General features: G+C 33.1%; 32 protein-coding genes, 5 long non-coding RNA genes, 1 other non-coding gene and 3 pseudogenes across 55 annotated transcripts; 19 read left to right on the forward strand and 22 right to left on the reverse strand.

Moving 5' to 3' along the window:
- Positions 1-621: 621 nt before the first annotated feature.
- On the reverse strand, positions 622-49,167 carry LOC149489815 (EF-hand domain-containing protein 1-like). Its single transcript, XM_089714616.1, has 15 exons — positions 48,953-49,167; positions 46,703-46,919; positions 44,023-44,178; positions 18,676-18,839; positions 12,974-13,070; positions 11,487-11,574; positions 10,343-10,493; positions 8,969-9,038; positions 8,769-8,885; positions 7,669-7,891; positions 6,884-7,044; positions 5,825-6,033; positions 3,437-3,638; positions 2,171-2,323; positions 622-908 (listed from the first exon to the last, which is right to left on the reverse strand). Exons 1-15 carry the CDS (start codon positions 49,138-49,140, stop codon positions 651-653), a joined length of 2,454 nt encoding a protein of 817 aa, XP_089570742.1. The 5' UTR covers positions 49,141-49,167; the 3' UTR covers positions 622-650.
- TRNAN-GUU (transfer RNA asparagine (anticodon GUU)) lies at positions 19,444-19,517 on the forward strand. Its single transcript has one exon. It is a non-coding gene; the product is annotated as a tRNA-Asn (tRNA).
- On the forward strand, positions 22,473-23,202 carry LOC149489817 (microsomal glutathione S-transferase 1-like). Its single transcript, XM_089714571.1, has one exon. It carries the CDS (start codon positions 22,577-22,579, stop codon positions 23,024-23,026), a length of 450 nt encoding a protein of 149 aa, XP_089570697.1. The 5' UTR covers positions 22,473-22,576; the 3' UTR covers positions 23,027-23,202.
- Positions 23,307-24,264, forward strand: LOC149489818 (microsomal glutathione S-transferase 1 pseudogene; annotated as a pseudogene).
- LOC149489819 (microsomal glutathione S-transferase 1 pseudogene) lies at positions 25,061-26,206 on the forward strand (annotated as a pseudogene).
- On the forward strand, positions 26,118-26,723 carry LOC149489820 (microsomal glutathione S-transferase 1-like). The gene has a single exon (XM_089714570.1). The coding sequence runs from the start codon at positions 26,144-26,146 to the stop codon at positions 26,594-26,596; it is 453 nt and encodes a 150-aa protein (XP_089570696.1). The 5' UTR covers positions 26,118-26,143; the 3' UTR covers positions 26,597-26,723.
- LOC149489821 (prostaglandin E synthase-like) lies at positions 28,732-29,656 on the forward strand (annotated as a pseudogene).
- LOC149489822 (uncharacterized) lies at positions 31,789-38,170 on the forward strand. Of its 6 annotated transcripts, none has more exons than XR_016318337.1 (2): positions 31,789-32,285; positions 36,699-38,170. It is a non-coding gene; the product is annotated as an uncharacterized LOC149489822 (long non-coding RNA). The 6 variants fall into 6 exon arrangements; XR_016318339.1 differs by having other exon boundaries at positions 36,804-38,170; XR_016318340.1 differs by having other exon boundaries at positions 36,812-38,170.
- LOC149489823 (uncharacterized) lies at positions 40,769-145,968 on the forward strand. Of its 2 annotated transcripts, none has more exons than XM_089714593.1 (11): positions 40,769-40,891; positions 54,012-54,241; positions 56,171-56,393; positions 58,583-58,716; positions 58,917-59,118; positions 59,313-59,444; positions 61,013-61,245; positions 130,418-130,592; positions 131,176-131,291; positions 131,617-131,731; positions 144,689-145,968. In XM_089714593.1, exons 2-11 carry the CDS (start codon positions 54,014-54,016, stop codon positions 145,189-145,191), a joined length of 2,061 nt encoding a protein of 686 aa, XP_089570719.1. In that variant the 5' UTR covers positions 40,769-40,891; positions 54,012-54,013; the 3' UTR covers positions 145,192-145,968. The 2 variants fall into 2 exon arrangements, with proteins under 2 accessions (XP_089570719.1, XP_089570720.1); XM_089714594.1 differs by having other exon boundaries at positions 40,792-40,891; positions 54,009-54,241.
- Positions 63,493-121,974, reverse strand: LOC149489824 (uncharacterized). 2 transcript variants are annotated; one of them, XM_089714599.1, is made up of 5 exons: positions 121,707-121,974; positions 107,758-107,840; positions 84,671-84,715; positions 67,950-68,042; positions 63,493-67,242 (listed from the first exon to the last, which is right to left on the reverse strand). In XM_089714599.1, the coding sequence occupies exon 5, from the start codon at positions 67,173-67,175 to the stop codon at positions 66,072-66,074; it is 1,104 nt and encodes a 367-aa protein (XP_089570725.1). In that variant the 5' UTR covers positions 67,176-67,242; positions 67,950-68,042; positions 84,671-84,715; positions 107,758-107,840; positions 121,707-121,974; the 3' UTR covers positions 63,493-66,071. The 2 variants fall into 2 exon arrangements, with proteins under 2 accessions (XP_089570725.1, XP_089570726.1); XM_089714600.1 differs by lacking the exon at positions 84,671-84,715.
- Positions 74,679-75,640, forward strand: LOC149489825 (uncharacterized). The gene has a single exon (XM_089715028.1). The coding sequence runs from the start codon at positions 74,882-74,884 to the stop codon at positions 75,638-75,640; it is 759 nt and encodes a 252-aa protein (XP_089571154.1). The 5' UTR covers positions 74,679-74,881.
- Positions 132,263-134,719, reverse strand: pck (Claudin superfamily protein pickel). Its single transcript, XM_089714605.1, has 5 exons — positions 134,539-134,719; positions 134,135-134,343; positions 133,756-133,951; positions 133,358-133,486; positions 132,263-133,129 (listed from the first exon to the last, which is right to left on the reverse strand). The coding sequence occupies exons 1-5, from the start codon at positions 134,570-134,572 to the stop codon at positions 132,966-132,968; spliced, it is 732 nt and encodes a 243-aa protein (XP_089570731.1). The 5' UTR covers positions 134,573-134,719; the 3' UTR covers positions 132,263-132,965.
- On the reverse strand, positions 135,561-144,230 carry sinu (claudin family member sinuous). The gene is made up of 6 exons (XM_089714607.1): positions 143,938-144,230; positions 139,895-140,033; positions 139,504-139,643; positions 137,303-137,458; positions 137,132-137,218; positions 135,561-136,923 (listed from the first exon to the last, which is right to left on the reverse strand). The coding sequence occupies exons 2-6, from the start codon at positions 140,026-140,028 to the stop codon at positions 136,772-136,774; spliced, it is 669 nt and encodes a 222-aa protein (XP_089570733.1). The 5' UTR covers positions 140,029-140,033; positions 143,938-144,230; the 3' UTR covers positions 135,561-136,771.
- Positions 145,969-146,390: 422 nt separating the features above from the next.
- Positions 146,391-148,165, reverse strand: kune (claudin). The gene is made up of 3 exons (XM_089714606.1): positions 147,856-148,165; positions 147,480-147,755; positions 146,391-147,350 (listed from the first exon to the last, which is right to left on the reverse strand). The coding sequence occupies exons 1-3, from the start codon at positions 147,992-147,994 to the stop codon at positions 147,085-147,087; spliced, it is 681 nt and encodes a 226-aa protein (XP_089570732.1). The 5' UTR covers positions 147,995-148,165; the 3' UTR covers positions 146,391-147,084.
- Positions 148,166-150,721: 2,556 nt separating this feature from the next.
- LOC149489829 (transcription termination factor 5, mitochondrial-like) lies at positions 150,722-152,773 on the forward strand. Of its 2 annotated transcripts, none has more exons than XR_016318342.1 (2): positions 150,722-152,575; positions 152,658-152,773. XR_016318342.1 is itself a non-coding variant. In XM_089714572.1 (2 exons), the coding sequence occupies exon 1, from the start codon at positions 150,787-150,789 to the stop codon at positions 152,356-152,358; it is 1,572 nt and encodes a 523-aa protein (XP_089570698.1). In that variant the 5' UTR covers positions 150,722-150,786; the 3' UTR covers positions 152,359-152,370; positions 152,658-152,773. The 2 variants fall into 2 exon arrangements, 1 of the variants encoding a protein (XP_089570698.1); XM_089714572.1 differs by having other exon boundaries at positions 150,722-152,370.
- Positions 152,774-153,311: 538 nt separating this feature from the next.
- On the reverse strand, positions 153,312-156,275 carry LOC149489830 (THAP domain-containing protein 1-like). Of its 2 annotated transcripts, none has more exons than XM_089714573.1 (5): positions 156,082-156,275; positions 155,217-155,403; positions 154,906-155,031; positions 154,155-154,421; positions 153,312-154,005 (listed from the first exon to the last, which is right to left on the reverse strand). In XM_089714573.1, exons 1-5 carry the CDS (start codon positions 156,159-156,161, stop codon positions 153,982-153,984), a joined length of 684 nt encoding a protein of 227 aa, XP_089570699.1. In that variant the 5' UTR covers positions 156,162-156,275; the 3' UTR covers positions 153,312-153,981. The 2 variants fall into 2 exon arrangements, with proteins under 2 accessions (XP_089570699.1, XP_089570700.1); XM_089714574.1 differs by having other exon boundaries at positions 154,114-154,421; positions 156,082-156,274.
- Positions 156,276-157,177: 902 nt separating this feature from the next.
- On the reverse strand, positions 157,178-157,600 carry LOC149489831 (uncharacterized). Its single transcript, XR_016318395.1, has 2 exons — positions 157,559-157,600; positions 157,178-157,478 (listed from the first exon to the last, which is right to left on the reverse strand). It is a non-coding gene; the product is annotated as an uncharacterized LOC149489831 (long non-coding RNA).
- Positions 157,601-157,625: 25 nt separating this feature from the next.
- On the reverse strand, positions 157,626-158,710 carry LOC149489832 (uncharacterized). Its single transcript, XM_089715030.1, has 5 exons — positions 158,518-158,710; positions 158,346-158,438; positions 158,015-158,255; positions 157,796-157,879; positions 157,626-157,658 (listed from the first exon to the last, which is right to left on the reverse strand). Exons 1-5 carry the CDS (start codon positions 158,535-158,537, stop codon positions 157,626-157,628), a joined length of 471 nt encoding a protein of 156 aa, XP_089571156.1. The 5' UTR covers positions 158,538-158,710.
- Positions 158,711-160,163: 1,453 nt separating this feature from the next.
- Positions 160,164-167,324, forward strand: ScsbetaA (Succinyl-coenzyme A synthetase beta subunit, ADP-forming). Of its 2 annotated transcripts, XR_016318344.1 has the most exons (11): positions 160,164-160,318; positions 161,231-161,428; positions 161,634-161,704; positions 162,110-162,272; positions 163,072-163,212; positions 163,349-163,475; positions 163,728-163,871; positions 164,473-164,600; positions 165,355-165,507; positions 165,850-166,172; positions 166,207-167,324. XR_016318344.1 is itself a non-coding variant. In XM_089714596.1 (10 exons), the coding sequence occupies exons 1-10, from the start codon at positions 160,253-160,255 to the stop codon at positions 166,027-166,029; spliced, it is 1,371 nt and encodes a 456-aa protein (XP_089570722.1). In that variant the 5' UTR covers positions 160,164-160,252; the 3' UTR covers positions 166,030-167,324. The 2 variants fall into 2 exon arrangements, 1 of the variants encoding a protein (XP_089570722.1); XM_089714596.1 differs by having other exon boundaries at positions 165,850-167,324.
- A 4,150-nt stretch (positions 167,325-171,474) lies between these two features.
- Positions 171,475-186,012, reverse strand: g (adaptor-related protein complex 3, delta 1 subunit-like garnet). Of its 2 annotated transcripts, none has more exons than XM_089714585.1 (19): positions 185,812-186,012; positions 185,609-185,704; positions 185,101-185,370; positions 184,520-184,649; positions 183,761-183,900; positions 183,054-183,127; positions 181,771-181,919; positions 181,342-181,487; positions 180,823-181,024; positions 180,057-180,228; positions 179,388-179,562; positions 178,599-178,786; positions 178,172-178,333; positions 177,487-177,628; positions 176,412-176,541; positions 175,052-175,174; positions 173,710-173,848; positions 172,019-172,398; positions 171,475-171,806 (listed from the first exon to the last, which is right to left on the reverse strand). In XM_089714585.1, exons 1-19 carry the CDS (start codon positions 185,905-185,907, stop codon positions 171,736-171,738), a joined length of 2,985 nt encoding a protein of 994 aa, XP_089570711.1. In that variant the 5' UTR covers positions 185,908-186,012; the 3' UTR covers positions 171,475-171,735. The 2 variants fall into 2 exon arrangements, with proteins under 2 accessions (XP_089570711.1, XP_089570710.1); XM_089714584.1 differs by having other exon boundaries at positions 173,710-173,851.
- A 3,671-nt stretch (positions 186,013-189,683) lies between these two features.
- LOC149489835 (COMM domain-containing protein 2) lies at positions 189,684-191,088 on the forward strand. The gene is made up of 5 exons (XM_089714983.1): positions 189,684-189,908; positions 189,986-190,063; positions 190,150-190,232; positions 190,383-190,556; positions 190,666-191,088. The coding sequence occupies exons 1-5, from the start codon at positions 189,842-189,844 to the stop codon at positions 190,978-190,980; spliced, it is 717 nt and encodes a 238-aa protein (XP_089571109.1). The 5' UTR covers positions 189,684-189,841; the 3' UTR covers positions 190,981-191,088.
- A 9,506-nt stretch (positions 191,089-200,594) lies between these two features.
- LOC149489836 (ATP-binding cassette subfamily C member 4-like) lies at positions 200,595-248,542 on the forward strand. Its single transcript, XM_089714579.1, has 24 exons — positions 200,595-201,088; positions 211,871-212,116; positions 212,365-212,572; positions 218,178-218,403; positions 218,672-218,828; positions 220,267-220,516; positions 220,836-221,084; positions 221,321-221,488; positions 222,541-222,678; positions 224,867-225,034; positions 228,338-228,475; positions 233,987-234,074; positions 235,396-235,528; positions 236,256-236,561; positions 240,653-240,842; positions 241,217-241,353; positions 242,815-242,955; positions 244,027-244,130; positions 244,337-244,626; positions 245,097-245,219; positions 245,539-245,661; positions 246,708-246,868; positions 247,770-247,875; positions 248,140-248,542. Exons 1-24 carry the CDS (start codon positions 201,015-201,017, stop codon positions 248,323-248,325), a joined length of 4,110 nt encoding a protein of 1,369 aa, XP_089570705.1. The 5' UTR covers positions 200,595-201,014; the 3' UTR covers positions 248,326-248,542.
- Positions 228,860-230,187, reverse strand: LOC149489837 (uncharacterized). The gene is made up of 2 exons (XR_016318345.1): positions 230,118-230,187; positions 228,860-229,902 (listed from the first exon to the last, which is right to left on the reverse strand). It is a non-coding gene; the product is annotated as an uncharacterized LOC149489837 (long non-coding RNA).
- Positions 248,543-259,708: 11,166 nt separating the features above from the next.
- On the reverse strand, positions 259,709-260,924 carry Sld5 (DNA replication complex GINS protein Sld5). The gene is made up of 2 exons (XM_089714608.1): positions 260,204-260,924; positions 259,709-260,049 (listed from the first exon to the last, which is right to left on the reverse strand). The coding sequence occupies exons 1-2, from the start codon at positions 260,778-260,780 to the stop codon at positions 259,976-259,978; spliced, it is 651 nt and encodes a 216-aa protein (XP_089570734.1). The 5' UTR covers positions 260,781-260,924; the 3' UTR covers positions 259,709-259,975.
- A 4,220-nt stretch (positions 260,925-265,144) lies between these two features.
- Positions 265,145-270,309, reverse strand: DZIP1 (DAZ interacting zinc finger protein 1). Its single transcript, XM_089715077.1, has 9 exons — positions 270,195-270,309; positions 269,881-269,948; positions 269,524-269,691; positions 268,408-269,157; positions 267,965-268,222; positions 267,337-267,743; positions 266,980-267,130; positions 265,929-266,827; positions 265,145-265,511 (listed from the first exon to the last, which is right to left on the reverse strand). Exons 1-9 carry the CDS (start codon positions 270,307-270,309, stop codon positions 265,145-265,147), a joined length of 3,183 nt encoding a protein of 1,060 aa, XP_089571203.1.
- Positions 270,310-272,431: 2,122 nt separating this feature from the next.
- Positions 272,432-274,957, reverse strand: LOC149489840 (opsin-1-like). 2 transcript variants are annotated; one of them, XM_089714598.1, is made up of 8 exons: positions 274,864-274,957; positions 274,470-274,640; positions 274,264-274,384; positions 274,060-274,177; positions 273,761-273,974; positions 273,400-273,658; positions 273,132-273,298; positions 272,432-273,035 (listed from the first exon to the last, which is right to left on the reverse strand). In XM_089714598.1, the coding sequence occupies exons 2-8, from the start codon at positions 274,607-274,609 to the stop codon at positions 272,906-272,908; spliced, it is 1,149 nt and encodes a 382-aa protein (XP_089570724.1). In that variant the 5' UTR covers positions 274,610-274,640; positions 274,864-274,957; the 3' UTR covers positions 272,432-272,905. The 2 variants fall into 2 exon arrangements, with proteins under 2 accessions (XP_089570724.1, XP_089570723.1); XM_089714597.1 differs by having other exon boundaries at positions 274,809-274,942.
- Positions 274,958-278,929: 3,972 nt separating this feature from the next.
- RpL8 (ribosomal protein L8) lies at positions 278,930-282,157 on the reverse strand. The gene is made up of 6 exons (XM_089714604.1): positions 282,058-282,157; positions 281,749-281,905; positions 281,514-281,670; positions 281,103-281,306; positions 280,721-280,879; positions 278,930-279,079 (listed from the first exon to the last, which is right to left on the reverse strand). The coding sequence occupies exons 2-6, from the start codon at positions 281,884-281,886 to the stop codon at positions 278,964-278,966; spliced, it is 774 nt and encodes a 257-aa protein (XP_089570730.1). The 5' UTR covers positions 281,887-281,905; positions 282,058-282,157; the 3' UTR covers positions 278,930-278,963.
- A 50-nt stretch (positions 282,158-282,207) lies between these two features.
- LOC149489842 (uncharacterized) lies at positions 282,208-283,038 on the reverse strand. Its single transcript, XR_016318347.1, has 3 exons — positions 282,943-283,038; positions 282,417-282,590; positions 282,208-282,222 (listed from the first exon to the last, which is right to left on the reverse strand). It is a non-coding gene; the product is annotated as an uncharacterized LOC149489842 (long non-coding RNA).
- Positions 283,039-283,186: 148 nt separating this feature from the next.
- Positions 283,187-296,400, forward strand: LOC149489843 (cryptochrome-1-like). Of its 2 annotated transcripts, XM_089714587.1 has the most exons (10): positions 283,187-283,610; positions 292,061-292,331; positions 292,400-292,651; positions 292,757-292,941; positions 293,552-293,723; positions 293,992-294,217; positions 294,517-294,657; positions 295,040-295,191; positions 295,325-295,527; positions 295,570-296,400. In XM_089714587.1, exons 2-10 carry the CDS (start codon positions 292,084-292,086, stop codon positions 296,283-296,285), a joined length of 2,295 nt encoding a protein of 764 aa, XP_089570713.1. In that variant the 5' UTR covers positions 283,187-283,610; positions 292,061-292,083; the 3' UTR covers positions 296,286-296,400. The 2 variants fall into 2 exon arrangements, with proteins under 2 accessions (XP_089570713.1, XP_089570712.1); XM_089714586.1 differs by lacking the exon at positions 283,187-283,610 and having other exon boundaries at positions 295,594-296,400.
- On the reverse strand, positions 288,646-292,065 carry LOC149489844 (uncharacterized). Its single transcript, XR_016318346.1, has 3 exons — positions 291,723-292,065; positions 290,852-291,147; positions 288,646-288,776 (listed from the first exon to the last, which is right to left on the reverse strand). It is a non-coding gene; the product is annotated as an uncharacterized LOC149489844 (long non-coding RNA).
- On the reverse strand, positions 296,390-297,930 carry LOC149489845 (U7 snRNA-associated Sm-like protein LSm10). Of its 3 annotated transcripts, none has more exons than XM_089714613.1 (4): positions 297,704-297,930; positions 297,012-297,192; positions 296,742-296,859; positions 296,390-296,585 (listed from the first exon to the last, which is right to left on the reverse strand). In XM_089714613.1, the coding sequence occupies exons 2-4, from the start codon at positions 297,149-297,151 to the stop codon at positions 296,427-296,429; spliced, it is 417 nt and encodes a 138-aa protein (XP_089570739.1). In that variant the 5' UTR covers positions 297,152-297,192; positions 297,704-297,930; the 3' UTR covers positions 296,390-296,426. The 3 variants fall into 3 exon arrangements, with proteins under 3 accessions (XP_089570739.1, XP_089570740.1, XP_089570741.1); XM_089714614.1 differs by having other exon boundaries at positions 297,590-297,930; XM_089714615.1 differs by having other exon boundaries at positions 297,872-297,893.
- A 459-nt stretch (positions 297,931-298,389) lies between these two features.
- LOC149489846 (uncharacterized) lies at positions 298,390-303,902 on the forward strand. The gene is made up of 9 exons (XM_089714580.1): positions 298,390-298,440; positions 298,514-298,718; positions 298,861-298,933; positions 299,088-299,203; positions 299,288-299,386; positions 299,511-299,708; positions 300,101-300,184; positions 300,271-303,504; positions 303,589-303,902. The coding sequence occupies exons 2-9, from the start codon at positions 298,635-298,637 to the stop codon at positions 303,610-303,612; spliced, it is 3,912 nt and encodes a 1,303-aa protein (XP_089570706.1). The 5' UTR covers positions 298,390-298,440; positions 298,514-298,634; the 3' UTR covers positions 303,613-303,902.
- Positions 303,903-304,882: 980 nt separating this feature from the next.
- On the reverse strand, positions 304,883-306,227 carry LOC149489847 (uncharacterized protein C9orf85 homolog). The gene is made up of 3 exons (XM_089714611.1): positions 305,758-306,227; positions 305,574-305,671; positions 304,883-305,442 (listed from the first exon to the last, which is right to left on the reverse strand). Exons 1-3 carry the CDS (start codon positions 306,067-306,069, stop codon positions 305,304-305,306), a joined length of 549 nt encoding a protein of 182 aa, XP_089570737.1. The 5' UTR covers positions 306,070-306,227; the 3' UTR covers positions 304,883-305,303.
- A 3,607-nt stretch (positions 306,228-309,834) lies between these two features.
- Positions 309,835-315,967, forward strand: LOC149489848 (uncharacterized). Of its 2 annotated transcripts, none has more exons than XM_089714602.1 (12): positions 309,835-309,968; positions 310,145-310,338; positions 311,715-311,950; positions 312,179-312,289; positions 312,409-312,503; positions 312,870-312,970; positions 313,826-313,891; positions 313,959-314,073; positions 314,806-314,917; positions 315,197-315,232; positions 315,520-315,635; positions 315,843-315,967. In XM_089714602.1, the coding sequence occupies exons 2-11, from the start codon at positions 310,232-310,234 to the stop codon at positions 315,624-315,626; spliced, it is 1,086 nt and encodes a 361-aa protein (XP_089570728.1). In that variant the 5' UTR covers positions 309,835-309,968; positions 310,145-310,231; the 3' UTR covers positions 315,627-315,635; positions 315,843-315,967. The 2 variants fall into 2 exon arrangements, with proteins under 2 accessions (XP_089570728.1, XP_089570729.1); XM_089714603.1 differs by having other exon boundaries at positions 309,835-309,956.
- Positions 315,968-318,068: 2,101 nt separating this feature from the next.
- On the forward strand, positions 318,069-319,112 carry LOC149489849 (cytosolic Prostaglandin E synthase-like). The gene has a single exon (XM_089714612.1). It carries the CDS (start codon positions 318,251-318,253, stop codon positions 318,710-318,712), a length of 462 nt encoding a protein of 153 aa, XP_089570738.1. The 5' UTR covers positions 318,069-318,250; the 3' UTR covers positions 318,713-319,112.
- A 1,542-nt stretch (positions 319,113-320,654) lies between these two features.
- LOC149489850 (uncharacterized) lies at positions 320,655-321,096 on the reverse strand. Its single transcript, XM_089715078.1, has 2 exons — positions 320,824-321,096; positions 320,655-320,777 (listed from the first exon to the last, which is right to left on the reverse strand). Exons 1-2 carry the CDS (start codon positions 321,094-321,096, stop codon positions 320,655-320,657), a joined length of 396 nt encoding a protein of 131 aa, XP_089571204.1.
- A 59-nt stretch (positions 321,097-321,155) lies between these two features.
- LOC149489851 (ATP-binding cassette sub-family C member 4-like) lies at positions 321,156-357,766 on the reverse strand. 2 transcript variants are annotated; one of them, XM_089714578.1, is made up of 25 exons: positions 357,320-357,766; positions 334,875-335,009; positions 334,404-334,608; positions 333,932-334,157; positions 333,504-333,601; positions 333,186-333,383; positions 332,386-332,512; positions 331,362-331,511; positions 330,598-330,791; positions 330,348-330,512; positions 330,130-330,267; positions 329,695-329,862; positions 327,164-327,307; positions 326,678-326,901; positions 326,466-326,596; positions 326,077-326,286; positions 325,723-325,953; positions 325,526-325,632; positions 325,169-325,292; positions 324,850-325,020; positions 324,602-324,729; positions 323,776-323,898; positions 322,499-322,621; positions 322,259-322,419; positions 321,156-322,113 (listed from the first exon to the last, which is right to left on the reverse strand). In XM_089714578.1, the coding sequence occupies exons 1-25, from the start codon at positions 357,541-357,543 to the stop codon at positions 321,840-321,842; spliced, it is 4,179 nt and encodes a 1,392-aa protein (XP_089570704.1). In that variant the 5' UTR covers positions 357,544-357,766; the 3' UTR covers positions 321,156-321,839. The 2 variants fall into 2 exon arrangements, with proteins under 2 accessions (XP_089570704.1, XP_089570703.1); XM_089714577.1 differs by lacking the exon at positions 332,386-332,512 and adding an exon at positions 332,818-332,944 and having other exon boundaries at positions 357,320-357,765.
- A 19,484-nt stretch (positions 357,767-377,250) lies between these two features.
- On the forward strand, positions 377,251-421,149 carry LOC149489852 (uncharacterized). The gene is made up of 36 exons (XM_089715079.1): positions 377,251-377,257; positions 377,556-377,842; positions 378,894-379,106; positions 380,288-380,524; positions 381,105-381,290; positions 382,871-383,113; positions 383,605-383,859; positions 384,286-384,505; positions 384,959-385,101; positions 385,175-385,243; positions 385,418-388,399; positions 400,378-400,592; positions 411,258-411,389; positions 411,791-411,995; positions 412,225-412,450; positions 413,009-413,106; positions 413,537-413,734; positions 414,035-414,161; positions 414,250-414,309; positions 414,654-414,820; positions 415,204-415,368; positions 415,476-415,613; positions 415,795-415,962; positions 416,043-416,153; positions 416,238-416,482; positions 416,560-416,612; positions 416,724-416,933; positions 417,433-417,663; positions 417,750-417,856; positions 418,145-418,268; positions 418,394-418,567; positions 418,901-419,028; positions 419,758-419,880; positions 419,974-420,096; positions 420,297-420,457; positions 420,624-421,149. Exons 1-36 carry the CDS (start codon positions 377,251-377,253, stop codon positions 420,925-420,927), a joined length of 8,835 nt encoding a protein of 2,944 aa, XP_089571205.1. The 3' UTR covers positions 420,928-421,149.
- Positions 421,150-424,820: 3,671 nt separating this feature from the next.
- Positions 424,821-458,528, reverse strand: LOC149489853 (ATP-binding cassette sub-family C member 4-like). Its single transcript, XM_089714618.1, has 25 exons — positions 458,177-458,528; positions 451,484-451,615; positions 451,031-451,235; positions 450,516-450,741; positions 449,724-449,821; positions 449,196-449,393; positions 445,815-445,941; positions 440,616-440,762; positions 440,227-440,411; positions 438,925-439,089; positions 438,366-438,503; positions 437,918-438,085; positions 435,430-435,543; positions 434,805-435,049; positions 434,234-434,283; positions 433,328-433,537; positions 432,396-432,626; positions 432,067-432,173; positions 430,882-431,005; positions 429,890-430,063; positions 428,607-428,734; positions 428,167-428,289; positions 427,708-427,830; positions 426,321-426,481; positions 424,821-425,665 (listed from the first exon to the last, which is right to left on the reverse strand). The coding sequence occupies exons 1-25, from the start codon at positions 458,404-458,406 to the stop codon at positions 425,386-425,388; spliced, it is 4,089 nt and encodes a 1,362-aa protein (XP_089570744.1). The 5' UTR covers positions 458,407-458,528; the 3' UTR covers positions 424,821-425,385.
- An 11,930-nt stretch (positions 458,529-470,458) lies between these two features.
- Positions 470,459-482,734, forward strand: LOC149489854 (potassium voltage-gated channel unc-103-like). The gene is made up of 18 exons (XM_089714619.1): positions 470,459-470,701; positions 472,367-472,453; positions 473,377-473,524; positions 473,598-473,779; positions 474,518-474,538; positions 476,452-476,606; positions 476,677-476,790; positions 477,019-477,140; positions 477,370-477,488; positions 477,796-477,986; positions 478,231-478,373; positions 478,635-478,828; positions 480,174-480,299; positions 480,551-480,695; positions 481,368-481,445; positions 481,641-482,023; positions 482,101-482,349; positions 482,570-482,734. Exons 1-18 carry the CDS (start codon positions 470,459-470,461, stop codon positions 482,732-482,734), a joined length of 2,865 nt encoding a protein of 954 aa, XP_089570745.1.
- A 9,817-nt stretch (positions 482,735-492,551) lies between these two features.
- bys (Bystin) lies at positions 492,552-495,124 on the reverse strand. The gene is made up of 8 exons (XM_089714620.1): positions 494,958-495,124; positions 494,739-494,856; positions 494,411-494,651; positions 494,170-494,326; positions 493,783-493,974; positions 493,374-493,582; positions 493,120-493,270; positions 492,552-492,679 (listed from the first exon to the last, which is right to left on the reverse strand). Exons 1-8 carry the CDS (start codon positions 495,090-495,092, stop codon positions 492,599-492,601), a joined length of 1,284 nt encoding a protein of 427 aa, XP_089570746.1. The 5' UTR covers positions 495,093-495,124; the 3' UTR covers positions 492,552-492,598.
- Positions 495,125-496,626: the final 1,502 nt, after the last annotated feature.

The following is a 496,626-nucleotide window of genomic DNA, read 5'->3' on the forward strand; positions in this document are numbered from 1 at the left end:
TATGATAGAAAACCAAAACGAGACACTAAAAAGTTCTCTTTTGATGAACTTTTTTTTACAATATTAAAATTTAAATTTTAATATTTAACAACCTACTTACCTATAATAAAAAAAGACTAAATAACGCAACATCATTCCCTCTATAATTAGCACTCTTCTATGTAGGTCCTACCTATATTTAATTAACATAAAATCTTTTGTTAACTAACTGAAACGGTATTAGGTATGCTTCGAAACTAGGCAATACAAATCACTGTGAACCGTCTGTCTGTCTGTATGTAGATCTTTAAAACTACGAAACAGATTTTCATGCGGTTTTTTTAATAGATAAGAGTGATTCAAGAGGAAGGTTTTAGTATATTATAATTTATTAGGTTTTAGACTAAACTGGCAAAGCCGTGAGCGGAAAGCTAATGCATACCTAGATAGTATACAAACCTACTAATCCATTATTTCGTGATGGTACGATGTTGATTTGCTGATTTTGTAATCGAAATACATATTTGATTTTTAGCCGACCTCTTGTTTTATTGAAAAATTTCCAAATAGGCTATTGCATCTTCAATATTCCTACTCTACACATCACCAGATTCCAGTAAAATAAAACGCAACAATCTCTCAATCATTTATTTCATTAAAAAAATTTAAAATCATTTATCGCGTCCATCTAGATCGCAGCAAGGCATCTTCGGAGTAACGTGTGGGCACGCGAAGGCTACATCTTCCTTCTTCCTGACGCACGGTCCCGTGGCTTCAGGCGGAGGGTTCACGCAAGTGTCCACGTCAGGGTGCGGCTCGCGAGGGTAGTCAGATACTCGGAGCGCGGCTGGCGATATTTCAGGCACATCGCGCCTGTATTTCTTTACGGCTTCGTACGCATCGGGAGCGAGACGCATGAAGTCGGGTATCTGGGGAGATAGCAAGTAACTTAATAAGAGTGATGTTGTGGTAAAATTAGTGTATTTCTTTAATAACAAATTACGAAATATCTCTAATTTATACAGCTATATATGTACTTATCATAACTACAAATTTTGTCAATAAATCCAATATAGGTCTAAAATATTATTTCCTAACAATCTTCACGAAATATTTGAATTAACTGATTCAAAAAGTCTATTGCAATACAGTTGTAGGTAAACGCATTCCATTTCCACTCGCAATATCAATTTCGAAACAGGAATCAAATAAAAGCATTCCTCATTGCATTATTAACGTTGACAATTCAGCTAAAAGGCAAATTGCAGTGTACCCACGTGCAATATCTCTTTCAGTTCATGCATATTTACCGGCAAATTCAATTTGGTGATTCCGACAATTTAATTGCACGATAGTTACTGCGCTCATACGTTGGACACATGTCCCAAATAATCCAGCTCTAGTGGACAGATGCAAGCTAATTAATAAATACACCGGTGAGTCCAGTTATATAACGCGTCATAAATGGGAAAACAGAGATTTTATAATAAATGCAGATGATGCAACTTTTTAATTAGTCTTATAAATCAATGTTGAAGTGTTTCGTGTCGACGTGTCGCCAGGGGTAATTTAAGGGACTATTATTAATGTACTATTAATTAGGTAGATATACTTCCTCAGGTTTAAGTAAGGTATATGTAGTTTCTCTTTTAAGAAGTTGGCCGAAATACCTATGTGATTTTCATAAAACGGTCAAGTGGCCCTTTAGCTCGACATTTGCGGAAAGACAAAGCTTAAGTACAATGTAAGTACCTACCTGCCGCAAATGATTTATTCATTTTGTAGCCTGTATGAGACAAGTCTTGAACTGGCATGAGTTATGCCTTTATACTTCTAAACCCACATTCCTAGTACCTACTTCCAGTACCTACCTAAATCAATTTGCAATTGTCATGTCGCGTCGTGAGTTACCTACGGTTCGACTGTATACTTGACTCACACGAAAAGATAGGCACGAATTCTGTAAGTTAGAAGCTAAAGATTTCAGTTTTATTGAAACTTTAGATAGTGAAATTCTATTCCGATTGTTAAATTCAATATAAATTCGAATATTATAGTCAATAAGTAGTCAATATTTTATTGCACTTTACATTTGTCAGAACCTATTTCTTCACAATTTAATTCCATCACGCATGGTCATTTCTATGTCAATTGTCAGCAGTAGATATCAAAGAAAAAAAAGCAGTATTACCTCCTTGCAATCAACATCATAAGTTCCCAGATATCCCGGTAGATGTGGTTTAGGGACCACCTCCTCCCCAGTGGCCCGCTGCGCCTGTTCGCTCGGGATGATCTCGTACGGACACTCATTGCGCTCACGTCGCTCACCGCGCTCATGAGCATCCTGGTTAAAAGTAATCAATATATTATCATATGTTTTAAACATTGCAAGATAGTTAAACGCAAGTAAGAGTACTGTATAAGCTACTGTAAGTAGGTATATAGCTTTTTGCCAGTCTACATAATATTACAGTTGGCAAAAAATAGAGGCGCTATTATCGTAGTTGCGAACATCAACTTTGCAACGTTTGGTCAATTTGGTATGGACATAAGTACCAACATACATTTCCCCTCGTCCCCCTTATAAAAAATATCATAGTTAATATTTATATTTATTATATGTATCTGATGATGATGAATCTAAATAAGTATGCAAATTTAATACTGGTAATTTTATCGCGAAACTTAACGCTCTGTGTGACACAATTATACAAATAATCACAACCTGAACTAGTTACTTACCTAACCAAAAACTTGAATTATTCATAAAATATTCCTCAAAGAAGTTCTTAGAATTTTTTACACACTTCGCACTATGAACCTTTCCGACTATTAATTAAATACATTATTATTTTGTAATAGAAAGACAAAAAACATTAAAAAAAAATTCCGTGAGACAATCCTACAAATGTAGGAGTAGGTACCTATGTAGGTAGGTACACTGGTCATCAAAAGAATCGACCCATCTGCATTTTTACGGCAAATCTATACTTAATATTATAAAGCTCAAGAGTTTGTTTGTTTGAACGCGCTAATCTCAGTATGATATCATTTTTTTATATCCAATTCATATGAATCACATAGCCGCCATTTCTAGTTACAGATAATCAGAGCACGCCTGCACGTATCCCACAAATTTCAACTTGTTTAATATTTGTTTTGAATTGCTACGTTTCCAAGAAGAAAACTATCCTTACTGTTTGCTTGTCCTTCTATCAGGTCACAATAGAGCAATTTTTATATCTCGACATAGGTAGTTAAAGTCTAGAGAGTAGGCTACATTTTACCGGAATAGCAAACATCTAATTCCCATGAGAAATTTGGACCACGTCATTCGTTTACTAACATCGATTAACTACGAAAGATACTAACTATAGTGTCGTTATAAATGACACTACGATAGTATTAACTACGAACGATACTACTATAATATCGTTATGAACTATAGAGAACTTACAGCATCTCTGTATCTCTCGCAATAGTCCTCTTCCTCATTGAAGTGTGGTTGTTGGCCGGGCGGGTAAGATGGTCTGGGCGGCTTCTCTCGATGTTCGTCCGGCGCCGCACCGCTGAAACACACCACCTTCTGGTGGTCCTCGCGAGCCGCGCCAGACTTCAGGATGCCTTTCAGTGGCTGTATGTTCTCGCATGTTGGGTTACTGTTAATAAAATTAATTATAGACCAACTGCCCCAGCAGACGTTGTTCTGTCCTATTGAGTATTTCCCCTTAGGGTTTCTATCCATAAGGACCTTACTGTATCTTAAAAAAACGGTTAAAAATATGCCAAATAGTTTTTTCTTAAATATACGAAGTATTGGTGCAGAATCGTTTATCGAACTTGTAGCTTAATTCATAATTATTATTCGCATATGTATACCTAGTATATTCGTATGGCTGCAAAATGATATTTTTACGTGGAATTTTAGTGGTATAATTGGAGATCAAAATCAGAGTACATATAATTAAAAGCGAATAATAATTATTTGTAAGTATAATTTATGTGTGAATTTTCAAATATAGGTAGATATTATCTATTGTAATTGTTCATATTAACTGGAAGTATTAAAAATCTGAAAAAAGACTATTATGCTTTTTGCAATTGTTATCAATTGAATATTTTTACTGTTTTGAAATAATTTGTATGGATGTAACATGCAGTAAGTTAAAAATAAGATATATGATAATATTTAACACATGTTAAATCTGCTGTCTGCACGTGCATTGATATTTTCATATAACAGTATCGAGTTAAATTTTGGTCCGGAATATTATAATATCGTTATATGAAAGCTTTTATCGTCAAAAGACTACATTGCATAAAGCTATGTTCGCAACGTTGACGCCACACCGCAACCGGTTGTATTAAAAAAAGTGAGAAAAACTCGCATTCTTGTTTTTCTCATGCAGGAAATTAGCAGCGGAATGTATCAGCGTTTTTTTGCTTGGTTTAATTTATGATTTGTGATTTTAAATCGTTATAATCTTACCCACTTTAAAAAAAAACATATTATCTCGATAAAAATATGTAATTACTTATGTTTGATAGCTGTTGATACATATCTATATTCTGAACTAGTACTGAAGGACAACTATAATGCAACTCATTTTATGATAATAAATAATAATAGATGGATTAATTTATAATTTATACAAAAATCTAAATAAATTATATTTTTTTATTTAATAGGTACGATTTTTCTCAGTTAGAACTTTATTATTTAACATAATAAGTACCTTTATAAAATCTATGGGATAATATTTACCAAGAGATTATTAATTTAAGTTGTAATAAAATTACATAGAAGCTTAGTGATAAAATCTTGTCAACCTTGTCTAGGCTTGCAAGGAGGTCAAGATCGTAATGTAAATTGGAAATAATTATAAACTATTAGACACATATAGTAATTTGATTCTAGCAAACAAAGGTATCTATTTTAAATGAAATCAATCCACACAATTAAAAAAAATATTAAGAAGAGGAAAATGGCTTGAATAGCTTGAACTAGCAATAGTTGCTGGCACACAGTTAATAGGAACTTTTGCAGTAAGATTTTACGTTTTATGGCATCATCAGTGGAATATTCATTGATTCCCATATTTTAACTTGGTCTATCTCGACGTGTAATCAATAACGGGAAAATAGGTTTATGCCTAGAAGAACTAGCAACCCGCATAGCCATCTGGAAATTTCAAACCTAATAAAGAGAAACACTATCCTCACCTATGTCAAATTCAATTCAAAGCGTTCTGTAGTTTTGAGAATAAAAGCGTCACTAACATTTATTCATTCATCCACATATCCAGAAGCGTTTAATTAAACTTTTTAACTGATTAATTCCGAACAATTTAAAACGATAAAATCTCGCTGTAGATGTAGGTATGTTAAAAAGCGATGTCCGATGTGATTAAATCTAGATTTAAATCCCATGGAAAGCAAACTCTTTACAGTTATAGCCACAGGTTATAATAGCTCTCTATGTTATGTACCTCAGTTACAGGATAATAGGAAATTTTAAATTTTCCGTTTCAGATATTTATGTTTTTACTTTTTATTACCTTAGTCTAGATATTGTCAGCGAATCATAAAACGATTCTAAATTTCCCGCTTCTGATTGCAATAGACGTTCTGACTTTAGTCTAGCCATTCTAAATTAACCCCTCCTGAAAGCACCTGTTACATTACCTGGCCTCTTAATTCCTATCCTGATATCAATACACTTATAATTATTGCTTAGTATTGTCGTTTAGCTACCGCGTCCTGACCGATCTATAGCCTTTCTAATAGCTATAGCTATATCCTAGGATAGCCCTTCCATGTTCCCATTCCTGCTCCCATAGTTTACCTGAGTCTAGCAACCCTCAGCGAGTCTTCATACGAGATGCGATCTGTAGTGTCGGGTGGTGTAGGCGGGGCGGGCGGTGCCGCGCTGCCCTCTACCACATCCAGCGCGGCGAGGCAGCGCTCCATCGCGTTTGGTTCAGCTACTGCAGCCTGACCGATCTTAGCCAGCTGAGCGCGGGTCTCCGCTGCTTGTTCGTCGCGGATCGCTTCCTGTTAGATAACTTTATGTGATTTATGTTTGGTAAAGAGCAATAGGCTTTGTGTGAAGGGTAATAGAAGCCTCCTTAACCTTATCTATACCTACAGTTAAGATGAACAAACTCAATCTCAAGCAATTCATTGTTCACACTAGACTTCTTTTAGAAGCATGATTGTATAGAAATTAGGAAGTATGAGACAAAGATAATGAGATATAATGTTGTAACCTTTCCAATATTAATTTAATTCTTTAAAAGAAAGTCATGTCTTTGTTTGAATTTGTCTTTGTTTAAACCACTGTTGTGTTGTGATTGTTTGTTTTTATTATAACAAATCCACCGTTTAGTACAACTTTCTCCTATGTATAGGGAAGTAAACAAACACAATGGAAATTACGGATTGCTTACACACAGCGTGTAAGTCTTAGAAAACCGGATAATCTCCGCCTTTGGAAGTACTCGATTAAAGATAATATTATGCACCCTTATCAGAAGTTATGGTAAGCGTAAGGCTTAACTTATTTAAAAAGGATGGCATTATGTACTATGTAGATACATTCTATGTAATAAAGAAGAATCTAGGTTGATATATAGGGCATCAGCCTTGATATTTTATATCTCTATTAAATTTGTACTCGTTTTATTTGACTATCCCAAATTTTGAATGTCAAAGTCAGGAAGTATTAATTTGAAAGTTATTAAATAAAATAGTAAAGCAACGTTTAATATAAGATTAAAATCGCCATTTTTATCTAGTCCTTACATATGTTCAAATCAAACACCACATCTGACGAGCGAAAAATACAAGCAGAACAACAATCACGTAAAGTGACCAGCTATAGCGTAATGAAGACGTATCTGACCTGCAGCTCATCCTTCAGGTTGCCCTCCCGCATGTGATAGTTGCGCACGTTATCTATCACCTCCTGCGGGAATTTGTCTGGGTTTGCGCTCATGTACCGATACACGAACAGATCGCAGCCAATTATCTTGAAACGATGCTTGAATACCGGAATTATGGCTCCTGGAGGATATGGATAAATAATATTGGGTGAGCATCGTGGGACATTATGATAATAGCTTGACGTGTTCTAATAATAGAGTAATTCTGTTGGAATTCTATTTTTGTTTGGCGGCAGTAAGTTCTTGGATAAGGAAAATAACTAAAAAATGTTTGACATTACCTGTAGTTAAAACAAATCATAATATGTTTGCTGCATAAGCATTTCATTAATATCTATTATGAATCATTTATAGACGCGGTGTACCATAAAATAACCTGTATCAATCTTTAATTCCCATTATAATGCATGCATTATGCTAATGAGATTATCCATTAGCGTTCATAGCCCGCACCGACCGCACTCCGACCAAATATGACGAGGCCAGCAAATTGTTTTTGGTTTGACTTTAAATGATACCTTTTATAACCATTTCGTTTAATCTAATGTTATATAATAAAAAGGACAGTGAAAATTACAAGGCTAAATATAGGAAAAAATACTCGGACTGTAATCTACTACGAGTATATAAATTCAGGGTGAAATTTTTCATAATACAAAGCTGCCAACGTTATTACTCAAGTAGGTACTTTTATATTTATTGTAACAATAAAGCACAAAATTAATTTAATGAAAAATGTACGCACCTATGAAAAACTTGTCCGGAGTATAATATGTTGGAAAATTAGGATCGGAGTCGGGCGTTTGTAAACGCATAGGTTTCAAGAATTTTCCCTCTCGTATTCCGGAATTTCGTCGGGGAATTTCACTTATTTTGATGGTGCCGTCGGCGAGGCTGTACCCTATAACGAACTGTCGGCCTTTGTCCTCGGGGTGGATCCAGTCCAGTTCACACAGATAACGTAGGTACTGTACAAACCAATTAGCGTTCTTGTTAATCAATCTCTTTTACTATCTGATAAAATAGTCACCAGAGCGACTATAATATTAACATTATCGAAGGACTTGGCAATACCTATTCTGTGATATAATTATAAAATATGAATCCATAAAAATATTTCATGCATTTTAATCTTTTAATGGCTCTTGAAAAGGCATGTTTAACAGGCCGTATTTTATTTAAAATTTGTAGAGCCGCTGTAAAAATATGGTGCTAGAGCAATTCATACTACCGTTATGAATATGGAATATAGATTGTTATTTTAATAAGTCACTCGTGCATTTCTTTAAATAATATTTACATCAATAATACACGAGTGATAACTTTATATATGTAATATCTGACAACAATACTGCAAATTCACGAAATCACGAGCAAGATTCCACTTAGTTGATTCCTGTGCCCTCTCACAGGCAGCTCTCTGTCCCAACTTTAATTGAGTCGAGAACTTACAGACGGGGGCATTCAAATACTTGTATTATATAGTAGCTGCAATAGGAATAAAGGTTACCTCCTTGTATCGATCAATACTACCGTTCGCAGAGAAACGTGCTTGAGAAAAGCCATTTGTTATTCTTAATGATTGCAAACTTTTATATTTTCTTGACACAATGTTTTGTTTATTGGAAGGGGAAAATAGGTCACCCGATACCCTAATACAGAACTTTCCCTTAAGGTCACCCACAAAATCAGCTAGGTACTGCTCGTGATAAAAATGTTGTTTTGGTTGCTTTACTTACCTAATTGTGTGACGTATGAATGAAACGAAAATCTGCTTTGGTTTTGTGGTGTCTGAAAAACATAAGTAGAAATCATTTTGTTCTTTAAAATAATTTGAATAAGTACCTTATTAGCATTGAGGTTGTATTTAATGACATCCTTGTGCGGCGGTTTTGGGATCAGTCCAAAACAAGATTGCAGTGTATCCTCTGGGGCACCAATACCAATATGTGGTGGTATACTCTATTTCATAGAAAAGCGATTAATTCCCAATGGCTTTTTCACAATTAAGCAAAATAATTGTAAAAATATTAACAACAATTTACCTTTGGAAATTCTTTCTTCGTCTCATGAAATACTTGGATTTTCGGTGGCTGTTCAATGTATAACATTGTCCTAAAGAAACATCATTTTCATTATATAATGGTACAATATATTTCGTACTTATAAGAGCAAAAACAGCTTTTTTTATTTCAAATAATCTGCGGCCATATCTTAACGTCAAAATATATTATGAAGAATGTTTGATGTATTGGATCGAACCAGCTGCCATCTTTGCCAAATAAGGCGATTACGTAAATTCTACGCTTGCTTACTTAGCTTAAACTTTATAAATACATTCCGAAATAAGCTCACATTTTGTGTTATGATAGAGGAAGGCAAACCAGTAATCATGTCACTTGATTTTGATTGAAATTACATGGAGAATAAATAGTTTAATTATTAAGTGTGTATTCAAAATGAAAACCTTGAATCGAATGTGTCAAATTAGACCACAAAATAGGAAGTCAGTTTTTATCACTTCTCTAACGATTGGTATACAACCAATCGTACGTATCATGTATCTTTCGAAAAATGTCAGATTATATAACAATTTAATTTATCTTCTATAACAATAGGTATACTGTGTCGGTAAGGACATTGTAAATTGTCTACATGTCGTGTTGTGTCTCTCCAAGGCTTTGCTAACATGACAAGCTTAATAAAGCCGTTATCTTGATTTAAGTGTAGGATCAAAGATACAGTTTAATTTGGGAGTATTATTTAAACATTTAAATAGTATGGAGAGAGCTCCGATGTTGAGAACCTTTATTAATAGGTAAATGTAACCTTTGATTTAAACAAAGACATTTAACGTTAATCTTAATTTCTTATATAAATATTTTAATAAATATCTTCTTTGCATTTAAATATTCACAAGAATTTATTGAGATATCCGCTATGAGACAAAAAGAAGTCCTTCACTGTGGTGACTTTTAGCCTCATAAGTCATACACAACACCTTGACAAATTCTAAAGTAGGTATATTAGTTATTTTATGTATAAGTATATATGTATGTTTTATACGTACACAAATACAAATAATTATGCGAAATAATATAGTTATATTTTTACTTCTAATTTTTTCGTTTCTTCCTTGTTCCTCAATACCTTCGGCACCTACTTACTGATATCAAAATAATTTTCAGGTTTCGTTGTGGATTTTCAAACTGTGCAATAGATGACTATGCAACAAAGCTAATTTATATTCATATTAATAGTTAATACAGATATATTTCTATCTTAATTCTTAAATATTTAACATCTCTACTTCTTTCTAACCTAAACCTAAAATTTCATGCTCAAAGCAATTTATTTTCTCGAGCATCTCAAAGAAGTAGGTAAGCTGAAATCGATAAAGGCACGAATCAAAAACCCACTTATAATAGTGTCTGGTGAAATTATCGCAGTCGAAGATCAGGAAGCGTCGACCCAGAATGAACACCGTCTCGCCGACGATCAAGTCCTTTGGCGCGTAATACTCTGTCACCTCTTCGTCTGTCACTTCCATACATATCGATGGAAAGTTCACTGCAATCGAAGGATATTTTTTCTTTATATAGTGGTTTCATTGTCTGATCTATGTGGGTTGTCTTTGGCTAATGTGGAGATGTAGTGAAATGATATAATAGTCGTTTTTTTTATTAACTGTAGCCAAGCAAAATCTACAAATCCTTCCTGTGATCGTATGTTATATAGTTATGTATGTATTTGTGATGATAGGTACGTTTAAGTGATCCCCTTTAACGTCCCTATCATCACAAATATATTATATTTAATCAATATGCGCATAAAATAGATTTTACACTTCATAAAAATATTATTTAATTCGTTTTAACATTTAATCCCACTAATTAAAATGTTTTGGTATTCCATTATGATGTTTATTAAAAGACCACTGTTAAGAAAGATTAGACTGTGAAAATTTGAGGCGCTGAGCTTTTAATATTTTACGACGAGACTAAAAGCTGTGGCAAAGAAAATAAAGATAAGATTGTCACAAAGGTTTCAACATCATAGTACTGCCGTTAATAATATAATACATATATACGTGCTGTAATTTCTGTTGTTAATAAGAGGTTTCTATTAGATTAAGGGCCGATTTTTCAATGCTTGGATAAAACTTATCCGTCTAATAAAGTATTACACGATAATATTAAAATGTCACGTAAACTGTCAAATACGGGCAATTAGAATACGTTTTTAAAATGGTAGTTTTATACATTATTCGACGAATAAGTTTTATCCAAGGATTGAAAAATCGGCCCTAAAAGTAATCGATTTAAGTTAGAAAACAAAGGAGCCACGCTGTTGTCATATTTTATAACACGGATGCGAAGCTTTCAGGGCGTAGGTACTTAACTTATCTTCTCTAATCTTGATCATGTTATAACAAAAATTAATAAACGGGATATTAATTTTTAATGAAGTATTTGATGTTTTTAGTAATGAATCAAAACTTTTAGATAGTTTAAATTGTGTAATAATTTATATTTAAAAATGTTTCATACGATACTGTAATACCTGGTCTCTCTTTCCACTTTTTAGGTATTTTCCTTTTCTTCAATAGCAATGGAAATGGATCCTTTCCGCCTGCTTTATCGTGAAGCTCCTGATTAATTAGAAATAAGAGCGATTAAATATAATTTAAATTTTATCAAATCTTAATGTAGATAAACAATATATTTTATGAAGAAGTAACTAGGTAAGAATTCAAACCATCATCAAAATTTAAAAATATCTATACATTCGCTAAATGACGCGATAGGTAGAAAAACATATTTTGATAAATATCTTCGATTTATTTTCCCATTAAATCCGTGTGTCGTTTAAAAACATAGACATTTATTACTTTTTATATAAGCGCCACGTTTCAATGCTTTCCCTGGACAACAACGTACGGAAGTTTTGTAAAACTAGTGGTCTGAAAGGCCACTATATATTTTCAGGTAGATACCATTTGTTTCATTCGACAGACGACAGGTCGTATTCGGTGTTTACAGTTCACTACTCACTGCCATTTTATTGAAACGTGGATTTAAAATCTAGCGTAGTTTTGTTAAAGGAGAACTGAAAGGAATTTCCATATCTGATCTATCTAAAATAGTACTGACTGTTGTAGTATTATTATATTATCTGTGTCTACAGTTAGAATTTAATGCTTATGCATTTGAAATGCAAAATGTTTGTACTTTAGTTGGTAAGTACTAAAATATGCCTCTAACACGAAATTCTATGTGTCTGTATTACCTAATTCTAAACCACAGCAACGATTGAGAGTTGAAATTATTGATCCAGGATCAAAAATAGGCTTTTGTATGTGATAGAGGCGAAGCATAGCTTAATAATAGGTACATCTTTTATATAAAAAGTAAAAAAGACAATAATAAGACATTTGTAATTCTTCTCATGTAAATAAAAATAACAACATTACCGCGTTACTATAATTAAATATGTACTTCGCGATTAAACGTTTTATTGTTCATCACGAGTAGGTACTCGTAAACTATATAATTGGAACACACTCCGCCCTCAGACCGAGCCCAATAAATATTCATAGCTTTGATTTTCCGCGACCCTGATTTATACCAAATTAGAATTAAACTTTGCTCTGCCATCAAACGTTTTCATTGCAGCAAATTTTAATTGCTATCAAAACAACAAATAAACAGCGTTGGACAGTAAAATGTGATTTGCATTTCATTAGGTCGTTTGAGTTTTCGAATTAGAATGTATCTCAATTAATGTTACACTTTTATATTTTGAAAAACACAACAAGATCCGCTTAACTCAGTACAAGTAACATAAGATGTCAAAGAAAGCTATTGAAAAATAATAATAATGTTAGATAAAATAATTATTGTACGGATAATAATAAGTAATGAGGCAGATCCTTTTATAGCAAACAATAAACAGATAAATAAGAGTAATAATTAATAAATAATATAACGTTAAGTCAACCAGAAGAACTGTAATAAATCGACTTCTCGAACATTTCATTACAAACCCACCTTTATGGAGATAGTGTCATCTTGCAGGAAATATAACATTTTGTATTCTGTCAATTCACCGTACTCCGCGTCTCTATTATCCCAAGCAACGTTAAAACTGAAATATGGAATAAAGGATCAATTTACCTTCGCAATTCTATATTCTACTTAACTTGGCTTCAGATTTATGACTAATGGGGCATATATATTGAATACCTATAATACCTTGTTATATGTATTTTATTGTAAAACGAGATAAGATTTTGTGAATAAACTTATAAATCTGGAGATCTAACCGCTACCACCTCTACTTACCATTTTTTAAAGAACGAACTCTATGTTGAAATTAAATATGACGGAAAGGTTAAGTTATGCGAATTATATATAATTTCCTATTTACATAATATTACATACGAATTAACCGCTATTATTGAAAACTGAAACAATTTCAAAATGCATAAATTCGAAAATTTTGGGTGTACAATGAATGCCCGTGCGATTCTATTAGCGAGTTTTCGCAATGAACGTTGTAAACACATGTTAGGTCATTCCTTTTGACCCACGAGCAACTGGGGAAATATGTTCTGTTAACTTTTTGGGCGAGGGAAATATGGCACACGAAATACTGCAGCCGCGTAACGACCCCAGGCTTACAGCGTTCAACTTCCCACACTAACATTACTGGATGAAAAATGTTCATTTACATATAATGTTCATATGTATCGTCCCACTTTTTGTTATTTATTTTGTGTTGTAGTTTTACCCGTTTTGCGGCCGTATTCGTGTTCCCAAAGGATATATAGAGTTTGCATATTCAATTAGTCTACAACAGTTAAAAAGTGCCTTTTATTCGTTCGTATGTCTTCAATGTATTTTTGTTTTCAATAATATCAACAACTATTAATACAACACTACCGAAGACACAACAATAAAAGATGTTCCTATTATTGTCTGGGAGCTTTCGGAAAGTAAAAAGTACAAATTTCCGCGGGGATAAAACTAGAGAAACACTATGAAATACAAATAAAATTAAATACAAGTCACTTTTATCACATAAAATCCGTCCCCTGTCTGGGAGTTGGCTCTACATAGCTTACTTTTAGATCACTATCTCTTATTTCATTTAGTAAACTCTTCACATGTATTTTTATTTGTTTAAAGACTTGAAAACGGAAAAATATTGTAGAAGGAAATGTATCTTTGCGTTTGCCATGTTTGTCCTGTCGTTTAACGGATATTATATCACCTGTTTGAGATACTCGATTTTTTTGCACGCCTCATAAGCGAAGCGTTGAGGTGGGTACTACTGTCACTTCGCGCAAAACATCTGATTTTTCAAACTTAAAATGTCTTTATGTATCATAAATTGCACTTGTAAGATAATACATACACACACATATTAAGAAAAAACACTATTTTTAACGTTCATGATATTTTTGATGTCATTTTTGTTATTTAAACTAGTTAAAAAACAGTTTAAAAAAGTTCTGTCTTGGACGTCCGTGTGTCTGTATGTGCGGATCCTTTTTCTTGTTAACACGATAGCGACCGAAATACTTTTAAAGTATTTCGGTCGCTATTAGTAATACTAATCGAGTCTTTTTTTTTATCTTACGCTTGAGTATGCTCAGGAATAGAACCCTTTCATTTTTCAGGGTCTGATTCGATGTGGTTTAATTGTTATTAAATAAACAAAAATAATAATTAATAAATATTTATTAAAAAAAAATTATGAGGCGTGCACTTTTGGATTTTCCAAATTATTTAAACATAGTGTTTGTCAATCCTTATTTGTCGAATTATTAATTAAAATTTAAACTATACATTGATGCTAGAACTTAGAAGTGTTTTATCTAATTCTAAACCACAAGTCTTATCTCCAAACACGCTTCGTGAGAGGAAAAAGAGCTATTGTTATATGGCACTATTATACAGGGTGTCCCAAAAAGTAGTGATGAACGGAAGCTGGGAGGTAGAGGACCTAGAGAGCTATCCGAATCACCCCCATGTATGTTATGCGATTTTTCGTATTTTCGGAGTTATGACATTTTTTTCAATTTTTCATCTATCGCTGAGTACGATGAGATTTTTATTTATGGTGACGTGACTTATTGCGCTAGATGCTTGATTTTTTTTTGTGTGGTAAGCTGAAAGATAGGCCAATTCAGTATGGTAACATTTACTATCGTTAGATCTTCGAATGGAATAAAAAAAGAATTAAATGCCAAGAAAGATAAAATTACCCAGTATGTTCACAACTTCAAGGGCCCATAAAAAAATAAAATCACATAAAAAAAGTTTTCCATTTGGCTTTTAAAAACTCGCTCTATCTATCAGGTAGCTACCCTAAAAATTTCATTTTATTATTCAGAAGGCTTCAATCGAAAAATTGAAATCTAAATGTGGTAAGTGCAAAAATTTTATTAACATGATGATCATTAAAACCAAATTAAAACCCATAAATAGGTGTTTAATTACCAGAAATTTTTAAAATAACCCCGCTGTTGCTCAATGCAAGTGCGACATCACCGTAAAAAGTTGTCTTTTAAATGTCTGAATGCCCTTTTATCATTTTTAATGGTTTCTTCTGCTACTATGAATTTCCGGGTTATTTCGTCCAAATTGTAGCATTCTCTCAAGTAGCCGAGGTCTTTTTAGTATCCCCATTGAAACAAATCAATGGGGTTTAGGTCGAGGGACCGTGCAGGCCAGGCTTTAAGGCAGGCGTCACCAGCGCATGCGCAGGCTGCAACGACCAATCCATCTTTCAGGGTATCTTTGCCCTTTAGCCTGGCCTCGACGGTCCCCGGACATAAACCCTATTGATTTTTTTCCGTGGGGATACTACAAAGACGAGAGACTGCCACAATTTGAACGAAATAACCTGGAAATTCATAGTAGCAGAAGAAACCATTAAAAATGATAAAAGGGCATTCAGACATTTAAAAGACAACTTTTTACGGTGATGTCGCACTTGCACTGAGCAATAGCGGGGTCATTTTAAAAATTTCTGGTAATTAAACACCTTGTTATTGGTTTTAATTTGTTTTTATTAATCATCATGTTAATTCAATTTTTGCACTTACCTCATTTAGATTTCAATTTTTCGATTGAAGCCTTCTGAATAATAAAATGAAATTTTCAGGGTAGCTACCTGATAGATAGAGCAAGTTTTTAAAAGCCAAATGGAAAACTTTTTTTATGTGATTTTATTTTTTTACGGGCCCTTGAAGTGGAGAACATACTGGGTAATTTTATCTTTCTTGGCATTTTAATTCTTTTTTTTATTCCATTCAAAGATCTAACGATAGTAAATGTTACCATACTGAATTGGCCTATCTTTCAGCTTAGCACACAAAAAAAATCAAGCACCTTCCGCAATAATTGACGTCACCATGAGTGAAAATATCACCGTACTCGGCGATAGGTGAAAAATTGAAAAAAACGTCATAACTCCGAAAATACGAAAAATCGCATAACATACATGGGGGTGATTCGGATAGCCCTTTAGGTCCTCTACCTCCCAGCTTCCGTTCATCACTACTTTTTGGGACACCCTGTATACAAACGCGAACAGTGAACAGTCTCACAAGAAATAGCAATTCGAACAGTTTGGATACGTCTGCCGACTCCCGAGAGAAGATCTCTACCAAGTTTTGATTACGTTTGTCAGGCCACGTACGATCTAATTGTATTAGAAGCCGGAGATTCGATACCTGCTTGGCGTCTGCTTCAAATTACAATGGATAAGTGTTTAAACTCTTGAATATACTATTATTTCAAAATGGCATTTTATTATAAACTAGCGACCCGCCCCGGCTTCGCACGGGTGCAATGCTGATACTAAATACACTACAGAAAAATTGTGAACGTTGTATAGGTATAAAAATATAGCGGCCCGCTCCGGCATCGCAATTCGCACGGGTATAAAATACATAGCCGGGCGGCCGCAAACGCTACGTCCCGCAATTTTTAAATCTGTAATATCTTCGAAAATATTCACTTAAATCATGCGGTGTAAAGGGCCATATAGATCTATATTAAATGAACAATGTATCCATGGTATTTAATTGCTTAAGGATTAATGCTATATTGGTTAAAATCGCTTCGAAAATTAGCCATTATTTGTCGTAAAAAGTAAATGACAAAAAAAAGTTATTGTGGGTTATCCATAAGAGATAGACATATACCATCGCGGACTTTTCTGTAGACCTTTTCAATGTGTATAATACTTAGTACATTATTTTGATAAAACTCGTAGGGTTCAGCCTGCGTTTGCAATGTAAGCGGAATAAATGTAATTTTTTACGACATCACATTAGAAACCTCAAAAATAACAGTACTTCTCCACTACTTAATGGATCTTATTATACATATAAACCTTCCTCTTGAATCACTCTATCTATTAAAAAAAACCGCATCAAAATCCGTTGCGTAGTTTCAAAGATTTAAGCGTACAAAGGGACATAGGGACATAGGGACATAGGGACAGGGAAAGCGACTTTGTTTTATACTATGTAGTGACTAGCGACCCGCCCCGGCTTCGCACGGGTGCAATGCTGATACTAAATACACTACAGAAAAATTGTGAACGTTGTATAGGTATAAAAATATAGCGGCCCGCTCCGGCCTCCGGCATCGCACGGGTATAAAATACATAGCCGGGCGGCCGCAAACGCTACGTCCTGCAATTTTTAAATCTGTAATATCTTCGAAAATATTCACTTAAATCATACGGTGTAAAGGGCCATATAGATCTATATTAAATGAACAATGTATCCATGGTATTTAATTGGTTAAGGATTAATGCTGTATTGGTTAAAATCGCTTCGAAAATTAGCCATTATTTGTCGTAAAAAGTAAATGACAAAAAAAAGTTATTGTCGGTTATCCTTAAGAGATAGACATATACCATCGCGGACTTTTCTGTAGACCTTTTCAATGTGTATAATACTTAGTACATTATTTTGATAAAACTCGTAGGGTTCAGCCTGCGTTTGCAATGTAAGCGGAATAAATGTAATTTTTTACGACATCACATTAGAAACCTCAAAAATAAAAGTACTTCTCCACTACTTAATGGATCTTATTATACATATAAACCTTCCTCTTGAATCACTCTATCTATTAAAAAAAACCGCATCAAAATCCGTTGCGTAGTTTCAAAGATTTAAGCGTACAAAGGGACATAGGGACATAGGGACAGGGAAAGCGACTTTGTTTTATACTATGTAGTGATGCCATTTATGAAGACACCATGTATTTTTTTAAACATAGAATACCTACTAGTGTAGTTCCTACTTTTATTTCATCATTTTCGTAAACCAGATCCAAAACAAGTCTATTATTTAAATTCAGTCTCTTGTCAATAAATTTAACTCAGTAAATGTTATTTCCGATGAAACAAAAATAATGCCTCACAAAGACTTTCCTTATTTTTTATCAGGTATCTGATTATAAAATAGATTTGAGATATTACGACATTTGTTGGCGCGAGAAAATAACAAACTTTAAATTGAGGAATTTTTGTGACACTATTATAACTATTTTTAGTTATAGAATACTTCTATATAGATTTAAATAGTTTTAGCAAGATTCAAAGATATCAAAATCGTCGCCTTACTCCATGACGTGACGGTATTACCATGACGCGACCTTGAAATTATACTCTCAACGCGCCTTTTACTTAAAAAATATAAGATTCAGTGATAAAATTAACTTACGCAAGCACTTTCCCCTCATATTCCAGGAAGCGTCGCAGGGCGTCGTTATGCGCGGTGGCCCGTTGGGGCGGCTGCACTGACTTCCACCGCTCCTTCTTTTTGTACGGGTCTTCCGGAAGATCCTCCTCCTTCGACAGTTCCACGCCTTGAGACTGCAGCCATTCCTGTTAACAGTCGACTGTCAGAGTACTTCTATGTGTATGACAATAATTGTAGTGAATTATTAGAAGGAATTGCTCTATCATATCGTGCTATGGTATCCCCATATTTTTCTTTGCGTATACTCTCTAACGGAAATAATATAATCGATATCTTTGAACATATTTTTTTATAAAATACTTGCTGTAGCGTATGTTTGAAATTTGCAATAGCGCGTTTTATAATTTATGCAATAGTAGTTAGTAGAAAAAATGAAAGAAATACTCTACTTTTCTATTCTTTGAGAGCCTCGAGTTAGGTTTCTTTGAGTATTTTGCAGGCAATGAGAAGTAACCATCGTATATTATGGAGATTTCATCGTTATTTTATGTATTTTGGAATCGGAGAAAAAGAAGTAAAAAAACTTGTTACGTTTTGTACCCATAAATAAACACCATTCTACAATCAAATAACTAACTATGAGATATCAATGCGTAGGTATTTGTCCCATCTGTTTGAACATAGTATATTGAAAATCAATTATTCGATTGAATCTACGCTTTATTCTCTAAGATAATGGCGGTATATAACCAACCCATCCAGTTTTTATTTTCGGCAGATTCACCATGAGCCTCCGTGGCGCAATTGGCTAGCGCGTTCGGCTGTTAACCGAAAGGTTGGTGGTTCGAGCCCACCCGGGGGCGTCTAATATTTTTTATTAAATTTTACTCAAAAAGCAAAAGTCTACACACATAATACAATATCTTTTTAAATATTTTTGCGTATACTCTCAGTATAGGTATTTCTTTCAACATACGAAGGAAATAAAGTTTAACTTCCTCTCGTAATCATTATAGATACTGATATTCTCTCTTAGCACATCTGTCAGCTGGTATAAAGTAAAATAATAATAAAGTATTTTAATATAATACATATGACTTTCCTATTTACACTGGACATTTAGACCGGACTCTCAGTGGAGTTTCGTTTGCAAAAATCGCGGACCTAAATCTGACTTCTGATATATATTGTATAGATCCCAGACATCCTATAGACAGATGTTGCCAACCAGTTTTGTGGTCCCCCTGCCCGCACCCCGGTAATTAAATATGGCATACAAAGAAAAAAATAAAAATTTCCAAAACATGCCGCGTGGGGTATCAAATGAAAGAGCTTATTGAGTAGATCACGAATATATAGCATACTATAACATTTCTTACACTTTCTCTAAGATTTTTTAGAAAATTTACGAAAATGGTCCATTTTTGAGTTAACTTTAAACCACTATAGATTGAAAACTCATGAATATATTTTTTAAATTATTATTTTAAATAATTAACAATAGTCCATTGTTTACGATTCAATATTTCGTACAGTGAAATAGTTGCATGGGGGAGTGGGGGGAGCATTCAAAGATGGCGAGTATATTTTCAAGTTCATATAGTATATAGTTATTTTCATCAAATCCACCACATAGCTCACTTATATTATATTACGAACTATTGAATCATAAACAATGGACTATTGTTAATTATTTAAAATAATAATTTAAAAAATATATTCATGAGTTTTCAATCTATAGTGGTTTAAAGTTAACTCAAAAATGGACCATTTTCGTAAATTTTCTAAAAAATCTTAGAGAAAGTGTAAGAAATGTATATAGTATGCTATATATTCGTGATCTACTCAATAAGCTCTTTCATTTGATACCCCACACGGCATGTTTTGGAAATTTTTATTTTTTTCTTTGTATGGCCATATTTAATTACCGGGGTGCGGGCAGGGGGACCACAAAACTGGTTGGCAACATCTGTCTATAGGATGTCTGGGACCTATACAATATATATCAGAAGTCAGATTTAGGTCCGCTATTTTTGCAAACGAACATCTCCTTGGAGCCTGCTCTAATTAGCAGAGTCATATTGCGTGCAACCAATAATAATCAGCCTAGAAGAAGAAAAATACGCAAAAGGATAACAACAAACCGCCATCAGGGACAAAATCAGTAAATGGTAAAACCAAGGGTAAAACCGGCCCTTAATTTTATATTGCATTGCATACAAAAACAAGGCATCATTTTATAACTGAAAATAGTTCCTACTTATAAAGTTATAATTTTTTGGTAATACTATAACATTCATTTAATCAACTAGACTTTTTAGGGTTTGTATCGTCAATTTCGTCAGTTAATAGAAAATTTAATCATCACCGGTTTGGAAAGCAGTTTCTACTGAAAAGAACTCCGAAGAAATAAAAAAAAAATATATTTTAAGTAATTAATTTCAAAATGAAACTAAAAAAAGAAATAAAATAGCAGATTTGTTTAGAATCAAATTCTTCGCTTCGCTCACACAAAATAATAAAAAATATATTTTACATGATTTCATTGATTTGTTTGAAAAATAAACGAACTTCCGATAAGAAACATCAAACATTTTCTACGGGTAGGTTGCCTCCACATTGTTTAGTCCTTTTATATAATTTGTACAAATTGTGACGTTGGACACACAGATAAATAATATATACTCTGTTGGACATATATTTTATGGCAGCCTTTTTGGTGGATGTGTGTTTAGAAGTAGGTACATTTCTTTTGATAAAATACACAGGAAACAGGCAAAAGAAGCTTTTAGGGCGTTTTTTTTTTAATTTTGCTTTTGTATTTTACAATTTAAATAGACGCAAACAATCCTCACACAAACTTAGCATATTTTATGTACTAGGCGTCATTCCTTGCTTTTCCCTGTATAAGTGTTATTAATTATTATATTATTAGATGTGATTTTTCTATCAAACATAACTCTTGGCCTATGAGTACTCTATGAGTTGCGAAAGATCATGGTCTATAATCACAACAAGACTATTTATAAACATTGTTCTTTAAATTCAAATTCAAATTAATTTATTTGCCAAAAAACATGGTACACATAGATGTTAACAATTGAGTTCCAGCATGTTCAGCCGTTATTAACAGCATGCAAATTATGTCACTTAATTATAAATCAAAATTTCATTTATTATTTTCATTATCATTACATTTCACATTCTACAATTATTATTAACAAAGTCAATCAATCAAAGTCAAAATTTAAACATTTTAATTTCAAATATGACCATATATATTTTGTATAAGTTAAGCATTTAACGTTTATAAGGAGCAAGTTATTTTAACCGGAAATATGCTTGTAAATCAGAAAAGGTGTTCGTAATATCATTGTATATATAAATTCTGTGTTTTAGTTTTTTAAAACTTCTACACTTAAAATACGTGTTACTAGAAATATGTACCTATTTCTTAAAAGAAACTACTGCTTTAGAATCTGTATCATTTACAGCTCAATAAAGTACTTACATATTTATTACATATTTAGAGAACCTCTTACCGCTTACCGTGTTCAACTCTGTATATTATGTAAATAAGTAAGTTTTTCTATAAGTAAATATACATTCAAGGCTACTTATGATTTATAATCTTATAATACGTAGTAGGTTTTATTTGTACAAAAGTCATATTATTTGTTAAAGTAGTGAGAGAAGTCAGCCATATTTTAAAATTCATTTATATTCCCATTTTAATGCCATTTATTTGACATCAAAATTGAATTAAACAATAGCTTTTTTTTCTTATAACAGTGGAATTTTACTCCGAAAACCAGCTAAGTTTTTTTTTAATTACCGTTATACGGACGTATTTGGAGAACGGTTATCATTTACAAGTCGGATACCCAACGTAGCGGTAGTAAGGTGCGAGTTTATTTTCAAAATGATTGAATTATCGCTAAATAGTCCCGTTGTACAAGCATATATAGTTCATTCAACCATCCTAGCTGGCAAGTTATTATTAATGAGCATTTTGACCGCTGCAGTGCGTATAACGTTAAAAGTGTTCCCAAATCCAGAAGATGCAAGTTTTCTGAGAGGAAAAGTGAAGTTTGGTGATCCCACAGTGGAACGTGTAAGACGTGCTCATCGTAATGATTTGGAAAATATTCCAGCGTTCTGGATCCTTGCAGCTTTCTACTTGACGATCAACCCGTCTGCTGCATGGGCTATTATGTTCTTCAGGGTGTACACTGCATGCCGTATTGTGCATACCATAGTATATGTTATCCCTGTGCCACAGCCGTCGAGGGCCCTTACTTTTGGTATTGCCTATGCTATAAAGATGTGTATGGCAGCCCAAATAATTTTATACTATATAACATCGATATAGAAAACATTACTGGCAACTGTAAATAGTGGTACGAGGGGTATTGTTTTTTTTTTTAACGTAACATTACTCGGTTTCCTTGACATTGGTGAAAGTTCAACGACCTATTACGTATGTCATGTGTGTTCGTTGTTAAACATAGTTTACTCAAGCGCTTAATAAAGTTCTTATGGACACAACGTGTGTTTTTCATTTCTAGATATTTAAAAACTCTCGAACATACTAATTAGTAATTAGTAATCGCAAAGGTGTTTATCATAACACCTAATATTTACACAAAAGAAGTTCACTGACCTCAAGCAATGTCAACATAATATTTCAATGTTATCCAAATATTATCCTAGGTATGTTTTAAAGTTGTATAAAGTATCAAGTTGTGAAAACGTTAAAAGTTAATAATGTAAAATAAACATATTTTAACAAATCGTTGTAAAATGAAAACGCAAATATTGTTTTGCAACTTATGTAACATTTGTATCTATCCACTTCATATAATTATATCTCGGCTTCGAGCTCTGACATCATTCAGGCGGAGTCTCGCACGTTGATACCACGTTAATCAAGTGTTGTTACTCTTTAAAAAAGCTAGTAATATTATAAAAAAATGGTGCCTGTAACAATAGCAGAACCAGCTGTGCGTACGTTTATTTTCTACTCTGGCGTATTGGGTGCGAAAATGTTGCTCATGTCATTTTTAACTGCGAGGCAAAGATACAGGAAAAACGTATTCGCCAACGAGGAGGACGCAAAGGCAAAGAAGGGGATTGTGAAGTATGATGACCCAGACGTCGAGAGAGTTCGGCGGGCGCATTTGAATGACCTTGAGAATATTCCTGTATTCTGGGTCCTGGGAGCATTGTACTTGACGACAGGTCCATCTGCAGCTACGGCAATCACGTTGTTCCGGGTTTATGCCGCTGGTCGCATTTTACATACAATAGTGTATGCTGTTACACCTATACGTCAGCCGGCTCGGGCCATCGCATTTGGAATACCTATGTTAGTATCGCTGTTCATGGGGGCAAAGGTTGCAACACATTACTTGGCAGATATGTAAATATATTATGTACTTGAAAACGGTCAAGCAGCATTTATAAAACATGTGATTTGTGATATGTGAAGTTTTATTATTTTGCTTTATTCTACAATGCTCTAGAATTTCATAGACATAGAAAACTAAGATTTTTTTATATTATTAGTTATTAATTATTATATAGTTATTAAATGTTGTGTTTATCATTCTTCTATTAATTATTTTTTGCCCTATGCCCTACCTGTGAAGATGGAATAAATTCAGAACAACTAAAATAATTAAAACATTATCAAGAAATATAAGGGTCGATAGTAGTCTGATATTATCTTTATTATCTAGGTATCAGTTATCACGACCTGATAACATTACTCATAATATAGGTAACTTATCTAGAATCAATACTTGAACGGTTTATACAGAATTATTATTGTTATTCGTAACAGTTGTTACCTACATATAAATAAACCACTACATATTATCAAAGCTTCTATTTTAAATTTAGAAATATAGGTAACAAACTTGTAATGTACCTATAACTAAATGATATAAACACTTGAATTAATTTATTTTTAAAGGTTTACTAAGCATCAAGGTTATTAACGACCGACGCGACGTGGTTTTATGATAAAACAAGCACCATCAGTCAGTTATTATTTTTTTTAATAGTCGTTGTGGACCTTAATGACTGGTTTAATGATAATCTCTATTCTTTTATATTGTTAACTACATACCTACCCAATTATATTTGAAAGGATTTTTGTTCAAATTATGACGATTTACCTGGAACGAAGAAGAAAGGAGCAAAAAAAGAAAGGAGCAACCTATTTAATTTATTTTTCCAAAATCAAATTAACCTGAGTACCTACTATTATATTTCACCATAAAATTACCTAAAACATTATTTTTAAAACAGGACGAACTATTATAGAGAATGACCTGAAAAGTAACAATAATACACACACAGATATTTTTTGGCAATTATCCTCATATAACTGTTATTTTACATGTCCAATAGCCAGTCAGAACTCAATAAACCTATAGTCAGTATCCTTATAGACTAGCAGATAAATAAAACGCGTTTGTTTCCCCTTGAGTTAACTTGTGACATAGAATACTTCTTGTGAGAACCATGACGCCTTTAATAGCTTCATATTTCACGCCAGTGTTTTGGGTTTGAAAATGTTATCCATGTCGTTTCTCACTGCGGTGCAGCGATTCCGTAAGAGAGCATTTGCCAATGAAGAAGACGCAAAGATTTTAGACAAGAGCGTAGTGACATTAACTGATCCAGACGTGGAGAGAGTGCGCCGAGCCCATTTAAATGATCTAGAAAGTATTCCACTGTTCTGGATTTTGGGAGGGTTGTATTTGACAACCGGCCCGTCTGCTGCTTTAGCTACAACCATTTTCCGTACATATACAGTAAGTCGTATTGTACACACCGTTGTTTACGCAATCATACCATTACCCCAGCCAGCACGTGGTATTGCATTCGATATTTCATTTCTAATTACACTTTATATGGGAGCGCAAGTTATATCACATTATATAACGAGTTGTTGAATGCTTCTTTTATTATTACCTAACAACTGGTTTATTCAAGAACAAGTTCAATGTCATTGTTTAGATTATGACCTGCTTGGAACGTATTTTAAGTAAAGATTTCTTCTATTACATACAGTTATGAAAAAAAATACCGAAAATTCGGCGAGTAGCGTTACATACACTCACAAACAAACGTAGGTCCTATCGACAACAAAAGACAACATTTTAATAATAATAATCATTGTTTTGGATTATAGGTACTGTTTTTGTAAAAGCCCTAAGTATAATAATTATTTTTTAATATATCTTTCATGTACAGACACCGTTCGTCAACGGTTTAATTATATGTACTTAATTATATATATTTTTATCATTACTTTTAGTTTATTAATGATAAAATATCTCTCCAGTTTATATTATCATCCTCTGTGCTTCGAGTGCTGACATCATTTAGACATAGACTCGCACAGTAATATAACGTTTACCTCTCAGTCCGTGTTGATATATTTTAGTCTTTGGAAAACCAGTTTTAATATCACAAAATGGGGCCTCTATCATTATCTGAACCCGCCGTCCGTTCTTTTATTTTCTACTCTGCAGTGTTGGGTCTGAAAATGTTGTTCATGTCATATTTAACTGGTAAGCAAAGATTCAAGAAAAACGTATACGCCAACGTGGAAGATGCAAAAGCAAGGAAGGGAACAGTGAAGTATGACGACCCAGACGTCGAGAGAGTTCGGCGGGCGCATTTGAATGATATTGAGAATATACCTGTTTTCTGGGTCTTGGGAGCATTGTACTTGACGACGGGTCCGTCTACTTTTATTGCAACAACATTATTTCGGGTGGTTGCCGCGTGTCGCATCTTATATACAATAGTATATGCTGTTAAGCCCATACCTCCACCGGCTCGGGGCATCGCATTTGGAATACCTTTGTTAGCCTCGGTGTACATGGGGGCAAACGTTGTATTATACTTCCTGTTGGATCTATAAATATGCACTTTAAAATGGTGAAGGAGTATTTGTTAAGACTATGTGAGTGATGTAGTTGTATTATTGCACTTTTTACTGCAATGGTGTTGTATTTACTTGAAAAGACGTTGTTTTATATAATTGTTTACTGAATAAATTTGATTTTTTATATCATTTCATTGTATTTATTTGTCCTCAAGAATATCTATAAAGATTGTTACAAGTTCATCTGCGTAGGAAATGGTTGCAGATTGTTGAAATCAAATTCAAACGTAAATTTTTCGTCTAAAAGATACCTGGCTTTGAAAAAAATACCTTCAGGGGAGAGGCTTATCGCTTATGGAGAGGGAAGTCTTATAAATATTTTAAAGTATGACTTTAAAATATTTATAACACTTTAACAAAAATATTCATATAACACGTAGAAGATTTCATGAATTTCCATCTTCCAGTGCATTTACATCAAACGAACATAGAGCTAGAGTAAGGGCATCCTATCCTATTCTTTTAGTGTAAACGAAAACTCGTACCTATTCAGTGTTGTTCAATATTAGAACATATAGTCCGGGATACATCGCCCATTTTTGCAAGTGATTACTATCAAGCTAATTTTTCGTGAGTAGCTTTATTTTGATGAGATGCCCAATAATTTCATGTACGAAACTCTCGATTGTGGTAGCTTACGGAGATAACAAGGATAAAAATTTTTGATTTGACGGTTCTCAAATATTTATTACGCAATTTGTAGGACAATATGTCTGTTGAATTAAATAAGTATTAAATAAGTGAAAATAAAAAAATCAGCTGGTTAGTAATCATTTATGATGACTTCGTTATCGATACACATTGGAAAGGGGGACTCTTTGATCAAACCATAGATTTTGTAGCACAAATATTTTTTCGAATAATTTAGATAATTATCTTGAGAATGAACAAAAAAAAACATTCAGTTAGTAATTAATATTTGAGAACCATCAAATCAAAATATTTTATCCTTGTTTCCTCTGGTAGCTACCACAATCGAGAGTTTTGTACATGAAATTATTGGGCATCTCATCATAATAAAGCTACTCACGAAAAATTAGCTTGATAGTAATCACTTGCAAAAATGGGCGATGTATCCCGGACTAATAACATATAATCTTTTCGAACGCACTAAGAACAACGAAAGAATTCTCTACGCTTGACATAGGGCTGACTTTTCAATCCTTGGATAAAACTTATTCGTCGAATAATGTATAAAACTACCGTTTTAAAAACGTATTCTATAATTGCCCGTATTTGACAGTTTACGTGATATTTTAATATTATCGTGTAATACTTTATTGGACGGATAAGTTTTATCCAAGCATTGAAAAATCGGCCCATAGTGGAGTTAAATTTAGCATTCGCTCGTTTGATGTAAATGCACTTTTCCGCATATTCATGAATACTCTCCATACAATTATTGTCATGTAGGCTCTCTGGATACTTTTTTGCATCAGTTTTAAATTTAGTAAGTACTTCTTTTTTAACCTCTTTAATCTTTATTCATATGAGGAGTTTTATTATAAAGCGTACTTACCTGTCTAGATATACCTTGTGCTCTGATTTTTTTTTAGTTTGGAAAATGTGTCATTAAGGTATTATTTTTTAAGGCTGCACTTAAAAAACAGATAAATATTATATGATGTAGAACTGATTTATATTATTTTATAAGTTACGATTACTTACAACAATAATAAGTGAGTCATCAAATGATTATACATATATTAGACGTTAATCTATAATACATTATTGTAACTATAGCAAAAACATTAAAAACAAATGACAAACAATAATTCATAATAACATAAACTAAATGAATGCAAGATAATTAACAATTATAAATATTATTTGATCAAATAAGTAGATTTTACCTTAGCACACCTTCGGAGGTTGTTAATTGTTGCGGTGTTTTTACATTTTTGTACATCGATAATCTCTTGGGTTTTCAATTGATTAACATGATTAGTAAATATAGAGATTAATCTTTTTCAGCACTTTCTTTCAAACGCAACCTTTTTAATGAAAATTAATTAACTAAACTTAAATAGAAATCAATACACTTTTCCAATTATATCCCACACGCCACTGTAATTTTTATCACTTGTTTATTTTAGTAAAAGCCACCCCTACATTAATTAGGCATCATATAGGTACCACGTATGGTATCGAAAAAATAATAGAGAGCCCCCTTCGTTATTTGGAGTAAAGTAATCATGACATGGCATTTTTTACTCTGTCTAAAAACAGAACGGTAAATTGTGTCATGTCATTGTTTAGAAACTCCGTTAAAATATTATGCAACTTATATGGCTATCATGTGTATCCATCCAATTGATAATATTATGATCCTCTGTGCTTCGGGCTCTGTCATCATTTAGGCGAAGACTTGTACATTAAAACAACGTATCGAGTGTTGTTACGATTTTCTGTGTGGACAAACTACGAATATTATAACAAAATGATGTCTCTTACATTAGCAGAACCCGTCGTGCGTACATTTATTTTCTACTCTGGCGTTTTGGGTCTGAAAATGTTTTTCATGTCATTTTTGACCATGACGCAAAGAGTCGGGAAAAACGTGTACGCCAACGAGGAAGATGCAAAGGCAAGGAAAGGTACTGTGAAATATAACGACCCGGACGTCGAGAGAGTTCGGCGGGCGCATTTGAATGACCTTGAGAATATTCCCGTTTTCTGGATCCTGGGAGCATTGTACTTGACGACGGGTCCGTCTGCATTTATAGCCTCCACGTTATTCCGGGTGTTTACTGTGTGTCGAATTATATACACAATAGTATACGCTGTTAGGCCCACACCTCCACCGGGGCATCGCATTTGGAATATCTGTGTTAATCTCGATTTACATGGGGGTACACGTTGTACTCTACTACTTGGCAGATATTATGTAAATATTCACTTGAAACCTTTCAAGGAGCATTTTGTATAACATTTGATGTGTGTTGCGTGTGAAATTGTATTACATATTGTGATTTACACTACAACAAAATGGTCTAGAATTTAATTGCATAAGAAAATTAAGATAATGTTTTGTATTTAATAGTTATTAAATGTTTTGTTTGTAATACAACTGTTTTATTTACCCCCATAAGTGTGTGAAGTCCCATGTCCCCAAGTGGGGTAAGGGGCAGATGCATTATACATCTGTTTCACTGATCGATTTTTCTTTAGGGACAAGTAGGTGATAAGCCTTCTGTGTCCTACTAGACCGAGAAATTATTTTCTTCGTCTCCACTGGGAATCGAACCCAGGACCCCTCGGTGCTACCGCTCGTGCGTCAACCACTGTACCAAGGAGGCGGTCAACGGTTATTTACCCCCATGAATACATAATATAAATATGCATGTATAATATATTATCAATTATATAGCCGCGGCTATGCTCTCTCTATCAAAAGAAATTCTGAATGAGATATTTCACGGCGATAAAATGTAATCTGTATCGCGATAGTGATCTATCGAGCCTCCTAAATGTAACCAGACAAAAAATCTTATCTTAAAATCAGGATTTATACATAATTTTTCTTTGGGATTGAAATTCTTCATTTTACCAATTTTACAACTTTCACCTGAACACAATGTCTAAGTTATTTTCAAATAAGCCTATTTTCGTGACATCTCGTGGTGATGGTAATATGGGGGCAATGCAGGTAAGTATGGTTAAATTGGGGATAAAAAAATATTTTTTTCTTGTGGGATATCATTCGAAAGGTCTATTTAAACCAAAGCGAGATTCATTTATAATTTGATTTAATATTTAGCAATTCAACTCGCGTTTAGCAAAATTTGGAAGAGATTGCATGATGTAGGTATCCTTAGGTTATGTGTATGCCGGATCAACACAGGCGAAGCCGGGGCAAGCGGCTTGTCCTGTACAAAAGCAAGATAATGACTTACGATTACGTACTCTATGTTTAGAATGATGAATAGACATTAATAAAGAGTAAAGACCAACAATAAGAGCGAATTATTAAGAAAAACAAGTCTTATGATCTTATCGAAGGTGGCCAGAGATCTTAATTATCATTCAAACTTTTATATAATTACTCATAATAAAATACATTATGTAGAATTAATATTTGAACATTACTTACAGTATAATATTTTTGTATTTTGAATTATATTTTTGTATTTTGAGTATTACCCCAGTCAACCCGTAGTAATGTGTTCGATATTTCATTTTGCATTTTTTTTATATCACATATTGATATACCTAGTATAATCAGTTATTGAATATTCTCTGTAATTATTATCGCTCCGGCAACTGGAGTATTCAGTACCAAGTTCAATGTCGTCGTTGTAAATTTATCAGTTTCCTACATACTACGTTTATCGGACTGCTCGTACATTTAAGAAATATTTATTTATAACGAAAATACTATTAAAATTATTATGAGAATTGTTTATTTACCACAAAATACTTGGTAAAAATTGTTTTTATGATTGATGATAAATCTAATATTTGTATTGTAGGTAGAGATAAACTACGATAACATGGCGCGCCCCTCCAAAATTCAAAACGTTTGAAAGTACATATTTGTGAAAGTATTTACAATGCACCACCAAGATTCACAACGCATGTGTGCGTAATGAGACGGCCGTCAAACAAAAACAAATCCACGGATTTGTTGCTCGACTAGTCACGCTCTAATCGCTCATTATTATTAGTAATGGCGCTGCACTGACGTATTCTATGAAAACGACACGTGCGTTGTCTTGGGCGCTCGGCAACTTATGATTAGTTGACCAACAAATCTGGACGTAAAGTAATAAAGACGAATACGTACAACTACATACAAACTCCTTCGTAAGGATGTCACTACACACATTGAAACAGTAATTTGGAGGGGCGCGCCATGTTATCGTAGTTTATCTCTACTTAGTTATAATAAAGTACATATTATTTTTTGTTTCATACGAAAGATAACAGGTACCAATGACATAATATTAAGTTCGGAGGCATATACATAGTAGCGTCTTTCCAAACTATACAAGGCCAGTACGCAACGGTGTGAAACTAATCACGTATAATTTGGAAATAACTTTTTTACAAAGTTCTTCCAATCTATACAACAGCAGTACGCAAATACTCGCGTATACTTTGTAGTGAAGTAAGTAAGAATATCGCTCCAAAATATACAGCGCCAGTACACAGTATTACAATATTATGTGTCTTTCTAAAACACACAGCGTTGGTGAAGAAAGCTGTCTATGAATCCTATATATCTCTATGAAAAAGGGTCACCTTACCGAATATCGATGGATCTTTCACCTCACTAGCAAGAGCGCGTCCCTAGTATGTCATCTGTCATCGCCAATTTGACATCACCTTTGAAGCGCTGTCATCTGCCTCTGCCGGCATAGCGTTTATGAATTCGTGCGCAATAACATCGCGCAGAATATAATTAGTATTTATCTCTTGTAAAAGTGATCAGATTAAGTTACTTTTACCTGAATAAAACACATAAAGCGTTAAATTTTAGTAGTAATTGGTTTAGGAACGGAATTAGTTCCAATATCAAACACAAAAGACCACGTTGTCGGAAGAAAATTCGAAAACCGGTGCTTTGGTATGTATAATAGTGGCGGGAACTCTTTTTCGTCCTCGGAGGACGAGAGAAGCAATGGTTCGTCACTGCCCAAGAGACCGGGAGACGAGAAATTCCGTAAGTACAATCAGACTTGTCATAACATGTCCGGACTCGTGCATAGAATTCCATGCAACACGTGGCATACATATTTTCACAGTATTTGACACAAATACATCAATATTTAGATGTAGGTAATTAATAATAAAACACAATGCATGCCTATAGTGAGATCGCTATATTATCATCGGGTTTATTTATCATACACAGGCACATTGGTTACTGTGTCAAGTATTGCTTTTAACCAGAATTGTGAGATATCGTTAGGCTACCTAGGTAGAAGGTACTTAGGTTTATGGAATCGACCGTGATCCCCTATGACTAACGAGCCCCAGCAGCAGATAGTGAGGTATCTCAATCACTTTGACCATTCAATTGTAACTACCTCAACAAAAGTGAGTACCTACTACTTACTGCCCACTACTACACATATAGTTCAAAACAATTAAGAGGTACTTATATTTTAGATAGGTACAAAACCTGTCTATCACAATATTCTAAAGAGAAGAAATTGTTAATTAACTATTATAATATAATTTACATATCTATCATGTATCAAACATGTCACATATAGATTTTACATTACTTAAGATATGATATAGAATGTATAATGTGAACAACGGTCTCACACAATTTTCAGTATGAGGTACTGATTACTACAAGTTGAGATTACCTAGTTTATGGTAAATAATTCTTAACATAAAGAGCGTGTTTTCATAGTCAATTGATACCAGAATAAGCTTTGATTCTATGGGTACTTATTTGAATAAGTATTGAAAAATCATAAGAAATAGACATTGCATATTAGGAGATGTAGATATGTTTATATACGTTATCATCATCAAGGACCCATATTTACCATATCCCCGAACAGTTGAATGATATCATTCTTGCTTATAATGTTACCGATGATAATGATGTTTATCTAGTTCCTTTCTTACTTAAGTGAAAGAGCTTGCCTTAAAATTAACACTCAGGCGTGATAAAGTTTTTATAATATCAACAGTAAAGTAACCAAAATCTTTGTATTTTTTATTTGTATCTTCTACAAAAATATGTACTGAAAATATGTACAAGGCGTCCTTAGCCATGATTAGCTTAGTATGGTTATGCTGAAAGAACTGAGTGTCCAGAAAGACACAGAAAAATATATGCCATACTTACATTCAGATATGCTTCTGGCAATAAGAGCTGATGGCTCCGCCAGGTTGATATTCAATCTGAGACACCTAAACACCTAGGTATTAACCAGGTAATTTTGATACATATCACAGGTTATAACGGTAATTAAATTTTTACAAAGCCAGGATTGGCTTGTAAAATTAGACATCATTGGTAACAGTAATGAGATTCTTCCAAGGCCAGGATTGGCTTGCACAATCAGGCATCATTGGCCTATTTTCTGCCTGCATGTTGCAGCCATTTCAAATGGTCGCGGAGACCCTACAAGCTAGAGGTGCCCTCTTTCTGTTTTATTTAAGCTATTAAGTTTGGTCTATTGAGACCGTTACAAAATTAACTTCACAGGTCTTGTAGACTGTGAGGATTTTGGAAAAGCTTGATTGGCACTACAGCCACAAAGTCCATTGCCTTCTGGTTTAGTTGGCCAATTATCTTTTGAGTCTACCATGACTAATCCAATTTAACTTCACAGGTCGCGGAGACCATGGAGGTTTTGGTAAAGCCTGATGGGCAGAACTATTCCAATTCAACTTCACAGGTCGCGAAGACCATGGAGATATTGGTAAAGCTTGATTGGCACTCCAATCACAAAAAGGGCCACAGCCCTCTGATTTAGTTAGACTATCAGGATTATTCTAATAATTTAACTTCACAGGTCTCGGAGACCATGGAGATTTTAGTAAAGCCACAGAATGAGCCACAGCCTTCTAGTAAGACAATTATCTTTTTGTCTACAAGGATTGTTCCAATTAACTTTACAGGTCCCGGAGACCATAGAGATTTTGGGAAAGCAGGTTTGGCACATCAATTACAAAATGTACATTGTAAACCTGGATACTTGTGCCTCATGTGTGATAGTAAAGAAATGTCTGTGCTATTGCTAGTCCCAAAAGCTTCAAAGATAGAGCATACTGTGGTAGTCATTAAGAGGACCATGTCTTGCACTAAATAAGAGTTGCAGACAGTTCTAGACATCTAACACTGAGAGGACTGTACAGTTGTCGCCTCCAGGTATTTCTCTAGAGTTTCGCGCACAGCAGACCAAGAGAGAAAGGCTTTCCCTCTACATGCTACACAAGACTTACGAGCTGTGGAAAAGACAACATACACAGAAATGTCATAGTCTTTGTAAAAGAACAAGTTTGTCACTTCCTAACTACAGATACCGCGGATGCGGGCTGAGTAGGACATCTGAACAGTACTTACCTGTCAGAGAAATGGAGAGGGAAGCAGGGGACTTGGCCTTAGAATTTCTGACTTATATGTAGTGTACCATAGGTATGCAATAAAAATGCTTCTGAGTAGATTGAAAGGGGCGCACATCCTGAAGCCCAAGCAACCAATCAGACTTTGGTCGCCCACATACAAAGGTTGCTAACTCTCTTAGCCCTCACAACTGAGTAACTGTACCTAGATGAGAAGTTGAGAATAACTCTTGGCACGCTTCCAGGACGCCTAAATGGCTTTTGATTTAGATTGCCTCTCAAGAAATCTACCTGTACCGGAGTGGCTTCTCCCACCTTGTACAACAGGAAATATATTTCGGAGGCTCCTGATATGGTCCATTCCGCTATCCAAAGAGGTGCTTTAGTGCCAGGGCATATTTGCCAAAGCGTGCTTCGAATTATGCGACATCTGCAGTCGTTGATGGAGCTGACGCCTAGGCTGAATATTCCCTTCCAAGGATAATCCTCCAAGTGTACTAGCGCACCTCGCACCCCGGGACCCGGGCAGATACATAGCACCCAAGGGTGGCTTATGGTTAATATAATAAATAATAATAATATACGGGCATTTCTCCGCAACTCGATGTCAAGCGCCTAAAGATGGCTTATGGTTATTGACTATTATGGTTATATATGGTTATTGACCCGGAAGTCAGGAGCACTCAGACCATTGGTGAATGGCCTTACCCCCCAACTGCTCAGTCAGAAAAGGGGGGGGGGGGGAGAAAAAAGCCCATTGTAGAGCAAAGGAGAAAGAGCAGTTAGGTAGTGGTGCCCCTCCACAGTGCCAACATATGATCCTCCAAGCAGGAGGTGACTTTCATAATGCAAAAAAAAAAAAGAAGAATGCATGTAATCTAGTACACAGAGACTCTATATAGCTAATTAAATTAAATTAATTAATTTTAATTAGCCTAGGTCTATCATAAGCAAGCTGACCCTATTCTCTCAGGAGCTCTTATGCTATTACTGGGGTCAGGCCGAGAAGCTCATGACATGAACATGACTTCTGAAGAAAATAAGATTATAACCTGACCTGAATTTGGATATAAAATGGATACAACAACATATTATCCATCAGGGGTCGGTTGTGAGGACAACCAGACACATAAATATGCCCAGTGACCCATGTGGAAAGGTTGATTCAAGTAACAAAGGACTGATTTTCAGTCTTAAAAGTAAATAATTGATTCTTATCTATAGAGGGGCGGACCCTTTAAGCTTGCAACACAAACCTTTATGTCTGGCTAGATAAGGTCCTTCCAGATCTTAAAGACAGTAGCAACCCTGTCCAGCAGTGGCTTCAAGAAGGTGGTAAGGGCACCAACCTGTTGAGGCAATGGAAGGACCATACGCATACAGTCCTTTATAAAGTTTTACTGTCAATCAGTCAATTTAGCCAGTGCCAGTGAGTCTGGTTTACTTTAAGGTAACCTTAAACTGTTAAATTAATAATTTAATTAATTGTAATTGATTTAAGATCCAAGTAATGATCAATGTGTAACAAACATGCTTAAAGCTTAAGGTACAGTTGTGTTAACATTGGTATTATAGTTATTTTATATACAGATGTTATTTACTGTAGTATTTAGCCTTAGAGGCTCCATTGTTTATCCTTGATGACATTGATCTTCCTTTGAGTTATAATTTTTAAAATGTTATTTTTATCTTATTATTTGAACTTTGATTTGTTTCAAAGATACAGAGAAATAATAAATCAGTTCTTAGGTCTTTCTAGACTTAGTTCATTAGTATTGGCTTATGATTATCTGAGGAGAATAATTTAAAATTTAGAGGATATATGGTTAGTTCTTACATGAAAGAAAAACAATTTTTGTTGTTGCTACATAACCCCCTTGTATTGTTTTTAGAATTTAAAATATAACTTTATTTTACAATACAAGAGGTTCATTTAACATTCTGAAAGGAATGAAATTTAAGTTGTTAATACTCTTAGGTATTACAATATTAACAAGATAATTTATTTTCAACATAGCGTTTGTATGTCTTTCTTCACCAGCAGATATCAAACACATCTTCACCAACGCTGTGTGTTTTAGAAAGACACATAATATTGATGTTTTGCATTAAAACAAAACATGTATTATGTGTCGAATAAAACACACAGCGTTGCAGTTTACTGCTTGCTGATGAAGATGCTATGCCGGCAGAGGCAGATGACAGCGCTTCAAAGGTGATGTCAAATTGGCGATGACAGATGACATACTAGGGACGCGCTCTTGCTAGTGAGGTGAAAGATCCATCGATATTCGGTAAGGTGACCCTTTTTCATAGAGATATATAGGATTCATAGACAGCTTTCTTCACCAACGCTGTGTGTTTTATTCGACACATAATACATGTTTTGTTTTAATGCAAAACATCAATATTATTTCCTACAGTAATGAATCGCCTTTGATGTCGCGCGATGCCGCCGCCAGCGTAGGTACTTACGCTGCCACACGAAAATACGCTAGGGTTGCAACAAATGGGAAATAAAACAATTGTGATTATTAATATTATGATGAAATCATTTATTCATATGTACATTCAAAATAATTGCGATTATTAAATCTGATGTAATTATTTGTTCATAAATATATAATTACAGATATTGCACTGCTAAATATTATTTACGTGGACACTTTATTTTTGGATGTTCTTAATTGTATATTAGGTATAACATTTAACTAAGTAATGCATTCGCATTGGGATGTACAATCTGATTAGAAAATAATGAGGACAACATATACATAGCTTTCATTTTAATTCAACAGATACAATTAATACAATATTTCTGAAATATTGTTTCCTTCTGGGATTTCAATGTAGATTTACATCCGTAAACGGAACAGTTTGTGCGCGCCATAATAGAATATGTAAGTACCTATGTATAATAAAATTATTACACAAAAAATACGACTGCGTCATCCTTTCGCGCTAGGTAAAGCAAACTAAGCGTGTTTGCTTTACGCGGCCCGCGTCGCCCGACCCCCGCCAGTTCCCCTCCGTTTCTCTGCACAAGTACATTCGTCGCACTACTGTAGGAAATATGGTAATACTGTGGCCAGTACGCATGCGGACTAATCGTGTATGTTTCGGAGTAAGCGCGGCGTCTTTCCATTGCTCGCGTTTATATTATTGTATTGCTGTTTTGAAATCTATTATTAAAATGCATGTGTATTGTGTATGTAATGTTGCGTACTAATCGTATATTTTTTGTATCGAGGATGCTTGTGTCTTCGTTCCCGACTATACTGCACGACTTACAATTGACAATAGTGCTAAAATGTAAGAATCTAATAAGTCCAGAAGAAGACGGTGGCTCCTATTTTTGTGTAGTTAAAAAAAAAACACGAACCTAACCTAACCCATAGGTAACCCTTATTTTTATCTGTTACCTATTTATTTTTCTACGCTTACCTAATAATATTTTTATTCCATATTTTCCTGAATCAATCAAGAAGAATAAAAGTAGATAGATATAGCAAGCGTAAGTGGTGTAGTAGTAGGTATATTTAGTTATATTTTGCGTACTGATCGTGTAGGTATAGTTTGGAACGAAGACGCAAGCATCCGCGTTAGGCCGGGACTCCACCAAAGCAGAGATGTGTGCGGTGTGCTGTGTGCTGTGCGAGAAGAGATGTTTTTCAGCTCGCGGGACTCCACCAAAGCGGAGATGTGTGCGGTGTGCTGTGTGCTGTGCGAGAAGAGGTGTTTTTCAGCTCGGGTGCGGGGCGTTGAGTGGCGTTGAGTGCGCGCGCGGGGTTCTGCGGGTTGCTAGCGGGCGAGAGGGGGGAGGGTGACATCGCTCACTGCACGCCGCTCACATCTCTCGTCTCCACTGCGCGTCGTCCGCGCACAGCTCACATCTCCGCTTCCATCGCGACATACAAATATTACACATCTCCGCACAGCGATCTCCACTGAAGCTGAGCGGAGAGGAGACGTGTCAATAACTCAATTCTATTGGTTGTTTAAAAAACATCTCCTCTCCGCTCGTCTCGTCTCCGCTTTGGTGGAGTCCCGGCCTTACAAAGTATACACAATCAGTACGCAAAATTCGTGTATATATTGTAATAACAAACTTAAAAACAGCATTACAAAGTATACACGAGCAGTTTCCTATGGTTGCGTTCTGGCTATGTATAGTTTGGAAATACGCTACATAGTATTGTACAAGTAATTTCAATATTGATGTATTTTACAAGAATATCCATTGCAAAAAGATTAAAAAAAGCAATTGTCATCATTAGTCTATTATTCCTTTTTTTTTGAATCAGTGATTAGTTATCAAAACTTTACACCTACCTACACTTTATTTTTCCCTTGTATGACTCAAAATGACGATGCAGATTTTTGTTTGGTCATCTATAAAATAAATTATCCGTATGCCTTATTGCATTTTATTGTGAAATACATCCGTAATATTTCTTTTTATTCCTTATAGATGGATAGGAAGTCAATATTCATGAAAATCGTGTTAACATACCTCTTCTTAAAATAATACTTCCACATCACACATGATATAAGCTACATGTATTTACTTTTACACACTAGCTAACAAGTAACACACTTTATAGGTAACATAGTTTATTGGCTAGCCGTCCGCGTCGTGGACAATATAAAAACCACCCAAGCTATTCCTGGGCTATAAACACATTTAATTTAAGCCCGTCGACCTCACTTTTGGCTTTATTCTAAAAGCCATTCGAAGGTTTTACGGCATCCATTCGTTTCACATTATAGCTCTGTTAATGCGAAAAAGAATCACATTTTGAATATAGAGCGCAGTAGGTATAGATTATTATTATACACGCATTCCAGGTTTATAATATCTTTCATAAATATATATGGATATATTACTCGTAACACGTTTATATTTGATTACACACGAGATGGCATCCTAGTATAATTTTATTTTATGTCTAGGTTCCGGAGCTGGCAAAGGAATTGCGCGTCACCGGAATCATTGCAGTTAAGTTTAGGAAATAACTTTTAGGTAGCGATATATTCACGCGAATACCTTTAAATATTACAAAGGTCTAAAAATTAAAGCATATCAATGTAATTTCGATTACTACCTATCATATTATCAATACAACAAATAGGTATAATATTTCTCAACTTCTCAAAGCACAGAGCAAGTAGGTACCTAATATAGGTATTCTGAAAGTAGCAATCATTTACATGTGATGATGAGATTTTGAGAGTGAAGGATCAGGACAAGGCGAAATAAATATGTTGAACTTTTCAACAAAGTACTTAGTACTTACATACAGGCTGCTACAAATTTTCTCGGATTTACAGTTTACTACACAATATTATGAGACAATGAAATTTCTTATCTTCATAGAAAATGCAATTTTGCGAAGCGTAGTTAAATTCTATGAACATAATATACTTTGAAAGTATTATTCACGAGTCTTGAATATTGTGAATAACAGAAAATTATGTAATAATTCGAAACCCATAATAATAAAACAAAAATAAAAACATCAATGAATTTGTCTTCGTTAACCGAGACCTAAAAAATAAAAATATGGAAAAAAATTTAGAAACCAAAGGAATACAATCGAAGTAGGTGTGTAGGTAGGTTACAATCGAATTCGTCGATCGAAAACAACCGGCACGGATTGATTGATGTAACGATCGTGTACATTCCACCGCATTGTACTAAATGGGTACCTACATACCTACATCGTATAAGTAGTAAACATACTCAATTATTTTCTTGAAATAAATCGAGCAGTCAATATGATAAAAAGTTAAGTTTATCAGGAGCGACATACTTAATCATTTTGTGATTAAGCTCTAAAAATAAAGATTAAAAAAATCAACCTAAAAGTACAGTATAATTTAAAATATCGTAACTACTACTAGTAGCAAGTCAATAACAAACAAATTAGAACGATACCTACTATTATCTCAATGGATACCTATTAATTAATTAATTGAAAAAGTAAGTTAATGTCAGATAATTAATAATGATAGTAATAATTTATAGTCGTTTATCCATTGAAACACCCTAACCTACCAAAATTAGGAGAATAAAATAGTAAATACATATTATCACAATAAACACTCGTGACACTTACGTCAGTTTGACAGCTGTTACAAGTTTGTTAGTGCTCGGTATTCGCATTTAACATAACCTAAAACCTACCATATAGAATATATTCACATAAAACCTTTCGCAAAACCAACGACCCTGAGGTAAGATATTCCATTATTATTTAATATTAAATTCATAAAAAGTAATAAACACTTACTCGCACATGATATTATTATTCGGCTAAATTGCAAACATGTATCCATTTATTCCTCTGAGTGTATCCATCTCGCGTCTATTGCTATCTTCGTAGACAGAGAATCCAATAGACACCGGCAATGCGTGTCGCAGAAAGAGATAAAAAAGAATACGTCACAATATTTAGGGTTACCATGTGAGGGAAAATTTACCCCGCAATTTGTAAGATACAAATCTCTCTATCATTATTCACATAACATAAGTGGATAATAATGAGATATCCACATTACTTACATGTTTATACTAATTTATACTAATATTATAAAGAGGAAATGTTTGTAATTATGTATGTATGTATGTATGGTTTTCACGCATAAACTACTGGACCGATTTCAAAAATTCTTTCACCTTTAGAAAGCTGCATCTTCACTGAGCAACATAGGCTATATTGCATTTTCAAAAAAATTAGATATCCTTTCCAAAAATGCAATAATATTATATCCTTAATAAAAATTCTGTCATCGCGTGCGCTGCGCAATCTATTGAAAATAGAACAAATAAATGTTCTACGGTATTATAGAATGGACCAATATCTACAAGAAAGTCCGGAGCCTAGCATTTGACCAACAGGAGTGGAGCCACGCGGGTGAAACCGCGGAGCGCAGCTAGTATATTATAAACATATTACTTTTATATGGGTAATACATATTATGTATATACACATACCTATCACTACATAGTATAAAACAAAGTCGCTTTTTCTGTCCCTATGTCCCTATGTATACTTAAATCTTTAAAACTACGCGACGAATTTTGATGCGGTTTTTTGTAATAGATAGAGTGATTCAAGAGGAAGGTTTTATTATACATATAATTATTATTATATAATTTATTATGTTTTAGACAAAGCGGGCGAAGCCGCGGGTGGAAAGCTAGTATATTATATAATATGAATATATATCATTATCATAATCCCATATTAAAATGTGTATGTAATGATAATGTAGATGAAAACTCGATTGTTTATTTTTTAAAGTGAAACTTTTATTACATCGTCTCAAACTTTTTGGTCTGTGTAGCGCATGTCGCGTGTATCGCGGCTGCCGAGTAGGTATACCTACTCGGCAGCCGACCGACACGCGACATGCGCTACACAAAGCAGTGTTCGGAACCGTTCGAACAGTTTCACTTTTACCGTGGTTTCATAAAACCACACAACATTTTTATAAAATACGATATTTTGTTTTATTTTTCATAAAAAAAAATAAAAAAAAAATAAAATAATGTTTATTTTCGTAAGTATTAACAGATGTACACACGTTAATTATATTGACCGACCCGCGAAGGCGCAAAAAAAAAACGAAATTTACTTAATAATAATTTATTGTAATAAAAAAATTACATTTAAATTATCTCTAACTTAATTAACTACGTCCTTCCGGTTCAATGTTGGAACCAAGAGTGTCCATTGTCTTCGGCGGGGCAGCGTCGCGGTGGTGGTGATTGCCGTAATACTTTCTAACCTTCGGTTTTGGTTTCCAATCTGTTCATCCTGTAGCTACAATCCAAATTTGTCGTAAATTATCCGGTTCAGGAAAACTGAAACAAGCCATAAAATATTTCAGATATTTAATTAAATACACACTGCAGAATATATATTATTATTTCCCATAATAGTGGGTAACAATTTGTAGAAAAGTTGGCAACACAAAATTTTTTAGGTTAAAATTTATAATTGTTATTTCTGTGGTTTTTAAACAATGTATTCAAGTCAACAGCACGTGATACACAATATATTAACACGCTGAAATATCATGAAGGCCTATAAACTGATAAAGAGTTGTATACTTACGAGTGAAAAGACAATCCAGGCATTTTCGTTCCACTATCACTTTTACACCCTTTAACGCTACACCGCACCATGGTATTATTTTATAAAGTATTAACAGTAAGTCTAAATCATTCGAAACCAAACATACCATGAATTACGTAACTTATAACATGTAAAAACTATATTTTTAAGGAAGACGATAGCTAGCTGTCAAACTTTGTTTATATAAGTAGGTTGCTATTCTTGAAAAAAGTGGCACGCTGGGTGAAACAAAAAATTTTATCATTCTCTCTCATTTCTTTACACAACACCGGCATAAGTTGCTCTTTTTCTTGTGTGAATGCGACATAAGATATCAATTTGTCTATTGGTTTCTCTGTCTACGGCTATCTTACTCTATCGGCGACTACAGAGTACAACAAGCGCTTCAAGATCCCGCGCGCCATAGATAAAAATATAAAATTAGTTCTAGTGTTGCATTACTATAAAATTAGAAATAAGCAAAACTGAAATTAGGTTGGTTGCACATGTATGAATGCAATTGTTATTTATTATATATTCTAAAGAAAATATATTGAATGCATTACAGTTACGGAATACACACCTATATTTTATATATCGAATTAAAAATGGCTGTATAATTTAAGAGTACTTATTCACTATGTTCTCTCATATATCATTATATGTGTGAGCACATAAGGTGCTTGACAAGTTCGAATATGAATTGCTCAGAGCCATGTCGTCGCCGATAAAAAGACCGTAATATCGGCAGTATTGGAGAATGGCTGCCGTTTATGTGTCTAGACCAAAAACAAAGAAAGCACATTATTGCACGTATTTAAATGCTACGTAGATTGTTTTTAAATTGCTGTTAATATTATCTACTTGAACATATAAGTCTCGTTACACACACATCGTCGGAAGTATCAATGTTGGTTCTTTGTTGATACTTCCGACGGAATATGTTGGAAAAGTAAGTATACCTACATTATGACTTTAATTTCTTTGACGATAAGAACAACAATAATAAAATGGTAAAAGTCGCAATGTTTTTTTTCCTATTGAAATTTACATTCATCACAGTTTTATATCTACCTAGTTATTAATCATTTGATATATTTTTTTAGATTAAAAAGATAACTTTCCATAAAACACCCTAAAAATATACTTTATGATAATTTAAATAGATATATATTTATTATTGTAAATGTACTTAAAAAAACATTCAAAGAAACGTTCAAACAAATCGTTGAAAGCTATACTTACCTTAGTGAATAGATCGCAGGATATAGTGTGAAAAACTTTCCCGTAAATACAGATATCTTTTCCGACATCAAGATCTTTCCAGTGCCAATATTCGCCGAGGTCGTTTTTAGGAATCTTCCCTCGTTTAACCATTCTCCCCTGCCACAAGCCAGAATTCTGAAATAAATACATGAAATTAACATCGTATCGTAGTTAGAACGAGTTGCATGAATAATTTACGCAGAACCCGTTTCATTTTCAATGTCCCACTGCAATATGCGGAAAAAATAATCAAAGAAAAGGGAAAAACGGGTATTATGGACCAGACGAGACGGGAAGGCGCTCAGTTGAGTACGAAACAAAGCCAAGCTCAGCCGGAGCATGTAGCATTCAAACGTAGACAAATGCATGCTCATTTGCCAGCTTTGCGTTATACCAGCATCGGTTTCAATTCAACTTCATAAAGTTTATCCCCTGTGTAAATGTCACCCTTGCATCTCAACCATAGAGCGCAGCGTGCGTTTCTTTTAATTGCATTTTCATTCAATTTGCAATGAAAACAAATAGAAAAAATATATAGTGTTACATAAAATTTAAATTATTGAAATTTCTGTATATCTATTTGTTATTTCATATTGATGGGATTTTTAAAAATACATAAAACTGGTCTTATTTTTGTATCTATAAATAACATTTATAAATTGTTTTCTTATCTTTACCTGCACAAAATATTATGCACTTGCAAATTACCTTATTTGCATTGAAAAATGTCTAATATTGTATTTATCACGCCTATACCTACTTTCATTTCAAATTATAATTTGTAAAATAGTACAATGAACACAAATAATTATAATCAAAGGAATTGGAATGAGGATAATTGTTTGCTGCATAGAAAAAACTAAAGAATGTAAGTCTCCATTTGTGATCTTAAACACTAGCATTATCTGTTCTTTCGCCTCTCAACCTATCGTAGGGCTCCACTTTCAGAAACTATTTATGGTAATACAATTACGACTCTATAAACAGCTTTTAAACTGAAAAATAATTACATACTATATAAATGACGTCATTATACGCTTGATATTGTACAATAAAAGCCGTAGTCTTCTGAATGAGCGCAATTATTAAAAGAATCCAACATTGAAAGCATTGTGCGTTTCATTGTTATCTATGGCATGAATAGCGGTCTTCTTTTATAACTATTCTAAAAGCTAAACATAATAACAAAGACCTTTGGCAACTCTCGTTTGCTCAAATATTTACTGCATTGAGTCAAACAGAAAGCAATTCGCAAGCCCATCATTTTGATAGGAAACAACGTGGATTTTATTTATGTGTTTACTCAAACGTTTGATGTAGTAACTTATCTGTAACGCAAATAGATTTATTGAAACATTTAGTCAACTCAATTTACTGATCTTATTTATAATATTGAAAAGGAAACCTCTTTATATTTTGATTTATACAACAACATGACTGTGAGTCAAAGACTTCATAGCTTTGTGTTGCTTTTACGATCTAAAATCGTTGCTATTAAAGTGCTCGAGTTAAGCGAAAAGGGTAATTAGAAACTTCAAACAACTCGGCGCCTTATTTTCTGAACAACATTTTCAACCTAGTATGAACACGGATTTTCTAAAGAACTTTTGTCTATTAAAGATAAGTTCTTCGTAAATTGCATTGAAAATTAAACACAGACGGAACAAATGTCAAGAATATTTTTATCGAACCTTATAAATGTTGAAATATTATACAGTAGTGCTTTATATCGTGATATGAATTGTAAATAAAAATTTAAATATTTCCCATAAAAAAATCCTCCACATCGCTTTTGAACGAAAGCTCTCGTCTCGTTCATTACTTATAACACTCGAAACAAAAACCAAACACATCAGGGCATCATTCATATTTTTTCGCATCAATCTAAAACCCTCCAATGTTTTTATCCCTCGTTTTTCCCAGGTGATTGATTAATATCAGACGCAATGCCTCGAAGTTTCGTGACAAATGTACTTTATCGCTTACTCGTTACTACGTAATTGTTGTGGATGTCAAACAGGGTAGGCAGTAGGTACGTGGCTAAGCACGTGGGGGTTATTTTAGCATTGACATTTTAGCGAGTTATTAATAACTTGAATACAGTGCTTCACGTAGTACCATTTCTGTGGAACGGCGTAATAATAGAGTCGAAGCAAATTAATGTCGCAAAACAATTTAAAGGCCACGTGTTATGGTGCTGATTATGACAAGTTATTTGAGTTTCACAATGGTTGTAAATGGAACTAATTCCAATATTAGCATTATTCAAGCATCTGTTACACACAAACTTATGTATTTTAGTAGGTACCTATAGTTACAAATCATGTAGAGTTTTCAGCATGTCGCACCTCGTTTATCATGAAGGTAGCGTAGTTACTATAACTTATTAATTATTTCTTCCTATACCTACATACAATTTACCATTATTTAAACACACCTATATACCCCTTTTAATTTTAGACTTGATGTTTAAATATATCTGTCAGAATTTCTCAATAGCTAGTAGCTACAAATCGTTTTAAATTATGCTCAGATCAAAATCCACTTCTGCCTAACCTTTTGAAAAAACACAGCATGCATTGCAAACGGGGTTGCTTGGAAAAAAAATTAATGAAGTGGCGCGACGTACAACGTTTATTTATGTACTAATTATATTTACCTTAACTCTGGGTTCCATAACAGTAAGGGTATCATCTTCAAGGAAATAAACGATATTGACAACGCGCACTCTGTAATGTTCGTCTGGATTCTCGAACACTGGTTGTTTGAAGAATGCCGTGAAGTTTAAGCACCGTTTGTCGTAATGCACCCAATGCGGGATCACCGCTGGAAGAGCTGGTTGCTTGACGCGACCGTACGTCAGCGATGGGTCATAGCTGAAAACATAGTATCAATATTAAAATGTTTGGGACAAAATCGTTTACGTAAAATGAAGCAGCTGTCTATGCTCCTCTTTTTCATGGTATAATCTAGTTAAAGTAAGTAAAGAGGAAAATCTCGAATAATCCTGGAAATTTAACTGCAATTCCAAAGATATTCGCAAATTTGAACGCAAGCAATCAATCTGTTAGCGCTATCAAATTCACATCTCGATTTCCTCTCTTTAGAGAATGACTTTGCAAAAAATATAACACGGGGTGACGGGGCTTATTTCAGAGTGTTTCAGGTGTTTACTACATAGGAAATTTTCATTCAGAGCAGGTACAGTGTGGGCCAGTAAATTTCATCTGTCTTGTTGAAAGATCTTCGTGTTGAAAGACAAACGGTTAACGATAGTATATATTGTTTCTATAAGATTTCAATACATTCTGTATTCAGTTTATACATGCGTTTTCTCATAGAGAAAATAACAATGAATACGTTTCATTTAGCATTAGTTACTTAGTACCTTATTATATTAGAATTTAGCTAATAGTATATCTATGTGTATATTCAAAACGAGGTTAATTGTAAAACATATAGCCGTGACTATCACGCAACAAAGGCGGTAAATTATGAGGCTTTAATTAGCCCCTGCCTGTTCTAATTTGTACGCGCCAACATATTTATCGCGTTCTTGCTTTTTTATTCCAAGCTTTATTGCAGTTGGCTTCTGATACATAGCTTTATACGTTGTTTAATCAATATTCTCACTAGTTACTAGAAAATTCGACCCGGAAACGTTAACAGGCAAAATTTATTGCCCGAGGTACGACAAATTATTATAATACTCATTATTAATTAATACCATTGTAACTTTTGATATATGAGCACGCTATAATAACATACATAATTGATGTATATTATTTGGAGTTTTTCTAGCCTTAACGCAATGAAAACCTTAATATTTCATTTTATTCATAAAGCGGAACATTGAATCGTTGATTTTATCTCAATACCAATTTGAAATTATAGTACTAAGAGCACATGACCGAAATTTTGTGAAAATTATCTTATAATATATGAATGAATATTTAATATACGGATATTAAATATTCATGAACAATTTTGCCTATGCCATCCTACATGGGTGATGATAAACAGCTTGCCTCTGATATTGATAAAATAACTTTTCAAGTTTTGTATTAATTTTTTTTTTATAAATAACGAGCAAGACGGTATTATTTTATGTACGCATTCGGCAATGTCTCAAAGTGCACGAGATTAAGGGTACGCGCAGACAGAGAGCGTTCTGCGTTCCGCGTTCTACGTTCTGCGTTCCGCGTTCTTTGTAATGTGAAGGATCTATAGCGCCGGCGCACACAGAACGCAGTTAGACCGCGGCGGTCATTCGGAACGCTTGCGTTCTCGCGTTCTCTGTACAGAATTACAAAGAACTCGCGTTCTCGCTATGGCTGGTCCGTCTTCTCCAATTGGTATCTTGTTTTTCTATTTCAGATTTTACATAGTCATGTAACTCATTGAAGCTATTTATTGACATTCGAAAATAAATATAAAATCTCTCTTCATCTTGAAGCAGCTCAGGCATAAGAATACTAAATTCTCCCATATCATCTCGTTTCGTGTTGATAGGGTGTACCCAACATTTTCTACTTTTTTTTGACTCCTCTAGACTCCACAAAAGCAAGGCTTCATCTTCGGAAGATGAACTTTCGAGAGACATGTTTCACGTGCGGAGAGTCACGAAATAGAACGCAAAAGTCTTGAACGGCTCCTGTGTGCGCTAGAACGCAGAACGCAGAACTGACGAACGCAGAACGCAGAACGCGGAACGCAGAACGCTGTATGTCTGCGCGTAGCCTGAAATACGCACGCGGGATAGATTCGCATGCGGAAAATTGTTGTTGTTGTTATCCAGGATCTCTCGTGTGCCGCGTGCTTTTTCTACGATTTTACACGTACTGCGCAATCCGCGTTACGAAATCCGCACACTATTAAAAACACCCAAAACAGAGATATCAAGACATACTTGACGGAATCTTCGGGCAAGGCGAAGGCGTTGCTATCCACATCCGTATCCGTACCACCGGGACCTCTCAGCGTAGTATCCGGAAACCGATGGCCTTGATAATAGCGAAGCGAACTTCGTATATGATGTTGGGTCTTTGTTGGGTCGGAAAACATTAATCCGGGCAATTTCGGTAAACCCCACGCCATGATCTAAAGTTAAAGGACAATAAATATTTTTCATAATTAACTAGTTTTAACTGGTATTCTTATTAAGGGATTCAGGAAGGGTTCGATGATAGGGACAATTATGATGATATATAAATATCCATTTAGGCTCCTGTAATTTCTATAGTGATTACTTTCAATCTAATTATAAAACTGAAGGAATAGAATAAATTCGATTGCTCTGGAGGGTCACGAGTGGCTGAGTTGGTCAGGCATCCGCCCCGGAATGGCGCGAAAGGATGCGGGTTCGAGTCCCGCCTCGTGATCGAATTTTTTTTATTCTTTATAAATTTATATTTATAAATTTAAATCTAATTATATTTCAATAAAGTTACATTTCACTAACAATTTGGACAAACAGTTGCACAGTATTGTATTGTATCAATCAACAAAGCGTCTTCAAATATATAAGAGCAATTTTATGACAATTTTATGTTTACGTCTGCAATATAATAGATTGATGGCTGAACAGAATTCAACTTGATGCTCTATATTAAAATGATATGTCCAATGTCCATGCCATTGGAAACGAACATTTCTAAGCTTATATTTTAAGTCAGTATAATATATAAAAGTTGCTTACCTTAGCGATAAATAACAATAATAGAAAAAAGAAGATATCGTTATAATAAAATATAAATGTGACACAGTCGTTGTCTAGAAAACAGCTGTTAAACATAAACAAATTGTTGCTACGATACGTTATTAATTTTTAGCATAACGTTGTCATGCCAATGCCAATGCCATAATCACGCCATAATTATTGTAATTTTTTAACACAGAACAGTAAGAACATTTAACGCCCCCATACAAGAAGACACCGTTAATTTTTAATAACAGTAAATATTTAATTTAACTAACTACGTGATAGACTACAAGCCCGCATAGGACAAAAATATGGGTCAAATGAACCACCAGGGGACATATCTAGAACGATAGCAGAGCAAAAAATAATAAGATTCATCACTATGCCGTCACTTGTAAGCTGTCCAACTGAGTGCAGATGAGAATTGAAAAGTACAGGTAGACTCGGTAAATTTTGGTCATATATTTTTGTACGGCATTCTTAACCATCGATAGATCCATTAAAAATAATAAGAAACCGCTCAGTGCCGTACAAAAATGGCGGTCCACCAAGTCGGAATTTTTATTTAATTTCCGAGAGTTACCGGGGGTAAATTTGGTCATTTGACCATGTACGGCATCTGTGTCATACTATTGCTATACTGCTTTTAATCCATTATTCCGCAACGCCGTACAAAAATCATGGGGACAAGGGGAAAAAATCGAGAGTTGCAATCCCCTCTCTTTCCCCACTCCAGGGGGTCATTTGACACAACACGAAATACATTTATTTTTAAAGTATTTTATGCATAGATAATATTTTTTCATGTGCCGTACATTTTCGTTGGTTCAAAGGGGAAAAATCTGAAAAAGAAAAAATCCATATAACGAAATGTTTGCTTTATATTTTGATAATAAAATATAAATATACATTAATATTAAGAAGCTCGAGGTGGTTAATTATCACCTTGGAAATTGACAGTCAGGTGGAATGGACTCCGTTAAATTGATGAACTAATAAAAAAGCTATGAACGAAAAGATGTGAATTATATGCAATCAGTCCATGAATACAGGTAAAGTCACAAGCAAATGCTAGTAATATATTCATATTCAAAATGTACAAGTTAAGCGCTTTCAAATGATACCAAACATGGCATATTTATCTTAACTTTATTTTTTTACTCTGTATGTTTTGTCCGCTAGAGGGCGCTACATTAGATTTTGTGAAACCCCATATAGCCTTTAGCTAGCTGGTCGTTGGTTATCCAGTGAACAATTCAGACGCTTCTAATGATATGTCATTTGTCGAATTCTGATAAGTAGTTTAGAAGTTACGAGGGAATAGATGAACATACATACATGACCTGTCAAAACCATAACCCTCCTTTTGCTTTGCCGTAGTTGGGTAAAAATATGTTAATGCCGTACTGTATCAAATGGCCATAAAGCACCCTTAAAATTGTAGCTTTCGTCGCTTTCATCAGCCTAAAAGATGTGGTCTGCACAAAAATGTACGGCATCGTTTTTTCCTAATTTATCTATGTTAATACTATTTAAAACAACGGATAAAGTGTAGAAAACTATTATATTTCATTAATCTACGATGTTTAAACTTTAACAGAATTTCTGGTTTTGCATTTCTCTATAACTTTTTTTAGAACGGTTTCTTTTGAACGGCAATACTATACAACAATTGAATTTTACAATATCATGTTAAAAAAAAAGTTCCCGTACAGGGTCAAATGACCTTACAGCTCTTTATATCAAGAATTCGATGAAATTAAGATGATTATTGGTATACATTTAAAAGAACAATTATTTTTTGACGGCATTGCTTTTAATAGTACTTTTGAGTGCTAGATAATGTTTTGGAACCGAAGCCGTACTTAGTCAAATGACCCCCTGGAGTGGGGAAAGAGAGGGGATTGCAACTCTCGATTTTTTCCCCTTGTCCCCATGATTTTTGTACGGCGTTGCGGAATAATGGATTAAAAGCAGTATAGCAATAGTATGACACAGATGCCGTACATGGTCAAATGACCAAATTTACCCCCGGTAACTCTCGGAAATTAAATAAAAATTCCGACTTGGTGGACCACCATTTTTGTACGGCACTGAGCAGTTTCTTATTATTTTTAATGGATCTATCGATGGTTAAGAATGCCGTACAAAAATATATGACCAAAATTTACCGAGTCTACCTGTACTTTTCAATTCTCATCTGCACTCAGTTGGACAGCTTACAAGTGACGGCATAGTGATGAATCTTATTATTTTTTGCTCTGCTATCGTTCTAGATATGTCCCCTGGTGGTTCATTTGACCCATATTTTTGTCCTATGCGGGCTTGTAGTCTATGAGCATGATTACGATTTTCATGACCTTTCAAATAAAGCTCAATTCTCCATTTAACAAGGTAGAGAGAAATGCCAATGTGACTCCCTGTAATTAGAGAGCACGGTTCGATGAAGGCATATACCTATACTTCAACTAACAAGGATTTTAATAGAATTACTATTCTTTCGTTTCCATAAAGTTTAAATTGGATTTCTATTTTCTATTCGAATTTTTGTTCGTTGCAGTTGTAGAAATGTGTGTATGTCTATCTAGTTAAAAATATCAAACACTTCGATACATTAAGGTTATAATTCTAGTTCTTAATTAGGTAAACATTACATCTACACAGCCTATAATATATTTTAACCACAGATTTTAACAATAGGAAGGCTCTGCGGCTTGCGCACACAGATTCCACACACGTAATATAACAGAATCCTGAAAGAGATTGTTGTTGATATATTTGTGCGGCATGTGTTGCCATTAGACGAAATGTCAACTCATTTGCCTTCCCGTCGCGTAAACTACCCTGAAAAGAGTTATTGGTAGAACCACAGTAGAACGTTATAAAAATGATCACAGGGCGGGATCCATGATAGTGGCGTGACTTATGATGATTAATGTACTGGGCCTGCCGATACAGATAACCACAGACTTCCGAGTTCTAAAGCACTCTTTTAACATTTAATTGATTAATTACATTATCAATCTTGCTCTCGGAACACTGAAGTAGATTAATGGTGTAGTTTAATTGAGTTTCAGGTCACGGCATAAATGCAGTGCCGTTAGGTGATTTAAGTTTGCAATTTCATACCTGGTATACAATTTTGCGATTCGATTCACAACTTTATAAGAATACGAGAATAATATCAATAAAGAATTAACTAAAAAGAACATTCTGAATCCTGCCCTTAATTCTTGTTAGAAAAGTAGATTACGATTTGTACTTGTATTGTATCGGAGATATTCGTAGCCTTTATTCCTCTGAGTTCGTAGCTTTGTCGTATAAACGTGTTAACGGAAGGGATGTAAGTGTGTAGGATAAGAAAAACAATAAAATATATTATCCTCCTAGCCTATCCGCTCTGCAGATGGAATCATGTAATTTGTAATAAAATTTTACCAATATGGAAGATAAATGAATTAATTACTGGACATTCGACGATATCAATTGAAGGATGACAAGGATTATATGTATTATAGTCTTTTATTTTTAAAGCGCTTACTTTGAGCACGCAGTTGCATCTTCAAAGTAAAATAAAAATATATTTTAGAATTTTCATAACAGACACACAATAACCAATTGTTGCGAGTCTATCCTAATTAATTAATGAATGAAAGTGCATAAAAGAAATCGGAAAATCCAAATAAAAATAAATTCAGCTGTGTCATGCTTTATTTCATAATTTTTGACCTTCCTTTTTATGCCTGTTTAGTAAATGCGCTTTCCCAGTATAACAATACAGTATGATTTATTAGATCTGGCACCGGCTTTCGACATAAATTAATTTCAAGCCGTATTACTTGACCTAATTTTATTTGACCGAAAAAACATGTACCTAAATATGTTTCATACGGTGTACCTTTTAGTATATTTTCCTTACAAAATGTAATCCCATCGAATTCTTTTAGTGTTGTTGCTTATGTTTACTACGAAAAAAATATTTAAGTTTATCAAACAGATACTTAATTAATTCTATTACTTCTGATATTGCAATAGATACTGAAATAGCATACCTTATAGCAGTAATAGCTAGTGTCCAGAATGTGCGAAGCATCTGTCACTCTATATAAGATAACATCGCATAAGGAAAAGGTTGAAAGCAATTTAATCCTCATGTTCATGTATTTTGTAAGGCTGATTGATGTTACCTTTTACGAAAGCCAAAATAAAATGTCCCTTAAGATGCTTAAAGGTATCGTAATATTTACAACAGCTTTATTTTCAGCAGAAATGGCGTGTCTACTGAGAGTTTCGCTCGGTCCTCACTTGGCTGGTTTGATACGCTTGACGAGGCGCTTCTGTGCGCATTCACCCCTCGTATTTTCCGACGAAATACAAAGTGCTAAAAAAGATAACAAGCCAATTGTCGCTCTGGAATCCACTATTATTACACACGGAATGCCGTATCCGAAGAATCTAGAGACGGCCTTAGAAGTTGAAAATATTATTCGAAACCAAGTAAGTAATAAATAATAATGCAAACAATATAATAAAACTATGTCTGTCTTACATACAACGCAGCCCGGTCATCTTAAACGTTAGTTATAGATATCCTAATAATGAGGAAAAAATATTTCTGAATCCAATATACGATGTTTTATTGTATCACCTCCACCACAAGGAAATTCATAGAATTCGTGAAACTATTTTGTATATTGAGACAACAAGGCACACTTGTACTTTTTACAGCCTACTTAAAATATTAAAATGTTTGATAATAACAACGATTCAAATACGTAATTCTGAATAATTATAACAATTCTGCTATCCTGTTATTGAAACTAACATAATATTGTTTCTGTTGGTATCGGGTTCGCCGTCAATTTCGTTGTCATATTATGCTATAAAAATTCAGATAAAATTTTTATTATACCATCAAACATAATTACCATCCTGCATTTGTTATTAGATTTTGGCATACGGGATCCATTAAAATATTTATAACCAATATTGCCTCACCGCGAATAAACTATTCAATAAAAATAATATATATGACAGCGAATATAAAAGAAAAAAATATTTGTTCTCTACTTGTCCTAATTTCACGCTATAGATAGTAGTTTATAAAATCAATGTTCTTAACCAACAACGATATTATTACACAAGATTCATTTTAATGTTTCTATGTGAATTTCTACGTTTTCCGTTTTATATTCTCTATTTATGTGACACTAAAAACTCTATTTATGTTACTCCTACAGACCATTCTTCTGTATTACGACATTTATTATATCAAGCCAAGAAATAACAAAAAACACTTAAAAAGCCAGCAGTATAAGAGGTCGAGCAATATTTTCAAACTTAATTTCCTTTATGTCATAAAATGTAAGCTCTAACATGGCTCTAACAAGAAAACTGAGTACACGGATATAAATTGCTGTACAGAAATAGCGAGGATGCCAAGAAAATTGTCAGCTACTATTTCCCTTTACAATCTTGTGAGATCACACGAAGTTTAAAAGTAGATTTCACTTCCTTAAAACTGCGTTACTACACGCTAAGTTCACTTGTTTAAAAGCACATAACCGACAGGGGCGAGTTGGTACTGTTGGAGATAAATTGTTAGATCTGACGTTTTGTGAAATGGGAATATCATGTAGTGCCGCTCATGTGCCGACTATGTATTTATTTTACAAAGATCTAACAAATTTACTATATATTTTAAAAGCGGGAAAAAGAGAGGTTATAATAATTTAATTAAACAGGAAAGTGATTCGTATTTATTGTAAGATTAAAATATAATGAATGAAGATATTTTTTTTTTAATTTCGATGAACATATGCAAATATTCTATCCAAGAAATTAATGTAAATCTTGCACGAACTACAGCTGTACCAACCTACAAATCCTTTACCACTCTAGATAAGACGTACGTACACAAATATTCGTCCTCCGCTATTTATATCTCGTTAACCACAATCTACGCATTACCGTATGCTTACACATAAGCTTTGACATACACTGAAACAGCCTCCGGACATTGAAGTGGCCTTAATTGAACTTAAGCGGCTTTGACGCTGTTAATCCCGTTGCTACGTACGTCACACTTTGACCCATTGTTACTGCGTTATCGCCTTGGGAGGACTCGCAATCGGAGACGTTATTAAAACCGTATCGCAGGATCTTCTGTCTCCAACTAACTAATGATTTATTAAATGGATTAAGTTCTAGTAATGAAAGTAAATGGTTTGTTTTGGAGATTGTCTTAGTTGGGATTGTTATTACTTGGTCTTGAGAGTGTTATCACACTGGAAATTAAAATATGGAGACAAGAATAAGAAATTCTTATTTTTACCTCTCAGTATGAACTTTTTTCAAGAATTGTAATTCGAATTCATTAACTTACCTATATATTAAATCGTACTTTTTATTTTTCCTTTAATCTAGGGTGCTATACCAGCTACAATAGCTATACTCAAAGGGCAGTTGACGGTCGGCCTAACTTCATACCAGCTAGAGAACTTAGCTCAATGGAAAGGCGCGATTAAAGCTTCCAGGAGAGACCTAGCCATGGTAATGGCGGTCGGGCTAGATGGCGCCACTACTGTTGCAGGAACAATCATTGCTGCTGAATTGGCGGATATACCAGTTTTTGTTACTGGTGGAATAGGTATGTGAGAACAATTTGCGTTCATTACAATATACGTTTGGTGTTGAAATTATACTGTGTTTGAATGAATAATAATGTTTACATAATAGCCCAGCCAACAGTTTTATTTTATTTAATTGTTCAAAAACGATATTTAATAATATTTACGTTATATATTTGTCCATGGTTATACTAAAACTTATCGCTATAAAGACTTCTATAACGTTGTATATGTATTCAATGTGCAAAATGATTATTATAATCAACTCTCCCCAATAATATTTATTTAAATCACATTAATAGGTATTCATGAAATTTAATTGTGCCATAACGGGTCTGTTAAATAGATTTTAGATTCATGCACAACACACATTACGATGGCTATGTTATCTGATTACTGGCATTGTAAAATAATAGGAATTCATGAATGGTGCAATACGCTTCCACGAAATGCATTCAATTACTGACGATAGTGGATCGAATGATTTAACTGCTTCTGAATTCCAAAATTGACGAGTTATTTACAGATTAAGCAACTTCAATTCATTTTAATATTGAATTGCAAGTATTGCAAGCAAAGTGACCTATACTAATATTATAAAGCTGAAGAGTTTTTTGTTTGTTTGTTTGAACGCGCTAATCTCAGGAACTACTGGTCCGATTTGAAAAATTCTTGCAGTGTTAGATAGCCCATTCATCGAGAAAGGCTATAAGGCTCTATATCATCACGCTAAGACCAACAGGAGCGGAGCCACGCGGGTGAAACCGCGGAGCACAGCTAGTATTTTTGTTAGATGAAGTCATATGTGTTAAAAATACAATTCTTATTGGCAGAGTTGAATGAAATTTATAAATAAAACTAGCAAGGATCAAAGTTTAATTAATTACTAAAAGTATCAACTTCGAAGAACAACGTTGGCGGAGGCTTCTAGCGCGTGATGATACAAAAACCGGCCAAGTGCGAGTCGGACTCGCGCACCGAGGGTTCCGTGGTAGTAAGTTTAAAATTATTAAAAAAATATATATTATGTGATGTAACTAAAAATTTATGGTTTTCGTAATTTTTCCTTTATCTATGCTATAAGACGTTGCTTCGTACCAAATTTCAAGATTCTGAGTTCACGGGAAGCACCCTGTAGGTTTTGATTCCCTTGCAAGTGTCGAAAATTTGCGGCATAAACGGCTGTATCTTTTGATTGCGTTGGCTTAGAAGTTTGATTTTTTCACAGCTTCAAGGGACAGTAGACCTGAGTAATTGATATAAATTTCAGCTTCATACCTCCACGGGTTCCTGAGAAAAAGGGTCTTGACAGATGGACGGACGGACGGACGGACAGACGGACAACAAAGTGATCCTATAAGGGTTCCGTTTTTTCCTTTTGAGGTACGGAACCCTAAAAGAGATATAAATACATCGTCGAGCCGTTACAATGTTATAGAAAGTTATAATTATCTTACAATTACAAGTAAATGTTCCTTTTAACGAGGTGTTAAAGCCTATCAGTGTATAGTCATAGGACATAGAGAATCATTTATCGAAAGTTATTTTGAAGTATGTGATGGTATTTAACGATCTTATTTAAATTATATAAGTATTTGGTTCTACTGAGGGTGTAGATTTTTAATGATATAATTTAAATATAAAAAATTAAATCTTAATTTAATTTTTTATTTTTCAATTATCAACATTAGAATACCATGTCGCCTAGCTACTCGCCAATTAAAATGACATAGCTGTTTGACATAGGTTTTATGTAACAAAAATGCGATCTGCAGTTCCATTATACCCAATTATATGCAAGTTTTATTCAACCATTAGATCGTACATAGTGTATAATAAAATGAAATTTACAGTTATTATCGCAAAATTAGTTTGAAATCAGCTTCGAGCTCATTGCAGTTAATTATAGTGACAATATAGAAAATTATGACCACGATAAAACGAGTATTGCGCGCATTGAGTTTAATTTTCAATAAACAATGACCGGCCGAGGCATTACAATAAGTCGCAAAATTATAACATTCAAAAGTAATTTTAATTGTGCAGAAAATTGCCCCTGGCTGAAATAAACATTTAAATCATTGTTATTCGAATGATTTCTCTTAAGGAAAGCGTCTTTGCTTCTCTTTTCCACGTTTAGTTGAAACAACCAATAGGCATTATTGGTTATTTAAACTAAACGAATAAATATTTAAATTTTATTTAAAAGGTGGAGTCCATCGTGATGGAGAAAATACTATGGATGTGTCAGCGGACCTTACTGAACTTGGTCGCAGCAAAACTTTAGTTGTATGCAGCGGAGTTAAATCCATTCTTGATATTGGGAAAACTCTAGAATATTTGGTAATTACGTTTTCTTATTTATTCTTTTAAGAGAAGTCTTTATTGAAAAATCATTCTACTGTTATTTGACAATATATATGTTTTATGAGAAGCTTCATTATAGTACGTAATTATTTTCATGTTTGATAGAAAGATATATAAAATAACAGTTTAGACTTTAAATATTAAGCTTTTTACATAGTTTATTTTTTGTTTTGCAGGAAACACAAGGTGTAACAGTGTGTTCGTTTGGCGAGTCAAAACAATTTCCAGCATTTTACACCAGACGATCAGGACATGAAGCCCCGTACAATGTAGTCAGCGCAGAGCACGCAGCTCGCGTCCTTCACGCAGCACGCTCATTACATCTCTCGTCGGGTACCGTTGTTGCTGTTCCTGTGCCTGAAGAATTTGCAATGGATGGTGAATTATATTTTGACCATGTTAATACGTTATAGTTCATGAATGCAAATTTATTTTCTTGTGCATGTGGAAGCCGTCGGTCTATAAAACGTGATTAAAAATTGCCAGCTTGAAAAACTTAAAATTAAGTTAAACCTAGACTTTATCGAAAACGATGACATATGAGAAAACCTAATTTTGTAAATTTATTACAGAAAAAATAATAGAAGATGCTATATCTAACGCCTTACTTGAAGCTGAAAGGAGATGCATCCGAGGAAAAGAAATTACACCATTTTTGCTAGATGCAGTTTCTAAAGCTACAGGCGGGGCATCATTAAATACGAGTATCCTTTTAAAAACACGTAACCTAAATAACGGAATTAGGATCCTGCATTATTCATTGAAATGTTGGGGGCGTGAGGGCAAATAGTTTCTGACATGTAGGCGTATTACGGCCACAAGATTGAAGGAGCCTATGCATGCAGGTCTTTGATATCGATTATTATCTATTGTAGTTATAAATATATTATGTAATGATATATCATTATATATACAGGATGTCCCACTGTTAATATACTAAGCTCAAAGGAGGTTATAGTTTTGCATACGCTGAGTATACGTAAAAAATACTTATAAAATTCCAGACGCATTTTTTTTTTTCAAATAGATGAATTCTAAAAACTCTATGCGTATACCCATAACAAGCAACCCGCCCAACTTTGCCAAATGCTAACATTACAGAAGCGGTATATGCCGGCTGCGCGAAGCTAGAGAAGAAAACATGGATTGTCAGGGAAAATTTAGAAAAAAATTTTTGACGTAATTTTGTTGTTTAAGTATTTTTTACGTGATCAGTGTATGCAAAACTACAAGTCCCTTCGCGCTTAGTAGGTATACCAATAGTGGGACAACCTGTATATCTCGTGAATTTATAAATTTAAATGCATGGAAAACACATTCATGATTAAACGACAGAATTCATAAAATTTAAGAAGTGTACACATACAATGACGAGAATCAATAAAAATATCGTTTTCTTCAGCAAATTTTATCCACCCTTATTTAAAATATTATTCCAAGAGAAAATTTCTGAAATTTTAATTATAAAATGAAATGAATGAGCTCGCACTTCGCACTAAGGCCTTTAATTCCTTTTATTGCTCAGTGAGGGCGAGTTAGGGAGAGGCAAAAATTCCATATTTCCACTTCTTAACTCAAACCACAAAATTTGCAGATCGTTTGTCTTTAATTAAAAAAATAATATTAGATTAACAATGTATTTTGGATTGTTTTTATAAAAAAAATTCAGACCCAAATTTTTTTTATTGTAAGGAATAATAGATACAATCAAAATGTGCTTTTTGCAAGAAGGAACGGCAGAGAACATTATCTACAAAACGCGGGTACCTAATATAATGAATAAATAAGTATGCTGCTCTGCTGAGAAACCGTAATTTTGCACACGAATAAAACAAATTAAATATACATGCAATTACCTTATCTCAATACTGCTTTGTACTTCCATATCTCTATGTAATTGGCAAGATATTTGAGAATACAAGTTCTTTCCGAATTATTGTGTTATACTGATTTTCAAAGAAAGATTTTGGAATTACACTTATTTTTTAACTGCACTGAAACGAGTAGGTACATTTTGTTGTAAATATTTAAGATTTCATTTCAAAGTGCCATAAACGTATTTAATACCCGCTCTTATCATTCTATCAAAACGGCAAACAATCATTATCAGTATTATTTAATTGTAAACAAACAATCCCACTATCATTACAATTTCAACACTTGTTAATTACAGATCCATTTGTAAACCGAATTTATGGGAACACGAATAGCTAGTCCTAAAACGATACTTGTAAAGCTAATTACTACAATTTCTTCCCTTAACGACCTTCAGACATCGCCCTCATAAAGAACAATGCCAAAGTAGGCGCCGAAATTGCAATACAATATGAAAAGCTGAGAAAGAGTACTGGAACGGGCCAGATGACGAAATTTAGTGGATCAACAATTTCCAGGCATCTCCATACATCATGTGTTCGTAATACAATATCTGAAGATGGTGACGTTCTGGTGATTGGCGGTGCTAATGTGGATAGGACATATCGAATCACAGAAGATAAAGTCCAAGTAAGCGAATAAAGTAAATCAAACAATATGCTTTTTATTATTAAGTAGCATTTGACTTCCGAATAAAATTTCAGTCTAAACCAAAAACTCACCTCGGCTACAACAACTCAAACATCTTATTAAAATTTATATTCTGTAAGTGCTATCCGCATTATTATGAAAAATACTAGCTAACTGGTAAGTATGTAATTATTGTAAGCAATATATTATTGTTATATCAAAAATCATCATGTTTTAATTTTCGACCAATTATTATTAATGTAGAGCAATCTATAACAATATAATTAAAAGAGCTAAACAGTAGTAAAAAGTAGTATTATTAAAAAATCTTATTTTCATAATTTGATGGAAGTGTCAGAAGTTAATCAGAAAGTAAACTCGATACCTTATCGGAAATTAACTATAGCCAAATAATAAAGATGAATAAAAAAGAATAAAGATGTTTTGCCCTGCGTTATACAAAACGAAAATTTCTAATAAATATATTTTCCATTTATATGATATTTATGTATGGAATTGAAGTCCAGAGTAGTGACATCACTTCATATGATATAGTTGTTATCGCTTCAAAGCAAGAATACCATCTGGTCGAGAGTCCTCTACACAAGTCTTCTTGAGCTCTATGGACAAACAGTGTTAATAACAAAAAGTCTTGAGACTATTCTGAAGCACACCTATATCAGTAAAGCTAGTTATTTTATTAAGTATGCTTGGGCGTCCAAGTATATGTATACTAGTAACTAGTAAAGAACAAGCCAGGTGTAAAAACTTAAGATTCAAAGGCCTTTCGTCATGTAAGTATCGTTTCTAGAATTGGTTAATCTAATTTGAACGTAGACCGTTATGTTGTTTCCTTTCATTTTTATTGCATTTCTTACCTTATTACTTCAGTCTAGTACTAAGAACCAACCCAGGGATTTCATTTTCAGTTTTTGCTATATCTTAGGAAATACCCAAAACCATCAGTTTCCACCAGTGAACATAATTTTAAACACTTTTAGTTTAGTTGTAATATCCTGGGGTTAAGATGTCAGCAATACTGTCGTGTTGTTTGTGTGATATTCACTTTATGCATTTAAGCTATTAATCTCAAGCCTTCAAAGGGCTTTGTTTAGGCATTATTTATGCTAAGCATTGTTCTAATAATAGACATTAAAAAAATATAAATTTATGTTTTTGAATAGATTTTAGATGACTTCATATTTCATCTTGGAGATTTCTCTCTGAAGTAGCGAGCATAAAAAGGACGTAACATTACATTTTTAAGGGTGATAATCGACCCATGTTGCGGCATGAATGGGCAACCTTCATCGGGGAAGTGAGGGTTACACAGTACACTTATCTGATAAAGGTTGCCATTCACTGAACGGTTTTTATCGTGGCACGTTCGTTTAAAATACATCTCTTGGCAAGGTCCAAATTTAAGTTGTGATAATAATCTTACTGTAATCTGAACGGATAGGTTCTATTCAAAACTAGCTGCTCGCTCCCACATTTTTGTGTAGTTCTTAAAAATATGTGTTATTCTAATTAAAGCGGAGATAAATCTAGCGAACTAGACATCCATTCAGCCGTTCTTGAGTTACAAACAAGCGTCACAAATTCTGATTCTTCGAAAAATTTTATATGAAACATTTTTAAACTGATTATGTAAGTCTCTTTATAACATTAAGCTTATTTGAGTGCACATCATTATATTTATTCCTTGTATACTTGTATGCAGAAATAATAAAAATAATTCTAGTACCTACACTTTAAAAGAAAATTTCACCAAGTGCTCATGAGCGACGAGTTCTTATATCGACCGTTTGTTTACGCATTCATGTGAAGATCGTTAAATAAATAAAAACAAACATTTTTAACAAACTTTAATTTATGCATTCATTATGATAATATTAGCTCTCAGTCGCCTAGTGCGTACCTTCGGAAAGTTGCAACAACTCTACATCAAGAATTGATTAACACACATTAAAATAAAACTACTTAAATTATTACATAGTATGAAAATACTGATGATATGAAAATTATAATAATTTCTTGCCGTTGTCTATTCATATTGTATACATGATATAATTAGTATATTTAATAACTGTACATATTTAAATAGCTGGACTCGATAGTATTACACACAATATTACATAATATAAAACAAGGGTCAAATTAAGGGGTGGTTGTTCATAGTATAATCTGTAATTTTAACACACATAATATCTATAAATTGTGTCTCTAAAAAGTAGACATAAATTAATCATACATACATTATAGAGTTAAAACTCTATAGGCCTGCATTGCGTTTTAAACTCTAAATTTCACCAGATTTCACTGTACTTTTAATTTTCATATTACCGACATTGGTAATAACGCGTAATTCGTAACTAAATAAAATTTTAACAGTTGTTTTATTTATATATCTAATAGTAAATTTCCTTATAAAAGTGGATTATGGTTTGAATAATAAATAATACTGAGCTTAAATCGCAATGCAAGCTGAATTACTAATGAGTAGCATAATAGAACAACACAAAAGAGGTACAGGCAGCACGTCAGTGACGAGGTTTACATTTCATTTAATAATTTTGTTTTACATATTTTTGTGTTATTTTATAAATAAAACATAACATTTCATAAGCCAAGGCACATGTTAATTTATCGTTTTGGAAGAGTTGCAGGATGTAGATTTGATCCTAACTACAAATTATTCAACTTTCCGAATATAGGTACAAATTTAATAAGATTGGTACATTCAGTGACAACAATATTAAAAAACTATTTATCTGCATAAAATCAGAATTATTACCTACTCTAAGCAAACATAATAATTAGTAATTCATAATCGTTACAATATTTCTAAAAAGTTACAGTAATATTAGTACAAACATGTATTTAAGTTGGGTAGCAAATGTACGTGGCCGCGCCTTTCTCTCTCGATCGAAAACATCACACAAAAAATAATTTTCCAGCATGTAAGATGAAAAGAAAAGCAAAAGGTTAAGTTTAAAAATATTAGAAATATCGATAAAGTAGGCGCAGCCCCGTCATTGATTACATTTTATTATTTTACGTATAATTGTAATGGAGGCGATAGTACTAAATACTATGTTGATGAGCTTCTGGTGCTATGAACATGTAAACTGTTATTTGGTTCCTTATAAAATCTTAGTTTCGATTATTACATGGTCTATGTCCAATTTCGGTAATCACGCGTAACAATAAGATCGTATTTTATTTTCATCCCCACGGCCTGTAACTCGTGAATCTAACATCTAAGGGATACATTTATAATTATTTATTCAATATTTTTCTCAAAGGTTTCACCTCTTTGACACAGCCATTCAAGTTCCTCCGACTGTACAATCAATCTGAAGACATCAGCACATTGTACAGAATAAATTATGTAAACTCTTGTAACAACTGTATGACATTAAATATTGTATGAAAGTTTATTTGCCGTAAATAAAAGACTCAGTAAATGTTGCTTTTAATTGTTTAAGCATTTATTATCGTAGGCACTACGTCGTATAAGCTCATATCAGTACTATTTTGTCAATCTGTCCATGCAATGTACTCTTCTACTAATGTTACATACATTATAAATCTATTATTTACATTCAACATTTATATCAGAAGCCACTGAAGATCCGCTCTATTTTAAAACGACATTCAACATCGAAATAGAAATGTTGTACTTCATTATATATTCCGCCTGTTCGAAAATGTTTCAATTCAAACATTTGTTTTCCTCGAAATGTCTAAAGTAATCTTAGTAGTAGAAAAATTCTCAGTGGCTGATGTTAAAATTCGATAAGGTTGCAGGCTGCGCAGTTCAGCCTGTCTCTGCCATGAAAATACATAATAAATCTATCTAAAAGGAAAAGCAAAACTAGGACATGTTTAACCAGTAAAGACAAAACTTTATACATCTGAATGATAAATTGTAACATAAATGTTTATCACACCGTAATGGAAATGTACCTAAGGAAACCGTTTAATACCATTGAGTCGAGAATAATAATTTGCGTAGCAAGTTCGTTAGAATTACATCAATTTAAAGAATAAAAAATGTCACTCTTATTCCAATTAGGAATTAAATAAAAATTACAAAGTTAAACTACAGCACTAAAGATTTAATAAGATGAATTTAAAAACTTTTAGATTATTAATCGAAACAATTTATTAGAATGCAATTTAAGCCAAAACTTATATCTAAGCGAAATATAAAAATATTTAATTACTGAACCTATTTTTTACACTTTTTATATGCTCATGATAACACTGTACAGTATGTTCTTTGGTACATAGCTCCAAGTCGGTCCCACACAAACACTGAGTCATCAACACGCTCAATGATTTAAAAAGTACTTCACATTGAATTACCGTCTAATCTTACACGAGAAATACTTTAACTGCCATGCATTAGGAACTAAACACAAGCTTTGCTCGTCGAGTAAAACCGTTTTACCCGTGACACTTCTAACGTAACGGTCCGAAACGAGGATGTTTCTAATAAATAACACTACAACATCGAAAACCATCCTGAAACAGTTTGCAATTTACTAATATGAACCTGAAAATACACATAATCACGACAAATTTGATACTAATCGAACTGCGATACTATTGAATGTTCAGTGATCTACTGGCCCGGCACGCCAGGTTTAAAGTTCGAATTCGGAGCGCGTGTGGCGGCGGTGGTCGAGGCGCACGCGGGCCCCCGACCGACGCACGCACACAGGCATGCTGTGCATCATTGGGGGCTCCGCCTCGAAGCCAGCGGCCGGGAACGAACGCCACCGCCGTCCAAACAACCGCTCCAAGTAACATCTTAGTCAGATTCTAGTCGCTGCGCTGTCTGTCGCTAGGGGCCTGTAATCGCCTCGAGCCAATTCTCGCATTTCGCAATTGTTATTACCGTTGACGGTTTTAGGTCCTAATGAATCTTCGTGCACGCTACGCCTCGAGCAAGGCTCTGAAGGTCTGCCGAGAAGTGCTTCTCTTTCGCTCGCCCTTTCTGGACTACCACCGTGTGTGCGGACACCTCCGTTTGCATTTACAGCATTTACTACTATCGTTTGTGACAAGGGTCCACCGTGGAGGGGACTCCCGTCGAGCAGCTCTCCAGCTCCCAACTCGCTACGTAGTATTCTTATTTTTTGAATCATCTCTTTAATTTCGCATCTAAGGATTCCAAGGAAACAAAATTTGAGAAATGCTATCACACAATAACCTAACACAAATAGAGCATCCGCAGTTTTTCTTAGCCAAGTAAGTAATCTTTCCGCACAAGCAGCCGTGTGTGGTATGCAATGAACTGGGGTGAACGAAACGGGAGCTGTTGCCGTCGTGGAAAATGATATCGGTGTGACAGCAGGTGTATGAGCTGGTATTCGACAGCAACTCGGAGGCAGAATTGTACGATTTAACGCTGCAAAATCGGATGGCCCCGTCACCCCGCAGCAGCTCTGTTCTCTTTGTAAACGGTCCCAAGCTTCGGAGAAATCAACGTCCGTGTCGTAATCTTTTGCTAATCTAATACGCAACTGTGGCCGTAACTCTCGACACACCCGTTCGAAGCGAAATACCCAGTAAACCCCAATTGCAGCGTCACCGACCAGTAGAGCGAGCAATGCTAGCCAATAGGCATTAAGCATGCGTTCCGAGAGTCGTAAAGCTGCCAGGCAGCCCAGTAACTGTAGCAGCCCCGCCTGCACAGGCAACGCTGCGTAACCGTAGAGAAAGCCGGGCTGCGCGGCGCCTAAGCCCGGCACGAGCCCGCGTCTGTAGTCTGCTAGAGCGCGGCCTGCTGCCGCGCAGAAAGCGAGCGCACCTAGCAGCAGAGCCCCGTTGCACGCGTATATCCAGATGCGGTAATAGCGCATTGCGCGGTGTGCGGCGGGGTAGTGCGCGGGGCGCGCGGGCGGCGGCAACGTCATGGTGGCGGGCGCCGCTTCATGGCGCCGCCCGCGCCCGCGCCGCCGCCACACGACGCGCCCCACGCCTCTGCGAACAAACATCATGTTATAACATTATCCAAACGAGTAATCCAATAAGCCTTTTACAATACTGCAACCACAAAGTACTTAGGTAGTATTATAAAACAGCGAAAAGCTTTTCACGCGAACGTGTACACATATTACACCTTTATTAAATTGGGAAAGCAAAACGGAAAACGTTAACAAGATCTTGCAATACATTAGAAGACTCGCATAATATTTACTACTTACAATCACTACCTATGCTTTTTTAAGCAAAAGCTTTGTCCTATACTTAATACTTATGGATGACGTATCGCCCTAACTTGATAATATTTCCTCTAAGTTTATTTATTACTTTTCCGAGCCATAACACAAATATATACATTATACAGTGGTATCGTCATACTTCGAAATTTTATTGAAAGGTCAATAATATTGTACCTTACTAAAACAAATAATTCGGTTTTCAGTTTCTGTAGGTATAGCAATATTCTCAACTTTCCCGCTATTTCCTCGCTTTCATATACAATCAAACAAAGATTTTCCTATAATAACATTTCAGTTTCAATTCAGTTTCCGTGAAAATGTTTGAGCTGTACAATATCTACATTCTATACATCGCAATATTATTTTGTATTAAATAGCATTATCTATATTCATTTTCTATGCTCCTTAACTACTTAACTATTAGTACAATAAATACAACGAATTAATAAATGTGATAATTCTTACAATCCGCCGCCCGTGCCGTGCACCCGAAACCTTGCTAGTCACAGAAGCGGCCGCACAATCGTGTGCAGTGCGTCTACCAAGCCCGTACGAGTTCTGCAACAATTAATGATCATGAATATATGAAATTCCTGTTTATTAAATAAAACAAAAAGAAAAGGCTAGAAATGTAAAGCCGTCGTTTTTGGGAATGTTGTTTATACAATTTCACGTGATTCTTACATACAATAGCATGCAATTTCACGTGGTTGTGGATTTATCAGCTTAAACTTTCCTTTCGGCCAACTTTCACATATTTACGCTTCCTTTTATTTTGGTTCTTAGGACCTATAAAATTTCCTTAGGCATACTGTGTGCGATTAGTCGAACATTATGCTTTTTACTTCGGATCTTAAAATAATTTAACATATTCATAAATTCAATCGCAAAATTCATAAACAATAACATAAAATCTGCCGTAATTGGGCAACGAAAATATCTATATTAAAAGGGAACATTCACAGGAAAAGGCTTGAATAATAGCGAAGAAAAGGCATTAACATATCTATTATATTGACTTTCCTTTATTATATGAAGTATAAGAACTACCATTGACCTTCAAGCCTGCGCGTTCCCTCCTTACCCTTAGGGCCATCTAAAAATAACACTCGACGATATACGTAACCAAGAATAGAGGGAGCAACTTGACATTCAGCCACTCGCTAGCGACTAGCATTTAATTCGTATGTAGGCGGAATTCATTTCAGCAATATTCATCTAAAACGAATGATTAAGTTATTGGCAAGTTATTATAAAGAAGAGAGGGAACTAATATGAATACGTAAGATCTTCTCTTCCGCATTCGGTACTTGGAATATTGAATACACAATTTTCGATTGACCTTTCATATCATGTGTCAAGAGACACACCGCTGAATACAATTAGAACAGATTAGTATCGAATCACTTTCCCAAATCTATCAATTTTATTAAAATCGAACTCTACTTATTCACCCAAATCTTTCAGAATTCAGAAGCGTTGTTGTATAAATTTTAGCATAAATAATTTGTTTTCATTAATAGTGCTGACCCGTTATGAGGTATCATAATTATTCATTGTACGTTATGTATACGCACGACATTTACATGACAAAACTTAGCTATTGTTATCACTATTACAATATCAAGGTCTACACATATAATTTACCTAGAAATTAAACCATTTTCTCTATAAGGAAAGTAAGAAAAAGTAATTAAAACATTTAATAGAAATTGTGAATAAACTCTAAACTGTGAATTCATATTTAGGTAGGTTTGTTTACAACGCAATTATAGAAACAATGATGACTTTCGCATTTATAGGAGGTTGTTGATACAGAAAATTCCGATCGTTCGCTCTTGAGTGTTCTCGTGTTTTGACATTTTCTTTATAGATTGGCAACATTAAGCTTGATGAGGGTAGGCAATTCAATGCGCCGCCATTATTGGAAATATTGGTGTGTACAAATCTTTTGAAACGTGGAGCTATCACGATTCGTTACGAATGTTATAAATGAATACAATTATAAAATCTGTTATCAGTTTTAATTCAATATCAACTGTTACACGGTAATAAATTATATTATGTTCCAATTTGTGTGTACCTACTACATAAAATCAACGTTATTCGGTATTATATGTATATTCATTTTAAAAAGGGAATTTAAATTCAAATTAAACTTATTATAAAATGACACAGAACACGAACGAGATCTCCGAGTATCCCCAAAGTATCGACACTCCTTGAACTGCAAACAAATTTTCAACAAACTTGCTCTGAATTCGAGACTGAAGCGTCTGAAATGCAGAAATCGAATGCAAGTTTGAAAATTTTCATTTGTACAAACGCTATTTTAAATTTAAATTCAACGATATTTCTAGGTAGTGCATTTTTAAATGTTACGACAAACAAGCAAATACTTAAGTTACTACAGCACGAATGCATTATTCAGCCAGACTATTCAGGAATACTTCATAAATGTTGGACTTTCAGAACATACTGATATTTATTAAGTTCTGAATATTCATGAAAGATATTAAATATTCGTAACCAGACTAATATTATAAATAGGAAATTCTATTTAACGTGACTTTAACGTAAATAGCTGAAACCAGCCATTCTACAGAGGGTATTGTTTTGGTTGTGTTAAAAATCAACGCATAAAGCGTTGAAATACGGAAGAAAGTTGTCGACTATGGTGTCGGCAGCTGAAACCGGAGGCACGGCTAGTTTAAATAAACATTAACGAATACAGCAATATACTTTTAAATTGTTGCCAACGTCAATATACATATAGGTTGTAAGCACTATAAAGTCCAATAGTTCCGAAGTACCAATTTAATACAAGGAATGCGCGAGAAATATAGTACCTCGGGAACAATGTACCAAAACAGTTGCCGCTGGCTCGACGCCAAATAACTAAAACCTTTGATAACAACCTTTCAATCTATGCTGACGCCAGATTAAAAACTCGATTTGAAATCGAGTCGAAATGTAGCGAGTATTCCGTTTCAATTTTTCTCTACATCTGCTGAAGTTTATTAATCCAAAGAGATGAGCAAAAACTAGTCGCGTTCTGAAATTCATTTCTGGAATTCATATTCGCATGCCTGGGTTTATTAAGGGTTTCTGTATTTTCTATATTATGAACATACACGCTGTTTGGCTATTCATCTCTGTTAATTGAACACAGATATAATATATATTTGTAGAGAAGTAGTGATAACACTATTTATATTAAATGAATAATTTTTAAATTCTATGTGATAATTGATAAGCTTGGATAACGTGAAACGAAGACAATCCAAAGCAAATGAACCATAATGCCTGACCCTAGGGCAAAAGCCGCAATTTTATAAGCCGTGGTTGCCCACAGTAACCTGAGGGTAACTGTTTCGCAATTCCTTCATGGCTTCCTCATATAAAGGTTAAAATGTAATTGCAAATATCGCAATTACACAACTCAAAGGTGTTAAATTTGACTTTTTGACTTTGATTCCACAACAACATTTGCTACTGCGACTTCGTATTATTAAAATTTTGTAGGTATATTAATATTTTTTTATGCAAAAACTTACCTACTAAACCTACATTGCTGTCTCTACCGTGTCTTCACATGAAGTAAAAAATGACAAATGAGATTCGTAGAAATAGGTTGTGTTTTACAAAATACAGTGACTAACGACATTATTAGCCTTTGCAACTACAATAAAAACAAAGTTCAACGAGCCATATATTTACACAGACAATAAATTATTATAAATTAAGTCACATAACTTTCGATTGCGATAATTATTATAGGTACTTAAATATTGAAAGAATAGACCAAAAACTTACAGTAGGTACACTATAATCAAGCGATAACTGCCATATGTCCAAATACTCTCACAAGCCCTAATATTATAAATGTTATCAAGCTCTTTAAGTTTGTACTACAATACAAGAAAGTCGAAGAAAAATTTCTTCTTTATATTCACTATTTTTATATGAAATGAATATTTAAATCTATGACTATCAAAAAAAACTTGGTAACAATAATAATTATGCAGGTACCTCATCTTTATTCTAAAGTCTACAGAAGAACTTAAACATCTTCTATGTGTCTTTTAATATAATCTATCAGGATAAAGGGCCAGCAGTTCTGGCTGTGAATGTGTCAAAAAACGGCAACATTTGCAAAAAGTTTCAATAAATTTGAATATTTGTTATCTGGGCAATAAAAACAATCCATTATACGCACGACAACGATTTGAAGGACAATTTTATGAAGCGTATAACAAAGGGTTCTAATACCAACAGAACAATGGGCAAATTTTTTTCATACTGCTGGGTTGAGCTGTTCTAGCCCAGTACCTATTGAATCAAGTATATGACAGAAGCGGTGAAGCAAAATTCTCGTCATTTTACTAAAAGCATTTCAATGTGCCCGCCTTACCACTCGTATGTCTCGAGTAAATTTGTCTGCAAGCTATTTCGTCGTATGACAAAGGTTTTAAAAATGTAAACGCTTATTTAAACGAGGAGATTTCTTTACATTTACAATTGGCAAATTAGCTATCAGATATCAAACTTTCAATAACAATAATATTTCTCAATAGACAATTTTATCAATAATGCTGAACTTTGTCTAGCCATGTATGCATATTTTATGCACTTTGTGCTAAGGCCATTCAATCGATCCTCGATGTTCTATACGACAAAAGCAATACATTTTTAATTTATTGTATGCTACGAGTGAGTATAATGTCATGCTCTTCAAAAGATATGAATATTAATAACAAAATTCCCACCTTTCACTTTTAAAGCAGATACAACCCTTTGATGGCCTTTAATTAATTAAATTAATTTTGATTAAGGATTTTCCACTATCGTGACTGCGCACGTTTTATACGTCCATTTATTTTATCTTCTAATTAAAATGTAACGGGTAAGCATTCTGTTGGCTTTGATAAGAACAGTCACGCACTTGAGGTGAAACAGCTTGCCTTCGTCCTGCACCAGCTCGTAAAACTATTTTATTACAAACCTAAGTTTCGTTTTAACAGACCCTAACCTAGCGTATTTTAATTAATCCTGTAGTAAACCCATATATGTACTTGTAATTTATTTTTATTTACTTAAATGTAAGTTCAATATAGATCAGACATTTTTATTTGTCTTGTACTTTGTACAAGGACTGTTTTCACAACTTTCAGAAAATTAACGAAATAAGCGTTCAATATCTTTGGCTTTTTTAACCGAACCATTAATATATTCTGTGCCATTACTGATACTTTATTTTATTAAAAGCCAAGTTGCCCATGAATCACATCCGAAAAAGATTAAATGGGACTGAAAATGTTCGTGCGAAGGACAATCGGGTAAAGTTTTCGTCCATTGTAGTTATAAATTTCTTCATATAGAAAGTTTTATTTCGGCTGACACACAAAGTTTTATTATAATTCTACAAAAGTAATGTGGTAGATGGTTAATTTAAAATTGCATTATGTCAATTCCATAAAAACTACCGCAAAATAAGTTGTTCCATCTCATAACAAGCAAAGGCTCAAGAGTCTGGCGCGAGTCCAAAGAGATGCGAATTACTCGTCTTTTACACCCTTATATGTCATGAGCTACTGTTGCAAGGATGCTTTTATTATATAAAACTCGTGTGGAATTATCATGATTGCTATATCCATTGTTCTTATGCTATATAACTTGGCTTTAACAACACAATACAATGAATCCTAAAACTAGTGTTTAGTTCTCGTGGTGTGAGAATGGTAATTCAGATACAATGAAAAGCGTGAACAAATTATTATGAAGATTTCAGTTTCCTATGTTTTTTATTTCAAAAAGTATTTTCTTATATTGTAGCTTAAGAAATAAAACACAATGAAATTCTTATTTTAGAATACGTTTTCGTAATCTACCCGTATAGGTAGATTCCTTTCTTCCTTAAGAATTGTTTTTATGAAACAACTAGCGGTCCGCCCCGGCTTCGCCCGTGGTACATATTTACGTTTTCTCTACATAAGAACCATCCTCGTACTTCAAGGAATATAATAAAAAAAGAATTATCGAAATCGGTTCAGCCGTTCTCAAGTTATGCGCTTACTAACACATTTTGGGATTCATTTTTATATTATAGAAGAAGATAGATAGAGCAAACAATACCAACAACTAGATTGATTATTGAGCATTTTCGACGGAAAAGTTTTCATTTTCAACTATTTTTCCTTTTTAATTTTTCTTCATAGACGCAAAGAATGTAAAAAATTCTCTAGCAGTTTTCAGATGCATTTTTTCCTAGTTTTGTAATTTAAAATTAAACTAAAAAAAATATTATTAAAGTTTTGCATTAATGAGTTAACACTAATTCTTAAATCAATGTTAGCAAAGAACAACAATAATAGGTAAACAGAGCAATGTATTAATATGCAAACAATATGAATTTAAAATTATAAATACTAATATTTAAACGCAATATGAATGAATATCAATCACCAATATCAATACATATCAAACCTTTTATTGACTTTCAACATGAAATATTCGTAACTGTGTAGTGAAAATCAATCAGTTGGACGTGCGAAGCGGTATCTATCCGAGTTAGCACACATCGGTTCCAGTGATTGCTTTGTCCCACAGGAAATTAGTTTCGAACTTGCGAGCAAACTCGTGTACAACTATAGCCGAGCAAACTTAACAACGCCGTAATATTTCTGAAGCAATACTTGTTAAAGTTACCTACTTATTAACACTGCACCAACTTCTAAGTATGTTTACTCAACATCCGCAAAATGCTTTAATATATCAAAAGAAACAAGTTCGAGTTAGTTCAGACCAATAAGGAGTAACAAGTCGTGCGCTCTTCCTACGCAGTCTGCACAAAACTTATAATCATATATTACTATTAAAGTTGATCCGTTTGTTGAAATTGTTTAAAGACTAAACTATTTTATGATTTGGCAATATAAAGGTTTTCATTTTGGTTAGTTATTATGAAGAACGTAATGTAAAAAAACTATACCTATAAAATAGATAGTATCGAACGTGCCGGATAGCGAGGCAATATGCGGCCTCACAGTTCTATAAATACGAACAATAATTTATCATGGCCACCATCGTAAACAGTTTTTTTTTTTTTTTTTTTTTTTTTTTTTTTTTTTTTTTTTTTTTTTTTTTTTTTTTTTTTTTTTTTTTTTTTTTTTTTGAGGGTAGGTGTCAAAAGTGCAACACGCGTTTATTTTTGCTCTTCAGTAAATTATTAATTTAAGTTGAATTTTATAGTAAAAAAATGCTATAAAACACCTACGTACTCACCGGAATATATTCCATTGCATATTCTATAATAATTATACTAGTAATTCTTGAATAACAAACCTTTGTTTGGCACTGTTTGGATTGGCTGTCACACTTTATTACAACTAAGAAAAATGGATTTGTTATCACTAAGGGAGTCCATGGCACAGATGTCAGAAATGTTCAACAAGAAGATGGCAGAGTTCCAGCAAGACCTGCAGAAGACCTCCACAACCTCTACCTTAGCAAGTCCTCCATCTCGGCTAGCATCTGATTTTAGTGCTTTTCGCTCGTTTGTCATCACTTCTCTACAGTGCTTGCAAACTCAGATGGACTGTCTTTTTAAGCTTTATGACAATCTTGAGATGAGGAAGCGGAGGAAGATTCTACTACTGCATGGTGTTCAAGAATGCAAGGATGAAAACCCTACCACCACCGTACTAAACATAGTCACTCAGCATTTAAAGAACTGCAATCTGTCTGCGGATAGTATTACTCAATGCCACAGGTTGGGAATCTCTAAAGACAACAAGCCTAGGCCTATTCTTATTAAAGTCCGTGACATCTCGAAGAAGGAACAGATCTGGTCATCTAAAACTAATTTGAAAGGCACGGGTATCACTTTATCAGAATTTCTAACAAAGAACAGGCATGATATCTTTATGGCCGCTCGGAGTCAGTTCGGTGTTTCGAAATGTTGGACTAGAGACGGTAATATCTTCGTGATTGGCTCGGGAGGTGTTCGGCATCGCATTGAGGAGTTGGCTGACTTAAAGGCCATCACTGCTGCCCCATCGGATAAGCCTAATCCAGGTACTGCTGCTCCAACAAGTAATTCTTCTAAAGATCCTAAAGTAGTTGCTCGCTCCAAGAGACTGGTGAAAGGCAAGTAGTCGACGCGTCAAACACTATATTAAATTATGTACTAGCGCACAGCCCGCGGCTTCGCCTGCGTGGTGTAAAACTTAACAAATTATGTACTAAGAGCCTTCTCTTTAATCCTTTTTTTTTCAAAATCCGTGGCGTAGTTTTAAAGATTTCAGCATACATAGGGACGGCGACAACGACTTTGTTCTAAACTATGTACTATGTAGTAATGTTTGTATTTAGTTATCATGTATAAACATTCCATCGATGTTTTATAAATTGGTGTAATATATAACTATTTATTTCTAGTCACCTTCAGAAGATTTTTATTTTTATTGTAACTGTTATCGTATTACCGTCAACACTATATTTGTTTACTTATTTTTGTAACTATTCAATCTGTCAACGTCAAGTGTCATCCGTCAAGTATACGTTTACTACAACCATTATTGCCATAGTATAAATATTGTTAATTGTAATTCTGTTATAAGTGCATAACATTCTTTCGTATTTAATTTCTCATTTGCGTTTTTATTTAATTTCTTTTTTCGCTGTATTCTTGAATTGCTTATTAATAATATTGTAATTTAGTCCGGAGGGTACGGTCATGAAGTATCGATTAGTATAAAATTATTTTTATTTATTTATATATATATATATTATATATTTTTTTAGATATTTATTTATAATTTTATATCTTCTTATTTATACATTGTTTTAATTATGTCTGACATAAACACCGAGTTTTTAGATAGTTCTTCGTGCTCTTTAGGTTCAATAGATAGTGATGAGAATAGTTTTCACAGTGCCTGTTCCCCTCCTCTCGACCTTACTCTTTCTTCTCTATTTAGTGATTCACATAAAACCTTTAATGCTGTCCATTTTAATGCTCAGAGCATTCCGGCTCATTTCCCAGAAATGCTTGCATCATTTGTGTCAAGAAACATCCATGCTATCCTAGTATCCGAGTCATGGCTTAAACCTTCGCTCCCTACTCAAAACTATCTCCTTCCTGGCTTTCACCTTATCCGAAATGATCGCATTGGTAAAGGTGGGGGTGGTGTGGCAATTTATCTCCGTTCTCATATCTCCTATAATATTATACGCTGTTCCCCTCAACCTCCACCCAATAACGGTACCGAGCATCTCCTTATAGAAATCCTACTTTCCAATTCAAAAATCCTTCTCGGAGTCTTCTATAGTCCTTCCCTAACAGTTAACTATTTTTCCTCCTTAGAAATCCTTCTTGATGAATTGTCCCCACTTTACAGCCACCTTATCTTCATGGGTGATTTCAACACGTGCTTACGGAAAGGTGATAGCCGAAGTAGGAAACTACTGTCTCTCCTTCACTCACATAATCTTCACACACTTCCTCTTAACCCAACCCACTTCTTCCCCGGATGTTCCCCTTCCCTTCTTGATCTTATAATTGTTTCCTCTCCCAATTCCGTATCCAAGCACGGTCAGTGCTCTGCTGATGCTTTTTCCTTTCATGATCTTATTTACGTATCCTATAAACTCCGTCCTCCCAAATTTAAACCTTCCTCTGTACTGCTTCGTAATTTTGCCGGTATGGATACTGAGTTGCTTTTGGCTGATGCAAACGACACTGACTGGGAGACTGTTATAAATGCAGAATCCATCGACTTAAAAGTAAGCACTTTTAACCATTTAGTCACTGTGCTATATGACAAACATGCACCCCTTAAACTTGTCAAAAAGAAACATACGCCTGCGCCCTGGCTCACACCTGAAATCAAATCTCTTATGAATAGGAAAAATCGTGCAAAGGCTAAAATAAAGTCATCAAAAACGGATCAAGTGCGTGAAAAATATAGGAACATCCGTAATCGTTGCAACATACTGTGTAGAGATGCACAAAGACGCCATATCCATAACTCGGTCGAGAACGGCGACCCTTCTTCAATTTGGAAGTTTCTAAAATCCTTAGGAGTTGGTAAATCATCTTACGCTTGTTCACTTAATAACTTTAATATTGACGCTTTAAACGCTCATTTCTCATCATCTTCCAATCTTAATGTTTCTACTATACAACAGACACTTAATTCTCTTTCTACCACTTCAGCTCCTGTTTTTCCCCCGTTCTATTTTAAACGATGCACTGTAGGAGAAGTTAAGAAGACGATATTGTCCATTTCTTCGAACGCAGTCGGTGCTGACCTTGTAAGTCGTAATATGATCCTTCCTATCCTTGATATTATTGCTCCTGTCATTACCCACATCCTTAATTTCTCACTTACCTCTGGCAAATTTCCAAATGCTTGGAAAGATGCTCAGGTTATTCCTCTCCCTAAAAAATCTAATCCAAATTGTTTTTCCGATTTCCGTCCCATCTCTATATTACCTTTCCTTTCCAAGGTCCTCGAACGCATCATCCATGCTCAATTAAGTTCATATTTAAACACTCACAGCATACTTTCTCCTTTTCAATCCGGTTTCCGTCCTGGTCATAGCACGACTACTGCTCTCGTTAAGGTCACAGATGACATCCGTTCAGCTATGGACAATAAACAACTTACCATATTGTGTCTTCTCGACTTTAGTAACGCATTCAACACTGTTAATCATGACATTTTACTGGGTTTGTTACGCCTAATTAACTTCTCCCCTACAGTACTCGAATGGTTTCAAAATTACCTGGGTGATCGGCGGCAGCGTATCTTGTTGGATGGTAAACATTCTACTTGGTGTGCTGTTCCCGCTGGTGTACCACAGGGTGGCGTCTTATCACCTCTCCTATTCGCTATTTTCATAAATAATCTCTCCTCTCGTATAACTTCTCTCTACCATATGTTTGCTGACGATGTACAGATCTACCTTCACTCTACACCTAGTAATTTAAACGATTCTATTAACACTATAAACGCTGAACTTGCAACAATAGTAAAATGGTGCGATGAATTTGGACTTAAGATTAATCCTTCCAAAAGCCAAGTGATCGTTGTTGGAAGTCAGTATCTTATATCAGAGATTGACTGGGGAAGTCTGCCGAGTGTTAAAATTGGGTGCGAGGGTATTCCTTTCAGCAATCAAGTAAAGAATTTAGGTGTAATTATGGACCAAACGCTTTCTTGGTCGCAGCATCTCCAGCATATCAGTCGTAAATTATACGCTGCATCTCACTCCTTACGACGCCTCCGTAACTTTTTACCCATACCGACCAAAATTATGTTAGCACAGTCCCTTCTCCTTCCTATTCTTGACTATGCTGATGCTTGCTTTCTAGACTTAACATCTGAACAATTGGATAAACTTGAGCGACTTCAAAACTATTGTATTCGGTTTATCTACGGTCTCCGTAAATATGACCACGTTTCTCATTTTCGTAAGAAGCTCAAGTGGCTCCCGATCCGCCTTCGCCGGAATGTTCATTACCTGCAACTCCTGTATCGAATCCTCTTCAATCCCAAAACTCCTTCTTACCTAAAAGACCAGTTCCAATTCCTGCACTGCGATAACTATTCTCTGCGATCTGTGGACAGGTTAGTGCTGTCTATGCCTCCGCACCGCACACAGTTCTACGGTGGCTCTTTTTCCGTAAGGGCCACCAAATTATGGAACTCCCTGCCAGTTTGCATCCGACAAGCTCAAACGCTGTCCACCTTTGCGAAACAAATCCGAAACCACTACTTGAACCTAGCATTTAACTCGGATTAGTAAGATTTATTATTTTATGTATTTGTATTTGACTTTATTGTATTTATTTATTTTTAGCTAAACTACAGTATGAGTTTATGTATGTATTTATTATTTAAATATGTATTATATTATGTAATATTTTATATGTATGTATTTATTAGAAATCATATATAGCTAATGTGTGTATATATTTACATATATTTATATATTATATATTTTATTTATTTATTTTTGTTTCTTTTTTGCACTTCTTACCTACCTCCTCTTTCACATTATTACTCCACACAGTAGGTTGCCTGGAAGAGATCACTCTTAAGTGATAAGGCCGCCTTCTGTGCTGGACTAGTTATAAGTTTTAATTTTAAGGATTTATTTGTATGCCAGCACATTAAAGTGTAAATAAATAAATAAATAAATAAATAAATAAATAAACAGGGAAAATAGGAAGCTCACTTCTCCAAGACTCTAAGCTCTCGAGCCGACTCAACAAATAATACCTCTATAAATTCTACCAATGAAATATGTTAGGGCTAAACTACACATACAATTCGTATACGAACCGCATCGTGGTTGTGTTAATAGGCATTGCGGTCCGTGCTTCGGTCGGTATCATCACTAAAACAGTTCTCTCTATTTGGATATGTATGTGGACTTTTGGCTAATAACGTCATTTAGGGGCTATTTGTTAATATCCGATCGTGACATTATGTCCGATAATGTTAAGAGGGCGTATAAAGCCAGATAATTCTACGATTAAGCCTCGCCCATTACGCGCCATGCCGCGCGCCCTCACAATACCCTCATACACCCGGCTCATCCAACGTACGTAAAGTTCATCGCACGCTAAATTATACACAATATTCTTCGCTCGTTCAACGCGTATTTTCGGTAGTTAGTAGGTATGTTGTCTAAAATAATTGTATAAAACAGTGAAGTTGAAATCATCACAAATTCTGTAATATGTCTTTTTATTATTATTTGTTTATAATTATTAATGATAATCTATACATATTATAAAACATAAAAAAAACTGTCTGTATGTAATATATAAAAAAAAAAACAATATTAGGGAAACAGTATAGAGCACGAATCCGTAAAAAAAGTCTGTCGAAATAGCGAGTATAGATACTATTTTTAAATAAACATACGCAGTCGACGACACACATTCCTCCAGAACTTTATTTTGATTAATTTGGTTATAGTCCATTGAATGAGTGCCTCCAAGGGGGGTCTAGAGTGCGTGAGTTAGTAACGTAAGATGTTTCTTCGGAAACATGTCAAGAGTCCCTAGGTAATAAACATACTAAAACCTTAGGCCACTAGGAGGAGCCCCGGAGTGGGGGGAGGGGGGAAATGGGTCCATTTTTTTCATTTTTCGCTTAAATCTCAAAAACGGTACATGTTAGAGAAAAACTTTCAAGGAAAAATTGAAAGGCCATAAAATTATCTACAAGTTGTACCTGAATCATTTTTTCCTATATCCTACCGTTTCTGAGTTATACGCAGTAAAACATGATTTTGGCTCAAACAATTTCAACATCAATCGATCAAAAAATATTTCTTTCTTCCAAAAAACTCAAATGTGCAACTTGTGACCAGTACTGATAGATTGCTCTTAATTAGGTCTATAATTGGTAAAATAAACACATTCCTCCCTGGAAGCCTTTAGAAGGAATCGATTGTCAAAATATTATATTAGGGCAGTTTGAGTTACTGAACTTGATCTTTTTATTTTTTTCTTCCAAAAAACTCAAAAGTGCAACTTGTGACCGGTACAGATAGATTGCTCATAATTAGGTCTATCATTGCTAAAAATACCAGATTCCACCACGGAGGCGTTTACGGGGAATTGAATTTTATCAGGGTAGTTACGATACATGAACTTTTTATTTTTTTTCTTCCAAAAAGCTCAAAAGTGCAACTTGTGACCGGTACAGATAGATTGCTCATAATTAGGTCTATCATTGATAAAAATACCAGATTCCACCATGGAGGCGTTTACGGGGAATTGAATTTTATTAGGGTAGTTAGTTAAAAAGTTCATGTATCGTAACTACCCTAATAAAATTCAATACCTCCTAAAGGCCTCCATGGTGGAATCTGGTATTTTTATCAATGATAGACCCAATTATGAGCAATCTATCTGTACCGGTCACAAGTTGCACTTATGAGTTTTTTGGAAGAAAAAAATAAAAAGATCAAGTTCAGTAACTCAAACTACCATAATATAATATTTTGACAATCGATTCCTCCTAAAGGCTTCCATGGAGGAATGTGTTTATTTTACCAATTATAGACCTAATTAAGAGCAATCTATCAGTACCGGTCACAAGTTGCACTTTTGAGTTTTTTGGAAGAAAGAAATATTTTTTGATCGATTGATGTGGAAATTGTTTGAGCCAAAATCATGTTTTACTGCGTATAACTCAGAAACGGTAGGATATAGGAAAAAATGATTCAGGTACAACTTGTAGATAATTTTATGGCCTTTCAACTTTTCCTTGAAAGTTTTTCTCTAACATGTACCGTTTTTGAGATTTAAGCGAAAAATGAAAAAATGGACCCATTTTCCCCCTCCCCCCACTCCGGGGCTCCTCCTAGTGGCCCGGGGTTTTAGTATGTTTATTACCTAGGGACTCTTGACATGTTTCCGAAGAAACATCTTACGTTACTAACTCACGCACTCTAGAACTTTTTATTCAATGGACTATTAGATTGTACGACATTTTTCGACTCAGCAATTATTCTAAAAATAAAAATAAAAATTATCCTTTATAAAATATTACAAAGTTCTTCGAAATTTACGTATTATTTTATCGAGAGCTGGTAACTTTAGCAGGTAAGTACCTTTCTGGAGTATTTTTTTCTGCCTGGCAATAGTCAGTAGACACAGGTTGAGAGTGAGGGTCCACATTTTCCAAATTTAAAATTGTTCTGTGAAATTAGTAAATTACTTTCAAACAGGGTCAATTTGATTGATTGCATTTGCAAGGCGACCGTAGGAATTAGGTACCTACATAACTAAGTATAAAAAGTGTCTTTGTAAATTGTAGGTACCCACTATGAATGTAGGTATCTATAAATATCGTCGCATGAATACTCAACTCGCGGAAACGAATTTACAGAATTTACACAAATAATAATATCCAAACTCGTCTGGATAAACTTTCTCAAATGAATCTATAGTTTAGGTGGTCTGTTGCGGTTCTGCATCAGGTGTTTCAGTTTTCAAAATAAATTATTATTTTATATTTCCCGGATAATATAATAGTACCTACACAACAAAATAACTTTCATTCAAATCCGTCCAGTAGTTCCGGAGATTAGCGTGTACAAACAAACAGACAAACACAGACAGTTTTTTTTATTTACGGGATAAAACTCATCCTATGACCTTTCTCAGGTCTCAAGCTATATCTGCACCAAAATTAGAGCCCAGACATACATACAGACAGACATACAAAAATTCTAAAAACTATATTTATGTATAGATATGTACCTACTACATATTACTATGTAATACAGATTATGAATATATTATATATATACATATACATATGTATATTATAAAAAATACCTATTCAATGTAAGTACAGTTTTGACTTTCGTACGAATTTGTTATACCTATGTATAGATGTTATGTATGATTATCTAATACAGATTGTAAATATAATATATATGTACTATTCACAACCGGTTTACATATTATTTATATTATTATTTACTGGAGCGAACATAGGATCTGCCTATAGTAATAATAATAATATAAATCTTTCTTGACTTGATTGATTGCACCGCGACTGTAAGAATTAGGTACCACTATGAATTTTATTTACCTATCTATAGTTGCTGCTGCTATCAGAAATTATTTTACAGAAACTAAACTTTCTCAAATAGGTAAATCAAGACTTATCTTTTTATATTATAATTATTATTTATTAATATTATAACAATACTATTATATTATACATTATATACATTATTACCTTCGACATTTAGTTATCTTTTCAATTTGAATCTTCTTTAGTTCTCGTTTCGTCTTTTCATTTTGTTGTTTACCATTTTCAACAAATCAATATTCGGCGTAATTACACGGCGCAGCAATTTTAGCGTGGTCTACTCGTCTCAACGGAGCGATAGCGTCTGATGTATGAAATAGAATTATGTTTTTAGCTCCCGGAACGTGCGATGGAAGATGATTTCTTGCGTAATTAAAAATATAGTAAGCGCCAAAAGTGTTTTATCGTGATTAAACCAAAACTAAAAGTAATTACACAAAATGCTCTGACAAATATATTGCAAATGTTTTAATATAATTGTTTATGAAAAAAAAATCATAATAAGTATTACCATGTCCAGTAAAAAACGTAAAAGTGTGAAATTTAGAGGTAACTTCGTGAATTTTTTCTATCGAGTCAATTTCAATATTTTATGTTTTTGATCTGACAATATAATCGAAAATATCATCAAGTTTTACATATATTTTATTTTTTATATTTGGTCTTGAATATTACACGTATCAACTAAAAGTTGATTGGTGATTTGACTTTATACGCGCCCTTAAAATAATTGGACTTTATATTCCATCTGTGGTACGCATTTGTGATATAGTGTCGTTATTTTAGACATAAATATAAAATGCAGATCTTATTTTATGAATAACATATGGAATCGAGTACATCAAGATACATTTCACTTCAAGGGCAATGCTATTGAATGCTACACTATCTACACTCTACATGAATAAAAACAAAATGAATACATGTTAAAATTTAGTATCTTCTATCATGTACCAACCACCAATATACTCGTAAACGCTGTCATATTATTTTATTTGCTTTGCTTCTGGCCCAAGGCGTCGATAACGTGATGAAAGCAGTATTATTCAAATGCAGAGACAGGTTGTGGCTTTTCAACTAGCACGGTACCACCTTACACCGAGCTTGGTTACCATCTTCATAACATAAAATGACTGCCGTGTTTTCTTTGATGAAAACTTGTCTGCGAAAATTACTGCAGTCTTTTCTAGAAGCAATAAAAATTTGTAGATTAAGACAAAGTTGTAAGCGTTTCTCTTAATTGCTTTTACGTAGTATAATATAGACTTAGATAATCATATAATGTGCTACATAAAGTACACCAAAACGTTTTATATATATTTTTATGTATATGAATAGATATAAATATGATTGAATTATATATCTACCTACTTCGATACTTTTAAATAATAAGCATGATATTTTGAAAGAAACTAAATATAATAAACTAATTAATGAAACTAAAAAGTTGTGTTGCTTAAAATATTTCTACGATAGTGATTAAACATGAGTGTATATAAATTATGTAAATGACAACTACGTAAAGCATCTATTTTATGACTTTACTTAGCTTACTTAGGTGGCATGCTGAAGTACTTTCTCCTACACCCTTGTAACTGCCTGTAATAAAGAAAATTTCTAGTGAATGTTTGTCGCGTTATCACAAAATTAAATCTTTGTTTTAATAAACGAATGTCAGCAGTCGGGTAGGTATTTATGTGTTTCTGTCATTCAAAAAGTGTAAAGGAATAAAAGTGTTAAGAGTTATAATGTATGTAAAGAATAATCAGGAATATATCTTCATTTTTGGCGTTAAAATGTGGGCATTGAATTAAATCTCCAACTTTCAATAGCTTTATAAGCTTTGTGCATAAGAACGTGCTCGTATTTTCGTATTCTAAATAAGTGTTTGCATAATGAAGTCTACGTTAATCAACGGCAGAGGCCTGTGTCAAACTAAAACCAATTAAGAGCTTATTGAACTTAATTTATTCACAAATACACTTTCATTGTATACCGAACCTAAAGTAATAAGGCACACATTAATGTCAACAGTGTTCCACTTCGTTGCCATTTAATTTCGTAACAGTGAAGCACGTTGTGAATTAGTTAAACGTCGTAAATTTGACAGTTGAATTCGGTACGTCTTGACTCTCGAGTTCAAATATCAAGCACGGATTGCAAGAATGCTGAGATCTTACTTTAATTTAACGTGTGTTATATTTGAACACTTTGTAATAATAAGGTTCATATCTTTCGTATAAATAACGTTTCCTAATGGATTCTTTTTTTTCTATAGGTAACTAGCAGTTCTGCCTGGCTTCACCCGTGGTCCTCCTTCCTTCCTTTCTTCTCTCTATTCTCGAGTTTTGCGTTTAGCAACACATTTGGCGATTAATTTTTATTATATAAGATATACAATCTTTATTTAAATACACTAATATAGTTTAGAAACCATCGCAATAAAATTTTCTTAAAGGACTTTGAAGAAAGAAGTTGCTATACAAATGGGTGATAAAAAAATAGAATTATACCTTTGCGACATAAAGACCAAGTACAGTATTAAATTATAGCACAGTATAATTAATTATTAAAACATCGTGTTTTCAAAAAAAACTTCATAACACGAATATCTAATCTGCGTTCTCATAATCTAGTTAGATATTATGACTCTGTGGAAGTTAATATGAGGTTTCGTTAGATCAGTTTATGGGCAACCTAATCCCATGTTCCACAAAGCGCCATTGTAAATATTACAGACCTCATTAAACTGAGCCTTGTACTTTTAACTAACCTATTTACGAGACGACAACTAACTGAAGGTTATTTCACTGCTTTCTTATTTTCTAAACATGTAACGCTATTAAATGTTAAGGTTTATTTTAAAATGTATTTTCAGAATTCTACTCTTATATATAAATGTAAATTAGCTCTGAAAAAAGAACTTTACAGACATTGAATAGTCATTGTTTAATTATTATCGCCATTTACAAGGTTGGCATATATTATTTAAAATATTTATTATGAAACCGAAAACGCCACAGTCCTTTTTATTACAAGTGAATAAATATTAGGTCAGTAACAAGATACAGAACGTCTATATTAAAAATTCAACAAGAGTTTCTATGTATTTTTCTCTTGAAAGTCTGCGAGTAAGAAATAACGACTAACGGAGTCCACAAATAAGTTTAAAAGAACAAATAACCACGAGTTCTGTTTGGTATAACATTGTTTTAATGAGATTTCAGTTTACTTAACTAGTAAAACCGGGGAAACATCATTCCGAATCTTGTCCAATTTAATCATGACAACATTTTATAGGTAGGTGTTTACCTCGTGCTTCTTAATCTCTACAAGTCATATAATTTTTAGTTATTTAATTATGTTCAAAGCAGGATAAACGCACTCACATAATGATTATGAAACATCTAAAACACAAAGGCTCTGTATTGCTTATAATTATGTATGTAAGCTTAAATTGTCAGTCAAAATATGATGTGATGATAATACCCAAATGATACGGAATATCCGAATAATTGAATGACTATTCAATTATCCGGTCGATTAACCGGATATTTTATTTCACAATAATCTAATGAATTAATTTAAATTTTGGTCCCTTTCAAAAAACCAATGCTCGTTTTCTCTAGACTCCATATAGATAGAGTCATAATAAACCCGTAACGAAAGACGTACGAAAAGATCTACCAGTTTTTTTGTTAATAATAATAGGTACAGTGCACAAGCATAATCTAATATTAAGTCACGCAAAACAATTCATGATTTTTAAAAACATCAAAATTTCATGCGACTTAACGAACGACGAATGGTAGTCAATGGCTGGACTACCATTCGTCATTTTGATACATGACTATAAAACAATGAGTCCATTCATAACCAAAGCACGGTAGTAAATCTTCAAAACCAATTTTCAAACTTGGTCAAGACATTCTATACGTTGTTTTCGTAACGAAAATATAAGCGTACATAAATAATTGAATTTGTGAACAGTGGAGAAAGTTTTATACTTCTGTTTTTATATGATATCGTTATACCCACCTAAATGTTTTGTAAGAAACACTCTTAAAACTCGTATTTTTTGCAACTATATACAACACAATATGTTTTTTCTACACCATATTAGCCTGTTTGTTCCAAATAAACGCTATGTTTATTAATATTATTCCACATATTCGCTATCATGCATTCATGCAACAAACCACAGCAAACTGACAAGTGACAAAAACTTTTATTGAATCTAGATTTATATACCTATACATAAGGTCAAACCCACACATCGAGGTCAGATTTTCAGAACCTTCCGGCTTGAAGATATAAATATTATAAATAACGTTTCCTAATATTGACCCCACAGACATGTATATTTAAGTAGACAAAGCAAGTACCGCGATCTGTATGAAAACCAAGCGTGTCATATTTTTTGTACTGACCTTGACGCGTTATGACGTCACGAGCGCTTTTTAGTGATGTTAATTTCATTTTACGCTAAATCGATTAGGCCGCCACTCGCGCGGCGATTCTAGTATCGTCCTATCCCATCGAAGTAAATCGAAAGAAATCAGATCAAACTAGATCTATGTCTAAGAGGTAGTCAAATAAATGAATCGTAATCGATTACTAAATCGATTCAAGACAATCTTTATGTCCCGTTGCATCGATCCATTTTCCTTTTATGTTCGGGTTACTTGGAAAACTGAAAAAACAAACATAGTCTAAGCAATAAGGAGTTTTCTTAAAAAACTCCCAAGATGACACTTTAACTAATGGCGTCCATGTCATAATATTTATTTTTAGTACCTTTGTATTAAAATACTTAAAAGTTCTAGGTCAAGTCGTATTAAATGACAAAAAAAATCTATGCCTTTTTTTTTGAAAAACTGCTCCTACAAATTATCATTTTTCTGTTCGATTATAAAATCGATTAGAATCGAGAACTGTTGCATCAAATGAACATCACTAACCACAAAATTGGACAGAAAAATGAGAACAGAAAAATGAGAAGACGCTATTCATTGCTTGTTATCATACGACGCGATCTTTACCGTGCCAAGTAAAAGCCGCAATGTATTCCGAATCATTTCGTATGATTTGGTATCCGTGTTTGTCACGATCGTTTTCCACAGATATTCTTTATTTGATTTTAAAATAAATAGTGCATATTCTGATTAGAAAATTACTTACCGGTGGAAGGAAACATCTCTGCTAACTCGGCCACTCACAGCTGTGGAGTTTCTACAGTTTATAACGGCGCAATTCGGCATTTTACTTTATTCAGCTTCACGTCTTTCCTTGGCGAACTGCAAGCGCGGACTGAGTGTAGGCCAGCGTCAAGTAAGTTTCACTAACTTAGTTTGGACACGGGAAGTACATACACTCGCTTAGTCTATCTTGATACATGTCTGTGATTGACCCTATAATTATATTATAATCTAAAATGTATGAAGCGCTACATGCGCGCTACGCATTGACGCGTAGCACTAGAGCGTTACGACAATCCAGAATTTAGCATATCGCAGATGTATACGTATACAATTTTATACTACGCTGTTTTTCGAAAAAGTCGTTATTTAAAAAAGATAACATAGAAAAAGTCTAATATCATTATTCAGCACTATTCCCGAGAGTTGTCGAATTGGATGTTATTTAAGAGTAAATATTTTTCGCTCATAATGACAGCAGACAGTGTTATGAATTCCCAGTATTTACATATGAGATTTGTTTAAGCTTTCATTAAATATACTCCACTTGTCTTTATGCATGAGTTTCATGTTAGAACCGTTTTTAAATTGAAATACTAGTAAAGGTACATAATATTATACTTATTTAAAATATTCCAAATTATGCACTTATTAAAAACTAGCTGTTGCCCGCGACTTCGTCCGCGATTCGGTCGTTTTTCGTCATTCGTCGTTTAAAAAAAATACGTGACACTTTATTTTTGAATGTTCTTAATTGTCTCTTATAAAATTTAACTACATTAAAATTGAATACTCTGATAAGAAAATCTTAAAATCATCGAAAATCATAGACATCGAATATCTGAGGAAAACATGAATGAATGTGATTTAAATTCTACATTTCTTAGTAATTAAAATAATAATCTAAATTAAATGTAGATTAACAGTTTGAGCGCGCCATTATAGAATATGTACCTAAGTAATAAATTACGTTAGTTTAGATAGTAACTTTACTAACAAGTCAATAACTGCGTTAAAAACAACCGACTTCAAACTTGCACTTGCAACATTTACAAATACAGACAAAAATGCTCATAAAATAAAAACTACTGGGCCTATCCGAATAAAATTTTTATGGGACCAATTCGACACCATCCCGCATCGAACAAAAAAAGAATCACGTAAATCGGTTCAGAAACCACGGAGTAATCGGTGTACATACATAAAAAAAAAAAAAAAAAAAAAAACATACCGGCCGAATTGATAACCTCCTCCTTTTTTTGAAGTCGGTTAAAAACACGATGACTTTCTTTCGCGCTCGGTACCACAAACTAAACATGTTTGTGGTACGTGGCCCGCGTCACTTTACCCCCCACGAGTTCCCCTCCGTTGCTATGCGAAAATACATTCGTCGCCCTACTGTAGGAAAAATTGTAATACTGTGGCCTGGGCGTTATAACACGCTCAGGGAATTCCTGAGTGCTGATAGACTTCCGTCTATCGGCATTTATACCAATTTTATATTAATATCACCATCTTGAGGAAAAGCTTCTAATGTCGATTTAAAACGCATATATACGGATTAACCTGATGAATTAACATGTTCTAAAATTGTGAAATGAGTTCAGTTTTAAATTCGAGAAATATTGATTTCTTGAATACAAAATATATTTAAAGAAACTTAGGTTGGCCTTCAGGCAAAAGGGATCCTATCAAATGATAAACTTGACCTTGTATCTTAAAAGTAAGAATGAAAGGAGCATCTGATAATTGTTGAGCACCAAAGGATCATTTAAAACGCAATACTATAAGAGCTAATATTGTCTAAGAACTGTTTAGATTGCACATGTTCCTCTAAAACTTAAAAGTAGTGATTTCAAAGGTTCCGGCGTATCTTCAAACGAAAGCCGACTCCTTACTCCACTTTAAAGCATTACAAAAAGAACATACTACGTTAATATCGCCTATACAGAAGATGATCTGTAATCAATTGTGAGGTTATAAGCAAACCCACTTTTATATTATTTTGTCGGACCACACCACCGAATTTGTAGATTGATCTTCTATGTTTACCTCTAAGTCATTAAGACTATGTCGAAATCTGTCTGCAGTAAGACGGTCTCGGACTCGCTATTCGTCCGTTTAAAGAGACCAATAGTTTCAATTCTTAATCTTACATTAAACAAACTTATTAATCGTTCTTGTCTCAAATAATGGTAATATTCGCGTCCCTACTCTAGTCATTGCTTATGCTCATGTTCATCTTCGAGAGATCGAATAATATTATGGTGCACCCTATTATTTGTCAAACGGTCTTCATATTGAGTAAAATACAAAACCGTAATTTATTTTTCCTTACATTTTTATCATATCCTTTTCTAATGGGTTTCATCCTACTGCGATTTTTTTTTTTTGTTTCAAAAATTATCTACCCTGGTGTATAGGTAAATTTTCCACATAAAATGTCCTTTAAATTATGACGTATTATATTTTTAACCCCCGACGCAAAAAGACTGGTGTTATGTGTTTGACCGCTATGTATTTCTGTGTGTGTGTGTGTGTCTGTCTATGGCACCGTAGCTGGCTAACAGGTAAACCGAATTAGATGCGGTTTTTTTTGTTAGGCAGAATATTTTCCGACGCTGGTTCTTAGATAAAGTGTATCAAAATTGGTTCATCCACTTATTATACCTACATAGGGGTAAACGTGGGAATGAAAAAAATGAAAGTTATAATTTATTTTTAAAGATCGTCGGGAAGTTTATGAAATTATTTATTCCTTTTTCTATACACTTTTCTTCGTCTCAACGGTTTAGTTACGTGCTCTCTCTCTCTTCAGCCTTTAGTTACGTGCGTGAGACAGGAAAGATCTAATTTGGATTTGTTTCTGGATTTGATAAAAACTGAGTATCGATTAAGCTGATCAGTCGGCTACACCATAGATTATTAAAAACATCCGTTTAAGAAAGGAAGGAAATAGAATTTGCTCCTCTCCCCCCCCTGGTTCCTAAAAAATAATATGACATAATTTAAAAGAAATTTTACGTAGAATTAGTTAGGCATTTCTTTTTTGATTTTCGATATTATATACTAATCATAATTTTTAATTACAATAATATGTAGTAACTATTTGGTATAGGTTAGGCATTTCATTTCTTGATTTTCTTTAATAATTTGGTACGTAAGTTTTTTAGCTCAGTTTAGTAAGAAATTTTAATAACAATTCTTTTAATTATTTATGGTAGTACAACAGTACAGTATGGTTGTACGTATTTACTCAATAATTGTATGTTAAGTAGTAATTCAGCATGGGCGTAGCCACGGTGGGGCTGGGTGGGGCGCTTACCCTGGCTTTGATATGGTAGGTACTAATTGTGAAGGGGAGTGGGCGTGGGCGTGGGATTAGGACTGAACGTGGCATATGGCGTGGGAGTGCGAGTGGGCGCGGGAGTGGGAGCATGAAAATAAAAATGATTTTTTATTGTTGCCCCACCCTGAGCCCATGGTCATAGGTCCCATAGTCACTATTCCACGCGAACGAAGTCGCGGGGACAGCTAGTAGACAAATATAATCAGAAAGCTTTGAACTCCTAAGCTCAACCATAAAAGATAGACATTTATGATGTCGGGAGATATTTTTTATATAATATGGAGAACATTTCTTTCATACTTGATTTCTGTGTAGCTTTAACCATTAAGATACACGCATTAAGAACGCACACGCGACGAAAGCTTAAAAATGGAGTTGCTGCTCTGCTCACGAATATGAAAAATAATTGTACCAAGTTTCGTTTAAATCCGTCGAGTAGTTTTTGTTTCTATAACGGTTATACAGACAGACAGACGGACAAACATTTTTGACGTCGATGTCGATCTCTAATCACCTCGTGATAGTTATTTAGGAAATATTATATTTCATGTGCAGAATTGACCTCTACAGATTTAATATAAGTAGGTATACATATATTTAGATTCCAATTTCCATGTAATGTTAAATTCGACTATACAATAACTAACAGACAATGCAGGTTACTCTCGTTTCCGTAAGTTGAGGCGGCTACATATTCGGTCCTAATAACATGACTTTTTGTGAACGAAACGACAGCGCGGTTTAATTCGATGGCAACACCATCAGAAAAAAGGAAATATTTCTAACTTTGAAAAAATATTATGATTTACACTATTAATACTATTTTAACATTAACACAAAATATAAGACTGTGAGTGTGTAAAAATAAATCCAGCTAGTTTCACATCACACTTATGTTTATAATTAGGTATACGACATGAAAATATATTAATTACCAAGCAATAATTATACAGATAAATACTGAACAAAAGTATTAACAGTCAAAGTATATTTTTACTAACAACATGTAAATGATGAAGGAATAATAATTATCAACGAACTAACCTTTTTGTATTAGAGTCCCGCCTCGTGATCGAATTATTAAAACACGAAGATTTTTAAAAATGTAACCAATGAACACAATCAATATTAGATTAGGTTTATTCCTCTGAGGATTAACTGTAATGGTGTCTAGTTTGACTTAAAATAATATACATCTACCCTCACTTTTAAAAATGTAGTATATTCACACGAATTATATAAGCGCACCTTATAGGGAAGGGAAGATTTATTATGGGTTAAAGAGTTAAATAAATAAATAACATAATTATATTTAAATTATTAATTTTTAACATTGTGTTCAGTAGTGATAACATGTAAATTGATTTGATTTTTACGAAATCTCATAGATGGCGCTGAATCAAATTTGTCTTTATAGTACTTAGATTCTTTAAACAGTTTCTCTGCCCAAATTACGTAAATGACGTAGTTTTTATAGTGTAAAGCTAGATAATAGCATGGCTTACTCAAAAACAACATTTAAACATGAGTCTTTAGATTGTACGCTGTCGTAGTACACGGAATACGTAAGAAAAGTAAAGGTTCACAGCTCCTCCCCCGGAGGTGATAGCATGATAATATGTTTAAAAAAACCTCACACGACCTGTTAGTAATATTCATGCAAAATTTGAAGTCAATCTATGCAGTACTTTTCGAGATTAGCTCGGACAAACATACAGACAAACAGACAAACAGACAAACAGACAAAAATTCTAAAAACTATATTTTTGGCTTCTATATCGATTATAGATCATGGATTATGTATTCTTTTAAAAAAATATTCAATGTACAGTTTTGACTTTCCTACGATTTTATTATATGTAGTATAGATTATAATTCAGTGGATGCTTTATTTATTCAAAGTAAATAAAGTATGCATGCATTTGCATGTTAAATTTTATAATTTTTCACAGAATTTACAAATTAAGAGGTATATTTTCCATTTCATAATTAAAATTTACTCAGAATTTATTTCACTTTGTTTTAAAATACTCCTTGCTACTATTTTAAAAAGTGTTAGCGAAGCACGATAGCTTAAAATATTAAGCTAATTAATATAACTGTTCATTCTGTTTCACTAAAATAAAGTAAATATATAACAGAGTTGAGACAATATTTAACAAAGTAAGGAAAATCTCTGAAGGGTAATAACAAGCTATAAACTTAAAGGGTCTCAAAAGAATGTTGCAGAGTCGCGATCGAACGTCGCATTCTCGACGTATAACCATTTATTATAGAAGAGAGAACTACTATGATAACTAAATATTTGTCCTTTTGTACATCGTGCAACTGATGCTTACAAGATTTATTTACAACTCGACGGAAACTTTAGGTTTTACTGTTATTTCATAAGAGTCAACAAAAGCTACTAAAAATTGAAAGTTGAATATTCACGTTTTAGTTTGTGAATATGTATTCACAAATGCATTTTTCTGTTTATTGTGTGTATAGTTATGAAAGATTTTATTTATTCTATATATGTACATTTTTTCAAAGATAAAGAAGCAAACGCAGATGCGTAATTGCGTAGACTGGTTTTAACGACACCCCAGGCCCCAGCCAATAAGTATTCACAACACTTGGTTGCAAATGTGCTGCCATTGTCAAAAAGATAGGCAGAACAGATGAGATTTCCTTACAGAGGGGATATGACTTAATTCTGTATATTTTATTCATTTTTCCACAGTCACACACGTCTCAGACTAAAGTGGATGAAGGTTGAAATCACGACGCTAGAAAAATTAATGAAAGAATCTTAAATTCTTATTCTAGCTATTAACTAAATTACTTCACACTAATTGCAGCAATCCATAAACAAACACATCTAGGTCAGATATCTTAACAGGCACAGAATATTTTGTAAATTTTATTGCGATATTATTAAACTTAAAGCATAAAATATGTTTTGTTAGCTCATATTTTTAATGTAATATATGTATTTATATAACGTCTTTATTTATACATATTTTATATTCTACATTTATATGTATTTATGAAAAATACTTGTTATACTATTCTTGATTATATTTGATACGTAGACATTTGACACTTTAAAGTATAATAGATTCTAAAATCCGTGTCTCTGAATAGAAAGTTTTACGTAGTGCGTCAGTTTTATGTGCAATTGAATTTTATACGAGATTTTATCTTCGAGATTAAATATCGACTTCTCATAAAATTAGCTATTGTATTTATTACTTCACTGACGAATATATTACGCTCAAGAATTTAAAACCAAAGCAATAAAAGGACATATTCAGTGGAAACCCAATATTTTAAAAATTTGGAAAATCCAAAAGTGCACGCCTCATAATTTTTTTTTAATAAATATTTATTAATTATTATTTTTGTTTATTTAATAACAATTAAACCACATCGAATCAGACCCTGAAAAATGAAAGGGTTCTATTCCTGAGCATACTCAAGCGTAAGAGAAAAAAAAAGACTCGATTAGTAAAGTATTTCGGTCGCTATCGTGTTAACAAGAAAAAGGATCCGCACATACAGACACACGGACGTCCAAGACAGAACTTTTTTAAACTGTTTTTTAACTAGTTTAAATAACAAAAATGACATCAAAAATATCATGAACGTTAAAAATAGTGTTTTTTCTTAATATGTGTGTGTATGTATTATCTTACAAGTGCAATGTATGATACATAAAGACATTTTAAGTTTGAAAAATCAGATGTTTTGCGCGAAGTGACAGTAGTACCCACCTCAACGCTTCGCTTATGAGGCGTGCAAAATGTTAAAGTAAAACGAAATGAATATAAACAAGACATTGTACAATACGATCTTTAAATGCTAAAATTTCGTTAAGCTATTTTCAAAACGGGCTTAAAATAAATATAATTTGAAAGTCGCCTCGTGACCGGGGTTCGAACGTGCGAAGGGAATGTCCGCATCTCCCTCCTAACAATGATTTATCTCGATGGAGATATCCAATCTCCACAAAGCGAGATTTAATAAGGTCATGTGAATGAGGTGAAAGTATATTCTGATATTTACATATGACCTTTAAGAATCGTATTTAAACATTTTACGACTTCCTAACGATCTTTTCAAAGCTCAAATTTCCCAGCGTTATGTCAGCTGTATTAAACCACAGAATTGAATTCATGTTTTTATTAATTTCTAGGAAACCTTTTACTTGTAGATAGCCCATTTATCCAGGAAGGCTTTCATCAGGCTAAGACCAATAGATGCAGAGCATTGCGGTTAAAACCGCGGAGCACAGCTAGTATTAAGTATTGATTATAAATACAATATACTACGTAGGTACTTGTGTTTTAAGTGTCATAATAAAATTATAAAATTGAATAGTAAATATAATAAATCAAAAGTTTTCCAGTAAGAGAATCCCTTTTATGAACACCTATAAAAAACTTGATACACATATCTCTCAATACTTTTGATATATTTCTTTCATAGTTTTGGCAACGTCCGCTATTTTCCGTATTTCGTCAGCACTGCCATGTAACTATACATACTGAAATATTATATTACCTTTATTGTATTTTCTTTAAATTGTAGTTTTAGTAATGTTGTTACTTTATAATATTTATATACATAATTTCTGAGGATCATATATTTATAAGGGCTATATAATAAAGGCTCCACAATTTACATTAATGCAGTAAAAGAAGTATAAAGTAAATATGAAAGCATTGTCATTTCGTTTTGTTTTATTTATTTCCTCTGTCTCACTTAAACCATGCTCAATGTACATGTCAGAAAATCACATTGCTTTCTATTTATTCATATACAAATTACTGGTAGATGCTCAAAGCGATTTATGAATTGAAATTACATGCTGACCTCATGAATCAGTATGGGAAAACCCAATATATATAATAACCGCTCACAATGAGTATTCATATCAAAGTTATACCTATATCAAAATTCTAAAAGCATATACAGAACGATAGATGAAGTTATGTTCATTTATCAACGTCAAATTTAAGTATGTTTTCTTACCGTATCCATGTGTTATTTGAAATCCAAATAAAGAAATAATAAACTCAATCGGGAATTACTTTGTGACCGTATTTAAATATAATGTAGCAAAATATAAAACCATATGTTTCTCATTCCAGTAATGCTATAAAAATATATCTGTCACATTTTTTGTATTTTCAGCTTACGTGATACGACCTTTTGATAGAATTTTGTGGTATAGAGCTATTTTGCTTTGTATCCACCGCTATATATAATACACCAGTCGTTATTCAGTACTTTTTTTTAATGTTGCGGCATTGATATTACAGGAAAGGTCGGGAATTTAAATGTCGAAATTCGAACCTTACCTATACAGAGAAACGCGAAAACTTTTTGTTCAAACTCCACCCTTAGTTTACCTTTGGTCTTTTCTTTGTTTTTTATTTTTAATGAAAAATCAATCCTTACTCGATTATTTTTAATTAAGCAAGTTAAGAGTCACTACGTTGATGTTTTTAGGTCAAACAATTTTCTGTGGACAGAGTCTGATACTTTGAGTTATCTAAAAATAGAGTTAACCAATTATTAAACAAGCCCCCGTCCTCGGATACTTTGCGAGCTCTCATTAAACTTGCAATTGGGAGCTACTTCCTCCTTTTGTTCACAAAGTTAAGCATGTAATAAATTGTATTTATATCTATAATAAGCCATTTTGTAAGCCTGTTCGATGATTGAATTAATTTAAAACAAAAATTTTAACATTAATCCTAAATTACGTTCTGAAATATGACGGACGACGGTAAACATTATTTACACGTTTTTAACACATACAAATGAATTCTGTTATTATTTCCACGCTTTCACCCCACAATGGAATACTGTTTCTATAAAATACATCTGTTAACAGTTACACATGTTCAATTAAACGTTCGCTGTAATACACGAATGTAATAAGCCATTTAAAAGCACACCGGAACTGTGACCAGTTTCATTATCGAATGTCATCGGCTCTCATTTCAGGGCGGAAATGAGCCGGTCGAACATCGGCTTTCATTACAGAGGCCGCACCTGAATGTTCATTAAACGGAAAAACGCAATCAACGGGCACACGAGAGAACATTTTTAACTTTCCTCACGTTCCTTTTACGAATATTATTTTCAGAAAAAGAATTTCCCGGTCGTTCGTTTTAACGTGACGTTTAATCGTGGAATAGTAATTTTTAGAATTTTGTGTCAGTGCAAAATTTACATTCTCTTTTCGTATGCTTTTCGTTCATTTTACTTGAATATTCAATTAATGTGAATATGCAGGTAAAGATAATTGAAGCTGTTGAACTTTAGAACTCAATAATAGATTTGATGAAAGTGAAATTAAACAATTTGTTTATCACACATGTTACATATACAAGTACATATTATAACCATAGGGTGAAATGTTCTGTTTTTGTTCTATTTATAAGATCACTACCTGGATAAAGTAGATTAGTAAACCAATACTTTCATTCATAAAATGTGTAAGTATAGACGATATCAGAATGAATCGTAAAATCACGTTTATGTACTACGTTTCGATCATTGATACAAGGAAATAACAAAAGATCCCTAGTGAAACACTAAAAATACCTTCTCCGTATTGACCATTGAAACATTTATTATATACAATACTAGATTTCCGCCCGCGGCTTCGCCCGCGTTTTCAAAGGAAAACCCGCATAGTTCCCGTTCCCGTGGGATTTCCGGGATAAAACCTATCCTATGTGTTAATCCAAGTTACCCTCTATATGTGTGCTAAATTTCATTGTAATCGGTTCAGTAGTTTTTACGTGAAAGAGTAACAAACATCCATACATCCATACTTACAAACTTCATCATCACTATCATCACTACATAGTATAAAGCAAAGTCGCTTTCCCTGTCCCTATGTCCCTATGTCCCTTTGTACGCTTAAATCTTTAAAACTACGCAACGGATTTTGATGCGGTTTTTATTAATAGATAGAGTGATTCAAGAGGAAGGTTTATATATATAATAACATCCATTAAATAGTGGAGAAGTACTGTTATTTTTGAGGTTTCTAATGTGATGTCGTAAAAAATTACATTTTTTCCGCTTACATTGCAAACGCAGGCTGAACCCTACGAGTTTTATGAAAATAATGTGCTAAGTATTATACACATTGAAAAGGTCTACAGAAAAGTCCGCGATGGTATATGTCTATCTCTTATGGATAACCCACAATAACTCTTTTTTGTCATTTACTTTTTACGACAAATAATGGCTAATTTTCGATGCGATTTTAACCAATACAGCATTAATCCTTAACCAATTAAATACCTTGAATACATTGTTCATTTAATATAGATCTATATGGCCCTTTACACCGTATGATTTAAGTGAATATTTTCGAAGATATTACAGATTTAAAAATTGCGGGATGTAGCGTTTGCGGCGGTACCGGCCGCCCGGCTATCTATTTTATACCCACGAAGTCGGAGCGGGCCGCTATGTTTTTATATATAACGTTCACAGTTTTTCTGTAGTGTATTTAGTATCAGCATTGCATCCGTGCGAAGCCGGGGCGGGTCGCTAGTATTATATATGATACATATTGCATTTTTTTCATATAAAATGTTATTGTTTTCATTTTTCACAACTCTAGGATACTCTATGCAATTGGGAGCTTTTATCCAACATCGCGATACAATGTAAAGAAATAAAAGTTTTCATATAAAATCTGAATATCCTATTTTTAAAATATAAACCCAATACGATTTTCCTTGACGAAGCCATTTAAAAAAATCGTTACTGCTCCTTCTTAAAACTGAGTCATAAAATATTGATACTTCAAAAGTATCTGGAAACTTACTTAGGTATTCGATACGTGCGACCTAATTTTTACTTGGCAGTGATTTGTAGATATGTAATTTTAAATTTGATATTTCACTTCAAAAGCTCCACTGCATTCACTCGATCAATCACCCACATGACAACCTTCGTTAGGGTAAGTAACAAGGTGTGTAACAAAACGCCCATATTTGCTTTATAACGTAAAAAGTATAAAGTATAAATATGTATTTATTAAATATTATATTTATCGTCGCCTAGCACCCACAACACAAGCCTTAATTGAGCTTACTGTGGGACTAGGTCGATTTGTGTAATAATGTCCTATAATATTTATTTATTTATTTATTTATTTATTTTATTTTATGCGATCGTTCAACAATTCAAATTAAATAATAACAGTATTATTAAAAGAATATTTTTGAATGGGAATGTTGTTTGGGCCTGATACACTCCAGCTATGTATTGTCAATATTGTGTCTGAATTTGGCAAAAGATAACGAATCTGGAACACCGAACAACACATGTTCACCAAAAATATTCCTTTAATCAGAACAATTATCTTTGTAATATGCTTGCAATATTATATTATTAAAGTAGCCTTCAAACTAATACAGAATTAATATAACACCAAACGTTAATTCATCGGCACGTAAACACTTGACATATCACTACATAGTATAAAACAAAGTCGCTTTCCCTGTCCCTATGTCCCTATGTCCCTTTGTACGCTTAAATCTTTGAAACTACGCAACGGATTTTGATGCGGTTTTTTTTAATAGATAGAGTGATTCAAGAGGAAGGTTTATATGTATAATAACATCCATTAAATAGTGGAGAAATACTGTTATTTTTGAGGTTTCTAATGTGATGTCGTAAAAAATTACATTTTTTCCGCTTAAATTGCAAACGCAGGCTGAACCCTACGAGTTTTATCAAAATAATGTACTAAGTATTATACACATTGAAAAGGTCTACAGAAAAGTCCGCGATGGTATATGTCTATCTCTTATGGATAACCCACAATAACTTTTTTTTGTCATTTACTTTTTACGACAAATAACGGCTAATTTTCGATGCGATTTTAACCAATACAGCATTAAACCTTAACCAATTAAATACCTTGAATACATTGTTCATTTAATATAGATCTATATGGCCCTTTATACCGTATGATTAAGGGCCGATTTTTCAATGCCCAGATAAACAGCTAGATAGACTTTATTCTTCAGTTAACAAAATATTCAATTTTTCAATAGACGAATAGGACTTATCTATCGAATAACTACGTTATTTGAGGAATAAATCTATTTGCCGCTCCAACGGCCAGATAGCGCGCTATTCGACTGTTAGGCGTTTGAGTTGACAACTGACGCGTCAAATTTGAGATATTTTCGTATGTCATAACATAGAGCGTAGAATTATTAACAATTAAACCTCTTTCTATATAATTATTATCAATTAAAATCATATTGAAATTGATGTTTTTGATAGTACTGATGACCATGCCATTGAAAATTTGCCGAACGCAGCCTTTAAGTATGTCGTTTCCATCGTAAAATATATAAATTGAAACACAAATTTAACCAAACTCTTTACTCGAATCAAAACAACAATCAACAATCATAGAAGACAAGTGCACTCCTGACGTGAGTCATAATGACGGTTGTTGACATATTGCAAGATTTGACTCTATCCCGCTCTAACCTGACTAATTTAATATGTTTGTTTCGCCACTCCGAGAGCAGTGCTGCCAATATGGAAATATTTGGTCAGATAGTTATTCATCAAATAAATCACGATTGAAAAATAGGCGAGCCGTAATGAGTTAGATAAATAATTGAATAAATCTATTCGAGGGGTAGTTATTAGACTGTTTATCTCGCGATTGAAAAATCGGCCCTTAAGTGAATATTTTCGAAGATATTACAGATTTAAAAATTGCGGGACGTAGCGTTTGCAGCGCTACAGGCCGGCCGCCCGGCTATCTATTTTATACCCGTGCGAAGCCGGAGCGGGCGACGCTATGTTTTTATATATGTACAACGTTCACAGTTTTTCTGTAGTGTATTTAGTATCAGCATTGCACCCGTGCGAAGCCGGGGCGGGTCGCTAGTTATAGATAAAGGGAATCCTTCGTTAATTACAAAGGTCGGAAAGGGGAATTTCAGTTTCCCAATATCTACCAATCAACGTGTTCAATACCCGAATCTATCTCTAATCAACTAAATGTGTTGTTTCTTAACTTTTATAATGGAATATGAATATTACTGAATTCTAAATTGAGATTATGAGGAGGTATTAATTGTTTAAGTGGAAATAAATATTACAAAGAAAACACTGGGTTTAAAATCACTGAATAGATTATATATTTCTGATTTATATTTTTATATAGGTAATGACATTTTGTAGTATTCAATGGTAATTTTAACACTTATTCATTCATTTTAGAATGAAATTCATAGTACCTACATTACCTACAAACATGGCCTAGAAATAGTGTAATTAATAATAATGTGGTAATTTTTGGTTTTGTTATCTAAGGTTTTGTTTTATTTTTCGTTTTTAATTGAAATGTGTTTTATCGAATTATTTAATTTCCTACTTATATTCACAACTTCATATTTCCTACTTAGTTCAGAGTTATGGTCCAAAATAAAATATAATAAGCGGAACTACTTTGCTATTATAATTAACGTTACGGAATGGTAATGACGTGCAAGTTTTATTAAAAATGTAACAAAAATACTTCTAACGGAAAACTGGAATGTTCTCTTCAACGCGAACAATAATTAATGTGGAACATTGAATTACTGCGGGTGCTTAAACATTATGCTTTTCATTTAAAAATGGATTTCATAATATTTTATAGCGGAGCATGAAGTGAGAAATTGAAGCTTTCAACTTTACAAAATATAAAATGAACCTTTAAAATTGACATCCATACCAAATTCACGACGCTTTACTTTAATGTAAACGAAGTCTGTGTAAGTTTCAGCGTTTAACGAAATTATGTATGGCGAAGAAATTAACATAATTTAAGAGTGTTGAACGTTTTGTAGATAACCTTGGTAACCGATCTTTTCTATATATTTCTATTATTATTATGAAAAAATATTATATCTCTAGAATTACTCATCTCAATCGTATGCTATAAAGTTATACTTTTATGGATTTTCATTCACAGTCGTAGAGTTGAGCATGAGGCCCCTTTCAAATAACAGTCCTATTTTGTTTAACCAAACAAAAAAAATATAAACCAGTTGCCTAACTGAAACGAGCAATAAAACATGATAACACATTTTATGTGACTATATTTTTCGATAGGTACTTCTTGGGCAAGGGCCGTGGTAAATCTATACTAGGTAATAATATAAAACGTATTTTCAGCGCGCTATTCTTAGGAACTACTAGTTCGAATTGAAATAATATTTTTGTATTTAATAGCCCTAGAATATATTAAGGGGGCGCATAAAGCAAAATAACCAATCTTCTATTAGATGATACGTGTAATATGCTAGACCAAATCTAAAAAATAAAATACCTATATATCAAACTAGATGATATGTTCAACGATTCTGTTTAATCAAAAACATAAAATATTAAAATTTACTCGATAAAAAAAAATCACCAAGTTAGCTCTAATTTTCACACTTTTACGTTTTCTACTTGACATGGTAATACTTATTATGATTTTAAAGTGAAACTTTTATTACATCGTCTCAAACTTTTTGGTCTGTGTAGCGCATGTCGCGTGTATCGCGGCTGCCGAGTAGGTATACCTACTCGGCAGCCGACCGACACGCGACATGCGCTACACAAAGCAGTGTTCGGAACCGTTCGAACAGTTTCACTTTTACCGTGGTTTCATAAAACCACACAACATTTTTTTTTTCATAAACAATTATATTAAAACATTTGCAAGATATTTGTCAGAGCATTTTGTGTAATTACTTTTAGTTTTGGTTTAATCTGCGATAAACCACTTTTATCGTGACAAAATCAAACGTTTATCTCGAGAAAAAAAGAGCGCCAAAAGTGGTTTATCGCAGATAAAACCAAAACTAAAAGTAATTACACAAAATGCTCTGACAAATATCTTGCAAATGTTTTAATATAATTGTTTATGAAAAAAAAATCATAATAAGTATTACCATGTCAAGTAGAAAACGTAAAAGTGTGAAAATTAGAGCTAACTTGGTGATTTTTTTTTATCGAGTAAATTTTAATATTTTATGTTTTTGATTAAACAGAATCGTTGAACATATCATCTAGTTTGATATATATTTTATTTTTTAGATTTGGTCTTGCATATTACACGTATCATCTAATAGAAGATTGGTTATTTTGCTTTATGCGCCCCCTTAAGGACGACTTGGGTGCAACCGCGGGACACAGTTAGTACTCTATAAAATGGCCTAAGGCATCATTTAACAACAAAATGTTCTCAAAATTTACCGCTTATAACTTGAAGATTTTCATGCAATGACTTATCTGACTGATCTAACGTATGCAATCGTATGTATTACTAAAATCGTTTCAGTGCGAAAACAAAGGCATAAACCATCTAAACATCTAATTACCCATTTGTTGTGATGTGCCAAACTTTTCAAGTTATTTATAAAAGTTATAACCCTTATATTATCCAACATATATACATTTATAGCCACAAAATTCCTAACCTCCTTTTAGTTTTCCAATACGAAGCCTACTTACATAACATTATGCTAAACTACCTTAGAACAACCTAGCTCTACCCAGTGAAGCATTCATCTATGGTACGCTGACGCAATTTTTCTGCCGGCACAAATATCAACTAACAACTCTATTTTTGTGTAATATATTTTTAATGACGTACGGAATTACCTACTTTTGTATAACTTTAATGTTTTTCAGTTGCTGATACACAAGTAACTGTAATAATGATTTATCAAAGTGTCGTATTGATAATATTATATATCGAATAAACAAGACCGTACAACATACTTTGATTAAAATGAAATTTAATTAATTAAACAAGTTTGTTCAAAGACTTTGGGTACAAAGAAAACTTTCAAAAAGTAACAGTTACATTGTTAGCCTAAGGGCCGGTTAACACTTATCTAACGAAATAATTCTGTAACATCCACAACAAATAACGAAACATTAGATTACATTTAATTCAAAATAAACAAAGGAAATACTCGGAGCCACGGGAGTTAATTTTGTTGAGATAAATAACATGTCTTTGTATTTTAAAATCATAATAAAAGATAAAAACTTTTTGTCTCTGACCCAAAAACAACAAGTATAGCGCCAGCGTCCCCGAGGACGGTAGGTCCAGAGGACATGTTGTTGGGTTGAAACTAAATTTTCATTATTTTATTTATTTATTTTAATCTAGGCTTCACAGCGTATTTATTTTGTATTTTTTTTTTGTTTGAAATAAATCGTGCGATAAAATCGAACTATAACTACATTCATTCATAATGTAGATGTACGTACCCCACGGTATACGGATCCAAACAAAATTGGCATGCAATTCATCAAAACCTCTGCCTAAACGTGGTTATTTGTCACAATTGACCGAACTTTCAAAATTATATGAGATGAGGGATCAAGGCTTATCTTATGAGCTGCTCAAGGTAAGTGCACTCACGGCGAGGTCGAGCCTTGATGATAAAAAGCAATCTTCTTAATAGTGCGGTCCCGTGCCTTATCGGCATCGTAACCAGACCTCTGAGTTTCGACTAAATGACCATCTTGTTATTTTAATAAGCCCCTTCTGTATACACCTTTAGAAAACGGGCCACTTGTATTGCTTTTTAATTAGCATTATAAGCTATCTATTTTTGTAGCCTTGAAAGTGTTGACATTGTACTCGAAAGAATGGAACTTATAACAGATTTTGAAACTTCTAATAGAACTATAATTAACACAAACGCTTTTTTATTTAGAATATTTTTTAAGCTAGCAGTTACAATGAATCGTCCAACGAGGCTTTTCTTGGCAACACTTTCCGTTAAAGCGACATAACCGTTCTTTATTCCATATTTTACGTTTTAATAAGACGTATAGGACAATGCCAAATTTAGTATTAGTAACTCAGTTCAGACTGTGTTTAGAGGTATACATGCCATATTAAGTTTGGTTTATTGCACTAATAAGTATTAAAAAAACAAGCTTTGGTAGATGACCGCCCGGAAATAAAAAAGCGCCGTTTTCTGCCATTGTCTTTTGTATTTGTTTTGTATTCTTATGCATGGAAATGATTACTTGGGCATATTATTAAGTTACGTCCTTTGATTTTCCCTTGGTCAAAGGTAAAAGCAAATTCTTTCATCCTCTATTTCAACAATTTCGGGGTTGATTTTTGTGTGTGGTAATTTTACGGAGCTGAAGTTTCAAATGGGAGCGAAACTGATTGTATTGCCTCATATAACATGAAAAAACATACCACTTGAACAAATTGACCACAATACACGATTCATATTATTATTATATATAAACTGACGCAAAATAAATTACATTCTCAATAATGATTAAAGCCTAGAATAAAAGTTGTTAAAAGCCCAGTTGAGTGTATAATAGTGAGTGATTCACAAGCTTAACTCGAATTGTGTAGCTAACTACCAAAGTTCATTGATACAAACGATACACCGTCTACGTGCCCGCTGGCTCTGAAAACTTTTCCAACTACAATACCTATTGTATGGAAATCGAAACAATTATGAACGACCATTAACTGGTTTTGGCACCGACATCTCTTTCGTTTGTAATGTTATTTTTTAAGACCCCTTTTTTGTAGATAAGACAGATTTTATGGAACAGCTTTTGTTGTCCAATTTATATGCTCGATACATGGAACCTTTTGTTAAAATTTTCATATTTGGCATACATTATGACTTTGCAGAGAGGCTAAAAATGGAAATAAAGGGCATTCTTAGCTTCCAAATGTATGTTTTGAAAGAATAATATTTTTCTCAACACAAAACTTTAAATTAGAATATTTAATTGAAACGTTTCACACGTTGTAAAAGTACTCGAGGGCCTAAATAAACAATATGATAAATCTCTAACAGCTTATTTCGCACTTTTTGCCGTATATTTGAAATTTCCACACTTTCCCAAAGTGATCAGGTGGTACTTACTTCATGGTCAAGAAGCACTCATGAGAAAAATGGCAAGTAGGAAGTTGGAACTCTGCACTGCACTGGGATCTTTTAGTCTATTGTTAAGAACTGCACGCTATCCTCTAAATTACGTAACATTCACAAAATATGCCAAGATAAAAGTCCTTTCCGTTCAATCACGTAATTTTAGATTGCGAATAAACAACAGCGCATTGTTTGAAGTGCGTATTGAAGTGACGTAACAACACTTTCCTGACAAACAATAGCTTCAACACTATCGCTAAAACATTGTCTCTATTGTGCATTGCTACTTTAGCAGTGCTTCTCGAAACTGAAACTCGTTTAATATCTAGTGAATTACGTTTTACACGTGCGACGGCTTCAAAGGATTTATATTGCAATTGCACCCTTTTAACACTCGTTTTATTTTTAGCATGAAAGCAATGTTTCAGCCTGGCTGATGCTATGTGAAAGACGTATTATTTGCTACAAAATTGAAGTTATTTTGAATTTCAACACAATAGAAAGTAAATACCTATTAAAAGCATTGTTTAAAATGTTCTTAACTGAAATTTTATAATATTGTTATTATTTTTGTAACACAGTTATTTCCAGAATTTTTCGTGCTTAATAAATGACACCGATGCCATTCTGTTATTGCAAACAAAAACAGTCTAGATACTGTTTAAAATTGCATCGCCTAAAAAAATCAGCTTCGACATTGAATATAATTTTTAAAGTAACAGGGAAATGTCTTTCATAGTCTTATCAATGCACGTCAAGTACATAATTTATTTTAGTGTTTATATAGTGACCCCGAACGTAAAACATCCCACGCAAAGGGACCGAGCGCTTCATCAAATAATTTATAGTTATAAAATACATTGCGTTTTTTCATTATGAGTATTCCATAAAGAAGAACGTGGTATTTTTCTTTTTATTACATCGTATTACCACTTCCCATTCCTAATTCAAAACGTTGCCAAATATTCCGTAGATAAATTATTATTTATCAGCAAAAGCTATTAATGGTACAAAATTCATTCTCATAATCGGAAATCTATATTAAGTATACTTAGGATAATTGAATGCATGAATTCCAAATTATTTGATGATTTTAAGATTTTAACAGTATCTTACATCTTACCCTGATCTTACCTTTCAAATAGCTATTTCCTTCGATTTGACAATGAATAAACTTCATTATGTCGTGCCAGTAGTATAATTAAAGTTGCTGCAACCTAAAAAGAATAAATAGTTATTAAATTTTCATTCTGAAACAATGTAATAACAAGACAAAAAATATAATATAAAATACAAAACATTGAAGCTATTTTAACTTAGTAGTATGTACGTAAATAGTATTGTGTAACATTGAAAAGATCAAGACCTAAAACGGTCGCATTAAATCAAAGGAAATATTGTAACGCCTTTTCCGCAGCTTAACGCACGCAACCTTATACAACATCCGGTGCTGAAACTCGCCAAACAAAATGTACACGATATACACATTGGAATTTATGAATTTATACACCTTTAAATGTATACTGCCTTCACCGTACCGTGGTTGAAATATGACGTCACAAAATACAAAGCTAAGCTTTTGCTTTAATGTTCGGTAAAATTTTGAAAATGATTCTAAACTACTACACGAAAGAATATTTAAACAGCTGACCAATGTTCTGCCAATATTCGTATTACGTTTAAACTTTAACCTATCACTACTACATGGAAACTAAAAAATAAAAACAGTTATATCAAATGGAAACGTAAAATGTCACTGGAAAAAAATAAACGATGAACAGGTTAACTTGGCTTGGAAGCCATTTCATCGTACATTTTTAATCCAACCTGTCATACCTTGCGGTCGCCGACGGCCTGTCATTGGAATTGAACTTTTAACTTGTAGCCATATCTGATGTCCGAACGCTTTGTACGCGACATATAAAATGTAATAGATGAATACCAAAGGTACTAACGTTTTAAAAACATTGAACGTTTTAATTTTTTAACACAAAGACAAGTATTATGCAATCGAAATATTTGGTATTCAGATTTGAATGTCACAAGGTTATGTTAAACATAGCTGAATTAAAGCAAATCAAAAGCTTGGCTGGATCACGATTTAGAGCTAAATTTAGTCCGGAAATAGAAGCGCTATTGACGCTAAAGGCTTCGTTAATATAAGTCGAGACGGGCACGAACGGTCAATACTCTAAATATAACTCTGTAATGAAGTGGGGTTAATCCTGCCGGACGTCGCCTGCCCGCCCTGCCAGATATCCGCTGCAGACCTATTGCGTCCGATATATCGCTAATTTGTTCATGACAGAGCTATTTCAGTTACCTTCTGATCCGTGACTTTGTTAAATAGGTAAACTGAAATGTTTTAAATGAATTTGAAAATTTAAAAATGTATAAAAGTTTTCATTCATTCTTATTTTATTTGTTGAACTGATTCTTATCAAGAAAATAAGCTAATAATGAGTTTCGGGAGGAAAACGGTTTCTCAATGAAAGAATAACTACAAAATCATTCTCTATCTACCTCGAACGTCTGCCTTTATCATCTATCTCTGAGTTAAGTTGCTGACAGAATAATTTGTCCCATTAACATTCACTAGAATCTAGAATTCCCGGATTAGATCTTGTCAGAATCCCGTCGACAAAATGACAATCATTTTTCAGAGCGTAAAACTCATTTTCAAAGTGTCACTACAAGTCTGGCGCCAAATCGAAAAAACTAAAAGCACCCAAGACCTACATCCATTTGTCATGAAAATGTGCCCGATGCTTTATGGCACTTACATTCAGACATGTCCTTTAATTGCTACAATCGTCAGTCACAAACAGACCTCGTTAATTAGAAAGTATACTTATTAGTCCAACAGTTTTATGGGCTTTTTACGATTATTTAGCGTGTTTATATTCTCTAATGGGTTTCATTGAATCCCGTCTGTCACAGACTTTTCTATCCTTGAATGCTCGTTTCTATAATCAAGAAACGATTCGCTCCCCTCGCAATGTGCTTATTTTTGAGTGACTTAGCAAAAACGTAATCTTACTTACACCGTTTTTATTATTCTTACCTACGTTATGGGAAAATATCATCTTTTATATCCGATTTTTCAAACTGCTTGTAATAATAAATTATTGCATGAGTCACTTTAGGTATTTTTGTGTAAATAGCCTTTCTTTTTAGTTTTAGGACGACTGTGGTTTTCAAAATGTCTCATTTAGGGTATATTGACTTGTATATAAATTGAAAAACTTCAAATAATTGCACCACCAAAGTAACTATTTAATTATATTAATTGCATTCCATAACAAAATGAACAAATGATATAGAAAATCATAGATTGGTGTCAGCAGAGACAAAATACGCAACTCTGACAAGAAAGTTAAAACGGTTTGGACAATTATTAATGGTGAATTGGGCAAAATCCGATCAAACGATAGTACCATTAAACTTGTCAACTCTGGTAGGGTCATTGACAAAAGTGCTGATGTTGCGCTTGCTTTTGAAGATTTCTTTAGTAGTGTCCCTGCTAGTTTAACTAAGAATTTAAATTCGTCTTCAGCGCTTGCAGAGTCTTTATTGAGGGATCACGTTGCTGAGTGTAACAAATTATTTGAATTGCGACACGTGACTGCTGATGAAATTGTTAAAACCTTTAAAACATTAAATTTAAAAAAAACCTGTGATCTCTGGGGTATGTCTGTAAATTTAGTAAATAATATCATAGAAAACATTGCCAATCAACTAGCGTTTATATTTAATCAGTGTTGCGACTGTGGTATATTCCCTGATTTACTAAAGTTTAGCAAAGTTATTCCTTTATTTAAAAGTGGTGACCAAGAAGACAGTAATAACTATAGGCCAATTTCCATATTACCAACTTTGAGCAAAGTCTTCGAGAAACTAATTTTAAACCAATTAAATAGTCATTTTGCATCAAATGGTTTACTGCACGCCAAACAGTATGGTTTCACAAAGGGGCGCTCTACCACTGATGCCGGAGTAGCTCTTTTGTCACATATATACAAAGCATGGGAAAATTCAAAGAATGCTTTGGGGATATTCTGCGACCTTTCTAAGGCTTTCGACTGTGTAGAACATTCCACTCTATTACGGAAACTAAATTTTTATGGTATCAAAGGTTTAGCTCAGGATCTCATAGCTTCATATCTTCAGAACAGGGTACAAACCGTTGTCGTTAATGGAGAGAAATCTCGCGGTGCGCCGATTAACATAGGTGTTCCGCAGGGATCTATCTTAGGACCGTTTTTGTTCTTAGTGTATATTAATGACCTACCTTATTATTTGCAGGATATGTGTGAAATAGTACTGTTTGCAGATGACACCTCATTAATTTTTAATGTGGATAGACATGACACAAATGTTGACGAAGTAAACTCTGCTCTTTTACGCATATCCAATTGGTTTAATGCTAATAATTTACTATTAAATACAAAAAAAACAAATTGTGTAGAATTTATCCTCCCAAATGTAAAAAAGGTGAAAAGGAATATTATTTTAAACGGGGAGGTATTATACCCTGTGGAATCGACTGTTTTTCTTGGTTTGACATTAGATGAGAAGCTTCAATGGGGGGCCCATGTTACCACCACCGCTGCTAAGCTCAGCTCAGCTGCATATGCAGTTAGAAGAATAAGGCATCTCACCGATGAAGAAACGGCTAGATTGGTTTACTTTAACTACTTTCATAGCATAATGTCCTATGGAATTATGCTATGGGGCAGGGCTGCAGATATAGAAACTATATTTATATTACAGAAAAGAGCCATACGCTCTGTATATAATTTGCGTGCTCGAGACTCACTAAGAGATCTCTTTAAGAATACTGGTATCCTTACTGTACCGTCGCAGTATATATTTAATAATATTTTATATGTACATAATAACGCTTACTTACACACAAAAGTAGGAGATAGACATTGTTATGACACAAGAAACAGAAATAAAATTGAAATGCCATTATTCCGGCTAGCTAAAGTTAAAAATTCATTTATGGGCCAAGGTATACGCTTTTACAACAGAATTCCTCATAATATTAAAGAGTTAAGTAGTTCTAAATTTAAATCTTATATAAAAAATGTACTTGTCAAGAGAGCCTATTACAGTATTAAGGAATATATGGAAGATAAAAACCCATGGAGGGTTGTCGCGTAAAAACCACAGGACAGTTCTTTGGCATATTATGATAATATAATATTATGATATTATTACATATGTAATTTGTAAAATTGTAAATCTGACATGATTAAAAAGAGCAACTATGGAGTTTCTTGCCGATTCTTCTCCGTAGATACTGCTTTCCGAATCGGTGGTAAATGTTAAAATATGTACTTAATGACGTTTCAAAAGTGCTTCTAGAAGAAGTCTAATTGAATAAATAAATGTTTGAGTTTGAGTTTGAGCAAAATTGACTTTACCGTAATTAAAGCTGGAAAAACGCAAATTAATATTCCCTGTGGACGTTGTCGAGCAGCCATTTGCAAAACTGTCATGGTTCGGATAGCGCTAACTGCACACTCAGTAGATTTACTCGGTTACCTACATATCTCGTGTGTCGAGGAGACTTGAGGCTCCGTCACATCAGTACTTTTTAATTTAGGAGTATGTTTTTCATTAAAACTTGTACTGCGATACTTAAGCGCTCGTATGATGAATTAAAAGTGGCAAGGCACTTCTAAATTTGTATTTTTAAAACTCGGATTAATTCTGTGATATTATAGCATTAATTACTTTTAACTGAGGATAACTAACTGTTTTATGTATAATCCATACTAATATTATAAAGTGGTTATTGCTTATCAATCCGATATTAAAAATTCTTTTACTTACAGAAAGTCATATTTTTTTATACCGAGTCACCCCGAACGCAGCTGGGGGCAAGCGGCTATAAGTATCTTTTATAAAGCAAAACAATGTTCATAAATTATTTGGTATAATAAATACCTAAGTACTGTCACATAACCACCGCATAAGTATTTTAAATAAACCTATATCAATGTAATTTAAAAAATGCAGCCTAGTATGAAATAACTTCAGAAGAAGCAGTTGGAAATGAAGTTGAATAAAATTTATTTTTACTAATTAGAATGAAATAAGTTCTAGAATAAAACAATGTCATTTCCGGCAAACGTTGTTAAGACTGGGAGACCTTTGACCAAGTTTTTTACTACAATTCTTTGTAGAGTGCAGTTCAACTGAGCGTTGCTTGTATTTTGAACTTCTGGTAGTAAGCCATTGTTGCATACAGCTTTAATCTAAATAAATATATTTGAACAGCATATTTAGTATATTTTACATATTACAAAACATAAGAATTTATTTTTTAACCTGCAGAACAGGCTTGAGCGTAACAGTTTTAAATTTTCCAATAAAAATTCAGATGAAAATTCTTCAATTATAAAGCGAGTTGTTTTTTGTGGAATTTATCGACAATAAATCCCTATCAATAATAATCAGCCTTCTATTAAAATTTTATAAATCTTTTCCAATGTTCCCTTTCGAAATTTATTGGAAATATTATATTTATAGATATGTGATAGTTTGATCTTCCAAAGAAAGACTGAGTGTCGTAATTTTATAGATATACCTAAGTAGGGTAAAGTTAGTATTTAATTTGTATATTGTGTATTATTCTAGAGACAATGCTCTTACCAAAATCCAATGGATATTAATGTTGGGATATCTACCTACTGCTTTTGAGTGATATGTCAACACTACAATTTTTTCACATTAGAATAAACAAATATCAGTGTAAAACTTTTTACCATAAATTTCATTTCTTATCCTTTTATTCGTATTAAACAAAATTATGTATTTTAATTCAATCCGCAGTTCATTAACCCAGCAAGTAATAAATAACATACTTACTTTATGTAAATGATGAACATGTAACACGACAGCCACTTGTATATTGTTTTGGCACATGTGAAATCTACACAAATACTGCGAATGAAATGTTTTCACAGCGCCGCGGCCGTTGTGAAATTCATTTTGCATTCAACTCTATTTCAAGCTCACACCTATGAGGTTATCAAACTATTTACATATTGTGATACGTGTGTCGAATTGCTCGGATATATTTTCATTAGTGTGGCTTCTTCATATTAACATTCTATTTCGAATTGTACCTTTAGTAATTATAGATGAAGTTAATTTCCTTGTCTATTTGGATACTTTGATTTTTTAAATTTAAGATAATCATAGACTATAATTGTTTCCGTACGTACAGTGGATACGTAAGAGATGTATCATTTGTGATACGAAGTCTTACGCTCAGAAAATATCAACACATCTAGTACCTATATCACGATCTCCAATCTATTTACTACTGTTAAAACAAACAAAATAATTTGTAACTTCCCAAAAGTGTACGTACATAATTGCCCACCTGCTATAGCTTCACTTCTTTCATTGACAATTTACGAGGTAGCCACGTTTAGGTGTAGAACTATCGTAAGGCGTCATCAACACTCCCCTAACCTACTTTTAGAGTGACACCGGGTCAATGTCGATTACATGGCAATGTTTTAGCGCCAGCGTGGCTCCTAGCAAAATTCAGGTAAATAATAAAATGACACCAACCAGTAATGACTCCTTTCTACAAATAGATATTAATTATTAGTTATTACTTTTATAGACATAGAAATATGTTTAATAAAGTGTCAAGATTTTCGTAACCTAATATTTTTGTTTGAACAATATTATGTTACAAAGATTTTTCGTGAGTAATAAAAATATAAAATCCCCTAAATATTCTACTATTTTTAACGTCAAACTTCTTCTACCTATATTCGGGGTGGAAAATCAGCCCTGGAGGGAAACAACTTAAGTAAGTATATCTAAAGTATATCTTTTCTGCACTTTATAGTTTTTTTGTTTATGCACGCGGAGTAAAACAATTCTATAGGTACAACAATCGTCTGTTCGAAGTACATCATATTCTGAGTATATAAATACATATTCATAAAGCAGCACTCTATCCGTAATTAGAGAAAAATGAAAATGACGAATGTAGAATTGGTTGCGGTTAAGGCTCACGAGAACGAGTTCTGGCAGCGCGCCAACCCGCATCCCTGTCGCTTCACCCTCAAAGTTGCTGGCGTGCGTGATGTCACTACAAGGACGATGAAATCCTTGCTAACCGACGAAGGCTTTACTAATTGTTAACTAGATTCTTTAAAATGTTAAAACATTTCTTTATTATCGTGTAAAATACGGAATTCAATAGTTTCCTATTCTTCTCTATTTAAGAAAAATATGCATGATACATGTATTGTTTCTTCTACAAATATATCTGAGTCAGAACATGAATTGAACAATTTGTTCTCTGTGCAAACAAAGATTTACGAGAGTCTACAATTGCGTGTACTTCACTCAGTCGAGGGTGCAAATTGAATCTAAAATATGCACATCCTTTGTTCGGTATCTTTCTTACGTTGAGCTCGAGGTTTTCTTTGAAGACTTCCATTCCTGTAGCGCGTGTTCAAAGTATAATAGTTTAAACAACGCGAATAAAATAGCGAAATAATTTATATAACGTTTTAAATTCATACAAATGACTCACTCTACGTGTTTATTTCTATAACTAAATCCTTTGCATGACTCAATTGACACACGCTAAAATTATATCAGAAAAATGAATTTTCATTTGAAATTCCGATTGAACGTAGCGCAGTGGCTACGGGCCAAGAACCGCATCACGAATTAATGTGGTGTAAACTTTTCAACGTGCCAAATGAACCCCAGAAAAACTAGCTTTCATTGAATCATGGATTCAATGAAAGCTAGTTGTTTTTGCACTCGCTCTTTAGAGAAAATTATATGTCATATACAATTCATATCTTTAAAGTAAAATAATATAATAAGTCAATGCACTGTAGCAAAATAACATTATGCATTAAATCACTTGCATAAAAACGGCGTCTATAGCGGCAAATCTCATTGCATTCGGAATTAAACGACTTGAAGATTAGAAATATGAAAACCGTTTACGGATATTCAACAACATTTTATAAATGGAATTTAACAGCGCGCTACATCCAGGAGCGATATAAAATTTAATAAAACCCCCCCCAACGTGTTGCGTTGATGACGGCCTCGAGGCTGGAGCAATACTCTCCCTCCGAGGAATCATAGATGCATGAATAAGTAAATCGGCGTGGGTTTTGCTGCTAAACTTATACATTCATATGTTACGTATTTGCGCATCACGATATCCGAAATATATATTATTATAATTATAATAATATAATATTCGAAATATCCGAATAAAACTTATGTACAGCCATTGAGATAATATTACTACGTAAATCTCAATGTGTACAGCGTACATTGTTATGTACAGAAATAAATTGGGAAAAGCCGATTTCCCTTCATACTATATATATATGTACTTAATAATATGAAGTATTTGTGTCTTACTAATGTTATTTAGATTCAATATTTTACGCAAATAAAACAAAAATATAAGTGCGCCCAATTAGGCTTTAAATCCTCAACCTACGCCCACCTCCACTTAGATAATATTGAATCAATATTCTTCTCACAAAACAATATTTTACCGTAAGTTTGTCGACCTTACCACTGAATGGTACATTCAACTTACGCGATTGCTTTTATATTATGTATCTTTTATCTATTTGTATTTTTGTCCGTCTGAATCTAATGGTCATTAGGGATTCATGAGGACATACTTACGTAAATTACGTTTTACCATGGACAAAGTATAAATAGTTGAACGAGAACGTACTAAGTTTTATGGACAACGTGATATTGTGGATAATAGTATTATTCGAAAGTGAACATATAAAAATGTACGCATTCATATATAAATTATTTATCTCATGTTTTGATTACAAATTTCACAAATTTCAGACGAAGATTTAATGAATTAGCTCACTCAAAATGCTGAATCTATGTTATAAAGTCATGACATTGCATTTGCATCATCCTATACTATTTCCTATATTATTTCTTATCCCCTAATAATGCAATATAGTTTTGAGTCCGGTTTAATATACACAAAAAATACTTTTAACTATTATATAAATCGTTTAATCATTAATAATATACTCATTGTTTTTAACTGCCCTAATTAACTGCTCCAATTTAATTGCTCCTCTAATTATAACTAAAAAACAAAATCTTCGATGAGCCTATTCAGTCGTTCATAACAAAGCCAAGTGTAATTCAACTGACTCAACTAAGGCTGAACCAGTTCAAGTTGACTCGCACAATTCAGTAACAATTTAGAGCGTAGTGCAAAATCAATAGTTCGACTATTGTCTTATCAGATAATAATTGCGAATGGCGATTCCTTTTTTATAAATACACATGTGTAAGGAAGTTTATTAACGGTGTTATATTTAATGAAAATGTTCGTGGTTTCACCCACGTGGTCAAAAGATATTGAATAGAAGAGATTGATAGACCGTGGTAGAAGGTAGCTTAACCATCTTCAGATACAAAAATCATACCATAAAATAGCTCCATTGCGAAAGTAAGACAAAAAAAACAAACAAAACATAAAGTTAAGCATAGTTCTAAACCGCCTAGAGTTAGTTATAAAAATATCAAGCACGTCAGAATTATACCTGTATATTAAACTCTCTTTTTTTGTTGAAATTTATATTTTTTATTGATTATTTTTCCGACCCAAATATCGACCAATAGAATTGCACCATTCGATGTCACGTGGTACAACCTACATGGTATTATCAATATTATACTGATAATTTTTTGAAAATTTTCTCTGGTCGTTGACGTCAAACTGACAGGTTCAATTCAATTGTGAAATTATTGGCCGACATTTGGGACGGAAAAATAATCTCCCGAATACCACACGAGCTTCAAAATTATCTGGCATTTCCCTCAAGGTTCCCTGCAAACAAATAAAGTCGTCAAGTTTTTCAGGAAAAATCACTCGCGCTTCGCGCTCGTGATTTTTTAACCTTGACTAAAAACTTGACTCCTTCATTTGTTTGCAACGAACCTATCGGAAAATACCCGATAATTTTGAAGCTCTTGTGGTATTATAAGTGAATAATGAATAAAGAAACCTTATCAGTAAGAACATTCAATAAATTTCAAAGCCTACGGAACTTGCGTAGCACATGTAGAGCGTCTACGACGCATGTGACGGCGACAATCGTTACATAACAATTTTATTTTGTCCAAAGCTTTGCCCCAAAGTAGGCTATTTTTTGCGCAAAATTATATTTATAATTAATTAGTCCATATAAAGAAGATAAAAAGCCTTAAACATTCCAGCTCGTTTAGACTTTAAAATTAGGTATATAAACTTGAATTTATTATTCCAAAGGAAGTTACACCTTACATACAAATTCCAGTTTTTTTATACTTCTATTTTTAATTAATGAAAGTGTATTACTTAATTTAAAATAGTTTAATTTAAATCCATCAATCGGAAAGATTTCTGTTCACAATAACACCATTTGTCGTTTATCCTTTCTATTTATATAAAATCGATTTAAGGTTTAGTATCATGATGCATTAAAATTGCAACTGCACACAGTGAGACTTCACATTTAATATGAAAAATGCTTTCAAACATTTATGTCCAAGCTTATCGTGGTATTTCTTTATTATGAAAGAATTATGTTCGATCGTGACTATCATAAACCCATATGTATTCATGAATTCAACGATCGTAATGATATATTACTTTTAAATTAAACATTGCTTTTGGTTATCATGAGATATATTAACATTTTATTTAAATTCTTACTACTTAAGCGTGGGGTATACTATAATAGTAATTCTAATAAATATATTTTACGGGATTTACATACAAAATGCTATTTATAGCATGATAATTGATATAATTAATAACTTCCTACGTCAATACTTATAAAAAACTTAAACGTGTTTTTCTAAAACCTGCAATGTGTGAAACGCTTAAGATTTAATAATGGCACGTGATTCACAACATAACATTATATACTTTAAGTAATAGCTCGATTTATATTAAGCGATAACTTAGTATTCAAGGATCATGGCAGCGAAACGTAATCAATATTATATTAAGTTATATTCACCTATATTATATAATTTATGGAGCTCAGATAATTCGATCGTAGTTCCGGTGAAAATCCCTGAGGGCTCACAAGTAAAAGGTTTATTGTTCGGCAATTTGTTTTCCTTTAAACCCCTCCACATTAATATGTAATGATTTTATATTATTTAGTCCTTAAACACTGTCCAGCTCTAATTTATTATTAGCGTAGAGGCATTTCGGTACTAAGGTTTAATCTGCTTTAATGTATTCGCGTGTTTCTTTGTTTTGAATTTATACAGCGTCCCCTGATACCACCTGTGTCTAATACCTTTGAAACATTAATGTTTCTTCAGGCACTTCAGCATAATAAAATAAACAAATATTCGCTGGATTAACTACAGTTACAATGGAAGTACATGTGTTTTTTATAACATTGATCACCGCTACATATATAATCAGAATAACTAAACGAGAAACCCAGTACACGTTAGCTTTATCTTGGTGTATAATAAGATTAAACTCAAAAATTAAGTTTACGAAGTAAATTGTTTTGAAATTTAATATACGTATAATTTTAGGATGAGACATCTATATTATATGGATGGGGTATGCGCCTTTGGAAAATTAATTAACATTAAAGAAAGGTCTTGTCTTTGAGAAATTAATTAACATTTAATGAAATGTTAACAAAGAATTTTTTTAACCTTTACTATGGTGCCCGATTTTTCTCTTTTCCTGTGACTCTCCGTCCACCTTGTAGATATTTTTGTGTAACTTGCGATTGAATACATAGATACATACTTTGTTTTACTGTCCCGTCAGCTAACGTAACTAGCCAGCGAATCATTTAGAAACCACAACTATTTTTTCAAAACTTAGTACTACTCTTCTTTAAACTTTAATATTAACGCAGTGATTAGCACGTAAGCATTCGGTACAACTCATTCGAATGGGTTTGTTCATCACTCGTGGATAATAATTAAAGTCCCAACTCCCCGGGCCAGGCCAGCCTGACTGGGTGTACGAACTTGATCAACTACATTCCCGTAAATTTAGTCAATTAGTTTAACAACCCCATTCTGCACCAAGGGGCTCGGGCCTTACTATCCACTTATTGGAATAATCTTTTAAGAAAAGTTGGGGAAAATGTTGAATGATCGGACCGATAAAAGGTCAGCTAATCATATAAATAATATAATCTCTAATAACATAAAAATTTTAGTTTATAGACAGTTAATAACAGATAAGTGTGATAAGCACGACATCATGTTGTCAGTAAGTGACGGACGAGTCTGACTATTTAATCGGAAAATGAAACTAGTAAATCAAAATTGTTATATAAAATTCCTCTATAAAAGTAACTATAAGTCCTTTCCCCCTAAGATGATTTCTGTGACACATCGATTTTTGACACGTGTAGAGATGTCTTTACTGAAATCATATCAATTTTTTCCGATAATCGATAATATTTTATATAGAAATGAAATCGATTTGAATAAAGTACCAAAATTAGTTTTTTCGGCATTTCGCCAACAATTAACTAAGGAAACTTAGCAAACAACAGCAACAAAAAGTCAACATTAACAATTAGTAACAATAACAGAATACCACGTAAAGTATCAATATAAAAATGCAACTTGTATACAAGGCTGACGCACTCGTACAGACGATTGACTCGATTGACAAACGATCACAAGATAGGCGCCGATTATATGATTTTCCAACTCTATGATTTTTCAACGATCCATTTCATGTACACGAATTGCGTAGGTATTATATTTTGGTGTTATTTTATTTTATTTTTCATTATATTAAACTAAACAATACTGTTTTTGATTTATAAGCTTAAGATGTTTCATTTTTATATTTTTGGTAAGAATGCCGCCATAAAATATGATAAAATTATTTTGGCGTTTTAAACATAAAATACGTAATTCGGAACACGATGAAGTGTCATAGGAATCATCCTAGTTGAAAAGGACTTATAACTATATCTTACGTTCAAAGAAATCTTATCATCTAATCTTCATCTATAACCCGTAATAATTTATGCATCATCTTTTAATATTTGTTAATTCCTTCGCAGCATTCTATACACCCTTATTATTAGGGTTCTTAGTTTACAACGTGGTCACATTGTTCGAAGTGCGATGAAGGAAGATAGAGTGGTTGTTCCTCACTTGATAAAGAAGGTTTCAGAAGTCAAGACCAGCGATGGCCGAGATTTATGATAAAATTAAAAAACCTCTTTATAGAACTATGAACATCTTCATACATTAGTGTTTTTAGTTTTATATCAATTATTATATTATTAGTAAAATATACCTATAGATAAAAATACTGGGGACTAGGTCTGATAAATAATGATCTTAAGTAGCCTGACAAAATACAGAAAATGATTACCAATTTACAAGATATATTGCTATTAGGATCAATTGGTTATGGAAAATTTCTAGTCTCGCGAGGGGCTTAAATGTAATAAATTTGGTGGTATTCATCAGTTTTTATGGTACAAAATAGACAAGAATTCCCACATTAATAGCCTTATTGTAGGCAAGATTCATTTCAATAATATCATTTGATCGACAGAAATCCTGAAAGAGTATAATGCAGACGCATTTCTTAGATCGATCTTTCTTCTTACAAAAATTTGGACTGGTATCAGAAATTAAGATTCTTTTGGATCAAATATGTTTTTTTGTTCAGCCTAGTCTTGTATCTTGTTTCATACTGCTATTAAAATATACAAGAAGGAATAATAAACGCCATTGGGTAATATATGTTATTTAAAATATTAAGCTCTAACTATTTCCAGGTTTTTCAAATTGGACTATCGTGACTCAATTTTATTTGCGGACGATATTCTTCGTTCTATTATTAATTTCTTAAGAGCTAAATTTACTCTGAGTGACACAATTTAGCATTCGTTTAAGCGTTAATATACAATTCTGATGCAGAAGAAACATCGGTTATATTGCTTCGGTTTATTAAATAAATCTATTCTATCTATTCAATAAATTATGGAAAATCAAAGCCAAAATTCTCAGCATACCGTGTGTCATGACGTAGACGAACCGCCGCCACTGCTACCTATTTACGCGAAAAACACTTTCTCACAAATCATTTTAATTGCTATCACACTATAAATATTGTTTGCCAATTTAATAAGAGATGAAATCACCTCAACTTTGCGTGCTTACAAAAGCTCGTATAGGATTATCACACGACTGAGTCCATTTTCATTTGAATAGTGTGGAGTGTATTTGATTGTTAGGTGTCCCGAGTGTCTACGGAGCGAGGAGACACGGCGGGCGCGCGCGGGGTCTGTTGGCAGACTGGTTTCGCTGTAGGGCTTCAGTGGCGCGGGGCGGCGCGCCCACGTTCGATACCGCCGCCCCCTAGCGCCCTCCCACATTGCAAAATCATTGAAAAACCAGCTGTTTTATGCCAAAATAATATTACGAGCTTTTTAAATCACACTTAAAGATATTTTAGAATGGTTATCAAAATATACTCTTTATATCCCATATTAATATTACTCCTTTAAGGCAGACCTCGAAGAATCACTTGGGATAAAAAAAAAACAGTAAGAACAGATTTAAAATGTATAACTATATTATGTATTTTTAGAATGTTGATTACGATAACTACGGAAGGCATCATGATTAATGTCGGCTACATTAATCACAACAATAAAAACAATATTGTGATTTATCTATCCAACGATAACAATTAAGGATAATGGACATAAGCTCGCATAATAGTCATAAGTCTATTAATTAGTTGCATGTTAATCATTTAGCGAGATATAAGTAATTATATGAAATAAGATTTGCATTAAAATGATTACGTATTAATACAATATACATGTACACATTATAATACACTTTTTATTGTACTGTATAAAGTAGTATATGCAGAATTACATATTGACGAGCGACCTTAGTTAAATTTGCTTTGCAATCTCTTGAATGAAGTCCTGAGTGTAAGATTTGTATGATTAATAACTTGGATAGCTATTTTAATATGAGTTTTATAACTTGGAAATAAATTTGTAATTGAGACAGGGGATTTAAGGCCAGAATGAATGTAGAGCTAGGGGACGTATGCTCTACCTCGAAACAAAATCACCTATCATATGTGTATGAGATTATTTTATATTATAACTAGCGGTCCGCCCCGGCTTCGCCCGTGGTACCTACATGTTTAAACTATCCTATCTCTCAAGTTGGATCGAACGACACATGGTGTGCGAATTTTATTATAATCGGTTAAGTGGTTTAGGAGTCCATTGAGGACAAACATTGTGACACGAGATTTATATATATAAAGATATTACTGTTACCATGTGTTAAAAATAAATAACAATCACATCTTATTCCAGTTACTCTTTGAGTAAATAAATTTGTTGCAATTACTGTTCCGTATCCTTTTTGATCCTTCTACTCCTATTTATCTCAAAAACAATTTTTCCTTCCTGCACAATGAAAACTATACTCTTCGCTCGGCTGATAGACTCACCTTGAGTGTTCCAGTTCGACGTACTCACTTCTTCGCTAAATCATTTGTTGCCATTGCTGTCAATCTTTGGAATTCTTTGCCACTACCTATTAGACAAGCTAAAAATGTATCTTCCTTTAAAAACCTTTTGCGACGACACTTTCTCACCACTGCTTTCAACTCGGCACATTAACTATGTTTTTAAATACATATATGAATTTATACACAGATATGTATGTATGTATTTATAGTATTTTATATTTTGTTATATGTAGTATGTATGTATTTAATAATATTATACAGTATCATGTATATATATATAAATCATAGTCATATAAGTATATGTGTAATTTGTATGATGTATATATATTATTAATGTATAATATAATTGTGTATATTCGAGTGCAGTATATTTATCCTTAAGTATCTTTATTTATATATCTATCCGTAAATCTATTTTAATTATTAATTTTATTTTATTTAATTTTTTTTTTTTTTTTGCTTTTTTTATCCTTGCTTTTTTTTTCTACCACCTACCATTGTCATTTCAGTAAGCTTGTTACCTTTTGCCCAGGTTGCCTGGAAGAGATCACTTCTAAGTGATAAGGCCGCCTAATAAACTATACTGTTTTTTTTGTTTTGTATACTTATATTAGCAATAAGTTTTATATGTATAGTCTTATTGAAGAGTAATAAATAAATAAATAAAATGTCGGTCAGCCCTTTTTTCACACGTGTTCGTTAAAATTTATATTACACTCTTTATTAAGTATAGGTTTATTATTACGTGGGCATTTGTCTCAATAAGTAGATAGGTAATACGACTATTACATAATTAAAAAATTACATTTTATAAAGTAGGGAAATTATTAAAAAAATTATAAAAGACAATACGAGTAAAATAATTATTTATTAAATTAAACATCTAGAAAGAAATCCATCAGTTAAATTTAAATGGATGGCATAAGAACTGGGTAAAAATTAATTCATCGTTATTTGATGTCGTAGAGCTGCTACGATTTCAATGCTGGTTCTAGAGAAATAAATATATTAGCCTTCCTTAAGGAAACTTTGTCAATATAGTTTATGGTAAAAGAATTGTATTTAATTACTATAAAATAAGTTCAGATTGATGATAAAACTAAGATTATTTAATTTTGCTGGAAAGGCTCTACAGTGGGTATAACATGTCGCTACGAGTGCTACGCGGGCCATTCTATATTTTCGTTGGTTTTTATTTACATTTATTTATATAAAACATACTTTGAATTATTACAATTGGATTACAAATAAATAACAATTCTTAGTTTTATATTATGATACCTTATATTATCTATGGTGTTTTATTTTAACAATGTTAATAGTTCAGATTTACACATACGCCAGCATGCTAATTATTGTTTTAATATGACCGCCACTACCAATCTGTCCATAACTTCGATTTAGCTTTTAACATTAATATACGAACTATTTTTATCGATATTTTTAATTTTGAACAACGATAGAAGTGCGAAATTAGAGAAGGAAAGGAAAGAGAAGCCCGCTGCATGTTTTTATATAAATCTCCTATTATTACGTGTGTTCACTGGGGAAGCCATACGCCGATTTTATACTAATCTACCTAGTTTTGGCAAAAGGTTACTGGATCAGTCGGATATAAATAAATCTATTGCTGGTAAAGCAATAATGCCTTGAGGATACGATTCATACAAGATATTGCGGATGCTTCTATATCCTTAACAAATACGTTTTTTTCGATATCAAAGGTAAAACAATATAGTTTTCTTGCTTATTTCGCAAATGCAATGATATTAATTTCGTAGGAAATCGCAATCTTCCTTCAGTAGCTTATTGTTCTCGGGATGGGTTTATTCCGCTTTAATATTATAAAAGTTTCTTCCATTCGACCTGTTATATCTGTTTTATATTAGTACTTTAAACGACGTCAGATTCAACTGTTTGAAGAAAATATTGTGACTTTATAGTTAATAGCGCAAACATTGCACTGTGAATTATTTATTTGTTAGAAAAATATTGTATTTATTTGGAATAGAATATATAAAATTTATCTACGGTCTCATTCATCCTCATATTTGTGCGTTAAATATTTCGGTAAAGTCAAAGGCGCTACTATAAACAAAATTATGTCATAGATATGTATACAGCTTACTAGCTTTCCGCCCGCGGCTTCGCCCGCATTTTCAAAGAAAAACCCGTTCCCGTAGGATTTCCGGGATAAAACCTATCCTATGTCCTTTCTCGGGTATCAAAATATCTCTCTACCAAATTTCATGCAAATTGGTTCAGTAGTTAAGGCGTGATTGAGTAACAGACAGACAGACAGAGTTACTTTCGCATTTATAATATTAGTATGGATAATAGCTTTCAGTCTGCGGCATTGCTCATGTAGTAGGTAGTCAAAGAAAATCCCATGGGAATGACATGTTTAACCACAGTAAAAATATATAATATTAATATTTAATATAGAAGCATCTCTAGCTCCTCCTATCAGACACAATAATCATACCAGAAAATCGCTCCGTTCCGACGTGAAAGAATGGCAACCAAACAACGCACACTACGGATTTAAGGAAAGGACGTATCGCGTGAAGTCCAATCGTCTACATTAATAGATTAATGTAGATTGTGTATTAGAATACATACAAAAAATCTAAACGATTTGAAAATAATGTCATTAAAACATAAATGAGCTGGTGCTCGAGTTTTTACCACGCAAGCTATTGAAACTTTACCCCATGTCATCTAAAAATCATTAGCCCGCAATCAATTCGAAACACGACACCTTTATAATATTTTCACTGAGCAAGCAAACCGAGTTTTTATTTGATGACTAATATTTTATGATTAACACGTTCGCTGCATTACGAGATCTATCAGATCCCTTGCAGGACTTTTGTTTTGTGCGTTGAATATAATCGTGTTTTTTCACTCCTTGCGGTAGGATCTAACTTGTAAAGTTCTTTAAGTATGAGTAGGACAAATATACATATTTGCTTCCTACTTAAAGCTGAGTTCAATAACATTAAAAAATAAATTAGAGATGGATTAGGTCCCTAACGCACAGTACTGTAATTATATTCATTCCTTGCGTTAGGAGATATGTCGGTACTCGTGGAATCGTAGGCCTCGTAGACGCAAGAGAGGGAGGGTAGGCGGCGCGGGCGCTGCGTGATTCGGTTTAGTGTTGTCCTAGCATCGATGTGGGAGCTCGCTCGTTTTGGAAATAATACTCGCGTATCTAGGTGTTGATTATTTTTTATAAACAATGAGTTCTTTTAAAAGAAAAAAGTGAAAAAAATCTATTTATTTCTAACAAACTCAAACTCAAACATTTATTTATTCAATTAGACTTCTTCTACAAGCACTTTTGAAACGTCATTACATATTTTTAACATTTACCACCGATTCGGAAAGCAGTATCTACGGAGAAGAGCAAAAAATCGAAGCCGGATTATACTGCTGCATCGTCCAGTAAAGGTCATAAAGATTTTGGAAAATGTTCGGAAAACGAATTGTTACCATATGCGCGCAATGCAAGCAATCAATGTGCTTACCATGTTTTAATGAAAAAACACTTTGCATAATTAATAAAACTATTTCAATCGACAACAGACATTCCCATCACTACTTACTACACATATTGAACTATCTTTGGTTGCGGTACGAGATACAATCGATATCTAATTTTTTTTTTGGTATTTGTAATTTATTCAAATGTCATAACTGCGTGCGAACCTAGCAAAATATAAAACAATAGACTATCTTTCATCCACAAAAACTTCAAAGTATATGTCATTGTTTTCTGGAAGATATAAATTATTTTCAAAACTGTATCTTTAGGAGACTGATTAGGTCTCAATCGCACCAAAGGGTTGGTAAGTTTCGAGATCTTTTAGGTCTCCAAAGCACCAGATGAAAGTTCTTTGATAATGATGGCGCAGTGAACGTGTTAAGTTGTATTGAACTGATAACTCCCGATTGCATAAGCGTTTTCCCTTTATCAGTCCTTAATTTATCAGTAGTCACCATTTTAATGAAAGACCTAAGATTCGAAACTCTATTTCCCAAATAAGAAATAGAAAAAACATAATTTTATTTTATTTTATACAGAACTTTTTAAAATACGCTACTTTTATGCTTTCACACACATAGAATACGAAGTCACATATATGAAACATAAGTCTACCATATACCTAATAGTCCGGGATACATCGCCCATTTTTGCAAGTGATTACTATCAAGCTAATTTTTCGTGAGTAGCTTTATTTTGATGAGATGCCCAATAATTTCATGTACGAAACTCTCGATTGTGGTAGCTTACAGAGGTAACAAGGATAAAAATTTTTGATTTGACGGTTCTCAAATATTTATTACGCAATTTGTAGGACAATATGTCTGTTGAATTATATAAGTATTAAATAAGTGAAAATAAAAAAATCAGCTGGTTAGTAATCATTTATGATGACTTCGTTATCGATACACATTGGAAAGGGGGACTCTTTGATCAAACCATAGATTTTGTAGGACAAATATTTTTTCGAATAATTTATATAATTATCTTGAGATTGAACAAAAAAAAACATTCAGTTAGTAATTAATATTTGAGAACCATCAAATCAAAATATTTTATCCTTGTTTCCTCTGGTAGCTACCACAATCGAGAGTTTTGTACATGAAATTATTGGGCATCTCATCAAAATAAAGCTACTCACGAAAAATTAGCTTGATAGTAATCACTTGCAAAAATGGGCGATGTATCCCGGACTATAATGTTTACCATATACCAATTTGAGAATATTATATTTTGTGCATCTGTTGTCGCTCCATAAAAATGTGGAAATGTCACGTTGTTTCGCGCTACTCATAATCAACTTTGCTTGATTCTATTAGCAATTAAATGCACATGTACGATACAATCGACTTTGCTCGTAAATCGATTATCTTCAAGTACACTTGATATGCAAATGGGACTATTAATTTGATCACTTGGGGTTGAACGTTGCGCTTATTTTGGAATGGGATCTTCCATATTCTATGAGCTTTACCGTTTGGTACAAGATACCGTATAACACAATGATAAATAGGTTCCCATAGGTCACGTTAACAACAAGAAAGTTCAAGTAGAATTAGATATTAATGATGTTTTGAATATTAAGCTTCTTCCTTTCTAATTAACTGCCTTGGTGATGTACTGACGTACACGATTTGAGCGGAAGTGAGGGTGAGTATAATTCCCAGGATGTTTATTATTTTCGAGTAAATACATAGATTTCCTCGTGAACTTTACTCCTATTAAAAGCATCCCTAACATTTCTGAAAAACTATTAATGTAGGTATAATGCATGAAATTAAAATTCCAATTCAAATACATTTACATATTTTAAATTAAAATTTGAACTGAAAAATAAAAACATGGTAACTAAAATATTTCTAGATTTAAAGTCAAAAGAATAAAATCAAGGTTCCATACTATTTATAGAAACGTAATATTGCATGATTGATACTCAAACAAACAAATAGAAAAAAAAGAATTGTAGGATCTGTAGGTAGAAATGGAGTTATGCGAATATACGATCAATGATCCATGTCAATGTTTAAACATAGTTGAAGCTTTTATGGTTTAGTTAAAGTAGAAGTTCCATTACTTTTATTTTTTGGGCCTCAAATATATATTTTAAGTAGGTAACTACGACATTTCATACTGACTATCAAGCAAAAATATTATTTGGGGTGTAAAAAATAGGAACGCTATCATCCAAATTATATAATCTTCATGATCTATTTATTGTTAAGTAATGTCATCTGATATTAAGTGATCATCCTTAACAAGCGCGATAGTTGATGGTAGAGCAGTGGTTGTTCCGCACGTTAAAACATAATATGATTATAGGCTCTACCTATTCTTAGAAGCATCTATGTATTAGTAGTAGTTCGGGATAATAGCACGTGTTAAATCGTTCAGAGCTTTACCGTACGTGGAAGGAACTATTTATATTAATGTATTTAAATATTTTTTTAACTTAACAAATTTACATAAAATAAGTGTAAATTAAACGATACAATCACGCGTGCTAGTGCAGGTATTATTAAGAATTAAGTACAGGCGCAAAAAGATGGAGTACATACAGTGGGTCGCATAATTTCCTCGTTTCTTCGTTGGACAGTCGCGTGCAGCCCCGTGATACAATCGGTTCAAGGAACGCCGTTGCACCGGCCGGCCTATGATTACGCCATACGCGCTCCTATTTTAATGTCATTATAAAATGTTAATGTTCTCTTTTGCTGGAACATAACTCCTGTATGTAAATGTAAAGTGGTCACATTTTATTCGTAATTTGGCATAATACCTCCACCTACTCCGCGATCACCGATACGATATGATGAGATACTTTATACTACAAGGCTGCAGAGTCTGGAGCCTTGTAGTATAAAGTATCTCTTTACAAATATCATGCTACCAAAATTGTTGACTTATATGCATACACGTAACAAACTTCATATTCAGAATATCACAGATATATTCATGAAAAATACTTACACTTAGCTTCTCCGTATGCGTAAAGTGATGACGATGTGACTTTCCATATTTTCCGGTTATTGAATCAAAATGAAAAATATCTTCTCAAAAATAATCCCTCCAGTATAAACGAAGCTTAACTGCATAATATAAGTAAACGGTGTCGGCATTTATGCAGGAAAGTTTAAATTACCAGTCTACCTGGCTGGAGTCCCGTGACGATACCGCGTGCATTATAAATCGCATGCGGCATGCCATACAACAAACTCCTTAACACGCTCTATGTAAATCTAGCTATCCACTGCAATATATACCTACTGGGCTAAACTTTATTTTACATACAGGTAATTCATCGTGCATAACCTAGATACAATATAGAAATTTGAGACACATTTCAGTTTTTATGTTATTTGAAAATGTTCACAGTATAACTCATGATAGATACCTATCCAAATATCCTGAAAGAGTTTAACTAGGTAGGTCTTACAACAGCCTACTATTACTGCTGATCTTGTGTAGGTACTGATAGGTAGTTGAAAACTTAAAAACAATAATTAGGTAGTAGATAGTAGATACATCGTTTTATTTTTAATTCAGCGATGGTAATCATCATTATTACAGTATGTAGAAAAACAGGTCAAACTGAAAGAATTGCTTATTGAAGTTGAATCAACTGGCAACTATATAGCAGCTAGTACAGATAAAAATAAGGGTTTTTGTTACAGTTGGATGGAAGTACACACGCTTGTAAAACATATCAATGCGGTGGAGGCGTTGGCAGAAACATTGCTGAAGCTTTGTGGCGCTTACGAAACGGACGCACTAAACTCCTCACCGCATTAGGCGATGATACTGACGGAAAATATTTACAAAGTATCACACCGGGACTCGTACTTGAAGGTATTTGTATTAATATACTTGCTTTTCGACTGAATTAATAATAATTCCGGTCCACGGATGAGAATCCATTGGTGTAGCATAGGTTCATGTTATCTTTTCGTTCTTTCGCAAAATCATTGAGGATTTTGTTTGCGATTTCCTTTTTTTGCATCTATAAGTTCTTTCCCAAAAAAAAAAAAATTGTCACTAGTTTCAAAATTCGTAGCATTGGGATTTTTCCCGCACTTTTCGCCCCTACGCTACTCCTCTTGTAGTCTTTAAGACAACCTATAGAGGTATACATAGGTATAGAGTCTATAGTCTATACCTATGTATACCTCTATACTATAGACTTATATATATAACGTAGCACGAAAAGGCGAACTTGTAAAAAGTGTAGGTACCTCATGATTTATAAGGAATAATTACATAGATTTTACAATTATTAACCGTTTAATGAAAACCTAAAAAAATCCGTATATTCTAAGAAACTTATTTCCCTACATCCACGATCCCAATAAATGATTACCATTGCCAAACAAATAGCAATTACTTACTAAATTATATTAAATGCAATAATAATAGCTAGTAATTTGTTCCGTAGATTGCACTGCAAAAGAAGCAGGAACCGCAACATATGCAGCCATGTTCGATAAAAAAGGAGAATGCTTAATCGGATTAGGGGATATGGAAATTCATAATCATATATCGATCGACCTAGTAAGTTCACGTTAGGTACTATACAAATAGCTTTTGGAATATCGCTTCGGACTTAAGATTTAATTAAAATTATGTTCTCTACAAGAATAAAGTAGAAATATTTTATTATTTTTGTTTATTTGCAATGATTAAAATCAAAAATGATCAACTATAATCCTACAGCCTACTAATAATAAAAATACCAGTTTGTGAGAATGGATGTATGTATGTTACTCTTTTACGAAAATACTACTGGACAGATTAGGATGAACGCGCACATGTCATTAATTTTTATTTTCCTTAATTAAAAAAAAGTGGAAACTGAACCGTTAATTTGATTTCATAGGTAAACAAACATTTAGAAGTTTTAAAGAAAGCGCCGCTAATAGTGATCGACGGTAACATACCTCAAGATACAATGGATCACGTCTTGCAACTTTGTCACCAGCACAATAAGCCAGGTAAGACAAAAAATAATTGTTAAATTGTGGAAATTAGCAGAAAACTGTTGGTAACGCAGAATCAAATCCTATTGATGAACCGCCTTTTTTAAAGGCGGCGGCGGTGCGTATCTTGGCTCCACCCATATATTACTTTCTTATTTTCAATTCAACCAAGAATCAATAAATAGTCTGATATCTTCTTATATATAAAAATGAATCGCAAAATGTGTTGGTAAGCGCATAACTCGAGAACGGCTGAACCGATTTCGATAATTCTTTTTTTATTATATTCCTTGAAGTACGAGGATGGTTCTTATGTAGAGAAAACGTAAACATGTACCACGGGCAAAGCCGGGGCGGACCGCTAGTATATTATAAATATTAGTCATAGACGATGTTTTTCCAGTAAGATTAAACCTAAAATTGTAACAACTATGAATATATGTATTATAATAACATATGAAATAGTAGTATTTGTCATGAATACAAATCTTCTATAATAGCATAATTAATTGATTAAGGATATTGGATAAATGAAAAGAAAGGCTCTTTATTAAAAATATTTTTATTTCATTCCATAATACAGGTTACATCATATTTTAAAAATAAAATATAGGTATTTGTACCTTAATCGGACGGATTTAGCCTAGATTATAATCCTAGTCTATTTTTTAGTGACAAACTTAATTTCAAATGCCTACTAACTACTGGTGTAAAAACCTTGCACTATTTTCTAAATAACAATTGTTATAATTGCTAAAACTAAACATAATACACTTGTATATATAAAAAAAGAAAACATTAAATGCCATTACTGGAAATATTATGTCAATTCATTAAAACAATAAAAGAGAATACAAATTTTCAGATCTTTTGGACGGATAAATTTATGAGAAAAAAATCATTTTAAAAACATTCAATAGGTCAATCAAAGTTTGCTTTATCAATTATAAAGCTATCATATCATTAATAAAAGTTCATTTTTAGAAAGAAAATCATCAAACCAGTATTGTCAAAGCCACTTGGATGACAAACTTTTTATTGGGATTTTACTTAATAAAGAGGGGAATGTAAAACTATTTGTGCTATTTTATTCAAGAGGGCAAGCAGACAAATTCCTTGCAAAGTGGTTAAGCTAATCTTTGCATAAGAATATAAAAAATATATCAATCACAACAACTTTCTAAGCAAGTTTTGTGCCATAGTGTAGTAGAAAACAGTTACTTAATGCCCTCAAGAACTTGTCAAAAATTTAACTTCTATAAAAACCAATTTGCTGTTGTTGTAGCTGACCACGCAGTTGGTGCAAGGCATGCTCAGGTTGGCTGTGCTGCATTTGTCCAACTAAATTTTTAGCTTCTAAACGCAGCTCATATAATTTGCGAGACTCTAAGAAGAGCAGCACTGCTGCAACACCTGAAAATATATGGAGGAAACTTAATTGAAACAGTCATCAAACACAAGTACTTATTTATAAAACTATGCAGATGTAAAGCAATTTAGATTAATGATATTGAATTATTATCTCATAGTGCCTTTACTGAGAAAAAACAGCAAGAGAGGGTCATAAATAAATAGTATCAATTGATGAAGTATGCAACATTTTATTAAACAGTAGAAGAAATCAACTCACTGATGACTTACCAAATAAAATGAATGCAATAACAGCAAATGCATATGACCATGACAGAACATTGAATGCTGGATACATAAGCCAGTCACGGCGATAGCAGTTTGCTCCAAATATTACCACAGCTAAGAACAGGAAGGCACCTGCAAAAATAATATAAATTTAATTGAATTTTTTAATCTAATTTTTATTAATACTTTAACTTATAAGACAATGATTTTGCATGCAGTTTCTGTATTCAAAGTATATGTAGAAGGCACAATATAATAATCTTGTTCCCAAAGAACAATAGACTAAAGGTTATAAGTAATTCAAGAAGGTGAAGGATGCAATTAATACTCTATATGAAATTTGAGCTACTACCTGGTTTAAAGATACATCATTTACAACGTTTATAGTAAAAAATACTTACTTGATACGGCAATCATGACAAAAGCAGATGATACATATATCCATTCATATCTTAATACAGGCCGGAGTGGCAATCTTATAATCACACAAGCTAACAAAACTTGAGCAGAGAATGATAGAATAAAAGCCAGGGTCACAAACGCCTGGACTGCCATCAACCAGCCAGGTAATAGCCATTCACGGATGACATAGTACTCCTAGAAAATAAATATAGAATAGATTATTTCAACTTTCATTATATAAACTATGATGTTTATCCAAAATCTATGATAGTTACTGTTTTATGAATATAGGTTTCATTTTTGAAACCTATATTCATAAAACAGTATTGCAGTTGCAAAATACTATTTTGCACTAAGTTATTACAGTATTAAACTTACTTCACTGAAGATATAATGACATCCATGGAATAACTTGTCGAATTGGTAGGATGGGAAGCGAAAACGATCAAAACAGTATTCCCACAAGCCCATGTGTTTAAAAGATGAAAACATTTCCGGATAGGACTCTATCCAGTATGGTCCAGCAAAGGATAGGAGCAAAAACAATCCCGCGACATAGGTTATTGTTGCTCCTATCAACGTAGCATCTGAAAATGAAATAATATTTACGATTATGTATTGAAAATAGTAAGAAAACCTTACATTTTCCTTAAAAAAGTTCCGATGAATATCTTCAAATCTACGAGACGTTCAAATTGTTATTGATATTTAAGGAAAAGCAATAATCTAAAGCTAATGTAAAGATATTTTTCAATAAATGGGCGTGCCCGAAGTTAACTTACTTGAAGCTTTCGGATATTCGTTATTGGCAGTCATGTTTATATATTTAATCACACATTAATAAAGTAAATGACTAATTATCTTGGTTATTACAACATTAATAAAACACCGTTTGTTATTTATCAACTGGGGCGTCTTTCAGTTTCTATTTGATAATTTCAATGAAATTTAATCTGTCAAAGTCTCGAAACAAAACAAATGTTGTCATTTGTCAGTTAAAATAAATTATTTACGTCAGATACGAGTCTTTTTGTGTATGATTTTGAATCGGCGCGATTTTTTCAAATAAAAATAATATTTTCCTAATCTACAATACCGAAATAATTTAACAATTATCTCTGTTTATTTAATGTGCTTAAATCAATATAATTAAACTTTCTTCTGTGAATAAAAATCGATTAATAGTAGCGATTTATGATTATAATACGTTTTTAATTAATAAAATCCACCTTTTTAACGTATATGTCCAATTCCGATATCAATATCGGAATTCCGATATTGAGCTCAAATATCGGAAATCAATATCGGAATTCAAAACTATTCCGATATTACATGCCCTAGTAGCGACCAAGAAGCCTATATCTAATACACTATAAGCTTCTTGGTAGCGACCACGTAGCGACGCATAGAATCAAAAATGGCTTCTAAAAATCGCAATAGCTTGTGTCCTTAACATCAGCAAAACCGTATCACTTTTATACCCATAGCGATGCTTAGGGGATACAGAAGCCTCCGCATGGCATCTGAGTTGAGCCAAATAAGCCTTAAGAATAATGTAGATTTTTCTGCATTTTTTAAAAAATGGTGCAATACTTTAATCATCTTTATGCCTACTCTTGTATTGGTTTATTTTATAATGGTTTATGATAATAATTAAGAATTAGTATTTTTCTCGAGTCAGATAAGTCATATGGTCAATGCATCTTTTTATGTACCTAATGCTTTTTATTAGTAAACAGTGAAATTTCTATAGAAGTAACGAGAAGAAGGGTGAAGAGGTTTGTTCTAAATAAAAATATAGAAATTAAAGATAGAAAAAATTTATTTCAACTTAAAATATATCTAGCTGCACATTTGTTTATGTAAAAATAAATTACAATAATTGTAAATTCTAGTAATTAATGCATTTAAGTATTAGTATATTATAGTTAATGAAACTGGATTTTATCCCTGGTTAAATTTGAATGAGGTTCAAACACCATTTAATGGCAGTGGTTATATTTTTCAGGAATAAGTTTAATTTTTTGCTTATTAGAACTAGACAGTTACAGTGTAAATATACATTTTCTATAAAAACTTTACTTACAATATACAGTTGTTGTACAGTTAGATATTATGTAATATGTAATGCATAAATATATTATTCACAAGTTAGTTTCAGCAGCATCTCTAAAAGGGCATAATATCCAGTCGTTATATTGTTTTTAAACAATCCAATGGCAAACCCAAATTCAGACCATAGACACAGAGTCTTACAGAAGTTCTGTAGTTAGTGGCACTGGACACTGTTAATTTTACTATTATTCATTAAAATAATATTATTGTTTTATCAGGATATGCAATCAATCTTATAGTAAATGGACGGCACATATATCACCTCAAAACTTAAAATAAGAACACGCATGGTTCGAAAAAAAAACAAAAAAACTTGGTTTGGACGGAATTACACAAAACAAGATTCTTATAATTATATTAAAACGCACACTATCATATTGTGCTATCCAGGCACTGTCTTTTACATCTTAACAAGTACATTTAATATCTTTGCAATAAATCTTAACAATAGTTACACACTACAAAATATAACAGTTATCATTGGTGCGTCATTTTAAATTGTTCGTCAGATCCTTTTATAATTCGTTAATATGTATGACCAATCTAATATATGATACTATTATTTGTAAGTTAAGTAAGATATTCGGATTTGATACCGTAAAAAAATGTATAAATTGTACCAAAATGTACTTACTATAAAGTAAAAAAACACAAAATAAATATAAAAAAATGTAAAGGCACGTAATGTTATCGGTGGATTTTTATGAATAATAAAAAAATAGAATAAAATAAGTAAACCTATTTGTGAAAAAACTAAAAAAAGTAGTTTACAATTAAAAATATATAAATGTAAAAAATGGACGCAATGTGATGTTACTTAATCTTAAATGTTAAAAATACCAACAGTAATACATATTCTTAAGGCACCATAAAAGGACGGTACTTAGTTGTGATACTATGTTACGCTTTAGTTTCCTCCTCTAATTCAAAGCGGGCTTGGGACTCCTTCAGCCTCCTTCGCTTTTTAGCTTGAATATTTGATTCTGTGAGGAAAAGTGCTGCCGTTATCAGGCAAGCAATTGCTCCCACTACACCCAAGCCAAATGACCAACCTAGAAAAAAATACAATTTTTTATCTACAAAAAATCATTTCAACAAAAAATGTTAAATATTTGAACATTCTACAATAAATCATAATTAAATAATTATAAACACAAATAAACCACGGCCCTAAAAAAATTGGATGTCCTACCAACATTAAAGTTTCTAGCTGAAAAAATTGATAAAAATAAATAAATATTTGAATGAAGTGTGTATTACCTAGATAGTTATTAGCATGATCTGGCATCCAACCATCTGTATTCCCTGTACACGCAAAGACAATAACAGCTATAGTTCCACTTAGACCTGAAAATTGAAAAATTGTTAATTACATACAACCAAAACTAATTATTAACTTAATTTTCGTAAAATATTATTCAAAATAAATACCTGCAGTCAGCATGATATATCCTAAACTTTTAATAAGTATAACGAATCTCTTTTGATCGGGCCCACAACACGTGAAGAAAATGATCACCAATATCGTAGAAATAAGCACGCCTATCAGACATATGGTGAAAAAGAACTGTGTAGCTATCATAAATCCTGAAAGAAAAAATGATGTTGTTAAATTCAATTGATATAGGAAATGAATACAATTACATACTTCTAACCATGGACGTATAAAAAAAGACGGACGGACGGTAAGTCGCCTAAACATTGAGTGAAGCCTAGTAATGGCGGCGAAACATCCATATGTGTGTGCCATGTTGCCATGGCAACAGCTGTCCTGATGACAATGGCGGCTGTATTTTATTCTATAAATTTTGCCGTAATAATTTTGTCATTAAAACATAAAAGAAATAACTTGCTTCCCTGTGGAATGTAATCCCTTGTGTTTTGTTATTTAAAATTGTACTGTTGCGACATCATTTAACCACGCAAGACGGCATTTTAAATATTTTTTGTGAAACAGTGACGCAGTTAATCAGTCGGTAGTTCACGACGTAATGGCGGCCGACTAGCTTACTATGGTGAGAGTGTGTGCGTGTTTATTGTCTTTACACGATCGCTAGCTTACTATGGTGGCTTCACGTTGTTTGTTCGTAATACGGCGTCCGTCTTTTTTTATACGTCCATGCTTCTAACTATTCATTGATAAGTAATACTTTTTCAGTTATATTCTATGACTTTTTTCTATTTAAACTGCATTAATTTTCAAATAACGTTTTTTTTCTTGATGTAAGATTATTTATCTACGTTATTACTATAATAAGAACTTTTACATCAATTATTGTCATCTAATTATTCTAATTATTTTTGTTTTATTAATTACTGAGAACACTTATCGTGATATTTTTTCAAATAATTTATGACATGAATCTAAAACAAATGACATATATAATCATGTGGATTTTCAATTAAAATCGATCTTAATAACGTCAATTAACCTTCATCCGGCACGTAGTTAATTCTAATAAGAGCACGCATTGCGTGGACAAAGACGAACGTATTATGTAATTAAGTTTCTACCCACAGAAACATATTATAATATATTATCTACATTGGAATGGACATTTTAAAGCATATGTACTGTTCGGGTTCAATTTTTATCAATATTCTAAGACTTCTTTGATAAAATAAAATATTATAAATACCTAAATATTTATTTGAATTTCGCAAATACCAAATTTTTGGGAGATATAGTCATGTCAAGCGTTTTAAAAACATGTATTATTTAAAATATACGATATATGCAAATAATGTTATAAATTGAGAGCTAAAAGGCTTGTGCCCTAGTACTGATAAGTTAAGCGTTATGCAAGCGAGGCACGATTCAATTCCCTTCAGACACAAACACTATGAAATAGCCTAGAAGTGTTTCATGTCAAGAACAGGCTACATAATGTTATGCAACTCCTGTTTGTCCCATTTTAATAAATTCCGAAATTGATATAATTATAAACGAACTTCTAACATAACTATTTTTTATATGAAACTAGCGGTCCGCCCCGGCTTCGCCCGTGGTACATTTTTACGTTTTCTCTACATAAGAACCATCCTCGTACTTCAAGGAATATAATAAAAAAAGAATTAACGAAATCGGTTCAGCCGTTCTCAAGTTATGCGCTTACCAACACATTTTGGGATTCATTTTTATATTATAGATTAAGACGGCCAGACAGGTACCTAACTTATTTAAAATTGATGGGCCAAAAACTATGACTCAGTTCAGTTTAACACTGGTACAGTAATTATGCTATATATTCATTGTCAGACTTATGTTATGATTTGTGAAGTACATTTTCAATGACATTGAAAAGAACTTGTTAATTTTATTTTAGAACTTTAGACGTGAGAACTCTGAACAATGCTTTATAAAGTGACGTGAATATTTCCGTTGAAAGCGGATTTTATAATTGACCCTCAATGAACTCGTCTCAAATCCAATTTTCTAGCAAATTATTTAAAATATAAAAACAAAAATAATTAAATCGACGCAAGTCATTGTAAAAAGTTTTTGTTTTAATAAATATTAAATACCACATGTATTTCTATTTTTTAAAAACTATCGGAGTACTTACATGACGTTTTTATTGACTGCAAGGTGAGGATAAATAAGGTGTACATATTTATAATCTTTTTATTACCTGGAAGCAAGTAACCACGTATTCTATCGTATCCCGTAGTAAAGGGATCATACACCCAACGACAACCCACAAAGAATCTTCGTTGATACTGATCCAATGGGTCGGGTAATGATCGAAAGCAGTGGCTCCAGAGTCCTAATCTAGAAAGATGAAAAAATATAGAACGTTTAATGCGTCTGAAATTCTAATTAGGAATTCCGCTATTAAGCTGGCTTTTTCGGGGATACTAAGAGTAAGGCAGTAGATACACTTATGTCTTTATAGTAAGTATATCTTACTCTTCCTGTTTTGGTTGTATTCCAAAGGAATCATACGAACTTATTCAGTTTGCTTTATTATCATATCATGAGATTTATTTATAAGAGATCCAAAATTGTTTGGGTTTAGTTACCGTTCCATTTTAGCTCCGCGTATTCTCTCGTCGCTAACGAGCCAGTTGGGCGTGCCGAATGCCAATGCCACCGTCACAAGGGCGATGACAAAAACGGCAATGCCACAATTGCCGGCTAAGCTTCTGTTCTTCATTGTTTCTGCAAAAATCATAAGACAAACTTAAGAGTAATAAGCTATAGACTTTTGTAACTGTAAAACATATTAAAATTCTTATAGGTATGAAACTTTTTCTTGCACCCCGAGATTTTTAAAACCAAATCACTGGAGGGTCCTCCTTCGAGTTAACTTCATAGTACATTGTAATTTATATATTAATTTAGCCGGGTCCACACTGGTTGGTTTGCTTGCTACTCCAAACAGAGCAAGCAGCCTATGCTTGCTCTGTGTGCAGTTGTGGACCTGCTAATGGATGATTGATTTATGCAGTCAACAAGAACTTGTTAGTTGTTAGTTTCTTATAACTTCCAAAAATAGAAAAGATGTTTAATTTTCAAGAAGAAATAGAAGATTTATTAAAAGTCCCAAGTTCTGAAACTGTAGGATTTCTAACTGTCCCAGACCACACAGACCAATGTAAATACGACCGCAAACGAGTGCTTGCGCAAGCCGCCCGCTACAACCACTTTATTAAAGTTAATAAAACAAATAAAACCATATACTTCACCATGTATCACCAATGGGGAAGGGGGATTAAAAATGGCCAAAAAATCACGTGATTAATGGACGACCCAATACAATTGAAAAAAAAACCGGAGGATAATTGTTCAAAAAGCGCTTGTTGGATAGACTAAAAGATACAAGTTAAATTATATCGGATAATTAAATTTAAATCGTAAAACAATTCCCACAGAGCTTTTATGGCCGAGTGTCATTTGCAGGCAACCTTGGTATACATACGAAGACCATTAATACTTTGCTTTAACTATACCAAAGTAATTTTACAAGACAAGGCTAATGCAAAGATGAATACCAAACATGTAGTTTCGTAATAGGTATACGTTAAATGAATGGTGGAGGTACATTTGGTTATAATCTACGTAACATTCGCCCAGAAACAATGCTAAAAAGTTCACACGCGTTAGTCGCTGTGAGAACGACTGTTCTTAATGTTCAGGGTTGAATTGCCGAAATACGTTGATTTCAATTCAAACTCAAAAGCTGATTTTTAAAGAAATTACGAATTTTACAACGTTTATAAAAACACTTCCGTATTTCGATTAAGAATAGATCCTAAGCATTTAAAGATAAAACCCCTATTTTATTTTATCTATATGTCGTGGTCATATCGTAGATTTGATCATTTCATGCTGTATTACTTTACTCTTTGATTTCATGATATGAGTGGCCATTTCACGAAATGGTCGCATTTCATGAAATGGCCAACATGGTTTGATCAGATCGTTAAATCGTCAACGTTTCACGATATGGTCATCCACATTTGGCCAGATCGTATAAAATATATAAAGTCCATAAAACATTAAAAAATTCTGAATATTTTTAGAACTTGTTTATTGTCATATAAGTTAGTGCCACGGCAGTGGCCGGCGACTGCCAGAAGCGAATGGTTTTTGCAATAGAAAACATTTAGGTTAGGTTAGGTTAGACTTTAATAAAGAACGCACGAGCCGAGCGAGCAAAGCGAGCGTGCCGCGGTAGCGGCCGGCGAGTGCCAGAAGCGGATCGCTTTTTAAAAAACAAACAATTATTAGTAAAAATGCGTCTTAAATTATTTTATTTAAGACGCATTTTTTCTTCAATACATATAAGATATCCACATTTTCCATAGTACTCGAACCGTCGTAAATTCTTTGCTATGACTTTCTTCATATTGTTATTAAACGAATTATGAAGTTTTTAACTGCGAATAATTAAATTTTCGCCAGCGGCCGCCATCTTATCACATAAACACAGAGCTTGCAGCGCCTCTACCAATGATTAATGTAACTATTTTACGATATGATCAAATAATTTTGATCATTTCATGAAAAAACCGCGCGTTTAGTTGGCCATATCATGAAACGATTTCTTATCATTGATCTGCTCAAGCCACATCATGATGTGGCCAAACTAAATTGGCCATTTCACGAAATGCGACCATTTCGTGAAATGGCCAATCATATCATGAAATGACCAAATTTACGATATGGCCACGACATATACATATAATAAATCTGTAGAAGGGTCAATTCTGTACATTGAAAATATTGAAAAAATAAATAGCAGGGGGTGTTACTGGATCGATACCAAACCCAAATATGTGATTAAAAAATTTTTTGTCTGTCTGTCTGTCTGTCTGTCTGTATGTGAAGACATCACGTTAAAACTAACGGTTCGATTTCGATGAAAATTGGTATAATTATACCTTATTATCCTGGGCGTAAAATAGGATACTTTTCAACTTTTTATCCTGGAAAAATACGTAGAAAAAAAATTAATCTTAATTTTTCAGTTTTATCCATAGACGTTGTTCTGTAGAACCGCGAACACACGTTGCGTATTATTATAGGCCTAGCCGTATTTGGGTCCAATAGATATTTATAAGATGTCACTGTCAGAGTTACTCAAAATGGAGAAATAAACCATCCACGCGGAGACCGACATCCGCGCGGACGGAGTCGCGGGCGGAAGCTAGTATTGAATAAGTATTGGAAAGTTTTGTGGAAGGGAACAAAATATTTCTTATAGACTACAGGCCCATGTTGAAAAAGTTATGGGTCATTTGAACCACCAGGTGACCTATCTAGAACGATAAAGGAGCATAAAATAATAAGATTCAGCACTATGCCGTCACTTGTAAGCTGTCCAACTGAGTGCAGATGAGAATTCTATTCGAGTTTGCAATTTTTCGTCTTATTAAGGCCTAGCTTAACATTGTGAAGAAAGAAGGCTATTTACAGAAAGTAGTACATCTGAAGTCTGACCACCAAGTGTGTAAGAAAAAAGGTACTGTAGGTGGCACTCAGAGACTGCCACGGTAAAGCTTTGGCTTGCATAAAAAGTATCACCGCTGTGCCGGGCATAGGCTTAATAAAAATATTTCACTATACTTTACAACTTTATCACAGTACATTAATCACACAAATACAATAAAGGCCTTTTGTTAAAATGATAAATAAAAATAATATAAAAATTAAGCAATAAAATATTAATTTTAAATAAACTATCTCTTTGTTTGTCACAAACATTATAAAAAAGTTTCTAGATACACTTATAAATAAATTTGTAGTAAAACAGTGTAATATGTATTTTTCTCAATTATATGATCTGTACTATCTCAGGTTCCCATCTGTTAATAAATAGTTGACCTTAATTTCAGCGTACCCTAAGTTCTAAATTTAAGATTTATAAGAAATGCATATAATACTATTTTATATCAAAATATCAATTGAAATCTAGCAAAAAGAAAGAAGTGGCAACCACAAACACACAATAATAGATAGTGTTTTAAAAATTATGAAATAAGATTTGCAATGAAAATTACTTCATAAAAATTGAAAAATTATATCACTGCTAGATAGTCCATCTATCAAGGAAGGCAATTATATAATAATATGGCAACATGCTAAGACCAATAGGAATGGAGCAATGCGGGTTAAACCATGGGGCGCAGCTAGTATTCAATAAAACTTAACATGTATAATCATTTTTTTAGGAATTTTAACGAATACGATAAATTGATTATAACGACGTATGCGCAAAATAATTTTACTTGTTTCTCTACTTTCCATAAAAAGTAATTTTGTAGAAGAATAAACCTTGTTTTTATAGATGATGGTTTTTACATAAAGCTGGGAAATCTCGATGGGGAAATCCAACAATATTGTCTCGTTAATCTTTAGTCTTTACTTTCATTTCAAACCTAAGTATTACCATTAATTCAAAATGAACATTGATTATTGATATGATTTCCTAAAATTCATCACTGCTTAGCATATCCAGTCATAATTATTATTATATGTACAATTTTGCGTTGTGTGTATGTTCTTTAGCGTTAAACAATGAAACATTGTGCAAAGAATCGTTACATTTTAGTTTTCTTACCTTATTGTGTTGATTCTGTCACAATAAAAACTAAGAATCTTAATCAAAATAGGAAACAACTTTTACGATCTTACATAGCCGATAATAATTTTATGTAAAAACTTTTTGAATCGAGATATTATAACATACTATTGCACTATTTTTTGTTGTTAAATGCACTGTTATTCGCACTGAAAACCTTTGTAAAAGTTATTTGTAAATTGTAAGTTTAAACTTAAAACTTAGTCACGTCTAAAGGGTGGAGCCAGGTGTAAACAAATCAGTGCCACTACCTATACCTAACGAAATCTAGTGTCTACTACTCTACTATCTATTGACTGCAGTGTCGTCTCTACCACAGACTCTACAACTGCGAACATATACATATATGCACCATAGACCATAGGATTTTGGTATTTTCACGGAATTCACCGGAATTATAATACGAAGTATATAATATATTTCCATGGGTATTTTGGTGTATTTCATGATCAACCTCGGATCACCTTCCTTGAATAGTGCAATAAAACGACTAGAGCAATCCCATTTTAAATATTTTATCATCACGCTCGCGCTACGACCAATACGAGCAGACGTAGAGTGAGAGTTCATTCTCACTCTACGCGAGCAGAAGTATAATAAAAAATGTTACAGTAGTTACCTAAGTATAAAATATTATTCAATTTCCTTTATATTTCATTATTGAATTGTTTTTAAGTTTAAGTGCTTTCTGTGCTTGGAACTATTAAAAGTGGTGTATCTTTTTTTACAGTTTTCTTCGAACCCACAGACCGCAGAAAATCAACGAAGCCATTAAGAAATAAGCGACATATCATAACATATGCATCACCGAACGTATCAGAATTGAAACATATGGCAAAATACTTAAAACCAGATTTAAATTATTCATCGAAAGAAGATGATTTTTTACAAATTATTGAGCTGTCGAAAATTGTTACTAAATATGTACAAACTCTCCTTATAACAATGGGTCCAAAAGGAGTTGCTATTATAAAACGAGATAATTCTAAGTTAAATATACGGTTTTATCCAAGCCAAACAATAAATAAAGTTGAAAATGTTTCTGGTGCTGGAGATTGTTTTACGAGTGGATTTATATACGGAGTATTAATGAATTGGCCAGAACCAAAATGCATATTTTTAGGGTTCGAATACGCTAAAGCTTCACTGGTTACCAAATCGACTGTGCCTAATAAATTTTCAATTCCTCAAATAAGTAACATACCATACGAAACTTACTCGTATGAAAATTAACCATGGTCCATGATATAGGTACTATTTTCGTATTTTAACTCTAAAGTAAGCTTCGTACAAACTTAGGTGGATCCTGCGCGAGAACGTGTGAGCCGGCACACGTGTCAGAAGTGAAACTTCTTTGGCAAGATTCAAAGATGCTAATATCATCGCCTGACTCTATGACGTGACGGTATTGCCATGCCACAACCATGAAATATTACTCTCAACGCGCTTATAAAAATTTATTAAAATTTAAGAAAGTTGGTTGAGTAAGTTTAGTACTCAATAGTCAATGCAATATAAGTGAATAGTGAATTTAGATATTTTCGGTTGTAAAAGAGATAATATATGGTATAACCTAAGGTTATAACTTATAATATCATATTTCTATTATAATAATTCAAGATTCAACGGCATTTTCAAAAATGTAACACTATCCCTTTGTTCAAGCTAATATTCGCTTATGGATATTTGGGCGAAATGTTCATAAAGCCCGGTTTACATCATTACATACAGTACATTATTGGCTTTACATTCCATCGCATTCCATACTTAAATATCACTCAACTAGCGCGCGCGAATCGAGCCGTCTCGCGCGGAATTCGCCTCAGTTTGAAGCATTGTTTGAACCTCATTATTGCAGTTCACTATATAAATTATAATGTAATGGTATTATGTATAATACATATTTAGTGGGCGGCTAGAGCAGAGCCAAGCGGGGTATGGCAAGCAAATTTTCGAAAATATCAGAATGCAGATGGAATGCAGTTATTTTTTTTTCTCGAAAATTCCCATTAAATACATTGAAATAATATTTTAATATGGAGACGACACCGCCTACATCACTTATGTTCTTGAGACTTGAGACTTGAGCGGTATTTTGTAATGGTTTTAAAGTGAAACGCATCAAACATGCCTTCGTGTGTGTTACGATATTGCACAAATAATACAAATAATACGGAAAAGTGCAAAGGAATAACTTTCATCGTTAAGTACCTAACTAGATAATAATTTTTAAAACTTAGTTAGAGCAAAAAAATGGCGCACAGATTTTGTTCGTGGTGTCTCCTCCATACGTAGTAATATTATCTCAATGATTAAATATTTAAAATTTGGTAAAATAAAAAATTATATATTGAGCGCAGCTTATAAGTTATAGCTGGCGTTTGATTTCTCGTGATACCTCATTGTATCCTATTGTGTAAAAAAACAACTCATTAGGTAATAAACTTTTTATTTTTCATCACTGCATTTATGTTGAATAACAATTACTTGTATCAAACAAATGAATAAATGTTAATTTTGCACATATTTGCACAGTATATTTATAATAAAAAATGTAATTAAGTATACATATGGTTAGAATATTTTGTATTGACACAATTACATTATTTTCTGTATAAACTTTTTCAATACAAATTGTGCGCTGAACACAACTTTGTATGCATATAAATTATCAGCACTAAAGTCATTCCACAATAAATGTTTGTTTAAAATTACAAATTACAAACAAAAAAAAAATTATAAGCTTACATGTCAATTAATCAATTAATTAAACCTTAAGTATATTTTGTCAATAAAAATACAAAAAATATTCTCAAATAGTTTGGTGTGTTAGATAAGTACTTATATTAAATTCCATAAAACTGTTGCAATAACACTGCAAACAATATTATATATGGTGCCACACTGGACTCAAGAAAAATAAAAATATGTTAAAAAAATATTTCAACTCCAGATCTTGTTTTATGTAATATCAGCCTTCACTGTATCTTAACGCTATGTTCTAAGAAATACAATTATTTGCATAAAAAATGGTTTATTCTTAGAGTACACCTGGACGGATTGTTTAAGATCAAAATTGATAGTCTGCTTTGCATAATACTATCCCAAAAATGTAACAATATTTATTTAAATATCTGTATGACCAGGGAAGGCAACTTTCCTCTCATGCATTGTGTACGATGAAGGTTCTCTACTTTGCATTTCATGCAGTCTCTTGTACTTCCTTACTCTAGCTTCGATAAGGAACAGTATCCCAGCTGGGAAGAGAAGTATAACACCAATAACACCAAGGGCGAATGCCCATCCTAGATCATTGTGCTCCCAGTGAGGCATCCAATCCCTTCCATCCCCTCTTGCACCAAAAGTTACAACTGATATCAATCCTGAAAAACCTGTAACATAATTAACATTAGTTAGGACATCAAGCATTATTCTACTGCTTCAAAGCATTAAAAGCACAAAACAGATATAGGAGCTTAAGAAGTGTTCAGTAGCTTAAGTTTATCATATTATATACTCACCGCCTATAACAAGGGTTGTTCCAAATGTTAATAATAGTGTTACATAATTGTCATCATCTTGGTCTTTCTTGATGTACATGTAAAATAAGATTATTGAGACGATAATACAACACATTGTTATAGTAAAGAAAAATTGAGTTGCTATAAAGAATCCAGGCAATAGAATGTCATGTATGATATAATATTCCTCTTCGAAAATCCACCAACAATCACTGAAAATTGTGTCATACCAGTGATGAACTTCTTCAAAACCATTAAAACAAACTTCCCATAGACCTGAAAGAATAACAATATTATTTCGGAAGTAGCTCCAACTGGGTACAATTAACTTAACAAACCCATAACAACAATATGTCATAACTATAAATACACTTACCGATTCTTAAGAATTTTGGATTTTTCAATTTCCCATCAGTAACAAGCCAATATGGGCTTACAAAAGCAACAATAATAAATAAAGATGCAAATGTAAAAAATCCTAAGGCAAAAAGTCCAGTCTTTGATTTTGAAACCATATTTGTGCTAGTTAAAAATTAAAGTATTATTTTAAGAAATAAAGTAACATACGACACAATTTACAAACTATTATTAAAATATAACGATTAAAACGCTTTTATCCATAAACATTTGGGTGTAGGCCAGCCACAGCCCAAATTTCGACTTTGACAAGTGACAGCGTCAATCACAGAGCAAGTAATATTGGTCAATGCCACCTACAAATTAATTTCGTAAGTATGGTAAGTATTCGCATTTGGCACATTCAAAAATTCAATTAATTTTTAAAATTTTCATGAATTTTAATTCATTTTTCTATTAGAGCATCAAAACTCATCAAGATAGAATCACTGCACGTTAGTTACCTCTATGTTGTCTGTCATATCTCATTATTTATCTGTGGCTCTGAACAACGAATCATTCGTATTTCGTTGTTCTGAGATCTTATTGGTTGTTGTCAAATGTCAAATATACAGTCGTCCGTCACTGCCATACTTGTTTTGAGTTTTGGCTTTTATTTTCGTATTTTTCACTGGTATCGTATAATTTTAATTTATGTGTGCAACTTGGAATTGAACTCATATTTTTTTAACTATGAGCCGTTTTACATTGTAACGGCCGTAAAATATGACTGTACTTCTAAAATTTTATTATTTCTAATATGAAATTATTTTAATGAACAGATAGACTACAAGCCCGCATAGGACAAAAATATATGGGTCAAATGAACCACCAGGGGACATATCTAGAACGATAGCAGAGCAAAAAATATTAAGATTCATCACTATGCCGTCACTTGTAAGCTGTCCAACTGAGTGCAGATGAGAATTGAAAAGTACAGGTAGACTCGGTAAATTTTGGTCATATATTTTTGTACGGCATTCTTAACCATCGATAGATCCATTAAAAATAATAAGAAACCGCTCAGTGCCGTACAAAAATGGTGGTCCACCAAGTCGGAATTTTTATTTAATTTCCGAGAGTTACCGGGGGTAAATTTGGTCATTTGACCATGTACGGCATCTGTGTCATACTATTGCTATACTCCTTTTAATCCATTATTCCGCAACGCCGTACAAAAATCATGGGGACAAGGGGAAAAAATCGAGAGTTGTAATCCCCTCTCTTTCCCCACTCCAGGGGGTCATTTGACACAACACGAAATAAATTTATTTTTAAAGTATTTTATGCATAGATAATATTTTTTCATGTGCCGTACATTTCTGTTGGTTCAAAGGGGAAAAATCTGAAAAAGAAAAAAATCCATATAACAAAATGTTTGCTTTATATTTTTATAATAAAATATAAATATACATTAATATTAAGAAGCTCGAGGCGGTTAATTATCACCTTGGAAAGTCGGAGTCAGGTGGAATGGACTCCGTTAAATTGATGAACTAATAAAAAAGCTATGAACGAAAAGATGTGAATTATATGCAATCAGTCCATGAATACAGGTAAAGTCACAAGCAAATGCTAGTAATATAAACATATTCAAAATGTACAAGTAAAGCGCTTTCAAATGATACCAAACACTGCATATTTATCTTAACTTTATTTTTTTACTCTGTATGTTTTGTCCGCTAGAGGGCGCCACATTAGATTTTGTGAAACCCCATATAGCCTTTAGCTAGCTGGTCGCTGGTTATCCAGTGAACAATTCAGACGCTTCTAATGATATGTCATTTGTCGAATTCTGATAAGTAGTTTAGAAGTTACGAGGGAATAGATGAACATACATACATGACCTGTAAACAACCATAACCCTCCTTTTGCTTTGCCGTAGTTGGGTAAAAATATGTTAATGCCGTACTGTATCAAATGGCCATAAAGCACCCTTAAAATTGTAGCTTTCGTCGCTTTCATCAGCCTAAAAGATGTGGTCTGCACAAAAATGTACGGCATCGTTTTTTCCTAATTTATCTATGTTTATACTATTTAAAACAACGAATAAAGTGTAGAAAACTATTATATTTCATTAATCTACGATGTTTAAACTTTAACAAAATTTCTGGTTTTGCATTTCTCTATAACTTTTTTTAGAACGGTTTCTTTTGAACGGCAATACTATACAACAATTGAATTTTACAATATCATGTTAAAAAAAAAGTTCCCGTACAGGGTCAAATGACCTTACAGCTCTTTATATTAAGAATTCGATGAAATTAAGATGATTATTGGTATACATTTAAAAGAACAATTATTTTTTGACGGCATTGCTTTTAATAGTACTTTTGAGTGCTAGATAATGTTTTGGAACCGAAGCCGTACTTAGTCAAATGACCCCCTGGAGTGGGGAAAGAGAGGGGATTACAACTCTCGATTTTTTCCCCTTGTCCCCATGATTTTTGTACGGCGTTGCGGAATAATGGATTAAAAGCAGTATAGCAATAGTATGACACAGATGCCGTACATGGTCAAATGACCAAATTTACCCCCGGTAACTCTCGGAAATTAAATAAAAATTCCGACTTGGTGGACCACCATTTTTGTACGGCACTGAGCGGTTTCTTATTATTTTTAATGGATCTATCGATGGTTAAGAATGCAGTACAAAAATATATGACCAAAATTTACCGAGTCTACCTGTACTTTTCAATTCTCACCTGCACTCAGTTGGACAGCTTACAAGTGACGGCATAGTGATGAATCTTATTATTTTTTGCTCTGCTATCGTTCTAGATATGTCCCCTGGTGGTTCATTTGACCCATATTTTTGTCCTATGCGGGCTTGTAGTCTAAGAAGATAATAATTCTTCAAGATAAATAATAAAATTATATCAATCATTAGTATTCAAAAACAACTTAAAAAATGTTGTTGAGAAAGTTATTGAGCGGTAGCATGAGTACAAGGAGGGTTATACATTTACGTTTTATTTCATCAAAACAAAGTGAGAACATTGTAATATTTTGCAACCATCTAGGTATAAGTAAAGAAAAAGCAGAGTACATCCAGATTAAACAGCCATACTTAAAGAAAATAAATGAGGAAGAAATTAAAAATTTGATCAATGCAGTTTATGAAATTGGTTATCCAAAGGATGTATTGGTTGAACATTCCCATCTTTTTTCGATGTTACCAATAACTATCATAAATAGATACAAGATTTTAGAAGAATGTGGATGTCAAAATATCAAACCCGATCAACTCTTATCATACCTAACAATTATGAAACAAAAAACAATTGGTGAATTAAAAAAGGCAGATATACTACCATCCATGTTAAACATAGAAAATAAACTAGCAAGCTGTATGACTCAATGGCCCACTTCCTTGACAAGTATTATTTATGAAGACGTCAATTTAATAACATTGTACAGTCTACGGATTAAAATAATTCAGAGGTATCTTGAATTAATGCTGGACCTTAGTAATGAAGAGTTTTACAGAGGCCTGAAAACATATCCCACAATAAAACATCGGCCATTAAAAGCTATCAATGAAACACTAGTCATTTTGCAGTCACAGCTTGCAATACCCAATTATAAAATAAAATCTAATTTATACTTGATACATGTTGATCCAGATAATCTAAAGAAAATATTGTATGATATTCGAACGTTAGGTGGGATTGACGTTAAAGAAGTGATACGGATGTATCCAAAGATAGCTACTAAAAATTATTCAGCTCTGATTGAGATGAGTAAAGTTCTAGAGAAACATGGCTTGAAACCGGAAGCACAGGCTCGTTGTCTAGAAATATTTACACTCAGTCCAAAGACTGTTGATGAAAGGATAGAACATGCAAAAACCACACCTGAATTCAGCATTTATATTAACCATCCACGATTCTTGAAAATGATATATTTTAACAAAACAGTATTGAAGAGGATTACAGTCTTACGAAACAATAATAAAAAATGTCTTAGTCTCAACATATTATCAGGTAGTAGTGCACGGTATGAATTATTCGAGAAGTCTCCTGGAGATAGATTAGGAAAAGGAAAAGATCTGGTATTTACCATTGGTCAGCTATTGGAAAATAAATATTCAAAGAAAGAAATACGAAATGTAATAAGAAAGCATCCATTCTGGATAAATATACCTCTGATTGAAGTGAAATATGTTTATGATAAGTTATCAAAACAATTTTCACAGCAAGACATATTTGAAAACTGTGTTATTCTTCTATATCCTTGGTACAAAATAAATGAAGCTCTGGAAATAATCAACGGTGCAAGCAGTATAAATATTGAGAATTATTTAAAAGAGCACATAAACTTTTCAAGTCTTTCAATGTCCCAAAAGTTAAGTTTAGTTCTGTACATTGTTGAAAAAAAACATTACTTCAGTGGAAATGGTGTTTGGACTGAAGAACAACAAAAAAAGAATATAGCTCACTTATCAGAATCAAAGGCAAAAGATGTTCTGCAAGTAATATAAATTTCAAAACAAGTTAGTTTTTTAATACATCTATTTTTTTTATGTCTTTCCATATTATTATAAATTAAAAAACAGAATAGAATAGTTGAAATCAATATTTACAAAATACATACAACAAATAAATTTGCAGTATTTTCATGAGAAGAATCGGAAAAGAAACTCCAAAGTTGCTCTTATAAAAATCATGTCAATATTACATTGTAATTTTACATAATATGTAAGTAGTTACAACATGTAGATATAGCAAACTAATATTTATTTACAAACCGTGGAATTAACGTTTTTCAAAAATTTTTCAGCTGTTTCGCATATTTTTACTACATCTGGCGAAGGATATAAGGCGGGAGGGGTTTCAATCTTGCGCAATAATAAGCATACGGAACGTTTCAAAGTAATGTGTCACCAACGCGTTAACACACATATCGCATTTAATTTTTGTCGTCAATACGCGTACAAGGTAGCCTGCGATTCCATTACTAGCGTGCTGAAATCCGAAAAGTACCCCCCCAGTTCTTCAATTTCGTTTTCGTCATCTTGGCTTAATGATGATTCTTCGCTGTCTTGCAATTCGCTTTTATTTATCCTGTCTACGACTGAAGAACAGTTAAGAATCGATATATGTTCCAATGACGTACAGCTTCCAGTATTCGTTTGTCTTAATTGTACGTGTAGTGTGTACCAAAATTTTTTTGTATGCTGATATGAACTGGATAGCTGTTGGATTATTGTTCGATCGGTCGATTCGTGTCACCATGGGTCCGTATATTACAAAAAAGCTCTAAATGGTCCTGGCTGAATTTGTAAAATGGTAAATAAGTACTTATATCAAAACTTTACTTTTGAATAGGGTCGCATAAATGTTCCAAGGCTTTGATGCATCTCAAGAAACCTAAGAAACCAGTTTTTCTGTGAGTATTGATTACGAAATCGCAATTTATTTGTTAAAGTAAAGGTTTCATCATATTATAGTTTATTAGGTCGAACAAGATGTCTTCATTGGATATTATTTCCATCTTTAACAATGAAAGTTTTGTACATTTCGAATGAGTTCCTTATTAATTCGATCATATGTCAAGGACCAAGATTGTAACTATTGCATCTTTTGTGACCGAATATTTGAACTCAATATTTTGTTCCTCAAAAAAACAACCAAAATATTTAGCCATAGAAATATTCGCTGGGTAACCGACGAAAGTAAGAGCAACTATCCGAACGCCAGATTTATGGATCAATTGCAATGTTTTACTAGTTCACTGCGCTGTGTATCTGCAAGTGACCTTCTAATCCCGTACCCATATCAACGTATCCGTGAAACTTTTGACCATCCCATTGCCCATAGCGGTGAATATTCATTTCATCCGTTACTAACGTCTAATGTGGCTAACAACGGATATTTAGACGCGTTCGATTTTTGTTTCAAAGCTTCTAATGCCTCTCTTGTAAATCCGGGCTCTCCTTCAATTTTGGAATACCTATTTTTCAACGTTCGGGTGTGTGGCAGGCATGTTTGAAATGTTTTGCGAACGTAATCATGCGCCTTAGGTGAATAATAATGCAACGTTAGAGCAAATCTGCGAAGGGATCTAGAATATTTCTTCCTAGAAATGACTCCGCTGTTACAATTTAAAACATTTCTGCCGATCGAACCTGTAAAGAAAAAGAAAAAAAATCAGCCAAATTATTAGATGTAATGAGGTTGATAAAGATACTTGTCGATCAGCAGAATCTAGTAGTAGTTGAAACTTAAATACCTACACATTATAAACACAAAAGTAGTTGAAACTTTAATAAGTAACCTCGATTTTAATATTTTGAAGGCAATCCAAATTCTCTTTCGTCATAGCAAATTTTTCTTCTAGCTTTAGTAACAGTTCATCGAGATGATTGATTTTCTTTTTCAGCCTCCGATTTTGCGTTTGCAACCGTTTTATTTTCAAACTTTGTTTGCGAATTTTTTCATGGCAAAAATGCAAGTGACTTATCACTTTATTTTTTGTAGGCGAAGAATAATTTGAACCACCAGAACTATTATCACAAAACTGCTGGGTCTGGATTTCGGGTTTCTGTAAGACAAATAAAAATTTATATAATATAACATTAACATCATACAACTAACTAACCAGTGGCACTCCGCTAGCTCCATCAATCATAAGATCCTTGTTACCACGATTACCAGGGACTGCACATATGGACAAAATATACATGTCCATTTTTGACTGTTTGTAGTGGTTACTCAGTGATGGGGACCTCGGACTAATTCAGGGGTTTGAGACCAGACAATCGTGTAGGAAATAAAATGATTATTCAATTTATCAGCACATATTATAACATCACCACTGCACGAACGGTTAAGGAAAACAACGTTTGGAAACCGACATGTTGATGAATCAAAAGTTCAACGACATGTGACATCTGCCAACCCGCACTAGGCCAGCGTGGTGGATTATGGCCTGTACCCACATAGAAGGCCTGTGTCCCAGCAGTGGGAATTTATATAGGCTGATGATGATGAATAATGTAGCCCACAAGCAATACAGCTTAACTTACTTGAATGGTTGCATCGGGAGTTGCCTCCAAATCGGTGGAAATTCTCCTTTTTTTGGTCACAGCTAAGTCAGAGCTCAATAAATTGCTTTCCTGTTTTGAAGAGGTAGCACAAGTGATATTTTGTGGCTAAAACAATTTCAATACCTAATTAATTATAATTGTTAAGAAAAATGTTTAGCTTACCATGTTATGAATATGTGTGTATGATAAGGGACACACTACTCACTAATAATAATTGTCTTTTGTACAAACTGTATTTTGTGTTAATAAACTAAAAAAATCATATATTATGTAAACATGTTTGCACTTACTTGATATTGCATTATCTTCAATCTTGGAACTGCCGTGGGTTTGATGTACCGGTGGCCTTTATTAGAGATTATTAAGTCCTCATTTAAAAAATGTGCTGAGCATATAGTGTTATATTTTGTTGGCATCCAGTTGACTCGTCCCGTTGCATCTATCCACTTCTCTTTTATAGTAGCCTCTTTGGGAAATCTATAAATAAATTTTACAAATAAAAATATAATTTAATATTTATTTGTTTTTCTTTCCTAAAGCATCGATACTATCAATATGCGCCACAACCACATCACTAAAACGAAATTCGTTTGTCTATTTCTATAATATTCCAGAAAGTCCTGTTAGCTCTTCAATCTATAATAGTACTAATTTCATAGGTGTTAAGGTTCATTTTGACTAGATATTTCTATATTTTTTTGACAAAATATGACAAGCGAAGTTATCACTTACTACTCGACCAAGCCAACTAGACGCTCGGGTGGAATGCGGCCTCCCCGCCCGCTTACCGCCTCAGGTACCGCGTTCGCCTTAGTACGGTTCGCAGCATCGACGCATTCGTACGTTTCGCATCGCTAGTTATTTCTGTACTTTTTATTATTAATCGTTAAAGCTTGTTGTTGACTGTTAAGTTTTTCGTTGTTATTTGTTTAAGTTTTTACTGTGTTGTTATTCATAGACAGCCCTCGAAATGGGGAAAAATAAGACTATTCATAGCGGAGAGCGAACAGTGATATTATTAATATTTTTTTTTTGCTATCTGTACCCGAGACATGGGCGGGTGACGTCACAGTTGAAAAGGGTCTAGTTGGCTTGGTCGAGTAGTATATAAATTATAATAATATATTATGTAAAATAAATAAAAATAAGACTTACCTATGGTATGAAATGCCTCCATTACTGATGTTATCTCGTTTGCTTTCATTTTTGCACTCTAATACCGAACAACACGTCATAATTAATAATTATTATGTAATAAAAATGCAAAAAGATTTGGCAGCTGACAACTGACTCGAATGTTTTACTGCGCACAACTGAGAGCTAGCTAGGTGAGATTACCATACTAGTGACACGCGGACCACGCCCACTTCGCACTTCTATCACCACACATCTTATTTACATAAATTATATACAATATTATCTATGGTATTTACCGTGTTTTCCAATTACAGCACTAAGCGCATTATGTGGCATAATGGCTGGTTCACACTTTGATTAGTGCGAGTGCACTGTGCAGGTGATTAGTGCGAGTGCAGGTGTGCAGTGCGAGTAGTGTCCAATTCAACTGCGAGTGCAGGTGATTAGTGGGAGTGCAGGTCAATGGTGAAATTCGCGACGCTACACACTACGCTAAACACTAAACACTAAACACTCCTGTCCAGTCGTGTTTAGGCAGGCACACTGCGAGTGAGGGGGAAGGGAGGGCGCGCGGGACGTGGCTACTCGCAGTCCACTCGCAAAAAAATAGAACACGCTTCTATTCACTTTACTACACAGCCTACTAAACACTTGCACTAAACAGTCGCTGTCCACACGTAGTCACACTAATCACCTGCACTCGCACTAATCAAAGTGTGAACCAGCCATAAAGCGTCTTATTCAAAGAATACTTATACTCTAAAAAAGAGAAGAAGCGCCACTGCGAACAAAAAAATGTACCCCTACGTTATCTGTCAATTTTAGTTCCTGCGAAGTAGGGACAGACTGCGCTACTGTCGCAATGTAAATTTTTGGCGGGAATTTAGAAATTCTACCATTCGGCGGGAAATTTAAAAATCTGCTATACGGGCCATAGGGTTCCAATATTTTCAAGTTTTATTCATTCATTCATTTTATTTCGAGCAACATCAAGTGCATTAAATTACGAAGTTTTGAAGAATAAAATGTTATTAATTAGGCCAAACTGCACCATCTTGCTCGAAACAAAATGAATGAACCTTTGCCAGACTGCTTCAATAAAATAAAACAATGATTAAGAATTTTTCAATATTTTTATTTTTTTTGCCAGCTTTTTCTTGGCAGATTCAATGGAGAATTTTCTGTTCTCTAATAAACAAAATCGTCGAATTAATATTATAGCCACTGATTGCTCGATCATATTTTTATTGGCTAACTTATGTTAACTTATGCAGAACTTGCAGAACATCACTCCCTTTCTTCTGTTTTAAAGCAGTTTTGAGTTTGTTAACTTGCTTCAACAAGTATTTACATTTGTTGTAAACTTTATTCTCAGAAGCTGACAGCTTCTCTTTGTTCTGCGAAGATTCTTTTTTCTGAAACATTCAATATGGTTATTTATTTATTTATAATTATTAGGCAAGGTAGGTTACTCAGTAATGGTTATTTTACTTACCAAAAATGATACTGAGGGTACTGATTCAGTTTTTGTATCCGCCCGATCCCAAACAGTTACAGAGGAATTAAGTTTCCTCTGTAACTGTTTGGGATCGGGCCTGCAGAAGCAAAAAAACAATATTTTTGGTTAAGAATTTAACTTTTAAGTCGCAAAAATTTTATTCATAATGATAAAAAAAAATGTTTGTATAATGTTTGAACTTATATTATGTTTATTCCATATTATACCACTTACCGCAAAAGACCCTGAAGTTACTGACTCAGTTTTAATCTCAGCAGTTGGTTCCTCAGTGACTGACATAACCGTATGGGACTGGGTCTGCGGAAGCAAAATGCAAATATTTTAGTTACCACTTTAATTGTTCTGCTCTCTGTAATCATTTATTAGTAATGAGTCAGAGTAATCATTTATATCAAACATGGTAAACAAAGTTTTCAAATAAGGAATTCTTACCCTTAGAACATTACAGATATTACTATGAGACGGTCCAGCTCTTGGTGAATGAAGATTTTCTTCATTTTCATCTATGGATGGAGTGGCAGATTTATGAAGACGTATTTTTGCTGGTGTTGTGTAAGCAGAATCTGCAAAATGCTTACTGCAAATAACCTTACATGATTTTTGCAAATCGGCTAGAGCTTGAAAGTCAAACCAGTCTTTGTCTGGGTAACAAAACATTGCCCATGACATCAATCTGAAAAAAAATTGCTAATGTCAATTAATAAAGCATTATTTTAAATAATCTTTATCCAAATTAAAACATTATGTAGTTTTATGAACTTACTGGTAAACATTTTCTTTATTTTTTCCAAGAGTCGGGAACCTGTGCATCCTCAACTCAGGGTTTGATACCTGATTAGCACCACACTTGGAGCATCTGAAAAATTACATCGCATGAGCCTTCATTGACAGACCTAATGATATTTACTCACAAAATAATAAGAACTTTTACTAACCTCCGGTACACATGAGACATGGTGAACGAAGTAAATAACACACAGATTAGGTACTTAAAAACTATAGGAGTCTATTTCTCACTAAGTGTCTCAGTAAAACTGGCACAAAACTAGTCACTCACAAATTCACAACACAATACCGTATGGTGGTACATGAGCCTTGAATCACCCAAAGAACAAATACGGAGGAGACGCAGATGGTCGACTCGACGTATTGCTGCTGCTTGAGGATTGCAAGATGAAGAAATTGAGAGAAACCGAGCAAAACTTAAAAGTTATAAACCCGATAAAACTTTCTCACAACTGTTTTTATTCAAAACAAATGTCACATCGGATAAAATAACGATGTTGCCAGTAAGAACTAGGAAATTCTACTTATAATCTTAAATTTCTACTAAATATTTTATTGTACAAAAGGAAAAACGTAACTTATTGTTTTTATACAAATAAATGTGTGTGTGTGTTTTTATTATTGTAAATTTGAGTCATAGTAGTGAAAATTTTAACAGTCACAATATTTTTTGTGATTTTTTAAATCTACCATGCACTCAATTTTACAAATAGCGGCCACACTTAAACTAGATCAACTATCATAAATTGTCTCTGTGTGCGTGAGTTCTCACCTACAGGGAAGTGATCACCCCCTGGTCTTATTTACGGTCCATCTTAAACGTACGTCCCGCCAAGGTCATACACGATGCACGACGCAAAACGACAGTGTGAGTGAATAGCGTTGACGTACGTCAATAATTATTATTATTATCTTGCTGGATGTGCACGACCAACTTTTCATCCAGCAAGCACCCCCACCACCGCGAACGTCGTGCAGATGGACAGTGAATAGCGCGGACGTACAGCAGATTAGTGTTGCCAACAGAAATTAATGTAAATACTTGGAAACGTGGCCTATTGATATGATTTTTTTGTGATAACTTAGTGAGTACATGAGCCAGCAAGAAACGGTTATTTTTGATTTTTATGTACACAGGAAATCCCAATTATCATTACTTTTGGATCAACCTTGTACACATGGACAGTTTATATTCAGAAGTTATTATTTTAAAAGAACTCCAAGGCGAATTGTTGAATAACACAGATTTTATGCAAAAGTCCACTGCAGAAAAATGGCAATTTATTTAAAAAAAATATCTTGACGAATTTGTTTGTTTAAAAAAAAATGATTAGCTATATACTCTCTGTTCCCGCCACTTTAGAATTTACTGAAAGAGTCTTTTCGGTCATGAATGTGAAGTGGCGGGAAGAGAGAAACCGAGCTTCATTAAAAATTAATTAAAAATGAGCTCTTGAAATATATAAATTTAGATTTGGAATGTTTGGATTCATATAATTCATTTAAAAATAATGAAAAATTCTTAGTTACTGCAAAAAGTACAAAAAAATACATTTTTAAAAATTGTTAAATAAATATTTATTTACTCTTTATTTACCTCCTTTAAAATCAGATATACTCTATTTCTTCAAATAAAAGTTGGCAACCCTAGCCATGCTTGATGCGCGCACGATCGTCAGTAGGATACATCCAGCACCGCGGCCTTGAGCCGACGTACGTCGGGGATTGACCGTGAATAAGACGCTTAAGTTATTCTATAATATACCTATACTATCCGTGAATTCGTTATTATCTGTGTCCATTCTGCAGTAATCTATGGAATTCAACTATTGTCAATTCACAATAGTGTCAACAGTCAAATAGAAAATTTTGTCAGTCAGAAAAATGGCGACTTTACTTCCTCGTTCCCTAAATTTAGCTGAAACAATATTTCTAAAAAATGGTACCAAGGTATGTTTATGATTTATTTATCTATGCTATATAATAATGAAGTACAACATTTTAAAATCAATAAGCGGTGATTATTCTGTTAATAATACCGTGATTGACTTGAAAGTCACCTATCATAGGAATTTTCATTTTTCATTAGAATTTTTGTAGAAAAATGAAATTTATTATTTGAAATCTTTACAATTGAGAAAAATATTTTTTGGTGTCTATTTATATTCACCCCCATTTTCATTTCGGTTGCGTTTATGTAATATTTATAAATTCGACCTTGTAATTTTTACTTCGTATTCCTTACGTCATCAAATTGTCTACCTATTCATACAAACATGATAAATAAATCCATACTAATATTATAAATGCGAAAGTAACTCTGTCTGTCTGTCTACTACTCAATCACGCCTAAACTACTGAACCAATTTTCATGAAATTTGGTATGGAGATACATATTTTGATACCTGAGAAAGGACATAGGCTACTTTTTATCCCGCTAAAATGACGCAACCCCGGAAATCCCACGGGAACGGGAACTATGCTGGTTTTTCTTTGACTGCGCGGGCGAAGCCGCGGGCGGAAACCTAGTTTTAAATATATAAAATATTATTTTTATCATAATAATATAATATGTAATAGTTTCTATGTAAATTTCGGTCACTAAATTTGTTCGATAGGTACTCGATATATCAAATGATTTCCATATTAATATTGTTGATGAAGTGGAAATTTCTTAGATGTACTTCAAATTATTAAAAAGTTTTTAAATGTTGAATGAAAAGGGTGAAAACTGAATATTTACAAGGAGGTTACAAAATTATTTCTTTGTATTATCTAGAATCTATAAATATCCCATAAACATTCAAATAAATTTTTATAAGTACATAATTTCAAAGCATTTAATGCCTTGCTATTTTATAGTTTATAGCAGGAGCAGCAGGGAAGAATCTGCCAAATAAACAACAAGTTCGTAATCTTAATGTCCATGAATATGTCAGCTACACTTTACTGCGGGACAATGGCATTCCTGTTCCAAAATTCAATATTGCAAAAACACAGGACGAGGCAGTCAAGTTCGCCAAGGAACTTAATACCAAAGATATTGTGCTAAAAGCACAGGTAGGTAATGAATAGTGAATTTTATCATATTTTAGCCTAAACTGTTAAAACTTAAGAGAGTAAAATTGAATAGAATTCAACTACATAGGCACTTTTACTTAAAAAGCAATACAAACGTATCTTTCTATATATATTAAAATTAAAATGTGATAGTATAAGGTTTGATTAATCATTTTATTTATTTCATTAGTATACTATATTTTAGGTACTTGCTGGAGGAAGGGGTAGGGGAGCATTTAAAAATGGCCTCAAGGGTGGAGTCAGGATGGTTAATACGTAAGTACAGCTTGAGTTATGTAATAAATTAGTCACTAAGGGCCATAAAGTATAGTATACAGAATACTTATAGCTCTATATCATGTTGTTATGTAACTGTGATGTGTATTGCAGATTTTATTTGCTATTTTATATGTGTGAATTAATGTGTAATGTAATATAATTTATTCAACTCATAAAGTATACTTATCACATAGAAATATGGTCACTTCTTGTCTTATTAAACATTGAAGTTAAATTGTATAAAGGATAAAAAAGCAAATTATGGTTGCTACTTTCCTTACTAAATAAGATAAGATTATGTGTGAATTGGCAATATGTATGTAAAAACTGCTTTGTATCATGTTTAATCATGGTGTAATGAGACAAAGAATTGTGTTATACTTTCCGCTATAAATTTTGTAGGCCTGAAGACGCAGGAGATATTGTCGGCAAGATGTTAAAGCAGTACTTGGTCACCAAGCAGACAGGTGCAGCTGGTCGCATTTGTAACATGGTGATGGTCACCGAGAGGAAGTTCCCTCGTCGTGAATACTATGTGGCCATTATGATGGAGAGGAGTTTTAATGTCAGTATATGTATTAGTACATGTTTATTTCTAATCATCTCACATGATCACCTTCAAAACTGGTTTTTTATAAGATACTAGCAGTCCGCCACGGCTTCGCCCGTGGTACATATTTACGTTTTTCTACATAAGAACCATCCTCGTACTTCAAGGAATATAATAAAAAAAGAATTATCAAAATTGGTTCAGCCGTTCGCAAGTTATGCGCTTACCAACACATTTTGGGATTCATTTTTATATTATAAGATTAGTAAATGGGGTGCATTATAATTTTTGTCTGTGTAAATGATAAAACTTACAGTTCAATAAAAGTTAAGAAAAATAGTAAGTAACTGTATTAACGTAAAGACAAACTTGTTTATTTTGCCAGCTGTCACAGTGTGCTTTCCAATTACAATTTTCGTCCCCATTTAATCCTAGCATTTCCATAGTTTTCACCCGCTCCAAGGCTCCACCACAGTGCCCAACAGTTAGGGGTTTATTCCTAGTATTAGAAAATTGTATTTGGTCTTTGTCAAATTAACTGATAAATTATTATTATTAAACCATGTCAAGATTATATTTAAATTATTTTCAATTATCATATTATAGTAAGAATCAATCACTTTACGGTTGTCAGGGAAAATTATAGAAATATCAACAGCAAATAATACGCGATTGTAGTCAATAAGATCATGTTAATTGTTTAAATATATAAAAGATAATAGAGGTTTGATTCAATTGATCAAAATAATGATAATTGTATCATGAATACAAAGGTTGTTTTAAAATTTTGTACAGATATATTTTAATATTGTAGGGTCCAGTTATAATTGCATCATCCCAAGGAGGTGTAAACATTGAAGATGTAGCTGCTGAAAATCCAGATGCCATCACCTACGAGCCTATCGATATTGTTTCTGGCATCACTGATGACCAAATTAGCCGCGTCATTGAAAAGGTAAAAACTTTGAGATTATATTTCTATACGAAATCTTCATTGTTAAAGTGTATTGAAAAAAAAAAGATTTTTTAAATTAAACTGATAAAATAACAAGAAAATATTTAATTAAATGTTGTTTTGTCCCCTTTTACAGATAGGTTTAAAGGAACATCAAACTCAGGCATCAGAGATGATCAAGAAGATGTATTCTTTGTTTTTGAGCAAAGATGCTCTACTGATTGAAGTGAACCCCTACGCTGAAGATGCCATTACAGGCGAATGTAAGTTTACACAATACTTTTTTATCAAAAAAAGATGGAATTTGTCATTTTGATAATGAAATACTCTACGTACTGTTATATTTTTAACACGAGTAAAATTACGATGTATGTAAAAATGTACTACTGAGTTGATAGTAATCAACTTAATGTTGATATAACATTGATATTTCTGATTAAATTGGTGTATGTAATTTGTAAATACATATTTGGAATGTATGTACTATGTAATAACATGATGTTTATTAATTTTAGTCTTTTGCCTGGATGCTAAATTCCGATTCGACGACAACGCTCAGTTCAGACAAAAGGAACTGTTCCAACTGAGGGACATTACTCAAGAAGATCCCAAAGAAATTGAAGCGGCCAAATTCGATTTGAACTACATTGCACTTGATGGTAAGAATTAATCTTCTCTGTTGTATATTTCTTTAGTAGTATTCTTTACAATCTATACTTATCTATATTCTATGATGAATTTGTAGGTAAGTATTTTGAAATATGGCAAAATTAAATAACGTAATGTGACATATTTATTTCGTATCATATACAGGGTTAGTTTTCAATGACCGGCCAAATTTTCAGAAATGCTTCAGAATCGATAACATTTTCGATCTAATGAAAAATAAAAAAAAAACTTTTTTTTTAACGATTTCATTCCTGTCCCCCACTAAAAAGCGAACGTGTGGACATTACAAAAGCACAATTCAGTTCAACAACCTAGATAGGTAGAAGTTAGCACACACATAAATTTGGCGATGCGCGCACGCACACAAGTGCATTGATTCTCAATAAGCTTATCGCGTGTTTACGATTTAGGAAATTTTTAAGACATTTTCAAATTAATGCTATTATTTTTATTTTTTTTATTCAACAATAATATTTCAAATGTACCTTTGGTTTAATATCTAGATCTTAATTTTAAATTTTGGCTGGTCATTGAAAACTAACCCTGTATTTTTCATTTTTTGTAAAATAAAAATATGTTGGTAATTTGTAGGTAACATTGGTTGTATGGTGAACGGAGCTGGTTTGGCGATGGCCACCATGGACATCATCAAGTTGTATGGAGGAGACCCGGCTAACTTCCTCGACGTGGGCGGTGGAGCCACTGCTCAGGCTGTGTCTGTATGTTTATTACATTATTTATTTATTTATTTATTTTATACTTCATTGCACACACATAAGAAAGTATAAATACAGAATGAACATAAAATAGAGAAAGATATGTACAAACGGCGGCCTTATCGCTAGGTAGCGATCTCTTCCAGGCTACCGTATGTATATGCGTAAGGAGAGATTTTGATTGAGGTGGGTGAGCAAAAAATAAGGCGTAAATGAACAAAATAAAATTAATATAACATATACAATGAATAAATATAATAAATTATTACATTAAATTAAATTGGAAATATACATTTTTAAAGAATAAACAAAATCGATCACGAGGCAAGTTTCGAAAATTGGCAATTCTTCATGAACTTAGAATTTGTATTTTCACATCTATGTGGACAAATTTATCTATCCAGAAGTCGATATAAAGATTATATTTATCAATATTATATTTATAATTTAATCCCGTTCATTAAACTTGTCTTACAAAGTAAATATATACAAGAAATATGATAAGTAATAATATAACAAACATGTCAGTCATTGTTTATCACATTACAAAGAATTGTTTTCCTAAAAAGCATGATAATAGATGCAATTGAAATGTCCGCAAACTCAAAGTTCGATTATTAAAGTAACCTTCGCTCATTAATAAATTGGACTCTGACTGGGCAGATGAAGTCAACTAACTACATTATCAGTTCAAAGCAATATTTCAATATGTGACATTTCTTTGTGTTCATATCGCATTCAATTGTACTGATTTCAGGAAGCATTTAAAATTATCTTATCGGATCCGAAAGTGTCGGCCATTCTGGTAAACATCTTCGGCGGTATCATGCGGTGTGACGTCATCGCGGAGGGTATTATCAACGCCGCCAAGAATCTTAACATACAGATCCCAGTGATCGTTCGTCTTCAGGTAATCATATAATTACCGCATATAATCGATAATTGCCGATATTAAGAATTTTTGTTTCGTAACAAAACATTCACAGCAGATACATTAGTAACAAATTCCACAAATTCCTTTAAATCCTATTTTGTATAACATCCATAAATATTATGGAAAAAAAGCATTGTTTTGAAATATGTAGTTAAAATTAAAAGGCTTCCCATTTAAATTTGAAGCTTGTCTAAAGAAAATCATTAATCAATCAATGGTTCATAAAATCTAGTATATTATATGTATTTATTAAGCGATTTCTTTTCATTTCGTTCTCATAATAAAGACTCAATTAATGTATTCTAAATTCTCCATCAGGGAACGAAAGTGAACGAAGCCCGCAAGCTGATCGCGGAGTCGGGTCTGCGCATCGTGCCGCGCGACGACCTGGACGAGGCGGCGCAGCTCGTGGTGCAGCTCTCGGAGATCGTGTCGCTCGCCAGGAAGGCCGGCGTCGAGGTGCAGTTCGACATACCCAGATATATGCTCGAGAAGTAGAACAGTATTAACACCCATTTAAGGGGAAGCTCCCTAAATTTTATGTGTTTTTGGATTAATATTCTGAAACAGGCACACGGACAATCAAAATGGAACTTTAGTATATGATTTTTTGGGTCTCTTTCTTTCTATGTTACGTAATTGTAACATTTTCGCTCGATTCGTTTCGCAAGACAGTTACGTAATTGTAACATTTTCGCTCGATTCGTTTTTTATTCAAAAATTATGCCTTTTTTAAGGATTATTACATTTTTTTTAAGATTTACTTGGACTTTATGTCTAAAATAAATGTTAACAGTAAGAAAATAGAGGTTACTATCGAATGCCAAGATATTTTTTTTCTAGATCAATTATTACTTTAGTTATAAACGAAATAAGAATTGAGACTTACTTTTCGAGTTCGAACGCGATCAAAGAGCGCACGCGATATTCAACTTTATTACGGCTTTATTAGTACCGTAACCGGTCTCTCAGTGCCAGAAATGAGAAAGGGAGCCTCCTCTTAATCTCATTATTCGAATACCATCAACATCCTATGTAGATTAAAACGCTATTTATTTGGTAGACTCGATGCAATTGTTGTTATTAAACGTTAACTCTGCACTCGTTCGCTTTGTTGTTGTAAGAGTAAATTGTTTCGGAAATTTTTATGAACCTCATATTTAGATACTCTTGTAAGTTTTTTTGTCATCGTGTTATATATAACTTATTTATCGTTTTAGAGTAAGTTGTTTGTATAATGAAATATATTTTACCGACCGGTTCTCTTCAGTCATTATTAATACATAATTTTATGTATCTCCTCATTAAATATCCTTCCCACATCCCAATATAAAATAATGTGCAATCAAATTGAACACGTACAGTGTCGTCCAACATAAGTCGGTATAAGTGTACCTTGTATTATTAATAAATATAATTATTTCTTGTTATCTTAACATTTCACTGTATGATACAGTTCAGATGTCGACCTTATAATTAATGAATGTTCGCTTCTGCGCGGTTTGAATTATAAAATCGACTACGACGAACTACTTAAATATATTTTGTTAAATGATTAACATGTTCGTCATATTGCCAATATACTGGCCGAAACGTGTATCTGCGCAATAAGCAAGTATTATGTACATTGATATATATTATACAATGTGTATGTTCCTTTGTAGATAGAATTCATTATTTTGATTAACGTGTTTAAAGTACAATAAGGTATTTAATTTACCTAAGTGATATTTATTTCTTTGATATGTAATATGATGCAATCATGCCCGTAATAAATATACTTAAATCGATAATAGTATTTTATTTATTCACCCTAGATTTTAGTTTGTAATTCATGTAATCAGTATTTGTTGAATGTATATAGGTAGCATAAATTGTGAAATCGTTAGCAGCGATTAGTAGTTATTGATCTTTTAAGTATTTAAAAGGATTCATTGATTGTTGCCTTGATTATTAATCAATTGGTAGCATATACCTTCTGATGACTGATATCAACTATACATATAATTGGATCTATTTCGTTTGAGTTGATTAAAATAAGCAATAACGTAGAAGTTGATAAAATATAATATAGTAGACGAAAAACTGGTTCGACCTAAACTACCCACTGACTGTACGGTCGAACAAGGAATAGGAACGTTATTGACCGATATTATTATGTATCAAATGTCTAATGAAAAAAAACATGATTAACTTAAAAAACTTGGCATATCAATAACGGTTTATTTTATATTGCCTGAATCATATCAATTTAATTACAAACTTTATTGGTAAAATTAACATAATATGAACTATGAACTGGTTTGTATTAACAAATTCCAAATTGTAGCCAAGTTGATTCTATTCCAATTTGCACCGCATAATACAGAATTGATTACTACTTTTGCATTGGAAATGAGAATTTATACAGATTATTTTTCCGACCCAAATATCGACCAATAGAATTGCACCATTCGACGTCACGTGGTACAACGTACATGGTATTATACTGATAATTTTTTGAAAATTTTCTCTGGTCGTTGACGTCAAACTGACAGGTTCAATTCAATTGTGAAATTATTGGCCGACATTTGGGACGGAAAAATAATCTCCCGAATACCACATAGTCCATTGAATAAAAAGTTCTAGAGTGCGTGAGTTAGTAACGTAAGATGTTTCTTCGGAAACATGTCAAGAGTCCCTAGGTAATAAACATACTAAAACCCCGGGACACTAGGAAGAGCCCCGGAGTGGGGGGAGGGGGGAAATGGGTCCATTTTTTCATTTTTCGCTTAAATCTCAAAAACGGTACATGTTAGAGAAAAACTTTCAAGGAAAAGTTGAAGGGCCATAAAATTATCTACAAGTTGTACCTACATCATTTTTTCCTATATCCTATCGTTTCTGAGTTATACGCAGTAAAAAATAATATTGGCTCAAACAATTTCCCCATACTACACATAAATCGATCAAAAAATATTTATTTCTTCCAAAAAACTTAAATGTGCAACTTGTGATCGGTACTGATAGATTGCTCTTAATTAGGTCTATAATTGGTAAAATAAACACATTCCTCCATGGAAGCCTTTAGAAGGAATCGATTGTCAAAATGTTATATTAGGGCAGTTTGAGTTACTGAACTTGATATTTTTATTTTTTTCTTCCAAAAAAACTCAAAAGTGCAACTTGTGACCGGTACAGATAGATTGCTCATAATTAGGTCTATCATTGATAAAAATACCAGATTCCACCGCGGAGGCGTTTACGGGTAATTGAATTTTATTAGGGTAGTTACGATACTTGAACTTTTTATTTTTTTTCTTCCAAAAAACTCAAAAGTGCAACTTGTGACCGGTACTATTAGATTGCTCTTAATTAGGTCTATAATTGGTAAAATAAACACATTCCTCCATGGAAGCCTTTAGGAGGAATCGATTGTCAAAATATTATATTAGGGTAGTTTGAGTTACTGAACTTGATCTTTTTATTTTTTTCTTCCAAAAAACTCAAAAGTGCAACTTGTGACCGGTACTGATAGATTGCTCTTTATTAGGTCTATAATTGGTAAAATAAACACATTGCTCCATGGAAGCCTTTAGGAGGAATCGATTGTCAAATATTATATTAGGGTAGTTTGAGTTACTGAACTTGAACTTTTTATTTTTTTTCTTCCAAAAAACTCAAAAGTGCAACTTGTGACCGGTACAGATAGATTGCTCATAATTAGGTCTATCATTGATAAAAATACTAGATTCCACCACGGAGGCGTTTACGGGGAATTGAATTTTATTAGGGTAGTTATGATACTTGAACTTTTTATTTTTTTTTCTTCCAAAAAACTCAAAAGTGCAACTTGTGACCGGTACAGATAGATTGCTCATAATTAAGTCTATCATTGATAAAAATACCAGATTCCACCATGGAGGCGTTTACGGGGAATTGAATTTTATTAGGACAGTTAGTTAAAAAGTTCAAGTATCGTAACTACCCTAATAAAATTCAATACCTCCTAAACGCCTCAATGGTGGAATCTGGTTTTTTTATCAATGATAGACCTAATTATGAGCAATCTATCGGTACCGGTCACAAGTTGCACTTTTGAGTTTTTTGAAAGAAAAAAAATAAAAAGTTCAAGTATCGTAACTACCCTAATAAAATTCAATTCCCCGTAAACGCCTCTGTGGTGGAATCTAGTATTTTTATCAATGATAGACCTAATTATGAGCAATCTATCTGTACCGGTCACAAGTTGCACTTTTGAGTTTTTTGGAAGAAAAAAATAAAAAGATCAAGTTCAGTAACTCAAACTGCCCTAATGTAATATTTTGACAATCGATTCCTCCTAAAGGCTTCCATGGAGGAATGTGTTTATTTTACCAATTATAGACCTAATTTAAGAGCAATCTATCAGTACCGGTCACAAGTTGCACATTTGAGTTTTTTGGAAGAAATAAATATTTTTTGATCGATTGATGTGTAGTATGGGGAAATTGTTTGAGCCAAAATCATTTTTTACTGTCTATAACTCAGAAACGGTAGGATATAGGAAAAAATGATGTAGCTACAACTTGTAGATAACTATATGGCCTTTCAACTTTTCCTTGAAAGTTTTTCTCTAACATGTACCGTTTTTGAGATTTAAGCGAAAAATGAAAAAATGGACTCATTTCCCCCCTCCCCCCACTCCGGGGCTCCTCCTAGTGTCCCGGGGTTTTAGTATGTTTATTACCTAGGGACTCTTGACATGTTTCCGAAGAAACATCTTACGTTACTAACTCACGCACTCTAGACCCCCCTTGGAGGGACTCATTCAATGGACTAACACGAGCTTCAAAATTATCTGGCATTTCCCTCAAGGTTCCCTGCAAACAAATAAAGTCGTCAAGTTTTTCAGGAAAAATCACTCGCGCTTCGCGCTCGTGATTTTTTAACCTTGACTAAAAACTTGACTCCTTCATTTGTTTGCAACGAACCTATCGGAAAATACCCGATAATTTTGAAGCTCTTGTGGTATTATAAGTGAAAATTATTCTTCTAATATGCCCATTTACACAAGGTTTGGTAGATTATTCTGCATTCACTTATGCATTACTATAACATATATTTTAAATGAACTTAGTAAAAACCTATTGCTTCATTTTGTATATAACTGTTTAGGTAGCAATTAAAATGATTAACACGAAATCGAGCGGAGGTGATGGCGGCGCGGGCGGCGGGAGTTGCTGCACGGCGCATGGGAGACGCAAAAGGAAGAATAAATAACGAATTAATAACTTTTACTGGACTTGAAAATAGAATAAAGGAAAAGAAACGAATTTATCGTAAAAGCTAAATCCAGTTGAACAAATTTTAGGGAATTGTCAATTGACGAATTTTGTAAATAATATTTTTGGAGTGTTGAATTTCGTTGAGTAAATGAAGCGAAACAGGGAATGGAAATTAAACTTATAATTTTTTGATTCCTATTAATCTTTCTGCTTGCACTATTATGATATTTTTTTCAGCTCAGATAATTTGTATTCAAAAATTATATATTTTGAGTCTTGTTTTTTATAATAAAATGTTTATTTCCATATCAGTTCTTTGTTTTATTTTCCGAATTCAATATTTTTGCGTTGTGTTATAATGGTTTATACGGTTCGGTTGTAACCACAATCCGTTCTATTACGATATAAATTCGTGATAACATAATTCACCAGGATCTTCTTATAGTGACGCAGTTAACGCTCAAGTACAGGCGTTAATTTAACCCATTGACCACCGAGCGCCCCGATCGGGGCGCGACACAATAGATTTTCTATTGTGTCTGTGATTCCGGGGACTGATGGCATATTTTAGAATATACGAGAGAAACGAAGTAATGACCTCATTTTATTTCATATTTAGCAAGAGTCATTTTATTAAATTTTTAAGGACGAGTTAATTTACATGTAACGTATTTGACATCAAAATGAAACAACAAGAGAACATGAAGAAATTAGCTTTATTTAAAAGTAAACGAATCGCTTTTAATAAATCTTATTAATCTTTCATAACTGTACATGATTATACATATAAGTCTAAACATTTATAGCAATATACGTTTAGTGGACTTCATTTCCTTTAAGATGAATTAAAATAATTCTTATAAAATATATGAAATTATACAACTAATTGTTCAAATAAACAATTGCACTGAGATAGCATGTGACATGGATTCAAAGGTACATTATATTATGCTAAGCACTATATAACTTCTTTACTGGGCGTAGAAATCCCCAACGCTTCCTCATATCCTAATTTTGTTTCGTGTTTATCTGGAACAAGAAAATTACGGTTACATTAATAAGTTTTATAGGTATGTTAAAAATAATCTAAGTAATTATTACCAGTTGCACTGAATAAAATAATTTGTAAGGTAGTAAAAGCTGTTATGTTGAAAATCGTTTTGATATTGTATACTACATGTACAGTAGACCATTTTAATACTGATTTTTTTAAGTGTTAAATTTGTTTAAAAAAAACTTACCTTTCTTAGATTTCTTTTTCTTTGAATCCTTGTCCTTCGCGTCTTTCTTAGACTTCTTATGTTTTTCAGTCTTATTTTTCACCTGTTTTTCCGGCTCTATGTCTCCGGCACCGCTATTGACGTCATTTGTGTCACTTAAATTACTATTTATAAGTAAATCCTCCGTTGCATTGTTTGTATTTAGTTCTGGAATAATTAGATTCTCCTCGTCATGTTTCGACGACTTAGACTTCTTCTTCTTGGTGGTTTTTTCGGTGGATTTTTTGTCGGAAGACTTCTTTTTCTTGTCTTTTTTCTTTAGATCGCTTTCCAGTAATTCGCCTCCTGGTTGCGGGTACTGCTTTACCCTGGTCACGAGCATTTCCTCCTCACGTAAAGGTCTGTAATCGAAGCAATTCGTTATAAATTTGTATACAGGAATAACTATTTGGTAATGTAAAAATGTTATCTTTAAGTACGCGTGTAACTAATGCGTCTCTGGCACCTCCCTGCGCGTGTGTACTGCGTACTTAACCGTGCATTTATTAATGGTCATAACTTATAGAAGTGTGTGTGTGTGTGTGTGTGGGCTCACACATCGAGCGTGTTATTGGTCCCTATTCACCCCTAGAGCGTAGTACGTATTCACTAGCGCAGTATGTGTACGTGAACACTGTTCACTACCTTATGTGTAATATGTTAATATGTTCACCATTAAAGTATGTATTCAGAATTCGTAGTGAATTCTGAATACAAGTGTAGGTGTATAGTATTTTTTTTATTATAGAGGGAAAAAATACTGTTAAGTATCTCAGGTCAAGATCTGCGACCTGGTATGTCGGTCTCGATTATGGTCTCATGGTCCATACCGACTAAAACAACCCTCTTTCTCCCGTCCATATCCCCGCGGGATGGCCGTTAGGCTTTACGCCTTTAGTACACCTACGCATTCGTATGCGGCAGCGAATCTCTGCGGAACTACTGCGTAGCGAAATATCTGCGGAACGTTAGTACACAGCAATGTTTTTGCAACTTTTTCGCAATGATATGCCATTGTAATTTTCTCCATGTTTGAAGTTTCCTCCATGCTACCTCTTTTTTGTACGTATTTTTATAATCTGCGTGTCCAATTGCGTATAATACGGGATAATCTCGATAAGAATGCAAAAATAATTCAGTATTTTCGGCATCTATGGCGCGAAAATCTGTCCTCACCGACAGATCGCGATCTGACGCTTTGCGATGCGAAACTTCACTAGCGGAACGTATGCGTCTGTGTAATGGCCATTTCACAGTTTCTTGCAAAACAATACTGATAAGGACGCAACTATTTCATCTATCTATGTGCTAGAGTGAGACATATCATATGCGAAAACCTGCCATACTACTGACAGATTTTGACGTGACAACGTCTTATAATTCGATAGAGCCGCCTGCACGCACGAAAAAACATGACTCATGCGGCGTTACCTCGCTGAGGCGTTCCATGTAAGGCTTGAAGTGCAAGCGAGAGCGCGGAACGAACGATAAAGAAGCACAATCGGACGTTGTCACGTTCAACTATCGTCAGTAAACCGACTTTACAGGCAACCAATTTTTTTTTTCGTTGTTTCGCTGTCGCACGCAAATACGTAGGTGTACTAAAGGCGTTATTGTGGTGTATAGTATATCGCTAGCTGTATGTATGTATGTATGTATGTGTGTGCACTCACCCGTCGAGGTCGAGGTCTAGCGCGCGGTGCGGGTCGTCGTGCGGCGGGGCCGGCTCGTCGTCCGACGGCGCCGCGCCCTCCGGCAGCTCGCCGCCCGTCTCCACCGCGGGGCGCCGCGTAGTGCGGGACTCTAAACCCTCTGCTAACATAATAATATATCATTAACTTTGTATTTAAAAGAGATACTTCGAAATCTCTCTTCCATATTCATGTTCTATTCAATAATATTACATAGATCATGTATATAGCGGAAGAAGGGCCCCAAGGCCATTTTTAAAAAGAGTGACGTCAGTGATGCTGACGTCACCATCATCAGAGCAGACGCTCATACTCGAAGTAAAACGCCTGTAGGTATTTTACTGCCCTTTTAATCCACGTGGTAATTATAGAGAGAGCTCCGAACGCTCCGACGGCCGGCGCGTGAATGTGTTCTGTTTTTGCGGGGGTCTTCACACACGCGGCCGTGCGTGGGGGATGCTGTTCAGGACGATTCGTCCTCTGCAGCAGGTTGCTCGCGCCGCCCGCTAATACGGGCGGGTTACTGGGAGGACGAATCGCCCTGTTTTGGTATTTGAGACACAGTTTGGGAGACTGTGCCTGACAGTTTGAACCTTTTGGATGTTTCCGAGGACTCAACCGACCTTGTGTTCTGTGCCGTCGGGCGCTCGTATTTAAAACAAACCTTGACTCACAAGAATTAGTTTGAGTGTTGCCACTCGAATTTTTGCAATGAATTTTTATAATTTTTAACAAACATTAATTATTTCGTTAATTTAATTATTTCATTACATTAATCAACGACTTATATAAAAAGAACAAAGTAAATTTTAGCTAGTTATAATTATTTAGTAGTTTGAGGGTAGTCGTATAACGTCGTTGCGCCGACATATTATATAGAAAGAGAGAAATTCTAAAGTATCTCTTTTACAGACAAAGCATACAATAATAAATAATAGAAATTTTAGATATAACATGAATATGAGGAAATTCTGAAGCATCTCTTTTGGGACAGACAAATAATATTATGCAAGAATATTAGATATCACTGGATATATGGAAAGAAATAAATTGTGAAACATTCGTCCGTATTATATTTAACTAAATGAATATTGTAAGCAAACTTATTTGAAACACTACGAACAAATTTAGTGTATTTTAAAACAGTTTAATGATCTAGTAGAATGCACCATTAAATTTTAAATCCCTTTAAAGTCATCGACATTTCATTGAAATAAAGTCCACAATGGAATAAATGTGATAACAGACGTGTAGAACACATCACAATAGTCACTCAAAACTAATTACTATTGATTTATTTATTTAAAAACAAAAAAAAACGCACCATCGCTATCAGATTCAGTGGAATGTCTTTCAGTCTTGCTCTTCCGTTTCTTCGACGGCCGCTTCTCTTTCTTCGCCTTTTTGGAGCTTTCTCTCGATATTAAGTACTTATCAGATCTCTTTGCTGAAAATAAATCCCCAAAAAATATCATCAATAGATCTCAATTAAATTACATTTCTTAAAACATAAGGATTTTTAAAGTTCAAAAAGAAAACGATAAGCTAGGTTTACTTTATAGAGCAGGCTCCAAGGAGATGTTCGTTTGCAAAAATAGCGGACCTAAATCTGACTTCTGATATATATTGTATAGGTCCCAGACATCCTATAGACAGATGTTGCCAACCAGTTTTGTGGTCCCCCTGCCCGCACCCCGGTAATTAAATATGGCATACAAAGAAAAAAATAAAAATTTCCAAAACATGCCGTGTGGGGTATCAAATGAAAGAGCTTATTGAGTAGATCACGAATATATAGCATACTATATACATTTCTTACACTTTCTCTAAGATTTTTTAGAAAATTTACGAAAATGGTCCATTTTTGAGTTAACTTTAAACCACTATAGATTGAAAACTCATGAATATATTTTTTAAATTATTATTTTAAATAATTAACAATAGTCCATTGTTTATGATTCAATAGTTCGTAATATAATATAAGTGAGCTATGTGGTGGATTTGATGAAAATAACTATATACTATATGAACTTGAAAATATACTCGCCATCTTTGAATGCTCCCCCCACTCCCCCATGCAACTATTTCACTGTACGAAATATTGAATCGGAAACAATGGACTATTGTTAATTATTTAAAATAATAATTTAAAAAATATATTCATGAGTTTTCAATCTATAGTGGTTTAAAGTTAACTCAAAAATGGACCATTTTCGTTAATTTTCTAAAAAATCTTAGAGAAAGTGTAAGAAATGTATATAGTATGCTATATATTCGTGATCTTCTCAATAAGTTCTTTCATTTGATACCCCACACGGCATGTTTTGGAAATTTTTATTTTTTTCTTTGTATGCCATATTTAATTACCGGGGTGCGGGCAGGGGGACCACAAAACTGGTTGGCAACATCTGTCTATAGGATGTCTGGGATCTATACAATATATATCAGAAGTCAGATTTAGGTCCGCGATTTTTGCTAACGAAACTCCACTGAGAGTCCGGTCTATTATGGCTATAATGTTTTAGTCGACCATTTTTTACCTTAAACACTGATTTACATATTTTTAAGATATTGACTTTTACACTGCATATTGATTTTGTGGTTCTTCTTTTCATTTTATATATCTACATATTTATATACTTGTGATCGCGTATACAACGATAAATAAATAAGACTACACTCACATTGTATTTGCAAGGGCACCTCCAGAGCAATCTCCGCGATGGGAATATCATCCTGCTGGTAGGAGCGCGGCGAGTCGTCTTTAAGATAATGCGGGTTGTTCGCTTGTTCTTGCTTGCGTGCCTCCCGAAGCTGCGCATTAATTTAATTTTTATAATGCTGAATTTTAATATGGAAAGGATTTTCTTTTAATTTTTATAGAAACTATCATATTCCCTACTGGCTGAAAATAATTCAATTTATCTCTTATTGTAATAGTTAATTACAGTTCTTATATTAGATTATTTAGATGCATGCATACACATTCAGTACCTCCGTGCAATCCTGACTTGTTTGACTAGGAAGGTTAATAATAATTAGCATAGGTGGAGTTGAATGAACGAACGTACGTGAGTACGCACAAGTGCGTGTGTTATGCGTATGCATACGTTAAAACGCGTAAGAGATTGCTAGTGTGTGCATGAGGAATTTATGCATATGAATGAGTGTGCGTGCGTGGTGTTTAGTGTGCGTGTCCTTCTTACGTGTATATGTGAATGTGCGGTGTATGCATATGGGAAGATAGCGTGTTTTGTGTATTTATGTAGATGCGCGCGCTAGTGCGTATTATGTGAGCGTGTCTGCGCGTGCGTGTGTAGTTTATGCGTGTTTGTGCACGTGCGTGTTGTCTATCTGTATGCGTGTATTGTATAAGGCAAATTGTATTATTCGCCGTTTAAAAACTTTCTTCGTCTTTTTGTGGATGCTTGGAAAAAATTCTCAGCATATTACAAATTAACAAACGTAAATGACGAATGATGATGACGAACTAATACAATTTGCCTGTGTGTATAGTGTATACCAAGAAGCTTATATCTAATAAACTGGAGATTTCAGTATGAACATTAACTTGTAACAAGAAAATATGACCTTGAATGACGCCTGTATGTTTTATCCCTTTCACGCCTAACTTGCCAAGTTGTGAAAGGGATAAAAAAACATACAGGCGTCATTCCATGTCATATTTTCTTGTTACAAGTTAATATTCATACTGAAATCTCCAGTGTATTAGATATAAGCTTCTTGGTGTATAGGTACCATAAGCAACTCGTCGGGCGTGAGGTGAGTGACGGGTCGCGCGTCGGGCTGCGGCGCGGCGAACAGCGCAGCGCCTTCGTCCTCCGAGCTCGAGCTCTCCGACGACCAGCGCGAGTGGGCCAGCCACTGATCGAGGTCCAGCCTGCGTATTGGGAAAAAAATAAATAATATGTAGGCAAAATAAGCAAATAAAAATAGAAAAAAAAACATAAAGCTATGCACAACTTCCAATTTCCACTAAAATGCCATCAATTCAGATCCACCCACAACATTCTGTATAAAACATAAGAGAGTGAAAGAGAAATAATGATCAGAAGTCAGTCTCGCATAAGACGTGCACCGCTGCACACGTTAACTAAGCCTTATAAAAAATTAATTATAACAAATACAGTTCATTAAAAGTTTTGTGTGGGCCTTTTATTTCACCAAAACCAGCGCCTGCTCACACATTGTATGCTTTGAAAAAGTGAAATCAAAGAACCAAAAAACTAAAACACATTCAAATTATCCGAAATAGAAAATGTTTAAATAGGACAAGCCGGAATTCACCAGCTTTTAAATAAAAAACGGAACATCATAATTAGTTCACCCCATCAAAAGATCTGAGACACAAAATAATACAGTTAAATTGAAAACCTCCGTTTTTATATTGAACTATTAGTTTTTACATATTTAGTTAACTCACTCGGCAGGCATGGGCACTTTCTTCTGCGCTTTGGGTGCGACAGGTTTGAGCTCGCCTTCGAACAAGCTCGCCAACTCCTCAATCATACCACCACTGAAGTTGCTCGATGCCTTCTCGCCGTTGAGTAATTCTTCAACAGTGGCCTCTTCATCCAATCCATTGCTGAAATATTATATGAATTTAGAACATTCATTGTAACCTTTTGATACAACAAATTCAGACAATATTAAAATATATAACTTTTTTTTAAGTGTATGGCACACACCAATATCGTGTACTTAACAGAATATCTTAATATTGTATTGTGGGGGCTTCTAAAAATAATAATTCACTACTACAAAATTAATAGGAATCGCAAATTCCTAATTTTTCACATTTTTTTGATCTCCCGGTCTATTTTTAATCCTTTTTTAAGAAAAACCCTCACCTCTCATGCTGCACGAGCGTGTTAGTAACAACTGCGTCCTTCACAGTGATATCGGGCAAGCAGCTATCCGGATCGATTCGCGCCAGTACTAGGGACAGTAATGCTGTCGCGTTGTGAGCCCGCTCCTGGACTTCCATGTCCTCGCTGCAGAGTAGCGGCTTGAGACCGGATAGCGTCTCTTGGATTATCTACAAACATAAATATTATATAAATTATAAAAAAAATACAGGTATAGACAGTCATTTGTACTTTATTTAAAAAAAATGTGTGCGTGTACTAGTGTACACACGTAAGAAGTGAAACTTCTTTATACTTAATCTTATTTTTCAAAAAATAATTTACTTTATGCAACTTGACAGAAATGCGAATCACGCGTGGTAGGGATAAGAACAAGATGGCGCGTAACGGAAAAATGTCACGCGTAACGAAAAAATGTTACACTAATTTTTTTTTCCAACCCCAATACCCCAACTTCAAAAATTGCGATTGAATTTTTGAATAACGTTTATGTGTCGAGCGTTCATGTCAGCGTTAGGGTTAGAGTATATTTCTTCTCTCTCTATTTTTGATAAGGCAAAACAAAATATTTTTTCCAATGTTCAATAATGTAACAACGCATATACACCACCATAATAATTATATTCACTCATCTATTGAAAATAATTTGTTTTAAGCAAATTTGACTCAAATAATAAATCAAGCTAAACCTTTGAAATCAAAACAGACAGCTACGGCAAAAATTAAAAAAAAAAATCAAATATTAGCATATAAAACCTCCACAATACTCACATTAACCGCCTCCTCCCGTCTCCCGCTCTGCTCGTACAGCAGCAGCAGCTTGGCCAGCAGCTTGAGCGCGGCGTGCACGCACACGGCCCGCGCGCGCATGCCGCCCGACCCGTGCGCGTGCGCACGTGCGCACACAAGCACCGCCGGGATCGACTCGCGCATCACTGACTCCTCCCTATATTGTAAATTTTACACAAATTATACATCTATTTAACAGTTTTTTAATACACAAAAAAAATAGGTTTGTTATTTGTTGTTTTTACCCAGAGACAAAAATATAATTAGAAATTGTTAACAAAGTGTTATCAATTATTATCAGTGTTATTAGTAATTGGATAATATGCATACTTACTTAGAAGCAACTAAAATGCAATATCTTAATCTTAATGTTTATCCTCAATGGACTCCTAAACCACTTAACCGATTATAATAAAATTCGCACATCATGTGTAGTTCGATCCAACTTGAGAGATAGGATAGTTTAAACATGTAGGTACCACGGGCGAAGCCGGGGCGGACCGCTAGTAAAATTAATGAAAAACAAGTTTATTAAAAATAACTTTACCCCCTACAACATCTGCAAACGTTTTTTGTACTGATGGCCTACCAAGAGGCCCACCATGGGAAAAACCATTATCAAGATATACTCGTATAACACGTCATACTCACGTGCAATACTCGGACAGCACGTACGCCGCCGCGTACAGCACCTCCCGCGAGGCGGCGCCGGGCGGCGCGGCGGCGGCGCGCGCGCACAGCGCGCTGCACTCGCGCGCCGCGAACTGCCGCACGTCCGCCACGCGCGCGCCCACCTCCGTCAGCTGCGCCGCTATCATGCACCCTGCAATGAAGATAAAAAATTGGTTGTCTGTAAAGTCGGTTTACTGACGATAGTTGAACGTGACAACGTCCGATTGTGCTTCTTTGTCGCTCGTTCCGCGTTCTCGCTTGCACTTCAAGCCTTACATGGAACGCCTCAGAGCGAGGTAACGCCGCATGAGTCATGTTTTTTCGTGCGTGCAACCGGCTCTATCGAATTATAAGACGTTGTCACGTCAAAGAATATATATATCAAATTTATTAAGATTCTGTTTGGTTTTTAATTAAAAAATAAATAAACAGTTATTACATAATACAAGAAAGTTTTTTTGAACCAGTAATCCTGAAGTGTATACGTAATGAAGAATCTTTTATCTCAATACCTAATTTATGTCTGGCAAGTTCACTATTTTTTTTTTTAATAATTGGATCAAACCTTTAATTTAAAGGAATGAGGCGACTCAACAACTTGATTTATAAATTATCTACTTGCCTGTTGTTTATCATTATTATTGGCGTATTAAATGTGCCCTATGTGGCACGAGTACATGCATATAGATTCAGAAAATTGATTATTTTTTTTGTATTTCTATTCATTGGGTATCTCCTAACTCACCATGCTTAGCGCTGGTCTCCATCTCGGTGAGCTCAGCGAGCACGGTGATGTACCACTCGAAGTCGACCACGTGCTGGTAGCTGTTCTGCGCGCAGATCTCGATCATGCGCGTGAGCAGCTCGTCCCGGTAGAGCGTGCCCTCCGCGCGCTCCATGTGCACCATCAGCTTCTTCACTATCTCCATCAAGTTCTTTTTCGATACCTACAACATTTTTATATGGTTAAATCATTGAGATAATTGAGATAATATTACTACTTATGGAGGAGACACCACGAACAAAATCTGTGCGCCATTTTTTTTTAATTATTATCTAGTATCTCAATGGGTTAAATTTATTTTTTGTGCGTATGTCATAATTACGAATGGAGAAAATGAACAGCTCAAAATTTTAAATAAAATATCTTTGTTCTACTTTGTTGATACCTACTTTATCATCAATAAATAATGTTTGAGGTAATACTGCAGACAAAGGTTCTTCCTTGGTTTTTGTAGGTATAAATTCCCAATTTATTACTTACCATGCCATATAGAAGTCCTAATGCTCTTAATCTTATGGATTCATCTTTGTCGTCGAGGCAAGCGAGAACTAGGTCCTTGTGTTGTTGTACAGACTTCGGGTGAGATTTGAGTATCCGCGACATGGCCAGTAGACCCAAATATTTTACTGCAATTTCAAACACAGTATTAAATTACAAGAAATATTGTCAACAATTTTATTAAAGCAATCATATTATAGGTAAGCCAAATTCAATCTGTACAACATATCCAGTTAAATCAACTCTAAAATCCAACCCACAGTGATTCCTTAATCCTTGTCCTCAAAACGTCAAGCATATCTTACCACCAGTGTCAATGTATAGTATAAAATCTAAATTACCACAACTATGCACTAAAACGAATGTGTTATATGTGTGTACATAATAATAAGTAAAGAGATAGTGACTCACAGTTCTGATCACTATCCTCTATGAGTATTCTTAGTTTCTGAACACAGAGTTGCACGGAGGCGGCGTGGCCCGGCATCCCGCTGCTGATGCTGATCAGCACAGCGATCACCGTGTTTATACACTCGTACAGCAACGACATCGCCGATGTACTACATTATAAAACACACTATTGACGTACACTCTTTATTAGGGCTCATTCACACAGACGTATCGTCATTTTGTTTGGTTCTTTTCTAAAAGCAACATAGATAAATCCACAAAAAGACGCTGTGGTTTTGTAACATCTGGTGTATTAAGAAACGCCAATTTCGGAGAAGTTATACAATCAATCTATTTTTGGATGATAAGTTTAAGTTTGAAATATTACTATTTGAAGAAAAAATGATCTCAATTGTATATACTGGACATAAACTAATGACGATTCGTCCAAGATGTGAATAGACTGAGACCTATCACTAATTCTTTTATAGATATCAACTAATTATAGTTACTAAAGGTTAATAATGTATGGTTTTAGAAAAAAGTGTGTCATTATGCATACTGTAACTTTTCTATTGAATTTTCTTACGATATTTCGAAATACCTAATCACGCATATCTAACTACATACATATATTTGACATTTACATAAAATACATTATAATTTTATATGAAATACATACATTGTTTTGAATATAATAGCTCTAACAATTAATGTGCTTATAATTATTTTAGCATGTACGAGTATTGTGTATATTTATTTGAATTTAAGCAATAATTGTAAATACTGAATCATAAAGGTATATCTACACTCTTATATCATTAATTAATAAAAAATTAAAAGTGTAAATATAGAGCTAAAAGCAAAATAACTTGCAAACAGTTTCGATTTGATATAATGTTATACATTTTATGATTCAGTTTATACTTTATTTATATTATTGATACATATGTGCCCATGTGACTTCCAATAACAACAAAAAAAATTTAATATTGCAAGTGCAAGTGCCAATTTGTTACTCTTGTCTCAATTAAATAAATTTTAATATACCTTTAGTTATATTTTACCATTACTGTACGTGTAGGTACTCAGTACTGCAGATATAAATGAATAGTGTTTAGTATAAACAAGACTATGATCCAAAAGCAGTAAATCACACAAACAAGAAAAAGCCGTGAAAGCATCCTAGTAGACTATTCCAGCGATACATAAAGCCTCCGAAATCTCTACTTCCCTTTACCCCATAGAGACCAAAATAACAAAATTCACAGATTACATCAAGGATCATCGCATTTCCGACTCACCTATGTATTAAATTAGTTAATGGTTCTATCAGTTTCTTGCCAAGTCGAGGCTCTAATGGGGTTAAGGCACCAAACTGGAACAAATACAATGTCACTACATAAGACTAGCTTATGAAAGAGCAACTGCACATTTTATGATGTCATATTCTGATGTTTTCTATCTGTATTATGTTTTGTTTCCCTCCCTTCGAGTGACTGCCAGCGAAAATAAAAAAATAATGTGTTACATGCCAATTTTATGTGATAATAATTTGCTTATCATTTCCACTTTGTTCCAAATGTACAGAATTTATGGAGTATTATTTAGTTTTTATTTTAAAACTGTAAAATTACAATGACTTGCTATATTATTTGCAAAATGTTTGAAGCAGGTCTGTAATGTGACATTCCCTTTGAGAAATATGTAAAATCAAGTGTGTGAGAGTGTGGATGATGCTAGCAAAAACTCGATTTGTAGGCTGCTAATTGTACCTGCAAATTAGGTCAATGAGGCTTTGAGTTATTTTTCTTCCAATATCTGGTTCATACTGTGTCATTAAACCAAACTGTGAAAAATTCACAAGTTAAGGAAATATTATTAATTATTAACAGTAACATAAAATACCTATAAAATAGAGTAAGAAATGTTTTCACAAAAACAAAGCCATATTTGTTAGCAATGTTCACCAGTCATGAAATTGTTATGTGATAATTTGATATGGACATACCAGTTTGATTATTTTTATCAACATCCAATTATTTGTAGATGTAGTCATAAGTTTAAAGAACACAGGAGCTAAGGATAAATAATTTTTTGGATTTTTTCTTGCTAATTCACACACTACATTGACTGCTGCTGACTGTACACCTGAAAAAAGAATTTGTTGAATGATGAAAAATTATATATTTATTATTAATAACATCTTTAAATGATGGGTCATCTAGTGTGGAATACAGTAGAACTCCAATTATCCGAACTCCGACTATCCGAATCGCCGATTATCCGAATCACAAAAAATTGTCCAAAAAAAGTCAAAGTGCGCTATTATTCTTCCCCCCGCGAAGCCAGTGTTTGCGCGTCCAAGTCTAGACTTGACTTGTTGTGCTTACACTGACTTGAGATGTTTAAAAAACAATGATTTTTATTTCTAAACTTGTACATAAGTAGGTACATTTTATTTATATATTTAAAACATGTGAAAATTTCATGTTTCTTTCATTTAGTTCAATAAAAATATAGTGCAATATCAAAACGTAGCTTTTATTCTCTCCAATTGCAAATTTAAAAAAAAAATCCGATTATCCGAATATTTGATTATCCGAATGGGTCCCGGTCCCCATTAATTCGGATAATTGGAGTTCTACTGTAACATTATTTTCCATTTTAAAATTGCTACTATCAAATTTCACATATACACATGAACAATATATAACATAAAATTTGTGAATACATAGAAATGCTTTAACACCTCTATACTATGACTCACCAGGGTCTGGATCTTCTAATTTCTCTTTTAGTTTAGGAAATGCTGGCCTCAGCGCATCTGGATATCTTAAAAATACCTTGTACATCATCAGAACTGCTTTCATTCTAAGGTATGGTTTTGTTGAACTCATCTGTAATATATTTTAATAAGGAATTTAAGTGCATATTTCTAACATTTTATAAGTTAATTAGGCATTTCATTGATTGCCATAGTCAAAGTAACATATTGATACCTCCTTAATATGTTGTGTTTTAAATTAATATTAATATTATAATATAATAGCTTTCTGCTTAGTCTCATCTGCTGCTTTTTTATATAATATTATGTAAATAAGTAGGACAAGGTGTACATTTTAAAGGTAGCAAAGAATTTCCATTCAAAGAAATAGTATCAAAACATCATTGAATATAACAATGTCTGATCTAAACAAACTATAATATATGATTGCTAGTTGGTCTCTTATTAGAAATTAAAACAAATTGGTATTGTTTTTCTCATTTTAAGTAGACAGAAATATAATTTATGCTTCACAGAAAAACACCTCAGAAAAGAAGAGATTGTAAACAACTTAAAAAACTTACCAATGTCATAATATCATTTGCTAAGTCCCTTGCCAAATCGTGTGATATAAAACAACTAAGTCCACTCAATGCAAGCCCAGCTTCATATTGATTCTGTGCGTTAAGATCTTTCCTTATCATATTAGTTGTTAACATAAGCAATTCTGAATCAGCATGGAATGATTGACTTGCGGCTAAGTATCCAATTCTTTTAAAAGTAAATTTATTTGAACTCATCACTTCTATTATGTTAAATATTGCCCAAGATATATCATATCCTAGCATTTGTAGCTGAAAAGAAATATTAATATATGTCATATAAATAAGAAAAAAATTATACATGTATCCTACATCTTTTTATCACATAATATTATACTGTACAAATAAATGAACACATTAATACATTAGCATAAATCACTCATTTATTGAAAATATTTGGCAACTGTTACATCATATAATATTTAATATGTATAAATTTTAATATACACCCACTATTCGATATAAGTAGTAGGTAGTAGGTAGTACTTACATATGTTAACTTAGCGACGGCATTAGCTTTCACCCCAATGTTATCTTGCCGCAATTCCACTTTGATTTCTTCCATACATTGTGCTATATATTTTGCCTAAAATCAAGCAAGCAGTAAATATAAGACTCTTGAAATATTTCACGCATTAAAATATAATCTATGAAAACAAGTAATACATCAAATTGCTGAAAACAAATAAATACCTCATTATCTTTGTTATTTCTTATCCCACGCACTAAATCGGTAAGATTTTTATCAAACATTCTCTCAAAGTTACCCTTAACCTTTTTTAAAGCCATGTTGATAATTTTCTTTTCTGATCATCACTTTTTATTCTTAAAATAAATAAAACGATTTCAGAATTGCATGAATTGTAGATGGTGTCAAAAAGAATAATTAGAATTGACAATCCGTCTGATCTTGCAATGTTGGCGTATAATGTTGCTATTTTTTCATAGTAGTTTTAATTAAGTTATAATATATTATTAAATACTTTATAAAATTCAGAACGCTAAAATTTATTAATTCACTGTGTTTATTCGTTAATTATGTAAAATAATCCGTAAATATATTCTAGTCAAGTATATTATGTTTATATAAATCCAGGCTATACCTTATTTATTTCTCTAAACCATTTCATACGGATTTTCGTTATAGAATTTTTAAAGTGAAACTTTTATTACATCGTCTCAAACTTTTTGGTCTGTGTAGCGCATGTCGCGTCTTGGTCGCGTGTATCGCGGCTGCCGAGTAGGTATATACCTACTCGGCAGCCGACCGTCACGCGACATGCGCTACCTGTGTGCGCTACACAAAGCAGTGTTCGGAACCGTTCGAACAGTTTCACTTTTACCGTGGTTTCATAAAACCACACAACATTTTTTTATTTTTTATTTATTTTCTCATCACAAATGCACAATCAACACATACATTGATCTATATATCTTAAAGCCGCGTATAAACTAAGCGCGGCAAACCATCGAACATAGGCGCGCGCGGCGGCCGCGCACTATGTAGACGGGATCGCCGCGCGCGGCGACGCGAACATTGCCGCGCTCGAACGTGCCGCGGGGCGATCCGCTCACTGTCGGTTTTTGAGACCGCATCAAAGGAGCTTCAGGCGTTCGCTCGCGCGCCGTGTGGACGGTTTGTAGTTTTGGTGATTCGGCTCGCGCGGCGTCTACGTAAAAATGGACAACGAAAAGTGCCGTTTACTAATACAATTGTATGGCGCTAATGAATTTTTGTGGAACAGCAAATCCTCCCAATACCACAATAAATCGCTGAGGTATGATGTGTGGGTAGAAATCAGTAAGAAAATGGATATACCTATTCCTGACTTGAAAAAGAAAATGACTACACTTTTGGCGTCCTACAGAAGAGATGTTCGTGATGGATCGCCTGCCGCGCGCGGCAACTACTTTCAACTTAAAATATATCTACATATTGGCTCGCGCAGCAAATGAACGTCAACTCTGGTCGAACATTGGCTCGCGCGGCTGCCGCGCTTAATTTATACGCACCTTAACACTAACATTTGTGAGAGACTGGTGCCCGCGATAAGTATAAAATACTTGTGTTACGGGTTAACCAAACATTTTCATGTTTATAATATTAGTTGGAAGAAGGATGAATATTTCATCTAAATTTAAGGTAAGGTATAAACATTTATTTATTACCTATCTTATTTTACAGATTTTATACATTCATCCGGGCAAATCCGGGCAGAGAAACTGCGCGAAGAAACTTTGTTTTAAAAAGGTATTTAGTTGTGATATGAGTTATCACTTGGACTTGATATTTGGATAGAAATGTATAGGTCATTTTTATTTAATTTATTATTATATTTAATTTCCAGGTTTATAAAATACTTTTAGATTTCAAATCTGATAATTATAGTTGCTATATAGAAAAATAATTTGGAAAATCCAAAAGTGCACGCCTCATAATTTTTTTTTAATAAATATTTATTAATTATTATTTTTGTTTATTTAATAACAATTAAACCACATCGAATCAGACCCTGAAAAATGAAAGGGTTCTATTCCTGAGCATACTTAAGCGTAAGAGAAAAAAAAAGACTCGATTAGTAAAGTATTTCGGTCGCTATCGTGTTAACAAGAAAAAGGATCCGCACATACAAACACACGGACGTCCAAGACAGAACTTTTTTAAACTGTTTTTTAACTAGTTTAAATAACAAAAATGACATCAAAAATATCATGAACGTTAAAAATAGTGTTTTTTCTTAATATGTGTGTGTATGAATTATCTTACAAGTGCAATGTATGATACATAAAGACATTTTAAGTTTGAAAAATCAGATGTTTTGCGCGAAGTGACAGTAGTACCCACCTCAACGCTTCGCTTATGAGGCGTGCACAAGAAGCTTATATCTAATACACTGGAGATTGCACTATGACCATTAACTTGTCACAAGAAAATATAACCTTGAATGACGTCAGTGTTGTTTTTTGTCTCTTTCTGTGGGTGACCACACTGGTTTGTATATTCAGGATTTTTCGAAATAAAAAAAACTAAAAATCATGGTCTATAAATAATAACGACATATATTTTTAACAGTATTTATATTATAATATTACTGGTCAACTTACATGAATAATTATCATCTTTAGAGGTACATACCATTTTAATTAGTAGAGAATGATAGTTTTAAATAACGCTTGATAACTTTTGATCTCATACTACGATTTTTTAATTAAAATGAGTGCTACATACATTAAAACATCGTTTTGGTTACTCAAGCTTCAAGGGAGAGTTGCATCGCTAGTGTTGATGTGTGGTAACGATATTATAGTTCTCAGAAATTCGTAGGTCTTTCAGGAGCTGTACTTACGGTTACTAATGGTTTCATGGTGGTTAATTATAATATAATTAAAATTACTTTATCAGTTGAGACGCAGTAACAAGAATGTGGTAAATAAAAAGGTATAGCACTTTTCAAAAGGTATTTTTTTTCTGGACCGTAATCCTCAGGCTTAAAATGCAAACTGCATATTCTGGCATGTTGATAAATTTTACCCTTGATAGGCACTATGGACAGCCATTTATTTCTTTTTATTTCATTTTTGGAAAGCTGAAATACGTAAAACAAAAAAATATTAGGTTAAAAAGTATTTTCAATGTAAAAAAGAACAAACCACAATACGTGAGTGCAATACCGATGTCGTGTGTTGTTTCATTACTAGTATAAAAAAATTTAAAATGGTGTTCTAAATGTTCATATTGTTTAGCAATATATTATCGTCGCTATCCGTAAAAACCCATCATCATGGTTACCTTACTTGTTAAATTTGTTTGTTGAAAACTTGTTGAAAAATGATGAAAGTATTAGGAAAAGAACTTATTTAACATGATTGCTTAGTAAAATGATGATAAATTTGACGATTTTTGCCATTAAAATGATTCTAAACAGGTAAATGCATGAGTATTGAGGAATATTGTAAATAACGTAAATATACACTTGCCTGTGAAATTATAGGCCAGAATTTGGTGTCCAAAAACTTCTGCAATTTTTCACAATGCAATACATTATTAATATTCGGAAAATATTTATTAAATACGCAACAATATTAACTTAAATATTCGAAGCGACGCAACTTTTTTGACACTTATGTCATATTGTCAAAGTGAGAGTTGCTACAATTTTATTATGGTAACTACCCATAATCAGGGAATATCGCTTTTTAATAATTGGTTCAGATACTTATTTTATTTAGCATAAATAATAATTGTCTCATCCAACAATGCTTCTGAATGACGTTGTTGGCAATTTATCAACAAACTCATGTACAAAAACTAACCTTTTGCACAGAATATTACAGCATACATAGTAGCCTTGGGAAAACTTCGTATTAACAGTGGCAATACCAAGTTAGGTGTGAAAGTGATAGAACACAACAATTTTCTTGTTACACGTCAAATGTTCATACCGAAATCTCCAGTGTATAAGATATAAGCTTCTTGGGCGTGCAATAATATATGGGCTAAATTGACATTTGCACCGAGTTTGACACTGACAAATGACAATGACATAATCATGTTTTGAATTTGAAAATTGAAATGTAAATACTAAATTCCTCTGTCCTCATCATAACAATCAAAATATTTTTCGAATATCCAATATCCATTAGATCTAAATTAATTGGTAATAAACATAGACAAAGTTAATCACCTCAGCGTAAAAAGCACGAGTAAACGTCTACAACCAACATGATCATATTTATTAGTGAACTTCAAAAAGATCATCTCAGCTTATTACATGACCATTCCTCTCAGGGTAAAACATGTGTTCTTCATAATTAACTAATTTAATTATTTAATTTTCTAATTATTAATAAGTTATATATATTTCAGTGCTGGTGGATTTTTGTAAATTAACTGTAGACTATCTAAATAATGGAATAAACGAGAAAAAATGTTCTTTAGCTGCTGGTAAGTCTATTTTTATAAGTTGATTGTATTTTTATTATTAGTTTATTAAACAATTAACCTAGGTATGTAATTTATCTTCTTTACAGATAAATTAGGAACTTCTTCAAACAATATTCATAACTTGATACAAGCATTAGCACATCTTATAATAGAAGGATGTAAACACAATGTGAGTACTATCAAATACGAAAATAATATGAATAATTCACAATTGTTACAACATAACTTTAATAAAACCTTTTAGCAACATTTCTATGTTGTATTGATAAAAAAAGATTTTGGTCCATCAAGAGAGCTAATCTCCCTTTTAATATTCCAGCTGTCAGAGCAAAATTTTAAATCATCATTAGCTATAGCTGGCTTTTCGGATGAACACCAACAGATTTTAGTAAAATTCTATACTACAAAGAAAGCTGAATTGTCTTCTGCTCTAAATTTACTTCAGCAAAGTGATCCAGCCTATCAAGATTTGGCTTGGAGATTTGAAGTACAGGTATATGTTCATTTTTTGTTTTATTCAGTATCATAGTATATTGGCCTTTCTTTTGTATTTATTCTTTTTTGTACCCTACTCATTGTAAACTATTTACACTCACTTGCAGATGGCTTCAAGAAAATGTAAAGAAGAAATAAAGCCTATGGTGACCATGGATTTTGTTCTATCCACCCCCAAGGATTATGATCCGAGCAAAGACATACATAACCGTATGTCCAACGCTAGTTCTGGAGCAGTCCCAGAAATGGCCATCAATTCTACAATACAAGAGGCTAAAGCCGCAAGTCAGTGTCAAAATATTATAAAACATGTTCTACTGCAGTGTGATTTGCCCAATTTGGTTCATCTCACTAACAGATTGAGTGAGGCTTTAAATGAATCTAAAAGTCAACATGTACGGAAAATCCAAAGGGCTTTATAGATTATTCTTATTATTTGTAACGAAAAATATAAGTATAAGAATTAAATACATATAACTATGTGTATCTTGTATCCTAATGTATCATTAATAAATGTATTTAATTAAGTATATGTGTACTATAAACATTATTTCTATATTACCTATACTTAAAAAAAAATATAAACATTTTCTTAGTGTCTGGATGAAGATAATTTCATGGTTTTAACACTATCAACTCGGCATTTATTATAATATTATAGGTAATTAGGTATATATTATATTACATAAAAAACTAGCAGTGACCCACGGTTTCACTCGTATTGCTCCGGTCTTGTTGGTCTTAGCGTGATGATATGGCCTTCCTCGATGAATAGGCTATCTAACACCGTAAGAAATAAGAATTTTTCATATCGGACCAGTAGTTCTTGAGATTAGCGCATTCAAAAAAACAAACTCTTCAGCTTTATAATATTAGTTGTATACATAGTATATTATTGTTAGTCTGTGATATTAGTTTAGATAAGAAAACTGGTATTGAAATTTTAAATTTTTTGCATACCCGCATTCCAATCCATATACTAATTATTATAAATGCGAAAGTGACTCTGTCTGTCTGTCTGTTACTCAATCACGCCTCAACTACTGAACCAATTTTCATGAAATTTGGTATGGAGATATTTTGATACCCGAGAATGGACATAGGCTATATATATAACTATGCGGGTTTTTCTTTGACTGCGAGGGCGAAGCCGCGGGCGGAAACCTAGTATCTGAATAATTAATGAAAGATTAGTAAAATCCTATATTTCTTGACTAAACAGTCATGTCAGATTACATTGCGTTGCTGTTACTATTGATTTGGTTCTATATATATATTATTTTTGGTTTATTTTATATTATAAATATTTAATAAGTTAATCATGTATTACGTAATGAATAATACTAATAGCATGTCTGGTTCACTACATACAAAAGACGATTAATGCCATCCGTCTACCAATAGATGCCGCTAAGTGTATCATTTTAACCAGCAAAAAATAAAATTAGATTTAATTGCAATTTCATTGCTTTTTATAATTTTTTACATACTTTTGTAAATGGAACCTACCTATTTAATTTAATTTTCACTCGATTTCAACTAATTTTACAGAAAAGTTTATATTCAAAACAACGCCATCTCATGAAACTACTATAAACAAGTTATTCTCCTCCGATTTGACGATGCTAAACGAATACTAGATGGCACTACAGACGTTTTTACGTTACTTTTCACGTTTTTAACACAGACTAATAATAATATCACAGACCACAGACTAATAATAATATACTACGTTTTTAATACATAACCTCATTGCCTTTGCAGTACCTATAAAAAATATTGTAAATGGGTTAAAGCCGTTATTAATTATTACTAACTGCGTTCCTGTAGCGGCTTATATTAGGTAGGTACCTAGTGTATTGATCGTTTTCATACGAAAAATGAATTGTCGGAAAACTTGCGAGATTGTGTGAATATTTGATTGCAAGATCTCATTACAAAATAATATACATAATACAACCTATACTTAAACCGTAGTACTAATATTATTTCTAGTCACATTTAATTATAAGTATATAAATTATAAATAAATATTAAAGGACAATATTACACAAATCGACCTAGTCCCACAGTAATCTCAATTAAGGCTTATGTTGTGGGTACTAGACGACGATAAATATAATTTAATATTTTATAAATACATATATAGATAACACCCAGACCCAAAAACAAATAATCAAGTTCATCACACAAATATTTGCCCTGACCGGGGATCGAACCCGGGACCGTCAGCACAGTAGGCAGTTACTTTACCTCTGCGCCAACCGCGTCGTTAAGAATATCAAGAAATCATCATAATGATAATAAATCGAAACTAAAATTAAATACCTACCTACGTCATCTTGTTTTATTTTCTAAATAATCCTATCAGATCTAGGGGCACGGCAGTGCCCCCGCCAAGTCGAGCAAAAAAAAAGCGGCACGGCCGTTTACCTTTATATGAAGTATGAACCAAAAAGTTTTGAGATTTAAACCGTAGAAAAGGTTTTGAATGATCCTTTGCTTTTTTTTCTTTATGCGCCTAAAATTAAATATTTCGACATCGATTCCCATAAGAATGAAGTATTTTCCCGTTATAAAAAGTAGCCTATGTTCATCAGGTAGGTATAATCACAGACTAATAATAATATACTACGTATACAAGTATAATTTTTGCTTCGAATGGTGAAATAATTTTTCAAATCAATCCAGTAGTTTCGGATCCTATTCAATACAAACAAACAAACAATCAAATCATTTCTGTTTTGTAGATAAATACGAAAGTTACTCCGTCATAGTAGGACAAAATAGAAAATAGTGGGACCACGAGAAAATAGGTATTCCCGCACGCGTCTGAACCGATTTTGACGGAAATTTCGATATACATACACGGTACATACCTACGTTGAAAAAGGACATCTCAATTTTGTTGCATAAATAGGATTCAAGGTGTAGGAACAGGGATTAAATAAGGCACACGGTTGAAGCCGTAGAATGAAAGTTGGTAATTTATAAGATTAATTTATTGTAAAATAAACTACTTCATTTTACTTAAACATAAGTACCTATTCTATTTATCATTCATTGACTTATCATAAACTTTTGAGTCTAGTTAGGTACTAGTACCTATTATGTGAAAATTTTGAAAAAAATGTTTTCTTTAGGAAATTATTAGCATTAATTACCTTGTCTTGTCATTAATTTATTTACCTACTTGGTAATAATCGGTCGAACACTTGTTTAAAGTTTATTTTCCTTGTCTTTTCCAGGTAATCTAAATTATTTAATTTTTGCAGTAGGTAATTAATTAATTTCGGCTTGAACAGACAAGGCCATTAGGTGAAGCGAGATTGCCAAATATGGGTGATCTGTAGATTGCCGTCCTGCTGTCGAGCGTTCGCGGTACGGACGCCGCGCTGTTGCCGCACCGTGCATTTTGTATGAAAACAAACGACCGGCCGTGCGCCGTACGACAAACGCACAGCTTCGGCACTGTAGCGACTAGCGGTCCGATACGAAACGCATAAATTGAAAGAGCCATAAGTGTTGGAACAACATTCCACCACCATTTAACCAGTTTGACAAATATTAATAATTTTCGTTTCCAATTTATACCGGAGACATATTTTAAAATCCTGTTCTAACCCTGCATTTGTATCGAATTACAGTTTACACATAAACTTTAATTAAATATTTATTTTATTTACTGGTTATAATATAACATAACATTATATAGACCGTTATTTTCTGCCTATTTATCATTATAATTATAAACATTGTAAGTATATGTTAACGGAAATGTATGTAATCCGTCATTGTATAAAATTCCCAGGAAATGTATGTGATTCCTAAAATCGCATGGAAATGTGTGAAATAAATTATTTTATAGTACACATAACAACGTACACAAAACAACAATGTAGATGAATAAGTTTATTAATATTAATTATATAATAACATTTTTATATAATATTAAAACTCACTATTATCAGCAAAAATGGATAATTCCATTTGAATTTTACTGAATATCTTTATTTAGGCATAAAGGACTGAATTCGGCTTAAATATTATGTGAATATAACTAGATTCACATTTTATACTTTTCCTTGAAATATTTTGCGGGATTTATATTAAATCTCGTTCTAAATTTCGATACCAATACATTTATCGTTGCCGTTCGGATCGCCATATTGGAATTGTATATGAAGAAGCCGTTGTTTTCTTTGGACATAATAATATCTCCTCCAATTGATTCTACAGCCAGAACATGACGTGTTAGAGACGTTTTCTCATAAATTGTTATGTAATTATTATGTTTTATCTTCCTTATAGAACAGTCATTGGGTACATATTGCAAATATTTAGTCACAAATCACAATAATTATTACACACAAAGATTTTAACATTGTTTGGGTACACAATATAACACTTTTTCTTCTTTTTTCACTTTTGGCAGAAATATTACAAATTAAAAAATGTACTGTACATTAACTGAGTAATTATCTAAATTTACGATTTATGAAGAACAAACTTTGTAAACATCCACCAAAACAATAAAATAAAACGCCATTTTGAATTCAAATTTCAAACAACAAATCAACATCAAGACGTTGTCTATGCTTAAGTCTTAACCATTGACAAGAAATTGAAGAAAGAAAGAAAGAATTTATTAATGTACTAGCTTAAAATTAAAATGTACAAAAATAAGGTTTAAAAAAAAAGAAGAAATAATAATAAATAATTAAAACTAAAATATTAAATCTTTTATTATATGATTACATCGGAGAGGCCAACATTAGAAATATTTTTATTTTTTCTAAATGTTGGCAAGCCAGACTTGACCTTAGGTCTTGGAAAAGTACAAAATAATTTGAACTCTATGTCAATTGAATGAAGTTTAAAATTGCTTGATAATGGAAGCCTAATCAAAACGATGTTCTAAGTGTCGACCCACTGAACTGAACTAAATACCAGTCATAATAATGTAGGTACTCTGTGAGTCAGCTTTGTCTAATTAAAAATCCGAGTAGGTACAAATAACAAAATATTATGTTGACAGTTGACAGTTGTCAAGTGTGACGCCAAAGACTTGAAAATAAAAGGTACGTGTACATATATTTACATTAGTGCCATCTAGTGGCTCTGGAAGGAAAAGAACATCAAGTCTGTGTTTAACGTGCCATCTAGTGTGTTAAAAGCAAAATACCAAGAGATATAATCGAACATGTAGTACGTTTATTCCCCACTGGCGCTTTAATTGCGTAAATTCATAGTGCATATTTTTTTGTATGGAGTGAACCGTCTGTTGTATACGTAGTATATTATTATTAGTCTGTGCTAATAGACAGATTATAAACACTCGCAAAAAATACCTCTCGCTCGCTCGCCTACGGTGCGCGTATTCAAAACTACGAAATTTGCCTGAGAAATATACAGGTATTTTTTTCAATTTTTCATCTATCGCCGAGTACGATGAGATTGTTATTTATGGTGACGTGAATTATTGCGCTAGATGCTTGACTTTTTTTATGTGCTAAGCTGAAAGATAGGCCAATTCAGTATGGTAACATCTATCTATCGTTAGATTATCGAATGGAATAAAAAAAGAATTAAATGCCAAGAAAGATAAAATAATTACCCAGTATGTTCACCACTTAGAGGGCCCGTAAAAAAATAAAATCACATAAAAAAAGTTTTCCGTTTGGCTTTTAAAAACTTGCTCTATCTATCAGGTAAATGAAAATTTCATTTTATTATTCAGAAGGCTTCAATCGAAAAATTGAAATCTAAATGTTGTTAGTGCAAAAATTTTATTAATATGATGATCATTAAAACTAAATTAAAACCGATTAATAGGTGTGAAATTACCAGAAACGTTTGTGCTTGTTCTATGACTTCTATGATAAAGATGCAAAAAGTAAATCTGCATTTCTTAACGATCATGTTATGTTTTTTTACCGACAACTAATATTTTTTAATAGCTCAATCGTTCACGTTAATCAACAAATATAATAATTATCCCAAATAATATATTTCTAATTTATAAATAACTTTCTAATTTTAGACCAAACCAACTGAGCCGGTATGCGGTTATTCATATTCAATACGAAGAAGATTTACGAAGTTTACAAAGGATAGATAACAATAGATTAAATCTGTCGGCACTGGTCCATTGGGCAGTGGACAATATCATCACACAGAGCTGATAGCTAATTGTTTAATATTATCTCAATGTTTTTAACGGATGTTCCGAAAAAATGGCATGGACAGCGGGAAAAAAAATATTTAAATTTTAGCGAAACTAAAGAAGAGCTATCGTCAGCTGCGGGGGGCGACGTAATTATCACATCATGGTATTAGGGACACAGGCTAAAATATTTTTCCTGATTGTATTACATATTATATTACTAGCTTTCCGCCCGCGGCTTCGCCCGCGTTTTCAAAGAAAAACCCGTTCCCGTAGGATTTCCGGGATAAAACCTATCCTATGTCCTTTCTCGGGTATCAAAATATCTCTATACCAAATTTCATGCAAATTGGTTCCGTAGTTAAGGCGTGATTGAGTAACAGACAGACAGACAGAGTTACTTTCGCATTTATAATATTAGTATGGATATAGCCTTCCTCGATAAATGGGCTATCTAACACCGAAAGAATTTTTCAAATTGGACCAGTAGTTCCCGAGATTAGCGCGTTCAAACAAACAAACAAACTGATGTACACAAAAAGCTATAAGAAGCTGAATCAACACAACGACGACAACAACAAAACAGACATAAATTTGAACCTCAATGTAATAATAGTTAGGTTTATGTGTGTCGATTTAATAGTTAGGTTTTTTTTTTTTTTTTGTGTGGTGTCTCTCAGTGTTAGCCAGAAGGGCTTCTACATTTTAACGCGGACGCGGCTAATAGTTAGGTTTGTGTTTAGGTTAGGTTAGGTTAGGTAAGGTTAGGTTAGGTTAGGTTAGGTAAGGTTAGGTTAGGTTAGGTTAGGTTAGGTTAGCTTTTTAAAACTAAATTATTTCTGTATTACGAAATTTATAATCGTAATATTAGCTGTTTCGTCTCTCTTTTCTCGGAAAATTCGAAATTTTTCAAAATCGAAAAAATTCGGCTGTTCAACAACAAAAACAGGTACCTCAATGTACTAATAGTTTGGTTTCTGTGTGACGATTTATTAGTTAGGTTTGTGTTTAGGTTAGGTTAGTAATTTTTTAAAACTATATAATATATATTAGCTGTTTCGTTTCTCTTTTCTCAGAAAATTCGAAAAAAAATTCGGCTATTCAACAACAAAAATAGGTACCTCAATGTACTAATAGTTAGGTTTCTGTGTGTGTGTGTGTGTGTGTGTGTGTGTGTGTGTGTGTGTGCGCGTGTGTTAAGGTTAGGTTAGGTATAAAACATGGGTAATTTATTATCGAAAAATAGTAAATTTTCCGGACTTGGAAAAATTTTCCTAACCTAATCTAACCTATCCTTTTCCACCTTTTCCACCTTAAAGAAATATTTCCTGACGTATAGAAATTTTCCTGGCTTATATAAATTTTCCTGACGTATAGAAATTTTCCTGGCGTATGGAAATTTTCCGGACTTAGAAAAATTTTCCTAACCTAACCTGCGAGGGGTACCGTGAGCGTTCCTACCGGAGATCCCGGGATCCCCTCTTTACTTGCGCGGTAGTAGGCCACCGTGAGGTTTTAGTCAGTAGGAGTCTGACATAACCGTGCTGCTGCCCCCGAAGCAGTCGGTATTCATGATGAATTTCCTCACGTTAAAAAAAAAAAAAAACCTAACCTAACCTAACCTATCCTTTTCCACCTTATAGAAATTTTTCCTGACGTATAGAAATTTTCCTAACTTATATAAATTTTCCGGACGTATAGAAATTTTCCTGGCATATGGAAATTTTCCGGACTTAGAAAAAATTTCCTAACCTAACCTAACCTAACCTAACCTAACCTAACCTATCCTTTTCCACCTTATAGAAATTTTTCCTGACGTATAGAAATTTTCCTGGCTTATATAAATTTTCCTGACGTATAGAAATTTTCCTGATGTATAGAAATTTTCCTGGCGTATGGAAATTTTCCGGACTTAGAAAAATTTTCCTGACTTACACGAATTTTCCTCATCTGTTTAAATTTTCCCGACTTAAAGAAATTTTCCTGGCGTATAGAAATTTTCCTGGCGTATGGAAATTTTCCGGACTTAGAAAAATTTTCCTGACTTATACGAATTTTCCTCATCTGTATAAATTTTCCCGAAGTATATAATTTTTCCTGGCGTATGGAAATTTTCCGGACTTAGAAAAATTTTCCTGACTTATACGAATTTTCCTCAGATAAAATTCATTTATTTATTCCTACTTTTACCCCTATATCAAATAAATGGATGAACCAATTTTGATAAAACGTTCACTTTCATCTTAATCTTAATACTATTATAAAGGCGAATTAAAAATGTCCTGTCCAGGATTTTCCCAGTCAACCCATTTTTAATACATTTTTTAATAGACTAAATTAATTATAAAATTGGTCTCATTCTATTATCACGCCGTTGAATTTCGCCTTATGTTCGGATCTTAGACCATTTGACAAATTACAATTTTTATGTCAATCTCAAATCGCTTATATCAATTCCAGTAACTAATTCTGTAAATTATATTATGCAAACGGGAATTATGATTCGTTATAGATTATACCTGTTGTGGATTATACCTACAAAGTACCTACCTATTTAACTTGCAAAAAACCTTCTATGTAAAAAATATGTTTTTGTAGGTTTTTTATTTCATTTTTTAATGGATGTAGGTTAGCTCCATAGAGATAATATGTAGCTGTACTAGTTAGCTCGGATTGATTACCAAATCAATACATGTCGAGTGTAGATTCCTACTAGATAGTCGGCAATCGGCAATGATTCAGCATGAAATGAGAGCGCGAAGATGTGCGAATATCTAGTCATGATAATATTCTATAGGTATAAATAGCCATGTATATTGTGGTGACTGTGAATCGCTCGCTCTGCCCACCATACACTAAAGTGCAGTAACAGCAAAATCACGATTTCGAGTAAAACGCATTTAAAGTTAAGAATTGATTTTAAAAAATCAACAGAATGATAAGCAAAAAAATTTGAATGCAGAAAGGTTGTAAAGGCATAGGTTCACACGTTAAAGCAATAAAAAAAAATATATCTTAATAACTGAATTTATTATGGCCATTTATTCTTTTTGGTGCCTATTACTGCATAGCCTTTTTTGTAAAAAATACCATTTTAAACTTAGTAAAATGCAGCAAGAAGCCCTATTACTGCGTTTGGATCAGTTATTTTGTCAAGAAACCCAACTAACATGCAGTAAGGTCAAAAAAATACTGCATTTTAGTTAGTTTTTTAAGAAAAAAGTGTTCAATTTACTAGTGCAGTAAGAAAAATAGCTAGTTCACAGTTGCAGTATTTAAAACATTAACTGCACTTTAGCTAGGAATAATCATATCTGTGTCATTATGCTATCCAAACTAATCTGCAGTAATGCTGTATTTTACTGCGTGTTAGTCAGTTTATAATGATAAAAGAATGTTAAGTATTCACAACTAAAATGCGACAAGCTTTGATTTTACTGCATTTTAGTTGGGAGTTCGTGACAATAAATTGTATTTTCTTAATTTGCAGTAAAAATAGCTTGTATGGCGGTAAATTTTACTGCGTATTAATTTTTTTTTTAATTTTTTTCCAGAAATATAAAACTATCTAAAGAACTGTAAAATTATATTGCTTACTGCATTTTAGTTATGAAACCTTAAAATTTAATCTGCAGTATAATTTATACTGTATTTTAGTTGGGAAATCACGCCAAATTGTTAATTTTTTTCGTTTGCAGTAAGTGAAAACTGTTAAATAAAAACCATTCTTATAGTCTTAGAAATAAGTAAGTTAATTCAATAGAAAGCTTAAGAAACCCGCTTTCAGAATCACTAATAAAACGAAAAATCACAAAAGGGCTGTTACTGCTCTTTAGTCTCTGGTGGGCAGCGCTGTTCAGACGGGCGGAGTGCAGCCCGTCCGTCAATTTCGTCAGTGGCAGAGCGTCGACCGGCGTAGGTTCGCCTGTGCGCTGTGGCTGCGGGTCCGCGTCTATTTATATATTCCATCTGTGATACTTTCTCCAAACCGGCCTGCTACTTTTTCGATATCTGTACTTAAAAATAATTGAATTATATTTTACTATTTGCATCGGTATTATCGTGGTTTTTGTGAAGTGTGTGATAATTTATACAGATAGAACGTGTACTGTACAGATTTTTAGTGCTTTGTGTGACCGATTTATGCGTGATTCCTCGAAAATTTTATTAGTTATTTTATATTTGACCATCGGATACTTAATTGTTCCTACTATGTACTCGTTATAAGATACAAATGCTTATACTTCCCTAATATACGTAGTTTAATTTTGTGTAAAAGAGTTCATCAAAATGGAATCAAAAGTTATACTTCGGGAGAAGAATCCACATGAAAAGGCTAATATATTTTCAAAGTTATTTTTATGGTAAGTAAAGTTTTTTTTAATAAGTATTTTTTTTTTCATTTTTATTCTTATTTATTAAAGTAATAAGAAACGCAGAATTTGATTTGATTTGTGATTTGAAATTGTGAACATTTTTTGTTTATAAAATAATTGTGCTGAACTTTAATTGAACTTTGACCGTAACATTTATTAGCGAGTAAATTTATCGACTGTTATTAATTTATATATGTAGGTAATTATGTAGGTACATAATATATATGCCCGGAGATTTTGTTTATTATAATATATATTTAGGTAGATATATATATTATGTTCATATAAAAATTACAGAACAAAAATAATTAAAAGATACTGCTTACTTACATGTAACTACTATCTATGTACTTCAATTTTGTATTTTGTACACATATATTTTGCAAATGATTATTTCGACGGAATAAGGATGGAATTTATTCAACAGTTTACGGGTTCAATGAGGAAAATGTATAGGTACGACGTTATAATGGACTGAACCTTGTATGCCTACATACTCCGGAAACGCGTCTTCTTAAAAATAAGATTAAATAGATATTTTCCGCTAGAATTGGTACATGGCACCTATTACCTACTTATTATGTACTTAATTTTTAGATACATTTAACTACCTAAGTTGAATGTTTAGTTTGTCTCGTAATGATGTATAAATGACTGTCTTACTAATTACTCAAGCCCTACCCTATTCATTGGAGTCATTGGAGTAGACTTCGGTATTATATTTAATGACTTGCCGTTTGTTAACAACACATAATTTACATCGGTTCGTTGCATTGTTATTTTTTAGATTTACTTAGTTGATAGGTTGTTGTTGTTGTTACTTGTTATCTGAAAAATATATAGGTACTCTGTTTTAAACTTAAATTCAAATAGGTACATATTTAAAATAATTTGGAAAATCCAAAAGTGCACGCCTCATAATTTTTTTTTAATAAATATTTTTAATTATTATTTTTGTTTATTTAATAACAATTAAACCACATCGAATCAGACCCTGAAAAATGAAAGGGTTCTATTCCTGAGCATACTCAATCGTAAGAGAAAAAAAAAGACTCGACTCGTATTTCGGTCGCTATCGTGTTAACAAGAAAAAGGATCCGCACATACAGACACACGGACGTCCAAGACAGAACTTTTTTAAACTGTTTTTTAACTAGTTTAAATAACAAGAATGACATCAAAAATATCATGAACGTTAAAAATAGTGTTTTTTCTTAATATGTGTGTGTATGTATTATCTTACAAGTGCAATGTATGATACATAAAGACATTTTAAGTTTGAAAAATCAGATGTTTTGCGCGAAGCGACAGTAGTACCCACCTCAACGCTTCGCTTATGAGGCGTGCAAAAAATATGGGAAGCTTAAAAATTTATTTTCGTAGGTCAATCGTAGCCGTAGGTACAATAATGTTCGGTACATTATCGTACCTACGAAAATAAATTTTTAGTTTGATATACCTACCTATTTAGATACAATATGAATATGAGATATTACCTACCTACCTACCTACTTTACTTACAATTTGCATGAACTGTGGATATGGTAACCGTTTATTTTACATTAAATAATGGCTATAAAATTAATTAGATGTTATCGAATGGTTATCGATAGTTATACTGTCTATGATGTTGTAAACTTATTGTAAATAACTCTCTATTGACTGATTTGCGATAATGGACTTGACAAGATATTGATAACATTTTACATTATATATTTTACTAGGTTTCCGCCCGCGGCTTCGCCCGCGCAGTCAAAGAAAAACCCGCATAGTTCCCGTTCCCGTGGGATTTCCGGAATGCGCCATTTTCCCGGGATAAAAAGTAGCCTATGTCCTTTCTCGGATATCAGAATATCTCCATACCAAATTTCATGAAAATTGGTTCAGTAGTTTAGGCGTGATTGAGTAACAGACAGACAGACAGAGTTACTTTCGCATTTATAATATTAGTATGGAATATGGATTACATAAGAGATATACCTATTTCAAATGAAAAAATATTCTTCATAAAATTTTTTGAGCATAGGTAATAAATAATAATAAATAAAATTGTTAGAAATTTACCGTTACCATAGCAACGAGTCACGGCTAAGTTCAAGGACAACGAAACGTTAATCGATGGACTTGCGATGGACTAAACAATGAACGGTCTGCGCCTACTAGGTATACCTACCCAGTTTGGTTAAGTTATTCACATTCATAGATGGCTATAATATGTTATATGTCGTAGGTACCTAATATAATAACCACACTGCAATATAATATATTCATTATACTATTATACTACTACATACTTTATAACTTCACTAAGGATACGTAAAATAAACAGATATGATAAAGATCTCTAAATGTATCGACTTGAATTTTTTTTATTGCACATAGAGAATGCAGATTGTTGTGCCTAATTAATTTAATAATGTAAGCATAGTCATTCTAGCATAATATGATAAATAAAAAATAACACCAGCGCGTGGTGGGCAGTGGGCACTGGGCAAGCGAGTAACATGATCCCTCAGATCGTAATGAATGGAATGGACAAAAAATAACGTAAAAACGACGTTTTTGATCTTTGGTGTATGGTAAAAAAATAATTCTACTATCAATATGCTGAAATATTAATATAGAACAATAAAATTCACGAGATGGAACAGTTTCTTGTATTTTTTATCATCCTTTCCAATTTTAACTAGGTATTTGAATTATGTGAAATAGGTATACGTATATATATATTTTTCGGAGATTATTGAATAGAAGAGAGATATTTGAATAATGTCCAAATGGTTCGACTATTGGCAATTCTAGTGTATGCAAATATTTTGTATTTCCATCCATAAATGATCCATAAATTATAATAAATGCATTCATTGATTTTTTTGCGGTCAGTGCGTCGTAGAGTAGCCTTGATTTTGGCCATGACATTAATTTTAGTTTAATTTTGTATTAAAAAGCCTTTTGAGTGTATGGGCTAATGCCTAATTAGGGCATGCACCCGGGTTTACCCGGTTCCGAAAAACCCGGGTAAACCCGGGTTTTTTGATGATCTTGAGAACCGGGTCTGAATAGTATGAAACCCGGTTCTCCCGGTTCCGACCAAAATATTAAAATATAAAGTATTATTTATATTTTGCTGCATTATTTTAACAAATTTATTCTATCTGGCAACGTCAGACTCACGTGCATCGCGAATTTTCGTGCCACGCCTCAAGCGTGGCTCTGATTGGTTGATTGGAACCTTAGATGCTATGAGTGTCCTACGGTTGTATTACCAAAAAAAAATTAGGCTTCGAAAATTACAAAAATTAGACTACTGAAATATTTTTATTAGATTTGTCGTGAATTTGAAAAGCTGTTGATTTTACTGTTTTATATAATGATCCAGTCATGTTTTGTTTTTGGTATCAGGCTGAAATTTATATCGAATACTCAAGTCTTCGGTCCCTTGATGCTCAAAGATGCTCAAAGTCAAACTCACAAGCCAACGCATCAAAAGATACAGCCGTAAATGCTGAAAATTTTCGCAAATTTCGACATTCGCATGGGACTCAAAACCTACAAACCTACCTACCTTACTTCTCATGAACACAGAGCCTTTAAATTTGGTAAAAGTAACGTCTTATAACACAGATAAAGAAAAAATTGCTAAAAACATAAATTTTAAAGTTACAACATTATAAAAAATAGGTTTGTTCGGAGCCCTCGGAGCGCGAATCCGACTCGCACTTGGCCGGTTTTTTGCTTTACAGTTCGCAGTTAATGAATGGTTTAAGTTTATATGTGATATTATGATAACAAGGTACTTTTATAAAACTGATAAATAAAGAGAAGTATTGAAATTTTGTTTCTTTATGAATGTAATAAAATAAGACACATGCCGCGTACAATAAAAGGCCCATCAGGTACTTTTACAGTTACTTTTGTTTAATTTCGTATTTTTTTCCGAGGTATTATAAAAGAACCGGGTAACCCGGTTCTACCCGGTTCTGAGCTCGATTTGGAACCGGGTTTCAGAAACTTGGAACCGGACTCGGTTCCTATGCCTAATATGCTTTCATGTGATGAATATAGATAAGACTAGCTTTCCGCCCGCGGTTTCGCCCGTGTTTTCAAAGAAAATCCCGCATACGCATAGTTCCCGTTCCCGTGGGATTTCTGAGATATAACCTATCCTATGTGTTAATGTACCCCACAGACATGTACCCTCTATCTCTATGTGTGCTATATTTCATTGTAATCGGTTCAGTATTATTTGCGTGAAAAAGTAACAAACAAACACACATACATCCATCCTCACAAACTTTCGCATTTATAATATTAGTAGGATAGTTGGGACCTGGGAACGTGAAAAAAGTATTTTATCTAGGGCACCAACACCATACTGTATTGTTTGTATAAAAATATATTGAATAAAATTTTCGGGAAGTTTCACTCTGCCTGATAGGATATAAATAAGTATATGTATAACGTTATTCAAGCCTTAGATTCAAACTCTTTTTATAAAAAAAAAAATATGTCTTCAATTAGATAACATGGCGTAACTGACCGCAAAATTACTTGATGTTTTTCACGGAAATATTTCAAGTTCCAATTTATCTAATAATTAATTATTCTTAAGAATAAACTGAAAAAACGCAAGTCACTCGATACCTCATTTGAATACCCACAACTAAGAACATAGTTCATTGACTATGTACGTCTACCTACTAGCTAGATACTGTATTAAAATTTGATTTCGAAAGATATTTTCAAAATTGTTAATAAGTTGTTTTTGCCCAGGGAAACGTGGTAGATTATTTTAAAATTACTCATTGTTATTTTGTCAAACTGCTCTGTCTGGGAGATTTTTATCTCCCCCGAGGATTGAACTCACGACCTTTTGATTATCACATATGGACCTACATACTGTGAAGGCTACCGTAAAATTGTACATGATTTATGTAACTGAAGTGTGATAAAAGCATGATTTGAGTCATTTATATTTTTTATAGTTGATAGATACAGAGGCAAGTGATCGCAATTTCCAAGTAGCGGTATCATACGGTGCAAAAACTATTTATTGCTAGACCCGGAACCAAATGTGTCAATATAGTTAGTTGTATATCGTACATATCAAATTTTTATATTGTGAGATAAAATTGTCTGACTGTTACTATAAACTTTTGTAAGTCAATGACCCATATTCTAATAATAGCCGGTTTTTGACTCGCCCCATGTTATATAATATAGGTATCATCTTATTCATCGTGGCTTCGACGTAAATAGTTAAAATTAAAAAACACCGTTCAGTCAATAATGTCGTTTTATATTATCATAAAAAGTAAAAGTATTTGCGACTTCGCATATGATAGTCAACATATAATATTTATGGGGGTCTTCAAGCGTAGAGTGAACAGGTACCTTCTAGGGAAGCGCGTTCCATCTTAGACCACATCTTAGCTTAACATCAGGCGAGATTGTGGTCAAGCGCTTCCCTATCAACAATAAAAAAAAAGTCAACAGTGATCAATTAAGTTTTATGAAAAAATTACCAAGCGATACATTCAGCATAATGTACTTATTCAATTTGATGGTATGATTACGTAGATAAAGGAAAAAGTAATTTCAAAATTCATTTGGATTTACTGAAAATGTAATGTAGTAATGAAAATGTGTAGATAAACCAATGTTAATAATGGAAACAATTAATTACCACCATTCCACTCAAAAGTCCATTTATTTTTACAACAAGAATTAACAGCTTTCTTTTTTACACCAGAGTGTTATTGCAGCATTGCTATTTTTAGAAATAACGCCAATAATCAATATTATAAGTTTAAAAATAAAACTTTGTAACTAAATCTTACCTATTGACTCATTTTGAACAATGAAACTCAGATTTCAAATAGTAGACCCCAGACGAACGCAATACACATTATTCAGGATATTTCCAAAGCTATATAAGCACCACCTTTAAAAAACGAAGAATTTTACACGTTGCTTTTCCATATAAAATGGTATGAGGTGACGAACATAAAGGCGGTCCCAGATGTAACCTAGCATTTATAAATCAAATTTCAAAAACTATCCGTTATGTCTTAATCATGTCTTAATAATGTCTTAATAGATGTCTTGCCTGATCTCTTTCTCATCGGAGTACGTGTGTGATATGGGAATAGAGCAAGTAGGCACATAATTCTGCTCACATACCCATTCCTACAATATAATTTATTATAACTTTTGTACCCTTGAATGAGTTCAGGAGAATCAATATTGACCTTTTTATATTCATTTTTATGAACCTACCGGCTTATAATGTGAAGGTCGAGTTATCGATCTTGTTATTTTAACAAACATATTTTCAACTAGATTTCCGCCCGCGGCTTCGCCCGCGTTTTCAAAGAAAAACCCGCATAGTTCCCGTTCCCGTGGGATTTCCGGGATAAAACCTATCCTATGTGTTAATCCAAGTTACCCTCTATATGTGTGCTAAATTTCATTGTAATCGGTTCAGTAGTTTTTACGTGAAAGAGTAACAAACATCCATACATCCATACATCCTTACAAACTTTCGCCTTTATAATATTAATAGGATTATGATAATGCAAAATAATGAATGCTGCTAAGACCGTAGGTAGATAGTTATAATTTATAAAGCGACGTGTTTGAACTAACCAAAATATGTATATGTAGAGGTACTGTTGACATAGTACTAATAATAATAAATTGCACTCGTTGGTTCCTAAACGTCATCAGTAGTAATTTCAAAAATCACCACACTTTCCAGAAAAGCTTTCATCATTATTGCATTTCAAAATCATCGTCCGAGTGTGGTCGTTTGTATTCCTGGTAGTGATAACAATATGTAACAGAAGACTCATAATCTCTTTTGTTTCAATGCAATGGGCCCAAACCATTCATTATTCATATGAAACGCGGCTCTACGTTATCTTTTATATGAGGCCACTAAACTTTTATTTCGAAAATAAATGAAATGACTACTACTCTCTTCAATGTACAAAAATAAATATAGGTAGGTGTGATTATTCATGTTAATTGCATTTCCATTTTTTTCCTCATGAATATAGGCTATGCAAATGCTTACTAATGCTTTGCTGAGTAATATCTGTTTTGTAACGTATAATATATGTATACATATAAATAACAACAAATGTAAGAATGCAAATATTTTTACAGAGCTTATGTTGAATAAGTAGTTACTTTGTATGATTTTTTTAAAGTGTTTCATATTTATTCTATAGATAGAAACCACATAGGTACTCGAAATAAATACGTATACAAAGTATTTGGCTGCTGCTGTGCAGTTTATAAGAAACTGCGAAGTCTACTGTGTGTAGACCGCACATTTTCTACACTACTACATCACCATTTCAACCTTTTTAAAAACAAAACTATAATACATATACAGTAAAAGTTCCTTATTCGCGGGTAATAGGTTCCGTAAATGTGCCGCGAATAGAGAAACCGTGAATAAGGAATGGTAATTTGTATGGGGTTATAGGGAATACGTTCTTAGGTGACGAAATAAAAAAGCAAATACATAAAGAAACCAGTTTAATTTAAGTTTTTGACCAAACATATTTATTAATTACCATTTAATTAGGTATTATCTTCAGGTTTAGGCGCGGGACATATACAAGCGGCGCGGCGCGCATCGGGCGCACCGCGGGCGCGCCAGCCGGCGCGCCTCGGGCGCGCTGCCGGCGCGCCTCGGGCGCGCTGCCGGCGCGCATCGGGCGCGCTGTTGGCGTCCGAAAATGATATTTATATAGAGTGGTTAAATGCATTTTCTTCATGCATAATTTAGTAAAATTATGTTTTTTGTGCTAAAAGAGATTTGAAAGTAACGTTAATTTGAAAGTAACGATTTTGTTTTGATAATTCCTTGTAAGTAAATAGCGAGGATAACCCCACGATTGCAAATATATCTTTGTTGGAAATGTTGGAATTTACTTGGAAAATTTTATAGTACTTATAAAGTAATTTTAAAGTAGTACTGGTGTAATGATGGAAGAAAAGAAGGTTAAAATAACAAAAAATTTATATTGTACTAGCGGTCCGCCCCGGCTTCGCCCGTGGTACATATTTCGCAATAAAAGGTAGCCTATGTTCTTTCTCAGGGTCTAAAGATTATCTGTGCCAAATTTCATCAAAATCGGTCCAGTACCTAGTTTATGCGTGAAAACCATACATACATACATACATACATACATACATACATACAAACCTTTCCTCTTTATAATATTAGTATAGATAAAATATGGTTTTCAAACACAGGTTTACATTTAAACCATATAAATCTTATCATTAAAATCTCAGTTCAAAAGTATTTACAGTACTGATCATTCCACAATATTATTACAATTACAAATAAATAAAAAACACAATCAAAATCAGGATTATCTTTATTTCTGACATTGTAAATACATGGGAACTTTCATTATGCTCTTCTTCATTTTCACTTTCCCTACTGCCATCACCTGTGTAAATCATTTCATCGATTAATTCAATTCACCTTTAAAAACAAAACGAAGAAGGGTATGTAATAGCAGCTCTATATAATTCCACACAGAGAGAACACATTTTTGACTGACAGGCTACCGTCTCCTATAGACCGGGAGATACTGACACAAAATTTCGAGTCATTTGTAACAGGATGGCGGTTCTACAGGGGTCTTAGTACGCAATGACAAAAAGAAAAACGATGGTGTGAACGCTGGTACCGTCGGCTTAGTCGCGTGGGCGTTAGTCGAACTCGTCGGAAAAATAGCGAAGTCAAACGATTTGTAACACAAAAAATTTAGAATTTACCGATAGCCCATAAAAAAGAAGTAGGCGGTAGTGTCATGCCATACTTTTCCGGTGTGACTTACAGCCCGCCATACCGACGCGAATGTGTTGATTTAAAAAAAACAATTCAACCATTTGTACCAGGCTAACTTTTGCACAGGTAACCATCGTCGTGCAGCCATTTACGAAAATCGCCATGCCATACTTTTCGGACGATTCCAAATGGTCGCCATACCGCCGAAAATCTGCAAATTTTTTTTTTGTAAAAATTGTAACAGACAAATGACTCGAAATTTTGTGTCAGTATCTCCCGGTCTACTACCACCCGATTTGTTTTTGATTGTGTATGACCGTGAATTGACCTCTATTTGGATGCGATGGGGGAAGCGCGCCTGCGGTACGCCTGCGGTACGCCCGCGGCGCAACCGTGGCGTGCCGCCTCGTCGCCTTTCCAAAATTCTTTCATACAAAATGTATAAGAAGGACGTGGTGCAAAACAGATTCAAGAGGTGCGCTTATGGCACGCCCGCGCCCGCGCCGCTTGTGTTTGACCCGCGCCTTAGGCAATGGCTTGTCACTTTTTACTCGTTTTTCATTTTTTTTAGTCGACATTATAAATTCGTAGTTGTAGTTCAAGCGTTTACTAAGGATAACGAATGGTTTTTATTTAGGTAAATACATATATGTATGTACCGATGTACCGATTCGATCCGCGAATAACGAATTTTAGGCCGCGAATACAGGATTTAGGTCGCATTTTTTCCATCCGCGAATAGTGAAACCGCGAATGAAGGAAGCGCGAATAAGGAACTTTTACTGTACATACATAGCCTTTGGCTTTGGTAATTGGTTCAAATTGGAAGTCGATTATAAGTCGTTGCCTATTTTTCGTGGTTTCTTTCTATTTCTTGTCAATAATAAGCTCAAAAATGTGATAACGTATAGGTACGTAGGTACTGTAAATACACTACTATACCACGTTACGTAGTAAATATTTAGTAATCTGTGACCATACAACTGATTATGAGAGGGTTTGGGTTTTCCCCTTTGCTAGTGACCCCATTAGTGACGCAGCTGTGGCCAAACTATTTTTAAATAGTACTGATTAAAACATAATGATATACATTGACATATTTTACATAATAAGTCAATAATATAATTTTAGTAGCAAATATACATATGTTTGAGGATGGTCTAAAGATTGGTCTAAAGAGAACCTGCACAAAATTATACGTATAAATGAGTCCGATGAACATAGAGAAAACTACTACGATGGCGGCCCTAACATTTTAAAACAACAATTTGTTCGGTTAATTAATTCGCTTTTCTAATCATATCTCTATTTTTTTTTAAATTTAAAGTTTATATATTTTTAGTATTCGTAACAGTTATCATAAATTTCGTGGGTGTTACTAGATATCCTGAAGTTATGCAGTATGCACTTTATGTAATATCTGATAGGCTGCATTTTTTCCATTCTTTGTTAACTGTAATAATTTGTTAGTGTAGAAGATTGAAGCGAGTGTGACTTGTAATTATTTTCAATTGAATGAATTGAGCCACTTGGACTATACGACGCAATAACATTAATCGAAACAGACAACAGAACTTATTCATGTCAGTATAGCAAACCCATATCATAAAGCTAACAGATTTTATTTATCAATAGACAACACCGGATAAAATGCTTTAGGTAGGTATTATTCACATTCACGGATTAGTTATCCTGGGAAGGTGTGCAAGGAAAATTTTGTAAAAAAGATAGGCATATGACTGGGTATATCCAAGGTAAATGATATAGTACTTAGGTTCATATATTTAATTTAAAAGTTATGATACAAATGTATCGAAAAGTAACGAGAATTAACCAAGAGTATGAAAAGGTTCTACATTGAATTGTAATTATGCACTTAAAGAACGAAATAAATTTGTTAAACAATATTCAAGATGAACTAGTAATTCTTACAATTTACTTTTTACTTATAGTTGGAGTCTACCATTATTTCGCAAAGGATACAAGGAAGGCATAAAAGTGGAAGACTTATGGCAAGCCCGCGATAGCGATCATTCGGGACGGCTCGGGGATCGACTGGAAGAGGCATGGAACAAAGAACTTACCAAAGCACGCAATAAAAACACCCAGCCGTCCCTCCAGAGGGCAATTGTTTCATGCTTTTGGCTCGAATACATGCTGGTCGGTTTATTTGTTGCTATACTATTTATAATACTATGGTGAGTTAAGTTCTTATATCATAATTTTATGACTTACAATGAAAATGGATGTCTAATACCTCTCTTTTTTACTAAGCATGATAAATGTTTAAAGATAGATGTAGATATGTGTATTGTGTATACGTATGTTAGGCAATTAAACAATCAGTGTCCAGTGTTTATATCTGTAGTAATTAAGCCATACAATAATAATAGTGATGACATACCTAGTATAAGGATATAAATCATATATGTATCTTTTGTTTCAGGCCAATGGTACCTTATACACTAGCTTTATTTATAGGTTATTTTGCTGGAGAGAGAACGCCGGAGAGATATAGGGATGCTCATATTCATAATTTTCTTTTGAATTTTGTTACAATATGTACGGCTTTATTTTTATGTCATACTCAGTTGGGACAAAGTCGAGTAGGAATGCGAGTGAGGATAGCATGTTGTTCATTAATATACCGAAAAGTGAGTAATCATTTAAATATCTTTAGACTACAAGCCCGCATAGGAAAAAAATATGGGTCAAATGAACCACCAGAGGACATATCTAGAACGATAGAAGAGCAAAAAATAATAAGATTCATCACTATGCCGTCACTTGTAAGCTGTCCAACTGAGTGCAGATGAGAATTGAAAAGTACAGGTAGACTCGGTAAATTTTGGTCATATATTTTTGTACGGCATTCTTAACCATCGATAGATCCATTAAAAATAATAAGAAACCGCTCAGTGCCGTACAAAAATGGTGGTCCACCAAGTCGGAATTTTTATTTAATTTCCGAGAGTTACCGGGGGTAAATTTGGTCATTTGACCATGTACGGCATCTGTGTCATACTATTGCTATACTGCTTTTAATCCATTATTCCGCAACGCCGTACAAAAATCATGGGGACAAGGGGAAAAAATCGAGAGTTGTAATCCCCTCTCTTTCCCCACTCCAGGGGGTCATTTGACACAACACGAAATAAATTTATTTTTAAAGTATTTTATGCATAGATAATATTTTTTCATGTGCCGTACATTTTCGTTGGTTCAAAGGGGAAAAAATCTGAAAAAGAAAAAAATCCATATAACGAAATGTTTGCTTTATATTTTGATAATAAAATATAAATATACATTAATATTAAGAAGCTCGAGGTGGTTAATTATCACCTTGGAAAGTCGGAGTCAGGTGGAATGGACTCCGTTAAATTGATCAACTAATAAAAAAGCTGTGAACGAAAAGATGTGAATTATATGCAATCAGCCCATGAATACAGGTAAAGTCACAAGCAAATGCTAGTAATACATATATACATATTCAAAATGTACAAGTAAAGCGCTTTCAAATGATACCAAACACGGCATATTTATCTTAACTTTATTTTTTTACTCTGTATGTTTTGTCCGCTAGAGGGCCAAATTAGATTTTGTGAAACCCCATATAGCCTTTAGCTAGCTGGTCGCTGCAGGTTATCCAGTGAACAATTCAGACGCTTCTAATGATATGTCATTTGTCGAATTCTGATAAGTAGTTTAGAAGTTACGAGGGAATAGATGAACATACATACATGACCTGTCAAAACCATAACCAAGGGCGGATCCAGCTTTAGTGCCAGGGGGGGGGGTCACATAGACGTGGTCAATTTTCAAAAGCTATATTTTGGTAATTTAATTGATACGTAGATTAAAAAAAAATGGTCAAGTGCGAGTCGGATTGGCGAACCAAGAGTTCCGTACAAACATTTTTATTGATTTTTCCTTTATCTGTGCTATAAGACGAAAGTTTCTATTAAATAAAGATTAAATATCAAGATTCTGTGTTCACGGGAAGTATCCTGTAGGTTTTGATTCCTGGCAACACTTGCGAATGTTGATAAGCATGAAATGTATGTTTTAGCAATTTTTCCTCCATCTGTGCTGACATTGCTTTTAACCAAATTTCAGAACTCTGTGTTCACAGGAAGTAGTACAATACCTATAGATTTTGGTTCCCTTGCGATAATGTCGAAATTTTCGATAATTTACGGCATAAATGGCTGTATCTTTTGATTGCGTTGGCTTATAAGTTTGATTTTTTCACAGCTATAAGGAACCGTAGATTTGAGTATTCGGTATTTGAATTTCAGATTGATACCTCCACGCGTTCCTGAGAAAAAGGGTCTTCACAGGCAGACAAACTTGAAAAATATATATTTTTTGCAATTATTCCTGTATCTGTACTATAAGTTGTTGCTTTGTACCGAATTTCAAGATTCTGAGTTTACGGAATGTACCCTGTAGGTTTTGAGTTTTGATTCCCTTGCGAATGTCGAAATTTGCGAAATTTTTCGGCATTTACGGCTGTATCTTCTGATTCGTTGACATAGAAGTTTGATTTTATTATAGCGTAAAGGTATTTTAGACTTGAGTATTTGGTATGAATATCAAGTTAATACATGTCACCGTTCATGAGTAACAGGGTTGTAAGTTAAAATTTTTTTTTAATATTTTTTTATATTATAATCTAAGGAAAAATTCATGCTTTTCGCAATTAGTAAACAAAGTCGTTGTCTCTATGCCTATGTCCCTATGTATGATTAAATCTTTAAAACTACGCAACGAATTTCGATGCAGTTTTTTTAAAGATTGTGTGAGAGAAGAACTTATAAATTATATACTGTTCAAGAGGAATAGTATATAATTTATAAGGTTTTAGAGAAAGCGGGCGAAGCCGCGGGCGGTAAGCTAGTCTGCGTTATAAGACGTTTGATTGTACTAAATTTCATGACTCTGTGTACTCGGGAACTACCCTGTAGGTTTTGATTTCTTAGGGAGTGTCGAAAAATTTCAGCAATTACAGCTGCATCTTTTAATTGCGTTGGCTAAAACGTTTGAATTTTTCACAGCATCAAGGGACCTAGACCGTAGGATTTTGACATTAGCAAGGGAATCAATACCTGCAGGGAGCACCCTGTCCCGTAAACACAGTCTTGAAATTAAGTAAAAAGTATCGTGTTATAGCACATATTATTATGTAGTAATAACTGCGAAAACCCTAATTATTTAATTAAATTAAATAAAAATATATTTTTAAATAATTTTAAACTTACAATCCCTTTACTCATGAACGTCTACATGTATTTAATTGATATTCACATCAGAACTCAGGTCTATAATAACTTAAATCTGTTATTTAATTCAAATTCTATGTCAACGCAATCTGAAGAAAAAGCAATTAGAGCCGCATATTCTGTAATTCGCAACTACTTGCAAGGGAATCATCAATCAAAACCTACAAGGTACTTCCCGTGAACACAGTCTTGAAATTTGGTTAAAAGCAACTACTTAAGCACTTACAAGCACAGATAAAGAAAAAAATCCTTTCCGCAGTTATAGTTTTTTTTTAAATCGAAAAACCTGTTATTTGTCCTTAAATTACGACCACAGGTCGACCCTAATAATCTTTTTCTATAATTTTTGTTATATTCTCTTCCGTTACCGTTTGTAATTGATTTCATTGTTCTATATTACTTTTATGTCTCAAAATTCAATAAAAACATCATATTGAACAGTATTAATTTGTTAATTTAAAAAAGTTAATATTAAATTAGTGGTCCACTTAGGTCGTGGACCTAGCCCAGGGGGGGGGGTCATGACCCCGTGACCCCCCCCCTGGATCCGCGCTTGACCATAACCCTCCTTTTGCTTTGCCGTAGTTGGGTAAAAATATGTTAATGCCGTACTGTATCAAATGGCCATAAAGCACCCTTAAAATTGTAGCTTTCGTCGCTTTCATCAGCCTAAAAGATGTGGTCTGCACAAAAATGTACGGCATCGTTATTTCCTAATTTATCTATGTTAATACTATTTAAAACAACGAATAAAGTGTAGAAAACTATTATATTTCATTAATCTACGATGTTTAAACTTTAACAAAATTTCCGGTTTTGCATTTCTCTATAACTTTTTTTAGAACGGTTTCTTTTGAACGGCAATACTATACAACAATTGAATTTTACAATATCATGTTAAAAAAAAAGTTCCCGTACAGGGTCAAATGACCTTACAGCTCTTTATATCAAGAATTCGATGAAATTAAGATTATTATTGGTATACATTTAAAAGAACAATTATTTTTTGACGGCATTGCTTTTAATAGTACTTTTGAGTGCTAGATAATGTTTTGGAACCGAAGCCGTACTTAGTCAAATGACCCCCTGGAGTGGGGAAAGAGAGGGGATTGCAACTATCGATTTTTTCCCCTTGTCCCCATGATTTTTGTACGGCGTTGCGGAATAATGGATTAAAAGCAGTATAGCAATAGTATGACACAGATGCCGTACATGGTCAAATGACCAAATTTACCCCCGGTAACTCTCGGAAATTAAATAAAAATTCCGACTTGGTGGACCACCATTTTTTTACGGCACTGAGCGGTTTCTTATTATTTTTAATGAATCTATCGATGGTTAAGAATGCCGTACAAAAATATATGACCAAAATTTACCGAGTCTACCTGTACTTTTCAATTCTCATCTGCACTCAGTTGGACAGCTTACAAGTGACGGCATAGTGATGAATCTTATTATTTTATGCTCTTCTATCGTTCTAGATATGTCCCCTGGTGGTTCATTTGACCCATATTTTTTTCCTATGCGGGCTTGTAGTCTACTTATTTTGTATTATATTATCAAATGCGCGTTATATCACAGAATACATAATAGTAGCTAAACGCTACAGAACGGACACTCTCCGCCTCCCGCCAAAATTAAACTTACCTCACCCCCGCGCGATCAGACATAAAATGGGCCATATTTTTCTGCAAGGACGATACGCAACGAAGATTGACAACATTAATCAAATTGACTTAAAGTAATTTTATTATTTTGGATTTGTGATTATCGTTTTTCGTAGAAAATGGTTAGATATTGTGCTGTTTACGGATGTATTTCATCAGAAAAACGCGAATTTTTTTTACGCTAGTCACAAATGTGCCAACCATAAAGCGTTAACACACACATTTGCAGTCTCTACAGTGTGACTGTCAAAACGATCATTTTGTATGGAGTGTCCGGGGTGTGGTTATATCTAAAAGGTACACATCTTTGTTCTAGATTTCCCAAAATCTAATTCTTATTATATCTCTATGTCGGCGTTATTGCTAAAGAGCAGACACTTCAAAATCTTCTTCGCAAATCGTGAAATCTTATCGTCGCAATAAACATTGTCACGATTAGATTTCAGTTAGATTGCAATCTGACATCATTTTCAATCCAGTCGGATACGACCAGATCCCCACCAGATTCCCATCGACCAAGAAGATGATTTTCGCTTTTCCCTTTAAAGATATACTGTCTGTCATTGTGCTTAGTAAAAACTAAACATAAATAATATGATAAATTTGTAAAATCTAACATTAGTAATTTAACATGATTTTCCCAGATGAAATCACATTAATTACGAGCATGAGCAGTGCGATGATGGCATGCTGAGAAACATAATATTTATTCTCTACCTACTAAGTACCTATATTATATTTTACTAGCTCTTATTAAATTGAGAATTGTAATGAACAAGTCTATGACATAAACCATTATTTTACTCGTATTTTGATGGATCTCTAATAATTATCTCGATTATGCGTCTGGTCGACTTCTAATAGAAATGCAAATGTCTGTGGTCGACAAGGCCTAGCCTCAGCTCGCTCATGCAATAGCTCTATTATTTCCCAAAAATTGCTAGCACCGGATCTGATTGTCGTATCCGATTCAGCTTAAATCTGGCTAACGTCCGAACTCCGAAGAGATAACTGCATCAACAGCATCTGGTTTTTCGTATTGCAATACTTAGACTGACAGCTGAATATGCTGTATCATTGATTGTACTAGCAGTTGATTTGATTGATTGTTTTGATATCAGATATGAACATCATACTCACTTTTCCACCGTGAGAATTTTTTCTGAGGACTGTGCGAAAAATGTACATATAACATTTTAAGAACCTATACCTACTAAGACTTGTTGTTATGAATTTGTTACAAATAAAAGTATTTACACTTTTTGAAGTCGGTTTAATTTTTTGTTAACAATAGTTCAATTATTTTTTAGATTCTAAAGCTTAACCGAATCGGTCTAAGTAATACAGAACCAGGGCAAGTTATAAATTTGATGTCGAACGATGTGAACCGTTTTGATGTAGCAGCTACGTTCCTTAACTGTATGTGGGTCATGCCAATAGTCGTCATAGTGGTGTCCTATTTGGTATGGCAACACATCCAATGGGCGATGTTTGCTGCTCTAGCGGTTATATTCCTTCAAACCGTCTTTGTTCAAGGTATGTACTAATCCGCATAATTAACTTATCACAGGCAATTCAACAACGATTTGCTGTGATAGCGTTTGTAGCTAATTACACCGGTATAATCTTATCTTAATTTTACCGCTATAAACATTATTCATATATAATCTACTCAAAGATGTATTTTGTACTAATCGTTAAAGATTTTTATTATCTGTTAGAAATTACAATAAACAATATAAACATATAACAAGATTATAAAAACTATGCGACTATCTATTTGACTTGTTTTTCTTCATTGCAGCGTATTTAAGTAATCTACAGGGTACACTTCGTGGTAAAATAGCTAAGCGTACTGATGAGAGGGTTAAAGTTATGAGTGAACTTGTAAACGGGGTCCAAGTGATTAAGATGTACGCTTGGGAAAAACCCTTTGAGAAGCTCGTCGATAGACTTCGGAAGTAAGTATTTTTGTATGCTGTAAATGCGATTGTTTTTATGCTGCATAGTTACTTCTAAGTACAGCACAGATATATCATCTCTTTTATGAGCTCATAAATTTTACGTGACTGTGTTTAAAATGAACAGATCACATGATAATAGTAATATTTTTATCATAGAAAGCGACTTAAAAATAGAGTAACGAAAGTTATCTTTGATGTAGATGTTTGCAGATACCTTGTTAGGAAGTTTCTATGTACTTACTAAGGTTATTATATATTATATATATATATATATATTAGGTTGAGATAACGAAATTAATGATAATATTATATCAATGTTTGTATTAAACTTACGTATACTAAAAGTAAGATAAAAGTCATAGTGATTTGTGTAAATCCATTAATTTATTTCTAATTACTTTTTACTTTACCACAATGTAATTTTGAATTAAATACGAACACAAATAAGTGGGCACCACATGTAATTTATTTACATGTGGTGCCCACTTATTACCAAACACCGTCGTATAACATGAACACCGTCATATAACTTGAATTACAAAGTAATAAAAAATGTATACTATGATAAATGATACATAGCATAAATCATAATTATTAGGTATTAATTGTGCTTATATATTTACTATTGACATATTACTGCATTATATGCATATTAATGCATATACTATTGACATATTGTGCTTATATATTTACTATTGACATATTTTAGAAGACAATATAATTTTTTAAATTTACATATAACTGTTTATTGAAAGTTCGACTATTGTTCATACAAAACATACATAATAGTCACATACAAAATATCGATGACTTAAATTATACATAGAGAACAAAAATGTACTTATTGTATACTTAATTACTTATATGAATTCACTCATCAGACGTTTAAATTTTATGAGGTAATATGCGGGTTAAATGTTAATTTTCCATACGAATCAATTTATTTCTTCACATATCTGGTAATTACTTGATAAAAACGTTTGTAAATTGAAATAACGAATTGTATTTAAATCTTTAAATTGCTTACTAAATGAACACCTAAAGTACGATATTAAATCAAGTATATATACTGGTCACATTATTTTTATACCGTATAAATTTATTAGCCAACAAAATATAAAAGTCTATACTCTCGCCGAGATTAGGTAGATTAGCTTAACATAGTATCATATTTTTAATTACTTACTTGGTAAGATATTTTGTAGCAACAAGAGGGCATATAAATTGTTTAGCAAATAATCAGATGACAAATTGCTGATAAGATTCACAGCAAAGTAGGTCACTGTTCTTAACTTTACAATTCTATTTTCATACGAACTTCAGTTAACTGTGTAGGTATCGATGATCGTCGCAGAAAATTCAATTAGGTATATAAGGTACTTTAAATTCTTTAAATGATTCCGTTATCTTCGCATTAAAATAGCTTTCATTTCAGGTTAGAAGTGAAGTTTATTTTACAAACTTCTTTCATAAAGGGGTTCTCAACAGCGCTCACTGTGTTTACGGAACGATTCATATTGTTCGCCGCTGTGGTAGCGTTTGTTTTGATGGGCGGTGATATCCGAGCTAGCATTACATTCTCGCTCGTACAATACTACAATTTGCTACAACTCGCTTGCAATATATTCTTCCCCCTTGCGTTAGCTTGTCTAGCTGAAGCTAAAGTCTCTATCAGAAGAATTGAGGTAATTCGATTTTGTAAAGTTCTTTTAAGTCTGGTTAAAATAACGGAGACAAGCAAGTAAATTCTGGTTTTTGACTCTCTTCGTTTGCTACACATAGTCAAAAATGTTATTTAAAGTTGTTGAAAACATTGTCTTTGAACAGACCTGTGTGAATAGACTATGTGAAGTGGATCATTAAGCATTGCAATAAAATTCATTACGATTAAATTCAATGTGATAAATAATTATAGTTGAGTGATAAAACGAATCCATTATATCATAGCATTAATATATGTTAATGTATTTCAAATTAACTGCATAAAATAAAACATGTTTTTAGGAGTTCTTAAGTTTAGAGGAATTAGAACCTGAAGAACTGGGTGCAAGTTTGAAAAATGGTAATACTCTAACCAACGGCGTAGATAAAGAAAAGGAGATGCTTAAAGAGAAAGAGGGGTCGGGTCTGATACTCTCTGATGTTAGTGCAAGTTGGCAAGCAAACCCAATAGTACACACGTTACGAAACATCACATTCACGGCACGGCCCGGCGAATTTATTGGCATCGCAGGCCTTGTCGGTTCTGGAAAGGTAATAAACTGCTATAACTCTGATTGTATTGTATTATCGGCATGCGGCTTATCAAACAAAACGAGCAACGGTCATATTGTGGTCATATGCAATTATGACGTGAAATTGTAAATAAATCTTAGCTATTTAACGTCATTTGATTTATTGTAGACGAAGAAGTGATAAAGGCGTCGTATCGATGCATTTAATTAGGTTAATGGTATGAGGATGTTTAACAACAATATTTGTGTTTTCAGTCATCACTGCTAAATGTTATATTGGGAGAATTAAAACCAGCACATGGGTCTGTGAGTTTGGGAGGAGCACGTTTGGCATACGCAAGTCAGGAGCCATGGCTGTTCGTTGGAACGATAAAACAAAATATATTGTTTGGTCTGCCTTATGACAGATTACGGTATAAAAAGGTAAGAAAAGTTAAGTTATTAGAAAATACATAATTTCAAGTAAAGTACTTAAATATTTTTTTTAAATATTCGGATGTACCTAGTTAACTAAAAAATAATAAGAAAATAGATGTGTGTCAGTTAGCTCTTATCTTTATGTAACAGCTAGAGTTATTTATATATATTTTTTATATGAAGTAATTATGATTGATGACTTAGGGATTTGTAAAGATTTAGGATCTATTTTTACTTATATTATACTAGCAAACCGGGCGAACTCCGTTTCGCCACCAGAGACACCTTTTCTTTGCTATAAACCTCACGGAGCCCGAGACCTTTCCAACGAATGCAAAACCGTGGAATACGGTTCGTGCGTTCTGGAGTTATAGCGTCATCGTCAGGAAGGAAAACCCGACTTATTTTTGTATAGTTGATAGTACAATTATATTTTATTAAGCCAAGAGCTTGTATGATCTGTCACCGTGTTAATGTTAATGGAATTAAATTAAATCCAAAGGCTTTCGGATTATGAGGTATTTACTATGTTAATGGTAGGTACTTAGAAAGAAGAAACTATCGCGGTTTATAATATTTCTTTGAAAAACATTACAATATAATATTATTATTTTATTAACTGGCTGCTGCTTCAACACTAGCTGTCAAGGTTAGAGGGAGTTTATTATATTAAAATATAATAAAAACACCTCTTAATTAATAGCTAACTACTTATTGTGCCAATTAAAAAAACGAATACTTTTTTTATGAAATAAAGTTTATATTTATCTGTAAACTACATATTATGACTTTTGTCTTCCATCCAAAATATTTTGTACTAATAAAGTAGTTAATATATTATCAGTGGACATAGGTACGTAAATAGTTAAGCAACTTATTGAATCAAAAGTTTACTGTGATTTTTGAGTTTGTAAAATATGTGCTAAATGCCTGTAAAAAACAATTGTGGAACATATTATGAAAAAGTTTAAGGAAGTTATTAATTCTATCTGTCCACACTGGAATTGAAACTGCTCTAAAACATGATCGTAACTCTGCTGGCCTTTTCCTTATACTAGGTGGTAGCAGCGTGTGCTTTACTACGCGACTTCGAGCAGCTCCCAGCTGGAGAATCAACACTGGTTGGGGAACGCGGCATCAGTCTGAGCGGTGGACAACGCGCGCGAATTGGCCTTGCGCGAGCTTGCTATAGAGAGGTGCGTATAGCGTATAGTCTGTGGTATACATTACTCTATGACCACAGAATAAAAATTGTAGGGTTAGTGGGTTTCGCTTTCGCGGTTATTTCACGGTCTTTTTAGTTTTGCACTTGGGACTTTTTGGAAGTGGGAAGTTGAGAAGTTTTGATTGGTAGTGTCAAATTCAGAGTAGAATTTCAGAACAACTAATGTCGTAATACATTCAACGACATTAGTTGTTGGTTTTGAAATAGATTAAACATAAAACATGAGGAACAAATACAATCGCATTTTCATTTATTATTGCTCACGGAATAAGTTGCCGCCAGTCGCCACTTTGTCTCGCTTCGGCGGCTGACCTAACTAGTCCAGTCAGCTTAAAGCAAATGATTTCTATTTTCATATAATATGTAGCTACCTATTTCAACATATAGCATTATTATTTATCATGTTTCTATTGTGTGCACGTTTAACATTCCTGTGAACAGTACAGAGATTTAAATATGCAAAAAATCTGTTCCAACCAGTATTATGTTAATGACAAATTGTTTTTCTGTTATGTTACCTTGTAGCCTGCAAGTATGGCGTAGAAATGTGTCATGTCATTTATATTGCACGCCTCATAAGCGAAGCGTTGAGGTGGGTACTACTGTCACTTCGCGCAAAACATCTGATTTTTCAAACTTAAAATGTCTTTATGTATCATACATTGCACTTGTAAGATAATACATACACACACATATTAAGAAAAAACACTATTTTTAACGTTCATGATATTTTTGATGTCATTTTTGTTATTTAAACTAGTTAAAAAACAGTTTAAAAAAGTTCTGTCTTGGACGTCCGTGTGTGTGTCTGTATGTGCGGATCCTTTTTCTTGTTAACACGATAGCGACCGAAATACTTTACTAATCGAGTCTTTTTTTTTCTCTTACGCTTGAGTATGCTCAGGAATAGAACCCTTTCATTTTTCAGGGTCTGATTCGATGTGGTTTAATTGTTATTAAATAAACAAAAATAATAATTAATAAATATTTATTAAAAAAAAATTATGAGGCGTGCACTTTTGGATTTTCCAAATTATTTTAAAAATACTATGAACATGTGCTCGGCGATTCCCAATTCTCAGTAGGTAAGATTACACAATAATTAGGTACGTTTAGTAATATGGGCGACATGCCAACTTTTTATTCATAACACGGATTTACAACGTGCTTCGGTTTGATGGAAAAATAATCTTACATAACTCGGATCAAGGAACAGACATTTGTAGACATAGATAAGTGATAAAACGTAAATTTCTAAGATAAAAGTCGCTTCTCTTGTCGTTTCCTTGGCAATGAGTTTATTTTGAAGACGAGACAATTGAGATGATTATAATATCAATTTTTTCCATTTATTTGTGTAGTAGGAAATGCAGCACAGATAAGAAAATGCTATATTTGGTAGTACATTGTTTCAGAAAGATTTAAATTCTTCTCGTATACAATCTTTATATATGTATATTATATTACAAGTAACTAGTTAGATAAGCGTTTTTTATTTATGACATTGATAACTATATTATTAGGTTACGTAAAGTATCAATGAGATAATAGTTTACAACTTTACAATTAAGGTAGGTAAGTATCTAAATCAAGCCTATTTAAGTGCGTATAAATAATAATTATAATATAATCCGTTGATTTAGTATTAGGCATAATTTTAATGATTTACATATTCAAATAATTATAGTTACAGGTAACTAACATAATCCTTAATGTGCAATGTATTGTTTCACAGTCATCATTATTATATCTGATAAAACCAATATTAAAACATTCAAATGCAATGTTTTACATATATGTTGCTCATAAATAATAAACACTTTAATGATTATAGTATCCTTAAATGTTAATTATCAATGTAATTCTGCGGTGATATTATCAAGATATTATGAGGTTAATTAAAATGGACGGTATAATGACTGATGATAAAGCCACCTGCACCAGCAACAGCATGTAGAGAATTATATGTATACGAGTATGATATTAATTATAGTACATAGAAATTATCTTCTTTCACGAAAACTTCTTTATTAACTTCAACGCAAGTGAGATAAATTTGGATTAGATAAATTTGGAGTTATATCTTTGGGATATTTTTATCATTGTCAGTTTTGATGTTTTGATATTTTTTTTATCTAAAACTTATTAATCTATCTCAGGCGGACATATATCTCCTGGACGATCCGTTATCAGCCGTGGACACGCACGTCGGGAAGCACCTAGTGTCCGAGTGCGTCAACGGGCTCCTACGTCACTCCACACGTATCTTAGTCACGCATCAACTACATCACCTGAAGACAGCTGATAAAGTCATCATATTACGCAATGTGAGTATAAAAAAGAGCGTGTGTGCCGAGCACAGAGGTCCAAAGTGAAACTTCTTTGGCAAGATTCAAAGATACCAAAATCGACGCCACTCCATGACATGACTGTCGACTGTATTGCCATGACTCGGACGCGACCTTGAAATTTTACTCTCAACGCGCCTAAAGAAGTTTCACTTTAATAACACATCCGTTATATTATAGCATCCAATGGATAACATATTTATTCTGCTAGCATGACGCGGCACTATTTGATAAAAAGGTCAAATTTCTGGCTGTCTCTTGTTATGTAAGAATGTTTAATGTGTGACAGACATCGGTCGTTCGTATTCTGTTGTTGTTCTAGTACACAAGGCGCCGGCCGCTCCCGGCGATTTGCCAAATTTTACGCAAGCTTATCCATTAGATTATCTTAAACAGGAATACAATTATACTTACAAATCGTTTTTTTTTTAACTATGTTTCATGTATGTCTGTTATATCTCATCTTCTTGTTTAAGGCCTGAATCGGGTAGAATTCCCTTTTAATACCGAAAATTAACTCTAGTTATTACCGTTTTTCTTCTTAGATTCTTAATGTACATATCTAAAAAAAGACGGGTTGCACTCCGGGAGTGCCGGCAGAAGTGAAAACTTGATTATTAACGTTGAGCATGTTTGATATTTTGGAATGGTATCCGTCTTACGCATGGAATATAAGGGCTAAAAAAAAAACATCCGTCTTACGCTTTTTCAATCAGGCCACGTGTCCTGACGCGAGTTTAAGATTTTATACCCATATCATAACCGCTAAAGAAGTTTTCACTTCAAAAAAATGTATATTAAAGTTTCGAATATGATAAAGGGCATGGTTGTTTTAATTTGTTTATTTTACAATCAGGTTTTTTGGAAAAAAAATCATGAACTGAGGTCGATTTTTGGACTTTAAACCAAAACGCTAAGTCAATATAACGTCAATTATTGTAGTGTTTTTACAGTGTGTTTATGAAATTGAAACACAGGGCATGGTTGTTTTAAATTTTGATTCCATATCCAAATATCTTTTAATAATTTTTATACATACTTTTACTACGGTAGATTCGCGCCGGTCTCCCGATCCCGCCTTGTAAATCACCTAGCAAGGTCGCTAGCCCCTATTAAGGCCTTAAATGATTCAGACGAAATGAAAATTTAATAATACACTTTATTTTATCAATTGATTATCGAGGGGTAGGTATACATAAATAATTACTGTGAATAAAAACTATTGTCAGATAAACGAATAAAAATTAAACGACATTAATATGGGAATAGATTGCATATTGAATAAATACATATTGCAATTGATCACTTTGATAATCATATTTTATTAAAAAAGTTAAAATGTAGAAATAATGCAAATTCATGCGATTTTTTAATCACATTAAAACTGATTAAATTCTTTTACCTATTGTATGTGTAAATTACTATTATCCACGCTATTATCGGATACCTTTTATGAATTACAAACTGTAATATTATTATGTAAACGAGTATGTTTGCGCACGGTTCAAAATCAAACGATACGGTCAATTAGGAAATAATAGCAAAAGGTTTCAAGCCTAGTTAAGGATTATTTCAGGTCCTACGTTACGCGTTAATTTTCTAGGATAAAGGATAATTCTATTTGAACAGAAATTCTAATTTTCAAGTTATCCTACTTGATAAGAAATACAAATGTTATTGTACAGTAGCACCTCTATAAGTCGAATATCAAGGGAGACGCCAAAAAATTCGAGTTATAGAGTTTTCAACTTATGGAGGATTTCGACTTAGGCGGATTTTGATTCGACATACAGAGTTTGAGGTTTATTCTTATAAATTTTGAGTTAGAGAGGTAAAGTACATTAAAATTCAACTTGCAGAGGTGACGAACATGTTTTTATTTATTATAAATCAACATTATTTCAAATCATTTTAAAATAAAAAATATGGCATTAAAAAAGTCAGTATTTTTTTTGCTTTAGATAATTTGGTTGTTCTCTAGCATTATCTAATCTATAAAGAACAGAAAATTCTTCTTCTTCAGAGATACTGGTTTGCTCTATAAAATTTCGTAAGGTATTCAATGCGGTTCTTGCCTCTTTGATGGAAACGCATGGAGCGCATGTACTATTCACGTCTTCTATGTCATCTTAATCATTAGTATCGGTTTTCTGAGCTACTGAATCGATAATTTCGTCATCAGATACCTACTTAATGCAAACACGTGTTTACGTGAGTCATAAATTTATTATCGTATACTCCTAAAATATTTTCTAAGAAACAATATAGTGTACTGCACTGTCGGCAAATTGTTAAAGTCCAAATGATCAAGTTATAAAGATTGTAAAATAAAATGTTGCCATGTTCGAGATACAGAGGTCAAATTTAATTTTTCGAGTTATAGAGTGAAAATATGTACCAAAATGGCTTGGAGGGACTCGGTGATTATTTCGACTAACAGAGGGCCGAGATTTCAAGTTACGGAGGTTTTCGGGTTTGAAGGGAAGGGAACAAGACATTTTTTCGAGATTTGGAGGTTTTTGACTTATCGAGGTTCGACTTAACGAGGTGCTACTGTATTTGATTTGGAGATAATTTTCCGTTTGCGTTTACTTATACAGCATTTGGTACGGTCTACATTATTAGGTATCTAAAACCGTTATAAATTTAAAATTAATGTGGCGTTTTATTTATATAAAAAATTATTACATCTACATTTCATTACAATTAAGTGCAATGTACAAGGTGTTCAATATTTACCACGTTAAGGTAAATGGTAATTATTATGAACTGTTCAATGAGTAATATCACAGAATATCAATGTAGTTATTACGAGCATGTACTGCTCGCTTCTATGAAATAAAACTATAAAATTAAAAAGCTAGTAGTTAATAATATTCATTAAAAATAATATAAGTTTTCCTATAAAATTACAAGTCACTTGATGATTTAAGTGTAGCTGAATATATTTTCATAATATTTTAAATACATTGTAAGCACTAAGCGGCATTGCCATAGTAGGTCATGGGACAGTTATAAGTCATGTATTACCACAGAGTACGACGGACGACTAGTACATTGTATCTTACTAAACGCAGACCTTTTGATCATTGGAAAATGCGAAAGAAACAAAGAAATAGTTCTGAAAATGTTTAATTACATAAATTATCAATCAACTCGTCGATGAAATACTTCATGGAGGCCAATATTTTTCTTTAATTTAGGTACTACCAAAATGTATCAGCAGTTGATAAATAAAATAATCCCGAAAATATAAATAGTTTGTTTATATTTTGGTAACAGGGTGAAATCGAGATACAAGGTTCCTTTGAAACGGTGTCAAAAACTCCTCTATTTGAGGAACTGTTGGAGGAAGAAGAGCCTTCTCAGGAGGAGGAAGCACGCTTACAGGCACAAAGGCAAAGGGCTATGTCCATTCAGGTACTTTATTTGCAATAGCAGTATTTTATTAAATAATAAAAATACATTCACAATTACAATAACGATTGTTATAATTACATCATGACTTGATGGAATAGGTATTATGAATTCAACTGCCTTCATTGATGCAAGCTAATGGTGAATACTCTGCGTTAGTTGCCTTGTTAGTTGTTATAAAATATATATAAGCAAATATTTTGGAGAAAATTTAACTTTTATTAACCCATTAGTGCATAAAGTTAATTAGCGCTTTTTTCATTATGATCACTATAATATATCATCATTTAGAGTATCTTTAATGATTAAATTACATAAAATATTTAGTTTATGTAAAAGTTCAGATATTATAGCCCGTCCGCTAAATCGGACGTTATGCATGGCGGACACAATTGATGTTAAAAGGAGGTTGAAATAAAAGTACGGATTTTATGAAGAAATTTATTATAAAAAGCAACAGAAGATAAACGTATTATAATGTACAATGTTATATACCATGTGGTATTTCGGGTGAAGACCTACATCACATTTCTGACACTGAAATTTACTTTTTCCTCCACATTGGTTTGCACACCAACGTTCAGTACTTATTGGAACCAGCCTATGAACTTTACCGTCGTACCTCATTGTACATAATGGTTTCGCTGGCTTGTGACCTTGATGTGGTGGTATGCCATGTGACGAAAGTAAGCTTCTTGCTATGAAACGTCTAAAAACGAATAAGGACTCAGTGTCTCTTGTGCAGCCATTCTTCCGAGCAAGTAACCAGGCGTTTACTACTGAAACGTCTACTAAATATGCAAATATGGGCCACCACCACTTTTTTATATACATTCGAGTTCTTAAATTTTCAACAGCCTGGTCGCATTTGTCTACTACACCCATATACTTATTGTAATTTGAAATAAGTGATGGCTGAGGGACTTGCACTCTGGCTTTTTTTTTTACCAGCGGGTTGCAGATGCAATTTCTAGATTTTCAAAGTTAGTGGCTACTGTGACAACATTCTTATCATTCCACCGGCATACGAAGACATCATCAGCTAGTACCGACTAGCTGATGATGTCTTCGTATGCCGGTTACCGAATCGTAATAACCTCGCACCTCCTTCTTGAATTTTTTGACGTCTTTGACCGGGCAGTTCTCAGTGCGATTAGCTCTCAAGGCCCCTGTAGCATAATAGCCAAGCTCCTTCAGGTGTCTCATCAGGCTCAAAGACGTAAAATAATTGTTGAAAAACAATTTTATGCCACTGTTAGGCGGAAGTTTGCTCAATGTAATTAGGCTGAGAATCCGATCCGATCAGGTCACTGTCTTCGTCAGTGACCTGATCGGCATTCTTGATGGGGGGCTCAACGTAAATTATATTTTCTGTATAATCATCAACCTCCTCACACTCCAAAGCAGATAATATTTCATGAACTTGTAACCTGTAACAATTCAACAAAACACGACATGCAGTGCCCACAATGCATAACGTGCGATAAATCGGACGGTACGAAATTCGCAAGCATAGTATTCAAAATGACAGTGGCTACGTAAAAATTACATTGAAAATAAATAGTCGAATAGTTTAGCAATCAAAATATCCATTTATCACCCATAACACTAAAAAAAATATAATAAAAACACAAAATAATCTTACCTTCGCCGCGAAGAATTTTGACCACGTGCCGCCATTTTACGAATTGACAGCTGTCACGCATGCGCGTTAATATATTTCGGAGATTCCTCGCGATTAATTTCAACGTCCGCCATGATCGTAAATAATAAAAAGAATCAGTGCGCACAACTGGCGCGGTTGGCTGTCGGGCGGCAAGTGTCGTTCGAACTGACAGTTGACACCCCCCAACCTACCAAACTACTGACTCAAGGAAAATGTCATTGTCACTTGTCATTGTCATAAATTCATTCGTTAAAACTTCAAGTCTTACTGCGTCAATATTAAAAATACTCACAACTTTACCAATAGATGGCGTTAATACCAACTGAATAAATCAATACTCCGACACGGCCATTCTGACAATAAGCGCGTTCTCGCGCGATTTCTAAGCCTATTTAGCTCTGATCACAACTTTGCGTCAAAGTTTGTAACGTAGCAGCAACGTAGCGTACATAAAGCGCGAAGCTTCCCATGTAGAGTCAACACATGAAGCGCGGAGCTTCCCATGTAGAGTCAACACATGAAGCGCGAAGCTTCCAATGTAGATAGAGCAAACACATGAAGCGCGAAGCTTCCAATGTAGATAGAGCAAACACATGAAGCGCGAAGCTTCCAATGTAGATAGAGCAAACACATAAAGCGCGAAGCTTCCCATGTAGAGTCAACACATGAAGCGCGGAGCTTCCCATGTAGAGTCAACACATGAAGCGCGAAGCTTCCAATGTAGATAGAGCAAACACATGAAGCGCGAAGCTTCCAATGTAGATAGAGCAAACAAATGAAGCGCGAAGCTTCCAATGTAGATAGAGCAAACACATGAAGCACGAAGCTTCCAATGTAGTTAGAGCAAACACATGAAGCGCGAAGCTTCCAATGTAGTTAGAGCAAACACATGAAGCGCGGAGCTTCCAATGTAGATAGAGCCAACACATGAAGCGCGAAGCTTCCAATGTAGATAGAGCAAACACATGAAGCGCGAAGCTTCCAATGTAGTTAGAGCAAACACATGAAGCGCGAAGCTTCCAATGTAGTTAGAGCAAACACATGAAGCGCGGAGCTTCCAATGTAGATAGAGCAAACACATGAAGCGCGGAGCTTCCAATGTAGATAGAGCCAACACATGAAGCGCGAAGCTTCCAATGTAGATAGAACCAATACACGAAGCGCGAAGCTTCCAATGTAGATAGAGCCAACACATGAAGCGCGAAGCTTCCCATGTGGATAGAACCAACACATGAAGCGCGGAGCTTCCAATGTAGATAGAGCCAACATACGAAGCGCGAAGCTTCCAATGTACATTGAGCCAACACATGAAGCGCGGAGCTTCCAATGTAGAGCCAACACACGAAACGCGGAGCTTCCAATGTAGATAGAGCCAATACATGAAGCGCGGAGCTTCCAATGTAGTTAGAGCAAACACACGAAGCGCGGAGCTTCCAATGTAGTACCAATGTAAATAGAGCCAATACATGAAGCGCAAAGCTTCCAATGTAGTGCCAACACATGAAGCGCGGAGCTTCCAATGTAAGGCCAACACATGAAGCGCGGAGCTTCGAATGTTTAATTTACGCGTGAAGCGCAGGGCTTCCAACGCTAAACTCTCGCATGAAGCGCGGAGCTTCCAATGCTAAATTTACGCCATCAGCTCCTCTTAGGAAAGGAAAAAGAAACAAGCGTCTAGGGATGCGATCCTTTATTAGCATTGATCAACAAAATAAATTGTAAACATTTCTACTAACCAAAACACCAACAACAAAAATAATGGAAAAATCATCATATCGCAACCGTCGACATAATAAATACAATCGTGTATCTCAACAAATGCCGTTTACTTTGGCGACTAATAATTTTATTTTAACATAACTCAATATTTAATTATTAATTTTTAAAGCCGATTAGAAAAATAAAACTCACTCTTATTACAAATCATCAAATTGATTAGACATTTCTGGTAAACTCATAGGATATTAACTCAGCTTTTCATGACACACATATTGCGCAAGGTATTCGAATTCAGCTCACGAAAATCAATACACAACCTGTCAGAGCCATCCTTCTTCTTCACGAGGATCGCCGGGCTTGAAAATGGTGACGTACTTTCGCTGATAATGTTTTTAGACTGGAGGTCAACTATTATGTCAATCATGGCCTTGCGTTCGGCGGGGGCCAGGCGATAAGGTTGACGCTGCACTATTTTGTTCGGATCTTATAATCTAATTTCCATCTCACCTGTTGTTACGACCGTCTGAGAGTTCCCCTTTACGAAGTTTTCATTAAAATTTTCAATAATAGCACGTAAACGAGCAATATCTTGGATGTATGTAAGGTAGGTATCGATTGCTTCTATATCGGCACTTTGCAAAGCACAAACGTGCGCACGAACATCGCGAGAAACGTGAACGTCTTTATTTTTAATTATTAAGTTTACCCCGAGTCGCGTAAAAACATCCCACCCTACAATGACGTCATGAGGTTTACCTCAGGCTTAAGCCTGAGAGTCTACCACCAAAAAAATCAACCTCTAAGTGAACATCATCAATCTCTATAGGCAAAGTAATACGGAAATAAGACTGAGCGGAAGTGGAGCCAATACCAGTTAAACGCGTAAAATAAAAAAAATCTCGTACACCGGTCATAACGTCAGCGATAGGTTTACGAATGAGCGAGAAGTTAGATACACTATCTACGAGGGCTTGTAATTGAAATCTACCAACAATAATTTTAACAAGCGGCGATTCTGACTAGACACACACATAATAACGGACTTTGTATCATTACTTTTTTTTTTTTTTTTCGTCTCGTTGTTTAGAGAAACACACCTGCTCTGTATGCAGCAATTTGCAACAATAAGTGCGCTGAACATTTTTATCGACAGGCGGGGAACATTTTAATTAAAACGTTTCCGAATGTGAAACCTTAGTGTGCGGACGGAATTTACAACTTCGCTTATAGTGCCCCATTTTGCCGCAATTGTGGCACATAACATGGTCATTTGTTTCAATTTAACGCTGCTTAAAGTCACTACAAAAAGAGCTCGAAGTTGAAGGTCGTTTATTATTTTTATTAATTTGAGGGTAGGTAGCAACGTGTCTATCTAATGTTACAAAGTCCGTGGGGGATTTTTTTAATAAATCTGATCGTACCTGATCGTCAGAGATACCTGACATGACGACTTCGATCTCGTTCGCCTCGCTCACGCTGTCTCCAGTCGATCGATCATCGCCAGCTTGTTGGTGGAGTATTCCACGTAGCCAGTTGGTGGAGTATCTGATTCGGCGGATTGGTTCGCCGATTCTCGGAAATATGTCTCGCTCGTAGTAGCAGGGTGTCGGTTAAATACACTGGAGGAATGATGGTCAGATCCCACCGCTGCTTTCGGAGATTCCTCGCGATTAATTTCAACGTCCGCCATGATCGTAAATAATAAAAAGAATCAGTGCGCACAACTGGCGCGGTTGGCTGTCGGGCGGCAAGTGTCGTTCGAACTGACAGTTGACACCCCCCAACCTACCAAACTACTGACTCAAGGAAAATGTCATTGTCACTTGTCATTGTCATAAATTCATTCGTTAAAACTTCAAGTCTTACTGCGTCAATATTAAAAATACTCACAACTTTACCAATAGATGGCGTTAATACCAACTGAATAAATCAATACTCCGACATATATTTTATAACAACAGTGTTTCCGAGTTTGAAAATATATTCAACAACTGTTTTATAAAGATAAATCTTGAGTAAAATATATAATACTCCTAAAATAACGATTTTATTGACGTCCGATTTATCGAACGTTATGCTCTAATGGGTTAATAGAGATAAAAGTGTTACAATCTATTAAAATATTTCAGTCACAAGTATCGAGTGTGAGTACGACATTAGATGCGACAATGGAACCTGAGGAGGAACCTCAGGAAACTGCTGAATTGATGGAAAAAGGTAAGAAAATAACGTCCTACACTAGAGTACACATTATTATTTATTATACTATGATCTTCACTTATAGTAGTTATAATAATGAAGCAAGCTATAGGTAGATACGCTTTAAAAAGTAATAAAAAATTTAAGTGTTGCATATTACATTGATATTAAAGATATTTGACAAAGTTATAACTGAAATTATTATGACTTGTAACTTTATGATACGTAATATTAACCTATATTTTACTATCATGTTAATTATTCGAAATGAACAGTGAACTGATAAATAACGAAATAGGCACGTGCTTATATTAAATCACGTCAATCAAGTGCTGATAAAGTCGAGCGTATATTTTATTAAATATTCCCTGCATATGACATTGTACAGCGACAACTTTGAACACTGGGTACGAGCATGACTATGCAAAACATAAAAATATATAAAATATATTATATATTTAGTTAACTGTTTTTTTTTTAACATAAAATATTGCTATAATATTATAGCAATATTGCCAATTCATCGCACAAAATCAATTTATATTCTTACAATCAGAAATAATTCAGAAAACGATGACGTTTAAAAATCGGATAATTTTAAACATAAACAATGATTGTACATATATTTGCGTCTTGAAATATTCTATGTTATTGCTTATCATGCAATATTCATCTCTGAAAATATATATTTTTTTAAAGTACTTATGGTTATTTATGTTTATATGGGTTTTCCACTGGAAGAAACTTCTTATCGTAATCGTGCGTCTCAAGATCCCACGCAAACGAGCGGCCATATCTAGATAGCTAGTATAGTTATCAACTTTTTATACATACTTATTTATATTTTATTTGAAACATAATGAAATGTCAATATTATATGATTGAGCCATAACTTGAGGTCATAGTTGCTTTATCATCATTTGAAGCATTTTAATCATGCGGAGTCATCGAGTGGAATATAAAATTATCTTAGATTCTTTACCTTTATTTTTCACTGAAGTAGATGAATGTTAATAAACTCATATTAAATTTATTGTCAATTTATAATTAAGTATCAATTTCTGAACGTCTCCTTGGTAGAGTCAAAGATTCTCAGAATCTTTGATTTGGTGACCATAACCCAAATGAAAACAATCATATGAAACTGTATGCAATATGTAGGTACCTATCAAGAGATCTATAAATTTTCTTATCATAAAATAGACAAATATCAATTTAAAGTACTCATATGCAGAATTTACTTATTCCAAGGTAGTAGGGACCTATTCCCTATTTTCCTATTTCAGCTACCAGGATCGCATAAATATTGAACAGTATTAACATTTCCATTCCCCTACAGGTCGGGTGCCAACTTCGATCTACAGGAAATACTTCCATGCGGGCGGCAGCTGGTCACTTCTTATCTTTACGATTTTCTTTATTCTCCTCGCACAGCTTGTGACCTCGGCTGGTGATCTTTGGCTGACCCACTGGTAATTGATTATTTTTACTTCTATTATTAACTTATTTATTTTATCGGTTATAACTTATAGGGTTATTTTTTAAATAAATTATTGAACGTACGAAACTGTTCCTAAAATAAAATTCAACGGTACATTTGGTTATTCATTGATTGTAATTTACATTACTCTTCTTCATAAAACCATACCTATGATAAAGCGCCATAGCGACGTCGCTATCCGACAAAATATCCAAGGAGATAATAATATGACGGTTTGGCAACATCGCCTGCTTGGACATTTTCTTGTTATTCGTATTGTTGGATTAATGTAACCGGCGACGACGCCCTGGCGTCTTAGTAAGGGAACGATTAATAATAATCATAATGCCTGTATATGTATGTCGGAGAATTTAAATAACTCTCCATAATTAATTATAATTAGGTAGATATGTGACATAATATTAAATAATGACTCAGTGCGCACACCTTGCGTGGTCGATGGTAGTACCGAGACTACATCGAGCTACTGACTCAAGGAATATAAACCATAGCATGGCCCGTAACCCCATGCATTTCTTATCAATTCAATATCGACATTATGTTGTACATCATAGAGTACATTGTAATAGGAAGGTATAGTCACATAACAACTACTCTGTTATAATTCTCTCACATGTATATCTTATTAATGTAATTTTTTCACAAATTTCAGCATCTTTCTTAAAACATGCTTTTAATTCTCCATAATTATTTCGCAGGATGAATGACGTAGAAGCGACGCACGAATTCGAAGTATATTCATTAGGAAACATGACGGATAGTCCAAACAGCACAGATGTAAATGATACTCTATCAGTACTGGATGTGACTACTGATGCGTCGCTTCTAGTAGCCACTGAATCTACGACTACAATGAACCCAAATCTCACCGTTATTGGTACAATGATGAAAACAGCAATCACAATGCAGAATATAACATCGCACGACCAACCGTTCGACCACTCGTACTATATTTATGTATGGGCGGCTGCTATTGTAGGCTGTATTTTGTTTACTACTGGAAGGTTAGTAAAATTATCTATATATCTTTGTATTAAATCTTATATATAAAATTCTCGTGTCACAATGTTAGTCTGCATACTCCTCGGAAACGGGTGGACCGATTCTCATGAAATTTTCTGTGCATATCGGGTAAGTCTGAGAATCGGCCAACATCTATTTTTCATATGTACCACGGGCGAAGCCGGGGCGGGCCGCTAGTATTAATATATATATGTTTTTGTCTCCTTTGTGTCATTAGCATAAGACTTGATAAAACGCTATTCATCATTCGTAAAAATAACTTTGTCCTACTTTGTATATAATTAAGTAGTCATGGATGTGCGATATAGTTTGCTTTAAACAAAGCAAAATTATTTTGGGGCCTTGGGTTGGTTTATTTTTATGTCTTTAAAGATTTGCTCCGTTATTTATACAAATGTTCAAAAATGAATAGAAATATGTAAATCTCAAATTTCAATAAGCGTTGTTAATTAGCATTCGTTTATAGGCAAATAATTGCTTTATTTTCTGTGATAAATGCGAAAATAACTCCGCACGTATCAATGGCACGTATAGAGTAATAAATCTTGATCGTTTTCTTCAATAGAAATACATAGATTATATAGTATACTAGCGGTCCGCCCCGGCTTCGCCCGTGGTACATAATATTTACGTTTTCTCTACATAAGAACCATCCTCGTACTTCAAGGAATATTATAAAAAAAGAATTATCGAAATCGGTTCAGCCGTTCTCGAGTTATGCGCTTACCAACACATTTTGCGATTCATTTTTATATATAAGAAGATTATATATGAAGATTTTCTGCTTAATGTACCTATGTATGCATATATTATGTATGACGTATCTATATGGTACATACTTATTTTTGTAATGCACGACTCAGTCAAGGACGGGAAGCTACGATAAGTAGACAAATAAACATTTATTTTATTTTACGGAGCACTGATTGATCACCAATTTTTTATACGTAACACAGATAATATAATACTATAGGTACTTATTAGTTAGCTGAACGATGAACTGAGGCGATTTGCGTTCGATTCCCGGCAAATACTAATATACCTACAAAGGTGTAGAGGTAGAGGGTATATACAATTTAATGTAAGATATAAGTTTTGTTAATTAATAGCCCATAAACAAATCGATATACCTACATATTATTTGTTAATAACTCAGGCCCCGGAATCACAGACACAATAGAAAATCTATTGTGTCGTGGCCCGATCGGGCCGCTCGGGGCTCAATGGGTTGAATGCATCAGACCCCATTTTCAAATATAAAAGGCATACTTTAAAATTTAAATATTACCTATTCCCGTATGAAGGACTCGCGGAACTTCTACTCCTGTGCCGGTGTATTCCTCTTCAACTTAACCTCAGTTATAACTTATTACCAAATAAGTAGCGAATGATTAATACATAATAATTTACCAAGTAATATCTAGAATAAATATGCTATACGCCAGTGGCGTGCATTCCATAAAGACATAAAGACACTGCCTACCCTACCATTTACCAAACTCTGATCAATATTTACTTAATATGCATAAATGAAATTCACAGCGTCATTAAATTTTATTAATTGCGCCATGTAAGTAATTATGAAATAAAAATATATTTCAAATATATTTTAGATCCATCTATCGGTATTTTGGTAGCATTATTATCTAATTTCTATCGGCTCAAGTCACTATTCATGCGCTGCACTAGCGCCGCCACAGGACCCAGTACGTCACGGGACGGCAAAGACACAAACTATCCGTGTCTAAGTTTTTATATGTGTGCTCTGCGTGTCTACGCATATTTTATATGTGTGCGTGCCTATAAACACGGCACACTGATGTTATAAAACCACGCACACAAGCACACAAGGTAGGCAGTGTCTTTTTACGAAGATATACGAACTAAGTACGAACCGAATTTGGAACTACATCGAAAGTTGAAACTGAAGTTGAATATGCGACCAATTTAAGAAGTGTGATAATTTATACAAATTTGTAGCGGTAAACCGTAAAGACCATCTGCAAATAGTATCATTATTCGTTTGTTTTGTTTTGGAAATAACAAACGTTTACTTTGAGGTTAAATTTGTTTTTTGAGAAAATTAATAATGTTTACTACGACAATTTGCAAGTGAAGTGTTTTGAGAGTAACTAAATAGATTATGTATATAATCAGTGTATTTTGTAAGATAATAAGGTATCTATACCTAATTTAACGAAAAATTCTTATTTTTGTTTTATGAATAAACTTTTATCAAACAGAGAGTGATAGGAAAAAGGCCGATCTAATCTATACCGGAATTTGTAATACACAAAGGTAAAGTTAATCATTAATTTCATAATATAGAATACTTGTTAGGATATCATACCTACTTTGACAATTATTTTATAGATAACTAGTGGTCCGCCCCGGCTTCGCTCGTGGTACATATTTTGCAATAAAAGGTAGCTATGTCCTTTCTCGGGTATCAAAATATCTCCATACCAAATTTCATGCAAATTGGTTCAGTAGTTTAGGCGTGATTGAGTAACAGACAGACAGACAGAGTTACTTTCGCATTTATAATATTAGTACCTACATATTTAGTATGGATATGACCTATGTTCGAAATATGTTTTCCATTATTTTGCGGAAATACTACGTACCTATCTCCAATCAAATATCAGTACTGCAATATGAAATATTAGTTTTTATGACTTAATATCATTACAATATTTCTGCCTACCCTGTCCAAAAACTCTGTGCACGCCCCTGCTATACGCACTGTTATCAATGCCCCATGCAAATATATTGCATAGACACTCAATGCACGGAATAAATGTTCTTGATGATAGTTTTATTAAACGAATAACTGCAGCTATTCGAGTCATTGCACTTTTATTCTTATTAGGGTTATAAAGTTTTCTCTCCTCTAACTCTCTAACTCTCTCTTAACTAATTAATAGTATTTTTAAAGACGTCTTAGGAAATTAACGCACACGTGAAATGATTTACATAAATATGGGAAATACAAACTTAAAATTTGGGGGTTTTTCGTAGTTAAAACCTCTTTATTCCTGAATGATTAAGGTTTAATTTTATATATTCAGATTATCACTGCTCTTTTGGCTTCTCAAGGTACTTATTCTCGTTACGCCACTATCGATGACGTTACGTTTAAAAGATTGCAATTTTTGTGTCTAGGTCAAATCAAGGTCACCAACATGACTTTGTATTGACCTACACTCATACATATAAAGTACTTATGCGAAAAGTGAAATACATAGATAATTATATTTGCCTATGTCCAATATGCATAACTTTTTGAATCTTAAAAAAAATCACACATCATCCAATCTATGTACAAATTTTGTAGTTGTAAAGCTTTCTGTGTTTTATCTGATGACAAATTAAATAGGTAGGTACTATAGCTGGTCCCGCGACTTCGGCCGTGTGGAAAAATAAAGTTGCCTAAGTAGTAGACAGTAGTTACTCCTTCGTACATCAGCTATCTGCCAGTGAAAGTTATAAATGTCTTCAAAATCTATCCAGCCGTTACTGAGATTAACCGAAACAAACTAACAGGCAGACACAAAATTATATTATAGACTAGGTACTTGTCATAAATTAACTTTACATAATATTATTATTGGTATTAACTCAGGCCCCGGAACCACAGACACAATAGAAAATCTATTGTGTCTGGGACCGATCGGGCCGCTTGGGGCTCAATGGGTTATTCTTGAAATTGACCATTTAACAATTTACAATAGAAAATCTATTGTGTCTGGGACCGATCGGGCCGCTTGGAGCTCAATGAGTTATTCTTGAAATTGACCATTTAACAATTTACAATAGAAAATCTATTGTGTCTGGGACCGATCGTGCCGCTTGGGGCTCAATGGGTTATTCTTGAAATTGACCATTTAACAATTTACAATAGAAAATCTATTGTGTCTGGGACCGATCGGGCCGCTTGGGGCTCAATGGGTTATTCTTGAAAGTGACCATTTAACAATTTACAATAGAAAATCTATTGTGTCTGGGACCGATCGGGCCGCTTGGGGCTCAATGGGTTATTCTTGAAATTGACCATTTAACAATATTTCAGATCGCTAGTATTCCTGTTCGTGTGCATGCGGAGTTCGATAAGGCTCCACAATCGGATGTTCAGCAACATTCTCGCAGCGACGATGCGTTTCTTCGACACGAACCCGTCGGGACGAATCCTAAATCGATTCTCGAAAGACATGGGCGTGGTGGACGAAACTATGCCCAAAATGTTCTTGGACAGTATTCAAGTGAGTGATAAACTAGGTACCTATTATAATAAATTTTTCAATATACTTCAAGCCAATGATATTATAAATTGCAAGTGTGTTGTTAGTGAACAACTGCGTACTACATGATTAGTCGTCAAAGTGGCTAATATGTGTAATAAAATGTGGCTAATTGGCCACAATTGTCACTCCCGGTGCGGAGCGCTAATAACCTATCTACAACGTTTTACTTATAGTATTAGTATTATTGCCTAAAAACTATTTATGTAAAATAAAGAGAAGTACATAGATAATATCCCATATACACTTAATGACACATCATTTTCATTACATAAAATAAACGTTCAGATAATTCTATTCTCGTACCAAGGTCATGGAAAATTATGATTTTGCAGGTATTCATGGTAATGGCGGGTATAATTATTATGGTGGCCATTGTTAGTCCGTACATGTTGTTTACAACGATAATCTGCGGCATTCTAATGTACCTATGGACTCTAGTATACCTCGCTACAGCTCAAGCTATAAAAAGGTAAGTGAAATAAACTCTCAATAAAAGATAAAAAAATACCTAAGTAGGTACTTAGTTGATCCGGTGCAAACTAACAATAACATTCTACTTTATGATTAACCTATATCTTGTGTACTTATGTTTATAGCAAGATCTTTGTCCGTATAAAAATGTCGAAGCTAAAGCCTTCTTATCACAATGAAATATGCGAATAAAGTTTACAAACATAACATATAAATATTTACAATTAGCACTTAGCTCATTTTACGACCAGATCTAGTGCAGAATAAGCCGAGAGCAAACGGCCTTATGATAATTTAAATACAATGAATAATCTTCTTAATTAGATGCTATATAAGTTGTTCCGTATCTACGACACTATTCAAATTAGCACTGAAATAGGGATTAGAGTAATATAACGAATTATGAGGGAAAATTTTCTAAATATTATATGTAGGTGTATTATGTAGCCAATTTATTCAGGTGTCACAAAAATTCCGCGACGATTTGTCTTAAAACCATTATGATAAAAGATTCCTTTACCTTCACCTATATTTAATATTGTTAATCTAGGTTAGGTATTTATAGATAAGATACGAAGGTAGCATGCATATTCATTATTAATATTGTTGCCTGTGTGCCCTAACATCCTACAAATATTATTGCTTTATTACGTTCTGTGAAACGCAAATAGATAATGAGGTTATCTACGTGCCGAATAGCAAAAAACAACTTTGCAATAAAATTTTGCATGGAGAGTAAACAAACATAAATGATGTACAGGGAGTTGCCATGATGACTCAAAGCACTATTAATTCAATTCAATATCTATTTATTTTAATCTCACATCATTAGAAGTGAAAACTTACAAAGCCATTACCAAACAGTACCTACATAACTCTAACGACTAGTTTAAAGACATTTAGAAAAATTACAAGAAACTTTCACAAAGCATTACACAACTACCATGGATCATTGGATCTAGTATTAAAAAGAAATTTAGCAAAACAACAAGAAACATTTATATTTAAACAACTCCCACAGGGTGGAGGGCGTGATCATTACATAACTCTTAGACCTTTATAAATAAACTAGCTGTGCTCCGCGGTTTTACTCGCAGTGCTCTGCTCCTGTTGGTCTTAGCGAGATGATAAAGCCTATATAGCCTTCTTCAATAAATGGGCTATCTAACACCGAAAGAATTTTTCAAATCGGACCAGTAGTTCCCGAGATTAGCGCGTTCAAACAAACAAACTCTTCAGCTTTATAATATTAGTATAGATTTAGCAAAAAAAAGACGGGTTGCACTCCGGGAGTGCCGGCAGAAGTGAAAACTTGATTATTAACGTTGAGCATGTTTGATATCCATCCGTCTTACGCTTTTTCGATCAGGGTCACGTGTCCTGACGCGAGTTTAAGATTTTATACCCAACGCCGCTAAAGAAGTTTTGCACTTCAAAAAGAAACATGTAAATCCCACAGGGTGGAAGGCGTGACCCGCAGTCCCGTGTTCTCGCACGTGTCGGCGAGCATGGCGGGGCTCGCTACAGTACGGGCGTGCAACGCACAACACATGCTGCGTATACAGTTCGATGATAAACAAGATGTTCATACTGCTTCTTGGTATGTGATTTTTAGTTTTTTTTTGACGTGACAACGTCTTATAATTCGATAGAGCCAGCTGCACGCACGAAAAAACATGACTCATGCGGCGTTACCTCGCTCTGAGGCGTTCCATGTAAGGCTTGAAGTGCGAGCGAGAGCGTGGAACGAGCGACAAAGTAGCACAATCGGACGTTGTCACGTTCAACTATCGTCAGTAAACCGACTTTACAGACAACCAATTTTTTTTTATGTTCATGGAAAGTTTATTGTGTCTAGATATGTTTGCTTATTTGTGACACATGATAAATTGCAAGATTGAAGTGTTGTAAAAAAATATTTTTTTTTTTTTTTTTTTTTATGTTAGGATTAGGCAAGCATTTGACCATCGCTTCGCCTGATGGAAAGCGACAAGCGTGGTCTAGGATGGAGCATGTTTGCCTAATAAGTGTCTATTCACATTTCTCTTGAATAAATCCAGATTGTAGTTTCTGGGAAAAACGGAAGCCGGAAGATTGTTCCACTCCTTACTAGTACGCATAAGAAAAGAAGAAGCGAATCGCTTAGTGCGTATGGGTGGGATGTCGATGACATAAGGGTGGAGACCGGCCCGGCGTCGAGTCCCTCGATGATAAAAAGGAGAAGCTGGCAACAGGTTATGCAGTTCTTCAGCACATTCGCCGTGAAAGATTCTGTAAAAAAACCGCCAAACTGGCTACGTTCCGACGATGTTCCAGACTATGCAGTTTGCATGTGGTTAAGGATTCATTTGCAATGAGTCTAATCGCTCGTTTTTCGATGGAGTCCAAAGCGTTGAGTTGATATTTAGCTGCACCTGCCCAAAGATGAGAGCAGTACTCCACACCGGAGCGATTATATTATATTATTTATTGATATTTGACATACTTAACTCTATGAATTAAGATAAAATAAGATAAACCAATAACTATCGGATGAAAAACACACTGGAGTACGTTTTTGATAAAATTTTTGAGATCGATCATTTTTCTAGGGCAGACTGTCAAAATAATATTTCGCACATGTAACTAGGTTAAAAGTTTCCAAACTCATATCTTTTAATTTTTTTCTCAGGTACTTATCACTTATCACCAATACAACTTTCGCAATTTATTTGAGTTTGATATCAGCGGGGTATGTGGTTGTTGTTGCCTATACTTTCCTGTTATCCGATGACGGTAAGAAAAATATTTTTTTTAAATAACTTTTTTTAAGTGGGGAAATCTTCCTTGGGTTCCCGAGAAAAGAGCCGTGGGTTATGTGGGATTATACCGATTAAAACCTTACCGTGTACTAACGATGCGGGAAAATTTAAATACCTAGATTGTTTGTTAAAATATATATAGCAAAAAACAAAAATACATATTAGATAAATTATTTTCAGCTACAACAAAATCTGGAAACGTTGGTCTGGCTCTCAGTCAAGGTTTAATTCTTGTAAACATGATGCAACACGGCATTAAACAAACAACTGAAGCAATATCACAAATGATAAGCGTGGAGCGAGTCATACAATACACGAAGCTGCCTCTGGAGAAGTTAGAAGGGGTTTCCCCGCCAAAGGAGTGGCCGCAACGAGCAAGACTAGTTTTTAAGGATCTATATTTACGATATGATGCGGAAAGCGAACCTGTGTTGAAGAATTTGAATATCGTGATTGAGAGTGGATGGAAGGTATGCACTATGCAATAACAATTCTCCTGGTCTTGTTGCCGGCACGTAACTTGACCACTTTTTAACATTGTGGGTAACTAACCTTGCACATATAAAAATTAAAAATATACTTAAACTTGATGCGCAAACAGGGGATGTTTGCGCATCTAGTTTAAGTTTGTTTAAACCACGCTACTTTTTGTCCAAGAAGTTTGCCGGGCGCTATTTGTATTAATAATGTGACTTTTAAAACCGCTTCAGGTATTTTTACTTGGAACAAACTCCAAGTTAAGTAGTATGTCAGGTATTTTTACTTGGAATAAATTCCAAGTGCTTGACTTCATTCAAATTCTCGTAAAATTGCAAATGTAATGATCTCCACTTAATTAATAAGCTCGAATAAAATTTTGTTAAAACACGATTGTGTATGATATAGATTATAGTCTTATAGTTGATCGAAATTATACCTATTATGGACAAAATTATTTTAGGTTGGTGTAGTAGGACGCACTGGTGCGGGCAAGTCGTCGCTCATAGCGGCTCTGTTCCGCCTGGCTCCTATCGATGGACACATCTTTATCGACGATTTGGACACAGGAGACATCGCTTTGAAGGTATTATTTTATTACATTGCTTTTATAAATTGTCAAAAGCGTACCTATGTTTAAAAATATCATGTGATGAATATCATAATATTGATATCGAAATTGTTTGAATTTAATTGGTCCAGTTTCAAGCGAAGATTTTAAAAATTTCTCATATTTTTAATAAAAATAAAACCCATGAATATTAACGGCGTAGTAGTTAGTTACAATATGTTCAACAGGTCACCTTAGGTGGGTAATAAAGGTAATAAATTCTTTTAGTACCTACCTACAAATATGTTTCATATTCATTTCTTTATATTTTGTATCTTACATTTTTATTTTTCAGCAATTACGTTCAAAAATATCGATTATCCCGCAAGAACCAGTCCTGTTTTCAGCCAGCTTGCGTTATAACTTGGATCCTTTCGACAAATACACTGATGCCGATATATGGAAAGCCTTAGAACAGGTATGTCTAATAGTTCTATTCATTGTTAGACAATTACTTTGTATGTAAATGGTATTGTAAATTCATAATAATAACAAAAGCTATAATTATCATAATAATGATTTCCTTTACGTGAGGTATAAGTAGCTAGTAGCTACTCGGTTTAAATTTATGAGGTAGAATATTCTTGCGAATATTCTTTTCTTATTAATAATATTCCACCATGAAACATCCCATCCATATCCCATCCTTTTTTTCGACAAGTCAACTCACAATAAAGAATTGCATGTTTTGAATTTAAAAGAAAACACGTCAAAAGATTGTGATTATTGGGTCATAAAAAAGCAAGATAGGGTTATTTATGGCATCAAGTCGGGCAAATGGTCTCATCATCCTTCAATATAATCTGTCACATTAATTAATAAAAAATATAAATATCCTATCTATAACAATAAATGTAACAGCTGTTGATGACCTTAATACATGGTAAACATACCTATCTTCAGCAAAAGTTGAACAACAATATTGCTGAAATTTTTGTTCAAATGTTGACGCTCGCGCGACAGACATTTCATACATACATACACAGACATGGCAGACATTTCATCATGCGTTATCAATTCTGAAAGACATGAACAATGATATTATAAGTAAAGAAACTGCTATGAATCCTACATATGTATGTTTATTATAAATGCGAAAGTTTGTGATGGATGAATGGATGGATGTTCGTCTCTCTTTCACGCAAATATTGAACCGATTACAATGAAATTTGGCAAGTAGCTGAAGACCCAGAATAAGGCATAGGCTTATCCCGGAAATTCCACAGGAAAGGGAAATATGTGGGTTTTTCTTTGAAAGTATTGTTAAGCTATTGCATAGCTTCTATCGCGGGCCTTGAGCGCGGGGACCGAATCCAGAAATTCCGTAACGAAAAAACCTCACGCTCCCCACTCCGACGGACACGGAGGTCTGGCTTGAAGGCATGCTATAGCTTTACCGCGACAGTCCCCGAGTGCCACACGTCTTTTTTTAAATCACTTAAAATAAATATAAAACGTCATCAGGTGGAGCTAAAGCACAGTGTGACGTCACTGACGTCAGGCGTGGAGGCGGGCGGGTCGAACTTCAGCGCGGGCCAGCGCCAGCTGCTGTGCCTCGCGCGCGCCGCGCTCGCCAACAACAAGCTGATGGTGCTCGACGAGGCCACCGCTAATGTTGATCCCAAGTACGTATACGTGTAGGATAATAACTGTGGTCGCGGAAGAATTCTAACAAATACCCGCGGCCCCATGGGGTTTTAGTCGGTAAGAATCGACATAACCCACGGCTCCTTCCCCGGGGGCCGTGGGTATCTTTGGAAGATATCCCCACTATAAAAAAAAGGATAGTAACTGTACGTTTATAAATGTAATGTTCAAGTGGGTCACCATCATCAGCCCATATACGTTCCCACTGCTGGGACACGGGCCTCCTATGAGGGTACAGGCCATAATCCACCACTCTAGCCAAGTGCGTGTTGGCGGATGACACATGTCGTCGAACTTTTTAATTCTTCGACATGTCGGTTTCCTCACGATGTTTTCCTTCACCATTCGAGCAGTGGTGATGTTACAACATGCGCAGATAAATTGAAAAATCAATTTATTTCCTGCGCGCTTGCCTGGTCTCGAACCCCGGACTTATCGATTCGAAGTCTAAGGTCTCACCACTGAGCCACCACTGCTCTTAAGTTCAAGTGGGTATGTCGCCGTTATCTAGTTGAATCTGCTACTTGAATGAGAGCTGCTGAAAATTTACTCTTTCCAAACGTAGACTGTTGCGAGCCGACGGAATCTCGCATTGCAGGGCTCCCATTTCTGGGTAGTTAAAAAATACAACGATCCGAACGTAACCCACCCGCTTATCCAAACCAACGACTATATACTAATTGACGTTCAGTTAAGACATTGAACTTTACATTCAACAACTTGACGAGTTGAGTTGACTAAATCATTTAATGAACGCACTAGTCATTCAATCAAATAGCAGATTCAATCAGACGAGTGCGCAGGTAGATCTTGTATGTGTCCTAAGAGGTTTTATTGGAATTGATGGAGCCATAACTGATAATTATATTTTTTTTACAGCACTGATGCTTTGATTCAAAAATCGATACGTAAGCATTTTAAGGACTGTACTGTAGTTACTGTCGCTCATCGGTTACACACTGTTGCGGACTCCGACCGTGTTGTGGTAAGTTTAAATTTTAAACTCATAAAATAATTTTAAACTTAATTTTAGTACCTCAATCACATTAAATCAGTAGCTTTTGATGGATATTTCTTCTGAGAAAATTATTTAAATATTCATAAACTTGTTATTAACATTGAATGAGACTTTATGTACATAAATTATTGCAAATTTATGCAATATTAGAATACTATCTACAATCTACATAATGCTTTTTACTTATTAATAATGCAATCCAATAATAATTACTCTGTAAATATTCAATAGGTCATGGAAGCAGGGCAAATAGTAGAATGTGGCCATCCACACGACTTACTGCAGAAAGAAGATGGCTATTTCACTAAAATGGTGAAACAACTTGGAGCGGCTTCAGAACACAGCCTGCGGGAGGTTGCACACAATGCATACTTACAACACATCAAATATGTGGATGCTGATGATCAGCAAACATAGTGTATAAAATCTTAATAATATGTTAATTTACAATCAACAATGTTACCATGTTTGAAACTCTGGTGGTTCAGAAACCCATCCCTTACCCTTCCTTTTCCTGTGTCAATCCCAAATCCAGTGTTATGTTAGCAATACATAATAGGGCCTATATGTATAAGCAGTACAATGTATTATGCATTTGTTAAATTTGCTTTCTACAAACTTAAAGTTACTTAAGGTGATTGCAACGATCTGTTCCCAGCCAATATCCCGCTAGATGGCGCTGAATTCTACATTTCTAGTTTATTTGAGTTTTTGCGTAATTGGAATAGTCATCAAACCTAGGAATAGTCATGGCGGTTACTGAATATTATATTTTATTGAAATATGTTATATCATTGCCTTAAAATCCACCCAATTCGGTAAAATTATGCGTTTTAACATCTGTCATTGCATACAGGGTCGTTTACACACAGAGACGTATACAAAAATGATAAAGATTTAACTCTAGATGGCGTGAATGTAAAGCGCGTCACACACGGTGAAGATACTACCTATAATATTTTATCTAATCTAGTAATATTTTATATTACAGTATCTTAAGGTATCCGGTATCAGCGTTCTGACCATCATTTTTCTTTTTTCGCTGTAGAACCGCCATCCTGTTACAAATGACCCACAAAGGAGAATGACCACGGGTGGTATCGGTAAAATTTTAGTTGTGCCACGTATTCGTTATATTGTTAATTCCTATTTGTATTTATAATGATCATATGTATCAATATTAAGTCTTAATTAAACCGGATAAATTGAAATAATAGTAAAAGTAAAAGTTTTTCTTTTGAAACATGTATGAACTTTCGCATTAGTAGGAAGTAGGATTGTTATAAAAATAAAAGTTATATTTGTTGGCGTAAACTATTTTATTGTAATTTTGGGAAATAAATAATGTCAAAATTGATTACCTACAATAAAACGCAGTTTTATTTTATTACCTACATTACACTATTGTTTTTTTTTTATCAAAACATGTATTTGAAGTAGCAAATATGATATTATGCTGATCCAAGCATTTTCACTCAAAACTAATATCACTAATGATTTGTAAAAGTAAATTATTTCAAAATACATTTCATAACCAACAAGTAAGAATAATTATTCATACAACAACAAATCAAAAACACTATTTACTATGGAAAAAAAACCAGGAAGGTGAAAAACATATTTACGATTTCGATGCACTCGACTTTTAGTAAAATAATAGGTAAAAATATTATTATGGTTTTGATCACAGACATATCTGTGGTTTTGATTTTAGCTACTAGTATCAGAAAGCTGCGTGTTCAATGCACGTCGGGGTCCCACAACTGTGGAGGAAGGAAGGTAGAATACCTCCATCGAATAAGTGAAGTTTCTCGACATACTCGATTTGCCGGCCGGCCTCAATGAAGATTGTCCGAAAGTTGTATATGTGCTCTGTAACGAAAAAATTTCGCTAGCGCGATTCAGAGTGAGGTGTCGTACAATATACCTAATGAAGTTTTTCATCTTTTTATTTTACTGCAAATACAAAATAAAAATTAAACAATGGTAATGTAAATTCTAAACAAACTACTACCAAAATACAATTAGAACAAAAATCATTTGACTGGTTGATTTCACCCAGAGGCCAGAGGCGGCTCGTGACAAAATTGTATGGGTGTTCACTTGAAATAAAACAACGAAAATACAATAGCGTAGCAGGATAATTTATTACAAAAAAAAATGAGCACCACATTTTATAAATGTCTATAACACTAAAAATTACAAAGTACAGGCTATTTCAAAACGAATTCAATGACTAGGTATTCACCGAATTTGCATTCGCGAGCGTAGGTATCCATAGTGTTTGTCACTGACGGTCACTGACCTCTATAACTTATAGTTATAGAGGTCAGTGGTGTTTGTTGTGTAAACATGTATGTATTTGAGTAGTTAGTAGCATATTATATTCTGAATTTCTGATCCATGCCTATTCACTCAAAACTAATAACACTAATGATTTGTAACAGTAAATTATTTCAATAGGTAGGTATTTGAACATTTCCCAACAAGACGTAAGAATTATTATTCGTAGGTATACAAGATACAATAACAAATCTAATACACTATTTATTATTTTATTATTTACTAGCGGTCCGCCCCGGCTTCGCCCGTGGTACATGTTTACGTTTTCTCTCCATAAGAAGTAATAGCTAGAGAGCTAGCGCAAAGCTACCTGTATGTATTTGACCAGACCTGGATTTTTGTGTGTTGATTCCCCTATACCTACTATACATGAGATGAGGAGTCACTAAGCCCAGAGTGGTGGACGGGGCGCGCGCTTAGGTAAGACAGGTGGAAATTTTTGGCGAACTTTGAAACCATTTGACCACGTCTGCCATTTTGATATTTGAAAATAGATTATTATTACTATCGGAAAATAACAATGGCAGACCATTATCACGCGGATAACATTCTGGCAGACACTTATGAAAGTGCTGAAAAAAATACAATTTTGAAAGTATTTGACCAGATCTGCCATTCATATATTTTATTTATTAGGGTCTTAAAAACTTATTTTCGAAACGGCAGACATTTTCATTGCGTACAGACTTCAGCAGACAACAAAACTTTACAGACTTCAGCAGTCAACAAGCGACTTAGCTTCTACATGGTCAGATGTATATATGTATTACGTTCCCTGACCTTACATCAATGATTTACTTTATTAATGTTTTTATGGTCATTTACATTTAATTTTGAAAACTATGGAATAAAATTTATAAATTTGATGATACAAAACTAAATATACATTTGTAAAGAATCTCAAATATAAAGTTGTGTTGCAAATAACAAATCATCATTTAAATATTTAGTTTATTTCTTTATTTAAGAAACAATTAACAATTACAAAACAACATAAAAAAACACGCATGCATTTATTGAAATGTTCATTCATCATCACTATCGTATGGCGTTGTGTGACTCGTCTTCATAATCCATTGAATCGGATTCTGTAAAAGTAAAACGTAAATTATATAATAAAAGAAATGAGTCATTATAAACTTACCTAGTAAGGCAATGCCTTTGATGTCGCACGATGCCGCCGCGCCGCCAGTGTAGGTACTTCTGCTGCTACATGAAAATATGCTAGGGTTGCAACAAATGGGAAATAAAACAATTGTGATTATTACTATTATGATGTAATCATTTATTCATATTATGTACATTCAAAACAATTGCTATTATTAAATCTGATGTAATTATTTTTTCATAAATATATAATTATTATTAATTACATAATATATTGCACTGTGAAATATTTACGTATCACTTTATTTTTGATGTTCTTAATTGTCTTTTATAAAATTTAAGTGACGCATTCGCATTGGGATCAACAATCCGATAAGAAAAGAATGGAGACAACATATACATAGCTTTGATTTCAATTCTACAGATACAAAATATACAATCTATCTAAAATGATACAACGGATGTTTCCTGCGTTTTCTCGTCAAAATACCGAAACAACGTAATTATTGTATAGTAGTTGGGCGTGAAAGTAAAAAAACAAATGAAAAGTGTTTTCCATATGATTATTTATTAAATTTACGCGATTAAGAATAATTTCAACGATACAATTTAGTAACCGAGAATTCAGAGGATTAAAGAAAATACCTGCCTGATCATTTTATCAAACTCTAAAAGAATTATGGTTATTTCGCATCACTCGGTTTATTAGTTTGGTAATAATTATTAAAGGTAGTTACAACCCTAGCCATTGAGTCGAACGGTAGGCAACACAATATCGACTTTGTGCGGGTACATATGGTACATTTCTTCTTGCTGTGAAGCGTAATTATTATTATTAAGATTTTTTAGGCTATTTTGAATCAGCTGTTCTAATTTAATTCTAGAAATTTATTAAAACGTGATTTTTTTAAAAGTATATTATGAGTTTATAAATACCTCAACCAATAGTTATTGTGTCCTATCCTCATTTCTTTATATCTTGGTAGTTAACTAAAGTGTTAAATTTACATAACCTCAACAACAACATTTACACTGCCACTGCACTAAAACTAAACTAACTAGCTCTCTAGCTATAAGAACCATCCTCGTACTTCAAGGGATATAATAAAAAAAGAATTATCGAAATCGGTTCAGCCGTTCTCGAGTTATGCGCTTACCAACACATTTTGCGATTCATTTTTATATATAAGACTAGCGGTCCGCCCCGGCTTCGCCCGTGGTACATGTTTACGTTTTCTCTACATAAGAACCATCCTCGTACTTCAAGGAATATAATAAAAAAAGAATTATCGAAATCGGTTCAGCCGTTCTCGAGTTATGCGCTTACCAACACATTTTGCGATTCATTTATATATATATACTAGCGGTCCGCCCCGGCTTCGCCCGTGGTACATAATATTTACGTTTTCTCTACATAAAAACCATCCTCGTACTTCAAGGAATATAATAAAAAAAGAATGATCGAAATCGGTTCAGCCGTTCTCGAGTTATGCGCTTACCAACACATTTTGCGATTCATTTTTATATATAAGATAAGATTATGTGAAAATAACCAGGAAGGTGAAAAACATATTTACGAAAACATAGTAACATAATATGGCTGTCGCTACAATAATTATATTTCAATTTTATCTTTTTATACCTAGTAGAACTGGCCGACGAATAAAAAAAATCGTATTAGAATAAATACAATAAATTACGGAACAAAAAAAGGATTGTAATTTGTAACTGAATTAGGTATGTTTGTTTCTGGGCGCACCGTTTTCGACGACGCGACGCGCGACGTAAGCGTATAGGTATAGGTACCTACTTTGCTAAAACAAACTAATAAAATTGTGTGTCTGTCTGAAAATTCGGAAAAGCATATTTTGCAAGTTTGTAATTACTTTGATAGTTTACCGATTTATAATAATTGTAATTGTAATTGTATAATATATAATTTGCAATGTGGTGAAATTTCATAAAAATCACGGGCCAATTTTTTGTTTTGAATCCCACCGAAAATATAATTGCGTTATTAGAATAATTAATTACTATACCTACCCACGATCAATTATTACAATATAGTCTCATAATATAAGAGCCCACGACGGCCAGACTTTCCTTTCTTTCGGAAAGTTGAAAGTTTCTCTGTATATGTCTCCGATACAGATAAGAACGACTAGCGATTATCAAGTCTGGGTTGTGGTTACTTTGGCAGGAAACAGGTAGTAAGGGTGTATAAAATTGTACTTAACTTTCATTATAGTTTAAAAGCTAAATTTTATATATGTTACTTGGGGACGTATAAAAAGACATTACTTTAAGAGCCAGACAGTTTTCATGGTTCTTACATCTAGCCAGACACATTTAAAAAATAACTAACATATCATCAAATTCACATAACTACCTAAAAGCGTAACAAATATGAAATAACCCACTAAAAAAATTAGTTAACTATAATTATTAAAAAAATAAAAGTATAATATATAAGTAATAAAGTTATTACTTATCTTTTACTTAGACTTATGTTGATGGAATTTCACGTATCCCGATGACTTTTTTATTGTGTCATCGAGATACGTGAAATTTCATCAACATAAACCCCCGTAAAAGATAAGTAATAACTTTATTACTTATATATTATACTTTTATTTTTTTAATAATTATAGTTAACTAATGTTTTAGTGGGTTATTTCATATTTGTTACGGTTTTAGGTAGTTATGTGAATTTGATGATATGTTAGTTATTTTTTAAATGTGTCTGGATAGATGTAAGAACCATGAAAACTGTCTGGCTCTTAAGGTAATGTCTTTTTATAGGTCCCCAAGTAACATATATAAAATTTAGCTTTTAAACTATAATGAAAGTTAGGTACTATTTTATACACCTTCACTACCTGTTTCCTGCCAAAGTAACCACAACCCAAACTTGATAGTCGCTGGTCGTTCTTATCTGTATAGGAGACATATACAGAGAAACTTTCAACTTTCCGAAAGAAAGGAAAGTCTGGCCGTCGTGGGCTCTTGATCTATCAAATGCATACTAGAGAAATATTGCAATTTGATTCAATTAAAATGCATAGCATACAAAAATAAATTCACAACACAAGAAATTCCGCGCGCAAATCATAGCGCGTGTCAATGAAATCAAGAATGTTTTATATCAAGCCGACGCGGACGACGACGCGACGCCGAACAAAAGTACCTACGACGGACGACCACGCTTCGAGTTGCCAAACAACACATCGAGATATATTACTAGAGGGGTTATTCCAAACAAAAACATTGCGCGCGGCCGATGTGGTGGGGTACGTGTGGAACGAGCGAGGCGTGGCTTCAAGTTCAAAGATTAAGCAATGCGTGCAGATGCGACACATTGTGCAATCTGTTTACTCGGTACTATCTGGTGGTACTGATACTAGGGAATTAATAAAACGAGGATTTTATATTAAACTATGTATTTTAATTTCCTTTAAATAATATCAATTTATTAAGCTTTTGTCGTTTTGTGTAGTAATCAATAGTTTTATCAGTTTTTGCTTCATGATGTAATTTAAATGGATACGATGATTCAATGTTGATGGCGTTTACGTATAAGAAACTCACATTTTGAAAAATCTCACGCGAGATTCGAGGATGGGGGAGGGGTTGAATAAATTCTCACGACATCTCACCAGGGGGGGAGGGAGGTGCAGAAAATTTTAAAAAACACCTCACGTAATTTATGGACGCCCCCTTACTCGATCACAATTTTTGTAACTTTACTATAAACGGAACTACATTTAAAAATATACTTTATTTATTGAGTTATAAGGTTGCTTCCATTCTGTTTATTTACATTCTCAAAAACATCAATCGCTGCAGAGGTGGCTTGCGACAAAGGCGGCTTGTGTCAAAGGCCTCGGCGATATCATTTAAGAACATAATATTATGTACTTTAGGCAAACTTGTTATAAGATCTATTTTACTTTCTTATTAGTCCATTTGACAAGGATATTGGGTAAGATACCTATTGGAATAATTGCACGCCTCATAAGCGAAGCGTTGAGGTGGGTACTACTGTCACTTCGCGCAAAACATCTGATTTTTCAAACTTAAAATGTCTTTATGTATCATACATTGCACTTGTAAGATAATACATACACACACATATTAAGAAAAAACACTATTTTTAACGTTCATGATATTTTTGATGTCATTTTTGTTATTTAAACTAGTTAAAAAACAGTTTAAAAAAGTTCTGTCTTGGACGTCCGTGTGTCTGTATGTGCGGATCCTTTTTCTTGTTAACACGATAGCGACCGAAATACTTTACTAATCGAGTCTTTTTTTTTCTCTTACGCTTGAGTATGCTCAGGAATAGAACCCTTTCATTTTTCAGGGTCTGATTCGATGTGGTTTAATTGTTATTAAATAAACAAAAATAATAATTAATAAATATTTATTAAAAAAAATTATGAGGCGTGCACTTTTGGATTTTCCAAATTATTTTATTATTATGTATGTACTTATTAAATCCGCGAATAAAAAAAATTTTTAGTCGTGAATATAGAAATTGGGTCGCATTTTTTTAATCCGCGAATAGTGAAAACACGAATAAAGGAAGCGCGATTAAGGAACTTTTACTGTATTAGTTTCTGTGAATGTTGTGTTTATTTGTAATTGTTGTGCATAATAATTTATAAATCCTATTGGAACAACTTTTGGATTGGATTAGGCTTTTTTTAATAAATAAAAATAGGTAAATAAATAAATATTACTTAATATAACCTACCGTTTTACTTTGCGTAGTCGGGTAAAAGTATAAATATTTAGGTACTACACCACGGTAATCTTTCCTAGTAGATATTGTATATACAAAGTTAAAAAAATCCAGTTACATTTTTTTAACAGACTCATCGATAGTGTCACGTCTGTGCTGTTAGTCTATGAAAAATGGCGCGAAACGCAGAACGCGTGGTGATTTTTCGCAAAATGATAACAATATTAGTAAAATGCATGACTTACTCATAATAAGGAAACTTACTGGTGAAAAGTCACTCCTCGGGCTTTGTTTGTATTATGGGAACTGTTAAAACAATATCTAAGCAAACACGAAGGCATTTTGAACAGAGCAATAACACGTGTTGACGCGGCAAGCGGGGGGCACAGTCCGACACAGACTAAAGAGACTTGTGATTCTTACCTCTAGCTCGTGTTAAAGAGAGTGTAGTAGCGATCGCCTCTCTAGTACGTAGTACATTCTATCTCGATGAAACAACATGAGTAATAAATTGTTTACAAAAAAAACAAGTTTTCCATTTTTCTGTATGAGTAGACAGAACTTCAAAACGCCACCTGCTACGGTTTATATTATGAACGATTGTTATAAAAATAAAAGTTATATTTGTTGGTGTAAACTATTTTATTGATCAATAATTTTGGAATTTAAAATTGTCAACATTGATTACAATAAAACGCAGTTTTATTTTATTACACTATTGTTTTTTTTATCAAAACATGTATTTGAAGTACCATATAATATTATGCTGATCCAAGCATTTTCACTCAAAACTTATATCACTAATGATTTGTAAAAGTAAATTATTTCAATATACATTTCATAACCAACATGTAAGAATAATTATTATTATTCCTACCTACAACAACAAACCTAAAACACTATTTACTATGGGAAAATAACCAGGAAGGTGAAAAACATATTATTATTTACGATTTCGACGCACTCGACTTTTAGTAAAATATAGTAGGGAAACATAATATTATGGTTTTGATTTTTGCTACTAGTATAAGAAAACTGCGTGTTCAAACTACTTGTTTGTCTGTCTGAAAATTCGGAAGTACTTTGGTAGTTTACCGATTTATAATAATATTGTATATATCGTTGTTTAAAAAATATTCAAACACAATAAAATATGATATATGTACTGATTTATCACTGGTTTCAGTGATGAACTGATGAGTCAATTATAGCCACTATACTTTCGTCATACGTGTGTATGATTGATGTGATTTGCAACGTGGTGATATTTCAGAAAAATCACGGGTCAAATTGTCCCACCGAAAATATAACTGCGTTATAAGAATAACTATACCTACGATAAATTATACATAATACAATATAGTCTCAAATGCATACTAGTGAAATATTTTATTTGAATCAATAAAATAAAAAAATAAATAAAAAATAATAATAATACAAAAATAAATTCACAACACAAGAAAATCCGCGCGCAAATCATAGCGCGTGACAATGAAATCAAGAACTTTCGAGCCGACGCGGACGACGAAGGAGCCTAACAAAAGTACCTACAATCATAGGCGGCTCGTGACAAAATTGTATGGCCGTGTTCACTTGAAATAAAACAACGAAAATAGGTACCTACAATAGCGTTAGCAGTACAAAAAAAATGAGCACCACATTATAAATGTCTATTTATACACTAAAAATTATAGAGTATTTCAAAACGAATTCAATTATTATTTAGCAATAATTAGAAAATCCCCGAATTTGCATTCGTGATCGTATTCATAGTGTTTGTCTACACTAATATTATAAAGAGGAAAACTTTGTTTGTTTGTTTGATTGTAATGAATAGGCTCATAAACTACTGGACATTTTACCAATGTTTGCAAGTTTGTGATTACTTTGATAGTTTACCGATTTATAATAATTGTATACTTATATCATTGTTTAAAAATATTCAAACACAATATGATATAGGTACTGATTTATCACTGGTTTCAGTGATGAACTGATGAGTCAATGTTAGCCACAATACTAATCACTTTCGTCATACATGTGTATGAACTATGATTGATGTGATTTGCAATGTGGTGAAATTTCATAAAAATCACGGGCCAATTTTTTGTTTTGAATCCCACCGAAAATACATATATTACTAATTGCGTTATTAGAATAATTAATTACTATACCCACGATCAATTATTACAATTTACAATATAGTCTCAAATGCATACTAGAGAAACATTGCAATTTGAATCAATTAAAATGCATAGCATACAAAAATAAATTCACAACACAAGAAATTCCGCGCGCAAATCATAGCGCGTGTCAATGAAATCAAGAATGTAATTTTATATCAAGCCGACGAGCGACGACGCCGAACTAAAGTACCTACAGTACCATTTACCTTCAGTGTACAATACAGTTTACAGACCTACGACGGACGAACAATAATGAGTAATAAATAAAAAAAAACATAGTTTCTAAGGTCATTAGTTTTATTTTATTTTATTGTTATTTTCTTTGAACGATTGGAAATGAAATTACTCAATTTTTACACAGAACTTTGATTTATTAGAATTATGCTCATTATGCATAAGATAACGAACGCGAATGCACGACATCTAGCGCGTCAATGTCTAAACATCGCCTTTCGTTTAGACATTGACGCGCTAGATCTGTAATAAGTATATAGTCTATGCGCTAGATGTCGTGCTTTATGTCGTGTTTCGCTTGGCAAAAGTCACGCACACTACTGTAGAAGTGTCAAATTTTTCCGGTATTTTACTGTTGTTTTTCTAAGTAAATATTGTAAATTATTGATTAAAAAGGTCGAACGCGCACACATTTCATTATAGAGAAGTGATAAAATGATTAGTTTTAAAGAAATAGTGTCTGTGTTAAGTGTTTAGAGGTAATCAAAAATGTATGGAGGGACGGTCGGAACATCAACCTTAAGACAAAAATAGTGATAAATCATACTGGGTATTAGAAGAGACTTAACCAGTCAATTTTATTTTTGAGATTAATTTTTGTACAATGTACAAGCATATTATAAGCTTAATTTGTAAAATTAAAGTGATATGTCATAAAATCAAAGATGTTAATGTAAGTACACAATTCAGAGCTACATAATGCTTCAAGGACCAAGATATTTTACTTTGTCACAATACTTCTATTAGATGTAATGTAGTACCTATGTACATTTGTTAAGGAAACTTTAGTTATAAACTATACTATTACTATTATATACTCTAATTATAGATGAATGTTTGCAAGTTCTATTAAACTGCCACTATACATTTTAATGTAAAAATGGATGCTAATTGAGACTTAATTGTGCCTCTTACTATGAAACAAAGTTAAGTACTTATTTATTTTTAAATAATTATAAAAGACTTCTTTGTGCTATGAGATAGAAATATTATATAAGGAATAACAAAGAATTGATGTCAAAATAAAATAAAATGAAACCCGTTTAATTTGAATTTTTATTTAATTATTGAGTAAATTTATAAATAACCCTTTTTGTAATTACCCAAATGCAGTGTAAAGTATTTAAACATTTTTGATTCATTATTTCATTTTTGATTTCACTACATAGACATAATACAAACTGTGCATTGAAATATTTTTTTTTTAATTATTTCACATTTCAAAATACAAAGTGGAATCTTACCCTTAGAAACATTTTATATCAAAAATAAAGATTAATAATTCAGCCTTTACAATAGTTTGCTATAAAAAAATGTTATTACTTTTTAGTTTTTACATTAGACAAAAAGCTAAAATTATTTTATAAATCATAATTTCTCATATACATTTACTGTTATCAGTATAGTCTATGAGTAAATATAGAGTTCTCTTCTAAATAAATATAAATTCACTTCAAACTAATTGAACTTTTCCATTTTTTACCAAATCGGCTATAAATTTATATTGCAAAATATGCTGCGAACCCTCTGAAACAAGAATGATTAATTATAATTAGTGTAGTTATAATAAATTTAACATATTTATAAAACAAACTTTTAGAGTACATATAAAAGTTACTGAAATGTTCAATAAAATTATTTCTCAGTAACTTATAATGAAAATGGTACAAATGAAACTTACCTTCTAAATCAATTTCTTCATCTTGATCACCAAATAAATCTTCTAAAACTATACCATTTACAGTTTCATTTGCTTTCAAAAATACATGAGATTGTAAATTTGGCATTATTGCCATTTTATTCATTTCAAAAGTTTGCATATTACTTGGTACACTATTGAGGACAGTTTGTTTTAAATGCTGTTCCATGTTGAGTAAATATTCCTGAGCATACCTATATTCAGATGAAGTCAAGTAATTGGTACCAGACTCAATTCTTTGTTTCTCTTCATTTACAATTGTGATACAGTATTTTTCTATTTTATCTAATCTAGTTTTGAGGTAATTGCAAATCATATACTTTATCCGGTTTAATTCCATTTTGTGTATCGAAGCCCGAAGGTCTGTTTTTGGTAGTTTGTTTATATTACGCTCCATGTGCTGTATTTGACCTAACATACATTCTACCATATCATTACGATGCGGGAGTATTTCCGGAGAAAGTCGTTCATTTTGCCAGCTACTTTGTAATATTTTTAATACAGTTTCAGCCGTTATCTCTTCTTCTTCGTCACTTAAATCTATTTCTTCTGTATCCATTTGATGAATTAGTTTTTTTACTCAAAATCAATTAGTTTTCTATAACATATCACTTTTTAACACTTTGATAGATCACGATACGAATGTAAATTAAATAAATAAAAACTAAAGTAATATTTCAGTTTTCAAAAAATAAACAAGTACGATTACTCAACTTTCAAGCAAGCTGACAGTTGATTGTTGAAATAAATAATGACATTTGAATCTGACATAAGATAAGACATTTACGATTACCACAGATCTAGTACGATTACGAATAATAATTCAGCAGAAAATAAAGTAGAACAGATATGTTGTTCCCTTGGGCCAATCCCTTCCAAAATGATAAAAACCTAAAAATAATAGTAGTAGGATGAAACCCATTAGAAAAGGAGGGGAATGTGATAAAAATTAAAGGAAAAATAAATTACAGACAATCCGAGTTCGGGAAGTGGGAGGGGGGGAGCATTTAAGGCTAAAAAATGGTTTCTCTTAAATTCCGACAAAACTACAAGTCCTATGGAAAAAAATTCAATGGCAAAGTTGTAGGTATAGGTCTACCAGAATCTGATGGCATATTTATATTTAAGAAATAAAAGATTTTTATGTGGCAACTTATTTGACAACTATCAAATTGGATGTCAAATTATTTGTCTTTTTTGCAGTTGATGATTATTTTTTAGGATTTTGTCTAAAAAATCTTCGAAAATGTTGAAAAAGCCGCTGCGATCACAAGCAAGAGGTGTTGTTTATAATGTGTATAGAAAAACAATCGATGAAGAAGGGTCAAACACATCACAATTTTCAATTTTGAAGATTTTATTGGTAAATTGGACTTACCCGTTTTGATACTATAAATTAAAAAATGTTATATGTAGGTAACTATAATAATATTGTTTGTTGATTAGAATATAATTTTATGAAAACTTTTTACAGGAGTTTCTAATACGGCTGTTCGTCAAGTCCAAGCTGTCCAAGTCAATTTTATAATGTGTGTCTGTTAATACTTACGAAAATAAACATAATATTTTTATTTTATTTTATTTTTATTTTATTTTATACAAAATTATAAGCAGTTTTGATCTACATTATCATTATATCGATATTTTCACATGGCATACTGGTAATGAATATACAATATAGTTGTGTAAATAATAATATGTATTACCTGTATAAAAGTAATTTGTATAATTGTATATTATACATGTAAGTATGTACCTACATAATATTAAGTGGATATCTCATTATTAAGTACAGTATTGTTCACTTATGTAATATGACTAATGATGTTGAGGACAAAATAAAAAATAAGCAGTATCAAGATCGTTCAGTCCATTTTCCCTAGGGTTGCACACTCAAAATTTTGATTTCCCAATTTGCCATCAGATTCTGGTTTACCTATAATAAAAAGATCTACAACTTTTTTATTAACAATTTTTTCGTATAACCTCAAAATTTAGGTGAAAAATTCAAAAAACCAAGTTTTTGTTTTTTTATTTTTATCTACTTCAAAATTTATTTTTTTTCTACGAAATTTGGTGAAAACTTACTATATTATGTCTCAAATACACTGTAATTTATTTGATTGAAAATATTTATTTTTTCGCCTTATTTCAACTTAATACCAAAAAAACAACCTAATTTTCAATCGAAAATTCTGACGTCAAAATATCAGCTTTTTTCAAAAATTTTGGGGGCTTTTTGTTCGTTGAAATATCTACTTTCTGATGGTGTAAATTATAATATACATTAAGTACCGTAGTAAATTTACTCAGAAAATGCATACAAACAGTGTGATAATGAGCTTTTTTGGCAATGGCAAATTTCTCAAACGACGAAATGTTTTTATCGACATCATTTTGTTTATGAACATGCTGTCAAATGTTAGCTGTGGTATCGTTACTTTGATCAGATGAAATTTTTTCTTTTGAAATGTTACCGAAAAGCCGATACAAGAGAAAATATAGAGTTCGAGAAGTGTGCCTGATTTAGTAAAAGCTCATTATCACACTGTTTGTATGCATTTTCTGAGTAAATTTACTACGGTAATGTATATTATATTTCACTCCATCAGAAAGTAGATATTTCAACGAACAAAAAGGGTTTCATCCTACTACTATTTTCTTTTGTTTCAAAAATTATCGACCCTGGTCTATAGGGCGTTTGTGCACTACAAGGAATTTTACTGTTGGGTAATCCGATTTTTTACGGTCCGATGTGGCATGAAAAAACCGATGAATTATTGAATTGGCTTGTTAACCTGTCCGTCTTTACTCGGATCAGTGCGGTACAGTTCAAGGAAGATTGGCGGTATAATGATATTATAAATGATTGTTTTTGCATTTTACAAGAAACGAGTAAAAAATTTATAATATGAAATATTATATTACTTCGCTATAATAAAAATTAAAGTTCCTTAAAAGAGATTTAAAATGTGTGTTTCACTTTTTATTTTAATCGGTGACGAGGAGCTAAAGTTATTCCTACTTGACTTTAACTTACCAACACTTAATTAAAAAAATAAAAAAAGACGTGTGGCACTCGGGGACTGCCGCGGTAAAGCTATTGCATAGCGTGCCTTCAAGCCACACCTCCGCGCCCGTCGGAGTGGGGAGCGTGAGGATTTTTCGTTACGGAATTTCTGGATTCCGTCCCCGCCCTCAAGGCCCGCGATAGCTATGCAATAGCTTAATTATAGAATATAGGGATTAGGGCATTCGAAAACAATTATACAGCGACTCGTAGACACTACTATATTACTTGCTCTGTGGTAGACACAAAAAACCATCCGAAATAGGGAAAAGTGAAATGTCGGACAGTAAAATTACATATAGTGCACAAGCTAGTATTTAAATTAATAGCGTGCCATATAGGACCGTAAAAAATCGGAATGCCGGACAGTAAAATTCCTTGTAATGCACAAACGCCAAGGTTGTTCGTACCATACGTATGGTCGCTAACATTATTAAATTATATTATGTACTAGCATTCATGCATGCTTCGGTCGTTGGTAATTTCGAAAATGTATTTTACTCACACTCGCACGAATACACAAACCCACAAGTGTAGATGTAGGACGGAGGACCACATTTGCAAATGCATAGATTTCACTAAATTTCTCTGTTTTCCCAGCTGTGTCGGAGCCGGTTAATCACATCAAAGCTCGCGAACCTCAGTCCTTCTCTTAGTTTCCTACATATTCGTGGGACCTATTCGCTGTAGTGGCTAGGACCTTGCTGGGACACATTCGCTGTAGTGGTCACAAGTAGACCGTATCTTACAGAGCTTTGCCTTTTTCTAATTCGTGACCTCTTCTGTGTGATTTATTTGAACCTATTTTCAGTCATTAATGGACATATAAATGTAAACTTAAACTATACTATACAAAGAAAGTAATTAAGAATTGTTACATAATATGTGTCGCATCGTAATATAAATTTCGGAGTGATTGAAATGCTCATCTGGGAATGAGAATATGTTTATATGCGGCAATCAGTAGCCACTAGGTATCTATAGTCTCCAAACTTTGCTAACTTTGCGTATGAATGTTTGTGGTCTCTTCACATGTGCGCAAAAATACATATTATATTCTATAACAGTCTATTGAAAAGTTTGTTGACCAAATTGTGTTTTTTTAGAAGACGTAACTAGTTATGTAAAATAATGTTTTTGATGCTGTTTAGGGTGGATTAGAAGTAGGAGGGCCAGGGGGTAGATGCATAGTTTGTGAGGTCGCCACCCTTGTTTGCTTACAATTTAGTGTCCCAGGTAAGGTCCCAGGTATAGCTAAAATTTTAATCCTTCCTAATGGCAAACGAAAAAAAAACTATCAATATTTAAGAGGGCATTTTATTTAAAATTCACTCATTCGCGAAAAAAAACAAACATTAAACTTAGTAGTTATTAATAATTGGGTATAAAAATGTTATTATATTGTTAGACGTAACTTTTGATTTAATATTTTTGTGGATGAGTAGTTGTCAATATAATTGTCACTGTTTCCTGTCAGAACATGCTTAGCTGTCGCATACTATAAATTGCCGCGTTTCTTTGTCTCGTGGCGCATTCGTACGAATCGTGCCTAGGGGCTCGGACGCTGTTTATACGACGTTCGACCCAACTACCCTCACTTTACTAATAGTCGTTGACTAGCTGCGTTTTGTTATCAACTACCTACATCAATTAGGTAGCTGTGTAGAATCGCAGTACATTCTTATTACATTTCAAACTAATATTTAACGCAGTCTCGCTTTCTTATTTCTTATAAGTATACCTATAACTAAGCTACATAATAACATAAGCTTAAAATCTATTCCTAAATAATTATTAAGTTAAGTTTAATAAATCTGGAATGTACGCTCTACCTACTCAATAATATTAAATAACTAAAATTTATTGTCACTTTTATCGTCAGCTAACAATTCTGAAAAGTCTATTTCACTATCATCGTTTTCATGTTTCTTTATATTAATATTTTGTTTGACTAAGATGGGCTGCCGTTGCAGGTTATTACTAGCTATTTGGATTTCACTTTCGTCCAGTATTGAACTACCTAAGCTTGTATTACTACCACCAAGGCTCGTTCGCACCATTGGAGTTGGTAGCAGATTAATACTGCCTGCTAAAGCCGTACTGGGTGTTTGAATCCTTCTTGACATCTGCGATTCGATAGCTTGCTTAAGTTCAGCTATTTTTGGACTTGTGCGAGCGGTAACTTGAATTGTTGATTTTTTGGGGGGCTCATTTTCTATGCTGAAAAATATAACAAAATTTTACTATAGCCCGAGACATGCCTGCATGCCATGCCATGGTGTAAACTTTATATAACGTTTTAAATATCGACTATAGTTATATTTTTGCACATTCATTATTTTGGCCCTCTTCACAACGGGCAGCGTTGGGCGAGTAGAGACAATCACGATAGTGTAGAATTCCTTAATACCTATGATCAGCCGTCATTAAGTCTTAAGATGGTTATTCATAATCGCCGTAATGGCGGCAAACATCGACGATCATTTGTTCGGCCAACGCTGCCTATCGTGAAGAGCGCCCCATCAAACTTCATGGGCCATGTACACAGTAAGAGCAAAACAAAACTAGTTTCTTTTTAGTATCTGATCATATTAAATCCACGTCGAATTAAAAGTTACTTCTATACGAATAAATTACCTTGAAGGATCCCATTCTTCTGTGTCTAAATTTATGATACCCAATGAATAATTTTCATTTCCATCACTTTTTTCAGCTAAGCTTTGTGAAGGAGTAGCGCTCACAGATTTCATTTGAATTGCATCCATATCAAATAGCACCTTTTTCTTGTTCAATGAAGATGTGGAAGACGCATTTTTCAAAACGCCTTTCGTTTGTTTTGGGCTGATATTTTCTTCAGAAAAAGCTTTTCTAGGCGTTGTGTCGACGAGCGATTCAATATCGTCACTGCTATTGTCTCGTGAAACTTTAAGGTGTATATTTTGGGTTATTTTACTATTTTTTGATTCAAAGCCTTTAATATTATCGCTTGTGTCATAATCTTTTGATATACGTTTAAAATTTGTATCATTCGGTTTACGAACTGGTGATTTAACTATATCATCAATAGATTCTAATGCACGATCATGCAATTTAGTTGCTCCATTATTAATTTCTGATTCGGATTCGTTTGATGATTCAGTTTGATTTTGTAATGTATACTTTTTGGAAGACATATCTTTTTTAGCCCGACGCATTTTCGTAACTTTATCCTGACTTGAGTGATGTGGTGATGGTGTAGGCGTTACTTCTTTTGAATTAATAATACTAGATCGCCCGGAGGTCGGTGAGTTGTCTAACATCGAATTTTTATAATGGCTATTTGCATCATATTTTTTAAATTTTTCAGTCGGTTTCACTAAAGACAATGCCTTTGTTTTTACATTAGATAGAACTGAAGTTAAACTGAATAATTTAGTGGCTTTGCTAGGAGAGACATCTATTGTTTCATTTTTTCGAACGTGACGCACCGTACTTGTAGTATTTGCATCTAAATGAGCTTGTATTGAATGATAAATTTTCTCCCTTGATGGATATTTCTGTAAAATATATAATCATTATTCTTTAATATCAACTTAAAAAAATAAAACAACTAAGATGGGGCATTTACGTGAGTAAAAAGAATTTTTCATTACTAGTTATAGTAGTTAAATTTTTCTACAAAATACATATTATATATTGTTTTCCAAACCTTGACTTTTACTTCCTGGAGTTTTTGCAATAAATGCCGTTGCTTTTGAAATGTACTTTTCGGTAATCTATTCTTCAAAGGGTCCACTCCAAGTTGCACCAAGCGTTGATTAACTTCTTCTGTAATTTTTGCTCTAACAACTTTTACGGGACTGCAATTATTTTTTTAATTTGTATTATTTTTTTTGGTTTGTATATATAGCATATTAGATGACTTATTCGAGTACCTAGTGCTAAGTAATTAAAGTACCCTGTAGATCGATTACATCTATACTACTAGATAAATATGGCATGCTCAATAATTTCTAGTGTATCATATAGTATTTCGAGTGTATATTCTAAAAAAAGATGTCATTACCTGACGGGTAAAGTTACTGGTCCATTCTGCAGTTTTTTCGATGACGATTTGTCCTTTTTCTTTCCTTTTTTCTTTACGAAACCCGTGGTGGCTTTCTGCGGTTGCTGTTTATCTACCAATTGAATATTTTTATTTGGAAGGAACTTATACTCGCGTTGTTTGTCAAAACTATTAAATTTTAAAACGTCTTTCTTCTTTGTTCCAACAATCATATTAGTCTTTTGCTCAACTATATCATTGCTTTCTTCACTAACTGTTGATTGATCTGATGTACTTGATTGTTCCAAAGAAAGTAATTCTTGTGCCTTTTTCTGCAACTTTTCAAGTGTCATTCGATCCGCTGTAGGATAACCCTTATCCAAATTATCCTTTTTAATTTGAACATTTTTATTTATAGCTATGGATACCTTAAATCATGCAAATTATATTAAATATTACACTGTAAATAATGAAACTTTTTTTTTTTTTATTTTTTTATTATAGGACATTATTACACAAATCTTCACTATCACTTTAAAATTATATTATATACTACCTATGTGTTTATAATATGTAGAAATACATAATACGTACTGATAAAAAAAATATCAACAACGAGAATACGAGTGTACCTAGTTTATTAACTTACAGGTTTTATTTCTTCAACTTTTTTATCTTGTTTCACTATCTTAAGTTGTTGATTTAATAATTGTTGTAATTGCTCCGCTTTGTCTCTTTCTTCATTTGCTATTGCTTTATATTCTTGAACATCTTTAGCCATTTCATTTAATTTTTGTAACAGTGACCTACATTCAGTCGATTGCATTTCAACTTTTTTCGCCCATTCTGATATTTGAGCTTCTATTTCTTTTTTCCTCTCAGCTTCCATATTTTCTTTTAGAGACTTCTGTAAATTTTGAGAATTATTAATCTCAAAAAATATTAAAACTAAAATGACAAAAACCCACTTTACACTGGTAAAGTTGGTAAAATGAGACATAACGTATAGAATATGATGGGAAGTTGACCAGAAACGCTTATTTAACATCTATTTTTTTTTTTGCTTTTAGATAAAATAAAACCCAAACTTACCGAATTAATTAATTCCTGCTTTAAAGATAATAACTCAGCCCCTTGCTGTTTAATAGTGGCTTGTAATTTTTCTATATGCTTGTTATCATTCTCTAGTTGATTACTATTTTTGTTTTCTTTGTTAGCATCAATAATTTGCAATATTTGTGTTCTTAACAAATTTAGTTCTTGGTTATATTTATCAAATTCTTGTGTTTTCCATTGTTCCATTTTAACCGTTTCTGGTTCTGGGGCTTGTGTAAGAACTTCTGCGTCTTTCATTTCTTTTACAGGAGGGTCTTGCTTTTTACCGTCAAACGAATTACTTTTGACTACTTCTTCATTGTCCTTAAATTTGTGTTTTTCTGCGATAAGGTTTTCCATTTCTTTTAATTTGATTTTCAAATCCTCAATCTCATTAAGTAATTTGCTGTTTTCATTTGAATTAATTTGCGTTAAGTTTTCTTGACTTGGGACGTCTTTTTCTGGAATTTCTGTTACGGTCGGATGCCGTCTTGAAATATGACTTTTTAAATAAAGTTGGTTCAAAAATACTTTGTCACAGAATTTGCATTTGTTGTGCTGCAAGGTATCTAAATGAGGGGCAGAATGAAATATATCGCTTTGGTTTTTTAACGTATTGAGAATCATAGTTGCTATATTTTCATTCCCATATGGTAACGGAGTGCGTATCACATGTTTAGATTTTCTTTTTAGCCGTCTTATATCTTCTTCTTTCTCTCGTAAACTTCGTTTATTCGTATCTAGTTCCTGAAAATGAGCACTAGGTGATTAAAATGATTTATAACACAAAATCCTACCTATTTCTCTGTCTCTCAGCAGATCGAGAATTATAGCATTCGCTTTTTAATATTATATTTGAAAACCAATGAAAGAAAAAATCTATATCTAATAATAGGTTTATTAAAAAAAATACATGATTTTTAAATTCTATATCTAATTCTTAATTTTAACTTCTTCCTCTAAGTATATAATTTTACTATAGTTTATTTATTATTGAATAAATTTAGGAAAGTACAAAAGAGAAGAATCCTGTATGTCAGCTTACAGCACTAAAACCCCTGAGTTACATTAGATATTCGTATTTATCAGTTTAATTTATTCGTATAGAAAAACCTGGGCTAGTGATGTAACTTCTTCACGTAATACATAAACACTACGATCCAAATAATGTCGGCAAAACTGCTGATATTCAACTGCCAGCTGAGCTAGCCGAAATATTTTGACAACTCCTTCATCCAGGATCCGTACATCGAATTCTGACTCCAAAACACAGTCCAGGATCTAAAATCGTTTATTTGCCAAATTTTTCATTTGTCAATAAATAGGTATTATAATAAATTTATATATCTAACTTTTCATGTTCATAAACGTAGTGGTTTATCTGATTTAAAGCTTTGTCAATTTTCCATAATATTGTTTTAGGACATCATGGTAACAAATCCCTGGTTAAATGCATGAAAAAGTACTTACATCATTCAAATGCTGTTCAATTAAAACAAATTTTCTCTCTCGAATGAGACTTTCGATGTCAAGAAGTCCTGTGAATAAAAACTTTAATGAATAGGTAACTATTTGAACGGTAAAATATAGATAGACGTGTCAATGATATTATAAGTAAAAAGTTTACGAGATTACGAGACATTTCAGGGCTAATACCGGAAAGAAAGATCCAAGTAAGCCAGTAAGTAGATAGGTCTAGATACCTATCTACTTACTGGCATATCTGGTATATCTTTTAAAGGCATATGAGAAGATTTTGAACTCTTAAATAAAACTAAACTTACGAATCTTATTCCACTCTATATGGACACGAGGCCGATGAGTGTTGAATGCAAATCCGGCTTCTTCAGCTAGTTTAGGAAAATTATGATATAATTCAAAAGATGCCTTACAAGCCATTGTACATTGCTTCAATAAAACAAAGGGAATGCTACTTAGGTATATCAAAATTTGTATGATTATAAAAAATAAACAAATCAAATTGCTTATTAACACTGAAATATGAAGTTAAACTTGTTTGTGTACACTATCTGGTTGCTATGCAACCGTCGGTCGTCAGTTGACAACTAATTTTATGGCCCTCTTCACAATGGGCAGCGTTGGGCGTGTTAGACCGGACTCTCAGTGGAGTTTCGTTTGCAAAAATAGCGGACCTAAATCTGCTTCTGATATATATTGTATAGATCCCAGACATCCTATAGACAGATGTTGCCAACCAGTTTTGTGGTCCCCCTCTCCCCACAACGGTAATTATTATTTTTTTTTTTTTTATAATTTATTTATTAATAGAACATCATAGGTCCACTGTTAGTAATTTCTTAATTACTATGTTAGTACATTACATTAATTATTTAAATATTATCATTTTACAATTTACCATTTATATGTCATTTTATTTTTATTGATATAGGATGTGTGTACTTGCTCGCAATGGTGCAAGTACACACAATCGAATCTGTCTGCGATCATTTTAAGAGCGCTATTGGTACTGCCCCGCACCCGGCGCACCAGAGATGTACATCTCTTCCGTTAATTAAATATGGCATACAAAGAAAAAAATAAAACTTTCCAAAACATGCCGTGTGGGGTATCAAATGAAAGAACTTATTGAGTAGATCACGAATATATAGCATACTATAACATTTCTTACACTTTCTCTAAGATTTTTTAGAAAATTTACGAAAATGCTCCATTTTTGAGTTAACTTTATAAATATTTTTTAAATTATTATTTTAAATAATTAACAAAAATATGGAACATTCTTGAATCAGCCTCTGTGTGATTTCAAATCGGTAACTTCAGTGAAAGTTGCGCCTTGCAATTTAAAACATTTTGTGGGGTCATCAAATCCACCACATATATTACGAACTATTGAATCATAAACAATGGACTATTGTTAATTATTTAAAATAATAATTTAAAAAATATATTCATGAGTTTTCAATCTATAGTGGTTTAAAGTTAACTCAAAAATGGAGCATTTTCGTAAATTTTCTAAAAAATCTTAGAGAAAGTGTAAGAAATGTTATAGTATGCTATATATTCGTGATCTACTCAATAAGCTCTTTCATTTGATACCCCACACGGCATGTTTTAGAAATTTTTATTCTTTTCTTTGTATGCCATATTTAATAACCGGGGTGGGGGGAGGGGGACCACAAAACTGGTTGGCAACATCTGTCTATAGGATGTATGGGATCTATACAATATATATCAGAAGTCAGATTTAGGTCCGCTATTTTTGCAAACGAACATCTCCTTGGAGCCTGCTCTATGTAGAGGCAATCACGATAGAATCACATAGAATAGAGGGTGGCCAAATGTCGATATCGATGATCGGCCGTCACTGTTAAATGTGGATATTTTTTCATAATTGCCGTAATGGCGGCAAACATCGACGATCATTTTTTTGAGAAGTGGAGCAATTACTGATTCTGATGGAGCCAAGGATGGAGCATTTAAGAAGCAATTTTTTGAGATGTTAATAATTAAAAAAAAAAATTTCCGCGATAACTTCCTTCCGGTTGAATAAATCGCGTTTAAAATCCGTTAAAAATCTTTAATTTCTATAAGTAGATATTATATAGGCATTGAATGACCGATGATGTACGTTCGTGTTGAATGGTGATGATGGATGAATATGATGATTGAATGATGCTGTGTGATTTAGAATAATGTGAGTTCACTATTATGTAATGTTGTTTTTCGTTTATCTAATCCCTAAGGTATGATTTAGGCGTGTGTTCTGTATTGTTTCCTTTGAATGTCGTTTTTAAATGCTTCATATAATTTATTTCATATTTTTTTTAATTTGAATGTTGTTTTTTGTTTTCAATTAAGTTACTTATAAGTAGTGAGTTTTATATTAGAATAGTTATTGTGTGTTAATAATTAAATGTAACTTTAAATTAGATTGTAACATTCTTTTGAAATCAAAAATATGTATTAGTATTTTATTAAATAATAAATGTATACCTTCAGTCTGGTAAAGGATTGCGGAATATAAAAAGAAAACAAAATATTAATGTGGCCATGCACCACGTTGCATGTAAATAATTTATTGGTCCAAGTTACAAAGCGTTTTTCATCGAAAGATCTCACATTTTTCTAAGTTTTAATCTAATAGGAGCAGTCTCGCGGTTTAAGGGTGGTCTAGCGACATACATTTCATTTGACATTTTTTTGTATTTTTTTACAATGTCGCCAACCGATGATTTAAAGCAAGGTAAAAAGAAATGTGTGCAACGTTTAACTCGTCACACAAAACGTGGACCCAAAATATGCAGGCAGAGGAAGGAAAGGAAACCAAAAATACTACTGTTATGGATGTAACAAAATAAATATGATTAAATCCCGAATATTTTGTCCAGCCCATGTTCTGTGTCCAGGTTCACAACTTTGTACAATTGTATAAAAATAATAATAATAATAAGTTCGTTTTGGCAGAATCGTGTCCGAGCCGTGGGTAGGTAAAGCAGTCGGTCGATGTCGTTGTTTACGCAGATGGTTTTTCTTCGGTGCAAGCAGTCGCTGCGGATGCCACTGAGCCAGTCTCCTCTGACGGGGATGGCTGGCAGGCCAGTGCTGGGAACCTCTGGTATAGAGCAGCGCGGTATTTCGGGTGGCTGTAGGAATAGCATAATAGTTAGTTTACCATACATATAACTTATACTTCTATATTACATACTATTTCTTAGATAATAGGTAATATGAATATTTACCTGATGCCATATACAATAGGATTGTACACGGCATTAGCTTTGGCAAATACGGAACCCCAGATGGTGCTGAGGGGGCTGATTGGCGCTGTTTCGAATACACCAGCGAAGTTGATCACCAGGTAGGGTGTCCATGCCATGAACCAAAGAGAGATGGTCATCAGTGCCACCTATTGAACAGTTTTGTATTTTCATTAAAAATAAGTAATAAAATTTTAATAATAACATTTATAAGTATTTTGAAATATTGCATTAGAGCATTTAAGCATACCTTAGCCAGTTTGCACTCAGCGCTGGTGTTGGACTGTTCAGAGGACCTGAGAGAAGCAACGTTCATTTTTTTGGCCTGTTCCCTCATAGCCTTCTCGTGAGCAGCTACGGCCTGGACGATGAAGAAGTAAGAGTAGACGATGAGGGCCAGAGGCAAGAAGTAGCAGGCGATTGAGTAAGTAATGATGTAGATGTGGCTAAGCAGGTCCTTGCTGAGGTAGTCAGTTCCGCATGCGGTCATGTTTCCCTCAGGTACATATCTGTCAAAAGTTCAATATTTGATAACAATCAAAAACAATTGCAACAGTTATAAATTATTAATTGATTCTTGAATGAAATAATTTGCTATAAAATGAAATAACCTGCTCCAGCCGAAGATGGGTGCCAGAGTCCATGCAAGTGAGAACGCCCAGACTGCAAAGATTTGCAGAAGTGCTCCATTGATGGTCAATGGTTTGGCAGCAATTCCTTTCACGATAACATTGTAACGATCGAAGGCAATTGCTGTCATAGTCCAAATTGAGACGCAACCGAATAATGAACCAAAGCAGGCATAGAACTGGCACGCTACAGGACCTGTAGGTATATAAATAATGATCAGAAATAAATATTCAGAACTAATAACTAATAAAAATGAACAGTATTATCACTAAATTCTTACCGAAGACCCATGTTTGGTAGTAGCTGTTAATACACAAAGGCGGAGCCATCATTGCCATCATCAGGAAGTCGGAGAAAGCCAAGTTTACAACAAGCAGGTTTGAGGGGGTCTTCAGAGACTAAAATCAGAGAATGAATTATTATATCGTAGTTAGTACACGATAATATAATTTCAACCAATATCTAAATAGGTATTTCAGGTTACCTTTGTTGTGGTGAAAATGTAAATAACCATGCCATTGCCCGTAACTGAAATGAACGCCAAAATGCTAATAGTGAAGCCTAGTAGACCATACCATAGTGGGTTCATCGGTGGGAACTGATACCTGAGGATAACAATTTGAGTTAGATATTTTTAATTTCGAAAACTGCATGCTAAGATGTTTGCATTCAGAGTTCGCATTTCCTTACCAGTGTGCATCAATCAGGTGTAGCATTTCGGGCAAGACTTTGTCGACAACAGTCTGGTTTGAGCTGTAAGCCTCTGCATGACCGCCCCATGCTTGCATGGCGGCAACGCCTGGTGCTGGGTCCATGCTGGTGATTGCCATTTTTACGAACTAAATTTCTTATTCTAAAAAACTGCAAGGAAAAAATTGTTATTAAAAATAGTTACTTTCACGTTATATTAGAAACAAAATGGAATACGATGAAAAAGGACTTCACGTTTCTAGCGATGAACCTGAGTTATTGATGTAACTTTAAAAAATTGAAAAATAAAATTCTACCACCAAGTATTTTTTGACTCACTAAAATGTCCTACGAGGAAGGGCGGGAAGGTGGGTCGCCCCGAGATGGTTATTACCAAAAATACTGAAGAAAATCGCTTCACGAACTACTCCAGTCTTTAGTTTAACCAATCTCCGGCGGTTGCTGAGGTTGTGTTGCGGAGGCTACTCATATTTTGCCGTCCGCAGACCGCTTTTATAAGAAAACAAGGAGGATTAACCCCACGACGTCACGAAGAAAATCAATATTCATAATTAGATATAAGTTAAGTCTAAGACGGTGAATACATTATCTACTTATTCTTACAACGTTTCGACAGGGACTCATTTATAAGAAAACATTATTTCATGAATAGATAACTAAATAAATATTTGTCTGAATCTATATTTGTTATAAATACTTACATAACTATTTATGTTCAAAGATAATAAGAAACTCATAGTTGGTAGATTATTCCAATATCAATTTCTTTCTTTTAACTATCTTGAAACGTTACTTATACCGTACCTACCTAGTTAACTACCATTTACCAAATCTTGTATAGGTAGGTAAGCTTTTTTTTATTATTTTAAAAGTTTAGATTAAAGTTTTATGGTTAACAAATGTATTTATCGCCAATGTAATCATAATTAATTATCGATATGTATATGTATAACATAGTTACCTATCAATGTTATCAATACATCTTAATATATATAAAATTTCCGTGTCACAATGTTAGTTACTATACTCCTCCAAAAAGGCTGGACCGATTCTCATGAAATTTTCTGTGCATATCGGGTAAGTCTGAGAATCGGCCAACATCTATTTTAATTCATACCCCTACGTGATTAGAGTATTAGGCAGAACAACGTTTCCCGGGACAGCTAGTAATATAATAAAATTGTAAGTACTATATCTACTTAATTAAGAAAAAGCTATAAAACGACTAGCGAAAAGAAAAGTGAAATTAGCGAAAGCTGGTGAAATTTTTAAAAATACATTCCTTAGGTTATTGTTTTACCAGAATAAGCAGTTCATTCATTATTTCAATCATAATAATTGCTAGATATAACTAATAACTAATAAGGCGTTTTCATATAATGCAGTTAGCAAGTACAGCCCTGCATTTCTTCAAGTACCCTACCCTACTTATGTATCGGACGTTATGGCTATGTAGGTAAAAAAGGTATTCTTGTTAACTGGATTATGGTAACAAGAGAAATTATATTTTCTTTCATAGTTAGTTGATACTAGCACGCCGCAGAAGAGGGGTCGTTCCTAAAGTAATATGTATAAAAATAATGTCGTAATTTTTACTTCATAATTATAAAATAATTGGAAATAATAATTTAAATGTAACTATTATTTGTTATATTTAATATGGAAAAAATAATATAGCTTGATATATTTTTACTGATTATTCATCATCGTTTTCATCTATTATTCTTTTTACAAGGAAGACTACACTAAATAATCGACTTTTATTGTCTACTTTATATAAATGAAATAGCAGCAGAGCATTTTGCTTTTTCTTTTGTAAATCCAGCTCCTTGGGAATTTTGGGATCAAAAGATAGAAGGCATAGACATTTTATTTACATATATCATTTTTTATAAATTTTATCCTAACTACAAATCCTAAATACGCTTGTAATATCAAATATGCACATGCAAAAGTCTGTCTATCCGTTTGTCGGTTATAGGTAGGTATCATGGCCAACTGCTGAACCGATTTTTATGAAATTTGAATCAGAATATAATTTAATTGAATGACTAAAGGATATCTCGTCAAGTTGTAAATGTTTAACGTCTTGACTGAACGTCATTTTGCATAATCTAGTAGGTAGTAGTTTGGATAAGGGGGTGAGTGATTGGTGGTGATTCGGTGTTTTTTAACTAATTACATAAAAAATAGTACACGTAACCGTCTTCTTGTGCAACTGTAGGTACTCATTCAATGATTTGAGTTTTCGTTTGTTACTCACGAACTTCCCGATCGATTTTAATTTTAAGTTTATACCATACATACATATTTTAAGCATTAAAGGGTTTTTCTTCATCGTCATCGTAAGTCAACCTGGGACAAGCGAACAATATCTATATAAATTACAAATTCCTATTTTAAACCGCTGCTTCATTAGCCTAGTACGGAGTACCCGACCCAAAAATCCACATAGCAGTCACATAAGTACCTACTTAACTTGTATGCCTAAATACAAACATATTCTTACAAACTTATTTATCGTTATTAGTAACTAGGACTATTGAAACCTCATTACAATGTCAAGTCATAATTTGTTAAATCTCTTGTTTTCGGTAAGTAATAAAATTGTAATTCCTACTTATATCTTGTAGGTATAGTATTATGTGGTAGGTATTATTATATTATTATCTGTGCTTTTAATTTTAACGTGAGCGAAGTCATTTTAATATGGATACAAATATTTACAAGTCTTGGTTAATCCGGGCAGAGCTTTCAGCATATCCACATTACCCCAAAGAAAATTGAAAACAATTACTGTGAAATGCATAGTTCATTTGAAGGAGTAGTAAGCTGTAAGTGGGCACATAAACTATATTATATTAAAATTCAAGTAAATCTATACTAATATTATAAAGCTGAAGTGTTTGTTTGTTCGTGCTAATCACGGGAACTACTGTTCCGATTAGAAAATTTCTTTCGGTATTAGAAAGCCCATTTATCGAGGAAGGCTATAGGTATATCATCTCGCTAAAACCAACAGGAGCGGAGCACAGTTAGTAATAAGATACGAATCAAGGGTGATAAAGTTTTAATACCTAATTCCATAGCTTTCACCCACAGATCACAGAAACTAAAGGGAGATATGGTTAGGGGGCTGGGCCGGTGTCGCAGCAATATGCCCAAAAAAAGTACAAGCTGTAGTCGTGCTGTAATCTGTATACGTACGTCACTTACAATCTAGTGTACACTGTACGAACGAATAGTCGCTCTCATATTTTTGTGTGATGACACGCACACAACGCGAAGTATTGTTTTGATTTTGTTTACTGCAGTTGTGTGCGTAAATTTGTAATGAGACACGGTTTCGTACTCAGCGCAATCGATTGGCATCTCTCTAGATCTCTATGCTTTCACCCATAGAAATTGTTTCTTTGAAACAGGTTCTGTACTAGCGGTTGAACCTGGGTTAATTATTCTCAATTTCCAGAGATGTATTTCTGTTGCTGCTTAAAAAAAATAAAGTTTGAACAACGGTTGGCAGTCACAAAAATTGGATGGATGACCAGTATTTTTTTATATATCTGCCCGGAAAGCAAGTAAAATTAAAAAGTAAAAACACTATCTGTGCCACGCGGTATCACCCGCGTTGGCACTCGTGGGAAAAGCAAGTAATTGCTTTTTTTTTCTTTTTTTTTGTTTTCTATTTACTTGACTTATTTTTGTTTTTGGAGCCAAATAAATGAGTTTGAGTTTATAATCTAAACTAAACTCTGTGCTATTTTGATTCTTAAGCTACATCCCTGCTAAGAATCATCATTCTGAGATTTTATCATTGGAATTCAGAATTGAGTTTACTCAAATCTCGATTATAACACAGAATACATAATAGTAGCTAAACGCTACAGAACGGACACTCCGCCTCCCGCCAAAATTAAACACTTACCTACCCCGCACGATCAGGCTATAAATGGTCCACATTTTTCTACAAGGACGATACGCAACGAAGATTGACATCATTAATCAAATTGACAAAGTAATTTTATTATTTTGGATTTGTGATTATCGTTATTCGTAGAAAATGGTTAAATATTGTGCTGTTTACGGATGTATTACATCAGAAAAACGCGAATTTTTTTTTCACGCTAGTCACAAAATGTGCCAAGCATAAAGCGTTAACACACACATTTGCAGTCTCTACAGTGTGACTGTCAAAACGATAATTTTGTATGGAGTGTCCGGGGTGTGATTATATAATAAAATGATGGAAATAATATTAGACTGCAATATTTTAAATACAGTGAATTCCTACCTACTTGCTACTTTATTCAACCCACTTATTATGTTATTACATATTATGTATTGAAATTCAATGCACTTACATATTTAATAATTTAACTGTAATGTATTCTATAACTAACACATTTTAAGAATTTGGTTGTGAAATAAAAAGGCAAAAATTTGATTCTTTTTTTAATTTGTATAAAGTTACATTTACGTCTCCTTCTTGGTTTCTGTCTTGCCACCACGAATTCTTCCGGTCCTGCGGGCGGCGATGAGACCAACCTTGCGACCAGCGGATGTTCCTCTCTTGACAGTCGAAGCCTTACCTGTAATTAAAAATAACAAATATTTAGTCCAAATGACTTCAATTGGCATTTATATTATTGTTCAGATAGAGTCAAGTGTGGTATTCCAACCATTACCTCATTTGATGTGTTCTCAAGGTGGTTATGTTTTTTCTAAGTACTACTATTTACTCTCTTATTAAATGTTTCATTGATGAATCTATCATCCATCAACAAAAGTATAATGATGTTCATACACAATGTTAGGTACATTTATACAAATATTATTTATTGTTTTATTTTATCACCCTACACTTTTAATTTTATCAAATAAAATCACAATACTCAATAGCATGGCTGTTATTCTAAAACATTACATTTTATAGAAAATCAAGAGATGCATAAATATGAGCAATAGCAGTGGAATATATACTAAAGATTTTCTTAGGGATATTTTATTACTGTCAGTCCTAAGTTCAATATACTACCCATAATTTACTTGACATATTACTTGAAGAAAATATCAAACAATCAATTACACGACTCAACAAAAAAATTTTCGTTCTTTGTCCTAAAGTTTATACTATTATTTTCCAGTTAGTTATGCACAAAAACGAAAAGAAAATACCTTTTTTCGGTATAAAGTTTGCTTTTGTGATAGTTATAATAATAATACTAATTTTTCAATTTTTTCATAAATTTTAATTGATTTTAATATTTTTAAAAAGACCGCGCGGTGAGAGTGGGATATTAACGTTTACACTGTGCCGCTAGATGGCACCCGAGTGATAAACAACCATCAGGTATTATTTACAAGCCCAGAATAACTTAAAATGTCGTCACGAAAGTGCAAATACGATGCTGATGCATTTTGTTTTATATGTGGTCAATTTATTAAAGTTCGAGACGTGAAATATGAACTAAAGACATCTCACGTTCTCTGTGAAGCCTATGAAGCATATTTTGACTGTCCTGTACGGAATCAAGATAAGCCATGGGCTCCACATGTTGCTTGTAGATATTGTAAAAGGTGTTTGGAAGGTAAGGCAAATTCCAATTACAAATTTTAAGGCCATGGGCTGCAGGATGTCATTAAAAGTACATATGCTGCATGCTCATTTGGATAAATTTAAAAACAATAAGGGAGCCTATTCCGAAGAGCAAGGAGAACGTTTCCATCAGGACATCATGAATTTTGAACAACGCTATCAAGGCCAATACAATGAAAACATGATGGGCGACTATATTTGGGGTTTATTGAGAGAAAGTAGCTATGAACATAAAAGAAAAAGTAAAAGTGTGCACTTTTAAGTTATTTTCCACTTTTCTGTAAGCTAATTTGATAGTAAAACTCAATAAAAATAATAAACATTTTTATTTCAATAGTTTTATTTTCAATCAAAAATTAAAATCCGAGATTTTTAAAAATTTCCTTCAATCAGTCTTCTAAGTACAAAAGCAAAGTTTTTCATGCCATATATTTTTTTTCCGTCTAATTACGACCTAAACTACGAAATTTAATGCTTTGCAATCAAAGTCAAATTTCATGGTGACCCGTTGTTATTTTAAATCTTTCCAACACTTAATTTAAATTATTCATTATTAACCAAATCATCAACAGTCAATTTAAGTTTTAGATTTTATCAGCAATATCAGCTATCATAAAATGACCAAAAAACTTACCAATATGTTGATGGTTACCACCACCGTGGGGATGCTCAACAGGGTTCATGGACACACCCCGCACATACGGCCAGCAGTTACGCTTCACCTTGTATTTGTGGTACGCACGACCAGCCTTCAAGATCGGCTTGTCAATACGACCACCGCCCGCAACAATGCCTGCAAATTTGAACACTTTAGCATCCAGCTCCTTTGCTTTCCTATGTAGAACATTTGTAATAATACCTCAGAAAGAGCCTCTGTGTAATCATTAAACATTTCAGAGTAGGTAAGTGAAAGTCATCATGTTCCTTAATTTTACATTGATGGGATTAAGTGAAATACTTATCTGTAATCCTGTGAGATAAACTGTATGTTACACACAATTTTAAATGTTACTCACCAACCATTCCTCTGTTGCTTGAAGGCAACACTTTTTTGGCTCCAGAGGGCAGCTTAACTCTGGTGCGCTTGGCATCAGGGTTGTGGCCGATAACTGTGGCAAAGTTACCAGATGCACGGGCTAACCGGCCCCTGTCACCCATTTTTTCTTCGAGGTTACATACAATGGTACCCTCAGGCATGGCTCCAACGGGCATAACATTTCCTGTAAGGTATATTTTGTTTTAATGTAAATAATAAAATGCATTTAATATAAACAAATTAATTGAACATCAGAAAGAGCCTCTTTGTAATCATTCACAATCAGGGTAGGTAAGGAAGTCATCACAACAAACAAATCTCATAGTTTTTCATTTTTACTTTACATTTCAAGGCAAAAGATAATTGGGAAACACATTATAGTTCAACTTACCAACTTCAAGTGTAGCCTTCTTTCCGCAGTACACAAATTGACCAGTGTACAGACCTTCAGGTGCAATGAAAAGTTCTTTACGGGTCTTGAACTTGTACGGGTCACGGAAGTGAACAACCGCTAAAGGTGCACCACGACCAGGATCGTGAATGATGTCCTAAAATTATTGATACCAAATAATTAATCAAATCATGCATAATATGTACATTATAGTAAATACGGTTAAGAAATATACCTTTACGACTCCCTTGATATAACCATGGCGTTCAGCATAATCCAACGAACGGAGTTTAGGGGCACCTTTTCGCTTCTTGGTGTGCGATACGAAAACTGAACCGGCACCTTTACGCTGCGCACGAATCACACGACCCATTGTAACGTTTCAGCCCTCACTGTAAATATTTAGCGCCATTGAAGGAATAATATAAACACAGTTAATTTGTAAACTGGTAAGCAATGCATATTTTAAATTCAAAAAGTAAAAATTAAACAAATACATTGTGATTTCAATAGATGCAAAACAGAATTTAAAAAATTTACGTACACTCTCGCTGAGGGAAACTTTTGAAAGAACAATATGAAAATGACACTGACAGGTTGACAGATATACACCAACCACAGACTAAACATACAAAGGTTCGCCAAAAACTGGATATAGATGTTCTATAAAATATAATTTTTGTTTTAGTTGTAACCGCAATGGAATAATCTAAAACAGTTTTACATATTTTTTTTATTTTATATATTATAACAGTCATTAATTTACTTAAATAAATAAATATTTCACGACCTTTTTTCACACACGGCTCGATCTGATCCCATACTAAGCTTTAGCTTGTGTTTTGGAAACCATATAGCTGACAAACATACATAATAGGTATATAATTTAAAATAAATGCTTACATAAAGATAATTAACACCCATCAGAGGTTCATCACACCAATATTTACCCTGGTTGGGAATCAAATTCACGACCTCTGGCTTGGAAGGCAGCGTCATTACCAAACGGTCAGTTAAGAAATAAGATATTATAAAAAAAATCAACTGAGCTAGGTACTTCATGACTGATTCGTAACCCTGTAAATTTACAATTTAAGCAATTCACTATCCATATTCTGAAATCTGATCCCAAATTTCAACCGGTCATCCGATTAAATATTTAGTTAGTAATGACTAATGAATCATAAATAGTACCTATTCATATTTTTATTAATATATTTTAGACAGGTAGGTACAGGTACCCACTAGGTACCTATTTCATGATTCATCTTTTAATGCCAATAATTACCTATTTAAAATTTATTTATTACCTATTTAAAACCACGTTATGGTTTAACTAATCATAAATATATTTTTCAAATAATTTTAGTCTTACTAAACTACTTACCTAAAAATTCAACATGTTTTCAAAAATGCACAAAGTACTCACGATAATGAATACCACTTGTAATGATTACCGTTTGATAAAAAAATAATGCAAAATACTTGTCCAGTGAAATACATTTAAATCATGATCACCCACCTATATACTTAACAAAATATAACACTACGCACTACGCAGTACATAATATAGAACGATTCACGTTTTAGTACATCTAGAATATTATAGGTATGTGTAGATCATGAAGTCACGTTGCAAGCGGCGTGGACGAATTCCGAGTTTCTGACTGACAGCATATCTGTTATCTGTATGCCACGCTAGGGTTTGTCTTTCTTCCATTTATTGTATCAACTTTAGTTTTCAATTTACATAAGTTCTAGAAACAGCAAAAGTGCTACATAATTAATAATTAGTGACCTGTGAAATTAGTTTGGATTATGGTCTGTTTGCGTTGATATACGTACGAAGTTGGACCTTGAAGTGATCATAAAAATAATGGTGTCTGTCATTTATATGACTACAAAACAGTATTGTTTATAAATTCTATCTTAATAATTGCGACTTGTGAAGTTTTTTATGAAGTGATGAAAACATAATATACTTAATTCTTAAATATTGAAGAAAGTGTCCCTTTCGATTGAGGCTTTTGAATTTGTTTATTAAAAAAATTGCCTAATTGAAGGCAATTTAGTAGTGTACCCATTAAAATTACAGAGGTGCGTACTCATGTTACATATAATATATTCTTTTAAAATTATGTTTTTTTTGTTTTTTTTTCTGATAAATTATTTTAATTGTAAACAACATAAATTACTCATAATTCTTACATAATACAGCAAAAGATACATATAGTATAGATATTTATTATGCATGTAAATGCATTGCAACATAAAACAATAGAAACACTCCACTCCACAATGAAGTGTTCCTATGAGTTTGAACTAATTTTTTTTATGTAGGTACAGTAGAATCCGTTTATTATGACTCCGCCTATATTGACCAACCGGTTATTATGACGTAATTGCACTACGAAGTTTGGTTTTCATATAAAATTCTTTATAAAAAGTCGGATATATTGACTTCCCTTACAGTGACATGCCGCTTATTATGACCCATTTTTAATAAATTATGTCTGGTTATAATGACCGGCATGATTCTTTACACGGAAATGTGGGAAGATTATGTTGTCATTGATAGCGATCTCTTAACATCCGAAAAACCCACCGATGAAAATATCGTACAGAACATTAGTGCTAAGAAACAACTGGAAAGTGATAGGGAAGAGGAAGTCGAGGAATCACCGTTACCTACCGCAGAAGAGGCATTAAAAGCTGCAGAATTATTTATATAATTATATATTATATAATTATATTATTATTATAGAATTATTTATATATTTATATATTATTTATTTAATTATTATTATTATCACGATTTGTTCACAGCAATATTGAAAATGATAATTTAAGCAAAGCTTTGTCTTCTATACACAATAGTATTAGAGACTGTTTTTACAATAAAATGAAAAAACAAAAGCAGACAAAAATTACAGTGTACAAGTACAGTAAAAAAATACACTTGTATGTGTTATTATATAATAATCTGCTGATTCCGTGCAATTTTGATTTTGATTATATACGTATATATATGCAAGTATACTATGTTTCTGTATTAAAATACTTAAATACATACATATTTACATAAAAAAGATTGCATAATGCTTTGTATGACGTCCGCTTATTATGACGTGTTTGTCGATTCCCTTCGATGTCATTATAAACGGATTCCACTGTATGTTATTTCTTATAAGCTTATTTTTTTATTCATTCCGCAAAGATCTTGTGTAAATAGGATACCTACATGTATGTAAAAATTTAATTAAGACTTTTTTTTAATAAATAGTGGAACTTAAATCAAGCGCATGCTACTATAATAGCAATGCTATATAAAGCATTAATAATAATAAAACACTTTATTGCACAATGCATAGATATAAAAAAAAATTAACAAAAAAGGAATCTTCACCGTACAAATTGGTGGCCTTATTGACCTTAAGCCTTGTGTTATTTTCTCAATTTGACTCCTCTATCCGGGTTTGACGCACTTGGTGCACTTCTCAACTTGTACACCATGCTCAAATGGTGAACTTAGCAACTTGTACACTTCTCAAATGGTACACTTCGCGACTGGTACACGTCTCAAATGGTGCACTTCGCAAATGGTGCACTTTTTAAGATTAGTTGAGATTTGGAAAAATTGTGTAAAAATGAAAGAATTTTTAGTTTTGGATGTTTAATTTTTATAATTATGTCAACACAATAATAATAATTAAACTATACAGAATCACCTTGAACACTATAACATTTTGGGTCATTTTTATTTTTTCAAAAATAAAAATGTGACTCGGATATAATAAAAATAATATAATTACTTATGTCAAAAAAAAGTAGATTTACAGTAAAAAAATATCATAATAAAGATATGATATAATATCATATTATATCAATAACCTTTGTAATATTATTATTTAACTTTTAACTATTACTAATTAAATAAAAGCTTTAAATTAAATCATAACCTGTTTCTTAAAAACAAATTAGTAAAAGTAATAATAAGTAAAACTTAGTAATTCATCATAAATAATAATTATATAGAATAAAAAACAAAACTGTCAAGACTACGGTACTTAGAAATTTAGTTAAACGTTACTACCCGTTTTATCGTTTTATTCAGTGTGTTGTTTTGTGTTTGCGTTTACGTTGAATATATTATTAGTACATTTTATTTTGTTTACTGTTCATGATGGATGAAGTAGTCGTTCAATTTGATACAAATCAAAGAGGGAATGATACGCTTATTTGTGGTGAACATATACATAATAAAAAGAAGACGAATAAAAATACTACTTTGTGGACATGTTTTACTTATTATTACTTTTACTAATTTGTTTTTAAGAAACAGGTTATGATTTAATTTAAAGCTTTTATTTAATTAGTAATAGTTAAAAGTTAAATAATAATATTACAAAGGTTATTGATATAATATGATATTATATCATATCTTTATTATGATATTTTTTTACTGTAAATCTACTTTTTTTTGACATAATTATATTATTTTTATTTTATCCGAGTCACATTTTTATTTTTGAAAAAATAAAAATGACCCAAAATGTTATAGTGTTTAAGGTGATTCTGTATAGTTTAATTATTATTATTGTGTTGACATAATTATAAAAATTAAACATCCAAAACTAAAAATTCTTTCATTTTTACACAATTTTTCCAAATCTCAACTAATCTTAAAAAGTGCACCATTTGCGAAGTGCACCATTTGAGACGTGTATCAGTCGCGAAGTGTACCATTTGAGAAGTGTACAAGTTGCTAAGTTCACCATTTGAGCATGGTGTACAAGTTGAGAAGTGCACCAAGTGCGTCAAACCCCTCTATCCCTGGCTTCTATTCTCCCCCTGTATTGACTATCATTTCTTCCATTATTTATAAATTGTAATAAATAATAGAATGCACTGACCAAATGGTTATATTTATTGCAAAACAGGGCTTTTATCACATTTTTATGTCCTGTTTATGTTCCTTGAAAGTTTAAAGTTATAGCTTTATATGTATGCATCAAGTATTCCTAGGCAGAAAAGTTTAATTAATAAATAATTTCAATTAAATTTTGCTCAAAAGCTCCCTAAATTTACTATTTGAATTGTCTTACCCTTAAAACAACAACTTACTTGTTTGAAGATTTTTTTTTATTAAGTGAATAGTCTTTATGCATAAAACATTGAAATGAATTTAAATACCTTTGACAACTTCTGGAAAAATAAATTGTTGGAAAATATGACATTATTTTATGACTTCTTACTTTTTAGGCACTTAGGGCGCTTGTGCACTACAAGGAATTTTACTGTCCGGCATTCCGATTTTTTACGGTCCGGTGTGGCATGAAAAAACCGATGAATTGCTTGTGCACCTGTCCGTCTTTACTCGGATCAGTGCGGTACAGTTCAAGGAAGTTTGGCGGTATAATGCTATCATAAATGATTGTTTTTGCATTTTACAAGAAACGAGTAAAAAATATAGAAGGTGAAATATTATATTACTTCGTTATAATAAAAAGTAAAGTTCCGTAAGAGATTTAAAATGCGTGTTTCACTTATTTATTTTAATCGGTGACGAGGAGCTAAAGCTATTCCCACTTGAACTTTAACTTACCAACACTTACTTAGATAATAATTATAGGTCAATGCTTGGTCAATGTATATAAAATAACAATACCGACTTCTCAAATCTCATTGCCAACTAAAAGAAAGTAAAACAAGAGCTTGCTTTTAATTGGCATATGCAGTAAAAACAGTAAAATCCAAGCAAGTGGGCATTCGAAAACAATTATACCTACAGCGACTCGTCGACACAAAAAACCATCCGGAATAGGGAAAAGTAAAATGTCGGACAGTAAAATTACGTATAGTGCACAAGCTAGTATTTAGATTAATTGCGTGCCATACCGGACCGTAAAAAATCGGAATGCCGGACCGTAAAATTCCTTGTAGTGGACAAACGCCCTTAGTTATATCCTTTCTGTTCTGCATTACGTCTAGTGTTGCCGCTCGATAGTCCACTATCGATAGTCTATCGATTAACTATCGATAGTTGGGGAAAAGCAATAGTATCGATAGCACTATCGATACTATCGATAGTGTCGATACTATCGATAGTATCGATAGTCCTATAAGCGTAAATACTATCGACACATAGCAATACCATCGATAGTATCGATACTATCGAAGCTCAATATCGAACGAACTATCGATACTATCGATAGTGTCGATACTATCGATAATATCGTCCCATCGATAGTGACCTTAGCTATAGCGATAGCTCAAAACTATCGATAGTATCAGTACTATCGATAGTATCGATTGTAGTTGCAATATTCAGTAGCAATAGTATCGATACTATCGACAGTATCGATAGTATAGCAACTATTGGCAATCAATACTATCGATTTTATCGATACTATTGCAGTTCATCAATAGTATTCCATGATTAACGCTATCGATAGTATCGATACTATCGATACTATCGATAGTGCTATCGATATTCTGACTTATTTTCAAGGTCAACTATCGATAGTCAAACTATCGATAGTTTGGCAACACTAATTACGTCAATAATGAATTATGAAGCCAGTTACTCATACAAATACCCTCACTGCAAATTGATCGTATACAATATACATGCTATTTATAAAACTCAGATATTAAAATTATACTTATCAAACAAAAAAAAAATTGTATACAATCCAATGTAGGTATTGCATTTTGTGAAAATGGTTAAATACCCACTGAACATACCTCCCACCAATAGTGTCTTAAAAATTATATTTTCTTGAAAACAATTCAATTGTTTATTCTTTGCATCACTTTCTTCTTTTGCTTATAAACTTGGTGCTTTGATCTGGTTATTATTCTTTAAAAAATCCTTAAGTTCCAACAAATTAACATGCTTAGGATCTATGATAAGTACTATTACGGTACTAGGTATATGAACATTTCTATGTTTTGAGATTAATATTCTAGAAAATTTACTTGTAGTTAACACATGCAAAAAATATTTGTTTTAAATTGCTATTATATACCATATACATATACAATTATAATTGATGACTATGCAATCAGTTAGCATTATCAGTATTAGCAGAATAATTAAGGCATCAAATTATGCTATATTTTCACTACTCAAATATGCAATTAGCATATGCCCAAAGTCTATAACTGCATTTACAGTTAATTTTGTATAATTGCAATGATACAAATGTATCCATGCTGTAAAAACCTCACTATGAGACTGATGAAGACAATGAAATTTATCTCCAAAACTGTGTCCCTTCGTCCAGCATACTCACCACAACTCACCATGGAATCCTGATATTTCATGAATGTCAAAAAACTGTTCTGAAATAGTGCTAAATAGTGCCCAAAGGAAAAAAATAGTGCTCTTGTACTTGCGAAGTTATAGCCATAGTTCGATGAGTATGCTGGACGAAGGTTTCGCCCAGCATACTCACCTCCGTCCGGAGAATCTGTATACGCTTCAAACATAATTCATACTTCAAAAAATAGTTCCCAAATAGTGCCAAACGGTGCCCAAAAAGAAAAAACAGTGCTCGAATAACTTCGGAGTTACAGGCTTCGTTCAGTGAGTATGCTGGGCGTAGGTTCTACGCCCAGCATACTCACCTCAGTGCGCGAATATCGAACGAGCTATAGGAACAATTTACGTCTCAAAAAATTGTGCTTGAAATAGTGCCCAATATCAGTCCAATTTTTGCTTGACTTTTGACCTAGAAAACCATTAAATTTGATTGTAAACTTCTACATACATTACATTGAGTACAGTCGAATACAATATTATTAACTTTCTTTCTAACAATTTTTGTCTTGTGTAAATTATTTGTTTTGTTATATTGTCTATGTAAGGGAGTATTTACTTTAGAATCGCAATATTATTAATTACACATTATTTTAATAATACTTTATAATAATATGATTAAGCCTTCGCGCGTCGCATGGGACCCCGGTAGCTAGGAACAATGATTTTATATATTTGTCTAGATCACGGCGCTTGAAGGATTAAGATATCAAATGAAGTAAATCATGCATGAAAAATAAAGTTGCTGTTATTAATGCTTACATTACAACTGACAAAATTATTCAAAATAATCATTTTCCGGATCAAGGACGGTACCACAACGTTTACGGAATTGACCTGTATTCCTCATGTGATAAAGTTCAATATAGTGTGGCAGTAATGGATGCACGTACGGTCAATAGGTATGGGGCTTACGACGCGCGGCGCCCGCGACGCTAAACATTTTTTTATATGTATATTATATACAATATTAAAACTACAATTTTTTCTATTTACATTGATTATATTATGAATGTTAACAAAAGCTGTGAACTAGTTAACTAGAATTCTGATTACTTTGGCCCTTTAAATAGTAATAAATAACGTAAGTAATTAAAAATGTTTTTTATTGCTAAACCTTTCATTGATGAAACTATTGGAAAGAGTTTTAAAAATTTGTATAACTATGTCACAGTACTAGTTTTGACTGGTTATAAGTTTTGCCTGCAACATATATACAAAAAGAAACTGTATAATTTCCTTTTTACAATTTTTCAAGATATTAATTTTATTGGCTGCAAATGACTGTTTTTATTCAGACAAACACACAATGCATTGAAGTAATAGACTTCATTTACGCTTAAAGTTTCATTCATTTATTATTATTTATAAATATATAATAATGCATTTAATCGAAAGTTTTTGACATGTGAGAAAATACCATAATTATTTCCAATAACATGAAGTCTACAATTAGTAAGTTTAATATTTTTGTCCAAAAACATGTGTCGACGACTGTACCCCATTTTACGTTAGTATGTAGAAGTTTACATTAAAATTTAATGGTTTTCTAAGTCAAAAGTCAAGCAAAAATTGGACTGATATTGGGCACTATTTCAAGCACAATTTTTTGAGACGTAAATTGTTCCTATAGCTCGTTCGATATTCGCGCACTGAGGTGAGTATGCTGGGCGTAGAACCTACGCCCAGCATACTCACTGAACGAAGCCTGTAACTCCGAAGTTATTCGAGCACTGTTTTTTCTTTTTGGGCACCGTTTGGCACTATTTGGGAACTATTTTTTGAAGTATGAATTATGTTTGAAGCGTATACAGATTCTCCGGACGGAGGTGAGTATGCTGGGCGAAACCTTCGTCCAGCATACTCATCGAACTATGGCTATAACTTCGCAAGTACAAGAGCACTATTTTTTTCCTTTGGGCACTATTTAGCACTATTTCAGAACAGTTTTTTGACATTCATGAAATATCAGGATTCCATGGTGAGTTGTGGTGAGTATGCTGGACGAAGGGACACCCAAAACTGAGTAAATTGGCACCATCACATATTTTATGATTTTTAAACAATTTGGGAACTTGAACTTACCTAAAAAAAATATTTGGAAAATGTTTGGAAACTGGAAGCTGTAGGTACCTAGGTACCTATTTTTGTAACTAATGAACTTGTAACGATAACTATGGATACAAAATTCTTGTATTAGATCAAACTTATTGGATGCTACTAAGAATATTTTCAACCGAAACGTTACATCTGGGTAGAATGAAGTTATAAGTTAACGCAAAGAAGTCGCAAATAAGCAGCGCATGCGCGCTATATGGTACGGGAGCCAGGAACAGATTTTATGACCAAGTTCCTCTCAAGCGGTAATTAGTAAAATGCATCAAAGTATAGTATTATGAAGCCTCGTGAACGTCAGCTGGAGCTCGGTTGGGGGGAAGAGCGGTTGTAGCCTCCCGTATCAGCTGACGGTTTTTCCACCAAGATACAGCCAGCTGACCTATATATTTATCCACAGTTACATATAAGCTATCATCAGGTAAATTTTTGTTTGAGAGGAAATCACGGAAAATAAATTTTTCTTTAAATTTAACTTTCATGTTCGAGACACCAGCTGACGTATAATACACCATATTGTAACCAGCTGATTATTTTTTTTCGTTGAGATATTGGGTTAGCTACAATTTGACAAATTTTTAGCTGAGAGGAAATGAATGAATTACTTAATGTATTTTTTTTCCTACGTGCGTGGGAGGCTAAAACCGCTCACCCCCCCAACCGAGCGCCAGCTGACGTTCACGAGGCTTTATAATACTATACTCTGAGGCGTCTGACGAATTATCTCTTGAGAGGAAATAATTAACCAAATTTGCACCTGGCTCCCGTACCAATACGCGTAAAGTCGTAAACACATCGAGCATCGTCAAACAGAAATCAAACGACGATACTGTAACGTGAGTTCAAGTTGTTTCGAGTGCCAGTTGAATATTCTTAACGTGTTATATCTGTGCTAATTTTAATTTCATTTAAAGAGATGCGATTCCTTTTAAACTGGTTAATACTTTTAAACATGAAGATCAAACAATTGAGCTGTAAATTTGTATGTAAACACATCGGCAACAATAGAATTGTTGTAGGTACAGGTCACAAGAATTTAATAGCAGTATTTTGTAAGGCATAAAGTATTATTTGTAATAGAAAATAATTAATTTCCTTACATTTCCAGACAGTAATGTCGGTGACGTAGGTATGTCAGCTGCTGCAGAGACGCTGCCGGCGTCCAGCTCGCGTAATCCTGGCCCTGCACCTACTTCCTCCACTCCCCCAACTCGTCAACCAGCTCTCAAACACACAGTGCATTGGTTTCGAAAAGGTTTACGTCTCCACGATAATCCCGCTTTACGAGAGGGATTAGTTGATGCAGTCACTTTTCGATGCGTGTTTATAATTGATCCGTGGTTCGCAAGTTCCTCGAATGTCGGTATTAATAAATGGAGGTAAATATTTTTCTTTCAAATAATATGTTTTTTTCTCTTTGGAAAATATTAATCGTTCATCATTTCAGATTCCTATTACAATGTCTGGAAGATTTGGATAGTAGCTTAAGAAAATTAAACTCTCGCCTTTTCGTGGTACGCGGACAGCCTGCAGATGCGTTACCTAAACTATTTCGTGAGTGGGGCACAACGGCGCTCACTTTCGAAGAGGATCCTGAGCCCTATGGCAGGGTCCGGGATCATAATATTATGACGAAATGTCGCGAAGTCGGTATAACCGTTATTTCGCGCGTTTCACATACTTTATACAAACTTGACCAGTAAATATAATTTTTATGCTTAGATTTGATGAATTATCTTACTTTAAATTTTTTTTTTTCTTTATCTGAATACGAGGAATTTTTCAAAAAAAGTAACGTTTTCAGAATAATAGAAAGAAATGGAGGAAAAGCACCACTTACATATCATCAATTCCAAGCTTTGATTGCGAGCATGCCCGCACCGCCTCCTGCAGAATCCGCAATTTCATTACAAAGTTTAAATGGTGCCACGACTCCTCTTACGGTGGACCATGATGATCGTTTTGGAGTACCAACTTTAGAAGAACTTGGTTTGTATTCATATTATGTTAACCTACTTGTCGATAGCACCATAATTTTTTATTTGATGGTAAAAACTAAGTTGTAGGTAGGTACCTACACAAAAGAAAAAATAAAACACAAGCCACAAATCTCAAAATAAAAGCAATACGAAATTTACACGGGAACAAAGTTACGACACTGACTTCAAAAGAGTTGCGCAAAAAGGGGCTTTCGTAAACATTGGCTAGAATTGTCCAATTATAATTGAAAGGGCTTCCGTTGAAACGAAGAAGTATTTTTCGCCTTTATATTACTTTTTGTTTAAAAATTGTTGGATTATTTTTTAATAAATCTGGCAAACAAGCATAAACGTAATATCTCATTATTACTGATTGATTTTAATACAGGTATAGTATATATTATAATGTTTTTTTTTATTATAGGTCTATAATAAAAAAAAACAGTATACTATACATTTTCTTTATAATGTAAGCAATTAAACAGCTTGTATAATACACAATCAATGTCCAATTAAAGCTATAAATAAAAGAGCGGCATACATAAAACAATACATATACATATATCAATACGATTGTTATATTTTTTCAGCATTTATTTACTTATTTTTTTCTACTTCAGGATTTGAAACCGAAGGTCTAAAGCCACCAGTGTGGATTGGTGGTGAAAACGAAGCACTAGCTAGATTAGAGCGACACCTAGAGAGGAAAGCATGGGTAGCTTCATTTGGTCGACCTAAAATGACACCGCAATCGCTGTTAGCCAGCCAAACGGGATTATCGCCCTATTTAAGGTATCCTTCATAAAAATCGGCACGTATACATGAACACTGTATGTATTTAAGGCGACATTTTTCATTAATCATAATATATTCATTAATTTTATACTTCACACAAACTTCCAATCATGTTTATTTATAGTTAAGATTAAGATTAACAATTTTTATGTGATAAGAGTGAAATTAAAAATATATTTTTTCCACTAAAAATTTAAATTATTACAAAAAAAAATTAAAAAAAGGATTATAGGTAGATATTTTAACAAATGATTTTTCATTTTAGGTTCGGATGTCTTTCGACGCGTCTATTTTATTATCAGTTAACAGAACTCTATAAGAGGATTAAAAGAGTTCGCCCACCACTGTCTTTACATGGCCAAATATTGTGGAGAGAATTTTTTTATTGCGCAGCAACTCGCAACCCTAATTTTGACAGAATGGTAGGAAATCCCATTTGCGTACAAATTCCGTGGGAGAAAAATCAAGATGCTTTGGCAAAATGGGCGAATGTGAGTACTTTTATACAAAATATTAATATGGTAATGTTTGTCTTGAAAAAAAAAATCAGTTTGAAGTCTGTAGTCAGTAGAGACACATTATATTTTTTTAAGATTTCAAACACTATTAAAATTTGTACTGTCCACAGTCCACACATTGCTATAGTCATTCGTTTTCAATTCCGAAGCAAAAAATAAAATAAATTTTGAATAAAATACATATTATGCTAATTAGTAGTGTTTATTTTTTAAATCTCATATTTGCACAACCTTGAAGCTTAAATTTTTTTAATGATCCTTTTTAATTTCAGGGACAAACTGGTTTTCCATGGATCGATGCTATTATGATTCAGCTTAGAGAAGAAGGCTGGATCCACCATTTAGCAAGACATGCAGTGGCATGTTTTTTAACTCGGGGTGATTTATGGATCTCATGGGAAGAAGGGATGAAGGCAAGTTCCAAAGGTTAAATTGTATATATGTAGTTTTCTTTGCTATTTTTAAGCTTTGAAGTATGTTGTATGAAAAATGCGAGTCCTAGTGTCCAGAGGAATAATATCATAACATACATAACAAAAGGTCACCATAGAAGAATAGAAGAAAAGACTAAGTACAAGACCTGAAAACCAAAAATTGCAAAAAAAAACTATATATGTAAACAATAATAAGTAATAACTATACCGGGAGATAGTTTTCCGAAAATTAAATATTTTTTTAATTATCTACCCACATAAAATACATAACTAAACAAAAGAAATAAAATACGCAAATAATGATACACTTATGGACATCTTTTGCGATCTTTCTGGTCTCTCAAAAAAATTTTGTTTTCAGGTATTTGATGAGCTACTATTAGATGCAGATTGGTCTGTGAATGCCGGCATGTGGATGTGGTTATCCTGTTCTTCCTTTTTTCAACAATTTTTTCACTGCTACTGCCCTGTTAGGTTTGGACGTAAAACGGATCCTAATGGTGACTTTATCAGGTAAATAGACATCTATCAAATGTAATGTAAGATTGCTGTTATTTTAAAACATTTTGTGTTTACATTGTGATTGGATATTTTGACATAAATTAAATGAATTCTATACACGTACATTATGACGACTTTTTTTCAGGAAATATATTCCAGCATTGAAGAATATGCCAACTAGGTATATTCATGAACCCTGGGTGGCGCCAGACTCTGTTCAACAAGCAGCTCGGTGTATCATTGGCAGAGATTATCCACTGCCTATGGTGGACCACACGAAGGCGTCACAAATTAATATCGAACGTATAAAACAAGTTTATGCGCAACTGGCTAAATATAAACCTCAAGGTATTACAGTAGTTTTGTTTTATTAATTTTTGTTTTCCATAGAAGCTAAATTTTTTGTGATTGCAGGTGTGATAAACCAAGCCATACAACGCCCAAATGTCATGCAATCGTCACCTAGTCCAACATCAATAATTGCAAGTATTAATCAATCTAATTACTTGTGCAGTCAAATAACAGAGGTGCAAAACACGACGACTCCTTCCGTTCAAGCATTAAAAGAGGATGACATATTCATTCGACCTAATAATGTTGATACAAAACCACCTTTGTTTAAGCAAGTTTTATTTGTTCATCAAAAGGCTAAGTTAGTGCAGCAATCGAGTTCCTGTCCACCACCCAAAGAACATTTTCTCATGAATGGTGAGCTCAATATTTACAAAATGAATCACACTGATGATTTGCAAAATTCCAATAAGAATGAAAATTGTAACCATAAAAATCTCACACTGAATAGATGTAATGCTAATTTCAACAAAAACCAGTTTGAAAAGAATTCAGATACAAGTGGAACTTATGCACAAAACATTAAAATTGTTGAATATGAAGATGAAAAACCTAAACTGTTCATGATGTCAAATGGTATTGTGCCCCACAATAATTTAAAAGACAATTACCTTAATTCTTCGTTAATTAAAGAATATGACGCAGACAACAAAAAATCTATAAACAAAGGTGGTAAAATTCACCAAATTGTAATAAATAATGATAGACAATTTCTTGGAGTGCCAGATAAAAATACTGAGCAACATGAAAACTAGGTTTAAGAGTATTTTTATGTTGTGATTCTGAAATGTATTTAAGTTGTAATTTAATTGTGGAAAACACGATTTTTATAAATATTCCTTTAATAAAACTAAGTAAATTTTTGTAAAATGCCTTGTTTTATTTATTACATGTTACTATGATGGTTTAACATTGTTTTCAATATTTAATGATGCTACAATTTCCATATGCTGCTTCTGCGCCTTTTGAACTTTCCTTGATTTTGCTGTAGGATTCTCTTTTGGAGTTTGTTTATTACAACGCAGCTCTTGTTTTATAGATGAAATTATGGAGACCTACAATTACAATAATAAAATAAAGAAAATAAAATACAATCCAAAATGTTGGTAAATCTATCACAGTCATAATAATATCATATTATAATTTAAATAATGTGAATATTAAATGATATTTTGCTTAGATAATATATTGTTATCAAAACATTTACTTACTGATTCTGGGATATGAATATATCTAATATTTCGAGCTTGAACAAATAGATTTTCAAAAAAGTATTCATTTCCTTGTGGGTCACAATACACAGCTTTGTTTAGTGAAATATTCATATATCTAAAAAAATAAATTTGAGCATAGCTTTTAATCTGAGTGTCCTATTTAAAAAAAAAGGAACATTTCACAGTCCACTTAACAAAATATTATGTCAATGATGAGCCATTAAATTTATTTTGGAATGTTGTTTAAATATGAAGATTTAAACTTACCCATCAACAGATACTAATTCTCCACAAACGTATGTGTCATTTCTTAGATCTATTGTTATTTTTTTATCTTCCAATGATCTCACTAAACATAGTAATGTGTTGTGGTACATAAATCTTTCTATAGAGTAACCAACAAACATTTTGGCAACAGTATAAATGACTTATTTTATATAAAAAAATACTGAAAAAGAAAAAAAAATGAGTAACTTTTTAAATCAATATTTTATTTATTTATATTATGTACTACATTTTGCTACTTTCTATTTCATAAAATCCCTATGATAAAATTAGGTTTTAATTATGACTAATCTTTCATCTGGTTTTGATTTTAACTCTAACTCAGCCTTTGTTAACAACCATTTTTCTTCTTGATTTTCAGCCCAAATGAAGTAACTCCCTCGATCTTTAGGTCCTGCTACAGGTATTTGAAATCTGGCCGTTTTTTGGTCACAATAATTTTTTTCATTGTCACTTAGTTTAAATCTCTTATCTTTAATTGGTTCTCCTAAATGATAAACAGCGCCTGGATGTGATCTTAACTTTTTGAGAGCAAGTTTATAATAATCTAAGTCCCTTACTTTGTCGACTAATTTTCTTTGCAGGTATAATCCAGTACTAGTGACTACCAATCCACCTATTGCGGCGATTTGTAGAAGTTTTGAATTGGAAACATTCATTTTGTAGGTACTTACGAATAAAGTTTCGTTTAAACTTGTGACACGAGGTTATGCACATACATTGTTTTTCTCATAGCCCATAGATGATTTAATATAAAAGGTATCACTAGATTTCCACCAAAATTTGAATGGTTAAATATTAATGTTTGAAATGAAAGAACATAAAACCAAATAATTATTCACCTTGTAGGTAATTTGTACCAAATGACAATTTTGATTTTTGAATTTACTAACACAGATAACAGAACTCCTACTATGTCAAAGTCAAACTTTTTTTTCTCTATTTTGGTGGTTAATGTGCTACGAAAGAAGTCTCGTAAACGCCACAGATAACTAATTAATGAGGCGGTAGTATAATATAATAAGTCGTGGCCATATCGTAGATTTGCGCATATCATGAAATGATTGATCATTTCGTAAAATGGTCGCATTTCATGATGCGTAGTATAACCATGTATAACCTTATTCTTCCGAGCATAAATCCAATGGAAATATCGCGGTTTATTTTAGTGAGATTATTTTTTCATTCCATAAATTGGAATTAATCACAGATCAGTAAAAACAAAATTTGTTTTTATACTGTTCTGTGAAATTAATAATGAATAATTTGCACAAAATTTTATTTTTATCTTTGTAATTATTTTATTTTTATTCTGCGAAAATATGACTCTCGTGGACCGTGGCATTTTGAGTACTAATATGTCAAATGTCAATGTCAAAAGTATAATTTTGTTTCGATACGTCGAGTAATGGCATGAATATGAACAAGATAATATATTATGTGTATTACTAGTTGTGATTGAAAATAAATTTCTTAAATTTCAGCTATACAGTTTTTAAATCAATTAATTCATCACTGAACTTAATCACATTAACGTAGTGGTATTGGCATCATAAAATTAGTGTCACATAAATTAGGTCTTAGTTCGTCTGAAAAATAAGGACAATGTTCAAAAAATTTAAAGATAAACTTGCAGAAGAAGTTAAATCATCTCCCCAAAGAATTCAACAATTTGCCCAAGCTGCTCAGGTAATATTTCGAAAATCAATAACAATTTAAAGAAAATATTAAAAAGATTGAATTGTAACTAAAGAGATTCAATAAATGAAAGTAAATAAATTACGTCACTGGTTATTGATAAACTTTTTAAAATAGTTGGTAAAACTTTCAGGCAGCAGTTACCTCTGCATCTAGCAGTATATCAGATATTACCAACAATGATTTGTTCTCAATAGGGGATAATGGTAAGATATATAAAAAACTATAAATATGAAAGCAAATTATATCTACACATATTATGTTTATATGGAATATAATTCTCCATGTGTATAAATTAAGAAACTAATGTAAATATATTTATATTAATGGGAATTAAGAGAGAATAAATTTCATTTTCAGATCTACCAAATAAGAATCAGACAAATCCAAACAATAAGGATAATATTGTGATGCAAAACTCTGCTCAAGCCATGCAAAGTACCTCAGATTTAGCTGATTTTACAGTAAATTATGAGGTAAGGAAATTTTAAAATTTTTACGCATGTTAAATTGAAACTGTGAAATTCGAGTGCAAATTAACAATTTATTGTATTTTTTAGGATAAACATAGACAGCGGCGACTATCAAATAGCTCATTTGCTAGCGACATATCATTTCGACTGCCTAACTATGAAAGCCCATCAATGTATCATTTGCAGGTAACAATGAAATATAAAATAAGTATCTTTAAGTATTAAACTCTTATACCACTATCATTTTTGTTTACTCACACATTGTATTGCTGTAAGTTAAAATGTAAAAGAAACATCTTAATAATTTTAGTCAGATATGGAAGTATCAGCAAGTGAAGCAGAAGAGAAAGGTTTTACAACTGGAAATGTAAATCTTGACCGAGTGACTAAGGAACAACTATATGCTGCATACAGAAGGACACAGGACAGGTGTAAAAAATATAAATCCCAATATTCAGATTTAGCTCGGCATTATAAACTCCTTGAAAGGGAAAATGCTAAAGCAAGGGTTTGTACTTTAAATTCAATTAACAATAATATTGATTATTTCTGTTATCAATTGTCTTTTCCGTATCCTCATATTGCTTTAATTTAATTTAATTTTTTTATAGGATCCTATGTGTAGATTCAAATTTATTTTTATTTAAGTAAGATTTATCTTAGTATATATAAATCTCATGTCACAATGTTTGTCTTCAATGGACAAACAACCTCTTAACCGATTATAGTAAAATTCGCACACCATGTGCAGTTTGATCCAACTTGAGAGATAGGATAGTTTAAACATGTAGGTACCACGGGCGAAGCCGGGGCGGACCACTAGTTATCTTATATAATTTTTATTATATGAATTGTTTTCTTATATTATTATTATTTATTAATTCCTTTTTTTTCATGTAGAATGTGTTAGTTGAAACTCAGGATAAAGCTCTCAGAAGAATATCAGAATTAAAAGAACAGTGTTCATTAGAACAGAGTGCAAAAGTAAGTTAAATAATAACACCAATACAATCTTTCTCAGTTCATCTCTTTAATTTAAAGTATGTTATAACAATCAAACTTTTTTATAGGCACACCTTGAAAAAGCTCTTCGTGTTGATATTGAAGAAAAGCAAATGAAAATTGATGCTTTAAGTACTCAGCTCAATCTCTTGCAAAGTAATAATATCCCAGAAAAAAAAGAAACCGCAACAGAAAATTCTCACATGCCATTAATTAATTTGAATGAAGAAAATGAATCTAAAGATAAAATAAAGGAGGCAGAAGAAGTCTCTGTCATAAATAATAAAATTGAAAAGCTAGAGCAATTGTTAGCTAAGTATAAGGATTCTTTAAAAACTGTTAAGGAAAAGAATTCTAATATGACAGCTGAAATCCAGAAATTAACATTAGATTTAGAAGCAAAATCTAAAGAAAATATTCAGCTACAGCTAAATATAGAAAAAATGTCGGAGAGCAAAAAACAAGTCCAAGAACTATTAGAAAAAGTAGAAAGCTTAGAAAACATAAATAACACTCTTGAATTTTCAAAGAATAAAGAAACATCCATTTTGGAAGCAAATTTACAAAACGCTAAAGAGGAAATATCACAATTACAAAAAAAGGTGCAAATCTTAAGTAAAAGAGAAGAAGAATATGCTATTTCCCTTGCAGAAAATAAATTGAGTATCCATAAAGAACTTGAGAGTAAAGAAGCAGAAATTAAGTCACTCAAAGACAGTTTAGCTAATAGTCAAAATGAAATCAAGTCATTAAACAAATCAGTGAAAGACTATCAAAATGAGATTGTCAAGTTGGAAGGGGAACTCTCAAAATTGACAAATGACCTGCACAATCTAAATGTAGCAATAACTAAATCAGAAGAATTAAATAAAGATATAGAAAAGTTGAATGATAAAGTAAAATTACTGGAAGGTCTCAAAACAAAATCTGAAGAAGATATTAACTGTCTCCATTTGCAATTAAAACAAGAGACAGCTGAAAAATTGTCAGTTATCGATAGAAATGTTTATTTAGAAAGTCGTAACTCACAGTTAACTGAAGATAATGAGAAAAAGAGATCCCAAATTAACAAGCTTGAAAATGAAAATGTTTCCCTTAAACAGCATTTGGAGGATGTAAAGAAGGCATTAGAACAACATAATCAAGATGATTTGGAATCCCATCAACTAAGGCTAACTGAGGAGGTGACTGCCTGGAAACTAAAGTGTAGCAGTTTGGAATCAGAAATACAAGAGGAGAGGGTAGAATTAGTCAAATTACAATCAGAAATTGAAAAATTATTGAACAATCATGAATCATTACAAAATCAAAATATTGAACTTAATAAATCACTTGATCATTTAAAAGCCGAAAATGTAACACTACTCCAAAAAGTAGACAAATATCAGAAGATACACTTCAAGTTAAAAGATTTAAAAAAAGAGCTATTGGATATTCAAAATATAGCTGTATTTACTTCTACTGAGACAAAACTGCTCACTAAAAAAGTTTTGACAGAATGGATACCTCAAATAAAAGAAAATATTAATTTTAATGCATTCCAACAAGATACCAATAAAATACAACAGAGTAATACACAATTAAAAGAAGATATTGCAAAAATTACCCATGATTATAAATTGCTTAAGGATAATGCTAATTTACTTCAAAAAGAAAGTATATCTTTGAAAGAGGCTTTAGAGAGCCGTGTTTCAGAATGCACAGTTTTCTCTGAAAAAATACAGAATATGCAAATGGAACATAATGAATATGTTGTGGGATTGAAAAATAAATTAAAATCTATAGAAGAAGATAATGTAGGTTTGGAAACTAAAGTCAAAACGTTAGAAGCCACTATTATTGCACTCAGTGAAGAATTAAAAACTGTTAAAAATGAAAAAGAAAACAACCAAAAGAAGATTGAATCTTTATTGGCGAAAGATAACGAAATAACAAAAATTAGAAACGAAAATTCGGGGAAACAAGATTACATTCATGAGTTGGAAAGTAAGTTACAGATTCTTGAACAACAAAATGGCAATTTAAAACGATTGCAAGAAGAATTAGATAAAAAGAACACATCATTGGAGTCTCAGCTGAGTGAAACACTTACAACACACCATGAAACAGAGAATAATTTAAAAATGTTAGAAAAAGAAAATGAGGAATTAAAATTGACCATTGCTGAAATTGAAAACATGTCGAAAAATGTTGAATCCAAATTGGTTGAGCTACACAAATGTCAAAGTGTATTAGAAAGTGATATTAATAAATTGAAACAGGATAACAATGAATTAATTTCCTCTAAGGCAGATATGAAAGAAAAGCACAAAAACATGTTAGACCAAGTTCTAAACAAAAATTTAGAAATGGACAAAAATGTACAGAAAATAAATCAGAATTATCAAGAGTTGAAAACGATACATGCAGAGACTGAAAACAAATATAAGATGGCTGAAAATGAATTACATGAATTGCGAAATGTACATAGTGAAATCAAAAAGCAAAAAGAAAATCTAGAGGAAACTGTTTTAAAATTGGAAAATGATGTAGCAAATCAAATTCAACGAATACATGATCTAAATGAAGATATTAAGTTGCACAATAGCAAAACATGTGAATGTGACTTCCTTAAAGATGAAAATAGACGGTTGTGTTCAGATATTGAAGGCTTACAAACTTACTTAAGTAAGATTTCGAAGGAGAATAGTGACTTGAATGACAAAATGAGAGAATTGATTGCATCAAGTGACAATTTGCCGGAAGGGAATGACGAACTTAAAAACGAAATACAACTTAGTAAAGAGAAGATTGAAGATTTGTTACGGGAAAATTCCTTATTAATTGAAGAAAACTTAGAATTAAAAGATCAAATACAATCACAAAATAACAGTACCACCAACATTCATTCAATTCAGAAAAGAAGCACAAATGATAATTATAGTGAAGTAAAAGATATTCATGAAAAGTATTATAGTTTACTAGAAAATAAAAGTCAGCTAGAATTAAAGGTCAATGAACTAGAGCAAATGAACAATTCATTAAATAAAAATGTTGATCATACACAAAACAATTATGAAAGACTTAAATTGTCAAATGAAAAACTGCAACGAAAACTTGATGAAGCGCTTGTCAGTTTGAGGCATCTGCATGCTCTTGAAGAAAACACCGAGTTGGAGTACTTAAGGAACATACTTTACGAATACCTTACAGGGTCAGGGACTCACTCTTTAACATTAGCGAAAGTTTTGGCAGCTGTCGTTAAATTCGATGATAGACAAACTGAACAGATACTTCAAAAAGAAAAAGAACGCCAAGGATTCGTAAGTTAAATTACAAGTACATAATTTTTTTGCAATCACAATGCTTTGATATGCCCCATTAAAATGCTTTTATTTTTGTTTCAGCTTCATCAACTAGGAATCATTTGATACGAGGAAATATAGAAATATTTGTTAATATGTAAATACCATAACAGCTATAATAATTTACTATAAAGGTGATTGAAGTTTTTCACTTTTATATTAATCAAAGATGTAGGTAATGCAAGTAATCAAATAGTATGAACAATATTGGAATAAAAGAAAAACTGTTTTAATTTTTTTTCTATAGCAGTATACAATTTATTTATTAGTCATAAACACAAATATACTAATATTCTAGATTTTTTTATGCAAATTTAAATAGGTGTTTTGGATATCACTTAAAATACTACCTTTATCTTATATATAAAAATGAATCGCAAAATGTGTTGGTAAGCGCATAACTCGAGAACGGCTGAACCGATTTCGATAATTCTTTTTTTATTATATTCCTTGAAGTACGAGAATGATTCTTATGTAGAGAAAACGTAACCATGTACCACGGGCGAAGCCGGGGCGGACCGCTAGTAATAAATAAAACTGCCTAAAATGAAGTTATGATAGTAGATGTTATTGCACCAGACAATTAAAAATTTCCTATCAGTAACATTTTTAACATTATTATTTCGTCATTGTATTGTACTGTCATGGGGGTGGCATGCATATCTTTGATATTAATTTTAAATTAATTAATTTTTCATTGTTATCGATTATGACTTAATACTTTAACTTTAGGAATGACTGTATAAAATCTAATAACTGTGCCTGAATTAATTGTACTAAATTATATTATTTTTAAAATCCCGCTGAGGGGAGTAATATACACTTAGACTTTAGAGCTTTATTTTAATTGTTATGAACAAATACTTTGCTAATTTGATTAAAGATAACTCTAGACTCTAGTTAATTATAAATTGTAATTATGAAATTTATACAAATATAACTATACAGCAATGAGTGCATTAATCATTTTTGTTAGAGGCGTGTTTGGCTGTGTTGTAGTTTGTTGCTTGTCTAGCTGCTGAGAAGTCTTTAAAAGCATGTAATTGTTGCTTTTTAATTTATACCATCAGTAAAACTATCTGCGTGAATTATCTTTACTAATTGGGACTATACAACTTGCAAGTAGGAAGGAAAATTTTATGAAGAACTTTATCATTTATAATTTTGATTTGAAACTTAAATAAAATCTGCATTCCATGTCCTATGGCATAGTCATTTTAATAAAGAACATTATATTATGTAAATTGTTATGTTGTATTGATAGGTAGAATTTATTAAGATTATTTATATCCGTTGTTGCTTGGGTGAAGTTTTTAGGTATAAGAAAAATATGTAATAAATTAATATTCAATAAAATTTTGACACTTTATTTCCTTATTTTATTTAAACATAGTAATTTAAAATTATAATTAGTACCCACTCAGTTGATTACTTATAAACTGATACCTAAGTGCACAGTCACAAAGATGCAGCATTTGGAATGAGGACTTCTGCATACCTATCATTTTAAAATATTTTGAATAAAATTATACAAAAAAGAAACTGCTGCTATAGAGATAGCAGCAACTTTAAAAAAAATTACATCCAGCTTTACATTTTTTACACCAAAAAGTTTATCTTTTTCAATAATAAATACAAAAAAGTTTAAGTTTTCTGATTTTACTGTTCTATAATCTACCTCAGAAATCTATCTAATATAATCTATAACCTGCATCAGAAATTTTGAAATAAAATTTGTTAAGTGAAATAAATCAAATCTAGGGTTCTTCATGTTCAGAGTCTTCATCACTTGAAAATCCATCAAAAGACGAATCATCTAAATCAAATGTGGACATATCGGCAACAATTTTTTCAATATCTGATTTTGTTTGTTCACCATCTTGTTTTTTGATATACCTAAAACAAAAGAGAAAGCTTAGTCTGTAAAATAATAATCAAATGTATTACTAATAAAGAACAATAAATTATAATGAAATAAATCAATTGGATTTATTTATATTTATAGGTAGTATTTTATTAAATTTAACCTTAAGACTGTTCTTCTTTTTCTCTCTGGAAGGGTTTTTAATAAAGCTTGCAATTCAGTATCATTGGGCTCTGGTTCAGCCCCTTCAGAATTAGCAATCTGTAAAAAAAATCAAATTAAATAATCCATCATATTTTCTGGAGTTACATAGAAATATACTGTCGATATATTATTGTTATACTTACATCTATAGGCTTACAACATTTTGCACAGACATGTTTATCACTTGCACACTTACTACAGTATATATGATAAGCATGTTTGACTGCCTTTTCATCACAACCCACACATTTTTTAGGGGCAGTAAGCGGTTTGTATTTTTTATATTTAATTTTCCATTCAATAATTTCCCTACATCGAATACAAACACCAGACACTTGCATAGAGTTTAATATTTTTGTCTTTTTACTTGTATCGTGTAAATCATTTTTAAATGCAGTTCTATTTTGGTGTTTTTGGGGTCTGTTTCTTCGTATATTTCCTTTAGATAAACTCATGTCTAGATCTCATAATATAGTTCACTATTACTTGCTCTGTGTAGTTCACTATATACGTATTGATTCTTATAATATTAATAGCGTAAAATATATCCATTATCCATTATACACATGAAATAACCTCAAATCTCCGTGTCAAATGTGGTGTCAACTGTCAATGTCAATCATAGAATTCATAGACTACAGGTAGAGAATGTCAACGTTAAAAACACATAGCAATAGGCATGACGACAGTATCCATAAATGATCGTATTAGTGTTTTTAAGGGAAAATGTATAATAAATAAATTAAATATAGTGACTTAGAAATCTTAAAAACATTAAGATTAATGAGATTATCAATAAAATAAAACATTGAAATTCTGCAGTTGGCCATTTTGACTAAAACACGCGTGACGTCACGCTTAACCCTTAAATTGTCACCCCTAGATATCTTGTGTGTATAATGTCCAAATTTGGAGGATGTGTTTGAATTAGGATAGAAAAGAGGAAAATGAAAAAAAAAATTTAAAATTTTAATTTTTTCTATTGTTTTCACTATGTCACATAAAACGGACATTGCCAATTATATGTACATGTTTGAACCGTCACATATAACGGACATTGCACATTATTCCTGCAACCGTGGTACATGAGTACAATGCACATTTTTAACTCTGTGATTCAAAATTATTATCAAATTATAATTATGGACGATCTAGTATAAGCTTTTCAAACATCTGTCTTAAAATATTGGTTAAAACTTTAACGATATCGTTAAAAATAATGGATTTTAAAAAACGACACAACCAAAAATCACAGCCTAAGAATATGCTAAGAATTGGAATAGAAATAGTATTACAAAGCCTGAGAACTTATCTAATATACCAAGAAAGTCCTCTTCTCATTCACTAAATTGTTCAGATTGAAATGTGTTTGCTTCATCGTATGCAAAGAAGTAGTATATCATGCCTGAAGTACCAAAACAAACAGGAAATTTAAATCGCTTTTTTTTGGATTCTTTAGCATAATATATATCCATTTGCTGTCAGTTTTTTTAATTTGTAAGGTATAATTATCTAAATTTTCACACATTTTGTGGTATTTCTGGTAAGTAACACGATGCTGTGACTGAAGAACTACTGAGAAGTAGGAAAGATTCATCTCGCACCGTATGTAATGGCTGTAATTCTGCCGCAATAATATTTTGTTGATGGTAAAAATTCTGCGTTTTTGGGTCTTCATTGTGTCTCAAATGAATATGTCGCATAATTCCGGAGGTATAGTACTGGGGGTAAATGAAGTTGTCAAGTTGTCCAAGTTGTCAACGTCCGTTTTATAGGACATCATAAATAAACTAAGATTTTTATTCCAAATATTGTAAAATATGTAAAAATTATGTCAAAATACTATACTTACAATCGTATTCTAACTAATAATATAACATCATAAGCAAAATAGCCAAAATACTTACAGTTATTACCAATTTTATCAGGAGAGTCAAAAGATCCGTTTTTTGCAAATTTCAAATGGTCACCATTCGCGATTGTACTTTGCTTCGCTAATGAAACCTGCATGTACGCGAAGGACACAGCTAGTACCTTCCCAATATACCAATTAGCAATGCCTAGGTCTACTGTAACAGCGCCAGCATGTGTGTAAATACTATGTCCTTTAAAACGGACGAAATCAATTTAAGGGTTAAGTAAACAACTCACGTCAGATGTGTTTTGTTATGAATATGTTGAGAATACGCATTTTTATTTATTTTCTATTGTTTCACGTATGCTTTATCGACTCAGAACAGAAATATAATTGCGAATTCACGAATACATAGCAATATCACGAATACATAGCATATTCACGCGCAAACACAAGATCATAGAGTCTTCATACAATATTCACGGATCGTTGTTGCAAGAAATTAAGGTAGTTCGAGATCTTGGAGTTTACCTTGATTCACAATTACGCTTTACATCTCATTACGACAACATATTGGCTGCAGCATATCGATCGCTTGGCTTCATTCTACGGTGCTCCAAAGACTTCAAAGATCCCAACACAACACTTTTGCTATACAACAGCTTTGTTCGTAGTCGTCTCGAGTATTGTTGTACAGTCTGGAACCCAACCTATCAAACGCATATAAATCGTATCGAGCGTCTGCAAAAATTACTGGTTCGGCGTTTGGCATTCAAAGCTGGAATTGCTAAATCTTGCACAAGTTACCTGGACAGGCTCAATTATTTCAGGATAATGAGTTTAAAATCTCGTCGTACAGTGTTGGATGTTGTCTTCTTATTTAAAATACTCAATCACAGCATTGTTTCTCCTGAACTATTAAGTAGAATATGTATCAATGTCCCCGCTAGGATCCCTCGTTATCCCTGCGCTATACTCAGAACTCCTCCATTTCGTACAAACTTAGGGAAACATTCCCCAATGGTTAGACTTACCCATGAATACAACGTTATCGCAGCAAAGTCACGTGAAATCGATATATTTCACAATTCACTTGCGGTGTTCAAACGTATTGTTATCAATCATTTTAATAGTATATGTTAATTAAAACATTGTAAACTTATATCAGTACCTACCTAGGTTCTAACCTAGTATTAGTTTAGAATACATATTAGTAAATACGACCTTTCAAATTTTTTTAAATGTATTTTCAGCAAGACGTACACTATTAGTCATTTAGTCATTTTTGTCACTATATATACATTTATAAAAGTTCATGTACTTATGAGAAATTTATTATAATAAGAGATACAATCTTTTCTTTTTCTTATTACACTATAATGTCTTAAAATAATATTGTCATCCGTTCAAATAATATTTGTAATATGATCGTTGTAATTTCCTGTAAGTAAAGATACATAAATGATTTTTGTCGTAAGCAATTTTAGAATTAAGAGTTTTCAAACTATGTATTCTTTGTTGGAAATTCAAAATAAAAAATAAAAAAATAAAAAATAAAATACATGGTTCGGGGTTCTCCGCGCCAACTTTATACAATCATTTCTTATTATTTTCTCACTAACACATTTTTGAGCATTATTTTTTATGTGGATTTACACTGCAATACTGTACACCACTTATAAACTTTGAAATTCGTTTCTATAACACATATTAAATAAATATTTTTTTAATTTTCTTCGCAATGCGTACAAATAATTACGTATTTACCAAAGTGTGACGTCACGCCTACGCCATGACACCTGCGAGCTGTTTTGGCACAGTTAATAAATATTTTTTGAAAAATGGCTTTTATCTTCGTTAAATTTAAGTATATTACCGAAATATAGGGTTTTTCTTGTATAGTAAACGTATACACACATTATGGAAGAGGATTTCAAAATCTTTCGTCATACCTATTAGCAACAGATCTCTACCAATTTAAACAAATTTATGTGTAATATATTTAAATAATTATAATGGAAATCATTCCATTAATATTACAAACATAATATATTCCATTTTCTATCACTATATAAAAATACATAATTATTCTCTGGCTGTATAATATGTCTTATGCCCACAACTTATGCCCGGTTTACATTATATCACGGCATTATATTAAATTTATTATCGGTTACGGTTACATTCACGTTACATTACGGTTTGGATCGTACATATTCTGTGGGATTGTACTTTTACTTTACTGTCAAAGTTGTCAAATTGATGTTTGAACTTTGTTCACTGAGTTTGTTCCTGTTCAGGTTTATAATTGTCTATTGATTCATGATTGATCATTTCACGTTTGCCGATTATGTGGCCCTATGTGGCCGATTATCAATTTGCCTGTTAATTTCGCATTCCACTTACCAGCAGAATCACAGAGCAAGTAATATAGTGGCAGAATTAAAAGCAGATATTATATAGAAAAAAATTGCAAAGGAAATTTTTGTTAAGTCAACGGTAAATAATTTTATTTGAAAATTTACAAAATTTGCTTTGCTACTACTTTTGAAGTTACACTTTGTAATCTTAGATCATACATCTATAATAAGTTTGTAGCATTGCAGCAATGTTTTATAGCGATCTAATAACAGGAGAGTTTGAAGAGTAACTAATTAAGCTAACTTTTTTTTCAGACACATTTTATTGATGTTAAAGTTCTTCTCTATCCTTTAATATACGGAGTTGTGGTTAACTTTGGAAACCGGACGTCAGCATATAAAATGGATAGTGGTCATCAATATGATGATGATTTCTATGAATATCCTGACGAAGATGAAATGAATATGCCTGATATGGGACCACATCTGGGCCCATCAAATAATTTTGGGTAAATATAAATTTCTCGTCTTAGTACCTATTATGTACATTATTCTGTACATTATGGATATGTATCCATTACATTTTATATCCCTAAGAGCTAGCGCGCACGAGCAACTTTGTCTCCGCAACTATTTTGTCTCTCCCATCAATTGTATGGGGAGTTGCGTCGCTACGTGCGCGCACTTTCATACTAGCCCATGGGTGGAGAGACAAAATAGTTGCGGAGACAAAGTTGCTCGTGCGCGCTCGCTCTAAAGCTACATTTTTTTTCGTCTTTTAAAGGTAATGGTAGTATTTTGAATTCCCTTGGATGAATGTTTATGAGCAGCGTAATATTAATTCCAATGTCTGGTATAAAATAAATTACAAACAAGTGATACTACTGTATGTTATTATAAATTGGTGCTTTTTGTGTATCTTAGTGTACTGTTATTGTGTACAAGTTTTTTGTTTTTGTTCTTTAAATTTATAGGCTTTTTAGATTTACACTTTATATATAATATGATCAGCCACCTTTTATCACTTCTTATATTTACTTATGTGGTCTTGTTATAGTCTAAGATCCCACCGTAGGATTACTTCGTTCATAGTTTTTTTGATGAAACTAAATATTCATAATAAGGAGAATATATATTGACTAGGTTTTCAGTGTAAATTTGGCCACAAGCATTTTTAATTAATATTGATCATCTTTAACAGCCAGCAACCCTCATTTGCGGCCGGATTTAATTAGGCAACCATATATTATGATAATTAAAAGAAAAAAAAAAAGCTTTAATATGATATATGATTCATAAATGTGCGTAATGAACGTGTAACATATAAATGGAATAAAATCATACCTGTTTACACCAGGCTGCGAAGGGGTTGCGGCCAGTTGAAAAACGGCAACCGTGTTTTTTTAGAATCTTTATATAATTTGCCGTGATGTAGACTATAAATACTGACTATAAAATCTATTAGAAAAAATTTAATTAAACATGCTTGCGGCCAAATTTTGACTGGCAAGTGGCAACCTAGTCGATATATAATCATCCTGCGGTGGGATCTGGTACTATTAGGAGGTAGGTACAGCATGATTGGAACAAAATAGTGGAAGCATGTGATGAAATTGGCCTGATGCATAAGTATATACAAAAATACGTATGTATGTTTGTTGTGACGATAGGGATTCTACGATTGTGTGAGAAAGCTGGTTGGTTGTTTTTTTTTAATGATTTTATTATTTTTAAAAGTACAATTTATAAAAGCGCTTATCAATTTTCCAATATGATAGTTCAGATGCACTATGACCTATCATCCACTATTTTTATCATTGTTCACTCCACTCCTCCACTTTAAAAGTTTTTAGCCATAATTGAGAAAGAAATGCTTATTTTTCAGAAACAATCGATATCGTTTTGCTTACGGTGCTTATAGAGGAGGTTATGGGTCAGTGGGTGGAAGAGGGGGATTCGGCCCACCGAGGCACTTTGGCCCGCCGCCTAATTTTGGCCCGCCACCAAATTTTTGGCCCGGTCCTGCAAATTTTCCCGACTTTCAAGGGCCCGGATTGTGGCCTAGAGGACCGCCGTTTCTATCTAGACCACAAAAGACTGAAACTATCAAATATTTAATTAGTGAGTAGATTGTACTTACTAATTAAATGATGGTATTAAATTAAATTAAATATTATATTCTCTATAGTAAATGATTTGTTGAAGTAGGTAAAATAATGGAACAATAAAATAAAATGTTATTTAGATTGAATTTAATATTTTCACCCAAATTTACGTACTATTGTATTATGTAAAGAACAAATTTCGAAGAACTGCATTACAAATTATTTAATAATGCTTTCTTCACAGAGTGTGGTGTACCACGGGAAAATTTAAGGCAATTACCCCGAGATCTCTTGCGTCTGATTGACCCTGAATACTGCGGCCTTTGCGCGATAGAATTGGATTCTTTTAACTCGTGTAAGTCTTTAATTTCACGAAATTAATTTATCACTTAATATTAAAATAAATAAATTAATTTTAATATTCAGATTAAAATAATATTAAAAATAAGTGAATACAACATTTTTGTGTCACAGCTCGTGTCCACTATAATTCTAAAAATCATCTGAAAAACCAGAAGAAATGGCTAAACAATCGAATGGAATTTGCAAATACAATGCGGGGTAAGATGGTAAGACAACTTATGTACATAATCATAATAGAGTTCAATGACTTATAGCCTGGTAAAACATTGGGAAAATCAGAATAATTTATAAAATCAACAAATTAAAATATAAGCTGATGACCGATGAAAGTGAAGTTACACTTGAATGATGTAGTGGAGTATACATAAAATAATCTATAATATAAAAATGAATCGCAAAATGTGTTGGTAAGCGCATAACTCGAGAACGGCTGAACCGATTTCGATAATTCTTTTTTCATTATATTCCTTGAAGTACGAGGATGTTTTTTATGTAGAGAAAACGTAAATATGTACCACGGGCGAAGCCGGGGCGGACCGCTAGTGTTTAATAAAAGCGTTTATCTATTGTAGAATCCTATGAAATCTCGTGATCTATATTGCGAGCTATGTGATGTGCAGATCACTTCAAAGGTTCATTCCGAATCGCACTATAATGGAAAATCTCATCGAGCGTAAGTGGAATTCAACTTATGTTAAAAAAATGTTAATGTAATATGAATAAGTGTATTTTATATAAAACATTATCAAAAATTGTGGCTGTGAAGAATTTATTCTTTGTATTCAATTAATTTATTTGAATCAACAATTAATTTTATTATTTTTTTTCGCTATTGCTATTTTGTGCTTACTGTATAAGAAATTATTACATTTTATTCTGTTACTTATAGTTATATTTGTTCTACTATAATCAAATAGGATCAGACTAATAGAATATAAGGCCTGTTGTCAATTGACGATTGCAATCAAAACTGTCCACAAAACGGCAACGTCGCGTCAGCCGCTCGTCTTGCGGTCGTCGTGTGGAACGGCAACGTCGCATCAACCGCTTGTCATGCGTTTTCCGTACGGAGCGGCAACGTCGCACTAGCCGCTCGTCATGCGTTCGTCGGGCAGAACGGAAGCGTAACATCAGCTGTTTTTTATGCGTTCGTCGTGCGTAAGGCTACATGTCGCTACTGGATCGATTCTCCCGATGCTCGTTGAAAGAAACCGAGAGGATTGCATGAAGCAGCGTTTATTTTTTAAATCAGGAATAGCAATCGTTTGTCGCTTCGCCTGATGGTGTTGTCAACAAGGGTGGTCTAGGATGGAGCATGCTTACCTAATAAATGCCTATTTTTCGTCTGAACAAATTCAGTTTGTAATTTTAGGGAAAAACTGAACCCGGAAGAAAAGTTATTTGAAGGTTGCATGTATTCGTCAAATTATTGCCCGTCTGAGAACAACAGGCCTTATAAATCCTAATAGCTGGTATTATTAATAACTTGGATATGAACGAAAAATCTTATTTATTGACATTTTTTCAGGATTGTTGAGGGAAAAAAAAATCCCAAGAACCCAATATTACTGCAACTCGGTATGGAGGATCGCGTGTAAGTACTTACTTTTTTCTTACCTAAAGAAAATTATGGTAATTTTTATTGGATGAAATAATTGCAGTATACAACTCATTCGTCGAGAGAAAAGGTGTTTAGTACCTTTAGACGAGATAGAGACTGAAGAAAAACCGCAGGAGAAGCCAGTCGCGGGGGAGCTGTATTGTGATATTTGCAAGGTAAGACAAGGAAGAAAGAAAAGGTACTATTTACTTTGTATGTTATAAGAATTGTGTGTGTATAATATTTATACACACACATACACAAAACTTGTTGATTGGAATAATTGCTTTAATTGGAATAAATAAAAAAAAAATTGTTTCCTTATTCTAAAGGGCGTACAGTTGATGTATTTCAATGTTGTTCGATTAACTTTTCCTTTATTATGTATACTTTATGAATGCAATATACAAATACATAACTTATTTTATTCACCTTTTTTTAATACAGACTGTGGCAAATCTAATGTTATTCTGAATATTTATTTCTTGATATAATCTAATTTTTATACATTAGTTTAAAAAAATGCACGCATTTTTTATCTATATAAACTTATAAACTATCAGATTATATAGATAAAATAAATATTATATTTAAATTTCCGCCCCCCTTTTTTTAAAACCGGTAAGTACAAAGTTTTTGAAGTGAAACTTCTTTATTAGGCGCGTTGATAGTATAATAATTTCAAGGTCGAGTCATGGCAATACCACCTCGTCATAGAGTTAGGCGACGATTTTGGTATCTTTGAATCCTGCCAAAGAAGTTTCACTTCTGACACGTGTGCTCAGCACACAATATGTTCTTTTTTCACATTATCATTATACTATGAATATAAATAAATAAATAAATAAATCATTTATTTGCAAGTAAAATATATTATAAAGATTAATGCCGCAATATGTCGTTTCCAGACTTTCGTGACATGCAGTGAGCAAATGACGCTACATATGAACGGGAAGAAACATCTAAATAAGGAAAAGCAACATATTTTAAGAATGATGAAGGGAGATATAAATCCTAATGGTATGTGACAGAAGACGTTTTTCTGGAATTATGTGTTTTTCTTTTTGGTTTTTCCAAGAGTGCATATGGACTATTACCTCCCCTGCATATCCCTATTTAATGGATGTTATTATACATATAAACCTTTCTCTTGAATCACTCTATCTATTAAAAAAAACCGCATCAAAATCCGTTGCGTAGTTTCAAAGATTTAAGCGTACAAAGGGACATAGGGACAGGGAAAGCGACTTTGTTTTATACTATGTAGTGATATACGTTTTTTATTGTCCAATTTTTCAGATGACACCTCCAATAAAGATCAGCAAGGAGTTGAAGGTAATTATATGCCTTTTTTCTGCAATCAAACCGTAAATTGAAATAAAAATTTACTGGACTACGCGGGCAGTCTAGTAATGTTATAAATGCGGCAGGTTTTTTTTTGCTTTTCTTTCTTTCACGTCGCAAGGGAGCAATTTTATAGTAAGATTTTTGTGAATGGAGATAGATATTTGGCAAAAGTATTGTATGCTTCTTGTTTTCCTCAGAGAAAAATTTCATAACTATTGGAATTTTGGCCTACTTTATGCATCAATATGAGATTATTTTTATTGTTTAATATATAGATGGCGCGGCTGATGACTACGAAGAAGGTGGGAATGGAACAGCTGCTGCTGATGATGATTGGGAAAATAGCGGCGAAAACTGGGATGAGCCGAAAACACAAGCCTAATTATTGAAGGTAATTAATTATAATGACGAATATTTGTTATCTAGTCTGCGCCTAAGCGAGGCGAGCGAAGCCAGCGAGTAATAAATAAGGAACAAATTATTATACAACATACATTTTGTTTAAAATAAACAAGGCAAGTCTGTTTGTGCACGCTTGCATTTATTCAAATGTGTATATAAAAACAACTGTTATTTAATAAAATATTTTCTTTTTCAGCGTCAGATCAAGAACTTCCTGATTGTTCAGTTGGATGGAAGCACTATTAATTCTGAAAATAACATGTATTTCGTAAAATATTGTACACACAGGTGTGAATACATAATTATAATCACTTTTCAATGTTTTCGAGTTTTCTTTAATATTCCCATTTTCCTTACCCATACGTAATCTATAGAGGCGTAACCACCGCCTTATAAGCCGTATCATTTATGCCCATGCTAAGAAAATCGTTAGGGGAAACGTGAGTTTATAATAAGAACTGATTTAAAAATTGAAACCTCCGTTTAAAAATAATGTCAACAAAAATATTTCGATATTTCAAATGTCTTGAAAACCTTATTGGCCCAATTAAAATTTTATACTCTAACTTGCATTTAATAAAATTGGAAAATAGTTCGTACCAACAGCAAGACCGTCTTCTCCGACGTCGACGGTTGCCCAAGCATCCACTCGTAAACCCAAACCATAGAGCCAGGGCCAGTACAGCGAGGAGACCCACTAACAATACACCCTGCACTTTGGGGTCACAGAAATCTATTTCATTCTTTTTATTATTCCCTTTAACGCCGCCTGATGACTTTCTTATGCCAGATCCAGTCTTAGACATTTTAGTGGACGACTTTTTGTCGACTATTTGACCCATTTTAATTTTGATTTTCATTTATGTAATTTTCTGTTTAACCATTTTGAAACATGGCTATTAGTATTGTTTGGGGTTAAGATATTTGATTATATTTTAGATCAATCGATTTAAAACATGTTGGACGATATGACAAATGACTGATTATTGTGAACTGTGATTGTGAAAGTAGGTTGGGGCCACAGAAAATATAGTTCATATTTTAAAAATTATTGTTAAACTTATAATAAGGTTTCATATTACTTAGGGCATATTTTATTTGCGACTATTGTACGAAGTCTACTAGTTAAAGTTGGCTTCAATCATTTATATCTTACCGACTCGCTTCTTGCCTCTTCAAAAATATGATATTGAGGCAGGAGTAGTACCTACCTATGAAGATGAAAAGAAACAGTAGTAACACCCCAAATCTTCACCTAATAGACTTATGTGGAGAAGAAATTGACCCTCATTAATAGTTGTGCCACAAAGTATCCCTCCGGATCCCTCTTTCTTCAGTTTCCCTGCCAAATTTCATTAAAATGGATTCAGCGTTTTATTTTAGTCATAAAAGCTACAGTATACTTTTTTAATCGTAGAGCCACCTGAGTTACTACGACAATCACTCTACCTTTTAAAAAAATCGCATCAATATCAGTTGCGTAGTTTGAAAGATTTAAGCATATAGGTACATAAAGGGACGGACTAATCGCGACAGCGATTGTTTTATTTATACCTATTTTATTTAGCGACTACGCATGATTCAATTCAATGTATGTATGTTTACTTGTACCTATTTATTTAATTTTGGAAAGAACTACCTGAACAGATTTTGACGAAACTTGGCAGACTTAGCTGCTTGTGTATAATAAAAACACATTAAACCGTAGAAAAACTGTTTTTCTCATGTTTTCCTCGATTTTATTCGTTACAGCCAACAAGCTTATATCTAATACCACAGTATTACAATGGAAATATGGTAATACTGTGCTAATACACTGGAGAATATGACCTCGAATGACGCCTGTATGTTTTATTATCCCTTTCACACCTAACTTGGCAAGTAGGTGTGAAAGGGATAAAAAACATACAGGCGTCATTCAAGGTCATATTTTCTTGTTACAAGTTAATCTTCATACTGAAATCTCCAGTGTATTATATATAAGCTTCTTGGTTACAGCGGATTAATTCGAGTAAACTGTAGAACAGTATAGAGCCTTTTTCTAATAAAGTTTGTAAAAATAATTTGAATACACTTCAAAAGTACTTTTATAAAATATAAAACTATTTACTGTATAAAAAAATGTATGCGTGTACACACGTAAGAAGTGAAACTTCTTTATGACCTTAAAAATGTCACGAGTATGGCGTAACGCAAAAATGGCACGCGTACGGCGTAACGCAAAAATGTCACGCGTATGGCGTAACGCAAAAATGTTACACAAAATTTTTGTCCAACCCCGATAAAGAAGTTTCTCTTCAAAAACTTAGGTTTCAAATAATAAGCTCATTTTAATTTTTACCTAGTAGGTAGGTATTTACTGTGATCTGTATATAATTTAGGCGAGTATAAATTTTGACAGTCATGAATTTGTTACAAAGCTGTCATATCACTCATATGTCACCTGTGACTTGTGAGGCTTCTCGAAATCGACAGGGTTTCTTGATTGTGTTCTGTGGTTTTTTGTGTCGGAATTGATATTTTTACCAGTAATAAAGTTATTTACAATACTAAAAAAGCATTAAGTTAATTAGATTTGATATAAAGATCTAAATTAGACACACAATGGGTTCGGAGACTGTAGCTACACCACCGTCGGTATCATGGGCGCAACGAAATTCGCGTGTTTTTCTGACTTTTAATGTTGAATGTGAAAAACCTGAAATAAAAATCGAAAAACAGTTAGTATCCTTCAAAGGAATAGGTGCTCCAGAGCAAAAATTATACGAAGTTGAAATCCCATTATATGCAGAAATAAACCCTGAAAAGAGTACTCAGGTTAACAAAGGGAGATTAATTGAACTAGTTTTAGCCAAGGAAAAAGCCGATAGTGTATTTTGGCCAACCCTAACTAGTGATAAGAAGAAACATCATTGGCTCAGGATTGATTTCAATAGATGGCAAGATGAGGAAGAGAGTGGTGATGAAGCAACGGACGACATGTTTTATAATATGATGGACAATGATAAGTATGAAAATGATGACACCAGCTCCGTGGAAGATGAAGATCTCCCAGATATAGAATAGTCTAATTAGCTTTAATGTTTGTGATCCGGATTTGATTTTATGAATTGTTAGTTCAAACTGTGTAGCGATTGATACATGAAATGTCTGATTATTTGCTTAGCTGAGATAAATTGGTGCAGTATTTTACTCAACCATTGGATGAAATTTAGTACAATTTAATCTTGTTTATTATCTTATAACTTTAGCATTTAAATCATGTAGCATAGCTAGATTTTTATAAACCTAATATGTGGTGTGGCATTTAAACTTGTGAGTTCTTACTTCTTTGTGTAAACATTCATCACTTTTTTATTTGATAAATAAAATTATGGAATTAACTTTACATAATTTTAAACCAATATGTTAAACATAATTAAGATATATGCATCTTATACTGGTGAATAAAACTTAGTTTTAATTTATAACTATGTTTCAATTACTGACTTTCCTATATTTTTTTAATCACTGATGACTGCTTTATTAGTTGTTGCAATATTAATTAAGTTACTAGTTCCTGGATAAAAGGCATCAAAATAAATAAATGTAATATGAAATTTATTTTTTTACTACATATTGCCCAATAGTATAAGATTATTATTATCTATACTAATATTATAAAGCTGAAGAGTTTGTTTGTCTGTTTGAACGCGCTAATCTCAGGAACGATTTGGTCCAATTTGAAAAATTCTTTCAGTGTTAGATAGCCCATTCATGGAGGAAGGCTATATATCATCACGCTAAGATCAATAGGAGCGGAGCCACGCGGGAGAAACCGTGGAACGCAGCTAGTAGAGAATATAGAAGTAGTACATCGAATTCTTGAGTAACCAAATTGATTGAGGACAACTCTTCCAAAATAAATGTTTTCTAACTTTTTATTAGTATCAAAAATTAGTTACCTAATTGACAAAATTGTAAAATAAAAAAAAAGGAAATTCATTTTGATCAGATCAGTAAAGTAGATCTCGTCACGGACATAATTAAAAAGAACGCCGAAGCTCACGAACGCAGACTTCACCATCATGTGAACGTCGAGGTTATCCAGCTCCTTGACAACATGGACATAGTGAGAAGACTGAAGGACAAAACCTTTTGAGTTAGTTTAGTGACGTTTCAGTGTAATATAGTGAGTGCTATTCATAAAGAACACATGAAAAAAGTGTCTTCGCCTTAAATAGAGACATTAAGAAAAGTGTTGGAGGAGGATGTGAGGACACATTTATATTAGGTACTCATTAGCCTATAGTAAAAGGCTAGATCGTGATTTTCAATAACGATACCTTAGGTTCAAAAAAAAAATTGTTTTTACCTAAAATAATGAATTAATTAATGTTATATTTTCATTGATTTTTTTTTATTTCATTCATATTGGTTATCAAACAAAGAAATCTAGATAATAAGAGGAAAAGGTAGATCAAACATGTAGTATTAACACGGGCTTACATTACACATTCGGTAGCAATGAAAACATCTTGATGATGCTATGTAAGTATAGGTATACGATACGATATTACCCCCTTTAACTGCCATAATTTTGTTGTAAGGAACGAGATATTTTTTTTTTTTACTTAAGATAGGGAAGCGCTTGACCACAATCTCGCCTGATGGAAAGCTAAGATGCGGTCTAAGATGGTACGCGCTTCCCTAGTAGGTTTCGGTTCACTCTTCGCTTGAAGATCCCCATATTGTACTCGTCCGGGAACACAGATTCAGGAAGCGCGTTCCAGTCCCTTGCGGTTCGAATGAAGAATGTGGAATCGAACCGCTTAGTCCGGGTACATGGAACGTCCACCATATAGCGATGCCTAGAATCTGTGCGCCTCGACGATCGATGGAAGAACGGGGATGGCGGAACAAGTTCGTGTAGTTCCGTAGCGCACTCACCAATGTCTATCCGGTAAAAAACCGATAAGCTGGCCACTCTGCGACGATGAGCGAGGCTCTGGAGTTTTTTGCCTACTAGCTAATCGTCGTTTATGAGCCTCTTGGCAAGCCTCTCTATCGCCTCAAGCGCCTCCAGCTGGTACTTGGCGGAACCGTCCCAGAGGTGAGAGCAGTACCTATTCCATGCACGATCGGACTTGTGCTTGATAAAGGTTGAGCAACTGTCCCGGGCTGAAATACTGTCTCACCTTCGCCAGAATTCCAAGCTTTTTTGAGGCTACTTGGGCTTTGGATTCTATATAGGAACCAAAGTTCAGAGTAGGCGTCAAGGTGATGCCAAGAAGCTCGAGGTGGTTGGTTATCGGCACGGACACACCCTGGAAAGTCGGAGTCAGATGGAATGGACTCCGTTTAGCGGAGAATAGACACGCCTCGGTCTTAGTAGCATTGAACTTGACAAGATTGGCATCGCCCCAGTCGGAGACCGCGGCCTGTAAAGACAAGTTCATGCGATCGACCATCGCCTCCCGTAGAGATATTCACGAATATAACAAAAGGGTGATGAAATAATAAACATTCATTGTAAAGCTTAATTTAATTTACGAGGTTGACCTCAATGGCAATCACAATAATCATTCTCCAATTAAAAATAATAAACTTAAACTTAACAGGACGTAAAAATAAATAAAATACCTACATAATTTTAATAAAAATATTTTATCTCAGATGGTTTTTAATGAAATGAAGAGTCGTCAGAATAACCTTAGGTATACAGGTCATAAGCGAGCTTAAAATTTTGCCACTTCTATTACTAATGTAATACCTATTAAATGACCGATACAATATAAATATTAAATACGATTTTCAAAATATTTTATACTTAATAAAAATTCTAAAAATTCTATCGGAAATACTTTGGGGTCTATAATTACTATTTACAATCTCATCACAAAATATCGCAGGAGCGACAGGTAACCTTACTATAACTTAAAAACACGTACCTACTTCAATTACTGCACACAAAACAGTGATTAATATGCCTAATTCATGTCTATCTTGACCTATATTCAAGCAAACTATACATCAACATTTATAGAAAACTAGCCTAATTCCTAACAAACATGGCAACAAAGTATTCATTTTCTATAACTAATGGAGCGCAGTTTGGTTAAATAAATGTATGATGCTAAGTACCTAACTGCAGTTTTCATTATAATTAAGGTCACTTAAATTACATCTAACATTATTAGTTTTACTAAATGCACTATTCTACTACACCGCCGCTGTCAATGAATGTTTTCTTAGCGATTTGGTAAAGCTGTGCAGACATTTTTTCACTCGTCTCTTTAACCATTTTTGTGAAGTAACCTTCTGGATTGTTCAACAATTTGTACGGGTGATCGAATTCTACAAGTCGTCCTGCGTCCATTACCATCACACGATCCGAATCCATTATGGTATTTAGTCGATGTGCCACGGTTAATACTGTACAATCAGCGAATCGTTTTCTGATGGTTCTTTGTATAAACTCATCCGTCCTGAAATAAAATAAATATTGTTTATAAAACAGGCAAGTAATTTCACTTTGTTAATTCATTAGGCTCTTGATCAAAAATATTTTTATATGTTTTCAGAGTATATTTGATAGCTTATAAATTAATATGAAAGTTAAGTAAAACTTACTTCGGATCTACATTAGCTGTAGCCTCATCCAATACAAGAATTCGGTTACCGCGCAGGATAGCACGAGCAAGACAAACCAATTGCCGTTGTCCCAGGGAGAAGTTTGATCCACCTTCAGATACCTTGAAGTCCAGTGATGGTATGGCAGCTTTTAGGTCAACCTTTTAAATACAACAACGATTAGATAATATTTAGGGTTTCGAGAGCTTTTTAACGCCAAAAGCACAATTTAAGACTTACAGCTTCAAGAGCTCTCCATAATTGTTCGTCATCGTAAGAGTCAAATGGATCCAGATTGTATCGTATTGTCGCCGAAAATAGAACTGGTTCTTGTGGGATGATTGATATCTTAGATCTTAAATCCTGTAAAAAGAAAAGTAAAATAAGAATGAATGAATGAATGAATGAAAGCTTTATTGTACACACCAAAATAATGAAATAACATTAAGTAAAATATACATCAAATTGCACAATAGGCGACCTTATGGCTACAGAGCCATCTCTTCCAGGTAACCCAACCAAGGAAAACAGTAACAAAGAAAGAATACAAGTAGGTGGTGCATACCAAAGCAATATATATAATAATAATATAGTAATACTAAGAAAGTAGGAATATAAATAATACATAATTTACAACAATAAAGAAAATAATATATAATATATAATAAAATAAATAAATACAGATAAGAGAAAGAATATTTAAAGTCATCACTTAATTAAGGACATGTGGTAATCAAAGAGCATGTTTTTGAAAACATCAATGGATCTAGCTTTGCGTATGGCTATTGGTAATTGATTCCATAGTCTAATAGCTTTGACAGTGAATGAGGTGTTAACAAATTTTGTTTTATGTATAGGTACATTAAGGAGGCAAGTATCGTTCGATCTCAAATTCAACCCATGATTACGAGCGTATTCAAAATTATTTTTTAAATAGGGCGGGGTTCTGGGATCGAATAAAATTCCAAACAATAGATGCAGCACATGAGCATCCCGGCGATATCTGATAGGCAGCCATTTCAGCCTGTGACGATAAGCGGAGACGTGGTCAAACTTGCGCAATCCAAAGATAAAACGGATGCACAAGTTCTGAAATCGCTCAAGCTTGTCAAGCTGGATTCCAGTTAGGTCACAGAAACTGACATCAGCGTAGTCGAGGATGGGAAGAAGGAGTGATTGCGCTAACAAAATTTTGGTCGGAATCGGAAGAAAGTTTCGTAATCGCTTAAGGGAGTGGTATGCCGCAAATAACTTTTTACTAACATGTATTGTTAAGTAAGTATTGTTATCTAATATTTTTTTAGAAAAACCCAAATTTGCAACAATCTAAAGATTATAATTATAATCACTTATGTTAATTAATATGTATTAAAGGCTTTTAATTTCTCATTTCTCAAGAAACGGTAGGTATAAATAAAAGTACCTACGTTAATATTTTATATCATAAGTGTTGAAATATTAGTTTAATTGGCATAACTATAAAACAATTCGTACCTATAAACTTTCATGTTAATTACCTGCAGAGCCAAATTTCCGGTATCAACTCCATCAATAAGTATTTCTCCTTCAACAATCGCGAGGCGGAATAATGAGGAAATAAGCGAAGATTTGCCTGCACCCGTCCTGCCAACGATACCAACCTAAAAGTTTTTGAACATTATTTTAATAAATATATCATGATAAATAAAGTACTTAAATATAGTTAAATATATTGATTGAGATAAATAAAGTACTGTAAGAAATAACACGCGAGGCCGGTTTAAATATTAGTTTGAATGTTATAAGAATGTACTGCGATTCTACACAGCTACCTAATTGATGTAGGTAGTTGATAACAAAACGCAGCAAGTCAACGACTATTAGCAAAGTGAGGGTAGTTGGGTCGAACGTCGTATAAACAACGACCGAGGCACCGAGCCCCTAGGCACGATTCGTACGAATGCGCCACGAGTCAAAGGAACGCGGCAATTTATAGTATTCGACAGCTAAACATGTTCGGACAGGAAACAGTGACAATTATTCATCCACAAAAATATTAAATCAAAAGTTACGTCTAACAGTACTTATATTAATTCCAATGTAATAATTTATATTTATAGTTCGCTCTCTAACGAGGTTTTGGACGAGCTCGCAGGAAAAAGTTATTATTTCTATAGCTCATATGTTAGTCTGGCACTTAAGTTACATCACTGCTAAGTCATAGTCAAGAGGCACATCATCAAAATCCGTTCTGTGTTTTTCTTCTGTGGTTTTTCTCGTGAAAGATACATCCTCACAAACTTGTTTGTAATATTAGAAGGAAGATTAGAAATTATACATTATCCAGCTATTACTGGTACTTACTTTCCAACCGCTTTCCAGAACTAGATTTAGATTTTTTAAAATTGGCAAGTCTTCTGGCGTATATTTCATGAAGCAATTGCGGAATTCAATTTGACCTCTAGAGGGCCAGCCTTTAGGTGTCTCTTGAGCTGTAAATTTAGAGAATAATATAGAATATTTAGTTTAGTTGGAATGTTTGACAAGATTCATGGAAATTTCTTTGTCATTCTCTTAATACTCGTACACTAAATGAAATAGCTTTTACTTACCTCCTTTTTCCCATTGTGCTTCTCGTTCAATGTGGGTATATTGTAGGATTCTTTCTACACTTGTCATTTGAGAAATAACTTCGGCAGTCTGTCGGACGCCAAATTGCAGCATTCCAGTAAGAATCAGCGTTTGGGAAATAGCTAGACCGACATTGCCAGAGAAAATTGTTTCTGAAATAAAAATAAAGTAGCTATGTAGCACAGTACACATTTTAGGATTTAGAGTGAATTTATTTGAACAACTTTTTTATACATAACTATGTATCTCATACAAATTTTATTATCATGTATGGAAGTCACTTATATAAAAATTACTTACTGCTGTCAATAACGAGGAAAGCAACAATGACGATGGCCAAATAGAGAACACATATGAAATCCAACCAAAAACCGAGAGTGACACCACTTGCCAGATAGCTACTCCATGTAGAAGTGTGTATATCCTGAAAATATTTATGCATCTATAAGATTTCTTTATAATTGAATACCTAATTGAATCATATCCCTAAATTCGTATATTATGTTGTTTCCTATGTCAAAGCAATTATTTTTTGATAAAATATTGTAATTGAACTCCTGCATGATACTTATCCTAATTTTTAAAACTACGCAAAACTATGTAATTAATCATAGGACGAACGTTTAAGTTTCTAGTTAAAGTGTGAGTTAAACTTACTTGGAATCTGTCAAATTCTTGGATCAACCTTTGTTGTGCTCCAGAAGATCTTATGGTGCTTATGCCATTAAGCGTAGCAGACATGTGAGAAAATACAGGACTCCTCGCTACAAGAAGATGAAAACGGGATTAGTAGATATACTTAACATAATATGGAATGCAAATTAAACTGAACAAATTAATATGCAATAACTTACTAGTGCCTTCCAATCGTTTGATAGACTGTGCAGATTTCAAATAAATTTGCAGAATAACATAGAACAAAAGAAGAATAATAGTTGTCGGTAGCAGAGTCCAGACCAACGCAGCAGCATTTAATGTCAATATACTGAACATCACAAGGTAAATCTGAATACATTCCAAAAGGAAACGAGGCAGTAGTTCATCTAAAGCACCGATATCCTTTGAAAAGCGATTAAGAATGCGCCCTGAAAAAAAGTTAACATTAAATTATAGTAACAGAATTCGAAAAAATTACATGAAATAGAAGTTCGTAACTAGATGATTCTGTATTTGATCTGATGGAATTTATTGATTATTTATCTAATTACCTGACGAATTTGCATCGAAGAAACGCATAACACCACGAAGCATGGAGTGGAACATATCGTTATGGAGGTTGCGTGATGCAGTCATGCAAACTTTGAAGAACATTAAGGCTCTGGCTGTTATGAAGAATATGCAGCAAATAATCAACACCGTATACACGTATAAATACTGAGAGGTGTCCAATGGACCGATGTAGGCATGAATGTTCAAATCTGAAAAAAATACAGCGTTTTTATTTTTGATAGTAACTATATAAAATCATGGAATGTAATATGTATCTCTTTTTACTGCAGTAGTTAATTTTTATTAGGTATTAAAAATACGTTTTTAACGTTTAACTCTTAGTGGATTTAAAACATAAAAAAGTATGTAATAAGTCAAAATATCTTACTTGATTCTGGTTTAATTCCAGAGAAGTAACTTGTGAAACTGAATGTGCTGTTTTCAGGAGCTTCTATTGCATTGTAATCTTTGTTTGAGCTGTTGGTTTCTCGTTCTTTTAAACGTGTTACTTCATTTGTCCTAAAAAATTGAAAAAATAATATTGTAAAATATGCTTTCTACGACAAAAAATGTCTTTATTTGTATGATTAAATTACTTACCAGAATGTTACCCAGTAGTCACATAGTGTAGCCGATAGTTGGCCGATTATCAGAAGGATGACCATAAACAACAGGCGACCAGTTTTTCCTCCAGCTCTGAGATAAGCACCATAGACATGCCATCCCATAGAACCTGATTCTCTTTCTTCTTCTTCCAATTCTTGAACTGGCATTTCACAACCAGTTGTTGATTCAGCGATTGATGGTCGTCTTGTAGTGGACAGCTAAAAGTTACATAATATAATATGTAATGCGCTATATTTCAAATATACCTACTTTCAATTTATAACTTCACCAATAAATTTCATCCTTTATTTAATAAGCAGTGAGTTTTTTTATAAAAATAGCTGCTCATCATTGATATTATATTGAATAGTATATTTTTGTCAACGGACGTATCTTTTGACGACGACACATTTAACCTCAATATTTAGTTCTACCCACAGGTTCTACCCTTAGGTTCTACCTTATAAAACAATAACTTACTCTGGCGGAAGTTCTTCTCGACATCGGGGGAGGTTTCTCTGCATCAGGGTTGGTATCGTCCTCCTGACTTGCCGATAACAATTTGGCGAAGTCTTTGCCCGAATACATTAATTCATTAAACGTGCCTTTAGCTTCTATTGATCCCTAAAAAATATATTGAAATCGACATAAAATTGTGCTGGTTGCTTCCTTAAAAATTTTAAACATAAGTCAAGTTTGAATTATTCTTTCTAGGCGGAAATACTTCAACTACTTGACTATTTTAAGTGGTTTATATGACTAGATTAGTATTATCGGTCAATTAAGGAAAGCTGGCATGTTCACAGTACTCACACTTATGCAATTTCACTTACAGTATGTTCAAAAATAAATGCGACTCTAATTTCATTTTAGACTTGAATAAAATTGTAAAATGGGTGCGTTGTAGATAAATATATATGCAAATATAATTATGTACTTATGAAAGCTCTCATAATTTACCTGTAAAATTATAATTTAAAAGTAAATCAATTGATGAAGTTTATTATTTATTCTAATAATAATCAATTGGATAAAAGTATTAATAATCATTCAATTATCAACTAATAATTAAATTTCAGGTCATAAAAACAATACAAATAACACGTGCGCTTACTCCCAACACACGGATGGTTGTTATGATAATGATTTAAATAACGGGCGTTTTTTTAATAATGTGATAACTCTGATTATTAATTAGTAATTTGATTTTTGAAAAAAAAATGCCGATTTTAGTCAAAATTTATATTTTTCTAACAAGATCCTTATCATCCAAATTTCCACCTTGGTGAGAAAAATTGACATTTCTAATGAAAATGAACAAAAAATTAAATGATTTTATTAAATACTGTAAAATAGTCTATAATTCTTCCATTTACTGTATCACAAAATTCTTCATCGATTTTTAGATATTCGTACTACACCAATTACATCACCCTGTAATTATAAACAATTGCAAAATATGACACATACATAGGCCGGGAGATACTGACACATAATTTCGGGTCATTTGTAACAGAATGGCGGTTCTACAGAGGTCTTATTACGCAATGACTAAAAGAAAAATGATGGTCAGAACTCAGAACGCTGGTACCGGCGGACTAGTCGCGTGGGCGTTAGTCGAACTCGTCGGATAAATAGCGAAAGTCAAACGATTTGCAACACAAAAATTTTAAAATTCACCGATAGCCCATAAAAAAGATGTAGGCGGTAGTGTCATGCCATACTTTTCCGGTGTAACTTACAGCCATACCGACGCGATGCGTTGATTAAAAAAAAACAATTCAAACATTTATACCAGGCTAACTTTTGCACAGGTAACCATAGTCGTGCAGCCATTTACTAAAATCGCCATGCCATACTTTTCGGACGATTCCAAATGGCCACTATACCGCCGAAAATCTGCAAAAAAAAATTTTTTCGCCAAACAATTTGTACCAGTATTGCATTTGGATTTTTGGAGAGTATTTGATAAAATGTGACCATTATTATATTTGCCATACTTCTAGTAGGGGGAAAAAGTGCTGCCATACTTGAAAATTAATTTATTCGTCACGTTTCAAAAATACGACTGTACAATACGTAAAATAATTTTTTACAGTATGGGATCATTATATTCTGTTTGTTTGTATACAATTCTACCTAGAAAAAAATATCGCAGATTGCAAACATGGGGCGGATGATTGTAAGACTTAAGCCAAGACGTAAAAAAAAATGAAAAGAATTGGCGATTTGTACCAGTACGGCATTTTTGGAAAGTATATGATGCAACGTGACCATTATTATATTTGCCATACTTTTAATAGAGGGAAAAATAAGTGCCATACAAATCGTTCAAACTACGAATAAAATCTTACAATAAGAAAAAAATCTTATACACATTCGCCACCTCCCACAGGTATGGCATTATCACACTTCTATTTATAATCATTCAGGAGTTGTTGAAAAAAAATGTAGGGTGGTACAAATCGTTTGGCGAGAAAAAAAAATTCAAAAACTATATGGTATGGCGACCATTTGGAATCGTCCGAAAAGTATGGCATGGCGATTTTAGTAAATGGCTGCACGACGATGGTTACCTGTGCAAAAGTGAGCCCGGTACAAATGGTTGAATTGTTTTTTTTAAATCAACGCATTCACGTCGGTATGGCGGACTGTAAGTCACATCGTAAAAGTATGGCATGACACTACCGCCTACATCTTTTTTAAGGGCTATCGGTAAATTCTAAAATTTTTGTGTTACAAATCGTTGGACTTTCGCTATTTATCCGACGAGTTTGACTAACGCCCACGCGACTAGTCCGCCGGTACCAGCGTTCTGACCATCATTTTTCTTTTTGTCATAGCGTACTAAGACCCCTCTAGACCGCCCCGCCATCCTGTTACAAATGACCCGAAATTTTGTGTCAGTATCTCCCGGCCTAACATGTGCAATGTGTAAATGTGTTGACGTTCCAGCTCTTCTTAATATACCTATACAGATATGATTAGTAGATAATCGATAAGGTACTTACGTTATTCATAATAATTATATAGTCGGCAGCCTTAAGGTAATGTAACTGGTGAGTAACAAGAATGCGCGTTGTGTGACGTAGATATCCGTTAATGCATTCGTCAAACAATTGACGGCCAACATGTGCGTCCACGGCTGATAGCGGGTCATCTAAAAGATATATGTCCGCCTAGAAGTACAAAAATATATGTAAACAACATATAAAAGGTAATTAGGTAGAGGTGAAAAAAAAGTTAAACGATGTCTATTACTAAAAAAAAAAGAGCGTGTGTGCCGAGCACAAGTGTCAGAAGTGAAACTTCTGTGGCAAGATTCAAAAATACCAAAATCGTCGCCTCCACGACGTGACGGTATTGCCTTGAAGCGACCTTGAAATTTTACTCTCAACGTGCTTAAAGAAGTTTTACTTCAAAAATATGTGGTGTATAATACTTACTTGTCTATATACTGCTCTTGCTAAATTAATACGTGCCCTTTGACCACCAGATAGAGAGGCACCTCTCTCTCCAACTAGCGTTTGGTCTCCGTGAGGGAACTGTTGGAAATCTTTTTGTAGTGCACACACCTTTACAACCTGGATACAAAAAAAAATATAAATTAATGTTATAGATCTATTTTAAAGAAATAAATTTAATGTGATCATTGCTATATTACCTCTTTGTATTTTTTAGGATTGTAAGGTAAACCAAATAATATGTTCTGCCGAACAGAAGCGACGAACAACCAGGGTTCTTGGCAAGCATAGGACAAGGGTCCGGAAAGATATATTCGGCCACTTGTCGCACGTAATTCATTTAATAGTAAATGTAGAATTGAGCTCTGAAAATGTAATAAAAAGTGGGTTAAGGTACATGTCAAAATATGCAAAAGACAATGTATAATATACATAAAAAAAAGTTCTCACTTTCCCAGATCCAACTGAACCAATGATTGCGCATAGTTTTCCTTTGGGAATATTAATATTAACATGACGCAATATCACAGGTCCATTTTCTATCCATTGAGCAGATACATCTTGGATAACGATGCCATCGTCAGAATTAAAAGGTATAGCACGTTGTGATGTGGCAATCAATCCTTTCTCGTTGCAGTCAAAACCTATAAGTTGGATAAACCTATAGGTACGCTTTAAATGATTTGGTATTTATTATTATGCCTGTCAATTTGCCGGAGGTTAACTTTAGATCGTCTACTGAACTATAAATCTGTTAATTTTTTATGAATTAACCTATAGAAACACTGAAGGAGACAACGAGTACGATATCTACGCAGAAATTAGACCCTAGATACGATTTTTTCCCATGATACTGTAAATTTCTTAAATTAACGCAACTGTATCTTTTTAAAGTATCCGAAGTAATAATTCGAATACGTTTTTGTTGTTGTAGGTAAACAAAGCAATGGAATGTACATTCAGCACTGAATTTCTCTCGATTCGACTGCTCGTTTGCTGCGTGTTTGTTTGGATCCTTTGGGATTTGCTGGCAAAATGTATATGGAATAACAAATAAACTATAACTGCGAGGTGCAGAATTACTTCCGTGTGACATAAATTATTGTAAGTCAAAGGTTTTTTCATCAATAATGATATGATAAACATGTTACACGATGATAAATGGTTATGTTTTGGAATTTAATTACATAAGTCAGTCGAGAAGTTTTCAATACCTGGATTGTAAATGCCATCTTCGTCAATTTTTTTGAATGTGTTCGGGCAGAGATCCAACTCACGCAAGTTTTTCATTTTCTTATTTTCCACGTTTTCCACAAGCTTTGCGATATCAACGCCTGCTACACTTCGGAGATCTTCTCGTTCATCTGTTCCGTTATAATATTAAATTAATGTCATCATGTTATTCTTTAATTATACCACAATATTTAATCAAATTAGATAGTGTGTTTTAAAGTGACCCGTTATGCAGTTAATGTACAGCAATTTATGAATTAATAAGTGCATTGATAACAGTGAAAATTTATACTTAGTCAATGTTTTCGTACACCATGAATGCTTTTATCAAAATATTAAGTAGGTAGTTGTTTTATAACCAGCCTTGACATCTTCATAAAAGTTATCGGAAATGATTGTTTACATCCTTATATGTAAATTTAGACTAAATACATAGTAATTTATTGATTCATAAAGTGTTCAATAATTAATGCTGACCAAAATAATAATTAACATACTTATTATGTGAACATATTTTTAATACACATAAAAAAATATTAATTAACAGGACATTTTATTTGAATTATGTTAGTATATTAGCCACATACAGATTAGTAACATGCAAACTTTTATTTACAAACCCATTAATTATTATTTGTTATAAACGGCCATAAGCAGTAAAGCACACCAAAGACAACACTTTTGCGAACACTCAATCCAAGAAGCTTATATCTAATACACTGGAGATTTCAGTATGAACATTAACTTGTAACAAGAAAATATGACGTTGAATGACGCCTGTATGTTTTTTTATCCCTTTCACACCTAACTAACTATCTAGGTGTGAAAGGGATAAAAAAACATACAGGCGTCATTCAACGTCATATTTTCTTGTTACAAGTTAATGTTCATACTGAAATCTCCAGTGTACCTATTAGATATAAGCTTCTTGACTCAATCCAATACCAAAGACAAAATTTCAAAATTCAGACGGACCACAATTCGAGAAATTATTTAAAATCGTACCCAATAATAAAAGATCTTGTATACGAAGAACGGAGACATAAGACTCTAGTGACATAGAAAGACTCATTGGCAACACAATAGATAATGAAGCTTGAAGGATGTTGAACATTTGTGCCATCGGGAAAGCCTGTGAAAACCACATAAGTGGTCAATACTCATTCAGTTTACCTAATTTTCGACTTCCAAACATTTCTAACTACAAGCTAACCTCTTCCAACTGTGTTCTATATTAGATTCTCAATTTTTACGCATGCAATGGCATATAACATATTGTATATTATACAAGCCGATACTGTCATAAGTAGTGAGTTTAAGGGTTATCAACAATAAAAGTCTCCGCTATAATTTGGACTTTTGCTTAATAGTAATAGCATGACTATTGCGTAGCTTTCCATGCATAGTATTTCCGAGACCAGGGTAGGTCTCACGTACCCAATAACATGAACGCCTCAAGGCGTTGAACGGATATCAGCGCCTCTGCCAAAAACGATACGGCATTCGACATTATTATCGATAAAGTGCCTTGTAGTGTATTGTAGAATTGCGCCAAAGGAAAAACCTGTAAATTAGATCACTGAAATCTTGCCACATACTTACCTATTGTACATATTACACAACCTTATCGATCTGTATTGTCCTTTTTAAGACAATATATAATTATTACGTTACAATCCTAAAATATATTGGGGAATGATTCTTGCTCTTTTGAATGGATGGAACAAGTATGAATATTGAATAGTAATTTGAATAGTAATAGGAATAACGATAAATTTATAGATAAAATAATTATCAAAACTTACAATGTCTGCTGTAACTTGATAACCGAATAATGAATATGAAAGCAGAGTTGTATACAGGGTCAATCTCTCTGTGAACACCATGAAACTGAGGTAGACCCCTCGAAGGTAGGAAGCAGACGTGATACAGTTAATTTCATTCTTGCGGGCCAAAGCCACCACTTGTTCAAATGGCTTTTCCCAGGCATACATTTTAATAACCTAAAATGAAATAAAATTTTGTAAACACAGACTGTCTCGTATGTATAAAAACATATCCTCAAAGAAATCAAGGATTTAATAACAATACAACTAGATGACGTTGTGTTTCCGAAATATTACCTGCATTCCGTTAATAATTTCGTCCATAATTCGCACTCTTTCATCTGTTTTGCCAGCTGTCTTCATTCTCAATCGTGCCGCCAGTTTACTCATATAAGCTAAAAGAATATTAAAAATAACAGAAATATGTACCATACCATAAATATTTAAAAAAATAAACTTAATAATAATTCACACAAGAAAACGACAAGTTTCTTCGTACGAGACAACTGACAAGGACAAGCTGTGTGAAAACAAATATTGCTCGCCATCTTTAAACACCTGTTCAAATTAGACCTGATGAACTGCCTGACTAAATAGGAAAGCAGTTTAACCTATCTGCTCTCATTATTCGCATACTACAAGAGGAACATTAATAAACTGATATCGGTGATCTACAATAAAAATGTTATACATTGGATTTAGGTACATATATTCAATCCACTTACATTGAACAGGTATAGTCTGCAGCACAATACCGACCACTCCTACTATAGCTGCATAACCGATCTTGAGGTATATCAGATAGCAAACTAAAACCACTTGCAGAGGAAGCAGCCAGATGAAGTGAGTGTAGATGAATGCGTAGTCAAACCGGTTCACGTCATTCGACAAAAGATTTACCACTTGTCCAGCCGTGGTCTGGGCTAAGGCACCGGAGCTCATCCGCATTACCTGAGAATATAGAATAACACAATACATTCTTGTTACTGGCTCGTGATTTATTGTAATTGCAAGTCGTACGAGTGGTTTCAATTTTGTAAATCTTATTGTTTTACGTGCATACTACCGCGTTGCACAGAATTAATTTAATATTAGGTATCCTTGAACTCTTATGAGAGAATATAATGAACTTTTATTTTGAGGTTTCAATAAAATCTTTGTCATAATTTGTGTATTATTTTGTGAACTGTTTCTGACCTTTCTGTAGATGAGTGAACATGCAGCAATGCGCACTTTCATTCCAAACTGTTGAGTGGAGTAGGTGCCGTGGTGGTTCAGGAAAGCGATCATTAGTGACATGAAGATGACGGCTAATGCGCAGTATATGGCTTCCTGGTAAGTCATAGTGGAACCTGGTTCCCAGTAGGTTAACATCATACTTAACGCTACAGGCTGGAAAGGTCTGAAACGACGAATGTAATTTATTGATAACAATAACACGCTTTTAAAATACGAAAGTCACTTCTATATTACGTTTGTGTTTTTTATTTTTTGTTCAGCAATTATCACAAAAAAGGAAATAGATAAGAAAATTGTAACAAAAATAACACATTATACCACACCTCATGCGTATAGTATGTAAATTAGCATAGTATAAGGCTATTAGTTATTCATTATATTAGCAAGAGTATTAATAACGAGAAATATTTATTATAAGGTAATAATTACTTGAGGATGAGAGCTTGTATCAGGAACATGACACCGGAAGGAGCATAACTCAACCAGAATGTCTTGGTCATTGCACGCAGAAGAGATGGTTTCCGTCCCTGCTTGCTTGCTAAAGCGATTTCTTCTAGCCATTTCCTGTAAACAAACAATGAACATTGATACAAAGTTTTATTCTAAGTACATGGATTTATCATAAAGTGCAACGAGACTTCTATTCTGCCTTTGTCGTGGTAGGACATGAAAAATGAAATAGGCTATAATCAGGAAATCTAGTGATCATCAAGTAGTATTAAATTCAATGTCACTAAGACTAGATAATAATAAAGCTGATTGCATCTTATCGACCTTAACCCACTGACGTGTGTCATTCTTTAAAATTATTATTTAACTCTTAATAGGTAGCAAAAGTATATTTAAAAAACAAAAAACAATTAATAGATTAGGAAATACGTTTCCTTATAATCTACCTAAAGTAAAAGGTATAAATATATATTTATTTTAACTCATAAAAGTGGTTTCAAAAAAGAGTATCTAATAAATTATTTAAAAAGTTGGATTATTTAAAAATTAGAACAAATGGGTACATAAATAATACATTATGTATTTATGGTTAATTAAAGTATTCATATACAATTAAACATATTCAGCCGTACAAATAAACGAGTTATAACATTTTATGCAAAGAATAAACTAAGAATAAGGAAAAATCATACAAATAAACACGAAATAAATGTAACCTAGTATAACTTCGTAATAAGTATTCATACTAATGCTATTCCGTCCTTATTACGGCTACCACCCTAGTATAAGTCTGACATAACCGAGTTATAACATATCTTTTAGTACATTGTGCTGTGTTTTACAAGTTTTAGAAGCAATTTTCAATCTAAATTTGAGATAATAGCAATGAGAGTAATACGAGAAGTAGGAAAAGTTGAGCAAATTAATAATTTCATTACGTACCTATTGAAATGGAAAATTTTGTATGAAATGTCAAAATATACGAAATTATGAAAAACCCTTTTGATATTTATAATGATTTATTTATTTACAACATGCGCCAAACCATACATACATAAAACTTATTTCTAAACTTATCACAATAATATACACTTTCGTTGAAAATATAAATCTTCTAAGCCTGGAGTTGTATGTTTTGAGTACCAGTTATTTGGCAACTCTCTATCTCAAAGTGGGTTTATCTTCTGTTCTCCAGATATTGGATAGCGTTAGTTATCATTTGCTTGCATATTTAATGATATATTTAAATTATTTCCAATAAATATTTAAAAAATAAATAAACAGAACATCGTATGATGAAACTTCACAACAAATTCGACGAAGTCAAACGAGCGTCAGCAAAATGACAGCACCAAGGCTTAACCGTAGACAATTTCAATGTTTTTCATAATTTTGTGAATGAATTGCGACGTTGCCGCTTCGCGCCTATTGCATAGCGTGAGCATAGATACATCGACGTTATTCCAAATTTATTTGTAAGAAATTATGACATCCTTATTCTTTATTTACCCGACTGCCAAAGAAGGAGGGTAATGTTTTTCGAGTGTATGTAAGTATGTATGTATGTCTTTTCCTTTGTGACCACCTGTAGCCTAAACGGCTTGATGGATTTTGATGTATGAGGTATCGTTAGATTTGTCTTGATTACGGGAGTGTCATAGGATACATTTTATCCTAAAAGTCCCACGGGATAAAGACATAATAATATTTTTTCTAAATTTCCCTTTAAAAAAATATGTATGCGGTATCATTAGATTCATTTCAATCACTCTTTTTTTAGTGTGCAGTCGGGTATTTTGTTTTTTTAATAATTTTTATTCTTATCATATCTATGCATTGCATAAGGTTTGAATAAGCAAGTTTTTATTTGTACGGCTAATTGTATAATATTTGAATTAACGCAATCAATCTATCACACATCTTGGATCAATGTAATTCCTGCATAATGTTTATTAATCTTATATGTAATTATTTATGTATTGTGAGAATTCGTATTGCGCATTGCGGTTTCGATGAATTTATAAGCTCGAATTGGAGCACTACCTACTTCGTTATTTTACTAAGACTGCTATCTTATGTATAAAGCGGAATATTAACCTAAGATTAAAACTAGAAAAAATAAAACCGGCCAAGTGCGAGTCGGGCTCGCGCACAAAGGGTTCCGTAGCAGCAAATATAATAAATTACAGTTAAATCAACCTATCTCAAAAACTATAAGAGATACTTTGATCAAACCAAAAATCGTTGAAAGAGTTAATTAGCATGCATCACCTCTATTTTTTTTAGAATTTTATACCCCGTAGTTATAAAAATAGAGGGGGGGGGACATACTTTTTACGACTTTGAGAGCTGATATCTCAAAAACCGTTCACTTTAAGAAAAATGTTTTTTAGAAAACTTTATATCATTTTAAAAGACCTTTCCATTGATACCCCACACGGGTATGTACATCGAAAAAAAAAATTTCATCCCTCAGTTACATGTATGGGGGGCCCCACCCCCAATTCTTTTTTTTACTATTTAGTGTCATATTTTTGTAGCGGTTCATACAACACATATTCCCATCAAATTTCATCACTGTAGTACTTATAGTTTCCGAGTAAATCGGCTGTGACAGACGGACAGACGGACAGACGGACAGACGGACATGACGAAACTATAAGGGTTCCGTTTTTGCCATTTTGGCTACGGAACCCTAAAAAGTACTGTTTAATTATACACTACAATATATATATATTCAGAGGACGAGGCAATTTATCACTTTCACCTATTATAAATATTGACAGGAATTTATTTTTCATTAATATTAATATTTATAATTATTATATTATGTAATCATTAGAATTATAATAGGTAATAGGTAGGTAATAGGTATGTCCATTAAAATACGCAAAGCTTCTAACTGGGTATAGGTAACTTGATTGTATTTGCGAATAATAGTTTTAGCGTAGATGCCGTCTACGAATATTGAGGTAAACCAACAGTAGCACAAAGCTCCTTGTTAGTTTTTCTACAATGTGAATAAAATAATCTTACAACAATATTTATTATTAACATAAGCAGAAATCTTTATACCAAAAATGAATGTTAGGATAAAATACATCGAGGAAAATAATAAATTGAATTTTTAAATTAATATTCTCGTTATCTTCCCAATGAATGTCCTGATGTTCCTTGTAATTAATTAATGAAGCATAATTCGGTTTGTATGTCGAGCCTTTAAAAACTGTACCTATAACGGGCTTGGATCGGATTATTTAGGTAGGGCGATAACGTATCCTCTCACCCTGAACTTGTTTTACATCGAGTTTACTAACGGGACATCTTCAGTCGGGATATGAAATGTAATTACTTTTGCATTTAATTTTGAATCCGAACTCGCAAGTATTTTATTCTTTAACAAATACAGCGAGGACGACTAAAAAAATAAAACCATGTTAAGCTTTTAGCAGGTTACGATGTCACGACTCATTCATGATTGGCCTCGGTTTTTTGCCTACAAGTGAACGAGGCTTGTTCAGTCTAAATATTAAATATTTACTTTGATGTAGTACAAAAATACAAGTAAATTGTAATAACCTACAATTTGTTTCTACGTCTGTAGGTATATTTAATGTCAACAATTATTAATCCAAGTATCATGATATACCTACCTAATTTTCATTCCTGACTGACGCAGTTGCACATGCATTATTATAGCTTTTCCTTGATTTCATAAGATCATGAACAATTTATGACCATTTTTCTGTAATTGCCCCACGTGTGATCAATCAACTGTTAGATTTAAATATTACGTACCTAAACAAATAACGTGAAGATTGTTTCAACGAAATATTAATTATAGATAAGGAAAATTATACGTAAAAATTAATATGTATATAGTTATTTAGAAATTGTTATATTTTTTTTGCTTCATTGCATTTAAATTCATACGAAAAATAATTTAAATAGATAATATTATTATATACTTGTTAATTATCGAATAATAATTTAACGAAAACATGCATAATTATTTATAAATAATAAAAACACTTTTGGCTTGTTTTGGCTTTCCGAGAGATGCAAGGACGACTCTGGAAAATCCCGGACAAAAGGATAAAATAAAATCTGTTGACATAGCCTAGATTTGAATTTCAAATAAACAATAATATTTACATACACAATTAATTTTGGTTTCAATGACGTTCTAGGTTAACAAGTACCTATTTAATATGCCGGCAACTTATACCGGTTAATTCATACGTTTATAATTTGTAGATATGCTTTCCATTTCGTAAATATCGATTAAAGGTTAAGTAAGTTGCGTTTTCACATGAAAACAACTCAATGATTAATGATACAAATTCCAAAACATTCTTGTTTAAATCTAGTCGTAAAATAATATGTAAATAAAGTGTTAGTGAAAGCGCATCTAGTAACTGATGAATAAAAGCGATAACCGGTATTATCTGTACATTCCCAAGTTGTAAGTAAGTTGTACATTCCCAAGCGGCACACTTATGTCAGCGGCAAATCCATATTAACACGAAGAAAGTAAATAGACGATTGTGTTGACGCTCTTATATGGGTAAAGTTTGATCTTTGCTAACATTACATAGCGGAATGGTATTCTAACAGTTTAATTGCAGAATTGACTCGTGTTAAACATGTGCTACGAACTTCATTGAAGTGCATTTTTGTGCTATTTTTTATATATCATTAAATTTATGTCTTATTACACGTGAACTCCTTGTGTACAGACATAGACAAGATTTTCACGATTACATTGAACTATTTTATTATTTTTTTTGAAAATGATACTAACATCATATAAAATGTAGAGCCTAAAAGCTTACATAGGTAAAATAAACACAAAAATATTACTCATTCGTAGATGTTATCGGGAATTGTTTTGTTTTGTAATATTATACCTGCATGCTCAGATTCCTCGTTCGAATTAGCAAACATACCTACTAATGATTGCATATTTCGACAGGTAGTCACGCGGCGAGGTAAGCCGCGGGTCATGTGATCACCATTTGTGCTACAATAATATGGGTTCATTTGCCGCAAAGTGTTTATATTATATTGAGCTTTAAATTCAGATTTATATTATTGTCAGGAACAATAATTATGTAAGCTTTTGTATTCCGTAGCGCACTGAACGTTTTTATGTTACGATACGATAATAAGCGGTCTCATCTTCTAAAGCTTTTTATCATTTTATTTCTTTATTTTCTACTTTGTTCTTGACTGTATGTAACGATTAAATTAATATTTAGTGATATTATTTTACTTTTGTTTTAAAATATCAGAAAATTTGAAGGATATTAAACTAAATTTTTTGCATAATTTGTACCTAAGTAGTACTACGAAAATTTTATGAAAAATTTGAAAAAAAATCTCATATGTAGGTACATATCTACTAAAAAGTTGTAGTCAATATGATTTTTAAAGTGAAACTTTTATTACATCGTCTCAAACTTTTTGGTCTGCGTAGCGCATGTCGCGTACGTATCGCGGCTACCGAGTAGGTATACCTACTCGGCAGCCGACCGTCACGCGACATGCGCTACACAAAGCAGTGTTCGGAACCGTTCGAACAGTTTCACTTTTACCGTGGTTTCATAAAACCACACAACATTTTTTTCAATACTAAATTACATATAATATATTGATACATGTCGGTAACAACAATATATTGGCACATCGCATCTGTACAAATAATGGAAAAATAAATATAATTTGGTATTGAAGAACGCGTCTTAGTCTTTACTAATAATTCTAACCCAAAATATGCAAATATTTAATTATTTATTTGGCGAAATAAATGTTGTTAGAAACAACGCTAAAAGTTAAACACCTCAACAAGGCTATTGATTTTAAAACGCAGCAAATACATAATGACGTCTGTCGTCGGTTAAAAATACTGGTTTTGAATAGGACGTTTTTTAATATTATTCACTCGAATTGTTCTGTTAGGTAGTTTTTTTTGAATGAACAACTGTCTCTTCGATTATTAGGTACGTTGCGCAATAAAGGACGTTTTGATAAGAATTTTTTGTTCACATTTAAAAGTGTCAAATTTGATTCTGCTGGTGTTTTATAGAGTAAATATTAATTTTTTGCATATAATTATAATAAAAAGATAATTGGGATGACATTTTATTAAAATAACGCTTCAAAAACACCTTCGTCTTAATCTCGGCCAAGCACTTAGTATTTAATTAATAAGGTAACGAAATAAATAGATTTGTCAGCTATTTCAAGCTGCATGACATTATTAATTATGTTTAATTTGGCCTTGATACAATCAAAGTATACCGTTTGTAATAACATGGTTTTCCTAATAATTGGCTTTATTTGATATAATTAAAGTATTCTAATTGCGTGATTTTATAATTGCTAATCGATGGATAATGGTTAATCCTTTCCTTTTCATTATTTCTTATGAAGCTCTTGTTTGATTAAGATTACTTCCTTTAAAACATTATGTTACTAATATTTATTTTTCTATGAAGGTGTATCAGTTACATGCGAATGTTAATAGTGTCAATAAACATAACAAATTGCGTCATAATATTGCATAAAGCAAATTCTACAGAAATGCCCAAACATCAATATTCATATTACCTCAATGAAAAAAATAATACACAGAGCTAAGTGATATTCCAGGTACCTATTTTAATATAATCCGTTCCAAGAATCAAGGTAAACTAAACTTGTTCAATGTTCTTTTATTTATTATGTGTGCAAACTTAGTTATGGTACATGCGATAGGTATTATACCTAATTATAGTGCATTCACATGTACACGAAAATATCCTGGCAAAGTTTTATTAGAAAGGTCTCTTGTCAACTATTCATAATATTTTTTTATAACTGATTGAGATTTTAGTACAAATAAAGGAATGTGGTTTGCTAAAAGGATTGAAGGTCTTATCCACTGCAAGAGTTAGCCGGAAAATAATAATGGCTTTTCCAATTATCTTACATACGCCTTATCGTGTAAAGAAAATTCAAAGTTAGTTCAAATAAATTCGATACAATTTTCGGTCATGAACAAAAAATATACCGTAATATTTTCTCTTATCTTCTGCCAAATTGAATCGTTACAATTTAAAGATTATTATGCAATTGTATTTATAACCGCAGACTTACACGAGATGACTCTAGTCTGATGCACCTGCACGTGACAACAACTGTCTGACCTGAATACCTTATGTTTACTTTGCAAGCTCTGCTGTTTGCCCGACTGATTGCTTACAGACACTTAATGAGTACTATTTTATGTTCTTTGTAAAAACGATCAAATGTATATGTCGTGGCCATATCGTAGATTTGCTCATTTCATGATATGATCGATCATTTCGTGAAATGGTCGCATTTCATGAAATGCTCGAATGTCTATTGGCCACATCATGATGTGGTTTGGGCAGATCAATGATAAGAAATCGTTTCTCGATATGGCCAACTAAACGCGCGGTTTTTTCATGAAATGATCAAAATTATTTGATCATATCGTAAAATAGTTACATTAATTATTGGTAGAGGCGCTGCAAGCGCTGTGTTTATGTGATAAGATGGCGGCCGCTGGCAAAAATTTAATTATTCGCAATTTAAAACTTCATAGTTCGTTTTATTACAATATGAAGAAAGTCATAGCAAATAATTTACGATGAAGAGGTTCGAGTACTATGGAAAATGCGGATATCTTATATTGAGGAAAAAATGCGTCTAAAATCCTTTACATAAATATATGTATATATCCTATGTTATTATAATTGTTCCTTTTTTTAAAAAGCGATTCGCTTCTGGCACTCGCCGGCCGCTACCGCGGCACGCTCGCTTTGCTCGCTCAGCTCGTGCGTTCTTTATTAAAGTCTAACCTAACCTAACCTAAATGTTTTCTATTGCAAAAACCATTCGCTTCTGGCATTCGCCGGCCACTGCCGTGGCACTAACTTATATGACAATAAACAAGTTCTAAAAATATTCAGAATTTTTTAATGTTTTATGAACTTTATATATATTTTATACGATCTGGCCAAATGTGGATGACCATATCGTGAAACGTTGACGATTTAACGATCTGATCAAACCATGTTGGCCATTTCATGAAATGCGACCATTTCGTGAAATGGCCACTCATATCATGAAATGATCAAATCTACGATATGACCACGACATATATATAATAATACTTTTTTTAAGGTCAAAAAGACGACCACGATGTCTGGTGTCGAATTACTACGTAGCTAAAATTTTTATTCGACACGAACCCTAATCATCATAAAATATTTGAGATTCCAGTTTTTCGACATTCTGTCCTTTAATATATTGGACTTCTGTATGTATTCCACATTTTATACAACATAAAACAAGTTCGTTAAAGCTGACATTATTGATTTTTTTTAATAAAGGATAGTTCGTAATGAAGGACAGGCATTTAAAAGACAAAGGTTACTTTTACAATTCATGATTTGAGAAGCATAAACTAGGTACTATATTGGTTGCAAAAAGTATATAGGCAATTAAGAAATACGTTGGTCTTTGCTAAAATATCAGATAGATCGATAGATTTCTTAGTAGAGAATAGTCAGAAAAATAATTTGGAAAATCCAAAAGTGCACGCCTCATAATTTTTTTTTAATAAATATTTATTAATTATTATTTTTGTTTATTTAATAACAATTAAACCACATCGAATCAGACCCTGAAAAATGAAAGGGTTCTATTCCTGAGCATACTCAAGCGTAAGAGAAAAAAAAAGACTCGATTAGTAAAGTATTTCGGTCGCTATCGTGTTAACAAGAAAAAGGATCCGCACATACAGACACACGGACGTCCAAGACAGAACTTTTTTAAACTGTTTTTTAACTAGTTTAAATAACAAAAATGACATCAAAAATATCATGAACGTTAAAAATAGTGTTTTTTCTTAATATGTGTGTGTATGTATTATCTTACAAGTGCAATGTATGATACATGAAGACATTTTAAGTTTGAAAAATCAGATGTTTTGCGCGAAGTGACAGTAGTACCCACCTCAACGCTTCGCTTATGAGGCGTGCAATAAAGTACAAGTAGGTACTTGAGAAGAGACAGAAAAGTAGAACAGGAGGTTAAATGAATAATATTCATCTGTCTTTATTTTTTAAAGTTAAAGAAAGTTGGTCATGAACCTGGGTTTTAAAAAGTCGCGAGCTTTTTTCATATTTGTTTGACCTCATATCGATTTTACTACGTAAATAAGGATGTAGTCACATGGACTTGTTTGCAGCGAAGGTCAATACACCGTGTCAGATGACTATCAGAGTACTTACTATGTACTTACTATGAGTACTTTATATATTTACGTTATTGTGACAATGGGTTTCTTCGCTGTTTTGAAATATTTTGAGTGTGCGATTTCTGAAAACAGTGTTTCCAATAATTGTTGTTTTGGCTGTATTTTTATACGTATGCTAATAGATGATGTTAATTTTACATTCTTGATATAGTTTTATCAATTAGATTGTCTTTGCAATGATCTGGTTATTTTTTACATTTTTACTTTGTATCAAATCTTTTCATTAGTTTTAACATTTTTTCTATATGTTTTAATGCCTACCATATTGTGTTAACTCATCGTGTTAACTTAATGCATCCTTGAGGGATTTACACATTATAATAATTTATCAAACATTGGTTGTTGAAATAGCAAAGCCCTTGATTCCAAACCAAACCATGGTCAGCACGCCTCAGAATCATTAAATCAAGTTCGAATTTTCAACAAAGTTACGGAAATAATGACTACCTACATTTTGCACTTCATTTTTATTTTTCAATATTAAAAACAAGTCAATAACTGCGTTAAAAACAACCGACTTCAAACTTGCACTTGCAACATTTACAAATTCAGACAAAAATGCTCATAAAATAAAAACTACTGGGCCTATCCGAATAAAAATTTTATGGGACCAATTCGACACCATCCCGCATCGAACAAAAAAAGAATCACGTAAATCGGTTCAGAAACCTCGGAGTAATCGGTGTACATACATAAAAAAAAAAAAAAAAAAAACATACCGGCCGAATTGATAACCTCCTCCTTTTTTTGAAGTCGGTTAAAAATGGTGCTCCACGTAGACGCCGAAGATGTTATAAAAACTATACGTTAATTTGTATTTACATTGTATTTACATACCTAATAATTTCCTTCAATTAATTTATCGTAAATAAATCCCCTTTATTGTTTGATTCTCAAATTCAAATTACCAAACAATGACGTAGTCTTTAAAATTGGGATGAAAAATGTATGTGTATCCCACATACAATGTAGACTATTAAATTGCTATAAAAATAATGGCAGGGTTACAATATCTTAGACTTTATGAAATGAAATGAAATGAAATGAAAATTCTTTATTGCTTATAAATAAATACAAATGCAAAAGCACATAATATAGAACAAGCAAAAGGCGGCCTTATCGCTAGGCAGCGATCTCTGCCAGGCAACCCTTAAAATATAGGAAAAACACAAAAGCAAAAAGTGGGTGAGCAAAAACAAGGCAATACGAAAAAGGAAAACTAAATAAAATATTCTATTACACATATTACGTTATATTTAAATACACTATCTATCTTTATTTTATATAGAAGGTATTATTTGAAGAATTCATAAAAATAATTGAAAGCAGAACATTTTCTATTGTAATATTATGCTCCAGGAATTAACCGCCGACTGCAATTTCAGCCAGTACTGGGGTCACTATAATTCTGGTTAATACCGACGACGGCCAATAATTAGAAGTTCAGTGGACAAAGTAGTGAATTGAATGCTAAAAGGCTTTTATTTACATAATTACCAATTTAGTATACAGCTCTGTATGAGTCATGCCTATTGCAAGCCTATTGCTTGTGTGATAATCACGTATCACGATGGAATAAGTGTTCATTCGCATTACACACGTACATTATTAATAAACGTAGGTACACTTGTATAACACCTTTAATGGTCATAATTTTAATCAGTTATTTCAATTATAAGGATAATACAATAAAAATTATTTATACCAAGAATATATAATAAAAGATTCATTTCTTTATACAATATACAAATTATAATTAATTCCAGCATTGCAAGTTAAAGTCATGCATTCTTATCATTCATCACCCACAGCTAAACGGATGGTCTTTGAAAGTATTGATGATCGAATTCCTCTCTGACAAAGAATTTAACACTCGCGAATATTTGCATAATCTATCTTAAACACGTTCAGTCCATGTAAATGAAATTTTTTTCTTCTAATCATTAATCTTAAAGCTAATATCGTCTAAATTTGTATATTTCGACTCTACATATGCGTTATTAGATAAAAATTTCACTTTGTTGCGTTGTAAAATCTAAGTTCACTGTCGCCGTGAACCACTTAAAATTCAATGTTTATCTACATGATGTTATGTAAAGGTTTCACCTGCGTCAAGTGACGGGTTCTTGGGCAGGCATGTTGTATATTAATGTGGCGACGCAAAGCGTTAATCATGACATAGCGATGGAAGTATGCATGAATACATGGAACACCGCGTCAACTGACCGGAGAACCGACGTGCAACTTAATATTTATTTATTTATTTATTTATAATACTTCATTGTACAAACATGAAAGGACAAAGCAGAAAAAAAAGAACAAAATTACAAAGGCATCATTTGTACAAAAGGCGGCCTTATTGCTGAACAGCAATCTCTACCAGGCAACCTGGTAGGAAAGGAAATGTAAGAAGGTCGTGGGATAGCGCAAAATAAATGACTATAATTACAATTACATATAACAATACATTGCAAATAATGTAAAATAGACACATTTACACACATATTTATATAAACTAAATATTGCATATTATATACTTCAAAAATATGTAGGTACATACTAAAATTAATATTAATTAATATTGTTACTTTAATTAAAATAATTATAGTAGTCCATTTAAATAAAGCGTGTCTCCGCATAGTGTAATATTTGTGAAAGCAAGAATGCATAAATGCATACTGTTACGGCTTTCGTGTTGGCTTTCAGGTTTTCAAATATAGAACATGAAAATAAATGTCTCTAAATCTAGAACATGAAAATGGCTTACTACAAATTCAGGAAAAAATTATAAGTTTCAACAAACGTAATTTGTTTAAATTGCAAGTAGGAAGGCTCTGAAAAATCTGTGAATTTTATTGGAAGTCTGTCAAATATAAAAGTGAATCGCATCAGCATCGGCAAGCAGAAAATGTTTAACGGAAAATTAAAATGTATTTAATACTGAATGAATTTGAATATTTTGCAACAATAATTGGCTAATTTGATTGTTTTTAAACGTACATTCTCCGTATTGGACGCTTGTCAACACAACTCGCTACGTGCGTTATGACTAAGCTCGGTACTTGTATTATGTATACATACTCGTACATAATGTAAAGCGTTAACAAGTCGCTCGTCGCCTTGATTAGTACTTCCCATTCGCGCAGATTCTAGGCCTTTGTGTCGTGGACGAGCCCCGCGTGTTCGGAGCCGCATAACGGAAAAAGCCCCACCAGATAAATTATATTACTATAGTATTGATTACACATATGAACTTGTCAAATGACACGAGACTTCAAGAGTAAATATAGGTCAAACCTATTTTTCCCTGCTTGATAATGGAAAGAACCCGATACTAACTGTTAGGTATACAAGAGTCCTTTGATGACCTAAAGGTTGTCCAGAATAAATGCTACAGTCACATGGCGTCATTACTACTACGTGGTTTACTATCTGTAGCAGTGATCAAGCGTCTTAAGAGTTAACGAATTTATTTTTCCAAGAGTCTGAAACTAAATTGATCTTAATACTCCTATTCATATACGTCACTGGTTAAAATACATAAATTATTACAATTTCAAAGTATTAATTCTCTTCTGCACAAGTTTGTAACTAGGGGTAAAGGAAATGACGTAGACTTAACGAAATTCAACATTTTAGGATCCGCAAGAAATAAACTTTCGTTTTTGGATTATTTAAATAAACAACTTTACATAATAACTAAATCGATACTAATGCGGATTTGTTGTTGCTTCTTTCTAGGCGATTAGTTGTGAAATAAGCGTCGTCTGACTAGAAACTAGTCAATTTAATTGCTCATTTATGTGAAATTATGATGATTGATTTTCTTGAATATTGTAATAGTTCAGGGGTTAGCTGCTTGCATCTATAGGTAATAAGGTGATAAAAGTTTTGTTTTGTTTACATTAAAGGCTTGATATTAAAAAACCCCATATTATGTAATTAAAAAATTGACCTTTAAAAGAATGTATACGCAGATGATTTTATCTAGGATCTTTGAACGCAAATGTTACTTATTCTTTTCTTTTTAATTCCAGACATTTTAGGTAGGTACAAAAACGTTTACCTGCCTACCGTCCTTCACTCATCTTTGCACTGTTCATTTCACGAATATTATTAACAAAACATAATTACAGTCGACTTCGATTGGGAAGAAAATTAAACACTTGATTATACAAAAATTTATACAATTACAAAAATGATGCAATTCATTTTATTCCATTAAAAATATTTTGAATTCATGGTAAACGAGTGTAGAATACCTATTGATCACCTAACCAAACAATAATTATTGCTAAACTAAACGTGGGAAATTAAGAAATGACTTAATTCAAACACGTCAAGCAAAAGATATGTGTGTCATACTTGTAATTTTATTGTTGGATGTGAAATTGGACTCAACATGTGACTTCAATTGCACTTGGTCTAAACAAATTGTAGAAGTGCTAGTGGTGTTATTCCGCTTCTGCGTACTAATGAATGTCTAGGATTTTGTGCACGTATTTACAGAACAGTTTTTTATGCTATAATTAATTTATTATCAGAAAACAACGTTACTACAAAATATAATCTTTACTACAAAAAACTGACGTTCCTGGAGAGGGGGGTACCAAGCCAGATTCTAAAATGGCAAAATTACAATAATTTCCTATCAAATACAACAATAATCATGCCAATTGGTTGAAAAGCCTCGAAGTCATCTTGTGCTTTCTTAACCAGAACTAGATTAAGAGAGAGGAATAAGGCAGTAACTAATCCGACTATGTGTGACTAAGAACGCACAACAAACAATGCTAGTATGTTTTTTAATACGCAATATTAATAAGCATTACAGTGGAATGAGTCCAAAGTTCTATCATTGAATTGGTTAATGACTGTCCGGTTCCTGTGTCGACGAGACAGTCATCGATGTGCCTTACCGTCGTCACACATTAACCAATGAGATGGTATGTAATCGCAATTACCCGGAACGGATGAATTAGAGGATAGCGGGCCTTTTGTTGCCCCATTTGCTGGGAGTACAAGGTTTTGTGGAACGCATGATACATGTAATCAATGCATTTCTTTTCTTTTTGGGTGCGCAATTTGAAAGGTTTCGCTGGGAGTCCGTACAAGATTTTTAGGAGTTGTTCGTTATATCGCATCAATATTCTTCCTTTTTGGGTTATGCTAATTTAAAGTCTCTATTTTCATATTTTACTTTTTATTTATAGAGATATTCATAATTTTGGTTTTTTGGATTTGGGTACCTAAATGCATTAGACATCAGAGAAGCAGCACCTAGTTATTTATCGTGCTCTTTATTGAATTCATTTTTAGATAGGTATGTATCAAAATGCACCAGGGGACTCTGAAACTTAATAGGTACCAACCAAATCTGGTAACGAACAAACTTAACAAAATTTTGGTCAAGACTACTCAATTAAAATAAATGATGTAAAAAACTGAAAACGAAATCTATTGTTAATTAAATGCAATTAAACTTATCTCTGAAGTATGTTAAACACGAGTTAATTTCATCAGATTTACTAATGTCATTCATAAAATACCTATGGGATTTTTCAATTAATTGTTTTATAGAACACATTATAGGTAATCTTATTTTATATTACTCATTGATAGCAGATATTCTGATTCTTTGAAGAGGGATTAATCCATCAGTCCTCGGAATCACAGACACAATAGATAATCTATTGTGTCGTGGCCCGATCGGGGCTTACGGTGGTCAATGGGTTAATTGAGTTTATTAATGGTATTTGAATGAGTGTGGTTTTAATAATGTGAAAATAACGACCATAGATTAAAATTGCGTCAAATGAAACATACGTGTATAATGCGCGGCGCGTGGCTAATATAATTAAAATTAGATTATCCTATTAAAGTTGATTAGAAGGATCATAATTATTTCTGTATTAAATAATAAATATATTATTTGTGCAAAATAAGCAAGCTGAAAATTTACAGTTTTTTGCTTATTATGTCTACTTATAACATATATATCAAATGCGTAACATTTTGACCTTAGAGTATATTTTATGATAAAATGTACTGATTGACGACTTCACGAATTCCTTTTTCTTGGAATCCCTTGGTTATGTAAATAATTACATTTGGTTCTTGGACAAGGTTAGCCTGCTAATGATGAAAAATATTTGACACTAAAAATCAATATGTGCGTATTAATAGTTTAAATCAATTCTGGAGATGCGTAATTCACTTAAAATAATTTATGGTCATTGTTTATAAATATAATTTTGATTGAATTTATTAGCATATAACACGCATATTGGCTAAATAGCCTCTAATTAAATTTAAATATCTCTTAGAAAACATGTTTTGTAACTTGATAAGAAATAAATTAATGATTATTTTAAGTACCTATAATAAGAATTTAGAATCGCGAACGACGCCAGTATTGGCAGGTTTTAAGCGTTAAAATGATGGTGGTTTGTAGTTTCGGTTCATTAAAAAAAGATGAATTCATAGACTGAAGCCGGTTCAGACATTGAAATTGGTAATATAAAGGCCGAATATTCTATTTTACACACCGTTAGATTAGAGCTAAACATACATGTGACACGTGATCAAAAAGCTATTAGGAATTGTAAATTACAAATCTCGTATATGTATTTATAATCATTTAACATAGTATCACAGGCTATATCAATGATCTTAGTGGACTTCCTATAATGTGAATTCTTATTGCGTATTTGCACCTTGACGTAAAATGATGGTAATCATGTATCAAAACAAATGATATGTACCAGTGTTTATAAAACGATTTCTGTATTTCTCAAAAGTGCGACCAATTGATATTTCCAAGAATCGGTTCCATGTACTACGTATTTACTTATTACGGTGACGTGTGAAGAAAGTAGTGTTGTATGCGGTACGATTTAGATTATTGTATATTTTATGTTTGAAGGTTAAATTAAAACGTGTTACACTTTATTGAAGCGCTTATTAATTTTCTTTCACAATATTAAAATACGTTTTCTGTCAAAATTTCTAGAGCAAAATCCCAGGACCGCCAGACCTCAACTATTTTCTAACGGAAGAAAATGTGAACGATTGGGTAGTGTTAGTATGTGCTACCATTCTACGCTTACCCGCTAGCTTGGTCAATGAGCCAATTTCCAGATATCAGGTCTGGCTGCCCTGGGATCGTGTATACTATTCGACTTAAGACAATTTTAAAACAAGCTCAAATCACAAGAAATATTACTATCAAGGAACAGATAGAGAGCTTGTTTTTCCTACCCAGCTTAGATCATCGAGTCAATTTTCATTAATGTTTTCATAAATATATATTTATTCATATGGATTAAGTTTATGTACAATTTGTTATTATGTTCCAAATAAAGAATTTGAATTTTGATTGTACAGACGATGTTCTTGAACCTACGTGAAAACATATGTTTAAACTGTAAACTGCAAAGGTAAACATTTAATTCAAATATTTCCAAATGGGCATATTATGTGAAAACACTCAAATATAAAACCTTGTAGAGTAGGTCTATATTATATTCATCATTAACACAACATATTTTAGATTACTATATTATAATAGAGTATAACAAAAATTATAACACGTGAATATTATCTAGTTTATTAAAGTATTATATTTTACAAAGGTTACAAATGAAATTAAATTTATTGTAATACTAGCGACCCGCCCCGGCTTCGCACGGGTGCAATGCTGATACTAAATACACTACAGAAAAACTGTGAACGTTGTATATAAAAACACTAGCGACCCGCCCCGGCTTCGCACGGGTGCTATCACAGACATGTATCAAGATAGACTAAGCGAGTGTATATACTTCCCGTGTCCAAACTCAGTTTATGAAACTTACTTGACGCTGGCCTACACTCAGTCCGCGCTTGCAGTTCGCCAAGGAAAGACGTGAAGCTGAATAAAGTAAAATGCCGAATTGCGCCGTTATAAACTGTAGAAACTCCACAGCTGTGAGTGGCCGAGTTAGCAGAGATGTTTCCTTCCACCGGTAAGTAATTTTCTAATCAGAATATGCACTATTTATTTTAAAATCAAATAAAGAATATCTGTGGAAAACGATCGTGACAAACACGGATACCAAATCATACGAAATGATTCGGAATACATTGCGGCTTTTATTTGGCACGGTAAAGATCGCGTCGTATGATAACAAGCAATGAATAGCGTCTTCTCATTTTTCTGTTCTCATTTTTCTGTCCAATTTTGTGGTTAGTGATGTTCATTTGATGCAACAGTTCTCGATTCTAATCGATTTTATAATCGAACAGAAAAATGATAATTTGAAGGAGCAATTTTTCAGAAAAAAAGGCATAGATTTTTTTGTCATTTAATACGACTTGACCTAGAACTTTTAAGTATTTTAATACAAAGGTACTAAAAATAAATATTATGACATGGACGCCATTAGTTAAAGTGTCATCTTGGGAGTTTTTTAAGAAAACTCCTTATTGCTTAGACTATGTTTGTTTTTTCAGTTTTCCAAGTAACCCGAACATAAAAGGAAAATGGATCGATGCAACGGGACATAAAGATTGATTGATTGACAGTTTCATTACTTTCTTTCGATGGCCTCTCTAGTACGTAGTACATGGTAACTCAATGGGCATATGTAAGAAAAAGCTAAAACACATTAGTTTACTTGTTAGAATATTAAAAGGTTTATAACTTTATTTTATCATCCCTCTGTCTATGGTAATTATCATTTTTCTGTCTTGAATCGATTTAGTAATCGATTACGATTCATTTATTTGACTACCTCTTAGACATAGATCTAGTTTGATCTGATTTCTTTCGATTTACTTCGATGGGATAGGACGATACTAGAATCGCCGCGCGAGTGGCGGCCTAATCGATTTAGCGTAAAATGAAATTAACATCACTAAAAAGCGCTCGTGACGTCATAACGCGTCAAGGTCAGTACAAAAAATATGACACGCTTGGTTTTCATACAGATCGCGGTACTTGCGTTGTCTACTTAAATATACATGTCTGTGGGTGCTATGCTGATACAAAATACACTACAGAAAAACTGTGAACGTTGTATATAAAAACAGCGGCCAGCTCCGGCTTCGCACGGGTATAAAATATATAGCCGGGCGGCCGGCCGGTACCGCCGCAAACGCTACGTCCCGCAATTTTTAAATCTGTAATATCTTCGAAAATATTCACGTGAAGGGCCATATAGATCTATATTAAATGAACAATGTATTCAAGGTATTTAATTGGTTAAGGATTAATGCTGTATTAGTTAAAATCGCTTCGAAAATTAGCCATTATTTGTCGTAAAAAGTATAAGAGATAGACATATACCACCGCGGGCTTTTCTGTAGACCTTTTCAATGTGTATAATACTTAGTACATTATTTTGGTAAAACTCGTAGGGTTTAGCCTGCGTTTGCAATGTAAGCGGAAAAAATGTAATTTTTTACGACATCACATTAGAAACCTCAAAAATAACAGTAGTTCTCCACTATTTGATGGATGTTATTATACATATAAACCTTCCTCTTGAATCACTCTATCTATTAAAAAAAACCGCACCAAAATCCGTTGCGTAGTTTCAAAGATTTAAGCGTACAAAGGGATATAGGGACAGAGAAAGCGACTTTGTTTTATAATATGTAGTGATGACAAATTATATGTCCAGCTAGGTCATGAACTAGTCAATACAAGGTTAATATTGAAATTAAGTACATACTATAATAATTAAATCAAAAATAATATTTTCTATACTCGTTTCCATTTAATTATATAATAAAGAATATGTAATGTTATCTGAAAAATCCGTAACAAAACACGCACTGGAGTGATTTATATAAAATTTTCCACGTTCTTGTATGTACAACTGGGTTGCACGGAAGTATAGGTAGTATGCTAAGAAGGTGAGCCAGTCGCGGATTTGTTATTCTTTGCACAATTGGATGGCTGTAAATCGACGACGATCATTATATCACTCTACCAAAACATCAGAACGTTACGTAATATTATTACACAGAAATTAAATAAAATTCAGACATTAAACTATGGATGAATTAAAAAAGCGCCGTGTCATGAACCTCGGTTGAGGTATCTATCATTGAACTGCATTTTATGCTGTGTTTACTCGGAAATCAATATCTTTTAATATTCGCAGTATGTGATATTAATGACCTACCTTAACTAAATGGTAAATACCATGAATTGTAATGGATATAAATTATGTAATGAACTTTTATATTAATATTCTATTAATAGTGGTATTAATTAATTTCGTTTTTTTTAAATAAGCATACAAGGCTATTAATCTAGTTTGACTTTATTGTAGAAGGTAGGTATATATGGAGGCAGAACAAATTGTATCTACCTAAATTTTAAATACACAATGTCGTAACCGGCAGCACGTGTAAAACGAAAATACTTATATATTTTAAATTATACTTATAATATTATACTTAAGTAAATATCTCTCGATAGATAGTTGCGAAACTATGTACGTTATATGTAATAGAGGTGAAGGGCCGGGATAAAGCGCATGTCTAGACGTCGCTGGTTAAAATAATACAGGCGGGGTGCACGGAGCCCTCGGGATGAAATACCCGGTCCAGACCTGTTCCCGACTAATGAGCGAGCTATTTAAAGTCAAAACGCAATACTATAAAGGTTTTATAGAATAAAAACGATGCTCATAGAGGTAAATGCACCTTCGCTCAGGTAATGTGATCTTAGAACGCTATAAATAGACTAGGGATAAGGGAATTTGTTCCAGTTTTTGCTAGGACATAGAAGAAGGACAATAATCCATTTGAATTTATAAGGACAGGTTCAGGTTTTTATAAGTTACGATGCTACTAATTTTACTTGTTCGTAAAGCGTATTTGAAGCTTATATAAAAACATAGGTATTACAGGTTGTACATGCGAAGGTGTAATGTGCTGATGTATCTTTTTGTTTTATTTTATAAATTACAGAATGTAAGTAATCAGCAATCTTTTATAACATGACATTAAATTTTCTATAAAAATAAGAACAACAATTAATTTGCATGTTGAATGCAATCTTATATTTTCTTAATTTTCATAAGTAAATAGAAGATAATAAAAAAAGTGGCAAAAACATCCACTTTTATGTTTCAACATTCCTTAAAATATTTTCGTGTAATTAAATTTAATTGTGTATTAATTAATCTGTATAAAAATATTTTTTAATACATGATACGTCTTTTTTAATTTACTTGATAAACAGAACTTGTTCTTTATCTTGGTTTTCCAAAACGCTTATTTAGGATATAGGCACATAATTTGAGGTTTCGTTTTACTACTTTTTTATACAGAATAATAACAGTGAATGTTTTTGACATTGGCTTTATTTCTCTTCTGACCCTAAATTTGACAATGATAAGGATAGAAACCTGATACCTATTTAGAAGAATGTGTACCTGATACTTATTTAGAAAAATACAATAGCAAAGGGAATTTTTTTTGCTTTTTAGCTTATTAATTTATTAAAACATGACATCAGATTATACTTTTTATGTATACCCTATTTACCACCTACAGTTTAAATAGTTAATTCAAACAAATATACATAACTGAATGGTTCTATAGTTTACTTTGTAACGAGTGTGTATTTACACAGAAAATGGCTCCCGGTGAAAAGATATAAATAAGTACATATTTCTATATTTACTTATTCATAACCATTTTGAATACCTAATAAAGATTTATATTTGTATTTAACATACGATAATCCTAGTAACATGTTATAGTCCGTAGAGCTGAAAAAGGTAAAGGTAAGGTTGTTGGATTCGTTATTCCATGAGAGTTTTATTATATCAAAAAAATAAATTATGATAAAATGATAACATTAGTACCAAATAGTTTGCACGTGTAATATGATAGGAGTATTTTGCTAAGTTCTTGGCTTATATACATATAATTTATACAAGCTAATATTTACTCTAATGACGAAAGTGTTCTAATGGTTCACTACCATCTAAACAAATAAAATGAACCTGTAATTTACTTTGAGTTACATATTGAAGATTTCTACAGATAAATTGAAGAAATTTGTAATATTCAAGTATTATTCTTATGTGCCAGTGAAACAAATTCAAAAAATATTTTTTTATAAATTACTCTCTGTTGGATATTGGTTGGGTTACCTATTATTGATTCATGAACATTGAAAACAATAATTATACCTAATGATTTTATTTTCATTTTCACAATTAAATATTAATATTCATTATAATAAAGAATTTTAAATTCTGCAAACATAATATCACATTCTATAAAATCTCCAAATAATCTACGGCCGACGGAAAAGTATTTAAAATACCGCAGACAGAAAACTTTTACTTTTTTTTCATTGAATTTATTCAGAGAGGGTAGCACATCGTAAACACTTTCGTACACAAAGAGCCTATATACATTGTTAATGGAATAATAATACATCGTGATTTTATACAAATGGACTGAAAATTGAAAAGACACGTTGCGCACACGACAGATTATTTAAAATAATAATGGATTGTATGCTGAAGTCGATATTTGTTTTGTTTTAAATAACGCTAACTACGCTTATCGTTAATGTGTGTTTTTTAGTGTATTACCTTTTATTAAGTGTAACAAAATACAATTTAAATATTAGCATTTTCATTTATGATGTAGTAAGAAGTAATGTTTAAATTTGATCTAAATGATGTAGCTATTATTTAGAAAAAAAAAATAAGTTTATTCTGACTAGATTTGACAATGTGTGTCGTAATTAGTATTTATTAATCTACCCTCTGTATATATCTCTACAATAAAATAAATACGTAGTTACACCCGATTTATATATCTATATATAGATCACACCGTGCTGCAATTTTTTTTAACAAATAAAATATATTTTGCTAACGTTTGACTATGACTGGTTTAAACTTCTTTATTTTTCATTACCTTGTGCTATAAGGTCGTCATTTGTAAATTGAATCGGTTACATATGACACTGTTCACATGGATATGCTAAACGTCTCAGTAAGCAGTGATCACGAAAACACAGTTTAAACAACAGCTTACAACGTAAAGAACATAAATATTTTTGCGCACTTACTTTTCCAAACGATCGCCGAGCTTATCCGAATGATGGTTTTCTTTAGGTTTCGTGAGATCGGCGTCATATAGGTCCCTCTTGTAGCCCCGCCAGAACGTCGGCATCATCCACATGAACCATGTTTTCGAAAAAATATTTGCTCTTTTGTAATTGTTAGTTTTCTTTTCACGATTTTTCGGTGGAATTTTCATGGGATCGCTCGGGCTTTTATTTCCACTGACCATTTTGAATGATTATTTAGAACTCGCAACAACAATGTTTGTAGGGCGCGATTTACACGAACGTCAAAACGTTAAATTTAAAAAAGGAATATCATTTTTATCTAGACAGTCCAAAACCGCGGTGCTGGCGCTAGGCCGGGGTGCGCGAACGCAGAGCGTCTGACTGTTAACGACACGACCGAACGCTAACCTCCTTCCACTGAGTGCGCGCGCCGAGTGATCTCGTTTATATGAAGCGACAGCACTTGAGCGGCGCCAGCGTCTCGTTCCCCGGTGGCTCTTGTTCTTCGCAGCCTCATTAGCGCTATTAACTTAACTGCAGAGCTTTTCGTGCTAACTTTTTCCTCATCGCCAATGTGTGGTGATCTAGAGGTCACTCCCCACGTATTAGTTGGCAAGATGGATCCTCCTACATTTCTTAAGAGAGCAAAATGTTTGCTTCGTAAGTACCTACTACAGGATCTTGAATTATTAATTTAACTCATAAAGGAAGATTTGATCTAGATTTAAAATTTTTTACTTATTTTTATATAATCTGCCTAATATGTAAATTAACCACTAATATTAGTTTTCTGATATCATTGTGGTAATACTATCGATCCTATCGATTGAAAAATTATGTAGACATACTTAGAGAAAGTATTGATTTTTAGTTTTCGATAAATACCATTTATATTTGATAAATGACTATAGCTTTCGTCAGATAATTGCCTAATAAAAGCTAATAAATGGTCGAAAATATTATGTCACCAAACTTTTCTAGAAGATGGTTTTATTTGCGCAGAAAGAACTTATTGAGATCAAACATAAAAATTAAAACATAATTTTTAATGATAGTCTAACAGTAAACAAACTATAAAACCTCAAGTTGATAATGTTTTGAATCAATAAAAAATAATTACAATCGTGTATAATCATATAAAACAATACATTTGCATGTATGTATTTATTGTGTAAGCAATACCTATCATATAATCCTGAACTAATTTTATCAGGTATGTACTTACAATGCAACTGTGTCAGGAGAGATCTTGGATGTTTATTTTAATAAGAAGACGGTTCAGTTACATTTTTATTTTTTATGTACAAGAAATATGAGGAAGAAGATAAATAAATAAATAATAAATAAATAAATAAATATTATAGGACATTATTACACAAATCGACCTAGTCCCACAGTAAGCTCAATTAAGGCTTGTGTTGTGGGTACTAGGGGACGATAAATATAATATTTAATAAATACATATACATATATAGATAATAACACCCAGACCCAAGAACAAATAATTGAGTTCATCACACAAATATTTGCCCTGACCGGGAATCGAACCCGGGACCGTCGGCTCAGTAGGCAGTTACTTGACCACTGCACCAACCGCGTCGTCATTAATTTAGAAATTTATATAAATCATAAGAAGGGGAAGTAAGTGTACCTAGGTACTACATATTACTAAACATTATAAAAAAAAACACAAATAAAAGAAATATTGAAATATTTTTTTCTTAAAATTCTACGGTTTCTAATAATGCAACGCCAGAGCAATAATATAAATTATGATTTTAAAATATATTTTTTTATTTGATTATTACCTACACTAATTATTTAAATAATTTTAATCTTAATATTAACTGTAATGCATAAACCGGACATATAAGTAATCATTTCTCTAATTAAATACCCTTAAAATTAAACATATAGTTGCCATTTTCTAAATATAATAATTAATAGGAATGATATTAAATTAAATCATCTTGTCTCATTAATATGTGTTTATAAACGGCAGTTCACAGAATAGGTATTAAAGAAAATTCTTAACTAACAAGTTGTCGATATTCTAATTAATTTTTTATTAAAAAAATCTTCTAGATGTGGTTTATGTATAATTAGGTGATTAAGATAAAAAACTTATCATAAAACATACGCAGATGTATTGAATTACCATAATAACCGACACACTTTGAGAGAAACGGAGGCACTTGAGGGTCTCAATTATTCAGACTATGAATTCTCGTGTCCTCTTGCGTGTGTTTTGTGGTATGGCCTATGGGGCAGATACATTTTGCATCTCTTTCACTATCCTTTACGAACACGAAGGTAATCATCTAATAATCGCCTTCTGTATATTTTTCCTACCTTGACCTTTCTGAAGCCCAGTTGGATAGGCTTGAAAGACTCCAAAACTTCTGCATCCGATTTATCTTTGGTTTGAGAAAATTTGATCACGTCTCCGACTTCCGTAAGAGACTGAAATGGCTCCCTATCCGACTGAGGCGAAACTCCCATATCCTTCATCTTCTGTACTGTGTGTTGTTTGATCCAAAAGCTCCAAGCTATCTTCGAGAGAAATTCAAATACTTGAGCTCGAGTAATCTACGCTCCTCTACTAACCTTTTACTTCTGATTCCGGCTCACAAAACAAAATTCTTTCACAATTCGTTTACAGTTCGTGCGGTTCAATTATGGAACTCTCTCCCCACAAAGGTCAGATGTGCTCAAAATTTGAACGCTTTTAAATTTTTATTAAAAAATTATTATCTATCTCTTGAGTAATTTTGTATAGCTGTCGTATTTACGGTTATTTTTATTTCTTGTTTTATTCTATTTTTCTGATTCCCTCTTTTCTGCATAGTTACTAATATTTATCATGTATATATGTGTGCTATGGATATATATTTGTATATGTATTTATGTATTTATTGTATGTATTGTATGTAAGTGTATGTATAGATAACTATTTATTATAATTATTATCGTATTTATGTATTTATTTATATCATTATTTTTATGTATTTTATATTACTATTAGTAAGTAGTTAGCTTTGTATATGTTTATTTTGTACATTTTTCAATGTGTTAGTATTGCCTTATTGCCTTTGCTCACCCACATCATATTGTTAAATTTCCTCTGATTGTTGGGTTGCCTGGTAGATATCGCTACCTAGCGATAAGGCCGCCCTTTGCTGTTTCTGTAGTATTGTCTTTGTTATGTGTATTTATGTATTTTTAATGCAATAAAGAATAATAAATAAATAAATAAATAAATAACTCCGAAAATACGAAAAATCGCATAATATATATGGGGGTGATTCGGATAGCCCTTTATGTCCTCTACCTCCCAGCTTCAGTATATCACTACTTCTTGGGACCGCCTCTATGGTCAAACATGAATTTTTCACAATAATTTGTTTAAACAATGAAACAATGGAGTGCACAAAAAAAATTGGGTAAACATTGCAATTTATAGTTTAAAAAACAATATCCTACATCGATCATATTAATTCATTCACTATAACTCTAATCCGAGGTGAAGACCCCCAGGCACTCTGTTAAATGTTCATTTGCTCAACAGTTCAAAGAGAAAATTAATGTTTGAAGAACTTTATTTAAAGACAATGCGGGCATTATTTATAATGCACGAGCATTATGAATAATGTCTAGCTTTATTGGGCTAAGTCTTAGATCATTAAGTAATGGATGGAGCACGCTGGCAAATGTTCTAACTAAACTTTCTGCCGGTTTTGGTGCGGGGAGGGTAACTCACACTTTCAAACACAATCACACATTCACAAAAATAATTTGTGTCTTTACAAACTCAAACTATTACAAAATGGACAGACTAGCATGTTTTTGCACACATACATCGATTACACAGAAAAATCTCTATACATATACGTAATAATACAATCGCTCTAAAGGGATGTAACCATATCGATATTACAAAAATAATAATTTTGTTGAAATTAGAAATAACATTAATATTATATTCATAAAAAATACAACACAGGTCATTTGTAACGTTTTCATCATTATTATATGCATATGAAAAACCCTAAAACGCCATTTTATTTGTATTTGAATATGTATTTATTCAACACATCACATATTATATTCAATAAAATAAATATCGTTCCAGAAATTTTTATTATTTCTGTACCGAGGTGTCCATTCTGATTTTCTCCCACAGCATTCAATCCACCTTACCCTTAAAGCAGGATTTTTTGTAAATCTGAAATATACGCAATATTCGTACATACATATAAATAAAGTAGCTGCTCCGCGCGGTTTCACCCCCGTGGCTCCACTCCTGTTGGTCGTAGCGTGATGATATATACCTTCCTCGATAAATGGGCTATCTAACACCGAAAGAATTATTCAAATCAGACCAGTAGTTCCCGAGAATAGCGCGTTCAAACAAACAAACAAACTCTTCAGCTTTATAATATTAGTATACTTAGATTACATAATAGAAAGGTTACAAGATTAACATTACAAAAAAAACGGCTAAGTGCGAGTCGGACTCGCGCACGAAGGGTTCCGTACCATTAAAATGTTCTGCCAGTTAAAAGTAACCGAGCGTAAATTTTAATAAATATATACAAGACTTACAAAATAAACATTATACTCCTTTTTATGCAGTTGTGTAAAATTTTAATATAATAAAGATTAATTCTCATCTCATTTCAAATTATACTTAGAAAAATATTTTTTTATCGACGTTCAAGTTAAAAGCAGTCCGTCACTAAGAAAGTCGTAAAAATTAACGACCTTTTAAGCGACGAGTTTTTAAATTCAACTCTATCACTAAGTTCATAAAGATTAAATTTGAATTTCTCTTCAAGATAGTCTCGCTACATCACTTTATAGTCTCGTGGGGAGTGCGGTTCAATATCGCGTTCTAAATTCAACTTTATCGCTTAGTTCATAAAGATTAAATTTGTATATTTTCTCTTCAAGATAGTCTCGCTACATCACTTTATAGTCTCGTGGGGAGTGCGGTTCAATATCGCGTTCTAAATTCAACTTTATCGCTTAGTTCATAAAGATTAAATTTGTATATTTTCTTTCCATGATAGTCTCGTGAGGCCGCATCAATGATCGAGTACACACATGACTCGATTATTTGTCTTGATCATATCGCTAAACGATACATCGACGATTATTAGAAATTGCATTTAATTAGAAATGTACGTTAAAAAAATAAAAAAATATACACAAATGAAAGGTTATTCCATCTTTTTTAATATTCGACATGTTTGAATTGCTTCTGCAAGACTTGACAGTGCAAAACGGCATTTTTAGCGGAGCACTCGCAGACGTCCTTTCGATGTTTTACGAATACGCAGAGTGTTCGTAATCGATTACGCAAGTAGTTTTTATGAAAGCATAAGATTTTTCGATTCGAATAATCTTATACCTCGGCAAAAGGGGAAACGCCTGCGTGTGTTATCCATTACTTAATGATCTAAGGGCTAAGTGATTAATTACTATCTTAACTTCATTATTTATCACATTGCACGGTCATTATTATAATGCTACATGACAATTGGGCAATTTGATAATAAAGCTTGAAAAGTTGTCGCAAAGCCAAAAAGTTGTGTACCTCAAAATGCCATCACAGTGGCAGTTGTTCTAATAAATATTTGTTAGAAGAACACACACAACACAGTGTTCTAATATTTGAGAACCATCAAATCAAAAAATTTTATCCTTGTTACCTCTGTTAGCTACCACTATCGAGAGTTTCGTACAGGAAATTATTGATCGTCTCATCAAAATAAAGCTACTCACGGAAAATTAGCTTGATAGTAATCACTTGGCTCACACAAAAATGGGCGAGGGATCCTGAACTATAAGTCATTTCTATAAAACAAAGGTACGTTGTGAAATTTTTGTTTTAAATTTAATTATATTTTTAATATGACTTTCCTTAAGTTTTAAATGCAAAAACTAGTGGATTTTTAAGGTAGAAGTCCTTGGTAATTAATCCAAATAATGAGCATGATTGTTTAAGTGGTTTAATATTTAGTTTATTTTAAGTTAAATGACAATAACAATAAAAAAAATTGTAATTATATATGTTTGTTTTACTCTGCCCAAAAGGTGATGGGCAATATGTATAATACCCGGTCAATTTGATTATTTGATAATTATTATCAAATTGCACTCTCATATTGGGCATTTTTCATAATGACCGTGCATTATGTATACTGCCCAATTTATCACTTGGTCCATAACATATACAATTCACTCGTTTACATTAATAACATTTAACTAGGTACCTCAACATGTGCATGTGCTATGTTTTTACTTACAAGAATTAATCTGATTGAAAAACTTAATTATACAATGTGAACTTTTTGTAGCTTGGAATTTACTTGGCGTTTCCATATCGTATATTATTAATGAAATCGACGATTAATTCATACATAAATATTTGAAATGAATTTTGATTTCAATGTGCTACGGAACTGCTAAATAGGATATCAAACAATTATATCTTCGCTGTAGTCACATAATTTATGTCGGTACTTTTTATTGGTTTATTAAATTATCAGCTTCTTCTATCTAGACGCCTAAGCCAGAGAATAAACAGACTCTAAAAATAAGGTTGCAAAATTAAACACCAATACCTACATAGTACAAACAACATAGTGGGAAAATTTTCTTAATTTTTTTGATTTGATAACAAAAAATATTCTTATCGCTCTTATTAACAGATGCAGTAACGAGATGAAGATAGCACGTAACTGTGACTCGTCAGTCGTCAACTTGATTGCATTTATATTGATTCAATATAAGACGGACGTCGATAAGACAGTATGGTCTACAAAAATTTGCCGTATAGATTATATAACTTCGATTAGGTCAATAATTAAACGTTTGTTGTTTCAGAGAATCACGTTATATACGTTGTGATGATTATATACTTCGATGATGATGATTGCATCATTTATTTGTAACCCCCACACATTATGCATATAAACGTTTTAAACTGCATTGTTATTTATCCTCATTCTAACATCAATTCAGTGTTATTGTTACATATTATCACGTTCTTAATTTTTTATAATTTCAGACTGTTATAAATACGTAAAACATGTTTGATACAAGACGGAAGTTCTTCCGTTTAAATACAAAATATAATAGATGCTAACACGTTACATTAAAAACATCAGTATTTATGCGTAAAAATATTATGCAGCTTTCTGAATAAAGTCTTTGTTGTCTTTATCTCGCTGACTGATTACACGTGGTTTTTGTTTTCTATTGAGAAATACCAGAACACAGCGGAATTAATTCATCCAGTGTATTAAAGTTGTATATCTTCTTATATATAAAAATGAATCGCAAAATGTGTTGGTAAGCGCATAACTCGAGAACGGCTGAACCGATTTCGATAATTCTTTTTTTATTATATTCCTTGAAGTACGAGGATGGTTTTTATGTAGAGAAAACGTAAACATGTACCACGGGCGAAGCCGGGGCGGACCGCTAGTATATAATATATACAAATATATTGTCGGAATGAGTATTGAGTTTGTTGAATTAAGCGTAATTGTGGTCAAGATTGAGTATCAGGTTGAAATTATATTGTGTATTCATAAACACAGTTTTCGTAGTACCAACCAACAATATGTTATTGTCACAGTATATACAGGGTGTCCCACTTTCGGTATACTAAGCGCGAAGGAACTTGTATTCTTGCATACACTGATCACGTAAAAAATACTTAAAAAACAAAATTACGTCAAAAATTTTTTGCTGAATTTTTCCTGAAAATCCATGTTTTCTTCGCTAGCTTGGTGCAGCCGGCATATACCGCTTCGCTAATGTGAGCATTTTGTCTATGAAAACATAATCTTAAACGATAGCTCATGTGCTGGTGGCAAAGTTGGGCGGGTTGCTTGTTATGAGTGTACACATAGAGTTTTAAGAATTCATCTATTTGAAAAAAAAATGCGTCTGGAATTTTATAAGTATTTTTTACGAACTCAGCGTATGCAAAACTATAACCTCCTTTGAGCTTAGTATACCAACAGTGGGACACCCTGTATAATGCTTATTTAATCTGAACTTCCAGAATAATGGCGACCATTAAATTTTTGGCTCGTTGAGAGTAAATTTTCCTGGTCGCGTTATGGCAATGACACGTCATGGAGTAGAGCGACGATTTTGATACCTATCTTGAACCTTGCCAAAGAAGTTTCACTTCTGACACGTGTACTCCAACCGCACGCACCGCTCTTTTTTATTATTTGAGGTGATGATACTTACGGTTATTGATACTTTCGTATTTAGTGTTTTTACAAATAGATTAGACTATTGCACGCCTCATAAGCGAAGCGTTGAGGTGGGTACTACTGTCACTTCGCGCAAAACATCTGATTTTTCAAACTTAAAATGTCTTTATGTATCATACATTGCACTTGTAAGATAATACATACACACACATATTAAGAAAAAACACTATTTTTAACGTTCATGATATTTTTGATGTCATTTTTGTTATTTAAACTAGTTAAAAAACAGTTTAAAAAAGTTCTGTCTTGGACGTCCGTGTGTCTGTATGTGCGGATCCTTTTTCTTGTTAACACGATAGCGACCGAAATACTTTACTAATCGAGTCTTTTTTTTAACCGACTTCCAAAAAAACGAGGAGGTTATCAATTCGGCCGGTATAATTTTTTTTTTTTTTTTTTTTGGATGTATGTACACCGATTACTCCTAGGTTTCTTAACCGATTTACGTGATTCTTTTTTTGTTCGATGCGGGATGGTGTCGAATTGGTCCCATAAAAATTTTATTCGGATAGACCTAGTAGTTTTTATTTTATGAGCATTTTTGTCTGTACTCGATGACTTCATTGAAATGTAGCAAGTAACTTTGATTCACTTCCTGGTAACCGATTGAGCTGAAATTTTGTATACTTATGTAAATTGGATAGCGATGAAACATTATCATGACATAGAGCTGATTTGATGATGGAATCGGAAGGTGGCCTTAGGAACTCAGTAATATATTGACTCAATTATATCGAGATTGGGCTCGTTTGATTCGTGTTGATAAATACACTAAAAAGTATTAAATAAAAATAACTGCGTTAAAAACAACCGACTTCATAAACAGAAAAGTAAAAAATAAAAAAGATTTGATATTATTAATTACTACATATTATTTAGATGTGCTATTTATTAAATAGGTTTGAAGTCGGTGCCAAACACTAGTATTAAGCCCGTGCACCGACATCAAACCTATTTAATAAATAGCACATCTAAATAATATGTAGTAATTAATAATATCAAATCTTTTTTATTTTTTACTTTTCTGTTTATGAAGTCGGTTGTTTTTAACGCAGTTATTTTTATTTCTCTTACGCTTGAGTATGCTCAGGAATAGAACCCTTTCATTTTTCAGGGTCTGATTCGATGTGGTTTAATTGTTATTAAATAAACAAAAATAATAATTAATAAATATTTATTAAAAAAAAATTATGAGGCGTGCACTTTTGGATTTTCCAAATTATCTTTCCCCCTACGGCTTCGTTTTTCAAAGAAAAACCCGCATAGTTCCCGTTCCCGTGGGATTTCCGGGATAAAACCTATGTGTTAATCCAAGTTACCCTCTAAATCTGTGCTAAATTTCATTGTAATCGGTCAGTAGTATTTGCGTGAAAGAGTGACAAACATACACACCTAAACATACACATTAATCCATCCTCACAAACTTTCGCATTTATAATATGTATTAGTAGGATAGGATAGGATTCGCACATGACTTGTTTACAACATTTACTGGGCCTACGTCACAAAACATCTAGTAGGTACGTATATATAATGGGCCTACGTGTTACATTTTGCGTATTTAGATATAGATCACATGATAATTTATAAAGAAATTAGTCTAACAAACCAAAATGTTTAAACAGGTTTATTGTTTACAACGGAAATGTAGCCACTGTGTTAAAATTCTATATTCTAATAATATCTTCAAACTCGAATAATCTATGCCGAAAACGTCGTAATCAATATTTGAATGTTTACCTAAGGGGGCGTCCATAAATTACGTGAGGTGTTTTAGGGGGGGGAGGGGATCGAGTCATATCTCATCTAACCTTACGTTGGGGAGAGGAGGGGTCTCAGCAAATATCACGCAATTTTTTTCCAATTGAAACAAAACAAATTATACCTACTCTTTTGGTCCATTTAATCAATTAAAAAAATTGAAAAAGCGCCTCACGTAATTAATGGACGCTCCCTTATTTAGTTCAATACATAATTTTACACAAATATTTACATGATATTTAATAACATCTGGTCTGTGGGAATCTTCAGGTTAAAACGTTTGGTTTTCTGTGAATATGGAACAGGTATAAAATAAAATACATTCGTAATATTTCTAAAGACTGATTAAATTTCGCCAAACTTTACATTACATTTACAAACAACTGTACAGAGAGTTCGATGTATTTTGGCTCTCGAGGTTTTATTGGATTCCTTTTTTGACATTGGGTACATTTAGGTACATTTGCATTATAAAACATTAATTAAAAAGATAAATAATAATGGTGTTGGTGCTAAATTGCACATTTTATTTTTTTATTTCTTCAAATCAATTAAATATCTAAAAAACCAAATACAATCTCAATGAGCGATACTTATTTTGAAATTCACAACATTAAAAAAAAAGACATTTTTTCCAAAAATTAAAAAATTCGTAGAAAGCATTGCATTTGGCGATATTTTATTAAATTAGTTTTAACTCATAAGAATTTTCGCTGCATTGCATGTTTGTTTTGCGTGTGAAAAGAAACGCTGATCGTGCTTACAGTCACGGCCGCGCGGATCATTCATTGTAGTGGCAGTAAAACCTAAACTTAGACATAAATGACATAGTAGCACATAATAACATCAAGAATAACACGGTCACTAAATCCGCTTTATATTTTGATTTTTAAAATACTTTTTAAAATTAATAATAAGACTTTTTTAACATTTTCTTTCGCGGTTAATGTAATTATAAATTTTTTGGTGGACTCGTTTTTGGTGCATCGACTTCTGATTAGGTGCAGTAGGAATATCTACAGATACTTTTCTTCGAAATTTGATACATTTCCTAAACACAAGTAGATACGGTAGTACCTACGTATGATATATACTCTTGGTAAAGATTCCTTTAAACAGTAGGTAGTAAATCTTTAATGGCTTTGTCTATATCGTAATGATTATTTATTATATAATTATATACTAAATATTTATTCGACATATAAATGTGTATAAGTTATCTTAACACACCATACATTCCATTGAACAATTAAATAATATATAGAAAAACGATTAAAGCATAATTAGTACATTGCTTAGTCTATATTCATTGTTTTATATTTATCAGGAATGACGTACCTTCTCAACATATCTACACATAGAATGTTAAAGACTGTTATAGATGGTTATAGACTACTGCAGTCCCATGCCAAAATATAGATGCAGGATTATTTGAACCACCAGGTGACGTATAAACAACGATATAAGAGCATAAAATAATACCTAAGATTTAGCACAATGCCGTCACCTGTAAGCTGTCCAACTGAGTGCAGGTGAGAATGGGCCTGGAAACGGGCATCTTTTGGGCGGGAAACGCGATAGAGTCTGTACGAACCGTTCCCGCAGTTCCGCCCAAAGCAGTGCGACAGAACAGTGTGGGGTTTCGGTAGGAATCTGAAATAACCACAACTCCATCCCAGGGAGTCGGAGGTATCTATGCAAAATTTCCCCATTATAAAATAGTGGTGTATAAAGAAGCATGTTCATTGTTCACTCCTACTTGTAAAGATTTGTGTAGACGTAACAAAAGTGTAATATTTTATTATTTAATACGATAATTTTCTTATCAACTCATCTATTTTATCTCTCTGTATTTGAATATTTACATAAATTATTCCGGGTATGCTTCAGTAATCAGTAAGTTCAATATAAACGTTACAAGAGAACGTATCTATTTATACCTAGTACTTACGTCATGTAACGCTATAAAATGATGATACACTTTTTAATTTCTTCTTTCTGTCATAATATTATGTAAGATTTTATTTATTTATTATTTAGTGTCCTGTGAAGTTCCTATATTATAATAAGCACTATGATTGTAAAAAGCCATAAATACCACACAAATAAAACGCACATAAACATCTAAATTATGAAGACTTGATTTTATTTCATCTATCCATTTGAAAAGATATCTGTTGATGAAGCTAGTAGGTACCTAGATACCCTTAAGTTTTAATTCAAATAACATAGAAAGAAAAGATAGCATAGTAGTTAAATACAAATTGTTATACATACATCTATTTTATTCTTACAGTTCCACAGAGTGTTATATTTGATACAGTCTAATTTAAGTTCGAGCGTTGATAATGATTAGAATTTCCAATTGCAGTTACACTACATATTATGTAACATCAATTAAAAATTCTAAACAATGCTTGTTAACATATTGTATATCGATTATCCATAAGTAATTAATTATTGTTTCCATGTAATCGATATGTACGTTAATCACGATTTATGTATAACTAGCTGCTCGCTCCGGCTCCTCCTGGGTAGTTTGTTTTTAAGTCTTTTTTATTTTGTCAGTTTTACGATTTATTTTTTTGGGTTATCTCATTTTTTTTTGTGGTACGTACTCAATCTTGTAAAATGTTACTGATAATAACATGTGTTACACTTTAGTCTCTTAATGCTCATACATGATAGTCAATTCCTTTCTAAACTAGTTGTTATTATATTACAGACACTTCTTTCAATAATTGTAATATTAAATCACGAATCACGAGTATACTCTGGTACATCACGTATTAACGAAATGCCTGCAATACGTGATATTTATTGCAGATCGTATGTACTTGGGGGTGTGTCAAAGTCACCGTTCACTGGAAAATAGTCAAGTGAGAAATTGTTAAGCAGTTACTACATGTTCCGGTGTTCGTTGATTTGATTGTTATTCTAGTGTGCAGTGGGGTCATCATACTGAATGGTGACAATAAGCACAATGTGGCTATTGACGACCCGTGTGACGGCAAGCGGCGTGTCTGCCACTTGTAGCCGGCCTCAATAGGGCAGCGGCCAGCAGCCAGCGGCGATTCCATCGATTTCTTTATTTTTAAAAAACATTCTAGAACGTTTAGAAATAAATTCATAAAAAAGTATTGAATTTCTAAGAAGGTTCATTGAGTTTTATATTTTTTTTTTATATACTTATCTAGTTTAAAAATAATATTAAATACAAAATATTTGATCAATATTACGACTTAAGACTAATTTATATTTATGTATTTAATACGGCTCCACACGGCATTTAAAAATGAGTGAAAAAAAATTCAGCACATTTTCACAGGTAACTTAATGTAGAAAATTTTTGACATAGTCTGTGGTTGAAAAATTGAAAAAAATAATGTAATTGTTAGGTTATCATTAATTATTACCGGTCCATTTTTAATTTCTAAATAATATTTTTATTTTATACTGATTTATAAAAATTGGAAATTATAATACTTATCTTAATATTTAGTATAAAGTGTTAGAATACAATTATAGCGGTAAAATTTATTATAGGTGGTAGGTTTATAATACATTTCACATAATTAGGAGTATCAAATTCTGAATTCAGTAATTGCCTATAATTTAAAGTATGTGCAATTTATGTATTTATTATAAAATAAGATAAGATAGTGTCTAATCTAGTTCAATTATTTTAAACGGGTAAGTAAATACTACACGTTTCACATTTTCATTAAGTTTAATTAAAAAAAATATGTCTAAAAGTTAAGCATTGTTGAATTGATCGCGTTGAAAATGAAGACAATACATTTAAGTTTTCATTCATAGAGATCTTTATGTGATCTGTAGTTTCATTCAATTGTTCATTAATTTGAAATTAATTTATTATCATAAACTTCTACTTCCGCTATCAATTACTGCTTCGATTGTTACAAGTCGGTAAACATTTTATTTTTACTTTTTAAGATTATGAAATATAAATATTTAATTTAATTTTGTCTGGCGCGTCTCCATGTTTACAAGTATTATTTTTTTTAACGGGAACAGTAATAATTCAGTCAAATGTGCAAAATGATGTTCGAGCAGACCAATGAAGGTGTGCAAATTTGAGAATGTCATTATGCTTTATACTGTAGATAATTTATATCGAAATTACCACGATCAAGTTCATATTAAACAAACAACTGAACAATAATAGTTTTGATGAGTAAGTTAAACAATATTAGTATTTGTAAATTTTTGAAAGTAAAAAAATAAATACTTAGTTGTATTTTTAACGTAGAAGACAAAAACGACACGCCCAAACAACTACCCGTCTCCGCTTAACTCCCTGGAGAACAAATGTGTCCCAAATGTGGGCGCACGTGTGCATCGCGTATTGGGATACATAGCCATCGTAAGAAGTGCAGTAGATAGAGACTCCTTACCCACTACGATAATCGTCTGAAATAGATGTAAATGGGCAATGATGATGATATAGTCGTATATTTTTTTTGAATGATAATTTGTAGATTTTTTAATTATATTGTCGTGTGGAATGTCAATCGAGAAAAAATCGAGGCGGTTGAAACACTAAACAAACGAATTGACGTGCTTGTGTTTTCCTTATCTGCTTGAACTTATTATGATCACGCTCCATATACTTATTGACCATTATATTTTCTGTGGGATGTTTATTTATTTTCTATGGTGAAACAAAATCAGTCCTCACCACAAGATAACATCCAAGTGAAAGTGCAGTCAAAAAAATTTCAGAGAATATAGGGATCCTCCGAGCCAGCAAAAGGTTAAAAATGGTTTTTCTGTAATAAGTAGGTATGTAAGAAGAATACTTCGACTATATTTCCATAGGCGACAGCGTCATGATTTCCTTGTAATATCCTTGATATAATGCATAGAATTGTTATGTAACATGGACGTCCTATAATCAATATCAAGATGTGTAAAATTAATGTATTTATTTAAGGTGTGTTTGATCAGACTGGAAAAAACCGAGACTTCAATACTTGTTCATCTGTTATAACGGATCCTCGCTTGATTAATTTTGTCCTCAATTGTCAAGTTAATCCGATCTGTAAGTGAGTACTTGCCATCTCCTATATGCAACATTTAAATTTGTTTATGTTATTGATAAAAGTTTATTTTCAACATGTGATTAGAAAGGTGTTTTGTGACCTTGAGCATAATATGTTACCGATTTAAACCTTTAAATTTCCAAATGCAAAATATTCAAAAAAACTAATATGTAAATTGTATAAAAGGCCTTGTCGCTGGTAAATAATACTACACAAAAATAAAAACAACAACATAATCTCCGACCAAAAACCTATGCCTCGATCTTTCAGAGGTAGTGTCAAAATCACCTAGCCATTTTGAATTATAATAGCTCCATACTTAGCTCCATAATATTTTATAGAGATGTTAAAAGATTTAAATTAGAAAACTATAATAATATTATTATACAATTAGCTTCGATTAACAGTCACTATTTACAAATCTCCAACGATAGATTGCAACAATATAAGGTTAACGCAATAGAATAGCTTTGTATTAGAATATGGGGATATCTTAGCAAAAAAAAAAAACAAATATTTTGATTATATCTTGCATTGTGAACATTTCCACATAGACATAAAGTCTTCCGAAAGATTTGGTAGAAATGTTATTTCATACAAGTATCGCTTCTCACGAGGGCTTTTTTTCCAGTGGGTACAGAATAAGCGTATTCTAAAATAGGGTAAAGTAAAATCACTAAAATATATTTGATTTTCCCTATAATACTTTTTATCATAAATTTACCATGACAATGAATTTGACATACATGTTCTTTGGGAAAAGTTGTTCAGTTTTATGGGCTCATTACGAGTATTATGGGGATTTTGTTGCATTCTGTATACGTGAATATAATTCATATAAAAACACAAATACTATAACAAAACAGTTTGTCAACAAGCAAATTAAATTATTTATCCATTTAGGTTATTTTTATTTTCTTTTTTGCTGACCCTACCATATGTCAATGTCAGCTTTGGCTGCCATTTAAGATTCGTTTCTTTAATGAAACGCGTTACATCTTTATTTTTAATCATTCATTTTTTAGCTTAAACAGAAAATTTAAATTAAAAAACGATTTATGGCTGCGAGAATGATTTATGTTTCTAATGACTATCGTTTTAAGTGTCTGGATTTTATCAACCGAATCAGTATCGCCGTTTTTGAGAATTTTTATGAGCAGGTACTAAATATATACTTATGTATCTTTTTATCAGACATTTTACTATTTTAATTGTTAAATGAGATGTAAGTGTTTGGTCCGTACATTTCCAAAAAATGTATGTAAGTCTTTACTAAGGCTTCAGAGACGCATATCCACGTTCACGCTTTCTTTTATACTATAAGTACCAGAATCCCTTATGTACCAACAATCAACATCCTAAATTTATATTGAGTAGTAAGTAAAATACAAAATTTAAAATAGATAGAAATCCAGAGTTTTCTAGACGTTATTATAAAAACTAATTTACTTGCACTATGGATTTATAAACAGAAGCATCTACTAATGATAACAGTAGTCATATATTTTCAACCATAACTGCGTAATTGTTAAGTAATAATCATGCATTATTTATAAGTATTTGACTTTGAAATGTGTTCTAGAAAAAATTTAATTTGATTGCCATAGACGCTCATCAAAGCTCGGCAAAAACAACCAAAAAACAAAAACATCTAGGCTGTAATTTAAATTTCCTTTAAAATCACTTTTCCTTTTTTATGACCTTGTAATAATTAAAGGTGCATATAAAAATAATATTATTAGTTTTTAAATTAGTCAATTATTTAAATTTACTCAAATTTTTGCTGCTCTGCACTGCTCCAGATGGATCGATTAACTTTATTCATATTTTTAAACAACGAGGAAATAACATTGGCACGATTTTAACGACTTTATTAATTTATGTGACTAATGATTCACAGTATTAATTAATTCATAAAGTGATTAGATCGTTAAGATTCTCATTCTAATCCTAGGGAATCCCTTGACACTTCTATAAATATCGACGTAGGCCTTAATGCGAATTTAATAAATAAAGTAAATGTATCACAAAAATATGATGTGTTTTCTCAGAAGATTTTAAAATCAAATCTAATTATGGAAGTCTATTTCTTGCGTTTCAATTGAAGCTCCTATTGATATGGCGATGGCGGTGCTAAAAATAGTTAGCGATGAGGCTAATGTTGGCTATACTTGGAAAGCTCGCACCGTTACGCTGGGAACCGGCCGGTGGCGCCAATGCCGTCGCCGGCCTGGGGTATGTCGACCCTTCTCTTTTGCTTTTTTTCACTACAAGAAGTACTTGCATACTGATGCTCGGTGATGAATCATCTATGTAATCCTTCATAGAGAAAATTACCGTCCAAGCTATTAAGTACTTGTCGCGCTCGTCCGTAAATAAAGAGATTAATTGTTAATTTGCTTTCTCGTCTTGGCTAGATTTCCAGATTTAGTGTGATGGTATCTAGAAATAAATGTTGTTTAGATGCGAACTCTACCATTTCATAATTTCCCTTATTATATTATATAGGAAAGATAAATAGGATCTAAACGTGGAAGAGTGTGCAAAAAAATAGCGGAGATGAAATGCAAGATGAATACTTGATAGCTTGCAAGCGGGTCAGTTACCCTTGACATTGCCTCAAAAGTTTCTAGGCCAGCCCGTGGAATGCACTGCAGACCTTCTGTACACACTTCACATGTAAAAACATCGGGTAATCGAAAGTTAAGCGTCGCGCCGTCCGCCGGCACGATCTGATATTGAACCGTTATATAAATACTCCACTGTACTACTCTAATTTTTTTGCAGGGCTATTCAGATTAACGAAAACTCGATCGGTTAAGTTATGCGCTTACGGTTTATTTTGCGTTTCTGCACCTGCATCCTACATGACGACATAATCAAATAAAGATTTGTTTTCTATCGTTGGGATTTTTTTTAATATTTCAGGAAAACGAATTATGTTACGCTCTATGTTTTTGGGTAGAAAATGCCCATCAAGAAATTTTTCAATTGATTCCAATGACAGAATTTAATTAATTAAAGATCTACAATAACGTTATGGGCAAGCTTGGGGCAAACACAAATGCTTTTATTTTAATTTATTTGTGCAATTTAATAATTTTATTTAAATCCTTCTTGGAGAGATACCTGTACTAATTAATAATTGAACAATGAACCTGAAAGACGTCAATAAGCACAACAAAAAATGTCAATACACTTGCAGAAATAAATTAAAGTTGTGGAAAAAATATTATTAACATGTAAATTTTAAATGGCACTTGTAAATTAATTCGGGCATTTGATTGATTATTTGAATTCTGCGTCTTAAAAATGGATATTATGGACCAACCGGTATATTATGCAAAACTCTAATAAATCAAATTGTATTTTTCTTTAAAGCGAAACAATTAATATATTCATATAATTTAAATAATGTACTTATTCTGTTTAATTTTAGTCGTCGACCAAACAAACCAAATCAGAAAGAGATGTAAGATTTAAAGCAAAAAAAGAATTATCCTTGAGTTCTTTGATTTTGTGGAATATAGAAAAGGTTTTTGAAAAAAACACTTCCATCGATTTAAAGGTATCTACATTAAAATATACAGTACATTGATACATTAAATATAAAAATAAAAAAAAAGTTTTCACGAAAAAAATCTGTCTGAAATTTTTAGACGTAATAGTTATTACTTTTTAGTCATTTAATTACTTACATTTCTACTTTCCAAATTTAAATTTAATTACAATGAAAAATATAAGCTAATTAGAGAATAATAACTGCCTTTGTAACTATTCAAATATCAGGAGGCGATAAAAAATGCATACGAGAGTTTGGACCGAGACTGTGACATTAAGGTCATGTTGTCTCAACGGCCGGAGGAGCAGCATCTCGCCTGTGCTGTGTTGGCATGGCAACGGCTTGGACATAGTCGCGTCGAAAGCCTATATCAGTAATGTTTTTTTATTTTATAGCTAAAATTAAAACTAAATTTTCTATGATCCATTAGACTTAGGTATTAGAACCATTTGGATTTGTTACTTCTATCTCTGTCGTCTGCAATATCTAAATATTTCCTATTAGAAATAAAACTGAGAAGTAATGAGGGGAAAGTAAAGACAATACTCCTTTCTTCTTATCTTTATAATTTAGTCGTGCTTGCGTACTTAAGAACAAAAACAATCATACGCAGCTATATAGGAAGGCTTTGAGTATTTACGTAGCTCGCGGTACGTAAACCGATACAGTACGTAGGTAGTAAATTAATTGATAACGATTTATTGTTTCAGTATTTGAATTTTAAAGACTTATTTACACATGTCTGGTTTGCATCCGACGCGACGGTGTGACATTGTAGAGTTTTATCAAATGCATTGTGCATAATTGTATATGCCTGTGTCGTACAAAAATAACCTATACCTTCTAGATGAATGGTAATGACACAATTATATGAAGTAAGAAATTAACTCAATAAAAAACAGTACATTTGTGTAACGGGTTATGCGCCTGTTACGAATGCGCGCGCAATCGTTATGCCAAGCAAGTGCTTACAGCTTAAAGGAGAAAAAGAAACCACATATCAGGTTTTGTATCCGATGAAGTCGCGGTTTATTCCTTTTTAAACCTACATCGCCCTCGTGGTAATGACCGGAGCTAGGTTACTTTTTTGTCTTGGTAATTTTCTTCGCACGGTACTATTTTTACATTGCTAGGATTTATTTACGATCGCAATTCTTAATATAACCAAAATTGTTGCTTTTCATTTTATTTAAAATTATTTAACACATATTGTTTCGGTACCAGCTTCCTTCGTATCGAATGTCAGGTTGGCCGTTGGCCTTGTAGGTTTTAATGTATTTGAGATGTCCAAATGTTTTTGCTCTATGAATATTAAAACAAAGACCCGTTCACTAATAAATATGGAAAGATACACTAATTGGTTTCTATTAATCACTATGATAAGTACTTAGCTGAAAATTGATGCGGGCACTAGGTCTAGACCATATCATTGACTTAGATAACGTTGAATGTTACCTAGGAGTTCTTAGGCTTTTTCTATTGATATGCACATTTTCTTAAACTCGGTCACGGTGAGTAATTGTCGGAATTGTTGGAATTTATAGAAGAATGTGGTCGTTTTTTCAGGTTTGTGCACGAGAATCGAAGGAAAGCCGAACTCAATAAGGAGAAAACAAAGTTAAAGTCTAAAGATAACCATTGTTATGAAGGGATATCTGGAAGTAGTAAAGGCATCAGTTCCGCAAGTTTTGGCACTTCTCCTCTAATCGGTCCAGTAGTGAGGCTACCAGTGGAAACGAAAATCGTGATGCGCGCGGAAAATCCTTGTTCACGTCATCAACCTAAAAAGCCACAAAAAAATCAAAAGGATATAATGAACAAAATTGATGCTGTACGTATTTGGGTAATATTAGTGACGAAATGAGTCATCACTTCGCCAATCTCCCTTATTGATTGTCATAATTGTCGGCTTGAAAAAAATCATTTAATAGACCTACCTATGTAATTAGTTTTGATCAGTCACTTTCAAATCCATACTAATAGGTATTATAAATGCGAAAGTAACTCTGTCTGTCTGTCTGTTACTCAATCATGCCTGAACTAGGTACTGAACCAATTTGCATGAAATAGGATACATAGGATAGGTTTTATCCCGGTAATCGCTTCGCCCGCGGGCGGAAAGCTAGTCAATTATAAATATCAAAATTAATGTCAGGGCAGATAAAATAAACAAAAGATTAAAGTAAAATTTACGAGTTACCTATTCGTTAGATATTTTTTGTTTACCAAAATTCTTACATAATATCATCATCATATAAGTCACATGAATGAGATTTATTTGTGTTTATTGAATTCCTATTAGGTATAATATACCTAACTAGTATAATTTGGGCCTGTTTATTTACAGTTTCTGTTAATACCTACATTTAAATTAGATCGTTATACGAAACAATGACCTCACTATTACAAACTTCTTCTCTATTGAATTTAAGCCTTCTAGTTGTGGATAAATATTAAAATACATTAGACTAAATAGACACACAACCGAGTTTATTAATCTTAAATGGTATTTTCTTAAAATTTTTCTTTTATCATTAATTGTAATATTGGCAATCGTATGAGGAATATTACTACCTACTACGAGATCCTGTAATAGGTTCCTTATATTAACGAATAATTTTGACCACTTGACCAATTTGTACGGAACTTCATTTTCCTACCTAAAACACCAAGAGGAATGATATTATAAGTATAAGGTGTAGATAGGTAACCAGCACACCACTCGATCTTCAAAAACGCACTATTGGACGTCAAAGTGAGATGGCATTAGGTACTCGATTATCATGAGCGAAAAAGAGACAACTGGTGGCGATTCTGGCTAATTAGTCACATTTCGACTTGCCACTCCCAATTTTGTTTACGTAAAACATCATTGCTTGTAGGCATGTTGCATGGACTCCGCGTGTATACAACGGCTGACAGAGCTGGGCGCGGCCACGGAGGAGTTACGGAAGCGAGCGGGTCGACTGGCCCGGCGGGAGGCGGAGAGAGTGGAACTGCTTGAGCGGGCGGAGGCTGCGTGGAAGGATCTAGAAGCCGGCTACCAGCGGCGCTTGAAGCTCGCTGAGGAGAAGGAAGGAGATATAAATAAACAAGTACGTGTAGTGTGTTTTGTGATAATGATAGGTAAGTATCAGTTTTAAATCAATAGATTGTTATTAGAAAGGTCGCTTCTGAAATAATAAGGACACTTATGAACACTAAGTATACTTAGTGTGAGTGTGAGTAATACAAATTTGAGTTGAGTTGAATTTTAGGTCCGCTGCTGCGCTACTAATGGATTCACAGTTTAAAAGAATCTGAAATAATACATTTAATTTCATAAATTTCTAAATAAATAAGAAATTATGAGTACATTTTTTAAGACCTTATGTAATCTGGAAAAAATATATTCACATAAGAAATATTTACATTTAAACTGTTTAGTCACGATGAGATGATAAATACACAGGTAGTAGTTACATATTTAATTAAATTAAGTACTAGATATGTTTTATGATAATGAGTGTGAGTTTTATTATACGAGTAGGTGTGATAAGCCTTTGCCTTTGCGCAAAAAGCGCAATAAACATATTATGTGCTATAAATCCGTAAATTTCAAATAAAAACAGCCAAAATAAAACGCAAAAATAAAATGAGTACCTAATACTTCTAGTGGTCTACGCTTCAGCGTAGAATGAAAAGCGCGAGTTCGATTCCTGTTCTTCTGTGGAGTAAAGTAGGAAATATCGAAACCATATATTTTGTGTTATAAAATATAATACAATAAAATATAAAAAAATTTAATTTGTGCTCATATTGTTTTTCATAAAGTAAGTAATTAAATTATATCGAAAATACGTCATGAATGATAAAATCTGTATAACTTTAATATGAATTACCTATAACTATAAAATATCCTATTTTGCGCCTACAAGTTGGATTTAGCAATGAATGATGTAGTGTTTTTTGCGCGTATATAATTTGTCATAAAAAAGAACGTTGATATAGTCGGTCAGTCAGTTTTGGATTTTCCATTATTAGGTATCTGATCTGTAATTATGCCTGTCTGTTCATCAAAAGAACTTTAATGTCCATTACGTTTAAATCTGATTATTATTCATTTTGTTCATAAACCTTTTATCTTCTCAATTCCATAATCCAATACTTTCCAACTCCTATAAAGAAATAGTTGGTTGAAACACACCTCCTGCAAAGAGTAAACAACACATAATAATAACTTAATAATATATTACTGTTTATAAATAGAACTACCTCCTTTCACAAAACTTAACAGATCAACAAGCTAATCGAAGATCGCAACACATACAAGAACGCGACAACAGCGCTAGCTCAGAAACTAAAGGACAAAGGGAGTGCAGCGGAGAAGGAACGGAGTCGCCTCACTCAGTTAGAGAAGGAAGTGTGTAACAGGGCTTGTGAGAGACTGCGCTTGAGTGAGCAAGCGGCGCAGGGGGACGCGGCTGTGGCGGAGCAGCAGTGTAGAGGGGTGCAGTTGGATCGGGAGCTGATGGTACATGAATACTACTGGCTCATATTGCAAAGGGGATAACGATAGGGACCATAAAATCATAGTATTCAGCACATATATTCTATTGGCTTATATTGCAAAGGGGATATCGTTAGGAGACATAAAATAATAGCATTCAACGCTATGCCGTTACTTGTAAGCTGTCCAACTCAGTGCAGTTGATGAAACAGTTTTTCGATACAGGCCAATAGTCTAAAATGTAAATAATTAAATTAAATGCCCTGTTTAGTAGGTACGGGCTGCTATATGTGACTGTGTTAAATGCTTAGAATAAATAAAATTAAACATATTTTTTTTCCTTGGTAGTTGGTACTAAATAAACAAACCCTTCTCAAATGTTAGGGGGATTCAATTCTCAAGAAATTAAGAATTTGATAGGGATTATAAGGATAGAAGAGGACAAAGACCTCTTGTCTTTACAATAACTATCAGTAACTTATCATCAATGATCAAACAAGACTATAATTATTAACATTTAGGTACTTTTATCCAACCTGAATGATTCTGTGTGTTTAAGTTCATTGACTGTACTAATTTATATCACAATTTGTATTTACACTAGTATAAAGAAGAACAAGCTCGCCGGAAAGTTTTATCTTTGGAGAGCGAAGTGGATTCTACCCGTGGTCTCACGATTGAGGCAGAACGCGCTATGCGATCTGAACTGTCTGCCTTGAAAGAACAAATAACTGATGTCTCTAAACAGCTGTTACTTGAAGAAGCGGACAATAACCGTATTAAGGCTGAAGTAAGTGTCTTTAAATTATATTACAAGTGGTAGTTAAACTTTATATGTTTAGGGGATATCTTCTGACGTACCTACTGGTAGGATCATGACAATTATTAACATTAAAACCAGAACGGGGCACACGTCTAATTTATTAAACTTATATTTTCTAGTATCTGCGAAGTGCGAAATATCTTTTTTATATTTCGACCGCACTTATTTTGATTGTCAACAGAGGTACACACAGACTTATCTTTCTCATCTATTAAATGTAGACGATACGTATTAATTAAATGATAATAATATTACAGTCTGTTTTATGGGAAATAGGAACTGATGAAATGATTAACATTAGTGTGATAACGATACCTATATGTCGCAGTCATCTGGTTGAATTTGTTATTTGATTGAATGACTAAAGGACAAGTTGTAATGTAACGTTCAACGTCTTGACCGAACGTCATACAGCTTAGTCGTTAGTACGTTAGGTACCTTGTATTTTTAACTACAAATTCAAATTCAAATTGTCTTTATTTGCAAAGAAATAAGAGCCCCACAAAGTTGGGCTCCGTTGGCTCCCAACCGTCTTCTTGTGGACAAAGTAAATTCTCAGCAACTGTCGTCATTCAACAACATGCTGAGGGATCCGCTCTGTTCAAAGGGCTATGTTAATATCCGCTAACGAGTTGGACAGAGTGACGCTTGTTTAATCAACGTTAGGCCTAATCATTACATTGAAAGTCGTCATTCAATGAATGTGCTACTCATGTAGCTTATAACTAGGTATTGAATGTTAGTGATATTTTAAAGATAATGTAACACATTTATTCTGATGTTCACGAAGAATGCATGTCATAGAAAAGCAAACTTTCTTTACTATTCCTAATAATTAACTATTGTGTGACCAATTTTCAAGCTCGTGAATAGTATTTTTATTTTTTAATTACATATATACTTACTTCAAAATTTTCATAAAAATTTTACTCATTACTACCAGTATAATTCTCGCGTGTGAGGTGCTTAGTCTTTTAATAAACTACAAATTACTTCTCGGAAATATTAATGTTGATGTTGCTTTCAATTGATTCTTAAGAAATAAGATATCATAGATCTCTGAGTCAATTAATTTAGAAATATTATTAACACGTGTCACGAATGTGCATCAATTATGTCTTATTTACTATTAAATGACAGAAAATATAGATATAAAACAGATAAATGAAGATTACATTAATAAATTTTCCACGAAAATATTAAGCCGTCCTCGTCGCGTCGTTTGGATGGCAAGTAACGATCTCACGTAATCTAATAAAAGTCTGCTTTCCTTCTCTTTAATTTAGTTTGTTGTAATGCTCAAAGTGGTAATTTAACTTTTCATGTGTGATGAATGCGTGAATTGTATATCTTTTAACATACATACATACGTCAAACAATAGTTCAAATAAGACCTTTATTTGCTTTAAACATGCTATATAAGATCTTATAACAGCAATTATTATTAGCCGCATGTTTGGCTAACAGAACAATAGCATGCAAATAAATGCTACACTATGAACACAATGCAATTACAGCAATTACAGCAATTACATAAAATTTTGCAGCTAGATGATTTGAGGCAAGAAAAAGGGGAAATTATTCAAGACCTAGACGGTTGTAAGGATATGTGTGATAATCGAATGCAAGGCAGAGTGGACGAGTTAAAGAAAAAACGGGATCAATTGATGGAACTAAAGAATAGAGTGATCGAGTGTCAATGCAAGTTGCCCCTTGATGTAGCTGTTGAGGTGAAACGAACTCCGTCTCTCGCCGCCCTGTGTCACTGTGTACCTGAAGATAAGATTTTGGTAAGTGATATTATGTGTGTACTGTGTACAAATAAATTAATGTCTGTTTGCAATGTTGAAATAATTTATGGCTGTTTATATTTATCTATTTATATTTTAAATATTATAGTTTAGATTGTTTTTCTGATTTGGTTATGTCCAATATGCTTTAACAAGTTTCATGGGAATGTAAATATTATTGTCCTTGTATGAAATATCAAATATCGTAGAAATTTTGTTTTAAAGTTCAAATGAATGTATTTTATATGTTAATGTTTTTGGTTTTTATAGAATATTCATTTTATTTCATACAATCTAATTATCTATTGAACATGGTAGGTATATTATTACGCCAACTGATCATCATTATCTAATTTTTATGAATCTTTTGAATACAGGTGGTTTTTATCGTAGCCATTTTATGAGTAATAAATTGACGTCACACGATGACTTCGTATTATTATCTCGTACATTAAATATTAACATAGAAAAACCTAAAACTAATTTTTCAGGATTCGTGCTCTTGTACGTCGCTTCGCAGCCAACTTCTATCGAATTTGCTATCAGACCTATTTAGCGGTCTGCAGTCGGAATTGAACGGGACTGGAACCTCCATGCCTTGTCAGCTGCTGAAGTGCTTAGAGGACAGACATAATTGGGATCGGGCGTCTATCGTCAAGGCTAATTTGCGGAATTTCTTTTCACAATTACTCATCGGCGAACTAGATATCGCTATCGCTACCTCGATTGAGAAGTATCATGCGAAGGTTTGATTTTATATCTATTTATTCCACGTAATCTTACTGATAGTTTGAAATAAATAAGATTTATAATTAGTAATCAATTATATATCACTTCTTATCGCTTATTAAATTAAAAATATTACTCCAAAACATATAATCTTTAATTATAGATAACTAATTAAAAATTATTAATGGGCACTCTGTAATCGACACTGAACAAATCTGTCTTACGTAATTTTGACAGCTGCAAGGTTTTTCATTTTTTGTGTTTGCAATACAAACATTAGGATACATAAGAATATATCACCTATGCCCTTCCGCCCCATGCACAAAGTCATATTATACTAGGCACATAAAGTTAAGGAATGAATAAAAAATAAGTAATAAATAAGTAGCGCCAGATTGAGTCACTTGCATAAAACAATTTCTTACGAACCCCTGAATTGTTAGTGGATCGGAGCAAGTTGCGCGGACCAAGCGCGCCTTAGCCCCGATCCAGGCGAAGACGACAACGAAGGTTGGCAACAACGCGCCATTGAACGACGAGCACAAACACTGGCCACGGAACTCGCGGAACAACTGTTCCAGGAGAGAGCTGATAGAATAACTCAAAAGGCTAAGGATATTATGGCCTCTGGACCACCGCCTTGCGAATGCAAACCGCATCATAGTAAGGATAGGAATTTATAAGAAGCTGAATAAGTAGTACTTAGTAGTATAGTTATCGCTAAGGGGTAGAAAATAGTTTACAAAAAAAGGTCTCTGTATTGGGTGGTTAACACGATGTTTTGAAACAGTTTCGTAGTATATACTATCGTAGCCCCTCTGAATAGCTATGAACAATTTCATTAAATTCGGTAAAGCCATTGCTGAGGACTAGGAGTGACGCAAATATAAAAAAATAAAAAAAATAAAAATCATTTATTGAGTACCAATACAGTGACATAAAATAATACAAACTCGACGATCGCCTCAACTAGGTATAAACCTGTGCTAGAGACGCACATATAGCACTGTGACATGAGATTTCTATATTTATGACATATTTTTTTATGATTATTTTTTATTTGTTTTAATTATTTCTCATAGGGAAACTAAATAAAACGTATCCTTTGCTTTACAGATGCTGCTGTGTATCCTTGTCTTGTAAAAACGCCGATTCCACCAAGTTCTTCGCGCAAAAATACTGATGGCTCGTCAAATTATTTGAAGCGAACTATACAGGATGTTAATAATCTCAAATATCAAATAGAGGACCTCAAAAAAGTACGTTTTATAGAATTTGGGTTGGAAATCTATGATTATTTTCACTTATTTTAAAATCTTATATTCATTATAGGATTCAATTAAAAAGGCAGATTTGAGACAAATGGAAGAAAAAATTACTAAAATAATTCAACGTGCTTCGGTAAGTAAGTAAAAATAAAATGCTGCTATAATTAAGAATTTGAAAATTTAAGTAAAGATTGTATTTTTTTTTTCATTTTTACCTTCGAATATGGTGCACTTTTTTGGCTTGTATTTTTAAAAGTTTTATCTATGAGATAGGTTTGATGAATTTTAACTAAGCTTCGTTTTCCAGAAACAAGACACCAAACAACTATCTATAAATAGTGCAAATTCACCTATGAAAAAAGACGAAGATAACAAAAATAAGTCATTGAATAAATTTAATACATTGAAAAAGAACACTTCCGTCGAAAGGTTAATGAAGAAAAAACCGCTGGAAATTAACACATCAAGAAAAACCAATAAGATGATATACAATCAAAGTGGTCGTATAGAAAAATCGGCGAATAAGTTTTCAAATAAAAAGAAAGAACAGTCTTTGGCCGTTAATTTATGTCTATGTACGGAACAAAAGGACAAGACCCCAAAAGTAGGTCACTTCTCGGCGTCAAAATGGAAACCGAAATTATTGAGTGACTTAACTACCCAAGTAACTTCTAGCATAAAATTAACAAAACCAATAACACAAATCCCACTCTCCCGCAAATCAAATGATATAATTGATATCAAGAAAAAAGGACGAAATAAACCATGCCCAAGTGAATGCATTTGCTTACATAAAATTCCATCAAACACTTCCGTAGATAGATTATTAGAAGTTTTGAAAAAATGGAAGTTCAATATAGACGATAGCCCACTGTTAAAGGGAATAGAAAGCAATTCACCTAAAGTAACAGATCCAAATAGTACTACTAATAGTAATCTTGAGCAAATCAATAATGTTACAAAATCTATACACGAAAAATTCGCCTTTCATTTATCAGAAATTCAAAATAATGATGAAACCTGTAAATCTTCGGTGACTAATGCTATAAATAGTAAGAAGTCAAATGAATGTTTACCAGTAGCAAATTCCGAATATATGGCTGCAGTTAATCTTGATAAAAGTAATAACAATTGTATATGCACACAAAATAAAGCAACACTAAATTTAGGCGATGGAAATGTGTCATTACGTAATTTTAAATGCATTAATACAAGTTCGTGTCGATGTGTAGAGAGCTTAGATCAAAATATCGCACAAGATCAAAATTTTAGTCAAACACCTTATGAAAAGGAATCACAGTTATATTCGGTAAAGCTTCCTAGTTCAGATTATGCTAAAAGTAGCATGCGTAATGAGGAAAGTAATGTCGGGCAAAAAGATTCATTTATAAGTAAATTGGTTAAGGATTCGAAGTTAATTTCATTTGATTGTGATTATGACATAAAATTCTTGGGTGCTACTTTATATGACGTTCAAAAGAAAATGGAGCCAACATTTACAGGAAATTTCCATAAAAACAGCAAACCATGCATTAAATCGAAAAATTTGGATGATAATTCGAATGTAGTTCAAAAAAATGTATCTCGTGATGCTGATCATAACAACATAGAGCCTAAAGTTAATTTAAATAATACTACTAAAATCGAAAATGACTTAAAAAGTAGCTGCAGTATAACAAAAATATCAAAAACCGTAAAAGAGTCTTGTATTTGTTGTAAAAATAAAGATGAAATAAAAGAGTTGGAATTTAATACCTTTAATTTACTGGAAGAATATTTAAGAGGAAAGTTAAATGAATTTAAAAGTAGTAACTGCAAGTCTTCGTGTATAAAACCGGAAGACGAAGAGAAATTATATTCAACGATTTTAGCGAAAGTTAAAGATTTTATAACAAGAAGTACCGATCAATTATCTTGTAAATGTTCAGAAGAAAGTAAAACAGATGGTAGTTGGTCAAGGGTCTATGGTCTTTTACAAGAATATTTAAAGTTAAAGATTTCCCGCGTTCAATGTTCATGCTTTCAAACCGAGCAAACAACAAACCAAGAAATGATTTTACCAAATGTTTTAGACAAAGTAAGCACCCTTATTGAAAATGATTTTGAGCGATTGAGGAAATTATGTATATGTGAAATGAAATCGTCTCCAACATATGACAATCCCACTGATGTTAAGATTGATAAAGCAGTTGTTCATTTTGAAACGCAAGAAAATGTTCAGGACCAACTAAATTGCCTTAAAGAAGATACATCCATATCAGCCAATCCTGTTATGATAAACAAGTCATGTAGTGCATTAGATAATATTCCAGTTTATGTGCAAATGGTAGAAAAAGTTACTTCTTGCAAACTAAATACTCTTTATGTGACCGATTGTGACTGTCGGTATACATTCACTGAACCAAACGTATTTGGCGATAGTCTTAGTGTAAATCACAAATCTCAAACGTATAATGATACCAAGAGTTCGTGTAATAATGGTAATCAGTCTGCAAAAACATCAATTACTTCCGAAGAAACTGTAAATGACCTTGATCGAAAATTGCCTTATATTGGATATACGTTAAATTGTTCCTGTGATCATTTTGGGTGTGTATGTACGAAATCTCAACTAGAAACAAATGATGATAAAATAAATTGTATTTGGAATTCGCTTCAAAATAATATCCAACCCAAAAAATTATCTTACATAATGCGTGGAATACCGAAAGCGAGATCTGAAGTCATAAACATTTCTGAAAACTATTTAAAATTAAATTATGCTGAAACACGTAACGAGCCCAGAAATAATGACAATAAAATTCAGGAAAGAAATACTTCTACTATAATAAATACTTTAGATGGTTGCTTAACTCAAACCAGTATTCACGAGGAAGAAGGTTTGGCTTTGAAGAATTCGGTTAATAATATTGAAACAACTAATATGGATACAAATACAATCGATAATTCAAGGTTTCAAAACCATGATGACACAGAACCTTCTTGCCATTCGAGCTTCGTGACAATTCCTAATACTTGTGATGATATAGAAACTAATAAAAATACACTTTACAATTCTTTATTCCTCCCCGTTGATAGCACTCCATCCCGTAATATTTTAGAAAGTAGTGATATAACCATATCTGGATCTGTGTCGCAATGCGATTGCAACATGGTTCCTATCTGTCATGTGAAAATGCTTGTTGAAAATATTGAAAGTAATTTGAGGAACGGTAAATGCATATGCGATTCACTGAGTTCACAAGTCTGCCCGATACATTCAAAAAAAAGTGTAAGTCAAGTAAAATTTTAAACTGATGTTTAGTTCATTTTGTCGGTTCCATATTTTGTGTTTCATTAAAAGTGATGTTACCATCAAATATTGTTTCATTCCTTCTCCTATTTCTCTAAAGAATGACGCTAAAAGGAAATGAAAACAGGCTGCAGGATGTTTTTTTTTCAACTTGGCACATGGTTGGCCAATAACCATATCTTCTTTTTTTAAGTTGGATTAAACTTAAAATAAGTAAAACTTATAATTGACAGAAAGTTTAACTGGCAGCCACATATCAACTCTGTTTGTGATCGACTCCGAGCTATTCTAGCTAATATAAAAATTATTAAAAATAAAATGCCTTTTAAAATTTTGCTAATGCTATATAACGCCCTAGTTAATAATGTTATAAGTAGACATCGGATTATATGCACTAACAAAATGCCAAAATATGCATGCAAATATGCACTAAAAAAGGCCGAAATATGCACTAAAAACGACTGATATGCCTAAAATATGCACAATACAAAATCAAAAAACCTTTATTATTTTTATATATTTAAATCAAAGATTGTACAAAAACAGTGAAATTTTCTTGAAATTAAGTATAGTTTTTGTGCCAATATACAATTAAGCATTTTTACCAAATTTTCGAGCGCAAATTTGTGACGTTTATCACCCGCGAGCCCAGTGTTGCCACTTTAGACTTTTCCGGGCTAAATCTAGCCCTTTTTTGGAATTCAACCCGTGTTTTAAGTTTTTAGCCCCAAAAGGGTAATCTAGCCCTATTTTGAATGGCTCATAATTTACTTAAAATGGAGCCCATTTTGTAATTTTTTGCCATTTTACCATGCCAAAATAGGGTTTTTTTACTCGCTGAGCGTTCTGATTGGCTAATAAAGGTTAGTCGACCAATCAAAACTCCCGCTACTTAACGAAATATGCACGATTGGGGAAAAAGGCTAAAATATGCACTAACGCCGTAATTGGAGAGTTTTATGCATTTGCATATGCAAATATGCAAATGCATATAATCCGATGTCTAGTTATAAGCTACGGTATAAGTAGCTACGCCCGAACCTTTAAAAGCTATTTGAAGAACATTGAATCACTACAACTAAGAATATTAAAACAAATAGTATCTCCTAAGATAAAAAAATTATGTAAAAATAGTAATGAAAATCTCTTTCACCATTGTAAAGTTTTGCCGGTAGAATCTTTGTTCCATTACACTATATTAAAAGAACAATTCTTTAACTTTGACCTGCAGAAAAAACTTGATAACGTAATCATTACCCGTCAACAAACTAACCAACGCTTAGGGTGCACTCACACACATCAGTCACCGTCACGGCACGTCACCGGACAGGATTAAAAAAAAATATGTATCAATAGTTCTAGTATGACTCTGTTCCCACACGACAGTCGCCGGCACGAAATCTATCAGTGACGTCCCCGGTCAGGCACGTCAAATAATCTTTCCATACATGTATCATACTTTTATCCCCACTCACCCGGTGCCGTCACGTCTCAGTTCAGTCAGCGTCGTGCTACCGTCAATTGCTACATGTTCTCTAGCGTGACACACGTCTAATCACTCACTAACCTGATGTATGTGTTCAATGATTCAGTCAAACCGGCGACGTGACTGACGGACAACATGACGGTGACTGGTGTTTGTGGATACGTACACAAACCGTCACCGATCAGTCATCGGTGACTTGACGGTGACTGATGTGTGTGAGTGCACCCTTAAGGGCTTGGTCTAGTAGTGCAAACAAATGCATCCTGTCATCCTATATGTAAATAATACAAATGTACTAAGGGAAAGCTGCTCCACTTAATTTTTAAAAATTAAATCATTCGTATGCATAATTTAATATTCGTAATAAGTACCAAAAATGACAATTTGAAACAATTTTCGTGAAAATTACACCGGGTGATTTTTTTTTATCAGTAGGTACACAAAATTTGCGAATACTTTCTATTGATATTTTCAACTTCATGTTTATATAACTGATCAACTTTTACAAAGAAATTTGGACGAAATATAATAAAAAAATAAAATTTCCATACAAAATGCATAACTCTATACATTTTTTTCGACCTAAGTTTCTTAGTGAAAGTTGTTCAGTTTAACTAATAAAACGGATAAACAAATTTTGTATATAATAAAAAAAATGTAATGTTTGTGTTAAATGAAAACAAAAGATATTTATTTCTGACTAGCTTCCGCCCGCGACTCCGTCCGCGCGGATGTCAGTCTTCGCGTCTTCTACAGATTTATTATATTATGTGTAATATATAGATTTATATTGATAAACCTAATAAATCTTTTGCTAGCATTCTGATGCTTTATCGGTTGCACTGGATTTATCTCTTTTTTTTCAATCGCTTGAATGATATAGGATGGGTCCTTGATGGGCATCGAATGCTGAAGTCTCGAATCAATCAATTCTGACAGTAGGCAATTTATGTAAAATCTTGATAATGGTCCATCATTTTATTTTGCCTAAACGTTACATACTTTTTTATATATTCTATTTTTAACGAATTATTCACTCCAGACCAAACAGCAAATAAGCAGACTTCTGCTTCTGCAACGTTTAGTTGTCCCTGAATTTAGAAAAAATAGTCATGATTCTTATCTATGACAAAAGTGTTATTTTTTGCATTGTATTTCAAATATTAAATTTTTTTTTAACCGCATCTTCCGCATTCATGTCATTTGCCGGAATTAGACATTTAACTTCTACTAGTCCCATTTTCCCTTTTTGATATGGGAGTGTATAAAGTAAATTTTTTAGATATTTCTCGTTATACTTTTAAAAAGTTATTATTGTCATTTTGCTCATTAGGTAAAGTAATTTCGATATCAGTTTTAAGTTTTTTGATACCTGCAATAATAACGTCATAATCGCCTGCACATACTTATCGATTACACCCTGTATACAATCCACCATCCACATTCATAATGTTTTCCTGTCCTCCTCTCCTTTACGCTGTTCACCGATACATTTGAAATTAGTAAATCTGCTACCACTGAAGGATGTTTCATTGTGATCAGCAAATTTTCACCACTGTTGTCGATTATTTGTTTTTCATTTTTAATCAGCAATTGGGAATCATCAGTTTTGTTTTTTGCAGATTGGTGATGTACCCTAACAATACGTCGAAAAGGGAAAGCATCAACGAATTATCGTTTTCGTCCTCTTTTTTTATTCTTCGCGTCTCTGTTACTTGTGTTTGTTTAGTTCTCAACACCCACTGAATTTTCTATGTTATTGTGATCTTCCATTACATCTGAGTTTTGATGATGTGATGATAATCCATTCGTTTTAATATTGGTACTTAGAGTTGGTGGACTAAACTAGAAATGGCGGACTAAATTTGTCAGCGCGTCTGTAAGATCAGAATATAAAACAAACATCCTGTATTTAAGTTACAAAATTAATAATCAAACAACATGCCGCTACGTTGAAAATGACTAGAAGAAAAAATTAAAACACCTCGGCATATAATTTTGGAGTAAACAAATCATTTTCCCCGTATGGGGATTTCCCCGGATGAACTTGGGAAGTTCAAGTTCTCAATACAAGTTTATATTATATTTCGTATTTCTCAAACGAAAAATAAACATTTTTGGTACTTCAAAAAAATTATATTATAAGAAAATTTATGAGCTTACTTTAGTTTTAAAGAAATATACATCCCTTTACTGACACCCCGTAAAATAAAGAAATTGTTGCCAATCACCTTTGCAATCTATTTGGTTTCATTAACTTTATGTTCGAAGATAATTTTTTTTCTAGTATGTAGTTACACGCGTATTTTTTTCGTTTATTTTCCATATCGAAATCAAATGTTTAAAAATACGAATATTTGCACAAAACTAAGATAAAAATAATCAATTAACAAAAATATTAAATTTAATGAAGTAGAGCAACTTTCACTTCGGTATGAAGGAAAATCGAGCGTGGAGCACACGTCAGTATGCTCCGGCCCAAGGAGCGCGACTAAAGAAATTCGCTAGGATTTTTCCTAATTATTTTAAATATTTTTTTAATATTTAAAGAATTATCAAAATTCAAAAAAAATGTTTTTTAAAGGATTAATACTCATTGGTCTTCAACCAACTCGAATAAATTAATGGAAAAAATAACTTTTAGCAGTATTTATCAATAGATTTTGTAAGGCAAAAAATGGGAAATTTAATGAATTTATAACGTTCTAATTAAGAAAATCATAAGTTTTTCGGCAATTGTATTCAGCAGTTTTTAATAACGACTATATAAGGATAATAATGCGCTGATCAGATTGTGTAAATTGTAATCGGTTGCAACGTAGTGAGTGCACAAACTTAGCTCGAAATGTCTTTGGGGGAAAGAGACTTATCTTGAAGGCCTGATTAAGGTAACATAAAGTAACTTTATAAATGTGAAAAAATTCACGCGCATTGCGTATATAACACTAATTGATAAACAAGAAAAAAAAATTCAGTTTATCATTTCATTAGCCGGGAAAAAATTGTCAAATAACTTGTTAAAACGCAATTTTGCTAGACTGCAGCCTTAATCATTCCAAAAATAATTAACATTTATGGTAAAAGAACAACTCGTTATTTAGTTCCTCAATTATTAAATAATCTTGATTTGAACCTAAAAAAAAACATAAATAATAATAATGTTAAATCTAAATTAAAATTGCATTTTGTAAACAACCTGTATATTGTATAATGTGGTATAATTGTCTTTAACTTGTCGCGAGCACACGAGCGCGCTGTGCATCGTATTTGTCGTGGATGGATTGCTTTGCATGCCGGACAAATCTTTGTGGTTTTTGGCATGTTCAATTAAGTTAAATGTATTTGTTATTGATAAATAAATAAATAAAAAATAATAAAAAATGAAATCTGAGTTTCTAAAAAAATATGCATGCGCCCACAGCATGCGCCCATTGAATTTATGGTTTGATATTACATGTGCATTTATTAATCCGCCATTGGTGACGTGAATTTGACTTACAGCGTTGGTGACCCCGGTCTCACGCACCGGGGTTTTTGACTACTGGTCCGGGAGCCAGCAGCAGATTTTATGACCAAGTTCCTCTCAAGCGGTAATTAGTAAAATGCATCAAAGTATAGTATTATGAAGCCTCGTGAACGTCAGCTGGAGCTCGGTTGGGGGGAAGAGCGGTTGTAGCCTCCCGTATCAGCTGACGGTTTTTCCACCAAGATACAGCCAGCTGACATATATATTTATCCACAGTTACATATAAGCTATCATCAGGTAAATTTTTGTTTGAGAGGAAATAACGGAAAATAAATTTTTCTTTAAATTTAACTTTCATGTTCGAGACACCAGCTGACGTATAATACACCATGTTGTAACCAGCTGACTATTTTTTTTCGTTGAGATATTGGGTTAGCTACAATTTGACAAATTTTTAGCTGAGAGGAAATGAATGAATGAATGTATTTTTTTTCCTATGTGCGTGGGAGGCTACAACCGCTCACCCCCCCAACCGAGCGCCAGCTGACGTTCACGAGGCTTTATAATACTATACTCTCATGCGTCTGACGAATTATCTCTTGAGAGGAAATAGTTAACCAAATTTGCACCTGGCTCCCTAACCAACGAGTTTATCTGTAATTTACGGTTCATGCTACTTTTCATTGGATTGATATAAAATTTGATCTTTTATTGTCAATAAAACATAGGTATTTAATAAATCAAATCTCTTTTATTAGCATAAGACAACATCTTTGAAATAACTAAAATTGTCAAGTATTTTAACAAAGTTTTTTTAAAACTCAAAAATAAAGCATCAATCTTAATTATTTAACAGTAAAATTAGGCTTAGTCAGTCTTATGACACTGAAAACATAAAATGAAGTAACATAAATGGTAATACTTCGACCAAAAAAAAAATATACAATACTAAAATCACTCATCTTCAACAGCCAAACAACTAGAGCAAGTTATTGGTACTACGTGCGATCTGGTTCGAAATTATCTGGTTCGAAGTCACTTCCAGATTCACTTTCCGATGACGTTTGTAATCTGTCCTCATCAGATACTGCTTCTTGCAAAAGAGCCTCGAGACGACACTGATTACTTTCGTAAGACATGTTGAAACAGTGTTCACAATTTGAACAAAAAACACGGAATTTCTTGTAAAATATCGATCAAATCTAGCAAAACGCTTACTAATAATAGAATTATATGATTAAACTATAAATTACAACAACAGCTTTATCAAAATAAGTAAAATAAAAAAATACACAATAACCATTTTACTTAGTTGGTGACGCCGGTCTCACGCACCGGGTTGGGGCCAAAACTCAGTAACGTGCGCCCGCGTCGCTGTCGTGGGGTAGGGGTAGGGTAGGGGGCGCGAAATTAGGCAGCTACTCGAAACCACAGTGCAATTCGATAAACGGTGACAAAAATATTTGGGTTTCTTTAACTGCCCGGTCTCACAGACATATGAGGTCACCAATGGCGGGTTAATATAGGAATGCTATGCCAAAAACTGATAAATTAATAGTTTATGTTTTGTTTTGTTATTTACAATAAACGTATTTTTATCGGAGTCTTTATAAATATAAAGTTAAATCTATAAACATCACCCATTTCACTGCTTACGATTAATATTTTGAATTTTCGATAACTGTATTATAAAGATAAGCAAGTAGCATTAAATAATACAAAACAAAATTATTGCGCAATATGTGAAGGGCTTAGAATTGTCTCTATTGTTTAAAATAGTTTCAAGGATAAATATATACAATATACATACCTAGACAAATACGAAATAATATGAACAATCATAATATTTTAAAGCAGATTTCGATAAAATTGGCCTAATTCTGTTTTGTTTTCTATACCAGCACAATGAACAACACATTTCTCAGGAACGCGTAGAGATATCAGGTTGAGATTTATATTGAATACTCTAGTCTACGATCCCACGAAGCTGTGAAAAAATCAAAATCCAACGCAATCAAAAGATAAGAAAAAAGAATTCAGAATTTTCGCAAATTTCGACATTCGCAAGAAAATAAAACCTACAGGGTAGGTACTTCCCGTTAACATAGTCAAGCCACGTCTTATAGCACAGTTATAGGAAAAATTGCTAAAAGCATTAATTAAATGTTACATGCATAATTGAAAATAGATTTGTTCGGAGCCCTTGGTGCGTGAGTCCGACTCGCACTTGGCTAATTTTATTTCTTTTTCTCTATTCTTTACCTCTGTTATTTAAAAAAATCATACTTTGTGATGAAGTCGTCTCAATAACGATTTTTTAGTTCGAAATTGTGAATGCTGACTTAGTCGTATGAGAATCATCAAAATAATGTATCTTATATGGTACTAGCAGTCCGCCCCGGCTTCGCCCGTGGTACATATTTACGTTTTCTCTACATAAGAACCATCCTCGTACTTCAAGGAATATAATAAAAAAAGAATTAACGAAATCGGTTCAGCCGTTCTCAAGTTATGCGCTTACCAACACATTTTGGGATTCATTTTTATATTATAGATTATAAGGTACTAGCGACCCGCCCCGGCTTCGCACGGGTGCAATGCTGATACTAAATAAACTACAGGAAAACTGTGAACGTTGTATATAAAAACATAGCGGCCCGCTCCGTCTTCGCACACGGGTATAAAATAGGTATATAGCCGGGCGGCCGGCCGGTACCGCCGCAAATGCTACGTCCCGCAATTTTTAAATCTGTAATATCTTCGAAAATATTCACTTAAATCATACGGTGTAAAGGCCCATATAGATCTATATTAAATGAACAATGTATTGAAGGTATTTAATTGGTTAAGGATTAATGCTGTATTGGTTAAAATCGCATCGAAAATTAGCCATTATTTGTCGTAAAAAGTAAATGACAAAAAAAAGTTATTGTGGGTTATCCATAAGAGATAGACATATACCATCGCGGACTTTTCTATAGACCTTTTCAATGTGTATAATACTTAGTACATTATTTTGATAAAACTCGTAGGGTTCAGCCTGCGTTTGCAATGTAAGCGGAAAAAATGTAATTTTTTACGACATCACATTAGAAACCTCATAAATAACAGTACTTCTCCACTATTTAATGGATGTTATTATACATATAAACCTTCCTCTTGAAACACTCTATCTATTAAAAAAAACCGCATCAAAATCCGTTGCGTAGTTTCAAAGATTTAAGCGAACAAAGGGACATAGGGACATAGGGACAGGGAAAGCGACTTTGTTTTATACCTACTATGTAGTGATTATATATCAAAATTCTCGTGTCACAATTTTAGTTACCATACTCTTCCAAAACGGCAGGACCAACTGTCATGAAATTTTGTGTGCCTATTGGGTAGATCTGAAAATCGGTCAACATCTATTTTTCATACCTCTAAGCGATAAGAGAGGTAGTACTGCGTTAGCCGGGGCAGCTAGTATCTTATAATTATGATGTAGGTACAAGCCTACAAAAACGTCAGCGATAGCAAATATCTATCTTCTAAGGTTGACTCACGGTCACCATTTTTATCTTTATGTAATTAATTAAGTATTACTTATTTGCAACGATAATTTCTTATCTTTATTAATATTTTTCCTAGTAATTTATGATACCTTGGTCGTTTTTTAATAGATTAAAATTGTGATTTACTTTATTTCACTTTCATGATCATCATGTAATGATGTATCATCAATGTACAAACACCTAGTGGTTCAAAGGACCCTGTACGAAACAGGCTTAAATAAAAACAAAACATAGTGGATAATTATTGGCCAAAATCAATTAATCGACACCTTTAAATTGTACCTACTTTAATCTTTAAGCTCGATAATAATGTTTTATTTATAAAGATGTATGTAATTGTAATTTTATCATTTTAGACGCTTTTAAATCTTGGCGTACAAAAGTATTTCTTATTTTATTGGTGGTGCTAAAATGATTATATCTTATCGAAATGTTTGTATCATCGTATGATTCAACCTTTATTATCTGATAAATAAATTCAGATTAGTGATAAACTTCCCTTTAATTATCATAGTGTGGTGCTTGTTGCATCTTTCCATGATTCATTAATCTCAAAGCTTCTGACTACGATCATCTACGATTATACATGAAGACGTCCCCAAAACATGATTATATTTCCATAAAAATCATAATATATATATATAAATCTCGTGTCACAATGTTTGTCCTCAATGGACTCCTAAGCCACTTAACCGATTATAATAAAATTCGCACACCATGTGCAGTTCGATCCAACTTGAGAGATAGGATAGTTTAAACATGTAGGTACCACGGGCGAAGCCGGGGCGGACCACTAGTCTTATATATAAAATTCTCGTGTCACAATGTTAGTCTGCATACTCCTCCGAAACGGGTGGACCGATTCTCATGAAATTTTCTGTGCATATCGGGTAAGTCTGAGAATCGGCCAACATCTATTTTTCATATGTACCACGGGCGAAGCCGGGGCGGACCGCTAGTAACAATATAAATTAGGCGCTCCTAAGGGTGAGTTTTCACCTATAATATGTGAGGATGTGTAGTGAGGAATGAGGAAAAAACTAATCATATCGCTTCACTTAGTTTAAAATTTAAATGGTTAATAATTGATTTATTTATATGATTTATAAACACATTTCTCGCTACACATCTTCTCACATTATTGGTGGAAATGCACCCTAAAATTCCAATTCACATGTGATAAGTCGTACGTCATAATACATTTTTTGTATTGTGGGATTTCTTCGTATTTTACTTGATTAAGGGATAGGTCAAAAACTTTCTTTGTAGGACGAAACATACCAAATAATATAAGCCTGATAGTTAACTATTTCAACCTATTTACTTTACATGTAGATTGTAGGTATTCTCGATTAAAAATAACCTTTATTCTATCTTCTTGTTCCTATTACTGCATAATCCGCAATCAAAATTTGAATAAACCAAAAGGAAGACCCATTTCCGGGCTCCTAATCATATCATAGTACTCTATAATAAAAATAGATATGGGAAAGGTGACTTATCTTTCTCTACGTTTATTTATTATTAGCTATGCTGTGCCCGCGGACTAAACCAAGAGCAAAAGCAAGTGTTTTAATAGCTTATGCCGAGTATAATCAAAATCGGCTTAATGCTTTTCACGTGATAGAGTAACAAACATACATACATTAATATATTCTTATAGAAACTTACACGGAGCAATGCTGATACTAAATACCTACTACAGAAAAAATAGATAACCGGGCGGCCGGCCGGTACCGCCGCAAGCGCTACGTCCCGACTCCCGCAATTTTTAAATGTATACAAATATTATAAAGAGGAAAGGTTTGATTTTTTGTTTGTTTGTTTGTATGAATTGAATAGGCTCCGAAACTACTTGGCAGATTTGAAAAATTCTTTCACTGTTGGAAAGCTACATCATTTCTGAGTGACATAGGCTGGGTTTTATCCCGGAAATCCCACGGGAACGGGAACTATGCGGGTTTTTTTTTTGAAAACGCGGGCGAAGCCGCAGGCGGAATGCTAGTCTGTAATATCTTCGAAAATATTCACTTAAATCATACGATGTAAAGTGCCATATAGATCTATATTAAATGAACAATGTATTCAAGGTATTTAATTGGTTAAGGATTAATGCTGTATTGGTTAAAATCGCTTCAAAAATTAGCCATTATTTGTCGTAAAAAGTAAATGACAAAAAAAAGTTATTGTGGGTTATCCATAAGAGATAGACATATACCATCGCTAACTTTTCTGTAGACCTTTTCAATGTGTATAATACTTAGTACATTATTTTGATAAAACTCGTAGCCTGCGTTTGCAATGTAAGCGGAAAAAATGTAATTTTTTACGACATCACATTAGAAAACTCAAAAATAACAGTACTTCTCCACTATTTAATGGATGTTGTTATATATATAAACCTTCCTCTTGAATCACTCTATGTATTAAAAAAAACCGCATCAAAATCCGTTGCGTAGTTTCTAAGATTTAAGCGTACAAAGGGACGTATAGGGACATAGGGACAGGGAAAGCGACTTTGTTTTATACTATGTAGTGATGATTAAATAAATAGGATTATACTTACGTGTGAAAAGCGACCATTCGTCACAAAATTAGGTATAAAAATATATTTGACCCAGAAAATGTATAAAGGCAAATAGTTATCGCAAAATATGATTTATTTGGTTGAAATAGTATTCACGTAATTAGGTGAAGACCACAAGAGTGAGGCCGCACGTGTAGGGCTAGTTCAATAATAACTCCTTTATGGGAACGTTAATTACTTCATGCTCACATAATTCTTTTTTTATATAAGCATATATAGAAAAACAAAGAGAATTAGATGGTATAAGAAGAATTTTTAACATTCTAATTATTTCTTATTGGATTAGATTTGCTTCTTGTAGCTAGTGAACAGAACAGCAATTCCTAGCAATTCAAATTTAAAGAAAAGTTAAAATGCTTTGTCATTATTATGAATCACAATTAATACGTAATACTAAATGTTTAAAAATATGCATGAACAATAATAAAACGATATTCATTATCCCGAGGGACTATTCATGGTCATACTGGTTAGCTAAAGCATCAGCAATGAGAACGGTGTCCCTGTACAATAGAAGACAGTTATAGAATCACAAACAGATACAGTCATATAGCATATGTTAATAATCTACAACTATTCATGGAAAAAAAAGATATGATGATGATAATTACGGTATAAGTATAACTCTATTAATCACGCAATGTCTAATCGACTATGTATTAAATGTGGAGCACCTTGTTTTCATTCGAGCTCCCTACCTTTTTATAACGTCTCCACTACATATTATGTTATCTTAATATTTTTGTGCCGTACCTATTGATTAACAATATCTTTATTAGTAACGTTATCGGTTATATTTGCTATTAATCAGTATTGTGCGTGTTACTACTGAGTTAACAGTGTTAAATGTCTTAATTCGGCTCTTTTTAGCGTTATGTTTAGTCAATTTTATACAAAAAATTCTTAAAAATGAACGGCAATACTAAATTGGAAGCGGAACCTAGAAAACGAAGTAAACCCAACTTACTATCAAGACTTTTCTTTTGTTGGGTCTGCCCTATATTTTATAAAGGAAACCGAAGAGATATTGAAGAAAGTGATCTTATTAATCCAAATAAACATTATGATTCCAATCAACTTGGTGACAAATTAGAAAGGTAATATATTCTCATTTTATCTTTATTTATTGTATTTGTATTCATTCTAGAAACTTCAAAATTATATACGACGCTTTAATTAAAATTTCTCTCGAAATTTTAAACATTTTAATAAATCAAAAGGTATAAAAGGCATAATGATATGTGAGTAGGATTGAATTAAAATTTAACAAAGAAATCGAATTAATGAAATACATTTTCATTTAAACGAACAACGGTTCAATAAGGCTCGGAAAGGGCTTTCACAGACTGTAGAATCGCACCAAGCCGAAATAGCGGGTGGCTTCTACTACATTAGGGAAAATTACGTTAACACAAAATCGATGTTCAGAAATAGTGAGCAGCAAAAACAATGCACCACGTACCTTGGAGATGCTGCAGCACTCGATGAATTTGCGCCCAATTATCCGATGCGATACACGTGTTTCAATGGCCGCCGCGCGCGCACACAGCAGAGGAGCGGCTCGATCGAATGCGGAAGTACAAGTGTCGACCACAGATTAAGGTCTCGACTCTCGTGGTGCATGACAGTTGCAAAATAATTTGACAACCTTTGTTTGCATACTCTGTGCCAAACATCGATAATAGACACCACGATCAATTACACGGTAACGAAACATCCCGCCCACCAAAATGCCTATGGTATTTTCTGGTCAGACGATAAATAGAACATAATGGGAACGAGAACGATAAGAATGATCCGTATAATTATTGATGATACTTATTGATTATGATAAAAACTAGTTACCTAACTAATTGATTCTGTATAACACGATAGATGTTACACAGACACGATATCTTATTGCTAACGATAACTTAATGTCTAGATACCTTACGATACTAAAGAAAGATAAACGATTTAAGCTAGTCCTCGATTGGTAGAGGGCATAACTTAACCAACGGTCTTTGAATTATATGATTTTTCGCTGTTTTAACTACTGCAATCCGAGCTACACCATCAGAACCGGGTAAAAGATCCACTACTCTGGCAAGAGACCATTGTAGTGGCGCACGATTTTCATCCTTAATTATCACCATTGAGCCTATCTGAAGCGGTTTAGAATCCTTAGTCCATTTGGCGCGTTGTGTTAGTGAGTTAAGATACTCGTGTTTCCATTTGGACCAAAAACTCTGGTGAAATGATTGTAACAACTGCCACCGATGAAGCCGACTTATATTAACATTTGATAGATCTTCATCAGGGACAGCTGTCAAAGGCTCTAAGGTAAGGAAATGGCCTGGAGTTAAGACCGATAGATCATTTGGATCCGAACTGATTGGACAAAGCGGTCGCGAATTTAATACTGCTTCGATTTGCACGAAAAGCGTTGTAAGTTCTTCAAACGTAAGAACTTGATCACCAACTACACGAAGTAAATGAGATTTAGCCGCCTTGATTTGAATTTCCCATACACCACCGAAATGAGGAGCTGATGGAGGATTAAACTTAAATTCGATCTTTTCTAAATTAGAAGCTTGATGCATAAGAGACGATAATTGATTTCTTGCACCGATAAAGTTTGTTCCACAATCCGCGTGTATCACGTTACATCGACCACGGCGTGCCACAAAGCGTCGTAACGCAGCTATAAATGCGTCAGTGGACAGTGTAGACACCACCTCGAGGTGTACTGCTTTTGTTGTAAGACAAATAAAAAGACAAAGGTAAGCCTTTTCAATCTTAGCACCTCGATGTGGGCCTAATTTAATACGAAACGGTCCGCCGAAATCTACGCCTACTATAGAAAATGGTTTGACTTGATTAACACGGTATGACGGTAAATCACTCATAAACGGTTGTAATGGCTTCGGATTAGTTCGATAGCATTGTATACATTTGCTTAAACGATTGCGTACAGTACGTTTTGCCGATATGATCCAAAATTGTTGAAGAAGTAAGAAATGCGTAGTATTGATGCCCGGATGCAAGTAGTTACGATGAATGTTGTCGATAATTAAAAACGTTAATGGATGATCAGACGGTAGAAAGGCTGGATGCCTTTGTTCGTATTCTAAACCTGCGCGTGAAATTCTACCGCCCACCCTGAGAATACCTAATCGATCGATAAATGGATTGAGTTTTCGAAAAGGTTTCGATAAAGGTTTGTTCGATTTAAGATTAGCAATTTCGTTGGAAAAGACCTGACTCTGTACATGTTTAACGATTTTTAATAATGCGTTATGTCTTTCAACGTTATTAATGAAATTATTACGATTAGCTTGAGCTGGGATTCTAGAGTTATTGATAAAACGATATACAAATGCCAAAATGTTAACGATTGTTTGAAATGATGAATAACGATTAAGTAAAGAGTCAATTATTGTTGGTTCGATTGGAGCTCTCTCTTCAGCGGAAAGAGCTACCTTCCGTTGCTCCTTCTCCATAACGACCTTCTCCTCATTTGATGTGACAACAGCTGTATCCGTAGGCCAAGTATCACTACCTTGGGTTAACCAGCACGGTCCCGCCCACCATAAGGCATTGTGCACAAGCTCACTCGGAAATAAACCTCGTGAACACAAATCAGCAGGATTATCACCTGAGGATACATGATGCCACCAGTCTGTAGGGGTGATATCCTGTATGTGACTGACACGATTCGCGACAAATGTTGTCCAACGCGAAGAATGAGAACGCAGCCAAGACAAAACGATAGTTGAGTCAGACCACAAATATACAGAATCAACATGAATACGAGAAAGATACGTATCTTTTACAAATTTGTAAAGATCTGATAGAAGAACTGCAGCACAGAGCTCGAGTCGTGGTAACGATGTATGTTTAAGAGGTGCAACTCGAGCCTTAGAGCAAACGAAGAAAACATGAATATTACCAACAGCATCTGTAACACGTAAATAGATGACAGCTCCGTATGCAAGGGTAGAACTGTCACAAAACCCATGTAGCTCATACGATACAGCATCCGTGCAGGTAAGTTGCCGAGGAATTAGAAGTTCACTCAAAAGATTAAGTTGAGTGCGATGTTTGTTCCATGTATTGATGATCTCGTTAGGCGGCGTTTGGTCCCATCCAACGCCGAGAATCCACAACTTCTGAATTAAACATTTTGATTGAATTGTGATGGGAGATAAAAAACCTAACGGATCGAAAACCCTAGCGAGTTCACTAAGAATTGAACGCTTAGTACATGGCCGATAAGTAGATTCAATTTCGAAAACGAACGTATCTGTGGATGGATTCCATTTAAGACCTAATACCTTAAGAATTTGATTATCAGAATTGTCTAACGATACGGATCCAGTCAAACAACTATCACTGGGTAGATCAGACAATAACTGCGGTTTATTACTAGCCCACTTCCTAAGTTCAAACTGTCCACACTTAAAAAGTTTAATAATCTGCGACTTTGCTTCCTGAGCGACCTCTAACGATGAAAATCCGGTTGTGACGTCATCACAATAAACATCAGACAGTAGTACTCGTTTTGCGAGTGGACAAGAATCTCCCTCATCTTCAGCAAGCTGTCGAAGAGTACGGCAAGCGAGAAACGGAGACGAAGCTAATCCATATGTGACTGTATTTAAACGATATTCTAAAAGGGGCTCATCAGGAGAACTCCTCCAGAAAATACGTTGGTAATCACGATGTTCGTGTGCTACTACAATCTGTCTAAACATTTGACGAGCATCAGCCATGAAGACAACGTTGTGTTCCCTAAAGCGTAAAAGTAGATTTAAAATATTCGGTTGTAGCTTTGGGCCGATAAGTTGTGTGTCATTCAGTGACTTAGAATGCATATCCTTCGCAGAAGCGTCGAATACAACGCGGAGGCGTGTGGTCGCAGAGTCAGGGCGTAGAACGCAATGATGAGGTATGTAATATTTTCCTGTACCAACTTGTGCTGCAGGAACCACTGTCATGTGACCACTTTCGATGTAATCAGACATAAAGTCGACATATTGCGATTTTAACAAAGCGTCACGTGACAACCTACGTTCGATAGCATAGAACCTACGCAAAGCAACTTCGCGAGAGCCCTCAAATGTAGGTTCTGAATTATTCTTAAATGGAATACGAACAATATAACGCCCAGATTCATCACGTGAGTGTTCATCAACGAATTTACGTTCGCATAATAACTCATCTGGAGTTAGCATTGAAGTTTGCGGTACCGAATCTAATTCCCAAAAACGATGAACTAATGAATTTAAATCATTATCGATTACAGGCAACGTCTGCAACAGACTACTACATGAAATATTAGTTTTACCTAGAAGTAGCCAACCAAAGATTGAATTAAACGCGGTAGGTTGGTTGACACCTCCCTTGATATGTTGATTAAGAACAGAGTCAGCGAATACATCAGCAGCAAGCAAAATGTCAATGGGACCAGGTATATCGAAACCAGGGTCCGCTATCGGCAACGATTTAATATGGGACCAACTTGATGAATTAAGTTGAGCGATAGGTTGATCGCCACATATTTTAGATATGACGTGCATATCCAAGTTAAATAGAATTCGACCGTTAGTGCCGATAGAACAAGTGACGTCACCGATAATAGGTGCATCCGCTTCCCCTATGCCACTAATTGCCGCGGTTGTTGAAGCCGGCGTTAAATTTAAAAGTTTTACTGCTGATTCCGTTATGAAATTGCTCTGACTGCCCGTATCAAACAGGGCACGAAACGATTGCATATTACCTGAAGCATCCTTAACCTGAACGATAGCTGTGGCTAACAGCACTGTATGATTCGTATGTGACCTTGACACCAGCGACGACCCGATTTGATTTGATTCGATCTTAGTGTTATGATCGCGATGGAGTAAGGTGTGATGTTTACGCTTACACATACGACACGAAAAAATAGATTTGCAATTTTTTAATTGATGTGATGGCTTCAGGCAATTAAAGCACCAATTGTTTTGAGTGGCAATAGCCATACGATCGTCAATCGATTTACTAATAAAATCTTGACAAGAAAAAATAGAATGCGACTTATGGCAATACGCGCAGCTACTTGAATAAACTTTAGACTTATCGTTCGAATTACATCTATTGTTCATAGCAACAAGTGCATTTGAATTGAAACGTTTCGTTGATTGATTTTGAGTAGTCGAAGGCTTTAAAGATTTGTTCACACCAGAAAAATGTGTATCTCGTAATAAGGCTTCGCATTTGGAACGCAAAAAACCCCTTAATTGATCATAAGACGGCAACTCCACGTTAGAATATTTCTCCTCAAAATCGCGGCGTAAGTTCTTGTCTAATTTTGATAAAATATGGTAAACTAAAACAAAATCCCAACGATTTATCGGTAACTCAATAGATTTTAAAATATTTAAATTTTCATCGAATAAGTCGAGTGACTTTTGAAACTCAGTTGCGTTGTTATGCATGAAGTTAGTGTTTAAAATATCTTGCCAACAAGTAAAAGCTAATGTTCGTTTACATTTATAGCGATTAATAAGAGCTTCATATGCGTCGCGATAATATTCGTGAGTCATAGGGAACGCCTTAACCACCGATAACGCATCCCCGCTAAGAGAAGAAATTAAATAATGAAACTTTTCCGTGTCCGAAATTGACGTTGAGTTATGAATTAAAGAATTAAACGTATCATAAAACACAGGCCACTGCTTGATATTGCCCGAAAAATGTGGCAATGTAATTTTAGGTAAACGGATATTCGATGAATTGATGTTCGAGTTATTCGAATTATTTGTATCATGTTTAGTTAAACTAATATAAATAGACTGTATCTGAAAATATAATTCATCGAATTGTTCCTCAATTTCAGTTTCATTATCCGCGTCGTCCGACAGATCGAGTATATTAAAATGAGCATTTTCGAAATTTGAAACGATTTGTTTAATTTCCTGATGATACGATAAAAATAGGTCGTATTGTGAACGATCACTCAAAGCTGCATTACCTATTTCTAACGCCTTCGATAATCTTTTAAGCGCTATAGTACGTTTCCTACGCAATGTCGATAAGTCCTTAGTCGTATAATATTCATCCACCGAATTAGATTTTAATTTTTTCAAAGAACCTAACTTCCGAGTTGTATGTTTAGTTAATAAAGACATCTTGTTAAATTTAAATTTAAATATCGAATAAACAAAATGTAAAAACGTTTATAAACAAACAATTAAATAACAAAGTTAATCTTCGATGTAATTTTTCTAACAATGAAATAAAATGAAACAATGAAATTATTATTTCACTTTTACGCATATGAAGTTAAGGATGAAAATCGCATGAAACGGTAATGTGAATGAATACAGATTATAACTTACAATAACAAGTTAAAGTGATGATGCGCTGCGCGAGCCGCTGGAATGTTCGACGTTCGATTGTCAATTTACCCCCGAGTGTTAATATAAAAATGAAATTATTTTATATTACGATTTAACCTAATATTACGTTTTAATATTAGTTATGTAGTTAGGATAAACTGTAACGTGAATGAATTATGTTTTGGAATGTGAAATTACTATAGGCCGATGTAAAATTAAGCACCGATGAGATATGTGATTGCCTAACTAGTTCCTACAATAATTAAACACTTTTGACTTGTACTTCTGAATATGTATTAAGTTTTAGAATATGAAATTGTTTTAAGCCGGTTGAATTTAAGCACCGATAAAATAAGTGTTTGCTTAAATAGATCTTATAACAACTTCCTACTTTGTTAAACAAAGAACCTAATACGAACGGAATTGAATTTGATTTTAGATTATGAATTACGTGTGACCAGTAATACCATAAGCTTTTGAATATGATAATTGATACGCAAATTCCCGGGTTTCGGCACCAGAAATAATGTAGAATCGCACCAAGCCGAAATAGCGGGTGGCTTCTACTACATTAGGGAAAATTACGTTAACACAAAATCGATGTTCAGAAATAGTGAGCAGCAAAAACAATGCACCACGTACCTTGGAGATGCTGCAGCACTCGATGAATTTGCGCCCAATTATCCGATGCGATACACGTGTTTCAATGGCCGCCGCGCGCGCACACAGCAGAGGAGCGGCTCGATCGAATGCGGAAGTACAAGTGTCGACCACAGATTAAGGTCTCGACTCTCGTGGTGCATGACAGTTGCAAAATAATTTGACAACCTTTGTTTGCATACTCTGTGCCAAACATCGATAATAGACACCACGATCAATTACACGGTAACGAAACACAGACTTTTTAACATTGGCGATAAATTTTTATGGTTCGTAGCACATATTTAACGGGACATTGGCAAAAATTTAGCAAAATAATTGAATTAGAATATATTCGAGTGGTATCATTTTTCTTGTCAAACATTCAGTCGTAAATCAAAATAAATGAAACCCATTTATCTTTTTTGCAAATATTATAAGAGGATCTAAATGGCAAATGTTCCCAAGATTCACTTTTAGCACTTTTCTTTAATATTTTATGGGGTTATAAAATGGTACCTTGACATGTTTATATCTACTAAAAATCCTTTATATACATGTTTATTCGTTATTGCAAATTAAATAATAATTACGAATAATTTGATATCCGAGGCCAAGAGCATTGCCGTGCCTACAAAATGAATAAATGCATGTGCGGTAATTTTTATTGCAATTTAAACTAATTGTTTAATGTTAAAACAATACAATATTGAAGGAAATTGTTAGTTGTTACCATTCATTCCTTAGGAGTAATTTACCAGGAAAAGATATAAAAAATAATAAAATTATTTTTCACTGTTTGATTCATTGATCAATAAAAAATTACTCGTATACATTTATAATAACGACATAAATACATAGACAGAAAAGCTTGAATGAGTACAATGAAAATAAAAACATATGAGTGTGAATTTGCACTTTCTTTACAAAGGTCACAATATATTATGTTAGGTATTTCTCATTATCTACAGATTTCCTTGCGATAATCGCTCCAAAGTACAAAGGAAAAAACACATACGAAATTGTACTTTCACTTGGATTCATTTCCTAACAAGAGTGTTAGATTTAATATGAAAAGCACATTTATGTAATAATACCTACCGTAATTCTTCAAAACTATTAATTACGTAGCATTATGTACAGTAAACATTAATGTAATTCTAATTTTGCCGTTAGTAATCGATTTGAGTAAAATTGTATAATAAACTAGCTGTTCGCCCTGACTTCACCCAACTAGACTTTATCGAATAGAGAAAAATCTTTCAAATCCGTTGAGTCGACTTTGAAGTATAAGCTCTGGGTTATAAAGCACGCTTTTGCACATTGCTAAGGAAAGCTTTAAGTCGATGGAGTGAAGAGCTTTGAGTTTAGATCATGCACAACAAACCTGATAAAGAATATATTATTGGTAATATATTAATACTGACTTCTAGTATAACCTACTACTAAATCAGTTTGTAATTAGCGAACTTATTTAGTTGGACAGATGCTTGCTACCTTTTTGATTTTCCCCCTTTCAGAATTTTTATGACGAAAATTTTTAATTTCCACTTTATTGGCTTTTATTATTTAAAACGTATAGGTAGATACAGGTAGGTTTAACTAAGTAAATAATGTAATAAAATTTAATAATGATTTCATCCATATCACTTTTTATCGACATGAAACTTGGAAATTATATGTGACATTACAGTATTTTGGTATTATTGGGTTGGTTTGACGACAGAGCCCGGGACAAAATCCTGTGATGCCTTAATAGATTTTCTAATTTGGGCTGGTTAGGCTCACCTTGGTATAGTTATTCTTTTGCATTGTTTATTGCACACTGTATATTAGTGGGTTTGTAGATAACTAAACAACAATCAATAACTATTAATATAATAAAATTGAAATTACCTCGCTATTTCAATTCTAAAATTTCTCATCAAATATCTTATACAGTGAGATGTTGCCAAATATAAAAAAAAATCTATTAGACTGGGGTAGAAGCCTTTGAAAATAATGAAAAGATAAAAAAAATCGCAGTCGGATGAAACCCATTAGAAAAGGAGGGGAATATGATAAAAATTTAAGGAAAAATAAATTACGGTCAATCCGAGTTCGGGAAGCGGGAGGGGGGAGCTTTTAAGAGAAAAAAATGGTTTCTCTCGATTTCCGACAAAACTACAAGTCCTATAGAAAAAAGTTCAATGGCAAAGTTGTAGGTAATTAAAAGTTCTACAACTTTTGCATTCACAATTTTTTCACATAACCTAAAAATTTAGGTGAAAAATTCAAAAAACCAAGTTTTTGGTCTTTTATTTCTATCTACTTCAAAATTTATTTTTTTTCTACGAAATTTGGTGGAAACTTACTTTATTATGTCCCAAATACACTGTAATTTATTTGATTGAAAATATTTATTTTTTCGCCTTATTTTGAATGAATACCAAAAAAACAACCTAATTTTCAATCGAAAAGTCACCCGTCAAAATATCAGCTTTTTTCAAAAACTTGGGGTGCCTTTTATTCATTGAAATCTCTACTTTCATATGGTGTAAAAAAAAATAAACACCACCATAGTAAATGTTCTCAGGAAATGCATACAAACAGTGTGATAATGAGCTTTTACTAAATCAGGCACACTTCTTGAACTCTATATCTTCTCTTGTATCGGCTTTTCGGTAATATTTCAAAAGAAAAATAATTATCTGTTCTATGTTTAATATTTTACAGCATATTCAAAAGCAAAATGATGTCGATAAAAACATTTCAGGTAGTTCGAGAAGTGTGCCTGATTTAGTAAAAGCTAATTTTCAGACTGTTTGTATGCACTTCCTGAGAACATTTACTATGGTGGTGTTTATTTTTTTTACACCATATGAAAGTAGAGATTTCAATGAATAAAAGGCACCCCAAGTTTTTGAAAAAAGCTGATATTTTGACGGGTGACTTTTCGATTGAAAATTAGGTTGTTTTTTTGGTATTCATTCAAAATAAGGCGAAAAAATAAATATTTTCAATCAAATAAATTACAGTGTATTTGGGACATAATAAAGTAAGTTTCCACCAAATTTTGTAGAAAAAAAATAAATTTTGAAGTAGATAGAAATAAAAGACCAAAAACTTGGTTTTTTGAATTTTTCACCTAAATTTTTAGGTTATGTGAAAAAATTGTGAATACAAAAGTTGTAGAACTTTTAATTACCTACAACTTTGCCATTGAACTTTTTTCTATAGGACTTGTAGTTTTGTCGGAAATCAAGAGAAACCATTTTTTTCTCTTAAAAGCTCCCCCCTCCCGCTTCCCGAACTCGGATTGACCGTAATTTATTTTTCCTTAAATTTTTATCATATTCCCCTCCTTTTCTAATGGGTTTCATCCGACTGCGATTTTTTTTTGTTTCAAAAATTATCTACTCTAGTCTATATTGCGTATATGTAAGGTAGGTATATATGTATACAGGGATTTTTTTATCATATTTAGTTTCAAATCAAATGTAGCATTTTAATATTCTAAAATATTCACCTAGCAACAAAGATTGATTAATTGCAACATAAACCCGAGAGCTTGAATTATCAGTGAAAATTCTATTTAGTTATTGTTAATAATAACACGTGTTTCGTTTGTTTTCCAAACTTGAAATGTATTTGAGTTATCTTGTATCTCCACCGTAGTTTTTACGCTCTAGATGCTCCACTATTCTATGTTTTATCAAACACAGAACACGAATATGATGATAAGCAATTATTGTCTGATCGAATAATTTTTTTGGGTTACAGGTGTTGGTTGGAAGAATTTGCAAATGCTAAGAAAGCTGGTCGTGAGCCATCGATATGGAAGCTTTTGATAAAGAATTTTTGGCTAGACTACTTACCAGGAGCCTTTTTATTGATCATAAATACAGTAACAAGGTAAAATATAGTATTAAGTTCTACATTTATCTAGCCGACATTGATATGAAAACAGTTCATACAGATAAATCGATGTAATATGTTATTTATATATTTTAATTAATGCATATCATCGTGACGTGGTTGGATTATTTTGCTCAAACAATTTAGCATTAGTCAGTGATAAGAACAAGAATGAATACAATTGGAAGAAAGCTAAGTTTGTCTATATTTTATTTATTTAAATTTTTTTTACTTAGGCAAAACTAATATCAAATTAATGTCCATGTTTTTCTAACACAAATCTGACAATAATTTCCGTATAATATTGATGCATGAAAATCATGATATGAACTGTATCATCATTTAATACGTTCTATGATAAAATATTTAAACATATAAATTATTTTTTGTTCAAACAGGACGATACAACCACTGCTTTTTACGCCTTTGTTGACGTATTGGTCAGTAAATGCTACAATCACACAAGCAGAGGCGGGATACTACGCTCTAGCGATGTTAGCCTGCAACTACATTGGAATCCTCGCTCAACACCATAACAGTTTATTTGTGAGCCGTTTCAGTTTAAAAATGAAAATCGCCTTCTCCGCTGTCATTTACAGAAAGGTCAGTTTTATCTTCCATACTTTATACATTATATCAGACTAAGTAATCTATCTCGAATTTATTATATCAGGCCTGCAGAAATAAAACTTTTATTCCGATGATTCATACCTAATTGTGATTTTAACTCACGGTAAATTATTTTTTGATTTTGATAAAATGTCTATTGAATGTTGATGTTTTATTAGTTTTAGACATAGTTTTAGACTATTGATTATATATTATTTTACAGGTTTTACGACTGAGTCAACTCTCCTTAGGTCATGTGGCAGCTGGGAAATTAGTCAATATCTTATCAAACGATTTGGTGCGATTTGATCAAGCTTTCATGTTTTTACATTATCTATGGTTGGTGCCTATACAGGTCGCCATAGTAATGTATTTCCTATATGATCTTGGAGGCTATGCACCGTTCGTGGGCCTTTTTGGCGTCATTTTATTGATTTTACCTGTACAAGGTAATTTCCTTAGCGTTTTATACTTATATTATAATAAAAACTGTAATGAATTGTGTACAATATATAGTTTTGGTCAGTCGATGTTAAGCGCGTCACACACGGTGAAGATACTATAAATTATAATATTTTATGTTAAGATTCTCTAATATAAAATATTACAGTATCTTAAGGTATCCGGTATCAGCGATCTGGCCATCATTTTTCTTTTTGTCATTGCGTACTAAGACCCCTGTAGAACCGCCATCCTGTTACAAATGATCCGAAATTTTGTGTCAGTGTTTCGGGTATATTATAGTACCTATCTTCACCGTGTATGACTTAAGTCGATAATTAAGTAGCTATATTTAAAAGACATATATTCAATTTTTTTATTGCAAAGACTTGAAGGACGAACTTGAGTTTCGAAAATTCTTTAAGAAATTGTCTGCCGTGCGACAATGTACACGAGAAGACGTGGAATGCAATTTGCAATTTATTTTCAAATAATTTTATAATACGTTTAATAATTTTTAATCACACAGCCTTGTTTAAATGTTAATTATTATATTCACATAACAGCTATTCTCACGAGATTAACTGCAAGTATAAGGCGGAATGTTGCACAAAAAACGGACAAAAGGATTAAATTGATGAGTGAAATTATAAACGGCATTCAGGTAAAGATTATCATTATCTCTTTTATAATTTATTGTTTATCACTACATAGTATAAAACAAAGTCACTTTCTCTGTCCCTATGTCCCTTTGTATGCTTAAATCTTTCAAACTACGCAACGGATTTTGATGCGGTTTTTTTAATAGATAGAAAGATTCAAGAGGAAGGTTTTAGTATATAATTTATTAGGTTTAAGTCAAAGCGGGCGAAGCCGCGGGCGGTAAGCTAGTAATAAAATAAAAAAGACGTGTGGCACTCGGGGACTGCCGCGGTAAAGCTATTGCATGCTATGCCTTCAAGCCACACCTCGGCCCGCTATAGAAGCTGTGCAATAGCTTAATTATAAAAAACAATAAAATCTCTAATAACTAGGCATTTAATTATTTTTTAAATTGCGTAAGTATGAATTTAAATTTATACTCCTCTCGATAGGTTATCAAGATGTATGCATGGGAGAAATCCTTCCAAAAGCTAGTGACATTAGCCAGAGATTTCGAAGTGACTGCATTGAGGAAGTCTCTCTTCGTCCGCAGTGTGTTCTTGGGCTTTATGATGTTTGCTGAACGGATGACGATCTTTATTACATCCCTCACCATTGTGTTGACCGGAAATATACTGACTGCCACTATAGTATGTACTTGTTTTGTTATATTGCCTTTCTTGAGTCTGTGCACTTTATAAAAGATTAAAATTTAAATGTGACTATGTAACTGAGCAGCTCCTTGAACGAAAAAAAGGTTATAGAATTTGGTTTTTCTCATACGCATATTATAGAGAAGATTGGAAGCTCTGTATGTTCTGTTATCTACATATCCGAATCCATGCGAATTACTTTAAAGATTTACATAGGCCAAATGAACCTATGTTGTTATGAGAACCGACTTGGCTATAGTACCAATGTTTTTACTAATTATTAAAATTTTGTTCCAGCTGTACCCTATAAAGCTATACTTAAATTTAATTCAAACAAACTTGACGTTCATTTTGCCACTGGCCATTGCTAGCTTGTCTGAATTGGGGGTATCTTTAAACCGTATAAAAGAAGTCCTCGTTATGGGTAAATACTATATTAATAATTATTCAGATTATCTTTTTTATAAAACTTATTACGAACATATTATATTCATTGTTGTTTTGTAATTTAGATGAACGAGAGGACTTATCAATTTTGCCAAAAGAGAAATATGAATCACGACTATCTATTCGTAAGTATAATATTATCAATTGTATTTAAATTAATAAAGAAATCGATTAATATCATTTAAAATATTTATTTTTAACACTATTCTGAAGTAAACAAGAGTATATATTTGAATAATAATTACAATTAAATTTTAATAAGAAAAAAAAAGAGCTGAGCCTTCTTTGGCAAGATTCAAACATACAAAAACCGTACCTACAAGAACCTTACTCCATGAAAAACCTATGTATGTAGCAGTATTGCCATGACGCGACCTTGAAATTTTACTCTCAACGCGCCTAAAAAAGTTTCACTTCAAAATTATACATTTTGTGTCATGGGTTGAAGTAACATAGATTTTTATTCTAGTATCAGCTAAAGCTCAGGCTGAAGGATACATAGTAGAATTAGACAATGTTAGTGCCACTTGGGCTGAGGCGGAAGATACCAGTTCTCCGTTTAGCTTGAAGAATATTTCGTTACGACTGCGCAAAAACAAGCTTTGTGCAGTTATTGGATCCGTTGGCTCTGGAAAGGTCAGTAAACTATTCTTTAAGGCTGTACTATGCATTATTCACGAATTTTCCGATGAGAATTGTGCTAAAATGGTTTTAAGAAAAGATTGACCTTCTCATTCTGATTTGTATGGCTTATAAAAGTTTGATAGATACAATCATTACGACAATTTAATCTACGTAAAAGTAATGAATTTTAATAATATTTTGTGAGGAAAATATGCAATTTATGTAATCGATGTATTATTGATAGGTATGAATCAAAAATAGCCTCCTCCTTTTTTGTAATCGGTTAAAACAGATTCATAATAATATTATGTATGTCCTTGTTTTATGATTCACTTTCAATATTATATTGACTTGCAATAGTTATTTAAGTCGTTTATAAAGTGCAATGATTTCAGTCTTCCTTACTACAAGTATTACTACGGGAATTGCCAGCAGTAAGTGGAAAAATGAAAATAAGTGGAAGCGTGTCCTATGCGTGCCAAGAGTCATGGCTTTACCCCGCTACAGTTAGAGAAAATATTATTTTTGGATTGCCCTACGACAAACAAAAATACAACGAGGTACTTATTATACTGTCGATATGTATCATATCTCTTAATTAATACATTTTATTGTTTTATTGCAAGTCTCAAAATGCATAATCATTCAACAACATATTTTTACTTAGGTTTGCAGAGTCTGTTGTTTGCTACCAGATTTTAAACAATTTCCATATGCTGATTTATCTTTAGTGGGAGAACGCGGGGTTCAATTATCCGGAGGGCAAAGAGCCAGAATCAATTTGGCAAGAGCTATTTATAGAGAGGTCAGTATAGAAAGAATATTTTATGCATAGAATATTGAGAAAAATTAAAAAAACATTTTTTAAAATGAATACACGTAAGTATATATGATACAAAATCATATTAGCGAAACATAAACGATATTAAGTGCAAAGTTTAAATCTAGAAATTGCAATCAGCATTGATTTTTTCTTCATATTCCAGGCAGACATATACTTATTGGATGATCCTTTATCAGCTGTAGATGCTAATGTTGGTCGACAACTGTTCGACGAATGTATTCTAGGTTACCTTCGTGGACGAACATGTATCTTAGTAACACATCAAATACACTTCATCAGAGCCGCTGATACAATTGTTGTTTTAAACGATGTAAGTAGTGCCTTCATTCTAAAAACCTTATAACTTATCTGTACCTATTCAATATTTTCAACACTGAATATATGTTTAAGGGTGCTATTGAGAATCAAGGGTCATTCAATGATTTGATAAAATCTGAAAAAGAACTTTCTTCGTTATTAACGTCGCTTGAAAGAAATCCGGATGAAGAAAAGGTGGAAACGGTATGAAATTTATATTAAATACTTAACCCGAATTTCGATCTGTCAACACTGAGCTATTTCAATTCATTGATTTGATCTTTTTAGGCTATCGAGGAGCCCAGAATTATTCGTGGCATGTCAAGAGTATCGGTGCGTAGTGAGGAGGCATCTAAAATAATGAAGGAACAAATGGTGGAGGGAGAAGAACGAGCTAAGGGCAATTTGAAGTTTGAAGTGATAGTTAATTATCTGAAAAGTATACAGTCGTGCTTCTGGATAACAATGACACTCTTTTCTCTTTTATTAGCACAAGCAGCGGCGACATTTTACGACTATGCTTTGAGTTTCTGGTGAGCTAAATCTAATTTAGAAATTCAAGTATCGATTATTGAATTTTTGTCTTATTTACAATATTTATATACCACAGGACAAATGAAGTTGATAAATATGAGCAGAGCTTACCGCCAGGCGTGGAACCAGGTATGTATTTAAACTCCGAATATATATTAAAGTATTTAAAACTGCAATTATAAAAACAATTTTATATGTGTCTATTAAATACGTCCCTGATACATTCACGTTGTACTTTAGACCCTGGACTAGACGTTGTGATGGGACCTCTAACAACAGGACAATATCTAATAATTACTGGAGCTGTTGTTATATTCACCGTGATAACGACACAAACTAGAATCGGTGCTTTCGTCGTAGCGGTCTCTCGAGCTTCCAGAAATCTTCATAATGACATGTTTCAAAATCTCATTAAGGCTGTGATGAGATTTTTTGATACAAACCCATCAGGTGAGACCTATAGTTACTAATTCTTTCCATCATTGCTTAATAACATTTTGTTATCTTGTTATCTTTTTTATTTTTTTTACCTTGGATACTTAACGATTGATTCGATTGCATATCTAGGAAGTAAAGGCAAATAACACGTTTCGATATGACAATAATTAAACATGATGATAACATAAAGTTAACAAAAATAAAGATAGAATCGTTATACTTGTCCATTTAACTTGAAATCCATTATCTCCTTGGATCTATAACTAATATTATAAAGTTGAAGAATATGTGTGTTTGCTTGAACGCGCTAATGTCAGGAACCACGGTTCCGATTTGAAAAATTATTTCACGGTTATAATATAGTCCATTTATCGAGGGAGGCTATAGGCTATACATCATCATACTAAGACCAATAGGAGCAATGCGGGTAAAACCGGGATACCTCTGCTCCTCTTTTAACTACATATTTAATAATTATGCATCACATTATAAAACGATCTTATTTTTTAAGGGCGAGTTTTGAACAGGTTCTCTAAGGACATGGGATCAATGGATGAAAATTTACCTCGGAGTTTTCTGGAAACAATACAAATGTACTTGTTGGCGCTCAGTGTACTCGTGTTAAATGCTACAGCGCTGCCTTGGACCCTTATACCGACTGTTATCTTACTCCTTATATTCTTAGTAATATTTAGGTGGTATTTAAATGCAGCTCAAGCAGTTAAAAGATTGGAAAGTACAAGTACGTATTCTCATTTACCATATAGGTAATCTATGATTTTTCATTTTGAATTGCCTATGATTGTATATATTTTTTTACCTTAACAGCGAAAAGTCCCGTATTTGGAATGCTCAGTTCTACAATTACTGGTTTATCAACGATTAGAAGTTCTAATTCGCAAGATAGATTGCAAAAAATGTTCGATGATGCCCAGGTAAGTTAATATTACCGTAATCTCATATTACTAATAGAGCAAGATCCCAGGGCCGCCAGACTTCACCTACTTTCTGACGGATTAAATGTGGACGATTGGGTAGTGTTAGTATATGCTACCACATGTGCATGATGATAGCACATACTAACACTCCCCAATCATCAAAAATTCTTTCGTCAGAAAATAGGAGAAGTCTAGCGGAACTGGTCGTGTATGTGGGTGATCTTGTACTATAACATATTATCCTAACAAATCACATAAAAATCTTAAGGTTATTTTTTTCCCTAGGATCTCAATACAAGCGCGTTTTTCTCATTCATCGGTGGATCCTCCGCGTTTGGCATGTACCTGGACACAATAGGTCTTGTGTATTTGGGCGTTATAATAGCAGCCTTCCTCTTCATAGATTTTGGTCAGTCATCCCAGATATTAATACATATAAACTATACACACTTAATAATTCGAAATAAATAGAATTGGAATATTTTTTATTCTTAGAACTTTAGAACTTTCTGACCAAGACTACGTAATTTTTAGGTGATGCTATTCCTGTTGGTAGTGTTGGTCTTGCTGTCAGTCAATCGATGTCAATGACCTTTATTTTACAAATGGCTGCCAGAATTACAGCAGATCTTTTAGCTCAAATGACCTCTGTAGAGCGTGTACTCGAATACACTAACCTACCACCCGAAGATAATATGGAAGATGGACGTAAGTATTAAAAAAAAGGAAAGTAGGTATAGAAAATAAAGATGTTTAAGGATGTATAAATTTTCAAAGATGCGGCAAAATGTATCAGTATCGGTTAACTAAGCGGTGAACAATATTTTAGTGTCTATGCGATAATATTGCTCATTAATTAATTAACGTTTTATCGTTCTAACTAATGTTTATTTTATGACCATTGATTATCATATGTAATTTACATTAATTGTTACTACAATTTTATTTTAATTTAAATATACTTTCAAAATAATGTACGTATATACAATATTAACTCTTTCATAATACTTATAAAACGTTGGTAAGTAATTTGTATTTTAGCAACTCGGCCTGCAGTGGATTGGCCAACGAAAGGAAATTTAGAATTTGAAAACGTTTACTTACAATATGGTTTGGAAGACCCACCAGTGTTGAAAGATCTCAGTTTCACAATACAGGGTGGTTGGAAAGTAAGTAATTTTGCAATGTGTTTAATTTTTTTATATTTATGATAATAAAACGGTAGGTAATATGAATTCGTTGGAAGTTCGGCAGACACCGACCACCACCGCTCAAGATGTTTCACAAAGTTCTTTGAAAAGATGTTGTCGGCCATTTTTTAAAGTGAAACTTTTATTACATCGTCTCAAACTTTTTGGTCTGTGTAGCGCATGTCGCGTGACGGTCGGCTGCCGAGTAGGTACCTATAAAGCAGTGTTCGGAACCGTTCGAACAGTTTCACTTTTACCGTGGTTTCATAAAACCACACAACATTTTTTTTTTAATATTATAGGACATTATTACACAAATCGACCTAGTCCCACAGTAAGCTCAATTAAGGCTTGTGTTGTGGGTACTAGGCGACGATAAATATAATATTTAATAAATACATATAAGATACATATATAGATAACACCCAGACCCAAGAACAAATAATTGAGTTCATCACACAAATATTTGCCCTGACCGGGGATCGAACCCGGGACCATCGGCTCAGTAGACAGTTACTTTACCACTGCGCCAACCGCATCGTCTAATTAAATACTACTATTTTAAAATCGAACTTGTACGTATTATGTGAATGATAATATGAATTATTTTTTAATAGGAAAGCATTCTGGATTAATCTAATTAACATGACGAACAAATTCTTGTTCTTTCTATGTCGACAAAACTCTAATTAATTGAGATGTTTTCAGGTCGGTATAGTGGGCAGAACTGGAGCTGGTAAATCGTCGCTTATATATGCTTTATTCAGACTCACAACCATTGAAGGGAAAATCAAAATTGATGGTTTAGATACTAACGGCATTGCGAAAAATGTGAGTAATAATTCATAATTCAATGTAGTATTATCTATATTCATATCAATATTAAGGTTCGACAGATATTAATTGTTTTTATTATGATTTCAGGTATTGCGTTCTAAAATTTCAATTATTCCACAAGTTCCCGTGTTGTTCTCGGCAACATTAAGGTACAATTTGGATCCGTTTGATTCATACAGTGATGAAGACATCTGGAGAGCGTTAGAACAAGTAGGTTTAATTATTAATAACTAAGCAAATGCAATCAAATATACATTACTTATTAAAACTTAAAAATTTAAACTTAATATGGAACAGATGTTAGATGATTCATATCTCAGCAAAAATTTAACTCGTACAGATATCAAAAAAGAAAATCGCTTGATAATTTGATTGTGAGATAGCATAAATAGTAATAATCTTCATTACAGGTGGAATTAAAAGACGCCATACCAGCTTTGGATTATAAAGTAACAGAGGGTGGGTCTAATTTCTCGGTCGGTCAACGACAGCTGCTCTGCTTGGCGAGAGCCATCTTGCGATCCAATAAGATCCTTGTTATGGACGAAGCGACGGCTAATGTCGATCCACAGTACGTTACAATATTAATATATTACTTTGAGATTTAATATCGGTATAATAAATCTTGAAATATGATGTAGAAAGAATTAAATAACAAAACCTTATCCTTGTTTTTATGTCCCAATATTTCATATTTGAACATTGATATGAGATTATTTGTATGTTTCTATTTTCAGAACGGATGATCTGATCCAGAAAACAATTAGAGGTATATTTTCCTCGTGCACTGTGCTAACAATTGCTCATCGTCTGAACACTATCATGGATTCAGACCGAGTAGTGGTCATGGACAAGGGGCAGGTCGCGGAGTTTGACCACCCGTACATACTGCTCTCTAATCCGAACAGTCTGTTCAGTTTTATGGTCAACGAGACTGGTGAAAACATGAGCAAAGTCCTATTCGAAGTTGCCAAAGCTAAATACTTTAATAGAGATGTTAATGCCATAGCTCGCTCTGGTGAAGCTAAAAAAGACATGTAGTCTTTGGAGTGGTGGAACTGTTCATCAAACGTGTATTTGTTGTAAGCAGATGTCGATGAATGGATGATATCACAGTATTATATAATATATACTATAGTGGTAAATATACTATAGTGGTAATACTGTGATGATATTATGGAAAAATGTACTTTTACTTAACCTTAGTAAACTATATTGTAGTTAAATTTTTATAATTAGGTAAATAAATATAAATAATCTAAACAGGTTTGTTTTATTGTGAATGAAAAAAAGAATTTGTTATTTACCTTGATTATTCCCACATCTTATATTAAAAATTAATCTAAAATCCATTTATACCATATTTTTAGTAGTGACAATATTTAAATGATTAGTGGTATGATAAACGAATATGTTTCATACTTGTTTCATATTGATTCAAAATGAAGCAGTTTAATTTTACACAGGTGACGGTATGAAACACAATATTGATATATGAAGTTTGTTGGCTTTGGTCCCGAGATCTACTTTCATGCAAATTATGTACCTATATTGATTACAAGAACTCTACCAACTACACAACGGTATCCAAACATATTATATTAAAACAAAAAAAAAACGAAGTATTCTCTCAATAATTCAGACACTTATCTTTTACTCGTTATTAGGTACAACATTTTCAGTTATATGTTAATTAATTAATGAAACATGAAAATCAGTGAAAAGCTATCAAAAACGTTTAAGTAATACATTGTATGAAGTAATGTTTTATATCTTTTGTTTATAGAATTCATTAATTAAGAATTCAAAAAGATCCTATTATGATGACTAAATATAATGAGAGTAAGTAAAGAGTAAATAAGATTAGTACGAAATAATTGACAAATCTTCAAGATTCAAGCTCTAATAATATTTAATCCATTAATATTTTGTACAAACAATATTCTGTTCTAGACCTATCAGCATCACGTTATCCACGTTAATATGTTATGTGTTTAATTTATAGTACCTACTAAACGTAACAGGAGACACTCTAGACAAAAAAGTTTATGTATAAGGCCTTATTACCTTTATAAAAGCCTCTATGTCGCAATACTCCTTTAATAGGTTTGACGCGTCATTTCTTCGATAATTTCTATCATAGTCAATTTTCACAACTTCATTAATGGCATAAAAAGGTCACAAAAAATGGATAAGTAATTCATATGTGCCGAGGATTTTAGTGCATTTCATTAGAACAATGAAAAACGTACAAACATAAAAATGAATCCGTCTGCAAGAGACGCCTTTGATAAATAAACTTCCTCTGACAAAAACACTACTATGGGTTGCTGTTCAAGCGACGTAAGCTGCTGTGTTGAAAAATCACAATCTTTGTTTACAAATCCACATGTGTTATATATTTCTGGTGCATTAGTACTAGTTATAGCATACCTATTGTGGCAGATTTATTGCTGCGAAATGTGCCGAAGATGTTAAAAAGAATAATCACGGAATAGAAAACCAGAAAATACCTATAGGTGCTTTTATATCATTGTAATCACAATAAATGGTATACATGTATTTTATGTAACATTTTTAAATATCCAATAAATTAATTAAACAAGTTTAATTTATTTCTCGAGGTCAATTACCTCATCATAGATATGAATGAAAAATGCTTTGAATAAATATCCTGGCTGAACGAAAATATTCAGAGGAAGATAATAATTATAGTTTGCTATTTCTTAGATATATAATAAAATCTATACTAATATTATAAAGCTGAATGAAGAGTTTGTTTGTTTGTTTGTTTGTTTGTTTGAACGCGCTAATCTCGGGAACTACTGGTCCGATTTGAAAAATTCTTTCGGTGTTAGATAGCCCATTTATCGAGGAAGGTTATAGGCTATATATCATCACGCTACGACCAACAGGGGTGGAGCCACGGGGGTGAAACCGCGCGGAGCAGCTAGTTATCTTATAAAATTACTATTGCAAGATATTAAAAATTGTTATCTTGCACTTCATTGTTATCTGCGATAGAATATTGCTAGAGATCTAGTTTGGTTCAATATGTAGACAACAGACATTATTCATTAATCTATACTTATAAAGCTGAAGAGGAACTACTGGTCCGATTTAAAATTCTTCTATCTATCATCACGCTAAGACCAACAGAAGCGGAGCAATTTGTTGAAAATCGGCTAAGATTAATAAAGTATAGGTACAGGATAAATAGAACATACAAGAAAGAGGTATATGATGGGTTACACTTGGGAACACTATTGTTAACAACAACCTTACCTAAGCTTTAACCATAATCCTCTAGTAACTAGTTGATAGATTCTCTAGAACGTTTTTGTTCAACAGAATATTATGTCGATAGCATAGGTACCTACACCGATTAGAGAAGCGATATCGTGGATAAGGGGAGGATTAATTAAAAATTCCACTAATTGATTTGTCTGTTCTGTTAGGTGTAGATATGACTGAAATCTTCTTTCGATTTGAATTCGATAACTCTAGTGATTAATTAATGAAACGCACTTTAGTTTATTTTAGTTCAGTGATATTTTTTTATCACTGTTATAAAACCATAGATTTAAATGAGACTGTATAAAGAACTCTTTCCTGCCAAAAACAAAATTCTAGTCAAATAATAACGTCTAATACGTCATCAAACAATCATATGCCATTCAAAGTCATAATAACTCAATTAAATACCACATAACTTACCACATAATATCATAATTCTTATAAAAATGCTACCGAAATTATAATTTCCAAGATATAATATTTTAAATAATCACGATGACTCTATTGATCTTTCGAAATTGCTTGGTTTGACGTAAAAATGAGTTGTTGCGAAAATTGTAGTGATGAAAATATAGAGGTTTTCTACACTGATAGGAAAGTTAAAGGGTTATTCTTGAGCCTAGTTCTGATTATCTTATTTCTAACCTATCGGCTGTACCGTTGCCATCATCCCCGCAGGAGTCTTTTATGCAGTTTTTAAATAAAAAGGTATGTAATTTTTCATTCACTTCAGAAAACATTGGTTTTTAAATAAATTAAAGCAAAGTTAAGAAATAGCACAGTAGAAAGACTCTACACTCTACAAAAACATTGTAGGTAGTTAGATAGTAATTTAACGTCGTAATCATTTTAGCTCAATATCAATTCCCTTAAATTCTTGATTTGCCTATAGGAGAAAAATTGAAAATTGTAATCAGCAGTCCTATAACAAAGATTTCATATTTTACGAATAATGTGGTGTAGAAAATAGTATAAGACCTATTTGTGTCGATTTGAAGAATGAAATAATAAATTCATTTTCTAAGATCTTTGAATGCAGTTCTGCTCCTTTTTAAAAATAAAGGAATTTTATTTTCAGCAAAATTTTGTTATTTTCAGCATTTGAAGTACTTTCACTCCAGAGCCCTTTAATTAATTGTGATTGTCATAGGCTATATTTTATTTTATTTTTATATCCCAGGCCAGTCCAGATGGAGACGGGCCATAATATAGAAATCAAAAAGAGAAAAATGGAAACTGAACGGTTGAAAAACTAATTACTTATCACTTTGGTTGCTGCCCCAATAGATTACAACAGAATCTAGATACATCATCGCCAGGATATAGAAATAAAACATAATTTAAAAAATAAATTAATTTAATAAATCGTTGTGGTATTATTGTCATTATAACAAAAAAGTCTTCAATTCATTAGGTACCTACTATAATATCTCATCCACAAGCTTGTACTAATAATTGATTTGATTGAATTAAATTTAAATCTTTTCAATAAAGATTTTTTATCTTTACTTTAACCAAGAGCATTATTACTTATAAAAAATCTTTATTAAAAGTTTAAAATGATACAGATAAAATAATATCATGAAAAATTTAATGAAACACAATACATTTTATTTCATTCCAGTATCTAGATAAGCTCGTGGACGACTTAACTTACACTAACATTTAATACATTCGATACTAATTGTTTCCGTTAAGGTCTTCCAGTACGGACACAGAAATCACAGTATTGCCATATTGTAACGGCGCGTTTACATCGAACGAGCGAATTCCAACGCCACTATGGCAAATTGTTTTAGTAGGCGTAGAGCATTCTTAGTTGTTCTTAGTGCATTCGAAAAGATTCTATGCAGTTCTAATACTGAACACTTATGTTTCCTTCTTTATGTAAAATACTTTTTTATGTTTCTTCTTTCCTTTTCTTACTCTACTCTTTAATTCTTGCTCACTATATCTATCTTCATCGAGATGCTTTGAAGAAATTGCTCACGAGCGATAAAGCCGCTCTTTGTACATATATATATATTAGAAGCTATCTCAACCATATAACAAACTGTATTTCTGTGTATGAACAATAAAGAGTATTCATTCATTTATTCAACAACTCTGACTATTTCGTTTACACTAAAAGATTGCGAACGAATGCTCTAACTCTAGCTCTATGTTCGTTTGATGTAAATGCACTGTGAGGTGTAGCGACAATCATCTAGCGTTTTCGTTCGGATTCTTTTCGAAGTACGACGCTTTAGCGATTTCGAATAACGCTCCGCTGCTTTTATCACCGGTTTCCTTCACCATGCTTGTAAAATGGCTTTGAGGGTTGGATAGGAGGATGTAAGGGTGATCAAATTCGGCCACTTCACCAGCGCTCATCACCAGCACTCGGTCGGAGTCCATGATGGTGTTGAGACGGTGGGCGATTGTTAGCACGGTACAAGAGGCGAACTGTTTGCGAATGGTTTGTTGGATGAAGTTATCCGTCCTGGAAGATGAATATTAATTAATTTATATTAATGTGTTAAAAGTAAAGAGTTTTAAGATGCAATATTATAGCCTTATTATTATTTATTTATTTATTTTATTTTATATTATTGCACACACATAAGAAAGTACAAATACAGAAAGAACATAAAATAGAGAAAGATATGTACAAACGGCGGCCTTATCGCTAGGTAGCGATCTCTTCCAGGCTACCGTATGTATATGCGTAATGCCTTTATAGGTACGCAATCCTAATGTGTAACGGAGTTTTTATTGCCTGTTAATTGGTATTGTAATACGATATAATTTTTATGAACTATTATATTTTATATATTTGAACGGTGGCAAAGCTTTAAGCAGAGTCTGATCATGTTTCTCCAGAATTAAGTTTAAATATACTTAGGATATATAAACTTAGAATTTACCTAACATATAAGTAACACGTCTGATAAGTGATAACATTTTTTGACAATATTATTGATTTCCAGAATGAAATCTTTTACAAAAATAATAATGAACATTTGATTTATATAAATATTACACATCCTGCCATAAGCTATTCATCAGCTACATTAGTTGAATACATACATTTTTTACTTTAAGCATAAAGCACATGTTCTCTGCAGTCACACAAAACCAAATTTTAAACAACTTACTGAGGATCAACATTAGCAGTGGCCTCATCCATGATGAGCAGTTTATTAGACCTGAGCACAGCTCGAGCTAAACACATGAGCTGTCTCTGACCCACAGAGAAGTTCGCTCCACCTTCTGTTACCTTGAAGTCTAATGATGGAACACTTGATTTCATGTCCACCTGTTAATAAATAATAATAACAAATATTTTAGGACAATTTTCACACACGGCACGATCTGATCCCATACTAAGCTTTTTTTTGAAACCAGATGGCTGATAAACGTACATATAATTTTAAATAAATACTTATATAGATAATTAACACCCTAATACAGAGCAAACATCTATGGTCATCACACAAATATTTACCGGATGGGAATCGAACCTACGACCTCTGGCTTGGAAAGCAGGGACACTACCAACCAAGCCAACCGGTCTGTCAAATAATAATATGAATAATCAGTCTTTAATCAGTAATGAATCTTGTAGTAATTTACACGAATGGCCTAAGATATTTTAATCAACACTATATTACGAAGATTTGTATGAAAATAATAAACTTACAAAATGCTCTACCGATTTGAAAGAAACATTTATTTGACTCCACGAGACAGAACAATCATAAACAAAGAACAGAAAATACAACTATGATAAGAAAATATAATAAAAATTTGAAAAATTCTTGTAAAATAAGAAAACGGCAATTTTATTTGTTAAGTATGTGCGCTGATGTACGTGATATATGGATATTTTAAATGGAGATGCTTCATTTTGTTGTAATTTACTTAATTGCTTCGGTATTTCTGTTCAATCCGTACAATTACTTTTACAAAGGTGTTTATTAAAACGCTATTTAATTTAAGTTTAAGGTTAATACAGTTTAATTTAAGTTTTTTTTTTTTATTACATAAGTACTATTTTCGACAAAATGCTTTATAGACTACAGGCCCATGTTGAAAAAATTATCGGCCATTTGAACCACCTGGGAGATGGAAACAGTATGACACAGATGCCGTACAAAAATGGTGGTCCACAAAGTCGGAATTTATTTTTATATTCCGACAATTGCCGGGGTAAATTTGGTCATTTCATTTTGTACGGCATCTGGGTCATACTATTTCAATACTGCTTTTAATCAATTATTCCGCAACGCCGTACAAAAATCATGGAGACAAGGGGAAAAAATCTCTACCTGTACTTTCGAATTCTCATCTGCACTCAGTTGGACAGCTTACAAGTGACGGCATAGTGATGAATCTTATTATTTTATGCTCTTCTATCGTTCTAGATAGGTCACCTGGTGGTAACAATGACCCATAATTTTTTTAACATGGGCCTGTAGTCTATTAGTATAATTTGTATACGTAGTATATTATTATTAGTCTGTGGTATAATTAATAACTGACCTGTTCAAGAGCTCTCCAAATATCATTATCACTGTAGATATTGAAAGGATCCAAATTGTATCGGATCGTAGCTGAGAACAGCACTGGTTCTTGAGGAATTATCGAAATTTTCGCCCGAAGATTCTGAAATACATTTATTTGTTAAAAAAAGTTAGAGACGATGTATTCGAAAGCTTTTTGAAGTGAAACTTCTTTAGGCGCGTTAAGAGTGAAATTTCAAGGTCACGTCATAACAATACCGTCACGTCATGGAGTAAGACGATTTTGGAAACATTGAATCCTGCCAAAGAAGTTTCATTTCTGACACGTCTGCTCGGCACACACACTCTTTTTTTATTCATATCTACTTATTTAATTAACTAGAATTAGATCTAACCAGATAACTCAAAATTCAAGAAAATAATATTGCTTAAATAATTCAATATGTAATATTAATTATATTTCATAGAATATTAATACCTGTCGTGCAACTAATGAGGTGTCGATATCATCAATGGTAATATTTCCGTCGATGTACGCAAACCTGAAGAGAGCGGATATGAGCGAAGATTTTCCAGCACCTGTTCTTCCAACAATACCGACCTAGACAAAAAATAAATAATATAATTATATCTAGGTACCCCCTATGGAAAATCTTTAAATAAATTTTGATGGATGTATCAACTTTAGCGAAATGAAATAAAAATCTTTGTAAAAGACATCATTTTAAAATATAGACAGGCATGCGCGATACCAGCTACTAGATGCTTTAAAAATCTTCAAAAAAAGCTGGTGATAGTAAGAACCTTAACTAAATAAGAAAACTTTTATAATCTTTACATCAATGTATAATCCATATTAAATAGGTTAATAATTCTAATTACATATAAAGAAAATATTAATTATATTAGCAGTGTTACCTTCCATCCACTCTCAATAACAATGTTCAGATTTTTCAGAATCGGCGGCTCATCAGGAGCATACCTCAAGTTAACATTTTGGAACACAACCCTGCCTTCTGAAGGCCATGTGGGAGATACATCCCTTTCTGCAAAGGTAAAAGAAAATTACTTTCAAAAGACCGCATCTATACTATGGTCAAATATTTAGAAAAATAATTAAAATAAATAAATAAATATTTCAAGACACGGCACGATCTGATCCCATACTAAGCTTTACGCTTGTGTTATGAAAACCAAATGGCTGATAAACATCCCACATAATTTAAAATATACACTTAAATATAGATAATAAACACCCAGACACAGAACAAACATCTATGTTCATCACACAAATATTTACTCTGGATGGGAATCGAACCCAAGACCAAGGCTTCGAAGGAGGGTCGCTACCAACTAACCCAACCGATCAGTCAATTAGAAAACAATATTCGTTTAAAACTACGAAAAGTTTACAAATAACCTTATTATATTATTAAGTTCAAACAATTCGCTAAAAACGTAATTCAATCCGAGATGAAGAACAATTTGTTCCAGAATGAAATGCCCTAACTTTCCAGTTTCTTGGTAATTACGGGCTTACTGACTTAAATACAGAAGCTTTGAAGTAAAGTAGCACTAGAATTATAATGGCGGTCTGATGTCGCGCATACTATTTTTGGTTACCTTTGTGACTTGTATACGGGCTTGGGGAAGCTTCTAGATTATGATTTTTTGGATAAAAATTGAAAGAATCGCACACGTTTGGTTTTCATTCGTTGAGCTCTATATTTTGGCAATCTGAGTAGTAAGTAACTAATCACACAACAATTGGGTTAAATTAATTATTGTTTTCTGTTTGGAGTAAGAAGTCGATCTACTTGTATTAATATTATCTGGTTATAATATTAAATTTACATCTACACTTTCTAATAATATGAACCTACCTAATATAACCTTCAAATACAGGATGACTACTTGACTTTAACATAATATATAAATCCATACTAATATTATAAAACTGACGAGTTTGTTTGTTTGTTTGAACGCGCTAATATCAGGAATTACTGGTCCGATTTGAAAAATTCTTTTGGTGTTAGATAGCCCGGAAGGCTATCATCATGCTAAGACCAACGGGAGCGGAGCCATGGGGTGAAACCGCGAAGCACAGCTAGTCAAAGATAAACGTGGAAAGTGTGCGTTTGTCCATAACACCCTACGCTTACTAAATAAATTATTTATATTTCTTAGTATTAGTTACTTACGCCCTTCAAACAGATTAGGTTCAGTATCAATACGCGTGTATTCCAGCACTCTTTCCACACTGGTCAACTGTGCGATGAACTCCACCAACATTCGGGCGCCATGTTGCAACATGGCCGTCAACATGTTACTCTGTGTGACAGCTAGACCCACGCTACCCACTGCTATTATACCACCTGCAAATTATTTACCAGTAAGTCGTGTATTATGAAGAATAGAATATTTACAGGTAACAATAAAGAGACTAGGCTATTGATGAAATGGCTGGTTAACCAGTTGACTAGAAAATATTATTTATAGGTAACAATAAAGAGGCTAGGCTATTGATGAAATAGCTGGTTAACTAGTTAAACTAGTTAGACTACGACATGTATCTTTTTGTGAACAAACTGAAGACATAATGAGCTTAGGCTTAGTTATTAAACAGCCGATTTTTGTTAAACCTGTTAGCTGCGACAAATACCTTTTTGAGAAATAAATGTCTATGTACCCCCGATTAATATTATGCTAACATTGGATGAGATGCCATTAAATAAGGCGAATTTATATTTAATAATGACTATTTAATCGAGGATATCCCAGAAGAAATTAATGGAACCTTAAATATTGTACTCATGAAGTAGTTACGTATTACTAAGCGGTAAAGACACATTTTATTTTGCCGTAGCTTTCCACCCACTGCACTTTACATCATAGACGATAACCGCTTTCCAATACAATTTACATCGCCTTAACCACGTAATGTTTTATTTCTGAGATAAAATGCCTATCTTTCATATCTTTGTGTCTTCATGTTATTGGAAGTGATTTACAATTTGTAAATGAAAAACATAACCAACCAAGGGACAAATTGTGGTTTAGACATTTTATTCTCTTTGATCATCGGTCCAATTTTATCTGATATCATATTTATTATTGATAGATGTTCTAAAAATATTCATGAAAATGCTATAAAGGTAAAAAACATGTTATAATTGGAAATATGTTTTCTTACCAAAATCAAGATACAGGAAGACGAAAATAATAACCGTAAGGTATATTTGGCACATGGCGTCCAAATAAAAACCAAATGTGCTGCCTCCAGCTAAATAACAGTTCCAAGCAGATGTATGGAGATCCTGTAAATATGATTATATAAATAATATTGTCCAATTGAGTAATCAATTTGATTATACGCGCTTTTCGCTTAAACTTCTCAGGCTCTTTAGATTTTGTGATTATTTATTTAGATTCTTAGAACAAAATCTTAGCGAAGACTTAAATTAGTTGTTTGAAAGGAAGCTATTATTTAAACCCCTATAATTAATTCCCTTATAGACACAAGAATTACCTATTTTTTTAATAGTGTTTTCTATATTTTCTTTAATTTCTAATATTTACTTTAATTTCAAATGGGTAACATAAAATAACATAATGTAAACTATCGTAATCACAATAAACAGGGATCCTTTGACTTTTGAGGTCTATAGTGACTTTGTGATCCAAGGCTGCGCAATTTCGATGCTTACCTCTATGAACGTAGCTTTTAGATATCCTCAAGAGATAGTGCAGAGTTTTCGTACATCATGTCTAGCTTCGAAGCTATTATTAAAGACTACTTTTTTATTTAAAGTTCTACAGTTATTGTCTATAAAAATATTTGCGTTATCTATAAATGATGTTTAGTAATGATGAAGACGCAAATTGATATCACTCATTGTGTTTATTGAATGACTAGCTATCCGCCTGCGGCCTCGCCCGCGTTTTCAAAGAAAACCCGCATAGTTCCCGTTCCCGTGGGATTTCCGGGATAAAACTTAGCCTATGTTGCTCAGTGAAGATGCAGCTTTCTAATGGTGAAAGAATTTTTGAAATCGGTCCAGTAGTTTATGCGTGAAAACCATACATACATACATACATACATAATTACAAACTTTTCCTCTTTATAATATTAGTATAGATTAAAGTAAGTAAGACGAATGAGATTATGACAGAAAATAGACATTATCATGTGTTTAATATACTTTATATCATTTTTCATTGTTGTTTTATTTAATCACTTTGATCATATCGATCATATCGATAAAACGCAGTAGGGATCAAGATAGCTATATTATTTTCCGTTAATTATTTTATAGACTGTTTGAAGGATTTTCAGTGGCACAAAAAAAATAGTACAACATCAATGTTTTTCACAAACCTGGTGCCTATCGAAATCATCTATAAGTCTGTTTTGGGCATTAGATGACCGTATAGTAGCAATTCCACTTAGAGATGACGTCACCATTGAAAATACTGGACTTTTCGCTGAAAAATCATACCTTAGTAGTAGTAGTTCTATTATCAAGTAGTTAGGTTTTGATTATTAAAAAGAAGTAAGTAAAGAAAAAAATACAATTATTGAAATTGCCCTACCTTGTAGGGCACTGGCCTTTTACAAGATAAGATGGAAAAAATATTAAATATACACTCCACACTGTCAAGAGTAACCCAAATAATCTAGATAATATTAAACTGCACAATACTTACTAGTAGCTTCCAGACGTTTCACACCCTGCGCAGTCTTCAAATATAATTTCACGAATATGAAGAACAAAACGAGCAACACAGCCGAAGGCACTAAAGTCCAGTACAAAGCTACTGCGTTTAATATCAGAATGAATATCAAAGTGCTGTAAATTTGCAACACGTCGAGCAGAGAACGGGGCAATATTTCGTCCAACGCACCCATGTCCTTTGTGAAACGATTTAAAATACGACCTGAAAGAAAATTATATGTAATTTTTTATTCTTTTTTATTCCAGGCAAGCGCTTGACCACAGTCTCGCCTGTAATTCTTTATTCCTTATTTTAACTTTTATTTATAATTATCGGGAACAAAGCAGATTTGCAGATATAAATTAGTCTAGTAATAGATATTTTCAATCATACTTCTCCCTTTTTTATGACTTTTACGAGTCTTAACCTAAAGTAATAAACATGAAAGTTTTGGTTTGAAAAGGCGCGGCAACCGCAATGCGCTGCCAAAAGTATTTAAAACTATTGATAAAAACTATGGAACATGGTTCGCTGCCAGAAATGTCATAATATACTTGTATACGACATTTAGAGTAGCTCTTGAGTAAGCTAAAAAACGTTGTTTTAGTAGTTTTACAAGATTTCATAATAATGCGTTTATTGTACCAGTCACTTGTCTCTGGGAAAAAACATAAAATAAATCTAAAATAAAATAGCTTTACATTGATGAAAATTTTAAATTGGTTCAGTAGTAGATAGTTATTAGATCTAATATTTATATCATACCAATTTTTTATTTTTATTTATTTTTTGCCCGCTTTTAAGGGGTAAGGAAAGGATTGACGACATGAAAAGGAATGCACTAGGAAGGGTAACGTAAAGGTCTCATTAATTCGTGTTTAATAGAAGACTTATAAAAGTAAATATATAAATCTAAAAATTACCTGAAGAACTGGTATCAAAGAAGCGCATAACACCCTTAATCATAGTCGAGAACATGAAATCGTGGAGTGTTCTAGAAGCGTTAGCGCAAAGCGCCGCAAAGGGAATGACTCGAATGTTCGCTAGGAAGATACACGCTATCACTATACCGCCTTGTATTATGAGATATTGGCCCGTTGTGAACGGACCCACTTGGACGTTTAGACCGGGATCTAAAAGAAGTAAATACATAAATAAACAAGAAATTTATAGATATTATAAGAATATATTAAAAGAATATTAAATTAATTAATTTACGATTATTTAAAATCGACTTCAGAACGAAGGAGGTTTCAATTAGAGTGTTTTTTTTTGCTTTTTGGCTTTGTTACTTCAGAACAACGCTTCAGAACTTTTGACTGGGCAAACCGATTTTGATAATTCTCTTTTTAATTTGAAAATTGTTGCCTGTCTGTTGGTTAAGTTCTGACAATAATTTGAAGGCGGTTTTAAAAAATTATTTACATGCAGGAAGCACAAATGTTCGGACATTATAAGATGCTGGCTTTATTGCTTAATATTGCTTTGCTTTTATAAAAGAGCAACTATGGAGTTTCTTGCCGGTTCTTCTCCATAGATACTGCTTTCCGAATCGGTGGTAATTGTTAAAAATATGTATTGACGATTCGAAAGTGCTTCTAAAAGAAGTCTAATTGAATAAATAAATGTTTAAGTTTGAATAGAAATCCAAGCAATATATAAATTAAATTAAATATGTTGTGAAATCCAAAGACATGTGCAATGAGAATAGTATCATGATTTATTATTGGCATTGTCGAAGATAAGATTATTTCTCCATTGATAAATAATTGTAAAATGTTTAGTTAGACGGATTATTATAATTAGTATTATTTTTTATTAAACTTTACCTATTTCTTCTCCTTGCATCTCTTCCTCGTAATTGGCCATTTGATTTGACCTGTAAAAATATATTATTAATGAAAATTACATAATTTTCTCTACACATAACTCTAACATTTCTAATAAATATTTTATTTGATCTTAAACTAAACAATATAAATTTAAAAAGAATATGTACATATTCAACAAACTAAAAACTGTTTTCATAAAAAAAATCTAATGCTGTTTTGTTCGCAACAGCAGTGAAGCAATTTTTTCTTCCATCCATACAATTCCTAACCGAAAAAAACATCAAACTTTCAGGACAAACACATATCCAACTAAAAACAAAATTGGTTGTCTGTAAAGTCGGTTTACTGACGATAGTTGAACGTGTCAACGTCCGATTGTGCTTCTTTGTCGCTCGTTCCGCGCTCTCGCTTGCACTTCAAGCCTTACATGGAACGCCTCAGAGCGAGATAACGCCGCATGAGTCATGTTTTTTCGTGCGTGCAGCCGGCTATCGAATTATAAGACGTTGTCACGTCAAAATTATAATGAGTAAATAGAGCATATTATTCCTATAAAAAAAATACGTACCAAAAACTGAGCCAATAATCAAACCCAGCAGCCGTAGTAGTGGCCAGCATAATGAGCGTCATAGTAAAGAGAATAAAGCAGATGCTCCCGCCGGCTCTAAAGTACGCGCTAATCACTTCCCACCGCAAGTTACCCGACTGCTTCTCTTCTGCTTGCATCTTCTGCGCTTCGAACTCTTGTAGGTCCATCTCACTGTCGTTAGTGGATACGCTTCTTAGGAGGACCTTTTCGTTTTCGTCTCCTTTCTATATTATAATAAAAAATAGCACACGTGTCAGAAGTAAAACTTCTTCGACAAAATTCAAAGATACGAAAATCGCCTCACTCCATGACGTGATGGTATTGTCATGATGCGAAAGAAGTTTCACTTAAAAAATTGACCTCTTTTATATAGGTTAGTGGTTAAAAAGTTATTATGATTAGAATGTTAGACTGCGGACTGCGGTGTTATTACGCTATCAATGGATTCTCAATACGTAATAATAATTCATAGTTTAAAATAATTGTCCAATTTATCTTTAATTTTATAATCATTATTAGAAGAAACATAAAAAAATACGTAAAAATTGATGGATTCAATGTTAGAAAGAACAATTCGGTTTTCATTGTAAGAAAATTAACTTACATTTGCAGTTGCGGATTCATCAGTCTTAGTTTCTTGCAAGTTAGTTAACATCATAGCGAACTCCTTTCCAGAGGTTGCAAGCTCATCGAACGTTCCCATATTCTCAATACCACCCTGTAGTTAAAAATAATCTTCAACGACCATGCTATTAAAATAATTACTAAGAGACAATATACCTAGTAATTAAATGCATCGAATGTAATGAGTTTTATTTGTACACGCGATATTCTTTCAGAGCCCTGCGGCTTCGCTTACGGACTTATCCAATATAGCATTTCATACAAATTTTACCACCCCCACCCTATCGAATAAAATTCGTATTCAATCCGAAATACATATTTCTATAATTGCGTCGAAGTGAATAAAATAAATTAAATCTGATATATTCTGCCACCTACTTTTACCACCCTCGACGTATTTATACAGTGTGGAAAGTTTCGATGGGCCCTGGAGGGAAAGTACTTGAAATACTGGAGATATTTTTTTTTTAATAAATAGAACTGCATTCAAAGATTTTCGAAATTTCACTTGATTCGACCGGGAATCGAACTAACTAAAAATTTATAAAATTATTATCTCATTCATCAAATTCTCTCTAATCAGTATTTCAAGCACCTCTCCCCTCCAGGGCCCATCGAAAATTTACACACTTTTCGTGATGCTATTAACAGTTTCCTGTTAACATCAAAGCGTCACAAGAATTCCATATTTTTTATGTTTTTTCCTATTATATTTAATAAAAAATCTATATCCAATCAACTGAGATAGGGTGCAATCTATTCCGGATCGGTTGGAACGATAATTGAACTTATGTAATGACGAGGTTGTTACGTGTAATAACCGAGCGTTTAAAAAGCTTTTCGTTGTTCCAAGTAGAGCCGTTTACAATAAAACTTTTGTGATACACGAAAAAGTGGCAATAGCAGTAGAGATTGTACTTGCCTTGCATGCAGATTAGTTTTTACATAAATATTTAGTTGGTCTATAATCTATATACATCAGATTTATTTATTTATTCTTTAATACCAAACGTATCAATGTATGTGGAAAAATTTAAGCTTGTTTTTCAAGGAAAAGTATGTTAAGGAAAATAACTTCAACAATCGATAGACAATGAAGATAACATTCTATAATAAAAATAGTGATCGAAAATAAGGCGTCAATACATGATTAAATTAATTAAAAATTACAAATAAATGAACTGAATTGATAATATAATACTAGTTTGTACAATGATAGTACAATAACAGACTGCACTGTTCGTCCAACAATAACGTGGTTGTCCGCTGCGGTTTTCATATATCTCTTTTCAAATATATTCATAATATTATTGTAATTGAGTATTGCATCATCTACACTATACAGAACCTTTTCTGTATTGATATAAGGCATTTGTATCTAATATTCGTGAATCAGTTGTTTTATATTTTATAGAATATTAATTAAATGTACTATGTATAGACCGGGAGATACTGACACAAAATTTCGAGTCATTTGTAACAGGATGGCGGTTCTACAGGGTTCTTAGTACGCAATGACAAAAAGAAAAATGATGGTGTGAACGCTGGTACCGGCGGCTTAGACGCGTGGGCGTTAGTCGAACTCGTCGGAAAATAGCGAAAGTCAAACGATTTGTAACAGTATGGCACTTATTTTTCCTGTAAGTTTGAGGATCAACGAATATAAATACAAAATTTCAAAGATCTAGGTGTTGGAAATCTTCACTTATATAAATTAATAATAAATTTATTTTTCAAGTATGACAGCACTTTTTCCCCCTACTAGAAGTATGGCAAATATAATAATGGTCACATTTTATCAAATACTCTCCAAAAAGCCAAATGCAATACTGGTACAAAAAGATAGGCGAAATAAAAAAAATTTGCAGATTTTCGGCGGTATGGCGACCATTTGGAATCGTCCGAAAAGTATGGCATGGCGATTTTCGTAAATGGCTGCACGACGATGGTTACCTGTGCAAAAGTTAGCTTGGTACAAATGGTTGAATAATTGTTTTTTTTAAATCAACACATTCGCGTCGGTATGGCGGGCTGTAAGTCATACCGGAAAAGTATGGCATGACACTACCGCCTACTTCTTTTTTATGGGCTATCGGTAAATTCTAAAATTTTTGTGTTACAAATCGTTTGACTTTCGCTATTTTTCCGACGAGTTCGACTAACACCCACGCGACTAACCCACCGGTACCAGCGTTCACACCATCATTTTTCTTTTTGTCATTGCGTACTAAGACCCCTGTAGAACCGCCATCCTGTTACAAATGACTCGAAATTTTGTGTCAGTATCTCCCGGTCTAGTACTATCTACCCTATTTTTGATTATGATTCATGAATACGTATGTGCCTATAGTAGTCGCCGATTGTCGCCAGCCGTTATATCTGACATCTGCTCGTATTAAAGCATGGCCTACATAGATATTTAGGGTACATTTTGATAAATGATTGTAGTTCAGAATTGTAACACAAACCTCATTCAGCACGATTATATAATCAGCAGCTTTAAGGAAATGTATCTGATGGGTGACCAAGATCCTTGTCCGCCCTTGCAGGTAGTCATTGATGCATCCCTCGAACAATTGTCGACCAACATTTGCATCCACTGCAGATAATGGATCGTCCAACAAGTATATATCAGCCTAAAAAAAATATAACTAAATATAACACACTAAAAAGTAACTGCAATTAAAATCATTTAAATATTCCACGAGACAGGTAATTAGTTGTCTAACCAGTTTCAGTTATTCAGGCGGACGATAAGCTATACATTATTACGTACAAAGTGCGTCGAATCGAAGATTGCTTTCGAGCAAATATTTTTCATAACCGCGTTACGTAAACGGGAAAATAGATGAAAACGTTCAAGGGGAACTAAATTGGATACCTACGTTTGTTTTTGTGAATAAAAAAATGAATTACTTCTCTATAGACGGCGCGTGCCAAATTGATTCTGGCCCGTTGTCCCCCCGAGAGGGACACCCCGCGCTCGCCCACCAGCGTCTGGTCGCCGAACGGGAACTGCTTGAAGTCCTTCTCTAGAGCGCATTTCCTGCATACCTTCAAGCAATGTATTGTAATGAACATCGCTTCACGAATTAGTGGATGCAGCTTGCTTATGTAATGTTACGGTGTTTTTCGATATAAGGATGTTATATTATAATACCATTGTATGAAAATAAAAGTGTGATAAAAATGCAAACATATTCTTAAACATGCAAGCACTACATGACACATCAATTTTGAATGATACAACCTAAGGTACATTCGAATGTAGGAATGTATCTCTACAACAATTTAATAAAAATAATAAGACAAATTGTAGCATCCAATTTTAATGTTGAAATGAGAAATGTCTGCAGCAGCTCGGGATATATGATGCACTGTGAAGAAATAACGTCGTTACACAATAAAGCTAGTTTCTGTGCTACGCGTAAGTGAACGCTAAAACGTGGCCCTATTGTCTGAGCACAATACGTACCCTCTTATATTTTTCCGGCTCGTAGGGCAAACCGAAGAGAATATTTTCTCTCACAGTACTCGGGAACAACCACGCCTCTTGGCAAGCGTACGATATATTCCCGAACACTGAAACCGTGCCAGTGGCTACCGGCAATTCCTTTAGTAGCAGTTGCAAAATAGACGACTGTAAAAAAGTTGAAAGGTCAGCCCTCTAATCGATACATAAAAAATGAAGGTTGTACTTCAAAATGTCAGCAACTCAATTGCTTTCTGTAACTAACTAACTAAGTGCTTATTACAGAAGTAATGTAAGTATCGAGTTTTATCTTATCGTTATATAAATAGCTCGAAGAAAATTTATAAACAAACAAGTCTACTGCTGTAGACTTTGTTTGTTTCATGTTCTTGTTATGAAACGTAGGTTTATTCTCATTATATAATATAAGCTATATGAATAATATATACACATGTATTATGTATGTATGTTCATCTGCTGTACGTATCGCTAGAGGCGTCTTGATCGTCCCTGATTGAAGGCTGTGTTACGTCCATCGTTACGTCACACTAAATTGAGAGCCTTGAAAGCCTAATTGATCGTTCTTGGATTATTTTTATTTTTGAAATGAAAACTTCTTTAGCGGCGTTGAGCACTTTTTCTGTAATGGGTATAAAATCTTAAACTTGCGTCAGGACACGTGACCTGATCGAAAAAGTGTAAGACGGATACCATTCCAAAATATCAAACATGCTCAACGTCAATAATCAAGTTTTCACTTCTGCCGGCACTCCCGGAGTGCAACCCGTCTTTTTTTTTATTTACTGGTTTCCTAATCATTTTCTATTTGTCTACAAACTTTAAATAATTTTAAAGTAAAACATTAGTAATTTAGTAACTAGTTCAAGAGTTCATAAACATTATTAAGTTATTATTATAGTTCATTATCATCATTACCATTTTTATTTAATTCATGCATTAAGCATCAAATGTAGAAATGGGAATACCTAGCTCACAAATTGAAGCTCGCACTCCAGTAAACTTTTCATTTCAACTTACGTAACATCATCTGAATATTGCACACTGATATAATATCGGATTGCTATGTAAATTGTTATTGGAAATTATAATACGCAATTTCATTTTAATCATTGCGGGATTATATTGATTGTAATTTTGTTTATTTACTTTATTCGACCTTATTTATTTAGTCAAAGCATATGAAGTTTATCATTTATTAATAACAGTATAAATAACAGTGGAATTATTTTCAAATGATATTGACAAATTGTATAATATCCTACTTATACATAAATAGTAAATTACCTTTCCAGAACCAACGGCTCCAATGATAGCACACAGTTTCCCTTTTCTGATTCTGAACGAAATGTTTTTAAGGGCCAAGAAGTTGGGGTCTCCAGTCCAACTGGCCGATACATCGCGGACCTCAACAATAGAGTCTCCCCCTGGGTGGGAAATACTTCTACGTAACCTTCTGTGTGGTACGTTACCTGCTATAAATAGAAAAATAAAAATTATTACAAAAGCTTATTTAGCTCTTAGATAAACAGATTGCGCTGAAAGTCAAGCATACTTCGGCATTCCTCCGGCCACTTATTATGGGTGGGTGTGCGTTCCTCATTATTATATGACGGGAAGCTTGCTTGGCTTTCTCATTAACTAAAATAAGCATAATGTGAACATTCCTGACTCACCATTAGTGAATGACATTTCTGACTTGGGCATGTAAGAAATAGGCCGCACCTCCACGGATTTTGGTTGTTTAAAGCTAGTGTTTACTTTGCGGAATATGTTGGATATTGGCGCCAAAGAAGATCCCGAACTTAAGTCTGGGCGATCCTCTGTAAATAAAAGTATAGTCTTGGCAAGGAATTCATACTTTATGGCGACGTCTTCTGCATATCGTAATAAAAGATTAAAAAGAAAACATTATTCTTTCATGCGTCATAAACATACGATACGAAATAACATACAATATAAAACGAGCTAATACATTTTTAAAGTGAAACTTTTATTACATCGTCTCAAACTTTTTGGTCTGTGTAGCGCATGTCGCGTACGTATCGCGGCTGCCGAGTAGGTATACCGACTCGGCAGCCGACCGACACGCGACATGCGCTACACAAAGCAGTGTTCGGAACCGTTCGAACAGTTTCACTTTTACCGTGGTTTCATAAAACCACACAACATTTTTTATTTATCTGATTACAATTCATGTACATAGATGACGTGCGTCGTATCCAATTAAAGCAGCTACTCGTTCTTTATCAATTAAGAAATAAAACTTATACTTTTTACAAATTTTATTACCATTTGAAATACATCGCATACCGCATACCGCATCGCTTTTGGGCAGCCTTCATACCAAGGCCGTAATTTTAATTATTTTTCACGAGGACCTAATTATTTCCCTGGTCTCATTGATAGTAGTATTTACGAGTCAAAACTAGGTTAAGATATACGTGAATAGAGAATGGTTTCATTTATCATAATATACCTAATCAATTTTACAATAAACTTATTGATTACTTACATCAAAGTTTTTAAATTGCCCGTATTGTCGTAATCAGAAAAATACTGAAAGCGTGTGTGTTTATTGTGTCTTCAATAACAATTTCATATAGTTAAGAAATATCATAATCATCATAATCATTTATTCACCATAAATATAAAATTAAATACATAGAAATCATTATCTTAAATTAATTAAACATAAAAAATACAACAATATTATAATAGGACCTGATGATTAAAAGATAATATGACCTGCAGGCCTACACTAAGACAGCTTGTATCGTAGGCCTGCAACCCTTCCTGATGCAGATAAGGTAAGTGGTGCTCATTATATAATAGGTATTAAAAAAATTATCTGATAATATTAATCAAAATTATTTATACATAAAGATTATATTATTAAGATTAAATTAAATTTACATTTTTATTTATTAATTTATAAACTAAATGAAATCTGTAATATTAGGGCCTTTATTTATAAGTGTGTAACTATGTGAGATAGTGTGTGTGTGTGTTGTGTGTGCGTGCGTGTGTGTTTGTGTGTGTGTGTGTGTGTGTGTGCGATTTGTGGCAAGTCTGAGAAAATAACATGAATCAGACTATAACTTTAAGCATTTGCTCAATTGCTTCATAATCATACTCAATCAACCAATTTCGTATGGCACTGTTGGCATCTCTTATGGACATCGAAGGCAGAGCTACAATATCTTTGGCCATTCTGTTGTACATGCGAGGTCCAAGATATGCTTGCTGGCGTTGAGCAAGTTTAGTGCTTGTTTTGGGCTGAGAGAAGACTTTATCTTTCCTTCTTTTACTTATAGTGTTAGAACTGATTAATCGGTGCTGATTTAAGAGAATTTTATGAATAAAGAGTTGTCTTACAGTTAGTACCCCACATTCAGCGAATAACTCTGATGTACCAAAATAAAAAGGCCTGGAAATAGCAACCTTCAATACCGCTCTTTGAGCCCGTTCCAGAATTAACATATTGGTACTTGGAGCACCTCCCCAAGAACTGCAGCAATAGGTTAGTAGTGGCTTACAGAGTGCATTGTAGACTTTAATTATTAGGTCACGATCTGCGACTTCTCGGAGATTTTTAAAAACATAAATGAGCTTTCGAACTCTCTTACTGAGATACTCAATGTGAGGTTTCCAACAGAATCTGCTGTCTAGGATAATTCCTAAGTACTTGATGGAGGTGACGCGTTCCAGTTCAGGACATGCACAGGAAGATATTTGGCAGCTCAGATGTGCTCTTAATGAAATTTGCTCAGGACGATTTCGCGTTTGGGAGAAAAGTATATACTTGGTCTTTGCTATATTAAGGGAGAGCTTATTATTCTGAAGCCAAGTAATTACTAGTTTTAATCCTTCCTCAGCATTTGACTGAGCCTCCTGCCAACTGTTCCCGGTGAATATTAGAGCTGTATCGTCAGCATAGGAGAAAATTTTACCTTGCTTCAAGGAGATATTAAAGAGGTCATTAACGTAGACCAGAAAGAGACTCGGGCCGAGTACACTGCCTTGAGGTACGCCATAGCTAACTTGCCGTTTTTCACTGATATAGTCACCAATTTTAGTTTTTTGTTTCCTGTTTGTCAAATAATCTTTTAACAGAGACAGTGCATTTTCCCTGATACCTACTTTCTCTAGCATATCCACAAGGGCGGGTATGGAAACAGTATCAAAGGCCTTTGCTAAATCAAGAAAAACTCCAACTACTTTTTTTCGTTTGTCCAAATTATCAACAATGTATTCTGAGATATTAGATACTGCATTTTCAGTTGATCGGCCCTCCCTAAAACCATATTGCGATGAAGATAGAATTTGGTATTTTTCGAGAAAACTCATTAGTCGTTTGTTTATTACTTTTTCAAGCACTTTGGATAACACCGGTAGAATAGAGATGGGTCTGTAGTTTTCAACACTATCGCTGCACCCACCCTTATGAATAGGAACAATTATGGAAGTTTTAAAAGCATCAGGGAAAATCCCTGTCGTGAGACTTCGGTTGCAAATGTGAGTTATGACAGGCACAAGCACAGTAGCCGAGCTCTTAATGATTTCCGCTGTGATACCATCATATCCCGCTGCACAATCACTCTTTAAATTTTTAATTATGCGAAGTATTTCGTCTGGGTCTGTTTCTAACATGACAATGGAATTAATTTGTGAAAGAGTATGGTTTATGTTAGTTGACATAGCTGTGGCTTTAATCTTCTCAGCTAGAGTCTTTCCCACGCTAACAAAGTAATCGTTTATATAGTTGATAGAACTAGTTGGATTATCCTTTACTTTAATTAGGCCCACATTTTTATTTTCATCTCTTTCAGTATTAGTGACTTTTTTTATTGCCTGCCATGTTTTTTTAATGTTGTTTTGATTTTTTAAAAGTTCAGCTTTGTAATAATCTCGTTTCAAGTTTTTTAATAATTTCGTACAAAAGTTTCTATAACGTAGGTAAGTGATCCTTAGAATTTGGTTATTAGGAACGTCTTTCAGTCTTATGTGCATGTAATATATAAAAGTATAAAACATGTGTGCATAAACAAACAAAGGAAACAATATCAGTATATGTATTTTGTTATTAAAACTTGCTTAGATTTGATAACGATCGTACTACAACAATTATAATGAATCAATACAATAATTTTCCGTTTTTGTATTGCGTATTATATTAGAAATATTAATTTAAATAGTATTCAATACATTCATATGACAAACCTACGACGGTCGAGCCGCTCTATGGTTGGAAATAACTCTTTAATTTATTCCATTACTTAGCTAAATGAACCGGTTCCAGGAACATCGCAAGTATTCTAAATGAAGATAAGTTCGTAAGTTCATGAAATCCTAATTGCATAATTGTCGTTATATTATCTTCATTCAATATAATGTATCCCTAGCCTTCGTAGGACTTGTCTGTGAAATACGACACGTTATTTAAGTTACCTTAATAAGTACCTGTAAAATTTTAAAATTTAAATTCATATTACTTTTACTTTGATTATTTATACTTTTTATCTAAAAACTAATTTTGGAGAATTGAAGTTTTGATGAAAAGATATGTAAGTACATATATACATTCTTTACTTTTTTATACCTACGTTTTGATAAATTTGGAGAGGTCGATAACATATTACTGTAACAAATAAAACTAATGTCCCGGTTTATTATACATGTACTTAGCTTACATAAGATATTTTGCAGACGTAGTTAACACGTTCACTGCGGCACCTAAAATGCCAAACTTACCGTTGTTGCGGCATGTCTTCCATACTTCACATCGGCAAGTTCACCACTGTGCGTCATGAGCCATTTTTATCACATCGCACCTTCTGACTTTGAAGGTTAATAATTTCATGAAATTTCAAGATATTTCAAAAAAATTTTTTTCAGATAATAGTTTATATAGTCTAGTATATACCGCATAAATAGCTTTTAGTTTGACCCAATAGTTTAAAAGATATGAGGGAAAATGTAAACCCCTGATTTTGTGAAAAATTATTTGCCATCCATTGATCGGAAAATATGTCTGTTAATGCCTCCACAATATAATAAATTAATTTATGAGCATTTTTCAATAGTTTAAAAGATATGAGGGAAAATGTAAACCCCTGATTTTGTGAAAAATTATTTGCCATCCCGCACTGCGTTAATACGGCATGTTTACAGTGATAGCGATGGGAAACACAGTAAAATAAAACATCGATATCGATATAAATCAATTTTGTATATTTCAGTCTGTTTGTTAACAGATAACGAGATCGTCGATACAAAAAAAAAACACATAAAACAAGGCACTTGATAGAGTAATATCAGGAAATTGTTCAGTAACTTTTGTCTTAATTTGTTCAGTAACTTTTGTTTTAATGTTTTATATTATTTTCACAACTGTCATCACATTCGGTCCTGGTGCATCACTATGCGAGACTGACACGCGGCGCGCTCGCAGTACAGTGCGGCATGAGGTGCTTGTCCATGGCAAAAAATTTGACATGCCGCACACAAAAGAAACGGTTTCTTTTCTATGCGTTGTGTCCAATATTTTGCCATACGATTTTTAAACGAAATTGAGTCCTACTTCAAACTGTGATCACAAAAATATATTTGTCTCTTTTCTAGTCATTGAAAACTGCGATTTTGGGCGCCGCACTGTGGTGTAGTCGCTGATGGCCCGATACTGGACATGCCGCAGTGAACGTGTTAAGGTTGATTTTTGCGTGCTTTTTAATGATGACACTTCTGTTCCCTTCCCGACCTAGCCTTCCTTTCTCAGCCATTCATTCGTAGCCTTTTCTTTGTAAATGACAGGTGATTGAAACCAGTCTCTACGTTCATGCGTCAACCGTCAACCAAATAACAAGATTACTTACCCAATATCATGAAGTCTTGTACTCTTCTGAAGGATACTAAGAGCTCAGCCGTAAATGATAAAATCATAGGCAGTATCATTGTTATGTTAATGTTGGCCGATGACATGAACTGTTGCAAGGGATAAATCTAAAAAAAAGGAAATATCCTGAATGTGTATGCATCTAAAGAATTTGAGGCTTTTGTTCTTTTTTTAAAGGAAATAAATTTATTTGCCTACTTACTTTCTATTATGAATTCGCAATCAATACGCAATGCATTTATCTAATATTATCTCAAAATATTGCGAAACATATGAATATACAGGGTGCCCCACTATCGGTATACTGAGCGCGAAGGAACTGGTAGTCTTGCATACACTGATCACGTAAAAAATACTTAAACAAAAAAAATGACGCCAAAATTTTTTTGCTAAATTTTCCTTAAAATTCATGTTTTCTTCTCTAGCTTCGCGCAGCCGGCATATAACGCTTCGCAAATGTGATCATTTTGTTAACCGACTTCAAAAAAAAGGAGGAGGTTATCAATTCGGCCGGTATATTTTTTTTTTATGTTTGTACACCGATTACTCCGAGGTTTCTGAACCGATTTACGTGATTCTTTCTTTGTTCGATGCGGGATGGTGTGGAATTGGTCCCATAAAATTTTTATTCAGATAGGCCCAGTAGTTTTTATTTTATGAGCATTTTTGTCTGTACTCGATGACTTATTTGAAATGTAGCAAGTAACTTTGATTCACTTCCTGGTAACCGATTGAGCTGAAATTTTGTATACGTATGTAAATTGGATAGCGATGAAACATTATCATGATATAAAGCTGATTTGATGATGGAATCGGAAGGTGGCCATAGGAACTCAGTAATATATTGACTCAACTTTATCGAGTTTGGGCTCGTTTGATTCGTGTTGAAAAATACACTAAAAAGTATTAAATAAAAATAACTACGTTAAAAACAACCGACTTCAAAAACGGAAAAGTAAAAAATAAAAAAGATTTGATATTATTAATTACTACATATTATTTAGATGTGCTATTTATTAAATAGGTTTGAAGTCGGTGCCAAACACAACACACTTACTATTAAGAGGCCGTATCGATTTTAAGAGTGATTTTGACTTGTTTCTTTAATTCTTTAGGAGCTCGTTTAAAAAAACTAACTACTATGTTATATGAAAGTAATGGTATAATTTAAAATTCTCTAGAATATTCGATTATATAGATCTGCCGTAACAACGTTTGCGCTACCGTATATAATCGAAAATTCTAGAGAACTTTAAATTATTCCATTTCTTTCATAAAAAATATAAAATGTATTTTTTTTATTGCAAAATTTTTAAGCATTAACCTATCATTTAGTGTGTATTTTTTATTTTTTTTTAACTCTGTTGTAAGAACTAGAAATTCGACGCCATATACGCATAAAATTTCATCAAAGTAAGGCTATTTTAACTTAGATGTTCTTTGAATTTTTCAATAAAAGTACATAAACTGCCTCGAACATATTTTAGGATGTCTCAGTGTCTTTACTGTAGTATATTTTATAAGAAAACTTCTTCTATTAAATTCCGTGTAAAATACAAAGACACGAACGTCCCGCATGGAAAAAATTGAAACACACCTTAGGTTATTGGCTATTAAACAAACTGGACAATGAATATCAATAAATTGTCTCGAACGTATTTTAGATATTGAATGAATCTTTAATTTAAGATATCATCACACATTGTTACTAATTTAGTTTTGTTAAACGAGCTTCTAAAGAATCACAGAAACAAGTAAAAATCACTCTAAAATCGATAAGGACTCTTAAGCCCGTGCACCGACATCAAACCTTTTTAGTAAATAGCACATCTAAATAATATGTAGTAATTAATAATATCAAATCTTTTTATTTTTTACTTTTCCGTTTTTGAAGTCGGTTGTTTTTAACGTAGTTATTTTTATCTATGAAAACATAATCTTAAACGATAGCTCTCGTGCGGGTGGCAAAGTTGGGCGGGTTCCTTGTTAGTGGTGTACACAAAGAGTTTTAAGAATTCATCTATTTGAAAAAAAAAATGCATCTGGAATTTTAAAAGTATTTTTTACGTTTTCAGCGTATGCAAAACTATTACCTCCATTGAGCTTAGAATATCGACGGTGGGACACCCTGTATAATATATTACCTAGATAGGTACTTATTTTAATATTTATTTTAAACTTGAACAGACGATACTCGTTTTCATTATCGTTCACCAGTAGAAATAAAAAACGTCTTAATGAAATTGTTTGTAAATTAAGCATCATTATACGAAAACGTAAAGTATATTGGCCATTTAAAATTTATCAAGCTATTTTATTACCTACCTACTGGGTTTTAGCACTTCATTACTCAATGTTTTTTAGCCTTTTATTATTTTAATTAGGTTTATAATTCTATAAACTACTAGCGGTCCTCCCCGGCTTCGCCCGTGGTAGGTACCTACATGTTTAAACTATCCTATCTCTCAAGTTGGATCGAACTGCACATGGTGTGCGAATTTTATTATAATCGGTTAAGTGGTTTAGGAGTCCATTGAGGACAAACATTGTGACACGAGATTTATATATATTAAGATATAGGTAATATGTTACAATTTTAGATAAGCTATTTTTTCATTGTCATTACAATTGAAATGCATGATGAGAACATAATTTTATCGTGATATGATAAATTTAGAAGTTATCACAACATATTTCATCGATTATTATTTAACATGCTGAAAGACAAATACTTAATACTTAACGATATATAGATTAACAATGTATGTGTTGATTGTACATTTGTGATGAGAAAATAGGTAAATAAATTTAATTTAATTTAATTTATATATTTCTGACTTCTAATAACGTTGTAAGATAAATAAGATAACAACATTTAATCCGTACATATACATATTATATACGGTTATGATACTCCATTGAGTCTGTTTTATTTTAATATTATCTAAAAAATCAAATACATATGTAATTTTGAATTGTTAAGAGAATAAAGAAAATCATTCAGTCTTCTTTCAAGTAATTAATTAAAGTCATTTTCTGCTTTGATTTAGGTATGTTAAATATACAAAATAATAAAAAGGTAGATACTGCAATAGATTAGTGACCGAGTCATCTAATATCCAAATTGTTCAAGCTATTAAATATTTCACGTTCATGTGCATGCTATAAAAAAGAGCGTGTGTGCCGAGCACACGTGTCAGAAGTGAAAATTCTTTGGCAAGTTTTAAAGATACCAAAATCGTCATCTTACTCTATGACGTAACTGTATTGCCATGACGCGACTTTGAAATTTTACTCTTAACGCGCCTAAAAAAGCTTCCCTCCTAAAACTTATTAATTGAATTTGAGTAGTTATACTTACAACATTTGCAGTGAGTGGATTTCCAAGTAGAATATACGTGAGGACTGCAAAGAATAGCGCGGCTCGTTCGGTGAACATCATAAAACTAAGGAAGATTGACCTGAGAATCGTAGCATTTTTAACTTCGTGCAATTCTTCTATACGCTTTTGTGCTATCATTTTCTGGAAAGGGATCTCCCATGCGTACATTTTTATAACCTAAAAGTAATGGGGACTCATAATTATTAGATAAGTAAATTATATCTACCAAAATAAAAAAAATGTGAACTTTAGTGGTTATTACTATATGAAATAAGTATGTACATATATACATTTTAATCGCCTGCATAATTCATGGATATGCACAAAAAGCACCTGCACAAGAGAGATTGCCTAAGTTTATGCAGTTTAAAAAAGTTTCGTACGTACCTAATTCATTCAGTAAAGCAATGAAGCGTATTATTTTAAACCAAAATATCACATAAACATATTGGTGGTTTTATTTTTAAAGTGAAATGCATAGTTATCGTATAATTATAATAAATATACCTGTATACCGTTGATAACTTCACTCATAACTTTGATACGCTCGTCTGTTTTACCGGCAGTACGGAAACGTACTTTACCCATGAGCCTACCAAGTCCCCCTGTAATGTAAATGCTGTTAAAAAAAAATTACTAAAAGCACAGTATATAGAAAATCATAAAAGATTGTGAACATAATATCAAACCGAGGTAATTAATTTAACACAGTATTATAAGTCGCCATTTATTGCATAGAACATTATTCGATTCGATACTTCGAAAAAAAATGTGTGCGTGTACTAGTGTACACACGTAAGAAGTGAAACTTCTTTATGACCTTATTTTTCAAAAAATAATTAACTATATGCAACTTTACAGAAATACGTCGAATCACGCGTGGTAAGGATAAGAAAAAGATGGCGCGTAACGGAAAAATGTCACGCGTAACGAAAAAATGTTACACTAATTTTTTTTCCAACCCCGATAAAGAAGTTTCACTTCAATAATATTTCCTATATACATAATGCTTTTAAATATTTTCCAACCATCAAATAGCTTAAAGAATGCTTTTATTCTTTTATTTATTTATTTATAATCTTTATTGCATACAACACAAATACAAATTTCACACACACAGACAGGACATTAGATGCAAAGGGCGGCTTTATTGCTTCAAGCAATTTCTTCCAAGCAACCCGAGCAGCCAATGTATTGGAAAAAAAAAAGAAAATTAAGGTAGATTATGTACACAATTTTTATCGCGTTATACGCATATAGATCACTAGTCCGCGTTATCTGTGATCAATAAACACTTACCTTGGACAGGAAGGGCTAATACCATCAGCGCCGCGACACCGATGAGGGCCGCGTATCCCGCCTGCACATAGCCCAAATAACAAACAGCTACCAACTGTATTGGTATGATCCACACGTAGTTCAGAAACAAGAATGCTAAATCGAATCTCTGGAGATCGTTGGACAATATGTTCACTACCTTTCCAGCTGTTGTTTCGCCCAGCGCGCCATTGTTCATGCGCATTATCTAAATATGGAAAACAGTTGTGCAATTGTTGTGTTCTATAATTAATTGGCGTTACTTATTAATATTGCGTGTAAACTTAGAAGAATTTTAATTAACAAGGATGCGTGTACATTGATCACAATCTCTCGCAAATTGAGTTTCGTCAGAAGATGAAACCGCTTAATGTAACATGTCTGTGAGATACATTTATGTGGATGAATACTTTTTGAGTTCATCCGTAACAAGAAAACACGATAGTTTTTTCCCTTCTAATTTCTTAAAATATTTATATATTGAAAAAAATTATTACCTTTCTGAACATAAGCGTACTGACTGCTACTCGAAGCTTCATTCCAAATTGTTGACAGTAGTAGTTTCCGTGGTGATTACAAAAAGCCGCAAGTAAATTAGCTACTATCATAGCTGCAGCATAATATGAAGCCACTGCAGTTGTCATTGTGGTGTTCACAGACCAGTAACTTAACAACTCAGAGAATAAGAGAGGTGTGGCTGTCCTGTTAAACAAAAAAACATTCTGTAACCTAATCCAATCATTCTATAACATCAATAGATATCTCTCACTTGATGCAGGACAAGAATATTACCTATTCATGTATATATCAATATGTTATTATACGTTAACAGTTCAAACACATGCACAATGAATCAAATAAAAGTGATTGTTTATGGAGATGCATTACAAACGTAACGTTTATTTTTTGAAAAATTGAAAATACAGTACCAATACTATACAAAACCTTACCTTAAACTTGTGTAAATAAGTTGTAGAATACCACCAGGTATATATGTCCAGATGAAGGTTTTAAATAAAACTCTCGTCAGAGAAGGTTCCCTCCCCGCTGCTTTCGCTATTCCCTCTTCTATAAGCCAATTTCTGTAACAAAATCAAATAGATTTAATTGGAAAGTAGATGATTACGTAAATATACTAATTTCATGTATTCGTGCATATATATATATATACATGATTATTTATTTATTAGCGCATATATAATCGAACAAAATACGCGATAAAAATATCCAAATTCTCTAGCCGAAGCTATAATCTTACAATAAAAAATCAGTCATTGCTTTTGTAATATAGACTGTGAATATGAATACATATTTACAATACAACGTTTTTACATTTTATAAAACATTAATGGATTTTAATTAAAATGGCAAAAAATCTGAAATATGAAACAACACGAGTATACGATAAAGTGCTATCTTACAGAACAGGGACACATTTATAAGATGAAAATGTCATAAGAATACAAGCTATGTCTCTTTACCCACGGTGCATGTTCATGACACTATAACGGCGCATTTGTTAAAGATATTTTAACGTAACAAAAACATTGCGAAAATGATGACAATGCTATTTTCTACATAACTGAAGAAATAAATAATCATCTTGTTATATTTTAGATCGTAATTACCGTAAGTACCCAAAAAATGTTAACCTAGTTGCCTGCCTATTATATTTTTTCTCAACTCTACTCTATAAATAAAGACAAGAGGGCGCATCATTAATTGTTCCGTACGTAGCTTTGGGACTGCTGTAATCGTAAAACAGTGGAAAGTATTACAAAAACTGAAAATAGTACTAAATGTATCTCTTGCTTTCAGACTGCATCAAAAACAAGGCCCATGGGATAGCACATATTTATGGCTGAAGCGCATACAAGGCAAAATGTTTATCTAGCCTACATTCTGCATCATAAATAAACCTTAAGCACAAACTACAAAAATACTTAAAAATTAAGGACACTGCAGGTGATTTCATTTATATTATAAAAGTGAGCTTTTCACACATTTATTTCGGGTACAAAATCTTAAGTTACTGCTATATTTGGCATGCAATTTTCATTTAATTTCAGATATAAATGACTCGTTAATACAAAATAATATTATATAATCTTAAAATACATATTTATTTCAATAGGCATGACGAAAGATTTTCAAAACCTCTTCCATAATGTGTGTATACGTTTATTAAACACTAGCGACCCGCCCCGGCTTCGCACGGGTGCAATGGCGGCCGGCCGGTACCGCCGCAAACGCTACGTCCCGCTATTTTTAAATCTGTAATATCTTCGAAAATATTCACTTAAATCATACGGTGTAAAGGGCCATATAGATCTATATTAAATGAACAATGTATTCAAGGTATTTAATTCGTTAAAGATTAATGCTGTATTGGTTAAAATCGCTTCGAAAATTAACCATTATTTGTCGTAAAAAGTAAATGACAAAAAAAAGTTATTGTGGGTTATCCATAAGAGATAGACATATACCGTCGCGGACTTTTCTGTAGACCTTTTCAATGTGTACAATACTTAGTACATTATTTTGATAAAAGTCATAGGGTTCAGCCTGCGTTTGCAATGTAAGAGGAAAAAATGTAATTATTTACGACATCACATTAGAAACCTCAAAAATAACAGTACTTCTCCACTATTTAATGGATGTTATTATACATATAAACCTTCCTCTTGAATCACTCTATCTATTAAAAAAAACCGCATCAAAATCCGTTGAGTAGTTTCAAAGATTTAAGCGTACAAAGGGACATAGGGACATAGGGACAGAGAAAGCGACTTTGTTTTATACTATGTAGTGAAGAAAAACCCTATATTTCGCTAATATACTTAAATTTAACGAAGATAAAAGCCATTTTTCAAAAAATATTTATTAACTGTGCTAAAACAGCTCACAGGTGTCATGGCGTAGGCGTGACGTCACTCTTACGTAAATACGTAATTATCTGTGTGCATAGCGAAGTAAAATTAAACAAATATTTAATTATAAAGTGTTATAGAATCTAATTTCAAAGTTTATAAGTGGTGTGCAGTATTGCAATGTGAATCTACATAAAAATAATACCCAAAAAAAAAGTGTTAGTAATTGTTTAAAGTGAGAAAATAATATGAAATGATTGTATAAATTTGACGCAGAGAAACCCGAACCACATATTCGTGAATTCGCAATTATATTTCTGTTCTGAGTCGATAAAGCATACGTGAAAAAATAGAAAATAAATAAAAATGCGTATTCTCAGCATATTCATAACAACAAAATACACCTGCCGCGAAGTTGTTGTGAGTTGTTTACGTAGACGTGACGTCACGCGTGTTTCAGTCAAAATGGCCGACTGCAGAATTTCAATGTTTTATTTTATTGATAATCTCATTAATCTTAATGTTTTTAATATTTCTAAGTCACTATTTTTAATTTATATATTATACATTTTCCCTTAAAAACACTAATTCGAACATTTATGGATACTGTCGTCATGCCTATTATCACTGATAAACACTCAAATGTATATAATTATGTAAATGTAATATGCATAGTAATCTCTCTTGCAAACAATTCCAGATTATCAATGTCATTATCCTGAAATAACATTGAACAAAGAACATTAAAATCTTAAATTTTTCAGTTAACATTTTATTCATAATAAATTGTTTGTTCGAAAAATACTTATTAAGTACTTGATGAAAATATGTACAATTAAGTATTACACGATTCGTATTGTGAATTTGATCTCAAACGTTTATATGAAACGAATTTTCAAAGGATTTGAAAACGTTGTGATCGTTCGTAAAATTCCTGATTAATATTTATTTGACAGAACATTCTTGTTTTATTTAGAATTTGTAAATGTTGGATATTTACATGAACGTATTTTATCAAGGACAAAAAACAATTATAATGTTTTCTTTGAATTCTCCATAAATTTATGTTTCCTCAATATGTCACCTTTCTTTCATACTTGGTTGAAATTGAATTACTTAAATAAAAACATTAAAATAAGATCATTAAATGGATCAAACGAAGAGCGTTGACTTCAAATTGAGATTATATAATGAAAGTTTTAAAATGTTATAGTTTTTGAAGTGAAACTTCTTTATCAGGGTTGGAAAAAAATTTAGTGTAACATTTTTTCGTTACGCGTGACATTTTTCCGTTACGCGCCATCTTTTTCTTATCCCTACCACGCGTGATTCGACGTATTTCTGTAAAGTTGTTTAAAGTAAATTATTTTTTGAAAAATAAGGTCATAAAGAAGTTTTACTTCTTACGTGTGTACACTAGTACACGCACACATTTTTTTTGTATGCGCATTAAACGAGGGAGACTAAAAGCTACCCATATAAGTAAAAGGCTACACACACTAAGACCGATCATGGACGAAATGTGTTGCAAAAAATATTCCCTTAAAGATGCATCATGGGTCTGTTTGCAAAAAAATATCTACATATTAAAATTATTTGAGTCGGCACAAAAATATTATTCAGACGGAGGAACATAACGAAATAATGTTAGTAACATGGATCAAAAGATTAATTAATAAATAACGATTATTGAACTATATTATTATCATTTTCAATAATTTATTTTCATGTAATAGAGCAGGCTCCAAGGAGATGTTCGTTTGCATAAATAGCGGACCTAAATCTGACTTCTGATATATATTGTATAGATCCCAGACATCCTATAGACAGATGTTGCCAACCAGTTTTGTGGTCCCCTTCCCCGCACCCCGGTAATTAAATATGGCATACAAAGAAAAAAATAAACATTTCCAAAACATGCCGCGTGGGGTATCAAATGAAAGAGCTTATTGAGTAGATCACGAATATATAGCATACTATAACATTTCTTACACTTTCTCTAAGATTTTTTAGAAAATTTACGAAAATGGTCCATTTTTGAGTTAACTTTAAACCACTATAGATTGAAAACTCATGAATATATTTTTTAAATTATTATTTTAAATAATTAACAATAGTCCATTGTTTACGATTCAATAGTTCGTGCAGTGAAATAGTTGCATGGGGGAGTGGGGGGAGCATCCAAAGATGGCGAGTATATTTTCAAGTTTATCCAATCTAATCACACCGAGGTTGATTCAAGAATTTTCTGCCATATTTTTCATTCAGTCAAACAAAAAGACAGTGTAGAGATAATTATTCTAAGCCCTGACACCGATATTTTTGTATTAGGCCTTTATTTCTGGCATAAACTTGAAAATATACTCGCCATCTTTGAATGCTCCCCCCACTTCCCCATGCAACTATTTCACTGTACGAACTATTGAATCGTAAACAATGGACTATTGTTAATTATTAAGAATAATAATTTAAAAAATATATTCATGAGTTTTCAATCTTTAGTGGTTTCAAGTTAACTCAAAAATGGAGCATTTTCGTAAATTTTCTAAAAAATCTTAGAGAAAGTGTAAGAAATGTTATAGTATGCTATATATTCGTGATCTACTCAATAAGCTCTTTCATTTGATACCCCACGTGGTATGTTTTGGAAATGTTTATTTTTTTCTTTGTATGCCATATTTAATTACCGGGGTGCGGGGAGGGGGACCACAAAACTGGTTGGCAACATCTGTCTATAGGATGTCTGGGATCTATACAATATATATCAGAAGTCAGATGTAGGTCCGCGATTTATGCAAACGAACATCTCCTTGGAGCCCGGTCTATAACGGTATCTATCATATATCTAAATTATTATCTAATCAAATCCGTATCAAAAATAAAGCAATATAAAATTAAGGGCTGATTTTTCAATCCTTAGTTAAAACTTATTCGTCGAATAATGTATAAAACTACCATTTCAAAAAAAGTATTCTAATTGCCCGTATTTGACTGTTTACGTGACATTTTAATATTATCGTGTAATACTTTATTGGACGGATAAGTTTTATCCAAGCATTGTAAAATCGGCCCTTAAAAAAGCAACTAAAGACAGATAAGGCTTAAACAAGCTCTTATGAGAGATGATTAAATATGATCTCATGGCAAACAAGGCTACCTGTAATAATATTTTTGAAGTGAAATTCTTTAGGCGCGTTGAGAATAAAATTATGGTAGTCAAGATCGTGGTTTATTTACCTATGGCCTTAGAGTGCATAACGTCATACTGCATAGTGCATAGGCTATAATTGAGTTAATATTTGTCGTTTAACTTTTATAGGTTGTTGAAATTTTAAATGCCGATTCCCATATATTTTACTCCACTGATTTAAGATTTGACGAAACATCAATATTATTTTTTGGAAGCATGCTCGTTGCTTACACTTCTTTCTAGACTAAACTTTCTTTTTTGTTACATCAAAGATAGAGCCTCTATTAAATTGTGATTAATTTCTGTTTATTTCTGAATTTTTTTTTATTTATTCATAACTATTGTCTATTCTATATACCAAGTTATATTTGATTTTTCATTGTGAGTAATAATGTACAATACGAGTTTAGACAGCTCTGTGGTTAATTTATTAATTTATTTGCATCTTAAATTATCACGAATGAAATATTATATTTATATTTAGGTTTGGTCAGAGTAAGTACCACGTTATTTATTTTTATGTAAAACCAATTCTTTTGTTATGTAAGTACTCGTGGAGGCTTAAGTCATCACAATAGCATTGATACTTTTCAAAAGGTATAACGGTTTTACATGTTTATGTTGTAATTAAATATATCTTAAAAAAACAATTGCTAAACATTATCTATCTAAAAAAAGTAAAAATAAAAAACAAATTAACTCCGTTCATATCAAAATATTAAAGGTAAATTTAAAATTTATTTAATGTTGGATTAGGTTCGAATCTGTTTAGGTGGTACTAAGCTAAAGCTATTATATAAAAATCAGTTAAAGATTAATAATTTTAACTTTATTACACTCGCAAAATTAAATAAATACTAAATAAATATAGTCTGCTCTGCTTACAGAAGCTCTATCATAAGAAAAAGAAATGCTGATAATGCTAAGGTCTAGAGTCTAGACACATCAATAATGTCGTGTCAATTGTCAGAATTAAAAATGTAGGTATATGTTATTAAATGCCAACGTTGATTGAATATTTAATATCTTAGCATGATTTATCTATACTATAATATTATAAAGAGGAAAGGTTTGTATGTATGGTTTTAAACTACTGGACCGATTTTGATGAAATTTGGCACAGATAATCTTTAGACCCTGAGAAAGAACATAGACTACCTTTTATTGCGAAATATGTACCACGGGCGAAGCCGGGGCGGACGGCTAGTTTCAGATAAGATTCATTGTGACGAAATTGAGTTTCATATTTTCAGATGAGAGGAAGCATACCGCTTCGTTGTTAGGCATGCAATATAATATTTTTACGCTATCTAAATTGTTTTTTTTTTTACGGTCAGACGCGTCCCGCGCTGACGTCCACGCCGCCCCACATTTCGTGGGGCCCGTAGCAATTGCTACGAGACTGCAACGTCACTGTTTTCCAATTTGATAATGTTCGCTGACATTTTTAAATTCAAATTAAAAAAAAACATACCGCTAACCATACTTTATAGTGGGAATGTAAAGTACCAAAGTATGGTATAGGTTTTAAAATTAATTTAAATATTTATCCATATTGTTAAAAGTTAAAAATCAGAACTTACTTTTCTAAAGCATCACCCGTAATCTTAGAGTCATAAATACTTTTAGTTGGCACTAAATCATACTCCTCGAGGTCTCTCCGGTTCCCGTTCACGAATAAAGGGAACATCCACGCATAAAGCATACGCGAAACAAGTCCTGGGACACTTTTTTGCGGAGGCGCAGTCTCTTTACTCGTTTTCCACTCATCTTCATTTTTATTTTTACTACTGCTATTTTTTAATTTAACCATTGTCACTGTGTAATTTTAGTCTGTCACTAAACAATAAATAATTTTCACTAGTGCACGTCGGAGCGCGCACAGTACGCCACTTCGAATATACAGGTAGATAACATTTAAGTTTTTCTGCCGTACGCGCTCTACTTTAATGACATTAATGTTAAATAGGTTCATGCGATGTATTAATCTCTAATAACTGATATCGAAGCTACGTAAGTGACGTGACCGTGATGTTTTTTATCGAATATCCATACAATTATTGCACTAAAGGTACATGAGACATAAAATGTGCGATAATTTATGGAAACGGTATCACAATTATTGATGTTTATCATAGCAGGTGATGCGATTAACGAGGAATTTTCTTATTGCTTATAAATGTGAATCATATTGTTATTGATATAGTAGCGAGAGTTTCTTAAATGTATGGTTCATAGATAAAACACATGCTTCAATAAAATATGTAATTGTAGAAATATAATATAATAATTTTAATTTAACAATAGGTAAGTACCTACAATAGGATATGAAATCCAAATTATTTACAAGGACAGGTTGAATTTATATAGACATTTTGGTGTATGCGTGCCTGTGGATGTGGTCCTTGTAGATAATAATGTTTAAATTCTTTATAGTTACGTAGTCTTATGTAATTGTGAAATGACATCAATGTGAGCTATCTTAAAGAAATATAATTTACAGATAAGACCTTCAGGAGGTAGACTAATAATTATCGTAGCTTGACTTTAATTATAACCCTGGTATTTTATACATAATACAATATGATAAAAGGTAACGTATTATTTTATTACACTTTATATCGTAAATTCGTAAAGTGACCTTTATCATTTTTCATTTTTTTAAAGTAGTATGTGAATCAAACAACACTTACAACAACCGTAACTTGTGTACGTACACAAGTTACGGAATTTAAATGATAGTGATCAAATAATTAAAAGTTAAATCTATAATACAATATTATAAAGCTGAAAAGTTTGTTTGGTTGAACGCACTAATCTCAGAAACTATAGTAGAACGAGTTTGATGATTTCAGTGTATAGCTAATTTATCGAGGAAGGCTATATTATAGGCTACCTATATTCATGTCATCAAGCTAAGACAAATCGGAAGGGAGAAATTCGAGTAAAAAATTAGTTATTATCAAACATAAATAATAATTAACTCAATATGATTAAAAAATTAATTGATGAATTCAGTTTACACATCACGATACTTCCTACTTAAAACTCATTCACAAATGGACAAAAACATCTAACCTTACGTCGAAATAACCCACGAGCGAGGATTAAAAAATAAAAGAGATGTCATGTTTGTGGTTGTTGTGAATTTACACTGGCTCTGTTTAAGTATGTTTAACACTGTTTCACAACGACAATATATTTTTTGTAACTTTTTTTAAGCCACAGTGGCGCAGTATTGTTTTGTGTAGCTCAAGATTTAGTTTTTTTGTTGTTTGTTTGTTAACTCAGAAACTACTTCATTATTTTCCAAAACATTTATCCATCCTGCCTCCTACAAGAGTTTAATTTTAATTTTTGGTGAGGCGAGGTCAAGCCTTTCGACTCAATATTCTATACCTAACATAAGGACTCAACAATATAATATTATGTGATACTTGAACCGTATCTTAAAAAACATTATAACAATAGAACTATAACCGCTCATATGCTTTGCGCAACCACAGTTGCAAAAATAAAATACGCTAAATAGCTTGCAAAAAAAAATAAAGGTAGCCTACTTTGCTAGTGCTCTGGAACGTGCGCCGCGCGTTCGACGCACCGCTATTAAAACTTAATTTATGACTTCCGCGAGAGGAGTACTTCAAATATATTGACTGTAATCGATTGCTATTGTAATAATACTATACAAAACTGTGTTATTTTTACAATATATGATTACCGTATACCTTAAAAAGTTATGAAATCGTCTAAAGTCTACTAACTTTTAAAGTCGTCTTTATTACATATTTATTACAACGGTCACAAAAATATTACTTTATAACAATAAAACACATGTTAGAGAATAATCTGGTAAGTAAACACGAGTAGAAATCAATAAAATACAACAATTACGGCATATTTTAACACTTCCTTGTAAGACACGTAAGATACAAACTAAGATATTCCCAAAATTCTGTTTGAAAGGTTGGTAGTACTGGGTAGAAATAGACGAATCAATTAGTTGTCTTTGGTTTAAATACGTAAAAATTAGACTCTGAGGTTATGAAATAGAGTTTATAATCAATTGAAATAAGAAAGTCGCTTTGCAACCACAGTTGCGCGAAACAAGATTCTCGATCGTGTTTTTGCAACTGTGGATGCGCGTAGCTAAGTAAGGGATCATTTTTTTTTTCTCAAGCATATGAGCGGATAAAAAAAACTCATACGTACCATAATAATCATTATTCATAATATATTAATATTGAAAATTTACATTTCGAATTTTGTTTATCAACTAAATCTCTCTGAAGTTTGACGATTAATCTGCCTTGAATAAGACCTGAAACTTAAAAAGGCTTTTGAGTTTTCAAAATTACGTGTTTATTACATTCATTAAAATGAAAATGGCCGTAGGTATAGCTAAAAAATTCTTACCGGGGCCGTCCTCTCGGATGGTTGCCGTAAATAGTAGTATTTAAAATGCTACTGTGGAAAAAACAAAACACCTATCCCATTGTTTCGTTTTTTCTAATTTTCAATCCTTTATTTATCTCTTTATCTTTTAAAAAAGGCGGAAAACTATTTTTGTAAGATGCTTTATCTTTTTTTTTTTAAGTGTTGTCAGTTTCAAAAAATTTTAAAAATGAGACAAAATATATTATGTTAAATAAAAAGAAATTCAATTTAAATATAAAATGATGCATTTATTATCAAATTAATTTGCACTGGAATGACCAAGTAAATTAAAAAACAACACAATGTAAAAAATTTTATTATTTGAATTACTTATTTTATTATTTGATAATAGTGAAATTAAAATATTAATATTTTCCTCAATCCTGTGGTTGTCCTTATTACAAATTGAGTCATTTGTTTTTGACGAAAGTATGGTGCAATCTGACAGATCTAACATTTGTTTAAAAAAAGAGAGAGAATTAAAAAAAAATAGGATTCTAATCTATTATTCGAATTTTAAATTCCAAAATGCGTAGGTATATATTCGAATCCACGAGATCGAGCCATCTTATAGAAATTATTTGTAGATATGTAAAGATGTTTATTAGAAGTAACATTAACATAGGTTAAATCAATTTAAACTAAATTATACAAATGTAATTTCTAAGGCAACGTATAAAATCAACAAAGAAGTAAATGAGTGTATAGGCTGTATAAGCGCACTTATTTCCTTAATATCTAAAACCTTATTGACGTAGTGCCGTCTTAAGGTGGAAATATAGTCCAAGGCCTATCAATATACGCGATGGTGCGTACTACGATGGTGTTCAGTGCTGAATAGCGGAGTGCGGCGGCGTACCAGTCGGCCGCCGCAGTATGACGCGACCCGCCAACCGCCTGCCCGCCCCGGGAATGCGCCTAAACCTTAACAAACTCATTATAACTTATTAATCTTATAACAATGCATATTAACCTATATCACGCGTTATTACCCATGCAGTGCCTTCAAACCAAACGTTATTTCATGTTTTTACAACTTTAATTAATGTTTTAAGTTGGCTAGATTGTAAGCCTAAATTATTATCGAAGTATGTTTGTGTTCAGAACATTGGATTATTAAAAGTGCGTATCAAAGGACGAAGAGGTGTGTTTACGTCAAAAAGTTACTTAGCAACCGGCGATATGTGATTGATTGATTGTATCAATATTATCGGCCCGTAAACACGTAATAATATTTCTCGTAAAAATTGGCCTACATTGTATCAGGATATGCTTTCTATTTCCCGCTTCCCATTCATTTTTAAATTGTATAATGTATATACCTCTCGTTGAAATGATAATGTAGGCTATGAAATTATTGAAAAGATTAAATGTAATTTAATGTGTCCTTATAATAAACTGTTAACTAATAAAAATATCATCTTAAAAATTGAAACTTGAAAGAATCGAGATTTCGCGCGAAATAAGCTTCAAGCGCATGTAACCAGATAAAAGTTTAGATAAGAAAGTTTCGCGAAACTTTTCTCATATCTCAAACCGATGCATTTTAAATCAGTGTCTGAAGAGAAAGTGAACAAACCTTAGAGTGTATAAAATGATAGAATAAAAATAGTAAATATACATAGAAAATTATCACTTATCACATAATCGTTATTTAATTATAAATATATAGTTATATTCGGAATATCTCAGTGTAAAAATAAAAGTAATTAAATCCTGGCTGTTAGTGTTGGTCATGGAAAACGGTGCCTTAAAATATGGGAGCAATAACAACAATAATGACGTCATTGAGGAGAAAGTGGTAAGTGTTCGACAATTTATCATGTATTTTAGCATAAGCTATTAATCATTACGTGCTAAAACTATTTTTTATATAATAATTCTTCTATTCTTACTATGTTATTAGTTTTGCGTCAGTAGGGACTAATTATTCTTGTGGGAAATACATTAATAGGAGTATTTTCAAGTATAAATTATTTAGAAAAATATCAATGTTATATTGCATTGATGTCGAGTATCGTAGGTTCAACAAAGAGTATACTTACCTTAATTACAGTCAAATAATTGTTTTTTTCCATAAGATGTAAAATAGAGACGAGATACCTAGTAGCTAACAAGGATTTTAAACGTGAACATAAATGCGAAGTATTTTGTAGGTATGATTTATGAACATTCGACCGTTTGTGTTTTATTTTTGCTATTTGCTACTGTATAAGTATAATGTCAGATTCCATGCCGACTTCCATCAGATATGCTGCATGCTACAAAAACAAAAGACAAATATTTTTGGATCACTTGATCCAGTTGATTTGAAGATTTGAACTAAGTAGTGGAGCTACGTTTATTAAAAGTTCTGTTTGTACTTTGATTTGCATTGTATTTAATATGATTAACACATTCTTCACGCGACTTCTATTTCTTCTGATGTAAAGCTGAAAACTGATTATTAATTTATACAAGATTGTTTTCAATATTTAATTTATTACGACCCAAGAGTACCTAATTTAAAAGTGAAAATCGTCTGTTTTTTTTTAAATAAAAATATCTCATGGAAATCAATACATGTAACGTATTCTAAGCATATCCACGCTTTAAGAAAAAAGTAAGTATAGAAGAAGTTTTCTATATATCAATACTGCTTTCCGAAACGGTAGTAAATGTTAAAACTGTTGACGATTCAAAAGTGCTTCTAGAAGAAGTCTAATGGAATAAATAGGTTTTTGAGTTTGAGTTTAACCACGTTCCTATAGACTATACAGTACTTTCCTTATAAGATTTAGATAATGTAAAAAGAGGGTGGGTCAATATCTATCTAATCACCAATTTGTTAATTTATTATTGCATAAAATTGATATTATATGTCAGGCCTCTATCGGTGTGAAATTCCACTGTATGAATAACGTCATTAGTAATCGTGATGAGCAAATGATAACTATTAATTAAAAGTCATGTCTAATTGCACATATGAGTTTTTAATTATTATATCAGTTATAAAACATGAAAAAACATGCGTGGAAACTCACATTATATATTCCATATTAGATGGGGTGTATAGCTTAATAAATTATGTTTACTAATGTTAAATCTTAATATATATAAATCTCGTGTCACAATGTTTGTCCTCAATGGACTCCTAAACCACTAAACCGATTATATTAAAATTCGCACACCATGTGCAGTTCGATCCAACTTGAGAGATAGGATAGTTTAAACATGTAGGTACCACGGGCGAAGCCGGGGCGGACCGCTAGTATACTTATAAATACTTATCCAAAAGTATAATTTTTTAAAAACAATGAAGTTTTGAAAGTTTTGTGGAGTAAGATTTCCGCATAAAGGAAAACTCTCTGGAAAAGGCACTAATTGCTTCTCTTTCCCTTTTAATTACCTCTTTACTAAGCTAACTAATGAAGGGCAAGTCAGGGCTATTACCCGAAATGATAAACCAGGCGTTTATTGCTAAAAAGACGAAATATAAATTACAACCTATTTATCCTAACAACAACTTTTATAATTTTAATTAGAAAAGAACTTATTAACATTCCGTTTTAGCCTCCGCGAAGCAGGGTTCCCTCGTGTCAGTTCATTTTAGATAAAACGTGCAGTAATAAGTGTAATACAAATTTTACAATAAAACTTGCTTTTTGCTGAAATTGTTATTGTTATTCAGTTTCTGTGTTGATTTGACTTTGTAGCTAAATGTACATATTTCAGGCAAAAAAATTAGATAATGTTTATTTGTCATTTAACATATTGTTTATTTCACAATATTGGTCTGTCAGGTTACCTGTGTTTTAGAAAAAAGTGTCTCCCTTTTAAAAAGTTCACACATATATTATTTGTTACGTAGACGATATAATTTGTGATGCATTATAATTAGAATTTAATAATAATTGGTACGTGAATAAATAATAACTTGATCCAATTAAATATCACCACCGCCAAGGTTACAAACGACCCTAGATTATAGATATTTTATTTGTAGGGATAATCAAGTATTGATTAGTAGTTATGATAACGCTAAAGGTATAATGGTATTATAATTTTATCAGTTTTATAATTCGTAATATTTAACTAGTTTGCCAGTCACGGTGATTGTGTTGTAAATTATTATTAAGCGAGTCACCGTTATCGTTGATATAAAAACGATTGTAAAAAGGTTGCCTTGTATAAAAAAAAATTAACGTCTTTACATGTTGTGTCTTGAATATATTATGAACACGAGCACTTTCTTAGCGACAAAATACGTAGAGCCTGACAGTTGAATAACTCGTAGCCTTCTCGTAGCATTGTTGGTCCGTGGAACGTATCTCATTATAGGGCGTAGCGACTACGGCAAAGAGAATAAGCTCTACATCAATGGCCATGCTACGTAAATACTGCGCCAACTTGAAGACTCCCACAAAACTGGTGATATGATATTCCGCTCGAATCTCGTACATCCATTAGTTTATTGCTTCATTGAAAAATGGAAAGTTTTATTCGATAATTCTATGCCAAGAATATTAAATTTTATATATTAATACTTCTTTGTTATATTAATACTTCTTTGTACCGTACAGAATGATTAAAAAATATATATTAATGTATTTTTTTACCTATACGAAAAAAAAATATCAAATAAATAACGATTATTTAAAGCAATCACTTGTCTAAAATCTAATATATTCGAATGCTGAAATCTTTCTTGTTTATATAATAAATAACTTTAATTGTTTAGTTTATATTATAGGAAACAGATTTTCGTATACGTCACATACGAGTACATTAGACAAGCAAAGTATAGAAAAATACTATGAAAGAACAATGAAAACAGATACTTTTAATGACACAGGTAGCTATATTTTTATCCGTTATACACGTTAGTTATAAAATATGACAAATTGTAATTTCTATAAAACAGCATAATTTGCAAGTATTTCACATTAATTGGCCTTGCCGTTTTCGACAAGCAATCATTACTTTTTGAAAGTAATTTACATTTTTAAAACAAAGGTTAATGAGTCTAAACTTAACAAATTGTTATTTTTTGTGGCAGTTTATATTATCGTTTAGCTGCGTCCCGCGGTTTCACCCGCGTAAATTAGTTTTTCCTATCCGTCCTTATGTTCGTAATCTTTATGAAATATCAGAATAAAAGTAGCCTAAGTTACTCTTTATTATATCACCTATTTGTCAGTGAAAGTCACGTCAAAATCCGTAGAGCCGTTCCAAAGATTAGCCGGGACAAACAGACAGACAGAAATTGTAAAAATTACTATTTTCGTATATGTCGTCGTCGTCGTCGTTGGGGCCTATATTACAAACGGTTTATGGTGCTATGCCTGAGCATTTTTTTCGTATATGTGCAGTGTTATATATTATATCCAGATTATACATGTAATAAAAAGCGGTTATTTTAATATTACAAACAGACACTTTAATTTTATTATTGGTATAGATTTATATATGTACATTTTCTTTCGGAAATAAATCCCTCGATATAGGTATTATCATTAATTAATTGAATTGTTTGTCAATATTTATCGTCTGATAAAAATAGTATTATCATTATTCGCTGTAAGCATCTATTCTTTTTCTTAATATTTCGTAAATGACTATCACTAATCTGTTATTACGAAATATTAAAATAATATAACGAAACGTATTCGATAGAAAAATACCATATTATTCACCGCATTTATTTATTCCATATTTATGTAGTACTAGCGGTCCGCATCACAATTTCCACAATAAGGTATTCCAAACACGTCTATATATATTAATCGTATATTTAAGTCATATTATGAATAAATATCAGAGCGTTATTCATTCATTCATGTAATATGAGTTACGCATGCTACTATGGCTCCGCTTAAAACATTGAATAACGTCAATTGATTCTCACAAGTGAAAGTGTTATATCTACCAACAGGCACGTCTTAGCATAACGGCCAGCATAGTTAACTAGTCGCATAGGGCTGCTGAATCGGTTACACGCGATAGGTCAAGGGCTCTACACGCCCAAACGATGGAAATCTAGATAATTGCACTGCAGCTTATGTAACTTCCATTAAACTCTTACTTGGAAGTGGCAGTGCGGATCTCATTAAAAGCATTCTTATAGTCGTATGTGGACTTAATATGTGATCGGAGTGTCTTGTTGATATTTGAAATTTATGTTCGTCAATCAATACGTTTTTACGAATGTATCGAATTATTGCTTATGATTCATGTATCCTAAATAATTAGCAATTAATTGTGTTTGATATCATATTATAGTTAGTATGTATTTTGGGTGCATCTTTAATTATTAATTTTGAAATGATGCATTTTGTTTTACAAATAAATCCTTTGTTAAAATCCTAAACAAAATAATATAAAAATCGACACAATAACAGAGCCTTTCCAAACGTATTAAAAAGTCTAATTGAATAATTGAAACAATTACGACAATTATATTAACTAATAGGTTATATAGAGAATTGGCAGCAGGACTATAGTGAATTAATAACTATTTCATAATTATAATATATTCAGATAAAATTTTATTACTCATGACATGACTACATGAAAAAATTCTACCGGGTTTAACATCGACCTTTCGAACACTTCGATAAGAGTCTGTTTATATGTTAGAAATAGACTATGAACATATTATGTACCTGAAATGCATAACGAACGAAATTTAAATCAATATTAGTATACTGTACAACGGTTCTATTGTACATTAGGAAAATACAGAGACAGGCACGTGACCCACGTAGTATTCAGGAGCGTGGCATGGTGACAATGCTTTTCAGCTGAAATATTGGATGTCGGTGGGGGTTGTGCGAGGTCACGCCTGCGTTCGTGTACCGTCGGCGGCCGTCGGCGACTGGGCGGCTGGGGCGCCCGCCGGAGGGAGGCGCAGCGCGCGCACAGCGACCTCTTGCGTGCGCCGCGCATCCCGATCGAGTTTATGTCCGGCGACCACGCTGCGGACCCTGCCGCCTCTTACACTGCCATCGAATTGTTATTTAAATACCGTTCCTGGAGCCTCGCCTCTTGCGAACGACGACGCGATTTATACCTTGTCTATTCCATGACAGAAATACCGAATTAAGCTAAAAATTTACGATATAATGTGCAAAAGTAATATAAACGAGTCGAGTGCTTGCTTAATCGATCGACGCATTAAAAAGTAAAAACTGTTATCATCGTTCTATGGTTATATTTTCAGATTTTGTTGCGCTGTGATAAAGCTCCTTGTACGGTTAAAGCTTTACGATTTTATAAACCGAAAACGGTCGGTTGCAGCTTGTGAAATTGTAAATATTAAAATAATATTGGTGCCGTCCTGTGCTTAGTTCATACTGTGAAGAGTGCGTCGATATTTTAGAGGTGTTTTTTTAACGTTATTTCTTTTGCGAGCTTTTGCAAATTTTTTTTCTTTATCTAATTTTGCGTTTATTTGCTATTTTTGTGAAAAAACGCGATCCATGCTTGGAGTTATGACTACCATGGTATGGTTTCCTTTGTCTACGTTATATTCTATCTTGTAAAAAAAGTAGTTTTAATTTTAATATCTTACTATCCATTCGTAGGCTAACTGCTTCTGGCAACTTTAAGAAAAAGAATCATTTAAAGCGCTACCAAGAGCTTTCATACATTTTATGCATACTGTTTTGTAGGAACAGAAAGTCAAATATCTCTAAATATTTGTAATCAACACTATTTACGAATGCTTCATGGCTAAATCTTAAATGTTTCGGCAAACCAGTCCAATTTAACATTTGGAACTATAATTATGAATATATTTATTTATTAGTGTAATTTTGTAATGAAAGAGAAATAACCGAGTTACCCATTATCTTAAAAACGTCTCATTACGGAATAGAGACAGCTTGGACGAGAGATTGAAGACGCTCTCTTACTTTACTGTCTAAAACAATGTCAACAAGAGTTTACAAGACAAAGACTTCTTAGAACAATACGTACACCATCCGCGCTGCCATCACACACTAGATCTCAGTAGTTTAGAATACTTAATAGATGCTAGATTAATTTAATGTTATCAATCTCGTAGTTTTATAGTTGGTACTAGGTTTAAAGTGTATTTAGTTAATATTGTTAGCGATTAGTCTATTTGATCGTTTCACTTTATTGTCACCATTCGCTTTCAAGTAAACATAGCGAGAGGGCGGTATGTGGATTAAGATTTGAGACGTAAAGTTTTGTATTACATAAAGTCTTCAGACGCAGCTTAGATTACGTAAGATTGCGCGTAGCTCTATGTACAAACTACTCATGTATTTCCGTTCCTTTCGCACTAAAGACGCTATTCATTACTGCAGCGAAAATTTGAGTATACTATACACGTCTTTATTAATTTTTGAACTAACAAAGCGTCCACTGTTATAAACGTGATATAAATTATGTATCAATAACTTCGTTTATTGATTAATCGCAAGTCATCAGATGTTAACGAGCCTTTATTGCATACCTACACAGTGAGTTTAATGCGGTGTATTTCATATTATTCTACACTATAATGTGAACAAGTGTTTTTTTGTTAATCTTAAATATAATCTATATCAGCCTTGTGGATATTTGCTTAAATTATCACGTCATGTGTTTATAACTTTATGATTATATATTATTAAAAGCTTGTATGGAATAAATTATCGTAATTAAATGAAAACAATGAAGTTTGACGCATCGTTTATATCTAATTTTTTTTGGATATTGATCTTATATTGATATTGATAATTACAAAACAAACTTAATTTGAACATACAACAATAATGTTATTTATGTGTTCTAAATAATTGACGTTTAAGTATTCTTGTTATGTACATTAGTATTTATGATAGGATATTATCAGAAATCTAGTAAATATACATCTAACTACATTGAAGTATTGAAGTTAAACAAGCGTAAAGCACGATGAATAGGGGGCAGCTACCCGTTGACACAGTGTTGAATAAGGCACGGCCTCGTTTCCCCCTTTCAGCTCCTACAGTATGCTTACAGTTATAGATGTATAGAGTCACTATAGACCCCAATCAGCAACCATCTTTCAATCTCGAAAATTACCTGTTGCATTCGAAAGTAAACCTACACTAACATTCCATTTCATTGTTAAATAGTTTTTCATTAGGAATTATTATTTTACTTCCATTCGCACGTTTTAGAACTTCCACCGGAAAAGAGTAGAGGATTAAGGCTTCTTTCGAAAACCATACCATAGTACATAAATCGATACATCACCTCATAGAATTGATTAAATTCAAAAGTATATGAACAAATCAAAAAAAATCCGTATCGGGATCAGACGGACCAGTGGAGGTAATCGCGCCTCTATGCAATACCCGGCAATCGCGCTGCTGGAGACGGCGTCGGCGCACGAGAGGGCGGCGCTGGCATGTGAGCACCGGTCCCGGTGAGAGCGTTGGCGCGGCAGCGGCATGGAGGAGCGCCCGCCCGACGTGCCCCTGATCGTGACGCCGCCGGGCGCCGGCGCGGGCGCCGCGCTCACCACCTCGCGGCGCGCCGCCTCCGCGCGCAGCTCCCGCGACGACCCGCCGCCCTCCACTTGGCGCTCCTCGGTGCGTGTGCGCGACACCAGTTTCCGCGGCTCCCGCAAGAGCGTCGTACGCCTCGAACCGCCCTGTAATGGCCTCAACGGGTTGCCCGCCATCGGCAAGGAGGTAATTCTCGTATCTATGAATTACCCGTTTATTTTAAATCGTGTCTATATTTTGTTACGAACCGAACAGATATCGAACGATATATCCTCTTAAAGAAGCTTCAGCTTTATGTTTTGTGTCGATGTTATTTATTTTGCTGCTAACCGCGAAGAATTATGATGATCCCATCCCTCCTAGCCGAGTTTAAAGGGCAGGCTTCACTTTAGGCCACATCGTTTTAAATTGTTTTCACATCAATTCACACTTGCCGGGAGAAATGACTTGACGAAACGAGTACAGAGAAATAATTATAATTCGTGTTAACATGCAACGCCAAAAATTTTAAAAGATATTTATAGAAACGCGAATTTTATTTGAAATATCCGCTGCAACGTAAGCCTAGAGCTGTCGAGGCCGTACGACATTCACGATATGGATCGATCACATTCTCACATTGCCACTGTAGCAAAATAGTGCGAATGTTGTACTTTGTGGTTGATGCGACATTGTGTCGCTTTCACTATTAGACAGTTCACAGACCTACATAACAGCATGTTTAGTAAAGTTGTTTGTACAAAGTACCATGGGGTGTATTTAATGCATTTTCTTTACTTAGGTACTCTTAGAAAAGTTTAACGTTTTTATACTTTGCAATTACAGGAGTTTAAACTGTATGTTGAAATGAGGTAATGAATAATATTTTACCAGAGCATGACACCATCAATTCGATCAAGCTGCCACTCATTACAAAAAGATTTCTATGAAGGTGCGTTATTTATTTCACAACCTGCAAGTTAACACGAAAATATGTTTGTGGAAACGCATGATTGTCCTTATTGTTTTGTTGTTACATCATGATTCATTTTATTTTATTTTTGTGTCAAAACATCGATATACATTTACACGAGTATATTGCGTATATATAGCTATCAGCTAGCTTGCAGCGCCTACCGACCAATAAATGGACCATTGTTGAATTTTGGTATCAAACTTAGACAGACCTGAATGTGTAGTGGTTTATAAAAACAAAACAAGATTATAAGTTATCCAATGACACACATATACACGCCTTACATCAAGAAATCTCTGTAGGTATCAATCAGGTAGACAAAAATCTTTCCATAGAATTGAGGGGACCAGTCTCAATTTTGTAGTATTCCTGACTATGCAATAGCATGTTTGTTATACCAAAATGTAAGCATGTAAGAAGGTTTAACAGTTAAGATTAGTAGTTATCCACCAAAAATAAATTTATTTTTATATTTTAAGAATTGTTAGTGAAATATTTAGGTAATATAGTAAAATTTCCCTAAAGTTGTATTGAACAAATAATTTTATTGAATCTCGTAGAAATTTAACTTTCTAGTCTTGTATTAAGAAATCTTGTATATTTGATAAATGTTATTGGAAGAAATATACATATTTTTTTGTGTCACATACGAAATGTGTGTGTAAATTAATTAATTGAGATTATTAATTTTACTCATATTAATTTTTATTTGACCGAATCAAGGGTGTGTTCCACATACCTGTATAGAAACACTACGACTAATTGAAGACAAAAATAAAAAGTGGATAAAGATCCAATAGCTTGAAGAACACTTGAATGGCACGAAACCTTTAGAACCGCTTAATGTTACTATAAATATTATATGTATTATGGAAGTATGTACTCTTTGTCTGCAGGTCCTGTCTCTGGGCGCGACGGGCGGCCACAAGGGAACCACCCAGCCTTCCCACCCTTGCACTATCCTCCACCATTCTCCTTATAAGGTACGTCACGTTGTTACGAATAATAATATCATAAATATAAATAGGAATGATCATTAAACATTTCACGGCAGGCACGGTTATTTATCAACTCAGTACATACAGTTTTATCATGACCTAAATTATTATATAGCATATTGAATTTCTTTAACGTTAAATCATTAATAGTATATATGTATCATTAAAATAAAATACTTATATGGTATCCATATACGTATTTTACTTGAATAGATAAAAATAACATAAATAACCTACATGTGCCAAGTTTGAGTGCCTAGAAGTGGACTCTACTGGTCTATATTTTTCGCTTTTAATATATAAAAATATAAATCCGGTTTTAGCGCTAAAAACACGTCGTATCGAAATAAATATTTATAAAGCGCCCTATCCAGAAACTATTGATATTCCTGAGCATTCTCGAAACATCAATAGCTTGGATTATCTTGATTCATTGACATTGCGACAATACACTGCGTCTTTGTGTATATTTCCAACAACAAGTGAATTCTTGTGGAATTATATAATTGGGTTGTATTTTTTTTTTCTAATCTGTGATAAAATAATAGGCTTGTCGTTTTAAGGATATTTCATGTAATTAATTACTTTTTCAATAAAAATTTGCATAGAACGAAAATATTCGCCCTCTTATGATAACTTGGACATGATATTTTTGTGTGTCCTACTCACGAAAGTTTATAATTTGTGGATATAAAAAATGTTTGTCGCAATGGCCTCTCTCATATTCCACACGCAAAAGCGCAAGCCGTATTAACGGTTAACACGCCATTATTTTCATAGCAATTATGAATTCCAAAAGACCTCATTAGCTATGTAACATTAACTATTCAGCAGAATTTTAAATTTCTTTCTACTGAAAATTTGAACCATTTCATATCGCCATGAATGAAAACGGAAAATTGTTGCAGGCCGCTTGGGATTGGTTGATCCTAATATTAGTGATTTATACCGCAATATTTACACCTTACGTAGCTGCATTTCAACTAAATGAGCCCGACTTCGACAAGAGATCCCGCGCGTTCGGCCAGGACCCCATTGTTATTATTGATATGATAGGTAAAGTTTTTGAATAATTTATTGCTTTTTTATAGCTTAACTTTATTACTTATGTCACTTTGTACAATTTCAGTGGATGTGACGTTTATTATCGACATTCTAATAAACTTTCGGACTACATACGTAAATGCCGCCGACGAAGTGGAGTCGGATCCTGCCAAGATCGCTATGCATTACTTACGCGGATGGTTTATCATTGACCTGGTAGCCGCTATCCCCTTCGACCTACTTCTCTTCGGCACCGATACCGATGAAGTGAGACGCTTTTACCTCGCATACCACTCACTCATCTTTCTCATTTCACAAGATTACACACAACTTATACTAGTTCTAGTCAGTTAAAAAAATGCCTGATTTTTAGACGAAAATAGCTTCAAGGTTATCAATTGTCCGAAAACATTAATACAAATCAGATGCTAGTGCCAATTCATTTCTAAAATATGATGAAACGACATTTTGTATTTATTTCTAGCTTTCGTTTAGTTTTCTTTATCTTTATTTACAAACCCCATTTATTTTAATATTCGTAGGATAGAATTCAGAATTAAGGGTCATGTTCCACTTCTATAAAAATCGAAACCTTAGGTTATATCTGTAGAAACAGTTTTCTTTCGGACAAATGAAGCTTTGGATGATCTAGCCCCACACGTGCTGTAGTGGAATGCATTAATTGCATCTGACACTCTTGAATAATATTCGAACACTATTCAATTTAATCATCATTTATGCCGATCACAAAAAAGCCCAATATTTTTAGCCTTAAGCAATATGAAATCTAATAAAAATTGTACTTTAAATATAGCTCGGTCCCATTATTATCAGTCTCTATTACCTCAATAAAAATAGTGCTTCCATCTTATCATAAACCGATTACATACTCTTTTGATATATTTAAATGATTTTGTTTTTCTTTGTTATTTTTGTAATAAAGTCGGTATAATGAGGACCCAAGGTGGGTGCGTACTGAATTTGTATTACCATTTCTTGTTACAGCAGGGGCTGGAAAGTGATGAGGTATACCATCTTTGTGAAGTATTTTTATGTTGCTGCCACTATTTTTATTACATTTTAGTTATTGTATTTGAATTACTTTCCAATAGCCGTTCTAAATCCACCAATGAATGCGTTAATGGAAGATAAGGACGCTTCCTATAAGCAAAGCGTATGGTTGTTTTAAATTTTACACTGCGCTGAATATTCTGAACGCTCACTCGCAATTCACGAGCTTAGCCACTGAGGAGTCCTATACTGACAGTAACATAAAGGAATGTTATGATTGTATGAAATAGCGTAGTTGCTTTACAAATATCGATTCCATATCGATTGTACCGACAATAACAGTTATAGAGCGATAAAATTCTCAAATAAAAATACCGATAGTCGTGTGTTTTTCAGGACTGTCGATCTAACAATCGCAACTAATGCCAAGGTGACCTTTAGGTCCTTCACATTACATCTTCATTTTAGCATGAATATTTTTTACTTGTATATAAAGTAAATATTAACAGAATGATAAGTTTACATGCTGTTACAATTGTATAGATAACTAAAGGACATTGTTTTGAGAATAATGATTACGATAGAAAAATAATGCTTTGGTATGCAACGAGATTTTGGTAGTTACAGCAAATATATTAAATAGCTTAAGCATTTCATAGTAAAAGTGCAAATCACGGAATGCACAAAGCTTGGTAGCCGATACGCTCACACTTCCCAGACTATAATATTTTGTACAAATCAAAAGTTGCCTTTCACGACATAACAAAGCACGAGATATTTCAAAAACATTATAGCACCCACCTTACATCTAAAAATAATTTAATTATTCATTCATTATATATTTTTTCACATTCAATTTTTTTGTATTGGATATTTTTGTATCAAATTAATTATTTTTTTAATAATTTTGTGTGAAATTATTTTTTTTTCATTCTTTGTTTCTAAGAGTATACTTATTTAAAACTTGCTCTTTGAAATAAAAATACTTTTATAAATTAACATTTTATTGACCCTAACCTTGGTCTATTTAAAAGTTCAATAATAAATCCAAAAACACAAATAAACTACATACTTTACATAAAAAAGAATGTATAATGAATAACTTAATCTGCCATAGTCTATAATTATTATAAATTTTAAAATACAAATATTTAAGTTTATAATTATTGTTCTATTAAAAGAAGAATCATTTTAAAATCTTATGCATTATTTTTAATTTTTACATTTTAATAAACATATTTTTAAATAAATGTAAATACCATTGGCAGATATTTCCGAATTGCAGTAAGTATACTCTCAATATATTTTTTATTTGTTTGTCCATAATAGACCCCCAAAAGTAAAATCGTCTAGCTAGAATTGGTCCCATGTATAGCTATAGAGAAGTAACGTAAAATTCTCTACGTATACGATAGTCGAAGAAACTAATATCTCACGTACTATCATAACTAGTTATGTCGCATTTACACATCCTATTCATAAGAAGTATACAGACGTATAAATGAAATGTGCACAAACGTAACTATATATAAAATTAGATATAAGTTTGGTGATAAGTGCTATAGATTCGACCTACATTGAGTAACATATTTAGATTAGATTGTAACGAAACATAGACAAAATATAACCCCGTAACTATACTGGTATAACATTAGAATTTATGCAATTACTTGCACTGCATTAAATGATGCCAGATTATATCAGTTTGGAGTATTCGCTTACCTTATAAACTGCAATCCCCCGTATGGCTGAGTAAAGATAATATAATGCTCGATGATAATAGAGTTTTACTGCTTGATTAAAGGGGCTCGCTGCTAGGCCCATTGACGCTCACTAGTTTTCTGCGAACAATGCTTGAGTTCGTTTTGCAGCTATAATGATATTGCTTGTTTCGAGTGGCTTCTTCAATATGCTTTTTAATTTTGCAGACAACTACGCTCATTGGTTTACTAAAAACAGCGCGACTGTTGCGCTTAGTGCGAGTCGCAAGGAAAATAGATAGATATTCCGAATATGGCACAGCCGTCCTCCTCCTCCTTATGGCCACGTTTGTTCTTATCGCCCACTGGTTGGCATGTCTCTGGTGAGTACTTTCTTAATATGTTGTTTGTAAATAAATTTTATTTGGTATGTAATGACGGCTTTCATTTAAGGTACGCTATCGGAAACTGGGAGAGACCTCAACTTCAAGCTCCCATCGGCTGGCTAGACGCCCTTGCGAATGATGTACAGGCTTCCTATGATAACTCAACTGGCCCCTCTATGAGGTAAGAAGCACATCTAAATAAAAATGCTTCAAATGACTTCATCGTTCTTCATCAAACTAACTGAAAAATAAATTACTTAATATGTATCAAAATAACATTGTATACGCATCATTTTTTAATTTTAACGTTGTAATGAAAAAATTTTATCCAGAGTCATCAGATATTGAAATATTTTATATCAAATTTTCAATTATATATAAATTGAAATAATAATCATTTATTTTATAGATCCCGGTACATAACAGCTTTATATTTTACGTGCACTTCCCTGACGAGTGTTGGTTTTGGCAACGTGGCACCGAATACAGATATGGAAAAAGGATTTACGATATTCGTCATGCTTGTTGGATGTAAGTGAACTAGAACTACTCAATTTTCAAATTTCTATCAAGAAATAAATAATTCTTCCCAAACATAAAATCCCTAAGTTAAACAAAAAGGAAAGGAATGTTGTATGTTTATATGAATTAGATTATTTTTGACGATTTTAAAACAGTCTTGATAGAAGTTTAATATTTGCACGCACTCTTTCATTCTTCTCATTTGAACTCTATATAAAAACACGAATTTTTCCAACAGCACTAATGTACGCTAGTATTTTCGGAAATGTATCGGCGATTATACAAAGGCTGTATTCGGGAACGGCGAGATACCATACACAAATATTGAGAGTTCGGGAATTCATTCGTTTTCATCAGGTATTATACTTTTCCTATACTTAGTACATACCATTTTTTACAGTAAAGTTATGCAAATACAATAACATTTTAATTATTCGTATAGTAATAAGCAGTTTAATTCAAAATTGATTATTCCTATCTAGAGGTAGGCAAATTTGTTCCATAGACGATTCCATCCACTCTACATAATCGATTTTACGAGCAAATAGGTTAAGTTGTCTTAATAGTACTTCGGTCTTAGAATAGGTTAAAGAAGTACCTACCTATCAAATCCTTATTAATAACGATAAGGATTGACCTGTTTAAACATGTATTATCATTTTAGATAACCAACCCTCTCCGCCAAAGATTAGAAGAATATTTCCAACACGCGTGGAGCTACACAAATGGCATCGATACTTCTAGAGTTTTAAGGAGATTTCCTGAATGTTTACAAGCGGATATCTGCTTACATTTAAATCGCAATTTATTAGCTAGCTGTGCTGCTTTTGAAGGTGCTAGTCCGGGATGCTTAAGGTAATATTTTCTTACTTGTTTTATTTTATTTCATCACATTGTATTTTCTTAAAATGCTCGAACAATTGAATGAAAACTCAGAATTACCGTATTTTTTATGTATGCTACAATTCTACCAGAAATAAACGGTATCTTTTTACATGCGATATGCAAAAACATTGATAGCATTAATTATTCCTTTAATCATTTACTAATGACTATTTTAAAAATTTTCTTTTTCTCATAAAACAATGAATTGTTTCAGGGCTCTATCTTTAAGGTTTATGACTACGCATGCCCCTCCCGGGGAGACCCTTGTCCACCGCGGTGATGTGCTTTCCTCGCTATATTTCATCTCTCGTGGTTCGATAGAAATTTTAAAAGATGATATTGTTATGGCTATCTTAGGTACGTTCTTAATCACTTAGTATTTAAATTGATTCCTTTTTATTTGTTAAAATCTCCCATAATTATAAGATTTATTATTTACTGCATTATTCCAATAATCACTGTATTATCCCAAAACGATTTGGAATGTTGCTAAGATTTGTACCTATCTTTTTTTTGGAAATTTACGATAAATATTTTATCCTTATTGCACAACATTTAGAAAGTTACAAAATGCCAGAGGATCAATATTAAAATTACATTTATTGTTAACTCCTACAGGTAAGGACGATATATTTGGCGAAAACCCCTGTACCCATAACACAGTCGGCAGAAGCAACTGTCGAGTGAGAGCACTAACATACTGCGACCTGCATAGAGTACATAGAGATGATCTACTCGATGTCCTCGAATATTATCCCGAGTTCCGGAGCACCTTCATGAACAACCTGGAAATCACATACAACATGCGTGATGTAAGAATAATAATTTTGAATTTTAAAAAATTTCCTCTACATAATATCTAATACTTAATACATATTTTGTTATCTTTAGAGTATTTTTCCACGAATAATTTTTCCTTAACTGATATTTAAAAATTAACTCGTAAACACTTTCTGAAATACACTCCTAAAAGCACTCTCCTAAATCTCATTTTGTTTCATGAAATTTTCACACATTAATCACAAGATAAGGATTTTTTATCAAGTAATTATTTTATGTCACATCTAAGCTTGGGAATTTAATCAAAGATAAAAAGAACACGTTAAGTAGTAACCGATGAACATACATATACCCTTTTGTTCAATGTAGTTGTACACATCTGGAGAGAGCCACTAGTTTAAAATATTTGGGAGTTTCAATAGATCCAACATTGTCGTGGAAGCAACAGATCGATACCGTTTGTTCTAAAGTAAGAAAATTAACATATGTTTTCAAATGCCTCAGAGGAGTGATAGACTTCCGTTATTTAAAAACGGTCTATTACGCACTGATTCAGTCTGTTACTTCTTACTGTCTAACCTCCTGGGGAGGTTGTGTTAAATCTCTGATGATTCGCTTGGAACGAGCCCAACGGGCTGTACTTAAGACAATCACCAACAAACCTCTCCGCTTTCCAACTAGCGAATTGTATGCCCTATGCCAAGTGCCGTCGGTACGTCAATTATATATACTAAAAATTGTTATGAGAAAACACTTGGATACTTCTTATGACCCCAACCTTATAAATTCCAGGCGTAGATATGACAGGGTGTGTACTATTGAACGTCGCAGAACCGCGGTAGCTGGTCGCCACTATCCATTTATTAGTTCCTTAATCTATAATAAACTCAATCAGGTTTTAAATATCTACCCACTCTGTAATTTTAAACTTAAAAATATAGTCCTTGATTGGCTTTTGTCCCGTTCGTATGAAGAAACTGAAGAAATTATTAAATTTACAGTCTAAAACTTGGAAAAACCCATACACACTGGCACATACTCACACACACACACACTCACATACTCACACACTCATATACTCATACACTCACGAATACACATCTTCAGTCTCACAAACACACCTGCTATCTAGAATTTTGTACTACTTTTTTTTTCTATTTTTAACCGACTTAATTTGCATATTATTGTTAAACTTGTTACATTATTAAGATGGAACTTATTTTATGTATGGAGGTGGGCGTTGGCATCCGTGCCACAGCTCTTATGCTTTTACGGATGTCATCGTAATTTAAGTTTATGTACAATTTGTTATTATGTTCCAAATAAAGAATTTTTGAATTTTGAATTTTGAATATTCATGTACATATTGGCTTTTAGGAAGAACTTGGTGGATTAGAGCCAAGGCGTCGGATGCGTTATGAAAATGCTAATGAAGCTCGATTGTTAAGAGAAGCCTACGCGCGAACTAATCGCAGGCCTCAAGCTGAAACATTTGCTGATAAGGTAATATTTAATTAGAGAACCCAGACTATAAAAAATCTTTTTCAGAATGGGTTTTCTTCAAAACTCGACCTCTAAAGGGTTGTAATAGAGGATGAAAGTTTTTGTCGAAGAATTTTTCTATTCTTAAAACTGCGAGGAAATGCCTCATAATATAAATATTCACCCTATGTACTCGTTATATAAATAAAACTATTTCGACCATTCCCTTGACATAATATCCTTTACAATCTTTAATTTTTTTTTATCATTAGGATTCACAATGCAGCGATGAGGATACAGAATCTACACCAAGTCGAGGTATCTTAGAATTTTCTACTGATAAGGCTGGACAAGATGTCACTCCTCTTAACTTTAATTTTAGTAAGCAACGCTCCACCACGCTCAACTCTATAACAGGTAAGAACGTCTTTCTTAGACAAATACTTGGGAATGTATAAATAAACAGTTTTGATTCCTATCTTTATTCTAATCCAAATATTAACTACGCTTAAGATTACCAAAAATATACCATACAATATTCAGTCACGACTCACGCATGGAACAATCAATTTAAGCGTGGTTAATTATAAGCATTCTTTTTATTTCTCATTAGAGTAGATGCACATAGAGTCTGGATGGAACAATGTGCAAAATTCCCTTAATACTCCTTTGATTCTTTCGTTTTATGTTATTTTTTATTTATTGTTTTGTTTTAATTCTATTTAATAATGTAGAGTTAAGAAATATTTTCTACGTTAAAGTGATACAGATATTCATAAATACCTGTATTAATAATTTTGCTTGAGAAAGCAAAAGAAAAAGAATGGGCTGATGATAATTAGTTTAAAATGAATCATAAGCAGGAAATAAAAGCTTCATCAGTGATTTAATGTAGGGTTATATTAAAGATCTACAATCTTATTTACTTAACGCAGCATGTGGAATGCTTATTCCCAATTTTCCTGAATGATTACTGGCGATGAGGATAATATGGTAGTCATTGTCTGAGTTCAATTAACTTTGATTCGAAATAAATAAGTATCCGTATTTTCCTCACCGCCCTGCTCTGAGCGCGGCCCTTGTGTGCAGGCATGCTTGCGCACTTTAAACGGAGCTTCCCAGACCTCTATCATCATAAAACGCACCAGCCGCTACACAACAAATACTGTAAGTATTTAATCAACTTTATAGTGCATGTTTTAAACATAAACAAACCATCAGTTTAAAAAAGTTTCCACAAAACAAGAGATTCAAATGCAATGGTCCCGACGACTATGTAATTGTTATAAATATTGCAGCTTTGAAAACTTGCAATGGCTTTTATATAAACACAATCAACTCACTCAATGTACTCAATTCCAGCGCAATCTACGCCACAAACGTATAGAGGTCGAGCAGCAGTCCGGCGGCAGTCATCTGTGGGTCCCTTAAATGATACTTCACCGCTAACTTCAGCTGCTGCCGGCGAGCCCGCAGTTAGCACGCCCGCACACAGCACAACTCTTCCCGTGTCAAGCCTCAGCACAAATCCTAGTTCGTACTATACGAACGCATCGCCGAGTCCTCCAGCGCCAGCTCCCGTCCACGTCTCCTGCGATGATATCCTCGCGCCTTCTGCGACTCAATCTGTTGGAAGAACTCCATCATCTAGATCTGCACCGCATTCGGCTGTCAATTTACATATGACTGGACGTCCAACTGCTCTTGTACTGAACGGTGAAAGAACTCAAAATTCAGGAGTGCAGGTATGTCGTACTTTTCGTAATGCTACTATTATTTTCATAATTAAATAAATATTTTAATCAATATCATAAATTTACAGGATACTGTTTCACCACAGTACCAAAACGTGGGAGCGGCTGCAACTGCAGCTTCTGTGACGACAATATTAACAAGGCTAGAAGAATTAAGCCGCCGAGTAGCTGTATTAGAAAATGGATTAACTGCGGATGTGCGAAGAATCTTGCAGTTGTTGCAAGCCCGTGAGATGCCCCACCATAACGCAGCTCCAGCTCATACTCCATCGCAACCGTTACCTAAAGCATCTCTGTCGGTACCTCAGAATAATGATGTGCGTAATCCTATGTCTCTCTGTCTCTCTTTTTTAATTCGTTAATAAATTAAAAAAAGGATAACTTATATATTTTATAATATGTGTACAGTGTACAATGAATAATTTATTTTTCAACAAAAAGTCCAAAAAACATTTATAGATACTTTTATAAGTTCCTACACTTATTAACAATATTTCCACATCACACATTAACATATGCAATTGATACTGTCTGTAGAACCAATGGGAGTGGAACTGGAACGGAGACCGTGAGCGTGGCGCACGACCGAGAGGCGAGCGCGCCGACCGCACGCCGGGAGTACAAAGGTCCGCCTCAGAGCCGCACGCACCTGTGCCGCCGGTTCTGCCGCCTCCACCGCACTCGCATTCCTTCTACAGGTAAATAATAATAAATTAATTAGTTATACAAGAAGTATGGATGAAGCGATAATAAATAAATAAGAGAAATCAAACACCAAAAAGCTCTTTCAAAAGCTCCTTGTTTATCCCTCAATCATATCTCTGGCTTTTTGAAGTGGAACTTTTTAAGGTGCGGTTGAGAGTACCTAAATTTCAAGGTAGCGTCATGGCAATACCGTCACGTCATGGCGAAAGGTGACGATATTCGTATCTTTCAACCTTGCTAAAGAAGTTTCACTTCTGACACGTGTGCTAGACACACACGCTCTTTAACATCATGTATAGTACGATTCAAACTTAATGGTGGCTCGAAAGTTAGGTGCAGGTGCGAGTGCGGGTGCTTACAGGTCCCTTAACGTCCCTGCGCATCGGATCGTACGATGCCGATTCCGAGCGCCATTAAGTTCGTACTATACCCATTTGGTACGATATCTGACAGATCTGTTTGCGGTGCAGGTAGTGTGAGGCAGGCGAGACGAGCGCTCCTCGCTCCCGGCCATCGACGCGCTCGCTCGCAGAGTCCGCCTCGTGCGGCTCGCTGGCGGGCGGCTCGCCGGCCGCTCCCGAGCCGCCCGCGCCCCCCGCACCCCCCGCGCCCGCTCCGCCCGGCACGCGACCCGCCGCGGCCGCCCGCGCGCGCTTCCACTTCTGCCGACGCATCACACACGTCCGCCGCGACGACGCGAGAACCTTCCTATGATGCGACATGGACCAATTTTGTACCTTATTCGGTCGTCGAGAGTGTAGGTACAGTCGGACGTATTGAACGGTCTATAACGTGCGCTGAAAAAAACCGCGCTATAATTAAATGTTATATTCGTCTCGAAAATATAAATTAAATACAATACAGAACATAGACTACTGTGAAATTACAGTGTTTCGAAATGCAATAATCATCGGTGAACGTATTGGGTGTTTTTTTTTTTATTAATTAACATAAATTTGAGTGTCAATAACGTTATTTGATACACTTAAAATTTATTTATACGAGGCAATAGTAATAATCGAATCGGTTTAAGTTGATCTTTACGTTATTTTGAAACAATTTTAATCATAACAATAATTTATTTAAGTGTCTATTATTAAGTTTAGATCTCAGCCGTGCAGAAATAAATAAGTGTATAAGACTGAGGCACTACGTAAATCCGTGAACTGTATTTCCAGAAGAGAGTAAACGATAAACGCTTTCTACCCGTCCTTGCTCCTTGCCTTTACATTGTAGCTAGGTAATAACGAACACTACTTTGGTCAAATTTGAAATGCTCCTTGTGGAAGTGCGTTTATGAAACTTGACATAATTAGATATAAATATCATGCTGAATTCAATATCGCATAAAATTATAGGCGTTTAATTGTAATATTTTCGACTTTATGTACCCAAACTTTGACTGAGAAACATTTACTTATTGATATTATTTTATAATCAGGCATAAATAATGATTAAATACTTAAATTGAAAGTTACGATGGTGGCCACTTAAATTTGTACTAAATGTTATGTATATAAGCGAAAAAATGGTTTCATGATGTTTAAAAGCTAAGATGTGGCTCAAAAGTTTATCCTTATGAGGTTATGCGTAATCCTAGTTAAGAAGACATTTCGCCAATAATAATATATCATTATAAGCAATGTTAAGGCAACCATTCAATTAAAATAAGATCGCGACTACGACATTAAATAATATAATATGACTCTAATATATATCATGTCGTAGTGCAAGTTTCATCATTTAAATCTTACATTTAAATGCTTACGTGTATGTGTTTATGTTGTTGGTTAATACACATATTGCATACATACCCATTATTATAAAAGTATGTATGTACTTTTAATGAGCTTTCTTGGTATCACTATTCACTATTCCAGGTTACGTTAATAGGTATGTACCTACCTATAAATCAAGTCTCAAAATCATTCATGTTTTTCTTTTCTATTTTTTAATAAATATTTACTATGGTTAAAATAGTATATATTTATTTGAATTTACATTAATTTATTTCTTATCATTAATGTACCTTCTCAGTATATGGGTATTTCGATATTTATTTCTACGTCGATCAATACCTACATTTTTATATGAAGTCGTAATACATAATTATTCTACAATACCATTTACTTTAATGTATTGTTGGAGTAGGACACTAAGAGACATACAATTTGCCTAAATATGCCTTCGACGGCCTTGTGCAAAACGGTTTGTAGAGTTCATCATACTTAATTGTACCTATAACCTAAATATGGTACGGATGGGGTCAACGACTGATCGTAGGAGATATTTTATAAAAATACATCAATATTTCATTACATAATACCGTTAATAAGATATCTAATATTAATGAACCATCACATAAATGCATTGTAATCTCCTTTGATATCCGTGCCTTTTTTTTGTAATAGTTTGCGTAGAAACAAATCATTAGGATATTAATTATTGTTATTGCAGTGGTTAAAAATTTAGTTAGAATTTAAATCACCGCACATTTTAACTTTACTTACAATAAAAAACTTCGTTCGCATCGTTACTTGTAGATAATATAAGTAGCTATAGTTTTGTAAGTTGGTCAATTGTGAGATGTAGGTAGTGTTACACTTTGACTCAAAACTACATAAAATAATTACAATTCGCTGCTTCGCTGTAAAAATCTATAAAATTATTGTTCGCCAAGCACATAGATATAATATATTACCTCCATACATGTTTTGCTTTGATAGTAGTAGCAATTATTGATTAAGAATCTTATATTAAGTCAAAGACATCGTATCCAATCACACTTGGTATATTTTATTCATTGAATAAGTTTGATAGTTTTAAATATTTCTTACAAGAAGCTTTACAACATAGCATTTTTTATTACTTTACCACAAAGCTTTACCGATAATCCTAGTAAATACTTTAGTATCCAATAAGAAAAAGTTTTCTTTTGACATTTATGAAGCTTTAATACACAATAATAAGTAAAAAATGCATTGAAGATAAGATCGACAGTCTGTTAACAAACAATACCAAACTATGAACCGAAAAAAAATGTTTCTCCTCCAGCTTGATTATGGGATGTATTTATAAATCCTTCCTTTCGTTTAATCATAAGGAATTTCATTAAAAAAGTCATTTTTGATATAAACTTAATATAAAGCAAATGTTAACCATTTCACTGTCATGTATAGATAGTAGATAATGTATTTGTCCTAAATTTATTCAAAAATATGGTTCACAGTTTTACAATTATTATTTATTTGCTTTACAAAACTCTTATAACTAACTCCTTTTTGAATGTGTTGATCATAATCATCAATCAGCCATCATGCGCAAACTCTTGCGTTCGCGCTTATGAGCACAGGGTGTTTTAATTTATTGTTTTAGTAGTATAATATTATTAAATTATAGAATAATTGTTACATTGAATAAAATACTTAAGATTAAATAGATAAAGCCTATCTAATAATTTATTGAAAAGCACATTTTTTTAAGATTTATGACGATCTGCTAAGATGATTTTCTTCAATGTTCGTACGTATTATATTCATATTCTATATAATATATGTATATGATAATATTGTATTACTTGTTTAAGAATCTCAACGTACAAAACGATACAGACCGTTTGTATATTTGTGAATAATTTGTAATAAGTATTATACGCTAATAAATACATTGTTTCGTAGATATAATCTACTTTTAATATTTTCAAGCATATTACATGAATTAACATTGTCTTTCAGAATTTTTTGAAATAGGTATGTTGTTACTGATGTTATTTCTTAATTATTTTTACATATCATTTAATGTAAGCTGTTTTATTAAACTTTGTGTATTTTATGAATAAGATACTTTTACATAATTATGTTTTAAAAGCGAACGCTAAATTTATAAATTGGACATGGTTGAGATAATAATGAAGTACAAAATAATTGATTGGATTCATCTATTTTATGTCACAACTAAGTATTGTTTTCGATCTCAAACCAATTCGAATGTAAAATTTTTAGTCACCTAAAACTCTTCGCATTTTGAGCCTTGAATATTCAGTAATCTCACAATTACATTGTTCTAGAGTATTATGTATATTGGTAAATTTAGTGTTTTATATTTTAAACATTGCGCAAAGTTAAGTGTGCATAATAATTATAATAAAATTAGTAATTTTGTCTGTGATCGAAATTTTATAATGTTAAGCTGAAAATAAGCGCACTTAATATGTCCTTAATTCATACATTCTGACGATTAGTAGGTACACATTTTGTTGAATTTTTGATGAATTACAATATCTAATACCTACCTAACTAGTATTGTTAAAATATAATATCAGAAACAAATAATATGTTATATTAAGTCGATGTAGGTATATCAAAGACCTTTTCTTTGTGAATTTTAAATTTCTCTACATTAAAAGAGAAATTCAACTGAATAATGTAAAAAGTATCCATTTTTTTTTTTTATTTCCTCAGAATGTAAACAATAAACATACATCCTCATTGGTAAAAAATGTAATATACAAGGTATAATAGTACAACAATTGCACGCCTCATAAGCGAAGCGTTGAGGTGGGTACTATACTGTCACTTCGCGCAAAACATCTGATTTTTCGAACTTAAAATGTCTTTATGTATCATACATTGCACTTGTAAGATAATACATACACACACATATTGAGAAAAAACACTATTTTTAACGTTCATGATATTTTTGATGTCATTTTTGTTATTTAAACTAGTTAAAAAACAGTTTAAAAAAGTTCTGTCTTGGACGTCCGTGTGTCTGTATGTGCGGATCCTTTTTCTTGTTAACACGATAGCGACCGAAATACTTTACTAATCGAGTCTTTTTATTTCTCTTACGCTTGAGTATGCTCAGGAATAGAACCCTTTCATTTTTCAGGGTCTGATTCGATGTGGTTTAATTGTTATTAAATAAACAAAAATAATAATTAATAAATATTTATTAAAAAAAAATTATGAGGCGTGCACTTTTGGATTTTCCAAATTATTTTTGTTTTTTTGTTACTTAAATTTTTTACCACCCATCATAATGTTAGATTTTGTTTTTTTTTTCCTCCTATGAATTTAATATTGTTCGTATTAATTGTTATAAAGAATGTATGAATTCTTGGAAGCTATGTATATATTATTATATTTTAGTATTTAATTTATTTCTCTTCTTGACTACCTATCTACACGCGCCATGTACGTTTTGTTACACAAAATGTTAATCTAAAGCATGTTGCGTGTTTTGCAGTGTCTTAATTCAAGTCCACTTTATATGAGGCAAAAGTAGACGTAATATTCTTATGATTAGTCCCACATTGTTAATTAGTTAGTCCCTATGTAAAATCTTAACAGAATTTGTTAATACTCATTCAGATAGTTAAAACATTAGATTTATAGAGCTTGCTTTATAATGTAGAGATTGTTATGGTAACGCAATGTAGAAAACATAACATTTTACAAAATACCTACATAATCATCTTGAAGTGCGTTGCTGAATTGTAGCTACGTGATTTGGCAGAGTTACATAAATATTTTATTGGCAAATTTATTTCATTCAAAAATATATTATACCTTACCTGCGTAGGTACCTACTGTGAACAGTGTAGGTACGCTTAATCGTAGATAGACGTTACCATTTACCAACAAAGCGTTGCTATAATAGCTCTACATAATTATGGCTTGTGAAAAATTTAATAGAACATTAAAGGCATTTGAAAACGATTTCTAAATCGACGCTTGCTTCGCAATCAGTTTTAGATTTAGTGTTTGTAAGTTTCCCTAGATCGTAACTAATTACAACGATTGCATTCAATTGAACGTTTTATTTTACTCATTCAGCTTTATAAGCAATAAATTGACGGCTTTATAAGTAATTTTTATACAACAATAATAATAGGAAATTGTTCGTTATTGTTAACAAAGTGAACGAACGGTAAATGATGTAAAATATGCGTCATTTGTAATTAAACAAAGCACATTAGCCCTACTTATATAGTTAATGAAATTTTGAGCAGCGCAAACTCTCGTTGAATACCCTAAATAAATTCAGTGAAAATAAAATATCACGCACATGCGAATTTTTCTTTTATTTACATTCCCACTCTATCAAAATAGATTTTTTGATTATTTTAAGTAGACCTTTTGGTAATTGAACTACCTATCTTACATCAAAATGGGTTATGTAGTTTTAAGAGCGCTTATTCAATTTATCTCTTATAAGTAAGACATTCTTTTATTGCAATATGTATAAATTATATTCAATAAGGTCAAATATCTTGGTGAAAATAATCATTTTTTCGACTATAATTTCTAAAAAAATTCACATTGTTCGGATTTTAATTTCGTAAGTTAGGAGTCCAAAATAAAAAAATCTTTTAACTAACTATTTTAATAAGGATTTTTGCAGTAAGTTAAAAATAATTAAGTGTGTTAGATCTGTCAGCAATTTCAGATATTTTTAGCTTCGAAATTGACACTAAAAGTGAAATCAAGTAATCATCGGCTCAGTTATCTTGATGGTATTCACAAATACTGTATTAATTGAAAAAAACACTTAACTAACTACATAGACAATAAAATTTCCTAAAATTATTAGTAAATCATATGTTTGTAAGATAAGTGGTTGATGGACAATCTGGTTTGAAAAATCACATATTTGAGCCAAACAGCGCATGGACCGCGTACACGGCCTTAAAGCTATTAGGTATATCGTTATCTAAGCATTCATAGGAACAGACAAACTGAAAAGGGACTTCTCTTCTACGTAGGTATTATATTTTAATCCTTTAGTGAAACTTGGCAATACGTTATAGAGTAAGGCGACGATTTTCGTATCTTATCTTGATATTTTTCGGAACACACGCTCTTTTTTCCCTTTTTCAAAGTTGATTTTAATCCTATAGATAAATCCGCTTTTTTCAAATTATGTAATAGGGTGGAATATAAGGAAAGCTTCATCGAGGCAAAGTGCTCCTAATACAGAATACTGACGGTAGAAAACTAAAAAAAGGTGATGTTCCATTATTTTTGTTAAAAAAATTACACTGCATTCAAAATGAATTTCGAACGAAACGAAAATTCACTTGCCGCATTTGTGATTCGAACCGACTAAAATTTGTTGAACTTGGAAACTGTAATTAAATTGCATTGATCGCTACGGTCAAATTTAAAGATATATCTATCTCATTATGAAACTAGATATTTCCATTTTCAATTCCATCGATAGTTGATCCAATGGCATACCAACCCAGGGGCTAGGTGCGGAGCAGTGCCCTAGCTAGCTCTAGTTCAGGGAGACATCAAGACTCAAGTCCTACCATAGCGTTTAGCTACTATTATTAATGTATTCTGTGGTCCTACAATAAAATCCACAGATAAAATCTAACAGCTGAACTTTCAAAAATTTATCTCATTTTTATGACAGATTGTTATTTTTTGGATCATAATAAATTGAACAATTCATACATTTTAAAGCAATATAACATTTATACTTAATACTTATAAAATGGAATAGATAATAATTAAATATTATAATGATAATATTATATTTGTCTGCATGTCTACTATGGATTCTCTGTCTATGTACAATTATGTATATGTATTCTGTGACTGTAGTTTGAAAATTGAAGCTGACATTGACAGTTGTATTTTGATTGTCATTGTCAAATGTCGAGATTTTATAGAACGCATGATATTGTTTACACTTTTTGGACCACATTTTGGACTAACCCAAACTTTATACGATATGTTTTGAATTAAATTATTCTTGTTCAATTTGTATTTCAACATAAATAATAGAATCATATTGTCACAAGAATTAAAGGATCAGTGAAGAAGATCAAGCATTTTAAACTGGTTTTTATCATATGTGAAGAATACCGTAATAACCTCCAAATAAAACTTTCCCAAGAGTATCAGGTATTTCTTTAGAAATTTGCGGCACGAATTAAGGGGGGGGAGGGGAGGGAAAGGGAGGGGGGAGGTAAGAGGAGACCCCCTATAAAGTGGGGGGGTGAGGAAACCCCCCCTTCTATTTTTTTTTTAATTTTTTTTGAGATTATATTTATACTAGCTTACCGCCCGCGGCTTCGCCCGCTTTGACTTAAACCTAATAAATTATATACTAAAACCTTCCTCTTGAATCACTCTATCTATTAAAAAAAACCGCATCAAAATCCGTTGCGTAGTTTGAAAGATTTAAGCATACAAAGGGACATAGGGATAGAGAAAGTGACTTTGTTTTATACTATGTAGTGATGTAGTTAGAAATATAACGAAGATTATGGGCTTTCTTGACTGCTCCGGCGCTGCAGAACGTGGCGCTTGCCCCCGTGTACCTCGTTGCAGGCAGGAGTCTTCACTCGCCTTCGTAGCTTCGGCTTTTTGGTCGCCTTTGGCGACCAGCCTCAGCCACTCTGGCTCGCTTGACTCTGCCTGCTCCTCAGCACACGCGGGCGCCACGCTCCTCCGCGCCTCCGACTTTTTAAATACACTCTAGTGTATGACAGACAAGTACCACGTGGAATCGGGGTGGACAGATTCGGTTCTGTGATTAACAATTTGTGTGCAATATACTTACATACAATAAAAACATTTTTTTTAAATAATTATTTTTCAAATCTTGTATACATGTTTGATACAATTTACAATGGCAATGAATGGATCCATTTTATTTATTTCCACCCATCGTCTCCACATATTCTATAATATTATCACCGAAGTTTGCTGGGTGGTTATAGTTATCTTTTTTAAAAAATCTTTTTACATCATACCACTGGGACTCAAATGGGTCAGAGGCAACAAATGGGTTGTCTGGGTCTGAGTGATTAACTTTTTTATGAACATACCCATATTGCCCCAAACAATCATATGCTCCCCAATAACCCGTATGAATTGTTGTCCCCTCAGCAACATGCTTTTGAATGAACTATGGTTTTTAATATGTACATTAAGACATTTGTTATCTCCAAGGTTATCTCTTTCAAACACAATTCTTGTAGTTTTGTCAATGTAACTCAAACAATTTTGAACATAATCTCAAAAATTATAAAAAAAGATTTCTCTGTAATTACACGTTTCCGCACGAAAAGCCGCTAATGTATGTTTCGGGGCATCATTATCGATCGATAAAAATTAAAATCGCGCCGAAATTCGTGCCGCACGTTTCTAAAGTCAACCCGAGTATCATAATATAAAAACTTAAAAAACAATAATGTGCATATCTATAAACAAATATGGAAACGAAGAAATGTATTGTAAAGTGCTATAAATGTAGGAATGTGCTAGTTGATGATCTGCAAACTTCATCGCCTAGTCCCGAATGTATTTTAGATGGAAATTGCAACAGTTATGACGTGAAAAGCTTCATATACCTCTTAGAAGACAAACTGCCGGAGTGGATAAAGAATAAAGTTGAGGAAAAACAATGGACAAAGGGAAAATTACATTGCAGTAACTGTGGTTGTAAAGTTGGTTCATTCGATTTTGTGTCAGGTAGAAAATGTGAATGTAGGAATTCTGTACTACCACCTGTACATTTTATAACTAGTCAAGTTGATATTCCTCTTGCTACTATATTAAAATAAAAAATAAATTACTTTTCCGGAATGTATGCCTTATTCTTTTCACACTCTTTAACACGAAAAAACAAAAACCATAATAAAGAGGCTTTGAATTAAATGTACATGTGTATATAATAATAATGAAAAATTACAATGCTAATTTGGGGGGTTAACACTGCTGCAAGGCAATAACTGACCCCCCCAAATTAAATAAAAATTCTTATCAATTTCAATGCATAGGTAAATAAAAGTCAGTTTAAATTGTACAACCATATATATTTTGCATTTACTTAACATAAAATTTATTCAACCACCATACAACTTGGTACAGCTTCATTGACTTCAATATCCCTACATTTGGCAGCATGGAGTTCTCGTCTTATCTGCAACAATAAAATAAGTAATATCAAGATTTTTGAACAATTTGATAAAACATAATTTGAAAACATTAAGTAATTGTAAAATTATTAACTAAATATAAATATAAAATATCATTTCATCTTACAAGTAATTAGTACAGTAAGATTCAAACTTAATGGCAGTTCAGAACATTGTACATTGCGAAGCACAGAAAACAATTTTAAATATCAGCGGGACATTAAGGGACCTGTGCGCATGTGCACTCACACCTGCACTAATTTCCGAACCGCCATTATGTTTGAATCGAACTGTAACAACAAATCTTTCACCATAAATACTCCTTTAAGTGACAGTATATCAGATTTTTCACAAAATGTTTGCAACTGCTTTGGCATGATCATGTCATGCACAGTTAACTTCTCATATGGCACAAATATTTTTTTTTTTTTCAAATAATACATACCTCAGGTGTAATAGAAGGATGTGCTTGTTTCCTCAACAATTCCAAGAGAGCATCACGCTGCTCAGTTGATATATCTGCCTTGTATCTTTGTACAAATGTCAGTAACGCTTGATGCCATAGTACAGGCAATGTTCTGTGATCATTGTTAAATCTGAAAGATAACAAATACAATAAAAATATTATACATTAAATAAGAGAAATACTTTAAAATCATGGTCATTTGAACTTCTACTGTAAGTAGTGAAGTAACTAACCTTAAGAAGTGGAATACTACAGAATCAACCACCCGATAAGGTAAAGCATACTTCTTATCGAATAGAATTCTTAGGAATATTGAACTAGCACCAGTGTAGTCCATTTCAGCTATTTTCAACATAGCCGCACTTGAATGTAATACAGGCACAGAATTTCGAGCAAGTACTGAGCCTACAATAATAGCTTCCCGTAAAGTACAGTCACCTGCCTGGAAGAAATGAATTGTACTTTATGACATAAATATACATTTTATAACATGAAGATTTACATCTCCTAAAAAATATTTGAGTATTATTATCTTACAGTGTTTTTCTGACAAAATTCACATAAAAAGCCGCTACAACTGAAAAACTTTAAATTGTTATGAATTAATAAAAACCTTAAGCATATTATATACTTAGTACTTACTTCCAATAAGGGTAATAGAATACCCTTCATAAAAGCTCCAGGTTTGAAGAGGGATTTCCTAAGAGCCTGATATAAATGGAAATTTAATCTTTTGTATTCAGCCAAATCGTCTCTCACTCTTGGCAACAGTACTAGATTGTAAAACCTTTGGGCCATCTTTTCCTTTAGATTTGATGCAAATATTCTTGTAGCCTGAAAATGTTATACAATGTGTATTAGTATGATAGTTTATAGTTATCATATTATTTTAATTTCATTAAATTTAGTTCAATGATGTAAGATAACTAGTTACAAACATTTATTTAAACTACCAATAAAACTAAAAAATACTACAATTATTGAAAAAAACAGATTTTTCTATATTCTCTGAAAGTAATCTAGATATACCTGATACATAGCAGCTGCAGACCAAGTTGTAGGTTCAGTAAGATATAGAATTTGCTCCCAATTTTGCAAATGAGGGATCATTTTAAATGCTTTTGGCAATTTTCCTGATCTGTACTTCTGTAAGACATCTCTTACTCCTTGATACATAGCTTTTATCCTAAAAGAATAACATTTTGAAATATTTCTAAAATATTCTCTTTGAAGAATTTGATTTATTTGTAATAATTAAAACAGTTATTACCTCGGATCTATGTTCTGTAACTTGAGTGTTTCTACATCTGAGAATTGTGTTTGGAGTTCAGTGTGTTTGTCAGTTATTTTATCCTTAATAATATCAGCCAATGTTCTTGTCCTTTCAGGATTCGCTGACATAAACATTCTAATTGCCTCCTCATCTTCTTCATTGATTTCAATATTATCGTAATATGTGTCTGGTTCAAGATCGTCCTGATCTGATTGGTCATCATTGTCAGAATTGGAATCTAAAGGAAATCATTTTTTTTAATAAGTACAAATAATTTTTCATGCTAACAATAATGTATGATATTGTGTTCGAGTAACAATATTACCATTTATAGACAGAGGAAGTGTATTTTTAGTAGAAGATGAAGCAATGCCAGTTCCAAATTCAGCCTGTTGCCGCCGAGCGGCTTTCAAAATCTTTTTCGACAAGTCTGCGTTGACGAACTACAAATTAAAAATAAAATAATGTAAAAACTGTTTCCAATTAACTTTCCCTTAAGAATTTATACTGAATCTACTGTGTTTTGGCAATAATTATTACTTACTTCTTCGTCCTCATCGTGTCTATTTTTTTCTTTGATTCTGTTCTTCGATTTCACTGAATTTGTCGCTTCTATTTGATCAGCAAGGGCTATATTTTGACCTACTTGTGAGGGTTTTAATTTTTTCGCTTTTCCCATGTTTACCGATTAACCATTGAATTCCACACGTGTGCCCAGTGCCCACAAATTTAGATGGCAGCTGTCAGAATATAATACCTATCATTGACCTTTCACAATTGACAATTTACTCTGTGGAAATTACCAATTACCTTAGGGCGTATTCAGAAAGAAAGCTTGAAACTTATAAGCGCTTATCGCTTAGATCATTAAGTAATGGATGGAGCACGCTGGCAAATGTTCTAACTAAACTTTCTGCCGGTTTTGGTGCGGGGAGGGTAACTCACACTTTGAAACACAATCACACATTCACAAAAATAATTTGTGTCTTTACAAACTCAAACTATTACAAAATGGACAGACTAGCATGTTTTTGCACACATACATCGATTACACAGAAAAATCTCTATACATATACGTAATAATACAATCGCTCTAAAGGGATGTAACCATATCGATATTACAAAAATAATAATTTTGTTGAAATTAGAAATAACATTAATATTATATTCATAAAAAATACTACACAGGTCATTTGTAACGTTTTCATCATTATTATATGCATACGAAAAAACAATAATACGCCATTTTATTTGTATTTGAATATGTATTTATTCAACACATCACATATTATATTCAATAAAATAAATATCGGTCCAGAAATTTTTATTATTTCTGTACCGAGGTGTCCATTCTGATTTTCTCCCACAGCATTCAATCCACCTTAGCCTTAAAGCAGGATTTTTTGTAAATCTGAAATATACGCAATATTCGTACATACATATAAACAAAGTAGCTGCTCCGCGCGGTTTCACCCCCGTGGCTCCACTCCTGTTGGTCGTAGCGTGATGATATATACCTTCCTCGATAAATGGGCTATCTAACACCGAAAGAATTTTTCAAATCGGACCAGTAGTTCCCGAGAATAGCGCGTTCAAACAAACAAACAAACAAACAAACTCTTCAGCTTTATAATATTAGTATAGATTACATAATAGAAAGGTTACAAGATTAACATTACAAAAAAAACGGCTAAATGCGAGTCGGACTCGCGCACGAAGGGTTCCGTACCATTAAAATGTTCTGCCAGTTAAAAGTAACCGAGCGTAAATTTTAATAAATATAATATACAAGACTTACAAAATAAACATTATACTCCTTTTTATGCAGTTGTGTAAAATTTTAATATAATAAAGATTAATTCTCATCTCATTTCAAATTATACTTAGAAAAATATTTTTTTATCGACGTTCAAGTTAAAAGCAGTCCGTCACTAAGAAAGTCGTAAAAATTTACGACCTTTTAAGCGACGAGTTTTTAAATTCAACTCTATCACTAAGTTCATAAAGATTAAATTTGAATTTCTCTTCAAGATAGTCTCGCTACATCACTTTATAGTCTCGTGGGGAGTGCGGTTCAATATCGCGTTCTAAATTCAACTTTATCGCTTAGTTCATAAAGATTAAATTTGTATATTTTCTCTTCAAGATAGTCTCGCTACATCACTTTATAGTCTCGTGGGGAGTGCGGTTCAATATCGCGTTCTAAATTCAAC

This window comes from Colias philodice, chromosome 3 (assembly GCF_061535455.1).
Source record: "Colias philodice isolate Cphi_HAF_F1 chromosome 3, ilColPhil1 Martin Lab GWU primary, whole genome shotgun sequence".
Lineage (NCBI taxonomy): Eukaryota > Metazoa > Arthropoda > Insecta > Lepidoptera > Pieridae > Colias > Colias philodice.

Bases quoted from the DNA above. Each gene is read 5' to 3' on its own strand.
- LOC149489817 (XM_089714571.1), top strand. From the start codon at position 22,577: ATGATTGAATTATCGCTAAATAGTCCCGTTGTACAAGCATATATAGTT.
- LOC149489820 (XM_089714570.1), top strand. From the start codon at position 26,144: ATGGGGCCTCTATCATTATCTGAACCCGCCGTCCGTTCTTTTATTTTC.
- LOC149489815 (XM_089714616.1), bottom strand. From the start codon at position 49,140: ATGGCGTGGGGTTTACCGAAATTGCCCGGATTAATGTTTTCCGACCCA. The intron at 2,324-3,436 runs GTAAGTTCTCTA...ACTTTTAACCAG, and splicing joins GCGAGAGATACAGAGATGCT to GATGCTCATGAGCGCGGTGA. The intron at 909-2,170 runs GTAATACTGCTT...CTATCTCCCCAG, and splicing joins ATGATGTTGATTGCAAGGAG to ATACCCGACTTCATGCGTCT.
- LOC149489823 (XM_089714593.1), top strand. From the start codon at position 54,014: ATGGCGTGTCTACTGAGAGTTTCGCTCGGTCCTCACTTGGCTGGTTTG. The intron at 56,394-58,582 runs GTATGTGAGAAC...TTTATTTAAAAG, and splicing joins TTTTGTTACTGGTGGAATAG to GTGGAGTCCATCGTGATGGA. The intron at 58,717-58,916 runs GTAATTACGTTT...TTTGTTTTGCAG, and splicing joins GGAAAACTCTAGAATATTTG to GAAACACAAGGTGTAACAGT.
- LOC149489824 (XM_089714600.1), bottom strand. From the start codon at position 67,175: ATGACGTTGCCGCCGCCCGCGCGCCCCGCGCACTACCCCGCCGCACAC.
- LOC149489825 (XM_089715028.1), top strand. From the start codon at position 74,882: ATGGATTTGTTATCACTAAGGGAGTCCATGGCACAGATGTCAGAAATG.
- pck (XM_089714605.1), bottom strand. From the start codon at position 134,572: ATGACTGCCAATAACGAATATCCGAAAGCTTCAA. The intron at 134,344-134,538 runs GTAAGTTAACTT...TTTCATTTTCAG, and splicing joins CGAATATCCGAAAGCTTCAA to ATGCTACGTTGATAGGAGCA. The intron at 133,952-134,134 runs GTAAGTTTAATA...TTTATTTTCTAG, and splicing joins GTCATTATATCTTCAGTGAA to GAGTACTATGTCATCCGTGA.
- sinu (XM_089714607.1), bottom strand. From the start codon at position 140,028: ATGAAGAACAGAAGCTTAGCCGGCAATTGTGGCATTGCCGTTTTTGTC. The intron at 139,644-139,894 runs GTAACTAAACCC...TCATCTTTCTAG, and splicing joins CGCGGAGCTAAAATGGAACG to ATTAGGACTCTGGAGCCACT. The intron at 136,924-137,131 runs GTAATACACACT...ATTTTTTTCTAG, and splicing joins TCATGCTAATAACTATCTAG to GTTGGTCATTTGGCTTGGGT.
- kune (XM_089714606.1), bottom strand. From the start codon at position 147,994: ATGGTTTCAAAATCAAAGACTGGACTTTTTGCCTTAGGATTTTTTACA. The intron at 147,756-147,855 runs GTAAGTGTATTT...TTATTCTTTCAG, and splicing joins TCCAAAATTCTTAAGAATCG to GTCTATGGGAAGTTTGTTTT. The intron at 147,351-147,479 runs GTGAGTATATAA...ATTATGTTACAG, and splicing joins AACAACCCTTGTTATAGGCG to GTTTTTCAGGATTGATATCA.
- LOC149489829 (XM_089714572.1), top strand. From the start codon at position 150,787: ATGTTGTTGAGAAAGTTATTGAGCGGTAGCATGAGTACAAGGAGGGTT.
- LOC149489830 (XM_089714573.1), bottom strand. From the start codon at position 156,161: ATGACGTGTTGTTCGGTATTAGAGTGCAAAAATGAAAGCAAACGAGAT. The intron at 155,032-155,216 runs GTAAGTGCAAAC...AAATTGTTTTAG, and splicing joins TGAAGATAATGCAATATCAA to CCACAAAATATCACTTGTGC. The intron at 154,422-154,905 runs GTAAGTTAAGCT...TTTGTCTTACAG, and splicing joins CTCCCGATGCAACCATTCAA to AAACCCGAAATCCAGACCCA.
- LOC149489832 (XM_089715030.1), bottom strand. From the start codon at position 158,537: ATGTCTCATGTGTACCGGAG. The intron at 157,880-158,014 runs GTAAGAATTCCT...TTGCTTCCGCAG, and splicing joins ATATCTGTAATGTTCTAAGG to ACCCAGTCCCATACGGTTAT. The intron at 157,659-157,795 runs GTAAGTGGTATA...TTGCTTCTGCAG, and splicing joins TAACTTCAGGGTCTTTTGCG to GCCCGATCCCAAACAGTTAC.
- ScsbetaA (XM_089714596.1), top strand. From the start codon at position 160,253: ATGGCGACTTTACTTCCTCGTTCCCTAAATTTAGCTGAAACAATATTT. The intron at 162,273-163,071 runs GTCAGTATATGT...TTAATATTGTAG, and splicing joins TGATGGAGAGGAGTTTTAAT to GGTCCAGTTATAATTGCATC. The intron at 164,601-165,354 runs GTATGTTTATTA...TACTGATTTCAG, and splicing joins CCACTGCTCAGGCTGTGTCT to GAAGCATTTAAAATTATCTT.
- g (XM_089714584.1), bottom strand. From the start codon at position 185,907: ATGGCTTTAAAAAAGGTTAAGGGTAACTTTGAGAGAATGTTTGATAAA. The intron at 177,629-178,171 runs GTGAGTTAACTA...CCCAATACGCAG, and splicing joins AAAGTGCCCATGCCTGCCGA to GCTGGACCTCGATCAGTGGC. The intron at 176,542-177,486 runs GTACCTATACAC...ATTAATGCGCAG, and splicing joins CGCCCGACGAGTTGCTTATG to CTTCGGGAGGCACGCAAGCA.
- LOC149489835 (XM_089714983.1), top strand. From the start codon at position 189,842: ATGATCATATTTATTAGTGAACTTCAAAAAGATCATCTCAGCTTATTA. The intron at 189,909-189,985 runs GTAAAACATGTG...TATATATTTCAG, and splicing joins ACATGACCATTCCTCTCAGG to TGCTGGTGGATTTTTGTAAA. The intron at 190,557-190,665 runs GTATATGTTCAT...ACTCACTTGCAG, and splicing joins CTTGGAGATTTGAAGTACAG to ATGGCTTCAAGAAAATGTAA.
- LOC149489836 (XM_089714579.1), top strand. From the start codon at position 201,015: ATGGAATCAAAAGTTATACTTCGGGAGAAGAATCCACATGAAAAGGCT. The intron at 234,075-235,395 runs GTAAGAAAATAA...ATTCCCCTACAG, and splicing joins TGCTGAATTGATGGAAAAAG to GTCGGGTGCCAACTTCGATC. The intron at 245,220-245,538 runs GTATTATTTTAT...TTTATTTTTCAG, and splicing joins CAGGAGACATCGCTTTGAAG to CAATTACGTTCAAAAATATC.
- Sld5 (XM_089714608.1), bottom strand. From the start codon at position 260,780: ATGGATACAGAAGAAATAGATTTAAGTGACGAAGAAGAAGAGATAACG. The intron at 260,050-260,203 runs GTAAGTTTCATT...TTCTTGTTTCAG, and splicing joins TGAAGAAATTGATTTAGAAG to AGGGTTCGCAGCATATTTTG.
- DZIP1 (XM_089715077.1), bottom strand. From the start codon at position 270,309: ATGGCTTGTAAGGCATCTTTTGAATTATATCATAATTTTCCTAAACTA. The intron at 267,131-267,336 runs GTAATGACATCT...AAATAATTGCAG, and splicing joins CCAGTAACTTTACCCGTCAG to TCCCGTAAAAGTTGTTAGAG. The intron at 265,512-265,928 runs GTAATTTATTCG...TATATTTTTCAG, and splicing joins GAAGAATGGGATCCTTCAAG to CATAGAAAATGAGCCCCCCA.
- LOC149489840 (XM_089714598.1), bottom strand. From the start codon at position 274,609: ATGGCAATCACCAGCATGGACCCAGCACCAGGCGTTGCCGCCATGCAA. The intron at 274,178-274,263 runs GTAACCTGAAAT...CTCTGATTTTAG, and splicing joins ACATTTTCACCACAACAAAG to TCTCTGAAGACCCCCTCAAA. The intron at 273,299-273,399 runs GTATGCTTAAAT...ACTGTTCAATAG, and splicing joins CTGAGTGCAAACTGGCTAAG to GTGGCACTGATGACCATCTC.
- RpL8 (XM_089714604.1), bottom strand. From the start codon at position 281,886: ATGGGTCGTGTGATTCGTGCGCAGCGTAAAGGTGCCGGTTCAGTTTTC. The intron at 281,671-281,748 runs GTATATTTCTTA...CAATAATTTTAG, and splicing joins ATATCAAGGGAGTCGTAAAG to GACATCATTCACGATCCTGG. The intron at 280,880-281,102 runs GTGAGTAACATT...TCAAATTTGCAG, and splicing joins AAGCAACAGAGGAATGGTTG to GCATTGTTGCGGGCGGTGGT.
- LOC149489843 (XM_089714587.1), top strand. From the start codon at position 292,084: ATGTCAGCTGCTGCAGAGACGCTGCCGGCGTCCAGCTCGCGTAATCCT. The intron at 292,942-293,551 runs GTTTGTATTCAT...TTTCTACTTCAG, and splicing joins ACCAACTTTAGAAGAACTTG to GATTTGAAACCGAAGGTCTA. The intron at 293,724-293,991 runs GTATCCTTCATA...TTTTCATTTTAG, and splicing joins GGATTATCGCCCTATTTAAG to GTTCGGATGTCTTTCGACGC.
- LOC149489845 (XM_089714613.1), bottom strand. From the start codon at position 297,151: ATGTTTGTTGGTTACTCTATAGAAAGATTTATGTACCACAACACATTA. The intron at 296,860-297,011 runs GTAAGTTTAAAT...TTATTTTTTTAG, and splicing joins GAATTAGTATCTGTTGATGG to ATATATGAATATTTCACTAA. The intron at 296,586-296,741 runs GTAAGTAAATGT...TTGTAATTGTAG, and splicing joins ATATTCATATCCCAGAATCA to GTCTCCATAATTTCATCTAT.
- LOC149489846 (XM_089714580.1), top strand. From the start codon at position 298,635: ATGTTCAAAAAATTTAAAGATAAACTTGCAGAAGAAGTTAAATCATCT. The intron at 299,204-299,287 runs GTAAGGAAATTT...TGTATTTTTTAG, and splicing joins ATTTTACAGTAAATTATGAG to GATAAACATAGACAGCGGCG. The intron at 299,387-299,510 runs GTAACAATGAAA...TAATAATTTTAG, and splicing joins CATCAATGTATCATTTGCAG to TCAGATATGGAAGTATCAGC.
- LOC149489847 (XM_089714611.1), bottom strand. From the start codon at position 306,069: ATGAGTTTATCTAAAGGAAATATACGAAGAAACAGACCCCAAAAACAC. The intron at 305,672-305,757 runs GTAAGTATAACA...TTTTTTTTACAG, and splicing joins AATGTTGTAAGCCTATAGAT to ATTGCTAATTCTGAAGGGGC. The intron at 305,443-305,573 runs GTTAAATTTAAT...CTTTTGTTTTAG, and splicing joins AAAAGAAGAACAGTCTTAAG to GTATATCAAAAAACAAGATG.
- LOC149489848 (XM_089714602.1), top strand. From the start codon at position 310,232: ATGGATAGTGGTCATCAATATGATGATGATTTCTATGAATATCCTGAC. The intron at 311,951-312,178 runs GTGAGTAGATTG...CTTTCTTCACAG, and splicing joins AACTATCAAATATTTAATTA to AGTGTGGTGTACCACGGGAA. The intron at 313,892-313,958 runs GTAAGTACTTAC...AAATAATTGCAG, and splicing joins CTCGGTATGGAGGATCGCGT to TATACAACTCATTCGTCGAG.
- LOC149489849 (XM_089714612.1), top strand. From the start codon at position 318,251: ATGGGTTCGGAGACTGTAGCTACACCACCGTCGGTATCATGGGCGCAA.
- LOC149489850 (XM_089715078.1), bottom strand. From the start codon at position 321,096: ATGGTCGATCGCATGAACTTGTCTTTACAGGCCGCGGTCTCCGACTGG. The intron at 320,778-320,823 runs GTGAGACAGTAT...ACCTTTATCAAG, and splicing joins AGCTTGGAATTCTGGCGAAG to CACAAGTCCGATCGTGCATG.
- LOC149489851 (XM_089714578.1), bottom strand. From the start codon at position 357,543: ATGGTCAGTGGAAATAAAAGCCCGAGCGATCCCATGAAAATTCCACCG. The intron at 331,512-332,385 runs GTACGATTTTAA...ATAACGGAACAG, and splicing joins ACAAGATCTTTTATTATTGG to ATGAACGAGAAGATCTCCGA. The intron at 325,633-325,722 runs GTAAGTTATTGC...ATCTTCTTGTAG, and splicing joins CAAACGATTGGAAGGCACTA to CGAGGAGTCCTGTATTTTCT.
- LOC149489852 (XM_089715079.1), top strand. The intron at 377,843-378,893 runs GTACGTATTTGG...CATTGCTTGTAG, and splicing joins TAATGAACAAAATTGATGCT to GCATGTTGCATGGACTCCGC. The intron at 415,614-415,794 runs GTCAGTATAGAA...TTCATATTCCAG, and splicing joins CAAGAGCTATTTATAGAGAG to GCAGACATATACTTATTGGA.
- LOC149489853 (XM_089714618.1), bottom strand. From the start codon at position 458,406: ATGGTTAAATTAAAAAATAGCAGTAGTAAAAATAAAAATGAAGATGAG. The intron at 449,822-450,515 runs GTAAGTGTTTAT...TTTACATTACAG, and splicing joins ATTAGCCCTTCCTGTCCAAG to GGGGACTTGGTAGGCTCATG. The intron at 431,006-432,066 runs GTTTGTGAAAAA...TCATATTTACAG, and splicing joins ATGATTTCGATAGGCACCAG to GATCTCCATACATCTGCTTG.
- LOC149489854 (XM_089714619.1), top strand. From the start codon at position 470,459: ATGGAGGAGCGCCCGCCCGACGTGCCCCTGATCGTGACGCCGCCGGGC. The intron at 472,454-473,376 runs GTACGTCACGTT...AAATTGTTGCAG, and splicing joins TCCACCATTCTCCTTATAAG to GCCGCTTGGGATTGGTTGAT. The intron at 476,791-477,018 runs GTAAGAAGCACA...TTTATTTTATAG, and splicing joins TCAACTGGCCCCTCTATGAG to ATCCCGGTACATAACAGCTT.
- bys (XM_089714620.1), bottom strand. From the start codon at position 495,092: ATGGGAAAAGCGAAAAAATTAAAACCCTCACAAGTAGGTCAAAATATA. The intron at 494,857-494,957 runs GTAAGTAATAAT...TTTAATTTGTAG, and splicing joins GACACGATGAGGACGAAGAA to TTCGTCAACGCAGACTTGTC. The intron at 493,975-494,169 runs GTATATCTAGAT...TAACATTTTCAG, and splicing joins CTGCAGCTGCTATGTATCAG to GCTACAAGAATATTTGCATC.